The sequence below is a fragment of the Ceratotherium simum genome, chromosome 26 (assembly GCF_057802395.1).
Source record: "Ceratotherium simum simum isolate JZ-2026a chromosome 26, ASM5780239v1, whole genome shotgun sequence".
Classification (NCBI taxonomy): domain Eukaryota; kingdom Metazoa; phylum Chordata; class Mammalia; order Perissodactyla; family Rhinocerotidae; genus Ceratotherium; species Ceratotherium simum.
The window spans coordinates 20112003-20688718 of NC_141925.1; the positions used below are offsets into that span (position 1 = coordinate 20112003).

General features: G+C 45.1%; 5 protein-coding genes and 1 pseudogene across 12 annotated transcripts; 4 read left to right on the plus strand and 2 right to left on the minus strand.

Moving 5' to 3' along the window:
- The first annotated feature begins 4691 nt into the window (after positions 1-4691).
- PLK1 (polo like kinase 1) lies at positions 4692-15410 on the plus strand. Its single transcript, XM_004442692.3, has 10 exons — positions 4692-5393; positions 6105-6273; positions 7033-7177; positions 8154-8247; positions 9633-9852; positions 12707-12862; positions 13949-14026; positions 14226-14380; positions 14480-14662; positions 14901-15410. Exons 1-10 carry the CDS (start codon positions 4986-4988, stop codon positions 15105-15107), a joined length of 1815 nt encoding a protein of 604 aa, XP_004442749.1. The 5' UTR covers positions 4692-4985; the 3' UTR covers positions 15108-15410.
- A 79-nt stretch (positions 15411-15489) lies between these two features.
- On the minus strand, positions 15490-33799 carry ERN2 (endoplasmic reticulum to nucleus signaling 2). 6 transcript variants are annotated; one of them, XM_087417134.1, is made up of 23 exons: positions 33668-33799; positions 31755-31860; positions 31371-31404; positions 31050-31122; positions 29453-29525; positions 29204-29311; positions 28761-28862; positions 27548-27812; positions 25560-25638; positions 25326-25473; positions 25088-25209; positions 24211-24366; positions 23813-23945; positions 19355-19453; positions 19198-19282; positions 18827-19016; positions 18632-18731; positions 18352-18551; positions 16908-17055; positions 16692-16819; positions 16004-16127; positions 15852-15919; positions 15490-15768 (listed from the first exon to the last, which is right to left on the minus strand). In XM_087417134.1, the coding sequence occupies exons 1-23, from the start codon at positions 33797-33799 to the stop codon at positions 15556-15558; spliced, it is 2886 nt and encodes a 961-aa protein (XP_087273260.1). In that variant the 3' UTR covers positions 15490-15555. The 6 variants fall into 6 exon arrangements, with proteins under 6 accessions (XP_087273260.1, XP_087273259.1, XP_087273258.1 ...); XM_087417133.1 differs by having other exon boundaries at positions 15852-16127; positions 23813-23897; XM_087417132.1 differs by having other exon boundaries at positions 15852-16127; positions 23813-23942.
- A 24612-nt stretch (positions 33800-58411) lies between these two features.
- On the plus strand, positions 58412-61192 carry CHP2 (calcineurin like EF-hand protein 2). Its single transcript, XM_004442690.3, has 7 exons — positions 58412-58689; positions 59188-59260; positions 59368-59448; positions 59571-59701; positions 59886-59947; positions 60721-60843; positions 61037-61192. The coding sequence occupies exons 1-7, from the start codon at positions 58623-58625 to the stop codon at positions 61088-61090; spliced, it is 591 nt and encodes a 196-aa protein (XP_004442747.1). The 5' UTR covers positions 58412-58622; the 3' UTR covers positions 61091-61192.
- A 55600-nt stretch (positions 61193-116792) lies between these two features.
- Positions 116793-425351, plus strand: PRKCB (protein kinase C beta). Of its 3 annotated transcripts, none has more exons than XM_087417139.1 (17): positions 116794-117105; positions 118119-118150; positions 247190-247272; positions 278264-278375; positions 281205-281333; positions 327131-327287; positions 328483-328617; positions 337542-337638; positions 342956-343102; positions 368171-368344; positions 381782-381873; positions 383499-383561; positions 388832-388970; positions 393012-393092; positions 393371-393478; positions 398041-398181; positions 424702-425351. In XM_087417139.1, exons 1-17 carry the CDS (start codon positions 116933-116935, stop codon positions 424852-424854), a joined length of 2016 nt encoding a protein of 671 aa, XP_087273265.1. In that variant the 5' UTR covers positions 116794-116932; the 3' UTR covers positions 424855-425351. The 3 variants fall into 3 exon arrangements, with proteins under 3 accessions (XP_087273266.1, XP_087273265.1, XP_087273264.1); XM_087417138.1 differs by having other exon boundaries at positions 116795-117105; positions 418633-424837; XM_087417140.1 differs by lacking the exon at positions 368171-368344 and having other exon boundaries at positions 116793-117105; positions 418633-424837.
- LOC101407469 (cAMP-dependent protein kinase inhibitor gamma pseudogene) lies at positions 200467-200690 on the minus strand (annotated as a pseudogene).
- Positions 425352-456412: 31061 nt separating the features above from the next.
- On the plus strand, positions 456413-538718 carry CACNG3 (calcium voltage-gated channel auxiliary subunit gamma 3). Its single transcript, XM_004442689.3, has 4 exons — positions 456413-456623; positions 527901-527984; positions 533387-533527; positions 538207-538718. Exons 1-4 carry the CDS (start codon positions 456413-456415, stop codon positions 538716-538718), a joined length of 948 nt encoding a protein of 315 aa, XP_004442746.1.
- Positions 538719-576716: the final 37998 nt, after the last annotated feature.

Below are 576716 nucleotides of genomic sequence, written 5' to 3' on the forward strand. Positions count from 1 at the left end.
ATTTAAAAAAAAATAGCTTTGTATTTTGTGCCTGTTGTATCTGGATATACAATCAAGTTGATTTAAAATGTTATATGCTTATAACTTTATAAATGCTAGAGGGATCATCCTAATCAAAGAAAGATACAAAAAAGAAAAAAATTAAGAAGGTGTTGGTGGGATACAGCCTCCTGCTTTTTGCTGCCGGTGGGCAGGTTGGAATTTAAATTCTTTGGGTATTGGAACCAGAACAAGTCTCTGTCACTGATGATTTTTGCTATGATTTGTGTCTGTTGGAGCCTCTAGAAGGAGGGAGACAACGTGAAAAAAGAGGCAGTCTCTGGATGGAAATACACATTTGGAATTTGAAAAAGCAGTTAAATTGCTAATGAGCCCTTATTGAAATCGAATGTCTGACCCGTAGAGGCTGGTGACTGTCCAGTCTGATGTGCGTATTCTTGAGCGGGTCAGTTTGGGCTCTGTGACTGACAAGATAAAAAGGAAGGCTTGCTTGTGGCTTGGACGTGGACCTGGCTGCCTGGCACTGCAGCATGCCTTTGCTGCTGCGGAAGAGAAGCAGCTGGCATGTTTGGAATCCCCAATTCACTGACCCCAATTGCCTGGACCTGACTCTGAGCGGAAAACTGATGCTGGCTGCTGTGAGCTGTTGCAGCCTCCACAGGAGCTGTGCTGAACTGAAAGCAGAGACAGGCTCCATGAACAGGACTCAGACCCTGGGACCCCTGAAGATTTAGGACCCCTTCTGTGGAGCTCTCAATTATGGAAACATACCTCGTGGATGCTGGCTGGACCATCTGGGTCACACACAAATGTCCACGGGAAAGGGCCTGTTCTCTGATGGGACCGTCTAATAGCAAGCTACTGATCAGCTCTTCATCTCTGATGCAGAGGCTAATTGCATCCTAACTTGTGATCCCCGTGGAAAGCTGCAGGCTGGGGGAGGGCAGTCACAGGGACTGTGACCCTCCGCCTGCTTTTGACAAATCAGACCTTCTGGGCCTTCTCTGGGGGACATCTCACCGCTGTTGACTTGTGTCTGGCTTTCTGGATTCATTGCAACTTGCCACAGTGGGCTGATAGCCTGACTCTGCCGCCTCACATTTCCCCCAGCACAGACACGAAGGTAAGGTAGGTTGATTATTCAAATGTAGCTGTCTCTAGAGAGGGCTTGATCTTTTCTAAGCTGCTCTCTGGATAAAAAGGGTAGGAGGTTGTGTAAACCCATTTTGAAATGTTTGAAAATTCAAAATTTCATCCTCTATTAGGCTGCTAGGGCTGCCATAACGAAATACCACAGACTGAGTGGCTTAAACAGTAGAAATTTATTTTCTCACAGTTCTGGAGGCCAGAAGTCCAATCAAGGTGTTGCCAGAGTTGGTTTCTCCTGGGGCCTCTCTCACTGGCTTGCAGATGGTCGCCCCTCCGTCTGAGTAGTCTGTGTCGTAATCTCTTCTTATAAGGACACCAGTCATATTGGATTAGGGCCCACCCCAACGACCCCATTTTGCCTTAATCACCTCTTTAAAAGCCCTGTCTCCAAATACAGTCACAGTCTGAGGTACTGGGGGTTAGGGCTTCAACATATGAATTTTGGGGAACACAATTCAGCCCTTAACACATCCTGACCAATTCCTGAATGTGTCTTTCTGGTTACATTGTATAAAAATGTTTATCTGCAGAAATACTTTTATGCCTCTTGCATACAACCCTTCCAGATGAAAGGCCTGGATGAGAGTAAGAGGTGATGGAAAAAGTGTCAAGTTAGGATTGCTGATCAGTGGGGCACACTGATTTTGTATCAATGGAGAAAAAGTAAAAACTTGGCACCTGGGGAGCCTTGGGGAAGGGGAGGCATTTATGATCTGTTTTTCAGAACTCTTCCTGGAAGCTTTTCCCTCTTCCTGGGGGAAACGCCCAGTGCTGCCTCTGGGAGCATGCACTGGGAGTGCTTTTGAGTTCAGAGTGTGGAGCCTGGGATCGCACCTGGCAGCTCTGACTACGTGACAACAGAGGGGGCCCAGCTCCTGCCCTTGCCATGCAGAACTCCTTCAAGTGTTGTGCACCCTCCTGAGGTGGATAGACTTGTATCATGGACAAGCAAATCTGTCTGGAATCAACTCCCTTCAGGCAGTCCCTCAGAAACCAAGGATTGCATGGATTTTCGGACTGGACTGGAAACTCGAGGGCAGGAGGCCCCATGGTAGGAGGCTACACTGGGGGCCCTGTTAACCCCTACTGCCTGACTAGTGTATGTCCCCCTTGGGGTACCGTAACACTGCAAACTCATTTCCAGGGGAACCACGTGTACCCTCTGGCATTGCACTTCTGTCTGTGTGCCCTGTCGCCACACTGCCTCTGCCCTGGAAGGCTTCAGGTCAGCTTGAATGTACCAGCCGCAGCTATGCTGTACCTGATTGATGCCTTGGGTGAAAACGAGTCATACAGAAACTGAGGAGGAGGCCACTTGGCTTTCTAAGATAGACTTCTATAGTTATTGGGATTTATTGTAGCTGGCTAAATCCAGGACCCTAACAGGTGTAACTGAGATCAGTACTGCAGGTTGGTCTCACCGTTTTGTGTGGGGTCCTACTGATCGTGATTTGCTGTAAAGAAGCATAGCCAAGGGCCAGGGGTGTGGACTGTACAGAGAAGAGGTAATCCAGCAGGCCTGACACTGCTCTCCTTGGAAAGGTCTGTCTGCAAGGTTGGCCCCTGGCTGGCGACTGGAAGCTTGGATTTGGGGAGGGTTCTCACCATTCCCTGAATGATAAGCGTGGCTCACTGTGCCTAAACTGTTTGTGCAAACAATGTGGTTTATGCCAAATACCTGCTTTCCTTCTGGGAATCCGGAATTTGGTTGTGTGCTGGGCAGAGGGTGCCTGTGTGACCAGTCCCCAGTGAAAACCCTGGACACTGAGTCTCTAATGAGCTTCCCTGGTAGATAACATGTTGCATGTGTGGTCACAACTCATTGCTGGAGGAGTGAAGGGTGTCCTGTGTGAGTCCACTGGGAGAGGACTCTGGGAGCTTGTGCCTGGTTTCCTCTGGACGTCGCCCCATGCGCCTTTGCCCCCTGTGCTTGTGCTCCGTAGCCTGTAGCTGTAATGCGTCCTAGCTGGCCGTGAGTGGGACTAGATGCTGAGTCCTGTGAGTCTCCTAGTGAATCATGGGACTGGGCCCCCACGCAGGGAACAAGGGGACTTCTGGGGTGTTGGTAGTCTGGGTGCGCTGACACGGGGTGTGTTCAGTTTGTGAAAATTCACTGAGCCCTACAATTATGGTATGTACACTTTTTCTGTACACAGATTCAACTTCAATAAAAAGATAAAACAGGGGCCGGCCCGGTGGCGCATGCGGTTGGGTGCGCGCGCTCCACTGCGGCGGCCCGGGGTTCGCTGGTTCGGATCCCGGGCGCGCACCGACGCACTGCTTTGGCAAGCCATGCTGTGGCGGCGTCCCATATAAAGTGGAGGAGGATGGGCACGGATGTTAGCCCAGGGCCAGTCTTCCTCAGCAAAAAAAGAGGAGGATTGGCGGATGTTAGCACAGGGCTGATCTCCTCACAAAAAAAAAAAAAAAAAATAGATAGAAGATTACACACCACAGGGATAAAAAATACAAATGTAGTTAAAAAAACTACAACTTCCTTTTATTCAGCAGACATGTTCATTACCCCTTTTTACCAGGCATTGCGCTGGGAGCTTGGGATGTGGGGAGGAAACATGTCCTTGCCTCTCAGTTTATTGGGAAGCAGGTAGAGACCTTTACGGTGTGGTTGGTTTCTGCTGGCTCTATCAAAGACATTACAAGGTGCGACGTACGGGGGCGCAGAGAAAGGGCTTCTATTTTGCCAGATAGGCAATGGGCAAAGGGGATAGCTGGGACCTGAGGCACACTGGGGAGGTATGTAGGCGGAGAGTTGCCAGAGCCTCTAGTTTTTTCAGGAAAAGCTACAAGTCTGAATTTTTATGTGAACCCCCTTGATTTCTAAGTGTTGTGAATGAATCCAAATTTTAAAAAGTGGGAAGCCTGACAAAAAACCCCTGCAGGACAGATTTGGCCCTGGACTTCCCCTTTGCCAGGCATTCTGCCCCCTAGCCATCCTCCCTCTGAGCAAACAATTGAGGGTCCACATTTTCAGGCACTGGGGAATACAGCAGTGAGCAAGCCAGACGACTCGCTTTCTTGCATAGTGGGGGGCTCTCCTACTGTGCTTCTCAAACTGCCGTGTGTGTGGGAATCACCTGGGCAGCCCCGTGGAAAGGCAGATTCTGACTGGGCAGGTCTGCGGTAAGGCCTGAAATTCCGCCTTTCTGACAAGATCCCAGGTGGCGGTGATGCTGGTGGTCCCTGGAACCTCCTCTGAGCAGCGTTGCTCTGCAACCCAGAGAGGCTCAGGAGCAGCTCTCATGTGAAGGAGGGGAGTAGCAGGCTTGCAGTGCAGGTGCATTTGCCCGGCAAGCATCCTGGTTTTACTTAGATTTTACTTTATTGGAGTGACTTGGAAGAGAGCTGATGACATCGGAGGCGGGTGCTAAGGCTCTCCCAAGCTCGCTCTCGGCGCTACCAGGTCTCCCTTCTCCGAGTTTATATTCCAGAAGGCGGGGTGGGGGTGGAGGGAGGTGTTGGGAAAAGCTTCCTGGAGGCGGTGCATGTGAACTGCAAGTTCTCTCCTCTCCTCGGTCTGGGGCTCAGCTTCCCCACGCCGGGTACGGTTTCCCAGGCATCCCACGTGTCTGCCGTCCGCGAGCGCCTGTCAATCAAGTGTTTTTCCCCGGCTGGGAACGGGTTTAAAGGCGGCTGCGGTGTAGAGCGCTCCCATAGTGCCGCGCGGCGGGCGGGTTTGGATTTTAAATCCCCGCGGCCAATCAGTGGCGCGCAGGCTCCTGTAACGTTCCCGGCGCCGCGTTTGAATTCGAGGAGGAGCGCAGCGGTGCCAAGCATTTGCCCAGACCCTACTAGGTCCGCAGAGCAACTCGGGGAACATGAGTGCGGCGGCAACTGCAGGGAAGCTGGCGCGGGCACCAGCCGACCCAGGGAAAGCCGGAGTCCCCGGCGCTGCGGCTCCCGGGGCCCCGGCGGCCGCCCCGCCGGCGAAAGAGATCCCGGAGGTCCTAGTGGACCCGCGCAGTCGCCGGCGCTACCTGCGGGGACGCTTTCTGGGGAAAGGCGGCTTTGCCAAGTGCTTCGAGATCTCGGACGCGGACACTAAGGATGTGTTCGCGGGCAAGATCGTGCCTAAGTCGCTGCTGCTCAAGCCACACCAGAAAGAGAAGATGTCCATGGAGATATCCATTCACCGCAGCCTCGCCCACCAGCACATCGTGGGCTTCCACGGCTTTTTCGAGGACAGTGACTTCGTGTTCGTGGTGTTGGAGCTCTGCCGCCGGAGAGTGAGTGTCGCTCCTGGGAGACCGGAGCTGCCTGGGGGCCGGGGTTGGGGCGCCCGGGGCCCGGAGCTGCTGGAGTGGCGGTGCTGGGAACCTCGAGCTAGGGATGGAAAAGGTCTCGGGTAGAGGGTGCTGGGCACTCGGAGCTGCTGGGGGCGGGGAGGGTGGAGGCGAGGTCCGGTTAAGTGGAGCCCGAGTCCTGTTTCTGCTAGGGAAGGCGGCTCCTGGACCCTAGGTGTGGGGCAGAGGGGTGGGGGTGGGGGCGGCGCGGGCCGGGGTAGGACCCTGGTAATGGACCCCGGGCTTCCGGAGTTGCTAAGGGAGGAGTCCCGGGTAAGGGGTGCTGTGGACCCGGAGCTTCCGGAGTGGGGTTGGGTCAGGGAGAGGGTGGTTGGAGCCAGACCTCGGAGCTTCCGGGGAAGAGGGGTCGGGAAAGGGAACTGCTGCTGCCCAGAGGCCGGGGGAGGGGATATTGAGAACGCTGAGCTTCCGGAGTGGGGCTGGGAGAGGAGTCCCAGGTGAGGGGCTTGAGAGGGAGCTAGTAGGAGAGGGGGTGCTATGAACGATGGTGGCCAGGATTAGGGGAGAGCCCAGATCGCAGTTGTCCTGGAGAAGGAATTGGGGGAAGGTCCTAGCTGTCTTTACCTAATGACACCCCGTCTCCCCTCGGGCCTCAGTACCGACTCCGCATTCCTCCTCTCCTCCCCCGCCCAGTCTCTCCTGGAGCTGCACAAGCGGAGGAAAGCCCTGACTGAGCCCGAGGCCCGCTACTACCTGCGGCAGATCGTCCTTGGCTGCCAGTACCTGCACCGCAACAGGGTTATTCACCGGGACCTCAAGCTGGGCAACCTCTTCCTGAACGAGGATCTGGAGGTGAAAATAGGTGAGGTGCTGGGCCTGCAGGGGTGCTTGACACCACTAGGAGAAGTGGGAATGAGGAGGAGGCCGGGAGGGAGGAAATAGGAAGGAGACGACGGAGGAGGTAGAGGGTGGTGGAAAGTCTGGGCTGTTGATCGCCTCTGGAGTCCTCTCTGTAGGGCGGACATTTAAAACAAAGAGCTCACAAGCCAGTATCTTGCCTGCAGATGCATGTTTTTGTGCCCCTACACGGTATTTTTTTTTTAAAGTATTTGAATTAGTTTCCATTTTTTAAATTAGTCTTGACATAAAACCTTGGATTTGGAGCTCCTTTTAAACAACTGGAAGCTCCAGCAATACAGGGCCAACATTCCCTCAGGGCAGCTCTTTGTTGGGCTGAAAAGCAGCTGTTCCCTTTAGACTCCCTCTGGTTTGCCACAGTCCCCACTCCTCCCTATTACTTCCTCACAAACTTGCCAGATAACAGTCTTGAAGTTTACTTGCTTGATCCCTGAAGGCGTCTGAGTTCTGCTATCCCCATCAAGTCCCTTTTAGAAGCCTAGCCCTCCTTTCTAAGGTCAGGGGTGAGGAGGGTCACTGGGAGGCCCTTCCCTGGGGCCAGCATGGTGGGGGGATTCCTGGGCAAGCCTTGCTGTGCACAAGGAATAGAGGCTTGAGGGTTCAAGCGACCCTGGTTCTTGATGATCAGACCTGAACCAGATGTCTGCACTGACAGATGACAGAGGCTAGCATCTGATACCCCCTCTTGCTTCCTCTGTCTCAGGGGATTTTGGACTGGCAACCAAAGTGGAATATGACGGGGAGCGGAAGAAGACCCTGTGCGGGACTCCTAATTACATAGCTCCTGAGGTGCTGAGCAAGAAAGGGCACAGTTTCGAGGTGGACGTGTGGTCCATTGGGTGCATCATGTAAGTTGGGGGTTGTCTCAGGACCCACTCGGCCCTTTTGGACATCTCACCTGGCTGACCTTAGCCTGTGGACCTTTCTGCCTAGGGAAAGGCTGCTCCAGAGGACAGGCTGCCCAAAAATAAAGCCTAATTTCCATTTCTTTCCTTGTCACTGGCCTATCCTATAGGATTCCTGCAGCCTGGGCCATGGGTCCGGGGAAGGGGGAGGGAAGGTCTCCTCAAACTTGCTCTAGCCCCTGGCTACTCATAGTGTGGTCCCCAGACCAGCAGCATCATCCCCTGGGAACTTGTTAGAAATGCAGAATCTCGGGACCTGGACTACTGGATCACAATCTGGATTTCAAAATATCTCTGGTTCATTCTTGTACACGATAAATTTTAGAACCCCTGGTCTAGAAAGCAGCATTGGGTGGCAGGAATTAGGCTGGGAGTTACGGCCGGCAGCAGGAGGTGTCTGTGGTCTGTGGATGGAGGCCATCAGAGGGCGTGGGTGGTGGGCATAGGCTTGGGCCTTCTCAGGTGTTCATCTTTGTTGTTGTTGTTGGCCTGGGTACTGGAGAGTTAGAAATGAGTTGTAGCAATGGCTTTCATACTTGTTTGCAATGAAGCCTTTTCAAATGAAAACTTCAAGCTTTAAGTACAGAACTATTAAACATGGAGCTGCTTCTGTCGGAGCGGGTAGCCCACCCACTTGGACCTGTTGTATGTTAGCTGGCAGCCTCCGGGGCCCTAGGTCACTGCAGGCTGTAGTTGGAAAGTCACTGGCCCAAGAACTCTGTCTTATCCTAAAGTCTACTGAGGGCTCTCGCCACCGGTGTCCTGGCTCCTGGGGCTGCTCAGTGGACTTGGGGACTGTCCTCAGGGTCAGAGCAAGTGTCCTGGGGATGCCTGGCTTCCGCTCTGGCCCTGAGATGATTCCTCCTGCGTCTGAGTTTTCGCTGCGAGTCTTGAGCTAAATCCGGCCTTGTTCCTACAGGTATACCTTGTTAGTGGGCAAACCGCCTTTTGAGACCTCTTGCCTAAAAGAGACCTACCTCCGGATCAAGAAAAATGAATACAGTATTCCCAAGGTGACTGAAGACACTTTAAGTTTAAATTTATTTCATTTTGTTTTGTTTTCTCCCTAAAGCTATTTACTGAGCCCAAGTATATCCTGGGGACAGAGAGAGGTGAATCCCGCCCCTGGGGTAGCTGCAGAGCTTTAGAGGGTCCGTGTCTGAAACTGCATACAGAACTTGACGTATGTGCATGAAAGCATTTTTTCCAGGGGGGGAGTTTGTAGATTCTCAAATGTGTAAAAAGCAAAAAAAAAAAAGGGGAGGGAGAGGTATAAGAGGCCAAAATAGAAGTGCTGTTTAAGCTTTGGAAAGGGACGTCTTGACTCAGATGGGCTCTGCCCCTTAGCAGCCAGATCACTGTGGGCCAATGGCCTGAATCTTCTCAACTGTAGTTTCCCGTCTATAAAATGGGGTCACTGCCTCTGGAGCACCTCGCAGAGTGCTCTGCATCCAGTGGGAGCTCACGGAATTGCGCACCTCCGTGAATCCAGAGTGGTGTGCATTTTCACGGCCACCAGCGTAAACGTGTCGAAAGGCACAGCCCGTTCCTACAGAAGCCTGGCACACAGCCGCTTTCCAGTTTGGGATCCTCGCCTTGTGTGAAGCAAGGAGCCCTGTCTCCATAAGGACAGACGGACTAAATCTGTCATAAAGGGTCAGACAGACAGATAGGATGAGGATGGTGTGGTTCAGCGTGTGGGTGCTTGAGCCTTCTAGACTGCTCCATGTGGGTGCTGCTCCACCGCTCATTAGGTGAGTATTCTTAGGAAAGGCTCCTGACCTCTCTGTGCCTCAGTTTCCTTATCTGCAAAAGAGGGATGGTAATAGAGGTCTCCACCCCGTAGATGTTTTTGAGGGTGAAATGAGTAATATTCATGAAGCGCTTAGAATGCTTTCCCGGCACACAGTAAGTGTGGAGTTAATGCTAGGCTGTTACTATGTATTTGACCTGTGCTAGGGTGAATCGTCTCACTGGGGCTCCGAGCTTGGTGCTGTGTCCCCAGTTATAGCGGAAGATACAAAGGCCCCAGAAAGTCAAGTGACTTGTCACAGCTGGTATTAAGTAGCAGAACTGGGATTTAAACCCAGGTCTTTATGACCCCAAAGCCTATGTTCTCAAGTGCTGCTCTAGTGGTGAGCAACTTGAATTATGCGAGAGCACGTTCAGGGGAAAAAATGACCTCAAGTTAATTTTGAGTCTCAGGAGGAAGGAGAAATGATCATTCTCACAACTTGGGTTGACATGTGCTGACCCAGTAAAGCTGATAGTGGGGAACGTGGCCTACTGGAGACCAGGGGGCTGTCTCTGGGGGGCCGGGATCTGCAGTTGCTTTGTGACAGTGTTCCACTTGGGTCCCCCATCACATCCTGCTTATGGCTCCGTCTCTCTGCTCCAGCACATCAACCCCGTGGCCGCCTCCCTCATCCAGAAGATGCTTCAGACAGATCCCACTGCCCGCCCAACCATTCATGAGCTGCTCGATGATGAGTTTTTTACTTCTGGCTATATCCCTGCCCGTCTCCCCATCACCTGCCTCACTATTCCACCAAGGTTTTCAATCGCTCCCAGCAGCCTGGACCCCAGCAACCGGAAGCCTCTCACAGTCCTCAATAAAGGTAAAACAAGGGTCTGGGTAGACAGCAGACCCCCAGAGAGAGCCTAGGCTTCAGATGTGTGGATGGGTGGCCCCCAGAGCTCAGGTGTGCAGTAGGACAGGCCCTGGTCCTTGAAGCCATGGGCCCCCATCCTCCAGTAGCAAAATGCCCTTCTTTCCCTTGGCCTTGTCAGGAAAGACAGACCTTGCCATGGCTGAATCAGACCCGTCAGGCCAAAAAAGAGTGAACTGAGCGCCACACACACACATTTTAAATGATAAGAATGAAAAATTCTTATCATTTAAAAAAATTCCTAACATCACTCTTGCATGGTATTGAAACAATATGAAAATTTCAAATATACACAGGAGCATAGTGCAGTGGACCCCCATGTACCCACCAGATTCAACAGCTATCAACATTTTGTCACATTTGCTTCATCTCTCCTCTTTTGTTCCTTTGAAGTATTTTTGGAGTTAATCCCAGACATCTTGTCATTTTATCCCCATGAACTTTAGTCTGCATGTCTTTAAAAGGATGGACATTTTCTTATACAGCCACATCTCATTGCTTGGGTTGTCATTGTTCTGGGTCTCTTTAGGAGACAGAATTAGGAAATACATAATTTGGGGGGGAAACCTTGAATTTATGCTAATATTTCTCATTCTTATTTTTTCAACATTTTATTTTATTTCAAACTTATTAAAAGGTGTTAGAAGAGACAAAAACCTCCTATACCACTTTACCCAGATCCACCAATTAACATTTTTTTCACATTTCCTTTATCAGTCTCTTTCTTTTTGTAGATATATAGATATATATATTTTTCCCCTGAACCATTTGAAAGTAAGTTGTATATATCCTGGCCTTTACCACTTAATACTTCAGTGTATATTTCCTAAAAACAAAGATTCTTTTACATAACCACAGCACATGACACAGCGAGTTCAGGAAATTGAACATTGATACAATCTTGTCTTATATCAAATCTTTTTCTCCACTGTGGAGTTACTACTTTTCTTTTGGTAATTTATAAGTGTCTGATTCAAATATATTACAGGATTTTTACCTCTTTGATTTTATATTTGTATTTTTCTCTTAAACTGAAAATCTTGTTTCCTTACATTAATATACATAAATTTTTCAACATATGACTTTTATTAAATAATGTTTTATTTTCTTGCAGTTCTATTTGTTCTTAGAATATATTTCACTAAGGACATATAGTGTAAAAAAAGGTCACTTGAAATACTTTTTTTCTCTCTGTGGATATAGCACCAATTTAATATAAAATTCATTTGTTTCAGTTGTAATCTAATACTGTTAAGCATTACTTTTTTCTTTTGGTTTTAATTTTTGATATTTCTGTTGGTGATATTAATCTTTTTTTTTGTGCGAGGAAGATTGGCTCTGAGCTAACATCTGTGCCCGTCTTCCTCTATTTCGTACACGGGACGCCGCCACAGCATGGCTTGATGAGCGGTGCATCAGTGCGCGCCCAGGATTCGAACCTGTGAATCCTGGTCCACCGAAGCGGAGCGTGGGAACTTAACTGATATGCCACCGGGTTGGCCCCTTGGTGATATTAATCTTGACCACTTGGTCGACGTGCTGTCTGATGGGTTTCTCCGCTGCAGTTACTGTCTCTCCCTTTGTAAATAATGCATACCTCGCCAGGAGCCACTTTGAGACTATCTTGTTTCTTCTCAAACTTTCGCCCACCAATTTAGCATCCATGGTGGATCCCGCCTGCAGCAGTTATTACTGTGGTATTCTAATGGTGACCTTCCTCTTTTCCTCACTCCTTCTGCATTTATTAATTGGAATTCTTCTGTAAGGTAGAGCTGTTGCTTCTCTCCCATGATTTATTTATTTGGTTATTTATGTCAGTATGGACTCATGGATATTTATTCTTTGGGCTATAATGTAATATTGTTCTTTTAAGGATTGCTTTTTTTTCTTTTGGTTTTAATTTTTGAGCATAAAACATTTTTTAAAAACTTCTTATGCTGGAAATTTTCAAACTTACCCAAAGGTAGAGGGAACTTTATGATGACTCCCCATGTATTCATCCTCCACTTTGAGTAGTTATCAACATTTGCCCATACTTGTTTTTATCTATCCCACTTCCTCTTCCCTTTTTTGCTAGAGTTTTAAAAAACAAATTCCAAATATCATATTATTTCACATTTAAGTCCTTATCACAGCATGTTTTTGTAGTTGAAAACTCTGATCTTTAAATATTTTAAGAAGAATTTCATATATATAAGGAGAGCTAGCACATGTTGGTGGGGAAAGAAGTCAACATTTAAGCATAAGGACAATAAGCATCATCCATGCTTCTACCACTCAAATATAACTGAGGTTAAAATTTCATGTAAAAATATCTTTTCAGAATCTTTTGGGTCATATATAAGTATATAAAGCAAATTTTAGATGGAAAAAAATCTTACATTTTTGTTAAATCCCTGTTTAATCCGTCCTGCTGATCTGCAGTTTACTGAGCCCTCCATTTTCCTGGTGCTGAAGATGCTTGTAATTCTTGGCTTGAAGATGGGCAGCTAGGAGCTGCTGGTGCCTTTGAGCTGTCTCCCTGAGTGACAGGTTGTGACCTGCAGGGTCAGAGGCCTGAGTGTCTGGAGCTCTGTGGCTATGTGTGGCCGTGAAGCCTTCCTAAAGGGCTTGGCCTGGTCCTGGAGGTAGCAGTGAGTACCAAGTGCCTGTCATTAGCACATGAGCTCTAATAACCTGGCACTGACTCAGTTTACCCAAAGCAATGGCAGCTAAGAGTTTTACCCTGGGGAGAGTACCAGCTATAGCAGGGAGTCTGTGCCCCTCCCAACCAGTTGATGACTGTTTCTCATCTTCTTCCCAGGCGTAGAGAACCCTATGCCCGAGCGGCCCCGGGAAAAAGAGGAACCAGTGGTCCGGGAGACCAGTGAGGCTGTCGACTGCCACCTTGGTGACATGCTGCAGCAGCTACACAGCGTCAATGCCTCCAGGCCCTCAGAGCGGGGGCTGGTGAGGCAAGGTGGGCACTGCAGGGGCCTGGCAGGGATTGTCTGGGACAACTGGAGAGGGCAGGGAAGTCTCGGCAGCAGAGTGTTGGTGGCTTGTCCAGGCCCCTGTCTCCGTAATACCTTTAGTTCCCCCATTTCCTGTAGATTAAAATCCAAATGAGTTAGCCTGATGTCTAAGGCCCTCCACTGCCTGGTCCCTTCCTTCCTTTTCTGACTCATCTGTTCTGTCTCCACAACTGCCCCATCTTCCAGCACCTCAGGAAGCTACCTGTGTACATTTGCACACGCTGTTTCTTCTGCTCAATGATTTCCTGTTCAGCCTTCGTGACGGTTGAAATAACAGCCCCAGATGTGCTCCAGCCTCAGGGCTTCTGCTCATACTCTTCCCTTCTCCTGGAATGCACTTCCTCCAGATATCTGCATGGCTCACACACTCGCCTCCTTCAAATGTCCCCTCCACGAGCGTGTCCCTAGCTCCCCACTCCTAGCACCTCTCATCCCCCTTACCTGCGTTATAATTCTTCATAACACTTATCACCTAATGTATTCTAAAGTTTCCACATTTGTTTATTGCATTTAAAATAAGAGATTATTGCACGCACCGAACATAACATTTTGATGTAATTGGAATTGTCTATCTTCCCACAATGTTTTAATCACTCAAAACTGGAAAACCAGGTAATCGGTCAGCCACTGACTGCCACCGTGACAGAAGTAACTTCAGTGTTTGTCCATATTTATTCTGAGTAGTCTCTGTCCCTGTGACTAGAATGCAAGCTCCAAGAAGGCTGGGTTTTTGTCATTGCTCATGGTACCCGTGACGGGGCCTGGCACACAGCAGGCCTTTGATGAATGGCCAGCTGAGTGAACAAGTGGCACTTGGGGCTCTGCACTGTAACTTTCGGCTTAGATGTCTGTCCTGCTGCCTGTCTGAGCTTGCTGGTGGCAGAGGCCCTGCTCTGCTCTTCTCTGGGGCCCCAGGCCTCTTGACTGAGCCCACGTGGGGTGCCCAGCAAGCCTTCCTGGTGTGGGCTGCCTGAGGGGACCAGAGGGGAAGAGGGTGGTCCTGACCAACCGTCTGTCTGTTTCTGTCCCAGAGGAGGCTGAGGATCCCGCCTGCATCCCCATCTTCTGGGTCAGCAAGTGGGTGGACTATTCGGACAAGTACGGCCTCGGTAGGTTTCTTCCAGAATGGGTGGGTTGCTCAGGCCTGGCCTAGTGACCCTTGGAGTTGTTACACGCTCTTGCCTTTTTCGGCTCCCAGGGCTTCTCTCAACACTTTCCTATCTCCATCCCAGGCCTCCCCGTTCCAGCTCCCAGTGCCTCCCTGCTCCCTATTCCCCCTTTCTGAGGTCTCCCTCCGCCTACCGCTAGGGTACCAGCTGTGTGACAACAGTGTGGGGGTGCTCTTCAATGACTCTACACGCCTCATCCTCTACAATGACGGTGACAGCCTGCAGTACATAGAGCGTGACGGCACCGAGTCCTACCTCACCGTGAGTTCCCATCCCAACACCCTGATGAAGAAGGTGAGTGCCGGCTAGCCCATGTGCGCGGTGTTGCCAGGAGTGAGGGAGGTGCTGGCGGCAGGCTCTAACTCCGGATTCCCTCCCTCACTTTCCACCCAGATCACCCTCCTTAAGTATTTCCGAAACTACATGAGCGAACACTTGCTGAAGGCGGGTGCCAATATCACGCCCCGGGAAGGTGATGAGCTAGCCCGGCTACCCTACCTGCGGACCTGGTTTCGCACCCGCAGCGCCATCATCCTGCACCTCAGTAATGGCTGTGTGCAGATCAACTTCTTCCAGGTGAGCCGCAGGTGACCCGGGGCCGGGGAGAGTTGGGGTGGGGTATCTGCCTGTCAGCGGGCCCGCGGAGTGGGGTGGGGAGTGGGAGGCATGGGACCTGTCCTTGCAGTAGGAGGGGAGTGAATTGGGGTGAGATCCCCCCATCAACTGGGACATCTTCTCTCTATCCACATAGACTAGCAGCTGGGATCTTCCATCCACTGCTCACCGTGTCTGTCCATCCCTCCTTCCCTCATAGGACCATACCAAGCTCATCCTGTGCCCACTGATGGCAGCTGTGACCTACATCGACGAGAAGCGGGACTTCCGCACGTACCGCCTGAGCCTCCTGGAGGAGTACGGCTGCTCCAAGGAGCTGGCCAGCCGGCTCCGCTACGCCCGCACCATGGTGGACAAGCTGCTGAGCTCGCGCTCGGCCACCAACCGCCTCAAGGCCTCCTCGTAGCCCTCCCTCCCCTCCGGACTGGTGCCCTTCCTCCCCCGCCCAGCACCTTGGTCCATACTGGTTAGCCCCCATGGTGCTCGTTTTTGTAAAGTGCCCCCAGCCCTGGGGGCTGGGGAGAAAACTGTATCATCTTTGTAGGTGGGGGTTGCTACGTAAGTTATTTTTGTACATGTTCGGGTGTGGGTTCTGTGGCCTTTTCCCCTTCCTTCTCAACCCCACCGTATGAATTGTACAGAATATCGCTGTTGAATTCGGGACTGTCCTCTCCTTGTCTTTATACACATTAAACACATGGGAATCTTCTTTTTCTTGTATTCCCTGAGGGGTGCCTGGCGTGGGCTCTGGGCACAGGTTTGCTCCAGTATCCCCAGGCTGCCGAGCCTCGGCTAGTCTTTTCTGACCCTGAGGCCGGGCTCAGCCACAGGCCCAACTGCTTGTCTGGCCGGCCTCAGCTCCCAGCAGACCCTGGGCACGGCTCCCTGGCGTCCAAGGCCGTCGGATAGTAGGGCAGAAAGAGGCTTTCGGAGGCGCAGCTCCTCATGGCGTGGTGGGTGTGGAGGAGCAGCCGTGGGAAGCGGCTGGTGAAGTACTGGACGAAGCTGTCTGGCACGTGGCCAAGTGCCTGCTGCACCTCGACCGGGAGCTCCCTGTAGTGGTGTTTCTGGAGGGGGGAGAGCAGAGAGCCTGGCTCAGCTGTGCCAGGCGTGCCCAAGGTCCAGGCTGCGCCCAAGCCCTAGAACACACCTTGTTCCTCATAGCGCGGAGCAGGTCTCGCACTGACGTCCCCTTGTACGTCCGGAACCTTCTCAGATCTGGTGGGGGCAGGGAAATCACTGGCAAAGCTGTCCCTGCCGGCCCCTTCAGCCCCCCGGGCCCACCCTCGGTCTGGCCTCTACCTGTCTGCAGCGGCACCGAGATGTGCTTGTGCCAGTTGCCCTGGACCACCTCGCAGCCTCCTGCCTCCAGTGCCATCACCAGGGCCCCCTGTTCAGACTCCTTCTCCAGCCAGTCGCTGACGTCCTGGGACCCCACAGAGCTCCTGAGCCTCGTGGCCAGCGTCAGGCCACAAGGCCAGGAGCATTCTGGAGCTTGGGGAGCAAAGCCGTGAAAGCTTCTTGGTTTAGGATGGTGAGGACAGCTGCCTCCCACGGAGTGCAGTCTCTCTGCGCCACTGCCCCCTCCCACCAGGTTATCCCGCCAGATCTTCACCAACCTAAGAGGTGGGTACTCTTGTGCCCATTTCACAGATGAGCAACCTGAGGCTCAGAGGCACAAAGTCCCTTGCTCAAGGTCACACAAGTGGAATGTGCTCTCTGGGCACGGGTATAGCATGATGACACGGGCTGAAAGGGGGCTGTATTCTCACACACAGGCAGCTGGGGCTAGGAAAGTGGTAATGAGCAACTGTGGAGTGCCAAGATGGCAATGTAGGAGTCTAGGCTCCATCTTGGTTTAGATAAGGAGCCCGGCTGCCTGGAACAGGTACAAGTCTCTTTTCCCCCAGCGAGTCTGGCTTCCCCTTTCTTGGTGCTTGGGACCTAAACTTGGGACTTTCTGGGGCCGTCCCCAAGATTTCCCCCTGACCTGGAAGAACTGGAGCTGCTTGGCTCGGCTCCAGAAGAAGGGGTGGGCCTGCACCTGGCGAGCAGAGGGGCGTGCCTGCGGGAGCGGGCTCAGCATGGCCTCAACCAGGTCCCGGGCGACGACCGTGTCTGGAGGGGCAACGGGGAGGGATGACTGCAGGCCCGCCCCAGCCTCATGGTCTGCTTCCCTTTTCTGCCGGGCCCAGGTCCCCCTCACCATGGGCCTCTTCCTCCAGGTGAGCCAGACAGGGAGCCCCTGCAAGGATGTTTGCCTGGCGATAAAGACTCTCTCCGAAGGGGTGGCCGCCACCGGAAAGCACGTAGTAGAACACGCAGCCTGCAGAGAAGATGTCCACTGCGCTGGTCTGGGGGCCAGAGAGATGAGCGTGAGGAGGACGCCTCTGCTTCCAGGAAGTCTGCCTGGCTAAACTCTCCTATGGGCTGATATGGAGCTGGGGATTTGGTTCAGACTAGAACTCAAGGATCCTTGCTGAGAGGATCTCCTTGGCCCCAAATCCCCTCCCTCTGTACCGTTGAAAGGGGCCCATGGTTTTCAACCAACATCTTTGCCCTAGTTGAGGTTTCCAAGCGCCATTCCTCCAGGTGTAGCAGGTACCATAAGTGAGTGAAGCTAGCCAGGCATGAAACGATCAAGTGGCCTGAGAACTCCATCGTCTGGCCCAGGCCCTGTCTGCAGGTGGCAGCTGGCACTTAGCTCCAGCTGGTTGCCTCCAGGGGACTCTCCTGGGGTGCCAGAGCTTTGATTTTCAAAGAGAATCCAGAAATCCAGATTTTTATGTGGAATTTCCCAAATGTTAAAATATTGGCCACTAATTAAAGAAACAAAGCCTGTACAGGCTCACAGCATCAGTGCCTTTGGTGTTGGGGCCTCCAGGTGGCCATCTCTAGCTTTCTTTCGACTTCAGGGGTGGGGGTGGCTTTGCCTAGTGACTGTTCTGTTGTGTTACTCTCATCTATGCCCATGACTTCAACATTCACCCGCACAGTCATGACTCAAAAATCTATAATCCTGGGGTCCCAAACTCAAGTGTCTCTGGGGGTCAGACACTGCCCTGTGCTTCAATTGTATTAGCTCATCGGATGCTCCCCAAACCCTCGAAACCAGTGGTTCTCCACCTCGGATACGTGTTAAGTGACCAGGGGCCTTACCCCAGGCTATTCAGGTCAGAATCACTGGGTGTGGGGCCTGGGAAGCTGACTTTTTTTTAAGTTCCTCAGTGATTCTGCAGCACAGTGAAGACTGAAACCATTTTATAACTCAGGGTTTCTCATTCTCAGCACTATTGACATTTTGGGCCAGATAATTCTTTGTGCTGGGGGCTGTTCTGTGCATTGTAGGATATTTAGCAGCATCCCTGGCCTCTACCCACTAGATGGCAGTAGTAAGCCCCCTCTCCCCAGCCAAGAGTGACAACCGAGAATGTCTCCAGACACTGCTGAGTGTCCCCTGGGTGGTGAAATAGCCCTTGGTTGAGGACCACTGCTCCAGGTAAGAAGGGATGAATTATCCCCACTTAACAGATGAAGAAACAGGCTTGGAGGAGTGACTCAAGGTCGCACAGCGGTGATGTGGAGCCTTGTTAGGAGAGGAAATGCGCCAGGGAGGGATTCTGGCTGCCTGGGGTGGCGGGAGGACTCACAGGGCTGTCTGGGGGCCGGAGCTGTAGGAGTTCGGGCGCCATCCAGCCTTCCGTGCCCGGGATGCCGGAGCGGAGGCTGAAGCTGTGGCGGCCTGCAGGCAGCTTCTTGCAGAGGCCAAAGTCTGAGAGGACCACCCTGCCTCGGCCCAGGCTGTCGGGCCCCGCGATGAGAACGTTGCCCGGCTTCAGGTCCCGGTGCACTGCGAGAGTGGAGGGGAGAGCTGAGAGCCCAGCTGGGGAGGGCAGGGGCTTGGGGATGGAGCGAGGTGGGGGCCCGTACCTATGTGTAAGGAATGCAGGTGGGCCAGGCCAGACATCAGCTGCTGCAGCACCGTCTCAGGCTCCAGGCCCCAGCGGTCCAGCTCTGGGGTTTCCACGTACTGACAAGCAGCAAGGAGCCAAGCGTCACTCTGCCGCCAAGACCTCGCGGCCACCCCCGCCCTCCGCACCCCCTCCCCCCCAGCTCCAGCCTCACCTCCTGCAGCGAGGCCCGGCAGAGCTCCAGGGCAATGTAGTGGAACTGGGGTCCCCGCTCAGTGCAGAAGTAGCGGAGCACATTGGGGTGCCTGTCCGACTCCTGCAGCAGCTGGACCTCTCGCCGGACCAGGCCGAAGCATTCACGGAGGAGCCGCTTGACAGCCACTGCCCGCCCCTCAAACTGGCCCCTGGGAGGTGGGCGAGCAGAGGTTCGCGGAGGGCGGATAAAGCACAAGGTTAGCAACTGGTGGGCGACTTACCCACCTGCACCCACCTCGGGGATTCTTGGAAAGAATCGCTCTCCAAGGGACAGTGGCTGAAAGGGCTGTGAGGGCCTCCTCTTCAGCCCGGCTCCTGGCTGCCACTCACCGGAAAACAAAAGTCCCGCCTGCCCCACGGCCCAGCACGTCCTTGGGGTTGAAGGAAATCTTCCCCACCACGGTGAGCTTCTCAGCTGCGGGGAGAAGAGGGCGGGGTCTCGGGGTGTCAGCCACACCTCTGCCCAGTCCAGACTCCCCGTCTCCACCTTTCTCTGGACTTCCATGCCCAGCCTGCAGCCAGCTGCCACCTACTCCTTGTGTGTCCTTGGGCAAATTACTTAACCGCTGTGCCCCGGGTTTCTCCTCTGTAAAGCAGGACTCGTGTTAATAATCCCGTACAGAATTATTGCAGATTAAATGAATAAATGGAAGAAAGGTGGGGGTGAGGTTTGATATAGTATCCTCTTTCATCATTCTCCCTCGTTTGGCATTTTCTGCCCAGGTTTTTACTTCCTCTGTCACTCGCCCTACCTCTAACATTTATAATAAACCCTTTAAATGGAGGAATTGGCTTCCAACAGGAAGGTGAGCTTGGGCGGTTAGAAGCACTGTGTGTGGGGGGGGTGCGGTCGCAGAGAAGACTGCCCCAGACAGGAGGGGGAGCAGTGGGCATCTGGATGTGAAGCTGCCCCAGTTGGAGTAACTGTCCTAGGGTGGCAGGGAGCCCCCGGAAGGCCTTGGTTTCCTGTTAAGCAGGGTGGGGCTGGCTCAGGTAGCCGAGGGCTGTAGATGTGGACAGTTACTGCTCTTCTCTTTGGGGAGCTTGCAAGAGACCCCTCACAGTGACCCAGACACGTCTGGGCAGGCCGTGCGCTGCTCAGCTCCAAGGGGCACCGTTCATACAGCTGAACGTATCGGGTGCCCCGAGAGCTGTGCACCCCTCAGGGGCCCTGAGAACACTCTACGTAGGAAGAGCTGCCAGCTTCGGTCTCTGCAATCGGCTTTAGGAAAAGCAAATGCAAATCAGCCTCAGGGATCAGTGAGAGAAGTACCAAGCTGTCCCTCAGCATCTCTCTGGGTTCTTTGCTGAAACATTCACTCCCCTCTGTGGGCAAGATGCAGGCAATCACTTAAATTTGTGTGCCCTGGACTCTCAGGGGTGGGTGGGCGCATGGCCTTGCTGGAAGCACATCACCCACAGGTAAGAGTGGGCCCGTCTCTCCGGCAGCTCGAAAAGCAGGGACGGAGTTGCTGGAAAGCCTGTCGGAACAAGCCCTGCTCAGCTGGCTCCATGTGAGGGGCCCTGAGCACTTCTGGCCGCTCTTTTGTACCGCTCATTTGGTTTTGCTGGGTTTCCTGTCTCCTGTGTGTCTGCCTTCCCTCTCTCAATGCCCTTGGCGTGGGGTAAACACTCACTATGTGCTTTCTGGGTTAGATATTCAGGAGCACCCTCAATGCTAGGATGGAGGCCAGACTTATGGCCATGAAGGCCTTGAATGCAAAAATAATGAGCTGCGGGAGGCTTAGTCTGCACACCCAGATGCACCATCACTTGGCTCAGCCTTCTACATCATTATAACGCAGCAGGAGCAAATGCAGGAGTGAAGTTCTAGAGTAATCAAAGGCTGTCATATGAGGGGGAAACAGTGTGCAGTCAGAATTACCTCTGAAAATCCTGAGAACACGTGATGCATTTTGCTGCTGATTTTACACCGGGAAACGCTTCAAGTCAGTTTGCCAAAGTGCAAACAGAGGTAGTGTCCCACAGCTGACCTGCCTTTGAATCCCTGAGCCTCCACTTAACTGGCTTTGTGAGCTGGGGTGGGAGTACCATGAACCTTTCTGCCTTCTTCTCCTCTTCCATAAGCCAGGCATTATAATAGTATCTGCATCACAGGGATGCTGTGAATATCATACGAGTTAATACACGCAAAGCTTTTAGACAGTGCCTGGTACACAGCAGGCGCTATATAACTGTTAGCTCTAATGTTAGCTCTGTTTCAGCCAATCAAGCTTTGGCTTGACTGCATCCACTTGCTGTTGAATATACTATGTAGCCGGCGGTCCTGAAGGACCCAACCAAGCACGTGTAGATGAATTTGTGGAAGTTCAACGAGAGTAGGATGTGACTCCTCTGTAGATTTTGTGAGCCATAGAAAGGTCCATGAGGAATGTCCCTCTCCCTGCACCAAGAGAGCAAGAGCAAGACTTCCAAGTTCAGGGTTCCTGACATAGATGGTCTAAGAATAGGTTAGAGGCTGCCACAAGGGGCTGGTGCTAGAGGGTTTTTTCAGAGAGTGGTTCTTGGAGCTTTTCTGCCATCAGCCACATTCATCTATTTGACTCCCCCTGGACTAAATCAAGATTTCGATACACTCGATAGCTGCATATCAGATGGGCAAATCAGCCTATTAACTGTACCTCTGCCTGTTTCTCATACCTGATCAGTACATATTCATTCGTATGTATTTATTGAGTTGAGAAGTGCTGTTTAAGAATCTCCAGTGCCCAGTGTCAGCCATTGATCCAACAGATATTCACTGAGCCATACTCTGTGTCAAGAGATTGTAGCAAGACAGGCTGAGCCACTGCAGTTTAGACAGGGTACCTGTTCTCCAGTTTGCCACAGTCCCTACTACTCCCTATTCTCTCCCCTATGTAGCTGCTTCACTCGTTTACTTTATCCTGCTGACCTACCCATAAGCATAAGTTCGCAACCCTCCTTTCTGCTTCCAGGATGTGTCCCCTGCTTTCTCTCATCTCTGAACCTTTGCCTGTGCTGTTGGTGCCACCTACAATGCTCCTCCCCACTCCTCCCTGCTCACTTGGTAATTCCTTCTTATCCTTGGGATCACAGCTTAGACATCACTTTGAGGACACGTTTTTGTGTGTGTGAGGAAGATTAGCCCTGAGCTAACATCTGTTGCCAATCCTCCTTTGGCCCTGGGCTAACATCTGTGCCCATCTTCCTCTACTTTATACGGGACGCTGCCACAGCATGGCTTGATAAGCGGTGCATAGGTCCGTGCCCAGGATTGAACCTGTGAACCCTGGGCTGCCAAAGCAGAGTGCGCGAACTTAACTGCTACGCCACGAGGCCAGCCCCCGAGGACACTTTCTATTTCCCCACATCTGAGTTACATGCCCCTCCTCTGTGTTCCCACAGCTGCCTATGTGACCCCACCATGACAGCATTTATCACGTCACCTAATGCATGTCCTACCGAGGCTTTGCCTAGAGGTGATGAAAATGCCAAAGTAAAGAGTTTATTAGCACTTTAAACAAAGACAGTGAAAGAAATAGAAAAGTTTTTTTAATTACAGAGGAAATCCAGTATTATGTAGAGATAGTTATCACTGAGTTTCATAACAGAGGTCCCATGCTCTATCTGCGTGTTTTATTTTCTTGAATTCTTGTTCTGAAGCCTTGATAACACTTTGATTATTTTCTTATAGTGGGTAAAGGAGTCTAGGTATTTTATATAATAAGGTGTCCTGGCTGAGCCGGGGCTGGGATTCAACATTCCCTTTTCTATTCCTCCAAGGATTATTGGTATCTACTGACACAGACAATCAAGGAGACATCTGGGGAAGGAATTCCATCACGCCAATGACTGGGGTCCAACGGACTGTGAGTGAGGGACAACTGAAGGACAATGGTAGGGGACCACAGGGCCCTTTGATGAGAACTACCCTGTGAAAAGATGGAGTCTGGGTTGTCTGGGAAAGACCCAGCTCAAGTCAGAAGGTCCAAGGAGATGAGCGTTTCAGGGTGCAGTGGGGTGTGTTATATGTGGACCCACCCAGAGCCAGTAAAGTGACAGGAACTGTAGCACCTCAGGGCTCAGGCAACTCTGTGTTGGGGGACTCCCTAAAAGAGCTGGCCCCCGAGGAAGGGGGGCTGTTCCCTCTCAGCAGAGGCAAGGAGAACACAAGGGTGAATGTTGGGAACAGCAGTGGAGCATCCAGCCAAGTGAGGGACAGACTTCAGCCTGAGTTAAGGTGACAGCAGAGTGGCTCCAAGGCAGGAGGTAGTGGTCTGAGCAGTGACGAGGAGGTGCCAGCAACAGTTCATGCAAACGACCAAAGGCCAGCCCAGCCCAGAGCCAGAGAAGCAGGAGAAGTACCCTGGATGGACCAACAACAGCATGTGAGAAATCCCTGGAGCATCCCACGAACACCAGAGGAAGCTTGAAAGGGCTCGTTTATAGGATTAAATTGAGAAAAGAGGAGAGAAATGTTTAAAAAGTAAAAAGAAGAGAAAAGGTGCCAAATTGTACCTAAGTTATTTACTATTATTCTTACCCAATATGATGTTATTTTAACACCAATGTTAACAACATCACTAGGTACGATTTAATAACAATGATGATGGTAACCTCTCACAATGAAGTGGGTGTTATTATTCCCATTTGACAGATGAGAAAACTGAAGCTCAGAGGTGTTAAGCAATTCGTCAACGTTAACAGAGTGGAGTTAGATCTATACCCAGCCCTAGCTGCATCCAGAGTCCTTGACAATAACAACAACAATAAAATGTGACGGCAGACATTTCCAGAGTGCTCAACTGCCTGGCAGGCCCTGTTTGAAACACTCTCTGATTAGCTCATTTAGGCTTAGCCACCCCACTATAGTGGCTTCTAATAAACCAACTTTGAAGCTAAACCTGCCCCCTCTTTTTTTCTCTGTCCCTGACTCTGCCCTTTCCTGTTCACTCAAACTCACCTTCAGGGTCTTCAAGTGGCTGGGCTTGCTCTGAGGGGCTCTGGAGGTCCCGTGAGGTGGCGCCCAAGAGCTGGCACTGGGCATCCTGTGAGACGTGAGAAGGGCTTGCAGGTGCCGGCGGATCCTGCTGCTGCTGAAATATGAGGGCCTAAGAGGGCTCGGCCCTGCCAGGCCCTGCCCCGTGGTGGGCCCAGCAGCTGTGCCTGAGATGGCCTGGCACTGGAGCGTGAACATACAGAGCACAGCAGCTGGGGCTCGGGGATCTGCTGGGAGGAAGGCAGGGGGCAGAATCGGAGCCGTGTGAGGGAAAGAGTCATCGAGTGGCCTGGGAGAGGAGGAGCAGAGTTCCCCCCAGGAAGACCCTAACACGGACCTGAGGCCAGGGACGATGGGCTTACCTGCCTCATCAGGAAGAGAATCCACCCGCCCAGGAGGACAGCAGTGAGGCTAGCTGCCAGCAGGTCTTGGGGTCCCAGCCCTGGATGCAAGTCTGCGGTTTTCTCTTCAGGATGCAGCTCCAGGTCCCAAGGTTCCTCTCGGCTCAGGCTCAGGAGCTGGGGACAAAGGGGCTTTCACTTTTACACACCCCCTCCCGCTGTGGAACCCCTAACCCTTCTTCATCACCCAGTACAGGGCTGGGCTTAGCTAAAGGGGCAGTGAGTGAGTGGTCTGTATGGTGGGAAACATGGCACTCTCCGTGGTGCTGAAACATCATGGTGCCCCAGGAGAGCCGTCTTCCAAACCTAGCTGATGACCAGCATCTCCTGCAGTGTCACTGAAAAATATAGATACTCTTGGGGCATCACCAAAAAAATGCAGATATCCACCTCCAGAGATTCTGAATTCAGTGGGTCTGGAGTAGGCTCCCAGGCGATTCTGATGAGCAACCAGATTTGAGAATTATTGTTCCAGGTCATGGCTGTTCCTTCTTAATTTAAACTACTGGTGATTCTTGTCCAGCCCTCTCCCAGGAGAGCATGCTTTTATAGTTTTTCTGTTTTCATTTTCTCACTGTATAAATGTTTTGTAACTTTTATGTTGAAGAATAATAAAGAAAACTGTGATTCATGTTTCACAATTTAGATAACCAATATCTTTTGACACTTCTAACACATTTCTGGCAATAACAAAACAAAATTTTTTCTTCTGGGAAACTATGTGAAGTCAACTGACCTACCCCTAAATGTTGTTCCTAGAAGTCTGAGGAAAAGGCCCAAGGGCTGCCCGCCCACCGGCTGAGTCTCCCCCCATGTCCTCTGCCCCTCTAGCACTGACCTCCAAGAAGAAGGCTGGAGCCTGAGTGCTCTCTGAGGGTCTGGCCTCAGCAGTTCCACTCCCTGGGGCTGGATGGATTCTCAGCATGGTAGTATGCAGGACTGGGGGTGGCTCATGGTGTCCTAAGGGGCAGGGCAAAAGTCAGTAGGCTGAAGGTGACCTCAGTCTTTCAGCTCAGAAGCTGGGCTCACAGGTCCTTCATGTTCATCTATTCCAGATTTGAGCCAGAGGATCTTACCAATGAGCAGCCACTGGCTAGGGAGGGCCACACTCCCTGAGGGGTATCTGACAGCAGTGCTAGGTGAGCCCTCTCGCTCTCCTGAGACTTGGAGTGTCACCTCCTCTGTGATGGGGCCATCCACGGGGGCCAGGGTCAGTCCACGAGGCTATGGCAGAGATGAAGATTCATGAGTAAGAGGGGCTCCTCTCCCGCTCATCCCCTCTCTCCAGCCCCTCAGAAATCCCTTCTCACCACTAGGGCCACCCCTGTGTGAACCAGTGCTTTGGAAACATAGAAGCCAGCTTCATCCTTCCCTACATACAGCGTCATCCTAGTTGGGGAGAGGAAAAAGAGGAGAAGGCTGAGTGATGGTGGTGAGTAGTTTCAGTTATCACTGTACCCATGTCCTTGTCTTGTCCCCTCCCACATCGACTCTGGGCTTGGCCATGTGACTTGCTTTGGCCAGTGAGACAAATAGCAAATGTGACACGAACAGAGGCTTGAGAAGTGCTTGTGCACTGGAGCTTGTCCTCTCGCGTTGTTCTTTGGAACCCTGAGACCACCATGTAGGAAAGCTAGGGTAGCCTGCTGGGGCACGAGAGACCTTATTTGACACCCCCTAGACCAAATAGTCCACCAACTATGATGTAGGTGAGTGAGGCCATCCTAGATCGTCCAGGATCACCATCTGACTGCCTAGTCAGCCTGACCAGAAAAACCTGACCAGTTAGTCAGCCTGCCTAACTAAGACTGCCTAGACCAGAAAAACCAACCACCTACCCAAAGAATCTTGAAAAATAATAAATGTTTGTTGTTTTGAAGCTCTAAGTCTTGGGGGTGGCTTGTTATGCAGCAAAAGCTAACTGATACAAACTCTATAGTCAATGTTTTTAAATCTATGCCTAGCCCAGACCTCTTTCAAGAGCTCAATTTTCTGCATCTGAACTCATCACCTCATTCCTTACCTCCCCCTCCTCCTCCTCCTTCTCCTCCCCTTCCTCCTCTAGTGCTCCCTACCTCTGAAAATGACAGCACCCACACGCTTCTAGACACCTGAGCATGACCCTTGACTCCTTGCTCACAATCACCAAACTTGCTAATCACCAAATTCTTACTGGTTTTTCCTCTTAATATCTCTTACCTTCCACTTATTTCCATCTTTAGTGTTTCCACTCTAGTCCAAAGTGTCTTCATCTCTTGCCTGAACTAATGCAATATTCTATAAGCATCCACTTCCTCCCCTATGACACTCTTACAATATTGTTCACAGTGCAGCCAGAGTTATCTTTCCAAAATGAAAATATGATCAAATCACTTCCTTGCTTAAAACCCTCCAGTGACTCTTCCTTACTTCTCTTCTAGGAGAAAATGTCCAAACTCTTTAAATGACCCTACAGATCCCTGCTTAACTTAGTCTCAGACCTTATTCCCTGCTCAGGTCTATGCTCCAGTCTTATTAAATTTCTTTCTGTTCCCTGGTTGCTATGCTTTCTCTCTCTTTTATATCCTATTCATCCTTTAGGTTTCAATTTAGATATCCCTTCCTCCAGGAAGCTTTCCATGACTGCCTCCCACCCCCACTCTCAATTAAGCTACCCTTCCTATATATTCCCACGGCAAATCTATACTTCTCTTGTATCATCCTTTATCATACCATATTATAATTGCCCCTTTACACACCCTGTCTCCCCTATTAGACTCTGAGAGTTTCTATAGGTAGGAACACTGGCTGTATTATTGTACTCCCAGAGCCTAACAAGTGACTGGTCCATAGTAAGTGGTCAATTAATATTTGTGGAGCAAACAAAGTGAAGGGATAATCCATGATTTTCCTAGACTGTCTCTTGATTCTCCAAGACGGGGACACTAAGGTATTCAATGCTATAAGGAAGGGTGACATTTAGTCTTTAACAATCAATGAGGCACAGCACCTACCAAGCAGAACAGGTGCTGGCTGTAGCCCTGGAGTGGAGACCTGGAGGCCCCTCCTAGGCCAGATTTTACTCTATCAGTTGCCGAGCAGTGGGGCTATCCAGGGGATCCTAGAAGCAGATGGTGGGGGGGGTGGGTGCAGGGCACTGGTTATTTACCAACCAGTTTGGCAAAAAACCAATTTGAAATATTTTGACCCCTGATTCAGCTGTACTGGTGTGTCAAGGTCAAACATCATGCCTGCCCATGGGCCTGGGCAACAGCACTTCCAGAGGGCTCCTCCCCACTCCCCAGGCATGGGCACCTACAGCAACTGGATGTCCAAGGCAGAGAAATGGGTAGCTGTGTCTTGGGGACCCGAGGCAGGCAGCCGGATGTGGCCCCAGCGGAGGGCGAGGAAGTGCAGGGTGTCCCGAGCCAGTGTGAGATGGGGTAGCTGGCGCAGGCTGTCCTGGTGCCAGGTGTAGATGCCCATCACAGGCACGCCCAAGTCCTGTGTCCACAGCACCGCCCCACTTCCTGGGTCCACAGTTAGCAGCAGGCCCATCCCACAGGATGCCAGGTGGCTCATGTCTGCCAAGAAAGATGGCTGGGGAGATATGGTCAGGGAGCTCTGACGTGAGGCACCTTGGAGCATCTTGGGGTGGGGAGCTGCTCTGAGGGTGGGCCATGAGGAGGGCCACTCAGGTGTATGAGGTCAGGTGAGATCACCTGAGGGTTATCAGGACATGGGAAGGTCAGTCTGAGGTCACTGGATCATTCAGTCAGTCAGGGGGTCAGTCAGGGGCAACTGAGGAGCTGGGCAGGATGCAGGGGTCAGTCAGGGTCATCCAAAGGTAACTCAGGTGTGTGAGTCAGTCCAGAGAGAGATCACTTAGGATGTGGGGTGGTCAGTCATGGTCTGACTGATGGTCACCCAAGATCGGCCAACCAGGGTGGCCCGGAGGCATGTGGGTCACTTGGGAGACATTTAGAGTGTGAAGGGGGTCAGTCAGGGGCCCTGGGGGTGTCATTTGTGATGTGTCAGGGTTACCTGTGTGGGTTCTCATGCAGACTGAGAGAGTCAGGGTAGAAGGGGTTGATGGGGCACCTACGAGGTCACTCAGGCAGTTGGGTAGGACAGTCATGTCGAGGGGGTTCTCAGTCTGGGAGGAGGTCACTTAGGGTCATCTGTCAGGGGTCGTTCAACATTGGGGATCAGTTAGGACATGTGGGGACTGCTCAGGGTGTATGAGGGTTGCTTGGGGTCACTCAGGATGTGGGGAGTCCCCCAGGGTGCCCTAGTTGGGCTCCCGTGGAGTGCGGAGGAGCTAGGATGTCAAGGGCTCTCGGTACAGGACGGTCAGGCTGGGAGTGGAGGGGTCACTTAGGTCACCCATCAGGGTGTGTCATTCAGTATGCGGGGTCCCTGATGAGGTCAAGTGGGTCAGAATGCGATGGGGCTTAGTCGTGGATGCCACCCAGGGTTCCCTGAGTTGGGGGCCTTGCTCCAAGGTAGGGCCAGAGAAAGGTGGCACTCACACTTCCCAGGCGAGCCATCCATGGGTGGTGCTGAGTAGCGGCGGTAAGTGGTGTTCCAGCGTAGGGCAGGGGCCCTGGGGTCATGCATGGTGACCGTGTACTCTGGGGATGCCCAGAAGCAAGGTTACCAAGCACACCCAGCTGACACTCCTCCCACCCCCACCCCAGGGGACATCATCTTGTGGGGGCGAGTGCTTGAGCACCTGGCCTGGAGGCCAGAGTCTGTGAACAACACAGTGGCAGAAACCAGGTCTGTTTTGGTTACTGCTGTACCCCCAGCTCCTTGTTCAGTGCTCAGTGAAATGTTTGTTGACTGACAGATTGACTGACTGGCTATCTGGCAATTGCTATCCAAGATTCAACTTGGATAGCAATTGCCAGACCTGGGCAGGGCAAAGCGGGGGGCTGCTCAGAGCTTGGGGAGCAGCTGGGGCCTGACTCACGTGTTCGGCCGATGTAGAGGAGGGGGGTAGAGGGACTCTCTGTGGTCAGTGTCATCTGTGTCTCCCCTGACTCAGGGTCCACCACAAACCAGGCATCCTGCTTCCGGCCTGTGGAGGTGGAAAGTAGGCCAGCTCTCAAGATGGCATGGGTGAAGGTGTTTGTCCTATCATGGGACAGCTGGCCCATCATGACCCAGGTCCCTGTCTCTGCTGGCCAGACCTGGACCCACAGGCTGGAAAGGTGCTTACCTGTGTAGAAGACCCCATCGGAGCTGCGGCATGGGGAGGCATGAACCAGCTCCGGGATGGTGAAGGGCAGTTTCTAAGGAGAGGGAGACGTTCCAGGAAGGAACGAGAGCAGAGAAACACAGACAGACTTTCACTCGGTACAGTTATTATAATTTCCATTTTCCAGAGAGGCTAAGTAACTTGGCTAACGTCACACAGCTAGTGAGTGGCAGGGCCAGGCCCTGAACCAAGGCAGACAGTTTCCAGAACAAGCACACTGAACCATTTTGCTACACAGCTTCCTAAATCACACACTTAAGACTTCTGGTAGGCTTCAGAATTCTGACGAAGCACATTCCACCCGACTCCCTGTGATAATCCAGAGTTGTGTTCAACAGCCCCCATCAGAGTCCTGATGTGGAAGATGGAAAAAATGGCCACAAGTTCCTCCTCTCCCCGTGTATGTCTGTGCAAGGTGACTTTTCAGCTCCTCCTGTAAACAGGTGGAGTCTATTTCTTCACCACTTGACTCTGTGCTGGGCCACGTGACTTGCCTTGGCTGATGAGACATTTTGTGTTGGTGCCATGGAGTTGATTCCGACTCCTAGTGACCCGGGGTACAGCAGAGTGGGACCCTGCCTGGTCTTTCTGCGCCGTCCTCTCACCTTCCAGCGCTCTATCAGGCAATGCTCCCCTGCTATTCACAGGTGTTCATGGCCAATTTTTTTGGAAGCGGATGGCCAGCTCCTTCTTCCTAGTCTGTCTTAGTCTGGAAGCTCCACTGAAACCTGTTCACCATGGGTGAACCTGCTGGTGTTTGAAATACCAGTGGCATAGCTTTCAGCATCACAGCAACACGCAGCCGCCACAGTCTGACAACCAACAGACAGGTAGTGTGGCGCCCTGACTGGGAGATGAACCCGGGCCACAGTGGTGCCGGATCTTAACCACTAGACCACCAGGGCTGGTTGATGAGACGTTAGCGAATGTGATACAAGCGAAGCTTGAAAAGAGCTTGTGCACTGGCCTTGCCCTCTCTTGCTGCTTTGGTTCCCTAGTTGATTCCACGTGAACAAGCTCAGGATTGCCTGCTGGAGGCCGAGAGACACATGGCCCGGCTGCCTCCGTCAAAACCCAGCCAACCCCCGACCAACTTTCAGAAAGAGAGCCGTCTAGGTGAGCAGCAGCTGACCACAGATGCCTGCGCAAGCTCAGTCAAGATCACCCAGCTGAGTCTGGCCGACATTGTCATCCCACAACATTGGGAGTTAAATCAATTGTTTGTGTTTTAAGCCATTGAGTTTTGGGACGATTTGTTACTTAGCAAAAGCTGACTGATATATAGGTCGCTACCTAAAACTCTCAGAGTCCTGGAGAAGCTCCGGTGGTGCCCTCAGAGGCCTGAGAGTTAGCCTGCTCTGCAGACACAGCCAGAACCACCCCACCACCTCCTGTCGACAGGTCCCTCCAGATAGCTTTCCCATAATGCACTCAGAGCCCTGACTTAACCCTCTGCAGGACACTCAGATTCTGACCACACAGCTCCTTCTACCCCTTCAGTGCTCTGGCTCACAGAAGCCCTGGCCCTCTCCCTTCCCAAGCACCGTAGGAAACACACCATTAATCCCTGTTGTTTCTGGGTCCCCAAGATGTACAGGCTGCCATCAGCTGGGTCTGAGAGAAAGGCTGTCCTGCAGAGCAGAGAAGAACACAGGGAAGGTTGGGTGTACGCCCCCTGGTTTCATGAAGGCCCCCTGTCCCTCCACCTTCCCAGCTAGCAGGAGCCCACCCTTGCAGGAGGCACCAGAGAGCGCCAGACCCAAATTTCCTCCCTTTACTTCCAACATGCTCCCCTCCTCCCCACTGAACACCCTCTAGACAACAACGGCTTCCCCATCTCCCAGATGGCCCCTCCTTAAAAGACCACAGGTTCACTTACTCCGTGACGTACATTGGCCCTTGGATGATGGGATCTGCAGGGACAGGGACAGGGACACGGAGCATGAGTAGCCCCCTCCAGACTCCCCACTGGAAAGCACAGCTCATATTCACTGGGTGCTTACTGTGTGCCAGACACCAAGCCAAGCATTTGACGTGTGTGTAATGTAACCCTCCCAAGACCTCCGTGAGGCAAGGTGAGGACCTCGAGGCTCGGAGAGGAGAAGTGACTTTCCCAACGCCACACGGCTGGTAGGTGGTGAAGCTGCCTGCAGACACTGCTGGTTGGATTCTAGACCCCGTGTTCTTATCCTCTATGTCTCAGTGATGCCCCCCCGCCCCAATTTGGGGTCCAAGGAGGGAGGAGTGACCGCCTTTTGCTCACCATCCTTCAGTGTCCATTTCAAGTCCCCCGTCTGCTTGCTCAGTGCGTGGAGACTTCCATCCAGGGTGGACACGAGCAGGAGGCTTTCTGGTCTGAGGGTCTGGACCTACAGTGGGAAACACAGTCACCACCTCTGAGAGGCCTGGGACCACCCCTTGTCCTGCCCCAGGCAGGGCTGGTTGTGACTCCCTGCTCCTCTGGCGGACAGAGAAAGAAGGAAGGATGATTGGAGAAGGTGCTGGCCCCACCCATTGATCTCCTTGACTCGAGAGAGGGGTTACAGAGGGAGCCAACTCAATGTAACTTTTTATTTTAAGCTCCCTTTGTGCCAGGTGGAAGAAACTCAGTGCCATGTGGCTTCTCCCAGCTTTTTTCCAGCTCCCACTGTGTCTGAAGTCCCACCACTTCCCCTCCCCCCTCAGTTCCTTTTGGTTTTCCAAGAAGGCTGAGGGCCTTTACAAAAGGACTTCACTGACCCTTACAGCCCCCCTAGGAGAATGGTGCTGTTATTCTCACCATTGTACAGGTGCGGGAGACTAAGGCTCAGGATGGTTAGGTAATTGGCCTAAAGCCATGCAGATAACAAACGGCAGAACTGAGACTTGAACCACCATCGCTGAGATTCCAGCACCTGGTCTCCTTTTCCTTTGCCACACTGTCTGCCTCTTTCGGGATGACCCCTTCTGTCCCCCCAAACCGGCCCAGCTGCTTTTGGTGCCAGGCTCCTGTGGGTCCCCTGAACCAAGGCTGGGGGTGGCCGAGGGAGAGAGGACTGGAGCTGCCCTTACATCTGGGTTAACTGCTGCCCCGCTGGGTTAACTCACTTGCTCTGGCCCCTCCTTGAGCAAACAGGGTGCGGCTGAGCTCCCAGCAGGAACCCTAACATCCGGGTGGCCCAGCCACACCCCTGCAAAGGCCACATCCTGCTCCAGGACCCTCAGGTTTGGGGCGGAGCCAATGGTTTTGGTGGAGAGTCAGGAAACTGCCGCCTAGCCCCTCTCTTTCCCCAGCCGGTTCCCTGATCTGCACCATGGCAGGAGGGAAAACGGTCTAGAGAAGACGCTGCACACTGGTTGCCCACAGCTGAGTTTTGTCTGACCATCGTGGTGTTTAAAAGTTTGTCTGTAACTAGCTGCCAATTTTAAAAAATGGAGGATTTCACTTAAAAGAATCTAGATTTCTAATTTTTCTCATTTCTAGTTTTTTCTAGTTTTTCAGGAAACACTCGATCTGGCTACACTGGGCCCCCATTCCTACTTGGCAACCGTGGGGTGGACCCAGAGCTGGAAGCGGGGCCTGGGGACGGCAGGAACAGCTAACCCTACGATCCTGTTAGCTGTTCTGGGGGCTCCAGGCTGGACACGTGGGTTCTAGTCTGGGCGCCTTTGCCTTGCTGAATTTCTGTAAGACTGGACCCTTCTGCTCCCGGCAGAGCTGGACCAGATCCCCACATCTACTTATTTATCTCAGAGGTTCGGAACCTCTGGTCCAGTCATAGGTAAGGGGCGTGTTGTCACCTGCCTGAATTTGCCTTGAACCGGGTGTGTGGGCGCGTTTCTCGACGGAGGACCCTTATGTTGATAACATGTTCCGAGAAAGCCGGGGTCCCAGACGTTTTAGACGTATGGCAGTGAAACCAGGCGCACCCACCCGCCGGCTGTTCCCTCCACCTGCAGAAGGGGCAGGGTGTTCCGTCCACCTGCGCCCTTCCACGCTGGCATGTCTTTTCAGCTAGGTGTTAGTGGGGGCAACCGGGTAACTCCCCAAAGCTAGGCGGTTTTCAGTGGCCAGGGGCCGACTTGGGGCGACCCGGACCCGGGAGGGGGCGAGGCGTCCCCTGTTGCCCCGCCGTGCCCCAGCCCTCCGCGCCCCGGCCCCGACCTTGGAGGCTCCGCGCCTGTCCCGCTTCTCACCTGTGGCGCGAGCGTCCCGAGCAGCGCCGCGAGCTGGACCACGAGCCGGAGCCGGAGCCCGAGCCGGAGCCGGAGCCCGAGCCGGAGCCGGAGCGGGGGCCATGGGCCCGACCCCCGGGCCGCGCTCGCCATAGCCGACGGCAGCCGCACGGCAGGCCCGGTCCCGTGGTGCCTCCAGGGCACGGCGCGGCCCCCGCCCGGCCTGGAGGAGACTCCGCCCCGGGCTGGGCCAGTTGGGTACGCAGAGGCTTGGGCGCAACCTCAGCCTGTATTCCGCTCCTTCCTCCGCCCTTCCCACCACACACCCGCATCCCCCAGTCACCCCGCAAGGACAGCTCTGAGCTTTCCTGGGAAAGGGATTTTACCAACGGAGGCCGTTTATGGAGAATTTACCACCTGCCGAGTACTATGCTTCGTGCTTTACATCCATCATTAGCTCATTTAGTCTTCACAGCATTGCCGATGTAAAAACAAAGGCTCAGGACCAGAATTCAAACTCAGATGTCTGACCTCAAGCCGTGTGCTCTTTGTCACTACGCTAGTGGCCTCCACTGAGAGATGATGAAATATGGATGAATTGATTGACTCATTCAGTAAATATGTATTTAATAGGCCAGCCTGGTAAGCCGGAGAGATAAGGTCCCTGTCTTCATAGAACTTACAGATTCCTACATGTTAGGTATCAGGCAATACAGCCTCAAGGATCCTTGCTGCGGCAGTTACAGTCCTGGTGCGGGCGGACCTCCCCAGCTTGGTTCAAGGAGGGCCTGCAGGGGTCCAACTGGTTTTCAAGTTTTGGCTCATTTATTTCTCCTGCTTCCTTGTGTCAAAATCCTTGCTGATTTGAGGATCATGCAGCCTGGCTCTGCCACCCTCTCCCCCTCCTCCTCTATGTCATCTTTGGCCCTCCTGGTCACACCCCCACAGTCACTGAAGTCTTTGCTAGGTGGCCCATAGCGTTCATCCCCACCACAAATCCTGCCATCATCATTAGTGGCTTCGGTGTCACTTGCTCCTGCACATTAACCCTGACCCACGCTGTAATCAGCTCACGATTACCCAGGCTCCCCCAAGTAACCCCAAGTCCATTTTGCCTGGCTGGCATCTCCATCCCTCAGCTGCTCCGAGGTGGGCTGCTAAGGGCTCACAGGTGCTCGCTTCTTTATAGAATTGCCCTTGACTGACTGCAGCAGCCTAGTGCCGCCTGCCCATGTCTGACTGACATGGGGGTACAGAAGACTAGCCCCTTTGCTTCAAGGTGGGACCAACTTTGTGGTGCAATTTGTGCTCCGGAGGTCCCCGTGGGATCAGGCTGGAGCCCGTCTCCAGCTGAGACCCCTCCACTTGGCTCTTTCCCCTGTCCCATCTGCTTCCCTCCCTCATCTTCTCTTAGAGAGTTCTTCCCAACACATCACTTGGGCAAGAATCCCTGTCTCAGGCTCTGCTTTTAAGGATCTAATGTAAGGAAACCTCTAATCACATTTTCATCAAATATAGCCTTAGAAACCCCAACTGCCTCAAGGCACAAAAACCTCTTTTAGAAATATATACAGCTGGGCCGGCCCCGTGGCTCAGCGGTTAAGTGCGCGTGCTCCGCTACTGGCGGCCCGGGTTCGGATCCCGGGCGCGCACCAACGCACCACTTCTCCAGCCATGCTGAGGCCGCATCCCACATACAGCAACTAGAAGGATGTGCAGCTATGACATACAACTATCTACTGGGGCTTTGGGGCAAAAAAAAGGAGGAGGATTGGCAATAGATGTTAGCTCAGAGCCGGTCTTCCTCAGCAAAAAGAGGAGGATTAGTATGGATGTTAGCTCAGGGTTGATCTTCCTCACACACACACACAAAAAATATGTACAGCATGAAGTGTTTGGTTTACTTACTTCTTCAGGCTTAGTGGTTCCAATACTCCAAAATCAGCATAGTCGTCCCAACTTCATAACAAAAGTGATTGTCTGCCACTCTAAGAACCAACCCAAACTACTGAGTATGTGAATGAACCCTCCTTTATGCTTTACATTTTGTACACTGTACATTTGTTTTGGAATGTACCTCGTGTTTGTTGATCATGCTTGAATTCGTAGTAATTTCTCATGAGATAAATTTGATTCTCACAGAATATAAACTACAAACGAACTGGAATAAATAATTGTTTTTTGTGTGATGCTAAAAGTAATACACATTCTGGAAACTTGGTAAAATTCAGAAAAATATAAATAAGAAAACAAAATTCATTCATGTTTTCATCTCCTGGAAACAGAGTATCTGTGTTAACATTCTGTCATGTTTCCTCCAGTATTGTTTTTCCTATGCTTGTATGTCTGGTGAAATACCATGTTGAAATATTAACACTGTTTTTCTCCTCCTGAGCGTCTTTTTCCCCTGACAGCCCTTCTCCTCTTCAAGTGAAGCTGCTCTGAACTTATTGTCTCAGAGAAGGGATGAAGAAGCAGAAAGAGAGAAAACGAAGCTTCTTTTAGCTTTTGAGTTTTCGAATAACTCGGGGCATGAACCTAGACTTGAGAGAATAGATAATGAGCGTAGAAAAGATTCCCCAGATTAGGAGAGGAAGGAGGATAAGGAGGAACAAGGAGAAGATGCAGGTCTCTGAGAAAGGGGGAGCCATGCAGCCCCCTCACCCAAGGACAGGACCCCATGTAAGTTTGTGTGGTCCAAGGGCATAGGGGATCTGTCTTGTTTCCTGGGCAGAGCCTGGGGAAGTCCTAAGACCTGGAGAGGCTGCATGCTGTGTCTGGGCATAGAGGGGGTGCCAAGGAGGTCCTCACTGTCTACTGTGATATGGATGTGGGGGAATGTTTTTCACATGCCTGAGGGAGGGAGGGAGAGAGAGAGAGACAGAGAGAGAGAGAGGGAGACTTGTCAGAAAGAAAAGAAGGACAATGCAGCAGAGACCAGTAAGGACAAGAGACGGGACCCAGTGAGACCATGGGCATCTCAGGGGATGCCAGCCAGGACAGATGACGACAAGGACTCAGTCCTCTTGCCTCCTTGCACTACATAAACTCCATGGAACTTAAACTCACCCTGGAGAAAAGATGGGAGAAGCCAGATGGGACTGAATTTCTTCCACCTGGCACAAAGGGAGCTTAAAATAAAAAGTTAAATTGAGTTATAAAGACCTAAAGTTACATTTCTTCTCCATACCTCATTTGGTGCTCTTAAGTCTCTGCTCCTAGATAAACAGACATAAACCAATAGCCTTTCTCCATTCTAGCAAAAGAATGGAGAAAACAGGAACAGTAATGGGAAAAATATTCCCATCATAATAGCAATAAAAAGAAAATGCTTAGCAATAAATTTAACTAGAAAGCCACAGGACCCATATGAAGAAGACTATAAAAAATCTCATGAAGGAAAAAATATTTGCAAATCACATATCCAACAAGGGGTTAATCTCCAAAATATATAAAGAACTCACACAACTCAACAACAAAAAAACAAACAACCCCATCAGAAAATGGGCAGAGGATATGAACAGACATTTTTCCAAAGATACAGAGATGGCCAACAGGCACATGAAAAGATGTTCAACATCACTAATCATCAGGGAAATGCAAATCAAAACTACATTAAGATATCACCTTACATCTGTTAGAATGGCTATAATCATGAATCAAAAAATAACATATGTTGGAGAGATGTGGAGAAAAGGGAACCCTCATGCACTGCTGGTGGAAACGCAAACTGGTGCAGCCACTATGGAAAACAGTATGGAGAGTTATCAAAAAATTAAAAATAGAAATACCATATGACCCAGCTATCCCACTACTGGGTATTTATCCAAAGAACTTGAAATCAGCAATCCAAAGAGGCTTATGCACCCCTATGTTCATTGCAGCATTATTCACTATAGCCAAGAAGTGGAAGCAACCCAAGTGCTCATCAACTGATAAGTGGATAAAGAAGATATGGTGTATATATACAATGGAATACTACTCAGCCATAAAAAAAAGACAAAATCGTCCCATTTGCAACATCATGCATGGACCTTGAGGGTATTATGTTAAGTGAAATAAGCAAGACAGAGAAAAACAAACACCATATGACTTCACTCATATGTGGAAGATAAACTAACACATGGACAAGGAGAACAGATCAGTGGTTACCAGAGGGGAAGGGGGTTGGGAGGTGGGCTAAGGGGTAAAGGGACACATTTATATGGTGACTGACAAATGATAATGTAGAACTGAAATTTCACAATGTTACAAACTATTATGACCTCAATTAAAAAAAATCTCATGAAGGATATAAAACAAAATGTGAACAAATAAAAAATATGACCTTGTGTGGGAAGACAACATAATTAAAATGTCAATTCTCTCCAAATTAAATTATAAGTATAGTGAAATTCTATTAACCCAAGGTTTTTAGAAATTGGCTAAAATAAAGATCATATGCAAGAATAAATACCTGAGAATAGTCAAGAAAAGTATGAAAAGGAAGAATAATGGGAAGGGGGCTTCTCTTACCAGATATCAGAATATACTGTAAAACTACAATATCAATATAATTTTAGCACCGGAATCAACAAATAGATAAGTGTATCAGTTAGATCAAATAGAAAATCCAGAAATATATATCAGTATACGTGAGAATTTAATAAATGACAAAGATATTTTAATTCATTGGAGAATTTAATGAATGCCTTGGCATAATTATCTATCCATCAGGAACAAAGTAAATCTCTCTCTCTTCTAAAACAGATTTTGTTTTTTAGAGCACTTTTAGGTTTGCAGCAAAATTGAGCATTAGGTACAGAGGTATCCTATATCCCCTCTGCCCTCACACACACATAGCGGCCCCCATGATCAACATCCCCCACCAGAGTGGTACACTTGTCACAGTAGATGAACCTATATTGACACATCATTAGTATTCAAAGTTCACAGTTTATATTAGGATTCATTCTTGGGTTTTACATTCTATGGGTTTGGACAAATGTATAATGACATGTATCCACCACTATAGTATCATACAGGGTATTTTCACTGCCCTAAAAATCCTCTGCACTCTGCCTATTATTCCTTTCTCCCCACTAAACCCTGACAACCACTAATCTTTTTACTGTCTGCATAGTTTTGCCTTTTCCAGAATGTCACATAATTGGAATCGTACAGTACATAGCCTTTTCAGATGGCTTCTTTTACTTGGTAATATGCATTTAAGTTTCCTCCATGTCTTTCCATAGCTTGATAGCTCATTCGTTTTTAGGGCTAAATAATATTCCTTTGTCTGGATGTACCACAGCTTATTTATCCATTCACCTACTGAAGAACATCTTGGTTGCTTCCAAGTCTCGGCGATTATGAATAAAGCTGCTATAAACATCTGTTTGCAGGTTTTCATGTTGATCTTGTCAACTTTTTATTGAAGTATATCATACCTATAGAAAAGTGTACAAACCATAGGTCACAGAGTGGACGCATCCACTTAACCCTTACACAGATCAAAAACCAGAATGTGAGCAAACAACCCCAGAAGGCCCCTGGTGCCCCATTCTAAGAGTAACCTCTACCCTGACTTCTAATACCATAAATTAGTTTTGCTTCTTTTTAATATTTATATAAATGACATCATCCAGTACGTTCTCTTCTCTGTCTGTCTCCTTTTTTCAATATTATTTTTGTAAGACTATGCATGCCATCATTGCTGTACAGTATTATTTATCCGTTCTAACGTTGATGGGCATTAGGCTTTTTTCCCCACCAGTTTTTGGCTAGTATGAAGAGCTGCTATGAATATTCTTGCACATGTGTTTTGGTGAACATATTTATGCATTTCTTTGGGTATACACTTAGGAGCAGAACTGTTAGGTCATAAGATATGTGTGTGTTCAGCTTCAGTAGATTTTGTCAAACAATTTTCCAAAGTGGTTGTACCAGCTTACAGTGGTGGTAGTGGGTGGTTTCTATGCAATACAGAAAATGTAGAAGCTATAAAAGAAAAAAAAAGATATATTTGAAATATATAAAAAAATCAAAAACATTAAAAGGGCAAAAGATGTCATAAAACAAACATCAGATTAGGAAAACATTGGCAACACAGACGACAAAGATTAACATTTATAATATACAAACTGCTCCTATAAATTGACATGAAAAAGACAAACAACCAAAAAATATGCAAAAGCTATGAAGAGGCACTTACATAAGATCAACTCCAAACATGCAAAAATGTGCTCAAAATCACTAGCAGTCAGAGAAATTTTTAAACAAGATTTTAAAAAAGTAACAAGTATATCACTTTATGCCCATAAATTTGCAAAAATTAAAACGAAGGCTACAATAATGGCAGAATGTCGGTAATCGCTGAAGCTGAGTCGTGAGTATTTGAGGGCTCATTATACTATTCTATTTGCTTTCAAAATGGTTGAAAATGTCCATAATAAAAAGAAAAAAAAACTCAAACAAACAAAGAAGGCTAACCCTATTGCTGCCAAGGATTTGGTGAAGAGCACGCTGTCCTATGGCACTGGTGGAAATGTAAATTATTACAGACTTTTTTGAATGCAATCTGGAAACAATTGTTTAAAATAAAAAATGCATAACCACTTTGACCTGGAAAACCCTCTCTTGGGGCTCTTTCCCATAAAAATAAAAGATCTTAACATAAAAATATATATTAAAAATACATATATTTTGAAAGGTTTACAATGGTAGCAGTCTAAGGGTGCTTATCGCAGCATTAGTGCAAACAAGTAGAAACAAGGCAGGCATTCTTCAACTGAGACAGAACATCTACACTTTGGAGTATTATGCAGCCACTAAAAATAATATAGCTCAGAGTATAAGTTTTTATTTTTATTTTTATGACTTATATTGAGTAAGAAGAGCAAGATGCAGAAAAGAGCATTATAGGAAGCTTTTGTTTTTTCAAACAATACACTTGCTTTATTCAAAAGGAAAGGAGCCTAAGCTTGTCACTGTGAAGATTCAAAACAGCTTCTGTACAAAAATCTGCCACTTTAATGATCTATGGGTGATGGTTATTATAGGAACCTATTTTTGTAAAACCATGTGTATGTATATATATGTTTGCATATTATTTTATATGAGCATGGATAAAAACACAGAATTCGATATACTGGTTTGTTAACAGGGGTTTTGTGGTAGGCTGGAGGGGATATGTAATACTAATGAAGGGGTAAAACCAGCAAAAAAGAAAAAAGTTTTTTACAAAAAGCTGCTCAAAAAAATCATGTATCTATCCCGTTTGTGTAATAGTAGATGTACAGATGTGCGGTGTGTGTGTACGCATTAATGTGCATGTAAGTCCTTGCCCAAATGACATAACTGTTTATATACTATGCAGAGCAATTTTAATCCCCATGTTTCCACACCCTGCCAGTTTGTGCATAATAATCCAGCCCTCTACAATGCCTTCACAAACAAAGCAAGTCTTCACTTCCTCCTCTGAGTATAAAAATAGTCATTGTTGAAAAAATATATAAGATTCTCTCCCTGCTTCAGATATATCATCTTACTTAATCTGTTAACAAACTTGCAAGGAAGGTTTTATCGTTCCCATTCTACAGAGGAGCAATCTAAGTTTCAGAGAGCTTAAGTAATTCGCCCAAGTTTACAAGTTTTTATACAGTGAAAAGGCAGCGATTCAAACCCAGCTCTGCTCGACTGCTGAGTCTGTGAACTCAACCTCCGCGTCATACTGCCTTTCTCCTATTCTTTTCTTGCTGTGTGTTTCCATGCGTTCACCTCGTCCAGACAAAGGAGCCACCGTGGCAAGTGGGCCTGTTAGGACCTGGGCAGCAGCGGTCCTCACTGCAATGGGCCAGCCAGCGAACCCACAGACCACACAAGGTTTGAGGTTCCAACTGGGTCCCCAGCCCCAACTGGGGGTCCTTTGCCAGACTTGGTCCCCACATCTCCCCTGAGGACTCACCCACGCTCAGCTACAGCGCTCAGGCCTTTATCTCCTCCCATACTGGGGCGTGAGCCACCAAGGGTGAGTCATCAAGGGCCTCCTTACAGAGGAGCTAGGTGAGTCAGCGCCCCGCAGGGGGTTTGGGAGGAGCATTCTTTAAGTCCTGTGGGAGGAGCACTCTGTCTTTGCCTCGTGAGAGGCCTCTAGTGGTAACACTTCAAACTGCAGGTTTAGGATTCCTATTATTTATTTACTTATTTATTTATTTTTTATTTATTTGGTGAGGAAGATTGTCCCTGAGCTAATATCTGTTGCCAATCTTCCTCTTTTTGCTTGAGGAAGATTGTCCCTGAGCTAACATCTGTGCCAGTCTTCCTCTGTTTTGTATGTGGGATGCTGCCACAGCATGGCTTGATGAGTGGTGTGCATGTCTGTGCCTGGGATCTGAACGTGCCAACCCCAGGCCTCTGAAGTGGAGGGCACTAACTTAACTACTGCTCCACTGGGCTGGCTCCTAGGATTCCATTAGTAGGAACTACAAAAGCAGGCAACTACTCCGTGCTTTGGAAGTCAGAGTATTGGTTACTCACAGAGCAGGCAGAGGGAAGAAGGAGGCTAGTGACCTGGAGCAGGCTCAAGGGAGGCTTCTGGGGATCTGGTCATGTTGTGTTTCTTGATATGGGTGTTGGTTGCATGGGCATATACTTTGTGTATACTTCATTGGTGTGCTGGAGTCATTCATGAGAGCTGATTGTTACATTTTGTGGAATTTTGTGAGCTGTCAGTTAATCATAGCCATCATTAAAGATTTTATTTATTTATTTTTTCCCCCAAAGCCCCAGTAGATAGTTGTATGCCATAGCTGCACATCCTTCTAGTTGCTGTATGTGGGACGCGGTCTCAGCATGGCCGGAGAAGCAGCACGTCGGTGCGAGCCCGGGATCCGAACCCGGGTCGCCAGCAGTGGAGCGCGCTCACTTAACCACCAAGCCACGGGGCCGGCCCAAACTGATCTCTGCATAGCCATCATTAAAAATTAGATTATATAGGGCCAGCCCCAGTGGCCTAGTGGTTAAGCTCTGTGGGCTCTGCTTTGGTGGCCCAGGTTCAGTTCCTGGGCATAGTCCTACACCCCTCGTCTGTCAGTGGCCATGCTGTGGTAGAGGCTCACATACAAAAAAAGGAAGATTGGCCACAGATGTTAGCTCAGGGTGGACCTTCCCCAGCAAAAAAAAGAAAAAAAATTAGATTACATAAATTTACAATTAAATATATTTAAAACAAAAGTAGTAAATACTCAAAACTCATCACTTCCTAATTATTTTCTGTTTTCTCTGCTGCTGGAATTATTTACATCTGTGGTATCTCTGTGGTGGAAATATTATATAATGGTTTCTACTGCACATCACATTCTGACTCCACACTCAGTGACATCACATTAGCAGATAGAAATCAGCCACGGTGGGAGTATTCACACCATGGAAATCAGCAGACGCTACAGATCAAGGCTTGACTTATTGTTTTGTTGATTGCCTAGACTTAAGAAAGTGATGAAGAAAATATTAATAATGCAGATTAAATTTAAAAGTGTGTTGTGTCTGTGAATGGAGTAGAAGAAATCAAGGAAATATTCTTCCAATATTTGAAACCTATTATCTGATTCAGCAAAGAAGTTGCTCACATCATTGAAGAATGAGTGAAGTTCCAAAATGCATTTTTGCTGTTTCACATTCTTCTTCCTTGTCATCATTGTAAAGAAAAATATCAACCAAATTACAGGTCAGAACTCCATTCGGAGAGCCGGTTGTTAAAATTTTACCAGCACACCACTGGTTATAGATCAATAAAAGGTTAAAAACAAACAGAGAAGCAGAGCCATGGATCTAAGCATCTAAGCTTGTATGGGTCTCCTACATAGTAGCTTTGTTTAATTTTCTTAATAAAATATAAGAACAGAAATAGAAGTACAATGATGTACACCTGAAATTTTTGCAATGTTATAAACCAATGTTACTGCAATAAAAAAAAAAAAAAAAATTACTGAGGATATCAAAGAGATTTTGTTGATGTTATATCTATCAATATTCACTGTATTGGAAATTAAGACTGATAACTTTTAAAAGTATTTAATTTATTGAATAACAATAAAATATTACATTTTAACAAAAAAAAAAAAAAAAAAAAGAACAGTGTAAAAGAAAACCTCATTCCCCCAAAAAACAAAACCTTGCCGTCTCAGCTTTAGGTTTGCCAGGCAGCCATGCTGTTGAGTGGCAGCTTCCTGTGGGGTCAGAGGAAGCTCCCTCGTGTAGCAGACACTGCAATGTCCCACCACTACCTCCCTGCTGCTGTGTTAGCTGTTAACAGCTCACATCGGACTCCCTTCTTCAGAGCATCACTCCGGGCTGATGCGAGCTGCTTCTTCTGAAAGTCACCCTGCTCCTCCTGTCTCTGGTGTCCTCAGAAAGGCCATGCCCCCGGTCTCAAGGAGCGACCATTCTGCAGCACCGTTTATGCTCCAAAAACCCCCGAGATCACATCTTTGCTGTGTCTCTGCCTCTGCCTTATCTTGTTTCTCTCTCACTCCCTTACAGGTTTCTCCTGGAGAGATTCCCTCAGTAAACCCATGCACTCGAATCCCTGTCTCAGGCTCTGCTTTCAGAGGACCCAACCTAAGACTCTCCAGATGTTCAGACTTCTGGAGCAAAAGCACTTCTTGAGGGCAAGCTCTCACCTCAAGTGGGCGAAGCTCTTGCAAATTGATTTCTCTTCTGGGGCTTGTGTCTAGTGCAGAATCTGGGAACTTGTTAGAAGTACAAAATCTTGGCCCCACCCCAGACCTATCGAGTCAGAAACTCTGTGGACAGGGCCCAGCAAATGGTGTTAATGATTCTGATGCTCCCTCTAGTTTGAGAATCACTGGTCCTGGCATGTAAGAGGCCACTCTCTGAGAGAAGAGATACACCCATGGGTAGAAGACTTATCTCTCCACCTCATCCCCAGAGTGTGAGGGGATTAACCTCTCTATGGGAGATTTCTCCCATAATTTTAAGTTCAGAGGTGGGGAAATTAGGACAATTGGCATCTTGGCAAAGCTAAGAAAGCTTTCTCTCTCTCTCTTCTCTCTTCTCCACCTACACACTTTCCCTTTGGCTGCCAATAGCAACACCAGTTTAGACGTTTGGACTTGGGATCTGGTTTTGGGGTGGGAAATGCTACTTTAAGAAAGAATCAGTGTTTCAATTTTAAGCTGCTACTGTCAACATATTTGGTTCTGATATTTGCTTGTATTTTCTAAATTTTGGGGTGTGAAGCTGGTCCTGAGATACCCTTATGGGTCGTCTTGACTTGTAGAACTTTAGAAAAGAGAGACATGTGAGCTCGGGCTCCAATTCTGGAGGCCTTGATGGACCAGCGTGATCCAGCCTAGCTCCTGAAGACAAAACCAACCCAACTGAATGAATCCTTCCAGCCCATTAAGACTGAGACTGGGGGGAATGAGAAGGGAAAGATAGAACAACAACAACAATAAGAATAAAGATACTAAGTGTTTGACTTGTGCCAGGCATCATCCTCAGAGCCTTGCACATATAGTCTCAGATGTTTCTTGTGACAATCCTACAAAATAGGTACTACCATTACCCCCATTTTATAGATGACAGAACTGAGTTACAGAGAAGTTTAGAGAAGTTTAGAGTTCACTTTCCCTGGACACATAACTTAAAAGCAAAATTAAAGAGCCAGGATGAGAATCCTGGTGTGTCTGATTCCGAATCCCAAGTTCTTAACCTCTGTGCTATACTGCCTCTCAAAGAGAAGATCCTGTGGACACATGTGGTTCCTTCATTTCTCTAGGATGAAATGATGTTGCTGTGAGGTTTATGTTTCTGTGGAAGCAGGAAACTGATGATAATAGTGGTAGCATTTATAGGGTGGTGGCTTACTTGGGGCACTATAGGATTGTCTTACTTAGTCCTGGGGTTATCTTGGGCACATCACCCAATCCTGTAGGGTGAGTCTTGGCTGATCCCATCATAGAGCACAATTTGAGATGGGAACTGGGGTGTAGGTGAGTTCTTGGCCATGTGTCATAGTGTGGCCGAGGCTGAACCAATGAGCCTACCCACCTTCGAGGTCCTTGGAAGCAACAGTTAAGAGGCACCTGTGAGGTCCCTACCTGAGAGGGTGCTTCTCCCAGAGCTCCCCGGGAAGTAGCCAGAATAGTCCTTAGAGTTAACTTTTCTTGCCCCTTTGGCTCACAAGGGGTTTGGTTTTAAGTCTTTTGAGTTACCCTGAGAAAGAATGAAGGGAAATGTTGGTCCCAGGGGAGCCCAAGACCCCTTTCCACCCGATGCCCTCTGGGTGGAAGGATTGTGAAGCTGGACTTTGGCCTGACCAGTTCACTTTTGTTTATTCTCATTCACAGCTTTAAATGTCTCCTCTCATATCTCCCTTGAGGCTGGGGTGGTAGAGAGATCTGGAGCTGCTTCCTGCTGTGCGTGTGTGAGTCTGTATGTGTGTGTATACACGTGCATGTGTGTATGCGTCTGAGTGTGTATATGTGTATGCGTGGGAATGTGTGTATGTGTGTATATGTTTGCGTGTGTGTATTGGTGTATGTGTGTGACTGTGTATGTGTATATGTGTACGTGTGTATGCATGTGTGTGCGTGTGTGTATGTGTGTGAGTGTGTATATGTGTATGCATGGGTATGTGTGTAGGTGTGTATATGTTTGAGTGTATGTGTGTATGTGTGTGACTGTGTTTGTGTGTATGCATGTGTTTGAATGTGTGAGTGTGTATGTGTGTGTGTATGTGTGCATGTGTGTGTATGGTTTAGAAGAGTTTGGTTCGAGGTAGATCTTTGATAAAAATCCTTCACCTCTGGATTCATCCCTCATTAAAATCACTAGTCTAGAGGAGGTGAGAGTGGCTACAAAACCTCCTTACAGCAGGGGGCAGCAGAGTGCAGTGGTTAAATGTGTGGGCTTTGGTGCTGGAATTGGTTTGACGCTGGCTTCAACCAGCAGCTCCAGTGCGTTTGAGATTACACCCCTCTCTCAAGAGAAAGTTTTGAACATGCACCTTAAAACACATGTAAAATTATTGACAAATTATATACATAATTCCTGTCCTAACATACAACAAAATTGAAATTAAAAAATAGAGAAAAATGGAGAAATTAACTTTTAAAAACACTTACTGAGGAGTAATTGACCATAAGCCACACATATTGAAAGTGCACAATTTGAAAAGTTTTGTCGTATGTGTACACCTATGAAACCATCATGCGGTCAAGATAGTGAACCTAACCTTCATACTCGAAAGTTGTTTTGTGTGCGTGTGTGAGAAAGATGGGCCCTGAGCTAACATCTATTGCCAATCCTCCTCTTTTTGCCTGAGGAAGATTGTTGCTGAGCCAACATCTGTGCCCATCTTCCTCTATTTTGTATGTGGGACGCTGCCACAGCATGGCTTGATGAGCAATGTGTGGGTCCGTGCCTGGGATCCCGGCCCCTGAACCTCAGCTGCTGAAGCAGAGCGTACAAACAACCACCAGACCACCAGGCTGGCCCCACAAAAGTTTTGTCGTGTCCCTTTGTAATTACTTCTTCCCACCTTTCCTGCTCCCCCAGCCCTCAGCAGCCACTGATCTACTTTGTGTCACTATAGGTTACTTTGCATTTTGTGAAGTTTTATATAAACGGCATCGTGCAGTATGTTCTCTTTTTGGGGGGCCTGGCTTCTTTCCCTCGGCATAATTATTTTGAGTTTCAAGATAATTATGGATGAAAACATTAAGGATGAAATATACTTCTAAAATAATATTTTGTTTATTTAATGGTATAAAATATTTTTGCTCTCAGACTGTAGAGGTTTGTCTTCATGTTCTGGTTGCTAGATGTTTTTTCCTTTTACACTGAATTTAAATTTTTTTAAATTTAATTTTTGAATAGGGGAGACATTCACGTGGTTTTTAAACCTAATTGTATGAAAATGTATGAAGTGAAAACTCCCCTTCAACTGCTATCGTCCATCCTTCTAAGCTGGGCTGTGCCCTTCCACCCTCCAGGTACCCACTTTTATTAGTTTCTTAGGTATCTTCAAGATTTACTTATGCAAATATGAATATATATACACACATCTATATATTTTTGTATTCTCCCAACTTTTTACAGAAAAGAGAGCATATTTATTCACAATGATACACACTGTTTTTCAACTTGCTTTTTTCACTTGATGCATCTTGAGATGTCTCCATATCAGTTTGTGGAAAGTGTTTTCTTTTTCACAGCTTCATTGTGTTTCCTGCTTCTCTATTTAACCTCATGGACACTTGGGTGGTTTCCAGTTTTTTTCTGGAAAAAAGAGTGCTATGTCAAATAACCTTGTGTACACACCATTTTACAAGCGGGCAAGCGTGTCTGTAGGGTGAATTCTTAGAAGTCGGACTGCTGGGCTGAGAGTGTACACACTCATAATTTTGATAGATGGTACCCTCGTGACCTCCACAGAGGTTATGCCAATTAACACGCCCGCTTGCAATGTATGAGCATGCCTACTTCCTTATGGTCTCACCAACAGTATACATTCAACTTTTGGACTTTTTCCAATCTCAAAAATGAAAAATGGTATCTTAGTGTAGCTTTAATTTGCATTTATCTTCATAAGACTACAGGTGAATTGGATGCTTCGTTTTGAAATGTCTTACTAATTATGATGGTTTTATAACATCATTACCTAATAGCTCAAGGCATGAAACATGCCAAATGCCCAGCTTATGTGGGTTTTCTTGAGCTTTCCATGAGAAACGAGATGCTTATAAGCATTTAGATTCTGATCCCCTAGAGTTGCATCAAATGTGTGTTTATTTAACTTATTTGAATCCAATTACATACCCAGAAAAGAGGAATAATAGTTTAAACTGTGTTGCATGAGATGAGGAGGATTATCCATCAGAGGGTGTAGAGCACTCTTTTTCACTATCTCATCATACGACATACATTATTCAATTAGATGTATGGGTTATGGTACAAGGTTGTAGACACAAAACCACATATACTGTGTTTCATGGTAATGAGTAATTTTGCCTGCACTTGCTTTTTAAATTACGTGTTGACTTAGAAACTCAATTTCCTGCCTAGCAGTAGTCCATTGTCCTGAATAAGAGAGCCTGTTTCCCTTAATTCTTACCATGTAAGAATTATGCTAAATTCTTTGCCTCATGCCTTCTAATGCTGAGGGAGGAATTACTCGTTTATTTGTGTGAAGCTAAGCGGCCATGTGTACCTGGTATGGGCTCTTGTGCTTTAGGGAAAGTAAAGATGGGTTTGGAAAACACTTTTGGGGTGTGTGTCTCACCTGCAATTCTTTGGAATTGCCCTCACAGTCCTCGCAAAAGGTGTGGACCTAGGGAGTCACGTTTGCCTCAAAGTGACCAAGACTCTTTGGTCACAGCTGAGTGACCAAGCATGGACACCAGACCCCAGCTAAACCAAATAGATGGCTCTATTCTCCTTAAAATCTGAATTAAGGGAAGGAAAGTTTGGGGGCATTGGAGCTGTGAGATACTGTAGGATTTGGGCCAGAGCTGACGCTGTGGAACCCAAAGTCAAGGTCAAGTCTAAATTATGGAGGATACGGACACCAGGAGCCTTTCAGAGGATGCTAACCTGCAGAGGGAAGAGAGGAAGAGCCAGAAGGAGAAAAGCAGAGATGGGAGATGATCTGCCCCTGGAGAGAAAACCCAGTCGCTGGTGAGCCGAAATTTCTCCTCTGGGTTTCCATGAGTTTCCTCTGATGCTGACACTAAAACTCCTTTTCTTTAATTATTTAATTTTCTTTCAACAAGTCCTGAGCATTTGGATTATAAATATATAGGGTGCTTATCCATCGCTGGCGGAAGTGTAGAATCGTATACAACACCTTCGAAAACAGTTTGGCTTTGTCTCCTCCGGTTGAATATTCACTATTCTGTGACCCAGCAATTTTACTTCTACACCAAGAAAAACTCCTGCATGTGTACAACCGGAAAGATGTGCAAGGATGTTCATAGCAGCATTGTTCATGAGAACTGAAATATAGATGCCCATCAGTGGGAGAGTGGATGAATAGACTGGAATGGTCACACCATGAATATTAGTCAGCAGTCAAAACAATGACCCACAGGGACCTGGCACGATGTGGCTGGATATAAGTGGTATAACGTTAAGTGAAAAAAGCAGAGGGCTGGTGTCTGTTGTGTTTATAGCCCTACCCCCCTCATCTAGCACATGCTTGCTCGATAAATATTTCTGAAATGAATAAACAGAAGGAACAGAGTTTCCTTGGGAGAATTGTCCCCTAAGTCCACAGAGGAAGGGACATATTTGTTTCTTCCTCTCTCCCCCGTCCTCTCCCTCCTCACTTCCCGCCCATCTTGTCTTTCTCTTCCACTCCCTCTTCCTCCACCACTTTGTCTTCTTTGTTGGCAGGAGATGACCCGGTCCCACGTTTTAGTTTTGTTGTCATTTGTCCCTGACTCTGGACCCTTTGACTCGGCTTCTGATTTCATCGGCCTGAGGTTGGGCCCCCGGCATCTGGCATTTTTAAAAATACCAGGTGATCCTAATGTACAGCCAGGGTTGCACCCTTCCTTTGTTGATGGGTTTTTTCTATGAGCATGTGATGTAACCTCAGTAAATGAGATGTAAGGGAGGGAGGTCTGTTGGGGGAGACTTCTGGGACAGATTCCTTTCTCTTAGGACGCACCCCTGTATATATACACACATATTTTCTTGTGTGTGTGTGAAGAACTCTGGAGGATTCACACGAAAGAGGGGGCAACAGTAGTTGCCTCTAGGAGCTATCGGGAGAACCTTCCTTGCTGTCCAGGAATGTCAGTGTCCGTGCCGACAGTGTTCTCCCAGGTGCCTCCAACCCTTGGGGTACCCGAAGTGTGCGGGGCTCAAAGGAGAGATGGGGAGAATGGCATCAGCCTTAACTCAGAGCCACACTTCGCTGCTGGGCCCGACACGACCTGAGCTCCGAGGTTCATGGAGCTCCCCCCAGGATCGCTGCTTCCCATGTCTGCCTCTAACCACAGATCCAGTGAGGACAAGACATCACCCACCCCCTCCATCGTCTTCCTCTCTCCTCATACCTCCTCCCTGCCCAGTCTCACTCCTCTGTTCTATGAGGTTCCTGTCTTAGGCCAGCTTCCCTGGAAGCAGAACTAGAGACAAGGATTCTTGTTCAAGTGATTTATTGAGGAAATGAGGAAGCAGGATAAGGCAAAAAATAAAAATCAAAGGCAAGCATGTGGTCTTAGCTGAAGGCTAGCTTCTTTCTTACCCCACAGAGGAGCTCTGGAGCACGAATTCACCACAGAGCGAATCCCACCTTGAGGCAAAGGGGCTGGACTGTGTGCCCCTGGCTGAGATTGGCCCCCAGAGTGTGTGTGTAACCTCCAGGGAGGGCTGGCTCCTTTCTGACCAAGGGAAGTTTTCCAGAAAAGGGGGCATCATGAATTATCAGCCAACACTTACGGCAGCTGGGGGTTGGGTGACTGGCAGGTAAAGGGGATCTAGACAGGGCACCAAGAGGGGCTGCTATGGTCCTCCCTTCACAGATGCAGAAAGGCAGATAGGAAGGGAAGTGTGTGTGTGTGTGTGTGTGTGTGTGTATGTGTGTGAGAGAGAGAGACAGAGAGAGATCTACACTGTCATAAGCTAGACAAAAATTACCTTTTACATTGTCACTTGCAAAGGACCTAGCCTCCCCCTTGAGTACTTTCACAGCCTGAGAGGCAGAGAGGAAGGACATTCTCTTAAAGCCAGGTCATTCTTTGTTTTGTTTTGTTTTGTTTTGTTTTAATAACAGCTTTATTGAAGTATAATTCACATACCATACAATTCACTCATGTGAAGTGTACTATTCAATGGTTTTTAGTATATATCCGGAGTTGTGTGACCATCGCCACAATCAATTTTAAAACTCTTTACCACCCCAACAAAAAGCCCTGTACCTTTTATCAGTCACTCCCCCACCCCCGGGCAACCACTAATCTATTTTCTGTCTCTACAGATTTGCCCATTCTGAACATTTCATATAAATGGAATCACACAACATGTGGTCTTTTGTGTCCGGCTTCTTTCACTTAGAGTAATGTTTTCAAGGTTCATCCATGTTGTAGCATGTATTAGTATTTCATTTATTTTTATTGCTGAATAATATTCCATTGTGTGGATATACCATATTTTATTTATCTATTCATCAGTTGTTTCCACCTTTTGGTTTTATGAGAATGCATATTTTCATTTCTCTTGTGTATACCGAGGAGAGGAGCTGCTGGGTCATCCAGGTCATTCTTGCCTTGTTCCTGTGGTGACTTGCGCTGTCAAGCTCTCCAGAACTCTCCTACTTCACGCCTCTTTCCAAACCTGATTCTTTAGCCTTCTCCCCAGAAAACCAGTTTGGCTTTAGTTCTGAGATTTGCTCCCCAGATCGACAAAATTGTCCTAACGTTCTATCAGAATGATGGCTTGGTGCCACTGGGGTAAAGTCAGTTGTTTCCATTGCCATCCATTAGGCTCTGGGACCCTATAGACAATATACCCCACTGGGTTCCGATTTATGCCAGTCTTCATGCAAAATTCTAGTTTTCCTGGAGAACTCTGAAGAGAAAGCTTATCAGTCTTTTACTGAGCACAGATCTGTAGAGAATGCAGAAGTTACAATCTAGAGCAGATGAGCAAACAATGGCCTGTGGGCCAACCCAGCTTGCTGCCTGTTTTTGTATGGCCCACAAACTAAGAATAGTTTTCACGGTTTTACATAGCCAAGAAAAAAAGAATAATATTTTATGACATATGGAAATGATGTGAATTTCAAATTTGAGTGTCCGTAAGTAAAGTTTTATTGGAACACAGCCATATCCATTTGTTTAAGTCTTGTCTATGGCTGCGTTTGCACCACAACAGCAGAATTGTGTGGTTGTCGCAGAGACTGTAGGATGCATAATGCCTAAAATATTTACTATTTGGTCCTTTGCAGAGGAAGTGTGCCAACTCTTGAGCTAACCCCCACCACTATCCTGTAACCTCCAGCTTGACATTAGTAAGCAAAAGGGGAGATGGATGTGTTCAGTCCTCATTTTGAAAAGCATCCTATACACACAACCCCCAAATTCACCTATGATTATCCACATTTGAGTCAAGAACACCAGTTTATGAATAGTATATTGACTCTTATTACTGGACTCGCTTTCTTCACTTAGCCGGAAAACCGCACTCCTGGATTTCCTTCTACTTCACTGGCCACTCCTTCTCAATCTCCTTTGACAATTCCTGCTCCTCTTCCCAACTTCTAGCTGTTAGCAGGTCCCCAGTGCTTAGTCCTGGGCCGCCTTCTCTTCTCCTGTCATTCACATTACAGATGATCTTATCCAGTTTCACAGTTTTAATACCATCTATACACTGATAACGCCCAAATGTATAGTTCTGTCAACTCCTCAAGAAGATATAGCAATTATAAACATATATACACCAAACAACAGAGCCCCTGAAATATCTGAAGCAAATGTTGACAGAATTGAAGGGAGAGATAGACAATAATAGTTTAAGACTTCAATACCTCACTTTTGATATTGGATAGAACATCTAGACAGAAGATCAATAAGGAAGTAGAAGACTTGAACAACACTATAAATTAACTAGACCAAACAGACATATATAGAATACTATACCCAACAACAGCAGAATACACATTCTTCTCAAGTGCACATGGAACATTCTCCAGGATAAATCGTATGTTAGTCCACAAAACCAGTCTCAATAAATTTTAAAATATTCACATCATACAAAGTATCTTTTCTGACTACAGTGGAATGAAACTAGAAATCAATAAGAGAAAGAAGACTGGAAAACTAACAAATATGTGGAAATTAAACAACACACTCTTAAACAACCAGTGCGTCAAAGAAGTCACAGAGGAAATTAGAAAATACTTTGGGATGATTGAAAATAAAAACACAACATTGCAAGTATATAATCCTTGTCTCAACTTCTCTCTTGAAATCCAAACTCCCTTATCCAATTAATTACTTAATATCTTTATTAGCATGTATAACAAGTAGCTCAAGGACTTTTGAAATTTCTCTCTTTGAAATGTACTCCTATCCCACTCTTCACCCTCTCAACTAATGGCACCTTCCAGTTGTTTAGTAACAAAACGTTGGAATTATCCTTAATTCCTCTCTTTCTCTCACACCTTACATCCAATATATCAGCAAATCTTGTGGACTCTTCTTTCAAAACAGGACTCAAATGTGACCCCATCTCACCACTTCTACTGCTAGCACCCTAATCTACCATCATCTTTCATCTGAATTACTGCAAGTCTTCTAGCTTTCATTTTGCCCCAGTTAAGTCTACACATAATATCCAGAGTGACTCTTGGGATGCTATTAAAACAGAAATTGGATTATCTCATTCTCCACCTTAAAATCCTACAACTGTGTCCTATCACACTTAAAATAAAACTTGTGGCCTAAAAGACTCTAAAAGGCCCTGCGAGAGATGACTCTTGCCTACTTGATGTTCATGACCTGCATCCTTGCTGTCTTGACCACATCAAAGATAAAAGAGTCTCTTGTTTTAATTTGTACTTTTAAACTTTGTAAGATTGAGCATCACTTTATGCTCATTTACCATTTATATTTTGCATCTTATCCCATTTTTCCTAATAGAAATAGGTTGTGTTTTTTGTTTTCTTTTTTGGTGTTTTGTCATTTTCTTTTTGATTTTTAAGACATCTTTGTATTTTAAGGAAATTATCTTTTATATAGACTGTGAATGTTTTCCTCAGTTTGTCAGTTTGACTTTTTGATATGTATATATATCTCCATACAGTGATTTTAATTTTCACACAGTCAAATTTGCCAATCTTTCCTCTATGGTTTCTATGCTTTGTTTCACGTTCAGAAAGGCCTTCTCCGGTTTAAGATTATAACAAAATCTAAGATTTCTTCTGGTATTGTATGGTTTCATTTTGCATTTAAACCTTTATTCTATCTGGAATTAATTTTGGTATAAGAAGATAGAGATACAGTTTTATTTTTTCCCTCAAAAAACAGATGTCCCAAATGACATTTATTGAGTAATCCACATTTCCCCCACTGATGTGAAATGTCATTTTTATCACATGCCAAATTCCCACTTGTATTTGGATCTATTTCTCACTCTCTTGTCTGTTTCTTATCTGTCTGTCTATTCCTGCATTATTACCACATAGCTTATTGTACTTTTATAATATATTTAAAAATCTGCTACAGTTAGTCCATCTTCATTATTTTTACTTTCCAGAGCTTTCCTGGCTATTCTTGGTTTTTGTTTTTTTACAGCTTTATTGAGATATAATTCACATAGCATACAATTCACCCTTTAAAGGGTACAATCAAATAGATTTAGGATATTTACAGACATGTGCAACCATCATGACAGTCAATTTTAGAACATTTTTATAACCTCAAAAATAACCTTGTACCCTTTAGCAATAATTCTCTTTCCCACTGGCTCCCCCAACCCTAAGCAACCACTAGTCTACTTTCTCTATCTATAGATTTGCCTATTCTTGACATTTCATAATAAACAGAATCATATAATATGTGGTCTTTTGTGACTGGTTTATTTTACTTAGTATAGTTTTTTCTTTTTTTTTTTTTTTTAATAATTTTATTTATTTATTTATTTTTCCACCAAAGCCCCAGTAGATAGTTGTATGTCATAGCTGCACATCCTTCTAGTTGCTGTATGTGGGACGCAGCCTCAGCATGGCCGGAGACGCGGTGCGTCAGTGCGCGCCCAGGATCCCAACCTGGGCTGCCAGCAGCGGAGCACGCGCACTTAACTGCTAAGCCACGGGGCTGGCCCTAGTATAGTGTTTTCAAGGTTCATCCATGTTGTGGCATGTATGAGTACTTTATTCCTTTTCACAGCTGAATAATATTCCATTGTGTGGCTATACCACATTTTGTTTATCCATTCATCAGTGGACATTTGGGGTGTTTCCACCTGTTAGCTATTGTAAATAATGCTGCTATGAACATTCATGTACAAGTTTTTGTTTGAGCATCTTTTTTCAGTTCTGTTGGTTATATACCTAGGAGTGGAATTGCTCATATGGTAATTCTGTTTAACTTACTGAGAAATCTCCAAACTGTTTTCCATAGCAGCTGCACCATTTTACATTTCTACCAGCAATGTATAAAGTTTCCAATTTCTAAACACTCTGACCAAGACTTGTTATTTCCGTTTTTTTTGTTTTGTTTTTTAAAAATTCTAGCCAGTCTGCTGGGTGTGAAGTGATATCTCATTGTGGTTTTCTTTGTATTTCCTTGATGACTAATGATGTTGAGCACCTTTTAATGTGCTTATTGGCCATTTGCATATCTTCTTTGGAGAAATGCCTATTTGAGTTTTTTGCTCATTCAAAAACTGGGTTATTTGTCTTTTTGTTATTGAGTTGTAAGAGTTCTAAATTTTCCTGACTATTCTTGCATCTGCATTTTTCCAGTTGAACCTCAGTACTGCTTCATCAAGAATAGCTAGCAACTTTTATGTAGATTAAAAGCAAAAAAACATTCGGCCTGAATCCAGCCCAACAGATGCTGCAGATGAAAGTCTCCCCAAAGCATCTCCCCTTTAAATGCCCTGAAAAGAGGTGGCCACATATGTTGTGAAGTTGATTTAAACCCTACTTGTGCGCGTGAAGCAGGAACGGGTTCCCGCACAGTGCTTTCCTGTTGGCTTGTTATGGTGTGTGCATGGGAGTGGTTAATCACTCTCCGGCCTAATTTACTTTAGGGTAGCACTGACTCGGAGATTAAGACTAGAGATGCTCTTTCCAAGATCAGCAACCCAAGCTGGCCTGAGGTGATTATTGCAGCGTCCCAGGACCCATCCCCTCCTGGGTTCAGAACCTAATGCAAACTAGCTCACAGCCTGACTCACAGCTATGGACTGGAGTCAGTGCTGGGCTTCATTAGGGAGCAGCGTGGTTTCCCCACACTGGAGTCCCTGGGGGGAACTGAAAGGGAATCAAGTAGTCCTTATGCCAGTTGTTTAATCCTTGGGGGATCTGAAAGGCAAGCAAGCACTTCTTAGATCAATATTTTCAAGGCTTATCTGATACAGGCCTCTGCCTGGGGCTGGAGGACTGGCTGTTTCTCCAGCTTCTCTCTCTCCAGGGCGGGTATGAACCTGAACCCTTGTAATGAACGGCTTGTATTTTTTTTCCCCTGGGAAATTTGTGTATATGTGTGATTATGATGGGGGAACGGGGGAAGGATAGATTCAAAACCGGGCATCTGTGATACTTGTTCCTTTACAACTGAGTTTCTCAACTTTTTTTCATTATCGCTGCCACCTAAGGAGCGTTTTTAGACATTTTTTCCCCCTAACCATCCCTCTCCCATGAAATTTTAATGCCACAGAGGTAGTATGTATCTATTTATGTGCTGTATGTATATCTTGGCTTTATACATAAAAAGAATAAAATTTTTTGCCCCCTTGGGGGCAATGTGACCCCCATCGAGGATACAGGCTTTACAATAGTTCTCAACCGGCCCCCTGGGCAGCCTTCACTGCATAAATGCAAGAGGAAGGCAGTCTAGCAGGTACTGTGAGGAGCTCATGGCTACTGCACATAAAAGTACTTAGCAAAGTGCCTGGCACATGGTAAGTGCTTGAAAAAATGAGAGCTCTCGTTGCTGTTATTATTATGTTAAGCTTGGTCACAGGGATGTTTGTAACCCTCTCTCAGGCTGTGGGTTCCCATTGTCCTTGACTGGTCAGAGGTCTAAGTCATTCCCAGCCTGGCGCTTCTACCAGCGGCCCACGGGGTTCATAAGGGAGCAGCTGGGCTGGGTAAGGACTGCAGCAAGTGCACAGCACACGATGCCCCATTTAAACACGGCAGCTCTTCCCTAGCTGCAGCCGAGTGGTGCCAGGCAGGGACGCGGGCCTATTGGTGTCAGAACTTCTTTTTTTTTTTTTTTTTAAAGATTTTATTTATTTATTTTTCCCCCCAAAGCCCCAGTAGATAGTTGTATGTCATAGCTGCACATTCTTCTAGTTGCTGTATGTGGGACGCCGCCTCAGCGTGGTCGGAGAAGCGGTGTGTCGGTGCGCGCCCGGGATCCGAACCCGGGCCGCCAGCAGCAGAGCGCACGCACTTAACCACCAAGCCACGGGGCCGGCCCAGAACTTCTGATTTCTCAGGAGACGCCAGGAATCTGGATTTTTTGTTAAATCTCCTGATTTTTAAGCATTGTTTCAATTATACAACAACAATAACACTGTGTGGACCAAACAAAAGAGATGAAACCAAGACAGACAGACTTGTCCAGAGTTAGCCGTATGGCTAGATTCCAGTTCACGTCCTCCAGACCTAGTGCTCTTTCCACTTACCCAGCCCTTTCTCTAGCCTCACGACCCTCCCCACTTCACCCCTCTTCGGGAGCCCTTCCAGGCCTCTCCTTCCCGGCCTCCTGCCTGGGGAGGGGCCCCAAGGTGGCGCCATCCGGGATGGGGATGAACGCGTCCCCTCCCCACCCACCATCCTTTCCCAGAAGGACTGGGATTCTGTGCCCAGATGAAGAAGGTGGGGACCTCGCAGCCTTACTCGGCGGGAGCAGGGGGGATCCCCGGGGCGGGAGGCCGGGCCCTGCCGGAACTGGTGGGGCGGGTGTCCCGGCCGAGCGTGAGAACGCGGACCCGAGGGAGGGCGGGGGCAGGCGGGGCCGGCCTCGCCCAGGCTCTGCCCGCGCCGACCCGGGACTCGCGCAGAAACACCCCGTGGTTCGCGCCGCCCCTCTGAGCGCGCCGCCCTGGGCATTGTTCTCCAGTCGCCCGGGTGGCGGGTGGGAGGCGAGGAACGCCGGGGTTCACGAGCCTGGCTTCCCGCCAGGCCGGTGCCCTTCGCCCCGGGACCAGGGGCCGGCCGCGCGTCGGGGCGGGAGCAGCGCGCCTGGTCGCGGCGACTCGCGCTCCCTCCGGCCGCGGCGGCGCCATGGGCTCGCGCAGCTCCCACGCCGCGCGCATTCCCGACGGCGACAGCATCCGGCGCGAGACGGGCTGTGAGTGCGCCGGGGCGGGCGCCCGGGGCTGGGCCGAGGGGCTTAACTCAGGGACTCCAGCCGGGCGTCCCCGAGTAGGCGGTGGGACGAGGGATGGGCGACCCTAGAAGGTCCGAGGGGCTGGGATCGCAGCGCTAGGGGCGCGTTAACCGAGGGTCCGCGCGTGCAAGTTTGAGGTGGGTCGCGGTTCCCCGGCTTGGGCCGGGTTAATCCAGGTGCCCTCCAACCCGGATCGGGCTGACCGCAGAGCCGGATGGTGGATGGAGAGGTTGGCTTTGGTCCCTTGGTCTCCCGGGGGGAGCCTCCGGGGACTCGTCACGCCCCCTCCAACCCCGCCTGCTCTGCCCCCGGGTCCCCGGTCTCTCCCAGAAGCCCCCTCCACCCCGCCCACCTCCCAGGCCGCCGGGGAGGGTTTCTGGAGCGCGCCCCGGGCGCTCGGTCCAGTCGCGTCCAAGCCTCCTTGGCAGGTCACCTCTCCGCCTTCCTTCCGTCCCGCAGTCTCTCAGGCCAGTCTGCTCCGCCTCTACCACCGGTTTCGGGCCCTGGACAGGAACAAGAAGGGCTACCTGAGGTGAGCTGACCCTGTGACCTCCCACCTCTGTCTCTCTGACCCCATTCTCCTTTTTGACTCTCCGTCTTCGTCTTTGCCCTACCTGCATTTGAACTTTGACTTTCCAGCCGCATGGATCTGCAGCAGATTGGGGCGCTGGCCGTGAACCCCTTGGGAGACCGCATTATAGACAGCTTCTTCCCTGATGGGTGAGGCCTCCCTGGGGGTGGAGGGAAAAGCTTATGTGAGGGGAAGTAGGGAGGAGGTTAGGGACGGAGGCAAAGGGAGGGCCAAGGTGACCACTGGCTCTGCTCCATTCCACCCCCGCCAGGAGTCTGCAAGTGGATTTCCCAGGCTTTGTCAGAGTCATGGCTCATTTTCGACCTGTAGATGATGAGGATGCAGCACTCCGGGACCCCAAGGAACCTGAACCCCTCAACAGCAGAATGAACAAACTTCGCTGTGAGTTTGTAGGGACCCTCCCCAAGTGAGGTCCTGGATTTACCAAACCAGTGAGGGGCCCCAGGCACCTCCCATTCCTTTTGTGAGCCTGTTGATGACCTCTAGCCCTCCTCCAGGGTGACCTTCCGCTGGAAGAAAACCAGGGAAGACCCACCTTCCTTTTCCCCCTCCATTCTCTTCCCAGTTGCATTTCAACTATATGACCTGGATCGAGATGGAAAGATCTCCAGGCTCGAGATGCTACAGGTTAGAAGACCGCGAGGGCAAGAGATGTGATGTGTGTAGGGTGGGGTGGTTGAATGGGGTGGTCGTGGGGGATGGGGTGGATGATTGGTGGGTAGGGGATGCAGATAATTGGGGCATTGGGTGGGAAAGGGGAATGGGTGGGGTTGAAGTTTGGGTTAGTTGGGAATGGGGTGGGGAACAGTTAGCTATGAGGTTGGTTCTCAACTGGGGGTGATTCTGCCCCTGGAATGACATTGGCAATATCTAGAGACATTTTTGGCTGTCACAACTGAGGGAGGGGGTGGTACTACTTGGCGTCTACAGGGCAGAGGTCAAGAGTGCTGCCAGACATCTTACAGTACCCAAGACAGCCCCCCTTCCCTCCACAGCAAGGAGTTTTCTATCCCAAATGTTAGTAGTGCTGAGATTGAGAAACTCTGGAGTAGATGTGATGAAGTGGAGGATGGAATTGGGGGTAGTTGGAGGATGAGGTGAAGAATGGGGTGGCGGATGGATGGAGGTTGGGTTCTAAGGTTTGGGGTTGGGTAATGAGTTTGGGTATATTGTTGAGGAGTGTGTGGGATAGTAAGGGACAGATGGGGGGTAGGATGGAGAAGCAGTAGGGGAAAGTACTGGGGGATATAGTGGGAAGTGATTGGGATGGGGTGAAAACTGGATGAGGGATAGATTGTGAAATTGGTAATAACTTTTGCGGTGAGGTTGGCAAGGTTTGGGTGATGTTGCTAGTCGCCTCTGTGCCTCCTCTTTATGGCTGTCTCTCCCCCACCTCCCAGGTGCTCCGGCTGATGGTCGGGGTACAGGTGACAGAAGAGCAGTTGGAGAGCATCGCCGACCGCACGGTGCAGGAGGCTGATGAAGATGGAGATGGGGCTGTGTCCTTCCTGGAGTTTGCCAAGGTCAGAATGTCCCTGGGGCCTGGGGAGTTGAGAGCAGGAGTCCCTAGGACAAACTGATGTGGGAAATGAAGTTGGAGGAGGAGGGCAGAAAGAGAGGGGTTCTCAGGGAACCATGGGGCCTTGGGGATGGGAGAGGAGGTTGGAAGCATAGAGGGTTGGAATTCAAGCCTCTTGACCTCCCATCTCCCCCCAGTCCTTAGAGAAGATGGACGTCGAGCGGAAAATGAGCATCCGGATCCTGAAGTGACCCCCTTTGTGCCTTTGGCTAGCTTACACAGACCAGTTCTGCTTGGGATTCATCCTTAGCCCCGTGGAGGCATTGCCCCAATAAACTGTGTTCTTACTTTTACACTGAACTCTGTTTAGGCCCAAGGAGAGAAAGCTGGAAGGGTATGTACTAAAGTCTAACTCATCTGATCTCAGATCCGTGAATCAGCCAGAAATCTTTTGGTTACAAGTGACTGAAAATCCAAATCAAAGGGACTTCAGTTAAAAAGGGATTTTATGGGTTCATGTAATTAAAAAGTCTGGAAGTATCTTCAGAATACTGGAAAAGTCTGGAAGTGTCTCAGGTGCAGCTGGATCCAAGGGCTCAAATGATACCATCAAGACTCAGTTATTCTCCATCTCAGCTTTCCTGAGAATGACACCAACACAAAAGAAAGCTGAGATTCTCCAACTCCTGGTATTTTCGGAGTTCAGGGAGTTCAAGGTCCCGTAAAGGCTATGCACCTTTCAGGCTCTAGAAACAGAATTGTCCAGGGTGGCATATTAACCCCATTTCAACTTTTGGGATTTGATTGCAGTGTGATTCTGACAGATGAGCATCATAGTTGAGGGGAGGGGGCGAGGGGTATTTGATTCCTTAGGGAATTTGGGGATTTTTGTCAGGATTAGCACACAGACAAAGGCTTTCCAATTGAGGGATGGTTGTTTTGTCTTTGTCCTCACTTAAAGATGGGGGTCTGGATGAAACTCAATGAGTGGCTATTGGCTATTTTTTTCCAAGCACTGTAGGGTAAGATTTGTAAATAGAAATAGAGGGGGGAGAGAGAGAGAGAGAGATCTTTCTTTTATCTGGTCTTTTTTCCATTGTGGTGTTTCTCAAATTTTCCTGATAGTAAATATCCCCTGATTAAAAAGTTCAGACTGAGCTGGTCCTGAGGGCCTAGTGGTTAAAGTTTGGTGCTCTCACTGCTTCAGTAGCCCAGGTTCACTTTCCAGTCATGGAACCACACCACCCATCTGTCAGTTGCCATGCCGTGGCGGTGGCTCACGTAGAACCAGAAGGACTTACAACTAGGATATACAACTATGTACTGGAGGGGAAAAAAAAAAAGAGGAAGATTGGCAGCAGATGTTAGCTCACAGCGAATCTTTCCCTGCAAAAAAAAAAAAAAAAGTTCAGACCCTTTGGTCCCATGTGAGAGCTCATAAGTCTCCAGGGAAATCTCTATTTTTAACATGTGATTCTGATGTTGGAGGTCCAAGGACCAAACTTTTAGAAACATTGACCTAAAGCTTCTGGCCAGGCTCCTGGTGACAGCTGTCTATAGGGTTCTCCAACATCCACAAAGCACCGGGCATAGCCCTGGCCCGTAGGCTCTCAGGAAGGGCTCCCATCCGTTCCTGCCCACACCTGCTCTGTGCCAAAGATGGTGCTCCTGGAGGGCCCAGGGGATCCCCAAGACCACTCACTGTCCTGGTGGATGGGGGAGCAAACTGCCCCCACCTTTGCTCAGCTTGAAAGCCCCCTGATCCTGCCCAAGTTCAGGAGGTTGGAGCCGTTTGTCGTGCAGCAGGGAGGAGCATCTGGCTGCTGTGGCAGAAGCTGTTCAAACCCCACCCTCTTGATATCAGCTCTGACAGTTGCCTGTGGATATGTTCCAGGGGGGCTGATGGCATCCGTAGGGAACCCCTGTGCTGCAAGCAGCAGTTGCCAAATTTCAGGGATTTGTTCCCTGCCCTCATTATTGTTGCCATCCAGTCTCTGCAATCTATGCCATTATTAACTTATTATTTGTCTCTAAATGGACTCATTTAAAATTTATGTATTTGAGCTTATATAGGAAACTGAATATCACACCTATAAATTAGAAACGAGCACCAATTGCTGTAAATAAAATAACTACACAAAAACACACGTACAAAGAAGCCCAAAAAAATGTCAAGAGGGAGATTAGCAAGTGTTGAAGAGTTGTAAAAGACAAACTGGCCCCAAACAGAGCTTCTCTGTGGTGATCTGGAGGATGGAAAAAGAATCGAGAAGAGAGCAAATTTTCACTGTGTGAGTCAGTGTTATTTGAAGCTGTGGGGTACCACCGACAATCATCTTGTGGTCATGAGTGGTGTGTTTCCTGCACTTTGGGAACCCCTGGCTGAGGGGAGCTGTGAGGAAGTGGTCCTGGGTGGAGCCTGCCTCCTCTAGGGAGCATTTGGGGGCAGTCATCAGGAGGCTTGGACATCCTGACCCTCAAGTTGGCCGCTGGTCAGATTGGGTTTGGGAGAGGTTGGCCATTGAAATGGAGTCCACTCATCGGAGCAGGTCCAGGGACAAGAAACAGGGTGATATGACAGATGCTTTATTATAGAGCTGGGAATGTTAAAAGCAACAGCCCTCTGCTGACGTTTATCTCCAGACCCAGTAGGACTTGTGAGCTCGTAGCCTTGCCCACCTGCTGGGCTAAGAGGGCGGAGTCCTCCAGGGAGGGGCCAGAGGCAGCGGTAGGCCCGGTGCTTGGGATCCTCACGGGAGAGGGGCTTCCCAGAGAGGTGTGGAACTGGCCCTGGGGCTGTCCCCGCTTGTTCCACTGGGGCTGCTGGGAAGGGCTTCAGCTGACCTGAAATTTTCTGGAAGAACCCATCTACATATACTGAAGAGAAGATGAGAATTCCAGAGGAAGGCCCTTTCTTTGCCAAGGTGACTGGACCTGAAATAGTGTGTATAGGGAGCCCTGGGAAGAGAAGCGAGTAGAAGGACCTAAGTAGTGACGTTGTGTAAACCTAATTATGGCTACCATTGCCTCTTCCTAAGTGATCAGGAAAACAGTTAAGAATTCTGAACTTGAATCTCAAATAGAAGGAAACTCTGTATTGTTGTCCTCAGCCCCACCCAGCCAACACCAATAAAACTCTCTCGATGTTTAAGAGGCAATATACAGGCTTGATTCCAGGTATAGACCTACCCTGAGAATCAGTGTGATTCAGTAAAAAAAAAAAAATAATAACTTTGGAGTTCTATTAGGCCTGAGATTGAATCTGGACCCTTTTAATTACTCAGTGTACAGCCTTTGGTAGGTAACTTTACTCTCCAATGCCTCAGCTTCTATTATCTGTGAAAGAGACAGATCACAGCAGTTACATTCTAGAGTTGTTGTATCTTGTCCTTCCCCTACCTCACCACCCCCACTCCACCCCCAACCCTGCTTTACTTCAGCTGAGGCCCCTTGGCCCCATCTGGAAACTAGGACTTGGGTCTGTATCAGTCAGGATTCTTTCAGTTGTTAACCAGCTTATGAAAGAACAGGAATTTATTGGTTCATATAACTGAAAGAAAAGTCCAAAGGTAGACCAGGCAAGTGAGAGACCCAAAGCCTCAATGATGTCATCAGAAATTAGTCTTTTCATTTCTCAACTCTGCTTTTCTCTATGTTGGTCTCACTCTTAAGCAGCCATGGCAATGAACAGAGAGCCTCTCTTTCCCAACAGTTCTGCCAACGGACCCAGAAGTAAATCTCAGCCTACTCATTGTAGCCAGGTGGGTGTACTGCTCTAATTGGCCAGACCTGGTCAAATGCTCACCCCAAGAGCCGGAGTTTGCAGTCAATCTTACTGAACCAAATACAGTGGGTATGTGAGTGTGTGTGTGTGTGTGTGTGTGGTATGCTGATTCCCTAAAGGAAAATCAGAATGCTGTTACCAGAAGAGGGCTGCATGCTAGGCAGGCAAAATCAACAGATAACTATATACTAGTTAGTTTGGTTTTGGCTACAAATAACAGAATTGCCAATTTAACAGTGGCTTAAAAAATTAAGACAATTATCTCACATTATAAGATGTTTTTGGTGGTAGACAGTCTTACAGTTGTTGAGTGGCTCAACAATTTTATTAAGGATCCAAGATCTTTTTAACCTTCCATTCCTCAGTATAATGGCTTTTAATTCTCAGGTTTGTTGACTCATGGTTATAAGATGGCTGCTGTAGCTCTAGCCATCACATCCTCATAGGAACAGTGTCTAGAATAGGTGTCTAAGTGGATGGCCGGGGCAGCTAAAGGTAACTCCTTTCATGTTTCTCTGTTTTGATCATTGAGGAAAATTTTCCCCAGAGGTATACCCTCTTCATAGACTACCCTTTACTTGTCATTTTCAGAACAAGAACACCTCTGGCTGTAAGAGAGGCTGGAAAAATGACTATCTGACATTTTCAGACTTTATCATGGGAAATAGACTTTACCAATAATGAGGAAAGGGGAGAGAAAGTGCAGCTGTGTAGTGCATTATTCTAAGTGTGACTGTGGTAGTGGACAACCCCTAAGTCTCAATGGCTTACAACAGCACAAGTGTATTTCTTGCCTATACCATATGTTGCTGGCTGTGGGTCGGCTTCAGCTCTGCTCCACGTCTTCATGCTGCAGGACCCAGGCTGAAGGAGCAGCCGCCATGAGGGACACGCCATTCTTATGCTAGAGGGAAAGCAAAAGAGCTTCCCGAAACAGTGGCTAGGTTTCTGCTCCGACCTGGCATATGCCTTGTCTACGTGGATGCCATTGGCCAAAGCAAGGCACACACGGTAGGGCAGGTCAATGGGGTGGGAAAGTCTGCTCCTCCCACAGGGAGCCACTGCCTATCACATGACGTTCTGTTACTGTGTAGCAAATCCTCCTAAAACTTAGCAGCTTAAAACAACCACATTTTTATCACACCTGATGACTTTGTGGATCAGGGATTCAGGCAGGGCCCAGGTGGGCGAGTCTTCTGCTGCATGTGGTGTTGCCTGAGGTCACTCTGGGGTACTCAGCTGGCAGATGGGCTGGTCCAGAGGGTCCAACTTGACTTTACTCACAGGCGCCTGGTAGGGATAACAGTGAAGGTTGGGGACTTCTTCCACGGCAGCTCCGGGCTCCCAGAGACAGGAAGTGGAAACGCCTGGGCCTGGAAACGCACAACGTCACTTCTGCCGTGATGCATTGGGACAAAACAGTCATAGAGCCTACAAGAGGAGGGAATATAGCCTTGCTCTCTGGAGGGGAGGAGTATTAAGAATTTATGGGCATATTTTACTTGCCACACTTGGCTACAGGTGGTAATGCATAATCTTCTTACAGGGAAGGGAAGTAACCTTTTAAAAAGTTGAGTAGTAAGATGGGCTTTTCCTTACCAGTTAACGTTTATCATGAAACCAAAATTATTAAAATATAGTTATGTTAAATAATTATGTTCTATGCTTAAGACATATGTTAAATAGTTAATATTTATCATGAAACTAAAATAATTAAGACATTTGGGATACTGCTACAGAAAGATCAATGGGACAGAAAAAGAAAGTACAGAAATATATATACACACACACACACTTAATACGGTACAATATAATATTATACATTTATATGCTAGACCCCAAATCATATCATAAAATGAAATAACAAATGGTTACAAAAAGGGTATAAGTGAATGTTACTGTGATCTTGAGGTTCCCAAGGCTTTTCTAAGCATAATCATCAGGAAAAATATTAATAGTGTTAACTAACCCTAAGGCATCTATAGATTCAACGCAATCCCTATCAAGATTCCAATGGCATTTTTTACAGAAGTAAAAAAAACAATCCTCAAATTTACATGAAACTGCCAAAGACCTCTCATAGCCAAAGCAATTCTGAGAAGAACAAAGCTGGAGGCATCACACTTCCTGATTTCAAGCTATATTATAAAGGTGTAGTAATCAAAACAGTGTGGTACTGGCACAAAAACAGATACATACATCAGTGGAACAGAAGAGAGAGCCTGGAAATAAACCCGTGCCCGTACGGTCAATTAATATATGACAAAGGAGGCAAGAACATACAATGGGGAAAAGACGGTCTCTTCAATAAATGGTGTTGGGAAATCTGGACAGATATATGCAAAAGAATGAAACTGCACCACTTTTTTTTTTTTTTTAAAGATTTTTTATTTATTTAATTTTTTCCCCCCAAAGCCCCAGTAGATAGTTGTATGTCATAGCTGCACATCCTTCTAGTTGCTGTATGTGGGACTCGGCCTCAGGATGGACGGAGAAGTGGTGCCTCTATGCGCACCCGGGATCCGCACCCGGGATCCGAACCCGGGCCACCAGCATTGCAGTGCGCGCACTTAACCACCAAGCCACAGGGCCGGCCCTGCACCACTTTTTTATACTATATACAAAAATAAACTCAAAATGGATTCAGATTTAAATGTAAGACCTGAAACCATAAAACTCCTAGAAGAAAACATAAGACAAAAGCTCCTTGACATGGGTCTTGGCAATGATTTTTTAGAAATGATACCTAAAGCACAAGCAACAAAATCAAAAGTAAAGAAGTGGGACTACACCAAACCAGAAAGCTCTGCACAGCAAAAGAAGTGACCAACGAAAGGAAAAGGCAACTTACAGAATGGGAGAAAATATCTGCAAACTATATATCTGATAAGGGGTTAATATCCAAAATATATAAAGAGCTCACACAACTCAATAGCAAAAAACAAATAATCCACTGTAAAAATGGGCAGAGGACCTGAATAGACATTTTTCCAAAGAAGACAGACAAATGGCCAACAGATATATGAAAAGGTGCTCAACATCACTACTCACCAAGGAAATGCAAATCAAAACCACAGTGAGGGGCCGGCCTGGTGGCGTAGTGGTTAAGTTCAAGTGCTTGGCTTCGGCGGCCCGAGGTTCGCCAGTTTGGATCCTGGGCGTGGACCTACTCACCGCTCATCAAGCCGTGCTGAGGCGGCGTCCCACATAGAAGAACTAGAAGGACCTACAACTAGGATATACAACTATGTACTGGGGGCTTTGGGAAGAAAAAAGAAAAAGAGGAAGATTGGCAACAGATGTCAGCTCAGGGCCAACCTTCCTCCAAAAAAAAAAAAAGCTGTTTAAAAAATAAATAAATAAATAGGAGTTTCTCTACATTTAATAAAACACAATGAGATATCACCTCACACCTGTTAGCCATTATCAAAAAGACAAGAGATAACAAATGCTGGTCTAGGATGTGGATAAAAGAGAACCATTGGGCATTGTTGGTGGCTCTGTAAATTGGTACAGCCACTGTGGAAAACAGAATGGAGTTTTTCAAAATATTAAAAATAGAACTACCGTACGGTTCACAATCCCACTTCTGGCTGTTTTTCTGAAGGAAACGAAATCACTATGTCGAAGAGATATCTGCACCCCGTGTTCACTGCAGCATTATTCACAATAGCCAAGATAAGGAAACAGCCTAATTGTCTATCAATAGATGAATGGATAAAGGAAATGGAATATACAACGGAATACTATTCAACCATACGAAAGGAGATGCTGCCGTATGCAAGGTCCAACGTAGAGGGCATTACGCTAAGTGAAATGTCAGACAGAGAAAGACAAATACTGTGTGATCTCCCTTAGATATGGACTCTAAAAAAAATAACACCAAACCTAACTCATAGAAAAAGAGATCAGATTTGTGGTTAGCAGTGGCGGGGGGTGGGGGGAGGAGGAATTGGATGAAGGTGGTCACAAGGTGCAAACTTCCGTTTATAAGATAAAAGGACTGGAAATATAATGTACAACATGATGACTAGAGTTAAAAAAATAGTGTTAACTATACAAAAATTAAAAATTTCTGTATATCCAAAGCAACATTAAAAATTTTAAAGACAAAGGACAAATTGGAGAATTATTTGCATTACGTATATCAGACAGGAGGGTAAAAGCTTTTACATACAAATAGCTCTTTCAAATCCACTAGAAAAAGATGAACGTCATATAGGCAAGAATATGAACAAGACATTTTAAAAAAGAAATGTAAATGTCCAAAAGCATATAAAAATGTTCAGCCTCAATGTTGATGAAATTCTAATTAAAACCATGATTCTTCTGAGGATCTGATTCTTCTGAGCCTCATGATTCTTCTGAGGACTCTGGTTTTATAAATCAAAAGCCTTAAAAATGGCCATACTCTTTGACCCAGAACTCTCATTTCTAGGAATTTATCTTGAGCAAATAATTAAGGATGTGCAAAAAGGTCGACCTACTAAATTGTTCACCTAAGTATTAGTTATGACAAAGTGAAAAATGAGTCAATCAAGCCCTAGCCAGTGCTAGGGCCTGGCGAATTTTGCTGATCTGTGGGACTCTTTTAGTGGGAAATATTGCTTCAGAACTCCCCACTGGGTTGGCTGAACCCTTGCCAGATGTGCAAGGCAGTCTGAGATTCTCTCTGGCTAATCCTGCTTCCTCACCATTTTATCTTCCCAGATGTTCCTCTCAACCTCTGAAGTCCCAGCTCCATCTCAATGTCTGCTTCCCAGAGAACCTAAGGAACAGAGTGAGTTCGAGTTTGGTTAGAGTTTGATCAGAGAAGCAGAACCACTAACCATGAAACAGAATAAGGGACTTACTATAGGGATTAAACCTTACACAATGCGGGAGCAGGTAATCAGTGTATGTAAGGTATTATACGATGTATGTAAGGCATATAGAGTGTATGTAAGGCTCTTCTGAATCTGGTGTTGAGCCTGAAGTCAGCAGAGCCAGCAGCTGGGAAGAAAAACACACAGAAATTGGAGGAATGCAAAGATGAATAGGAGCCCATGAGGACAGCGTGGAACCTACAAGGACAAACTGGAACCTGAATCTATTGCTGCCTCCAACCTTGATGATGTGGGTAACTGGCGGGAGAAGCTGGCCCCCCTCACATGCACCTGGCCCAGGATTTGGAGAAGCCAGAGGAGACCCAGAGTCACTGGAGAAGCCGCAGGCCTGGCTGCTGCCCCGTGCCAACGAGGTGCACCAGCAGATCAGCCGCAAAGTGTGTGTGTGGCAACAGTGCCATACACCGACCTCCAGAGCGTAAAAGTGGCTGCTGCCTCACTTGTGCCTGCCAAATCTTCCATTCATCTTGCTCATGGTCAACCATAACTCAGACCAAAGGGAAGGGAATTCTTAGAAATGTAGTTTCAGCTTAGCTAAACTGAAGCAGAATGAAGCCACCACAATGGGATTGGTTAAAAATAATATGATATATTCATAAAATGAGATGCTATTTATCCATTTAAAATGATGCTGTAGGGCCGGCCCCATGGCTTAGCGGTTAAGTGCGCGCGCTCTGATGCTGGCGGCCTGGGTTCGGATCCCGGGCGCGCACCAACACACTGCTTCTCCGGCCATGCTGAGGCCGTGTCCCACATACAGCAACTAGAAGGATGTGCAGCTATGACATACAACTATCTACTGGGGCTTTGGGGGAAAATAAATAAATAAAATCTTAAAAAAAAATGATGTTGTATATGAATACTTATTGTCATTAAAAGACAACATTATGTACAACCTGACCCCATTTGTAAAAATGTATGTAAACATATAAAGAGGAGTGTTCTAAGATGTTAAACATTTTAAAACAAAAACAAAAGTCTAATTGGGTCACTCTCCTTGAAACTCTTAAATAGTTTTCCACAATTTATAAAGTCTAAGTAGCTTCCTAGGCCCTCTGTAACGTAGGTTACCTCTGCAGTCTTTCCAGCTTCATCTTTCATTACTGCATGCCTATTGTCCCGTGTTCTAGGAAGGAATGCCAATCGTTTGAGGTTCTTCCTCGCTGGCACCACGTGGTTTCTCGCCGACTCTGGTTTTCTTCTTAGCTTGGGCTGTGTTTCTCCCCAGTCTTTGCCTGGTTAGTTCCTACTTATTATTCAATACCTTTTCTGCTAGTGCTTTGTTGATCCATTTGCAACTCAATAGTTCCCCAAACTGTGAACATTAAAATAAATTACCTGAGAAACTTTAAAAAATACAGATATCTGGGCTTCACCATAGACATACTACAATATAAGTTGCAGAGGTACAGCCAGGAATTCTGTGTATTATTTTGGAAATAGATTTGTCTGCAGGTGACAGAGACCCAAAATAATGATGCTTCAAACAAAAGAGACATTTATTTCTCTCTCACATAAAAGTCAAAATTGACGTGACAGCTCGGCTCTGGATGTCTGTTAGGAGGCCAGCCTCCTTCCACATTGTTGCTCTGCCATTTGTAGGAATTTGCTCTCTTCTGCATGGTCCAAGATAGCACCCCACTGTGTCTGCGTTCCAGCCAATGGGAAGAGGGGAAAGGTGAAGAGGGAGGGCGTATCCTTTCCACTTCGGTGCACTACTTGGAAGTTGCATACATCACTTCCCCTCACATCCATTGGCCAGAACTTAGTCTACTTATATGCAAGAGAGGCTGGGAAATGTAGTCTCTATTCTAGATGGTCAAATGCATAGCTAGAAGTTCTATTCTTTAGGAAGAAGAGGAGCATGGGTCTGGGGGACAACTAGAAGTATGTACAACCGTGTGTTTAAAAACTCAACTTCCCAGGAGACTACTTGTGATGGTCATGAGTGTTTGGAACTACTGGAAGCTTCTTGGAGTTATCCCAACCATTGCATTTATCATATTGCTTTAGGATTATCTCTTTTTGATGGTCTTCACCTAAGAGTGTGGCCTCCTTAAGACCAGGGACCATATCTGCATTTCTGAGCCTGACAGTTGGCTGGTGCATAGCAGATGCTCAAGAGACTTTTGTCAAAAGAACTGAATGGTGAGCCCACATATCCCATGGACATAATATAAATTTTAAAATTTCTTTTTAAGTGATTACCAAAGTTTTCTAATAGCTACATTGCTCTGAAGTACACCATATGAAATGTTACATTTTTACTAAATTATAACTAGAAAGGCATAATAGTAATGGCTATTTCTTATTGAACTAAGCCTCCCACAAGCATTACCTCATTTAATTCTTACAACGAACCTATGAGTTGGGTATTTTTATTAGCACTAGATTATGGATGTGAATATTCTGAAGGTCATGGAGCTGCTAAGTGATGAGGTCCGTGGGGTTTGCTCTTAATCATTAAGCCTTTCTGCCTGTTGAGAAATTGCTGGTTTCTAATCACATAAGTGTTTCTTCTAATTAAACATTGTCCCTGATTTCTCTCCAATTTTATATATGGATTCTCATAATTATACTTCACTAATTTGATATTTAAGAAGTCTGCTTGTCACTTCCTAGCCCAAAAGTAATTCACAAAAGTTATTTAATTTAATACTCAGATCATCAACTTCTCATTGAAACTTCTACCAATCTCTTTCCTGACTCTGGGCAATATTTTCAGACTCAGTTTCAAGCGAACGATTACTTAATTAATTATTAACATTCATTAACACTCTGATATGCCAAGCACTGAGCTAAAAGCAGGTGTTACAGAGATTAGCAAGACAAACAACCCCACAGTCATGGAGTTCATATTCTAGAGAAGGAGGCAGATACAATAAAACAACAAAAATATATAAAAAGTTAAGTTCACGTAAATATAAGTGCTGTAAAGAAAGTAAAACAAGATGATTTTATAGGTAGTGATTAAGGGTGGAGTGGGGCTAGTTTAGATAAAGTGGTCAGCGAAGGCCTGTCTAAGGAGGTGATATTTGAGGTGGGGCCTGAAGGCTGAGAGCAAGTCTACCATGGAAGGGTCAGGAGGAAGAGCATTCCAGCCAGAGGGAAAAGTAAGTGCAAAGGTCCTGAGGTGGGAACAGACAGTATTCAGTAAGCGAGGAGAGAGAGTTATGAGATACATTGGAGAAAGAAGCAGGGGCCATATTATGTAGACCAGTATAAGGAGCTTGGATTTTATTCTAAGGGAAATGGGAAGCCATTGGAGAGTTTTAAGTGAGGTTGAAACATGATGTGTTTTAAATTTTAAACAAGTCACTTTGGTTGCTGTGTGAAGAATAGATTATAAGGAAGTTGGGTTTGGCAGTTCCTCAATATGTTAAACATAGACTTGCCATATGACCCAGCAATCCACTCCTGGGTATATACCCAAAAGAACTGAAAACAAATGTTCAAACAAGAGCTTGTACTCGAATGTTCATAGTAGCCAAAGGGGAAGCAACCCAAATGTCTACCAACAGAAGAATAAACAAAATGTGGTATAGTCACACAATGGAATATTGTTTAGCCATAAAAAAGAGTGAAGTACTGATACATGCCACAACCTGGATGAACCCTGAAAGCAAAGAGTTCATGCTAAGTGAAAACAGCCATATAGAAAAAGCCACATATTGTATAATTCCTCTATTAAATGTCCAGAACAGGTAAATCCATAGAGACAGAATGCAGATTTGTGGCTGGGGGCATGGGACATGGGTTTTGACTGCTTAATGGGTATGAGGCTTCCATTTGGGGTGATGAAAAAGTTCTGAAACTAGATGGTGTGGATGGTTGCACAACATTGGGAATGTGTATAATGCCATTGATTTGTAAACTTGAGAATGGTTAAAATGGTAAATTTTATGTTATGTGTATTTTACCACAATAATAATAATAATAGAAGAATTACCCAAGGATTTACTTAAAATGCAGCTTCCTGGGTCTCTTTTCTAGAGATTATGATTCCTCAAGTCTGGGGAATCACTGGGACCTGCCATTAAAAAAAAAAAAAAATTGGAAGCAGGAAGATGAGGTAGGCAACAGGATGTGTTGAACCAAGATGGTGACAGTGGAGGTTAGATTTAGAAGGGCATGGAACGTATTCTGGATCTAGAGTCAACAAAATGTGCTCAGGCTTGAATGTGGGGGTAAAGTAAAGGAAGACTCAAAGATGGTTCATAGGTTTCCACCTTGAGCATCTGGTTGGAGAACGGTGCCATTTATAGAGCTGGGAGATTCTAGGGGAGCAATAAGTTTGGGAAAATGAAGAGATTTGTGTCTACTTAAGCAAAATAATACCTTCTCTTGGAGAGGGTGTCCATTGCAGAGACTACTAATGCCTACTATAGCATTTCCATTCCCCCTTTCTTTAGTAACAGAAAGCTGATTTTATTTGGAGTGGCAAAGTGTCCAGCTAAAAGTCAACGTTTCCTAGTTTCCCTTGCAGTTAAGGATGGCCAGTGATCTGTAAGCAGGTCTTTAAAGATCTATAAAGGGGAATAACTCAAGTGGGAGGGACATCCCTCTTGTCTCTTGCTCTTCCTCGTCTGCTTGCTTAGGACATTGTCAACATGAACAACCTTGACCTTGACATTTGAAGTTATATGCTAAGAATCAGAGAAGGAGCCTGAATTCCAAATAACTTGATGGAGCGGCCATATCAGTTCTAGCATTTTACAACAGAGAATAAACCCTAAATTGTTTGATCCATGGTAATTGGATCTTTGTTACTAGTAGCTGAAGACAAGTCCTATCTGATCCTGTGCCAGTTCTAGAAAAATATATTTCCTGGTGATTTCCAAAGTTTGCACCTTAATTTCCATCCTCCTCCAAGCGGCATATTGAAGAAGTCGCCTTGAAATAGTTTATTCACAGTATGTAAATCCAATGCATTAAAAAATATTACCTGAACCTGCTTTTGGCCCAATTATCCCTCATCAACATGTGTCAGCAATACAAAACAAGTATTTGTATTTTTAATGTGTCATTTTTGTGCAACCTCCTAAATTTTGACGTTTTTAGCATCGTGCCTTGGACATTAGTTAAAAGTGATAACATTGGAGAGGTTGATTGCGGTTCTCTGGGTGCCAAGAATTATGCTGCTTTCTGTCCCACAGTGGAGAACATAAATCCTTCAGTGCAGATGGAAACATTGTTGAATTCTCCAGATAGATTCCTTACACACATAACAGAGTCTGGTAGGGACTGGACATTGAGTTATTATTTTTTTTGAAACTCTAAAAATGTCCATTTAAAAAATTACAAGCAATACATGTAGATACTTTCATGGAGAACACCCAAGAAACTGTTAATACTGGTTACTTCTGAGCAGTGGGAATGGAGGTCAGGGGAGGGGGTGGAAGAATTTGCTTTCTAGATTATACTTTAAATTTTTTTTTTTTTTTTATCACCATGGGTTTCATAGTGTGAGTGATTAAGAGTGACTATTCTGGAGCCCAGACTGTGAGGGTTCAAATTCCATTTCACCACTTACTGGCTCAGTGTCCCTGGGAAAGTTTATTTACTTTATTTATCAAACACTTATATCACCAATAATATGTGCCAGGCACTGTTCTGAGCACTTTAAAAAGAGTAACTCATTTAAGTCTCAGAATAACCCCATGGGATAGGAACTATTATTACCTCCATTTCACAGATGGGGAAACCAAGGGGCATGGACAGATTAATTACCTTGCCCAGAGATATGTAGCTAGTAAAAATTATTGGGACAGGATTCCAACCCAAACACTGGCACCAGAGCCCTTGGTTGTAAGGATGATGCTGTGCTGCTATGCCGAAGTGTTGCATCTGTCTGTTCCTCACTTCTATTTAAAACAACAACAACAATAATGTCTACTTCTTTGTGGGCACTTACTATTCATAGCACTGAATAAATGCTAGTCATCATTATGACTTTGGTAAAATAAAAAAGATAGGTTGAAGTGGTTTCTGCCATTTAGGGTGGAGACTCAAGTTTGGGCTTGGGGTAGACAGTTCCTTTCTTCTGGAAAGGACCATCTAGGTGGACCCTTTTACTCTCAGCAGGTACAAGGCAAATCCAACATTTGTAGGGCAAACTCTTGCTCTCTTTCCAAGGCTGGGGATGGAAGGAGTTACTGACCTTGTGGGAGGGGGTAAGCCAGCTCTGGGCAGGTGGAGTTTGAGTCTGAGTTTAGGCATTTGTGCCTAAGAAGCTGAGTTGGGTGGTGTGTCTCATGATTTGAAGGGGTCTGAAGAGGCCAGGTTGGAAGCCCCAGCAGAGGGTGACACGGTCTCCTGAAGGTCACAGACTGCAGAGGCCTCAGTGTGGTAACCAAGACAGGAGACAGGATATGAGATCCCGGTTGGACACAGACACGGGCAATCTCCTGCCCCCACCCACCCAATCCCAGCCTAGAGAGACATTTTCTTTCAATTCTTTTGGCAATTTCTTCTCTGCTTTACCTCCATGTTTATAAATCTATATCTGTGCTGCCATTTCTTGCCTTTTCAGTTATAGACATTGCTACTATGATCTGTTTCTACCCACAGAACACTTCTGACACCACATGTGGGTTTGTTCCCCCACACCAATCAATTCTCTGACACCAGCTGAGTGTCCTATAATTCAATTCAATTCTGACACTATCTAGAGTTAGCGTCAGATCCCACAAACTAAGGGCTCAGTCCTGCAAGATTGCCCTCACCTCAGACACCAGTCTCAAGTCCCGTACTTCTGATAGACCAGCTATAAATCAAGAGTTCCCATGACCCCCTCCTTGGGTTCAATAATTTGCTAGAATAATTCACAAAACTCAGGAAAACAGGACACTTACTATTATTGGTTCATTATAAAGGGTACAACTCAGGAACAGCCAAATGGAAGAGACACATGGGGCGAGGTACGGGACAGGGGCAGGGAGTTTCCATGCCCTCTCCAGCTGCACCACCCTCCCAGCACCTCCATGTGTTCACCAACCTAGAAGCTCTCTGAGCCCTGTTGTTTAGGGTTTTTACAGACGTTCCATTATGTAGGCATCATTGATCAAATCATTGGCCATTGATGATTAACTCAATCCCCAACTCCTTCCCCCTCCTCAGAGGTCAAGGGGTAGAGCTGAAAGTTCCAACCCTCTAATCACAAGGTTGGTTACTCTGGCAACCAGCCCCCCTCCTGAAGCCATTTAGGGGCCCACCAAAAGTCACCTTATTGGCATAAACTCAGGTCTGGTTGAAAGGGGGCTTATAATGAATGACAAAAGACGCTCCCTTTACACCCCATCACTTAGGAAATTCCAAGGGTTTTAGGAGCTCTGTGCCAGGAACTGGGAACGAAACCCAAATATATATTTCTCATTATATCACAATATTGCAACATTATTTATTGACTTCCTAATATGAAGGGCTTAACTTTTTCATACACTCCTCTCTATTTCTTTCCATCTTTAACCTAATCACATCGCAAGGTTTGGTTAAACCAATATTTAGGGCTTGGGGCCGGCCAGGTGGCTTAGCGGTTAAGTGCGTGCACTCCACTACTGGTGGCCCGGGTTCGGATCCTGGGCACACACCGACGCACTTTTTCTCTGGCCATGCTGAGGCTGCGTCCCACATACAGCAACTAGAAGGATGTGCAACTATGACATACAACTATCTACTGGGGCTTTGGGGAAGAAAAAAAGGAGGCGGATTGGCAATAGATGTTAGCTCAGAGCCGGCCTTCCTCAGCAAAAAGAGGAGGATTAGCACGGATGTTAGCTCAGGGCTGATCTCCCTTACACACACAAAAAAAATTTAGTGCTTACACTATTATGACGATATAAATATTATTATGTAAGCTGAGCCAAGTTGTGTACTATGATTACCTTTTCTTCTTGTGTAAGTTTTTGTTTTCCCTGTAGTGAAAAATTCCTTCATTTTACTGTATTAGTTTTCAACATACTCATCACCACTTCTGCCTGCACCAACCAACAGCTTCTCAGTAAAATCTTCACGTTCAAACACAGCAGGTAATTTATCACCTATCTCCAACTCCGCCCCCAGACCTCCTGCAGCCAACTGTATTTTCCAAAACTGGCCACAGCAATATTTCCTCTCCCACATGCTCTTCCAGAATCTTGTCACTCCACATCAAAGGCAGAGTCTATTTCCCTTCCCTTGAACCTGGGTGGGACTTTGTGACTGCTTTGACAAATAGATTGTGGTGGAAGTGACACTGTGATCTTTGAGGCTGGGACGTAAAAGATGGGCTGTCTTCTGCCTGGCTGTCTCTCTTAGGGCTCTTACTGTCAGAACCCAGTTGCTGCTGTGAGAAAGCCCACATGGACAGAGCACAGAGTGGGAAACTGAGGCTCACTATGACTGACAGCTGACAACCAGCACCAACCACCAGGCCTACGGGTGGTCTAGGCCTACAGGCCTACAGTAAAGAGCCCTTCAGAGGACTCCAGCCTTTGAGTCTTCCGGCTGAGGCCCCTAGATGTTGGGTAAGAGAGACAAGTCATCGCCTCTGTGTCTTGTCTGAATTCCTAACCCACAAAATCCATGAGCATGATAAGTCACTGTTTTTCACCACTGAGTTTTGTTATTGTAGGGGAGCAGAACCTGCCACCCCAAAATATGTCTCTCTATGGCATAAGGGTTATTTTAGGCTGATTATTATTGTTATTATTTTTTGCTGAGAAAGACTCACCCTGAGCTAACATCTGTGCCCATCTTCCTCTATTTTGTATGTGGGTCACCACCACAACACGGCCACTGACAAGGGGTGTGGGTCTGTGTCCGGGAACCCAACTAGGGCCGCCGAAGTGGAGTGCGCCGAACTTAACCACTAGGCCACTGGGGCCGGCCCCTGATTATTTTTTTAAAAACTGCAGACATAGGAAAAGCTCTAAAACCATGTAGAAGTTACCTTTTTGTAAAAGACATTTACGTGTATAAGAGAAATCTCCATTTGTAAGGGTGTCTCCCTCATTGTACCAGGAAGAGGGGGATGACCTTATCTCTAGGAACTCTTTTTTTTTTTTTTTTTTTTGCTGAGGAAGATTCGCCCTGAGCAAATATCTTTTGCCAATCTTCCTCTTTTTGCTTGAGGAAGATTTTCCCTGAGCTAACATCTATGCCAGTCTTCCTCTATTTTGTATGTGGGACGCTGCCACAACATGGCTGCCAATAAATGGTATAGGTCTGTGCCCAGGAACCAAACCTGGGCCTCTGAAGCGGAGTGCACTGAACTTAACCACTGGGCCATGGGGCTGGCCCGCTACCTCTAGAAACTCTTAATGCAGAAGGCAATGATTTAAATCTGTGTAACAACCTTACCCTTGTTTACTGAGCTCCCTGGGAACCTCCCCTTACTGACTCCCCATCCCCAACGTCTTCTTTTGTCTTTAGCTGAAGATGGTATTTAAGGTGGTGGCTTCGGCCATTTTGGCAAGTTACTCAGTTTTCCTGGGTCTCTCCCATGTACGTGGGAGGTATACATGTTATTAAACTTCTGTTCGTTCTTCTCTTGTTAATCTATCTCATTTCAATTTAATTCTTAGACCAGCCAGAAGAACTTACAAGGGTAGAGGAGAAATTTTTCCTCCCGAACATTACACTGCCATACTAACTGGAGCACCTCAGTGGTAGCCAGCCTCCAAGATGGCCCCAACGATCCCTGCCTCCCGGTATGCACACCTCATGTAGCCCTCTCCCACAGTGTATCAGAGTTGGCCACTAATGACCAATAGAATGCTGCAGAAGTGAGGGTATGTTAGTTCCAAGGCTAGAATATAAGAGACATTATGGCTTCCATCCTGGTCTCTGTCTTCCTTTCTGTCTGACCATTCGCTGTGGGGAGAGACAGCTGCCATGTGGTAAGCAGCCATATGGAGAGGCCCACGTGACAAGTAACTGAGGGTGTTACCGATCCCTAAGAGACCAGTGACCCGCAAGTGGGTCCTTTTGCCGGGAGCCACTCACACCAATAGAATGAGATCAGGTTCAGAATAGCAGAGCAGAAGGTTTACTCATTGATCAGTGAATGGAGGAAGCAGAGCTCATGCTCTAAAACACCTTCTCCCTGAAGGGAAGGTGAGCAGGGTTCTTATGGGATGTGAAGGAGGAGGGGTCTCTGTGTCATTGCTCGGGGCAGAGGCATTTGGGGCATGCACAGATCTTCCCTGCTTGCACAAACTCCTTTTGCACACGTTTCCTTTTGTGCATGGCACCCCATTGCTATCTTGGACCTTTCTGGTTTGGGCTGGTTCTGCAGTTGGGCCATCTGGCAATGTTCTGCCCTGATTCCTATAAACAAGCACAACTTGAAAACAAAGCATTAGGCATGGAAAATGTTTTAGGGACTTCTTTGGGTGACAAGGGCTCTTGCCAGCAGCCGTGTGAATGGGCGAATCCTTCAGCCCCTGTCAAGCCTTCAGATGACATCAGCCTTGGCTTGACTACAACCTCATGAAAGACCCTTAATGGGAAGCAGCTCCCTGATTTTTGACCCTTAGCAACTGTGTAAGATAATAGATGTTTGTTGTTTTAAGCTGCTAACTTTTGCAGTCACTTGTTACACAGCAATAGCCAACTAATACAACCTCCCACCCTGGAGGCTCCTGGTCCTCCCACTTCAGTCCGAACAGGCTCTCCCTGGGCCTGCTGCCACTGTGGATTTCCTTTCATCCTAGGCATTCTTTGTCCTCTTTCCTGGTTCCATTGTTTCCTGGACCCCTGATCTTCTCTTTATAGCTTTAACTCCTCATTTTGGTAGAGCACATTGTCTAGTAGAATCCTAAGAAAGAGTACATTGGTGAAAAATATTTTGAGAGTTTACATGATCGATAATGTCTTTATTCTATCAGGGTCTAGAATTTTAGACTGAAAATGTTTTTTCACTCAAAAATGCAAAAACATTGCTTCGTTTTCCTCCTAGCTTCCTAGGTCACTATTGAAGAGTTTGAATCTTTGTGTGTGGCTGTTTTTTGGTTTTGTTATCCCTTTCTAAAAACTTTTAGGAGGCAACATAGGTTGTGGTTAAGCATGTAGATTCTAGAACCAGACTACATGGGTTCAAATCTTAGTTCCAAGAATAACAGACTCTGGGAAATTTGTTCAACCTCTCTGGGCCTCATTTTCCTCATCTTTAAAGTGGCGATAATAATAGTACCTACCACATAGAGTTGTTGTGATGTTGCCCCACACCCATTGATGTAGCTCCTTCTCAGATGGGTCAGTGCTATAGACCATTTCGGGAGGAGGATCTAGAACAGAGGTCAGCAAGCTTTGTCTATAAAGGGTCAGATAGTAAATATTTTTGACTTGGTGGGCTATAAGTTCTCTATCACTGCTCAACTCTGACATTGTGGTGCAAAAGCCGCCATAGACAAAATATAAGTGAATGAGCTTGACTGTGTTCCAATAAAACTTTATTTACACAGTGGCAAGCGGCTTTGGCCCAAGGACCACAGGTTGCTGACCCCTCATGGAGAAGACACTGTCCCCTCCCTTTTGTGCTCATTCTCTTAGATCCCTCTCAGAGGTCTAGAGATGCCCCCTAGTGGAAGCATTTTAGGCTAGAAAGACTGACTACGTTATAACCTCACCACAATGCTGTAAGTGGGTCCAACAATCCAGTTGTATAAAATGCAGGGTTGTGTATTACAATGTTAAGGAAATAACCTAGGTTAACCTTTTGCTATGATGGGAGCCAATTGCCGATTATGTGTTACCTGAATTTGCATTATTGTGGTCCATATATTCCCCAACTTTCACTGTATTTAAACCTATGGGGAAAAAGCATAACTCTTTATATTATTTTAATCCAGATCTTCCTTGACTTATGATGGGGTTATGTCCCAAAAAACACCGTAAGTTGAAAATAAGTCATAAGTCGAAAATGCGTTTAATACAGCTAACCTACCGAACATCATAGCTTAGCCTAGCCTGCCGTAAACGTGCTCAGAACACTTACATTAGCCTACAGTTGGGCAAAATCATTTAACACAAAGCCTGTTTATAATAAAGTGTTGACTGTCTTATGTAATTTATTGAATACTGTCCTGAAAGTGAAAAACAGCATGGCTGTTTGGGTATAGCATGGTTGTAAGTGCATCAGTTACACTTACAACCATTGTGATCGCAGGACTGACTGGGAGCTGCGGCTCACTGCCGCTGCCCAGCATCTCCAGAGAGTATGCCCCGCATGTCACTAGCTGGGAAAAGATCAAAATTCAAAATTCGAATTATGGTTTCTACTGAACGTGTGTGGCTTTTGCACCATCCTAAAGTCAAAAAAATCTTAAGTCGAACTATCTTAAATCAAGGATTGTCTGTATAAATAAAACAACAGTGCTGTGGCACTTTTATTCATTAATTCTAGGTCAAATGACATGCTTGGAATACAAAGATGAAAGTTACTATCTCACCCTCAAGGATCTGAGTAAGCAAGCAATTTAGATAGAATGTCTTCTGTGTCACGATCAAGTCCTTTTTGCCAATCAGGTTAGCAAAGACTAAAAAAAATGAAAGATACAATCAATGCTTGTTAGGATGTAAAGAAAAGGGCAGTTTGTAGATTTCCGATGTCAGGTGAATTGAAACACAGTTTGGCTAAATTAACCCTATGTTGTTACCTCCATTGCCTCTGTTTTCTGCTCTGGGTTCTTTCTTGGACCTGTATGTCCTGCCTTGGGGGTGGGTGTGGATAGGTGGGGAGCAGTTTCTTCCTTATTTCCCATTGCCTCTTGCGGAAGGCTTCCCCAAATTGAGCTGCCCACAGAAGTGCCCCAAAGCCTCGGCCCTCAGGGGCCAGTGAGAACCCAAATATCTTCACCCTCCTCCTTTGCCTTGCATTTCCTGGCCATCTTTACAGTACCATTGGTAGCTGGGGGAGCCTCCTACAAACTCCTAACCGGGCATTGCTCCCTCTATTGTATTTCCACCTGCGTGAAGACCACCCACCTACGCAGTTACTGGATCAAGTCAACTCTCACCACGTGTCCTTTCCCACACTCTCAGTCCATCCTCAGTCCTCACCCTGCCGGATCCCTCATCTGTCATCAACAACCCTCCGCTGATTCTCTCTCCTCCTCCCATTGTCAGGGGCTACTGGTCCCTTCTTAGTTATGATTGTATTATTTAACCTATAGCTATTTTAATTTATTTTCTTCATTTAAAATTTCAAATGCATTAATCCTCCTTGTAAAGAATTAAAATAATTCAGGCATATAAAGTAAAAAGGTGAGAGTCCTTCCTTCACTCAACTTATCTTGGTCCCCAGAGATAACCACTGTGAGTAGTTTTGTGTTCATCCTTCCAGAACTGTTTTTCAAAATGCAATTTAGACTAATGGAGTTTTAGTACAAATGTGCATAATTTATAGAAAATGGTGGATTAAGGGAATCACAGCTCTGGGAATTGGGCTTATTCCATCTGTATCTTATGTGACTTTGCAGCATGGGAACATGACCACACTGTCTTTGGAACTGACTCCTAAGCTTCCTGGAGACCATGCTCTGGCTGCTCTTTCTCGTTTCCTTTGAGATCTTCTCTTGTCTGCTCCTCCTCTAAAGGAGGAGGTGTTTTTCTGGGCTCTGTTCTCATCTCTCTCAGTTGATGGAGCACAGAACATATCCCCCTTTGCAAACCCACCCCTGCTGTTGAAATATGTGCTGAGCTAAAGCTGAGCGGAAACCAAGTATGACTAGAAGTCCAACTTAGGATGTACAAGCCAATTCTAGCCTTGTTCCAGCCGGGGTCATTATCCATGCAGAAGACTACTGCTAGGATTACTACTGCTGCTGCTACTACTGCTGGCACTGTGGTTGGCTGAAGAGGAGCTCAGACCTTGTTGTAGAAATAAACACCTTTCCACTCTAGTCACCACCGTTGCCAATATCCAGCTGCACCCATTGATGGTCATGGGGGCTACCGTTGTATGACTGTGCCCAGGGAGGGGGTATTAGGAGCCCGGGTCTGAGGCGGTGAGGGGAGGCAGGAACAAGGGAGTGCGGAAAGGATGACACGGCATCTGCGCCTTCTGGGCCTCCTGGAGTAGGTTTGAGCCCCTGTCATTGGAAGTGTAAAGGACGTGTGCTACAGAATTGTTTTTTTAAATCTTTTTGGGGGGAGTGGGTGGGGTATATAACACACATATAGAAAAATGCATAAAATGTAAGTGGACAGCCTAAGGAATGGCTCTAAAGCATACCCATGTAAGTAACCACCACCCAGGTCAAGAAGGAGAACACCACCGGCCCCCAGATGCCCCCGGACACTCCCTCACTTTCAAAACCCACCCCTCAAAAGGAAACCATTCTCCTGAGCTTTCGGAAATCACTCTCTTGCTTTTCTTCATACCTTTATCACCTTAGAACGCGCCCCTGAAGCGTGCCATTTGCTTTTGCCTGTTTTTGAACTTTATGTAGATTTATTCAAAACACTTTTTTGTGAGTGTTTTCTTTCACTTGACTTTATGTTTGTGAAGTTCATGCATGTGATTATGTGGAGTGTGTGTGCATTTTCACTGTTCTGTGCCATTCCATTCCATTGTGTGAATTAACTACACTATTTTTTTTTTAACCCATTCTACAGTTAAAGGACATTTGGGTTGTTTCTAATGTTTGGCTTTTACAAATGTGTGTCTGCAGAACTGATTTTGTGAGAGCCTTTGTGATTGTCGGGAAACAAGCAGGGTTGCAGTGATGCAGCAATGGGGAATAGCTGGTTCTGTGCAGGATCTGCTCTCTTTGGGCACCCTGAGAACTGGTAGCTTTGCAAGCACTGGGCGGTGGCACCTCAATACCAGCACATACTCACAAGGGACACTCTCAGCTAATGGCTTCTTTATGTGGCTTCCTGCACCTCAGTCTGAAGCCAGAGAGAGAAAGAACTTGGCAACTTTTGTGTTTTCAGACTGCAGTGGAAGACCGGTGTATGAGTGCATATGAGGTCGCTCTTTGGATGCAGGAATGGGGCGCATGTGGGAGGCTCAGAGGCATTGTAATTGGGGCATAAGTGTAAACATTCCATATGTGACTCCACTATAGCCAAGATTTCCCCTAGACCTGCTGACTAGTGAGGAAGGGGCTCTGGTCAGATCACTGGGTGGGTGGGTGTGTAACTCATTGGGTCTGGGCTAGGCAGTGGAAGGGTGTCATCGGTGGCATTGGAGTAGAAGCACTTGCCCCCTTCCCACTGGTCTATGTGGTAGCAAAAGTCGGCGCCTTCAGTCCTGTGCTCTTTATATTGCCTCCCTCCTCAGACCTGAGCTATTGTGTCCCAATGTACCAGCTCAGGAGAGGAGAGAGATGAACTCACTAAACCAACCTCCCCCAGGGGCCACTCCATCTTAGAGCCTGGCAGTTGCCTGTCTAGCCAGCCAGTCTTGACAGCCTCTCCAGTTCTGAAGAAAAGAATCCTCATGAATCTGACTAATGGTTCAGCTATTGCACTGGATTCTGTACCCTTGGACTAGTCTTGAGAGGTCACATTCCATAGACTGTAGGAAATAGATGGAAAGGATAAAAGATGGCCCCAGAAATGGGCCATTATGCTGCACATGAATGTATTAGCTCAACGGGTAATCATTAAACACCTCCTATGTCTGAGCTAGAACCTGCTTGCTTAGCAGAAGTGCAGGCAGGGGAACAATTGTTCTCCGGAGGACGTTTTCAATTATGTGTGTTAAGGTACCACGTTGACATGATGGTGTTACCATCATGACAAGATAACTGGCCCCAAATGGAGTCACTTATGCGAAGCCCATGTGACCAAACCGAGACTTAACTTAATTACAGTTTGGGCTCTCCCAGAAATGGAATCTTAAACCAGTCAATCAGGAACCGCCTGATCAGCATTAATGAGATCATCTGCCTGATAGATCCCTGCCATCCCCTAAAAGAGAGTGACCTTGCAATAACCAACTTGTTTTTTTGTCTAGTACAATGTCCTTGTTCCTGCTCCTTTCTGCCTGTAAAATCTCTTGCCTTGTATAGCTTGGAGCTCCTTTCTATCTGCTAGATTAAATGCTGCTCAATTCATGATTTACTCAATTGAATTTTATTTTTTAACACTGGATATTAAGACTAAGATGAAAGACTGTTAGAATCTTCAAGATAGTAAGACCTTGAATTCATAGAAAAGTGGGTAAAGGAGGGCGTATTTTCATAATACTTGTGCAGGCACTCTTATTAGGTTGTCAGAACCTGCAGCAACTTCTACCCAGCTTTGAGCCCACCATCTCTTTTAAACTTCAGATCTACTCCAAAAGAACATTTTTTGACGACTCTGGGAAAATGGGGTCAGCAGGCAGAATCGGGGTAGGAACTGAAGGAATAAAATCCCAAAACTCCCTTTAGATTTGCAATCAAGCTGAAACTCTCAGTCTCCCAGGGCTTGCCTTTAAAAGAAAAAAAAAAAAAAAGGTTATTTGTAAGAAACAAAGACCCAGATTTGCATTTGAATGTGGTGCCAATCAACGCTCATTAGCGGGATACAACGTGGCACCATTAGCAGGAAGGTAGCTTTGGCAATTGCTCATTACTGTTGTAGCTTCAGAGAAGTATTTTAAGGGATGCTGGCGCATTTGATGAGACCCAGCACGTCAACGATTTACCACTTTTCTCCCCAGCGAAAGGCAGCGTTTCCCAGGAGTAATTGTATTCTCCTTTCGCCCTCTTTTCCCATTCACACCTCAAGGCTCCTCTGTACTCCCAGAGCCTCAGGATGTCAAACTTGGAAGGACAGTAGGAAGTTCTAGGTCAGGACGTTACTGATGGGATAATGGTGGCCCCAAGAGGGTAGGAACACAAAACTGGTCCTCTAAGGAGTTGAGAGAGAATCAGTTTATCGCACACACTCCCTTTCTTCATTGAAAGGAAGGAATCTTGAAGGGTTGAGGGCAGAATGAAACACGCAACGGGGCCACCGCTTTGCGGAGGATCCCTTGATGAGAATTTCAAAGGAGAGCAGACCTCTGCCCAAGGGTTGGAAAACTGGGGCCAGATACAATCTGTGGCTGAAAGAAACCTGCTGTTAATTAATTAATTAACAATTAACCCAAGGGCACACTGTATAGGGGAACTTCTCAGGCTTAACTCTGCTCTAGGCATGAAGGGAGCTTCTAGGACAATACCTGGCACATAGTAGGACCTCAATAGCACAGTGGTTAAAAGCCCAGGCGTTAGAATTAAATGGACTTGGGTTCCAGCTCCAGCTTTCCCATAGATCTGCCTTTTCACCCATCTCCTGGGGTGATTCTTGTGCACCCGAGTGTTTGAGAACTGCTGAGGTAGACGGCCCTGTTTCTGATCATTAATGCTTGTCCTCAAGAGACTGTACTTCTGGAGGGAGGAGGAATCCCAAGGTGATGTCCACTCCCCTGGGTAGAGTGTGACAAAAATTTAGTTTTTGCTAGACAACTAATTTCCTCTTCCTTTCTTGTAATAAAATTTCCATTTTTTTTTTCTTTTTCAGCTATCTTCTGTCTCCCATGTGGTCAATGTTCTTCAGGGGACGTGGTCTCCACCCCCAGGAAGTGGCATAATTGGTCTAAACAAAGCATGTTTTCTTATCCTTTTTGCTTAACGATTGGCTTAGGCATGGGCATATGAGGCACTTCTGGCCAATGAGACACCAGCGGTAAGTGTGGCAAAGGTTTTCCTCATTGATTGAAAGGAGACAAAGAGGGAAGAAACAACCCCTCTACTGTCTCTGGATACTGTTGTGAGAAAGTGCTTCTGGGAGCTTAGGCAGCCATCTTGTGGCCATGAGGGCACTGATAGGTCAAGGATGGCAGAATGGAACAGCAGAAAGAAGCTGGTCTTTACTGTTATAAATGAGCTGCTGAATCAACCAACACCAAAGCTACCTCATTTTATTATGTGAGATAATAACCTTTCTTCCGAGTTTAAAGCCAGATGAATTGGTATGTTCTGTTCCTTGCTGCTGAAAGTTTCCCTAAACAGAGGGATGGAGATGTATACTCTGTAAGCCTGAGAAAGGAGGTACTGAGGAGAGGGAGGAGCTGAGAGGCCTGACCTTTAGTACAGTATAGTGGCTAAAATCAAGGGCTCTAGAATCAGAATGACTGGGTTCAAATTCCATATCCATCACTAGTGCAGGAGATCAGAATTGGCCACCTCAAAATATGTCTCTTTACCTTCATAATTTTCTGAAAGACACTTTGACCTCTCCCCCAACTAACTGATCAATAGACTGGGAGGGTCCTTGCTAAGCCCATTCTTATCAAAGTTCTGTTTACCAAACATTTACATTCATAAGGGAAATCTCCATTTGTAAATGTGTCTCCCTCTCTGTGCTGGGAAGAAGGGGGATGACCTCATCTCTAGAAACTTATCAATGTGGAAGGCAAGGCTGCATAATAATCTTATTGTGCTTTTCTGGTAATCGCCCATAACTGACTCCCTCACCCCCAACATCCTGCTTTGTCTTTACCTAAATCTATTTAAGAAGAGAACCTCCACCATTTTGTTGAGACACTCAGTTTCCCCAGGTCTCTCCCATGTATACATGTTATAAAGCTGTGTTTGATTTTCTCTTGCTATTCAGTCTCATGTCAATTTAATTTGTAGCCCAGCCAGAAAGGACTCAGAGTGGGTAGAGGATAGTTTTCCTCCTCTTCACCAGCTATGTCACTTTGGGCAAGTTACTTACCCTCAGATTCCTCCTCTGTAAAACAGGATCATAACAGTACTACTTCATAGCATTTAAGGAGGTTAAATTAGATAGCAATGTGAAGTACCTAGCAGCACCTATGGGCAGTATCTGGCCCTTAATAAATGCTACGTAAGAATTAGCTATGAGGTGAGTAATATTTAACAACCAGTTTCATTTTTTCCCTTTATATATATATATATATATATATTTTTTTTTTTTGCTGAGGAAGACCGGCTCTGAGCTAACATCTATTGCCACTCCTCCTCCTTCCCCCACCCCAAAGCCCCATTAGATAGTTGTATGTCATAGTTGCACATCCTTCTAGTTGCTGTATGTGGGACGTGGCCTCAGCATGGCCGGAGAAGCGGTGCATTGGTGTGCGCCCAGGATCCGAACCCGGGCTGCCAGTAGTGGAGCGTGCGCACTGAACCGCTAAGCCACGGGGCCGGCCCCTCCCTTTATATGTTATAATTCTCCCTTTGTAAAAAAATCGAACTTTTTATTTTGAGATAATTGTAGATTTATATGCAATTGTAAGAAAAAGTATAGAGAGATTCCATGTACCATTTACCCTGTTTCTCCCAATGGTAACATCTTGCAGCACTATTGTACAATATCACAACCAGAAGATTGACATAGTCACAGTCAAGATACAGAACACTCTTGTCACCACAAGGATCTCTCATGTTGCCTGTTTATAGCCACACTCACCTTCCTCCCACATCCACCTCCTCCTTAATCCCTAGCAACCACTAATCTGTTCTCCATTTCTGTAATTTTGTCATTTCAAGAATGTTATACAAATGGAATCATATACACCTTTTGGCATTGGTTTTTTTCACTCAGCCTAATTCTCTGGAGATTCGTGCAGGTTGTTGCATGTATCGATAATTTGTTCCTTTTTATTGTTGAATAGTATTCCATGGTGTTGATATTCTATATTTTGTTTAGCCAGTTATCCAGTGAAGGACATTTGAGTTGTTTCCAGCTTTCAGCTAATATGAATAAAGCTGCTGTAAACATCTGTGTAGAGATTTTGTGTGAACATAAATTTTCATTTCTCTGGGATGAATGCCCAAGAGCACAACTGCTGGGGTCATATAGCAGTTGCATATTTTGTTTTTTAAGAAACTGCCAAACTGTTTCCCAGAGTGACTGTAACAGTATACATTCTCACTAGCAGTGTATGTTTCTTTTATCCTTGCCAACATTTGGTGTTGTCACTATTTTTTATTTTAGTCATTCTGATAGGTGTCAGGTGCTATCTTACTATGGTTTTAACTTGCATTTCCCTCATGGCTAATGATATTAAACATCTTTCCATGTGCTTCTTTGCCATTTGTATACACTCTTCAGTAAAATGCCTCTTCATAGCTTTTGCCCATTTTCTAATTGGATTGTTTGTAGGTGTTCTTTTTTTTTTTTTTACAGTTGATTTTTGAGAGTTCTTTATGTATTCTGCATGCTAGTCCTTTGTTGGATATGTGGTTTGCAAATATTTCCTCTTGGCCTGTAGTTTGTCTTTTCATCCTCTTAGCAAGGTCTTAATATCTTACCCAAATATTTCAGAGGAAGATGGTTCTTGAAGGAGAAAGGAGAAAGCTGGAACATGGGTTTTGGATAATAAGCACTTAATAAATGATATGTTTTCATAACTACACATGTGAGCCAAGAATACAGGATGGAAAGGGAGAATGGAGTGAAAGAGGCATTTGAGTTCTCCAAGGTCCTAAGGACACAGAATTGGGGATCATCTTTAGTGAAAGCTCCCATTTGAGAGGGCTGAGAGGAACTACCCTGGCAGCAGCCAAGAAGATGGAAAAGGTAGTGGGGAGCTAAGGAAGAACCAAAACTCTTCAGGATTCAGAAAACTACCAAGAGAAAAGCAGGATGTTCTCCTTGCCACTCAACAATAAGGTCATTTATAATCTCAAATCATAAGAACTACAAAAGTAGGCAGCTCTCGGTTTGTTTAGAGAAGACTTAGACTATTGGGAACATCAATGCTGCTTGGCCCGTTGCCTGCTATCTAGGTGGAAAACCGAGCTTGGGAAGACGGACTCTGTCCCTCATCATCACTCAATACAACTGTCCCCGGGTCAAAGAAAGATAGGAGAGACTCCAGAGCATGTTGGAAAGGAAAATAAAAATCTTCAAATAGAGCTGTGGAGGGGCTGGTCTGGTGACGTAGTGGTTAAGTTTGCATGCTCTGCTGCAGCGGCCCGGTGTTTGCAGGTTCGGATCCAGGTGGGGACATATGCACCGCTCGTCAAGCCATGCTGTGGCGGCATCCCACATATAACGTAAAGGAAGAGGGGCACGGATGTTAGCTCAGGGGCAATCTTTCTCAGCAAAAAGAGGAAGATTGACAACAGATGTTAGCTCAGGGTTAATCTTCCTCACACACACACACACAAAAACTAGAGCTGTGGAACTAGATGGAAGAAGGAAGTGTTGGGAAAGATCTGGAGACTTGAGGAGTCATCATTGCAAATTTGAACGTAGCCTCTCAGCAGTGATGTTGGAGATGTCTCTCTCTGGAAAATGGGGGTTTCTGTAAAGTGGGGAGGGTGATTATTCACCTGGATATGAAATCCATCTAAAGGGAAAATAATGTCACGTTTAATCTCTCTCTCTTTTTTTTTTCCCACTTCCAATGCTATTCTTTTTCTTGTTGTAAAAGTAGGGCATGTTCCTTAAAGAAAACATGGAAACTACCAAAAAGAAAAAAGAAAAAAGAGGGGGCTGGCCCGGTGGCGTAGTGGTTAAGTTTGCACGCTCCACTTCGGCGGCCTGGAGTTTGCAGGTTTGGATCCCAGGTGGAGACCTACACACCACTATCAAGCCATGCTGTGGCGGCAACCCACACAGAAAGTAGAGGCGGATGGGCACAGATGTTAGCTCAGGGCCAACCTTCCTCAGGAAAAAAAAAAGAAAAAAGAAGGAAGAAAAAATATCAATCATAATTCTGCTACACTAGCAAAACTGCTCTTTACGTTGGTTACATTATTTTACGTTATTTTCAAAAACGTGCTACAAAGCTTGAATTTTGTACCCTGCTTTTTATTTTTCCCTTTACATTACATTGTGACCAGTTTTCCTTGTTATTATGGACTTTTGGTCAATATAATTTTTAATGCCTCTTAATACTATATCAAGTGGCTGTACTGTAATTTGCCAAATAAATCTTTGCTATTAGTTGGACAATTAGCTTGTTTCCAGTTTTTGTCTGTTAAAATTAATGCTTTGGGGAAAGCTGCAGTGAGCGTACGCACAGTCACCATTCACAGAGCACTTACTGGCCAAGTGGTTTAGTTTCTTCATTAGTTGATCCTCACAACAACCCAACCAGGCAGAAGTGATTGTGGTTTATTTCACTTTCTTTTTATTATTAAACTATAAAAACAAAACGTGTCTCTGTAAAAGCAATTCAAGCAGAATTAAAGGGATCTAATGGGAAAGGCCAAACACTTCCCCCCAAGCCCTCCAGTCTCACCAATCACTCCCCAGAGATAATGCTGGTACTTTTCTTGAGCATCCGTCCAGAAATTTTCTGCACCCATCCATATACACATACCATGGTGTATATTTTACTCTGAAACTTCCTATTTGTCTGAGCAACGTATCTCAAACATCTTTCTATGTCAGGACAATATTCTATAAGACATCTTTGATTACTTTCATTTTACACTTGAAGAAACTGAGGCCTAGGAGGTAAAAAAACATGCATGCTGTGATGGGTTGAATTGTGTCCCTCCCCCCAAAAAAGATATGTTGAAGTCCTACCCCCAGTACCTCAGAATGTGACCTTATTTGGAAATAGGATCATTGCAGATGTAGTTGGTTAAGATGAGGCCATACAGTAGAAAGGTGGGCCCTAATCCAATATGACTGTTGTCCTTATAAAAAGGGGAAATGTTGGGGCTGGCCTACTGGTGTAGTGGTTAAGTTTGCACACTCCGTTTCAGCGGCCCAGGGTTCGCAGGTTCAAATTCTAGGCACCGCTCATCAAGCCATGCTGTGGTGGCATCCCACATACAAAATAGAGGAAGACTGGCACATGTGTTAGCTCAGGGCCAATCTTCCTCAGCAAAAAAAAAAAAAAGAGGGGGGAGAGCGTGGACACAGACAGACATTTGCAGAGGAAAGACTACATGAAGAGACACAGGTAGGGCACCAGGTGAAGATGGAGGATTGGAGTGATGCATCTATGAGCTAAGGACACCCAAGATTGCTGGAACAGCACTAGAAACTAGGAAGAGGCAAGGAAGGATGCCTACAAATCTCAGAGGGAGCGTGGTCCTGCCAACACCTTGATTTCAGACTTCTAGCCTCCAGAACTGTGAAACAATACATTTCTGCGGTTTTGTTTTATTTTGTTTTTATAAAACCACCAGTTTGTGGTGCTTTGTTAAAGCAGTCCTAGGAAACTAATACTCATGTCAAATCTTCAAAACTAGTATGTGACAGAGCTGGAATTTGAACTCAGGTAGGTATGACCCCAAGGCCAATGCTCTAACCAAGCAGGAATTTTTTTTTCTTTTTTTGAGCAAACACCTCTATAGTACTTAGCCTGGGCCAGGCTCTGTTGTAAGCACTTTACACGTATTTCTCTGAATTAGGCATTTTCCCCCATGTGGTTCAGCAGTCCCCCATGTGGTTCGGTAGTCATTTCCTCCTTGAGGTTGTCTCGTGGCTTCCACCAGGGGGCAGGGCTGCACCTTCGTGTACAGAAAGGAAAAGAACACAGAAGTCAGGAGGCCGACTTGCTTGCAGTTCCCTCTGCACAAACTGCCTATAGCTTTGGTCCACCAAAGCAGGACCCCACCAAAGGAAGGGGATGGTTGGCCTAGAAGAGTGGGTGCAAAGATACTTCTGGGCTCTCCGAGGGAGCAAGGACCAAGCCCCTGGGGGTAGGGACAGTCTGGTCTCGAGATAGCTCTGTCACGGAAGAGGGGACATGTTGCTTGTCTTTCCAGCAAACGGATCCTGAATCCATTCTCATTCAACAGCTTTCTGATGAATTAAAAAAATTAACGTTTGTGTTACAGGTGCAAGTTCTGGGGCTAGTGGTCCAAGAGTTCCCCTTTCTCTGGAAATGTCTCAGCAGCCATGTCTACACCACATGACCCTATACCCTTGAGCCAAGTGGAGCTTGAGGTTTTGACCTGAGAGCTGGGAAGGCTGCTCTGTGGGGAGGAAGTCTGCTCGGTCCTGCAGCTGAGTCCCAGGTGTCCTGGCTGCTGGCCCTGCTGGGCCCTTGGTTGGTCAGCCTTTCTAGGAATCCATAACGTACCCCAGTACCCAGCTGACACATTTTTCTTTTCAGAACCTCTACCTCTACTTTAAGCCAGTCAGAGTTAGTTTCTATTACTTGCAAAATCGCAAAAGCAAAAACTCGAATTAAAAATATGAATTAGGATGGCTTCTGTGGATAGAAAAAATAATTGTCTGTTATTTAACATCATAAAGACAAGAAAAAGATAAAAATTATAAAGTCATAAGAACAACCAGCACCTAGAAAAGAGCCTACTGTGGGTAGGTTCTTAATAAATATTTATGGACTGACTGCAGGAATTAACTAAAAATAATATCACACGAAACTGAGGAAACAGGACAGGGGGATAGTGAAGCTGAGCTGAATTTCACTCCTTTCGTAGCAACGGCGACAATATAGCTTCAAGTGGATAAACGGAGCTGTAGATGAATAATCACGTTATTTAGAATTATAGGGTTGGGCCGGCCCGTGGCTTAGCGGTTAAGTGCGTGCACTCCGCTGCTGGCAGCCCAGGTTCAGATCCCGGGCGCGCACGAACGCACCGTTTCTCGGGTCATGCTGAGGCTGCATCCCACGTATAGCAACTAGAAGGATGTGCAACTATGATGTACAACTATCTACTGGGGCTTTGGGGGAAATAAATAAATAAATAAAATTGAAAAAAAACCAAACAGAATTATAGGGTTAACGTCACAGGTAAAACAAGAAAAGGTTATCTGAGGAGTGGGAGAGTGTTTGGTTTTCTACATTTTTCTAAACACTGTGAATTCTCAACTTTTTTACGCTTTGCAGAGGGATCCAAGTCTGTTTGCAAAAGGTCCAGGCTGGGGGCAAGCCGACTGAAATCCAGGCGCGCCCCAGTCCCCCGTCACCAGGCGCATCTGCCCAGCAGGGGGCGCTGCTTTCCAAGGTGCACAGAGGCGCCCCCAGCCTGGCGTGCGCCTTGTGATTGCAAGTCTCATGGGGGAAAACGACGTCTCACTCTTGTTTTAATTGGCATTCCCTTAATTGCATGTGAGATCGAATGTTTTTTCCTATGTTTATAAGCCATTTGTGTTTCTTTTTCTGTGAATTGCCGTTTCATGTTCTTCACACGAATGGAAATTCTCTCCTCCCGTTCAGTACTTTCTTTCTTTTATCTGATCACATTATTACTCAGCTCCCTGGTCGAGTTTATTTTTGGCATACTAGATCTTCTTTAAGTTCTCCTTTCCTCTTCCTCATTCGCATCTCCTCCCCTCTTCCTCCTCTACCTATTTGAATTTTAAATGTCTCCTAATAATCTTCACACTCGTGCTTTGTTCTCTGCGCCACTGAGGCGAATCATACATATCCATGATAGTAATATACCTTGTATCAGTGTAAAATATAAAATAACCATCCTTGTCTTTTTCAGTGCCTTTTATTCCTGAAAGATTTTTTCTCCCTTCTGGATAGATCTTCTGCAAACCCTCTACATTCTCCTATGGGCTTAGATTTTTGGAGCAAAAGCCAAGAAATCTTGGGGGCGTTCTGCTCTGTAGACCTGCCACAAACCTCCTCTGGGGCTAGGACTTTCAAGGCTGGCTCTCTGATTGGTGGAAGAAAGACAATGGGGAGAGGCAAAGTGTATAAAAATCCATAAATTAAAGCCAAAATGTGGTACAACCACCTTTGTATAAACACAGAAATAGTTCTGGAAGAACCTGAACCCAATACTTGTCAGTGGTTAACGTGGGGGAGGGGATTTTATTTCTTTCTTCATAAAAAAAGATTTTTTTAAGTTAGGATTATGGTTTTACTTTCTTTTCCCCTTCCCCTTCCCCGGGCATCTCCATCCTCTTAATATTTTTCATTTAAAAATTTTATAGAAAAAATAATAACATGGTAAAATTCAAAAAGTAACAAAGTGTATATAATGACAATGGAGTTTCTCTTTTAAGTGCATCCCCAGAGGCTGTTACTATTATCACTTTCTTATGTAAGTCTCCAGATAAGTTCTGTATAGTATAGTCTCTCTCTTATCTCTCTCTCCTTGACTGCATAATATCCTTGACTCTTTTTACACAAGTGAGTGTATCACATACATACTGCCCCCAATAGTATATCTTGGAAATTGTTTAATATCAGAGCCCATAAAAATCCACCTCATTAAAAAAATGGCTTTGTAATATTCTTATATGGAGCTCTGTAATACAATGAATCCTTTTCCCATTGATTGGGAAAGATTATTTCTCACTTGTTACTCCTACAAAAAAAGACCAAGAAAATAACCTTGAGCAACCATCTTTACTCAGATTTAAGAGTATGTCTAGGATAAATTCTTGAAACTAGAGTCAAACTGGGTCAAAGGGTTTTTTTTCTCTTTTTTTTTACGTTTATAATTTTTGATACCTATTTCATAATTTCCTTCCAGTGAAGTTTTACCAACATGTGCTCACACCAACAATGTGTGACGGTGTCTGTGTTTACACTTCCTTTTAAACCTGGTCTCTTGTCAAGTTTTTTCATGTTGTTGGTCTGATGGGTGAACACTGGTATCTCGCTGGGTTTCTTTAATCAATGGCGAGGTGGAGCATCTTTTTATATGTTTATAAACCACTTGCATTTCTTTTCATGTGAACTCCCTGTTCTTATCCTTTGTAACTTTGTTTTGCTATTGTGTTATTGGTTTTCCTCTTACTAATTTTTAAAAGATCTTTTCATATTAGGAAAATTATCCCATGCTTTGATACTTACATTGTGAATATTTTTCCTAATTTGCAATTTGTCTTTTGATTTTGTTTAGTATTTTTTTTTGTCCTGTGGAAATTTAAATGTTTTATCTATTGAAATTTATCCATCTTTTCACTTCTCAGATTTGTGTCTTTCTTAGAAAGGCCTTCCCTTTTCCAAAATTATAAAAAAATTTCCATTTTTCTAGTATTCTAATGGTTTTATTTCTTGTTTTGTTTTTATTTCTGTTTTTACTTTAACATTTTTGCTCTATCTGGAATTAATTTGATATAAGGAGTGAGGTAGGAACCCAAGCTTTTTTTTTTTTAATCTGGATGGCTACCAGATCTCCTAAAACCATTTATTGACGAAGCCATCTTCTCCCCACTTATTGGAAATGCCTCTCTTGTCTTATATAGGGGCTCAATAATATGGATACCAGCAGAAAGTCTTGGCTAACTAAACTCTGAAATTCTGGCCAGTTCTTCATTTTTCTTGCTGATGTTGTTCTTTCAGAAGGTAGAGGAAGTATCTAGAGGAACCGTTGCCTTGGCCCAAATTCTGGCCAACCAGGCGGAACAAGCTGATGGGGGAAAAGCAGCAAGAACCTTGGTAGAAAGTGACTGTCATTCTAGAGGCTGTCTGCCTCCTACCACTTTGGTTTACCCGCCAGCTCCATCCAGCCCAGTTGGGAACATCCTTTGTGGTCAGCATCCCGGACAGCCTGGCTCTGTCTCCAGTAACAAGAAGTCTGACAAGCAAGTTCCCCAAACATGCCCTCTTCTCTCTTACCTCCAGTTCTTTGCATATGCTCTTCTCTTTGCCTGCAACACTTTTTCGCCTAGCTAACTCTTCATCCATCATGTTTCAGTTAAAAGGCTGCCTCCAAGGTGAAGCCTTCCCTGATATCCTAAGCTAGATGCTCCACAATACCTCCTATGCCCTTTATAGTCTTTATCTAAGATTGATGGAGTGAGGATGGGAAAGCCACACATATTCCAGGGGCCTGATGATCTAGAAAGTGGCCTAGGGTAGATCCTAAGGAAAGATTTCTTGTAGTCTGTCTGCCCCAGAACCAGGACTGGCTACATAATTTGTGGGGTCCAATGCAAAATGAAACTGTGGGGTCCCTTGTTTAACAATGACAAATTTCAAGATAGTGACAGCAGAGCATTAAATCAAGTCCCGAAGCCTTCTGAGAGCAGAGTTCTTTGAGACTGCATAGGTTGCATGTCCATTGTAGTGCGTTGAATATTGGCCCTCAAAAAGTAGGTCCGTGTCCTAATACGCAGCCCCTGTGAATGTGACCTTATTTGGAAAAAGGGTCTTTGCAGATGTAACTAAGTTAAGGATCTTGAAATGAAGAGATCACCTGGATTATCTGGATGGACCTGAAATCCAGTGACACGTGTCCTTATAAGAGGTACACAGGGAGATGAGACGGACGGAAGAGGAGAAGGGAGACACACGAGGAGAAGCTGATGTGAAGATGAGGCAGAGATGGGAGCGATGCTGTCACAAACCAAGGAAGCCAAGGCCACCAGAAGCTGGAAGAAGCAGGGAAGGGTTCTTACCTACAGCCTCCAGAGGGAGTGTGGGTCCTGCCAACACCTTGATTTCAGCCTCTGGCCTCCGGGACTGTGAGAGAATGAAATTTCTGTTATTTCTGCCAGCCACTTTGTGGTAATTTGTGATGGCAGCCACGGGAAACTAATATATGTATGAAGCCAGCTCTGCTCAGGACATTTGTCGAAACCGTGGGGAAAGGAAAAGCTCTCTTCTTTGGGGGGTTACTAAGCCAGTAGGGCTATGCTTGGAGCAGCCAGGGGCACTACGTGGGCAGAGCCTGTCTGAGGATGAAACCAACCCAGGAAAGCAGAGCCAAGAGATGAAAAAGAGAGTGATTCCTGAGGACATTGTTGGAGAGCCTGGATCAAACTGTGCCTGAAGATAGACAGACATATCCTTGGATTTTTTAGTTATGTGAGACTAAAAATCCCCCAAAATAAAACACATCCTCAATTCAGCTTAAATTCAGCTTTTGTCATTTGCAACTGAAAGAGTCCTAACTACTACTCAGATTTCAGACAATTCAGAAAAAATTATCCAGGATTTCATGAAATGAGGCTTAGAAAGGAAGCTAGCTCAAGAGAATTGGGAAATGCTCATAATAGTGTATAAGAATAAAGAGGGGGAGGGGATGCCCAACGAAGGAGCATGACTGCAAAAGGAGCCCTCCAGTAAGGCTGGATTTTAGAGGACGTGTCTGAAAGATGGAAAGAAGGGCAAACAACCAATCATATAGAGGAAGCGATGCATGAGTCACTAACAGGAAGGCCAGGGACTCTAAAGCAGTCTCAGAGCTGAGGCTGTCAACAGCCAAGGACCACAAGGAGAGCTCCCTGGTTATGTCAGAGCATAGTGCTGAGGGAGGGGAAGGCTCTCTGGTGCTGTGTTGTATGGATGGAGGAAGGAAGTGAATTTGACTACTTTACATACCTCCTGTGTTTGGTGACTGGCTTATTTCACTCAGCATAATGTCCTCAAGGTTCATCCATATTGTAGCACGTGATAGGATTTCCTTCCTTTTAAGGCTGAATAATATTCCACTGTATGTATGTAACACATTTTGTTTTTTGATTCATCTATTGATGGACATTTGGATTGCCTCCACTTCTTGGCTATTGTGAATACGGTTGCTATGAATACAGATGTGCAAATATCACTCTGAGACCCTACTTTCAATTCTTTTGGCTACATATTCAGAATAGGGATTTCTGGATCATAGGATAATTCTATTTTTAATTTTTAACCTTCATGCCATTTCCCATAGCAGCTGCACCATTTTACAATCCCACCAACAGCGCACAAGCTTTCCAATTTCTCCAGATCCTCACCAACACTTGTAATTTTCTTCTTTGTTTTGTTTTTTTAAATAGTAGCTATCCTAATGGGTGTTAGGTAATATCTCATTGTGGTTTTGATTTGCATTTGTCTGATGATTAGTGATGTTGAGCATCTTTGCATATGCTATTGGCCATTTGTATATCATCCTAGGAGAAATATCTGTTCAAGTCCTTTGCTCATTTTTAAATTGGGTTATTGATCATTTGTTGTTGAGTTGTAGTAGTTCTTTATATATTAGGATCTTAACCCCTTATCAGATATATGATTTGCAAGTATTTTCTCCCATTCTGTAGGTTGCCTTTTCATTCTATTAATTGTGCCCTTTGATGCACAAAAGTTTTCAGGTTCAATATAGCCCCAAGCATAGTTAGTTTTGTAAGAAAGTGCCATACTCTTTTTCAGAGTGGCTGTACCATTTTACATTCCCACCAGCAATGTATGAGTGATCCTGTGTCTCTGCGTTCTTACCAGCACTTAGTGTTATCGCTATTTTTGAGTTGTAGCCGTTCTGATAGGTGTGTGGTAATATATATTATTGTGATTTTAATTTGCATTTCCCTAATGGATTTTGATGTTGAATGTATTATCCTCTTCTGTGAAATGTCTGTTCATGTCTTTTGCCCACTTTCTAATTGTATTGTTTGTTTTTTTATTGCTGAGTGTTGAGAATTGTTTTTATATAGTCTAGATACTAGTTCTTTATGGGTTATGTGCTTTACAAATATTTTCTCCCAATCTGTAGCTTATATTTTCATCCTCTTTACAAGGTCTTTCAAGGAGAAAATGTTTTTAATTTTCATTATACGCCTCATAATCCCAATTTAAACCAGTGTGGCAGAAGTCTCAGGAAGGACTCTGAAAGGTCCATCCCTGAACCAATCCCTCTAGCCCAGGAGACAGAGTGTTCTGATTGGCCATACCCTTGTTAGCCTCCATTCCACCAAACCACACAGATTGAACAAGATTTTTATAGAATGAGAGGAGTGATGATTCTGTAAAAGAAGAAAAAAGGGGGAAAGTGTATAATGGAGTTATTAGACATGACATCAAAAGCAAGGAAAAGTTGATATATTAGACTTCACGAAAATTAAACTGCCAAGCTGGTTTAAATTGAGATTATAAGGCATATAATCAAGAGTCCTAGGTAACACAGCATTCTAAATTTATTTTTCCTCTTTTCTTTATTTCATTCTTCAGTTCACCATAGTCTGCTTTTCGGCGTATCATGCCACCGAATCTGCTCTTGCTAAGGTGACCACTGACAAAAATTTTGTCATCTCTTTTTAGCCCTTCCTGTACTTAACCTCTTTGCCATGTTTGACATTAAGTAAACCCCTTTCTTCCTAATATTCCTCTGATACCTTTCTCTTTTTCTCTTTCTTCTATTCCTTAGGATTATAACACTGAGTGTTGCCTACTGCACATCAGAGACCATGATAGGCGTCATCACAAGTTATATCATCATGTGGAGCTAAAATCCCCACACCTTTTCCGCTTACTGTGCATTTTATACCATCTCCTTAACTATGTACATGTGTATCTGGATTTTTGGACTCCAGACCTGGACTTTGTCATTTTCTGGACTCTACAATATTAAGGATGCTTAAGTTGGCATTTGACTTTTGGGTAACCACTCCTCACAGTTGGCTCATATTAGGCATGCAATCAGCCAGGACTTCTTCACAGAAACTTTACAAAATATCTAGCCAATTCGGGATGTGTGGCTGTGGGTGAACCATTTTCTGTTGTCTGGGAACTGACCCCCTACCCCCCCACCCCCGCCCTGCCACAACACCTCAATTGATATGCAAAGATAATGTAATACTAATTCAACTATCTTAGACAGAAAGGAAAAATAATTATCTCACATAACAAGAACTTCCAAGATAGCCCCTCTCCAGGGTTAGCACATTCATTGGTTCAATGTCATCATTGACAATCCTCTCATCTTTTCATTTGGCATCCTCAGGCTATGGTCCCAAGATGGCTTGAGTTCTAGGCATCACTGTGATAGATTGAAAAAATGGCTACACTGTATTTTAGCTGCTTCCATCAAGAGATATAGTCTATTTCTCCATCCAATCAGGGCTTAGCCACGTGACTTGCTTTAGTCAATGGGACGATAGTAATGTGATAGAAGACAATGTGCAAAGTGCTTGCACATGGGAGCTTTTTTCCCCTCTTGCTGCACTTTGGAACCCGAGACACTATTTTATCAAGCTTGGACTAACTTGTTGATAGAATAGAAATCAGTCACCTCTCTCAGCTGACTCCCTCTAGACCAACCAGCTTGTCCTTTGTCAGACACGTGAGTGAGGCCATTCTAGCCCATCCAGCTCCAGCTGAGCTAGCCCAGACCAGAGGAACCACCTGGCCAACCCACAAAATCATGAGGAATAATAAATGATTCTGTATTGAGTCACTAGATTTTGGGTGTGGTTTGTTACACAGCACAAGCTAATTGGTAGAATCGCATAGAGACACAACAACATACAGTAACAGGAAGGTGGCCATCTTGACGCTGTATTTGTTTTTAGCTGTGAGGAATGTTTCCTTATGTGTCATTTGCTAGAACTGCACCACGTGTCTATTCTTAAACCCATCACTAGCAAGGGGAATAGAATTACCATGATTGGGCTTGAAAAAGCACTGGGGATGTGTACAGAGAAGAGTAGACTACCCACTAAGTGTGGCTTTGCCAAAAAAATAGAAGCCTTCTGTCTTTTTGGCAGAGCCCCATCAGTGAAGGGGCGATGGGGTTTTCTGTAGGCATACAATAGATATCTACTATAGGTGGGCCCCCAGCAATTGAATTTTCTGTTTCTCCTCATCCTCTCCACCTCCAACTATGGCTGACTGGACTAGGGATGCACTGGGGAAGGAAGATGAATCAATGAGAATTTCTCTCTGGGTATTTGGAATTGAGACTATGTGATAGCACCTGTGGGGGATGGGAACGTATCAGGTACATTTCGGGGTTGTGGGGGGGCCATACTTCACAAGTGCGTCAGAAAGAGAAAGAGAGAGGAATCTCGTTAACATTTTCCTGTTTTCCAGATCCAGTCTCTCCTGGAGCCTGGCTAGATTGTTGTTCTTGGCTGCATGAGGCACCTCTATAATTCTTATAGTAATTTCCTCTTCGTTTGCTTGAGTCAGCCCTAATGAGCTTCTGTCACTCACAATAAAAGTGTTTTTTAACACACTGTTCTTATGAAAAGATGCCCAATCTTACTCATAATGAGATAAATGCAAATTGAAATTACACACAGGTACCATTTATCACTTATCAGTTTGGCAAAAAGAGAAAGGTCTAACAACTTTATTGCTAAGGCTGTGGGGAGGCGAGCACTGTGTCATGACTGGTGTGAGTGCAGAAGGTTGTGGTTCCTGGGGAGGGCAAGCTGGCGGCATCCATCAACCTGGAAAATGCACTTACCCTTTGACCCAGCCATCCTTAGTTCCGGGATTTATTCTCCAGATGCACTGCCACAGGGGAGAAAATGATGTAGGTACCAAGTCACTTATTACAGCGTCATTTGTAATAGCAAAAGTTTGGAAACAACCCAAGATCTACCCATGGGGGACTGGTTAAACTGATTAGGTGCATCCTTACATGGAATACAATGCGGCTGTAAAAATCAATGAAGTTCTCTGTGCTCTAGTACGGAAAAACCTCCAGATAGATTGTTAAGTGAAAAAACAAAGTGTAGAATATTGTACATAGTATGATACCTTTTGTGTAAGAAAGGGGGGAAGGAAGAATATATAAGAATATGTATTCTCATTTTCTTGTATTTAGATAGGTAAGTTTAATAAAGGAAGTAAAGAAAGATGAAGAAGAAACTAATAAATGAATACACATAGCTATTTCTAGCGGGGAGAGAAGATGGCTGGGGTGGGAGGTGCATTTCTCAATGATACTCTTTTTATATCATTTGACTTTTGAAAATGCGAAGGTAGTGACTGTCCCAAAAATGAGCATAAGTGAAAAATCATTTTTCGATTAAAGTATTATATCGTTCTATTCTAGCCTGTGGTCTGAAGAAGTCAGGACAGTGGGAAGAAAATATGTCATGTTGATACCTTGACACTTGTTTTAAAAAACACCGAAACCTGGAATGTACTGATGAAAACCCAAAAGCAGGGGAGGTGTGCAATAAACACCCCTTTAACGGAATAGTATCTTTCGCGCTTTCCACATTTGGCACTGTGGTAGCTTGTTAAATCCTTCTCTCTCCAGGCTGCACTGTGTCTGCAAGCACAGTTTTATGGCTGGGCCTTCTGCTTGGCCAGCTCAAGACGAAGCTGACCAGCCAAGCGTGTAAAAGAATTCCAGGACAAAGAGAGATGTTTTGTTAAAAATTTCTTCTTAACCTGCAGGGATCAGGTGGTCTTTTAGAGAAATGACAAAATCTATTTGCTCTTCCTTGTATGTTCTCTCTGTTGGCACTCTCTCGTCGTAAGAAGGAGTAAGTAAAGATTGCTGGGGAATCTTGAGCTGGCCTCTTCTCCCCCGTGTGGGTGGCAGGGTTCTGTTAGCCTGGAGAGCCAGGTCACTAAATGAGTGCTCAGTAGCAGATGCTCGAGGCAGACCACGGGGTTGAAGCACAGCTCTGCTGCTGGGTGACTGAGGGATCTTGGGCACACACTTGACGTCTCAGTTCCTCAGTTTCTGTAAAAAGGGGATGATAATATTACCTATCTATATGACTATTATGAGGATTAAATGAGTTAATCCATGAAAAAAGTTTGGAACAATGCTTAGCACATATCAAGTCCCTAATAAATGTTAGCACTGAAAGAAATGGTAATGATAATTTTATTACTATATGACTTCAGGCTAAATAGGAGAGTTGGCAGGTATGTAAAAGGTTGCCGTCCCCCATCCCTCACCCCCGACAAATTAAGTGCAATCCTATTGAAGAAGGATTGAGAAGAGGTCTCTGGACACCAATGCACACTTCTCTAAGATTATAAATATAGTTCCAGTAGCTATTATGTAGCAGGTACTGTGCTCAGCCCCAAGGAGGATAAATTGGTGAACAAGATAAGGCTGCCTCTACACTCACAGAGGTCCTAGGCTACCTGGAGAGATGGACAAGTAAACAGATGTCACCATACAAGGTAAATGCAATGATCAGGTCGGTTCAGGATGCCAGAGGGTCGCAGGAGAGGCACCTAATTTCAACTGCAGGAATCAGGAAAGACATCTCAGAGACAGAGGTGGGAACAGCAGATCCCTGCTACACCCAGTAGTGAAACAACCCTCTCTCTCCCAGAGCAAAAATAGTAACAGTAGTAGCAATAATGATGATAATTAAAACATTTATGGCTTGTTCCAAGCACGTGACATGCATTAGCTCATTTAATCCTAACAACTTCTTTGTGGATCTACTCTGCACTTGTATGAGTCGTCCTCACCCTAATTCTGGCCATCAGATCCTACCTTTCTTTAAAATGTTGATGTTTTCTTCATCATGCTTTTTTTTGCATTAGCTTCGATTTTTAAATATATTGCACTGAACTATTATTTATCTTGCTGACTGATTTCTTGGTGCCCCTCAAATTTTGGACTCAAGTCGAGTGCCTCAGTCTCCTCACTCTAGTCCTGGCCCTGCTGAGGAAGGCCGAGTGAGGAAGGCTTAAGACAGAACTGCTTATCCTACCAATTCAGGCTCTCTATGCAGAAGCCATTCCCAGTTCCTCCTTTCCAGACAGTGTCATGGGAGGAAAGAGGAAGAGAAGGTACTCCCTGTTGAGACTTAGTCATCCCTTAGCGTCCTGATTCCCCAAATAGGGCCCCTGCAATGACTTTTAGTGTTGTTTTAACAAGGTGCCAAATCCCACTGAATCTCACGAGGGTCATTCTTTTTTTTTTTTTTTTTGTGAGGAAGATCAGCCCTGAGCTAACATCCATGCCAATCCTCCTCTTTTTGCTGAGGAAGATTGGCCCTGAGCTAACATCTATTGCCAATCCTCCTCCTTCCCCACCCCTTCTCCCCAAAGCCCCAGCAGATAGTTGTATGCCGTAGTTGCACATTCTTCTAGTTGCTGTATGTGGGACGTGGCCTCAGCATGGCCGGACAAGTGGTGCGTCGGTGTGCGCCCGGGATCCAAACCCGGGCCGCCAGTAGCGGAGCTCACGCACTCAACTGTTAAGCCACGGGGCGGGCCCCTGAGGGTCATTCTTGATTTAACTTGCTTTCAGTTATTCTGAAAACATTAAGGAGAAAGTCTCAGATTGGTGCTAGTGGGTTTTCAACCCCTCTCTAACACCTACTAACCCTCTTAACAAGAATGAGCAGCCCTCTGACTTTCTTCCTGTAGCCCCTTGAATGAGGAGAGTAGCCAAGCTGGCACCTTATGACAGCAAGTCTGCCTTTGGTCTGAGCCAGAATTACTGGGCTATTCCTGCTGGGAGGACCAGAGGACTGTAACGGGAACATGTCCCAATCTGGACGTTTGACCTCTTCGTTTGTGCCCTCATGGCTTCATTTTTTCAGTTTCCTTTTCTAGAATTTAGTAAACCCAACAAGAACTTTCCCTGACCTGACTATTGGGTTTAATTATGATGTGTTCATTATTACACAGCGTTTTACCCACAATTACTTCCTGTTCAAGTTCCTGTTTGCTGCTGTGCTCCGAGAACCCACCTAGGTACTGCAGGCCCTGAGAGGAGTGAAGGGGAAGCTGGAGAAGCAGCCTCCTCCTTGAAGGAGGCCTCAGCTAAGAGAGTGGAGTAGATGCAGGACCACATGACTTCACAGCCACACCCGGCCCCAGCTGTGAGGAGGCAGGGGTCGAAGGACTTAAAGGAGCTGATTATAGAAATTCCACTTCTGGGTATTTATCCAAGAGAAATGAGTGCGTATGTTCACAAAAAGACACATACAGGAATGTTCATAGTGGAGTTTTCCAAAATAGTTTCAAACCGGAAACAACCCAAATGGCCACTGGCATTGACTAGATAAGCAAATTGTGATATATTCATGCAGAGTGTTAAAAAAAAAAGAATGAACACTGACAGACACGAAAAAACCGTGGAGGAATCTTACAGACATTATGTAGAGTGAAAAAATCCAGAAGCTATGATTCCCATTTATCTGAAGTTCAAAAATAGGCAAGACTAATCTATGATCTCAGCCTTAAAAAGGAAGGAAATTCTGACACATGCTACAACATGAATGAACCTTGAGAACATTATGCTAAGTGAGATAAGCCAGTGAATGTTCGTGTGCCCCCCGAATTCATCTGTTGAAGCCCTAGCTCCCAATGTGATGGTAGGTGGAAGTGGGGCCTCTAATTAGGTTTAGATGAAGTTATGAGGGTGGAGCCCGAATGATGAGATTAACGCCCATGTAAAAAGAAGAAGAGACACAAGATCTCTCTCTGCATGCATGCACCAAGGAAAGGCCATGTGATCACGTGACCAGGAAGAGAGCTCTCACCAAGAACCTGAGCATGCTGGCATCCTGATCTTGAATTTCTAGCCTCCAGAACCATGAGAGAGAAACGTTTGTTGTTTAAGCCGCTCAGTCTATGGTAAATTGTTATAACAGCCTGAAGTAAGACCACTAGTCACAAAAAGATAAATACTGTATGATTCAACATACATGAACCACCTAGAGTAGTCAAATTCATAGAGACAGAAAGTAGAAAGGCGGTTGCCAGGCGCTGAGGGCAGGGGCAAATGGGATGTTGTTTAATGGGTATAATGAGTTTCAGTTTTGCAAGATGAAAAGAGTTCCGGAGATGGGTTGCACAACAATGTGAATGTATTTAACGCTACTGAACTGTACACTTAGAAATGGTTAATCAAAACCACAGTGAGATATCACCTCACACCTGTTAGAATGGCTGTCATCAAAAAGACAAGAGATAAGGGTTGGTGAGGATATGGAGAAAAGGGAACCCTTGTGTACTATTGGTGAGAATGTAAATTGGAGAAGCCATTATGGAAAACAATACGGAGGTGCCTCAAAAAATTAAAAATAGAACTACCATATGATCCAGCAGTTCTATTCTGGGTATATATCTGAAGGAAATGAAATCAGTATCTCAAAGAGATATCTGCACCCCATGTTCATTGCAACATTATTTACAATAGCCAAGACATGGAAACAACCTAAGTGTTTGTCAGTGGATGAATGGATAAAGAAAATGTGGTATATGCATATACAATGGAATATTATTCAGCAATAAAAAAAGAAGGAAATCCTGCCATTTGTGACAACATGGATGGACCTTGAGGGCATTATGCTAAGTGAAATAAGTTAGACTGAGGAAGACAAATACCTTATGATCTCACTTATATGTGGAATCTAAAAAAAACTGAACTCATAGAAACAGAGAACAGATTGGTGGTTGTCAGAGGCAGGAAGTGGGGGCTGGGCAAAATGGGTGAAGGGGGTCAAAAGGTACAAACTTTCAGTTAAAAGATAAGTTCTGGGGTGTAATGTACAGCATGGTGATTATAGTTAACAATACTGTATTGCATATTTGAAAGTTACTAAGAGAGTAGATCTTAAAAGTTCTCATCACAAGGAAAACAATTGCAACTATGAGAGGTGAAGGATGTTATCCAAACTTATCGTGGCAATCCTTTTGCATTATATACATATATCAAATAATTATGTTGTACACTTTAAACTAATACAATGTTTTTATGTGAATTATATCCCAATAAAACTGGGAAAAAGTGGTTAAGATGGTAAATTTTATGTTACGTATATTATACCACAATTTAAAAAAATTCTTAATAATAATTCAACCTGATCTATGACGATAGAAGCCAGACAGTGGTTCCCTCTGGAGGGGGTATTTCCTGGGAAGGGGTACAAGAGAGCTTTCTGGGGAGCTAGAACCTTTCTGTATTTTGATCTGGGGGAGGTTACATAGGTGTAGACATATGTAAAAACATTCTGCTGTAGGTTTAAAATTGCTGTACCTTATTGTATATATGTTATACTGCAACCAAAAAGTTTTTTGTTTTTTTTTAAAAGGTAGTTGGTTATCTTTTTTGTTAGAGTCTTCCTACGCAGAAGTGTCCCATCCTTAGCAGATGTGAATATTTTTCCCAAGGAATGCCATAAAAACAGCTGCAGTGGTTAAAGGATCAGCTCCGGAGTCAGAAAACCTGGGTTCAAATCTTAGCGCTGTCAGTTTCTCACAGGGAGCCTTGGAAAAGTTACTCAACCTCTCTGTGACTTAGTTTCCTCATCTGTTTATATAATTGGAATGAAACAGTGGCGACATTGATGCAAGTCAAGTCTTTAGCACAGGATCTGGTTCAATGTTAGTGTCTAATCAATATGGGTTTTTTTTCTGTTCACTTTTTTATTGTGGTAAAGTATACAAAACATAAAATTTACCATTTTAACCCCCATTTTTAAGTGTATAGTTCAGTGGTATTAACTACATTCACATTGTTGTACAACCATTACCACCATCCATCTCCAGAACATTTTTTTTGGAAAGATTCACCCTGAGCTAACATCTGTTGCCAATCTGCCTCTCTCTCTTTTTTTTTTCCTCCCCAAAGCCCTGGTACATAGTTGTATATTCTAGTTGTGAGTCCTTCTAGTTCTTCTATGTGAACCGCTGCCACAGCAAGGCTACTGACAGATGAGTGGTGTGGTTCAGTGCCTTAGAACTGAGCCCGGGCCGCTGAAGCAGAGTGTGCCAAACTTTCACCACTAGGCCATCAGGGCTGGCTCTCCAGAACTTTTTATCTTCTCAAAATGAAATTCTATATCCACTAATCCATTCACTTCTTTTTTTGGGGAGTGGGGGGTGTATCTTGGCACAGGCTTCTTTCTTTTATTATAAAAATGTCCAAATGAAGTACTTCCATAGAGCCCCAGAACAGGAAAGATGTGCTATGGGCTTAGTAACATATGTTGAGTGAGTATAAATAACAGAAATACAGAGAAGTTATTTCTATTCAAAATTATGGTAAAAAGCATCATATAAACCTATGCAAAAACTTCTCACTTTCACTACAGGAGGATCAAGGTTTACCTGAATATTTTATACATTTCTATCTTATCTGCTGAGCTCTGATTTCAAGGAACATAGAAGTTCCTTATCTAATTTGGCTAATCTATTAGATTTAGTTTTCCTGAGTCTGATTTAGTTTAAATACAGTTATGTCCATTCACTTCTTTTTCCCATTATTTTTATTGTGGTAAAATACACATACCATAAAGTTTATCATCTTAACCATTTTATTTTTTTTATTTATTTATTTTTTTAATTTTTTTAAATTAAATGTTTTTTTAAATTTTATTTATTTATTTTTTCCCCCAAAGCCCCAGTAGATAGTTGTATGTCATAGCTGTACATCCTTCTAGTTGCTGTATGTGGGACGTGGCCTCAGCAGGGCTGGAGAAGCGGTGCGTCGGTGCGCGCCCGGGATCTGAACCCGGGCCGCCAGCAGCGGAGTGTGTGCACTTAACCGCTAAGCCACGGGGCCGGCCCTTAACCATTTTAAGTTACAGTTCGGTGGTATAAAGTACATTCAGATCGTTGTGCAACCATCATCACCATTCATCTCCGGAAATCTCTTCATCTTGCAAAATTGAAATTCAGTATTCCATTAAACAATAACTTCTCATTCTTCTCAACTAGCATTCTAACTTTCTGATTTTGACTACTCTAGATACCTCATATAAGTCAAATCACACAGTCTTTGCCTATTTGTAACAGGCTTATTTCACTTAGCATAAAGTTCTCAAAGTTCATCCATGTTGTATTGTATGTAGGAATTTCCTTCCTTTTTAAGGATGAATAATATTCCATCGTATGTATATACCACATTTTGCTGATCCGTTCATCTGTTGATGGACACTTGAGTTGCTTCTACATTTTAGCTACTGTGAATAATGCTGCTATGACATTGGTGTACAAATTTCTCTTCAAGATCCTGCTTTCATTTTCAACCTATTTGTGTCTTTGGATCTAAACTGATTCTCTTGTAGACAGCATATAGTTGGATCATATTTTTTTATCCATTCTGCCAGTCTCCATCTTTTTTGTTTTGTTTTTTTGCTGAGGAAGATCGGCCCTGAGCTAACATCCGTGCCCATCTTCCTCTACTTTATATGGGACGCCGCCACAGCATGGCTTGACAAGCGGTGCATTGGTGCGCACCCAGGATCTGAACCTGTGAACCCCTGGGCACAGAAGCGGAGCGTGTGTTCTTAACTGCTGCGCCACTGGGCTGGCCCCAGTCTCTGTCCTTTGACTGGATATTTTACATTTAAAGTAATTATTGATAAGGAGGGACTTCTGTCATTTTTCTATTTGCTTTCTATATGCCTTATAGCTTTTTAATTTCTCATTTCCTACATTACTATCTTCCTACGTGTTTAGCTGATTTTTTGCAGAGAAACATTTCAATTCCCCTCTCATTTTCTTTTGTGTGTATTCTATGACTATTTTCTTTGTGGTTACTATGGGGATTACATTTAATATCCCAAAGTTAAAACACTCTAATTTGAATTTGTACCAGCTTAACTTCAACAGCATACAAAACTCTGCTCCTTTACAGTTCTGTCCCCACCTGTTTCAGTTATTGATGTCACAAAATGACATCTTTATATATTGTGTGTCCGAAAACATAAGCTAATAATGTTTTTGATGATGCATTAGTCTCTTAAATTATGTAGAAAGCAAAATGTGGAGTTACCAACCAAAGTTACAGTAATGCCAGCTTTTAGGCTAGTAATTCTTTTGTAAAAAAATGTATTAGTCTTTCAAATCATGTAGAAAACAAAGAGTAGAGTTACAAACCATTTCTGTGACAACACTAGCTTTTATAATTGCCCATGTATTTACCTTTACTGAGACCTTTATTTCTTCATATGGCTTTGAGTTACTACCTAGTACCCTTTCATTTCAATCTGCTTGACTCCCTTTAGCATTTCTTCTAGTGATAAAAAAGTCTCTAAACTTTTATCTAGAAATGCCTTAATTTCTTCCTCACAGTTTGAAGGATGGTTTTGCCAGTTATAGGATTCTTTGTTAACAGCTTTTTTTTTCTTTTATCACTTTGAATATATCACTCCACTGCCTTCTGGCTTCCAAAGTTTCTGATGAGAAATCTGCTCATAATCTTATTGAGGATCTCTTATACGTGATGAGTCACTTCTCTCTCGCTGCTTTTAAGATTCTTTCTTTGTCTTTATCTTTCAACAGGTTGATTATAATCTGTCTCAGTGTGAGTCTCTTTGAGTTTACCCTACTTAGAGTTATTTGAGCTTCTTAGATGTTTATATTCATGTCTTTCAGCAAACTTGGGAAGTTTTCAGCCATTATTTCTTCAAATAATCTTTCTGCCCTTTCTGTCTCTCTTCTCCTTCTGGGACTCCCACAATGCGTAGGTTGATTTACTTGATGGTATTGCACAGGTCCCTGAGTCTCTGTTCACTTTTCTTCAATCTTTTTCCTTTCTATTCCTCGATAATTTCAATTGTTCCATCTTAAATTCACTGATTCTTTCATCTGTCTGCTCAAATCTGCCTTTGAATCCCTCTAGTGAATTTTTCATTTCAGTTATTGTACTTTTCAGCTCTAGAATTTCTTTTTGTTTTTTTTAGATTTTCTCTCTTTTTCTTGATAGTTCCACTTTTTTCATCCATCATTTTCTTGACTTTCTCCATGTCTTCCTTTAGTTCTTTGAGCATCTTTAAGATGGTTGTTTTAAAGTCTTTGTCTAGCAGGTTCTTTATGTGGTCTTTTGCTGAGACAGTTTCTGTTGGTTTCTTTTTTCCTTTGAATGGACCACACTTTCCTGTTTCTTAATATTAGTTTTTAATGATTAGTAGCAACAGTTCTAGAGTGACCATTGCTTATTTTTTTCAAATTTCTGTTTCCTCATATGTCAGTTGGCAATTGTGATATTTTATTAATTCAATAAATATTTATTGAGCTCCTCCTGTGTGGCCCTCAAATTCTTTGACACTCTTTTCATTGAGACATGGGGACTCCCCTTGAATATGGCTCTGTGACTACTTGATCAATAGCATACGTCAGAAATGACAAAATGTCGGTGTCCAGATCAGGCTTTACGGAACTGTCATCTCTACTTCCTATCTCTTGGGACACTCACTTTTGGAATCCAGCCACCATGCTATGAGGAAGCTCAAGTTGCCATTGGGGAGGACTGTATAAACAGGAACCACGGCCCTGGCTCAAAGCCCCGGGTGAGCTCTCAACTGACAGCCAGCACCAACTTATCAGCCATGTGAGTGAGCATCTTGAAAGTGGATCCTTCAGCCTCTAGCCAAGCCACCACTGCTGATGCCACATAGAATAGAGGTGAGCTTTTATTTAGATTATCCAGTTTTTAAATGAATTTATTTAATATTATCTTAAATCTACTCTTTAGAACAGAGGTGTCCAAAGAAATATGATGTGAGCCACATACATAATTTTACATTTTCTAGTAGCCACATTAAAAAAGTAAAATGAAACTAATTTTAGAGAGAAATTTTATTTAGGCCAATATATCCAAAATATTGTAATTTCAATATACAATGAAGATAAAAAATATTTGTGAGATATTTTACCTTCTTTTTCATACTAAGTGCTTGATATTTTGGGGTGTATTTTACACTTATAATCACATTTCAATTCAGACTAGCTACATTCCAAATGCTCAATAGCCACATGTGGCTAGTGACTACTATATTGGAGAGTACAGCCTTAGAAGGAAAGATTTGGAGGCAATCTGCTACATCTCTGCCCCTGTCTTACAGAGGAGGAAAGTGAGACACAGAGGGAGGAAATGACTTGCCCAGGGTTATGCAATGTAGTGAGTTGAATGGTGGCCCCCCAAAGATATGTCACTGTCCTAATTCCTGGAACCTGTGAATGTTACCTTATTTGGAAAAGGGTCATTACAGATGTAACTAAGTTAAGGATCTTGAGATAAAGAGATTATTCCAGATTATCTGGGTGAACCCTAAATCTAATGACCAGTGTCCTTTTAAGAGAGACACCGAGGAGATGAGACAGACAGAAGAGGAGACGACTGACACACAAAGAGAAGTTGATGTGAAGATGGAGGCAGAGATGGGAATGATGTGGCCACAAGCCAAAGAAGCCAAGGAATGCCGCCAGCCACCAGAACTTGGAAGAGGCTAGGAGGGATCCTTCTCTAAAGCCTCCAGAGAGAGTAGGGCCCAGCAGACAACTTGATTTCAGCCTTCTGGCCTCCAGAATTGTGAGAGAATAAATTTCTATTATTTTTAGCCAATTAATTTTGTGATAATTTGTTATGGCAGCCACAGGAAACTAATATATACAGCAAGTTTGAAGCCTAGATTTAAGAGACCTTGGACTCCATTCTAAGCCAGAGCAACCTGCTTCCTCAATGCCTCTGAAATCTTTCAAGTGGCCAGCATCCATTCCTTTATAAGCACAGTGGACCACATGGGGGCCCTGGTGACCTACAGGGCCTATGCCTAATCTATAGGGAGCTGCTGTCCTTTAACTCCATGTGGCACCATGCCAAGTTATCGTCATCTCTTGCTCCGTCTATGCAAATGACCTCAACTGCACAACTTATTTCTACTCTTTCTCCCATTCAATCTATTTTCCTCATTGTAGCCAGGGTAATCTTAAAAAAAAAAAAACAAAAAAAAAACCAGAGCCAGCTCTGATTGCCTAGTGGTGAAAGTTTGGCACATCTGCTTCAACAGCCGGAGTGTGGTTCCCCGGCACAGAACCACACCACCCATCTGTCAGTAGCCATGCTGTGGTGGTGGCTCACATAGAAGAACTAGAATGGCTCACAACTAGGATATACAACCATGTACTGGGGCTTTGGGGAGGAAAAAAAAAAAAAACAGGAAGATTGGCAACAAATGTTAGCTCAGGGCGAATCTTCCCCTGCAAGAAGAAAAACCCAAAAACCAAAAAAAAACCTAAGTCATATCAGGCCACTCCTTTGCTCTCAACCCTCCAATGGCTTCCCATTCACTGGAGTGAAATCCGAACTCCTTACCCCGTCTACAAGTCCTGCTACTTTATTGATCTCTCTTGTACCTGCTTTTGCCTCTCTCTCCACTCCAGCCACAGAGGCCTCCTTGCTGTTTCTCCAACATGCTAAGCATGCTCCTCCTCCAGGCTCCTTGAATTTGCTGTTTTCTACCCTCAGGTAGCCGCCTGGCTCACCCCCTTCCTTCATTCAGCTCTTGTTCGGATGTCCCCTTATTATAAAGGATTTCCCTGGCCACCGTCACTCTTTATTCCTTTACCATGCTTTGTTTTTCTTTACAGCATGAATCTCCACACCACCTTGATAGATTTGTTAGTTTAGTAGGTTATTGTCCATCTTCCCCTTTAGACTGTAAGCTCCATGAAGGCAGGGGCTTTGGACTGTTTTAACAACGTGTGGCACAGTACATAGCAAGTGCTCAATAAATTCATCGCTGAATGAATGAACAAATGAATGAGTGAGTGGAGGAATTCGGGCTCCATATAGCCATATCTTTTTTCCTAGAGAAGTCAGAATCTGGATATTTAGGTGAAATTCTACCAAATGTGAACCAAAAAAAAAAAAAAAAAAAAAAATTGCTGGCTGGCTAAAAAAATGTATCCAAGGGCCACCAGTTTGAGACTGTTGCCTGATAGGGATCTGGGTCCAAAGGAAACTATGTTCCTCTATCCTCAGATGGTGCAGCCCCTCCAGGAACTGAATGGTTCTTCAGGATCCACCAGCCCTTGCATCCTCAGGCCCAGGCCTCATGAGGTACTGTTTGTTGTTACAGACCAAAGTCATCCAGAGCACTTTGTTCAAAAGGCAGGATGTGGGCTGCAAGCTTCCAGCTCATCGGTTCAAAGGAAATCTACTTCAGCAGCAATATCTCCTGGGATGTTTTCTCAAGCCTCCCTGGGAGGTGATGGGGCCTTTTAAAGGACTAATAATAGACAGGCACGTCCAGTTTCCCAAACATGTCAACCTTAAAAGTGAATGCTATTTTTGCCTTGTTACCTTTGAATTACTATGTAGGGAAGGGACATTCTGTTAGGACAGCCATCGCTCTCCACATGCCACCTAATAATGACTTACCACTCAGCAGCTTCTGGGCAAAATTGTCATAGTGGGACCTGAGCTTCACTAGGCAGAAGTTCAGTGTCGCTGGTGCAACTCCATCCTGCCCTTTTTCACCCCTTGAACATGAGTATGCTTTGTAGCCATCATTCAACAGTGTGACTTTGGGTGTATATCTTAATCACTCTGAGCATCACCGTCCTTATCCATAATGAAAGTTAGCGGACCTACACACGGTTGTTGGGAGAACTAAATAAGACAGTACAGGTACCTGACATACACCCAGCACCTGATGTTTATTATTATTGAACACCTACTGGATACAGGTGGGGGTAAAGGGTGCTGTCCTTGAAATTTACATTCACTCATTGGTTCGCACAATCACACACTCATTCAACTAATATTTATGGAGCTCTTAGAAGGTTTCGGGCACTGAGCTTGGTGCCGGATGACACAACGGCAAGCAGCTCCTGCCCTCAGAGCCTAGGTCTAGTCAAGGAGTTCGTAGTCTAATGCAGTGCTGTGTTCCCAGAGTGTGGGGCACCGTGGGGGGATGTTTAGACGTAGTGCATGGACAGGGCTCTAAATCACACTGCATTACCCATCTAACAATTATTACTCTTTTGATTACCTTTCCATTCTTCAGATTCCATCCAGGAGAGAGTCCCAGTTGGATGTTAGCGTGTCTTTAACATCTCTCTATTAGTTGTTAATCTCCCTTCTTAAGAAATAAAAGGCCTCAGACGCAGATGTTTTGGGCAGTTGGCAGCATCTGTAAACCCATGCAAAGTTTACAGATTTGTATGGATACCTTTTGCTGTTCGAACTCAGAAACCAGATAGACTTTTTTCAGATGGTGCACAAATATGACCAGAATTTGTGAAGACGGGTCAGGAATGAATTAAAGTTGAGGAAATGCTGACCTATTAAGTTTCTCCCTCACCTCCTTTATTAGCCCCATTTTACAGTCGAGGAAACTGAGTCTCTTTATGGAGGGGATGGATAGGGAGGTAGGGAGTTCTCATCTAAATGGTCGGGCAAGCAAAGCCAAGAATTGTCTTTGTGGTGGAGTTAGACACATTTAAAATAAAGATTGCTCCTCCCCTACCTCTGCGGTACGTGTGTGCGTATGTGTGTGTAAGTGTGTGGAACCACAGGCCTTTCCGAGTGAGTGACAGCGGGAGCCCATCCCTACAAGAGACGGGTGCAGAATGACCAATGGGATGGATGGGGGTTGGATGGGTACCAGTCTGCAGAGGCCGGGGTGAAATCAGTCGCGCCCACCCTTTCCACCCCCTACCCCCGGCCCTCGTCGGGCCTTCCGGTCTCGGTTCCCCCGGGACGTGCTCATCTTCCTAAGGCAACCCCAGGCCAAGGACGGGGTAGGGAGCGAGGCTCAGGTCTGACGATCGCAGGCTGCGGTCCCCGCGCCGCAGCGCTGCGGCTAACACTTCTCTGGGAGACCGGCAGCCTCCGGGTGCCAATATGTAAAGCAGCTGGCGGCGCTGGGCGGGGCCTGGGGCGCGATGCAAATGAGGGAGGCGGGGTCTGCCCGGGGCTCCGCCTCCCTCCCCCGCAGCTGGGGCCAGCGGTGCCAAGCGCAGCTGGACGAGCGGCGGCAGCTGGGCGAGTGACAGCCCCAGCTCCGCGCGCCGCGGCCGCCAGAGCCGGCGCAGGGGAAGCGCCCGCGGCCCCGGGCGGCAGCAGCGGCCGCCTCCTCCCGCGCCTCCCGGGCCCGCAGCCCGCGGTCCCACGGCCCCGGGGCCGGCACCTCTCGGGCTCCCGCTCCCCGCGCGCAAGATGGCTGACCCGGCTGCGGGGCCGGCGCCAGGCGAGGGCGAGGAGAGCACCGTGCGCTTCGCCCGCAAAGGCGCCCTCCGGCAGAAGAACGTGCACGAGGTGAAGAACCACAAATTCACCGCCCGCTTCTTCAAGCAGCCCACCTTCTGCAGCCACTGCACCGACTTCATCTGGTGAGAGCGCGCCGGCGCAGGGCACCTTCCCGGGGTCCTCGAGGGCAGCGCCGCGCGCGGGGACCCCCTCTCCGCGCCCTCCGCGTCCCCAAGGGAGAAGCAGCCCCGCCGGACTCGGCGTCCCCGGGCTCCTGGCTCCGGAGCCTTTCTGCCCCGGACTCCCTGGTGGACAGTCCTGCGGGTTCCCTCTCCCCTCGGCCCCAGACGGCCGCCCGCGGGGCGCCTCCGGAGCGCCTAGGGGCCGCGTCGCGGGCGCCTTTTCTTCACCTGGCTCAGAGCGCGGGGTGTCTGTCCCTCCCCCGGAGGGCAGCGCCCCGGTTGCCCTCTCGCCCAGGGTTCCCTCTCTCTCCGCCTCCTTCCGGGCTCGAGGCGCCCTCACCCTCTCCGCTCCTTTCCGGGGGCAGCGTCCTGGGAGTCCTGGCTCTATCTCCCTGCGGGCATGGGGCATCCTTTCCTCCTCTGTGTCTCTGGGGGCTGCGCCTGTGTTATCTCCGATTGCGCCTCCCTGAGGGCCTGGGTTCTCCTTGCCACTTCTTAGTCTCCCCCCACTCACATCACTGCGGGCCCCTTTCTCCCCGCTGTCCCTCAAGGCATGGGAAGTCCTCTCTCCCTTCCCAGTCCCCCAGGGAACACCACCTCCCCCGGGTCTCTCTCATCCTGCCTTTGGATACATCTTTTTCTCTTCTCTTTCCCGAGGGTACTCGGGCATCTCTGTGGGCAGATCTCCCGCCTGCCCTCCGCCCCCACCACGGAAACGCTCCCCCTATCCCGCCGCCTGGTGGTCGCAGCAACCTCCTCTCTTCTGCCTTCTGAGGGGAGGTGGGGGTTACCGCCGAGCTCCCACCTACTCCCCTCCCCCCAAAGGCGGAAGACTCTTGGGCACCCGCCTGTGGCTGGGAGGTTGCACCTGGGGTAGCGGGGCAGGGGGAAGGAGGAAGGGGGGTGACTGTGGGGGAAGTAGCTGGTGGCTGGGCCCCTCGGGCTGCCTGACATGCCTCCTTCTCTCTTCGCAGGGGCTTTGGGAAGCAAGGATTCCAGTGCCAAGGTAGGCTGTGGGGATCTGGGGATGCTGTTTGTGGGAAGAGATGGTGAAAAAGACTTTCTAGAAGTGACTGAGTTAGGCAGAGAGTGAAGGAATCACTTTTGTCAGAGTGACCTCCCAAGCTAGGAATTCATCACCACAAAAGGGTCCTTTTAAGGGGTGTGTGTTTATGGGGCAGTGATGCTCCATCCAGGAAAGGCTGGTGGAGCTGGGAAGGCCTACAGGCCAAGGAAGTGCATCCACCCTTTCCCCTGTCCCAGCTCCAGAAGAGTCAAAACGGGTCTCCTGAGCCTGTCCTGCCTGGCTAATCCTGCTTCTGGAGGAAGTGTCTCCAGGGGCCATTTCTGGGAGGACCCCTCCTCCCTAATTCCTGCTCACTTGCCCTTCCTCATGTCACAGAGTGGGATTCTGCTTCTTCTCCTGCCTCACAGAGGTCTCTGCAGGTGGCTGCTGCCTCTGCAGATGGTGCATCCCCTTGAAAGGTTACTGTGGTTGTCCCTGGGCCTCCTCCCTCTCTCAAAGAGGTGGTTCCAGATGGGCTGCCTCTCAGATCCTGCTTTAAATCACCCTTTCTATCTTCTGGCTAGATACAGGAGGGACTCCAAGTGGCTGGTCACCTGGGTCCTTGCATCTGGTTTGAGATCCTTGACCCTAGCTGGGGATGCCCAACCTAGTGGTGTCTTTTAATCATGTGTAAGGTGGCCTCACTGTCTCTGCTTACAGGTTTGCTCTCCAGGGCCAAATCACCGATAGTCTTGTTTAGCCCATAGGTGTCAAACGTTTTTTGAATTTGATGTCAACGTTTTTGAAGTGGGAGATTTCACATACTCATCTGAATTTCCAGCTTCGAGGTTGCTGAGGATTGGTCCCACTTTCTTGTCAGAACAATCATTTGGAGCTGAGAGCAGCTGTTTCCGTAGACAAGGCGCATGTTCACCATTTTGTCTCAGTGCCTCCCCACCAGGCCTGCTTCACCCGTTTCTGGCACCTGTAGTCATTTGAGTTTGCAACTTCTGGTCTGGAGAGTCGTCCCCTCTGCCCCCCCTCCCCCAATTTGGGCCAGGCGTGGTTGAGTTTGGTGAGAAATGTCACATTTCTGGGGTATGTCATAGGGGCAAATTGGCCGTCCTGGTGAGCAGGGTTTAGATGAGGAGAAGAAAGTGTTTGACTGTTAAGAAGTCTATGTGCCCTAGCACTGATTGACAGTCTTGTTGTAGCACCTCCGCCCTCCAGGGAAAAGTAAAGTGATCCCGGTGAGGGTGGGTGGCATTGTCAGCTGTACAGAATGCTCACAGCATGGCACTGCTGTCTTCTAAGGCTCTTGTGTCTTCTCCCTTGAGATCTGGGACAGGGCCGGCTCAGCCAGTGACCCGCCCAGCCTCTCTTACCAAGTCTTGGAGCCCCAATTTCATGCACTGCCTGGAGGACTTCCCAAATCCCTTTAAGTGGCAACAACTGAGGTCCTGGTGCAAACAGTTGGATTGTTTTCTAGAACTTTGTCTGACCCTTCAAGCAGAATACCAATGGTGTCTTGGTGCCGGAATGCGTAGATATTTGAGGTTACCTTTCGTTTCCATGAATCGGTTTCTGTCTTTGTCTCATGCTGAGGTCAGGATGATTTTTGAACATCTTTACTGCTACTCTCCTATCCCACCTGCTCTGCAGTTATTAATGGTTGGGAAAGTCATTTTAGAATGTGAGGATGATGACACATCTGAAGCAGGAGATCCTTTTCTTCAAGGCCTGGAAAACGATAGGAATTTTCTGGTGTAGTGAGAGTAAAGCAGAATTAAGAGTTCTAATGAAATGTGGCCACTTTAAAGGTAGGAGGCCTGTTTTTTTAATCGCCTTTCTTTTTCTCCTCTCCCTGGGTGGCAGTATAGGGTAGTGAGCATATGCACAGGCTGTCAGGCAGTTCACTGTGGGTTTGAGTCCTGGCTTTGAGACTACCCAGCCGTGTTACTTAGCTTCTCTGTACCTCAGGCTCCTCATCTGTACAATGGGTCCAATAACAGTACCTACCTTAAGAAGTTGCTGAGCAGCTCAAAGGTGTTGCAATATACTATATGCTTGGACCAGAGCTTAGCACATAGTAAGCACTCAAAAAATATTAGCTCTTATGATTGTCCTCAGTGGTGGGGCAGCCTGTGTGAGAGCAGCCTGGCTCTGCAGGGTTGCTTTGCTATGAAACTGCTGCCAGGTGAGAGTCAAAATCCAGCTATGAACATGTGGTCACCCTATGTCACTGCTTTGGCAGTGTATTCCATTTGGGCTGGAGAGTAGGAAGGAGCAAGAGAGGGGACGGGGCAGGTTGGCAGCCTCTGAAATTGCGATGCTTAGGATGGGGACATCCAGGAAGGGGAGAAGATTATCCTCAGACATGCTCAGAGTTACCTGGGACTCATTTTGGAACCATAAAGGAGTTCTTTATCTGAGTATTTTTGGCACCATGTAGTTCCTGATAAAGTGAATCTAACTGAGATGGAATCAGCATTGTATAGAAGATACATAAGGTTTATTCTCGCATCCAAGTCAGAAGTCCGGGGCCCTACATTCCTTTCAGTTTTCTGCTCCACCATCCCAGGAGTGACAATTATCTCATGGTCCCAGAAGGTTGCCACACTCTCCAGTCATCACATCCTTATTTCAACCGGTAGGAAGGAGGAAAGGGTAAAGAAAGGCAAAAGACAAAGGCTCACTGTCGCTTACGGAAGTTGCCACAAGGTACTTCTGCTTATATGCTGTTGGCTAGAACTTTATCGCATACCCACACCTTGCTGCAAAGTAGTGTGTGAGAAAGGTAATGTTAATTTCAGGTGGCCGTGTTCCCAGCTAAAAGCTAGGGCGGGGGGTGTTCCATTTCAAAAGCAGAAGGGGAGCGAGGATATAGTCTCTGCCATTCTTGAGTAGGAGGTGTGTCAGATGATCATAAGGCAAGGAAACCACTGAGCTTCCGTGCTCCCTTGTGCTGCCATGGAAACTGGAGATGCTGGGATGGGCTGAGAGAGGAAAGATGGAAAGTTCATAAATCATGGGAAATTATGGATTTCTATGTGCTTAGAGGAGCTTAAGAATAGATTTTCTTGCTTTTGTACTGCTAGAGGACAAAACTCTAGATTGACTGCCACATAATTTCTTCCTTTTTGTTTCTACTCTCTCTACTTTCTGTTAAACCACTCTCTGTGAGGTAGTTTAAGAGTGTTTCTCATGACAGGAGACTGGGGCTTCAGAGGAGCCTAGAATCTGCATTTGTGCTTTAATTGTAATTAAGACAAGCCTTTGGGTGGAGTAAGACTCTTACCCCAAGAAGCTTTTGCAATTTGGCAGAGAGAAAAACTTTTTTTTTTTTTAAAGGAAGTCACTTCAGTAGAAATAGGGAGACAATAAAATATAGAGATTCAGAACTCGTAGCATGGGGTTTGGAGTCAGATAGAACTGGGTTTGAATCTCTGCTCTGCCACTTACTAACTGTGTGACCTTGGGAAAGTCATCTACCTGTAGTGGCCTCAGTTTCCTCATCTGTAAAATGGGGTTAGTAGTGTCTACCTCATAGGGTTATGGTGAGGAGTAATGAGGTGGTGCAAGAGAGATATCCATGCTAAGTGTCAATGACTCTAAGCGAGATGATCATTATTGCTTGATTAGCTGGAGGAAACTGTGGAACAAAGTTAATTCTGAAACTCATTAAATGACTGTGCCTCTTCAGTGTATTTAGATGGATTTTCTTCTCAAGTATGTTTCTTCATAGACTTTGGGTAACAGCAGTGAGTGCACAGCTCACCGTCAGGGCCCAGACAGCCAGGCTTGTTTAGGTTGTGTTTTCTCACACCTTTCCTTGTGAGAAAGATCTAAACTTAACATGAATTCTCTAGAAAAACTCCAGTGCACTAATTTTCTGACTATGAAGATCTAGCATTGATGGTTATAATGAGTAAACCAGCTCTTCACTTTCCTGTGTAGGTTAGAAAGTATGTTTTTTAACCTTCTAATAGAAATTATTCTTAAAAAACCCCAAAGTGTTGCATGAATCCACCATTGCTGTTTTCATCAACATCAACTCTATAGAATACTAGTTTATTTTAGTCTGTAGTTAATGTGTATAGATTAGAATATGTGCTTTTTAAAAACAACAATCAAAGATGAATCAAAGGTTAATTTTATTTTTGGCATAGTTTTCCCTGTGAACTTATAATATGATATTCTGCACTTCAGGTTGAGCTTTCTCAGTAAAATCGTAAAGAGGACTTGTGTGTGTGTGTGTGTGTGTGTGCGTGTGTGCGCAGTCACCAAGCCAGGCTGCACTTACTGGGTCTTCTGTTATTCCACTTCCCTCCCTTCCCAGGAGCAGATCCCAGAGGCCTGTGAGTGAAACTCCACTCACCTTTTGGCTGATTCTGAATGCATCCTGGGGGCTTCTGTGTGGATAAAAGGCAGAAGCTTTTTGACTCTGTGTTTGATGGTTTGACTTTTTAATTTTTTCCACTTGAAGTGGGATTTCAGGCCCACAGTCCCAATTGAAATAAAAATCTGTAGATGGATTAACGTTGGGTCTTAAAAAGGAGGGCTGGTTTGTTGAAGAGGCAACAGCAAATTCATTTTGAGCTGTAGAGCACTCAGGGAAAATGTGAAGCTTTGTCACTGGGCAACAGAATGCCTTTCTAAGTAAATATGGAAAATATGACCTTTGAAAATCTAGTTGATATGATATACAGGTTCTTAGAAACTAATTTAAAAAAAGATATTATTTCCGAGGACTAGTGGACACTCCAGGTACTGCCCAGAACCAAATACAGCATGTTGGTGGTGTATATGGATCAGTAAAGAAAAAGATGGAGAGAAGGGAATGCTCTGGTTTTTTGAGTCTGCAGTCCAGTTAATTCTTGGTTGGGTGGGGGGTCAGCTGAAAAGCTCATCATTTTTGGCTGATGCATGCAAAAGCTAGTTCCCTTATCATTTTTGGCATTTGGTCTAATATCATGGATTCTTTGACTTTACTCATCCAATCTCTCCATTGAAATTGTGTGATATTCTATAGATTGACTGTTGGCCTTTTTATAGTATACAAAATCCTTTACATATGACATTTGGAGGTGTGATGGCCGCTTGAAAATCTGGTAGAAAATTTGTGTATTTACCACATACATCTATTTGTCCATCCATCCATCCTTCCATTTATCCATCCATTCATTCATCCATTCATCCTTCCAAAAAGTATTCACTCATTAAGTTCTATGTGTTGGGAACTGTTTTATGTGGTGGGAACACAATGGTGAATGAGATTGAGAAGGTCCTTATTGTCATGGAGCTTATACTATAATGGGGGAGATAAGACATTCTACAAATCATTGCACCAATATTTAATTTCACTTTTGTTCAGAACTTTGAAGGAAATATGCAGGATGCTCTGAGAATGTATAATGGGATGCTAACCTATGTAATGGTTGAGGGTGGAGTCAGGGAATTCTTTGGTCTGAGAATTAAAAACAAAAACCAAACTTCCCATTCTCTGAGGTAATTGGAGAAAGTCTGAGTTGTCAAGGAGCCAGAGCTAAAAATCTGTGTTGTGAAACTGCTCATATCCTCAATAAAGATTTGCAGGATGTCTCGTCTCTGTAACATTCTGTAGACAAGTGCTGAATCTTTATTTGTGCCGTTACGAGTAAATGAATATTTAGTAGAATTAGACGGTTATTTAAGATGGCTTCCCTCTCAGTTTGACAGACAGAGAGCTTCATTTCTTCTTAGCTGTTAACTCAGATAGTGAGCTGACTTTCTTTTTGTTCAGGGGTTGCAGTTTGAGGAGCCTGTTCTAATGCAGACAAATCAGACCATTCCAGAGGTAGAGGAACAAGGAGCCAATAGATTGAGAATCAACAAAAAGAGAGAGCAAAGCATTTCAGTGAGAGGCCTTTGTGAGCTGAAAGCCAGTTTTTGGGGGCACAGGATTACTTGCATTGCCTCCTGAATACCTTCCTCTCCCTGGATCTATGTCTGATAGTCCACAACTGTTCTTTTCTGTGGCTTAGGCAGTGTTTTCTCTCGTTTGGAAGATAATTTTAGTTTCATAATAAACAGCATTGAATCACACATGGAGAAAGATTTTTTGTCAGTTATCTTTCCGTCTTTCTGATTTCATCAAGGAGAAAGTCTCATGGTGCTAACATGTCTTTAACACCTCTCTAACACAAATCTGGGCACTTAGTAAATGTTCTTTATTTTTTATTATAAAGGAACTACAGGGAATTATGAGAACATAAAGATATGTTAGTTTCTACCTGTAAACTTTTTTTGCTCCCCACTTTTGCCTAATTTTGAGTCTGGTCCTGTTCTACTTCTGGGCTTAATTTTTACTGGCTGTTCCTCCTTGTGAATAGGGAGGGGATGTTCAGTGTCTTTCCTGGAAATGTTTGATGTTGGAAGGAAGCTTGATGTTGCAGAGGATTGAAAGCCGCAGCACCTGCAGGCTCTGGCGGGGTCTGGAAAAGATGGTAGCTTTTATTCAGGAGTGTGAATCTTTCTGTATGACTGTTGTTATTGTTGCTGTTTTTGTGGTTACCTTTTAATTGTCGTTTGTCCTGCTTGTTTGTGTCTCCTTTTCTCTCAGCCTACAGTAGAAAGTTGCTCTACCGAGTCAGAAGGGGAACTCAAACTCAGATGAGGAGGGCTCCAATCCCCTCTGTTGAGGCTTGGCATTTGCTAAGTAGATGGAAATGAGCTTAGCTCAGCAATAACCATATTCCTGGGGGGAATTCTAGACTCTTTCTTCTTTCACTTTGCCACTGCCCAGAGGCCAGACCTTGGGCTTTTAGATAGACAGTATAAGTTGGGCTTGAGAGTATAGGTTCAAAAATCAAACAGACCTGATTGCAAATCCTGGCTCTGTCTCTCCATGGCTCCATGACCTTGGGCTGGTGAAACATGATCCTGCCTTTATTCACCCATCCATCTATCCATCAGTCCACCCACTCACCCTCCAATCCATTCATCTATCAACCTAGATGTGCTTCCATCCATCCGTCATCCATCCATCATCTGTCCATCCATCCATCCATCCGTTCCCCCATCCATCTAGCCATCTGTCTGTCTATCCATTTGTCCAATAAATATTTATTGAGTGCCTTACCATGTATCAGGTACTGTTCTAGGTACTAGAACTAGAGCTGTGAAAAAGACAGAGCCCCCGCCCTCATGGAATTTACATTCTAGTCGAAGGAGAACAGCAATGAATAAATAAGTTAGAAGAAAGATATCATATAATGTCAAGTTGCAACATGGGCTTTGATGAGAAATATGACACTGACCTTGACTTTGCAGATCTTCCTGGTCTTTCGAGGAGAGAATAGCACATGGCCAATTAGTTCTGATACATAAATAAAAAGTGCTACACCAGGGCGTAAAAACACTTTGGATGACATCCTTACTCCTGGGAGGGGTGGAGAAGATTCCACAGAGGAGGTGACATTTGGGAACAATCTTAGAGCAGGAGTAGGAGTTTCCAGATTGACAAGAGGGTGGGGGCCAAGGAGGGCGTCTCAGGCAAAGGGCGGCACAAATTGAGACCTGGAGGAGAGAATAGGGCACATGCAGGGAGCAGGAGGGCGGGTGTGTGAGGGAGGAGCTGGTGGGAGACAAACGTCACATCAGAGAGTTTGAACCTTATGAAGGCAGCATAGTGACTAGGAAGTGGTTGTTGTCATTGTTTAAAGCGGGATGTGTGGGGGTGAATGAAATGGCCAAATGTTTGAAAAGGAAGAGCCTGAGATGAGTTCTGAAACTAAAATTGCCATGACGCAGACCCTGAAATTCCAGGCTTGCGGGGTTGGAGGTCAGGTAAGAGGAACTTGCAATGACCATTTAGAACAGTGGAGGAGTGTTCCCTGAGCATCTAGGGGCTGTGGCTATTTTTCACATCCTGAAGAGACATTTGGATTTTTATGTCACTCATATTGTTGATTTTTCTATTTCGGGAGGTGGTTACTGGGTTATTTTTATGGTTCTAACAATAGGGATATCTCTCTTCACTGCATCCTTGGGCGCAGAGGGCCATAGAAATTATTTTTCCTCCAAAAAGAATCCTCCCACTCCTTCTCTCCCTCTCTGCTGCTGTCACTTATCCAGCACGTGCTTGTTGAGCACATGCGGCAGTGGTGGTGGTGTTGGTGCTTTGCAGACAGAAAGGTGTCGGTTTCAGTCTTGCCTTCTTGTTATGGGACCTTGAACATGTTGCTTAAACTCTGAGCTTTTGTTTCTTCAGAGGTAAAAGGAAATAATAATAGTACCCAGTTTATAGGGCACGTGTCAAGTGTTTCCTTAGTACCTGACCTGACGTAGAGTGAACATTTGCTAAACAGCAGCTATTTCTGTTATCCCTAGGGTTGGGCACTGTCTTGTCCCTCTTGAGTTTATAATCTTGTTGGGGAGGCAAGATGAGTGCTCCTAAATCAAAGAGATGATGCAAGAATGAATGTGCTTACGTATCGTGGTCAACAGCATCAGGTGCAACATACAGTGGATCTGAGAGAGAAACGCTTAGCTGAGGTCAGAGAGGTGAATTGAGCGTGGATGAGTGTAGTGCTTTCCGTGCAACGATTTCCTGGCTTTTGATGCTTTAATTTGTGGGAAACCTCAGAAAGCTGAATTGAAATCTGCGATTGCCCCATCTGCTGCCTCATTTTGAAAATGTGTTGATGGCATTTCAGTGTTCAATAGATTTCTGACCATTTCTTCTTTTCAATTTTGGGTTCCCTTCACCCTTTGGGTGGAATGTTGACGTGCTCTTTTGGGTTGAAGAAGAAGCTGGCAAGTCATGTGGGTGCAGGTGGAGGGCGAGGTCTGCAGGACTGTCTCTTGTCTTATTGTGATGATGAGGATGGTGATTTTCATGGGATAGCCCTATACTGAGGCTCTTCCTTCCCTCCCTAAAGGTGGGGATCATTCTTTAGAGTTTACACAATGCTGCAAAAGAGAATTTTGATAATCACCTGGATTTTTTTGTGGCAAAATGTGTGGTTAGGGGTATTAATAATTCCATCTGGGCCGAACAGTGCACTTAGGGAAGCAGGATTGGCATATAGAGTGGTGAGGGACCTCTTTCTATTTTAGTTGATGACCACCTTTTGGTGGCTGGCTTTCTCTTCTTCCCAGGATTAATTCCAGAATCCTTAACATGAGTTACAAGTTTTTGCCTGATCTGGGCCCTCACGAGCCTCCCTTTATACCAGCCTTCCCTTCACTTTTCACTCTGTATCTGAAGATCCAGCTGGGCTTCCTCAATCACGACACACCCCTGCCTACCCCAGGGCTTAGCACATGCTCTACCTTCAGCATGAATTGCTATTCCCTCTCCGCTTCCCCTGCTCACCTCCTACTCATCCTTTAGAACTTAGATCAAATGTCACTTCTTCAGAGAAGCCTTCCTTGATCTTCCAAATCAGGTCCCCCCTTGTACAGTCTCATAACCCCTTGTTATTTTTACATTTTCTAATTGTATATTCATTTGAGCGTTTACTGTCTGTCTTCCCCACCAGAGTGTCAGTTTCATGAGAGTAGAGACCACATCTGTCTCATTTCTCATTGTTTCTGGAGAACCTAGCTCCATACCTGGCACGTCGTATGTGCTCATAAGTCCTTATTAAATGAATGAATGGTGTGGAGGAGTCAGTAGAGGGAGTCATTTGATTTGGGTTTTGATGGTAGTTTTGCAGTAGTTGATCTGTGATTTTTATAAAGAGTGTATCACTTCATTTTATAAGCTCTATTCATTTTTGTTTGAACAAAAAAATTTGCCCTCATTAGAACCTTTTGGGAAGTGATTTGCAGAAGTATATGAATGCTGCGATCTTAACTTTGTACGAAGCCTCAGGCTCTGTCCATATTTCTCTGTGAAGATAAACAGTTTTTCCATTGAAGTCCCTGCCTTTGTTTATCATGGACCCTGGTGGACTGGAGTGAAAAGAATTTCCTTTAACATAGTATAAACTGGAAGCTACCTAAATCCCCACCAGCAGTAGAATGATGGAAACACCATGGAATACTATACAGCAATGAGAATGAACCAGCTACAGCTATATGTAGCATAGATGATGCTCATGAACATAACGTGAGCTAAAAAAGCCGGACATAGAAGAGTACATTCTATTTGAGTCCATGCACTTGAAGTTCAGGAGCAGGTAAAAGTAATCATAGGTGATAGCAGTGAAGATAGTCATTACCCTCAAGGGCACTGGTGGGGACTAAGTGGGGCTCGTGGGGTACTGGCAATGTTCTGTTTCTTGACCTGGGTCCTGATTACTTGGTGTGTTCAGATTGTGAAAGTTCATTGAGCTATATACTTGTGCCCGCTTTTCTGTTGTGTATATGACACTTTAATAAAAACATTAAAAAAGTGCAGAGTTTTAAATTCCTGAGGCTGAATCTGGGAAATGTGAGTTGGGACTTTTTCAGTTTTGCACACAGAAGTGAAATCCGTATGGGAGAGAAGCTCCTTCTGGAGTCGCCCATTGAGGGATGGTGCCGTTTGGCTTCTTGGGGGGACATCTGCTTCCCATTTCTGTGTTGCCCATCGGATGCAAACTGTGGAACAAGAAAGCCAGGGCATTCTGACAGTTTTCCCACCCAATAATTTAGCTCTGTTAATACTCGGAAAACTTGAGCTTATAAACTATTTTTAGGGCTCGCATTTAAAAAATTCTATATTAGTTAAGGTATTAGTAAGAATCTATGAAGCCTGCTGTAGTAGATAAGGCTTGACGTCTCTGTGGCTTGATGGAAAGGGATTTATTTCTCACTCAGGGCACAGACCACTGCAGGAGTCTGGTCGGGAGTCTTCCACACAGTCATTCAGGGCTTCAGGTTCCTCTCCACTGGCTGGTGGATGGGGAGAGGGAACGTGAAGAAGCATGGTTGTTTCACCACCACTTCAGCCTGGAAGGGACGTAGATCACTTCTGCTCACCTTCTGTCGGCCAGAACTCAGACGCCGGGCCGTGTCAACTGCAACGGGTCCTGGGGCTTGCTGACCAGCTCCGTGTCTGGGAGGAAAAGAAAACAGGTGTTGATGAACACAGCAAGCCCTGTTCCGGTCCCCAAAGCCATGGTTTCCTTTTACTTCCTTTGGGGTTGTGTATCTAATTTTATCTTTCGGTTGACTTCAGTAAAACTGAGATGTGAAAGTCTAAACCTCTTTATCTTATCAAACATATGAAGGTATGTCTCGGGGAAATCTCAGTCTGTTTATGTTACTAAGAGTGAAATAAAGAAGCCCCCCTTTGGGGCTGGCCTAGTGGCGTAGTGGTTAAGTTTGCACACTCCGATTCGGCTGCCCAGGGTTCGCAGGTTCAGATCCTGGGCATGGAACTACGCACTGCTCATCAAGCCATGCTGTGGCGGCATCCCACATAAAAAACAGAGGATGATGGGCACAGATGTTAGCTCAGGGCTAATCTTCCTCAGCAAAGAGAGGAAGATTGGCAACGGATGTTAGCTGAGGGCCAATCTTCCTCATAAAAAAAAAAAGAAGCCCCCTTTTGCTTTTAGCTATTAGAACAATCTAGTTCTCGTCAGAATTTCCAGTTTTCCAACCAGTCAGAATTCTTCCCTCTTCTGGTTGCTAATGGACCTCGTAAACACTTCTCTTTGAGTTGGGGACAGGATCACTTAGTTCTTTTCTTTTGTTTGTTTGTCATCTCTCTGATAGAAGAATCCTTTGGTGGTTCTACTTTTGGATATTTGACTGGACACCTAACAAACCAGTTATCTATTGTTGTCTAACAAACCACTTCAAACGTTAGTGGCTTCAAATAACCTCCATTTTATTTAGCTCTTGTTTCTGTGGATCAGTAATTTGGGCTGGGCTCAGCTGGGTGGTCCTTCTGGTCTAGGCAGGGGTTGGCTGTTCTTGGCCGGGCTCACATGTCTGAGGCCTTAGCTGGGATGCCTTTCTCCCAGCTTGGACCACTGGGGCCTTTCTCCAGGTGGTCCCTCATTTTCCAGTGGGCTAGCCCAAGCTTAGTCACATGGTGGTGGCTGCGTTTGCAGTGCACAAAGCAGATGCTGCAAGGCCTCTTGAAGCCTAGGCTTAGAACTTGCACAGTGTCATTTCCGCATATTCTATTAATGAAAGCAAATCACAAGCCCTTCTCAGAAATAAAGGAGGAAATAGAGGAGGGAATAGACTCTTCCTCTTGATAGGAGAAGCTGCAAATTATGTGTGGCATTTTTGGAAACCTACCAGACCAATTTCATTGCGGCCCTCATGATTGCTTAACTCTCTAAAACATGCTTCAGTGTGCATCTCCTGAACTGAACTTGAATCTGTGGCAGATCCCAAGTGAGTGCTCACTGCTTACACCTAATAAGGGGACATATTCATAGGGAAGTGGCAGGGCCAAATGAGATGCCGCGTAAAGGGCACAGCACAGGGCTAAGGGCACAGCGCAGGGCTTATTGCACACGAAGCACTGAATGCTACCGCCATTACTACTGAATGCTACCTCCATTGCTATTGAATGCTGCCACCATTACTACTGAATACTGCCACCATTACTACTGAGTACTGCCACTATTACTACTGAATGCTACCTCCATTACTACTGAATGCTGCCACCATTACTACTAAATACTACCACTGTTACTACTGAGTACTACCACCATTACTACTGAATACTGCCACCATTACTACTGAATACTACCACCATTGCTACTAAATACTGCCACCATTACTACTGAATACTACCACCATTACTACTGAGTACTACCACCATTGCTGCTGAATACTGCCACCATTACTACTGAATACTACCACCATTACTACTGAATGCTACCTCCATTACTACTGAATACTACCACCAAATACTATCATTACTACCACCTGGGTCCTGCCATGTACTTGGCATTGCACTAAGAGCTTGAGATTCAGAATACGAGGCCCCTGCCCTAGAGGAGGGAGAGATCCAAGATAGAGACAGACGTGCGAATGAATCTGTGTAGTCCAGTGTGGTAAGTGTGATCGTAGAGCTGCGGTGGAGTGGGCCAAGGTCAAGGGCATGGGTTCACCTCAGCTCCACCACTGATCACATGTAAGGTCTTGGGCACCTTTTTTAACCTCTCTAATCTTTGGTTTTCTAATGTGTGAAATAAAGGCAACGACACAGAGCCTAGGGTGCCATGTGGATTGAATGAGATGGGGCATGCAAACAACATGATTGCTCATTAAATATTAGTTCTGAAAAAAAAATTCTCAAAAACAGTCTTGAAAAATGTCCTAAAGTCACTCTTCTCACTTAGTTCTCCTCCTCTGACTCTGGCCAGTGTCATTGCTGCTTTGCCTTAAAAGGTGAAGATTTGCATACAGGTGGTGTATGGGGGAGTAGCTCTTGGGAACGACCCTGTAAGGGACTGAGGGAAGCAGGGGAAGAGAGAAGCTGAACTGTGGTGCAGTAGTTGTAATAGAGACCAAAGCCAATCCCACGGCTGGAGCTGGGCCGGCCCTTCAGAATTGGGACAGTGGGGACCTGCACCACGTGGGCATTGGCTTGGGCTGCTCTTGGGAAGGTGGCATTGCCTCGAGCAAGACAGCTTCTTTCTTCAAGGGAGGATTCCCAGGGGGCATGCAGCTGTGAGCCGTTGGCCCTCAACATTCCCAGCTGCTGGGGGAATGAGGGTCTTGGCCCTGCAGGTGTGAGGAAGGTCTAGGGGATGTACTTTGGGATCCACTGCATGCTTCCAGGTCTCTCTTAGAGGTTCATTCCAAACTCTACCTCCTTGACTGTTAGTAAGCGTGTGGGGCTTCATTGGTCCCTTCACAGAAGAAATTTAGTTATCTGGATTCATAGACCATATGAACTATAATACCATTGCCAGAGAGCCTTAATCCAAAACTTGCCAAAACTAGAATACCATTTACAGAGATCCTTAATCCAACTAGGCCTAGGGACATGGGAGTGGCTTGCTGAAGTCATCCAGCTAGCAGGAAGGAGGTCTGGGATTCACATACCTCACCTAACTTCCCTTCTGCCATACTCTCCTGAGTCACAGGAGATCCCACCCTGTATCCTAAGCCTGGGCTCCATGACTTCAATGCCTTGTTGGCCTTAACCCTTACACCTTATTGCATTTCCGCTCTGGGATAAGTTTTCTTGAATTCCTCTACATTTATTTTTTAAACTGTGGATCATCACTCGTTAGAGAGTCATGAAATCAATTTAGTAGGCATGAGCACCGTGAAGAGAGAGAATGGAAAATATTGGAATGCATCACACTCAGGAAGTGCAAGTTTTATTGCAGAAAACTTTTATTTCATATAATGTATATATATATATATATACACACACACACATGTGTGAACTGGGTCAAATGTAAAATGTGTTTCTCACCATAGGTAATAGTCAACACAGTTTGAAAATCATTGTGAAAAGTATAGAGAAGAGGTGCTAGAGGCTCATGAAATTGGCCCATGGACTGTTGAGGCTTTATTTATTTTTAGAGATGATATAAATGCATTGTTTTGAATTCTTTATAATTCTTTATCTTCTCACCCGATGACAATAATCTTATCCCAAGATTATTTTGATTATCATCTTTGAGCTTTAACATATTACTGATGAAAGTTATTTTTTCCAAATAGAATTCTAAGTATGGGATAAGAGTTTTTTTAAATGAAATTGTTGGTTTTGGTGCAACTGCCTGGCCTGACCTGTCACTTGGGTGAAGTGTCCCAGTACTGTGTCAAGTGCTGGTGGAGAGCTGTCCCTCTCCTGCAGAAAAAAGGAGCTGGTTATCCTGGGGGATGATGTGGGTTGAGAAAGAAGTGTTTTATGAACAGAATCAGCCCAGAGGGAGGAGGAGGAGGTGTTCAGGGGTTGCACAGAGCCACTGGAAGATGTGGGAACAGCATGCCAGCATGGAGGTGGGTTGTATCCACATGGTGGCCTCTGCTGGGGGCAGCCTGCAGCTGTGACTTCCAAGGGCTGGGATTCACTGTGTGTTTACATTCTCTGGTGTTCCCAATAGGTGGAGGCCCAAATGACAGCTGGCCTCATTGTGTTTCTCTTTTGACCTTCTCTGATTTGGGGCCCTTGGGCCATAGGGGAGCCAGGGTGCTCCGGATGGGACAAATAAGTCAAGTTCAAGAAAAGAGTGAAATCAGGGCCAGCCATGTCCCTGCTTGAGCATGTATGTATGTTCTTCTGTAGTCCCTAGGAGGGTCTCTATTAGCTGGGGAGACAGGCCAAGGAAATTTTCCATTTCCTGGATGTCTTCAAATAAGGCTTTCAAATGCTCTGATTTGAGCTGGTGTTTACCGAGTACTGACTGTGTGCCTGGCACTTTTCTAAGTGCTTTACATATTAACTCATTTAATCCTCGCAACAATCCTATGAGGTTGCTACTGTTATTATTCTCATTTTATGCTGAGAAAACTGAAGCACAAAGAGTTAAGAAGTTTTTTCAAAGTTACACAGGTTTAGGATTCAAACAGAGATTTGAGTTTAGGGTTGTATACCAAGAATGTAGAGATGATGATGGTGACGATGATGATGAAGACAGCTAATATTTGGGGGCTTGCAGTGAGCTGGGCATTTCACAAACTTCATCCATTTGAATCTTCACCCTCCACTAAGATTTGCTGTTATTATTATCCCCATTCAGAGATGAGGAAACAGGCTCGGCGAGGATAAAGAATTTTCCTGAGAACTGCAGAGGCTAGATTGAATTTGAGTTTGTGTGAGTCAGATTCCAAATTCGCAGCCACTAAGGTGAAGGGCTCAGGGTGGGCGAGCGTCATGGTGGGGAAGGCTGCTGCAGAGTGAGGCAGACAGCAATCGGGCTGGCTCTGCGGTGCGTGGTGGTGAGCCTGCTCATCTCTCAGGGCCAGGAAAGCGTGCTTGCCACAGCTTTCAATTGTTCAGTTGTTTTTTTCCAGTGCAGAAGTTTGCACATCTGTAGATTTTCAGCTGTAACCCTGAATAAGGGGTTCAGAAAGTGGCTTCTGGTCTGAGGGCTTTCGGTGGTCATGTGACCACAGTCAGCTGATTTCTTTGTGTCTGAGTTGCTGGGCTGGGAGGAGCCTGAGAACTATGAAAGTCTTTGCATCGTTTGGAAGGAAGGGGTCACATAGAAGCAGACACGTCCATGGAATGATAATACTTCCCTGAAGAGCTGTTTTAATTTCTTGAGGCGCTGAGCTGAATGATTCACATATGATCTCATATAAAGTATACGCTCACAAAATGAATAAGTCTCATTTTACCTCCATGAAGAAACTAAGGCTCAGGGACATTAAGGAACTTGCTCTAGGTCTCGAAGCTAAGAAATATTTGAAGAGGGTGGCAAACGCATGATTCTGAAGCTCATGGTTCAAGTTCTCTGCCAGGAGCCCTGATCAGCCTTTGGCCAAGGCACAGAAGGTGGAATACAAGGTGTGGTTTACATCCCTGTGTATCCTTTCCAAAATCCGCTCAGAGGAGAGTAATATAAAAGGAGTAACAGCAGTGTGGTCCAGCTGGCATATTCGGCCACCACGTGTATGGGGGGATATAGGGAAATAAGGCATGTTTCTGCCCTCAAGCAGTCCCCAGGCTCAGAGGAAAGCCCCATAAACCAGACATTGATAACACAGTGTGATATGAGCTGTCGTGGTGGTGGAGGGGGGGACGGTGGGAGCAGTCTGCTTCCCCGGGTCCTGGGGAGGCTGCATGGGGGAGCCCAAGCCCAGGTTCTGAGTTGAGTTGTGAGGAGCAGAAGCAGCAGAAGAGTGAGGGAGAGTCAGCGAGGTGGGAGGAGGAATGAGAGCGAAGGGACACTTGTTAGGAGGAAGCAGTTGGAGGGCCAGGAATGTTAAGCTTGGAGAAGAGGAGATGTGGAGGGGCAGAGAGAAGGCGGGAGAACTTGGAAAGCAGGAGAGAAGGACGTCCACGATTCAGAAATGAGCAAGACTCTTCTCAAGGTGGTTAAGTTGACGACGTTAAGTGCTGATGAAAGAGGGTCAAGGAAGAGAAGGACCAAGGAGGACAGCTTCGGGAGGGGAAAGCATGGGTGCAGATGAGAAAAGAAGGGAAAAATGGATGGGAAATAGAATAAGCTTAGAGACCAGTGGAGGACTTCTTGTCTGATGGTCTCTATTTGTTTTGTGAAGTAGGAAAAAAGGGGAATTAAACAGATCTAGATTCAAATCCTGTCACCTGAGACAGATTTCTTATCCTTAGCTTCCTCATTTTTAAAAAGGGCTAAATGGAGCCACCCTGATGGCCTGGTGGTTAAAGTATGGCGCTCACTGCTTCGGCGGCCCAGGTTCGCTTCCCAGTTGTGGAACCATGCCACCCGTTTGTCAGTTGCCATGCTGTGGTGGCTGCTCACATAGAAGAACTAGAATGATTTACCACTAGAATATACAACTGTGTACAGGGGCTTAGGGAGGAAAAAAAAAAGAGGAAGATTGGCAACAGATGTTAGCTCAGGGCAAATCTTTCCCTGCCAAAAAAAAAAAAAAAGAGGTAAATGAAAATAATATACCTTCCTCATAGAGCCGTGAGGATCAAATACGATAATGTGTGTGTGGGGCATAGCAGCACTTTGCCTGGCACAAGGTATGGAAAATAGTAGTATGAATATTGTCAGCTATTGAGGAAGTTTTCATTTGAGTACTTGCTGAATAGGAGTATTATAAATAGCAGTAGAAAATTGAAGAGAAGGAGAAAGCTTGGGGGCGAAGATAGTGAATTCTGCATTGCCAATGTTGAGTTTGAGATACCTATGGTATATTCAGGTGTAGGTGTCCAAAAGGCAGTTGGGAATAATGAGAAGTCGGGGATGGAGGTAAAGATTTGGGAATTACTAATAACAGGGCTATATTTTTCAAAATATCTAAAGCATATTACTGGTGGTACTTGAAGATTTTAATTGTATATGACATTACACAGCTTGGAATTATATAGTTTTTTTTTTTTTTTCCCTTCAGTTCTCTTTTAATTCTTCTGGTTGTTAAGCAGAATGTCTCAGTTTGTTGCTATCGGGTCTTTGTTTTTTTTTTTTTGTGAGGAAGATCAGCCCTGAGCTAACATCCATGCTAATCCTCCTCTTTTTGCTGAGGAAGACTGGCTCTGAGCTAACATCTATTGCCAATCCTCCTCCTTTTTTTCTTCCCCAAAGCCCCAGTAGATAGTTGTACGTCATAGTTGCACATCCTTCTAGTTGCTGTATGTGGGACGTGGCCTCAGCGTGGCCGGAGAAGCGGTGCGTCCGTGCGCGGCCAGGATCCGAACCCGGGCTGCCAGCAGTGGAGCGTGCGCACCTAACCGCCAAGCCACGGGGCCGACCTGGTGCTATCGGATCTTAAAACATCTTTCTGATGCATGCTCACCTCCCTTTTAAACAGAAAGGATGGGGCAACCTCAGGCTTGGAGCTATGTGTCAGCTAGAATTTAATAATTTTAATTTTCATTGTGTTTTCCATACTTGTCTCCTATTTAGGGAAAATGTTATTAGTTTTCCAGTTGTAGTAGTTGTTTCAGATAGGATGCTTTGGTTGTTAATAACAGAACACTTAACTCTGTCTGGAGGTAGGTGGTTCTAGGGTTAGTTTAATCAGAGGCTTGACAGGGTCATTGAAGACTCAAGATCCTCCCATTTATTTGCTCTGCCATCCTCCAAGTGTGATCAGTATCTCTCCTCTTGGTCCCAAGAAGGCTGTAATAAGTTCCAAGAGTCATCCTCACAGGAGAATGACAAAGCAGGAAGGAAGGGGACAAAGGACAAAACATTTGTCTCAAGTACCTCATGTCATACCTTGGAATTGTGGCAGCTATTACCCTGTCATAAATGTTTAAAACCTTACCGTAAATGCTTGAAGCCCACCAATCAAAACCTGTCCTGCCAGCATTTCCCCATGCCAGCCTGTTCTCCCTAGCCTTTTAAATTTCACCCCAAATCCTGAATCTGGGAGACAGATCTGAGGGCATATGCCCCTTGTCTCCCTGCAGATTGATCTTGCAGAATAAAGCTGATTTCTCCCCCAAAAGCTGATGCTGTAATTAATTGGCTGTTTATGTGTATCAGGTAAGAGAACCCCAATTTTGTGCAGTAACACTATCTTGACCGTGAAGGACAAGGCTGACCTGCTGTGAATGGCAGTGTGGAAAGATGGAAAGGAACTGTGTCCTTCATGATGTCGTTGAAACACTGAATTAACTAACCTTGATATACCCTTATCTCTGGAAATTTTGTTTTGTTAGGTAATAAATTCTCTTACTGCCTAAACCATTTCAAGATGGGTTTGCTATTACTTGCCACTGAATGCATTGTATCTCATACAAGTTCGGATTATTGCCCCAACCTAGTTGGAATTATTTCTTTTTTTTTCCTTGCTTAACTATCTTTTCTCTTGAGATTGGGTCATATTTTCCTGGTTTTTCGTATGTTGAGTAATTTCAGGTTGTATCCTGGACAGTGTGTGTGTTGTGTGGGGAGACTCTGGATTCTGTTGTATTTCCTGAAGAACGTTGATATTTTTGTCTTCATAAGACAGTAAACTGTCTCTTGGACATCAGCTCAGACATCAGTTCTGTTTTTTATTTTATCTTTGAGTCTTCTTTGAGGCTGTCCCATGCGTGCATGATTCAAGAGTCAGGCAGACTCTTGAGTAGAGTTTATATACAGAATTTGGGGTTCCTTCTCTCTTGGCTCTCTCTGTCTTTGCATTCCCTCCTCACTTTCTAGGAACTGTGTTGGCCTGAAATCTGACCCTTGGGTCTGCAAGCCAGAAAGACTTAGGGTTTTGTGTAGGAGTTTTAGCTACCCCTTGGTGCTGACTGCGGCCTGCTCTCAGGGTAAAAAGCTGTAAAATGGCCTCCTCCCTTCTTTCCAGTGTCAGCGCCCCCCAACACCGAGTCTGCCTTCTTTTGTTTACTCTCCACTGCTTTCAGATAAAAAATTAAAAACAAAATTTTTCCCAGAGTTATATTTGCTATTTACGGGAAGGTTGGGCCCAGTTGAAGTTTGCTTGACCATACCAGAAACAAAAGCCTTCTTTCTTTCTAATATATGGAAACACGGATGCCCAGAGAGGTTAATCCACTTCCCTAACATCACAGAGCTAGTAAGAGCCTGAGCCCAAACTCAGGCTGCTGTACCCCAGTGTCCAAGCTCCCTCCAGGGTATCTGGCTGTGGATTTGGGCCTCAGACTAGGCTGCCAGTTTGGGCCTGGTTTCATTTTGGCGTGGAGAGTGTCTGCCCTGTGAGTGGAGCTGTAGCAGCCCCGAAGCTGAGCTAGACAGTTTCATGGCAGCTTTGGGTCAGTTTTGTCCCCTTACCGTCAGAATCCCCAACTGGCTGCTTTACAAGGTTGGAATCAGTAGGCATTGTTCCAGGCAGAGTTTTGGATGGAAACTTTATCAGTCAGCACCAATGAAGTGCCTGATTATTATTTATTTGGCAATCTTTTTACCAAAGTAAGTCCGTAGTAAGTTGCGGTTAAAAGAGAGGAAGTTCAGAGTTCAGTAAGTTTTTTTTTCTCTCTCTGTTTTTTCTTTTACATTTTTTTTTTTTTAAATAAAAGAGGAAGTGATGGCCCTCATTTCTGTACCAGCCTTGTCACTAAGGGGTGTGGAGTAAAATCTTAGCTAAGCTTAAGTCAAGCTTTCAGTTAGTAATAAGGGTCTCCTTTTCTCCTTTGTAGGGCCACTGGTATGAAGTTTCTGACTTTTAAATAACCCGTAGAGTCGTAGAGAAGAATCCTCCTAAAATCTTATTGTTTTATGCTCTTTGCTTGAGGAGCAGAAGCGGTCCCCTCCAAAACGAGTCACCACCAGTTCTCTTTCCTAACCACCGTCTTTGCTCAGCCATCTCTCTCACCATCAGGTACTATGTTTCAAGCTTCTTGCTGTATTTCTGGGAGTACCCCCACCTTCGAGATTAAAAATACTTGAGCACCTACAGTGTGCCAGTTACTGGGGGTACAGTAGTGAACAGACAGGGAAAGTCCTTGCTACTCACGTAGCTTATGTTCTAGTTGAAGGCTGACAACAAACAAGTCAATAAAGAAAAAAAAAGATCACTATAGATTGTGATAAGTGCTGGGAAAGAGAAAAATATAGAGACTTCTTAAAACAAAAACCTATTGTTACTGCCCAACGTGGGGCCTTTGCTCGCAGCAAGACATGCCAATAGTCAAGAGGCAAGGTGGTAGGAGAAAAAGGACTTTTTTATTACAGCTTGCTAGCAAGAGGGAAGATGGCTGACTCACGTCAAAAAGAACCATCTTAAGGGGGCACGAAATCTTACAGCACTTATATAGGCCATTGGGTTATTGGGGAGGGGGTTAGGAATGTTGACCTTCTGGTGTTACAGACTGAGAGTGCCACACGAGGTCTTTCACTTGTCACTGATGATGGCTGTCAGCATAGATTCTCTGTTTGGGGGTCATCACATTCCTGAGGAACTCAAAAAAAACAAAGTTATCAACTTATCGTAGCTAGGACGTACATGCACAAGCAGGGGTCGTAAAATCCACAGAGCAGTTAGATCTCCTGGAGGCTGCATATCCAGCTGGGTTAGTTGGTCAGAGGTCCTTCAAAGTTACAATAGGGTTTTTCTTTTCTACAATATGGCTTTGTTACCGCACCAGGTCCGTTTTTGCCCGCCACCCAGAAAGCCAACGAGATTGCAGAGAGAGAGGGTTTAATCACAAGGCAGCCAAGTGAGGAAAACGGGAGAACAAGTCTCAAATCCACCTCCCTGAAAATAGGGACTCGGGGGTATTTATGGGGTAGGGGGCAAGGTGGTGGTCTGAAATGATTGGAGGTGAGGAGAGATGAGGTAATTGATGATCTGCGCAAGTGTAGTCAGGCTTCATGTTTCGTCGTAGGACACGTGTTCACAGAATGGCAGCATTAGCATGCCCTGAGGGTGGAGTTCCAACCTCTTGCCGTCAAAAGGGCCCAGTTAATGGGTTGGTGGTGTCAATCCAGCCTGAAGTGGACAAGGGGTTCAGTTCCTGGAACAAAATAGCTCAAACACCCATTATCATGGTAACCCAGGCTCCAGGGAGATGTCATCTATAGGAACCTAGTGGGAGTCAGATAGCATATTGCCCAAACAGCACAGTTAACAGTGAGTAAGTTTATCATGCAGATTTAAGTCCTCGACTTCCATTCTGATAAGTTTCTAGGTAAGGCAATCCCCCCTTCTTCCTGGTGCAGGGAAGAAGATACCCTTACAAATGGAGATTTTCTTTACAAATGTAAATGTCTCTCATAAAGGGTAACCAGAACTAAGAATGGGCTTAGCACGACCCACCCAGGTGCCAGGAGATATCTATAGTAATGGCCTTTTCTGGGGGCAGGCCTCCCACCCCAAACTCCTTTGGTCAGTTAGTGGGGGTGGGAGTCAAAATGTCATTCAGGCAGAGACATATTTTGAGTTGGCAAATTCCAATCCCCCATAGTTACTAGCTGCTTAATCATCAGTGGCTGTTTGCCGTTTCAGCTTCCCTTATATCAACCTTGTCTTGAGCCGGTATCACTATCTTTTAGAGGTGCTGTGATCAAACAGGAGATAGAGCCTTCCTCTCCATTTCTCCACTCCCAAGTGGAGACAGGCTGTTTCTTATGACTGGGGCCTCTGAAATCTCTTAATGCAAGAAACAGTGGATGCATCAGAATGGGCTCTTCTTGGGCTGGTCACTGTGTTTCGTCTGGAGCCTCTGGGTTTGCTGGTCACTCCCCTCCGTTGTCACAGGTCTTAGCCTTTACACTTGGCACAGATTCTGCCCCTTGGGCTAGATGGAGCTGAGGAAAGGTTCTGGAAAGGTAGACTTAAGCTGAGAATATGAAAGGCTCTGGGTGTCATTCTAAAGAAGCTGCCTTTTAGACTTTGTATTCACTCTCAGGCCTCCTCTTCCCCGTTCAGAACCCCTAACTGGCCAAATTGCTCCCAGGCTTGGGATTCCTGTTGAATTCTATCCTTTCCGCTTCTCCACCTTGAAAGCATTTCCCCCGCTGCACTTAAGTGTGAGTAGATAAGAGCGGCACTTGTTAACTCTATTGATTGTAAAGTGCCTGCATTAAAAATCTTAATTATCGCCCCTGGGAAAGGATTAAGCCTGTAGGTTTTAGGCTGTTAGAATAGCAAAAGGCCAGGTGTGCCCTGGCTTCCTGTTTCTTTCTCAGAGTAGAGAGAAAGCATCAGGGGAGACAGAAGCCTCAGTCATATGGTAATAATTATGGCTGTTTGTATCCCCATCAGCACATCTCTTCTGTTGATTCTGGAGTCAGCTGGGTTTTGTCACCCACCGTGGATGATGCAGTGAAGTTGTCCTGCTATGTTAAAAAAAAAGTTCATAAGAAATGCATGAGTACCATCTCATTAGGATAAATGAAATGTCATAGATAAAGGCAGAAGACCTTTTTGACATTCTATTCTAGGTATCCCCTCTCCCTTCCCCAGAGGTGACCATTGCAGTCTCCTTTTAGAACCTTTTCTCTGTTCATATTTGTATCCAAACAGATTATATGGTAGATTCATGTGTGTGTGTGTTTTGCTAAATGGCGTCATATAGCACACATCATCCGGCAACTTGCTTTTTCACTTAACAGTGTCTTGAAGAGGAGTCTCTGTTGTTACACTTTTAACTACTCCGTAGAATTCCACAGTATGAACTTCCTCCGATTTTTGTGGCTACTCCCCTGTTGAGGATCATTTAGATTCTTTTGTTCAGGGGTGGTGTCTATTATAAACAGTACTGCAATAAGCATCCTTAGGCATGTGTTACTGAGCAAGGGCTTGCTACCCAGTATGCAAAGAAGCTGGCACCGTGGCACACTGGCTTTTGAAGGAAGAAAGGCTTTATTGTGCGATCGATCTGCAAGGAGACAGGAGGCAAGGCTCTCAAATCTGTCTCATTGATCCAGGGCTTGGAGCAAAATTTATGGGATGAAAGGCAGGGCAGTCTGAAGTGTGGAATAGATGACTGGAGGTAAGAAGAAGTGAGGTAATTGATGATCTGTGTAGCGTAGTCAAGCTTCATGGCTCTTCATAAGACGCATGTTCACAAAATGGTGGCGTTAGCATGATCTGAGGGTGGAGTTTTCAGCCCCTTGATGTCAAAAAGGTCCCTTATGGAGCATTTGCTCAGGCCCAGTTAATGAGTTGGTCGTCTCAACTGGCCTGAACTGGACAAGGGAGGACTCTCAGTTCCTGAAAGACAACTCTTAATTACTCTGTTGATAAAATGGGGTCAGTTGAGCTGGTTCTAGTAGGCCTGTGGTTACATGTGTCTCACATACATGCAAATGTTTCTCCAGTTACTGAGAAGTAGAATGATTCATGGGGTATACATGATTCAGATTTTAGTACATATTGCCAAATGTTCTCCACAGTGGCTGGACCAGTGTGCACGCCCGCCAGCGGTGTGTGTTTCCATTTCATTGCATCTTCCCCACATCATGATATTGTCAAGCTTTAACTTTTTTGCCAATCTGATGGCAGAAAAATGGCATTTAATTTTAACAGACATGGGGCTGGCCAGGTGGCACAAGCGGTTAAGTGGGTGCGCTCCACTTCGGTGGCCTGGGGTTTGCAGGGTCGGATCCCGGTTGCGCACTGACGCACTGCTTTTCAAAGCCATGCTGTGGCGGCATCCCATATAAAGTGGAGGAAGATGGGTACGGATATTAGCCCAGGGCCAGTCTTCCTCAGCAAAAAGAGAGGAGGATTGGCATTGGATGTTAGCACGGGGCTCATCTTCCTCACACACACACAAAATAATAATAATTTGAATAGGCGTTTTCTTGATTACTAGTGAGGTTGAACATCTTTTTATGTATTTATTGGACAGTTGTATTTCATTTTCCATGAATGTCCTCCCCTCTTTTTTTTTCACATTTTCTTATTGATTTGTAGGAATTTTTACTTCAGTTTACTGGACACCAGTCTTTCATTAGTTGTTTGTGTTTGTTCTGGTCGATTTTCAAGTCCTGAGTCCTATGTCACTCTGGCATCTGGAATGATACACTCCCTTACATTGATTTAGCTCTTGAAGCCTAGCAAAGCGTTTCGAGCAATCCATTATTCCCACTTTAAAGATGAGAACACTGAGGCTCAGAGAGATTAAATGATTAATTTAGAGTCACAACTTGTGCAGTCATGGGTAAACTTTGAAAGCTTGAGCAGACTTAGAAATAGACCAAATTGCTGTGAGCCTCAGGGAGAGTCTTATCTGTAACCTTTCAGTATGACCCAGACACTTCCACTTGGTATCTGGAGAGAAAAGGCTGTTTAATTATTCATCTCTTTTCCAAGTAATTGGTGACAAGTCTTCCAGCTGGGAGATGGAACAAGCTTTGTTGCTAAAAATCCACCACAGAGGATACAACTTCAAAGAATAGTAAATGGAGATCCTCTCTTTGGATAGGGTCTTTTGACCCTTTGAGAGGGTCTTTTCTGAGGGTCTCCTTGTATATTGACAGCAGCCCTTTGCTGAAATGCCCTGTGAACAGAAGGCTGGGGAAACCGATGTTGCCGTGGGCCACATCCATTTATCACTTTCAGAAATGACCTCTGTACCTTTTATTTCTTCAAGTCCTTCAAAAAGAATTGTAAATCCCTTATAGAGATAGGCAAGGTCAGGACATCTCTACGAGATTCCCAGGGAGCAGTGCACTGTCCCATGTTACAGAGTGGGAAACAAAAATTGAACTCAGACTTATACAGCGAGTATAAGCAAGGACTTTGCTACACCGATGCCAAACGTTGATTTGAAATACTTGAACATCTCTACTCTGGGACATGTCCCAGCATTAATAAGAGTTTCTATTTATTGAGCATTTATTTGGACCAGGCACAGTAATAAACCATATATATGAATTATCTCATTTAATTTTCACAGTAATGTATGACTTAAGTAGTTTATTGTCCCCATTTTATGGGTAATCTGAGGCTCAGTTATTTAACTTGCTCAAGGTCATATAGCAAATACGTGGCAGAGCTATGATTCAAATTCCGAAATGCATGCTCTTACTCATCACACTAACGTTATGATGTCAATTAATAGTACCATTTCCTGTCCATTTTCTCTTTAGTTCCAGGACTGGTAAGTGTTTGTCCAGTAAGATTTTCGTAAAGTGGTGACATGAGTGGCATAGAGGGGACTGTGGCTGGTGTGGGGGGAACATTCCATCTCGTGAATAATCAAGTCCACTGGGTTTGTCTTTGGCTGGTTACAGATCTTGGACCAAACATTTGAATATAACTAGTCTACCAAGGTCTTCCTAAATTCAGTTTAAGCTGCCCTGAATGAATCTCAGAAGATGAGAAAGGGGAAGGGAACTCGTATTTATTGAACTTGACTCTGAAGTAGATATTCTCATTTCACAGGGGGAGAAATAGACGTGAGATGACTTGCCCAGGGTCACTGTGGTGGATTATATTATTGAATCAATTATTTCTTTCTCCCTGTAAGAGAATTATACATCCTTCCCCATTGCTGTGTGACTTATGGTGTCTACTTACAGGAGGGATGTACTTTCCTGTTCCATTGATGTGGAGTTTGGCTGTGTGACACACATTGGACAGTGGATGAGCAGACGTGATATATTCTACATCTAGGCGGAAGCTTTGAGAGTTATTGCATGGTTTGGCCATTGCTGTTTTCCCCCTCTGCCATAAGACCAAACAAGGGCTGTTTCCTTTGCTTATATCCTGGGATATAAAAGACACATGAAGCAAAGCCATAGGCCACAGACAATTGGAATGACGTGTAGCAAGAACTAAACTTTGCATATCATAAGCCACTAGAATTTGGGGATTGCTTACAGCCTTACCTAGCAAAAGCTGACCAATATGGTCATATAGCTAGTAACTTGGCTAAGCTGGAATTTGAACCAGGTTGAATTCCAAATCCTATCCATGTTCTTTTCCTCATTTCAATCTTCCCTAGTACTCTGCTCTTCACGATATTTGCTATATCTGTGCTATGTGTTGTTTTTTTTAAAAAAAATATACACTTTTCTTTAAATGGTCTCAGTTTTTTTATTTCAACTCATTTATTTTAGAGGAAACTTTATCACTGTATGAATGGAAAAACAATGTCACCACAAATAATTAGTAATTATAAACATGAATGTAATTAAAACAATATTATGAAGTTCTAGCTAGGTACTGTTGGCTGACAAGGATCCGAGTTTGAAACATCCTCCCTCTTTGTTCCAAAAGGGAGTTTAACAAATAGTAGAGTGGTGTTCAAAACATATAAGCACCAAACTGAGACTTTCTCCTCAGATATAATCAGGGGGCTTGAAAAAGAATTGGAACAGGAACAATTTCCTCCTCCTGTTGTTTGGAGTGATTGAATGCCATGTCTGTGTCCCACCTAAAATTCTTTCACATACCACCGGTGAGTGATCTGTGCCTCGTGTGGGGAGTTTCCCTCTCTTTTGTTTATATGTAATAATTGTAAACTCTTAGATAGCGTGTGCTGTGTGACAGGTACTCTCCTACGTGTTCTACTTAGTTATTCCATTATTAGGTGAGGAAACAGGTCAGAGAGGTTAAGCGACTTGTCCCAGTGAGTAAAAGACAGGGTTGGGATTCAAAGCCAGGGCTGTTTGATTCCAGACTATTAGGCTGAACTAGAGTTCCTTCAAACTGCTCCCTTGGGACCTTTCAATGAAGCCACTAGGTGTTTCTCTTTCTTGTGGCGCGTCAGAGCAGTTGCTGGCTCCAGGCATCAGCCTGGGGCCATGTCAGGGCCTCCCTGCAGTGGTAGGTAGGCCTGCCAAGCACAGCCACAAAGCAGGCTCTCATGGGCTGTTTCTAACTGGTCCCACAGTCCCCTGTGCTTCTGTCTGTTCGGGCATCCACCCTAGGTCTCAGAATTAGCTACTACTTTATTACAAACTACCCCCAAACTGCAAAAAAGTCAATAGGTCAGCTGCGTGGCTCTGCTGATCTTGGCTGGGTTCACTTATGTGTCTGGTGGGTTCCCTAGGGCCTGGCTGGTCTAGGCTGGCTTCACTCACATGTCCAGCACTTGGATGTGGGTTACCTAGAGCAACAGGGACACTGGGCCCTGTCTGTCTCCTCATCCTGCAGGCTACCTCGGCCTTGTTCACATGGCAGTTGGGCAAGGTTCCAAGGTTCTAAGAACACAATCGTGTAAGGACTCTTGAGGACTAGTGTCAGAATTGGCACACTGTCACTTCTGCTGCATTCTGCTGGCCAAAAACAAGTCACGGCCCATCCCAGGTTCAAGAAGTGGGGGAATAGGCTCTACCTCTAGGAGAGGAGCTGCAAAGTCATGTTGCCAAGGGTGTGGACCCAGGGAGGAATGAAGAACTGGCCGTTTTTGCAGCCTACTACACTCGCTCCTTCACTAGGCTCTGAGTTACCCCAGCCCAGGGACTGAAGCACGGACGCCGTTCTGTCCACTTTCCTGGCGCACGAAGGTGCCCAAATAGGCATTGTGGAATGAATGTGCTCCAGCCCTGGGCCTCCTTTCTATCCTTCGAGTTCTCCAAGCTTGCTCCGACCTCAGCGCCTCTCTCTGACTCTTCCCCACCACCGTGTCTCTGTCTCATCATTTCCATTTCAGCTCAACTGTCACCTCTCTGAGAAGCCTTCTCCAGCTGCCCTATTGAAAGTATCCCTTTCAACACTCTTATCACATCGTCTTTTTTTTTTCTTTCACGGCATCTATATTTAAAATGATTAGTATGTGTCCTTCTTCTAAAAAGTAAGCGTTGGGAGAGCAGAATCCTTTCCTCTCTTGTCCTCTGCTGTTTGTCCAGCATCTAGAACAATAGCTGGCATGTAGCGGGTGCTCAGCATGTTTGTCAAGGCGATGTTAAGTCAGGGCCTGAGTGGCTTCCCCGTGGCTCTCCTTGTGGCCAAAGGCTCTGGCGCCAGCAGCCGCTCGAGTTGGAGGACGTAGCCCTTCACTGGCCAGCTTAGCAGGAAGAACTGGCAGGGTTCCTGTGACAGCACCTGCAGGTGGCTGCTTTTCCCCAAGTCCATGTGGTCTCTCTGTGTCTCAGGAAGGGCTTTTTGGGTCACCAGTGATGGAAATCACTCAAGCAAACTTAGGCCAAGAGGTGGGACAAATGAATGGTTGCGTGCGAGGCCTCTGGAGCTACGCTGTTTGGATTCACGTTCTGGCTCTGCCACTTCCTAGCTGGGCAACTTTTGGGAAGCTACTTAAATTCTCTGTGCCTCAGTTTCCTCACCTACACAAAGATTGGGGAGTAAGTAATAGTATTCGCTGCCTCTTAAAGTTTTCAGGAAAATGAATGGTTTCATATACGTAAAGCATTTATTGCTGCGCAGATGGTAAGCATGTCTGAGTGTGAGCTGCTGCTGCCGTTACTATTATTGTTGGAGGTTCTCCTGCGTGATCGAAGGGCGGGAAGTTCAGCCAGGCTTCGTGAGGGACCGGACAGGAGAACTGGAAAACCTTCGGGAACAGACGCAGCTGTGTTTTTTCAATCCCTCTTTGTCTCTGGGCTGTGGGTTGTTTTGTTCTTGCTCATCTACCTTGTTCTCCTTTCTCTGTCTTTCTTGGCCTGTGTTTGCATTGGACCAACCATGCTCTTTCTGGTCATATTCTCACTATTTCCCACCTGGGACAGATATCATCTCTTAGGTCTAATTCCAAGTTTCTGGGATAATCTGATTGTCCCTCCTTGGGCCTGGTGCCTCCTACCCCTGGGCCGTTCAGCTGTGGCCAGCCGGTATGGACATGGCAGATGCTCTAGCTGGGGTCTTGCCCCTGTAGGTTTCAGTGAAGTCTGCCCGGGATGGGAAGAGACCCCAAAAGATGTCGGCTAGAGGCAGCTGCTATATCTGCTTCAAGGCTGCTCCTCTGCCTGCTTTTCAAGGCTCACAAGCATATACTCCCACTCAGCCTCACCAAAATTACTATTTTTTAAATACTCCCCAGCACACTTACCTCTAATTACACCAGATTCTTGCCTTCTGCCTCTGTAAATCACTTGGTCATTTCCTGATCTTATATTTGGCTGTCAGGAATGTGGAAACTCCACAGAATCTCTGAATTTCAAAGTTGGACAGGAAAACTGGTCTTCTCTGCTTATAACAAGCACACACCTACACCCACATACTCGGGTATTTACTAAAATAGTATTAGACTAAATATTCAGTTCCACAGCTTTCTATTTCACCCACAATGTCTATTTTCTATATCAGAACATGTAGACATTGAGAGAAATTGGCAGCACAGAATTTCATTGTATGCGTGAACTAAAAGTTCTTGAACCTGTCCTCAATTTCCCAGCTCGTCTGTGTACTTTATAATAGATTCTGAAATCTCATGTAACACTTCAGTTAGAGTCTGCCTATCGCTGAATAGAGATGAACCATCACATCTCATGTTATAGATTGGGGTTCACAAATTTAAATTCCTACGGGAGCCAGGCAGATACCTTAATTGAGTGAAGCATCCTAAATGTAAGAAATACCTGCATATTAAACCATAAGAATTTTTTTTCACTTACACAAAGGAGTATTTAATTTTTTTTTTTTGAAACATACATTTTTTTGAATGTAGTCTTTATTTTCCCCTCTTTTCACAGAAATATGAGTACAGGAGAATGTTTGTTTTCTTTGAAGTGTACCATAGGGAAAATAACAGTCCAAGTGTGATGAAAGTTGGCAACTGACAGTCTTGGTGATGGGGAGGCCACAGGGAGTGGTGGAGACTATGGCAAAACAGAGGGAACATGCCCCATCTCAAGGAGTGGCCACTTCTCAGCTCAAGCCAGTTGTTGCCACTGTGGGAACACAGGCCTAGCGTTGCCAGATTCTTCAGTTTTTTCAAGAGAGACAGGAAATCAGAATATTTATGGGAAATTTCCTAATTTTGGAGTGTTGGTAATTTATTTAGGTTTTTAAAACTAAAAAACAACTTACAGGTCAAACAATATGTGGCCACCAATTTGCAATCACTGATGTAGATAATATACTTCAATTAGTCTAAAATCATTAACTATTTTTTGGCAGCCCTCTCATACTGCTGACTCACTGAGTTTTTCGTTCAATGAAATCCTTAAGTGATTCATAAGTGCTTAATCTGAAAACTTCTTAATCCAAGTTGGGTTCCTGGACTTGGAAATTGGGTTTCTGGACCTTATATTTGCTCATATGAAATCCATTCTGTTCCGTATGTTTAAGATCCTACTTCTGTCTTCCAGCATGTCAGTAGCCTTCTCAGTTACGTGTTGTTTTCAAACTTGACCCATTTGGTCCTTTCTCTAAGTCTTATGATAAAAATACTGAGTGAGACCAAGATCCAGGGCCTTTCTTTAGCAGAGGTCACTGGTCGGTGTCCAAGGACTGAATCTTGCCCTAGACGTTTTGCTTCAATTGAAAAGAGTTAAAAAAAATTAATGACCTATATTTAAAAATAGGATTTCACAATAAAATATCTGTATTTAGGCATGTTTTGAAAGATCGTGATCACTGGTAGCCCGGGTTCTGCATTCCATTGGCTAGAACCAATGGTAGCTAACTCCTTTGGATGGACATTGTTCCTCCAGTCTCTCTATTTGCCTCATTTTTTGTGTTTGGCCTGGCCCTGTAGGAATATATGGTTACAACTCTTGTAGAGGTCTCTCACCAGGTGCATAAATTAATTGATTCATTCATTCATTCATGCATGCATGCATGCACTAGTTTTTTGAACCCTGATCTATGTGGCAGGCACAATACTAGGTGTGGTAGATATAATAGTGACCAAGACAGATGCTATTCCTTCACTCATGGATCCTACAATCTACTGGGGAGGCTAGATACGAAAAAATTATATAAATAATTTTACTTATAAGTGCCACAAAGGCAAATTGTATTATAGTGCCATTTGGCTTAGAAGTTTAACTTGTCACTAATCCACCATGTTGGCTGAGAAGACTGAGCACACTTTTCTGACTTTCCCAAAAGACTATGATGAGTAACACTGTTGAAAGTTTGGCTAAAGTCCAGAGACATATTTCATATCATACTTTCCTTGTCCAGCGGATTAACAACTGTCCAAAAACTAACCAAAACACGCACAGAAGGGAAATGAGGTTAGTCTAATATGTCTTACTCTCCTTATGCTGGCTCTTTTGTTTGCAGAATCCACCATTTCTTTCCTTTTTGAAAAACAGAATGACATTGGTGTTCCTCTTAGTGTTTTTTTTTTGTTCTCCAGGGTTCTTCTGGGGCCCTAGGCCGTGGTTTGGTGATCTCATCTGTGAGATCTCTTGGAACCCTGGTAAGAAATTCATTTGGGCCAGAAGAACTGAACTCGTTTGAGGGCGTCTGAGTGTGCATAGATGTATTTGCTTTGTTTTCTCCCTTCAAAATACCACCACTCAGGGGCCAGCCCCGTGGCTTAGGGGTTGGGTGCGTGCGCGCCGCTGCTGGCGGCCCTGGTTCGGATCCCGGGCGTGCACCGACGCACCACACCGCTTCTCCCTCCGGCCATGCTGAGGCCGCGTCCCACATACAGCAACTAGAAGGATGTGCAACTATGACGTACAACTATCTACTGCGGCTTTGGGGGGAAAAAAAAAGAGAAGAATAAAATTATGAAAAAACAATAAAAACCAAAAAAACAAAATACCACCACTCAAAACAAAGTGTTCAGTTGGGGAAAGTGGTTAGCACTGGAATTTCCTTTATTCTGAAGCTCTATGTCTCAGGGAATGGTGGATGGAAAAAAGGTTATCTCTTGAAAACTCCTGTCTTAGAATCCTTTGGTTGCAAGTAACATAAACTGACTCTTATTAACTTAAGCTAAAAAAGGATGTGGGAGAAACCAGAGGTGTGAAGGAAAAGATGGAGAGTTAGGCTTTGGAAAGTTCTGGAAGTAGAGAAGTTCTGGGGATCTAAAAAGCAGGACCTAGTGGTCTATTTCTTCAAGACACTGTGGACAGGATGAGTAACTCTGTTCAAGATGCAAAATCCAGAGAGGGAACTTCTGATTGGCCTACTTTGAGTCCCATGACCATCCCAGAATTGCTGACTCCTGAAAGACCCCATGTCATACTCCTCAAGGAAGACCAAAGGGAGTGGATGCTTGATGAGTAAACCCCATGGATGTTTCCTGGAGTCTTCTTTCCTCAGCCTAAAGCCAGTTATTGATTCTGAGCTCATCGCCAATGGTGTGCCATACTGTCAGAGCTCAAGTGTTTGTCTGGGCTGCTCAGTTGTCCCATTCAACTCAAGTCAAGAACGCTAGTTGTTCTGTGTGGGGCCCTAGGTCTCTTTTATTTCATCTTAGTCTTCGAGCTAAGAATCTGTGTAAATGGTAATGGAGAATGCCTATATAGTACCAGTATTGTCAAAGCGCTTTCTAACAACTGCCTTAGTGGTATCAGCTCATTTAAGACAGACGGTTCTGTGAGGTACAGTCAATTCTCGTTTCTGCTGTAGTTATGTTCTATAAAGTTACTGCAAACACTGAATTAGTGAATAGTGAATTATTGCTCCTAGGGGAAATACAGGGTCAGATTCCTGTGAGCCTCTGGCCATGACATTTTTGTCAACCGATCAGTACATAACCTTGTTTTATGTGTGTTTCTGTTTAAAGTCACGTATTTAATATATATTATTGACTCATTAACATTGAACTCATGGCCAGAGAAAGCAAAGCACTGCAACTCATGCTTGAATGAAACTTATCTAACAAATGTATTTTCTTTGAAAGACACGTAACAGCCGTCTTGCACTTAGGAACACAGCCTTGGGGGCCATTTTAAACAGCAAAGTTTCCAACAAAAAGCACAAAAATGCAAAAAACGTGGTACTAAATATACCACAAAAAGAATACTTGCTTAGAACATGAAAACTGAAACAAGAAGGCAGATCACTGCCTTGTTCAACCTTAGCTGGAAATGTGTGCATTGGGTGACTCAAATTTTTCGCCACTCTGCTTGTGTCCGAGAATGATCATGAAAGTACTACGGTACTGTGGGTATTGATTTTGAGGTTACAAGTAAATTTTAGCAAGTAGGCAAATTTGCAAATATGGAATTGGTGAGTAATGAATATCAACTTTAAGACTATTATCCCTATTTTACGAACGGGGATTGGAGGTGTAGAGAGAGGTTAATTAGCTTTCCTCAGCTAATGCAGCCAGTAGAGTAGGGTCTGACTCGCTGTTCTGCCTGCAGAGTCTGTGTCCTTAGGAGGCAGCTAGTGTAGTGGTTGAGTGCAGTGTGGTCCCTACTGAGAGCTAGTGTTCGTGTTTTGTGGCCACTTAGGAAGTAGAGAATACTGAAGGCCATGGACCGAAGGGGTAGAGGAGGTGAGAGGGGGCAAGTGGTTTTCCTGAATAAGATTGGGCTGCCTTCATAGCCTGTGATGAAGTTCAATGGTATTCGACCCTGAGGTTTTCTATGGAACTTCTCCTTGAGATGAATCTCCTACGAACAGTTGTCAGAGTAGTCTGGGAAAAACACTTGGTGGTGGTCTTTGGATTTCCAAGAGAGAACAATGTAGTGGTTCAGAGCATAGACTCTGGAGCCACAGCTTCCTGGGTTTGAATCTTGGTTCTGTCATTTATTAACTCTATGACTCTGGGCAAGTTACTTAACCTTTCTGTGCCTCAGTTTTCTCATCTATAAAATGAGGATAATAATAATAACTATCTCATAGAGTCATTGAGAGGATTAAATGAGGATGGATATATATATATATATATATATATATAGCATTTAGAACAGTGCCTGGCACATAAGACTTGCTCTAAAAGTGTTTACTATTATTATTATTTGTCCCCAGCTCTGAGAGTCACATTACTAGACGTCGTTGTGTGTATCCCCACCCCCAGTTCAGCGATCACCGTAGAAGCTGGGTCAGCTGGCAGGCTCCTGGGTCTTTTCCATTCTGCTAGGGGGGCTGCCTGACTCACCTCTTGTGCTCACGCAGATGACAGCTAAATAGAAGGGCTCCTTCCTCTTAGTATTAGCTTAATTATAGGGGCTCCCTGGAAGGGGGAATGGGAACCAACCCTGTATCCGCCACAGCCAGCACTGGTACCTGAAAGAAGCGTGAATGTTTCCTGCCTCCTCTTTCTGACACTCACTTTTGTCTCTGAGATTCTGCACGCCTAATCTTTCATCTCTCGTGGGCCCTATTACTTTTTTGTGTGTTTTCTCTGCCCTGGTTTGAGTTCCAAAAGGTCTGTTTGGGCCTTTCTGAATTACATAACTGAGGTTTTGTATTTTCTGTTCCTTACTGGGAGTTCTTTCTGTGCTATAATTTGACTCTTAGGGTACTAGAATTTTCTTTGGGAACCCCTAGTGTTTCCTTATACACATTTTTTTCTGCTGTATTTTCTTCTTTAAAATAATTCTTTCTCATTGCTGAAGCAATGTGTAATCATTACAGAACATTACAAAATACAGAGAAAGCAGATAGTCTCACCACCCACTAATGTTAATACCTTGGTATATATCCTTCTCTCTGCCTCTGACTCTCACACACACACAGGTGGGGTCGTGATGACATGGGAGACTACCTGTTTGTCAGTTCAGATTTCATCCTTGTTTTTTCCATGACTCTGTGGTCTCCGTGACATGGCTTGACCGCCCTTTCGTTAACAGGTGCTCCGAGGATGGTCACTGAGGGTGTTTCCATTTCCCCCTGTTATAAGTGGTGCTCCAATACACATCCTGTGCCTGCATCCCTAATTAGGTCCTTAGAGCAGATTTCCAGAAGTCTTTAGTAGTGATGCTAAAGGGAGCATTTGCCTCTCCTCTTGACTCCCTCAGATGCTCACGGGGGCCCAGGCCCGTGGGTCTCTGTGTCCATCTTCCCAAGGTGAATGTCAAAGAACGGACAGGACAGTTAACGGGGTCCTACATTTACTCCTCTTCTCCTGACTCGTTCTCCAATTCCAGTTGTTTTTTTTCTTTTTTCCCCTCCTTTTAGCCGTTTAGCTACAGCTTTGCACTCTCTTCCCTGGGATAGGTGGAAATTTTATTGTTTTAAAAATATTTAGGGCTGGCCCTGTGGCATAGCGGTTAAATGCATGCGCTCTGCTGCTGGCGGCCCGGGTTCGGATCCCGGGCGCGCACTGACGCACCGCTTGTCAGGCCATGCTGTGGCGGCGCCCCGTATAAGGTGGAGGAAGATGGGCACGGATGTTAGCCCAGGGCCAGTCTTCCTCAGCAAAAAGAGGAGGATTGGCATGGATGTTAGCTCAGGGCTGATCTTCCTCACATACACACACACACACTAAATGAATAAATAAAATAAATTCAAAAATATTAAAAAAATTGTAAATTATTGTAAAAACATATAAAATTTACCATCTTAACCATTTTTAAGTGTACAGTACGGTTGTGTGAAGTATATTCACGTTGTTGTGCAGCAGATCTCCAGAGCTTTTTCATCTTGCAAATCTGAAACTCTATGCCCCTTGGAAACAACTCCCCATTTCCCCTTCCGCCAGCCCCTCATAACCAACATTCTACTTTCTGTTTCTATGAATTTGACTACTCTAGATATCTCATATAAGTGGAATCATGCTTGTCTTTTTGTGACTGGCTTACTTCACTTAGCATAATGTCCTCAAAGTTCATCCGTGTGGTAGCATGTGTCAGCATTTCCTTCCTTTTTAAGGCTGAATAATATTCCATTTTGTGTATATACCACATTTTGCTTATCCATTCATCTTTTGATGGACACTTGAGTTGCTTCTACCTTTTAGCTATTGTGAATATAGGTTTACAAATGTCTCTTTGAGACCCTGCTTTCAATTCTCTTGGATATATACTCAGACGTGGAGTGAATGGAGTGGAACCATCTTGGACAAACTGTTCTGGGGACCTGGCCTCTAATTCCTCCACACCTCCAGCTGACACGTGCATTCGCTCACTTGACATTTATTGGGCACTAGCCATGTTCCAGTTGCCAAGCTAGGCTGTGGTGATGGAATGGCTGAGACAGGTCCCTGCCCTCATGGAGCTCATATTCCAGTAAGAAGACAGATGCTTCCCAAGTAAGCAAATTGAAAAAACAGGATGAGTTCAATTTGTGATAAATGTCACGAAGAGGTTGAATCATAAGAAGGCATCAGAGTGATGTGGTGAGTGGCTCCTTTATTAGATGGGGAAGGCCTTCTTGACCCAGTGACCTGAGAACTACAAGTTGAGAAGGAGGCAGCCATGCAGAATTGGGGAAATACTACTCTGGGCCCTGGGATGAGCCATGTAAAGTCCGTGCCATCTTGGCATGAGCATGTAGCTGGGGTATAGTGGGCGTGGGATGGAGAAGCAGATGGACAGGTGGGCAGAGGCCAAATCATGGAGGGCTTCTAGGCCAGGATAAGCGTCTGTGCTGAGTGCAGTGGGGCCACTGGAGGGTTTTAGGTAGGGGATGGAAAAGACTGGATTTGTATGTAAAACATCTCCCATTGGCTGTTAAGTAGAGAATAGATTGTTGGGTGGCTGGGGTGGAACTAGGAAGATGAGTCAGGAGACAACTGCAGACATCCAGATGAGAGATGATGAGAGAGACATGATGCATTTGGAGAGACATGGGCAGATTTACGAGTTGAAAGGGCTTGCTGGTGGATCAGATGTCAGGTAGGGGAGAGAAATGAACATAAAACTTGATGCCTAGTACACTTTACATATGACATCTTTGAACTTCATATCAACCTCATAACACCATTTTGTAAATCAGTGCTGTCCAGTGGAAATATCACATGAGCCATAAATAGAAGATGAGCCACACATGTAATTTAAAATGTTCTAGGTAACCGTATTAAAAAAGTCAAAAGAAACAGGTGAAGTTAATTTTGATAGTGTTTCTTTTCACTCAGTGCATCCCAAATATTATGGTATCAATGTGTAATCAATATAAAATTATTAGTGAAAGATTTTACATTTTTTTTCATACTAAGCCTTCAAAATTTGGTATATATTTTACACTTATAGTACATCTCTGTTTGAACTAACTATGTTTCAAGTACTCAATAGCCACATGTGGCTAGTGGCTACCATGTTGGCAACAGTTATAGGTGAGGAAACAAAGGCTCAGAGAGTGTAAATTACTCAAGGTTACAGAATTGGGATTTGAACCCTAACTTGATTCTGGCACCCTTCCTGTGCTCACAGCACTGTGTCCATCCCCAGTGCCTGAGACCTTCTTGATGTTAGCAAATCTCAGAAGTTCCATAGACTTCCCCCATATCATAGACATGTGGACCCAGGGACTAGCATTTGTCACATATTTGCATTTTCCTTTCCAGAGGAGATTGATCCCAAGTTCCTTCCTTGGCCCAAGCTCCTCTTTGCAAACGGTACTTCGTTAGAAAAATGTGGACATGCTCTTTTGTCTTTTTCTTTTGGCTTTCTGTTTGACTACCACATCCCGAGGATCCCAGGTCATCTCCTTTTCTTTTGAGGCATTCTAGCAGCTTTTCTGTCCGTGGGGTTATTCATTTGTTCAGCAAATATTGATGATTGAATGGATGGGGTAGAGTAGAGATTAGATACAGGGACTTTGGGATCAGACAAACCTGGATTTGAGTCCCTGGTCCAACAGATGGATGATCTTGGGCAAGTTATTAATTTCTCTGGACTCCAGTTTCTTCAACAGCAAACTAAAGATAATAATAATACCGCCTTTCAGGGGTTATTGTGAAGATTAGGTGAGATGATATGTATAAAGTATCACCCAAAGGAATCAATAATAACAGTAATGATAGTAATAATAATAATAATAATAATTATTATTTTTATTAATATTGTTCGTTAGAGCCTGCTATGTGCCAGACACTATCCCAATGATATTTACCTTCCCTCCCTTTACTCTCATTATTTTTTTAGCAGTGAAATTTACTAATCATTATGCTTATTTATTAACCCAATCAATCCTGTGTTTCTTAGGCAGACTGGAGATCCTATGGCTTTTTACCACTTTCCTCAGCTTCTTGGTTTTTTTTTTCCCTCTTTACACTCTTTGTTCACCTTCAACTCTGGCGCCCATGCCATCCACTCCTCCCCCTAGTGTGAACCTTTGCTTGCACTGGATTTGTTTTTAAATGGGAAATGAAAAGTGAATGCCACTGCGAGCTGGGAAATGTATATTTCAGACACCGGGAAGCTGGTGGGGGATATATTTTTAGATGTCTTTCTAGAACCCTTAAAATCCTCTGAACCCCCACCAAATTGATCTTGTAGTAAAATGGCCCTGATCCTAGTGTATTTCTTTTAGTTTCTATACCCTGCCCCAGCAGGTCTGAGGAGTATGATACTAATAACATTAACAATAGCAAACTTTCATTGATCAGTTGCCACGTGCCGGCCCTGTGCTAAATAACATTGCATCTGTGATCTCTTTTAATCCTCAAACCAACCCTTTGAGACAAGGATGTTATTGTTACTGTATTAAAGATAAGGAGACTGAGGTTCTAAGAGGGTGATAGATTTGCTTAAGGTCCCAGAGCTGGGATTTGAACCTAAGCCTTACGCCAAGAGGTATCCCTAACCATCATCTTTGCTGTCTCTTGGCATTTGACTGGCTCTGCTATTTGACTGGTAGATGGATCAAAGCTTCTCTTGAGTGGGGCTTCTCTTGCCTGGCTCTCTTCCTTGCCTCTGCTACTCTGGGAAACTCAGCTCTGGAATGTGACTGACTGAGGTTCAGATCCCAGTCTACGTGACTTTGGGCAAGGCATTCAACCTCATTTACCTCTTAGAGTCGCTGTGAGGGTTGGAATGTAACATGTTAAGGGGTGAACAGGGTTCTTGGCCTCAGTAGGTGCTCGATAAAGGGTTATCATTGTTATTGCTACCATTTTTCTCTTTTTATGCCTCATGTTCTGTCCTTCCCCTTCTTCTCTGCCTTTGGCTCACCACAAAGATGGTCTCTTTTCTTTTGGTGCATGCCTCTCCTTCCCACATTCCTACACTTCACCCTGCCTCAGTTCTCTATCTGTCATGTTGGACTTTAGAAAAAGGAAGTTCCATTTTCAGCTGGGGGGTCAATGGGGCTATGGACATTCTTCTATTCCATTCCCTTTCCAAAGATGGCTCTGGAACTAATGTCCAAATCCCATGGTACCGCATAGACTTTCTGAGCAGCTGGCAGGCAATATCCTTGAATGATGCCCTAGTTGGGGGTGCCAGGCCCTATGGCTAGCAGTTGTGTGACCTTGGCCCTTTTCTCTCCAGCTGGGTCCCAGGCATCTTCCCAGGTCTGGTTTTTTCTTGAGTGCACTGGGGTCCTACAGCTAACTACACAAATCTGACTTGCTTTGTTCTCCTTTCCCCCTTCTCTTTGAGGGCATCAGGCCTGCCTTCTCTATTTTCCCAGCCTGGTTATGGCAAGGCCTAACTAGAGGAGAACTTCGGGTAAGTCCTTTCTCCTTGGTGGACTGCTGTGACCTCATTGATAAATCGATCCTCTCTCTCTGCTCAGCCTGCCTCCTAGGACAGATGCTGAATCTGAGTGGCTTTTGAGGTTGTTGAGTTGGTGAGACAGTTGGGCTGAGCAATGGAAGGCACAGCTCAGCTCAGCTAAAGGAAGCTCTGTAAAAGCTCTTTGGGTGGGCCTGGTGGCTTCATGGGTTGACAGACAAGCCCTTCTCAGATGATGGGTCCTCATGGGCCGTAGCAAGCCTGGAGTGGAACATTCTGTGCTGTCGTCCTTGTTGCCTTTCTGTATTCCCCTTATCCAGGAAGCTGAATGCTGTGAGCAAGAAAAGTGCTGCTTGGTAACTATTTCCCATTTTAAGTGTGTGCTGGTGCCAGAGAAGGGGAAATCCTCAAAACCTACTGCTTCTGATTCGGGCACCATTGGTTTTGTCATAACTGCCAGTTTGTTCCCCCTTCTCCACTGCCCTAGTCACGTTTGCTTTTTCTCAATCATGGCCTGTCTGGGCCAACCCTGGGTTGGCCTGGGCTTGTCTGTCTTTGTCTGTAAGGAGTTACTCCTCCCCACGTGCCAAGAAGGGGCTTCTATGTGGGGGCTGGGTAGCAGGCTTGTGGTTACAAGATGGTTGGAAAGGTTTCACTGGAAAGCACATACTACATCTCTGCAGGCCTATGGCCTTCTCCTTAGAACCCTGTGACAGCTTTTCCATAGCTGGAGCTGTTGGGAATGTAAGTGGTAACCTAGCTGGATGACCAAGACTGGTAGGACAAATGTGAGACCTGCAAATGTGTGAGTCCCCTTCTACTGGGGGAGCATGAGTCAAGCTCTCTTATTTTCCTAGTAGGTGCTATTATTGCCAGTCAACATGACTGGTCATCCACCCACCCACCCATCTACCCACCCATCCATCCATCCGTCCACCCACCCATCTACTCATCTGTTCATCCATCCATCCATCCATCCATCCATCCACTCACCCACCCACCCACCCATCTACCCATCCATCCATCCATCCATCCATCCATCCATCCATCCATCCTGTATCCACATTCAACAGAGTGTAATGGTTAAGAGCATATACTTTGGAGTAATTCTGCTTAGGTTAGAATCCCAACTCTGCTGCTCACCAAGTGGTTAAGTTTTTTAACCTCTCCTTGCCTCAACCTCCTCAGCTATAAAATGAAATTGATGTTGAAAATAATAATAGAGCCTACCTCATAGCATTGTTTTGAGGGTTATGTAAGTCATTGTGTGTAAGGTGCTTTCAATAGTGCCTGGCTCGTAGCAATGCTATATGAGTGTTAGCTATTACTATTATTACATCTGTCCATCTATTTAGCTATCATCGTTCATAATCACTAATACTCTTCCCTAAATATTTCTGGTTTTTGGCTTTGTGGGCCAAGGTAGGATTGTACTTCCTGGTCCCTTGTGGGTGAGTAGGACCGTATGAGTAGTTCTGGCTAATGAGTTGTAATCCAAAGTGATGGATGTCACTTTTATGCTGGAGCATTTCATTACTGGTTCTGGACTCTTCAGAGCAATCTTTGAGTTAAGGCTTCTCTATCAACTGGATCCTGGAGATGTAGAACAGGTACCCTGGCTGACCTGGCATGAACAGTATGAGAGAAAAAGAAACCTTTGCTTATTTGGGGGTTGTTTATTATAGCAGTATAACCCAGCTACCCTGACTAATTCTCTCTCATCTATCATCTGTCTCTGTACAATAACACCACTGTCTTATTTTATTTCCTTTCTCTTTTCTTTATAGCACCTATTACTAGCGGGCATTTTATTATATATTTGCTTGTTGTTAATTATATACAATGTATTCTCCATGACGCCAGGGACTCCTTTGTTGACTTCTCTGGTTCTAGTATTTAGAATGTGCCTTGCACATAGTAGACACTCAATACATATTCTTTAAATGAATAAATCAATGAATGAATGGATCTGTTTAACTTTTAGGAAGTTCTATTGAATTCTACAGCACCCTTGAAAATCCTTATTGACGCAGCTAATATTTGAGAAGGAACACACTGACCTTTCATTCTCCAGTTTTATTGCCTGAAGCAAGAAAAAGTTCCCTTAGATACACCTCATTGTCTCTCTGCAAACCTCCTAATACCCTTAGTCCGTTGTAAGAAGCTGTCCTGAACCTTATGAGAGAGTCCTTGCCTAGATCAAGGCTCTGTTCTCTCGCTCTGAACCTTATAGGGGCCTTTGCCCTGTCTCTGACAGCCATCACCCAGAACAGAATGCCTTTGTAAGCCTCATGTCTCTTGCCACTTCTTTGAAACTAGGAGAGACACTCTCCAGGACCCTTAACTATTTCTGGAAGCACAATGACTTGTGCCCCATACAAGACTCAGGAGGCAGATCACTTCCAACCATGCTTCGCATCTTTGTAATTCTCAGTCATAGGCAAGCTCCAGTCCCAGTGCCATCGCCTGCTTCACGCCTGGCTCCTTGCTCTCTTGATCCGCTTGTTGACTCTTTCCACCGTACCCTCTGGACTTGCTTCTGTGGAACACTTTCTCTTCCTCCTGCCTGAAGAGGAAGCTGACTTTCTCCTGGGGACATCATTCCATTCAGGAGCAACAACTCTTCTGGAATTGTTGGAATTTGCTTTCCTCTTGTTCTTTATTGTTGCTTCGTGGAGACCCCACTTTTGTTTAAGAGCTCATCTTTAAGGCTCATATTAAATGACCACTCTGCCCTCCTGCTTATTCCCCACTTTCATCAATAGACCACCAGTCACTCCGCCCTTTTACTGAAGACACTGGGACCTGATTCATAATCTTCTTCCCACACAAGGTCTACCGTAATCTCAGGATATTTCAACATCCATGAAGGCATACCTTTCTGCTACCTAGCCTCATAATTTTTTTACTTCCTTGCTTAATTTATCTTCACTTCCAGAGCCCCTTTAGGAAACAGAGATATACTAAAGACATGTGCTAGGAAGGCCATTACGCTGCTATTTATAACAGAATAATTGTAAATATTCAAACTATTCAATAGGTAAATAATCTTAAAACATGTGATAGACTATTACGCTGGCGTGAAAAATACTCATTGCCTTCCTTGGAAAAATGGTCATGATACATGGCCAGGTAGATAAAAATCAGGTTATGAAGTAGGATGTTTATCTTTATGTGTATGTGTATGCCTGGGAAAAAAATTAAAGGAACATAAGATGTTTTTATATGTTTATATATGTGCTTATCATTGAGTGGTGAAGTTATGAGTGCCATTGTGTGTGTGTGTGTGTGTGTGTGTAATTTTATATGCTTGCAGTGCATGCATCTTTGTTCTCTGGTTTTTTCCCATTGAGTATGTGCTAATAAATATTATTTTTGAAAATAATAAAAATCATAACTGAGGGGCAGGGGCTCTCTTGGGCATTTCCTAAGTATGTTGCCCAATTTCTTTTGTTGGGCGTATTTCCAAGAAGTACAGGAGTTTGTCAGGGGTTATTACTATTATTTTTTTCTAGAATCCCCAGTTCAACAAAGGATGAGGCATGAGTTTTTAACTAGAGGAACCAGTCACTTGTGGTGATTTCAGCTCTAGATCCAATGCCCACTTGCAAGGGGCTGTGTTGTTCTGAATAACCTGGGTAGGTTGATAAGCATCTGAATGAAGCCATTTGTGAAAGAGGATGCCCCATGTCTGTCCATCACATTGACCCAGGAAAGGAGCTTTCATCAAAGACAGCACAGAAATTTTGCAGGCTCTGACCAGAAGGGAATTTGTCAGTGTTTAGCTTGGCTGGCATCCCACAACCTACCTTCTTGTGCAGTTAGAATCCTTTCCAGTGTAATGTGTGAAAAACCATAGGCCCCCTGCCCACGCCCTCCCAGAGCTGTATCACCAACAGCTTTCAAGTGTGTGCAAATTGGGAGATGGCTGGATCCCACATCTCCCTGTGACATTTGCTGAAACAAATGCCTGCTAATAAGTGGCATGACTCTCTTGGTCTCCATGATAAAGATATACCTGTTAGTGGGAGCCCTTGAGAGGAGATCTTTGGTGAGGGCTTCAACACTCAACATTTTAATTGGTGGTAGATGGATGTGTTGGGACAGCTTCCCTTTTTTTTCCCCATCCATTTCGATAAGAATGTTGTGAAATAGCACCCCCTTTGCCCTTCTGTGCCTTTTGTCCTGGACTTTAACAGCTGACGACATGGTTGGTTGAAAAAGCTCTGTTGCTTCAGGATGCAGTGTCGGCTGATTTGGTGGATTAAATCGTTTTAAGGTCATGAGCTTTAATTCTTACTTCAGTGATTCTCAGACCTTGTTTTGCAAAGCCCCAGAGCTTTTGTCTCAAGGGATGAGCTTGTTATTTCCAAGACAACATTATTTCTATTTCTTATTAGTAAAAAACATTAAAATATACATCGTCTTTGTAATGTGATTTATTCAAGGTACTCGGATTCAAAGTACTCACATTCCCATTTATCTGTTCTTCTTACAAAGCCCTGTGTGAGTGAATAGATAGGTTGTTTTATTTCTTTCATTCAGCATATATGTATTGAGTGCTTATTGGTATACAGTGCTGAACAAATGAGACAAACATCAGTTCTTTTGGGGGGTTAACACAGTCTCAGGGGATGTATTGGACCCATTTTGCAGAGGAGAAAAAGGTGGCACAGAGAGGTGAAGTGAATTCTCAGATTCAATATCAAGTTAGCATCAGAACTAGACTATTATCCAAGTCTTCTGATCTCAGCCTGTCATCTGACTCAGTCCTGTCTCCACAATACATGTGAGTGGAACCAGCTTATTAACATGGGGATGGAATCATCATCCTTTTAGCAGGGCTGGAAATCTATCTCCCCTGGTCACTCAGTCTATAGGGTGAACTTGGAATGCCCCTTGTGCTTATTCTTGAACGATACGGATGGTCTGATGGAGTGTCATGGAAGCCATGCTAAGACCTTGGATGTGCTTCATCTTTGGGTACCTCCTCTCCATCCCCCTCCTTGAATCCCTTCCCTTCCCCTCAAAGGGACTCTGAGAAAATCCAAATGGAGAGTCAATAAACAGAAAAGTAAGAAGATAATGAGAGGGAGAGGCTGGAGGAGAGAATGAGACTTTTGAGGGGTAGAAGGGAGAAGCCAGGAAACCGTGCTGGACTTGGAGTCAATAAATTGGCGATGGCGTGAAGACCTTTGCCAGCGACATGGCAGGCTGTTCCAGCTCTTTTTCCTTTTGCTTTTCCCAGCTGTGCTGACAAGCACCATGCTTAGGCTGGTTTAATAACGATTATAGTAGGAAGATTTTCTAACATCCATGCCTGGATTACTCCTTATCTGATTTCTCAGCAGTGGCCTTCAGTGGGCTCAGAGTGTTACAGGTTCAGCTCCTGCAGCAGTCCAGTGACTTGTTTACAAGTCCTGACTTATGATCAATGCAGAAAATATGATAAGTGTGGAGAAAAAAAACAAAGGAAAAAACTATCATGTTCAAAGACTGACACTGTTAACATTTTTATGTCATTCCGGTATTTTTCAATGCATATAAATATATGTACTTTCATTTTTTTACAAAAATAGTTTCATACCATAATATTGTTTTATAGCCTTCTTTTTGCACCAAATGATTTATTGTAAATATTTTGCCACATCAAATCTTTTTCTACAAGAGATTTTTAACAGCTGCATAGATTTTCACTGAATGGATATACCAAAATTTACCTAAGTAGCACCTATTTTTTAGTATTATTTAACCACTATAATAAATAACATCTTTGTATATTTATCTTTATGGATGGTTGTTTCTGAATATTTCCTAAGGATAAATTCATGTATTAGTTAGCTTTTGCTGTGTAACAAAACATCCTACAACTTAGTGGTGTAAAACAACAACTATTTATTTAGCTCTGCAGGTCTGCAGTTTGGGCTAGCCAGTTCTTTTGGTCTGGGCTGGAATCAGTGGATGTAGGTTAGCCTCCCCCAGGTAGGTTAGGATCAGCTGGTGGATCGCCTGGGATGACTGTAATATTTCATCTTCCAGCTGGTGGATCGCCTGGGATGACTGTAATATTTCATCTTCCAGCTGGTGGATCGCCTGGGATGACTGTAATATTTCATCTTCCAGCTGGTGGATCGCCTGGGATGACTGTAATATTTCATCTTCCAGCTGGTGGATCGCCTGGGATGACTGTAATATTTCATCTTCCAGCTGGTGGATCGCCTGGGATGACTGTAATATTTCATCTTCCAGCTGGTGGATCGCCTGGGATGACTGTAATATTTCATCTTCCAGCTGGTGGATCGCCTGGGATGACTGTAATATTTCATCTTCCAGCTGGTGGATCGCCTGGGATGACTGTAATATTTCATCTTCCAGCTGGTGGATCGCCTGGGATGACTGTAATATTTCATCTTCCAGCTGGTGGATCGCCTGGGATGACTGTAATATTTCATCTTCCAGCTGGTGGATCGCCTGGGATGACTGTAATATTTCATCTTCCAGCTGGTGGATCGCCTGGGATGACTGTAATATTTCATCTTCCAGCTGGTGGATCGCCTGGGATGACTGTAATATTTCATCTTCCAGCTGGTGGATCGCCTGGGATGACTGTAATATTTCATCTTCCACCTGGCCAGGCTTGTTTACATAGCAGTCACAGAGTTGTACAAACAGCATGAAGGCCCCTGATGCACAAAATTTTTCAAGTTTGTGCTTGTGTCAAGTTTGCTTCTGTCCCATGGTCCAAAGCATGTGACATGGCCAAGCCCAGAGCTAGTTTCAGAGGACAGTCCCAAAAGGTATGGTTACAAGAGGCGTAAAAAATTGGGACCGTTGTTGTAGTCAACCCATCACGGTTCCCGAAATTGGAATTGATGAGTCAAAGAGTATGGCCACTTTAAAGGCTTTTGTTGCCAGATTGCTCTCCAGAGAAGTTGTAACTAATTTATACACTCACCTACAGCACGTGCATTTCCAAATTCTCTTGATCACTAGATATAATCATTGCTTTAATTTTCTCCCAGAAAATAACATTGTTGCTTTTGAAAAATACATGCTCATTGTAGAACACCAAACAAAGTATGACCTTTATTGTTACTGTCTTCTCCACTACTTGATTCATTCTGGCATTATTCTTTAGCTATGTTATTGGGTTAAATTTATTAGCATTATATTTAGGATCTTGGAGCCTATACTTATTTGTAAAATTGGTCTGTAGTTTACTTTTTTTGGTCTGCTATCTTTGACAAGTTTTTGCTGTTTTCATCAAAACATCTGGGAAACTTACTATCTTTTATTGACTTTTTTTTTTAATACTTAGGGAGAGTCTAAATGGCAAAGAATTTATAATGTTCTTGAGAAGTTTGAGTGAATTTGCCATACACTCAAAATAAAACAACTTTTTGGGCCTCGTGCCTTTTCTGGGATTAGTTATTTGACAATTTTTCCCATGTATACCGTGATCATTATTGGTACACTTTTAAATCTGTTTTCCCAAGAATAATCATTTAATTGAATTTCTAATTTATTAGTGTAGGACTATATATATTATTCTGTAGCGATTTGAAAAGTCTCCTTGCCATCTGCAGTTCCAACTCTTTTCTCATTTTTACTGAGAAGTTCCTATTTTTGTTTTTTGAATTTTTTTTTCGATGAGCTTTGCTTTGCCAGCATGTTACTGTTTTATTTTTCCCCTCAAATAACCACCCTTTAAATTTATGCTTCAATTTTGTTTCCTGTTGATTAATTCATGCTTTATCCTTTACCCTTTTCTCAGTTTTGTGACTTCTTCTTAGTTTCTTGAGCTAAACACCTTTATAAAATTTTCTTTAGGTCTCCTGATTTGTCAAGGTGTGCTAGTCTCCCACTATGAGAGTGATTTTTTTCAACACGTATTTATGGTTTTTAGAACAAATTTTGCTTTATTTTGGATGTATTTTTATGTTGTAGGAGTCAGAGTTTCATGACTCTCCAGTCTTCATTGTGAAGCCAGACAGATCTGAGCTCACGTTCTTCTTGGCTGCTCTTAGCAAATGATGGGCCAGTTTTATATTCTCCTAAAAGCTTGGTGATAAAATAATGCCAGTGTAAGTTTTTTTTGGATACTTAAATGATATAATCAATGTAAAGTGCTTAACATAATGCCAGGCACATGGAATGCACATCACAATTGCTTTTGTTAGTATTGATGTACTTTTTATGAATACAAAACACCCATCTTTGTTCTGTGTAATATTTTCATGCTTTAAATTTTATTTGTCTGATATTAATATTTCTACTCACGGCAGTTTTCTCATTTCTTCATTTTCATTTTGTGTCATTTTCAGCAAGTGTCTTGTGAACCGCATATATTTGAATTTTGATTTTTTTCTCCAAATTATGAATCTTTGTCTTTTAATGGGATAATTCAACCCATTCACATTTTTTGCAAGACAAGGCATTTTGCAGACTTTGACATCTTCCCTCTCCTAATCTAGTCTCCCGCTTTTGAAGATTTTAGAATTTGATGAAAAAATTTAAATGTATTTAATTTCACACGAACTGTTATTGATATTTGCATTATTTCATGTGATTTAAGATGAACTTTTGAGATGTGACTCCTAAAATTTACTTGTTTCATTATTCACCTTTTATTTTTTTGGACCCATTTCCCTCTTAAGAAGTTAATTGAGAGGCCGGCCTGCTGGCATAGTGGTTAAGTTCGCATGATCTGTTTCGGCGGCCTGCGGTTCGCAGGTTTGAATCCTGGGTGTGGACCTACGCACTGCTTATCAAGCCATGCTATGGCAGATGTCCCACATATGAAGTGGAGGAAGATAGGCACGGATGTTAGCCCAGGACCAGTCTTCCTCAGCAAAAAGAGGAGGATTGGTGACAGATGTTAGCTCAGGGCTAATCTTCCTCACCAAAAAAAACAAGTTGATTGATTGATTCATTAATTCAATCAACAGATATTTATCAAACACCTACTATATGCAGGCACCATGCTAGGTGCTAGGGGAAAAAATGCGCGATATAGAGCTAGTCTGTATCTTCATCAAACCTACATGAGAGGATGAGAGAGACAGAAAAGAAGTAAACTGCAAGTTAAAACAAATATAAATGAAGTGGATATGAGGCTCAAGGAGAATAGTGAGCATGTGTGGCGGTATCTCAAGGAGGTTTAATCAGGGGGAGTTTCTTGTGCAGGTGACATTTATGCTGGCACCTTAAGAGGTGGAATTAGCTATGTGAAGGGAGGAGGAAGGGCATGCCAGGCAGAAGGACCAGCATGTGCAAAGGCCCTGAGAGAGGAAAGAATCTTATTCTACTGTTGCTTCCATTCAATTCTTTTGTTTTCTTTGCTGAGGAAGATTCGCTCTGAACTAACATGCCAGGCAGAAGGACCAGCATGTGCAAAGGCCCTGAGAGAGGAAAGAATCTTATTCTACTGTTGCTTCCATTCAATTCTTTTGTTTTCTTTGCTGAGGAAGATTCGCTCTGAACTAACATCTATTGCCAATCTTCCTCTTTTTGCTTGAGGAAGATTCGCCCTGAGCTAACATCTGTGCCAACCTTCCTCTATTTTGTATGTGAGTCACTGCCACAGCGTACAGCATGGCCGCCGCTGAGTAGTGTAGGTCCACACCCAGGATCTGAACCTGGGCTGCCAAAATGGAGCGTGCCAAACTTAACCACTAGGCTACAGGGCCGGCCCCTTAATTCTTTTTTTATATTCCACAATTAGCTTTTGAATTAAAGGAATACACATAAACACAGGTAATCTCTTGTAGGCTACCAAGTGAAGGGTTGGAAAGGGCACTTGAAGACCAGATAGAATGGTCTTCATCCATTCATCCATCCAATAAACATTTATTGAGTGCCTACTATGTGCCAGGCTCTGTGCCAGGTGTCAACCATATACATACTATAAGCACTTCCTGGATTGTAGAGCCTAGTTGTGAGAACAGGCTGGAGGGCTCATGAGGATACAGCTTGGTGCTTCTCTTGGAGTGGGATGGACCAGAGGGGTGGGGGAGGCACATGTGATGAGCTCTGCAGAGCCCTGAGCAGGAAGGGGGGTGGCGGGAAAGAGCCGAGAGCAACTCCTGCCAGATGGCTTCATTCTTCCCCCTGAAGGAAGTGGGGGCTTCGTGCTGCAATATGATACACAAGAACAGCGTTTCCTGTGGGTTTGCAAGGGCATTTTGAATCTAAAGACTACAGCTCGTTGATGTGTGAAAGAATTTTTTTTTTTTTTTTTGCTTTTTCAGACTTTGTGAAGGGATAATCAGACCAATTTTATAAGCCTGGAAGAAGGTGCTTAGCAGCAATTTAAATGCACACCTCCTATCGGGTGGAGCACTAGTCAAACGCAGCTTTCACCTGTTGGGGGGTCTCTTAGGCACCTGCTGTTGGTTCATCCAGCTGTCACCTGCAAGCTCATGTCCTCCAGTCCTAGAACTGACCAATTTCCTGCAACTGACCAGATTCTGATACTGGTTCCTGTCTGATTTGACCCTAACCTCCGTGAACTGTACTGTCTTCAACTGTGAGGTGAGGAAGGGATTGGATTATTTGATCTCTTAAGACCCTGCGTATCTTTAAAGTTCAGTCATTCGTTTATTCACTTACCTTCCCTCCCTCCTTCCCTTCCATCCTTCCATATATCCATCCAGTATTTAATTGAGTGTCTGCCGTGTGCCAGGCACTGTGCTTGGTACTCACCCAATTAGACACAGTCCCTATCTCATGGAACTTACCATCTTATATAATAATAATAATAATAATAATAATTACACAGATAATAATATAATTACAGTTATGATAAGTGCCATAAACGAGAAGAATAGAGTGGGCGATAGGCCAACTGTCTTATTTAGGGAGTCAAAGAAGTCTTTCTTGACAAAGTAAAGTTGAAACAAAACCTAGGTGAAGATGGACAGGAAAGTATTCCAGGCAGAGGGCACAGCCTGTGCGAAGGCCCTGAGATAGGAAGGAAAATGGTAGCTTTGAGGAAGGTAAAAATTCACAATAAAATAACAATACAAGTAATAATAGTAGCTACTACTTAACGAGAACCTGCTATTTTCCGGGCACCATGCAGTCCTTGACTGTGTGATCTTGACCAAGCCGTTTAACCTTCTTGTGCCTTAGTTTGTGCATCTGTAAAATGGGGTAATAATGATTGTACTTACTTCATTGGGTTGTTTTGAGGATCCAAAGAAGTAATGTCTGGGAAGTGCTTAGCACTATGCCTGGACCATAGTGATTGTCCGGAAGACTGTAGTTGTTACTATTCTTTTTATGAATTGTATTGGGTTACGGGGAGTTCTCACTGGGGCTGAGGGCTTGGTTCTGTTGGTTCTGTTGACAGTTTCTTTGTTGGGGTCACTCTTGGCATTTCTGCAGAAGTGGAAGCCTGCCACTTAGCACTGCCAAGCATGTGAAACAACTGCTTCTCCATCTGCTCCTGAGGAAGGAGGGGGAGAGAAGGCAGCCACGGGTTGGCCTCCAAGCAGCAGGACATCAGGGATTGGCTGTGGGCATTTGCACCATTGCTTGGCTTGCAGAGGGCATGGAGGTCAGGGGTAATAATTATCAAAGAACAGACAGCTTAGGGGAGACAGTACATTCCATTCCTTATCTATTGATAAGATCCAGTTCCTGCTCTTTAACTGTTGGGAAGACATTTTCCCCAAATCTCTCTTCTGAACATCAGGGCCATTTCCCTGGTTACAAATATCAAATACCAACTCACTGAGGTAAACAGAATGATGGATGTGCCTTCTCAGCATTCCGTCGGCCCCAGTGCCAAACTGTGTGTGTATAAATATTTGAAACAAGACCTGTAGGTTACTTTTGCTTATTTGTAATTATTTATCCGTAAGAACTCTTTGTGTATTATTAAGTATGGAGAGAGAAGGAAATAAAGAAGGCACGGGTATTGCTCTTTAGGACTCCATAATCTATCTTGGGTGATTTGCCGCCAGAGGACATTTGGCCGTCTCTGGCGACGTTTTGTTTGTCATGACTGGGGGAGGGGGGATTGCTGCTGGAATCTAGTGAGGAGAGGGCAGGGATACTGCTAAACACCCTACAGTGCACGGGACAGCTTCACAACAAAGCGCTGTATGGTCCAAAATGTCAGCGTGCCATGGTTGAGGAACCTTGATCTCACTCTATAAAGTACCAATTTTGTAAAGCCAATTGGTCAATGATCACTGTTTATAGGGGATTGTGTGTGAGTGTATGCATGCATGTGTTGATCTTAATTGATAAAACCTCCTTTGTCTTCTTTTCCTAGGTATTTTTATTTATCTATTACCAATTAAATGTTTGTTGTGAATCTATAATGCAAAGTTTGAAATCCTACAGGTGCAGTAAAGGTGTACAGTAGCAAGAAATCTCCCCTCCACTCCTGTCCCTAGGCCCCAAATTCCCTTCTCTGGAGGGACACCACCTTTACTAGTTTGTATGTGTTAATAAAGAGATATTCCACATATGAATCTTTTTGATACATTAGTAGTACCTTATGCACATTTTTTTGCTTGTTGCTTTTTTTTTTACTTGACTACGTATCTTAGAGATCTTAAGCCCGTAGAGAGCTGCCTCATTCGTTTTAACAGCTGCACATCTACGGATGTCCCAGGCAGTCTCCTGGTGATGGGCAGTAGGTGATTTCCAATCTTTTGCTGTAACAGACAATGCTGCAGTGAACATCCTTGTACTAATTGTGGACACACGTGTGGGAGCACATCTGTGACCCCAAATCCTGCAAATGGAATCGCTGGGTAAAAAGGCATGAGCATTTTAAACTTGGCTAGACTTGTCCAACAGTGGTCTCTGATCCTGTGCACCGAGCATTCTTCATGTTTCCCATTTCTAGTCCTTCTTGATCCTCCCCATCTCCTGTGGGGTTCCTGAGCTGAAAGGGGCACCTCTACTTCTCCCCCACATTGGAACTGATTTCTCTAATCTACCAGATGAACTTTTTTTCCTAATCAAAATGCAATTCCCAAGGATAGTTTGGAAATAAAAACTATGTCTGTCATTCTGAGGCTTTGAGCGTGTGAGGGTTTTGGGTATAATTTTTCCAAATTGCTCATGGTTCATACAGCGCAGCAAGAGCTTCTCTCTCTGCAGCCAATCCTTCATGATCAGTCGCATCCCTCCCTTCCCCAATGGGCTTTCTCCTGAGGGTAAGTAGAAGGCTTGGGTTCTCTTGCTTAAAAGAAATCGTTAACTCCACGGGGGCGCCTGCTGCTTGATTGGAGGATGTCGGCATTTAGAGCCTGCTGGCTGCAATCGCACTCTGCAGACTGGAAGTTGTGGGGTGTTTTTATCTGCAGGAAACAGCTCAGAGCGGAAAGGGAGTGAGAATAGATGGATAGATGAGGGAATTAGAAGAAGAGGAAGCCGTGGGAGAAATGTCTTCTTTTAAAGACAGACGTGGCAGGTTTCTCCTGCCCATCTCTTTGGAATACCAAGTAGGAATGAATGGGAAGTGGGGTTGCTTCTGCCAGAGCTGCCCAGGAATCAGCCTTATGGGGTTCCTGGGGTTGCAGAGTGTGGTCTGAGCTTGCGAGGGTCCCCCCTGAAGTCTCTTTTGCAGGAATTGCCTGGTGGCAGCACCTTCTCTGAGGTCCCAAAGATTCGAGTGGCCAAAAAGAAACCCAGCAGTGACCCTAAGCCAGCATTGGGGGCCACAAAAGAACTCTGGCCTGGCAGATGCATTCTCTAAGTTCCCGTAGCTGGCGCAAAAAGATACTGTGTCTGCGTGTGTGTCTTATTCATTGTATTTCCCAGCTCCTGGAAGGGCATCTGGTGTACAGTAGGCACTCAATAAATATTCATTGGAAAAAGAGAAAACTTGATGGCGGGTGTAGGTCTGGGCCTGTTGGGATTTTGACCCCTGGGGAGAGTCTTGATTTTAACTCACAACCAGTTGATAAGTGGCTCCATAGGCCAGAGGGAGGGAAACCAGGGTATGTGGGGTGGGAGTGGGGCTCTCATCTGTGTGGACCATGTCCTGTTCTTTCTGAAAGTTGGATTTCTTTGAGGATGAGGGAGAAGACCTTGAGGAGGCAGTGAGAAAATGTTTGCTTCTGCCTTTTAAAAAATTAACCTTTTTATTTTGGAACACTTTTAGATTTTCAGAAAAGTTGCAAAGTTACTATAGAGAGTTCCTGAATACCCCTCACTCCGTTTCCCCTGATGCTAATCTTACGTAACTATAGGACATTTGTCTCTGCTCTTTTGTAGGGTAATCAGAAAATCTTTGAGAATTCACCAGTGACTTTGATTTGGATCTTAATAATAATAACAACGAAATGATAATAATAATAGTGGTACTAGTAGAAGTTAGCAGTTAAGGTGGTCCTTACTCTGTGCCAAGCACTAGTTCTAAGCCTTCCCCTGCCCTGCAGTAGCTCATTTGACCCTTTCAACATCCTGTGAGGTAGAGGCTGAACTATTACAACAGTACCCATTTTACAGAGGGGGAAGCTGAGGCAGAGGAGTTTGGACAGAGAAGTCATACAGCTAGCCTCTGGCTCGTATTTAAAACCTAAGTTGTCTGGCTCCAGGTTCTCACCCTTTATCATTATTTTCTGCACAATAACAATAATAGCTGTCATCTCGATGACAGTGTGCTCAGGAAGTGGACTCGGAGTTTTATATGTATTATTTCTAAACCCTCCCTCTCACTCAGAGGGTTGTGATGAAGGGCACTATATGGCCCTAAGATTTTGTGAGTAGGGGCAGGAAGAGAACCTTTGTGTGTGTGTGTGTGTGTGAGAGAGAGGGACAGAGACAGAGATAGAGACAGAGACAGAAAGAGAGGAGAAAGAGACAGAGAGAGAGAGAGAGGAGACAAAGAGAAACAGAGAGGAGACAGGGAGAGACAGAGAGAGAGAGGGGAGAGAGAGAGAGAGAAGGGAGAAAGGGAGGGAGAGATGGAGATTCTGCTGGTTTCTGTCCTAGTTTTTTTCCATTTGTATTAGACAGGTCTGTTCTGTATATCTGGGCATTGGTATTGCCACATCATTTCTCTCCCGATAGCAGAAAAAGTTCTCAAAGCTTGGTCAGAACATGAACAGTCAGAAGTGACTTAATTTTGAGAGTTAAAAAAGATAACGCTTCAATTAATCAGCAAGCACATGCCTTGGGACTGTAAGAGGCTAAGCTGTTTCTGCCTTACATCTTGCAGATGGCTGGGAGGGAAATCAATATAAAAGCGAAGTTTGAACTGTGGTTTCCAGATTGGGAGGACGGGGATGCTGTGGCCCAAAGCAGCCGTGGAAGGGTTCTTGAAGTTGAGGATAAACTTGAACTCACTTTCCACCCAGGGTCTTTATAGCATCAGTTCCCTCTGCCTATAATACTTTTCCAATGCTGAGCTCTTGCTCTGTAGTCTTAGCTTTAAATGTTCCTCCAGCTTAAATGTCCCCTCCTCAGGCAGACCTGTGTTGACATCCTGTCTAAAATTCCTCCTGGGTATTTACTGGACCGTAAGCTTCATGAGGTCGAGGACCTGTTTTTCTTGTTGACGGCTGCATCCTTTAGTGGCTAGAACAGTGCTAGGCGCGTATTAGGCCCTTGTTAAATATTTGTTGAATGAATGAATGAGTGGTCTATTTCCAGTCCTTATTTGTGTCTGTCCTAGAACTTAGCACTTCTGCCGTTAGCTTGTCTGTTTGCTTGCTGGCAGGTCAGATTCCCTTATGAACCGTAAGCTCCATGAGGGCAGGAATGTGTCTGTCTTGTGCCTACGACAGGCCTGTCCTGTGATGAAGGGTGTGGGCGCTGGGGTCAAATGATCTGGGTCCAAATCCCAGGTCTTCTACTTCCCAGCTGGGTGATCTTCATTAGTCATTGAGCCCCTCTGTGCCTCAGTTTCCACATATGTACAGAGGGAGGTAGTAATTGCATCTGTCTCATGGGGTTGTTGAGATAATTAAATGAGTTAATATTGGTTAAAATGCTTAGAAGAGTGCCTGGCATATCGTGTTTCATAAATATCAGTTGTTAGTACTCAGAAAATATTTGGGACATAAAGGTTGTGGGATCTTTACATAAAAGCACTTGCCCTCTTTGAGTGGTAAAATCTCCCCTAAGAAAGATGTGAGGACAGATGGAGATGATCTAAGAGGCACGAGATGCTTAAAACCAGGCTGTTGAAGAAATGCAACATTTTATTTCTCTCTATTCTCTTGGAAAAGGCTAGATTCCAGCATGCCCCGTGTTTCTTTTCCCCACCGCTTTCTATGCGTTGGGCCTGTTTTTAAAAAAGAGAGCACAGCTCCGAATCTCGCTTGCTAACTTGCTGCTGGAGTGTGGGACCAGCTCTTCCGTTTAGAGAAGCAGCCGGCCCTGGAATGTGGGTGCAGGGCTGCCAGGCTGCCTCTGAGGGCTGGGCTGGCCAGGAACGCGCTTTGCAGCTGAGTTGGGCCTTGGGTCTATGGGATTTCTTCTCTCTTCTTATTCATTTGTGTCAGCTTAAAAGATAATAATAAAAGCAATACGTATACCTGATTATAATTCCAAACAAGGCAATATATTACTATATACAGTAGCATGCAAAGGAGATCTCTCTCCTATCCTAGATGTTTCATTCCCCTCCCCACCCCTCCAGGGTAGAGTTGCCCCATGAATAAGATGCCCAGTTAAATCCGAAGTTTGGATAAAAAAGGAATAATCTTTTTAGTAGAAGTATGTCCCAAATATTGCATAGGACAAACGTATACTACAAAATTATCCACTGTTTGTATGAAATTCAGATTTAACTGGGTGTCCTGTATTTTTATTTGCCAAATTTGACAACCCAGAGCCTCCCCTGTTACTAGTTTCCTGCTAGTAATTTTCTAAGCTTGTGTAACCCATGTATACTTTGACAGACTTACTTCTGGTGGAATCCCCAGCACCCAGAACAGGGCCTGGCACATTGCAAGTGCTTCATAAATATTGGTTGAATGAAAGAATATGTGCCTACCCATTTTTCTTTACACAACGGGAAATATATTCTAATACCATTTCATACATTGCTTTTCCTTTTAGTAATGGAGATTGATACATAGCACTGCCTCATTTATTTTTAAGAGTTTCAGTGTATTTCCTTTTGTGAATGCATGATAATGTATTTGACCAGTCCCCTGATCATGGGCACTGGTGATGTTGACTGTCTTCTGCTATTACAAACAATACGATAATGAACGTTCCTATATATATTTACCTGTGTGGGTTTGGATACATGTGTGAAGATAGATGTAGCACTGGGATCTCTTGGACAAAGGGTATGTGCTTTAAAATGAGGATTGATGCTGATGAATTGCTGTCCATAGGGGGTCAGTAGGCACTTCCATCAGATAGCTTGTTCCTATATCCTTACCAGCACAGAATATTATCATTTTGCCAACCTGATAGGTGAAAAATTGGTATCTTATCTTAATCTGCCTTTCTTTTCTTATGAGAACCTTTTTATGTTTGAAAGCTCTTTGTATTTCTCTTTCCTTGAACCGCCTCTTGTCTTTTGCCTATTTTTTTCTGCTTTCTTGTTGATTTTAACAGGCTTTTATTTATTAATGAGCATGTCTCTGGCATATGTTTTATATATAGTAGTATGCAACATTGGTTTTTAACTGAAAAAATCAGTTTATATGGAATTTTTTGCTCTGTAGATGTTTAAACATTCTTGAATAGTCAAATTTATGAATCTTTTCTTTCATGTTTTCTACATTTCGTGTCTTGCTTGGAGAGGCCTCCCTCTTGATGAGATTATAGAGCAATTCTCCCATATTTTCTTTTACTACTTTAACTTCTTTTTTTTTGCATTTAAATCTTTAATCCATCTGGAATTTATTTTGGTTTTAGGAGGGAGGTGAGGATCTAGCTTTATTTTCTGCCAGATGGCCAGCCAGTTGTCCCAATACCATTTATTGAATAATCCATCGCTTCCCACAGAATTGAAATGCTGCCTTTATCATATATTAAATTGTGGAGGAGGGATTTTGTACTAATTTTCTGAGAGCCTCCAGAGCCAGCTAGGCAGCAAGGATTTTAGGGGGTTTCAGCCGAGTAGAGGCAGAGGCCCTGACCTCAAAGATGGCATGGAAGCAAGGCCCACTGGGAATCATCTAGCCGCAAATACTGTGTGTGTAGGAGCAGTGGGTTGCTTGGGTGGGGATGGGACTGGGGGAAGGGGGAAGTGAGTTCCCGGTGCTGGGAGGGGCTTAGCATTTCTTCTTGTTTTTTTCCCTTTTCCCCCGCAAAGCCCCAGTAGATAGTTGTATGTCATAGTTTCACATCCTGCTAGTTGCTGTATGTGGGACACGGCCTCAGCATGGCCCAAGAAGCGGTGCGTCGGTGCGCGCCCGGGATCCAAACCCGGGCCGCCAGTAGGGGACCGTGTGCAGTTAACTGCTAAGCCACGAGGCCGGCCTCTGGGGGTTAGCATTTCTTAACCTTTGTGCTATTGACACTTTGAGCTGGATAAGTCTTTACTGGGGGCTGCCCTGTGTATCGTATGATGTTTAGCAGCATCCTTGACCTCTACCCTCTAGATGCCGGTATCAACCCTCGCCCCGAGTTATGACAATCAAAAATGTCTCCGGACTGCCAAAATGTCCCCAGGGGTCCATATCCTCTCAGGTTGAGAATCACTGCTTATCAGGCCTGGGTTGAGCAGACTCTCGATTAGATGTGTGTGAGGCCCTTTGTTGTTCTGAGATTCCGTAGTTCACAATATCGAGGGCTCCAGATGTCTAAGAGCCAGGAAGGGAGGTGCCTTTCTATCTCAGAGACCAGAGACCCCAGGTTTGGTGTGAGTGTGGGGTCTGTCAGGGGAGGGTGGGACCCCACAAGTCAACTCTGGGAGTAGGAAAAGTTCCCACCAGGCCCTGCAGAGAATCTTCCAGAACTCTCTCCATCCTAGCCTGAGTCATTCTCCCTGCCAGCCGCACCCCCAGGCAAAGGGGCCTCACTGGGCCTTGGATCCAGGAGCAATGACTCTGAGATGTGAGGTGGCAGAAGTCTTGTAATTTGACAGTGTGTCAATCTATTGTCTTCTTTCTCTTAGGAGTAAAGAGGTACGTGGGCTTGCCTCTGGGGGCAGCACGGAAGCACTCGTGTTTAGGAGATTGAGGGCGGCAGGTGGGAGAGGAATTCCATATTGAATAGGTAGATGTGGGAGTGAGATTGAAGAGGAGAGTGAAGTGGGTGACATCCCTGGGGCCTGGGAGAAGGAAGAAACACAGAGGGGAACCGGCTGAGGTTTGAGCAGTGGCTCTGGAGATTGATTGACTGGTTAGAGGTGGGGTTCAGGATTATTCAAGACAGCGCTGTGGAGGAGGGACGACTGTTGCTGACTGGCATGGAGATGCGTAGGAGGGATTTGAAGAAGGGGGTCACACGGAGTTTTTTGTCCAGGTGGAGAATGTGGGGAGGACAGCTCCAGCAGATGGACAGCTTTTGCAAAGACACCTGTGTGGAGCATGTTGGACCAACACGAGTCCTCCCCAGACATGGCTCGAACATAGGATGTAGCTTGTGATGGGACACATAGCCAGAACTCAGGAGCACCTTGCTAAGGGGTTTGGGCTTTCCCTTTGTTTCAAAACACCCCTCACCTACTCTATATAGCAAAGCCATAAACTAGAGGCGCACAGAGGAAGACAGTGAAGAACAGCACAGTGTCGCCCACCCAGTGACCACCTCCATAAGCACCTTTCCATTATCCTGCACATCGTTAGGGTGCTCGCCTCCCGCCCACTAGTATATAAGCCCCCCGAGGGCAGGGGTTTGTTTTGTGCACAGAGCCTAGAACAGTGCCGGGCATACAGTTGGCACTCAGTACTCATTTGTGGAATGAACAAATGCAGACTGCAAACCTGATGTCACCTGCCCTTTTCACCTCAGGGTTCATGACCCACTTTCCTGGTCAGTAGATCCCTTCCGGGACCCAGGTTTTTCATGGTGTAAAGCACCGTACTGTGCCAATGGCCATATTTCACTCAGCCAAGTCCTCCTGCTGTTTTTGAGTTTTTTCCATGTTTCTCTATCACAAATGTCTTAGTCAGTTCAGGCTGCTATGTAACAGAATACCACAGACTGAGTGGCTTAAACATCAATTATTTCTCACAGTTCTGGAGGCTGGAAGTCTGAGATCAGGGTGTGAGCATGGTGAGGGCCCTTTTCTCAGTGAACCCTCACATGGCGGAGAGCAGAGAGAGAGGAAGCAAGCTCTCTGGGGTCTCTTCTTATAAGGGCACTAATCCTGCTCATGGGGTTCTCCTCTCATGACCTAATTATCTCCCAAAGCTCCCACTTCCTAATACCATCTCACAGGGTATTGGGCTTCAACAAATGAATTTTGGGGGGACACATGTTCGGTTCATAGCAACAAGCTGTGCTGCCATGGGGAAGAGCGCGTGGTGAGATCTTTGCTCTGAAGTTTTTCTCCTCCGACACATCCTGATGTGTCTGTGGTCAGCGTCACCTTCCTCATTACGTGTCCCCTCCACTCCGAGTCCCCTCCTGGCTCCCCGCTGTCTCTGCGGGCTTGTTGTGAGGGATTGATGACATGACCCGATGCAGAGTGTCAAGTGCATCGGTCGGCACATAGAAGGCAGCACATACATGGGAGTTTCATCCTTTAGAGCAAGTTCTCAAAGGACCGGATGGGTCTGGGGCGGGCAGCAAGTGTCTTAACACCTGGCACTAATTAATGTTGGATCATAGTGTCGGGGACTATTCCCTTTTCCATTCTCTTCCAATCCTGGTTGGGCCAAGCAGGAAGCCTCAGGTTGGTGCTAGTGTGCCTTTAATTCATACTCTCTAACTCCCCAGCCCCCATCCTAGCAAAGAGAGAGCAGCTCAGGCTCAGGGTGGAGGGCAGGCAATGATGTCAAGCCAGAATGAACAAACATTGTTTTGTTTTTGTTGTGTTTATTTTTATGGTTGACTTCTAGTTATGTTAAGAGATGCTGGTTTCTCAATCCATTTCCTTTTTAAAAAAATAATTTATTATTAAAATTTATTAAAATTTATCAATTTCACCATTTAAAAATGTACAATTCAGTGGTTTTTATATTTACGTTGTTGTGCAACCATTACCGCTCTCTAATTCTAGAACATTTTCATCACCCCCATAAGAAACCCATACCCATTAGCAATCACTCCCCATTTCTCCCTCCCCCCAGCCCCTGGCAACCACTAATCTACTTTTGGTCTCTATATTTGCCTATTCTGGACATTTTATATAAATGGAATCATACAACATGTGGTCCTTTGTGACTGGCTGCTTTCACTTAGTATGATGTTTCCGAGGTTCATCCATGTTGTAGTGTGTTTCAGTATTCCTTTTTATGGCTGAAAAATATTCCATCAGATATATCATGTTTTGTTTACCCACTCATCAACTGATGGACATTTGGGTCATTTCCACCTTTTGGTTATTATGAATAATGCTGCCATGAGCAGTCATGTACAATTTTTGTGTGAACATATTTTCAACTTTCTTGGGGTATTTATCTAGGAGTGGAATTGCTGGGTTATATGATATATGTTCTATGTTTAACTTTTCCAGACTATTTCCATTTTTAAAACACTTTAAGTTAAAAAGTCAGTCAATTAAAAAAAATATTAACAGTCTTGCAAATGGTGTGTGGATATGGTGGATGTCACGAAGGTGGTGTGTAATGATGGAAGAGTCAGCATTCTGCCTGGACATGCCCCCTCCATGGACTGTTTCCCACCCGTCTCTCTAATCTTATGTCCCTGCATTCCATGGAGCCGCAGTGCAGCCAGGCTAGTCTTCTCACTGTCCCCAAGTGTCTCTCCTTCCTCAAAGGAGAGGAAGTGCTCCACCTCCTTCTACCCCCCAGGGAGCTAGACTTTTCTGAACTCTCCTTTGGTCTAGAATCGACATTTTAACCCTTAATTGCATTTCCCTCATTTCTCACTGGTGGCTTTGTTGGTGAGTCTTTCCTCTCCTCTATAAGCTGCTTGAAGGCAGGGTCTACATTGAGTGGCCCGTGGTTCCCCTCTCGGTGCACGCTCACTTCATAGTGCTTAATAGACACTTGCAGAATCCTCGGAGCCTCCCCTCAGCCTCGAGCCAGCCCCAGTGTCCTCACTCTCCCCCTGCTTGCTGTTACTTTTGGCTTGTGGTTTACTCTTCAGTTAACTTATTTCAGTTGTTTAGGTGTATTTGCCAGAGATCTTCATGTCCCAGGAGAGTGAGAGAGGGGTGTGTGTTAGTTAAGCTTTTTTGCTTGCAAGTAACAGAAACCAACTGGAGTCAGCTAAAGCTAGAGGGGGAATCCAGTATAAGAATGCAGGGACATTGCGTGGGACCAAGGGGAAGGTCAGCCTGGCCGAAGAGAGAGAAGAGAACTGGGAACTGGAAGACTGTTGGACTCTGCATCTCTTATCTCTACTTTTCGTTGTCTGAATTATATTCATTATTCTTGCCTCTGTGCACACCTGCTTCCTTGTTTCTTACTCTCGGTATTAAATGGAAGATGACATCCCTTAGCTGCCTAGTGTCCTTCCCCTCGAATCTCAGCCTCTATTCGAGTCCGTGAAAGAATCTGATTGGCCCGGCTTAGATCTGGTGGCCAATGAACTGGAGTGAGGGGTGGGATCATATAACACCAATGCTGTGGGGGAGGGAGGCAGTCAAGATGGGATCGTTGGGAGCTGAGCCCTCAATGGTGTTCATTATTGGGTGAAGAGGCAGATCTGGAGCCGTGAAGCTCAGCTCCTCCTCCTTTCTGAGGCTTTAGAAAAGTCATTTGTAAGTGTGGGAAAAGAGTGCGATGTGACAAAAACAGTTAACATCAGACTTGCTAACCTTGAAAGCTCGACATAGAGATAGTTTAGGAGAGGGAGAAGTAAGCATGAAGCTGCTGGTCTGCTCCCACTTTTGGGGAAGGAAGCTCTTCCCACTTTTCTGGCTCAGGGGGGGAAGATTTAGAGCCTATTGGAACCTTCTGGCTCCTTCTCTTTGTCCTTCATCTCAGAATTCCTGCTCAGGTGAATTTAGGCTTTGTGTACACTGAAATGGAAAGGAAACTTTGTTCCCTGCTTCTGAGGGCTATTGCCACTCCTCTGGGTTTTTTTTTGGTTAAGTTGTGCCCCCTTTGTGCCACCTACCTGGGGTGGCCCCACTCTCCATTCCTGTTTCCATTCTGTCCACTCCTGAGAGTAAGAATGCTCCCCAGTATATGGAAATATTGCCAAGCCTTCAAGTCTTAGTTACTCAATCCATACAATGGGGCAAATGCAGCCCACCATTAGTATTTGTGAATTTGACGGTTGTGGTTCCGACTCTCATTAGCTGCCTGGAAGATCCTTGGCACAGGGTCATAGGTCACCGTTTGAAAGCTCCAGTTTGAATTGGATGCTTGGCAAGATTTGGGAGAAGCAGAATGGTATTGTGACTAAGATTGTGGGCTCTGGAGTGACACTTGCTTCTGAGTCTGGACACCCCCACTTAGCTGGGTGACTTGGGCACATTATTTAACTTCTCTATGCCTCATTTTATTCACCCATAAATGGGGATGAGAATAGTACCCAGATTTAAATGAGTTAAGACCTGCACAGCCTTTAGAACAGTAAGTCTTCAATACATGCTCGCCACAACGCTTCTTCCTGGTGGGTAGGAGATTAGGTTAGGCCTGGCCTCTAGGCGAAGCGGGAGGAGCCTGTCTGTGATGTCCATTTTGTGGTCCAGTCCAGCTCTGCGATGGACCACGCTGGTAATGGCCACCAGGCCTCAACTTTGGGGCATACCTTTTCCTCGAGAACCAATTAGCAGGACAGGTTGGGGCCAGGCAAGCCAGAGATTTGGGGTCCTGGCTGCTTCCCTTTTCTCAATCTCTGTTTACCTTTAACCAGACCGGGGAGAGCCGCGAAGCCCCTCTGGGTGGCCCTTCTCTGGCTGTGACTTGTTTTCGTCCTGTTGGCATTGTGTTAGAAAACAGCAGGTGCAGTTGCAGCCTCCTTCCCTGCCCCCCTCCCCCCTCCCAGCTCCATCTCTGGGGACTCCTTAGACTAATGCAGTTTTAATGAATACACATTACTGTTTACATGCCTGAAATGAGAGCCTGCCTGCTTATTTTATACTGAGGTTTACGGCTCTGCCTTTTGAAATCCTGTCTTCCTTGTTCTGCTTCTTGCCACGGAGATGTTTCCCGGCGGCCCTTTGCTACCCCTCCAAATAAGGTATTCACTGTGAAGTCCTGTGGCCTCAGAACCACTGCCTTGCCTAGGAAAGAGTGGAGTGTGTAGAACAAAAGCGTGAGATAGATGCTTTATTTTTTTTTGAATTTAAAAATATGTTTAAAAATTCTCAAATGCTTGCCTACTGTAGAACAATTAGAAAATGAAGATATACCAAGCAAAGAAAATGAAAAAGCACCCATAATTCCACTACTCAGGAAAAAGCCAACCATTAACATTTTGGTTTATATCTTTGCAGATTTTAATCAACATTTATATGTATTTTAAGTTAAAATTAGAAATCAAGGTTAAAACATACTATTCTGAAATCTGCTTTTCATCCCCCACAATTATTGTGAACATCTTTCCAGGTCGAGAAGTATAGATCTGTGGCATCTTTTACTGAGCATCATTGTCTCTTATTGATGGCTGTATCTCTCTGATCTCTTTTTGAGAAAGTTTTAATTAAATTAAATTGTGTATTGTTACATACACTCACTGGTTCAAAATTAAAAAGGTACAAAAGTTTACCTTGAGAAGTCTCTCTCCCACCCCTGACATTTAGCCACTCAGTTTATCTCTCTATAAGCAACTGATATTACCAGTCTCTTGTGTATACTTCTGGAGATAGTCTATAATATACATGCAAATCATCTACACTTATTTTTCTCTCCACAAAACACACTCATTCAAATGTTAGCTTACCTTGCTTTTTTTTACTTAACAATATACCTCGGAGCTTGTTCCGTATCAGTACATAAAGAACATCCTGATTCTATTTTATGACGGCATCTTGGTCCATGGTATGGACATCCTGGTGTGTTTTTAAAATTGGGATGTATTGACTCCAAGAAACCTTTCCTGTGGTTTTGTTCAAGCTCCCTGTCCATATGGCCTGGCCAGGAGCAACTAAAGAAAGGATGCCCATTTAGAGATTAGGAGGGACGGCAGGTCCAGATTATGAATGGGATTGGCCTGGACAGATCTGAGTGACAGAGAAAAAGAGCAGAGCTGGTGAGCCACATGCCAGGTGGCGGTCACTGGCAAAAGGCCATTTGTGACTTATCTGTAGTTCTCCAGATGGACCACATTGAAAACAGAGGCACTGACCTTCATTTATACTTGGTTGAGAAACTGTTTCAGCGGAGGCCCAGAGAGAGGATCAGATGCTTCTTTCCCTTTCTGGCAAGAGGTTGAGGGGAATCAGAGGGTAAGTGATCTCATAAAACCAATTCAAAGCGAGAAAGAATTCTGTGTCTGCTTTGGAAACATACACATGCCTCCAAATTGAAGGCAAGTGATGAACTAATCAATTTCACATTTGAGGTGTTCGTCTTTCCCAGTGGTCTTAAGTTACTAGCCCAGAATGTTTTGAATAGGTTGAGGAAACGCTTCAAGTGCTGTGATGAGAGGAAAATGTGGGGTCTTAATGAATGGGGTTTGTCAGCAATGCCAGTGAAGGACCTGCTAGGGCCTGGTGGGGATCGTTTGTATAAGTAAATGAGTATTGTGATTCTCAAAACAAGAGGGGCGATTTGACCAGGGAATGGGGGATTTCTCTTGCTTAGAGGAATGGGAGGGAGCCCACAAGGATATAAAAGAAACTGGGATGGTGGTGATGGAGAAGCAGAGAGGGTTTCAATGGGAAACCCAGGAAGTAATGCTCTGTCCTTAATGGATTAGGCTAGGTCCCCCAGAAGAGACTTTGTTACTTTCCCCCTAAATTGCAGTCAACTCCACATGACCAAGTTTTCGTTACTGAGTAGAATCAGGACAAGAAAGACTCATTCTTTTGTTGTGTTACCTGTTTTGTGAGAGATGGAATGAAACAAATATCCAACCAAACCTAACCGTCAAGCAATTAAAAATTACATTCTTAAGTAACTATTGGATCAAATAGGACTCAAAACTACAATTACAGAGAGGTTATAAATGAAGAAAAATAAGGTGCTATATAAAAATGTTGTGAAATCAGCCAGTGCTGTGCTTAGAGAGAAGTTCATAGCCTGAACACTTTCATGATGGATGATCAGTGAGGTGCTGTGCTTTGAACATAATTTGGCTACTCAATTTATTCTAATGAACCTGTCATGGCTTGAAAATGTTTCTGGTGTAGCTCTTTAGGAAATTCATTCAGACCCAGTTTTCTTTATTAAACTTTCTAAGGTGAATATTTTGAAGGTGAAACATTCATTTTGTTATTTAAATTCACGTTTGTTTAAAAAGTCCCATAACTATATTATCCGTCAAATATATATATATATTTTTTGACTGAGGAAGATTCTCCCTGAGCTAACATCTGTTGCCAATCTTCCTCTTTTTTTTTTTTTTTTTTTTGCTTGAGAAAGATTAGATCTGAGCTAACATCTATGCCAATCTTCCTCTACTTTATATGCGAGTCGCCGCCACAGCATGGCCAACGAGCAGTACAAGTCTGTGCCCAGGATCTGAACCCACAAACATGGGCTGCTGAAGCGGAGCACGCCAAACCTAACCACTAGGCCATGGGGCTGGCCCCCATCAAATATGTTTTTGAGCCTCGATCACAAAGTGATGTAAGGGATATAAATTGTCGAGGATACACAGAGAAAGTTGTTTCTGAAAGAAACTGTAGCTCTATTACTTTTGGAATGTTTCCTAGGGTGCATCTAAAACCAAATTGAATAACTACTTATAAAGCACATCTGAGGGCTGGCCCCATGGCTTAGCGGTTAAGTGCGTGCGCTCCGCTCCTGGTGGCCTGGGTTCGGATCCCAGGCGTGCACTGACAAACCGCTTCTCCGGCCATGCTGAGGCCGCATCCCACATACAGCAACTAGAAGGATGTGCAGCTGTGACATACAACTATCTACTGGGGCTTTGGGGAGGAAAAATAATAATAAATAAAAAATTAAAAAAAAAAAACACATCTGAGAAGAAACTATGTGAAGGTACTTTGAATACTGAGGTTCATGTTAGAGTCATGGAAGAATCTGGAAGGAAAATCTCTGAAGTTTTCTGGAGTCTGACAAAAATGCTGGATAGAATTCCTGAATGTATTTTCATGATCTCTGCTATATAACCAGAGATCTATATATTTCAAAATGAAGTATATTTTATTAGTTTTTCTTATTACACAGAAGCAACATATCATCATTGCAGAAATAAGAAAGGATGATCAAGCAAAAAGAAAAAAAGAAGGCAGGCAGGAGTGTAGGTAAACCAGGACTTGTAGAGCAGATAAATGATGTCATTAAGGACTCAGGCTCCTTTGATCTTGCTGCTCCACCAGCCTTAGCGGGTAGTTTGGTCATAGAATCGCTTTAGCATGGTCACAGAATGGCTGCAGAACCTCCAAGCATTTAATCTACATTCCAGGGTTGAATAATATGAGATGGCCAAAACTCTTTTCCTTGCAAGACTGTCTTTTTTTCTTGAGAAGGAATAGTGATACTCTTCCCAGGGAATCTATCTATATCTCATTGGCTGGGGCTGAAAGTGAGGCTGGGAGTTAGAATATTTTTATCTGGGAACATTGAACGATATCAGGGTTCTGTTAGTAAGAAGGAAGGGGGGATGGACATTGGGTGTGCGGCTAGCAGACCTGCCACAGAATGACCCCCTTGAGTCTTTATCCTTGTGACAAATTTGTTTCCTTCTTAGCATTTTCTATACATTGTGGTTTTATAATTATTAATTTTTACCAGACGAAACTCTGTCTTCTCCATCAGACAGGAATCGTGTGTGATTTATAACTGGAGATAATAAGTACTTTTCAGTCAGTGAATGCACAAAGGGGTTTTCCTGTTTCCTCTTTCTTGCAGAAATGGTCTATGTTTGTCCAATATTGACCGTGGAGATGGGTTTTGCTAGAGTTTGGGCATTTTCACCATTTTTAGTCTCTGACTAAAGGAGAAGGAAAAGTTTAGATGTCTAGAAATTTGCTTTGGCAGCTTAGATACTTAGAAGTGGAAGGGGATAGGGGAGCTCAGATGGAGGGGCAGCCTTGTCTTTGTGCTTTCCTTCATCCGGCTCCCGTGAGCCGTCCCTCCCTCTCTGCTCTAGCAGCTCAGAGCCGCTGAAGCAGCCGGCCCTTCCCTGGCTGTGCCTCTGCTCCACTCAGCAGCTTTCCTCCACCATGTGCCAGGTGGGGGACTGCAGGGACTCCCACGAGATTTCTGACCCTCATAGTTTTTGGATTTTGGGACAGAGGCTCACTGGGAATAGCACTTTGCTCCCAGCAACTTGTCTCCAACCCTCGCTCAACTCCAAGCCAAACCCCTCTATTCCACAGGACCTCAATGAAGCTCTCCCCCAGGTCCTTTCTGGGTTATACCATTTTATCATAAAGAAATGATAGTTATTGAGTTCCATGATTTTTATTTTTATTATTATTTTTTTTTGTGGGGAAGATCAGCCCTGAGCTAACATCCATGCTAATCCTCCTCTTTTTGCTGAGGAAGACTGGCTCTGAGCTAACATCTATTGCCAATCCTCCTCCTTTTTTTTTCCCCAAAGCCCCAGTAGATAGTTGTGTGTCATAGTTGCACATCCCTCGAGTTGCTGTATGTGGGACATGGCCTCAGCATGGCGGGAGAAGCGGTGCGTTGGTGCGCCCCCGGGATCCGAACCTGGGGCGCCAGTAGCGGAGCGCGCACACCTAACCGCTAAGCCACGGGGCTGGCCCTTAGTTCCATGATTTTTAAAAATTGTGGTAAAATACACCTGACATCAAATTTAGCATCTTAACCATTTCTAAGTGTACAGTTCAGTACTGTTAAGTCCATTCACATTGTTGTGCAACCCATCTCCAGAACTCTCTTCATCTTGCAAAACTGAAACTCTATACCCACTAAAAAACAATTCTCCGTTCCCGCTGGCAACCACTATTCTACTTTCTAACTCTATGATTTTGACTGCTCTAGGTACCTCATATAAGTATTTGTTTTTTTGTGACTGGCTTAGTTCAGTTAGCGTAATGTCTTCGAGGTTCATCCATGTTGTAGCATGTGTCAGAATTTCCTTCCTTTCTAAGACTGCATAATATTCTATTGTATGTATAGACCACATTTTATTTATCCATTCATCCATTGATGGACACTTGGGTTGCTGCTGAAACCTTTTGGCTATTGTGAATAATACTGCTATGAAGATGAGTGTACAAATGTCTCTTCAAGACCCTGCTTTTAATTCTTTTGGATATATACTCAGAAGTGGAATTGTTGGATAATATGATACTTCTATTTTTAATTTTTTGAGGAATCTCCATACTGTTTTCCATAGTGGCTGCACCATTTTGCGTTCCCACCAACAGTCTATAAGTGTTCCAATTTCTCCACATCCTCACCAACACTTGTTATTTTCTGTTGTTTTTTTTTTTGATAGTAGCCGTCTTAATGGGTATGAGGTAACATCTTATTGTGATTTTGATTTGCATTTCCCTACTGATGAGAGATATTGAGCTTCTTTTCATGTGCTTATTGGCCATTTGTATATCATCTTTGGAGAAGATGATCTTTGTCTATTCAAGTCGACTTCCATGATTTTGCGTTATCACATCTGTATTGATTCAGGCGAGGCAACTGGAATAAACTGGCATTTAGACCAGTTTTGTGGTTTTCTGCAAATAAATTCTGCCCCCAAATAACCTCCAGCTTTCTGGAAGCAGTCGGCACAAGCACAGTTCTGAAGATAACTTTCTTTAAAAAAGGAAATTCATAAAAGTATCATGCATCTTCCTTTTTTTGACACTAATGGAACAATTTAATGTAATTTCAGAGGGAAGCAGAGCTGCTGGAAAGGCTTGTGTGATGAGGGAAGGTTACTCAGCTCCGCTGTCAGGCAGTCTGTGGGGAGCAGAGGGGAGAGGAGTGGGAGAGTGGAGTGGGGAAGAGGAGTGGGGGAGACGCCCATGGCAGGCCCGTCAGGGCTAAGGGCAGAGCCTGGGGGGGGGATGGAAGAGGGGGAGGGCAGTCCTTCAAGATCCTGCAGAATCTGTTCTGGTCCATCCGACAGATTCTATTGCCTTCTAAGTCTAGAGTAATGGAGGCAGGGTGCCCAGGTAGCATAGTGGTTGAGAAAACTACTCGTGGACTTTGAGTCTCTATATGCCTCAGTTTCCTCATCTTTCAAGTGGGGTCATTAATAGGGCCTACTTCATAGGGATTGTGGTGGGGTTTAAATGAGAAAAGGCGGGTGAAATGCTCGTACCTGCTGAGTGATTAAGTTATTGTTAAGGTGCCGGGGACTTAGTCTTTGTCGTTGGAATGCCATTGGTTTCATGAGGAGACCAGCTGATCCCTACAAAACTGCAGTGCAAAGTGGGAAGAAATAAGGGCTAAGATGTGATATACCCTCATGTTACCAGAATGCTAGGAAATGAACCTTTAACTCTGAACCATCATTCTTGTGCTGGCGTCAAGGTGGGCTTCATAAGAAGATGGCATTTGAATTGAACCTTGCAGGCTCAGCTGGGTTCCAATCAGCAAGGCTTAGGGAAAGGGCAGGGCAGGCAGGGGGAACAGTGTGAGCAAAGGCTTGGAGGCACAAGAGTTCGTGGTTAATTACCGACTGAGATGTTTGGTGTCATGGTGCATGGAACACTACTGTAAGATCACAAAAACATTGAAATTCCATGTTCAAAAAAGACAGTGGCTGATTAAAATGGACGTGTTAATATTTATCTGTGGACACATACATAAACGTAAAAGCTTTGCAAGCTCAAATCCTACAGGAGCCAGGCAGGAGACCTGAATGAGAGAAGTGGGTTGGGTGTAGAACAGTGATGGTGGTGGGGTCTGTGTTGAATTGGAGAGCAGGTGCCCTGTTACAAGGGGCACTTAATAGGAATTTCTGCTCTGTTGTAATGTGAGCCCAGGGCTGCCAGGTCTTCTAATTTTTCAAGAGGAGCTGGGAATCTGGATTTTATATAAAATTTCATGTTTTTTTTAAAGACATGGGCTAGACCATATAAAAGATGTCTGCAGGCTGGCACTCTGTAACCTCTTATCTGTACCCCATTTGAAGTTTTTAAGGATATATACAAACTGTATTTAGAAGAACTACTTAATTAAATTTTTGGGTGGTGAGAGCACGTGACTTTTGAACAAGTCACTGTTGAAGGACACACACTGACTGTGGTGGTCATTACAGCACAGTCTCTGCAGACACTTCAGTGGCATCTTCTCTAAATGACACGTTTGCTTTGACAACACATTCTCGAATAGACAACGAGCAAACCACCCTTCTCCCAGGGTATTAGTCCCACCAGCTCCATCCACCATCACCCAATGCTACACCTTATGAGGGATCAGGAGATGTGTTTGATTTACAATTATGAGTACCCAGTTGGGATGGTGGCTAATGTCTACATGAGCTACCTCCACTGGCTAACATCCGGAGGGCAGCCATTTATCCTAAGTAGCCAGTGCTGGCAGACACGGTTTAGATTTGTGCAAACTTGACTAATCTTATAGGCTTTGCCTGCTCTTTAGAATAATCTTTTTTTTTTTTTTTGCTCCTAGCTATCTACACCTTTTAATGCTGAGGGAAGTTAGCTAATACTGACATTTGAATCAAAATCTCAGGGTAGGATGAAACCTTAACATTCATTTATTCCAACTACCCTTTGTATGAGGCAGGAGTCTCAGTTACAGGTGACAGAAAACTCAAACTAGCTTAATTCAGAAGGGAATTCGTATAACTGAAAAGTCCAAGGGTATCTGCCTTCAGGGATAGTTTGATCCAAGGGCTCATTATGTTACCAGGACATGGTTTCTCTCACTCCATCTCTCCTTCCTCTCTATTGGCTCCATTCTCAGATAGAAGAGCCTTCCCTCACTATGGCCAGATGGCAGTGGAAGCTCTACCCACGTTTCCTCTTGGTTCAAGTTTACGCATGGAAGAGTACCTCCATCTCTCTTGTATCTCACTGCCTCTGAATTGGCTACCAGGGCCAGTGAGAAAGCAGTGCTCTGATTGGCCAGCCTTGTGTTCTCTTGGAGTTTGGGGAGGAATTATGTGGACGGAGAGTAGGAAAGGGATAGTTCTTCAGAAGGATATGTGGTATTGTTATTAAAAGAAGGTTGAGTAATTATTCACTGTGCCAACTAATGCTTGAATCCCCCTCACGCCATATTGCTTGGACCAGTGTTTAGTTACTAACCTACTGCTCTCAAGTGGTATGTTGGGACAGCTCTAGTAATGAGAGAGTTTCTCTTAATACAGAGCTAATGTTGGCATCTCTCTAGTTCCTGGCATTATTTTTAGTCCCAACCATGGTCAACATGATTTGGCTAGGTGGGAGGGGTTGCTCATTGTGGTGACAAACAGGACCTGGCCAACAGGCGCTCTAACTTGAGGCATGCTTCCATAATCATTGAGGAAGGAAAGGGGACCTTGACCAGTCTTGTAGTGGCTCTTGAAGCTCTCCCGAAGTACCCATCACTGCCAAACACATATCATTGGCCAAAGGAAGTCACATGGCCATGCATAACTTCATAAGGGGTGGGCAGGTACCATACTGCTATATGCTCAGAAGGAGAGGAGAATCAGAATCTTTGACTGAGTGACCACCACACAACTCAACTTCTATATTTCTGTGTTTCTCTTGTTAGCCCATTTCTGTGTCCTCTAGTGACAGGTATAATTAAGTTTTCAAGACTCAAACACAAGACTCTAATATTCATCTTTGTTTTGTTACTTTCTAATAGACCATAATATCTCTAGATCTTGATTCCAAAATCCAGAGGCTCCGTAAGCCCACCCAGTTGCCGATCATCTGCTCATTTGACGAGTAGACCCCATATAACTTGCTTCTGGATTTGGGTAAAACCATTTAACAGCCTCCTGAGGTTGACTATTTCCTTGGACTCTTTTGCAGTCCATCAGATAAGGCCTTCTAGGTCAACATCTGATTGTTAGTACATTTTTGGTACAGTTATTTAACCACTTTCTAATTTCCCTCAAATCCTGAGCCCTCAGTGGAGGAAGAATGGAACACAACTTCTAGAAGGATGTTGAGAGATGGGGGAAAGGGGAATGGAATGGAAGGTGCCAAAAATAAGAAAGCTTTGAAATTGTCCCCTTTTGGGCTATTTCTCCTTATAAAATCTCTGCATGAGGGGGCCTTCCATTGGGATCTCTGTCCTTTGCCCTGGGACTGTCTTAGTGGATCACTACCCAGGAAGAGGCACCCTTTCCCTTTTCGTTCTGCAGGACATGCCCACTGGGACACTCTCAGGCCTGGCTGATCAATGAGCATCTGTGGCCATGGATGCTCACTCCCTTCTGAGGCTTGACTCTCCTTTCATTAACCATGAGATGTGTGTTCTTAAGGTTGACTCTTTCCTTGGAAAGAGAGCTCGTATTCCCACAGTTTCTAGTAGAGTGCTAAGGACTCTCTTCTTGACACTGTCTTGTCAGCCCTGCGATGCTGGACCCCAGCATCCCTGCTTGAGATCATCCCCTCTCTCTTCCAAACATGAAGACTTCTTAAAAACTTAAATAAATGATCTCAGTCTGCCAGGCAGCTCCCAGGCTTAAAAAATTTGCCCTGCAAGATTATTTTAATCAAGAGTTTTCTCAAAAGCCTTGATGTATACATTAGTTGATTTATTTATCCATTGAAGTATTTATTGAATACCTGCTGTGCTAGTGGTGGTGAGGTGTTCAACAGTGAACACAATTGCACAGTTGCAGCCATTACAAAAGTGTCGTCTAATAAAGAATACAGACACTTAAACAGGCAGGTGCCCATGTAGCACCTACATGCTGTGATCACTCTAAGAGTGGGATCCCGAGGTGCGGATGCAGAGGTGGGGCACCTCACTGAAGGCATCAGGAAGGCTCCCAGGACTAAATGATGTCAAAGTCCAGCGTTAAGGATGATAGGTCTACCTAAGTGAAGGAGGGTGTGGAACGAAGGGGAAGAGAGTTCCAGGCAGAAGGAACAGTGTATACAAAGGCAGAGGAGGATTGTGGAACCAAAATCAATTTGGCATGGCTGGCACAGAGCATCTGTGTCTGTATATTTATAGGGTGGGAGATGTTGTTATGGAAAAGGAAGGCAGGAACCCCATCATAAGTGGCTCATATGTCCAATTAAAGAGTGTGGATTTTATTCTGAAGGTACAAAGGCCTTTTTTGTTTGTTTGTTTGTTTTTACGTAAAGCAGTACATGATTAGATTTGCCTTTTAGGAACCACTCTGGCTGCAGCTGAGAAATGAATTTCCAGGTGGGAAGGCTGGAGGAAGCGTCTTGGGTTGGGAGGCGGTTGTAGTAATCTAGGCAGGACTTGAGGGCATCTGGATTGCAGTGAGAAGGAGAGGTGGATGGAGAATTGGAGAGATGTTCAAGGAGTGTTATTAAGAGATCTTGGTGATTGATTGGGTGTGGGAGGAGTGTGGAAGAGGGAGGAGCCAGCGATGGCTCCCACGCTTCTGGCTTGGTGGTGGGTTGGTGGTGCCGTTCACAGAGATGGGAACCGTGGGAAGAGGAACATGTCTTGAGAGAATCTTGAGTTCCCCTTGTAGGTGCCTAGTTGATGTCCAAATGGCACTCCCGGTTGGCAGGTGGATCTTCAGACCTGGGGCTTGGGGCATGGATCGGGGCTCAGGACAGAGACTGGGGACCCGGCTGCATATCAGCGGTGATTACAGTCATGGAGAGTAAGGAGCTTTCCCCATGAGCTCATGTGGATTCTGGTGAGAGGAGAAGTGGGCCCCAAGCTGGGGACACTGGCTTTGAAATATTGTTGAAGTATGTGGAAATGAAAGACATTACAGAGTTATTTCAGCAAACATTTATTGAGCAAGAGCTTGTGCAAGGCTCTGTGGCACGTGTGTTGTGGGGGACCCTCGAATGAGTGGAGCTTGGGCGTTGTATAAGGAAGTGATCGCTATTAGGGGCAGAGAAGCTGTCTATAAATGCCCGTAATGTAAAAGAGACGGTGCCAAGGGCTGGGGGCGAGGTACAAAAAGAGGGCAGTGAGCAATATAGGCTGGAAAGCATACCTCTGTTAGGAGGACTGGGAGGGCTTCCTGGAGAAGGTGACTTTTTTTTTTAACCTGGAATAATAACCTCAATACATGATTTTAATTTTGTACTCTGACCTGGCATTGGATATGAATAACGCAGTAGTTGCTCTTTTCTCATAAGAAAAACTAAGGAGTTGACTTTTGTGTTTAGTGTTGAAGGAGATCTTTTGTCAGATGGAGCTGGAGTTTGGGAATGGAGGAGAAGGGGAGAGGACAGATCAGTGGGAGGGCGCTGCATGAGGGATGGTCCAGAGGAGGGGAAACATGAGGGATGTTTTCAGGAAAAGTTAGTCCTTCCCCTCGGCAGGAATCAAGGTGGCTGAAAGACATTTGTGGGAAATCATAATAGAAAATAGGATGGTTTTGAATGCCATGCTGCGGAGTTTGGGATCCATTATGGAGGCACAGGGAAGTTATTGAGCAATTAGAAACTAGAGGGTGATGTGGCCTCCAGAGCATCCTGGCTAACAGTATGAGCATTTAAACCAGATGGACCTGGGGTTGAATTTGAACTCTGCTGCTTCCTAGCCGTGTAGTCTTGGGCAGATGATTTACCTCCCTGAGCCTCAGTTTCTCATCTGTCATATAGGAGTGAAATACCTCATAGGTGATTGTGAGGAATGAAGTAAGATAATCTATAGAAAGCACTGAGCAGTGTCTGGAATACAGAAATCCCTCAATATGTGTTAACATAATAATACTTTATATATAGTCAGACCCACAAAAACATGAAGACTGTTGTATCGTCTTAAAAACTTGTTCACTTCTGTAGCCTCAGAGCCTAGGATAGTGTCTGGCGTACAGTAGATACTCGATAAATATTTCTTCGATAAAAAATGACTTGTGCCAATTTCATTTTAGAAGGGACCTGTTTTTATGTGGAAAAATATTTTCATAAAGGCTTCAGGAGAGGGTGCAATTCCCTTTCTTCCAGTGCCTGGTTTCAGAGAGGAGGGGCTGACTCTTCTGCAAAATAGAAGGAGATGTTTTTTGGGGTTCCTGAGACCATCCTGGAGGAAGGCAGTAAGGAGGAGAGAACCGATGGGGTGGTAGGAGGCTGTGTCCTGTGAAATGTGACACCCCCATGGGACCCCCTAAACATCTTCTGTAACATTTTGCATCTGTAATGCGTCTATCTATCATCTTCTACGGTCAAAATGGATTTGTGGAGATTCAGGTGACTATCAGACTCTTCGTAACTCTCCTTACCCGGGAAGGCAGCTGTCTCTGAGCCAGCTGGTGTCTTCCGGATGTGGGAAACTTTCATCTAGGGGAAGATAGCAGCTTGAGGAAAGATGGCAGGAAGTGTGTGGGGGGAATATTGATGGGGCCAGTCTTTCCGATGCCCCAAGGCAGCTGGGTTTTGTGTGGATGGGCAGGTGCTCAAGGTGGATGGGTTTTTCCCACCTGAATTTATGGAGTTGCTCTTTTGGAGATCATTTCAATGACTTGTCTGCAGATTCTAGGAATGAAGTTAAATTTGGTTTTCAGGTCTGTCTTTCTAGGTTTCTTCCTTCTAACTTGTTGTTATGTCTCCAAACAAAAACATTTAGTATTTATTATAGGCCTCATAGGGTTGTTATGAATTAATGCATGCAAAGCTCTTAGCGCAGTACCCAATACACAGAAAACATTTAACGTTATTGTTGTTATTGGTTAGCACAGAGTCCATTTAATTCTCACAACAACATTATGTGGTAGGTACTGTTACTGTATCAATATTAGAAACACACCTTGACCACATTATAGTCACACCTTGTGACTATGAACAGATGCCTAGTCACATTTGAAGGAATCTGAAGCTCACAGAGGTTGATGACTTGCTCAGGATCACTCACAAAGCAAGTGGCAGAGCTGATTGCCATGGTAACCATTTCCAAGCATCAGTGCCCAAGAATGGACTTGCGGATTCCCAGTCTGGCATTGGCTGGTCCCCCAGAACACAGGGAGTGTCTGGTCAGAGAAGTAAAGGAAGCCATTAGTTCCTGAACAGTGCCCTGCCGTGGCTAGGGGTCAGCAGACACCCTCAAAGACCTTACAGTCTGCTGTCATCCCACTGTCGAAGCCTTTTGTCTTTCATCACCTTTGATGCTCCCAACAGCCCCAGGAACTAATAAAGGGGGAGTTTTCTCTATCAACCATGGGAAGGATGCCATGATGGCCTCAAGGTTCTGGAGCTAATGGCAGGACCAGGACCAGACTTCAGTTTCTGGGTTTCCTAATTCGGTTCTATTCTCCTCTCAGTAGACCACGAGGCCCCCAGACGAGACAGATGGCAGACAGCTACAGGAGTTTAAAATAGATGGAGCTCACTTCTGAGGTAGACATGTGCGTGAGAGTGAGCTGGAAGACAGGGACCCCTGTGTGGGAAAGCATTTTGGCAAAGAGGAGCCCAGGGTGGAGCGTTGAATGTGAGGATGAGTGTAGTTAGGTGGGTGTGAGGCTGTGAGAGGAGACCTGGGCAGGAGCCAATCTGAGGCAGAGCAGGGAGGAGGGAAAAGAGAAGCTGCTGGGCAAGATGTGGTGCGAATCGGTATGGCTTCCTCCCTCGTCTCCAGCTGTGCTCTGCCAGCTGTGCCACCAAGAGACCGGAGGGTCGGGGCCATTCTGAGATGACTGCTGTGTTTTCCTTCCCGTCCTTCTGGCCTGCTGGGTCTTGGAGGCTGATGTCCCAGGAGAAGGGTGAAGTTCCTGCAAAGAGGGATTGTACAGACCCTTTTAGGGTGACTTTGAGGACTATGCATTCCCTACTTTTTGGTAAAGATGCCCCAAGGGGTGGTCCCTAACATCCACGTTGGGACTCTGTGACCTGGCGTTCCTGCCCGTTGCTGATGGACCAGATATGGCTCCACCTGCATCCTTCTCTGGGGACTTGGACCTAGCCTTGAGAGATGCCAGGTAGCCTCCATCAACACCAGCCTGGAAGGCTGTTCTGTCTCAGGGACTGTGCGATGTGCACCAAGATGCAGAAGAAGCTTAACTGTAGAGAGAAAGAAGAGTGGAGCAGGCTCAGAGGTCGTGTGGACCAGAGAGAGGCGGAAGTGGCTGCCTTGGTTCCTGACGATCCTGAACTGAAGCCAAACTACACTTACCGCCCTTGGTTTCTGTGAGATACTGACATGGAACTTGAAGTGAGTTCGCTTGCCCGTTGCACAGCAAGTCGATCTCTGACACCAGGTGTAGTGGAAGAAAGTAGGAATCTTATTGCAAAGCGCTGAGCAAGGAGAATGGGCAACTCACGGTGTAATTCAGAACTCCCCGAAAAGCTACAAGCAAGGGTTTTTAAAGGGAGATCAAAGGAGAGAAGCCACGGTGGTCGTGACCACAGGCATCGGGCGAGCAATTGTGCAAGGGTCCAAGCAGACATTTGGTGTTGAGTCAGTTGTCATCTTTATTGGTTCCTTATCAGTACCTTGGGACCAGGTGTCTTGGGTTCCGCAAAACCAGCTTTCCGTGTCGTCTTGGACACTGTGAGAGATTATACGAGGGGAGCTGTGGCTCTGCAGGTTGGCACCTTCCCACCAGCCTGCGTTTGGCCTTGTGAGGCTGCTGGCAGGGAGGAGAATGGCAAGATAAGAGAATCCACAGGTGGCTGTCCTTGGTTGTCTGCCTCCGTGGTGGATGGTGGATTCTGGCACCAGGAAGCCAAGGAGTTGGGGTCTGGGAAGCTTCAGCTTCTTAATAATCTCTGCGTATCAGTTTCCCTGTAATAAAACTTAAAAGGGCCCGTAACTAGCCAAAATGTTAGCATGAGGCCACCTGGGTTCTAACAATTTGTAACTTCTATCTGCCTTGTGAAGTTCAGGGATACAAAGGCTTAAAAAACCGATATTTACATATGAATGTAATTTAGAGAAGCAGGGAAAGTGGATGGGTGCTTTTGGTTTTAACCCCATCTATGCTGGGTTCAGTGTAGGAGAACTGAGATCAGGGCTGGCATCGATACGTTATTTCCTTATAACAAACTTCTTTCTTTGCTTGAGCTAGTTTTAGGGAGATTCTGCCACTTGTAATCCTAAGTGCCCTGAGTAAGAGGCTGAGGAGATCAAGGCGGAAAACTTGGCCATAAAGAGAATGAGGTTATTGGAGTCTCTCTGGAGGGCATATTATGGGAATTATTAGGGTGCAGTTCTGCTTGGAGGGGGCCTTGTAGGTATCTGGGGATTTAGAAGTGGGAACAGATGCTGTAGCAGGTCATGTTGGCCCATCCAACAGCCATTCCTCCTTTGTTCTTAGTTTTGTTTAGTGACAACGTGCCTGAGGGACAAAGTATGAGAGATCCGTGATAATTCTATTTCCATTTTCAGTGATTGGTTTAGAGGCGGGCATAGGACCTGGTTTTGGCCAATGTAAGCGAGGAGAACTCTTTTTTCACCCCGGCCCCTTCTTCCTGCCTCGGAGATTGTCAAATGTGAAAATAATGGTTGGAGCCGTGGTGACCACCTTTTGACTATAAACAGATGCTTTTAATTGCGGTGACATCGACCTCTAGTGCTGACATCCTTGAGTCACTCATACAGCCCCAGAAACCTGCTTCAAACTTTTTGTGTGTGTGAGATTTATTGATAAGCCCCTTTTGTTTAAGTAGCCTTTAGGTAGCTGGTCTGTTAATTGAATCCAAAAGCATCTTTACTGATACAGTTGGCTTCATGGTTTGGAGATTTGGGAGGAAAACAAGGTGAAAGAGCATGTACAGTTGGGGAAAATAATCTTTTTAAGCAGAAAATTAACATTTTTCCACATGAAGACCTTCAGTTCTGGTATTATAGCCTGGTTTATAGAGCCCTCACTTTGAGAGTTGTGTGAACTGATATCCATCCATCCTCCCATCCGTTCATCATGCAGGTATCCATCCATCATCCATCCAGCCATCCATCCATTCATCCATCATCATTCACCCACCCACCCATCCATCCATCATCCATCCAGCCATCCATCCATCATTTGTCCATGCATCCATCCATCCATCTATCTCTCCATTTGACTTTCTTTTTATGGAATTTTTCCTTTGGGCAATGGAGGATTTCCTTCCCAGCCTTGCTCGATTCTGTCTGTTATCATTTCAGTATAAATACTTTTCTTTCTCCAATTAGGTCACCTGTAGAGAAACAGAATTAGGTGGTCATAGCAGGGTGTGAAGGAGATTCTGTTGCAACCTTTCTCTGGGGACACCTTGCCTTCCAAAGTGTCTGGCATTTTTAAGAGACGTGTCTGTTTTTAGACGTTGGGGAAGAAAGTGTTTCTTCAGTTTTTAGGGCATTAAAAGCTCTCACTTCCCCTTATTTTGCTCCCGGGAGCTTCCTCAAACGTAGTCAAGCTCTGTCAGCTTTAGGCCTGGCTTTGTTGGCTGGAAAGGGCCAGTGTATGTCTGCAGAGAAATCTTGTGGAATCACATCAGGAGCGCCTCCTTCAGGGAATAATTACTATTTTAATAGACAGTTTAAGAGGAAGATATTCTTTATTTTATTTCTTTCTTTGTGAGGAAGGTCAGCCCTGAGCTAAGATCCAATGCCAGTCCTCTTTTTTGCTGAGGAAGACTGGCCCTGGGCTCACATCCGTGCCCATCTTCCTCTACTTTATATGGGTCGCCACCACAGCATGGCTTGACAAGCGGTGCATCGGTGCGCGCCCGGGATTCCGAACCTACCAACCCCGGGCCGCTGATGTGGAGCGCGCATACTTAACCACTGCGCCACCGGGCCGGCCCCAATGTTCTTTATTTTTTGATTCTTAGGAATTGTGCTCTCTCAAGTAGATGCTCTGGTCTTTGCTACAATAATCAATTCTATTAAATATTTTCAGTTTATAAAGTTTTTACCCATCGTGGACTGTTATCCACTTCAGGGTAGAAATGGAACGTATTATATGGGTGCCTTCTTGCTCTTGGTCTGGTCGTTGCTGAGGTGGTGGTGATGGGGGTACTAGAGGGTGGGGTGTGAGCAGTAGTAGCATGTCAGTGTGATTGCCAATTAAGGCCCCTGGGATTGTACGTGGGGAGGAAAGATGAAGAGGAAGAGATTATGTAGTAGGAGTGTGAGCCACACTCTCAGGAATAACAGTATTCAATTTCATTTAGAAAATGCACTTCTTTTTTTTTTTCCCACAAATCATCAGCATTTATTTCCTGGGTCCTAGGTGTCACTTATCTTGGTAGAAAGGGCAAAGAGTCGATCAGATAGTTTTGAGCACAGAATCCCTTTCCTAAAAATAGACCTGTGAAACTCCACGAGGGGACCTCAGAGCTGCCTAGAAGGTCAGAGTTTAGCTTACAGTGGCTTCCCCCAAAAAAGTGAATTGATTGTCACCTCCCTCCCTCTCTGCTGAAAAAAGATTTATTTTTTAAAAAGTTTAAAAGTCTGTTTCTAAAAGGGGACGAGAAGGTCTTGACCCAGAAGGTTGGGTTGGAGAAGAAGGGCAGAGCTGGGCTGTGGTCCCTGCCCAGGCCGCCCATGAGAGGAGCGTTCTCTGGTGGGCTGCTTGCCCAGGTGGGCAGGGCCCAACCCCTGAGCCCCTGCACCCGCTGAGTGAATAACGTCCTGTGGTTACAGTGTCTGGAAAGTGTACCCGGGCACGGGGAGGAGGTGGTGGGAGTGTGGAGCCTGTGGGTGTGGGCAGAGGGCCTTCCCAGGGTTGGGGCCACAGTGGCCTCTGGGGGTGCCTTTCACTCTGATCTGTGCCAGTGCCAGGACTCCCCGTCCAGGCGGGGACAGCAGATCTCTCTTCCAGCCTCCTTGGGCAAGGTCAGACTCAAGACGAGGTTGTCCTGTCACTGCTGAGGCTGGTTGCCTCCTTGTCTGGGGTGCCCGCCTCCTCCTGTCCTTCTGCCCCCCAGGTGCCAGCTTGCCCAGGTCTCCAGCCAGCTTCCTCACGCTCACAGCCTCGGAGTCTCCCTGGATGCCAGGGAACGCGGTCTGATGGCCCGTCCGGTCACAGGAGATGAAGTCCGAGTAGGAGAACTCGGCCTCCACCATGCCACTGCCTCGCTCTTCAGGCCTGGTTTCCTTTCTTTGTCCTTCTTGCATCTCTTCATTCTCCACTGTTGACTAATTGGTGTAGAAATTCTGCTGTTCCGCCACCTCACCGAGCCCTGGCCGCTGGCCCGCCTGGAGTTCTTACTTCTTGAACAAAGTTGGCTTTTCTTTTCTGAACCGACCTTGCAAATGCTGAGTCCTTGCTTGAGTGTGGTGATGGCTGGGGAAGAGGAGGGGTTTGTTCTGGGTGGCAGGCACGTCTGGAGTCGCTGGTCAGAAACCTGGCTGAACAGAGTCACCTGGAGGACGTGTTTACACGTCTGGATTTGGAACCTCACCTCAGATCTGCCAGATCAGGAGGTTGTCACTAGTGGCTGCGTGTTAGATTGACGTGGGGAGCTTTTAAAAGTCTCAGTGCCCTGGCCCTACCTCAAACCAGTTAAATCAGAATATCTGGGGGTGGGGCCAGAGCAGCAGTGTTCATTAAAGTCTCCCCAGGTGATTATAATGGGCAGCCAGGTCTGAGAGCCACTGAGGGGGATAATCTGTACTTTCTATGAAGCCTGATGGAGTCAGTCTTTTGAACGTCACGGGTTGGACCATAGCCACTTACCAATATAGACAAGGCAGGCTCTCCCCACCTTCATTACTGCGGTAAACTGCTCACTAAGGGGCACATTTGAGAATACTAAACTATAGGGACCCAAAAGGAATAGAAAATTAAAATTAAATCACACTAGCCTTGGGCATACATATCTCTCCTCCACATCAAAAATTTCTTCAATTAAAAAAAAATTTAGAGTGTTTTAAAATGTAATATTTTGGTAATATATTCACATGGTTCAAAAAATACAAGAAACTATACAATTTTACAGTCTCTCATTCACGTCTGTCCTCCATCCACCCACTTCCCACCCCTTCTTTGGGTATCCTTCCAGAAGTTTTTTCTTCTACTCCTGTTGTTTTCCTGGGAAAAGATGGTGTACTCTAACCTATATTCTCCACTTTGATTTTTCTGCTAATATCTGGTTAGTAGGCTCCAGTATGGTGTAATGGCAGCATTTGTTCTGATTTGTTGGGTGTCCTCACTGATTGGTAGGGATCCATGCCGTGCTAATCTTTACATATTTGAATTACTCCCCTCTACTCACCCCCCAACCCCGCATCTTGAAGATCTTTCTGTATCAGTACAAAGAGAGCTTCTTTATACTTAAAAAAAAAAAAATAGATGCAAAGTATTCCATTGTTTTATTTCTTATTTATCTATTTATTTATTATTTATTAAGCCATTCTCTAGTGGTGGACTTTAGATTATTTCCAATTTGGGGCCTTTATGTGGTAATGTGGTAAATGTATCATTTCAGACGTGTAGAAGTGCATCTGTAGAATTCCCGTAAGTGCTATTTCTTGGTGAAAGGGCATTTGCCAGAGTCTAACCAGCAATGAGAAATTTTGAGAGGGTATCACATTATCCAGTATTGCTGTACCAGACAGCTGTGCTTCAGCAGTTGTAACAGGTGCAGAATTATATTTGCTGCTTTCCATTCGTGGCTTTGAGGAACTGTCAGATGGGGCGGCTGAAAAGTTCGTGTCTGATGGGTTTAGAGGAGATGCTTCTGGTGCTGCAGTTCTCCAAGGGCTGTTCCTGGACCACCTGCATGCATCCTCCGGTGTTTGTTAAAAATGTAGACCCTGGACTCCATCAGAATCTTTGGAGTGGAGCCTGATCAATTTTTAATAAGCTCCCCAGGTGATGGTTCTGTCCACTGGACTTTGAGAACCACTGTTCTAGGGGATTTGTTGTAGAGCAATGTCCTGGGAGGAAACCCTCCCGTATGATTAGCACAGTAGGACCACTGGTTCATCCAGGACGGGATCTGCAACTGCCGTGAACATTGAAAGCTCTATAATTCCAAGTAAAGACTTAGTCTTGGCATAGCTTGATAGTAACATTTGGTTGTCAGTTCCTATGGCAGCATTTCCGACTTTGCCCTCAAATGCCTAAGATAACATAGAATAGGAGGAACACTCTATTGACAACATTGAAAATAGATAGCCAGTTGTTGGAATCTCAGTGAAATCTCCATGAACTGTAAGGCAGATGGGGCTGGACTGGGTCTACTCACTCCAGGCATCACCTCCGGAAATAATGACCAACTGAGAACAGTAGGAAGACCATTTCTCTCTCTTCCACTGTCCTATTCCTAGACTAAGAGACCCAAGTTTGTACCAACTGAAAAGTCAGCCCTCTTCTGCTCAAGAATCACTTTTTAAAATGACTAGAGGCTACTTACAACCTCTAACCTGCCTAGATTCATTTGAGAAGTCAGGAAGGTGAGGGAGGCAGTTTACTTGTGCACTGGTTTGTGTGGGGAACTAACTGTTGCTGATGAACTGAACCTTGAGTTGTGTGGCTTGCATAGGTGAGGTGCATAGGAGAGACCAAAGGAACTATGGTGTGAGTGCATCCTGATGTCAGAGAGCCAGGTAGTGGAGAAGGGGGGAGAGTCTGTTTCAGGACAACAGAGCTGCAGTGGATGAGTGCTTGCTAGAAACCTGGTTCAGTGCACATTGTCCTGCCCTCCAGCCTTGGCTTGAGAAGGGGATTTGACTATCACCAGAGTGGGCAGAGGGCAGGACCAAGGATAATCTACACAACCTTTCTTTTGGCAAATATAGGGCCTGGATATGTATTTGCAGTGAGTGATACAATACCTAAGATAACGTAGCTGTGTCTACAGAATTTTGAGGGGAAATGTTATAATCTACATATTTGATTCTTAGTCAAGCTGTCATTAATGTGTGAAGGCGACAGAAAGACAGTTTCAGCTATAAAAAGGCTCGGGAAATCTCCCACCAATGAAAGAGTTATTTGAAGATGTCCTCTATCTGATTGAGAGAAGATCCAATATTAGGAACTTAAGAATGGAGAAGTTATAGTTTGGAGGAACTGAGATGAACACTTCAAGTAATTAAACATAATATTGAGTCCAAATAATCACTGTAAGTCTCGTATTAAAATAGATGGCTAAAGGTTAATCAATCGTAACAAATGTACCACTCTGGTGGGGGATGGAGGCTATGCATGTATAGGGGCAGGGATATATGGGAAATCTCTGTACCTTCGCCTCAATTTTGCTGTGAACTTTAAACTGCTCTAAAAAATAAAGTCTTAATAATAAAGTAAGATAGATGGCAGATGTCAAAGATATTTGTGAATGAAAGACAATATGGTATAAAAATAACTTTGTAATCTATTTGAGTCTAAAATCCCAGCTTATGTTAATGAAGACTGCAAAGTAGATAGTAGGGCAATGAGGATAAGGAAAATTCACTTAATTTATTGTTCTTTATATGGAAGACTTAATCAGAAAATATGCCATCAACTTTCTCTTATCAAAATGAGATAAAACTAGAAGTTAATAACAAAAGTTATAAAACTCAAGGACTGAAAAATAAAACACTTTCCTTAATAACCCTGGGACATATTCAACATAGTGCTGGATGTTCTAGCCAGTTCTAAGCATTTTAATAAGGCAAAAAAAAAAAAAAAAAAAAAAAAAGAAATAAAAGGCATAGAGATAAGAAAGGAAGAAATTAAACTGTCCTTATTTGCAGATGATGTGATTGTCCATGCAGAAAATCCCAAGGAATCTACCAAAAACCCTACTACAACAAATAAATGAGTTTGGTAAGGTTGCAGGATACAGGATAAACATACAAAAATCAATTGTATTTCTATAGACTAGCAATAAACATGAAAGACTCAACAGAGTAAAGATGTCAGTACTCCCCAAACTGATGTACAGGTTTGATGCAATTCCTTTTCAAATCCTAACAAAATTATTTTGTGGCTATAAACAAGATTATTCTATAATTTGTATGAAAAGGCAAAGGAGCTAGAATAGCTAAAACAGTTTTGAAAAAGAAGAATAAAGTGGGAGGAATCAGTCTTATTATATGGCTACAGTAATCAAGACTGTGTGGCATTGGTAGACATGGAACAGAATAGAGAACCCAGAAATAGACCCACACGGGTATGCCCAATTGATTTTTGACAAAGGCACAAAAGGAATTTAATGGAGGAAATGAATTTTCAGCAAGCGGTGCTGGGGTAGTTGTATACCTATGGGCAAAAAAATAAACCTTGGCCTAAGTCTCACACCTTATTCAAAAATTAACTCAGAATAGATCATGGACTTAAATGTAAAACATAAAACTATAAAACTTTTAGAAGAAAACATAGGAGAAAATCTTTGGAATCTAGGGCCAGGCAAAGTGTTCTTAGACTTGACACCAAAAGCCTGAACTATAAAAGAAAAAATTGATAAATTGGACCCCATCAAAATTTAAAACTGTTGCTCTGTGAAAGACGCTGTTAAGAGAGTGAAAAGGGAAACTACAGACTGGGACCAAATATTTGCAAACCGCATGTCTGCAAAGGACTATTACTCAGAATATATAAAGAACCCTCAAAACTCAACTGAAAGGCACTCCAATTAGAAGATGGGCAAAAGATATGAACAGATATTTCACTGAAGAGGAGATACAGACGTCAAATAAGCACCTGAAAAGATAGTCAGTGTCTCACAGACACACACAAAACCCACAATGAGATATCATTGCACGCTATCAGAATGGCTAAAATAAAAAATAATGACAACATCAAATGCTAGTGAGGATGCGGAGCAGTTGGATCACTCTTGTATATTTTTGGTGGGAATGTAAAATGGGACAGGCACTCTGGAAAATAGTTTGGCAGTTTCTTAAAAAACTAAACATGCAACTGTGATATGACCCAGGAATTATACTCTTGGATATTTATCCTGAGAAATGAAAACGTACACTCATACAAAAACCTCTATGCAAATGTTATAGCAGCTTTATTCATAATAGGCAAAAGCTGGAAACAACCCAAATGTCCTTCAATAGGTAAATGGCTAAACCAACTGTGGTATGTTTACACTATCTAATACTAGTCAGCAATACAAAGGAACAGACTATTGATATTCCTAACAACCTGGATGAATCACCAGAGAATTATGCCAAGTGAGAAAAGCCAATCCCCAAAGGTTATATACTGTATGATTACAATTATATAACACTCTTGAAATGTCAAAATTATAGAAATGGAGAACAGATTAGTGATTGCCAGGAGTGAGAAGAGGGTGGGAGCGAGAGGAGTGGGTGTGACTACAAAAAGGCAATGTGAAGGATCCTTGTGAAATGTTCTGTATCTTAATTATGTCAGTGTCAATATCCTGGTTGTGGTATTGTACTATAGTTTTGCAAGACTTTACCTTTGGGAGAAACTGCATAAAGGGTATATGGGATCTCTCTATTACTTTTTATAACTGCGTGGAGATCTAGAATCATCTCAAAATAAAAAGTTTAATTAAGAAAAACAAAAAATTTCATTTTAGACTATTTAGTATAGTTGATGCTAAGCTATAGATCACAACTTATGAGATAGTGTCTAATCAATATCCAAAATTCATAGTCTTAGGTGCTTTTAAAGATATTAACCAACCAAGAAAGACTATAAATTAACTAAGCATTCCACTCAGGAGGTGGGGGAAAAAACTCCACAAGAGAAACCTAAGGAAAGCAGGAGTAAAAATGTAGAATTAGAATATAACATTAGAATGTATAATATTTTATATGCTGATGCAATATGGCATTAGAATATATAAAAAGCATTGTGCTGATAACTCTAAGAGTTAGTCCTGGAAAACAGGACAAAAGCAAAACAAACAAAAGCCAATAAAATAGATCTACTTTAAACTAATTATATATATATATAACATGAATATATATATTGAATATATATAAAATGAATATATAATACATACAATGAACATATATATCCGTAATATGCAAAGTACAATGAGCAAGAACATAAACACAGAAACAGAAAAAATTATGAGATAAGACATAATACTACCACGGTGTTCAGCACAGGTATATGTGGATTCATATCAGACCTTTCCACTACCGCCTTCTGATCTTGGGCAAGTTATTTACTCTGTCTCAGCTTCAATCTCCTCTGCTGTAAAATGGGGATAATAATGAAGTGATTGTGTGGATTCAGTGATATAATATATGTAGAGAGCTCAACCCGTTGCTGGGCACTTCGTAGAACTCAGATGGTAGTTGTTGTCAATTTTTGGTGCTAAATTTGAAAGTCTAAGAAAACAGAAGTGCCCAAAATGTCTACCATAAAAGAAAGCCTGTCTAGGTTAGGGTTTGGGAAAGTTTTTCTTAAAGGGCCAGATGGGAAATATTTTAGATTTACGGGGCATTCTGTAGCAACAACTCAACTCTGCCTTTGTAGCATGAAAGCAGCCGTAGACAATTTGTAAAGAAGTGGGCATGACTGTGTTCCAGTAAAACCTTGTTTATAGAAACATGTGGAAGGCCTGCATGCTGTAGTTTACTGGCCCCTGGTCTAGACCAAGAGCAAAGAAGGAAATGATGAAGGTTTTCAGTCTCATCATCAAAACCTGCAGGACCAGTGATCCTTTTGGTTTTTAAAAAATATTTCTAAACCAGAGGAACAAAAGGAAAACTGTCTCAGTTCTGTCCTATGACCTAGAGTTATACAGACACAAAAATCTGACAAAGTTAACACAAATAATAAAACCATGGTCTAATCTCACTTATAAACACAGAGAAAATAATCCTAAGTAAAATCCTGGCAAATTGACTCTTTTGAGTGTTAAAAGAACAATGCATCATGATCAAGGAAGGTTCATTCTAGAAATACATTATGGTTTATTATTAGGAAGTCTATTAATAAATCCCATCAATATGTCAAAGGAAAAAAATATGATCATCTTCATAGATGCCAAAAAAGCATTTGTTATAATTTTAATATTCATTCTTGGTGAGAACTCTTAGAGAAAGAACTAAGAATAAAAATATACTTTCTCAGCGTGATAAAGACTATCTGTGGCCAACCAGTAGCCAAAAATATACTTAATTTTGTGATACTTGAGGCATTCCCATTAAAGTCAAGAATAAATGAAGGATGGTTGCTATCAACACCGTTATTTGTCATTGCTTTGGATGTTCTAGTCAGTGAAACAAGAAAAGAAACAGATATAAGTAGTAATTACGTATTGGAGAAAAGAATGCCAAATTAACGTTATTCACAGGTTATATTGTTATTTATTTTAGAAACTCTAAAGGAATCAACTGAAAAACTATTATACTAATAAGAGAGTTAGGTAAGTTATACTGGTTATAAAACACATCAACCCAAATCAATAACTTTCTTAGAGAGCGGCCCTAACTAGTTGGATGACATAATGGAAAAATAATCCCTTTTCGTCTCCAGCTGCCACCTCCCTGCCCATCAGCTTCTTTTCCTCCTCTGCACATTTGGCAGAAAGCCAGAGAAGAGTGCTGTAACCCTCTATGACAGAAGGGAATGTGGGAAACTGGAATATTAACCATGGATTGCCAAAGCCACCTCTGCCATGTGTCTACAGGAAAGTGGTTATTAAAAAAAAAGTCACACTTGGCACACCAGATCCCAAATGCCATCAGATCACAATGAAAGTGATGGACGGAGTAGGGGCATAATGTGTCTCAGGGAAAATATTTTGCATTTGTGTAGAGTTAGGTTCTCCCCGATGGCGTGTTCCTTCCATAGACGTGTGACTCTGGAGCTTGGGGTGTTGGAGTTTAAGAAGTGGTTTGATGAAGACAGTAAGAAGCACTGAAAAGAATATGGACAGCAACTAGATTCAAATTCCATTTTTGTCTTCTTTTCTAATTTTGTATTCTTCAACCAGTTACTCAACTTCGAGTCTCCATTGCATTGCCTAGAGGATAATCAAATCTTTCTCCTAGGGTATTGCAGCATTAAATATGATTTTTTCTTATTGGTGAAAGAAGGAACCTCAACAACTGCTCATTAAAAGTTAATTCCCTTTCTGAAGACTTCCTAGGAATGGCTAATTCCCTTGGCCTTTTAAAAATGCCGGGAAGCCTGCCCTTAAACTCCCTTTTGGAAATCAAGCATGGGTCCCAGAGTTTGAGGCCTCTTGGCTTATGCTCCTTGTCTGGTTCAACTGCTGCCTGCTTCTGGGCTTTGCTTTCCTTTCAAGAAAAGAGAAAAATAAATTATTCACAGTTATCATTTCTTGGGGGCAGTCTGTCTCTTCCACCTTCTTGTTTTTCCTAGAGTATTCAGGGCAATTCTGGGAATAGGAATATAGAGATCAAGTCAGGCAAAGAGGGACAACAGAAACTGGAGAGTTCTGGTGAGGAGAAGAGACCATGGACTCGGATGTCAGAAGTGGTGCCCTTCAAGTCCTTGCTCTGCCATCTACCAGCTTCGTCTCATAGGAAACTCTGTTAACTGCTCTGAAGCTTCAGAGTGTTCTCAGCTGTAAAATGAGAAAGAGGATGTTATCTACCTTGGGGCGTTGTTGGAAACACTATACATCTGTGAATGTGTTTTATGTAAATGTTGCACACATATAAAGCTTATTAATAGCTCGTATAATATAAGGACTATGTACCTTTAAAAATGTGAAGCTTTCTGATGCATAAGATGTCTCAGAAATAGGGAATGCATTTTTATAGGAAAAGTTACTGAATGGAGATTTAAATTTTTTCCGCCCTGCCACACAACACTCGCATGAAATAGCGGCAGGCAGGGACCCCGTAGGCAGCTGGGCATGCAACTCTTCCTCTTGCGCCAACGTTTTCATCATCTTCTGCATCTTCATCCTCATCGTGAATTTCATCAATCCTAGTGTGTATTATGGGTTTACTCCATGTCAGGCACTGTGCTAGGATCTTGTTAATGAAGTAATTCATTTTTTCCTCACAAGACAGAGGGAAAGAGATCACACGAGGAAGGCACTGGGTCCCTGCTGGCACTTTTCTAGAGAGGTAACAGCTAGGTTCCATATGGATCTATAAGCTCATGATAGATTTGGTCTGCTCTCAACTCCCATCTTCATATATATTCTTAGAAATAATCTATTTAGGAGAGAAATTCAGAGTAAACATGAAACTGAAGAGCTCTAATCTTGCCTGAGGTCTCAGAAGGGTGCCTTTACTTTTTCTTTTTCCAAATCTCTGAGAAGGACGTTTAGTATATCCAGAGGGGATGCCAACATAGTGTTGGCATATTGTGAAAAGTTTCTAAGTGTGTCCAGAAAGGTTTGCCTGACTCTATTGCCTCAAAGTCTATATAATTAGAATTCCATGATGTCATCTTTGAGCTTTAATATAGCTTAAAATTATCCTTCTGTAGGTTGTGTTTCTTTCTGAAACATTTTAAATTTAGAAAATTAACTTGCTAAACTTTTTTTTAAGTTAAATCTTTAGATTTTTTATTCACCCTGCTGTGGGGGAGTTGGAATGACAAATGCTTGAGTCATCAAAGTCAAATGTTAGGGCACTCTGGCCGTTCTGGGGAAGCCAGGGTCTCCATGGTCTCAAATCGTTCTCTGTTCTGCCAGCATTTCATCTTGGCAGCGTGTAGGGGTGCAGGTGGGCTCCAGTGTGCATGCCTTACTCAAGCCAGGTCCCCTTCCTGCTGACATGTGTCACTGGATGGCTGGAGGGAGGGCTACAAAGAGTGACAGTGTTCGGGGGTCAGAGATGCATCCTGATGGACCAGATTCTGGGAGCCGAGTAATTTTCCTCCGTCACCTGCTCATGAACTCTCAGGGGGTTCTAGCTCATGGTGCACCTTTAGGTTAATCTTCCAAAAGCCAATTCGCTGAAGTTAATGTGAGTTGACTAGTTTTATATCAGCATTTTAAGGAATGTCTGATTTGTCTCCATCCCTGCTCCCTGTTGTTGCACGCTGAGAAGCAATGAGAGGAGAGAATGAGGGACAGAGAGAGGAGACTGAGGGGACAGGGAGGGGGTGGTGATGAGCAAAAAGAGAAGGAACTGAAGGGCAGAGAGGAGGCTGTTGACGGGGATGAGGGCACAGCAGGGAGACCAAGGAGCATGGTGGGATTGAGGGGCAGAGAGCAGGGGTTCTGAGGGACATGGGGCGGCAGCTCCCTCATTTCAATGACCAAAGCTCCGAGCTTTTTGACCTTCCAGGCACCCCAGGGGCAGCCTGACAATTCTGGCAGTGAGAACATGAAAGACTGGGTCTTTCTTTATTTCACTCAATTCCTGCTGTGTGGTGTTGTGGGCGAGCCAGGGGGAAGGTTATCCTGTTGTCAGGAGGTAATTTACCCGTGATGGGGGCTGATACGGAAATGATGTATGTGATCCTTCCCCCGCCACTTTTGCGACTTATTATTAATTTCCTTCCCCCACTTGTCATAGCTGTGAAAAATCCTTCTTCTAGTATGATGGATGACAGATGGCAGGGCACCTACCACCCTCATGGAGAGATGGTAGGCTGTACATGCACATAACAGGTGTCCAATAATGACTGGTTGAATGAATACATGAGGAGACTACTGTGGACTTTCTTTGGGGGCGGTACTGAGTGCCTTCTCAGCTTCCCAGAAGTCAAAGACCAGGAGCTGTAGAATCTTAGTGCTGGGAGGCCCTACTGATCTGTGGATCAGGGAGGGATAGAGGAAGCAGTGGGGTCCTGATAAATGATTAATAATTGGCCCTCCGGCAAAAAAACAAAAACAACACAAACCCGGTACGTAATGCTTGCTGATTGCCAATTTCCTTGGTGTAAATATCCCACCACGGTTGATTTCATGTGGCATGCCTGAACACAGAGTTGAGAAGGGATGTACACCACTGGAGGAGGGAGGTTGAATAGGGCAACAACGAATAGAACAAAAATCTCGTGTTGCTCTGTCCCCAGCACGACTTCATGCATATGACATACGTCCTCTCATTTTATCCTTGCAGCAACTCTGGAATCCAGGATTTATGTCCCCCTCTTACAGGTGGGGCACTTGAGGCTCAGAGGGGTTCAATAATGCACCTGTTATTGTAATCAGCAGCAAAGTGGATTCTAAGGCCCATGCCCTCTCCGCTCACCTCACTGAGCTGTCAGAGGTCAAGGGATGAGTTTCACGAGGCACCTTTGAATACCAGAGAACAAGAGGGCGGCTGATTCTGCCAGAACAGTATCGGAGAGAGGCTTCATTCAGGGACAGCTTTGCTAAAGAGGTGACCTAAGAGGCCACCCAAAGAATGAGTAGAGGGGGGTTACCAGGTGGGCATAGTGGTGAAGGGTAAGTTACATCTCCTGTCTAACCCCCAGTTTCTTCATCTGTTAAATGGCACCCTACTTCAAAGGACTGTTAAGAGGATTAAATGAGATAAGTACGTAAAGCACTTAGCATCCTCTCTGACCCATAAGAGAGTCACGTAAATGTCGATTCTCAGTGGCCTAATTTGTTCTTCTTGAGTTCCTCTTTGTGCTGGGATTTGTCAAACTTTAATGTGCATATGAATCACCTGGGGATCTAGTTAAGCTGCGGATTCTGATTCAGCAGGTCTGGGGAGAGGCCTGACATTCTCCATTTTTAATAAGCTACCAGATGATGTTGATGCTGCTGGTCCATGGGTCACCCTTTGAGTAGCCAGGGGCTAGGACACTCTGACAGAGCATTTGACCTTCCTGCTGCTAAAACTCTCTGCTGTCTGTCCGCATGGCCTCCAGGATTGCTCTTCATAAGACAGTATCCTTTTTGTTCCAGACTGGTTCCTTTGGAGCAGCCCTCTGCTCAGCCCTGCTGAGGGCATCTTGCTGCAGTGCAATACCAGTTGCTGTGGGGGACCTGGAATCTAGTTTTCTCTCCTTTTCGTTTTTCATAGTCTTAGTTTTGGTTCTGCCAGGACTTAGCTTTGCAATCTTTGCCAAATCCTTTCCCTTCTTTAGGATCTAATTTCTAAAATTGCAAAATAAAACAGGAGGACAGAGTGACCTTCTGGTGGGGGCATTCTGGAATGTTCTGGGAATCTGTGATTCCAGCTAGTTTCTGTGTTCTCCTCCAGGTCATAAGGAGTGCTTGACTTCAGTTCTAGGCTCTAGGTTTCCAGTGGGGTCTCCAAAGGCACTTAAAGGAATAGAGTTAGGACTTAGGAGGAGTAAGGGTAAGGATTTAATCCAAACCTTCTGGAAAGATAACAACTGGGCCCAGAGAGGTGAAGAGGAGTGTTTGGGGCACAGGAACCTCCTTGCTTTGGAGCCTAAATCACATCTCCAGGGAATAGTTACTACTTATTTAGCAGGTATGTGCCAGGCTCTGTGCCAAGAGCTAGTAAGGGATGTTTGTCATGCTTTCTGGCCACACACCCCTGAACAACTTTGTTATGTTTGGGAATTCCCCACCTTATGATCCCATGCCTCCTTAATGTAGAATCGAGAAACTCCCTTTCCCAGCCTCCCTTGCAGCTAGAGCACAGACATGTGACTGGGGACCTGCCGATTGAATGCATCCATGCTGGATTTTGAATTGGCTGCGGGTGATGAGAAGGAACAGAGGCTGTGTGATCCATTCTGGAGAGGGAGATGGTAGATATATCCAGAGTACAGAGTCAGCTGTGGCAAGGCTTCCAGAAGTATTCATCTCATGTGAATGTGGAGTATTCACAGCATCTTTGGTGCAGACCGTCTGGTCTGGACTCTAGGGTGGCAGCAGCAGTCCCTCTGCTGGGTGGGTTCCGTGGTGTGGTTTCAATGTTCCTCCTGGCTGTGTAGCCTCCTGGTCAGATTCTCTAGACCTCTGAGAGATTAAATGCCGTTCCTGCTCAAACTGGTTAGGGCGGGTTTCCTTTGTTTGGAAATAAGAATCTTGACTGCTTACCACACTTTATGTGCATTATCTCATTTAATTCTCATGGTACCCCAGTGAGGTAGGTATTATTATCCTCTTCTTACGACTGAAGAAATGAAGGCACAAGGAGGTGAACTAACTTGCATGGCTGGTAAGTGGAGGGGCCGGGATTTGAGTGCAGATCATCTGGCCCCAAAGCACATGTTCTTAACCACCACCTGTCTTCTGTAAGAGATTCGTGGGTGTAGAAAGGTCCTCGCAGATCACTTGTCAGTAGTACCAGGCTTGTTAGATCCAGGCCTGGGCTGGGCGTGCCTGTTGGGTTTTTACTGACAACCCACATTTTTCCCCAGGAGTGGTAATAGGGCCAGCTGCTCCGGTGACAGTGACTCAGGTGTAAACACTTGGCTTTGGCCCAGAGTTTTCACAGTGTGAGACCACAGATGAACGTTAGAATGTGACACTCTGCTGGAGTCTACAGGTGGCTGCTCGGGAGAAAGAATGAGACTGAAACTCAAAGGAGAAAGAAAGAACTGTCATCTGGGGCCTCCTTAGAAAAGGAAGGGAAAGGAAGCTTTGGCTCAAGCCCAGAGATGGGTCAGAAAGTGAGCCCAGCTGCCACCTACAGATCAGCAGTACTTGGCCCTGTTAACTGTGACAAAGCAGCTAATATTGTTTTAGGCAAAGGAGGCGGATTGGCTAACTGGTCAACCTCAGCTGCTTCTCATGGGCTGAGAACCTTCCTGGGAGTCCAGCTTCCTCCCTCCTTCCCTTCCTCTCTATCTCCTTTCATTCCTTTTTATCTCTCCTCTATTTTTCTTCAACAAATATTTTGGAACACCTGCTATTTACTGATTCAACCAATATTTATTGAGTGCCTCCTATGTGCCACACATGGTTCTAGGTGCTGGAGATACAGCAGTGAACTGGGCAGGCCAACTGTCATAGAGTGTCCAATTTAGTGGCAGAGGGGTAGTCCAGTACGCACAAAGCCAGCAGGTACAAGCTGATTTAAGTGATGGTATCTCCCCCCTCACCTCCATTCCTAACCCCACTCCCTAGGAATATACCATTCTCAGCCACATTTCACAGATGAGGAAACTGAGGCCGGAGAGCTTGAGTCAACTGCCGGAGGTCTCATGATTAGGCCCAGATCTCTGTGAGATCTAGGAATGTCAGAGCCACACAAGTCCAGCTAAACCTGTTCTGGACTGCCTCTCAGCCTGGGACGAGACCCGAGCCTCTCCTTCCTTCCTCACCTGGGCCGAGAGACCAGCCTTCCTCACTCTCCCCCGTGTTGCCACCACCCATGATGCCCCGAGGAGCCTGGTCGCCGGGCGGATGTGGCCCCCCCAGCTGCCCACTTCCTTGCTGCTTCTGCCAACAGCAGCGTCGGCCCTTCAGATTTGAAGTTTTTTTTCCTGTTGATCCCTCTAGGGGAAACAGATGTGGGTGGGGAGGTTGGTGGGGCACACCCGCATTCACCTAAGCCCGGAAGCAACCCAGGTTCCAGACCCTTTGTGCCCCGAATGGTAATAGTGACTCCCTCCTGAGATGTCTGGCCCACGGGACCCCCCAGTTGTGCTTCTGCTTTTCCTCTGGTGGATAAACCGTCTTCTGGTCCCAACCCATTGCTGGGCAGAACTTCCTCCCTGAGAGCTGACTTCCTAGTAGTAAGCTGTTAAAGCCAAGCAGTGCGGTTAAGAGAGGGGGTTCTGGAGTCAGATAGACTTAGGTTCAAATCTCAGTGCTGCCATTGACAAGCTGTGTTGCCTCCAACAAACTGATTAACCTCTCTGAGTTCCTTTGTACAATAGGCATGAGAGTACCTATGTCAGAGGGCTGTAGAGATAAGGCGCCTACGGTCTTAGCTCAGTGCCTGGCACCCAGTAAACAGTAAGTGTTGGCTGTTTCCACTATTGGGGAGAATAGAAGGGGCCTCCTAGTGTCTGCGGGCCCCTCGGGCCTGGCGCCCCCTTTTCTAAGGCTTGGCTCTGCCTTCGAGGGCGGTGCCTCCTGCTGTTTCACTTTGGCGAAGGCATCTCCTTGCTCTACTCTTTGCCTCTCTTCTCTTAATCTGTCTCTTCCTTGTTCTCCACAGTGAACGATCACATACAAACCTCCCTTTTCTCTGGTCCCCATTTCTGTCTGTGGGGAGAGGAATGCCTGGGCACCCCTGGTTTCCCTCTGGTGATGACAGGAGGAGTGACTGTCATCAAAGGAGCACTTTGGTCCCTGGGTAGCAAGCCCTGTTCTTGCCTTGTCCCCACTCCTGCTCCCAGGTCCGTCAGACTCCTTGCAGTCGTCCCCAGTATCCTAGAAGAGCCTTAGGGAAGGGTGTTGGAATAACAAAAATCCTCTGCAGCTCAGATATGTAGCAATCCTTCCTGTGTTTAACTCAATTCTGCAGAGAGTTACTGAGTGTCTGCCACGTGCAAAGCTCATGGGAGGAGGGAGATGAATACCTGAGTAATAGAACGCCCATTCCCTCATATATATGGTCTTTACTATATTTCATTCATTCATTCATTCATTCATTCATTCTTTCCTCATTCATTCAACCCCCATGGCTGCCAACACTGGAATTATCAATCTTTTCAGTTTTTGCAAATCTAATGGGTGAAAAAATATCCTGTATTAATTTGTATTTCCCAGACATTCATGAAGCTCAGCATACCTTTGTAGGTTCGTTGCCCATTTGTATTTCTTTCTCTGGGAATTCCCTCTTCATATTTCTTTGTCCATTTTTCTAGTGGGCTTTTTCTGATTGATTGATAGTAACTGCCTTTATATATTGTGGATGCTAATCCCTTATCTGTGCTATATGTTGAAAATAAATCCTGGTCTGTCCCGTGTCTTGCCTTTTTGTAGATGAATTTTTTTGTCAGGCGGACATTTCACACTTTTACAGTCCTCTCAATGGCGCTGGGTTCATCTCTGTCTCTGACAGCACTTATCACATTGATTTCTGGTGACCTGTTTGTTTCACAGTCTGTCAGACTGAGAAACTTGAGGGCAGGGACTGCATTTTCTTCTCTGTCTCTTCAGGGACTGGTGCAAGGCTGAGCACGGAGTTTTATGCCTGAATGAGCTTTTTTTTTTTTTTTTTTTTTTTTGCCGAAAACAGGGTTTGTGCCTGAATGAGAGTGAATGAAGAAGCCGTGTGCTGCCCTCCCTGCAGAGATGGGGTCGGCTGCAGAGATGGGAGTGAGTCAGGGAGTGAATCATGAGCTCTTCCGTGGCTCCGCTGACATTTCAAAAGCCCGAGCAGAGAAGCCCCCCTCATTCCAGGAGACCCTCCCCCTTCCTGAGCAGGCACAGTGTGGTTGTGCTGGGGTGGGTATGTGTGTGTGTGTGCGTGCATGGGTGTGCTTGTAGAGGGTTTATCATTTAAAACTCTGAGTGGTATCATGTTCTGTGTATGTGTGAACAGGGCTTTGAAAATCTCTGAGAGGACCTGTGTGTGTGTGGGTGTTGGGGGCTGAGCAGAGAGGGAGAGAGGGGGAGAGAGGGGGAGAGAGGAAGGGGATGTTAAGAATCTTGGCAATGTAGTGCGTTTACTGCTGGGAGGATGGGGTGGCTGGAGGGGCTTAAGCAGCTCTGGGGGAGGGGGGACTCCTTGTGAGTCTCCTTCCTGAAGTCTCTTGAGCTGTGGCCGCATGATGCTCTTGCTTGTCTACGCAGCTGGCCGAGTCCCTTTTGCTGGAGGCGCTTCTGTGTTTAATTTCCAGAGGCTTGGCTTCTCCATTGTCATTTTCTGAAGCAGTAGGGAGTGCCAGTTAAATTGTTAGACCCAAATAATCTGAAATGTGTGAAAAAATAGTAAATATTTACTGTACCTTTTGTGAAGCAGGTTATTGCCATGGAAATGCTCTGCACAGGGATCTGAGTAATGGAGGGAAGCCGGCTCAGGAGCAATGAGCGTGCTTGGATGCCGTGCCACCTAATTGGCAGGTTTAGGAGTGGGCGTTGTGGGTTTAGAAGCGCAGTGCAATTGGGCGAGGCTGCAGACCTCGGTCCCCAGTCGGCCTGTGCCGAGAGGGCATGTTTCTTGATGTTTATTGCTTACCATGTGCAGAGTGCTGTGCCGAGCATTCTGTGTGCGTTGTTGCATTTAATCTTCACGCCAACCTTCTGAGATGCCGTTATCCTCCTGGTTTACTGAGGCACGAAGAGCTGGAACAACTTGCTCGAAGGTCCTCTGTCCCTGTGGTTCTCCAGAGCCTGAGCCTTCACTACTTAGCCATTTCTCTCGCTCTGATTTACCCCAGAGGAAGCTGACTAGCTGTCCACGGGGGTTTTATTTTTCAATGTTGAATTTGTTGCCGACATTTAGAAATTGTAGACAGTTTCCAGCTTCTCTTGAAAATGTGGATGATCTGGCTGCTGACTGGGGGCTGCCCTTCCCTCTAGCAGCTGCTCCTCTGAGGCTGCCCAGTTTAGGTGGAATACCAGCTCTCCAGCCAGCACCGGGTGACCCCTGATGCAGCCGGGAGAAAGCCCTGGGCACACACTCAGCGGCTGTTTGAATTAATTGAGAATTGTCTGCTGAGAGCTCCTCATTCTGTCAGAAATTAAGTTTAATTTTAGCTGTTGTTTTCATTTGCTGATTAAAGCTTTTGAGATTATTTGATTTTCTTCCTGTAGTCTCAAGAATTTGTGGGTGGTTGGGTGAGGATCTTCATAGCAGGAAAGGAAGGCTGCAGCAGGAGATGTAATGTGTTAGTACAATCATTCATTCATTCATTCATTCAACATATTCATTGAGCATCAGGTGCTGGAGTTGCAACAGTGAATGATATTTAGTCTTTCCTTCAAGGAGCTCATGATCTCACTGGGAGACAGAGATGTAAACAGGTGTTACAAACCAACGTCGAGATGCCATGATTGGGGGACACCCGGGCAATTCTGAGACTATATAGAGGACATCTGTTCAAATCTTGGGGATAGGTCAGGGAGGCCTTCCCAGAAGAGGTGATAACTACTGAGACTCAAGGATGGGTGGAAACAGTTAGCCAGGCAAAGAATAATTGGGGGAATAATAGCATGTACAAAGGCTGGGAGGGGAGAGCATGATGCGCGTGGGGAATGCCTGAGAGTTCAGTATGGCTGGAGCTGTGTGTGTGTGTGTGTGTGTGTGTGTTTGGGGGTACTGCGAGAGTTGGGGATGGAGAGGTTAGTTAGTGGGAACTGAGTCAATCCATAAGTAAAATCACACCGTCGCTCATATCTCCTGAACCAAGTTCTGCTGGACACAGAGCTGTCAGGTTGGAGGGGCAGCAACACCACAGGGGGCAGCAGATCTGAATCTGGGGGCGGTGTTAAAGGGCTGTAGAGAACCTTTTACAGCCAAGGCCAGCTTTAGGATGTTTGGCTCTGTATGTCACATCTCTCCTGTGTGAAATCATATCCTATATACATTTTTTATAGCCTACCTTTTTTTACCTATTATATCTTGGACTTTTTCCTATATCAATACTTTACATAGACCTTCCTTATTTTTCTAATGGCTACATTGTATTCCATAATGTGGTGGCCACCATATTAGTTATTTATATGATATTTATATTCATTATTTGACCTATTGATGGGCATTTGGGTTGTTCCCAGTTTTTTCTCTATTATGAGCAGTGCAGCTGTGAACATTCTTGGGCACTTCAGTGATGATTTCTGTAGAATATTCTTAGAAGTAGGGTTTTTAGGGCAAAGGATGTGAACATTTTCAGTTGTAGTAGATACTGCTAAATTGCTCTCCAAAAGGTTGTGCCAATTTGTGCACCCACCAGCAGAGCGTGCAAGTGCCTCTTAGAAATGTCTTTTAAAAGATAAAATACCTATTGTTAAGCCATGAAACACATTTCAAATAATTGCCAAAATTCTTCCAGCTGTGGCGTAAGAAGCTAGAATCCCAAAGAGGACTGAAAAGTCTTGGGAAAAAGGGGCACTTAATGTGTTAAAAGGTGACATTTTGGATCAGTAGGAAAAGAATGGTTTATTTAACAAATGGTGCTGGCATAATTGGGTGGCCGTGTGCAAGGATGCCAATTTTGATTCTTAATTCACATTTTATACAAAAATAAATTACCAATGGAGTAAATTACAGAGTAAAGATTGTAAAGTAAAAATAATAAAGAATATTAGAGGAAATTTTAGGAGCATATTCCTGTAACCTTGAGTGAGGGAAACCCAGAAACCATGAAGGAAAAGATTAGGCATTTTTTGATTATGTAAAAATAACTTAGCCTTTTAAAAGGAGAATGTGTTCATTAATTGTGTATTTAATTAAGAAATACTATTAAAAATAGACCCAGTGGATAATGTACAATGGAATCCAATGTGAATAAAGTTGAAGTTAATAAAAAAGTTTTAAGACATACGCGTGTCTGGGAGACTGTGATCAGGGATTCGGATTCTGCAATTTTTATTCTAAAAAGAGTTGAATGATAAATAGTATATGTGTGGCCCCTAAACCCGGTAAGCTCTGGAAGAGTAAAGAAAAGGGAAGGAAATGTTTTCTGTTTCTTTATTTTTTATTGTTTTGAGAAAGTTGAGTACCCACCCAAAGCCTCAGGTGTCCCAGGAGAGAGGAGATAAAAACACACCATCAAAACAGCTCCAGCCACAAGTTCTAGTGCTCAGTGTGGCCCAGTGCTCCTTCCCTCCATGCCTTATCCCATGGGAAGCATCTGCCTTCCTTGCCCTCTTCAAGTCCGAATCTCTCAGTCTGTTCCCAGAGGGGCCCCTCTCCCCATCCTTCAGTATTTGTACCACCCTTTGAATCAGCCTTGGAGACACCCCTTTGCACTTTTCCCTGCGTCTGGCCATCACCAGGGAACTGCGGTCAATGAAATTGAGTGTATGGCCCTACTCTCCTTAAACTCAAAGCTCCATTATTCTGCACCCACGAGGGTCACTGATCTTAAATTTAGTAGTAAAGGCTCTGGAGTCAGGCGGACCAGGCTTCAAACACTAGCTCTCTACTTTCTAGCTGAATAACCTCACACAAGTTCTCGGCCTCAATTTCCCCATCTATAAAATGGTGATAAAATGATCCTGCCTCCTAGCATTGCCCTGAAGATTGTTATTATTATTATTGCTTAGCATGGCACTTGGCATTTAGGAAACGCTCATAAATGTTAGCTGTTATTGGCTACTGTTATTTTTTTCTTCTCCTTTTCCTCCTCCTTCTCCTTCTTTGTTATTTTAAGTGCCTCCTTACCAATGCCTGCAGGAATAGATTGATCTAGTGCCAGAGTTTAGGAGAGCTCAAGTTCACTCATTCCCTTAGAGGTAGCAGAGTGGCAGATAAGAGCCAGACACTGGACCCAGCCAGCCTTCATTCAAATCCCAGTTTTGCCGCTTATTGCTGTGTGCACCTTAGACAAGTTACTTAACATCTCTGTGCCTTATTTTCTTCATTTGTAAAATGAAGATAATAATGAAACCTACCTTGCATGGTTGTTATGAGGATTAAATGAATTAATATTTGTAAAACAGATAAAGAGTATCTGGCTCGTTGTAAGTGCTATGTAAATGTTTGTTAAAATAGTTACAAAATAAACGATCTCCCTTAGATACATCACTTACCCCCTGTGGATCATGTCAAGGATAAAGGAAACAGTATGTTGAAAACCCTGGCGTGCTGTGTGCATATGAGAGGTGTTATGGTGATTCATCGTTATTAGCCTGGCCACTTTCCATTTTGCTTTTAGAATCAACTCAGGCCAGTCTTTAAGGAGGAGCTCTGACTGTTGAGAAGCTGACACAGTGAGGGCAGTTTCTGCCACCCAGACCTCTTCCTCTCTGTTTGATCTTCCTAAATCTTTCACTAATGCAGCTTTGGGGTAGGACCAAAGAAACCAGGCGAATGTACTGTTGCTGTTCTGTTTCCAATAGTGGGAGTGACTGATGTTTTACAAAGGGAGGGGTGGAAAGGCAGCGCCTAGCAGGAAAGCCTTCTTGCTAAATCGAGGACTTTTGTACACAAATAGACACAAGCTTGCTTGCTGTTTAAATAGAATATTAGCGATTATCATTTATCCAGCCGGAGTCTCCTGGGTTTGAAGCTGCCTCAAATTAGCAGTCTGCATTCTCTGCTGCCACTTCTTCACTTCTCCCGCTTTCCATAACCCTGCATAGAGGTTGCTGCCCCGAAGGTCGCCAGAAGTAAAAATATTAGCATGTTTATTAGCACTATTTCCCAGGTGCTAGGCTAAGTATTGCCATGGATTTATCCTTATTTAATCTTCATAGTGGTTCTAGGTGGTTTCCCCATTTTACAGATGAGGTCACTGAGGTGCAGAGAAATGAAGCAACATGCTCTGCCGACACTATTGGTGGTCTGCTAACATTCCCTCCCCCTTCCATTCCATTGCTTTCCTGCCTGACTCCCACCTGGCAGCACCTGTCTCTGCCTGAGGGCTTGCTCTGGCCATTGGCTCACTCTGTCCACGTAAAGGTTAGGCTGGAAGTGTGAGGAGTGGGGGATTTAACGCCCCCTCCCCCAGGAGCAGCCCTCAGCCGGTAACTGAGGGGAGTCGAAGGATAGATACCTCTGAGGCTTGTGTTTCCTAGAGTTCCCCAGCAAGATTAGGATCTAGTTGCCCAAAGCAGTAACGTCCTTAAAAATGCATCCTTGATGGGCTTCCTTCCCTTCCCTGTCTTACCTCCCCCCTCCCTACTGGTGTTCCTCGGAATCACCTCTCATAGGAACTGCTTCTACTTCTGTTGTCCTCTTAGATCTGCTTCTGGGGTATCCCAAACAATTGCCCAAGGTCCTAACTAAATTCTGTAGCCTTTTGTGTCTTCATCCTCCTTGTGGCGTTTGACACTATTGATGGCTTTCTCTTCTTCAAACTCTTCCCCTTTTTGGTTTCTGTGACACCTGGTATGATTCTCTTTCTATTTCAATGGCTCTTTTTCTTTCTTGTTCACTGGCTCTTCTCCTTTCTTTGGTCACCTGATTTTAGGCATCTCCAGTGTCTCATTATTTCAGTTATAAATGACTGAAAACCCAACTCAAACTGGTTTAAATAAAAAAATAAATTATTGAATCACATAAATGGGAATCTTGGGTTACCCTGGCTTCAGGCAAGGTGTGATCCAGGTATTCAGATGATGATCAGCCATCCGACTCTGTCCACATCATGACTCTGCTTTCCTCTGCATTGCTTTATTCTCAGGCAGGTTCTTTCCTAATGAGGCTATGGCAACTGGTAGGTCCAAGTTTATCTTCCATCAGCTTAGCTACATCAATGGAATGGGAGTGCCTCTTTCCTGAGAATCCCTGAAGAAGTTTTCAATACCATTCTCATTGGCCTATCTTGGCTCATGTACACGTCCCTAAACCAATCCCAGTGGCCAGAAGGATGTAGTATTCTTATTGGCCAGGCTGGGCCACATAATCACCCATGGAGCCAAGATTAGAGTAGGCTCCACTTGAACGACAAGGACTGAGAGTGGAGAGAAGTGGTTTCCCAAGAAAAGCCAAAGTGCTCTTACATAAAGGAATGGATGCTGGACAGGCAAAAACAGCAGCGGTCCATATACCAAGCCTCTGGGCTCAGCGCTCTGCTCTTCCCTGGCTCTGCGGATCATCCCCTTACTTCTGCTCTTGCCTGCCTGGGCAGGACTCTGAGCTCCTATCTCCAGTCCTGACTTCACTTCTGAGTTGTGGCCTCAGTTTCCCCACCCTGTCAAGTTAGGCGTTTCCATTTGGTCGTGCCACCCAGACCTGAAACTTGGTGTGCCTCAACCCTGGCCACCTCCCCCCTGGTTCCTCTTCCTAACATCTCTGTTTTTATCCGTGGGGCCACTCAGGTTTCCATCTCTCCCTCCTCCCTATCCCCAGCCTGGTTTCCAACCACATTGTGCTTCTTTTGGTTTCTTGAATGTGCCACGCACTCCCTCTGGATTTTTGCATGTGCTTTTCCTAATTCTGGAACCCTCTTTGACATACTTTGTGGTTGGTGAACCCCTATCCACCACTTGGACCTCAGCTCAGAAGTCACTTCTTCCGGGACTGTCCCCTGATGACCCCTCTCTGCCAAGTCTGGGTTAGATTCCCTTTGCTGGGCTCCCCTGGGCTTTTACCTCCTCTGCCACTGTGACTCAGACTCTATTGACCCGTCACATTGTCTGTCTTCCCCATCAGGGCAGGACCACATCTGTCTTGTTCATCATTATATCTTCAGCAGTCCAGACATGATTACGAGTCTGAGCTAATGTCTGACAAACTAAGATTTGAATCTAGGCTCCACCCCTCCTGAGCTGTGAGAACGTGGACGAGTTCCTTCACCTCTCCAGGCCTCAGTTTTCTCATCTCTAAATTGGAGATAATGATAGCCCCTCCGTTACTGAGCTGCTGTGAAGAGTAAGTGGTAACCTCACATACGAAGTGCTCAGCACAGCCTGGCACATGGTAAGCATTGAATCAATGCGAACTATTATTATTTCTACTTACTATTAATATTATTTTACCTCATCCAGGGTCCAGCATAAAATAAACTGTCAACAAATGATAGATCTTATGACTAGCCTAGAACAGAACCTGAAACATAGTAGGCTCCTTGGATGGGTGAAACTTTCATTTTGAGAATTTGGGGGGAAAAAAAAGAACCGTTGATGCTTCCTTTGCCGCACATCAATTAGGAGTCGTGAGCTCATTTTTCTCCTCGAGGTGGGGAGGGCAGTTTCAGTGGGGGGCTGGAGGCCATCCCCCTTGTGATGGGAGATGGTCTTCTCTGATGTTGCTGGGGTGCCCGGGTGGGTGGAGTGTCACCAGCACTGGTTGGCCTGATTGATCTAAGGAGGGTGGCCTTGCCCCTCCTGGGACAGAGCCTCATTAAGGTTAGTGAGGGGTTTGCTTCTGCGGAGTTCCAAGGGCTGCCTGGGGCTGCCGCATGAGGTGTTCCCCTTTTCTTATTTTGTCTCAATTAGTCGTCGTTGATCTCTACATGTTTCTCCCTCTTGCTAGCCACGGGAATGGGTCATCCTCAGATATCGCTCTTGGCTTGAGCACCCACCATCATCAGCATCATCATCCCCATAAACAGCATAACATAAGCAGCAGCGTTCACTCTGGTTGATTGAGTATCTGAGAGTGACGGTGTGCTCACATTGTGTGTACTCCAGGGGACTGCGAGGATGAAATGAGTTATGAGGCATCTGTTTTCACCCTATGAGATAGGGTAGCCGCAAGCCACGTGTGGCTACTTCAATTTAAATCTTAACGTTCAATAAAATGAAAAAATTCAGTTTCTCAGTCACACTAGCCACATTTCAAATGGACAGTGCAGTTTATAGCACATTTCCGTCATCACAGAAAATTCTCCTGGACAGGGCTGGTCTAGAGTAGGAATTGGTAAACTGTGGCTCATGGGTCCACGGACTGAACTGGTAAACAGAATTTTATGGGAACGCAGCTGTACTTCTTTGCTTACCTGTCGTCTATGGCTGCGTTTGCACTACAAGCACAGAATTGAGTAGTTGCGACAGAGACCGTGTGGCCTGCAGAGCCTAAGATAGTCACTCTCTTATCCTTGAAGAAAAAGTTTGCCGACCTCTGGTCTAGAGGTTGCCTGGCCCTTGGTAAATGTTAAGTGAATGCTTGCTATTTTTTATTTGTATAAAAATAACGTAACTTTAGTTCTCCAAATAACCTTTCAAAGTAAGTATTGTTATCCCTATCCTAGAGATGAGAAAATTGGGACTAGGGTTCTGTACTATAACTTCCAGGAGGGCAGAGATCTCATCAGTCTTGTTCATCACTTACTCTTATATCTGGGCAGTGCCTGGTAAATAAAAGACATTCAGTACATGTTTGGTGAGCAATGAATGGATATATAAATGAATAAGTGACTTTATGAGTAAATATAAAAATCTGATCAGCTCCGCTGCACAGATGAGGAAAGAGAGGCCCTCCGGAGGTGAATTGCCTCGACAGGAGGCACCGTAGCTGGTGGAAGCGTAGAGCTGGGACTCCAGCTGAAGGGGTCTGTGTGGTTCCTAAACCTTCCGCTCCACCACTTCCGCCCCCTCTGGAACTTGCCAAAGTGCAGAGCGGGTGCCTCCCCTCTCCCTACTGCAGCCAGACGTCTGTTTCTCCTCTCCTCCAGCGGCCAGCTTCATCTGCTCTGCGGTGCTCTTGGGCCTGTGGCACCACAAAGCTCTGCTGCTGAGGCACTTGGGTCCAAGTAGGTCAGCCAAGTTTGAGTGATCTCTCTCTTGGCCACTGTAGCCCATGTGGTTTGAGTCGAGACCATCTGTGATTTGACACATTTGTCACAGTGAAACTCAGAGGGCCGTGGGGATGTCTTGAGCCATTCAGCTGGAGGCTGAGTGTAAGTATACTCTTGAAGCACCTTCTCAGATGGCTTCTTGTGGAGCATCTGCCCAAAGTGGCTTCCCATTGAATTAAGTTGAAGATGCATTAAATGAATCTGGTCCATCACTGCTTCAATTAAGTTGAAGATGCATTAAAAGAATCTAGTTCGTCACAAGCAAGGAGCACGAAGTCACAGAATTCCATCTCTTGCCCGGAGAAGGGCTTCTTTGGGGCTCTGAGGACTGGAACCCAGGGGCCCTCGTTGCCTCGCTGTTTCCTGTGCTCTGGAGCTAGACTGCCTGGACTTGAATCCTGCCCTCCCCACCTGCTGCTGTGGAATCTTGGACTAGTTACTTTCTCTCCCTGTGCCTCACCTTCCTCTTCTGCGCAGTCAGGATAATAACAGGACCTTCCACATGGCTGTTGTGAGGATTAAAGGAGCCAATATATGAAAAACATTTAGAACAGTGCTTGGCACATAGTCACTGTTCTGTAAGTGATGATGATGATGATGATGGCGATGATGATGATTCTTTCCTCTAGTCTTTCATTTCTGAGGAGCAGGGGCTGTGTCTTGCCTGCCTTTAAATCCCTCACCGTTAAGTTGCGGGTCTCAAACTCGACCATCTGCAGGGGCCTGGAAAGGAACGTAAATGAGTGATGAGGATTGCTGTGAAATGGAGAATACGAGGTCGTCTGAAAGGGGGTGCTATTGCTCATTCACAACACATATTTATCAAGTACTGTCGATGTGCCAAGTGCTGTTCTAGGCATGAGGATACAGCAGTGAATGAACCAGACAAAATTTTCTGCCCTCTTGGAGTTTACATTTTAGTGGACTCAGGTCCAATGCTCTGACATCATGTGAGGATATGGGCCCATTGTTGCCATAACTTCCAATTTGGGGAAAGAAAAGCCATAAACTTAGATTTTTAAAAACTGTGAACTCTCCTACGTTAAGTATTGGCAGTGGTTTCACATTGCTTTATGAAGCACAGGGCGGGCCAACCCAGGAGCCCAAGGGCCGCCAGTTTGCAGTCCCTGCTGTGCAACTCTCCTCGGACAGCTCTGGGAGGAGGTGTCTCTGCTCTGCACACCAGCAACTGGTCTGATTTCAAGGTCGTTGGCGCAGAGGGCACCTCCTCCCTCTCCCACGTGGAGGTTCTTGTGGCTTCTTCTGCCCACAATGTAGATGACGCTGCTATGCCGCAGACTGCAGGCAGCGAGTCCGAATATTTCTTCTCTCATCCTTCCTTTGGCCTTCCCAGCCCCCAAACAGCAGACGACAAGAGGACAGAAGCAGCTTCCCTGTAGTCACCCGTGGCGAGAAGAAGGTGGTAGTGGCGATGTGGAGAAAATGCAGTGGGTCGGAAGCAGCCTTTGAAGCCAGAAAACTAATTATCTTTGTTGCCTGAATCTTTTAAAAGTGGAGAACTGATCTAAAAGCTGTGTGGGAAAGATTGGGAAGAAAAGAATTCTAGGATGTGATCAGGGACAATTCCTAACAGCAGGAGGTTTTTGGAGAGTGAGTGGTGAGATTCCTGGGAAAACGTGAGAAATAATCATGGTGGTACTTTTTGTTTTGTGTGCACAGTGCTTAAAATGCCTACTTTTACATGTGGTTACCTGTATTGTAAGTAGGGCGTGTGCTCTATAGTTTGCCTCAATCCCCACCACTCCCTGTTGCACTTCACCCACTTGCTTGAGTCATTTATGCTACTAGCCTGGCCTTCAGAGGCCTTTGAGCTGGTGCCCCCTGCTCTGAGGGAAGCTTTATGGCTCAGTGTTTGAGATGATGGACTCAACCTCACCTGCCTGATCTGCTTTTTACCAGCTGTGTGACTCTGGATAAGTTCCTCTACTTCTGTGATTGTGCCTGTCAGGATCTCAGCAGGAAACAGAAATCACTCGGTTGGCTTCAATGAAGAAGGTTTAATGAAGGGATTGTTTACCACCTCTAGGGAGGAAGAAGCAAGTGGAGGAAATAGTGTAGGGCCTATAGAGCTAAGGAAGAAGGGACCGCCAGCTGGGGTGGTGGTCCTGGATGGATGCAGCTGCTTCCTGAGTGGCAGCATCAAGGCATTAGAAAGGGGAAGAAATACCCCAGCCTCTCTCCTCCTCTGCCATTGCCTGCTGGTCCCACCCATTGGCTGAGCCCAGTTGGAAACCAGGAGGTCAGGGGGACTGGGTGATTCATTCTGCAGGGTCAGCCTCCCGGGGCTCAGATCACAGCAGAGTCAAGTGGGGAATGGATCTGGGAGGGAAGATGAGGGACAACCAACACACTGATCCTCAGTTTCCTTCTCTTGAGAGTAGAGGATAATATGGCAGTCTACCTCAGAAGGTTATTGGGGGTGAAAGTACTCACTTAAGGAGGTGCCTGGTAAATAGTAAGTGCTCAATAGATGCTGAGACTCAGTGTGGGTCTCAAGCTGTTCCTACGGGCTAAGGGTCCAGAGAAAAGGGTTCTGTGCATTGTCTCTTCCTACAGTCTCAGGATCAAGAGATGCTCCCCTCCCTCCCCTGCAGTGGGGACCTACCTGGGCTGAGTGCTTCTTTTTGGGGAGTATGAGGTGGAGGTATAGCGGTTAAGAGCAAAGACCCTGGGCCAGATAGCCTGGGCTCCAGCCTGACTGTCACTTCCTGTCGGGTTACTTAACTTCCCGTGCCTCATTTTCCTCATCTGTAAAATGGGGCTATTAGTAATTCCTACCTCATTGGGTTGTGAGGATGAAATGAGTTAATCTAGGTAAAGAGCTTAGAACAGTGCCTGGCACATAGTAGGCAGTATGTCAATATTCGTAGCTCCTGTTGCTGTTGCCATCGTCGTCGTCGTCATCTTCATCATCACCATCTTCATCATCATCATCATCACTTGTTACCACGATGGGTTAACTCCCAGCAAAACTGACCTGTTGTCAATAAAATATTCTCCACTGGATGGAGTCCATCCCACCCGTCCTCTCCGGAGCTCCACTGATCATACCATTATCTTCTTGTCCTCCCACAGACATGATATATCAGGGCATGATTGATGGGTGAGTGTGTGTGTATGTGGGGAAGGGAGGGCTTGTGCCCGACTCTGGGGACACAGTGCTTTGTTATGCAGAATAACTTGCCTGTCATCCCGCTATGGGCCCCTTCCTTGAAGAGTTCCAGGCTATTTTTGAAGCCCTCATGGCTCACATGTTCCTTTCTACATCGTGTCAATGCCAGTACAGAAAAATTGGAACCTTTTGGCAGATATAAAGCAAGAGAGATTTCAAAGTGCATGGAGGATGAGTGTTGCTCAAATGGCAGGGTATTAAGACATGACAAGAATGCTGAGTTTTGAGACTGCAGGCAGCTTGTGTGTTTGTATTTCGACCTCGTTGGATTTCTTCAGAAATCAGTGGAGGTGCCAAGAGTTAATGTGTCTCTAAGAAGGCACCGAAGGGTAGAAACACCCCTCGCGCCCCCCCCCCCCAAGTATATATATATACTCTGGAAGATCAGAAAAGGAGTGGAGAGGGTGGTTGCCCCAGGGCAACACTTGGGCTCTGGGGCACAGGGTTCTGCAGGTAGAAGCCCCTGGAGATGGAGAGAAGCACATCTTTTGGGGCTGGCTGCCTGGGAGCTTTGAGGCTTTGCTGCTGATGCAAAGCCACAAGCTGAAGCCAAACTGTGTGTGTGCGAAACTGTGGATCTAAGAGTGAAGGCGCCAAGCCCTCACCTTTTGTACATTTATTTACCCTTCCTGTGCTTCCCTGAAGGGCAGAGTGTGACTTTGGAGACAAGTAGACCTGAGTTCAAATCCATCCTCTGCCTCTTTCTAGCTCTTCAATCTTCAGCAAATGGCTTTAAGATTTGGCAAGTCTTTCTGAGCCACCAGTTCCTTCCTTGAAAGGAATTGTTGCAGCCCTTACAGGGTTAGAGATCGTGGTGTTACAGGATCCCTGGGGCTCAAAAAATGTTTGCTGAACAGCTCTATTGTGTTAAATTCTCACAATTGTCCCGAGGGGAGGATAAACAGGTAGCACCTTCATTTTACAAACGAAGAGACTGGAGCCCAGAGCGAGTACTGGAGCCTGAGTCTTTGGACCCTCCTCCAGGGAGGCAATATGGAGTAGTGGTTAGGGCTTGACTAACCTGTGGAGTCCCTTGGGCAGGTTTTCTAGATCACTTAAGTCTCAGTTTTTCTCACCGTTAACGCGGGGCATAATAATAGACTTACTTTCTATTGTTGTTGTGAGGGTTACATGAGACGATCCTATAAACATTTAGCGTGTGCTTGGGAGACAGTTTGCACTCAATAAAGTGTTCGCTGGTGCTTTTATTATGAGGACTATTGGTAGTAGTAGCGGTTATTGTTGTGGTTAGTAGTAGCAGTAATAGTAATGGTATGATTCCATCCCCCTAGACTCATGGTGGTTTGTGAGAGTTGACCTCTGGGAGCATTGCATGTCTTCTCTTTGTTCTTTTCCTCCCCTCCTCTGAGGATGGACAGTGTCTAGTTTTTCTCTATGCGATGCCTTCTCTAGGACCGCCCTTCTCCACCCTTCTCTGCCTGCCCCGCGTCTGGGGAGGTAGACCCTGTGGACTGCATCTCCTGGGCTCCCTTGCTGGTTGACTTGCATCTGAGTTAGGCCAGTGGGAGGTGGCGGCCAGAGACCAGAGGGCAGGAGGAGAGAGAGTTTGGAGTATTTCCATCCTCAACCCCCTCCCTCCATTTGCGGCCCCCACTGCAATAGCAGCTCCTGGCAGGTGTCCCTCTTCCTTGGTTCCAGCTCCCACTGAGCTCCTGTGACATTAATTCCTTCAATTATACCTGTAGCCCTAGGTGTGGTAACAGTTTTCCAGAGTTGTAACATCTTTAATTGAACATTTAGGGTGAATTCCATTTCCTGCTGAGACCCCAATGGACATATAAACCTATTAAAAAACAATTGGATTGTTTTCATTCTAAAAAATAAAGTAGTGCAACCATTTTGGGAGACAATAGCAGTTTCTTGTGTTAGTTAAACATAGAGTTACAATATGACACAGCATTTCTACTCCCAGGTACTTACCAAGATCAATTGAATTATATGCCCACAGGAGACATATAAATGAATGTTCATAGCAGTTTTATTCATAATAGCCAGAAACTGGGGAAAAACCCCAAATATTGATCAACAGATGAATGGATAAACAGATTTTGGAATAACCTTATAATGGAATACTTTATTTTTGTTGTCAGCAATAAAAATGAACTAACTACTGATACTGACAAGTGCATTATTAATCATTAATAATCAAAACATTATTCTGAGTGAAAGAACATACACAAAATAGTACATACAGTATGATTTCATTAATCTATAGTAACAGAGAGCAGATCAGTGGCTGCCAAGGGCGGGGGTGGTGCTAGGGGATTCATTGTAAAAGGGCACAAGGGAATTTTTGGGGTGATGCAAATGTTTTATATCTTAATTGTGCTGGTAATTACATGGGTGTAGTACATCTGTCTAAACTCATCAAATTGGTCATCTAAAATGGTATTTTTTTGTATTAAATTATACCTCATGAAGTTGATTAAAATTTGTATTTGCTATATTATTTTAAAATATTAGGGAAATACAGAATTATAAAAAGAAGAACAAAACCCAAAGTCTTTATAAGCAGAGATCACCATCAGCATCAACATTTCATGTGTTTCCTTCCAGTTTTTTTTCTGTACTTAGATTTTCCACCAACTGTCTTATTCAAATAAAAAAGAAAGCAAGTGGAAAGTCTTCATCATGAGGACGTTTTTGCCGTGACTTTACTGTGCCTCAGGGCACCTAGGATGATGGTGAGAAGGTTTTCTCCTGTCTACCCAAATATATTGGGAGGAAATGAAAATGTTTAGTCTGATGAAGGGGACATATTGGGGAAACGGGTGGGGGGTACGGTCGTTAGCTTCAAATCTCAACCAATCAATCAGTCAATTAAATATTATTGAGTTCCTATTATGTGCCAGCACTAAGGATATGGGAGTGAATAAAGCATATGGTTCTTCTGCTTGAATGGAGTTAACAGTCTGGGAGGGAAAGGTATTATTATTAGTAGTAACAACAATAACAATAGCAATAGCTAATATTTATAATGAACCTACTATGTGCCGGTTATTATGTTAAAGCTTATTTTTTCTGTGAAAGTTTTTAATGTGTTGTTGCATTTAAGCTATCAGCAACTCTATGAGTAGGTACTCTTTTTATCCCCATTTTGTTATTGAAAATAATAAAGTGGCTTAGAGAGATTGAAGTCAAATGGGTTCATACAGTAAGCAGGTTAAACCTAGACTAGTGGGTCAGGGAAGACTCTGAAGAAATGACGTTTAATCTGAGATCTGAGGGATGATAGGAGTTAGGTAAACAAGACGCCAGCTTCAGAGAATGCAGACAGTGGTTATTTTTTCACTGAAGGCAGTAGGGTGGTTTTGAGTGGTAATTCAGGGTTAGATTTGACAGAACTGGTGATTGGAAGTGAGCAGTGGTGGGAGGGAGGAGTCATGGGCAGCTCCCGGGGTGAATGATGTAGGCGCATCCTAAGAGGACACAGCAGAAGTGAGGCAGCAAAAGGACTTGGTCTGGGACGTGTTCAGTTTGATGTCCAAATGGTGGTGCCGAGGAAGGAGGTGGGTGTGGGCTCAGGGAAGAGCTCTGGGCTGTGATATACAAACTTGGGCGTCACCACCATGAATAGAGATATGAAGTCTCATGGATTGATGAGATGTCCTGGGGAGAGGGTGTCTTCAAGGAAGAGATCAGCACCTGGGACAGAGTCTTGAGAAATTCTGATATGTCAGAGCAGGGGGAACAGGAGGAGGAGCAGGAGAAGGAGGAGCCAGTGAAAGGAGGAAGGGGCCACAGAGGGCAGGATCGGGAAGTTACAGGGAGGCCGACTTCTGTGCAGTCTAAAGAAGAACTTTCTATTAGAGTTGTCCTCAGGAGGAGAGAGCTCATTATCTTGGAAGTGTGCTGTGAGAAACTTGGAGACCATATCTATGGATGTTGTAGAAAGGATACTTGAATCAGTATGGAGTGAGATCAGATGTCTTTGAATTGGCTAGAGTTATTTGTTTCTTTGTAAGCAACAAAAATTGACTGTAGTCGTCTTAAAAAAATCAGTTGGAAGGGTATGGGGTACCACATTCATGCAGCACCAGGCCTTAGAAAGTATACTGTCCAGAGTAGCTCTTGGATCTCGGTGGCAGGAACCAATGGGCAACCTTTGTATGGCAACACTATTGACTCAAGAATTCCTGAGAGAAAGAGCGTTTGGCCAATCTTGGGTCACATGCCCACCCCTTGCCCTGGGGAGAGCTGTGACCCTTCATTGACAGCCTCACCAAGACTGCATGCAATGGAGGATGGCTGGTTTCCCAAAGGAAAGTCAACGTGCCGGTTACCAGAAGAAGTTGAGTGGATGCTGGGAAGCAAAACCAACAGATGCCCGCTGTAATCTCCATGGCCCTGTCTTTGATTTGGTGATTTTTGCAATATTCACATCGCAGGCGACCCCTCCTTGCAGAGTTGTTGCTAGTGTTCCACCTGCCAAAGGATTAAGTTTTCTCTATTTGCTTTTTAGAGTGAGTTGGGGGACTGAGACTGACATGAATTCATCTCTGGACTTGAAGCCACCTAACTCCAGAGGCACAGTTTGGTGGATGTGACTCATTGTCATGTTAAGAAAGGACTTGGCGTTGTGGCTGTGTGGCCCTGCCTTCATCAGCAAGGGTAGGAGCTGGTAGTAGGCAGTAGTGTAAATCATTATTACATCAACGAGGTACTTACTACAGGCACTTACTAAAAAGAAGCCCAAGGAACAGGCACCTGTGGATAAAGGAGACCTGTCAGATCTTATTTCTCCTGGCACTTTCTCTTACCTGAGCAAACTCCTTGGTGCACTTGTCTTCATAGAGGGCTGCAGTATTCAGAGAAATTAAGGGAAGGGTGAATCACTGTATCCCAGATTTCCTCAATTCACCAACATGGACTGATCGAATTGAGTGCTCTTAATACCAAACCCCTAATTGTTACTGAACCAAATGGGCTCGCCTCCTGGCGGGTTAAATAAGACTACACCAGTGGAAGTTGTCTCACAAAGTAAAATGTATTTGCAGCAAATAGGAGACCATGAGGAATAATTTCCAAAGTCATTGCGTCCCCGAACAAAGGGAAGCAAGGATCTTTTATTTCGGTTGGGGAATGAATATTCAAAAGGGAGAGGTGGGTATTCGCTTGCGCAGGCGCAGTTGGAAAACATGCTTCCATGTACGCTGCAGGTTACGGTAATGAGGGCTAAGCTCCTCCTGGAGAGATCTTAGCCTTAAAAATAAGGCAAAGGTCATGGGTGTAGCTCTTGTGGTGAGGCTTGGTCTGGTTCAGGGTGGTTCGTGTTTGCAACTCCTTAACATAACAAAAGGGGATAAAAAAAAACAATTTGGAAAAACAGTTAAATGCTTCCAAACCCACCCTTGAGTTCCTCCAGGCACCTAGTCGATGACATAAGTACAAAAGAAAAGAGGTTTATATATAGGAATACATGAAACACAGGAAAAAATAGGGGCCCTTACTGCCCATCCTCAAATGTCTCAAATTTAGTTTGTTAGTCAGAAGTCCTTTGGTCTCAAGAAACAAAAACCCAGTTCAAGTTGGTTTAGGTAAAGAGGTATTTGTTGACTTATATAGAAAAGTTGAGGGGTCTCCCATCAGGCCTGGTTGGATCCAGGTGCTCATATGTGGTCAGACATCTCTTGGCTCTGCTTTTCTCTTTGTTGGCTTCATTCTCAGAAAAAGCCTTTCCTTTGTGATCATAAAGATGGTAGATGCAGACTCATCCCTTAGCGATTTAGCAATTCTGCTGGAAAATAAATCCTCTTTCCTAATAATTCCAGCAAAAATCCTGAAGCTGATTCTCACTGGGCAGCTTGAGTCACATGCTCATCCCTGAATCCACACTGTGGCCTGGGCCCTTTGTCCACCCTGGGAGCCAAGGGGTGAGGACAGCCTTAGCTGACTCAGGAACTGTGGTCAGAGAGGGGTGATTCCTCAAAGGAGAAGTACAAAGGATGGATGCTGGTTATGTTACCACCCAAGGGGGGTCTTCTGCTCGCCGTAAGACATGCCAATAGTCAAGAGGCAAGGTGGTAGGAAAGAAAGGACTTTTTATTACAGCTTGCTAGCAAGAGGGAAGATGACCGACTCGTGTCAGAAAGAACCATCTTAAGGGGGCACAAAATCTTACAGCAGTTATATAGGCCAGTGAGCTATAGAGGAGGGGGTTAGGAATGTTGACCCTCTGGTGTCACACCAGATCTTTCAGTTTTCATTGATGATGGCTATCAGCATAGACTCTCTGTTTAGGGGTCATCACATTCCTAAGGAACTCAAAAGAACAAAGGTGTCATCTTATTGCAGCTAGGACATACATGCACAAGCAGGGGTCGTAAAATCTACAGAGCAGTCAGATCTCCTGGAGAGTGCATATCAGCTGGGTTAGTTAGTCAGAGGTCATTCGAAGTTACGATTGTGTTTCTTTTCTACAATATGGCTTCCCTTATGTCAACCTAGTGTTGAGCTTGTGTCAGTTAGGCAGAAACAAGAGATGCCCACCACACTTGCTTTCGGGACAAGGTCTTCTCCTGGGCCGAGCGCTCTTAGACGTGGCTGGTGAACAAAGGGATGTTGATGTTTCCTCTTCGGCCATGGCGTTATGTCCTGCTGCCCCCACCTTTGGGGCCTGATCAAAAGGGGGAGGCCGAGGGGTCAAGAATAGTCTCTGCTTGTTATCCAGACAAGCAGGGTGTTGCCAGCAGCTGCCTTGCCCAGGGGCCTGTCTCCCTGGGATGGGTGTAGCAGAAGGTGGTGGGGGGTGGGATGGCTTTCTTCTCGTGGGTTTATTTACTTCTGAGCCTGTTCTTTACCTCTTGTTGGCTCCACTGCTTTATCTGGCTTAGTTAAATAAATTGGGTGACATTCTCAAGGAAAACAGTCCTTTCCTGCAGTTGCTGACCACTCAAGGTTGTTGCTTTTGCGTTTGTGTTCCCTCCGAAGTGCGTGGCTGTTGATAAACAAATGAAGTTTGCTCTTTTCCTCCTCTCTTACAGGAGGAAACCATCATCATCAGAACTTTAAGGATTCTCTGTGAGACTGGGTAAATCAAGGGTAGCCCACTCATAGGATGGACTAAGATGCAGTTGGGAAAACAGAATGGGGCCATTCTCTAGAAATTGGATGGAATGGGCCCCCTGTGTGTGTTACTGTGGGAAAAAGCACAGGGTGGAGGATGTGCAGAGCAGCAGTGCTCTTCAACATTTGAATCACTTGGGGAGCTCTTTAAATGTACGTGTACCTGCTGTCAGCCCTCCTCCTCCCCATCTCCCGTCAATTAATTAGAATTTCTGGAGGTGGATCCTGCCTGGGCACTTATTTGTTCTAAAAGCCCCCAGGTGACTCGGTTGCAGCCAGGACTGAGAACCAGTGGTGTAGAATTGTGTCCTATTGGTAAAACAAAAGGGACATAGATAAAAAAGCAAAAAAGAGATAGAGACTATCTCAGTCCATATGTGGATAGAGACTCACACTTGTGTTCACTCACGTGCGGAGAATTTATCTCTAGAAGGATGCACAAGAAACTGGAAAGAACAGCTCCCTCCGATAATGGAGTAGAGCACTGATTCTCAACTGGAAACTCATCTGGAATGTTCGAATTTTAAACCATAAGCTTGGTGCACTCTTTTAAAAAGAAACTCTCACTGCACACTCAAAGCTGGCCATGCGGGGCAGTGAGATGACCCTCTGAGCTCACACACTTGATGGTGTTGGGCCAGCCACCCGCTGATACACACACACCGCCCCTGGCTGCAGCTGCCTCCCTCTGGCTTGACTCTGAGTGATTTCTGAGTGTGGGAGTGACTAAAGAGCCTGGTCATTTGTTTATTCATTCATTGTTAATGCATTCATTCATTCGTATTTTTATTAAGAATTAGATATGAGGCAGGCACACGCCAGGCACGTTAATCTGGTCTCATCCTCACAACCATATGTGAAATAGGTGGTGTTATCCCCATTCTGTGATTGGGGGTATTTTAGCTCAGAGATAATATGTAGCCAAGCTGGAACTGTTTGAGTCAGGATGACCAGCTAAAACAGAGCTGTAGACTGGCAGGACTCAGCTGTCTTCGGACGGCCTGCTCAGAGCTTTAAAAAAAATGCTATCTGGCAACACTGGACTGGTGGTCCCAGGGCCACTGTTGGATGGAGCTGTGTCCTTGGGCTGGGCATGTGCTCTCCAGGTCAGCCCCGCCACCACCCTTCCCTGCTGTATCCCACCAGGCTTGCTTCACTTGGTCGCAAGGCCTGGCCTCTGCAGGCATTCGACTTTGTAACCCTTGCATTAAGTTAGGTAGGATGAGCCAACCGTTATCTGTCCCACGGGACTACTGAGTTGAATTATCCTTGGGGATGTGCCATCTCTATTCCAATCTGGCCTTCAGTCTGCTGGTTGGAAAACTAAGCTCCTCGGCCTTAAATTTTCTTTGTGGACTTCATGTGATAGGCTGTTGGCACTGATATGTTTGTGGAACAAATTTGCACCATAGGGAATGAGTAAAATACATTTTAGAAAGGGACAGTCATCTAGCTTGGCAGGAGTGTGGGGCAGTGGAGACAGAGGAATTGAGGGTAGAGTTTGACGGTACTAAACTGTGGATGGATACCAGGCTGTGGTATTTGAACTTGATTCTTTAGGCCAGTGCTGTCCAATAAGACTTTCCGTGATGATTGTCTAATATGGATTTTTCTAGCCACGTGTGACGATGAAGCACTTGAAACGTAACTAGTCTGAGGACCTGAATTTTAAATTTTATTTAATTAACTTAAATTGGCATAGCCCCATGTGGCTAGTGGCTACCATATTGGAAAGTACAGCTCTAGGCAACAGGCAGCCAGTGAATGTGTTGGAGCAGGGAAATAATATCAAAGCTAAGTTTTCAGAGGATGAATTTTCCAGGAGTATGTGGGCTGCACGGGATGGAGGGAAGTAGGTAGGAATAATATTGACAATACTTAGCATCTATTTGGCACTTACTGTGTCCATACACTGTGCTAAGATTAACTCATTTAATCCTTGTAACAGCTCTATGAGGAAAGTACTGTAATTGTTTCTATTTTACAGCCTGGTAAACTGAGACACAGCAAAGTCACTGGACTTATTCAGGGTCACAGAGCTAACAGTGGTGCCCGGTATAGAATCCAAGCAGCTTGACTGCAGAGCTTGTACCGTGGACCCTTCCATCCCGGAAGGAAGTAAATGAACCTTCACTGAGAGCTTACTTTGTGCCCTGCTGCTCCGAATTCGTACATGACATTTCATTTAGATTTCACAACAATCATGTGACGGTGGTGGTCTTATCTCCTTTGTGGTTATGGAATCTAAGGTTCATAGAGATGAGATATCAAGGCCGACTCATCAGTTTCTGGGGAGACCAGTTAACGCTTCATTGCAAAATTCCACGTCTGAGTTGCTGAGGACACTTAGGGTGGAATCAGTGGGGAATGTACAGGAGGATATGGCAGAAAAGATGTTGCGAAGGAAGAATCAGTAGGATTTAGCAACTGACTCGATGGCGGGGGTGAGGAAAGCAGGGGAGGATTTCTTCTGGAACAGTGAGATGAATGACAAACACAAATGCAACTACACCGTGTAAGTTGAGAGTGTGGGCTCTGAGGAAGGCAAACCTGGTTTCAGATACAGGCATTGCCACTGCCTAGCTGGACGCCCCTGGGCAAATCACTTCTCTCTGAGCATCAGCATCCCTGTGGATATAATGAGGATCACGCCACCTTCCTCACAGGGCCTTGATGAGGCTCAGGTGAAATCATGGATGTGAATACCCTTTGTGGTCTCAAGTCACATGGCCATGGGAGTCACTCTTCTGGATGCCAGTGAGGCCAGGTGTTGGGTGGAAATAGTGACCAGGCCTTTCTGCCTTTGATCGTGGACATGGTTCAGGAAAGCATTTGAGAGAGCCCCACCTCATCTTGGACACTAGGTGGAATGTCATGCCTGTGCAGCAGCTTTGACCTGGAAGGAAAAAGGGATCCTCCCCAGACATTGCAAAGCAAAATTTGTTTGCTGGTGGCTCCAACTGAGATGCCCCTTTCCACCAAGCACTTTGTGTGTGTTGTCTCATTTGAGCCTCGCGACAGCCTTCTAAGAGCAGGTACTATTATCATTCCCATTTTGGAGAGGGAAACTGAGGCTCAGAGAGGCGTAGCAATTGGGTTAATGTCCTTCAGCTTCTAGGTGGTAAAATGATGGTTTAAACCAGGGTCCACCTGATCCCAGAGGCCTGGCCTGTGACTTTTGCAGATGACGGACTTCTCCCTTGAGAACTGGCTGTTTTGGGGCCTCCTGAGAGAGAGGAGAGCTGAGGAGAGTGCTGAGGGCCCCTCTCTTTTTTCTCCCACCACAGATACCTGCAACTAGCACTGGAATTTCTATCTCAGTTGATGTGGATTTAGGGACAAAAATTGCTCCCCAGACATGTCAGTTTTCCACTACAGACCCCAGTGAGAATTGGGTAGAAGAGGATCAACTCCAAAGAGAAAAAATAAAATCTTGATGACTTGGTTTAGTCCTCTTTGGAATGCAATGAATAAATTATAGTAGTTAGTTGGGAATTCAGGGGTAGGATGCAATGTGAAGCAGAGTTGGGGTCCCAGTGCTTTCTTGGGGCAGATACTCCAGAGAGGCCCCTGGTGCTTTTGACTATAGTTTGCCTAGTTGACTATAGTTGACTATAGTTGCTTCTGGGATCAACCAGGTGTTTCTGATCCTTGGCTGGTAAATTAGGTTCCTATTGCTGCTGTAACAAATCACTACACACTTTGTGGCTTAAAATGACACAAATTTATTATCTTGTAATTCTGGAGGTCAAAAGTCTGAGAATGGATCTTATGTGGCTAAAATCAAGGTGTCAGCAGGGCTGCATTCCTTCTAGAGGCTCTAGGGGACAATCTGTTCCTTGCCTTTTCTAGCTTCTACAGGCCACCCACATTCCTTGGCTTATGTTCCTTGCCAGCAATGACATAACTCCAACCTCTGTTTCTATAGTCACATCTCCTTCTCTGACGCTGACCCTCCTGCCTCCCTCTGAATAGGACTGTCATGATTACACTGGGCCCACAAGGATAATCCAGTGTAATTTCCCATCTCAAGATCTTTAATTTTTTTTTTTTGCTGGCAAAGATTTTCCCTGAGCTAACATCTGTTGCCAGTCTTCCTCTCTCTTTTTTTTTCCCTCCCCAAAGCCCCAGTAAATAGTTGTATATTCTAGTTGTAAGTCCTAGTTCTTCTACGTGAGCCGCCACCACAGCATGGCTACTGACAGACAAGTGGTGTGGTTCCGTGCCCAGGAACCGAACCTGGGCAGCTGAAGCGGAGCATGCCGAATTTTAACCACTAGGCCGTTAGGGCTGGCTCTCAAGATCTTTAATTTAATCACACCTGCAAAGTCCATTTTGCCATGTAAGGTAACATATTCACAAGTTCCAGGGATTAGGATGTGGGCATCTTTGGTGAGGGTTCGGAGGAAGGCATTATTCTACCCACAAAGCTGCTCTGTGACCTATATGATCTGACACGTAATAAGAGAGAGGTGGAGGTGGATAGAGCTTGGGACCTTTATCTCATCCTCTGCTGGAGCTGAGTAGCAATTTCCCCTTTTAAACAGGTCATGCATGCATTCTCCCATCTGATCCTCAGACATTTCCATTGCTTACCTGGCCCCGAGGCATTTGGGTGAGACCTCATTGCGTAGTCTTAATAAAGCATGGCTACAGGCTGTGGGCTGCTGGCTTTCAACCTCTGCGGAGCGAGGAGTTCTTGAATAAACCGTGAAGCATCTGGGAATTCTTGGCTCTTCCCAAGTTTGAAAGTAGGACCTGGTACATGTTTCAGCAGCCCAGGAAATGTTGCCTCTTATTTAAGAAAAGCTGGTTTTATCCTGAATTTGCCAAACAGGAATGAGGAGGTGTTTATTTGTATCACAAAAGGATTTAGTTTGTTTCTTTAAATAGCCAGCCTACTACTTTTCTGTAAAGTGTTTTAGTTAATAGGAAATTTGATTTGCACAACTTTGCGGAAACACATTGTGTAAAGGGAGTAGGTAACCAGAAGCTCAGAACTTTCCAAAGTCTGTTCCCAGCTTCTCCGCAGAGTGTGCTGGAGTATGGTCAAGTCACTTGGCATATTGATAACACCTTGATGGGAGTGGGTGATTTATTTTTGTGGCTAATGGGAAGGCTACCTAAAGAGGCCTTGTTAACGGCCGATGTACTGCTGCCCCTCTCCATGGTGGAATGTGGAAGGCCAGTCAGGAGCTACGTCTACCATGAAGTTGGTTGGGCTTTTTTCTTTTCTATGGCTGATGATATTCATTATTTTGTGCATTCATTCACCAAACGTTTATCTGCTAAATATAGTTATGTACCAGGGATTGTAGTAGATACTAGGAAACTAGAGGTGAGCCCCCCGCCCTCAAAAAGAGTAAGGATGAAAAAGATTGTAACTACCATTTTGGATATTTTGAAGAAAGGTTCTAGACTAAAGCAACCATTTGTAAATGGGGGTGGAGGGTGAGGAAAATAACTTTCCTAAATAGTTCTGTGACAAAGGAGAAATTAAAACTGTAATAATAGACCATTTAGAAACTTAAAACAGTGATGGCATTAAATATAAAATGTAGGAGGCAGCCAAAGCTGTACGTGAAAGTTTTTAGCTTTAAAATCTTGAGATTTTTAATGAAGAAGAATAGGAATAAATTCACTGAGCAGTCAATTCAAGAAGCTTTAAAAAGAACAATAAATAATAGCAGACATCTGTTCAATACTCATGATATGCTGGGCGCAGTTCTGACACGGATTAACTCATTTAATTCTGAAAACAGCGCCATGATATGGGTACTATTATTATCACTGTCACTTTGCAGAGAGGAAATTGAGACACAGGGGATAAGATAATGTGCCCAAGATAATGTTCTGGTTTTCAGATGATGATGCTGGATCCAGACCTGGACATCTGACTCCAGAATTCATACTCCTAGTCGATAAATAACACAACTACAAATGCAAATAAGTAATACAAATAAAGTAAGTAGGACAGATAAAAGTAGCAATTAACAAAGAAGGAAAAAAAACAGTAGACTTAATAAATATATTCATGATTTGCTTCTTTAAAATGATAGAATAATAAAATAGGCAACGAAGAAGACAAACCTCTGGACAAAAATGAAAAGAGAGACTACCTAACAACACACTGTGAAGAAGGAATGAGAAAGGGCAAATCGTCATCCCAGATGAGATGTTACAGTTGAAAGACAGTGAGGAGAACACTGTGGACAATTCCCAGGGAAAATATAAATTCCAAAAGTGAGTTTGAGAAGAGAGTGCGGGAGAGGCGAAGCTAGTGAAACCTCAGAGCGGGACGGGCCGTCTGCCATCTTCCCTTTCAGTCCACGTTGTTTTGAAAGTTCTAGACGTGGAAATATGATAAGGGGAAAAAAGAGGCATGTCTATCAGAGAGGAGAAAAGAAAAATATTATGGGGGGGGATAATATGATTCTCTACCTGGAAAACTCAAAGGGAGCAACTGAAAACCCACAGAAACTTTTACGGTTAAAAAAAAGCTTACAAAATAAATGTGCCGAAAGTTTATTGCTTTCCTATTTGTAAACAGTAACCATTTGGAAAACAAAATGGAAAAAATATCAAAATCACAATAGCATTAAAAAAAGCATCCCTCACATAATACTAAATGGGAAATGTGTAGGACCTATGGAAAAAATTAAAGCTTTTACTGGGAGGGATAAAGATTTTAACAAGGGGACACTCTGTTCCTGATAGAAAGACTCATTGTTGTAAGATGTCAGTTATCTTGAGTTTAAGTTCTAAATTTAAGGCAATTTCGGTCGAAGTCCCAATAAGTTTTTTTTGGGGGGGGGGATTGAATAAATACAATTCCAAAAAAATTCCACTGATATTTTTAAAAGCTTGGTAAGCTGATTCTAAAGTTCACTTGGAAGAATAAACACGGAGTGATTGCCAAGAAAATGTTGAAAATAAGGATAATGAGGGAGGACTTACCCTGCCAAGATATAACATATTATAAAGCTACTATAATTAAAACCCATGTTGCTGTACTACGAGGCAGATCAGTGGAACAGAACAGAAGGCCCAAGGCAGACCCCAGTGTGCTTAATTGTTTAGCATATAATAAAGCTGGCATTTGAAATCAGTGGGGAAGGGATGAATTATTCAATAAAAGATGCTGGGACAATTGATTACCTATTTGGAAAAAAGAGGCAAATTAGATTCCCATTTCATATCAGATACCAAGAAATTATAGAGAATGTTTCTATTCTTATTTGTATTCTTAATTGTTAATATACATGTTTAAACTTATAATGTCTTATATGGAGTTTCTCGATATCTGTAATCTCTTGAGGAATAAGCCAAGACCCTTAGCACATTTCAGTTTTACAGCCCCGTTTCTTCTGACTTAGGTTCCGCTCTTCATCTTTCTGCTCTTTCTGTCACCACCGTTTCTTATGCCTCTTTTATTCATTTTTTGGTTGTTGTTTTGCGGGGTGTACATTCTCTAGTACTTCTTTTGTGGGAAGTAAATTTTCTAAGTCCTTGTATTCTGGAAATGTCTTTATTTTGTACCTTCACTTGAATGCTAGTTTGGCTGTGTATGAGGTTTTAGGTTCAAATGAATTTTCCTAAACCTTTGAAGATATTGCTCCATCATATTCTAGAATTCAAAGTTGCAGATGCGAAATCTGATGCTAAAATTATTTTTCTTCCTTTATTGGTGGTCTTTCTTCTCCCGCCTTCCTGCTGCTGCTGGACGCCTGAGAATGATCTCAGAGCCTTGGTGTCCTTACCATCAGTCTTTTTTCATTCATACCTATTGACACTTGATAGTTTCTTTCAATTTAATGATTCAAATTCTTCTTAATCTTTAAAGAATTTTCTTCTTCTATTTTCTTTGATTATACCTTCTCTACCATTCTGTCTGTTCTCTCCTGAACATCCTTTTCGAGGGATATTAGAAGTTTTGTATCTATCCTACATGTTTCATATCATTTCTTTTTTTTTTCCTGCACTTCTTGTAAAGTTCTGGGAAAAATCCCTCAATTTAGACTTCCAGTTGGCTAAGTTCCTCTTTAGCTGTGTCCATTCTGTTATCAGCCCAACTATTGAGCTTCCAGTTTTGACAGTCATGTTTTTCATTCCCTGATCTCTGTTTTTCTTGAACTCTTTGTTTTGTTTTGAAATGGAAGTAGGCTTATTTTTCTTGATTATATAACTAATGTGTATGCATTGTCAAAATTTCAAACAATGTAGAAAATGTGAGGTTGAAAGTAGAAATAATCTGCAGTCCTGCTGCCCAGAGATAATCATCACTGGCATTTTTTGACCATTGCTTGTATTTTTCTCTCAGCATCCACAGACATACAGGCACAGAGGGCGACACACACACACACACACACACACACACACGCACACACTGTTTGACACAAATGTCTTTGTACAAAGTATATATTACTTATAAAATATAATAAATATTAAAACAGAAAAGGGAGTAAGCAAAGGAGAAAGAAATTTTGGAACTCTTTGGAACTCTTCTTGATTCCCAGACATGAGAGTTTAAAAAAAAATTTTATATTATGGAAAATATCAGACATATATAAAAGTAGACATTAATATAATGAGTCCTCGTGTGTCCCTCACCTGGGTTCAATAATGATCAGTCATGACTAATTTTTTTCCCATTATAACCTTTCCCCTTCTATCCCCTTCCTTTCATACTGAATTATTTTGAATTGAATCATTTTATCCATAAAGATTATAGGGTGTATCCTCAGGGGTAAGAATTCTTTAACAAAAAATAACCACAATACCATTATCACATCAAAAAATTATAATTCCCAAATATCAATAACAATAATTCCGTCATATCATCAAAAAGTGAGTATATCCACTTTCCTGATTGTCTCATAATTTTTTAAACTATTAGTTTATTTAAATTAGGATCCAGACAAGTTCTACATACTGCATTTAGTTAAGTTTCTGAAATCTCTTTGAATATGTAATTTTCTCTCCTGCCCTGCTTTTCTCCTCTTGCAGTTTTTTTTCTTTGAGCAGTTTTAGGGATACAGAAAAGTTGATTGCAAAGCGCAGAGTTCCCATAGAGTCCCTTAACCCCATTTCCACCCCTGTCCTGTTCCCCCTATTTTTTTTTAAGAATATCTGTAGGCACTTTATTCTTTAACATATTGTTAACATTTCACCCCATTTGCCTTAACTTTTTTTTCTTGGTGAGGAAGAGTGGCCCTGAGCTAACATCTGTGCCTATCTTCCTCTGTTTTGTACGTGGGATGCCGCCACAGCATGGCTTGATGAGTGGTGTAGGTATTCACCCAGGATCCGAACCCGCGAATCCCGGGCCACTAAGTGGTGCATGCTGAACTTAACCCCTGCGCCACTAGGCTGGCCCCATCCCTCCTATAATTAACATCTTGCAAGTGAAATAAGTCAGACAAAGACAAATACCATATGATCTCACTTATATGTAGAATCTAAAAACAAAACAACACAAAACAAACCTGAACTCCTAGATACAGAGAACAGATTGGTGGTTGCCAGAGGCAGGGGTTAGGAAGTGGGCAAAATGGGTGACGGGGGTCAAAATAAACTAAATAAGTTCTGGGGATGTAATGTACAGCATGGACTATAGTTAATAGTACTGTATTTTATATTTGAAAGTTGCAAGGAGAGTAAATCTTAAAAGATCTTATCACAAGAAAAAAAAATTTGTAGCTATGTGTATTGGTGGATGTTAACTAGACATTGTGGTGATCATTTTGTAATATATACAAATATATCATTATGTTGTACACCTGAAACTAATATAATATTATAAGTCAATTATATCTCAATTTAAAAAATGAAATAGTACCTGCCTTATAGTGTTGTTATAAATGGTAAGTGAATTAATATATGTAAATCTCTTAAAAATCTTGTATTACTGTGGTACATTTGTTGTTGTACACTGATGAGCCGATACTGATACATTATTATTCACTAAAAGCTGTAGTTTTTATTAGGTTCACCCTTTGTGTTATACATTCTATAGACCTATCCACTATTACGATATCATACAGAATAGTTTGCCCTAAAAGTCTCTCCTGTCCTCTCACAGTTTATTTATTGAAGAAACTGTTTGGTCATCTTGTAGTTTTCCACATACTGGTGTATTTAAGAAAAAAATTTTTTTTTCTGATTGCCTCCCTGTGGTGTCATTTAATATGCGCCTCTGTCGCTTGTATTTTCTGTAAATTGGTAGTTGGATCAAGATGCTCTTGAACTGATTCAGATTCGATTATTCTGGCAAGAACACTTCATAGGTGGGGGCTACGTCATAGTGCTCTCATCAGTAGGCAGGTGGTGTCTTTTTGTGATATTAGCAGCCATTGATGCTTGTTGCCCTGATCCATTATATCACTAGGGGTAGCCTTGAGGTTTCCTGTTCTATTATCATTTACGGAGAATGTCCTTTAGAAAGATGCTGCACTGGTCCCTACAGCGTGGCACCCATCCCCCAGGAACCCACAGTCTAGAGCTGTGTAAGTTGATTGGAACAACAAAACTGTAAAAGAAGATTTGAACAACAACAAAAAAATCAGTTTTGCTTTGTGTATATTCTCTGACTGCCCCTCCCCGCAAGTGATACAATCCCCAAATAGTGGAGCCATACCATAGATGCATTTAACTTACACAAATTCAGATACATATATATATATATATCTGGTTGCAAACTACTAAAGTAACAACGTAAACAGTGCAGCCTATTTCTTCCACTCTCCCACATAATTGACATTGCTCCTGGGTGAGATGGAGGCGTGGGTCTGCCGTTCCTGCTCACTGTGTTTCTGCAGGCCCTTCGTATTATGCACATCTCTCTTAAGTGTGATTCTAGTGTTTAAATAGACATGTTTCTTATGCATTATGGACCTAAACACAAGCCAACTACTTCATATGGTGCCTGATCTAAGAAACAACATTCTGTTTCAAAACCAGACAACTTAAGCGATCTTCAGGGTGGTGTAATTTTGAACATCTGTGATCTTTTGAACCCTAGATAACTTTAGAAGCTTAACTAATGTGCATGAGGCAACATCAGCGTACCCCAGAGTCTGACTTCAATAAAGGACAAGGTGCGGACGCTGAAGGCGTGGTTTGTTTTGGTATAAAGCCTTTACTTGTCGTGAAGTCCACGTTTAATGATCTCTTCCTCCCTCTCCCTCTCTTCCTCCTCTCCACTTTCCTTCTTCCCTTCCTCCTACCCTTATTTCTCTTTTGCAGTCTGCTGTTTTGTCGTGCACAAGCGGTGCCATGAATTTGTCACTTTCTCCTGCCCAGGCGCTGACAAGGGCCCAGCCTCCGATGTAAGTAATGGGCACTGGTCACCTCTCTCTGTCCACAGTCCGTGCATCGTTTGGGGTAAATGTGAGTGAATACGCTGAAACAAAAAAGTTGGGATGTTCTCATTCCAAAGCATGTGGTGGTCCCTACAGCCTCTGAGAGGTTTTTCATTTAATGGAAAAAACAAAGCAAAAAGTTTTGAGAGTTGGGGTGTGAGTGTACAGAAAACACCTAGTTCCTCTACTATGAGTTTGCTAAATGTCTTCATCTTTACAGCTGGGGCATGGAGTGTGGTGGGCAGGGGCTGAATTGTTACTACTCCTGTAAAAAGGTAGTTAGGATGGTACCTTACAATGCACTTTACTCTTCGTTAGGGAATTCTTGATATCAGGGCCCAAGAATTAGGAGGAAATGAGTTTATCCTGCAACTATGCATCCCAGAGTATGACGACTGCTGGTAGGACAAGGGATGCTTGTAGGTAAAACAGGCAAATAATTTTTGTTTCAATCATTATGAATTTATTTTAATATGGATTGAAAAAATGTATCTAGTAGTGGTTTTGCATTTACAGTAGGGATATAAAATTTCCTACCTAAGTAAAAGTAATTAGGTTGAACAAAAGATAGATTGATTTAAGGAGACTGTTAGGTGAATGACAGTATGGGTGCTATAAGGATATGGTGAAAGTCTTGGTACAAGTTTGTCTAAAGTTTGGGGTACATTGTTGATTGCCTACACAACAGCCATTCATGGCTCTCACTCTCTTCTTTCTGGCAGAGGTCTCCTTTTATGTTAGAAGCTGAAAATGCCTGATATTTGCTTTTCCAGGCTGCCTTGTAGCTGGTGAATGAGCATGTGACCCAATTCTGCTCAGTGGGACCTGAGGGGAAATTTGGGGAGGGCTTCTAGGAAAGACTTTCCTTTCTGATAAGAGAAGACATCCCTTCCTTTGTCCTGTTGGGCATTTTTGTGTGAGGATATAATGCTTGGAGTTGTGGCAGCCCTTTTGGGTCAATGAGGGAGACACAGCTGACTGACATCCTGAGCATGACAGAGTGGAAAAGCTGAAGAAACCTGGGTCATTGATGACACTGATGAGCTGCTGAGCCCACTCTGAGTTCTCTTGTCCCCAGACTGAGTATGTGAGATAAGGAGCTCCTCTTGGTCAAATCTCATTGTTTGGGGTATTCTTTTACATGCAGGTGAGACTGTCCTGATAGAACTTCCCACCATGCACACCCTTCCACTGCCCAGTAAAGAACTGTGTTCAGCATACCCCATGTGCAACCATCTCCCCTAGTTCTCTGACTTTGTTCCTGCTTTGGTTCACCTTCCTGGAATGTTCCCCATTGGCTTTGTCTCTGTTACTGGTCCTATTCTTACCCACTTAGACTTGACGGCTGACCTCAGCTTGCCAGAAGTGAGTGGTGACTGCCTTCTGCCATTGCATTTGTTCCACTCTTGCTGGCCTGCTACAAGTAGTCATCTGCCATTTTGCTGCAAATCAGGGGCGTATCTGTTGCCACAGCAACATGAACACTCTGGAGCTTATGCTGTAGTTACTTTGCTTGGAAACTGTGGTACTTGGGTTTAGGAACTTCAGGCAACATGGAACAACCAAAGCCCTTGCAGGCCTGTGTTCCAAGATGAAGAAGGACCTTTCATCATGTCCTCTCAGATCACACTCCCTGGCCCTTTTAGTGGAATTCCTTCTCTCATCCCCAGGAAAGCAGGCGAGAAGTTTGGGGGGACAGCCTGGCTCCATTATGCAGCTCTGAATGTTCACGCAGACCGAGGCTTGATATCAGGGAGCAGCCGAAAGGATGGGGTTTCCCATATCCTGTCTATATTTGTTAACTTTGTCTGTTGCCTAAGACAGAAACTCAGCTTATGAGTTTATGTGAAACTGGCTTATGTGAAAAGGGGAATTTTTGGTCCCTGAAACTGAAAAGCTCAAGAGTAGACCTGGCTTCAGGCACAGTGAATCAAGGTGCTGAAATAAGGTTTCAGGAATCTCTCTCTCCACTTCTGGGCTCAGCCTTCCTTTGTCTTGGTATCAGTTTCAGGAAGGCATTTCTCCTATGGGAGTATGATGGCTGTGGCACCTTTTGTCTTATGTCTTGTCAGCACTGCAACTCCAGTGACAAGAGCTAAAGTCTCGTTGGACCACGGGTCACATGTAGCCAGAAAGATGGTTATGCTCGTTGGCATAACCGAGTTATGTGCCTCATCCCGATGAGGAAGGCCCACATGCCCACCCCATGATTTGAGAGTCGGGGAGAGGTGGTCCCTCCCTCAGAGGAAAACTAGAGAAGCAGCACTGTGTACGGGTTAAGATCATAGACTATGGAGCCAGCATTCCTAAGTTTATGTATGTGTGACCTTGGGCAAGGTGCTTAAATCTCTTTGTGCCTTAGATTCCTCAGCTGAAAAATGGATAAAATAATAGTCCCTGTCTTATAGCATTGTTATGAGATCCAGTGTATAAATATCTGTAAAAGCACTCAGGACGGTGTCTCATTCATAGGAAGAGCTGTGTAGATGATGATGGCAATGATGATGAATAAGAGTGAATGCATGCAGGCAGCAAGGACAGATGTCTACCCAGTAAGTCTGAAGAATGAACAGGTCCTCTGCCTGCCACCTGGCAGTGCTTCCTAGGAGTGTGTAGGCTCCATACGTGGTAGGAGACCCCTCTCTGTATGAATGGAGCAGTGCAGCCATTCAACACCTTGGGCATGGGGAAAGCAGGAAGGCACTGCCTTCCAGCCAACATGCATAGGATTTGGCAGCCTACCTGGAATGATTCTATCTCTGGACACAGTTCCAAAAAGGTCAATTGGCACCGAGGATGATGAATTGGTCCAGACTCCTGAACTGGCTTGACTCAGTTCACTGACCTTTTCCTATCCATGGTTGGAGGCATGATTAAAGATCTGACCACACCTGCTCACCAACCTGGCAAGGCTCTCTTTTGGCTGCCCCTGAGGCTCATGTGGGTGTGGAGGAGTGCCCTTCTCCTGTGTGACCTTGGAGGAGCTGTTGTGCGGCAGGCTCATGGAGCAGAAAAGCACAGACTCTGTCCGTGAAAGAGGACTGTGCTGGGCTCTGTCCTCTATCCTCCACTATTCCAAGTCCAGTCTGAGCCAGGGAATATTCTGGATATTAGTAGAACTTTGTGTAGTTGGCATTCTTCTGCAGATAGGTCCACATCATGACATATTAGGCTGCCTTAGGGAACTTTATGAACTGGGCACTGTCCCAGTGAACCCAACTATTGACCCAGCCATTCAATACCAATGGAAATAGACAACATATATGGGCACCCACCGTTGGAGGACCTCAAAACATGGCAGAGTTCCTGGGTGGAACTTCCAGTCATTTACAGGCATCCTCCTGGTTGTTGGTCTCACCTGGTTGGAAAGCCTCAATTCTGCTGTCTCTTAGACCTCTTAGAGAGACCAAGTCTCTGGTACTGCCATAAGCATTACATTTGGACATTATAGGTTACCTAGTACTTAGAATACTGACCACATACACAGCCTCCTGAGAGATCTTCCCACAAGAAGGAGAGGAGTTATGTCTGAGGACTGGGACTAGAGTGGGTCAGGTGAAGTGTGCCCAGGGCACAGAATTTAAGTTCTCGCCTATGTCTGTGTATATCTGCTGGCTGGATGATCTAGGATGACCCCATTCACATGACTGGCAGTGAGCAGATTGTTGGCCTGGGTGCGTTGGTTCGCCTCCACGTGGCCTCTCATCTTCCAGCTGGCCAGCTCTGGCTTGTTCACATGGTGGTTTCAGGGTTCCAAGAAGAGCAAGAGAGCATGCCCCAATGCATAAGTGCCTTTTCAACCTGGGCATCATGTTTGATAATGTCCCACTGGACAATGTAGTCTCATGGCCAAGCCCACATTCAAGTAGTTGAGAAATACACTCTACTCTTCATGGTAGGGGAGGAATCTCTGGTCGATTTACTGCAGATCCTGTTGACCCAAGGGGCCACTGCAGAACCGAATCCTTGGAGACCATCACACAGACTTCATAAAAGATCCACAGGTCTTGGTGTGGTTCAGAGAGTCATAGATGGCCTCATTAAGAGAGTGCGCCTCATGTATTCCCTGCTCCAGGTCCCCGGCTGACCTGGCCGTCTCCAGCTACAAAAGGGAAGTAGGCAATTTATCAGTCATGCCCAAAGACAATGATGGTTAAGATTATGGACTCTGAAGTCAGACCTACCTGAATTCAGGGCCTGACTCTGTCAGTTACTCATTAGGGGACGTTAGGCGTGTCATTTTCCCTCTCTGTGGCTCGGTTTTCTTATCTGTAAACTGGGATATTAGTACTAACTACATAGGTTTGTTGTAATAATTTTTAAAAAATCCTTAACATGAAAAAGGGTTAACAACAACGAAATAAATAAAAGGATTAACAGCAAAAGGATTAAAAAGCCATCGCATGAAAGTGCTTAGCACAGGCCTGTCACATAGTAAGCTGTTGATACATGTAGCTAAGGGCATTTTGATTGCTCCGCCTATCCCCCTAATCATGAATGTACAGAGAATTCTCTACATTCCTCCACCCAGAGCATGCCCTTATGAGGTAATTACTGTTTCTGTTTCCATTACTTTACACAAAACCTCAAATTCTGTGGTGCAATGCTGAGAAAAGAACCTGGACTTTGGAGCCAGAAAACCTTGGTGTCAAATTCCAGCACTGCCATTTATTTCTCCAGTGGTCTTGGGAAAATATTTTAAGTGCTGTCACCCTTAGTTTATATCTTTAAAATGGGGAAAATCATACCTAAATCATAGCTTCTTGGTGAGTATTCAGTGAGAGGCTGCTTGAGCCACATCCAGAATAGTGTCTGTCACAAAGAAGACACTCAATAAATGGTTTCTAAATTATTATTAGTCCCTGGAGGAGTCTCTCCTGGTCAAGAAGGGATGCAGGTTACCCTCTGACTTGCCAAGGAATAAGAGCTAATAATAATGGCTAACTTGATGAAGTAGGGGCTCTGTGCCAGACAGTACAAAAGTACAAAAGGACTCTAGCTGGTTTGTCTAAAGACACTTTCTTCAACCTTTGATGGTTTTAGAAATAAATTTCTTATCATTTATAGTCAAGATACTGAATAAAACCCAGTTATGCCCTGGGCTCTCCTGATTCCATCACTAAATCAGGTCAGTTAAAGATCATGGGCACTAATGTTGAGTGTATCCTTTTTTCTCTCCTGTAAGTTTTTGACACAGTGTTTCTTTAGCTTCATTCATTCTCTTATTTATATGTTTTTGTTTTATTGAGGTCATAATGGTTTATAACATTGTGAAATTTCAGTTGTACATTATTATTTGTCCGTCACCATATATATGTGCCCCTTTACCCCTTATGCCCACCCCCCAACCCTCTTCCCCCCTGGTAACCGCTAATCTCTTCTCTTTGTCCGTGTGTTTGTTTGTCTTCCACATATGAGTGAAGTCATATGGTGTTTGTCCTTCTCTGTCTGGCTTATTTCACTTATCATAGTACCCTCAAGGTCCATCCATGTTGTTGCAAATGGGATGATTTTGTCTTTTTTTATGGCTGAGTAGTATTCCATTGTGTATCTATATATACACACCACATCTTTTTTATCCATTCTTCAGTCAATGGGCACTTTGGTTGCTTCCACATTTTGGCTATTGTGAATAATGCCGCAGTGAACATAGGGGTGCAAAGAGCTCTTTGAATTGTTGATTTCAAGTTCTTTGGATAAATACCCAGTAGTGGGATAACTGGGTTGTATGGTATTTCTCTTTTTAAGTTTTTGAGAAATGTACATACTGTTTTCCGTAGTGGCTGCATCAGTTTGCATTTCCACCAGCAGTATATGAGGGTTTCCTTTTCTCCACATCCTCTCCAACATTTGTTATTTTTTGTCTTGGTGGTTATAGCCATTCTTTTGTGTTTATTAATCAAGTCTTACTTTATGAGTAAATATATTAAAAATGATAAATCGTGTTGAATGTTGAAGATTTAATAAAAGGGAAATAAAAAATTTAAAAAGAATATTATATTTATATATTAAAAAAGAATATTTATATAATTGCTAATGTGTTTAGAAATCTGGTTGAAATGGATGATTTTCTAGGAAATTTTCAATTGCCGATTTTGTCTCAAGAAGAATTGAAAACCAGAATAGGCGAATAACCAAGAGAGAAATGAGAACATTGTCCAAGAAACTTTTCTTCTCTCAAAGCTCCAGAATAATAGACTGCAGGGGGAAATTATTTTAAATGTTAGAGGAAGGAAGGATTTCTGTTCATTTTAAACTGTATCAGATTACAGAGAAAAAGTAAAGCTTCACATTTTTTTTTTATTGAAAGTGAGAGAAATCCAACTCAAATTAGCAATAGTCAAAGATGTTGGCTTATGGCAAAATCATTGGGAATGGAATAAGAGCTTCAGGGACAAGGGCCTCAGACACTAGAACTGAGGGTCTGATACTTGCAAGATGCTTTCTCATTATCAGCTGTATCAGTTAGCTTTTCTGTATAACGAACCATCCCAAAATTTAGTAGCTTAAAACAACAGTCATTTATTATTTCTCATGAGTCTGTGGGCTACTCGGGTGATTCTTCTGATCTGGGTCCATTCAGCTCATCTCTCATTGGCTCTCTCTTATATCTTGGGTAGCTAGTGACTTGGCTGAGTGCTAGTGATGGCCTCACTAACATGACATAACAGGTTGGCAGCCTGTTGACTAGGGTGCTTCGTTTTTCTCTGTGGGTCTCTTTTCCTCCAGTAGGCTGGCTTAGGCTCATCCACACACTGGTCTCAGGGTTCCAGGCACAGCAAGAGAGGGAAATCTCCAAAGCACAGGTGTTTTTCAAGCTTTTATTTATGTTACACTAGTTATGGCCAAGACCAGATTCAGGGGTGGGGAAATAGACTTCATCTCTGGATGAGAGGAGCTGCAAAGTCACACTGCAAAGACGCATACAGGAATGGGAGGAATCTGTGGCCATTTTGCCTTTTACCTTTTATTTGTCCTTCTGGATCCACTCTGCTTTCTCCCTGAGAGACTGACCTGTAAGGACCTTATCAACTGGGGTTCCCTTACCCTCTGACTTCAGGTTGGGCTCAAGGGGAGGGACCAATAGGAGATTGGAGGGTGAGGGGAGAGTGAGCCCAGGGTATTTATCATGGAGTCATCTTGGCTCCACCCTTTGACTGAAGGTCGCTGTTCCTGTAAAGGCAGTTTTCTCTACACAATTCTCTCCTTTTGGATTCCAGGAGCTAGTCTCTTCCCTTATCCCTTTGCTCTCACTAGCCCCCAGTTACTGCACTATCCCTTGTGGTCTCCCAACACCATGCCCTCACCTTTATAAATAGTCCTTTTGTGAAACCTTCCTTAAACTCTCTTAATTTGAGTATGCCATCTGTTTCCTGCTGGGATCCGACTCATTTGTCCTTGCCTCATTTGCTCCCAGTGTAGACAGGACACGTCTATGAATACATCTGTCAACCTGGTTATAGTCGACCTCAAGGAAAGATGGAAACTCTAGTGGAAGAAAAGGGCTTCTTTCTTCCTGCATTCATAATCAGTCTCAGGGGAGGGTTCTGATCCTCAGTTGTTAGGAGAATGAACTCTTACAGTTTATCAGGCCTGGATCGTGTGGCATCCCTATTGGCTCAGAGAGCAGTGTTTGTTATAAGAAGAGAGGATGGGAAAGTTCGATGAGCTGACAAAATCAATAGCTACCACATTTATTATTATAAGCTAGCTGGACTGCAATAAACAGCATAACCTAATAAAGCTGGCATAAAAAAGTAAACTATAGTAAACTATGAATCTAGATGAGCAAATCCTAAATAAAATATTCGGTACTATTTAATTCTTGGCATAGACATATTGGTTCAGATAGACCTTTTTTTTTTTTGGTGAGGAAGATCAGCCCTGAGCTAACATCCATTGCCAATCCTCCTCTTTTTGCTGAGGAAGACTGGCCCTGGGCTAGCATCCGTGCCTATCTCCCTCTACTTTATATGGGATGCCACCACAGCATAGCTTGACAAGCGATGCATCAGTGTGCACCCGCCCTCGGGCCACCAAAGTGGAGCGTGCTCACTTAACCACTTGCGCCACTGGGCCGGCCCCCAGATAGACCTTTTTTATGTGAAAGAAACAATCTAGAGATAAAAGTAACAAAGAAAAATTTGATCAATATAGCAAATATAGGAACGAAGATAAAAATAAGCCAGCAAGGGACTATGAAATCTAGAAAGTATAAATTAAGATGGTAGAAGTGATAGCAGAGTTATCAGTTACCCAACTGATATAAATGGATTGAAATTCTCTACTAAAAGGCAAAGACTATCAGATTGGATCAACAATGTATAATTCTAGGCAATGTGTAAGAGAAATTTAAAACACGTTAAAAATAAAAGGGGCAAAGATATACCACAAAACACACATAGATATAAAACATGGCCTTAGTAATAATTTCAAAAGAGATAGGCCTCAAAGCAAAAAACATGAACAGGAGGAAAAGGAGGAAAAATGCACTCTGATGTATTACTGGTGAGTGTGTAAGTTAATATAATCTTTCTCAAAATTACCAATATGTATCAAAAGCTTTAGTGACCTTTTTGACGTAAGAATTACTAAACCCGATCCTTTTTGACCTCAGAATTGCAATTCTAGGAATTTTTGCTAAGCAATTATTTAAGGGTATGTGCATATATTTAGCTAAAATGGTATACATTGCATCAGAATTTATACCATAATTTGGAAAACAATCTAAGTGGCTGCCAATTAGGGTTTATGTAAGTAAAATATATCCATATGGTGGGATGCTGTGCAGTGATTAAGATGTCACGATGTCTGGGGTGATGGAAATGTTCTGTATCTTGATTGGGATGATGACTCTACAGGTGTACACATTTTTAAAAATTCATGAAGCTGTATGCTTAAAATCTGTACACTGTATGTAAATTATACTTCAGTAAAAAGTCCTAGTGATTAAATGTTTTTGACATGGGAATATAGTCATTATATATTGCTAAATGAGAAAAGCAGGCAACAAAACATTACGTATGGTATTATATATCAAAAAATATAAAAAATATATATGCATGTAAAAACAAAAGATCACATTTCCTAAACACATTTTAGTGGCCGCTTGTCAGTTCTGCTCACTGTCTTATTCCAAACTGTTGCCTGCGAACTCTGAAGATCACTTTGGGATATTCTGTAGCTGGTTTCTCCAGTCTTGTTTGTTTTTGGTGCCACTTCACCTCCAGCGTGGACTCAGGCTTCCCTCTTAATTCAGTGAAAATTAAACCTGAGTGAAGGCTTGGGTATAACTGTCAGCAATTACAGTTGCTTCCGGATGTGGTTACTCTCAAGATCTTCCATCAGCTGGGAGCCAGCTCAGTCCCTCAAATGAGACTCTTGAGGTGCCCCTGATGAGATTCTGGCCCCTGATAAGCCTGGGCCAAGTCACTTTGGGCCCCAGAGAAGGAGGGAAGTCATAGCTCTGCCAGTCTGAGGTCCCGCCCATTTCCTGCCTCAGCACTAGTGGCAGTAAGACGACTCTGTCTTCGGAGCAAAGGCCCACCTCTTCCTCCATGGCATTGTCTGGTCTCCCTGGCTCAGATAAAAGAAATGCAACGGTCAGCTGCACTCTTCTCAAAATCTGGGTTGTTCACTCTTACATAACACCAAGTGGGGGACTTGTGGGGGGACACCCCACCAGCTTTGATGATGCTCCAAGCCTTTCTAGCTCCTTCCAGGAGGTGAAGCAACAATTAGAGTTGAACATCCCTCTTGGCATCACAGTGAGATCTCACCATCATCTGGACCAGAAGACTCATCTACATCTCTCAAGGATCTATAATGTTGGGGCAGTTCAGTCTAGACAGCACAGTTTCTCTCTCTGTCTCTCTCATTTATCTATTACGTATCTGAATCTGAAAGTGCATCATCTTGCTGAAGGTACATCCTATTTACATTACTTAACACTGCGGTCTATAATGTCTGCATTCACAAGAAAAGTGCTCAGTAACCAGGGTGTGTGTTACCAAACACCAAAAGGGTGGCTGGAGACATGCTGAGGATTGGCCTGTCCAGCTCAGAGGCTATGCTGTCATCAGATGTCCCAGGAGCTGTTTGTTGCATGGATTTTTTTTTTTGTATAGCTTCAAAGGACAGAATCAGGACTGAGGACCTCCCTTAGACAGCAGCTAAGGAAGAACAGCCGAAATTGACCCTCTGCTTGCTGTCTAAGGATATTAACTCCCCATCCCAGTAGAGCAAAGATCAATTGCCAAGGATTCAAGTAGAGGGGACGTCTGTGGTAGATGCGGGTTTCTACCCCATTGGTGGTTCTTCTAGTTAGCGTTGTTTGGTTGCATGCAACAGAAACCACCTCTGGTTAACTTAAGTTAGAAAGGAATTTATTGGAAAGAGTGTGATGTATTTCAGAGGACTGGAAGAAAACCTGAACTAGACCAGCTCTATCTTATTTTGCTTCCTGCGTTGCTTTTGTCTTAAACTCAAATTTCAGAAGAAGAAAGATGATTTGGTCAATGCAAGTTACCTAACCAGCCCTTGGTTGGGCCTTTAAAGTGTTCCCTTTGAGACTAAACACAGTGGGGGTGGGATGGCTTGTCCAAGGAGAATTGAGACACTGCTACCAAAAAAAGGAAGCAGAGATGTTTGGCTGATCAAAACAACACATGTCCACTACAGTTTCTCAATGCTACTCTGCAGAATACAGACAGGTTGAAAGCCTAAGGATTATTTGGGTAATAGAACAGACCTCACCTGAAGAGATACAGACGAGGGCCTGGGAATCTGTATTTTAAAGTCCTTCGGCTAATTTGGATGGCTAGCCAAGTTTGGAAACCAATGTAAGGCAATATCGTATAGTTGCTCTGAAACCAGAATGGTTGGGTCTGAATTCTGGGTTTGGCACTAAAACTAGCTGAATGATCTTGGGCTAGTTGCCTACCCTCTCTACCTCAGTTTCCTTATCTGTAAAAAGAGGATGAAATAGCGCCTTCCTCATAGGGTTCAGGTGAGGATTAAAGGAGTTAATCTATGTTAAGGGCTTCTTGTCATGCCTGGCACGTAGTTCTTGCTAATTAATATTATTACCAGCAATGGTCCTTTCAAGTCTTAGAGTGTGAGTTTCAAAAGTCCAGCCTTATTTTTGGCATGGCATGCATCCGTCTTGCTTGCCACCACATGGAAATACAAAGGCACCTCCCACGGGCTGGTTGGGAGAAAATGATGGTAATGCGATAAAATGCGATTGTTTTGACTGTGAAGCGAATCCCACCGATTCTTCTGCTCCCATTTGCTGTGTGCCACTGATGGCTTCCGCAATGCAGAACCTGCTTCTAAAGGTCAGAACGAATTGCTTCTCCACAGCCCTTTGTCCCTCACTGTCATGAAGACGTAGAGCCTCGCGCTGTGGAGGAAGAAGCAAATCCATGATGCGCAGCGTCTAGAGGATGGAGCCCTGCTGTTTCTCCTGTGCACAGAGAGGAGAGCTGCTGGGACTGGAATGAGGCGGAGATGTCCTGCCTCATGAATTATTTTGGCTTCTCCTGGTTGGGGGGCGGGACCAGCCTCAGAGCCTGATAAAGGCAGTTTCCCAAAAGACTTGAGCCTGTGGAGCCTGCAGACTTGGGCGAAATGGGGAAATCGAAAGGCAGATGACCCTGGAGGGATGTGAGAGGCACAGGTCCTGGAGTCAAAAGACCTCATTCTGGTCTTCCTTCTGTCTCTGCCTTTCTGTGTTCTTGAGGGCTCCCCCCAACTCCAGTGGTCTGGGATGCTAGGATTTCCAAGTATTTTTTTTTAATTATAATATCCAAGGGGCCAGCACAGTGGCGTAGTGGTTAAGTTCTTGTGCTCTGCTTCGGCGGCCTGGGGTTTGCAGGTTCGGATCCGGGGAATGGACCTACGCACTGCTTATCAAGCCATGCTGTGGCAGGTGTCCTACATGTAAAAAATGGAGGAAGATGGACACAGATGTTAGCTCAGGGCTGATCTTCCTCAGCAAAAAGAGGAAGATTGGCAATGGATGTTGGCTCACGGCCAATCTTCCTCACTGCCCTGCCCCAAAAACAATAATAATATCCAAGAGCCAGCATTCATAGATATAATTGTGTTTTAACCACTTTACATACAATAACTCTTTATTCTTCATCACACTCTATGAGGTAGGTACCCGTGTTATCAACCCCATTTTGCAGATAAGGAAACTGAGGCACTCAGGGACTAAGTGACTTGCCCAGGGTCACATGACCAGTGAGTGGTGGAGCCAGGATTCACGCCTGGGCAGTCTGGCTCCAGATCTGTTGTTCCTACCCCGCACCCCAGCCCTCCTTGTTCCCTGAACCCTGTTCCCTGGACAAATCCAACTGAAGCAGACGAGCCTTTCTATCGAGAACTACCTTTCCAGATCTGCACCGCAGAAGTCTCTGGAGCCTCATTGGGTCCAGATGCACGTGGACGTCTGTCCCAAGCTGGACCAATCAGATTCCCTCTTCAGGAATTTAGAATTTGGATTCAAAGGGGCTGGTTTTAGTCCGGGCTGGTCACATGGTTTTTGAAAACGGTCTATGTATTGTACATGAGAATTGTCGATCTTGATGAATTCTCACACAGCAAACATGTCTCTGTAAACAGAACCCCAGAAATCCTCCTGTGCTCCCTTCTGATCCCTGCACCTGCACTCCCTTCCCTTAATGTCACCACTACCCAGGCCAGCAGGCATTTGCTTGCCTTCTTTTTTTCCATTGAACTATTTATTTTCATTTTATTTTGGAAAGAACACTTAACATGAGATCTAGCCTCTTAACACATTTTTAAGTGAACAATTCATTATTGTTGACTTAGAGGCACCATGTTGTACAGCAGATCTCTAGAGCCTACTCATCTTGCTTAAGTGAAACTTTATGCCCGTTGGTTAGTAACTTCCCATTTCCCGCTCTCTCCAGCCCCTGGGAACCATCATTCCCCCCTTTGATTCTATGGGTCTGACTAGATTAGATGCTTATTTCACTTAGCATAATGTCCTCCAAGTTCATCCATGTTGGCCCATATTGTGGAATTTCCTTCTGTTTTAGGGCTAAGATTTCATTGTATGTATATACCACCTCTTCTTTATCCATTCATTTGTCAATAGATATATTTAGGTTGTTTCCACATCTTGGCTATTGTGAGTAATGCTGCAATGACCACAGGAGTGCCAATATCTCTTCAAGATCCTGATTTTAATTATTTTGGGTAAATACTCAGAAGTGGGGTTGCTGGATCATATGGTAGTTCTATTTTTTATTTTTTGAGGAACTTCCAAATGAGCTAAGGATTTGGATAGATATTTCTCCACAGAAGACAGACAAATGGCCAATAGGTATATGAAAAAATGCTCGACATCACTAATCATCAGGAAATGCAAATCGAAACCACAATGAGCTCTCACTTCACACCTGTCAGAATGACTGTTATAAAAACAAACACAAAAGACAACAAGTGTTGGCAAGAATGTGGAGAAATTGGAACCCTTGCACACTCTTGGTGGGAATGCAAAATGGTGCAGCCACTATGGAAAAGAGTTTGCCTGCTTTTGAACTCTCTACAAATGGAATTATACAATAGACCCTCTTGTGTCTGATTGCTTTTCTTAGTGTTTTGTTTGTGGCCATGTGACTTTGAAAGGGTGCATAGCATTCCAGTCATCAGAATGTCCAACTTTAAAGCCAGCCGGGGCCAGGCGGGTGAGTAAATGAGCCAAGTGTGTGATAACAGGGAGTGTCCCTCTGGTGCGTGTGCACCCGGTCCAAAAGGAGCAGCCACTCCTCAGCTCCATTGGAAAAAAGTTCCCGTTATTTTTTTTTTTGGTGAGGAAGATTGGCCCTGAACTAACATCTGTGCCCATCTTCCTCTATTTTTGTATGTGGAACACTGCCACAGCATGGCTTGATGAGCAGTGTGTAGGTCCACACCCGGGATCCAAACTCGAGAACCCTGGGCTGCCAAAGCAGAGCCTGTGAACTTAACCACTGTGCCACCAGGTCAGCCCCAAAATTTCTGTTCTTTAAAGGACCAAGGTCCAGATTTTCCAATTTTTCAAGAGGAGTCTGAATCTCCTAAATTTAGATGTTGATAAATAAATCTAGAATTACAACCATGGTGTATATATATACATTTTTGTGTGTGTGTGTGTGAGGAAGATTAGCCCTGAGCTAACATCCATTCCAATCCTCCTCTTTTTGCTGAGGAAGACTGGCCCTGGGCTAACATCTGTGCCCATCTTCCTCCACTTTATATGGGACGCTGCCACAGCATGGCCTGACAAGTGGTGCGTCGGTATGCGCCTAGGATCCGAACCCGTGCCGCCAAGAGCAGAGTGTGCACCCTTAACTGCTATGCCACAGGGCCGGCCCCAACTGTGGTGTATTTTAAACACAATTTTGGACTGGATTCGTTCTGTGGACCACCAGTGTATAACCTCTGCACTTGTAGATGGGAACTGTCAGTGGAAGGTCCCCCCCCCCCCATGTAGGGAGAAAAGGGAAAATGTAGATTTAGTCACATCAGCCTTCTCTGGGGAGTCGTGTAGGAGCAACAGTCTAAGACAAAGAACTTTACCAGTATGCAGAGGCGCCTTTTCCCTGGCCCTGTGGTTGAGCTTGAAGGTGGCTGGGGCAACCCATTTCTCTAACCCTGGAGCACTGCCCTGGTTAGGAATCAGCTGCTGGAGCGCCCCCTGCTGGACATAGGACTCCATGTCCAGTGGGATCTGCAGGTGGGTCTGGCAGCCACTTGCTTCTCCTGAAGGCTTTGAGAGGAGGTCATTCACATCTGCGTATTTATCAAGAGACTGTTGTTGCTGGGTACAGCACAGGCACCTTTGAGGACTCGCCTTGGCTTCCTGTGTTTGGTCAGTTACCCACCCCCCTCAGACCTTGTCACTCTCATTCTTTTAAATGGGGAGAGCCAGGCCAGGCTGCCCTTCCCTCAACCCCAGTCTCACCTTTTCTATATATTGAAAACCATTGGAAGAGTTTCTGGCATTTACTTGGCACCTTTCCCTGATTTCTGGGCTGAAATAGAGTCTATTTTTAAACAATTCCTTTTGGTACTTTCCGTGACAGTTTGGCGGTGAGGGCAGAGAGAAATGTTCAGGCTCAGGCTTGTGGTCTTGCGTGTTGATTAAGAGTATGGACTCTGGGGGCCAGCTTGGTGGTGTAGTGGTTAAGTTCGTGCACTCTGTTTCGGCGGCCTGGGGTTCGCGGTTTCGGATCCCGGGTGCCGACCTACGCACTGCTCATCAAGCCAGGCTGTGGTGGCGTCCCACATACAAAATAGAGGAAGATGGGCACAGATGTTAGCTCAGAACCAATCTTCCTCAGCAAAAAGAGGAAGATGGGTAACAGATGTTAGCTCAGGGCCAATCTTCCTAGCAACAACAAGAAAAAAAGAGTATGGACTCTGGAGCCAGCCTGCCTAGGTTCAAATCTCGGCTCTGCTACTTACTAGCTATGTGACTTTGGATAGATCACTTAACCTCTCTGTACCTCTGTTTCTTCCTTTACAAGATGATGATGATATCTACCTCAAAGGGATGTTATGAGTATTAAATAAGTTAAGGTATGCAGAGAGCTTAAAACATATAAGTGTTTGCTTGACCCCAAATCTTGGACCTGTTTTTGCCTTCAATCTCAGCCTTTGGGTCCTGGCCCTGCTCCTTAATTCTGCATCTCACCCCTTCCCCATGCCACTTTCTGTCTTTGATCCTCCTAACCCCTTAACTGTGAATCTCCAAAATCTTACTGAGCAGTGGTCAATTCTTGGGGCCTCTTCTTCTGTGTTCCCAGACTCTCCCCGCCCTCACATTCTCTGCATTGCCAGCTCCTGTTGTACCTCCTACACATTAATCACAGCTAGCATGTATATAGCACCAGTTGTATGCAGGTGCTGTTCTAAGTGATTTACACATGCTAACTCATGGACTCCTCACCCCATGAGAAAGATACTCTTTTTATGCCGTTTTATAGAGAAGGAAACTGAGGCAGAGAAGCTGTCTGACTTGCCAGGTCTCATGAATAATCAGAAGCAGAGTCTGGACTTGAACTTGGTCTAGCTCTGGAGTCTGCGCTTGACCACTGTGATACACGACCCCCCACTTCTCTCCATCTGCACAGACGGGACCTTATTCCGGGCTCCAGTCTCCCTCCCTGGACCAGTGGCCTCTTGTCCTGCTTCCCTGATTCCTCGCTGTCTCTCCAGCCTGGCATTTCCACATTGCTGTGGAGTCATCTTTCCAAAAACCAGCCGTGATCATGTCATCGTTCTTGCTGAAAACACGTCAATGTCTTCCCATTGTTCTTGGGGCAAAGTCGATACTCTGATGTGACACATAAGCTGGATCATCGTACATCCCCCTTTGCCAAGCCTGCTCATAAACAGACCTGGTTATTCTGTTGTATTGGAATCCCAAAGGGTTTCTCGCAAGAGTCCCCTTTGGAAGACTACTCCTAAGACCCTGCATGCTGTGGGCTCGTCCATCTCTCCAGCCTCTTCTTGATGACTCTCTCGCCCTCTGAGCCTCCCTCTTTCAGTCTCTTGTCCTCCCCAGCAGCCCTCCACTGATAGGCATTTGCACATGCTGTTCCCTCTGCCAGGCTGCCCTGCTCTCCCTCCTTGCCCCTGAGTTCAGTGAGTCTGTCTTGGTTGCAGATCTGCATCATCTGCAGAGCTTTATAACTGAACACTGGTGCCTGGGACCATCCCAGATACATGAAGTCGGAATCTCTGATTGATTCAAAGCCCCCCAGTGGATTTTAATGTGCATCCAGGGTTAACAGCCCTGGTTGACTGGTACTCATCCTCCGGGCCACAGCTCAAGCATCACCTCCTCAGGGAAGCCCTCCCTGACCTCCCTGACCAGGTCAGTGCCCTGTCTTTTGCACTCTTAGAGCACACATACCTCTCCTTGCTGTCACACGTCACAGGGGTGACTTTACATTTATTTACATGGTGACAAAGAGCCCAGCTTCTGGGTCCAAATCACTAGCTATGTGACCTTGGGTAAGTTACTTAACTTCTCTGTGCCTCAGTTTTCTCCCCTGTAAAACGAGGATAATAATAAACTATTTCACATGGTCAGTGAGGGTCAAATGAGTTAATTACATGTAAAGCTTTCAGAACAGTGCCTGGCATACGGTGAGAGCTATATGTGTTAGCTGTTACTGTAATAATAATAATTATCTCCCACTGAAGGTGGGTCAGCACCTGCTGTTTGATCGCTCCACGTCCAGGACAGCGCAGGGCACATGATAACACTTCGATAGCTGTTGGTGGAGCAGGGAGGTGTCCCAGTGAGGTTCTTGGTAAAGGGTGGTGGATTGGCATGCACGGAACTTCTCTTCCTTGTCTGTATGGACCTAATGGTCTAGGATCCTTGTTTCCAGTGTTTAGGATCATTAGGATCAGAACCCACGTGGGCTTGTGGCGTCCTGAGTCCCAGGTGCTGATGGTGGCCTGGCTTCAGCTTCAGCAGCGTCCTTCCTGTCCTGCTGTATAAAGGTTCTTCCTGCTCTGTGGAAATGCAGGAAGGGCTTCTGTGGCAGAGGGAGCTGTCAGGAGGCGGGCACCGTGCTCTGCACCCAGAAACCACGCTGACAGCGTCCTTGCAAGTTGACTAACCCTGGGTCACAGTCTTGCATTTGGGCGACCTCCACGCAGCAGGGGGAGAGAGGGGAGCCCCCCATCTGTTGGCTGCTGGCACTGTTGGGAAGGGGAGAGGATGGGTGTGCGTGTTTTGTGGGTGATGGAGGATTTATTTATAACACGAGGGTGTGATCTGTTGCAGTGTGACTGTTCCCTGAAATGACTGCTGTACACTGAGCAGTGCACTCACGTTGCGGCCTCCACAGGAAGAGGCGGGGCGGACTCTGTGAACAGCCTGGACCACCCAGGTTGTCAGAACTTGAAGGCCCCCTGGGGAATACCCAGCTTAACCCCTTTGTTTTCTGAAGGGGGAACTGAGACTTGGAAGTGACTTGCCCAAGATCACAGATGTAGTTTTTATTTTAAGTTAACATTTATCAGGTGCATACTACATGCCAGTCACTGCGCTAATAAGCACAATATAATCATGATTTCGTTAATCCTTGCAAATCTAGAAAGCAGGAACATTTATTTATTATATTCAATAAACACTTACATAGCGTTTACTAAGTACGAGGCTCTGTGCTGAGCCCTTTACAGATATAAACTCATTAGATTCTCATAATCCTAAGAACATTTAGAGCTATTATTATTATTTCCAGTTTAAAAATGAGACTGGAGCACAGAGAGGTTAGGTAACCTGTCCAAAGTCACATAGCTAGAAGTGGTTGACTTGGGATTCAATCTCAGGCAGCCTGGCCTTGCAGTGCATGCTACCCTGTTGTAGTGTCTCTCCACATGACAGCTCTTAGCTCCATTTCTCAGGTGAGACCGTCAAGGCTCATAGAGCTTAAGTAACTTGCTCAAGGCTGCATGACTGGGAAGTAACAGAGCTGGGGATGAATTTTGACTGTCTAGCTTTAGATTCTGTCTCATGAGCTCTCTACTGAATTTTCTCTCATGGGGGCTGGGTCTCATGGCTGAGGGATCTGAGCTGGGACAGGGAATGGGGACTGAGGCAGAGCTTGAAGCCAGTCAGGTGGCAGTGGGTGGTGTCAGCCAGTTCCACCTGGGTCGAAGCGGGACCCTGTGCAGGTGAATTGCATGCAGAGCGCTGGCCAAGTGGCTGCTGCCAGGTTCCGCCCTCTCATCCTTCAGATCTCGGCTCCAACTTCGCTTCCTCGGGGAAGGCTCCACACCTCTCTGTCCAGCTGAGTCCCTCACTCTGAACTCTCTGAGCACCACGAGCTTCTCCTTCACAGCAGTCAGAAGTGTCCATTCATTTGTGCTTTTTTACTGTCTCCTCCCAGCTAGGCTGTGAGCCCCTGAGGGCGGAGCCTGTGTCTGATGGAGCCCATCCAGCGCCTATCACGTGCAAGGTGCTCCACAAATGTTTGGTGAATTAATGGAAAGATAAATGAATGGCTGATTGCCTTAGTGGAGGGAATTGGCGCAGGAAGTCAAGACTGAAGTTCAAGAAGTGGGAACATACACGGGGTTTACTGGGAAAAGTTACAACTCAGCAGACATAGAGATGCGCTGGCCAGCAATAATTAATAATAATAGCTGGTAGTTATTGAGTGCCTGCTCTGTGCCAGGCAACTGTTTTAAAGGTTTTAAGTAATTCACTCCTCACAACAATCCCAGGAAATAAATGTCATTGTTGCCCCTAGTTAACAGATGAGGACGCAAGTATGGAGAGATCAGGGAACATGGCCAAGGGACAGACATGGCCAGTAAGTGGTGAGGCTGCCTTATGAATCCAGGCACCCAGCCTGGAGCTTCACCTTTAAAATATCCTACTAAGCCACCTCTTTATGGCCAACTGAGTCCTGCCCCAGGCTGAGGGCCACCTGACCATTCCAGGCCTCACCTGCTGGAAAGGATGTGGCATCTCGTGCCTGCCGACTACAGCACCAAACTGGAGCTGAGCCTGCGGGTCCAGTGTTTGATGCCTTGAAGCCACTCAGAGTTGGGGCTGGCTTGTCCCCGAACACAGCCTTCCAGAAGACAACTCGTGTTTGCTCTGGAGAATGAGGACTCCCACTTTCACCTGAGGCTGGGTCTGTGCCTCTCTCGGAGGCTCAGTGAAGGGACACAGCTGCTGGTTCATGAGGTCTCCCTCGGTTACGCTGCTTAGAGTTGGGATCCGGCCAGAGTTACGAACTCAGATGCCTGCAGGGGCCAGGCAGTAACCAGCAGGCTGCGTGAGGACTGTGGGGACTTGCAGAGTATATGCCCCACCCGGGCGTGGCCAGGACTCAGTTCAGCCCATGGCTGCCTTCAGGAGAGCTGGCCCTGAGCCGCCAGTTCTGAGCTCTTCACTAATGTTCTGTATAAATATGACGGATATAACACCCCCATAAAATCGTGGCTCTCTGTGCTGTGAGTCCCACCCCGAGGCCTGGAAATACATCTCTGCAAGAGATTTACATCTCAACCACGGAGGATGGCACAGCCAGGTTAAGAAGCGCCGACTTAGCTTAGAATTGAGATCACTCGTTGAAATAACGTATAAATCCTGGAAAGGAGGAGACTAGCTTCACATTAATGGCAACTAAGAAGAGTTTAGAAGAAGAAAACTTTTCTGGAAGGACATAAAGGAAGGCTCAAATTACATATGAATTCTCTCTGTCTCTGTCTCTGTCTCTGTCTCTCTCTCCACTGCCAGCCCTGATTCTACAGCATCCCTTGCCACACAAACAACCTTAGCTCTGCTGCACGGTTCCTTGTTCTAAGTTCTCATTGGCCCAGTTCTTCTGAGCTGGTGCTGTAGGTGGGAATTTTTCTAGAAGGGACAATAAGTAGGCTTGGCAAAGACTGGCGTTTCCGATACAATCTGGAAGAATACGTGGGTGAGAATAACCAAGAAAATTTTGAAAGCAGACAGTAATGCTGGGGGAGGGGTAGGTGGGTATAATATGGATGTTTCTAGGTACTAAGATATTATAAACCTATGATATACGCTGATAGTATGGGACTGAGGCAGAAATAGAGAGACAGATCAGTGGAGCATGAGAGAAAATTTAAAACGAATAAAGGATACATGAGAAATTAGTGTATGGTCAAAGAGGCATTTCACATCAGCAGGGGAAGATACATTCCATACATCTGTCGTTACAACTGGCTAAACATTTAAGAAAAAAATAAAGATCTCTCCTCAGAACTCCTGCCAAAATGAATTCCAAGGGAAATAATGATTTCAGTGTAAAAAAATGAAACCGTAAGAGGTTGAAGAAAATACTGGGAAGGACTTTCTAAATATAACAGCAGAGACAGAGACGATAAAGGAAAAGGGGAGAATTTGCACTTTATTTAAATACACACACACACACAAACACACTTGTGGTGTTATATGTTGAAAAATGAACATCAACAAAATTAAAAGGCAAAGGGAAAACTGGGGAAATATTTACTGCATTTATCATAGGTGAATGGTTAATATTCTTCATAATTGTGTAGGAAATTTCTTAGAAATCATTTAGAAAGAAACAAACTTGAATTTAAACATGGACAAAGGATACGGACAGGAACTTAATGATAACAGTGAACACTTATTAAATGTTTATTCCCACCAGTGATGCTTAAGCAGTTTCCATGCAGTAACTCACTGAACTCTCTCATCAAATTAGGAGTTAGCTATTACTATTATTCTATTTTCAGATCAAGAAACTAAAACTTAAAAGGGTTAAATAACTTGCCCCAGAGTCAAAAAGCTAATAACTGCCAGAGAGCCAGGTGTTAAGTTTGATCGTGGCTACTAATTAACCCTTAGTATTGACATTGACTCCAGTGTAGACCTGAACCCAGGAAATCATATTTAACATTTGACTAAAGCTTACATGACAGAAGCTCGTCCTTCAAATTGAACAATTACTTATTTGCCGAAGGGGCGGCGGTTAGAGGAAGGCGTGGTGCATCAAGGGCTGGAGTAGACCTTCCCCAGGCGCAGGAACATTTACACAGCCGTTTACACAGCATTATCACTTCTATTCACGCTCTCCTCCAGGAACAAAATCAAAGATCTTCACCAAATTATAGCGCGCTTCTTTTAGCCTTGGCGCGCATGTGTAATTACAGCTTCTAACGTTGTAGGCATTTCATGTTCACAAAATCTCGGGCCACACGGTCCCAATTAAGGCTTCCCTGCCGCTTTGTCTCTTGGGAATTTTTGGCGTTTTGTTTACCTTTTGGGGCACGGCGGGACTGTTGTGTTACCCAACGTGGTGGTACAAGCTGGGAGATTTCTGTGGTAGAATATTCTTCTTCATATGGAGAGTCTTATTCCCTGTAAACTCTGCTTCCTCCTGCCTCCATAGAGAAACACTTTTATTAGCTTCTCTTGCAGCGTATCCTTCTAGCGTTTCATTACGCAGGTGTGAGTAATTTAGCATACAGTTTCATATCCCACCTCACTTTCTCACACAAGAGGTAGTGTGCAGTACACACTCTTCTGCACATTGGGTTCTTGTTTTTTTCGGTTTCACTTAAAAATATACCCTTAAGATTTTTCCATATTAGTGCAGAGAATTCCTCCTTATTCATGCCTGCGTAGTATTCCATTACGTAGCTGCACTGTATGATTTATTTAAGCAGCTTCCTCCCTATGACGCTTGGCTTGTTTAAAATTTCTTGCTGTTATAAGCAACGCTGCAATGAACAACCATGTACCTATATTATTTCCTAGGTATGTGGGTTGATCTCCAGGATAAAGTTGCAGAAGTGGAAGGAGTAGGGAGTCAAAAGGAGAGACCCATTTGTAATTTTGATAGAGAGTGCCCGACTGCCCCGACAGGGTGACACCAATTGGCCTACCCACCAGACGTGTCTGTGTCTCCACAGCTTCTCAACGGAGAAACCACTGGGATGAACATTTTAAAATTTCGTTTAAAGAGTTGTTTCTTTCATTTTAAGGTATTAGAAAAAACATAATTTACACATCGATCCCACGAATTCACACTCTTAGAGTTTCATTGTAAAATAAGTTGATTTAAGTAAAAATGACATGCTGAGTTAAAGAAAAGTGCCGACTAAAGGATATTATAGGTTATAGGTAGATGTGTAAAATTATGACAGCTCAGGACTGAAGTTTGGGGAGTGTCACCATGATTATTTTTCCCCTTTGGAAGAAGAAAATCAAGAGCTTGGACTTCCTGTGTGCAGGGCTCTGTGCTGAGAGCTTTAATCATCACAACCAGTCTATGAAGTGGCTACTGTTTTTATCTCCATTTTATGGAGAAGGAACCGGAGACTCAGAGAGGTTACGCCACTTGCCTGAGGTCACACAGTTAGCTCCAGAGCCCAGGCTGGTACTCTTCCCTCTGTTCTGACAGTATTTCCGTCTGGCATCTTCAGTTTCGCCTTGCCCGTCTACCTCCCGGGAAATGGACCTGCGGGGGCTTTTGTGGCCTGTAAACGTCCAGGGACCACACAGTCTGAACTTACGGCTGCTTTTACTTCCTCCTCTGACTGATGCTGGGCTGTGTTTCACTGCCGCTTCCTTAGTCCTGCAGCTTTGCCCCAGCTCAGTCAGATTTCAGCCCACCTGTGAACAAAGCCACACAGCCCATTCAGACTGAGAAAGGCTATTTTAGGTTTTCACTGAGAGGTTTCAAGTTTTTTTCTTTTTTTTTTTGGTTTCTGATCTGTGCTTCCTTCCTCCTTAGCTGCTTGTGCCTGGAGTCAGGTGATGAACTGAAGATGTTGAGCTGGGATCTGCCTGTCCTTTGTGCCTGGGATTTGGGCGTTGATGGTGAAGACATTGGTTTTGGGGTGGGGGTGGGGAACCCTGAGTGGCCTGTCACTGGCCTGTCACGAAGGGTGTCATCACCTGGAAGCCCCTGTCGGGTGGGAGACCCTCTGGGAAGGCTGAGGAGCGGGGAGCAGCCAACTGGCACTCAGGTGTTCCCGCCCGGCTGCCCGCATCTCTGGAGCCTGGCAGACTTGGCTTCCAGTCCTGGCTGTTCCACTTCCTTGCTTTGTGACCTCGGACCCGTTACTTCCTTAAGCCTCAGTTTGCTCGTCTGGAATACCAGGGTAGTAACTCCTCCCTCATTGGCCATTATGAGGATTTAATGACGTCATGTGGAGCACTGAGCACAGCGCTTGGCAGACAGTCTGTGTTCAATGCACGGTAGCACAAGTCACAAGAGTTGATTCTTGTTTTGTTGTTATTCAGCAGTCTCTCGGATCGGGATCAGAAGTGGAATAAACTTGCGAATCCAAGCTTGCCTAGTACAGGGCAAGATGGAGCCCCAACCGCGTGAAATAGTGAGGAGAGGAGTGGTGCCAGGATCTTGTGGAAGCCTGATTCCTAGGGGTGGGGGAGATGACCGGGGCCACTGGAAATCAAGGTGTGATGCCGGGGTAGGGAAACTGTAGTTTCAAACCTGTTTCTGAAAGCACATGGCACTGAGCCAAATGAACTCATTCAGGAGTTTAGAGGATGTGTTCATATGTGGTTGTATCCCAGCCAGTGGGGTGTAGGGAGAGAGGATGGAGGGATCTGGCAGAAGTCGCAGACCCAAATTCCTACAGGGACCAGGTGGGGAAGGGAAAAGAGTGAAGCAGAGATGGTGTAAGACAATAGGGAATGGTGGGGACTGGAGAACTGGAAGCTTATACTTTATCTAATGGGGGCAGTCACTGCTCAGCCCACAGGAATGTGTGCCCGGTGTTGCCACAACTTGTGAATTTTCAAAATGAGTCAGAAATTTACATTTTTTTTCTTTGTGAGGAGATCAGCCCTCAGCTAACATCTGCCAATCCTCCTCTTTTTTTGCTGAGGAAGACCGGCCCTGGGTTAACATCTGTGCCCATCTTCCTCCACCTTACATGGGACGCCACCACAGCACATCCTGCCAAGCAGTGCGCCGGTGCGCGCCTGGGACCTGAACTGGCGAATCCCAGGCTGCCACAGTGGAGCGCGTGCACTTAACTGCTTGCGCCACCGGGCCGGCCCAGAAATTTATATTTTTATCTGACATTTTATGATTTTTTTTTGGTGAGGAAGAGTGAGCCTGAGCTAACATCTGTGCCAACCCTCCTCTATTTTGTATGTTGGCCACTGCCACAACGTGGCTTGAAGAACAGTGTGTAGGTCCTCGCCCAGGATCTGAACCCATGAATCCCAGGCTGCTAAAGTGGAGTGTGGGAACTTAACCACTATGCCACCGGGCCGGCCCTATGATTTTTTTTTTTTTTTTTTTTTTTTAAAGATTTTATTTATTTATTTTTGCCCCAAAGCCCCAGCAGATAGTTGTATGTCATAGCTGCACATCCTACTAGTTGCTGTATGTGGGACGCGGCCTCAGCATGGCCGGAGAAGCGGTGCGTCGGTGCACGCCCGGGATCCGAACCCGGGCCGCCAGCAGCGGAGCGCGTGCACTTAACCACTAAGCCACCGGGCCGGCCCCGGCCCTATGATTTTTAAATGTAGTCTACTAATTCAGATTTTTAAGATGCACCACATGGGCCAAATGTAGCCTGTTTGTAAGCTCTGTATGGCCCATGGGCTCCAGACTGTGACCTCTGAGCATGAAGAAGGACCCAGGCCAGGGAAGGGGATGGGCTACAGGTGGGTTGGGGCAGGGTCCGGCCAGTATGGCCTGGGATGGGGGGAGGGATTGAGGCAGAAGTGGGTGTTGCATCTCTGAATGGGATCAAAACAAGAGCACAGGGAGAGTTCTGACTTAGAGGCTACGAGGACCCCTGGTCTCATCCCAGGGCGGGTCAATAGCCACGGACTCGGAGGCTGGTAAGGGAATGTATTTTTGTTAAAGGCAGGGCTGACATTTAACTTGCATCCACTGGCACTACTACACAAAATTGAAATACTTTTCGACTGATTGGTAAATAGCCACTGGGCCCTCTGAGCCTCCTCCCCCCATCTTCCATCCATCCACTTCTTCCCCACCAGCTCCTCCCTCCCCCACCTCGCCGTGATCGGCAACTAAAGAGTTAACTAGGCCCTGTGGTCCATTCTGATTGGTCAGTGGGTATTGTGGAGCCAGCGTGATTGTCAATATCTTGACTCTCACACTGCCCCCTCCTCCCACCCCACTGCGGGTAACAGATCTCTGCTCCTTGGAGCCAGCTGTAAAAAATATCCACCTCAGCCCGGGGGCTGTGTGTCTCCTGGCCACCTGCGTCCCAGCCACTAAACGTGTAAGACCCTTGAGTTAAGCGTCCACCTCTGTGCCAGTCACCTGTGTCTGGGCACAGGGTGGGGGGGCATCTCAAAGTGCAAACCCGCCCATCTCAGAGATGGCACTGGGCATGGACAGGCATGGATGGGCACCCTGAAGGATTCTCCTTGATGATCGTGCAGTCCTGAGGCCCCCGGCTGTAGGAGGGTGGCTTTATCCCAAGCTCTCCCAAGTGGCAGACTGGAGGGGGGCAGAATCGATCAGGGGATGACCTGGCTTGTCTGAGTGGGCTGAGGGATTGGGGCGGTGGGTGGGCAGAGTTGGTACTTACAAGTAGGAGCCCTCTTGAAAGCTGAGGCAGGGGAATAAGGTTGGAAGCACCTCCATCAGCCTCTAAATAAACCATCAAGAAGCAAACATTTCTGTGCAGCTTGCCTAATTGGCCTTCCTTTCTCCAGCCTGGCTCTAAGCCGTCTTGCACAGCACACTCTAATGCATTTTCTTAAAGCAGCATGTGCATTGCGCAGGAACCCTCAGTGGTTAGTGGTGATGATTGCAGCCCCACGGCTGCCATCACAACTCATTGACCTCTTACTGCGTGCCAAGCACTGTGCAAAATGCTGTGCTTGCCAAGTCTGGGGAGCCCTGGGCAAGTCACCACACCTTTCAATCCCTCGGTTTCCTCATCTGTAAAATGGGGATAATAAGTAGTACATAGTTCATAGGAATGTTAGGAGGATTAAATGAGTGAATGCCTGGTAAATCCCTGAAAACAGCGCCTGGCATGAATAAATGCTCAATAAATGTTAACTCTCACTCATTAAATATTTATTGAGCACCTTCTATATGCCAAGTACCACATATGCCCTGGGATATGATGGTGAGCAAAATTCCCTCATGTTGCTTGCAGCTAAGCGTGAGAGAGATGCAGTTGAGCATGCAATTACAATACAGTGGTTTAGATGCTGTGATGAGGAAGACTTGGGAGGGCAGGAGATTTGTGTATTTCTCTTCGGTCTCTCTCTGCTGTTAGAATGTTAAGTTCAACGAGAGCGGGCATGCTGTCTCCTGTGCTCACAGTCGTATCCCCAGTGCTGAGGAAATACCTGGCTCTCAGAAAACATTTGCTGGGTGAATGAACAAGGGAAGGAAGGAAGGAAGTGCTATATTAGCTGGACCTGGATGATGAGGCATTAATGATGTTGGGGGGTGGAGAGAAAAGGGAGAGTAACTTGGCGCATCCCAGTTTTGGAGCCAGGCAGCCCCCAGGGGAAATCCCAGCTCTGCAGGGGGCCAGCTGGTTGACCTTGGAGAAGGTCATACTCTCTAGTCTGAGTCTGTTTCGTCATCCCTGAACTGGGAAGGCATAACGTCTCCACGTGGCATGTCATAAGGACTGGAGAAAGTGCACGTGGGACATCCAGCATACCCTTGGCGTGTGGGCAGCTCAGGGTAGATGTGTTTTCTTTTCCCTTCCCATTCTTTGTGCTACTTGGCATCTCCTGTTGTTGAAGAGATGTGCTGAGATGGAGAAGGGGCCTGATACCATCTGGTCAGAAATGTTTGGATCCTCCACCCTGAGATTCCCCAAGGAGATATATGCATGGAGGAAAGTGCAAAGCCAGCAAAGAGGCAATTTATTATCAGTTGGGGTTTTGCTGGAAGCCTCAAGGTAGAGCTCATGAGGTCTCAGGGGCTCCTTTTCTCTATACTGGGTAGGCCTAAGGAAATTTAAAACCTAATCAAAACTAATTCTCGGCTCCTTTGAGGTCAACATGTCAGGGAACCCAGAAGGAAGCACAAGCATCAAGAGGAGAGAGAGAGCTTGCCCCAGGGCTTGGAGTGGAGCTGGCCCAGGCCACTCATGCCCAATGGTCTTAGGGGACTACGGTCACCATGGGACCTGGACCCTGCAGCCTCCTGGGAGAAGAGAGAGAGTTGGGCGAGGAAGAGAAAGATGGCGGGGATAACTTTTAACACCTGTGCAAGCTCCACCCACTGAGGCCAGGCCAATCAGCATCTTGGAATCTGACTAACCAGATCAGCTCTCCTCCTCCTTAGAGGCTGAGTAGGAGAGTGAGAGAAGCCTTGAGCGCCCCCTACAGGCTAATACTAGTCATGAACAGGTGTTTCTTTTTAGGTGGGTTTGAGGCACTCATTTCTCAAGTTTAAGGTGAATTCTCAAAGGGCAGGCACATGGGAAGCGTTTCATGGCACGGAGCACTGGGACTCTTTCCAGGAACTGGGTGTATTTCTTAGTCTCATTGCCCAGGGATGGAGACATGGCCGGTTAAGCCGTCAACTGATAGCCTTTAATTTTTGTTTTGTGATTTCCAAGCCCTGCTGTTGTTACTGGGGTAGCATCTCAGTCCTCGAGTGGCACAGGTGGCTGCTGGGGCCCTTCTGCCTCCTGAGAGCCCTGCAGGGTCCCACTGGCCAGAGCAGAGCTGACTCAGCCTCTCAAACTTGGCCCTCCAGAGCTGTGCAAGGGCCAACACTTCATCTGCCTGACCATAGAGGCTTGGAATGTCATGAAAGAAGCCTTGTAGCTCATTGAGAAGACGCAGGCCAACAATAGCCTTCAGTGACTGAGGATTTTTTAGGCAGGCTTATTGAGATAGACTTTTCATGCAGCAAAATTCACTTTTTTTACATACAATAAACTTCACCACAGTTGATATATAGAGCATTCCAATCATCCCCAAAAAAGTTCCCGCATGCAGCCCCTTTGTCATCAATCTCCTTTCCATCCCAACCTCTCTCCACCGATCTGTTTTCTGCCCCCATAGTTTTGCCTGTTCGAGAACGTCATTTAAGTGGAATCAAACAGCGTGTGTTGTATCTTTCTGTTAGCATAATGCTTTTGAGATTCGTGTGTGTTGTTCCCTGTAGCAGTAGTTCATTCCTTCTTACTGCTGAGAAGTGTTCCATTGTGTGGCTGTACCATTCACACATTCAAGGACATTTTGGTTGTTTCCAGCTTTTGGCTTTTGTAAGTAAAGTAGCTATAAACTTTCATGTACAGGTTTTTGTACAGATAAATGTTTTCACTTCACACCTAGGAGTGGGAATGCTGGCTCATATACAATAAGGGTATGGGTAACTTGATAGGAAACTGCCAAACTGTCTTCCAAAGTGGCTTTACCATTTTGCATCCCCCCAGCATCATAGGAGAGCTGTGTTCTCTCCTCATCAGCATTGGTATTGTCAGTTTCAATTTTCTAAAATTTTAGCCATTCTAGTAGGTATAAGGATTGTTTTTAAAGTTTGAAAATAACAGTTTCCTAAGGAGAAATGTTCATGACTTTAATAGCACATAAAATAATATCTATTTACTGTGTCTGTTTATTTGCTTACTTGGTCATTTTCTGTGTCTGTCAGAAGAACATACCTACATCAATAAACACATGTGAGTAGATGAATGAAGGCAGGAAGGAAGGAGGGAAGAGATGAGTAGCATATAGTGAAGGCTAGGGGGTCAGATGAGCCCTGGGTTGGAACTGAAGACCCATGCTCTTAATGTCTGCAGTATCCTATTTCACAGAGAAAGCAGCTTTCAGGCTGGTTGGGGAAAGAGAAGAAGGAATTTTGCAGTTAGAGCAGTGATGGAAAAGCAGTTCTTGAAGGAGAAAGACGATGTGCAGAGCCCGAGGGTCAGGAAGGGTAGGGCATGTCTGGGAGTATGAACGAGTCTTGTGTGCTGAGAACGTAGTGTGTGCTTGGGGCCATAGCTGGGATGACCTGGGTGTGTAGTAATAATAACGGAAGAGCTTATACTGCTTACGATGTGCCCTGTGGTTCTAAGATCTCCACATAGGTTAATTCATGTATTCTTCCGAATGGTCCTATAAGCTTAGAGCACTATCATTATCTCCACTTTACAGACAAGGACACTGAAGCACAAAGAGATGAAGTAACTTGCTCAAAGTCATACAGCTAAGAACCCAGGCAGTTCATGCTCCCAAGTCTACCTTTAATCACTGCACTACACTGCCAGGTTAGGAAGGGCATGTTTGTTAGTTAGGGTACCGTGTAAGCTGCTGTAACAAATAGCCCCCCAAATATAGTGACTTAAACAAGACAGAAGGTAGGTTTTCTCTCAGGTGTCTGTGCAAAGGGACAAAGTCCAAGGCTGGTGGGGTGGTTTTATCCTTTCGACACATGGCTCCAAGTTTGGGTCCAAGGTGGTTGCTTCCAGTTCTCACCACCTTCTAGCCAGTGGGAAGGGGGAAAGGGGCCAGGGAGGCTTGTACACATTCCTTTTAAGGGAATGGCCCTGATACACACACGTCCCATTGGCCAGAACTCAGTCACATGGCCAGACTAAGCTGCAAGGGAGGCTGGGAAATGTGGTCTCTAATTGGGCAGCCATGCTTTTTGCTAAAACTCAAGGATTCTGTTATTAAAGGGAAGAATGGATATTGGTGGAAAACTGGCAGTCTCTGCCACAATCTATGGACTATTCACTGGACTTTGAACTCTGTTCTGGAGGCGATGTGGTACTAGCAAATGACCTCTAAGTGGGCAGGTTTCATGCCCAAACTTGGTTTTAGATTACTCCGGAAGCTGGCTCAGAGGATAAAGGGGGCAGAAATAGGAGAAAGGGGACCTATTTAACTGATGTGTCTGTCACTTGTTGTTTTTTTTTTTTTGTGAGGAGAATCAGCCCTGTGCTAACATCTGCCAATCCTCCTCTTTTTTTACTGAGGAAGACTGGCCCTGCGCTAACATTTGTACCCATCTTCCTCCACTTTATATGGGACGCCGCCACAGCATGGCTTGCCAAGCGGTGCATTGGTGCGCGCCCAGGATCCGAACCTGTGAACCCCGGGCTGCCGCAGCGGAGTGCGTGCACTTAACCGCCTGCGCCACCGGGCTGGCCCCCTGTTACTTGGTTTTGTGTCTCTGGAGTCCTTGCTGCAGGCAGGAGTCAGGAGGTTGGGTTCTCAGATGGAGGACTTGCAGGCACCCATGAGTGTGCTGGGGCTGGAATGGGAGCCGTCAGCTGTCGCAGTCATTCATTCATTCATTCATTCATGCATCAAGCACCCTGTCTGGGCCCAGGGCTCTGGTGATGGTCCCAACAGCTATGATGAACGCTGGGGGCCAAGTTCAGTTCCCGGTGAGTTCTCTGGGGGTACTCAGTCAGTGCACTGACGCTGGCCTCTTTTGTTTGTTTCTCTTGGCCTTAGGACCCCCGGAGCAAACACAAGTTCAAGATCCACACATACTCCAGCCCCACGTTTTGTGACCACTGTGGGTCACTGCTGTACGGACTCATCCACCAGGGGATGAAATGTGACAGTAAGTACACTTGCTCTCTGACAGCCTCTGCCGACTGGGCTGCTGCCTGGTGGTTTGGGGTCCAAGTCTGCAACACATTCTCCCAAGGCCTGGGGGCGCTGGTGTACCAGTTGTCTGTTGCTGAGTAACGATCCTCTCATCCCAAAATGTAGTGGCTTAAACCAATAACCATTTATTTAGCTCAAGATTCTGCAAGGCAGTCCTTTGGCTCTGAGCTGGACTTACTCAAGCATGTATGGTGGGTTAGCGGGTTGGCTGGGGGCTGGGTCTGGCCTTGGACGGCCTCACCCACGTCCGGAAGGACGGCTGGCATCTGAGTGATGGGAATGGCAGGGCCACGTGTCTTTCATCCTGAGCAGGTTAGCCTGGGCTTGCTCACACAGAGGTTGCAGGGTCCCAAGTACTTCAAGAGGGCAAGTCCCATTGATCAAAGCAGGTCACACAGCAAGGTCCCCAGTCAGTGTGGGAGGGGACAGTCCCTGGGTGTGGATACGGGGAGGCATGGACAAATCGGGGCCACTCCTGCAGCCATGCACACAGCTGTTTCCAACACTGATGTGCGGGCCTCATGCATTCTTTGCATAGAGAAGATCTACCTCCCTGTAGCACCCACAGGTTTATGCTAGAGGAGGAAAGAGAGTGTGATTCTGTAGCCAGGCTGGGGTGGGAGGAAGGCAGGTGGAGGCAGGACTCCTCTTTATCTAGTGAAGGACTGAATGGCCTGTGGGTCAGGGAAGCGAGCAGGCTTCGAGAGCTGCAGCTGCAAAGGGACGGGGGTCAGTGTGCTGGTGGCTCCCAGAGGCTTGTTGGCCTGCAGCAGGCTGACCAGTCACGAGGCCCGACTGTCCCTGTCACAGGCGTCCTGAGCCCAGAGGACAGAGGGAGAAACTCACAGGGGGCAGAGAGAGACAGAGAGGAGTGTGAGTGTGGATGGGGTGGAAGAGAGTGAGAGAGAGACACACTCAAGCACAGACAGAGACAGATGCAGGGGGATGGACGACACACACGTACATAGGTGTCAGGAGTAGTGGGGGTGAGATCTATAAAGGGGCTCAGCTAGAGAGAGAGACTGAGGCAAGAGGAGGGACAGATGGACAGACCAACAGACAGAATGATTGGAAGTGACACAGAGAGAGATGCACTCACACAGGCTTACGCAGAGATACAGAGATGGAGAGAGACCAGAGACAGAGAGAAGCGCACACATGGAGAGACACAGAGAGAGATGGGGAGAGACAGAGTCATGACGCAGGCGCGGAGAGTGAAACAGATGCAGCCGAGGCAGCGAGCACACACTGAAACAAAGAGCAGAGACAAGGAAAGAGACGTAGACCGATGTAGGTGCCGAGAGATAGACAGACAGACAGACACAGAAACAGGGCAAGAGCCACAGAGACACATGTGGTGGGTGGGGTCCCCCAGGTAGACACATGACACAGGCAGGGAGAGGGAGTGACGATGATGCCTTCTGCCTATAGGACATGGATTCCTCTTAGCACACGGGGGCCTGGAATGTGGTAATGATGGCCCTGCCCCAGGAACAGGGGTGGGTGGGAGGGAGCTTGGGCTGACGCGGGGGCCCTGAAATTGGATATTCAGCTCCCAGGGGGCTCTCCCTTCCTCTCCCGCCATCCTTTTCGCTCCACAACTCATTTTCCGTTTTATAATTTGCCTGCTGCCTCCTAGAGCTTGGGGGTACTGAGAAGGGGCCCCCTCAGCATTCCCTGCCCATGGTTCAGCCTCTCCCCCTGATTTCTCGAACTGGAAAGAGGTTCCCCCGAGAGAACACTGGATTCCTGGCGCACCTTCTTGGAGCAGCCATTGTTCTAGAAGACTTCGGGGAAATCAACCATCCACTGGGACAAACACAGATATACTAGGAGGAGTGTGCGAAGGGAGCATATATTTATCATAGAACACATGAGACGTCAATCGATCAGATTCAGTTTGCAGACGTATTTCATTTGTCTTACCCTGGTCTAAAGTTTTTTCTTGTAAATAGTTGTGGTGGATACTATGGGGCTCCTCAGATCCTTTTCACGACCCTGCCCTGCTTGCCAGCCACTGTGGGTTCATAGCTGTACCCCTCGTTGGGAATTGCCCTTGGGATCTCCCCCAAGGTGATGCCCCTCCCAGGGGTGGTTCATGGCCAAAGACTGGCTGATGCAGGTCTGCAAAGGCCTGGCCCTCTTGTCTCAATTTGGGACAACTCTGAAAGGTCATCAGAGCTCCCGCCTCCCCTTACCTTCAGCCTGGGTGGCTCTGTGTGGCCAGCTCCTTCCTCCCCAGAGCACTTACCATAAACCTGCCTGAAACTCTTGTTTCAGACTCTTTTTCCAGGGAACCCAGCCTATTAGCTGTTAATGTTTAAAACTCGGGAGAGGTCACATACGAATAGGGATTCCTGTGTATCTTGAAAAATGGGCAGCCTTGGGAACTTTGGGTGCGCAGGTGGCACGGCTGTGCCTGTGTGGGGGCTGCTGTGTTCTCGAGTTGGCCACGTCCCACCACTCCCACATCTTTCCTCACTTGTGTTACCTGCGGCCCGTGGCATTGAAGTTGGTGATCTGGCTTCAGAGCCACTGCGGATGTGCGGAGTGCACCCTTAGCCTTCCGGGAGGGAGGACGGGTTCCACCTCCTCTGTTCATCAGGGCCTGGGGGAAGAGTTGGAGAAGCCCCTCTGATGAGACTCGGGCAGGGCAGGCTGGTCACGGCCAGCCTTGGAGGGAAGGAGGGGAGCAGGAGGGACCCAGCCAGTCCCGGGTGGGGGCAGATGCCCTGGGCACCAGCCTGGGCCCGCCTGAGCCGCGCCCTCTCTGCCCTCGCAGCCTGCATGATGAACGTCCACAAGCGCTGCGTGATGAACGTCCCCAGCCTCTGCGGCACGGACCACACGGAGCGCCGCGGGCGCATCTACATCCAGGCCCACATCGAGAGGGAAGTCCTCATCGTTGTCGGTAGGTGGCGCTGGGGCTCCCGCTCTGGCTCCAGCTGGGTCCAGACCTTGCTCTACCCCTGTGTTAGGGGCGGGGAGGCTGGAGGAGGGATGGGCGGCCGCAGGGGTGAGGAGGGAGGCGGCGTGACACTGCCCGCTGCGCCCCTATTACAGGCCTTCCCCGCTGCGGGCATCCTTAGAAAGTGTCCGCCCGCAGAGCTCCGCTGTGAGCACCTCCGGCTCCCTGGAGCTCAGAGACGAGGCGCCTGGACCTCTGACTTCCTCACGTTTCCCCAGTCCCCTTCTCTCCGCGTCCCTTTACCACTCTTTCGCTCCCTGTCTTTGGAGTGTGCAGTTCTATTTACTTTATTAAGATAGCAGAGAAGGGATGCTTGGTCCTTTCCCAAACTTTTCCAGTGGGAAAAAGAGTCTTGATTATAAACACCAAATTTGGGAGAGTGTTACATCTTGGGGAGCAGGAGGGATGTGGTGTGCATCCCTGGGGGCTTTCCTCGTGTTTGAAATGTTTCTTTCTTAAACCTGACGGTGGCTGTGCTGATCCCTGTGATATTATTCTCTATACTTTTTGCACTTCTGAAATATTTCATAATAATAAGAAAGAGGGATAATACAGCCTGCTGGAGAGGAGCAGTGGGCCTAGGGGGCTAGAAAGGAGCGTGGTGGTGTCTGTGGCTCATGCATCAGAGCATTCAAGAAACACCTGGCTCTGACATACAAAACTCAAGCACAAGGGCAGTCTGGCTGCGCTGGGCTGATGAATACTCAGCCATAAAGCTATGTAAAACCAACACAGCTGGACCCGAATGGACTAAAACTTTGAAGGAATTCTCTCCCAAAGCCTTGTGAATAAACCGCTTGGACTTTATAACCAATTAATATAAGCAAGGTTTTATGATTTGGTAACTTAGAAAATTGATCATAGAAGGGATTGATTTTGCAGAACCTGGTCTGTGTCTGAGGCCCTGGAATGGTTCTGCAGCTCTCATGGGCTGAGCCCTTTACTGGGAGGGGCCTCATCTACGCCATATAAAGGTTGAAAAATATCCCGATAAAATATAATCTCTGTTTTAAACTAGGGTTCATGACACCTAGTGAGCTCTTAGGAAATGTGCATTCCATTGAATTGCTTTTTCCTCTAAAAGGAAAGCAAGCGGCTGACTTGTTCCCAGCGGAATGCTTGAGGGACCCTGGGGAGAAGCCTGCAGTCACAGGTTCAAGAGAAGCTGGGTTTTCCCACTGACTGAGTCCTGGGACTGGAGGGGCAAAAATGAGACCCTGCTGCCCTCTACTGTCACTCTCTAGAAACTACACTGACTTGGATAATGTTACTGGGGGAAGCCAACATTTATAGAACCCATTGGATGCAGAGTGCTCAAAACCTTACTAAGCATAATGCCCTCCAGGTGGGTCCATTGTTCCTACCATAAAAAAAAAAAAGAGAATTATGTGACGTGATAGAGGTGTTAGCTAACACTACTGTGGTAATCATATTGCAATATACAAGTGTATCAAATCAACACGTTGTACACCTTCAAGTTACACAAAGTTAGGTGTCAATTATATCTCCATAAAAAAACCCCTTATGTATTATCTCCTTCAATCCTCACAACAACTTTGTGAAATATTTATTATGCTTGTTTTATGAAGATACTAAGGCTCAGAGAAGTTATGCTTGTAAGAACTCACATCATTAGTAATAATAACAAAATAATAGCTAACATTTGAGTTTTTTAATGTATCGGTCACTGTGTAAAGCACTTATAGGCAGTATCGTGTTTAAGTTTTTTCATCAACTCGAATGAGTTAAGTAGGATTATCATCTACCCATCAGGAAACAGGCTTAGAGAGTCACACACTTCATCACCTAGGTCTGATCGACTATTGAGTATGATATACCAGGTTACTTTTTAGTTAAGTTCCCTGCACTCACCCCTCCCCCGCCCCCCGCCCCACCTTATTTATTCCCTTTGTGGTTTAGCAAAGTTGCTTCTTATGTGCAGTTCTTGAGGAGTCTTTGTTCCATGTGGTACAATTCAACATCTCTTCAAATTCAAGGTCAAAGTCTTCCCCCTAATCATAGATATACTCTGGCATATGTAGGGGAAGAAGAACTATTTCTCTACCCTCTGGGTCCTTCTGTCTGGCCTAAGAATTAAATTGACATGAGACAGAATAACAGGAGAAAATCAAAGTTTAACAACATGTGTATGTGGGAGAAACCCAGGAAAACTGAGTAACTCGCCAAAATTGCCAAAGTCACCACCTTAAATACCGTCTTCTGCTAAAGACAAAGGTGGATGTTGGGGGCAGTGGTTTAGGACTTCAAAGGGGAGGAAGGGAATTTACATGGAGATGGAAATGCAAATGTTTGATAAACAAATGTTTGCTGGGCCCTCTATAGACAGTGTGACACGAGAGACAGAACTTTGATAAAAAATGGGCTTCTCAAGGATCCTCCCAGTCTACCAATACCCAGAGTTATCTAAGATTATGCCCTGTCCTAGGGACAGGTCAAAGTTTCTTTCAGATTCTTTTGTGCTTAAAAATAATCAAGTGAAAGAAACACATTTTGGGACGGCACGTTCTGATCCGCCACACATATCTTGATCACAAGCTGATGATTTTCAGGCAGTCCCAGGACATGCCTATGAATCGGGGGTGTATTTGTTTCTTAAAGCTGCTGTAACGAAGTACCACAAACTCGATGGCTTAAAACAACAAATATTTATTCTGTCACAGTTCTGGAGGCTAGAAGTCTGGAATCAAAGTGTCAGCAGGGTTGGTTCCCTCGGGAGGGCTCTATGGGAGAGTCTTTTCCATGCCTCTCTCTTAGTTTCTGGTAGTTGCCATCAATCTTCAGTGTCCCTTGGCTTGTAGATGCATCACTGCAACCTCTGCCTCCATCATCACGTGGCATTCTTCCCCGTGTGTCTCTCTATCCAAATTTCCTCTTCTTATAAGGACACCAGTCATTGGATTAGGGCCACCCTGATCTAGTAGGACCTCATCTTAACTTGATTACATATGCAAAGACTTTATTTCCAAACAAGGTCACATTCACAGGTACTGGGGTTAGGACTTGAACATATCTTTTTGGGGGACACAATTCAACCATGACAAGGGGGGAGGGAGGAAAGTTGGGGCTCCCTTAAAGTTCAAGGCAGAATATCTGCCTGCTGTGGGTTCTGATAGCACTAATTAAATAGCTGGCAGCATTTTAATAACACTGTGGTTTTCCAAGTGCTTTGATATTGGGCCATCCAGTGGAGGTAGTGTTGTTGCCACCAGACCGAAGGGGAAACTAAGACTCAATGAGGCTGAACAACTTGCCTGGTGTCGCATGCAGAGCAGGGATGGGCACCTGGGCCTCCTGACTGCAGGCCCCTGTGCCCTGCTGTTGCCCCTTCACCGTGCTGGGCACAGTCAGTACTTGGCATGGACTTGTTGATTGATTGATGGTAGAATAACATGCTTTGACTGAGGTTCTCTAAAAACAGAGCCAAGATGGAGATTTTTGTTCAAGTGATTTATTGGGGCTGCTCACGGGAGACGAGGAGAGAGGACAGAGCAGAGAAAAGCTAAGAGAGAGTATGGTCTCTGTTGAAGACTAGCTCTAGCCTGATCCCATGGAGTTCTGGACCATGCATCTCAGCAGAGTCAGTCCCTCCTTGAGGCAAGTGAGCTGTTCTATCAGGGTCAGTCAGTGCTGTGGACTGAATTGTGTCCCCCCACCAAATTTGTTTGTTGAAGCCCTAACCACTGATGAAATGGTATTTGGAGATGGAGCCTTTGGAGGTAATTAGGGTTAGATGAAGTCATAATGGTGGGGCTCTCATGATGGGATTAGTGGCTTTAGAAGAAGGAGAAGAGAAAGAGATTTCTCTCTCTGCCATGTGAGGGCACAGCAGAAGGCGGCTGTCTGTAAAGCCAGGAAGAGGGCTCTCCCCAGGAACTGAGTTGGCCCACACCTTGATATTGGACTTCCCAGCCTCTAAAACTGTGAGAAATAAATGTCTGTGGGTTAAGCCACCCAGTCTGTGGTATTTTGTTATAGCAGCCAGAGCTAACTAAGACAGTCTTTGCTGCAGGCCTGTGGGGTTGGAGGTGGGAGGGTGGTGTAACCTCCCAGGCTAGGTGCCTTCTGTGTGGCTGAGGGCAATTCTCTGGACATGGGGGCAACTGTGAGTCCTTACCAGCCAACCCTCACAGCAGCCGGGGGATGGCAGCATTGGCCGGAGTGGGGGGAGTTGGGCAGAGCCCAGGACACCTGGGTGTCCCTCTGATCTCCCAAGCATCCTTACAGTTTCACAGTTGAGACTCCAGGCCCCTCCTCCTTGATCTCAGCCAGACAGATCAGAGAGGAGAGAGCTAAAGATTGAGTAGGGCCCTTCCCTGCAGTGCCAGGCCGGAAGTGGTGTGTGGAGTTTGTTGAATCGTCTCACTTCATCCAGACCCTAGAGCACATTCAATGTTAGGACTTTCCACCCACCAGCCCAGGATGCTCTGCCCGTTGCTCTCAAGGTCATGTGCTCTTTGGAAATCCCAGCATCTCCAGAGGCCACCAGGCTACAGGTGCTTCTGAAAGATCAGAAGGTTTCCACATCTCCCTTGACTACTGAAATCCAAGCTTTATATCTGCTATCAAGGTTCTTACAGGTCAAGATCAAAACGGAAATCTGATCAGCCTCCTCCTTTAAAAAATCCATCAATGGTTCTCACTGCCCTTAAGTCAGACTAATCTTACACAATGATTTCATTCTCTATTCTCTGTCTTCTCCTCTTTTCTTTGAAGCCTTCGTCCTCTCTAGGCAGCCCCCTGCCCTAGGACATCTGCGTATTCTGCTCTCACAGTCTGGAATGTTTGTCTTCACCTTCTTGGCTTCTTCCAGCAGTTCACTGTTCCTCTTCCTCTAGGTTTCAGCTCATGTTTCCAGCAAGGAAGCTTCCCCTGACCTGTCCTTATAGTAGATGCTCAGGGTATCCTGAACTTTTACCTTGTGTTAGTTGTGCTTTAATGTTGGAGTTGATTAGTGTCTGCATCTCCCACTGGGCTTTAAGCTCCATGAGATCAGGACCGTGTGTGCTTTGGCTCACCACTCTTTCCCCAGGACCTGGTATGACGAACATCACTAAATATTTGTGGAATCAATGGACATATGTGTGAATGAGATACCACTAGAGGATCCTGATAGATACCGGGACTTCACAGATAATCCCCAGATCAGTGCCTTCTGAAGTCAGGAGCTGAAGTTCAGCGGATAATCCATTTCACATGATTATTCTTATAGGAAGGAGACCACACAGAAAATCTTAAGGAGCAGGTCCAAGGTCAACAGCAAGTATTACCGGGACTGGGACCCACCCTTTGGAGCCATGACCACCCTTGCTCCATGGATAACATAGCAAAGACACAGAGCAGTGGGACTTGTGGAATCGCAGGAAACCATCTGGACATCATGATGCCCGGTGGTGTCATGGGAGCAGGCAATGCAATGTCAGAAGCCCAGATCCAAGTTGTGAAACACTCCTGGGGAGTTTATGAAGCCCATGTCCGTATATACATATATACATATATACATATATATATATGTACATATATACATATATATATGTACATATATACATATACATATATATATACATATATACATATATGTACATATATATATGACCCTCTTTCAATTCAGTATCTCCCTATTAACCTAATAACTGACATCCCATTATTTACATTACCTTCCACACTACAGCCACCTGCAAATCCTTAACCATATCCATAATTATATCTCACAAAAGTTGGGGCTGAGCTCTTCTTGAAAAAATCAGAAGGAGCAATTTAAAAAAAATTTGGGGTTGGGACTCCCATTCAGTGTTCTTACCATTGTATTGTTCTGTACCAAACCTTTTTAGAGTGAAGCATCTCCCAGAAAGACTTAGGTACTCCCAATATTGTGGTATTTAAATCCTTCCTAAGATCTGACTTCCATATGTCAAAAGACAAAGAGCACCAAAGAGTTATAAATTCTTGACAGGCTATTGGGGAAGGTTGAGGATCACATCTATCTATATGCTAGATGTCAAAAGAGGTTTTAAAAGCACTCTTAGGAGAAAGGAAACTGATGTTAAAGGCTCACAGAAGCCCCCCTTGTTATGTAAAGAACTGTTTTAAGGTAGAGAAGGTTTTGCCATCATGGGGACTCTGACAAGGGGGAAAGAGTACAGGAAAACCTACAAGGGGCCTTCACCTGGATAGTCCACTTGGATATCTTCCTTCTAAAACCAATATGGCGGGACAAGACCGGAAGAGCAGAGGACAGGCCTGTACCTCATGGGTATGCTGTACCTCATGGCCGAGGTGGGAGGTGGGGGAAGTTTGAAGTGATTATGTGTATACAGTGTGAGGAAGGTGAGATGAGCTCAGTAAGCATTGGTGTTCATTCATTCATTCATTCATTCAGGAAGGGCCTGAGTACCAGGTTGGATCCAATGACAAATGAGATCTAGTCTCTGCCCTCAGGGAGCTCACAGCCTAGTGGGAGAGATAGACATAGATAATTATATCGCAGCATGGCAAGTAGTGTGATGATACCCTGGGAGCACCCAGAGGGGCACCGGAAGCTTCCAGAAGGAAGCCATGGCTGAGTTGAGTCTGTAAGATGTATAGGAGTTACTGGATGGAAGAAGCTTTGTGTCAGGGTAAATAAAAAAAATAATACTAGCTGTGTTTATTGAGTACTTAGTACATGCCGGGTGCTTTACACAGATCAACCCATTAATCTTCACAACAATCATCTGTCATAGGTATTAGTATTATCCCCATTTTACATGTGAGGAAACTGAGGCACAGAGCCAGTTAAATAACTTTCCAGGAGTCACACAGTAAGTGGTGGGTCTCAGATTTGAGCAGTCTGGCTCCACGGCCCACAGTCTTACTGTGATGCTGCCTTCCAGGCAGAGGGAATGTGGTGCAGAAGCATGGAGACCGGAAATGGGAGGAATGTGGGAGACTAGTAGCTGTTGAGTATGGCTTCCCTTCCCTCTGTCCTGGATATAAGCTCCTCTAGAATCTATTCACTCGTTCTCCCAGTCAGTCTCTTATTCGTTCAACAATATTTATTGAGTTTCCACTGTTTGTCAAGCATTTTCTAGACCCTTGGGATACAGCAGGGGACAAGACAAGATGAATGTCACAACCTGGGGTCTTGCTAATTCCCTGGGACACTTGGAATCTTTCCTTGTCTTTCTTCCTTTTATTAGCCATGGAGAATCTCCTTCTTGCCGGGTTAAAATTCACTGCCCTTCGAGTTTTTTTCAGATACTCTGTGTCCACACAGAGTCTGTGTCCCTTCTTTAACGTGATTTCCTCTTTAAAACCTCTGAGGTTTGGGAGTTTGGAACACAGAGCCAGAATGACCTGAAGCCTATTTCTGCTTTTTGCTCTGCCGCATACTTCCCTGAGCTGGCTCTCTGCTTTGAAGGGAAAGATAAGAGGGGAGGAAAAGGGAAATATAGTAAAGAAAAATCCAGATGGATTAATAGCTCTAGATATTATCCAGCCATGCATCGACTGCAGGTATATGGAATGATCATAAACTAGGCCACCGGGGCCCACTAGGGGACAGTCTCTGCCTTCAAAGCCATTCCTCCCCAAAGGATCTCTTTCAAGAGATGCCCAGATCTTGCACAAAGTAAAACTGCAGCGCTGTCATTGTCCATAATGGAAGGTGTCGCAGAGAACAGTTAGCTCCCCTCCCCCCCCATAAGCAGCTGGGTCACTGAGGCCCAGAGAAAGGAAGTAACTTCTCAAGGTCACACATCATGGATGGGGGATAGGACCCAGTTCTTGTGGATTTCCCTCATACATTACTGACTAGTATTTTCCCCCCAATACTTTATTATGAAAAATGTCCAACATACAGCCAAGTTGAAGGAATTTTACAGTGAACAACCGTCTATCCACCACCTAGATCCTGCCGTTGACATTTACTACACTTGCTTAATCGCACGTCCGTCCATCTCACTCTCCATCCATCTCACTCTCCATCCATCAATCTGTCTTATTTTTGACCCGTTTCAAAGTGAATTGAAAACATCAATCCAGTTCCACTTAAACACCTCAGAATGCACATCAACAAGAATTCAAAACTTATTTACAGTTTTTTTTTTTTACTTTTGAGGTAAAATTTACATCCAGTGAAATGCACACATCATAAGTGTACACGTTTTGACCAATGCATACTACTGTGTAACCCAACCCCTATCGAGTTAATCCTCTTTTTTGATGTCACAGTTGCCATAGAGGATCTTGTGAAAGCTGTGAACTCCATCCTCAGAGAAATGCCCTGTGTGTGCAGACATGCATGCCCCCACACACCCACCTACACCCGTGAGCTCTGGGAGCTGGGGCGCCATAGTACCTGAGATCTCTTAGCCTACATCATATGTAAGAGTTGGATTTTTTTTTTTGAGAAATTATAATGCAGTAAAATAGGTTTGTTGAAAACACTTCGTTGTGTACTCATTGGAGAGTAAATTCCCTTAAAACAAACCTCAGCAAGAAACCCACGTTATTTTGCTTTTCCCCAGTGTTTTTGTGATGAAGAAATTGAGTTAAATCACATCTCCATCTATGGAACTCTAACCATCTTTCTCAGTGCATTATAGATGGTTGTCTGAACACCCATGAGGCTGGGGAAAGGATCCCCGGCCCACCCTTCCCTTGAAGCCTTTCGGCTTGTGAGGTGGTAGGTGGGTGTCCTGGGCACGGAAGGAGATGGCGTTGACTTGAGGAGGTGGAGGGAGCTGAAGTCTTTCTACTCAATGTTCCTTCTCTTCTTCCCTGAATGATTAAGTCTCATGAAAATTATGAAGCCCAGACCACTGCCCAAGGCCCCCAGACCTCGGGATGTGCCAGGTGCACAGTCGTTGTTCCTAAATGCCTGCTGACTTGCATCGAAGGGGGCACTGCCAGGACTGCAGGGCTGCAGCTTATTAGCACCTGGGGGAACTGGTCCGGCAATATCTATTAAAATATGTATACATATGTACATTTTGACTCTCACATTTCCCTTTTGGGAATCTGACCTATCAAAATAAAACACCAGGGGCTGGCCCAGTGGCATAGTGGTGAAGTTTGCGTGCTCCACTTTGGTGGCCTGGGGTTTGTGAGTTTGGAACCCCGGGCGCAGACCTATGCACCGCTTATCAAGCCATGCTGCGGCAGACATCCCACGTATAAAATAGAGGAAGATGGGCACGGATGTCAGCTCAGGGCCAGTCTTCCTCAGGAAAAAGAGGAGGATTGGCAACAGAGATTAGCTCAGGGATAATCTTCCTCACTAAGTAAATAAGTAAATAAATAAATAAAATGCCAGCATGCAAGGAAATAAAGTCCAGGACAAGCATGTTTATTGATGTTTTGTTTGCGGTGGCAAAGAATTGGAATCAGCCTAATTAGCGTATATCCATTTTATGGGATATTATGCAGTTGTTGAAAACAGTGAATTAAAAGGGGCATGTGGGACTTCTGTGGAGCTGGTCACGTTCTGTTTCTTGACATGGGAACTAGTTACACAGATGTATTCACTTTGTGAGAATTCATCAAACTGTGCAATTATGATCTGTACACTTTTCTATATATATATTATACTTTTATCATTTTAAAAGTTTAAATAATAAAAATTCTAAATTATGAAAAACAGAACAAAATACCAGTGGGTTAGAGCTACAGCTATTGACCTGGAGCAGGGGTTGACAGACTGTAGCCTGTGGGCCCAATCTGGCCCTCTGCCTGTTTTTGTAAATAAAGTTTTATTGGAACACAGCCACACCCAGTCATTTACAAATTGACTGTGGCTGCTTTGGGGATACGATGGTGAGTTCCTTGAGTAGTTGTGGCAGAGCCTGTACGGTCTGCAAAGCCTAAAATTTTTACTCTCTGGCCTTTACTGAAAGCATTTGCCAACCCCTGATCTGGACGAACATCTTTGACGTATTATTAAGTGAGAGAATTAGGTTGCATAAAAATATATTTAGTATGATCTCATTTCGAAGAAATAAGCAGCTGCAGCAGACACTTCCTCCGTGTGAAGTTATGTTTGTGTAGTTTTATAAGGGTGGGAAGCAAGGTGTGGAAGGGTATAAACCAGGCTGTAAACATTTGAGAAAGTGGGAATGGAGCGAGACTGGGGCTGGGAGGGGGTTGGTATCACCTCTGTTTATGTCTTAGGAATTGTTTCTTTGGTTGCAATAAACACGTACCACTTTTGTAATTTTTGAAAAATAAAATAAAACCAGAAAAATCTTTAAATAGAAAAAACTAAGCAGTGAAATTAAGTGACTGATGCCAGTGACAGGGAGTTTGTGGCTTTGAGGACTGGTGGGTGGTTCCCAGCTTGGGCAGAGCAGGGCCCAGGCCCTGGAGGGGTGTTTTCACAGTCGCTAGCGTGTGTCTTGTGTAGCATCCATCCTGTGAGCTGGGCCTGATCTCTGACTCCTGTGGTGTTTGCCATTGGATGCCTTCGTGCAGCCCTAGTCACCTGCGTCACCCTTCCTGCTGTGCCAGGAAGCGTGTCCTCTTCCTTCTGCCCCTTACCGGGCAGCCCACACTACAACCCTCCCATCCCACCCTGCCTCCAGGTCAAACTTCTTTGGCTTAAAAAACTTCAAATACTCTGGTGCCTTCCAATTCTGTTTCCCAGTGTGTGGCCTCCCCGTTTCAGGTGGTGGTGTTCACGCTTCAGAAAGTTAGGCCCTGGCTGCTGTAAGTGTGGTCTGTGGCCCAGCAGCATCAGCGTCACCTGGGAGCTGGTTAGAAATGCAGAATCGCAGGTTCCATCCGGACTGGCTGAATCAGAATCTGCATTCCAGCAAAATCCCCGGGTTGTATGCACTTTAAAATTCTGTAACCCTTTGCTTGCTGCAGACAATCGCAATGAAACAGGAAGATGTATCTCGTCCACTAGGTGGCAGGCTTTCCCTGTGCTCTGCTCCTGTGCGGGCGGCACGGGTGGACTGCCTGGGATGCTGCGTGCATCCAGCCCCACCTCGGCCATGGCGTTTCAGCAGGCATGAAGGGTTGGTGTGAGTACTTGAGGGGCCAGGATCCATTTATGTTGGTGGCCTGAACCCACCCACGTACACTGGAATAGGCCTCATGCATGCCGTTCATGTAAAATGAGCCAGAGCCTTTCTTCTTTGCCATGCCCTTGTCTCCTGCCACCCAGGGGAGAAGGCACACCTCACTTTCCAGTCGCTAGCCCCAGCCTGCTTTTCTCATTGACTCATTGCAGGTCTATACTAATTATAGGCCAGTGTAGTCTGTGATCACAGGGCTTGAGCAACGGCTTAGGGATCAGGCCTGGGTTCGAATCCTGGCTCCCCCACTTCTTCAACAAATATTCATTGGGTGCCTCCTGTGTGCTGGGCACTGCTCAGCGTCGTGGACAAGAGAGACAAGCGCCTGCTCTTGTGGCCCCAGTGTTCTTTCTAGTCACGGGAAATGAACCAAGCAAACAAAATACCTTCAGATAGTGATAAAGGCCACACAGAAAATAAAATAAAGCAGAGTGATGTGATTGAGGATGACCTGTGGGTCATCGGCAGAGATGATGGCCTTGAGTTGAGACCTGACTGATGAGCAGGAGGAAGCCAGCTCGCTGAAAATCCAGGGAAGAGCATGCCAGGCAGAGGGAACAGCACAGGCAAAGGCCCTGAGGAAGGAGGAGGTGGGCTTGTGCGTTGCAGGGACTGACAGAAAGTGGTGTGGCTGGAGCCTAGTGATGGGGCAGGGGGATGAGGCTGCAGGGTGAATGGGGGCCTGGTAGGCCTGTGAGCCTCTAGGAGTTTGGGTTTCTTTCTAAGTGCAGGGGGATTTAGATCCTAGGAGTATTTGAGGAGCACCACACAAGGTCACTGTGTTCAGTCCCCACAACCACCATGTGAGGATGGTCATTTTATTTTCCTCATTTGACAAAGGAGGAAATTGAACTTTTAAAGAACCTAAGCCCCTGCCTCTGGTCATGCAGTCAGCACGTGGAGGAGGGAGCATTTGCATCCAGGGTCCATCTGTCAGATTCCAACACATCAGGGCATACGCTGGAAAGATATGGTTGAAGGCTATGAAAGTATTAGAGACATGCCCAGCATTCCAGGGGGAGAGAGGTAGGATGTGGGTCAACGTTGGCTATTCCTTTAGGGCACAAGTCAGGAAGAGTTTAGCATCAAGGTCGTGGAGAAGACCTGCTCATCTCTAGCCTGTTGCCTCAGTATCACGGGGTCCAGATCTTTCATATGATTGGAGTTTAGATGAGGGAGAAAGCTGTATGGGTTGGAGACATCCCAGGTTGCTCCCTGGAGGATGCAGCATGGGTCTAAAATAGAAGGGGGGGGAGAAAGGAGGTCCAATGGCTGACATTACAGTGCGTGCACCGTGACCCAGGCGCTGTGCTGGACCCATGGGGCAGAAAGTGCCGTGTGAGATGCGGTTCCAGCTCTCGAGTGGCCTCTCCGTCTGCCTGGGGTTCTTGACTACTGCTACCAACCAGGACAGGAACAGCAAGCACACTTGTTGATGATGAGTGCCAGGCCCTGGGCTAAGCACTGTCCTAGTCATCTCATGTAATCCTATCAACAACCCTGTGAGACAGTTACTGCTATTATCTCCATTTCACAGATGAGGAAACTGAGGCACAGAGAGAGAGGTTCACTAACTCGCCCAAGTCACATGATTAGGAAGAGTTGGAGCTGGGACTTGAGCATGAGTGTTGGTTCTAGAGCATTATGCTCTGGAACGCCATCTATGCTGCCTCTATCTCGCATTGATGGGGTGGTGATGGTGGGTAACATTGGCAGCAGCTCCCTTTTCTAGAATACTTCCTTTGTGCCAGCTGGTGCTAGGAACTCTGCAAGCACAACCTCCGCCGTGAGTGCAGTCCTTCCCGTTCTACAGACGAGGCAACAGTGGTGCAGGACCGGCTGCCTTGTGCTGATAGAGATTTGGCTTCATAGCCTCCGTTTTCCCAACCCTCCCCGCTTGCCCATTTTTCTCCTTTGGGGGTGTGGGAGCCAATATTTGCTGCACTGCGAGGCTGAAGATGAGGCCACTTCTTCAAGTCGGCCCGTCTTTTTGCAGAAAGGCAGACTTCATTGTCCAAGACCTGCCCAAGAGGCTGGCTGAATTCCCAGGTTGTGAGAGGTGGACAGATGGAGAAGGTCTTCTTTCTAAAACTCACTGCAGTGGGGCCAGGGGCTGGGTTCTTTGATGCTGCCACCCTTCCTGCTTGGAAGGTAGGGAATACCTGGGTAGCTCAGGAGGACAAGATGGGGGTAGTGAAGGCACTCACCTCTTATCATCGTTGAGTTCTCTCAATGGTATATGTAAAGCATTTAGAACACCACCTGGGATGTACGAGGGATGCCGTATGTATTTGCTGTTATTCTACTTGGCATGATTTACCCAATCCTTTCTGAGTTTCCTGGCTGACTTCTGCCAGATTTGCTGAAATTGGAGTTTCCTGTTTATGTCCTCCCAAAGAGGCCATGTCAGGACTTGGTTTCTTGAGAGAGAAGTCCGTCTTCTCGGAGTCCCTGCCTATAATGAGCAGGCAGAGAGAGCCTTGGTCAGAGGCACCCCTGATAAATGTCAGCTGTTGTTTTTTCTCTTGTTATTTCCCTCCTTGGCATGGCAGATCCTGGATCACAACACTTTTAGGAGGAAGTGAGGGACTGCCCATGGTGGCCAAACCACTCTACCTAAAGTGGCCCGAGGGGGGATCTGCCCAGCTGATGTATCAAGGGATCTGGTTTGTGAGCATGTCACTTCAAGACACACTGTTCCAGTGATATATTTGGCCAACATTTGCCAAGCACTTCCTGTACGTCGGGTGCTTTCAGGGCACCATCTCCTGTAATGCTCGTCTTGAGCTTCTGAAGTCTTACCCCCATTGTCCAGGTAAAGAAGCTGCAGCTTGCAGAGGATAAGTAACTCCTTTAAAGTTGCACGGTTATGAAGTGGCAGATCCAGGCTTCAAACCTGGGCTGATTCCGGGGCCTGTCCTCCTAATCACTAGCCCCTCCTGCCTCCTGAGTGCTCTGGGGCAGCTTGAGCTGGTGGAATTGAGGCATCCAGAAGGTGAGAGGGAGAGGATAGGATAAAGTTCACAGCAGTATCTTGAGAACACATTCTCACTTAAAAATAAAAAGATGCTCGCGGGGTGTTCAGGTTACACTGGGAAACATCAGGATACGAAGCGGTTTGAGCACGGGGGAAGGGCAGGTCGTCGTGGCAGAACCAGCTTCCCACCTAGCGTCATGGATGCTGGGCCTTGCAAGGCCCTGTATCATTCAGGGAATCAGGCCACTGTGTGGACCGTGGAGCAAGGGGTTTACTGGAGAATCAGACCTTACACAGGCTCGGAGGAGCTGGAGATGGGAAGGTCGGGAAGGGCGAGGCAGAAGATGAGAGGGAGAGCAATGGTGCAGGCGCACAGGGTGCAGTTGGTAGGGAATCCAAGGAGCTAGGCCCGTTGAGCTGCCACAGCGGATGTTAATTAACTTCATGAAGCTCTACTAGTTGCATCCCGTGGGTTAGCCAGTACAGGCATGTCGACAGCCTTTTACGTATTTGGAGACAGTTCTAGCTGCCTCAGAATCTTTCAGTTCCCAGGTGAAGCTGCCCCAACTCCCTCAGCCATTTGCTGTCTAATCCCTAACCCACAGCCCACAGCTTTGAACACCATGTGATTCAGCTAAGTGTCCCTTCACCAGCACAGACCCAGAACTCCCCCTCCGCAGACAGCTCTCCAGTTGGAGTAGCTTCCTCATCAAGCATGATGCCCCGGCTGAGAGAATCCTCCAGGTTGGGCAGAGAAGAGATGGATCGTCACCTTCCTCGTTCTAGATCAGGGGTTTTCAAACTTGCCTGAGTGCAGCTCACTATGGGAAATATGTTGTACATATCACACACACACACATGCACACAGGCACACACACATGCACACTCACAACTGAAATCAAACTGTCAGGAAATAATACCTCTACTTGTGCTAGCTGTGCACTTGGATATAGCATCTTCTCTTCTGCAGCCTCATCCTGTTCTGTTCTCGCTCCTTTAAGAAACCCTTTAAGAAAAGTGGTCTTGGCTCTCAATTGATTTCGCTGACCACTGACAAATGTGCCATGACCCACGGTCGGAACACTGTTCTGGACAACATAATTCTCTTTCTGCATCCTGAGGTGACATTGCTCTTTTTGGGGGGTTTGGGGTGAGGCCGGCCACATCACCCCGTTGATTTGTCTGGGCTTAACCTCTTCCATCTGTTACACCGGGGGCTGCTGGCCTGTTTCCCACATCTTCGTACAGCCTTTTGGGTTTTCTTCAGACTCAAGGTTGGGCCGGATGCATTTCTTCTCCCCGGATGTGGCCCTTTGCTCTAGGGCCCTGTTGAGAGCTTGTTATGTCCTCTTGCTCTTGTGCCAGTGTCTTCTGGATGTCACTTCCCTGACACTGTTCTTTGTATTAGATTTGCCACCTCCCCCACCCCTCCCCCATCTTTTTTTTTTTTGTATTAGAATGTAGGTCTTATTATTATTCATGCGTGGTGAGGCCAACGGGTCAGGAGATGACCGCCATTGAAAGGACAGTTTGTTAGTCACAGTTCCCCAGAGGAGGGGGCACGTTATGCTGTGTCATGCCACACAGGGCCCCACTGGGCAGCACCAGGGCTGGTCAGGAGGCAGAAGGAGCAAGGGGAAAACGTGGGCAAGAGCCTTTCTTGTGGATTCCATGGGAAGGAAGGAGTGAGGCAGGTGAGCAGGTGTAGGATTGGCTGGTTTGAATCATTTCAGTGGGCTCAGGGCACAGTGGTGTCCCTGGTTGTCTGGTCCCTGTCCCTGGGGTGATGAGGGCAGGGGAAGAGTGGCCCAGAGTGGGAGAGCCTGATAGAGGAGGGAGTTGGGGTGTGGGCTCTGGATTGGTTGGTTTATGCATGAAAAGTGTGCACAGAGTCGTCATCTACTATCTCTAGGAACTGGCTCACCCTGGGGAGGACAGTCTCTCCCAGGTCAGCAAGGCCCCAGATGTTGAAGCATCAGAAATATAGAAAGTAGAAAGCTACAATTAATACATTTGAAACTATTTTTATTTAATTATATTATCAAACTGGTATAGGTATAGAGTTAAAAAACCCAATGTGCATTGAAGAGCTTATGATGGAAAGCAGCGTCCCCTGTCCCAACCCCAGTTCCGCTCTTTAGCGTGGTGCTTCTCAAACCTGAGTGTGCACCAGAATCACCTAGACAGGGTCCATCCCCTGGTTTCTGATTCAGTAGGTCTGGGGTGCGGCTGAGAATTTGAATTTCTAGCCAGTTCCCCGGGGACTGCTGGTGGATCGTTGTTCCAGGGGACCGGCTCTGAGAGCTACTGCCTAGAGGATGCCATTTTTACTTCTTCTGATTCTTTAACTCTGTTTTAAAGACCTGCTCTGTCACGATTTCATTTCACTGCTTCAGGGCTCTGACTTCCTGAGCAGGATTTACTCTCTGACACCATCCCTCTGGTTCCCCTGCCCCGCATACCTGCAGCACAGGTGTGCCGCCATTTATAGTTCCCTCATTTGGCAAAACAGTATTATTGTGGAGCATCTTGTAGGTGTCAGGCCTTGGCCCGGTCACGGGAATTTGTCAGAGAGCAAGACAAAGTCCTGCCCTCCTGGAGCTTATATTACAGTGCAGGGCTCCACGGCTTTTCCTGTTAAGGACCAGATAGACTTTGGAGCCGTATGGTCGCTGTCACAACCACTCAACTCTGCCATTGTAGCATGACAGCGGCCACCGACAGGATGTAAACAAATGGGTGTGGCTGTTTTCTAATAAAACTCTATTTACAAAAACAGGCAGCAGGCTGGATTTGGCCTGTGGGTATAGTTTGCAGACCTCTGTTGTAGGGTGGGAGACGGAAAATGAAGTAGGTGAATAGGTAAAATATACAATATGTCAGAGGGTAAGTGCTAGGGAGAAAAATAAAACAGAAAAGGAACATGGGAAGTATGGGGAAGGGGACAGGACTTGCAAATTTAGATATGGTGGCAAGGAGTCACCGAGATGGGGACATTTGAGTGAAGATTTTTGAAGGAGATGAAGGACGGAGCATTCCATGCAGCTGCAGAAGAGCATTCCAGGCAGAGGAACAGCTAGTGCAAAGGCCCTGTGGCCTGAGCATGCCCAGCATGCTTGAGGAAACAGCAAGGAGGCTGTATCTGTATGGAGTGAGCCAAGGGGAGGGGAGCAGGAGAGGAGGTCAGAGGAATGGGAATCCATTATTGTGGCTCTTGTAGTTCTAATAGTTCCTTTAAGTTATATATTTACAACTCCATTTCTTGTTTCCTCAACTACAGGCAATATCTCTTGACTTTCTATTTTGTAAGAGGTACCAGGCATTGTACCAAGCACTTTTACATACATTATATCATTTAATCCCTATGAGGTAGATACTGATATTGTCCCCATGCTATAGAGGAGGGAACTGAAATTCAGAAAGGTTGAGTGACTTGGCTAAGGTCACACAGCTAATAAGTGCCAGAGCCGGGATTTGAGTCCGAGTCTGCCTTAAGATAGAGATTTTAGCACCCACGTTATACTGAGAGTCAATGCTGTAATCCTTCAGGGATACTGGGGGAACCTGTGGCTTTTGGACAATAAAATGGAAAACCTTTGCCAAGGAGGGATGTGCGTATATCAGTCAAACAAAACAGGAACTATTCTGAGAGAGGGGAAAGGTTCCTTTCTGCAGGAACTCGGACCAAGCCGCTGACAGCTCATTTGCGTGATGCTGATGCAGCTTGACATTCATAGTACAAGACTTGCATGCAATTAGCCCGAATCATTCTAACATAGCCTCTTGAAAACATTTGGAATTTTCCCTCTGTCTGGCCTTGTGCATGATGTAAGCAGGGCTTTATTTAGTTGGTCATCCATCCCAGAATAGTGTGGTCCACATCTGTCCGCCTCACTGTGGTCTGACTGAGGTCTTGTTTTCCCGGAGGGCAGACTTGCTTTGTGGAACCCCCACCCCCGACAGGATCATTTGCGCAAACACAGTGGCAGAGCCTCTTTGCAGCTTGTGACAGAATGATTTCTCCAAGTGTAAGCTGGAGTCCCGTTAAGTATGCAATACAAATGAGATGCAAATGAGGGACCCACTTTGGTGTGCGTGTGGAGGTCAGAGCTCCGGGGGCTTCTGTCCCCCTCCTCATCAGTTGGCTGATGAACCTGACAGTTCCTTTGACAATCATCTTTTCTGCCCACCAACAAGGGCTCTTAATGAGGGCAGAAGCTGACTGCTCCTGCAACCCCTTCAGACACCTGGTGATTGGAAGCTGGAGAGACAGTGAGCTTTCCATGGGCTGTCAGAAGCCACTGAGTTATCATCAGCTGCCTGCTGGGCTCTGAGAAGTGCAGGGAAGGAAGGGAAATGGGGGGTAACTGACTGCTATTGTCTCTTCCTCCTCCCCCTCGGAGCTGCGTGAGGCAGCCACGGATGGCTGGATTTGGGCTCTCACGCCGGCTCTGTGGTCCTCGCTGAGTGCCTGCCTCGGCTCAGAGAGTGGGTCTCCACAGGGACTGGGAATAAGAGCTAAGAGCCTGCCCCCCGAGTTGAGGATCAATGATCCTCTGATTTTATTTCTTCTTTGTGTGTGTGTGTGTGCGTGTGTGTGTGTGTGTGTGTGAGGAGATCAGCCCTGAGCTAACATCTGCCAATCCTCCTCTTTTTATGCTGAGGAAGATTGGCCCTGGGCTAACATCCGTGCCCATCTTCCTCCACTTTATATGGGACGCCGGCACAGCATGGCTTGCCAAGCGGTGCATCGGTGCCCGCCCGGGATCCGAACCAGTGAACCCCAAGCCGCCACAGCGGAGCACGCGCACCCCAAATAGGGCCAGCCCCTATTTCTTCTTCTAACTGACTCAACTGTCTTTGCCTGTAGCTTGAGAAATCCCAATCCAAGTGGCCTTTGAATTGAAGAAAGAAAAGTGAATGAAACTTCAAGAAATTATGGAATACACGTGCACATATTCATGAAGAGGCAGCAGACGCAAAGGATGCTCCATGGCGTCTTTCTGCTTATTTCTCCTTCTTTTGCAGGGGCGTGTATGGTGCAGTTCCCTCGACAAAGTCATTAAAGTCTCTCCCTCTCTGTAAACGTAAAATGCACGAAAACAAGGGCCTCCTAAGTGCCAGGCGCAGTGCTGAACCCTTTACCTGTATTAATACATTTAATCCCCATTTACGGATGGGGAAACTGAGTCTCAGGGAGGTTAACCGACTTGCCGAAGGTCATTTGGCTAGTAAGTGGCAGAACTGAAGTTTGATCCCAGATCTGTTTGAATCTGAAGCCCAGGTCCTCGGCCGCTGTGGCAAATTGGGCATTTAGGAATTGAAACAGTGGTTTCAGCCGAGGGATGAGTATGCTTCCCTTCAGCCTTGTAGCAGATACACGGCTTTCTTCCCTCGCCCCATATGGTCCTGCTTGATCCTGGCGTCAGACTGACCTGGGCTAACTGCTGTCTCTGCCCGTCATTAGCTCAAGAGACAGCTCAGGGGCTTGTGGGCTACAGGTTCCCCTCGACAGGGAGGATGGGGAGGCAGATCCTGGGCTTGAAATGTTTTGTCTCCAGACTTCTTCAGCAGGGGTGCTGCCCGCCAGATCTCCAGGGAGGGGGTTGTTGATTGGGGCTTGGGGTCTGAAAGTTAATGGGAAAGGCCTGTTTCTGTGGCCTTGCTATCCGTGTGTCTTGGGCCCGTGGCACATTGACAGGGGACAGACCCAGCCCTCAGCCGTGAGCACATTCAAGTGTCCTTTCCCAAGTGTTTAGAGCAGATAAAATGGAGGGGGCGTGGTGGTTGTAATGGTGTCTGTGGTCACCAACAGATGTCTGTTGAAAACAAAAATCTAACCAAGAAGACAGAACGTTGTCAGCAAGTATTGTATAGTCGCAGGTCCGTTTTGGACCCTTTGGGGAAGGAGGAGGGACACTGGTGCTTCGTTAGTCTCATTAGGCTCTCGTGACAACCCTATGAGATAATACCTCTCCCATACCTCCTGTTATTCTGATTTTACAGAAAATGAAAACGTGGCTCAGAGAGGTGAATTGACTTGCCCAAAGTCCCACAGAGAGTGAGCGGTAGGGCATGAATTAAACTATAGATGTGACTGGGGCCAGCCCTGTGCCTTAGTGGTTAAGTGCGTGCGCTCCGCTACTGGCGGCCCGGGTTCGGATCCCGGGTGCGCACCAACCGACTGCTTGTCAGGCCATGCTGAGACCGCGTCCCACGTACAGCAACTAGAAGGATGTGCAACTATGACATACGACTATCTACTGGGGCTTTGGGGAGAAAAAGGAAAAAAAAAAAGGAGGAGGATTGGCAATAGATGTTAGCTCAGGGCTGGTCTTCCTCAGCGAAAAGAGGAGGATTGGCATGGATGTTAGCTCGGGGCTGATCTTCCTCACAAAAAAAAAAAAGGAAAAATATATATAGATGTGACTGATTCTAAAACTACGCTCTTAATGCACAGCATTCCTGGGGAACACAAGGATATTCCCTTTTAGACTTCATTCACTCATTCATTCATTCTCTCAGTTGTTCTGGAGTCTCCCCTGTGTGGGAGGCCACTTGCCAGATGCCGTGAGGGCTCCATGAATGAGCGTGACCCTTCACACGCAGGGTTTTTCACAGCCTGCAGGAGAGGGAGAGGAGGAGAGAACACGCTCTAAGAGGGCGCGTGGGTGAAGCGATAACCAGCTTGGAGGGAAGTGCTGTGGGTGGGGCCCGCCGAGGAGAGAGCATTCCAACCAGTGGGGCTGGGAAAGGCTTCACAGAGTCAAAGACAACGGAGTTAGTTCTGGACAGTTCTGGACGAGGAGGAGAACTAACCCCCTGCCAGGACTCAGCTCAGTGCTTTGTCTGCTTCACACTTTGAAAGATGAATAGAAGCTTCCACGGCTTCCGCCCTGTGAAATCCACTCCTCACACCCAGCTGGAGGGAGCGTGCTGAAATGTAAATCAGGCCGTGTCACTCCCCTGCTTAAACTACTCTCAGGTCTTCTCAGAGCTTTCGGCTGCAATCCAGACCCCGCACCCCCGCTCTGAGAGCCGGCAGGGTCTGGTTCCCTCTCGCCAACCCCATCTTCTCTCTTCATCTGCTTGCCGTGATGGCCGCCTCTCCACTTCACCAAGTATTTTCCCTTCCTTCCTGCACTTGCTCTTTCCTCAGCCTGGATTGTTCCCCCTTGGGCACTACATGTTCTGGTTACCCCTTAGTTGTCCACTTAAATGTCACCTTCTCAAAAAGGCCACCCCCGAGCCTGATGCAAAAAAGCCCCTCCCAGTTCCTCTGTCTGATACTGTCTTTGTATTTATCACATGTATCTGTCATTATGTTGTTTATTTGTTTATTTGCTTCTTATCATACTAATGTTTGCTGAATAAGTGACTAAATAGGTGGAAAAGTGGGTTAAGTAGGCGGGCTGTCAGGCTGAAGTGACCGCATGAGTGAAGGCCTTGGGGCATGAAGGAACATTACCTTTCTGGTGTGTGGAGACAACAGAGACTAGCTGTGAAGACTGATCAGTGCCGGATCGCAGAAGACCTCGCTCATGCATTCTATTTAGTAGTTGGTGAGCCACTGGGGGTGGTGATAACATGATCTAGATACCACTGGTGACAATTAAAAAGAAGGATCTCAGTAGGATGGATGAGGTGATGCACACTTGAATTAAGGAAGTGACAACAGAAATGGACAGATGAGAATAAATGGATGTGGAGAATCAGAGAGAGGATGGAGGAGTCAAGGGTTAGCTGGGATTTGTGGCTTAGGAAGATGTGTGGATAGCGAGTGCGATAACCAGTCAGGGTTAGAAGTCAGAGAAGCTCACTTGGAGGGAAAGGCGGTGATCTTGGTTTTGTGTGGGTTGAGTCTGAGATGTTTTTGGGTTACATGGGTGACTATGTCCAGTAGGTGGATGAGTCTATATATCCAGAGATCCAACTTGGGAAATAGAGCTGAGAGTATAGGTTCAGGCGTCGGTAGCTAACAGTGGAGCTGAAGCTGTTGGGCGTGTCAGGTGTTAGACAGTGGGGAGTTGGAAGAACAGTATGTGGGACCCTGGGAAATGGAGCCACTTCCTCCTTCAGTGGAGGAAGAGGAACCAGTGAAAGAGAAGGAAAAAAATGCCACTCCTAGAGGAAGAATGGAACCAGGAGAGTTGAGAGTCACAGGAGCCAATGGAAGAGAGAGTTCAAGAAAGTAGACATGGCCAGCCCGTTAGAGGCTGCCAACTGGTGATGGTAGAGAGAACAGGCTAAGAATTGAGATGGCCACCGGATGTGGTCAGTGAACTTAGGGATTTGGATGGTGCTTGTTCAATGGCATGGTGGGAGGAAAAGCCAGGATGCTAGGTGTTAAGGCAGGGAAGTGGAAAGAGAAGTGTAGACAACTCTTAAGAGAACGTGGGTTGTGAGAGGAAGGGTGAGGAGAGGGAGCTTGAGAGAGAGTCATTTATGAGAGGAGCTTGAGCAGGTTTATAACGTGAAAGGGAGAAAGCACGGTGAAGGAAGGCTCAAGGTGCGTGGGAAAAGGGACAGGAAGTACACAGAAGGGTCCTAGGCCTTGTGGTCACATAGTCAGGTGTTCAAATCCCAGCTCTGCCTCTTACTAGCTGTGGGGCTCTGGGCAAGTGAGTCAACTCTTCTGAGTCTCAGTTTCCCCGTCTGCCTAATGGAGGGAGCACGTGCTCACAGGTCACGGCAAGGATGAAAGGAGCATGTGTCAGGCCTTCACAGTGGGCAGTGTCGACTGCTGACACTCACAGCTGCGCCCTTCTCCAGGAATTGCTCTAAGAGAGCTGCAGTGTCCAAGATTATGCCCCTTTTCAGGGGCAGCCCACCCCCAGTGACTGGTTACTGGTAGGGCATGGGAACAAAGGCCTATCCCCTGCCTCAACTGGGGACATGTCTGAAGGGCCACCCCAATCACAGAGCTCCCCAGTGGACCGGGTGAGGCCTCTGTTGCAGCTGCATTGCCGTTTAACTCCTCCCTCTGCTTTATCCTGCTTCCCTCATTCCTTGCACGGGGGGTGGGGGGTGGGATGGGTTCCCAAGGGTACTCTGCAGTAAGCCCACTGCACACCAGTCTCCATATCAGAGTCTGTTTTCAGGGAACCCGACTTAAGACACTTTGTTTAATGTCTGTATCTTTTCCCTAAACTGTAAGGTTTTTGAAGGCACTGACCAAGTCTGACTTGTTCAATGTCGTATCACCAGGACCCGGCCCGTAATAGATGCTCATTAATTATTTTTTGAATAAGTGAACGAACAGGTTTCCTAGACATACAACCAGGAGTGCCCTGATATATACAGGTTTCCAGAGTTGTGAATTACAGGACAGGTTGTCTAGAAGTGCCTGGGCCCACCCAGTATGAAGCCATCGCTGGCAATGGCTGTGTCTTCTGTGAGCAATTTCCAGGTGTCCATTAGCAAACAGTAGTCATGATTTATGAAACGTTCACCTAAGAACATTTGGGCTGCATCCTGCATCATTTTCGTACGGAGAGGTTGTTCCTTGGGGCCTTTAATTTTCTAGCTTTCATTATTGGGAGAGTAAAATGTATCACTTGCATTCCAAAATTGATTTTTATTTCCTGAAAGAAGCCCATAAAAATAAATAACTTCCTGGGAGGGAAAAAAGAAAAGAACTTACACTGGACAATTTGTTAAAAAAGAAAAGAAAAGGAAGCCTGGGGGGGCGCAAAGCAATCTAAACATTTAGATTGTATCTCTCCTTTTTTTTTTAAAAACGTGAGATTTATCGGACTTGGAAAGCACCCATGCTTTTGAGAAAGCTCGCTTGGGACAGCACCATGGGACAGGTGACTGGAGCATCCTCTGGTGCATTGCCCCACGATTTGCACCTCTGGTATCCCAATCCACTACTGTGTTGCTATTAGTGAGGAGATTGCCAGCTTCTCATTAGTAATTGTATCAGTAAGCTTTTGCTGCATAACAAACCACTCCAGATGTAGTGGGCTTAAAATAACAAGCATTCTTTCTTGCAGTTTAGTGGGTCTGCTGGGAAGTTCTGCTGATCTGGACTGGCTTGTCTGCTGGGCTGAATGGTCTAGGATGGCCTCGCTCTCCTGTCTGGTGGTTGGCTCAGTGTAAGCTGGAGGGCAAGCCAAGAACCCACTGTGTAACCAACCCATTGTGGGTGCTCTCTCCCTGTGCTTCCACATTCTATCTCCCCTTCCTTTATTCCTTCTACCACGCTGGCATCCAGAAGGACAGCTCCCTGTGGGGACTATCAACATGAGTGGCCCCTCACTCAGCCCTGGAATGATGCTCTTCTTTTACTAGTTAAGACTCACACTTGCCTGCTTTGCGGGTTGTTCTCTGCTCGCATCCCTTGGCCCCCGTCTGCTCTCTCTTCTCTGTGCCTCGGGAGGGTGGCCCCTGTGGAGTGCATCCCCTGGGCTCTCTTGCTCACTAGCCTCTGGTGGAGTTCCTGCAGTCAGAAGAACTGGCGAGAGATTGTAGGACTGTAGGAGAGAGGCATTTCTTTCCCAGTCCCTCTGCCCTGGGCAGTGTGTTTTGGCAGTAGTTCGCCGCAGCTCCAGATTTCACTGGGCCCTGGTAACACTGTTTCCTCTCTTTGCCTTTCATGACATTCACCGTTGCTCGTCTCTGGGTGCCTCACCATCCATTGTTGGTTCCTGTAACCCTGTCCTCACACTGTGAGTAATCCCTTAATTAAAGTCTCTTGAACCGTCTGAGTTGGATTCTCTTTCCTGCTTGGGCCTATGTGGCTATATTTTCATTAAGTTCTATTTTCTTATAAGGGGAGGAGGAAATGGAGTTTGCAGCCTGCAATTTGGGGAACTGAGTATCATGCTGGGCATGCCCATGCAGAGGAGTGTGTAGCCTACAGGCCTGCTGTTGTGGCAGGAAGGATGTTTGAGAACTTCAGCTCCGGCCCGTGTGAGTTCCCATTGTCTCAGCTCTGTTCAGGGAATTCTGAGGACTCTGGGAAGGACATACAAGGATATTTATGGCATCATTGTTTGTGCTGCCAAAAAGCTGAGTACCTCCTAAATGCCTGTTGATGGAAGAATGAATGGCTGAATAGTTTGTGGTCTGTCCGTGCAGTGGTATAATAGGCAGTTTAAAAAGAATGAGTGAGTTTCAAACTGACTGACATGGAGAAATAGACAAGATGCATTGTTAGGTAGGAAAAGCACTTTGCGGAGCAACATATGTAGTGTGATTCCAGTTTTGTAGAATAACCCTTCCAGTCCATTTGTTTCCAGGTGATGGTCTCAGCAAGGAGAAAGGTGTGGAACGGTAAACACCAGGTTGCCAGCCTTGCCTAGCTGGGAGTGGTGGAGGAGAAGGAAGCCGAGGGAGAGACGGGAGAGGGGAACTTGGGGAAAAAAAAGAACTAGCAAAATGGGGAAGTACACACGGATTTAATTTGCTGTTCTCTTTCTAACTTTTTGAGATAAATACTTAGATCATTGATTTTCAGATGACTACTTTTTCCTTTAAGCACAGCTTCAGTTGACTCTCACAAGTCTTGAAATTTTTGAATTTCCATTATGATTTCTTCTTTTTCCTATGGGTTATTTACAAGTGCATGTTTAATTTTCACACATTTGTGGATATTCTTGTTATCTTTTCATTATGGATTTCTAGTTTGTTTCCACTGTAGTCAAAGAACATACATCATTTCATTCCTTTGAAATTTTGGTAGTTATTCTGTGTGTACTTATAAAGAATATATATTCCACTGTTGTTGCATGCAAGATCCCTATGTGTAAACGAGGTTAAGTTTGCTCTTTGTGTTGTTCACATCTTCTCTGTCTTCGTTGATTTTTAGTTTGCTTGCATGTTCTGTTACTGAAAGAGCTGTGTTCACCTCTCCTATTATGATTGTAGGTTTTCTCTTTTTAGTTTTCTGAAGTTTTGTTTTACAGTAGTTCCCCCTTATCTGTGGTTTCGATTTCTGCAGTTTCAGTTACCTGCGGTCAGCCGCAGTCTGAAAATATTAAATGGAAAATTCCAGAAATAAACAATTCATAAGTTTTAAATTGTGCACCATTCTGAGTAGCCTGATGAACTGTCGTGTTGTCTTGCTCCCTCTTGCCAGGGATGTGAATCATCCCTTTGGCCAGCTACCCCATTAGTCCCTTAGTGGGGGTCTCAGTTATCAGATCAACTGTGCAGTATTGTGATGCTTGTGTTCAAGTAACCCTTATTTTATTTAATAATGGTCCCAAAGTGCAAGAGTAGTGATGCAGGCAATTCAGATATGCCAAAGAGAAGCCATAAAGTGCTTCCTTTAAGTGAAAAGGTGAAAGTTCTCAACTTAATAAGGAAAGAAAAAAAATCATATTCTGTAGGTTGCTAAGATCTACTGTAACTTTTTTTTTTTTTGGAGAAGAGGATTGGCCCTGCGCTAACATCCATTGCCAATCTTCCTTTTTTTGCTGAGGAAGATTGGCTCTGAGCTAACATCTGTGCCCATCTTCCTCTATTTTTGTATGTGGGACACCACCACAGCATGGCTTGGTGTGTGGTACATAGGTCTACACCCAGGCTCCGAACCAGCAAACCCTGGGCCACTGAAGCAGAGCGCACGAACTTAACCACTATGCCACCAGGCTGGCCCTCACATCTACCATAACTTTTATTATATTGTTATAATTGTTCTATTTTATTAGTAGTCATTTTTGTTAATCTTTTACTGTGCCTAATTTATAAATTAAACTTTATCAGAGGTATGTATGTATAGCAAAAAATATAGTATATATAGGGTTCGGTACCATCCATGATTTCAGGCATCCATTGGGGGTCTTGGAACATATGCCCCGTGGATAAGGGGGAACTACTGTATATATTTTGAAGCAATGTTATTATCATAAATTATAATGGTTGTATCTCCTTGGTGGATTGATCCTTTTACCATTTTTAAATGTATCTCTTGATCTCAAATAATGCTTCTTGCCTTAAAGCTTCTTTGTCTTATATAAAGATACAAGTTTTCTTTTGATTAAAGTTTCATGGTAGATATAAAAGAAAAAGATAAACATATAAAGTGAAAGTGAAAGGAAAAAGAACATTTTAAAATACATATTCTTTTTCTTTTCACTGTCAATCTTTCTGTATCCTTATATTTAGGGTGTGTGTGTCTATTATAAGCATAATTTTTAAATACAGTCAGTTATTTAATTTTTAATTTGAGCATTTAGACCATTTAAATTAAATGTAATTGCTGATATATTTGAGTTTCTATCTGTGATCTTCCCATTTATTTTCTATTTGTCCCATGCCTTTTCCCTTTGTTTTTGCCTTGTTTTGGATCACTCTAGTATATTTTATCATTTCATTTCTCCTTTCTGTTAACTTGTTCATCATGGATTGTTATTATTTTTATGTTGGCTCTAGACATTTCAACACGCATCCTTGACTTTTTAGAGTCCATTATATTACCAAATAACCTTAGGTTCTTAAACATTTTAGTTGTATTTATCCCATCCCACTCTATGCATTTTAATATTACATGTCATTTAAACCATTCATTATTATTATTGCTTTGTATAATCAACATTCCTTTAGATTTACTAATATATTTATCTTTTCTGCTGTTTTTCATTCCTTCTTTCATGGTCGCATTTCCATCCAGAATCACTATCTTCTATCTAGAGAACCCCTTTAGTATTGACTTTAGTTTGGGCCTGCTGGGAATAAATTGAAAAATACCTTTATTTCACATTCACTTTTGAAGAATGTTTTTGCTGGGTATAGAATTCAAAATTGGGAGTTACTTTCTTTCAGCATTTAACCATGTTATCCCCTTGTTCTTCTTCCATCTTTTTATTATTATTATTCTTATTGTTGCTCCTTTGAAGGTAATGTGTCTTTTTTCATCTGCCTACTTTTTCGATTTTCTCTTTATCTTTGATTTTCAACAGTTTGACTGTGATGTTCCTAGGGATGTGTGTGTGTGTGCGTGTGTGTGTGTATTTATCCTGTTTGGTGTTTGTATGCTTCTTGAATTGTCAGCTTATGTCTTTTTTCATCAGTATTGGAAAATTCTTGGCCATTCTCTTCCCCATTCTTTCTCTTTTCATCCTGGGTTTTGATTACACATATGTTAGCCCTTTTCACCATGTCCCTCTGTCTCTGACACTGTCTTCAATACTTTCTATCCCTTTCTTCTCTCTGTTTAGTCTGACTGTTCTCTATGACCTATTTTTCAGGTCACTAATATGCCTGCCAACTGCTTCTAATCTGTTGCTAAACCCTTATATTGAGTTCTTAATTTTAAGTATTGTATTTTTAACAAACTTTTAATTTTAGAATACTGTTAGACTTACAGAAAAGTTGCAAAGACAGTACAGAGTTCCCATATACCAGTCACCCAGTTTCCCCTATTGTTAACATCTTACATTATCATGGTACATTTGTCAAAACTAAGAAATTAACATTAATTAGTACATCATGGTTAACTAAACTCCACACTTTATTCAGATGTTACTAGTTTTTTCACTGATGTCCTTTACGTGTTCCAGGATCCCATCCAAGATACTGAACTACATTTAGTTGTCGTGTCTCCTTAGTCTCCTCTGGTTCATGACAATTTCTAAGTCTTTCTTTGCTTTTTATGACCTTGATGGGTTTTGAGTAGTACTGGTCAGGTATTTTGTAGAATGTCCCTCAATTTGGGAATCATTTTATTTTTAGTTCTAAAGTTTACATTTGTTTTTTAAAAATAGATTATAGTTTTTGGTGAAATTCTCCATATTGTCATCTATTTTTTAAAAAAAACATCTTAATCGTAGTTATTTTTAAGTTCATGTCTGATAATTCCAGTCTTGGTCACGTGTGGATCTGCCCTATTGTCTTTTTTTTTCTTCTGGTCCTATTTCTTGGGATGTTTGGAACATTGGTTTCAATTCCAGCCATATTGTAGGCCAAAGTGGAGAGCTATAGATGAGATATTCTTCGTCCTCTGGTTCATTCTCACTCCCATGCGTGCTTGCTAGAGGTTTCCAATTGTGAGGCTGAAGACTTCCTAGGGCCATCCTCCTTATCAGGTTCTGAACTCCAATTTTTATTTCTCCAGCACCATGAGACCGCCAAACACTCTCAGCTGATTTCTGTTTTGTGTCTTAACCTCTGTAGTTGAATTGACAAAACCTCAAGGGAAAAACTAATGCCTAGGGTCAAGTTCACATCTTTGCCCTTCTCTTCTCTCTAGAATCTTGGCCCCTCGAGTCCTGTTGTCCCTGGAAACTCTTATTTCTTGCCCCAAGAGAATGCCTCAAGTTCTATTGGCTTTGCTGCATAGCAGCTGCCCTCGGCCTGGTTTCTCAGCCTCTTGCCCTGTACTGAGAATTGGTTTATGCCTCAAAGGAAAACGTGGCACATGAAATATTAGGCTCATTTCAATTCCAATTCCTTCAACATTCCAATTCCTTGAAAAAAATTTTTTTTGTTTGTTTTTCTGGTTTTTGTACTTGTTCTCAGCGGGAGTGTTGAGATTCTACAAGCTACTTCATCATAGCCCCAAGTGGTATGATGTTAAGTGAAAATGTAAAATACAAAACGGATTTATGGTTTTATAGTTATGTAAAAATTGAATGTTAATGTGGATAAAGACTGGAAGGTGAATGTACCAATTAAAGCATTTATTTAATTTTAGGATAGGACCAAAGGCAATATTTGCTTCGGATTCTATCTGCAATTACGTTAAAAAAAAAATTTTTTTTTTTTAAAGGGGGTAGTGAGAGCTTCAGAGTGAAGAATGTGCATTTCTTCCAGGTCTTGGTAGGGGGACCCTGAGAACTCTGAAATGAAAGGAAATGAACACACTGAGGTTAAGGTCTCTAAGTATATTATGGGAGTATTGTTACAGAATAACAGCCAGCAATAACAGCCTAGCACATATTGCATGTTTGCTATGTGCCAGACATTCTATTAATTTATTTAATTATTACAACATCTTTATGAGACTACATCCTTATCATTCACCCCATTTCTTAGACAAGGAGACTGAGTCACTGAGAAGTTAGGTGAAGTTTAGGGCACACAGTGCTGAGTGGCAGAGCTTATACTAAAACCCAGGACCCTTGGCTTGATGCCTGAGCTCCTCGCCACCCCACTATGCGAATTTGGTAAAGAAAGCGGCTTTAGATCAGATAAGGGTGCTTGAAATGTAGGAGGTGCTGTGCTGGAGGGAGCGTCCAGCCCCCATGTCCTGAGGCAAGTGAAGCAGATGGTCCCAGAACAGTCTGTTCTTAAATCAGTCAGGACCCTCCCTTTTCTGAACGGCAGGATTTCTGCGTCCCAGAGAGAGACGGTAGAGTGTGGTGGTGAGGCGCTTGGACACTGGGGACGGGCAGCACTGGATGTGGATAAAGCGCTTAAAACAGTGCCTGGCACATTGTACCTGCTCAGTGGATGCTGTTGTCATTGTTGTCATCTTCCTCGGCCAGAAGAACCCAAATCACAAAGCCTGCAAATTCTCTCTGGGCTTGAGGCCTTGGGATTCTTCTTCTCCCTTGCCAAAGGATGCTTCCCAGGTGATATGATCTGCGGTCGTTCGGTCTTTCCTTCAGCGTGTGCCTCACACTCTGCTGGACCATGGAGTCAGCACTGTCAATAAGACAAGTAATTGAATAATCAGTGCATGGTGTTCTGAGAGACTACAGAAGGGGCATCAACCCATGCAGGTACTGGGGCTCTGCACTGGATTTAGGGTGTGGGGAGAAGGGAACGTCTCATTCATCCGTTTATCAATTCATTCCTCAAACATTTATTGAGCACCTACTGTGTGCTAGACACTGCACTAGGGTTGGGAATACAAAAGTGATGACATAGAAACAGACCCTGCTCTCATGAAGCTTTGGACCTAGGAAATCAGGGAATTTAATGACATTTAGTAATCATATATTGAGCACCTACAAAATACCTGGCCCAGTCCTAGGCACTTAATAGGACAGAATAATAATAATGGGTGGGAGTTGTTGAGTGTATAATGGGTGGCAGTCACTTATCATGCATTACAGCTTCTAAACCCTCAACCCTGTGAGGTAGCACTGTCAATATTCTCATATTACAGGTGAGGAAACTGAGGCTCGGAGAGGTTAGGGAACTTTTCAAGGTCACACAACTAGAAATGGCACGACTTTGACTCAGACCCAGTGCTGTCTGAGTCCGGGCGCTTAGCCGCTGTTCAATGCTCCTTCTGGAAATACTAGGCAGTCACAGTCCTTTCCCTTAATGAGCTCTATTAAACATAATAGAGCAAGCAAGGCAAGTAAACATATCCCTAAACTATGCTGTGCTACTGAACAGTAGAAAGGAACAAATCCTGTTGGAGGGTCAGATCAAGTCAAGAAAGGCTTCAGGGAAGAGGCAGTGTTAGAGATCTAATTGCAAGGTTGGGTTGGCTTTGAGCAAAGGGCCAAGGGAGGGAACCCACTGGGTAAAGGGTAGTGCACACTGGGACCTCTAGGGGGAGCTCAAAGCACCTCTCCACTGAGGGCAGTGTGAGGATATGGGTCAGGGCTAAGGACTAGATTGATTCTACTGGTTCATGAGACTTAGCTGGAGGGCAGGTGGGGCTTTCAGAGAGATGAGGAGGAGCTTACCGACTTCGTCATCATGATACACCCTTAAGTATTCTCTCTTGGGTTTCTGTTTGAGGCACACTCTGTCCTCAGACCTCCAGAGCTCCATATGGCTGGGGTGGTAAGAGGAGCCTAAGCTTGTCTCCTGCATGGAACACATTACTCTCTCTGAGTTGCCATGCACACAGACAGGACTAGGGGAAAGGAAGCAAGAGGAGCCCATCCAATTCCCGCTGATTCTGATGTGTGTCCACAGTTGAGAACTTGGGTCCAGCCCAACTCACCAGGGTGCGTGGTTCTACTTGTGGTTTGGGGTAAGGTCCTAGTGAAGAAAGTGAGTGTCTGCCTGACTTGTCCATTCTGCACATAGCCCTCAGGAAGTAGCTGTGGGGCACAATCCTGGATACTACACGCTGTCTGTCTCCTCCTACAGAGACAAGAACTTGCAGGGAGAAGCAAGCAGCCAGGTATGGCTGAGTTTGGGACACAAGTAAGGAGGAAGTGCAGGGAAGGCTGGAAAGTTATGGTGGGGACAGGGGCCAGTTAGCACAGTGGACACATTCTGCAGGAATTGTAGGCATCTTTGGGTCTCAGCTAGGGTGTTATTATCATCTTGAAGGTGCCCATTCAGCTTGCTGCTCTCTTCTGGGCTGATTGCAATTTGGATTGAACTTAACTCTCTCTCTCTTTTTTTAATTTAATGAGGTGAAATGCACATAACATAAACTTGATCATTTTAGAGTGAACAATTCAGTGGCATTTAGTACATTCACAATGATGTGCAACCACCACCTCTGTCTAGTTCCAAAACATTTCCATCACTCCAAAATAAAACCCCATACCCACTAAGCTGTTACTCCTCGTTCCCCTTTGCCCTCAGCCCCTGGCAACCATCGATCTGCTTTCTTTAACTCTCTCTTTTGAAGACTGTCTAAAAATGAAACTAGTCAGGGTCTCAAGTATCTTTTACTGTAAAGAAGAGCATAATTATGCAGCGCTCGGTCATCTAGATCAGGGTTGGTTGTCAGAATATCAAAATACTTCTGTACCAGTTTGCAAATAACCGGTACTTCAAGTGCCCTCTGCCTCCTTGGCCTCCTCGGCACCTTCTCCAGGACGCTGGGATTGATCCAGCAATGGACAGGCCGATGTCTAGTCCAGTGGGAGCCTTCAGATCTACTCCAGGGCTTTGGTAGTGTCCGTTCCCGTGGGTAACACTATGCTAATTGTTTTGACCATCAGCCCTGTGGTGGAGGTTAGGATTAGAATTCTTCTAGATGTCAGAGCCTCTCCTAATCCAAAGACTGCCTCCCATTTCTTGCCTGTTTGCATGCCACCTACCTTGAACAGTTTTACCATTTTTTAAATGTCTTAATCTAAAGTTCAATATTTTCCTTCCATGATGTTTTTTTACACCTTGATGAATGATGTGCTGAATTGACCTAAAATGTGCCAAATACACCTTCTGAGATGGAAGGATGCTATTTTGGGGAGAAATATGTTGCTCTCTCCGTAAGGGAGCCCAACACATCTGAAGATGGCTTTTGCTTGTTCACTAGAGGAGAGCAAGTGATGTGTTTAAGACAGACCTAGAAGCTGCTGCCACGGAGCTGCCACCATAGTTATGGATTGAATAAGAGGCACAGTCAGAGGGGAAAGGTCTGACCGCAGGGGTTTTCAGAGGCAGTGTGATGTCACTGTTGAGGGTGCAGGCTTTGGAGCCAGAGAGCCTGCACTGAAATCCCCGCTCTCCTGTTACCAGCTACGTGACCTTGGGCAAGTCATCTAACCTCCTCAGCTCTCAGCTCCCATGTCAGTAAAATGGGAAAACAGTAATACTCCCATCGTAAGATTTTTGTGAGCATTACATGAGGTAATACATGTACAGCACTTAGAACAGTGCTTGGCTCATAGTAAGAGCTCGTTCTCTACTGGCTATTATGATTTAATCTTTATTTCTATTGTATTTTGGAATAAATCATTTTTGGCTTCCTAAAAAAGAACAAAAAGAACATGGACTTAAAATCAGTAGGCAATGGTGAGTCACTGGAGATTTTTTGAAAGTAGGAATAACACGATAAGATCTCTGCTTTAGGAAGATTAATTTGTCTGCAGCTCACAGGCTGACCTGGAAGGAGGAGAGGGTGAAGGAGGCGTGATTGGTCAGGATGCTGATGTGACCGTCTGAGCTGCGCTATAAAATATGGCAGCTACTAGCCCATGTGGCCATGTGAAATTAGTGAAAATTAGTGAAAATGAAATAAAATGAAAAACTCAGTTCTTTGGACACAATAGTGACCTTTCAAGTACTCAGTAGTGACATGTGGCTAGTGGCTACTGGCTACTATGTTGGACAGCAAACACTTCCATCATTCCAGAAAGTTCTTTTGGGCAGTGCTGGTTGAGAGAGCAGTGGTTCTCAAACCTGAGTGTGCATCTGAATAACCTAGGAGGCGTGTTAAAATACAGCTCGCTGGACTCCACCTCCAGAGTTTCTGACTCACAAGGTCTGGGGTGAGGCCTGAGAATGTGCATTTATAGCAAGTTCCCAGGAGATGCCGATGCTTCTGGTCTAGGATCTCCCTTTGAGAACCACCTCTCTGGACCAGCACTTCTCAGTTCATGGTGTGAGGGAAAGGGGAGTTGTTTTGAGCTTGTTGAAAGTCGTGCTTATCTTCTTTGTATGTCCCAGCCAAGCCCATTTGAGATTTGAACTTGGTCTCTCTCCAGGATTGGCATGCTGGGGATGCTTCTGGGGGTCCGTTTCATGAGGAGATATGCATAGGAGCCTTGGTTTTTCTGGCTGAAGAAGGAGAAAGGTGGGCTAATTCAGAGTCTGGAGTCTTCCCTTCTCTTGAGGGACTAGTGATGTAGCGAAGGAGCGATATTTGCCACCTCCTGTACTCTCCCTGCCATTCTGGAGCTCGGCTTTTGAGGTCTGATGGAGAGGAAGGTAGGGACAGATTCTTTCAGAACTAAAAAGCCAAGAATTTGCTGCCTTTGTCCCTCGGTTGTACCTTGACAACTCTCTCCCTGAGGCACGAATGACTCATGTCTAGCTGCACAGTTGGGGTGGCAGGGGGAGGGGCCTTGGGTATAAGTGACAGAATTCAATGAAGTGGGAAGTAGGGGAAACACATCACTTAAAACCTCAGCATATTACCCTGCCACAAGTGTGCCTCGAACTCCTTGTTTGAACTGCAGAAGGAAACATCACAGGGCTTGCTCTCAGTGAGCTGGAGTACAGCATCTGCTGATGGGCAGAGCCCCTGGAATGTTCACCTGGGTCTGAACTGAGCATGGAATATCAGGCAGAGGCATAGGGTGGGGCTGTGATGGACCAGAAGCAATAAAACTCTCCCCACCCCAGCTGTGCACCGTTTTATAGATGGTCATCAGATTTACATGAGTGTCTGAGTGCAGTTAGGACATTCTTTCAGAACACACCAGCAATACTTCTGTACAGGTGGCAAATAGCTGTGACCCTCCTAAGATGGCTGTCCCCACTGTCCCAGCTGCTCTCCTGGGATCCTCCCTGGACTTCCCCACAGCCCAGAAACTAAAGTTAATACCTGGGCATATCAGGGCCTCCAAGACCCTGTGCCAGTGGTGAGGATGGCATCAGTACTGGTTAGCTGGTGCCTGGGCTATGCCATTTGGAAGTATTTTGAATATAACACCTGTGTGTGTGTGTGTGTGTGTGTGTGTGTGTGTGTGTTCTGTGGTGAAGAGTAGGAGAAGGTGGGGAGGATTCAGTAGGTGCTGCAATGGCCTTGAGATGTGAATAGCTTGGTAAAATTATAATAAAAAGAAAGTAGGAAGGATGACAGTTTCCTTCAGGCTGGTTAAGACCCATCACTTTAATCATCCATCCCCTCAACCCATCCAGCCATCCATCCACACATCCATCCATCCATCCATCCAAACATCCATCCATCCACCCAACCCATTCATCCATCCATCCACACATCCATCCATCCATCCAAACATCCATCCATCCATCCATCCACACATCCATCCATCCATCCACACATCCATCCATCCATCCATTTAGGATAAATGACTCCAGCAGGAAAATTCTCCCTCTTTTAGTGTTTTTGTGCCATTGAGGATGTTGGACAGTACATAGGGAGAACATTCGTCTGTTGGGACTCCTCCTAACAGATGTTTTCTTCCCCCCTCGCCCCCATATGACAATAGAAGAAACAGAAAACTTATCTTCAAATGACAGCCCTTTCCTCTCACTGCCTGGGGAACATGGTGTGAGAATGTGGCTGTCAGGTTTTAAAAAATCTGTTGAATTTCATGATTCAGTGATGTGGTTAATGTAGATAGGGCTCTTCTATCAAAGCAGGGAGCCCATTGAAGAAATGAGAAAATATGTACTGTTTCTCCAGAGAAGGGAGGTAAGCCTGCCTTCCTTGGAGCTGGGGCGGCTTTTGTCCCAAGCATCTGGAAATTAAACCCATCACTTAGAGAGCAGATTTCGAGGCTCCTGGGCCTTGCTGCTTGGGCTGCGCAAAGCCGCCGATGGATAGTTTTGATTGAATGTCCAAATTAAGCTGCCAAGTAGCAACTCTGCAGCTCCAGGGACCCCATGTTAGTATTTATGTCACATCTTCAGAAATAATCACATTGTGAAGCAGCGCCCAAAGCCATGTCAGCAGCCACTGCAGCTGAGGGTTTGAACGCCACCTGCCTGGTGCTTCTGCTGCATTTACTCAGCACACCGTCATGATTCCTGTCCTGAGGATGTGGGCAAACAGGCTGGAAGCTTCGTCTGTCCTTCTTTGCTCTCAACTCGAGGGCATGAGGTTGTCTCCAAACAAGAAATAAAGCTGCATATTGGATGCCTTACTCACAAACCATCTGTCGTAGGCACAAGGAAAGACCCCGGGGCCACTGTAAGGGGATCAGATGTTCATGGGGGGCAGGGTTTATTCTTGTTTTTCCATGCTGGTTTGAAGATCTCCTCCTCTGTCTGCATCAAGCCCTGCACACTTGCCCTGCATCCCCAGGGGACCGGCGGTGGTACTGGCCACACCATTGAGGAGTGCCAGGTGTTAAGAGACTGGGCTTGTGAGGCCTCAAAGGAGGACGGATCCAGGTCCTCCTTAGGGAGGAGGGAGGTCTCCGGAATTCTGGGGCTGAGGTTGTACAAGGTCACAGTAGGTGTAGAGCAGCCCTGGGAATTGCAGAGAAACCTCTGTGGAGAACAGATGACACTCAGCTGGGTTTAATGGATTATAGAACTGCCCAGCTTTCCAAGTTGCTGGTTCCAAGGAGAACCCAGTTGCAGGGCACAGAAGTTGCATGGTTTTGGCAGTGATGTACAGACTCAGAACTTGGGGGAATCAGCCGACTGCGTCTTGGGACATCCAAGTTGTATCCAATATCAGTTTGTTAAGAATAATGTGCACAAGACTGGCCTCCTGTTAAGCAAAAAATTCTTTCTCTCAAATTTAGAGTAACTTTTTTTCTAATTAAAAAAGTAATTCATGCTCAGCTGAGACCATATATTTCCCTTCTCCTTTTTCCAAATTCCCACTGAATGACTAGGAGATTAAAAATGGGAAAGATTTATGAGGGCTGTAAACCAGAAGGAGAGCGTCAGCCACATGCCAGAGACAGTGTAGACAATACTAGCTAATTTTGTCTCCTCTTTTCCAACATTTAAGCCTCTTAATACTTTTCTTTTGTGTAATTGCATTGGTTGGTACTTCCAAAATGACGTTAAATTATAGCGGTGATGGTGGGCATTCTTGATTTAATTGTGGCCTTAATGGAAATAGAAATGCCTCTAGATTTTTACCATTAAGCAAGATGAAAGCCTTTGATATGTTTATTATACCAAGAAAAGCATCCATCGATTCCTATTTTTCTAAGAGTTAAAAGAAAGAATGATTGTCGAATTTTGTCACTTGCCTTTTTGTCATTTTTTTTGTGAGATAATGATATAGTTTTTCTCCTTTGACCTAGTTTTATAGAGAATAATATTAATAGATTTTTCTAAAACTGTCGGGGTTTTGTTTAGAGAGTGTGTGAGTTTTTGAAAGATTACTTTGGGGTGGAGGAAGGGCTGGATAGAGCAAGACTGGAGGCAAGAAATCAACTGGGAGGATCTTAATTTCACCAGGAGAGGAAAAATGAGAGCTCAAACAACCACCACGTGAGTAACTGCTGTTTACTATTCTCTCACCTGCCAGAGACAATACTAGGCAATTTACAGGGTTTAAGATAACTTAATAATCACCATAACCCTATGACATAATTATTATTTTGAAGGTGGTAGCAGTGTGGATGGTAAGAAGGGCTCAGGTACATGGAATGATAAAGAGATAGAATGAAAAGCACACAGTCATAGATTGCACCAGGGGGAGGAGACCAGGGTGATTTCCAGATTTCTCACTTGGACAGCTGGGTGGATGGTTGAGCACTCACCAAGAATGGCATTGAAAGAGGAGGAGCAGACATGGTGATCAAGGAGAACAGGGAGATCCTGAGTATTACTGGACATGTTGAATTTGATGTACTTCCTGGGAAATCCAGTACAAGATATCTGGTAGACAGCTGTATATACTGTTCTATAAATCTCAGTAATGGGAGCAGAGCCCCTGGGGAAATATGGGAATTAAAAAACAAACTTCTAAATAATCCATGGTTCAAAGAGGAAATCTCAGGGAAAATTAAAAAATATTTTGAACGAATGAAAATACAACACATCAAAATTTGTGGAATCCAGATAAAGAAGTGCTTGAAATGATATTTATATTGTGGAATTCTACCAAACGTTTGAAGAAGAAATAACATTGATTCTTCTAGAAAATAGAAGCAGAGGGAACAATTCCTAACTTATTTTATGAGGCTACCCTGATACCAAAACCAGACAAAAACAGCATGAGAAAACTACAGACAGATATCCTTTATGAACATAAATTCACAAATCTTCAACAAAATATTAGCAAATCAAATCCAGAAGTATGTAAAAAGAGTAATACACTCCAACCAAGTGAGTTTTATCCTGAGAATGTAAGGCTGGTTCAATAACCAAAAATCAATTAGTGTAATCCACCGTATTAATAATCTAAAGAAAAAACAAACACATGAACAGATCGATTGATGCAGAAAAAGCATCGAAATTTAAAACAATATTTAATATCCATTTATGATATAAGAAAAGAGTTGAGGGATTGAAGGGTTTGATGAGGTCAAAAATATTGGTGTAAAGGGAGCAGGGAAGTAAAAGGATAAAAGATTATTGGGGACTTCAGAGGAAGTGTCATTCTGGGTGAAACTCTAGGTGGCTGGATTGGAATGGAGAGGAAGCCATAATAAGAAGAAGTGGATTGATCACATTTGGCTTCAGATCGTCTATCATTCTCTTGCACCTCCTCCAGATTCATTTGTATGAAAATCACATTGGAGGCACACTCTTTTAGCCCTGAAATTTATCTTGATAGTTATATAATTTGATTTAAATTCTCTCAAAGGAGAAAGGAAATCAACATTTGTTGAGCCCCTGCCACGTACTTTACATTCTGCTTTAATGCTATTATCCTCTATAATTAGAGTAACTATATAATTTATTGTCCGCTCTGGGACCCTTTGAGAGTCAAAGGACAGCAGCTATAAACTGAGGCTGTCCTGGGCAAACTAGTGTGTATGGTCACCCTAGTTATTATCCAACAGAGTTGTGGTTGGTTTGGTCAGCATTTCGGAGACGCGGGAGCTGAGGCTCAGAGAAGCCTTTGACTAAGACCACCCGGTCGGTTAGTGGGAGTCGTGGCAGAGGCAGCATTCAAACCCAGGTTTCTCTGACTCCAAAATCCAACTGTTGCTAACGTGGTTCTCGACTCGTCTGTGCTAGCTCCCCGTCATCGTTTCACTTGCCGTGGCTTGACAGGCTCTCTTCTAGACAGACACTGTGACGGTCCCAGCTGGAAGTCTGTCTCAACACAGATAATTAGTTGTGTGACAACTGTGCCACTGCCAGCAGTGACAGGAAGCCAGCTGTTCCAGGAGCCCTTGGCCAGGACGTGCTCGGGATGGCTTAGATGCTGCAGGGGGGCTGCCTGAAGACCGCGGGTTTGCTTGCTTTGCAGTCAGAACCTATCAGATGAGGCCATAGGGGATAGCCAGTTAAGAAGACAGGGAAGGGGATTCTGATGAATCCAGGGCTCACAAAAGCCACAGCATCAGAGATCATTGGCGTTAGAAGAAGTAATAAGTAAACAGGAATCAAATGGACACAGATCCAGGAGTAGACTTTAGAACAAAGGGCTAAAGAAGCTTCCAACTTGAGAAGGTGTGGCAGGGCGGTGGGGAGGCCCAGATAAACGGTCAGCTGCCAGCAAGTCACTGGAATAGAAAGAGAGGAGCAGGGCAGGGTAGTGAAAATAGGTTGGTGGCTCTGAAATTTTTCACCTGTTCAGTCTCTTGCCCTCCAGCCCTGCTTTGATCCTGGGGAATGTGCTGAGGGTGTCCAGCTGATCTCAATGTGGTCCTCCTGGGTCTGTGTGTTGTTCACCAAGGGTTTTGTGATTCAAACCAAGCGTTTTTAAGCATCTCTCTCCAGACCTGATTGCTCTGTAGTCTTTGGGGAGCAGGATGGGGTCCCTGAATGCAAGGACAATGGATTCGTGGAGGCTGGAGATGCACAACTGAATTGTTTTTTAAAAAAATTAGTTTTAGTAACACAATTAATACAAGAATGCATTCTCTTTGTAATAAATTCAAAACATGACAGATAAAGCTAAAGTCTCTTTTGCCCACAACTCTTCTTCTTCGTCAGATATAACCATTATTTTAAATTAATTTTGGCTATATCCTTCCAGACTCTTTTCTATTTGTTTACATTCATATGTGACCTTGTAGGGAATTTATTTTATTGTACTTTTCTCTTGAAGATTTGGAAGGCCTTGTTTTTTAAAACCTTTTATTTTGACATAATCTCAAAGTTACAGAAAAGTTGCAAGAATAGTACAAGGAATATGTGTATGCTCTTTACCTGATTTACCAATTGTTTGTATTTTGCCCTGTTTGGTTCATCATTCTCTTTAGTAAATATTTTGGTATATGTGTATCTTTTTTTTTTCTGAGCCATCTGAGAATAAGTTGGAGTCGTGGTTTCCATTTGCCCATAAATACTTCAGTGTCTATTTCCAAGAACAAGGACATTCTCTTACATATGCATAGTATAATTATCCAAATCAGGAGGTGTAACACTGACCCAATGCTATTACCTAATCCACAGTCCAGATCCAGATGTCATCAACTGAACCATGGAAGTCCTCAGACCTTTTTTATTAAACAAACAGGTAGTATATTGTAATCATCTATCTTCATCTTGCTGTTTTCTTCATGTTAGTGCATATAGACAGCCCAGTCTTATTAACATGTGCATAGTATTTGGCAGTACGAATATGCTATAGATTATTTACCCTTTCTCTTGTTGATGGGCATTCAGGGTATTTCCTACTTTCTGTCTTTGCAAACATCTTCAAACATAACTGAATACTAGTGAATGTTGCTTTGAATAATTGTTCTGAGGACACATAGTGAGGACTCATGAGGTTGAAGAAAGTTCCTTCAAAAGGAGTTAATAAAAAAAAGTTCCTGGTTCTCACAATGTGAGATAAAGGCTTTAAAGCAACAAAATTATTCAGACTTTTCCAATAGATAGTTGTATTTTTTTGGGAGAAAAAAAAGAATTGGAAAGTTCTTGGTGAAGAACAATACTTAGGAAAATAGTTAACATTAGTGCTATCTTTTTATGGATTTAGCACTGTTTTAAGTAACTTTCACCAGAATGCAGAGGCCTCATTTGCTCTGAAGACCCTTTGATGGAAACAGCCAGACCTTACCCCCCACCTAGCTTCACGTCCAAGGGAAGCAATGTTCCCTGGATCAGGACACTTTTCTCCTGTACATTTAGCAAACTTCCACCAGGGGAGAAGGTTGCTATTTCTGCTTTGTGTGAAGCATTTTGTACCATCTGGGCTGGCTGGATTTCAACAAAGATAGTAAAGAAACATTTATCAAGAAAAATCAAAGTCAGTCTCGCCAAGTGTGGTCTAGAGAGATTTGCTTCCTTGATACATATGCGGCTCTCTTGCTGCTGGGAAGGATGACTCTACTTTGAAAAGCTTCAAGAGGGACAGGCCTTTGGATCTTAGCCTGCAGCTACTGTCAACTGCTCATGATACAGTGGTTTTAGTATCCAGAGCCCTTGGAGATGCGAATGCCAGCAGTCCCAGAATCAATTCCACTCCATTCCTTTCCACAGAAATTTTTGTCCCCTTCGGTAGAGGATAGACCCAAAAGGACAGAAGAAGAAGAAAGGATCTATAAGGGTTGGGGGAGAGATGGAGTCAGGCTTCACTTAGGAATGTTTGGTTCAAGGGAAGTAGATGCCCAAAGAGAGATCATTCTTAAACCGTTAGTTGTGAGATTGGCTCAAGAATACCACACACTTGGGGCCAGCCCGGTGGCATAGTGGTTGAGTTCGCACGCTCCACTTCTGGCGGCCCAGGGTTTGCAGGTTTGGATCCCGGGCGTGGACCTATGCACTGCTTGTCAAGCCATGCTGTGGCAAGCGTCCCACATAAAGTAGAGGAAGATGGGCACGGATGTTAGCCCAGGGCCAATCTTCCTCAGCAAAAAAGAGGAGGATTGGCAACAGGTGTTAGCTCAGGGCTAATCTTCCTCACACACACACACAAAAGAATACCACACACTTGTCCTGCAAACAGCACTCTGAAAGAGCGATGAAGTCGTAAATTTACAATAGAAGAATGTTCTCCTGATGATTGTCCTGTGGTGTCAGTTCATAGGACAAGGAAGCAGGGTGTTGTCTTAGCAGAGAGAAGAAAGACGAGCTATTTCCAACTGCATATGTGTTGCCAATCAACCAGACGAGTTTCTGGCACTTCAGAGTGTTTCAAATCGTGTTTTCATGCAGCTCGCTATGTGATAGATGTGCCATTCCAAGAGCCCAGCCTAGAAACTAGCACTTGCTATTTTCCTTGGAAGCCTCAATAAATGAGAGAAAATAATGTTGGAGATAGTATTCTGTGGGGAAAATGCATGGGGATCTTAAGAAGTTATATGTATCTAGAAAAGCTTTACTTAATGTGTGCTCTATGGACCAGCAACATCAGTGTCACCTGGGAACTTGTTAGAAAAACAACTGAGCAGGTCTCACTCCAGACCTAGTGAATCAGAATCTATCTGTGGGAGTGGCTCTCAGGAACATGTCTCACAAGTCCTCTGGGTGACTCTTACACCCGCTAAAGTTTGAGAAGCACTCCTCTGGAAGGGTTTAAATGGTCAGATGCGTTATGCTCAAGAATAAAAACCACAAGTGGTTCTGTTTGATATCAGTCCATTCAGAAATGGTTAAGTCCTCATAATAAAAATGAACAAATGTAGTAAAAGAGGGAACTGAATATGAATGATAATAATGATAAAATAGCAGGAATAGAGCTAACATTTATTGACTATTCTCTAGATGCTGGATTCTATGCTAAACATGTATATGCTTTATCCAATTTACTTTTATAACAACGCAATGAGGTATGTATTATCTCTATTTCATTGGTCAAGAAATTGAGATTCAAAATATGAAGTAACTGCTAAGCAAAATGCAGACCCTGGCATCTTGTAGTCCTGTACCCACTGTACTATATGACCTGGTTACTGTCTCAGGAGAAATCAACTATACTTTGAATAAATTTCGTCTTATATATTCCTTGGGGATAGGATCAATATCTTATATTTTCCCCTGTGTCCCCAGTGCCTAGCAGCATGCCTAGCACATAGTAGGGACTTGCTTGTTGAACTGAATTGAATCAACGTAAAAAAAAATCTTGTTTCTGATGCAAGAAGGAGATGTACCTTGCAAGCTGAGAGGGAGCGTGAATTCAACGTATGGATAAATGGAAAAAGGTGCCATATGCTAGAATGCAGAAAAATGTCAGGGCAGAGTAAGTTACTGCTTGCATCCCGGGGTCCCTTGTCCCTCATCTGGCAGCCCACCTAGCCCTTCTCTCATCTTATTTATTCAGTCCCAACCTCTTACTAGCTATATGATCTTAGGCAAGTCAGTCCCCGTGCCCCCGCCCCCCCCAGCAATGGACAGCTTCTTGGATGTAGGAAAATAAAAGGAAGATATTTGAATTTAACTAGGGCTGGGGTTTTGTCAGATAAATGAAATGGAAATAAAGGGAGTTGAGGATGTTTTCAAGGGAGTGATTATGATGCACCGTTCAATCTAAGCTCGGGTGAATGGAGTAAAGGCAAGAGGGAATGAGGGGAAAGAGAAAATATATTAGGCTCAATAGATTGATTGGTGGTGAAAGGTTTGTTGCAGTGGGGTACTAGAGTTAGTGAACTGGAAAATGGGAACTGGTCTAATGTGTGGGTAGTGGGGTACATGAAACTGAGATTGGGAAAATGGTGTCATTTCTGGGATGATAAGCTCTAGGCAGAGGTGACTGTGATGGGGCAGAAGCAAAGGTTTCAGGAATTAAGGGAATGCTTTAGTCTCTACTTTCCAATATTCTTTCTTCTAATTTGATTTTCTTGTCTTCTTGAACTTATAGAACTTCTGTTTCTATTGTCCGGTTGCACTTATAGAACACTTAGAAAAAATGTTGAATAATGGCTGTGGTAATGTGTATCTGTCTTATTCCTGATTTTAATGGGATTGCATTTATCATTAACTGCGGTGCTGTTATTTCAGCTAGCCTTTATCCTCTGAAGAAAATTCCCTGCTATTTCTAGCTAATTGCAATGATTCTATGGTTTTTTTTGTTTGACCTATAAATATGATGAATATTTTAATAATAGATTTTTCTAAGGTTGAACCATCTTTGCATTCCTGGTAGGAGTCATTATATATTAGCTTCTGGAAGATAGTTTGATTCAATCTGTTAATATATTACTTTGAATTTTTCTACCATAAGTGAGATGGTTGGCACTGTATCCTTAAGATCTCTACAACTTCTATTTTCTTGTCTCTCTCCCTTGGTTAGCTACGTTACCAGTTTTTGAATTGACTCCTAATTAACTTCTTCCTGTTCCTCCAGGCTGATGTCTTGTTCCACCTCATCCTTCCTGTGGCCAGTTGCGTCTACACTGCTGACCCTCTGCTTCCTTTCCTTCTCTGAGGTGGTCTTATAGCCTCCTTTATCCAGGATATTCTTGATTGAGGGTGGAGCCTAGCTATAATACTTGCCAATATTTTTCCAGCCTTCTCTCTGTAGGCCGGTCTGGATACTGGTTATGGTGCTACATGGTTGATAGGTACACCTTGATTTAGAGGGCAACTCTTTCTTTCTCTTTTAGCTTTTTCTTTTTGAATTGAGGTAAAACTCACATAACATAAAGTTAACCATTAACCATTTTATAATTCAGTGGCATGTAGTACATTCACAGTGTTGTGCATGCAACCATCATCTCTATCTAGTTCCAAAAAATTTTCACCACCTATAAAGGAAACCACATGCCCATTAAGTAGTCCCCCGCTTCCTCCAAGCCCCTGGCAACTGCCAGTCTGTTGTCTGTCTTGATGGATTTACCTGTTCTGGATATTTCATGTAAATGGAATCATACAATATGTGACCTTTTTTATTGGAGTACACAAATATTCATAGCAGTGCTATTCACAATAGCCAAAAAATGGAAACAACCTAAATGTTGATCGACTGTTGAATAGATAAACAAAATTTGATATATCCATACAAGGTGATATTATTCTGCCATAAATGAAGTACTGACTCAACATGGGTGAATCTTGAAGACATTATGCTATATGAAAGAAGCCCATCTTTCTTATAAGCTTTGTGGAAAACAAGCTTAGAGAACTTATAGTTAATCTTGGAGGCAGAGTAATATGAAAGTCAGAAATCAATTTTAAACCAATATAGAGCAGAGTCTACATCTTATCAGTTTATGTCACTTTGTAGGCTTCTTAGATATTGATGTTAATAAACGAAAATTCCCATTAATTAAGTATGATGCCAAGGACCCCTCCATAGGTTCTGCAGCCATCTCTGGTTGGTGCTTAAACATTTTGGTGGTTATTAATGCTGAAACTGCTTTTTCTTTTTTTAGTAAGAGATGCTAAAAACCTTGTACCTATGGACCCCAATGGCTTGTCAGATCCCTACGTGAAACTGAAACTGATTCCTGACCCCAAAAGTGAGAGCAAGCAGAAGACCAAAACCATCAAGTGCTCCCTCAACCCTGAGTGGAATGAGACGTTTAGATTGTAAGTTGAAATTCTTGCAGCCCAGCATGGGTGGTGGAGGTTGGGTTGTGGGCCACCTGAGATTGGAGAGTTCCTCTCCCAGCATCTGTTTCCTTCCCTCCTTCCCTCTCTCCCTTCCTCCTTCCCTCCTTTCTTCCTTCCCTCCCTCCCCTTCCATCTGCATTTTTGCATTGCAAGCCAAATAAACATTGGAACTTTTTTTTTTAATAGAGTTGAGAATGTCTGTGGTGTGGGGGAGTGGGTGGGATAGAAAATAGTGTGATGTGTTGCTAGGTGAAGGCAAGTTGTGGGAGAAGCTCTGGGTCTCAGCAGATAGTGGGACATAACCCACAGGGTGTGGTGATAACCTCCCTGGGGCTGAGTTGATGCATGATGCTGGGCCTGCAGCCTGCTGGAGCTTTCTGCCAGCTGCCGTGGAGGGTCTTCCATGGCCAGTGCTCCAAGAGCCTGGGGTCCATTTTTGATGCATCTGGGCCAACAAGTGTTAGTTATATCAGCTGATATTTACTGAGTGTGTGCTATGTATAACAAACACTGTATTAAGTGATCTGGCTTCGTTGGTCGTTTCATCTCCGTTTTACCAATGGGGCTTAAAGAAGTTAAAGAACACACTCAGAGTCTCACAACATGGGGGATTCAGCCTCCGACAGTCTGACTCCAGAGACCACGGGCCAAAAGCATGATTCATTGTGGTAGCCCCATCCCCTCTTTCCTCTTTCAGGGTGAAACCGGGGCCCATCTCAGCCTCAGTCAAGGACATGCCTTAGAATAGACGATTTCCTCCAGATCAGCATCCACAGACTCTTTCCTCCATACATTTCTTCAGCCTCATCCTAATCCACATGCATGCAAACACACACACAGTTATATAATTGACATTTATATTTCTCATAGAGACTGTGTCAATGGGACTTCCTGAACACCACGAACCCTATAAAGACATAAGACAGCAGAAGTAGTTAGGACTGTTCCTGTCGGCGCTGGCCTGGGTCCTCCGCCTGTTTAAGCCACAGGCTGTCAGACAGGAAAATCTCTCACTCCCTGGGGAGCTTGCCTGGGATGGAAACTGAATTTGTTTCTTGCAACAGCTTGTAATCTTTAAAAATTCCTACCTTCAGGCCTTGTCCTCTTGTACATTTCATCTGCTTGAGAAATCGTTATAACCTCCACTGACTTGTCTTTTTTCTCTTTGCAGCCAGCTGAAAGAATCGGACAAAGACAGGAGACTCTCTGTAGAGATTTGGGATTGGGATCTGACCAGCAGGAATGACTTCATGGGATCTTTATCATTTGGGATTTCTGAATTGCAGAAAGCTGGTGTTGATGGCTGGTAAGGAAGATTTTGCTTTAAAAGCTACAATACAGCTTGGTCCATCAAACATGGGATCAAGTATTTTTTCCTATTTGTCTTAAAAGTTAAATAGTAAAGCAGAGTCACAGAGTGATGACTGGTAGATTGGATCTGCCTCACAGATATGTTTTGTTTGGTCCTCATACTAAGAAATAGTAATAATAATTAGTTGCCAATATTTTAAAAATCAGGACATTTCCTATAAAAATCTGGACTTCTAGCTTGAAAAGCCAGAAATATCTGGCACACTAGGCCTAGCAGGCAACAATTGAGAACAGTTGCATAGTTAATGCTCTCTTTAGACAGGACATAGATTTTCTATTTGCCACAGTCCCCACCACTCCCTATTGCTTTACATCTGCTCCACTTTACACAATTATATAGCTCGACAGGCCCCATGGGTACTAAAGTGGCTCTCACATTTTACCTGAAAGATATGTGCAACCCACTGTCAGATTTCGACTCCTTACGAAGATGCCTCTTCATTGGGATCGCTTACCAAGCCTGGCCACAAAGGTGCTGGGGCTTGCTGTCATGATCACTTGCAGTGTCTCCTTCATTCAGGAGTTTTTGCTCTTTGCTCACTTCTTATGGCAAAAAATCCTTGCCCAATATTCCCAATGAAAAGGCAAGGTAAACCCCCTTGACAACTGTTGTTCCACGGTTGTCTGAGTAAAGGAGTCAGAATGGATAGTCCAACCTGGCACTATAACTTTGGGAGAAGTGGGGGCTAGGGGCTGCTCGCATCTCTTTCAGAGGAATCCTCTCATTTCTGAATGGTATCACTCTGGGCTTTTTCAGTTACAAGTGAAAGAAAATCAAAACCAAACTGCTTGAGCCAGAAAGAGGACGTATCATCAGAACCACACATCCCTTCCGTTGCTCATCCTACCCCTTCCTTGTCTCTCTTCCGTGTGTATCACAGGCTTTTATTCAGATATGTGTTGAGTGTTGACTCCATTCTAGTCTCTTGAGATACGTCAGGTATAAGACAGACATGCCCTCCTGGTGCTTAGCTTCTGGAAAGGGAAGACAAACCTTGAGGAAGAAATTACACAAATAAGTAATCAGTGACGACATGCTGAGAGATGTGCAGGAGGATGTAAGCTCAGCGTACAAAGAATAATAATATTAAGATGTGTTAAAGCACAATTCACAAATGGCTGAAAACATAATTCTTTTAAAATAGATAATGAGCATTTATCACAGTTTTCCTTAGCTCATGAATGAGGAAACCAGGAAGATGAACAGTTGACTCCAAGAGTTTGAGAAATTGATATTTGTATGTCAGTAGACAAAGGAACGTTGAAATAACTTTGCTAAGTTAGAGAGAAAACTGGCTGCTAAACAGGGCAGTAAAATCGCAGCCTTGGAGGTTAAAGCTTATCTCCCAGACTGGAGAACAAAATCTCACCTCGGTTTTCTCAACGTTAACATCTATCTTTGCAGAGTTGGGAGACCATCTGGGTTTTACTGGGTTGTGAATAATAAGTAATATTACTGCGAGGAAGGAGACAACTAATTTGAAAATGCTCCAGCGTGACGTTAGAAGGTCACACCATCAACTTTTTGCCTTTTTCCCAAGTTTTGGATAATTTTTCTTAACATACGGATGATTTGACTTTGCGTGCTCCAGCCATCACCACTCACAGAGCGCCTGTTCCTTCCTCTTTCACTTGAGCGTAAAGAGATTAAACAGAAAGAATACAGGGTCCCCAGGGGGCATAAATGAGACAGGAGAGAACATAATAATAACAATTATAATAACAATAGCTACCACTTAGTGACTCTTCCTAGATGCCAGGCACTGGCTCATCACTTTCCAGGTGTTTCGGAGTCACACACTGATACAGCGCTAACCCGATGTGCAGAAAAAATACAGCTTCCTTATTTTGTATAATGGACCTAGACTTCCTCGTGCAGTTTTGTGACCTCATGGTGGCCGAGGAGAAGGGGACTTTCACTAGGGTGCCTTCTGGGTTTCGCTGCTACAGTGTGGCTGATCATGCCTGGTCCCCGAACCAGTGCCCACCCAGGCAGGATGGGTCCCAGACCTGGGATGGGAGTCCCGGGTCCCGGCCTGTTGCCTCTGGTTGTGAGGTCCGTCCACTTAGTGCCTTCTTTGTCCCACCCCCAGGCCACTGCCAGGTCCCACCCCCTCAGCACTTCCGTGGCCCCTCATGTCTGAGTCTCCCGCGTGGAAAGCCAGAGTCCTCCATCTGTGCCCCCCGCCCCCAGCTGCTGCTGTGACGCTGTGGCCCTCCACGTAGGTCTCTGGCAGGCCTCCAATGCGGGGGGGGGCAAAGCCCCTCTGCTTTCATCCTGTGCTCCCCCTTCTCCCTCCTGTGGTTCTCCAGGCGCGAAAGGCCAGAGCTGTCTCCCTCAGGCGCCACATCCTGCCTCCTGCTCCAGCACCTGCCTTGTCTGCTCCCTGGAAACAGACAGCAGAGTGCAGGGAGGACAAAACAGCTTGATGTAAGGGATCGCCCATCAGGAGCAAGTCCAAAAGATGACCACATTTACGCCTACATCATCCTTTAATTCCCCCAGCAGTTCTGGGTGGAGCATTGTTCCCGGGATCAGAGTAGTTAAGCAATGTGTGAGGGACACACAGCTCATAAGTGACAGTGCTGGAGTTTGGGTCCAGGTCTCTTTGGTGCCACAGCCTAAGCACATACACATCCCATTCTGCCTCCTCATACAGGGGTTGGCAGAGACCTAGAGGGTAGACGGGTAGGTTTTGACCTTGACTCTTCTATCTGGATGGATGCTTTGTGACCTCAGGTGAATCACTTCACCTCCTGTACTATAGCCTTCTCAGGGGATATGATTCCATTCATCAGGGATAATTATAGCATCCCCATCCACCTCTTAGGATAGTTGTGAGGTTGATAAAATAATCGTTGGGAGGGAACTTTTGCAAAATAAAAGGCCTCTCCAGATTTTGCAGATAAAAGCCCTCTTCGGATTCAGGGTCAACGCATCTATAATAGTGTCTGAACTCTAGATGTACCAAATTCTAGGAATTGGATTTTTGTCCCAGGAATTCTTTTATGCCTATGTTAAAATGATCTTGGGTAATCACATCCCCTCTCTGAGACTCGGTTTCCCTCTCTGGAAGAGGATGAGCTCTCCCTGCTCTTTCGTTGTGCTGTAATTTAAGACCACGCGGCGGGAACGGCGGAAGCAGCTGTGAGAGCTCCCAGATGTGGGACGCCAGCCTCTGGCCCCTCATCTGTCGCTTTGCCACCAGCTCTGTGTCTGTTGTCAAATCCTCTTCTGTGTTTCTAATTTTATTTATTTCTGCTGTCTCCTTTCTTCCTCGCTTGTTTTCCAGAGGTTCATCTGTTTTATTGTTGTTTTTTTCCTTCAAAGAATTAGCTCTGGGATTCGTGTATCAGTTCTGGATTTCTGTTTTCTTCTTTTCTGTAGGTTTGTTTTTTGGTTGTCTTTGAATTTCAGTTGAACATTTTGCTCATTTACTTTTCTTCTTTTAACTTACTCTGCTCTTTAAAAATAATGAACAAGCATTTGAGGGAATAAATATTTCCTCCAAGTTTTGATATGTCATTTTCTAGCTTTTGTTGCTTACTCAGGGTCTATGGTTGTATTTTTAATTTCCTTTCTAACATGCTTTTATCGAGGCATGTTTTTTTTTACCTCTCGTATTAGCTTTTGGTTTACATTTTTATTATTAATGTTAAATGAGGGTGTTGGTGTTAGAGAATATGGCCTGTACACTTTACTTTCTTTCTTTTTCTTTCTTTTTTTCAATTTAACTTAGTATATGCTCACTGTTGCTAAATGTTCTGTGGACATTTCGATAAAAAGATTATATTTACTATTTGTAGGAGATACATTTTAATGTCTATTAAATTCCATCTTATTACATCCAGATCTTCTTTGCCTTCGTATTTTCTTTCTGTTTGCTTGATCTGACCTAAGTGTATAGTGCTTGTTAGGGTTCTCCCAGTAAAATATTTTTTTGAACATTTTTTTCGTTTCTAATTATTTTTGGCTTATATGTATGTGGCATCATTATTAGTCACATAACTCTTCAAGACAATTTAAGGAAAGACTTCTTTTTAAAAATGGCTTATTATATCAACATAAAATTCTGTTGGGGGCAGTTACTGTTTCTGCCATGATGTTGCCTTGTTGCTGGCCTGCATTCCTTCCTTCAGCGAATACACGTGGTGAATAGCTGTGTCCTGAGGAGGCTCTAGTCAGCATGACAGACAAGAATCCTTGGCCTCATGGAGTTTTCTTTTTATTTGGAGAACGAGAAACCAAACTTTTAAAATGAACAAAAAGAAACAGTGAAAAATAGCATGTTTGAGGCTGATACGTGCTTAGAGGAAAGTAAACAGATGAGGTTGGGGGATGGTGGATTCTGATTTATTAGAGTGCTCAGGAAAGGACTCAACGAAAAGGTGACTTATAGCAAAGACCTGAGGGGGTGAGGGAGGGAACCACACGGAGGTCTCAAGAGCAAAGGCCCCGAGGCAGGAGCGAGCCTGGCAAGTTGGAGGAGCAGTGAAGTGGCCTGTGTGGCTGGAGCCAGATCAGTGAAGCGGGGGTGATGGGGGTGAGGACAGGCAGAATGAGGCTGCGTGGCAGATCCCCTGGGGGCCTTGTAAGGACTTTGTTTTCTGCTCTGGGTGAGTGAAGGAGCCAAGGAGTGAGGAGATCTGGTCTACCTTTAACCTGTCCTCTTGGGTTGCAGAGTGATAGATATTTCTCACCTAGTGGATCCTTGCCCATTCTTCTGTCTAATCTTTCTAAGTCCTTTGATCTTGTATAACAAGTGGCATGTTGTTGGATTAAAAAAAAAAACAAACCGGAATCTGAAAGTCTTTTCTTCTTTTTGACAGGGAAATATTTTAACGTTTATGGTCTTAATTGCCACGTTTCTATCATGACGCTTTTCTTTCTAAAGTGTTTTTTCTTTCCTGTTTCATTTTTTTCTCCTTCTGAACAGGCAACTATTATCTTAAATAATTGTTATCTTAAAATTATGTTTATTTAAGCTTTTGTTGTTACTAATAATAAAATTTTGGTCTTATTACAAAAAAAAGTAACTAAAGTTTTGGAATCAGACTTCCTAGGTTAGAATTTCTGCTGTACCACTTCCTAGCTGTGTACCCTCGGGCAAGTTACTTTACCTCTGTGTGCCTCTTTTCATCATTTGAAGATAATCACTGGTAATTATGTCATAGGATTGTTGTGATATTAAATTAGTTAGTATAAGTGAAGGGCCCAGTGTCAGATGGTCAATGGTAAACATGCAGTAAATGTTAGTCATTATTATTAACTGAGTAGTTATTAGAAAAATATAAATAAGCAAACAGAAAATATCATCCAGAATCCCATTGCCCAGAGATAATCACTATCCACACTAGTCAGAGTTTTTTCTGTGTGTGTATGTGTGTGTGTATGTGAAACAAAGATGAAATCTTACTGTACATAGTGCTTGGCAGCCTGTAGTTTTCACCTAACAATGCATTATGAACTCTTTTCCCTGTCATTCAGTAATCTTGGGCGACATCACTTTTAATAGCTTCATATAGTCCATTCTATAGATCTGTGTCAACTTATACAGTCATATTCTTATTATAAGGTATGCATTGCTTACCTCTATAAATAATTGTACAATAAACATACTTGTAGCAAAAGTTTTATGCATAGCTTTAAGTATTTCCTAATAAATTCTTCAACCTGGAATTGGCTTTGGGAACATATGCATTGTTAACATATTTGACAAAACGTTCTGTAATTTTTTTCGATAGTTTTACATCTCACCAGTGCTATGTGAGACTTTTCATTTCACCCACACTTGTCAACATCTGGAAATTTCAAAGATATGCAAAGATTATACATATTTTGTTACTAATTTTACATATTTACATATTATACATACATAATATACATTATCATACATATTTTATTACGAATTATGTTGAACATTTTCATTTGTATATTGCCACAAAGATATGCAAAGATTATACATATTTTGTTACTAATTATACATATTTACATATTATACATACATAATATACATTATTATACATATTTTATTACGAAATATGTTGAACATTTTCATTTGTATATTGCCATTTGTTTGTATTTATAAATGACTAGGTCCTGTCTTTTATCTATCATTTTCCTGTTGATTTATAAGAACTTTTCATATAAAAAGGATATTAACATTTCTTTGCTGACTTGTATGTTACAGTATTCCCCCTTTTCATGTTGCATGTTAATTTTGGTAATATGCATTTTTCTTAGTGGTATATAAAGCATTCAATTCAACTCTAATCAATATAATAAATATCAAGCCAATTGACAGAAAAATTTCTCGTTTGTCTTCTAATTCACTAATTTTTTCGGAATTATTCATCCTCGTGCTCACCATCTCCAATGGATTTTTAAATTCAGTAATTTATTTTTGTTCGGAAAGTAGTCTTTCCTAATCTCAGATTGTTCCCTTCATAGATACATTAACCTCTTGAAGCTCGTTGAAAATATGAATTAGATATTTTCTAGCATTTTCTCTGTGTTGGCAATAGTTCTATTTCATGGGAGGTGCTTATCCGATTCCTCATTGTTTCTCTTTACTTGAATGAGTTTTTCATACTTCCTGTTATTTTTCTTTATCTGCCCATCCATATGGAAGGGTGAGCACAGAAATGATGAGTGTCCCTGTTCTGATCTTTCATATCCAGATAAAGGGAGAAAGGAGGCCTTTGTAGTTTTTGGAATTTCACTTTGTCAGCTCAGGGGTCCTGTTCCCTCTAGGTATTTGGGAGAGGGCTGCAGCTGGAGACAGCTGCACAATAGGCAGCCCTGCTGCCCCATGGAGGGGCATCTTCCCCATGTTGGTTTTGTGCACCTCAAAGTTGGAAGGGGTCCACGATCCTCTTTTCTCATTTGCTCAAGGGTCCTTATTTGGAGGCATGAGTGACAGTGTACTGGTCACAGCGAACGTAGCTGGGGCACCACGCTCTGCCTGATGCTCCGGGTGCCGACAGCCTGAGCGTGGATCAGAGCTGGTGACCCTCATCTAGTCCCTGATGGTCTGACCCAGGGTTGTTCATGGGGCTTCTGTTGGGGTTCCCACTGACTGATCACAGCTGATCAATCTCCCTTTACCTGTAGTTTCCAAAGTGTGGGACCCCAAACAGCTCAAGTAGTACATGGTTGGGGCCTAAATATTGAATTGTTCCCTGACAAAGCTATTCTTTCCTCGGTGCTCCTTCAAATCTTAAGATTACAAAGAGAAAGTCTCAGAGAGTGTATCCTTAACACTCTTTGACACTTGCTGCTTGCTGATCTCGCATTTTAACAAAGAGGGCAGGCATTAGTCTTAGAGCCCTTGGTAAGCAGCGCCATCTCCTTGGACTTGAGTGACATTGATTGCATATGTTTATTTGTTTACAGTTACTTTTTTTTGTAACAAATGATATTGACTTTCTGTACAAGGAAGAGATATAAAGTGTCCTTTTAAAGTGAATTTATTACAAAAAAGAGATGATTTAATGAAAGGCATTAAGTCAATAATAATATCCAGATTTAGCAAAATTTTATCCACAAAGGTGGATAAAATTTGCCAACGCTGCTCCATATTCTCACTATTATTTTAATTTGTGGAAATTCCTGGAAGTCCCTGCCTTGTGGACAGCACCCTTTTTGATTTCCAGCAAAGATACAGATGTTCTCTTATTTTTGTATTTCTTTTGGTAATTTTAATGGAAATTTGGAAGAAGAGCCTTGAATATAAATGTGGAGGCGTAGGGGCTTGAATTGTCATCTCTGCTTTGAATCACCTATACTCCTATTTTTAGAAGCTGCTTTGGAAGATTTGTGAATGGAGAAAAAAATTGTGATGAAAATTGTAAATTTGGGTTAGGAAGTCTCTCTGGGAGTGAGGAGTTTGCGGATCTTTTGTCCCTCTGCTGACTCAAATGCCTTTGAGATGTCTCTTTTCCTTCTTCGCTCTCATCTTATCCTCTGACTAGATGGAAACACCTTTGTGCCCAAGAAATAAACTGAAGCCATCATGTTTGTTCTAATAATTTTAATAACAGTAATGATGATGACGACGCCTTTCACTGAACACTTGCTAAATGCCACGCGGCATGCTTATGGTTATACATGCATCATCATGTCTCGGCTTCACAATCATCCTATGGAAAAGAGGCCTTTATTCCAATAATAGAAGAGAAAAATCGAGGCTCAGAGGGCCCAACCAACATATCCAGTTATCCAAGGCGGCAAGGGCAGAGGTGAGGTTTGGACCCAGGCGTAGTCTGACTCCAAGTCTTGTGTGCTTAACCACTAAGGAATACCATTTCTCAAGAAGTTGAATACGGAACCCTTTGGGAAGGCTTCTGCAGAGAAAAACAGCGTGGTGGGGTTAAGTCCGTCGTCATCTAGATGCATCTGAGTGCCAGGGGTGAGGCGGCAGCGTGCGTAAGGTGAAGGTGGTGGAAAGGCTGGGTGAGCGTGATGGGAGTACACGGACAGGGGGAGATCTCTGCGGCCTTCTTTCAGAATGAGGAGGCACTTGATGGACAAAAACGGGGTAGAAACATACAGTATTGAATGATATAACTAAGAAAAGTGTGTGTGGAGAGAGACAGACAGACAGAGAGGGAGAGAGAACGTAACATCCTATAAGCATAGAATATACCTTTTTTTCTCTTGTCCATGGAACAGTTACAAAAACATATAGTGTACCCAGCTGTACACACACACACACACACAAACACACCCCAAAACAAAAAACCCCAAACACATTTTTTGAAGTAGAGCTTTTTATAGGCCTCCTTCTCTTATCCTAATCAACAAAATCATATCAAGTAGAGTCATGGAATTTGTCCTGCCCCCTTGTCTCCCTGTAGGTTCAAGTTGCTGAGCCAGGAGGAGGGCGAGTACTTCAATGTGCCGGTGCCTCCGGAAGGAAGCGAGGGCAGTGAAGAGCTGCGGCAGAAATTTGAGGTGAGATGCCTTTCTTTCTGCGTCAGTGGGTACCGGTTGAGTCTGCCTCTGTGCTGGGTTTTCTGTTTATGGTGTGGTTTCTACCAAGGCCTTTCGTGACTCTGTGCCTTTGTAATGTTGTTCTATCTCCCAGGAAACTCCTATTTATCCTTCAACACCCCAACTCAGTGTTCCTTGCCTTGCAAAGTTGTTCTTGCCTCCCTGTCCTCATTCAGGTTTAGACCTTTCCTCAAAGGTGCTCCTTCATTGCCCAGGTCATTTTGATGGTGGCTTGGACTGGGATGGTAGTGGTGGTGAATGGAAGAGGTAGGGAGAGTAGCGGTGTATTTTGGAGGCTGAGTCAGCCAGGCTTGCTGAGGGATAGAATCTGGATTCGCATCTATCGGTGGGATGGTGCTGTACTGTTAACAAATGGAATTGATTGTGCTGGTGACTTCATGAAATGCCCATGGGTGTGTGTCTTCTGATGAATGAGAACCCTCAGCCCTGACCTTGGGCTGTAGTGCTGGCTCTGCTCTACCTCAGATGAGCCCCTTCCTTTCTGTGGGGCCAAATGAACCCCATTTTCATCTTTATGAAGGTATCCGGTGCGTAGGACACATCCTAGTTTTATAAAGAAAATATTTTAGGGAAGATGGGTTTGAGTACTTTCATTATATGTGTGTTGAATGATTTTAAAGTAGTTTCGTAAGGGAAAACACATCATTTTGTTCACGCAAACTCAATATTCTGAGTCTGATGGGAAATCACAGTTCTAGATAAGCAATGATGGCCTTCTAACTGAAAAAGTATATAAAATAGCTAAAATGAAATAGATTGCCATCATTGTTATTCATCAAATAATCACACAAGCGAATAAAAAAAATCAACCAGAGAAAGTTCTGTGAAAGAGTGGTCCATGGTGCTTTGGGACTACATAAGAGGGAAATGTAACCTTGTCTGAGAGGACAGGGAAGGAGTCATTGAGGAGACAACTGTGGAAGTTAAGCAAGTAAAGAGGGGAAAAGAGCATTCCATTCAGAGAGGTCAGCATGTGCAAAGGCCCTGTGGTGGGGAGTTCTTTAGCAACTATGTGAGACTGAAAGGCGGCCAGTGTGAGTAGAGCAGAAAGAGTCAAAGTTGAGTTCGAGGTCAGGCTGGGGAAATAAGTGAGGGTCAGAGTAGAAGGGCTGTGCTGGCCTTAGCAAGGATTTTGCCATTTATCCCAAGAGCCATGTTACTCTCACCCCTCAACTTGACAGAAATAGCACTTGAGTATTGACCCTTGTCTTGAGCCTGTGCCCTCCACAGAACCTGGACTGTGGTGACGGTTCCCACCCTGTGGGATATCCCTTCCTAGAAACAAATGGAATAAACATGTTGGCCCTGAGCTTATCAGTCATTCTCCAGTGAACTTGGTAACTGAGAGCCATTTCCGTAGTGCCTGCTCAAGCCCGAAGGAGTTGATAAAAGAACTTTCTCACCCAGTAGAGCTGAGAACTGGACACTGTTGATTAGGACAGGAAGGCAATCCTTCCAGAAAACGCTCTGCATCTCTTTCCCTCAACTTTCTGACGAAGTGGTGTCCCTTTGCTGCTGTGTTAAAAATGTACTATTATGGGTAAAAAAACAAGGCCAGTCTTTTCTTGTAAAATGAAGGCTCGGTTTTACAAAATGATTTCTTCTGTCCTAGGGCAGCTGGGGTGACATTTGAGAACACCAAGGAAAACATTGCCTATGTGAACAGAGCATTAGTCTGGGCCAGTCATTGGCTTGACATAAAGGACTGTTTTATCTGTGTGCAACAAAATGTGTCCCTTTATTCCTAGCAAGAGCCTGCAAACGCTTGTTTGTGCCTGAATTAGAATCGCTCCGTACCATAGTTGTTGATTAAAAAAATGTTTCCAACAGACTGAAAATTGTGCTCAGACACACAGAGAAATTTTAGTTGACCTTGAATGTGAGAAATGTAATCCCTGTGCAAGAACCAATTAGCACCCAGAATGACTCAGAAATTACTTTCAAGCCTCTTATCTGGAGAAATTCTGAGTGACGGTAAAATCGAGCTTCTGGAACTGGGGTAATAGAATTTCACGGAAGAGTGAGCTTGGTGCGGGTGGCGCACATGGTAGATTTCAGAATATCGGGGTGGGCTCTGTGTGGGGGCTTTCATCTGACCGTGGGCTTGCTCATGGGCGAGGGAAGAGAAGACTCCATTTCGGATGGTTCAGGATAGGTTTTCCAACAGTCTTAGAAGTTTTTAGTTTAATAAAATGCTTCCTATGTGCCATTTGTCATGTGCTTTAGAAATATTGACTCGTTTAACTCCATCTTCAGAGCAACCCTGAATGGTAGGTTCTATCATCATCCCCATTTTTCCTGTACTGATGAGGAAACTGAGGCCCAGAGAGGTTAAGCAACTTTCTAGCATCCCAAAGCTGGTCATGGTCCTGCTTTGAGTTTTCACAGAAGCAGACCATAAGGATCCAAATGCAAGTGGTTTCTCTGGGCGGTGACCCCAGAGCATCGTAGAATAGTGGGGAAGTGATGCGGGGACAGGAAGGGAGCCGGAAGAGTGCGTCTTCTCAAGGTCCCACTGTGGGCAGCTGGGGTTTAACCCAGAGGAGAACTCTGGGAGTTGAATGCACGCCGCAGGGTCTCCCAGCCAAGGAGCAGGAGCTGAAGTATTGCCCACCAGCTCCCCGTCCATCTCTGGCCAAGGGCTGCTTCTAGGGGAACTGACTTGCCAGTACTTTCCCCTTGCCCTGCCTGTGGGCTCTGCCTGCCCCAGCAGCCGGGAAGGGAGCCCACGGACAGCGTCACAGCTGTAGGCGGTCAGCAGCCCCAGGTGTGGCGAGGAGAGCGCCAGGGGGTCTCGGCGGGACACCGGGCGCATCTGTGCCGTGCAGCCCATTTTCTTTTCAGGTGGTTCGCGAGCCAGGCTGCTGCTGAGTGTGAATCCCAGCTCTGCCCCTTCCTTGCTGAGCGCTGTTGGCAAGTTACTTGTTCTCTCTGAGCTTTTGATTCCCTGTCTGTAAAATGGGGGAATCATCTACTTCTGGCCTCATGAGGTTCTGTGAGGATTGAATGAGATAATGCATTTAGCACAGCATCCAGCATGTCAGAGCATTCCAATGTCGGCTCATTGTTGTCATTAGTAGCTCCCCTGGGGATAAAGACAGCCTAGGACAGGGGTCGGCCCGGTGGTGTAGTGGTTAAGTGCACGCACTCTGCTGCTGGCGGCCCAGGTTCAGATCCTGGCCGCGCACCGACACACCACTTGTCAGGCCGTGCTGTGGTGGTGTCCCATATAAAGTAGAGGAAGATGGGCACGGATGTTAGCTCAGAGCCGGTCTTCCTCAGCAAAAGAGGAGGATTGGCATGGATGTTAGCTCAGGGCTGATCTTCCTCACAAGAGAAAAAAATGCCCAGGATGTGCTCTTTCTGGGCTTAGGAAGGGCTGCGTGGGGGTTGGCGAGCATCTACAGGGACTCCTAGCCTGCTGAGGTCTCTGCCCCACTGCTGGGCACAGGAGTGTCCGGAGGAGCTCCTTGTAGGGGTCAGGGTGGCAGAGGAGTCTGGTTTAAGCCTGGACAGGAGTGAATCATCTGAGCAGAGCCCTGGAGCCTGGCTGCTGGGGTGCCCTCACTCTCCCCAGCGCAGTCTGGGAAGAGGCAGGGCTCTCTGCTCAGAAGTCAGTCTGTTTGCTTTCTCTCTGAGCAGCGAGTTCTAGCGCTCTAAATTGCAGACATGAAAAGCAACCATTAGTATATTCCTGTGTCTGCAGGTGTACCCAGCCCAGCAAGATAAAGGATAATTTTCATCTGGGCCTCAGTTTCTGTTTGATGGAGGACCCGCTAAGGAATCACGAGACTTTCAGAGGGACACAGGACAGGGTTCTTGTCCTCCGAAGGCTCGCTGTGTCAGGGTCACAAACTCAAATGAGAACTGTGTCATGTCGGCGTTGGGAAAGGCTGTCCATTCAGAGGTGAGGGAGCTCAGGGAAAAGAAACCTCTAGGCACAGGGGACAGCAAGTGCAAAGGCCCAGGGGCAAGCATGCGTTTGGGACTTTCAGAGAACAGCAATGAGGCCAGTGTGGCAGCAGCAAGGAGAAAGGGCTGAACCCAGAGTGGGCGCAGAGGGCCTGGTCATCTGTGGCCTTTGGCTGGTTCTCTGTGAGAGACGGAAGGTGTGGGATGTTTGCAGGGACAAGCGTCGGGAGCCAACTGGCTTGCTCAGGATCACATAGCTTATCCATGCCAGAGTCTTTTAGCCTCACAGCTTTCTTGCTCCTAGAAGCGAATCCGGTAACAAAGTCCTGGTCGCTGCAGGTCTCACTGCTGGTGTCCTATTCTCCCCTCATTCCAAAGCCTTTGCTGCCATTCTGAGTCACCGTTCTGCTGCTCACAGCAACGAGCCCTTCCCCCACCGCATGAGGACAAACATGGGCCTTATTCGTCCATTTATCCAACAAAATATTTAGCCGGAAACGATCCTAGTTGTCAGGGAAATGGTAGAGAATGAGACATTTGGTGCCTTCGCAGAGTTTCCAGTCTACTGGGGGAACAAATGAACAGACAATTATCATCCGATATAAATGGGAAGTGAGGTGGATGAAGGGAGAAAATAGGGACACCTAATCCAGACAGAGGGGATCAAGGAAGGCTTCCCTGAGGAAGTGAAAACGTGAAGCAGGGGGTAACTAGATTGGCAAAGGGGAGAGAATAGCCATCCACACAGCAGCAACAGCATGTGCAAAGGCCCTGAGGTAGGAGGGGCCTGGCACATTTAAGGGCATGAAAAGAGAATGAAGCTGGGTTGCGGGGAAGAAGGGCACAAGAAGTGGTGAGATTGGAGAACCAGGTAGGGCCTGATCATACTGGGCCATATAGGCCAGTGGAAGCATCGAGGTCTTTATCCTAAAAATAATGGGTCATTACTGAAGCAGGTGGTGACTTGGTTGGATGTGAAGAAGTGGAAACTCACTCTGGTTGCATGTGAAGCCCAGGGTGGAGGGACCAAAGTGGGCTATCCAGGTGAGAAATGATGGCAGGGGATGTTGATGGAGATGGAAAGAAGTAGATGAATTCTAGAGACAGCTAGGAGGGAAAAAAATGACTGCTCCTGGTGCGGATGAGACATGAGGGATAAAGGAGAAATGGAGGTGCCGAGGACGGTCTCCAGGTTTCCGGCTTGCAGCGTGGATGCTGACCAGGCTTTTATTCACTGAGATGGGGGCGTGAGCCACAGGAACCACAGCTTGCACCATGTATGTGTGTCTTCCTCCAAGGGCATCTTCAAACCCTGATGATGTTTTCTGTGTGCTTCCCCCTCCAGAGGGCCAAGATCAGTCAGGGGACCAAGACCCCAGAAGAAAAGACGACCAACACCATATCCAAATTTGACAACAATGGGAACAGGGACCGGATGAAACTGACTGATTTTAACTTCCTGATGGTGCTGGGGAAAGGCAGCTTTGGCAAGGTATGGTATGGCTTGGTGGCTGCACCCACTCCAGAAGAACAGCTAACAAGGCAGGCACATTTGCTGTTCATATGGGGCTTACACTGGGGGAGGAAGTAATGTCAATAGGTCTACGCTACAGTTCGTAATGAATACCATGAAGGAAATGAACAGAGTGCTGTGCCACAAACAAATCAAGAGGGGACTCACTCAGACTGTCTGAGGAGATGACATATAAACTGAGACCTGAAGGATGAGAATGAACCAGCTGTGCATTCCAAGGGCTAGGAAAGAATGTTTCCAGCAGGGAGAGCAGCAAGTGCAAAGGTCCTGAGGTGAGGAAGGGCTTGGTGCATTCTAGGTACCACCAGAAGGTGTTGGGGCCAAAATGTCATGAGCAGGGGGAGGTAGTAGGATGTGAGGTTGCAGAGATGGGCGGGGGCCTGATCATGCAAAGCCTCATGAGCTATGATGAGGAGTTTGGATTTTATTCACAGTGCAATGGGGAGCCATTGAAAGTTTATAAGCAGAGAAGTGACATGATCAGATTTGCCTTTGGAAGAGATCACTCTCGCAGCCAAGAATGGAAACAGTTCCTTTTGAGCAGCAGCACAGTTGAAGGATGACCCTGGGACTCATAGAGTGATTCTGGATGCTTTTATAGATACCAGGAGACGCTGTTTTACTGAAGTTGAGATTGTGTTATAAGTATTCCTGACTTGTTTGGTGTTGCTTTGAGTCTTTTAATCCCTTTGTGTGCCACAAATCTGTCTAGTATCAATCTCATACCACAAACTCAGGGGCACAAAAAATATAAATTTCTTCCACCTCTCTGTACCTTAAGTCAAAAATCTGGGAGTTATCCTTGAGTTTTCCTCACCCTCCCCTTAGCCCAGCCATGTATATTCCGTTGGTGAATCCTGCCAGATTCTCCTCCAAAGTCTGTCATCAATTTACTGACTTCTCTGCATCTTCACTAGTGCGCCACTAATCTAAACCGTGTCTACCACCTGGACCACTGCAGAAACTCCTAACTGCTTTCGCCGCTTCCATTCTTGTTACCTATAATCGATATACTTTCCATTTAGCAGCCGTAGTCATTTTTAAAAACTTACATTGTCAATTCTCTCCCCTGCTTAAAACTGTCCAACGACTCCCCATCACAATTAGAATAAATTCTGTACTACGTCCTCGGCTTACATCGCTCTTGATAATCCGACCCTTGTTCTCTGCTTGGCGACTTCTTTTTCTTCTCTCTGTCATGCACTGTGCTCTGGCCACAGTGGTGTTTCTTGGGGTTTTTGAAACGTACAAAGTTCCTTCCTCTGTTTAAGCTTTTGTGATGCTGTTCCCTTTGGTCTTTGCAAGGCTGGCTCCTTCTTGTAATTCTCATCTCAATTTAGATGTCACCTCTTCTGAGAAGCCTTCCCTGACCACCCACTCAAAGAGCCACACATTCGTTCTCCGTTATATTTAACTCTTTCATAGCACCTGTCACCAGGTGATACTTTCCTTGTTTGTTTATTGGTTGGTCTTTCTTCTTCTTCTATCGAAGCCTCGCAAGAGCAGGGACCTTCTCTGTCGTGTGCACCACTGAACTTCCAGTGCGTGTGGAGTGACTTCCTTCAGGGCCTAGATTGAATGCATTATTTTTCTCTATCTAAGGGTCACAAGGTCATCTGCTGAGATGGAAGAAGGGATCTGAGGTGGTGGTCCAAAGTTTGAAGAGCCTCAGCATGGAGTGAGGATAGAGAGTAGGAACGCACACTAAGTTTGCTGAGCAGCTCCGAGGTCCAGAAAGTTAGAGAATGAGCAGTTGGTGATGGAAGTGGTCCACACCTCTGTGTGCTTTTTGCCAGGAACTCTGAGCAACCTGGATGTGGAGATGGAGAAGTCGATGGTGGATTTGAGCTAAGGGTGGGGATTAGCTGGACTAGCAAACCAGAAGATTTCAGTAATAAAGGAGTTAAGGATTCTGGGCAGAGGGACGCCCGCTGCAGATCCAGTGGAGTCCGCTTCTAGGGTGCTCAGTAAAAGTGTACTGAACAAATGAATAAAAATGGTATCTAGAGCGGGCCGGGAAGGAAATCAAAGCAGGAAGAGAGTCATAACCTGGGTGGGAAAGGAGTCCAGAGGCCTAGGCTCACAAGCAAATGGATAAGATCAAGAGATTTAAAATGCTAGGAAGGGGCCGGTCCCGTGGCTTAGCGGTTAAGTGCTCACGCTCCGCTGCTGGTGGCCCGGGTTCGGATCCCGGGCGCGCACTGATGCACCACTTCTCCGGCCATGCTGAGGCCGCGTCCCACATACAGCAACTGGAAGGATGTGCAACTATGACATACAACTATCTACTGGGGCTTTGGGGAAAATAAATAAATAAATAAAATGAAAAAAAAAAATAATAAAATGCTAGGAAGAATACAAGCATGTAGATTTCAAAGCTGGAGTGGTATCCGTGATGACAGTGAAGAAAGTGGCCTAAGTGAAGAAGAGGTTCTACTAAGCTGAGGCTGTCGGGGAATTTAAAACATTACATTATATTTCTAATAAGCATGTATTCCCATGGTTCGTAATTAAAATTATACCAAAAGGGTAAACATCGAGAAGTCTCGCTCCCACCCAAGTTCACATCTTTCTGTGCCCCCTCGCTGCTACTGCCCTCCGAATATAAACACTGTTAATTTAATTTGCATCTTTCCAGTTTCCCTATGCTAATTTGAAAAGTATAAATACGCGTTTTTATTCTTGTCCTTCTTACCTCAAAAGTTTTCATACTATACACATAGTTCTCTGCGCCTTTTTGATCACTTAGCAATATAGGTTAGAGAGTTTTTGAATGAGGAATGGAAGTTCTGGAGGGTCTTATGGAAAGGATTGGGGTTAGGGGGTGGGTGAAGAAATGGGTCACTGGGGAGCAGTGAGGGAATGAGAGCAAATAGATCATATGTTTCCATGGAAACTGTTATAATAATTGAGAGCTCTGTGCCAGACTGGGAATGTGGCATCAAATACATCACAGATGAAAATAACAGTATGTCATGAAAGCAAAATGGAATAACAGAAACCCCTGTGATCCTTTAAAGCATAGAGTCATCCTTTGCAACTCCAGTTTTGCTAACTATGGTTTTAATGTGGTTTTATATTCGAATGCCTACTTTTTAACTTTTTGCAACCTTGTTAGGTACATCGATCAAGCCCCTTAAACAGACGAACACAACAGAGTAGTCGCTCTCCCCCTTCCAGACAGAGATGGCAGAGATTGACCTTTGGGGTAGTCCGTTTACACCTCCCCTCCCCCAGGCCCACCGTACCAGGTCTGGCCCTGAAAAACATGCTCTTCAGCACGATAATAATTTATGGAGCGACTAGGGAGTGACAAGCAGTTCGCTAAGACCTGTGAACATGAAACAGGGAGAAAGCAAATGGGAAGGCCATTGAGTTCCAAACAAGTGAGCCTGTTTCAAACACTTTAAAAAGAAGAGCAGTTTGGAGAGTTTGCTTTCCCAAACAGGTGAGAGTGTTCACCTGGAGGGGTTGTCTTACCAGAGCAGGGGCTCTTGGCGTGTCTGGCTTCCTTGGAGATAGACGCCTTCTAGAACTTTCGTTACAGAACATTCGAATGTATTATTCATTTATTATTTAATGTCTATTTTATGGTTTTATCCTTCACTCTCTATTTTTTATGATTTCTTGAACCTTTGACTTCAGCTTTGCCAACCACCACACTTTTTAGGAATGTAACCTCTGTGGTTGTCGAGTGATGGCTGGAATTAAAATTGTGCCCCAGATATATAAACTGGGCAGATACGGACTGTCCAGATTCATTATACAAGTGGACGTCATAAATAAACACAGCAAGTACCTGAGGAAGTATAGACACAGCACAAATACAACTCTGTACATTATAAACTTGACTGCTCTAACCCTAAAGTGCTGCCATAATAAACATCCATTAAATCTTTAATTAATGCTGTTATTGCTTGCCTTCTGAGATTTCAGATGTGTTCGTGGTAATGATTTGTAGGATCCAGATCTTTAAAAAAAGTCATACTGGAAGTTTGAATGGGGGCTTTCTTATTCTTTTATACCTCTGACTCTTGCCTATGGAGGGCACTGTGCTAATGGGGGCGGGGGGAGGCAGGTATATGCCAGGGTGGACATAGATCTAAAATAAGAGTGCAAACCCAACAGCACAAGAGTTCAAACCCAACAGCACAAAAGTCTATGTAAGAGATCTATCATGGAAACTGATTGGTAATAGAAAAAAATGAAGATAGCCCAAGTGTTCCTCAATAGTGTGAAAGTTAAATATATAATGGTGTATCCATGATACATTCAAAAGAATGAGGTCTCTCTCTGTCTTCTCTCTCTCTCTCTCATCTCTATCTGTCTGTCTGTCATCATGGAAAGACGTCCATGACATAATACAAAGGAAAAATAGAAGCAAATCACAGAACATTATGATTGGTAATGGAAAATAAACTGAACATAGAATAATTCTCTTTATATAATGTACTCATGGTCCCTCCTCTCATTAAACTTTTCTTCCAGCAAGTTATTGTGAAAAATTTTAAAAACACAGAAAAGCTGAAAGAATTATACAGTGAACGTCCATAATACCAAAGACCTAGATTCTACAATTAGCAATTGACTGTATTTGCCTTATCACATATCTATCCATCTATCTGTCCCTCCATCAACCCATTTTTTAATGCATTTCAAAGCAAGTTTCAGACATTGGTATACTTTACCCCTAAACTCTTCAGCATGCATATCCTTTAACCAGAATTCAATGTTTGTTTTTGATAATTTTTAAGGTAGAATTTACATACAACAAAATGCACAAATATATTATTCTGAGTTTTGAAAAATGCATACTTTAAAATCCAATGAGAGTGTAGACATTAATCAGAAAATCACACTAACAGATGTAAAGTACAACTGTGATGTTTGCTGTAGGCTGTGAGAGCCTGTGGGAGTGGGATCGGCCCTCGTTGAAGGCAGTGAAGGCTTCCTGAGCAAGGGGCCCTTGAGCTGTATCTAAAGGATGAGTTAACTGTGCAAAGAGGGGAGGGAGTAAATGGAAATCTTGGAATGTCTCCTCTTCCTAACCCTACCCCCAAGCCAGGCTTGGTTGAGCTGTGTGGTAGCCAAGCACCTAAGCTCCTATATTAGTCAGAGTAGATTCAGCTGCTGCAACAAATAGACCCCCCAAATGTGTACTGGCTCAGACACAATAGCAGTTTAATTTTCATTCATGTAACAGTCCAAGATGGGTGCTCCTGGCCTCACCCACTCTCTGCAAACAGTGATGGAGGGACTCAGGTTCCTTCCATCTTATGTGGCTCCATTAATCCCTGCGGCCTTGTTTTTGTCTACATTCAGAGGGCAGAGGGGACAATGAGTACAGAGGAGGCACGAACTGCTTCTTAAAAGTCTTGGTTTGGAAGTGGCACCCGCTACCTCTGCCTGCACACTATTAGGGACAGTTTAGTCACATGGGCACGCCTCAGTGCAAGGGAGGCTGGGAGAACAATTTTGGTGGAAAGCTAGTGGTCTCAGCCACTCTCCCTACTTTTCAGCTCTGGCTGGAATTTTTCTTGGGGACACAAAATATCTTCTGACTCTTCCCTTTAGAATCCCCAATTTATCATGCCCCACAAACAAAGAACTTCAAGCTCCTCTTCTCGGTGACATTTCCTTGTGTTCAAATCATGGAGCATGCCAGGTGTTAGTGCTGTTTTTCCTGAAGCATAGCATAAGCCAAGAATAAATCAGGTAGGAAGAAGTCAGCAGCTTATGAAATTAAAAGGAAAAAGTGGAAGGTCTTTAGAAACCGAATGCCTAGGTATTACATTCAGCTCTTCAAAAAGTCTCATCCAGGTCTGTTGCTCTGTATGCATCTAAGATGCTCTAAAATCAAAAGCAAAGAGGTGAGAGACAATTCCGTTAAGCCTCCTCTTCTAGTGCTTGACTTTCTTAGAATAATGCCCAAGAGCTCGATGACATCACGTGCCTGAGTGTCACTAAGGAGGCCTTTGAGGGTTAGGCAGTGGCCCCTTCCACTAAGGCACCCCTAGAGTCTCAGCACTTGAGTGCCTCTCTCCAAGGTGCTGATGCTAGCTCCTTGCGCTCAAAATTCAGACTGTACAACAGGGTTGAGTATAGCCTTGGCCAAGTTTCCCAAATATTAGTTATTCATGCACCTGTTTATTTGTTGCCATGTGCATACTTCCTTTATACTATCTTAAATATTTTTCTTTAACTTGATTTAGCTGACCTCCTTTTCTTCTTCTCAGCATTGCCCTAAGCAATAATATATGTGAAATCACAGCCTTGATATACCAGCTATATATTTATTTTAACATGTTTTAGGAGAATTTATTAAAAAAAAAATCTTGTCCTTGTACTGATGATGGTACAAGTACTATATTTTGTGAAAAACTGTCTTAAGATCTTACACTCACATGACAATTTGGCATTTCAATTATCCTTGTATTTATAAGAATGTGAGGTCTTTTGCTACATTTCTTTTGTGTATCTGAAAGGTAGAGAAAGTCTGTGTTCTTCCCTGTCCCCCATATCCTTTCCTTTAGATGAGCATGCTCAACATTTCCTGTACCCTTAAGAGTCTTTCCTGTGATCTTGCACCTCCCTTCTCCGTCCTTTACTCACTGAATATATCCAGAGAATCATTTTGCTCTTTTGGGGTTTGCTGCCTCCACTTCCTCCCCACCCACCCATATCCTTTTGCACTATGACTTCTACCCCCAGCCACTTCTGAAACACCTATTTCCCAGGTTATCAGTGATCTACTAGCTCCTAACTGTCCAGATCTGAGCATGAGGCATGCTGGCTGCTGATGACAGTAGAGGGCAGGCCTGAGGGAAAGGAGTTGGGACTGAGATTGGAGCCCACACCCCATTGCAGGGAGAAGTCATCACTTTTATAATAACTGTCCACTGACAGGCACAACTAAGGATTTTTTCATTCAGGAACTATTTATGAAGCATCTGCTATGTGCCAGGCACTCTTCTAGGTACAGAGGAAATGTCCATGAACAAAATAGACAAAAATATCTGCTCTCATGTATATTCCAGCCGTGATGATGATGAGGATACCACCTAACATTCTGAGTCCTTACTACGTCCCAGGCTCTGTTGTAAACGCTTTATATGTATTGGCTCACACTTAGGCTATGATGTAGCTACTATTAGCACCATTTTACAGATGAGGACATGAGATGCAGAAACTTGAAATAACTTGCTAAAGTCACACAGCTAGTCAGTGGCATTTAACAGACCAAGTTTGGTTCTTGGGCTCTCGATTGCTTGATACTTAACATTTGCCTTCCTGGTCTCAACAATGGTCACCTCACTATATCACAAACATATTCTAGGAGATTCACTGTTCCCTCCCCTTATTTTCTCATTTCCCCCTCTCTTCTTTTTCCTTCTAAGTGTAAGCAGATTTTTCATGCCTTGTTTTTACTCTGTCATTAGACAAACTGCATGCCCATAGTGATGGAAGGCTCCAGATTTTCTGTTCTCCCTTTTCACTCTGTGCCTGTCAATCACCTATCCATGTGCAAACACGCATTGGAACTGTGAGCCATCAGCAAGGATTCCTGAGAGGGCTCATGAGAGTGGACTTCACTCTTCTAGACTCTGCCCTTCTTACCTCCTCTGCAGGCTTCAGCTCATGGGATCCTCCAAGTCTTGGAAGCATCTCAAGGGTGTGCATTAACTGCTCAGCTGGTTCCTTTTCAACCCTCAACCTCCATTTCTTCTAACCCTTACCCACTCTATCACCCTTCCCTACCCTCTTTAATTCCACTCATCCCATTCTCCTTGCCTCCAACTTTTAATGAGCTCATACTAACTGCCAGGGACAATGCTGTGGGTTTACACACATTTCGTCATATTAATTCTCGCCACAGCTCTGCAAGGTAGTAACTGATTTTAACCCTATTATATCTTTATGGGAATTATCAGTCAGAGAGATTGAGTGACCTCCCCAAGACCACACAGCTGGAAGGAGACAGGACCAGGTTTTGTGATTCCAGCTGACTCTTTCCATCTCTAACAGCACTCTTCTCTACTTTGGGGTCCACTCATCTCCACCAAAATGCATCTTTTCTTTTCTTTTTTGAAATAGCAGTTTCAAAACTGCTACAGAACTGTGTAATAACATTTATGAATTCCTCCTTCCACCAGGAAAAACAAAGTTAAAAATTATATCTTATGCCTGCATTGGTATAAGGACAAATATATTAATATTGTATGTTAAAGCATTTTCTTCAACCTAAAAGTTCACTTTTTTCTTGTGATTTTAAAAGAAATTAAAACTCTTTCATGAGCCCCTGAAAAGATGGTGGCCCCCAGCTCTGTGCCTAGTGTGCTTGGTGGAGTCTCCGTGGTTGCTAGGACCAGCACCCCAACAGCGCATCCCTCCGCATCTTCCAAACTTGTCCCCCTGAAAGCCACCGGGGTGCTTAACTAGCGTGCACTGTGGGTTTGGGCACAAGAGAACAATCCAGGGCTCCAAGCCCCAGACTACAGCGCATTGTGCTGGAACCCAGGGTAGCACTGAATTTACACGGGAAAAAAATTGCCTAAGGAGATTAAAAAGGCAGTTTAGTTCATACCAGTAACAAAGGCCTTTTCTCATCTTGGAGCTCCTGTTGTGGGAGTCTATCCTAATTTTAATCTCATTAGTGGTGTGGATTCACATGCACACATATATGTACATACATTAGACATGTTTATATAATCCTGCAGACAAAAGCACTTCCCTTTGCTTCACCCTGCTCTGCTATCTTCCTGCACCATATGGTGAATTCCTTTATCTTATGGTTCACAGATAGCTCAAAGTCTTTGCTACCTGTTCCCTTAATCCTCTTCCAGAGAACCTTTTGACATTTGCTGTCTGATCTTGGATTCCTGCCTTCTCTTTGGTTCTATCCCAATTATGGCACCTTCCTCCCAGCCCCCAGTCTTTCATATGCAATTCTGATTGCAGTGTATTTTTGCCAACTCATCTTCCCAAATCATTGTGAGGCTCTTCTGCTTTCCAGGTTCTTCCAGGTCTCTCCTCAGTGAAGTGACTCACTGCTTTTCTGTAGCCCCTACATTCACTCCTCGGAAGATAGCAAATTACAGAACAAGAAAGCATAAGGGTCCATTTTCCCCAACAAAATTAGTGATATCAAGGGAAATAAAATATCTGGAATTCAAGTTTTACAACCCTCTGCCCTGCTGCTGGTAGACTGTCAAGTCAAAGTGAATAAAGTGGGTATTTACTGGAAAGACGTGGCATGTTTCTGTGTCTCTCACAACACCCAAAGGCAGGAAATGCAGCTGGAATGAGAAAGCTTCCGGGAAGCCAACTGCCGTTGTCTCCATCTTCGGGGCCCCCAATCTGTCATCCCCGCTTCTTGCTTACATCTCTCTCTGTGGATGTGCATCAGCACCACCTCCCTCAGCCTTATGTCGCTTCTCAATTCTCAAGTCCAGAACATCCTAGAATTCTGAAATCCCAGGAATGAGAAGCTGATGGCCAGTATGGGTCAAGGATCCATACAATCCAGTTAGCTGTGGTCAAGGGGGAGAGGTCACTTTTCCAGCCACCCGTCAGTTAGGACGACAGGAGCAGACTCTCTGAAAAGCAGATGTGGAATGGGTAGTTTCTCTAAGAGAAGGAAGAAAATAACTGGCCTGTCTGGTACCAAAGTGGGAGTTTCCTTTAAGACTATATTCTTTAAAACATTGCCTCACTCTTTGGGAAAAATAATACAAAGTTAGTCCTCTCATTGATGGGCCAGATAGAGCCTATTAACATGGAAACTCTGTCTCAGGTGATAACTCACGGCCACTGGTCCAATTATTGTGCTGTCAGAGTTCCTGCTCCCCTCCGCGTATCCATCTCCACCGCGTCTTTATGTGCTGCTGCAGAATTCACAGTCCTGTTAAGATGAATCCCTGGTTACTAACAGCATAACCCATCATCTTTTTTACAACAAACATAATAGCAGAAACCTATAGATTATAATCGTCCAGCACCCATGGTAAATATTTTGGATGTACACATGTGGATGGTTAATATGATTAAATATGCCGTGGTTTGTTTCAATCCCCTCCTCGCCACCCAGTTATGTGTTGACCTCACTGAAAACCACTGCAGAGATTGATAATGTATTTTGAGCATTGAGAACTCATCTAAGTGTTTTATATGCATCGTTCATTTAATTTTCACAACGATCTCATGAGGTGGGTGCTATGATTGTCTCCATTTGACAGATGAGGAAACAGATTCAATGAGGTGAGAGACTTACAGAGTCTTGCAGCCGTGGATGCAGAGTCAAACCCAGGGATTCTGGCTCCCGAGTGCATAACCATGATGCCACACAGCCTCTGCTGCACTCCTTTGTTCCACTCCTGCCTTGGAGAAAGCCCATTCTCTATTGTTTATAATACCAACAACAGAGGGAGGCTTGTGTGCCCAGGGCAGATCAGATTATAGAGAAACAGCTTCCTCTGTGCAACCTAATTGTTGAGACGCCGAACCCTTAAGGGTTTCATTGCATTTTCTTTTGGTAAAAGGCATCAATTATTGGTTGTTTTTTCCCCCTGGGAACCATCTAAAAGGTGGTCAAATTAAATCTGCTTTTATTTTAACCATCTAGCTTTGTCAAATATAACGTATGATTCAAAGAAAATTGACTAAGCGTACATGTCACCAACACTGATTTTGGCTCAAAAGAACACTTCAATAACTCAAATTGATACCTATCAATTTTATCGTATCAATTCTATTGATATATTAGAATTGATACAGCCCAGAGTGTTGAAATAGTAGCTCTTTTGCATTTCTTATTACATCCCAATCAAATAATTAAACATTTCTTATTAAACCCAACTAAACACCTTCATTTAAAACACAGGGGCTAGGCGTTTCAGGTTTAAATCTCCTTATTCCGTCTCTTCCTCCTTCCCAACCGTCATTGTGAGTCATTCCCCTCATGGGTGTAGTGACATTTGCTTAACAATAGCAAGTCCACAGGAGCCTGAGATGAGTAGGCTAAAAGGACCTCCATTCTAAACTTCACTTCACACTTCCATTGGCTTTCTCTGCTAGTGGACAAAAATTCAACTTAATTAAATCTAAGGTGTGACATGGCATCATTTTAAAAGGCTTCAATCTTAGTAACACCTGTCAACCTGACCTCTGATCTGAAAACTCAGCTTTTCTATCACACAGATCCATGCCTCCCCCATTATCAACGTCCCCCACTAGAGTTCGTCATAATACAATTGATGAACCTACATTGACACATCATTATCACCCAAAGTCCACAGTTTACATTAGGGTTCATTCTTGGTGGTGTCCATCCTATGGGTTTGGACAAATGTATAATGACATGTATCCACCATTATAGTATCATACAGAGTAGTTTCACTGTCCTAAAAATCCTCTGCGCTCTGCCTATTCATCCCTCCCTCTTCGCTACCCCCTAGCAACCACTGATCTTTTTACTGTCTCCATGGTTTTGCCTTTTCCAGAATGTCATATAGTTGGAATCATACAGTATGTAACCATATAGAGAGATTTGTTTTAAATACGGAAAGCCTTACATAATAAATCATGAAATAACCAAGTTGTGTCATCTGAGTTGATCTGCGTGCTGAGTATCACCGCTCTTATTTTTGTCTAGCCAACTTGAAGATTGTATCCACAAAGTGATTCAGTCCTACCCAGATCCGTACTATTAACTCCCAATTAGCGTCTTTTCCCCACTATACCACTTTTCAATTTTTCCTGAAGTACTTCTTCAATTAGCAAGTCTACCCAGTTGCCTTCTCCAAAACAAGCTATTAGAAGCCAGAAATCATTTCTAGACTGCTAACTTCCGTTTTGCTGCTAGAGGCAAATTCATTTGATTCCCCCAAACCACGTGATTTCATATTCCATTAATGTGATCACCATCAAAAATAAAATTTAAACACACACATCTGTGGATATATACACTCAGAGAATTCGATCCAAAGTTTGAACGCTAAGAATACACTTTGTAGAATCAAAGTTAGGGCCTTCAAGATAACCTAGAACATGTTAGGACATCTCCATGTCTGGTGAAAGTTGAAAGTTGGGAGACCTTCAAAAAGGTTAACAATTCACCAGCCATGATGAATACAGTGTATTGAGTTCTTCCTGTATGTTAAGCTTTTAACATGCCTTGTATCATTGAATCATCATCATGGCCCTATGAACTGGTGGACTCTCATCTACATTTTACCCCCACATCCAGTAAGATCTCCTGGTTGGAATGACTCTGCCCCTCATTCCAGGCCTCTGGTTATCAAGGATTGGGCAGCTTAAGCCAACTCTTCATCCCTGACCCAGTCTAAAGGAGGGCTTTGGCAAATCTCTATGTCAGAAAAGACGAGTCTGTGAGGGCCTGGAAACCAGGGTATATAGTCCCTTCTGTATTTGGAATTTTAGAACTTGACAAATGGTCTGCTGATTCCACAGGAAAGTCCTTTCCGTACTGAGCATCTCACTCCCCACAGGAGAGTCCTCTTAGCCTCTTCTAGAGGGCTTGTGCCCAGCCCCACCTCTAAGCACAGACAGTACGACCTTGCCTTTCATTCTGGCTTTGCATAAGGATCTCCTGGGATATAGATTTTGCAGAAATTTTGCTTTGGTTCACTTCTGCCTTTCTCTTTCTCTCATCTGGAGAATGTGGGAGAGAACCCTTATACCCACAGAAGGAGTTGGAACGTTCCTCTTGTTCTCCCTAATTATGCTTTCACTTTAACAATATGGCTTGCTGTGTGCTGGGCACTGAGGTTTACAGGCATTATGTCACTTGCTCTCACAACAACCCTGTGAGGGAGGAACTATCATTCTGCCCCTTTTATGGATGAGGGAACTGAGACTCAGAGAGGTTGAGTAACTTGCCCAAGATCAAACAGCAAGCACACGGTAGAGTCAGGCTTTGAGATCAGGATTACAGAGCTGAACTTGTACCTACTATGATTTTACAATTCTAATTAGATATAAACTTCCAGCTCCTCAGACTCTGTTGGTACCATAATCTCATTCTTATATAGAAGAGCTTGTCAGGATACCTGCCATGTTGTAAAGATAAGGATGCTGAAGCTAACCTTCATTTTGTAACCTGGCCTCACTCAGATTTCTCTCAAAATCCTACTCCTGAGTGGGTGAACACCCTTGGAAGTGTAGGTGGTCAGTAAACAGTGTTTCCTGGGCATCAGCATCCTGATGGCCTCTTGCCAACTTACCACCCCACCCTCCCCCATGGCAGGTCAGGCCTGGCACAGAAAGGCCCAGATATTTAGAAGATTCTGATTTAATTGGTCTGGAGTATGGCCCAAGCATCAGCTTCTAAAAGTTCCTCAGGGAATTCTAATGTGCAGCCTGGAGAAACAGGAGTTCAGTGCAAGCAGGCAAGGCAAACCCAAGGAAAGGATAGGGGAGGGGAGGAGACCATATCTGCCTTAAAACTTAGAGCTGAGCTGATCTAAAGTCCCCTCTGCAGGTCTTCAGAGGGACTGGGTGCAACCCAAGCAGGAGACAGCCCTAGAGAGCAGGGAGACCCTCAAAGAGATGGAATCCTAAAATAGAGGAGGATACACACCTTGCAGTAGATCAACACCCCAGTCCTGCACCCAGCCTTGTCCGTTAGTCCACTCCCTAGCATGGTGGGCGTAGGAGAAGAGGAGGAAGAGAGGGGTTCACCATCGCACTGGGCCTACAGTGTACACACATGGCTTTAACTTGTGTCTCTATGCTTCTCCCACATTGACCTCAGCTCACTGCACCTTTCTGATCCTTTTCTCTGAAATTAGTGTTTGGGGATACTATAAGCCCCAAGTGTATCTCTATTTTAGATGCACCATCTGAGTTCATCACATTGGAATCTCTTCCCAATCCCTGAGTGTTAGTGGAGCTTGCAGGCTCCGACAGTGCTCGATGATTTGGTCCTCTCCCTCTCCTCGTCCTCTGCCGACCTTGTTGTAGGGATGTCATGAAGGACACCATCCACTGTAGCACTGCATGTTCAAGATCCATGCAAGACATTTTTTTAGACCTAAGTTCTAGGGAAAGCTTATTTTTCTCCTCGAAAAGTGATTTTCCTTATAGAAAATATGAGCTTTTGTTATGTTTCATGCATCTCTGGTTGCCTGGGCCTCTAGGAAGCTGAGAGTACACACACGTACCCACTGTATGTATTATATATATACACACATATATATACATATATACACATATACATACATCTATACAATAGGTATACATACACGCTATGTGCTATGTAATCATTTTAACCAGTTTTATTAAAGTGTAATTTACATACCATAAAATCCACTTGTTTATGTTATATAATTTTGAATGCTACCTCATATTCTTTTTGAAATATGGGTTGGATATAGTCATATATAAATTAAACAATGCTGAAGCCTGAGTAACTGGAGATCTTTGGTGACCTAGATCTAGGATGTTTTAACTACTTCCCCCCCACTCAGATCTTGTCATTCATTTATTCAACAAATACTTACTGAGTGTCTACTACGTGCTGGATGTTGGGGATACAACAGTGAACAAGTCAAACCAAATAGCTGCTGTCGTGGAGCTTCCATTCTAGGGAGGGAGGAAAATAAACAAATAGAGATTAATATACTGCCAGGTGTGGTAAGTGCTGTGAAGAAAAACAAAAAGAAGAAGGGGATGGGGAGAAATAAAGGGGGCTGTAGTTTTAGAGACGGTGGTCAGGGTGGGCCTCTGCAAGGAAGTCACACTGAATGAAGTAAGGGAGCAAACTATTGAGCATATCTGGGGGAAGAGTCCTGCAGGCAGGACACACAGGGCGCAGCAATCCCAAGACGTGGGATTTAGTCCTAAGTGTAGTGGGAAGATAGAAGAAGATCCTAGGAAGGTTGAGTGATCCTAGGAATCTTGAGTTTTAAAGCATTGTTGGGGTTTGTGGAGAACAGAGTGTACGTGGAGCTTGGGAGCAAATAGATTGGAAGCAGAGAATTAGTTAGGAGGCAGTTGCAGGAGCCCAGGTTAGAGACCATGGGCCTTAGGCCAGGAAGGAGGGTGGATGTGGCATATGTTTCGTATGTAGAGCTGACAAAACTTGCTGATGCGTTGGATGAGAGATGCAAGAGAAAGGAGTTGAGGGAGGCTCAATTTGGCTTTGGACTTTTGGCAGGTGTCTGTTGAAGTTGGGTGAGTGAGGAGTGGGGCCTTGGTCCCTAACTATCTCTGCCCTCTCACATTAGTCAGCAAATGGACACACAGTTCCCTCGGGGCAAATCTCCTTAGCCAGTTGAGAACTGGACATTGGTGCCGGTGTACAAGGATCACAAGCGATCCCCTTGGTTGTTCTCTGAAAAGGTGAAGTTGCTGATAACCACTGTAGTGGGTAGACTTGTCTCCCCTCAAAATACATGTTCCAGTTCTAACTGCTGGGACCTGTGAATGCGGCCTTATTTAGACATAGGGTTTTTGCAAGTTAAGATGAGGTCATACTGGATTAGGGTGGGCCCCAATCCGATGACTGGTGTCCTTACAAGAAGGAGAAGTTTGGACACAGACACAGAGACTCAGGGAAGAACACCATGTGAAGACGAAGGCGGAGATTAGAGTGACGTGTCTTCAAGCCAAGGAGCACCAACGATTGCTGGCAGCCACCAGAAGCTGAGGGAGAGGTATGGAACAGAGTCTCCCTCAGAGCCTCTAGAAGGAACCAGCCCTGCCAACACCTTGATTTCAGACTTCTGGTCTTCAGAACCATGAGACAATAAATTCTTGTTGTTTTATGCCACCCGGTTTCTGGTTCCTTCTTCTGGCAGCCCTTGGAAACTAGTACAGCCAGAGGTATTGATGACTCATCATTTGCCTGGCATGGTGCTGAGTTAAGGTGTGTACTTTGCACACTTTATTCCACAAAGTTCCCTCAGTACCATCAAAAGCTAAGTGTTGTTGGTATCCCTATTTTACAGATGAGAAAATTAAGACTCAGGAAAGTTAAGTGAATTTCCCAAGGTCATGCAGCTAGTATATGGTGGAATTTGGACACGTACCAGGTCTTCTAACTCTCAAGTCGGTGCCCTAACCGTTATGCACACTGTCCCTTGGCCAAGGGCCAAGATTCCAGGCACATTTCGCCATTCGGATTCACCAGTAAAGTTCATCACAACAAACTTTCTAGCCAGGAGTCCCTGGGCTACTTTCCTCCATTGTATCTGCCGTCACTGGAGTGCTGCTATTTATCACATCTCTCCCAGAAGGATCTTGGGTAACAGATGTGGCTTGGAATTTGATAAGAACGTCACTTCAACACATCCCCTCAGTCTGTTTGGAATCCTCACCCTGGAGATGGAGGGACAGCTGAGCAAACAGCCCACGCCCTCTTTGTTGGTATGAACTCAAGAGGAAGCTCCAGGAACTGCCTGAGACAATTAATAAAAGATCGTTGCCACTTAAAGGAACATTTTAGAACCCGGCCTTTGCCATTGCCGGTGCTATGGCTATTTTTCTGCCGTTTCTCTCTCCCATGCCAATGCTTCGGGGCACAGGTGGAGGAAGTAAGGTCTTCTCAAGCCACTGAATGCTTAGAAGCAGGGTCACGTCTGCTCTGTTTGTGGGCGCGTCACCAGTGCCTAGCACAGAATTCCCAACAGAACTTGTGGGTCAGAGGGAACTGACATTGTGACTGCAGTACTAACTCAGCCCGCACTCATCTCGCCAAGTAAATGAAGGGTTTGTTAGTTGTATAAGAAATGGAGACAGGAAATGCCTGTTCTGTCCTTGCCATGAATTAGCCCATGGGGTCCCAAGCCTCAACAGGTAGGGTGGGTAGGAAAAGGAGGAGTAAGGCCAGGATCTGGAACCGATTTGAAACACCGCAGCAATAATCTGTGGACAGGGCAGCCTCATAACACAACACTTGGTATCTAGGGCTTGGAGAATCAGATGCGGTGTGGTTAAGGGCATAGATTTAAAGACAGGTGACCTAGGAAGTGTCACTGCCTGGTGGAGTGACTTTGGCCAAGTCACCTAACATCTCTAAGAACCCAGCTTCCTCATCTGTAAATTGGGGATAGTAGTGGTACCTACCCTACATATTGGTGTGGGAGTTAAATGAGACAATGCACAGTGTAAGTAAGAAGTGGCATTGGCCGTCCTGTCAACCCCAAGCCAGCCACCTCCCCTCACTTGCTGACCCTCCCTCCCAACATTGTCTTTTCTTTCCCCAGCACAAACACATTTGTTTTTCTTTTGTGAGGAGGACTAGCCGTGAGCTGACATCTGATGCCAATCCTCCCCCCCCCTTTTTTTTTCTTGAGGAAGATTGGCCCTGAGCTAACATCCGTGGCCATCTTCCTCCACTTTATATGGGACACTGCCACGGCACAGCCTAACAAGTGGTGCGTCGGTGTGCACCGGGGATCCGAACCTGCAAACCCCGGGCCGCCAGCAGCGGAGCGCACGCACCTAACCGCTTGCGCCACCATGCCTGGGCCATTCCCTTTGAACGATACATCACCTTTTCTTTGTCCAGTCACTGCAGTCAGCACCAGTGCTGCTCTGGCTGCTGGGTCTCTCGGATTCTGCAGGAGACAGTCATTTGCTGCATCTCAGTTGGGAGTTGGACCTGGAATTTGAGTTCTGGAGCTTCAGTGCTCACTTCCTACAGTGATTCTAGGATCCAGGCTTTATGGATCCAGGGAGTTTAATCAGAAGGGAGCACAGTTCTCTTCCCTTGGGCTGGAAGATGCCTCCCCCATCTCCAACCTGGCTAGTCCTCTTGATACTTCAGGTCTCAGCTTAACTGTCAGTTCCTCAGAGTGTCATTTGCTGACCCACCAAATCAGGTTAAGTCCTCCATGTAAACACTTGCAGAGCACCATGCACTTCTCTGTCAGGGGTTTAATCATGACTGAATTAGGTATTATTTGTGCTGGAGTGTAAGCTTCGTGAGGGCAGGGCCTTGTCATTCTGCCTCCCCAGTGCCTATTTTAGTGCCTAGCACAACCTAGACACTTAATGTTTACTGAATGAATGGATGCAGTGGCCAGCCTTCCAGGTCCTGGATTAGACTAGGAAAGGTGATATATTTGGAAGGCAGAATGAATTCCATCTCTGTTGGCCCTCTCAATTGAAGCCTTTGTTATAAAAAAATTGATTGAAAAGAGTGTGCATAACCAAACTCAAGAATTAAACAAGCCAAGGTAACAGGACCACACCTGATAACACTGGGTTGCATTAGTGTATATATGAACGTACATGTCCATTCTGCATAACAAGTCCTCCCCAGACTCAGAGGTTTCAAACAACAATCATGTGTTATCTCTTCTGGTCCCTGTGGGTCAGGAAATTGGGAATGCTCGCTGGTTGGTTGTGGTTCGGGGTTTCTCTTACAGTGGCTGGAGCTGGGACAGTGTGGCCCCAATTTGTGCTGTCTGAGCACCAAGCTGTCCATGTAGTCTCAGGGCTTCTCCACAGGATCTCATTCTGTGGTCTTGCCAGCAGAGTGGTCTCAGGGCCCCAAAGGTAGGCGTCCCAAGAGAAACTGACAGAAGCTACTGCCTCAGCTGTCATGCAGGATCACTTCTGTTATGTTTTCTGTTCGTTGAGGCAGTCACAAAGCCTGCCCGGCTTTAAGCAGAGAGGGCATAGACTCTGCCTCTTGATTGAGGAGTATTAAATGTTTGTAGACATGTTTTTTTTTAATTGAGGTAACATTGCTTTACAACATTATATGAGTTTCAGGTGTACATCATTATTATTTCGATTTCTGAGTAGATTACATCATGTTCACCACCCAAAAACTAATCACCATCCATCACCACACGCATGTGCGTAATCATCCCTTTCACTCTCCTCCCTCCCTTCTTCCCATCTGGTAACCACCAATCCAATCTCTGTCTCTATGTGTTTGTTTGTTGTTGTTGTTGTTGTTGTCGTCTTCTACTTATGAGTGAGATCACACAGTATTTGACTTTCTCTGTCTGACTTATTTCACTTAGCCTAATACCCTCAAGGTCCATCCATGTTGTCCCAAATGGCAAGATTTCATCTTTTTTTATAGCTAAATAGTATTACATTGTGTATATATACCACATCTTCTTTGATGGGCACTTAGGTTGTTTCCAAGTTTTGGCTATTGTGAATAATGCAGCAGTGAACATGGGGGTGCATATATCTTTACACATTTGTGTTTTCGTGTTCTTTGGGTAAATACCCAGCAGTGGAATAGTTGGGTCGTATGGTAGTTCTATTCTTAATTTTTTGAGGAGTCTTCATACTGTTTTCCATAGTGGCTGCACCAGTTTGCACTCCCACCGGCAGTGTATGAGAGTTCCCTTCTCGCCACATCCTCTCCAACACTTGTTATTTCTTGTCTTTTTAATTATAGCCATTCTGACAGGCATGAGGTGATATCTCATTGTAGTTTTGATTTGTATTTCCCTAGTAATTAGTGATGTTGAACATCTTTTCATGTGCCTGTGGGCCATCTGTATATCTTCTTTGGAAAAATGTCTGTTCAGATCTTTTGCCCATTTTTTAATTGGGTTATTTGTTTCTTTGTTGTTGAGATGTATTAGTTCTTTATATATTTTGGACATTAACCCCTTATCAGATATATGATTTGCAAATATCTTCTCCCAGTTGGTGGGTCGTCTTTTCATTTTGTTCACGGTTTCCTTTGCCTTGCAGAATTTTTTAGTCTGCTGTAGTCCCATTTGTTTATTTTTTTCTTTTGTTTCCCTTGCCTGGTGAGGCATGGTATTCGAAAAGATGCTGCCAAGACTGATGTCAGAGAGCATATTGCCTATGTTTTCTTCTAGAAGTTTATGGTTTCACGTCTTACATTCAAGTCTTTAATCCATTTTGAGTTAATTTTTGTGTATGGTGTAAGGTAAGGGTCTACTTTCATTCTTTTGCATGTGGCTGTCCAGTTTCCCCAACACCATTTGTTGAAGAGACTTTCCTTTCTCCATTGTATGTTCTTGGCTCCCTTGTCAAAAAGTAGCCATCCATAAATGCATGGGTTTATTTCTGGGTTCTTGATTCTGTTGCAGATATGTTTTGAAACCACCACAGAATATCACTTCCTTCATGACATGGGAAAGCTCTCAAAAAGTTCTCCAAGAGGGGGCAGAGAGATTCCTATTGAAAAGGAAAGCTTAATTAGAATATTAAGGGGCAAAAGAAAGTTCCCTTCTCACCCCCGTTAACGACTGCTGGGAAAGTGTCAGGAAAATCAAGATAGAAGGATTCTATTTTACCTGTGGACTCTTCCTAACCACCATATTAAATGAATCAATTTTGATAGTACCGCAGAACAAATTTAGTGATTAGAGTGAAGAGGAAGGGAGGCACTTGTTAAAATGCGGACTCCCAGGCCAGAGCCCAGAGCTTCTGGATGAGAGAAGGTGCTTGGAATCTGTATTGTAAACAAATACCCCCAAGGGCTTCTGATACAGGCAAGAGGCACTGTCCTTATACAGAATGGAATCTGCCTTGTTTTAGGTCACGCCCTGACCTGATGCTATTTGGCTTCCTGAAATTCTTATTAAGAATTTGAGGGCCGGCCCCGTGGCTTAGCGGTTAAGTGCGCACACTCCCGTACTGGCAGCCCGGGTTCGATCCCAGGCGCGCACCGACGCACCGCTTCTCTGGCCATGCTGAGGCCGCATCCCACATACAGCAACTAGAAGGCTGTGCAACTATGACATACAACTATCTACTGGGGCTTTGGGGGAAAAAAATAAATAAATAAAAATTAAAAAAAAAAAAAAAAAAAGAATTTGAGCTACCCAAGCAATAATTTTGTCTTACAGCATCTCTAAGAAAGAGAAATCCACTCAAACTAATATAAATAAAAATGATAACTTGATTGGACGGATATAGAGGTTTCTAATAGAAAACAGCCAAGCCTCATGAGAGATTGGAACCGGAAACTGGAAAGCAAGGCCTCTGCTCATTCTCTAACCTTCTTTTTCCCCCACATATCTGTTTCATTCCTCTTTGCCTGCGGGTGGTAGAAAAGGACCACTCTAGGCAGATCTGTGTGTTTCTCTATTGAAGGGCCCAGGACTAACTACTTGGAATACCCCAATTCCAAATTCTTAGGAGAGAGAATCTGACTGGCTCAGCTTAGATCAGTTATCTACCTCTGATCCAATCATCTATGGCCAGATGGGTCCACTGACCAATCAGAGGGTTCTTCTAATAATGAGTTGGAAGAAATGAAAGACATGCTAGGGTTCATTTCCAAATTAAACTGCAGCCACTTTTGATAATGTAGTCGCTCTTATTTTTCATGGTCTTTGTTGAAACACATGTTCTAGAACAGGAGTCAGCAAAGTGCTGATGCCTGGCCCCCCACGTTTGTTTTTTGATGAGGAAGATTGGCCCTGAGCAAACATCTGTTGCCAATCTTCCTCTTTATGCTTGAGGAAGATTATCCCTGAGCTAACATCCGTGCCAGTCTTCCTCTATTTTGTATATGGGACGCTGCCACAGCATGGCCTGATGAATGGTGCATAGGTCCACACCCGGCATCAAAACCCACCAACCCTGGGCCTCCGAAGTGGGGTTAACCACTACGCCACTGGCTGGCCCCCATATATTTTTGCAAATAAAGTTTTATTGGAACACAGCCATTCATTTGTGTACTGGCTATGGCTGCTTTAGTGCTACAATGGTGCAGTTAAGTAGCTGATAACAGAGATTGTCCCGAAAAGCCTATAATGTTTACTGTTGGCCTTTACAGAAGAAGTTTGCTGACTCCTGCTCTAGAGTTTGATTCAATTCTATATCTAAATTGTTACTAATGTTTTGTGTGTGTCAGTTCTGTTTCCCTTCAACCAATATAAGGGAATTGCCCAAACTTGGCTCATTTGTGTACCACTCGCATGATGTTAAAGGTGCTGTCTCGTACTGGCTTCTTCTTCCCTCTACCCATGTGGTTAGGATAGGGCAAGGATATGAGAATCTTTACACAGCCCTGTTGATTGACTGAAAAACCTGTCTCTACAAATGCAACAGTATTTCCTAAGATGTGAAGCCGTGGCACTGATGATTTGTAAGATGATTTTAATTTAGTACTTGAGATTTTTTTTAGGTGGTACATAGATGTGATATTATGTAAATTTATATCACATCATGATATCCCATTATTCTCTCTTTATGTTTTCTTTTAGTCTTTCTAATTACTCAAACAAGAAGGTCTCATTTGATGACAATATGCCCCTAATAGTTCTCTAACATTTGCTAATATCATTTTTGTTAAAGCAAGGAGAAGAGGTGGGGCCTGACTCAAAACCTTCAGTAGCCAGCAGTATTGAGCTAGAATTTCCTCGCACTGCTTTGCTCTTATTCATTTCTGTGCTTATCTTCCATTTATGGCTGGTGATACAGGTTTGCCGTTAATAGTGGTAATATAAAGTTTCCATTTCAGATAAATTTAGTTAAGTAAAAAAGTGACTAGATTTTAAAAATACTAAGCAAATACCAGTTTAGATGGTAAGAAAAGATGTGAAAAAGGCACATGAAGGATTGATTGAAGTTTGGAAAAGCCTGCGTTAAAAACTGACATAGACACAATGCCGTCCTGGTGCCCAGAGGACGGAGTGACCCATTTGGTCCAGGTGGATCATTGAGGGTTATCATCTGAGCTGTGTGGAAGGACATTGCAGGCAGTGGGAGCAGAATATTGAAAGGAAAAGAAAGAAGACGTGGTTATGGGATTGTGTGTCTTGCAGGGACCACTGAAGACTTGCAGCATTGGAGTAGCATGGTGAGATCTGCATTGTTAGAGCAATCGTTAGCTCAAGCAGCTTAATCTCTCTGAGCCTCAGTTTGCTTATCTGTAGAATGGGGATAATTGAAGCAGATGCAGGGTGTCCACCCCTGCCCCTGGTGCATGGGGAATTCCCAGCCAGCTGTCCTGCTTCTCCTCCAGCAGGGGGCTGAGATGTGCTATCATGGCTGCATCGGCATTCAGGGTGCCCAGGGCCCCGCCCCTGTGTTCTTGGGCAGTGGGGGTGGGGATGTTTATAAGTATTCAGGATTGTGAGGTGGTGCCTGGACCAGTCTGGTGGGTCAGGGAGGCTGTCCACACGCGAACAAAGCTCCGTGCTGAGCCCCTCCTGCGGTACTCTGGGATCCTCTCAGCTGAAGGCTCTTCCTCCTCCCACCCCCAGTCCTTCTACCCGTTCTTCTTCTGGCCAAGTCACCTCCCTGGCCCCCCCTGCACTTGCCCCAGCCTTCTCTGGAATCTGGGAGCAGAACTCCCCTCTCTCCACCGGACTCTGTATATCTCAGGACAGTGGCTTCCTGGAGCCATTGTTTCTGCCTTGCCGAGGGCTGGGGAAGGGAAAACAGCTCTTGGGTACCAGTGAGAGATGGAGGGAGATGGGAAATAAACTGAGACACACATGCCAGCACTTTGAGCCCTGCCCTGCCGCGTGTCCTGGTGGGTCTGCTGTGAGGATTGAGTCGATGCCGGCAGATAAGACCTGCTCAGCTTGGCAGCTCATATTTCTGTGGTGGGGCTGGAGGAGAAAGAGGCTGAGAACGTCCTGTTGCTGTGGAAGTGTGCCAGGCAGTTTTCTTCCTAAGTGCTCTAAATTCCTGGGTCAGTGTCACCCAGGGCCACCCCTGGCTGTGATGAGAGAGAAGAGGGTGAGGGCAGGAGACGGGGCCTCTGTGTGAGCCGGTGAGCTCGGCCTGGAAGCTTCCGTGCGTGAGTCCAGTCAGACCTCTTACCTTTAGGATAAGAGCTGAGCGGAGTGTGCTGAGCTGCCCTCCTGCCTGGAGCTCCCTCTGTGCATCACTTCCTCTGGCCCCAGGTCTCTGATGCATTCTCTGGTCCTCCAGCTGGGTCGGGTGTGAGCATTTTATTTCCTCCACCACCTAAACTCCTGGAGGGTTCTTCTGGAGCAAGTGAAGCATTTAAAGGCAGAGACTTTGGGGTCAGGTAAACCTGGGTTCAAATCTTGCCTCTGTCCCTAACTGAATTTGTGGTGTGACAGGTTACTTACCCTCCCTGAGCCTCTGTTCTCTATAAAATAGGGTTCTGAATGGTACCTATCTCCTAGGGTCTTAAGCAAAATAAATGAGAAATAATAAATGAAAACCACTCATTGTCTGGCACATTGCTATGTGCTCAAAAATATTGTGGTGATTGATATTACTGTGTGCAAAATATCTGATATAGTGCATGCAATAAATACTTCAATCTGATTACTTCTTCCTCCAGGAAGCCTTCCCAGAAGCCCCCAGACCAGGCTGGGTCTTATACAATGTGGTCTTACCCTGTGCTTCCTAAGCGGCTTCTTGAGAATGGTACCTGCTGGTCACTGTTGCCTCTGGCATAGTCAGAACCAGTGAAAATAATGATGTATCATGAGCCACAGTGATTAACATGCCCTGATGGTGACCACAGCTGCATGGAAAGAAGCCCCGGCACAACAGGAGAGGATGTTAAAATATTACATTAATCATCCCTGTAATTAATGTCCGAAGTCTGCCTTCCTCTCTGGAGTGCAGGGTCAGAGAATGTGCCTGCTTGTTTTATGCTGTGTCCCCAGTGCCTAGCAGGCTCTTAATGAATATTAAATCATCGAATGAATAGGGAACAAGAGCCCCAAATTCAGTTTTATCAGGAATTCACTCATTCCCTCATTCAGCAAATCTTTATTAAACATCTACTATGTGCCGGGCACCATTATGGCTCTTGGGTTACACCTGTGAACAAAACAGGCAAAGATGCTTGCCCTCTGGGGTTTATGTTCTAACCATGTTGGCTGGGCATTGATACATATCCCAAAGGGGTCAATACTGGATCATTGCTCTTGGAACCATCCTCTGTTGACTGGGTTCAGCCATTCCAAGTGTGAGGTCTGTGGAAAACTTTATCTGTTGTTGCAGTGTCAACAGAGGGCATCTGGATAAAGCTTGGGATGGATTTGAATGAGCCTCAGCTGCCCGTGGCTTTCCCCCGGGCCCCTTCCAACTACCCTGACGCGCTTGCTCACTTTCCAGGTCATGCTTTCAGAGCGAAAAGGCACAGATGAGCTCTACGCCGTGAAGATCCTCAAGAAGGATGTCGTGATCCAAGATGATGACGTGGAATGCACGATGGTGGAGAAGCGCGTGTTGGCCCTGCCCGGGAAGCCGCCCTTCCTGACCCAGCTGCACTCCTGCTTCCAGACCATGGTGACTGGCCCGGGGGCCCCGGCCACTCCGCCTCCAGGGTTCACCGGGATTTGGCCAAAGCTATCCCAGCAGCACCCACCTCCAGGGACCCCTGGGCCTCACCCATTCTAGGACAGGAAGGTCTGGGGCCCAGGGAAGGCTGCTGAGAATTTCTGAGGTTGCTGTTGAGACGTGCTCTCCCCTGAGGCAGATGCTGTTTCAACAAAGATAAAGGAACTCATGCAATTGGTTTTATAACCAACAGAGCAGGGCTTTTCCCTGACAGCAAAAGGTGACTTGGGGACAGGAACTCAGGATTTCTGGTCTCACAGTGTGAGATGTAATAGCAGAACTTCCAGATGGGAACGGGTGAAAGGTCCCTACGCTGTGACTTTAGACGGTTGCAGTCAGCCCTCCAGACCCTTCAGATACTTGCACGAGTACATTCTGCAAGTTTCGTGGACCTTCTTGGAGGAGGGGTTGCCTGAGAACGCAGCCCTCAGAGGACCCCCCAGGGAGGGGGCAGAGTGTCCTAGGCAGGGTCTGTGAGCTCAGAGCCATGGCTCCTGAGAAGAGAAGGGGGCATTTGTCCCCTGTCACTATTGACTGTGATTTCAACCCTATTTGCAAGAGCAAGAGACATCCCTTTAAGTAACCTCTTACCTTTTCCCTGTTCTAGTTAGACCTTGGCCCTCACCCCTAAGGACGGGCAGGCCAGAGCCCAAATGCGAAGAGAGACAAAGTTAAGTCTTGCCTTCTAAGGGCCAGTGGCCCAGTGACTCAAAGATGCTTGAAGGGATTTTTCAAGATTATTTTGACTCTCTCCAGCTCTTACCCTACATGCTAATTTTAGAGCTCAACCTCTTTGTGAGATGGGATGCTGTTGTATGTTGCACATGATTTAAAGATCGGGACTTCCTCTGTTCTGTGCTCTGCTAAGTTAGGTTAAAGATTCCCGGCCTAGAAAGACCCATAATTGGATTTTGGGTGGTTTTCTCAGTGCAGACCACACGCCAGGCGAAGAACTGCCCTGTGTGAAAGGGGGAGAACCAGAACTCGTTCCTTTCCTGTTCAAAGTAGTCTCTTGATACATTTTTGGGGTCAGAAAGATGTGGGTTCAGATCCTGGCTCTGTCACTTACTGGCTGAGTGGCCATGGGAAAATGATAAAACCTCTCTGGGCCTCAGTTTCCTCATCTGTAGGGTGGATGAGATAGTAGCAGCTACATCCGAGGTTGTTGTGAGGAGGCAATGAGATTACACCTGAGGGCACTTAACACAGTGCTGGGTACCTGGTAAACACTCAATAGATGTTGGTTATTCGCTTCCCAAACATTTAGCCTTGGCCTTGACTAAGTGCTGAGGTATAGAGCTGAGTCAGCTAGGTCCTGTTTTTGAGAAGTTCGTGGTCTTAGAGCAGAAGAAACAGATGTGGAGTTAGTTACAAAACAACGCATAGGGGATATGATGGCAGAACTCGGAGAGGCGGATGAGTCCACAGATTTTTGCCTGATTGCCACAACGGCATCTGGTTTTGAGTGATGAGACGATTTTTGCAGGGGCCAGATTCCCCAAATCCTAGACAGTTTCCCTACCACAGGCCGTCAAGGGAGGGAACATTTCAGGCAAATATGTACAGGATTCCCTGAGGGGGCTTTGGCCCACCAGCCTCTTTGGGGTCTGCTGGGCAACACGGGGCTGCAGGAACATCCTTTGCTCCACCGCAGGCAAGACTAAGAGCTGGAATCGTGTTTGCCAAAGTACAGAGCATGCACCACTGTGCAAAATGGTCCCGGGTAGTATGGAGGGTGGTTCTGGGTGGTGCATGGATTTTAAATTACATCCCCCGTGTTGGGTTCACTTCGGGTTCTCTTGAGTATCTCAAGGAGAATGTTTCCATTTGGTGCTGGGATTCCCGTAACATCTTTCCAACGCTTGTTTTTTAAACAAAGAGAAGGTACCAGGCTTCAGGTTCTAAGCTTTGGGAAACAGCAGTTTCTAGGTCATTGTTTGGCTTTCATTTTATATATTTTTTTACAGATTTCTTCAATTTATGACAGTAATATAAAGTTTTTTAATTTTGAGATATTATAAAACTAATATAGAAAACCATGCGAAATAGATGTTTTAGTAATGAGTTATCATAAGGTGAGGTTCTTTGTACCACCACCCAGGTCGAAAAAGAGAACTTTGGCCACCTCTCTGGAAGCTTTTCTGCCTTCTAATCCCAATCTCCCCCCAAATGGTAGCTTGACTTCCTTGCCTGTCTTTATAGTTTTATCATCCCTTGATACGATAGTTTCCCAAAAATCTTTCCCATTTTTAGAAATTTGATGCGTCTTTTAATATAGTGATTTCCTCCTCCATCTCTTCCATCCATCACTTTTATCTGCTGGAGACCCTGGGCTGTTTGACCCGTGCGTTTTCAGTCTGGATCTTGCTGATCACACAGTGGTGGGTTACCTCCACGCATTTCCTCTTTCCTCTGTGTTTCCTGCACATTGGTAGCTGACCCAGAGGCTTGGTCAGACTCAGGTTCCATCCCTTGGGCAAGCCCACAGGAGGTGGTGTATTCTTTCATCCGAAGGCTCTTTTTTTGTGATGTTGGCAAGCACTGATCTCAGTGTGTGGGTCCATTAATTCATTAAGGATTGTAGGATTGTGGTATCCTAATCCTATCATTTCTCTTTCATTTATTAGTTGGAATGCTTTTATAAAGAGAGGCTGCCTTATCTATGACCTGGTTCCCTGGTGGTACAGGTCATATAGGGAAGGCGGGATAAATGCGTGCTTCTTTCCTGTTATCGAACAGCTTTCATGAATTGGTTCGTTATTATGCTCCCAAGGCGACTAAAGTTCACTTTTAAAATAAAATTTTTGAGTAAAAGAAGAGAGTCATGTAAAGAAAAATATTAAGTGCGCAATAATTCACATCAGATGGGGACTTGGCAAAGACTGGGAAGGGCGTATATCTTACTAGTCCAGATCTCTAGTTTACCTTGGAAAGTTAAGGCCTAGAGGTATTCCACTGGTGGCAGAGACAGGACTAGACTAGACTCTTAAACCTCTAGACTCCCTTGTGCCCACATCGTCTCTTTTTTCCATTGGCGGTCCCCAAATTGACTCCCCTGTCATCACCAGGTGAGGGACGGTCTCAGTCTGGTAAATAGACTAAAGGAGATCTTGTTCTCAAGGAGGTGGCTGGGCTCCCTCACAGCAGCAGTTTTCAATTTCAGTTGGATGTGTTGAGATTAGAGGAAATTAGTCATTTGTGGCTAATATTCATTAAAGTACAATATCTTCGTTTGTAATTTACTGTTTTAAAAATGATAGAGTAAATTTGAGATGATTCATTTAACATTGAGCTGCCTCACTAACTTGTATTTCAGTATGCTTTCTGGAATTAGACAGCAGGGCTGGGTTGGCATGGAAATTGTGTAGCGCCCTGGGTCCCCTCAAGGAGTTGTCACAAGCCAGAGAAGAGATTAAGAGCCGAGAGAGTCTAGAAGATGAGGGTTCCGTGGATTCGAGTCTTGCGAGGGGATGAAGTCCCTGCGTTGGAGACCGACGCACTCTCCCCATCCAGCAAGGCCAGGGGTGGAGCAGATTGCTTTCTCATTGGTGAGGATCAGGTGAAATAGTTGCCCTGTCTCTAGGGGCTGTGTGGTTTGGGGGAAGCAGGTAACTTTAAACCTTAGAGTTGTGCTTGGCTTGAGGAGATGTACTCACTGTGAGCTAGAGGCCCTTGGGGGCTGAGCACGGCCAACTGAGGGAAAAGCAGATACCCCTCCCTTCTCACATTCTCCCAGCGGCAGATGCTCATTGAGTGAAAGACCCCGATTTCAATTACTTTTTTTAACTTACTTTTTTTTGGCTAACCACATATATTTCAATTTTACATAAATTTATTTCAAAGACATAATAATGCGTACTTACCTCAGGCACAGGACTAACACTCTTAAGCCGCATGACAACCTTTGGATGGGTCCTGTCATCACCCATTTTACAGATGAGGGGACTGAGGCCACACAGCTAGTACATTTCAGGGCCAGGATTTTAACCCAAGCAGCCTGGCTCTAAGGGGTTTTACACTTAACTGCTACACTGTGAGGTATTTGAGTGTGCTGAGTGTGGATCTCCCGATTTCCACTGTACCTGACACCCCTGGGGCAGAAGGCCAACAGCCAGCCTGTCTCCAGGCTCCAGCAGGGGTGGAGCCCTAACCAAGCCTTGCTCAGCTCTCACCTGCTCAGTAAAGGCACATGGTGATGAGCTTTCTCGTCTCTGAAGTGGAACTGACTTTTCATCCGAGCATCTACCATTATATGGGCCTTCAAAGCCTTTATTTCACTCTAGCCTCACAAAAAATCTTGCTATGGAAGGGACTATCTATCATCCCACTTTGCTGGTGAAAAGGTTGAGGATCTCAGATGCAGAGTAGCTCTCCGTAGACACAGCATGGGGTCATGGGCCTACTGAACTCAGAGCCCAAGCTCTTGCTAGTACATTAGGTTGAGTTGCCACCAAAATGGTCTTGACAGCGATGACGAAAACAACAAAAAGCAGTGGCCAGCCCGGTGGCGTAGTGGTTAAGTTCGTGTGCTCCGCTTTACTGGCCTGAGGTTCGCGCATGCAGATCCCGGGTGTGGACCTACACACTGCTTATCAAGCCATGCTGTGGCGGCATCCCACATATAAAGTAGAAGAAGATGGGCACAGATGTTAGCCCAGGGCCAGCTTCCTCAGCAAAAAGAGGAGGATTGGCCACAGATGATAGCTCAGGGCTAAGCTTCCTCACCAAAAAACAAAACAAAACAACAACAACAGAAAGCAGCCGCTAACATTATTGAGCACTTCAGCGTGTGTCAGGCATCTGCTATGCACTCTGCAGGTGTTCTCTATTTTTATCCTCCCGACACCTCTACTGGGTGAGCACTGTACTATCCCCAGTTTATAGATAAGGACGCTGGTATTCAGAGAAGTTAAGTAAATTGTGCAGTACCACACAGTTGGTAAGTGGTGGCGCTGGGATTTATTCTGTAAGACTCCAGAACCCCAAACTCCGAAGCCTTGCTATCCTGCCTCTGCTTTCACTCCGGATTCTTTTTCTAGTTTATAAATTATTTTCACTTTCATGATTACGTCTAATTTTCACAAGAACACTATGAGCAAGTATTACTGCCCACATTTCCGCACAGAGGAAATCGACCCTCAGAAAGATGAAAGGGCTCTGGTTACACAGTTGATAAGTGGCAGGTTTCCTAATGCCCCTTCAGGTGTTCTTTCTACTACGAAAAAGTCACCTACTTATCCCACAAGGATATTGCAACAATTAGAAAGATTTTCTAGTGGGAATGATTTTCAAATTTAGGGACCACTGCATATATATGAGGCAAACCATTGTTAGTGTGGCTCAGGTGAGCAGGACAGTGACACCCCTTTTTGGGGAAGGCCCATGAAGGTGGTTATCTGGCTCACGTTCACCTTCTAGAATTGCATATCCCCGACCCCCAGATAGGTGCTCCAGAGGAGGAGGCAGCCTAGGCTGCAATGGGCAGTATCCCTAAAAGTCGGATCATTATTGCCAGTCTACAGAGGGTACTCGTGCACATTAATTCTGTCAACAAATATTTATTTGTTGAAATAAATGTGTCAGGACTGAGCTGCATCACTGTGAGGGGTGCATCAGTGAACAAGAGATAAAGTCCCTGTCCCTTTGGAATTTACATTCTAATGGGGGAGACAGGTAAAAAACAAGAATAGTAAAAAATAAAGGGGAGAGATGTGGGTGGATTGGGGACAGAGAAATGCTGTTTTTGATAGGATGATCAGGGAAGGTCTTTCTGATAAGGATGACATTTGAGCAGAGACCAGAACAAGTGAAGGAGCGAGGCATGTGGATATCTGGGGGCAAAGTGTTCTAGACAGCAGGAAGAGTGAGTGTAAATGCCCGAGGCAGGAACATGCTCGGTGTGTTTGAGGAGCAGTTAGGAGGCCAGTGTAGCCTGAGTAGATTGTCATTTTGTATTTTGTGACCCAGAATTCCTTTATGAATCAGCTACCTTTAAAAAATGACAAACCTAATATAACATGCTGCAAATTTGATATGTTTTTCTTGCTAGAGACTTAGAATTTTGACAATATGAGATCTTTAATAGAACAAAAAACCCTAAGGTGGTCAAAATAGATAAAAGGAAAAAGACACCCACCCATATACAAAATAACTTTTGTCATTCTTAAAATGATGCAAATTTAACTTCTAAAAACTTATTCACAAAGCACAGTTACATCAGAAGTATTCTTAGACAGTTGGATTAAAAAAATCTTTGAAAAATATACATGGCACAATGTTAACAGAAAATGTAAGATATTAAATTCTATTTAAGAGATTATTCTAAGTGTGTTAAAACTAAATATGCATGTGGAAAAGAATCAGAAAGAGACACTGACAAATCAAAACATTGGTTTTTGATTTAGGGAGGGGTCCGTGGTAATGGTCTTTTGTTTTGAATTTATATTATTTCAGAAGTGTCTATAATAAAACAGTTTAATTGCCACAGGACAGCAAAAGTTAATGCGCATGTAGATGCAAGAGGCATCAGAAGGGGGTTGAATTTTTAGAGAATTGCTCGTTAGATGAACTGGTCTTGGGAGAATGGAGTTAGGTGAATTGTTCTAGAAGCACAAAGAGATAAGCATGAGCTCCTCAGTCAAATAAATGTGGGTCTGTGATTATTGGCTATTGGCTGTGTGACCTCTAGGAAGTCACTTAACAGCTCTGAATATTGGTTTTATCATCTTTAAAGTGGGCATAATGAGTGAAGATTAAAAGAGATGCTGTACAAAGTGCAGAGTAAATGATAAATGGAGGCTACTGGCATTATCAGAGCTGGGCTGGAGGGGCACCTTGCTGCATGGGCACAAAAGGATAACGTTTCTTCCGTCCTTTTGCATTTTCTCCCGGGGACAATTGTCAGCCCGGCACATTCATGCAATTTCCCAACTGCCAGTGGGCACAGGCAGTTAAGTCTCCTTAGCAAAACATCTATTTTAAATGTTTTCTTTTCAATTGAACATATGCACTTCTTTTTTCTTTTTTAAATAGAATTAGATTGTATGAGTCATTGAAGGACAGAAGTTGCTTCCTCCCCAAATTTGCTGTGGTGGCCCAGCAAGAACTCAGTTGCAAGGCATACTGGGAAGAGTGTCAAGGCAGAATGCAAGAGGGGAGAGGGAAGGGGGTGAGAAGGGTTCCATTTGCAGAGTTGGCCCCAGACAGCATGTCTGTTGAGCCCTGAGAGTGTCCAAGCGTCCTGGTAACTCCGGGTCAGCTCTGGGTTGGCAGCTATGTCCAAGGATATGGTTTCGATGTAAGGGCATTTCTGTCGGAAGCTCTGGTGGTAGTCTCAGTCAGCAGTGGTTGGGTTGCGAGAAATAGAGCACTCCCTCCTCCAAACCAGCTGATGTTAATTTAAAAAAAAAAAAAGATTTTATTGGAAGGAAAACCCCAAAGGCAATGATGTGCCTTAGCCTCATGGGGAGCTAGAATCTGTAACTCCAAATCTTTCTACAAGAGATCTCTATTTCTTTCTCCTTGCTTTCTTTGTTTTCCCCTGCTCATGGTAACATGGCTTCTCTAGCCCCTTGCAGTTTGCCTTGCCACCAAATTCCCTGAGTTCCAATTAATACTCATAGGAAAGAGAATCTGATTGGTTCAGTGTAGGTCAGGTGTTTTATTCCTGGCCCAATCAGCTGGTGATTGGCTACTACTAATTTAGTAGGAACCTTTAAGAAGGGGTTGTTTCTACAGGGCAGGAATAATTGGTGCTTGTGTCAGGTGGGAGACATCATCTTAAGTCCGAAGAAGCTAACTAGGTTGGAGCAGGACATAGCCTTGGCAAACACGGCATTCAGTGCCTCCAAGGAGAGGAAGCTGGGGAGAGCTTTTCAGGTGTCAGGGCTTTGAGCAACTAAAGCCCTCTGAGGATCTTGAGTGCAGGAAAGGACCCAGGAATGCAACCCACGCATATAAAGCTGGAGTGGGTAGGAATAGACACAGCCTGGGTCTCTCTGCCTTCTTGATGGTGACCTTTGCATATTCAATAATCAAAGGTCCGTAAAATTCCAAGGAAGAAGAGAGGTGGGCCTAGCCCTCGAGGACTGTGCTGTCTGTGTGGAAGGGCAAGGCTTAGAAAGCTGAAAGAAAGTTAGAGGAGCATCAGTTACTTGATTCTGATGTGGTTCTAAGGCTACAGACTGCAGAGGAAAGAGAGGCTGTGGTTGATGCGCGTCCTCGACCACACGCTCGCTTGAGCGAGGCTCTGTGAGTTTGCATGGATTTGACGGGCATCGTCTGATAATATCTTTGCAACACCCCCATGAAGGACAAGCTATTAGCACCCCCTTTAGGAAGGCAGAGGAAGTTTAAGTATCTGATGCAAGGTCTCAGAGTGAGTAAGCAGTATAAGTGGAACTTGAACCCACGGCTAGCTCTTGCCAAAGTGAAGGCTCTTAACTACAGCGTTGCACGGCTTCTCGAGAGAAACAGATGGATCTGAGCAATAAGGGGAACAGCTTACAGACAGGATTAATTCACCGATCAGCTTGGGAAATCATTCAAGATCATTAATTAGGTAAGTGCTTACTGCAGTTTGCCTTAGAGCCTGGGACGTGCTCTTGGAGTTGCCTACGTTGTTGATTTGCTCTGTCCACGGTATCATATTGAAAGTGGCAGATGTCCCTCTAGCAGTCACATGGGCATCATGTCACATCTCACTTCCACCTGTCTTGGAGGAAGAATGGTTACCTCTTTGAATTCTCTGCCCTATCCTGGACCCCCCAGGTGAATTCCTCACATCCCATCCAGTCGTTGTTTTAAATCAGACTACCCTCATACTCACGCTCCAAATTTGAGAAATTCTATCCAACCATTTTACATGTTGCGGTGGCAGACAGACTTTTAATTTAATTTATTTATTTAATGATTAAATATGAGAGATAAAGGAGAAAGGAAATTTAAAATTAACTGAAGTTGCTTCGTGCTTAGGGGATAAGGGCAGTGTGCCATGAAGAATAACAGCAATAACAATGACAATTTGGAAGAAACACTTTGAAAGTTGAGCAGACTGGCTAGTTTGAAGAGAAGGATGGTGAGCTCGCCTCTCTGAGCTTTTAATTGGAGTTCACAGTGGAACACCCACATAGAAACGTCCTGCAACCAGCTGGAGCCAGCTGGAGCTCAGGAGAAAGGGAGAGGATAGAAATATAAGTCAAGATTCATCAGCCCAGAGAGATGAGAACTGAAGTTTTGAGCCATGACATGTCCTCCTTGGAAAACTGAGCAAGTAGCAGAGAGCCAAGCTGGGCCTTGAGTTGATACGCAGTACATAGTTTTTGATTTTCACGGCGTGGAGTCCAGCAGATAAGTAGCAGTCAAAAACCACTGCATGTGACTCTAAGAAGATCTTTGGAGGCCTGGAAATAACTTTATAGGGAGAGTGGGGAACAAAGTCAAATTTCAGGGCACATGGAGGGGAATAATTATGTGCCAACAGGAGGCAGTTGGTGAAGGCTCAAGTCCTCAGAGCTCACCCTTGACGCCTCTCGTGCAATTTCTTTTATCACATTCTGTTTTAGATGATGGCTTGAGTTAGTTGTGTATTTGTTTTGACGACGATTCTGAATTCTCTGAAGGCCAGGTCCGTATCTTATTCATCATTTTTGACCCTTTGACACCTAATACATGACTTGCAAAAACAAACGCTCAATAAAAGTTCTAAAATTCACTTCTCAGCTCAAGATTGGCTCTAGATTGCCTCTGGCAGTGTTTTCCAAATTTCGATGTTCCTTACTTTGGAGCAGGCGATGAACTGGTGGGACATGGACAAATTACATTTGTTTTAAAAATAAGTCATTTAAGGGATTGGGGTACCAAAGCCAGACAGGATACAGCATAGAGTTGATAGACTCCAGGTATGCGTTTATCTTTTACAGACAATGAATTTCCATTTATATATGAAGTCTTAAAATTTTAAAATAACTGTGTTTAAGTTTAAAAAAAAGCAAGTTAATAAAGATATTTAAAAATAAGTAAATGTTAGTGGATGAGGCAGACCAACATGGTAACGATCTCAAAGCCAGAATATGACATACTTGAGGTTTGGGCTGCGGGCCTTAGGCAGTTTATCATAATCTGGTCCCATCTTACCTTGCCCCCTTCTGCTTTTTAACTCCATGCATTCTAGTCTCCCTCTTCAGCAATAATAACCATAAAATAAGGAGCTTCAAGTGCTAGTTATATTTTTCACAATATGCAATAAAACAGACACAAACCTATAAAGGTAAAAACATATGCATCCATAGCCCACCTAAAATTATCTCCCACCCCCTTTTGGGAAACATTGCTGTTTGGAAATTTATCTGGTCTCCCTCACTCATCTGGGGAATCCTTCACGTCGGACATCGTGGATTATTCACAGCAGCATCTCTGGCAGTAGAATGGTGCCTCGCATACAACGGGCATCATTAACTATTTGTTTGGAAAATGAAAAGACAGTGAGATGCCATAATGTTTAATAGCTGAAGCACTGATGTGCCAAATGCAGACTCAGTACACTTCAAAGATGATGGGTCTCAGGGTGTCCCCGCATACGCTTAGTGGTAGAAACAGACCACAGAATGAGGCATTACCCACAATGGAGCTCTCCCCAATGTCGGGATTCTGACTAATGAGTTTGGGGGGCGAGTTGGGTTCTTCCAAGCAGAAAGCAAGCAAGTAAAATCTCTCCCTCACTCACTACTCTCTCTCTGTGGCCGATGCCATCTGCTAGTTTTAAAAATAATTTTTAAAAGCAAGTGTTTTGGTTCTTTTCAACGTGCAGCAAAGACAGATGCTATTTTTAGGCTTGTTTTCTATCAAAAAAAACCCAAAGAACCAGGGGCTGGATGTCGGCAGTTCTGGCTGAGTGTCTCCACTCTGCCACTAACTTGTATGTGACCTTTTTGCAAATCTCATGTGGCTTGGACGCTGAGAACAGAAGTGATAATTCTGCCTCCCTCTCTGCCTCTCATTAGAGATGTTGAGAGGGTGAAGTAGTATCGGTCTGAGAAAGTCAACATTTCAAAAAAAATTGACTAACCTGTACTCCTCCTCTGTGACCTGCCAGCTTCTGTCTTGATGTGTGGCTGGGTCTCTATGTCCCTTCTCTCCTGCCCTGGTCTGTACGCCATCAGAGGGGAGGACACACCCACACATCAATACAATGTCTAGCTCATAATCTTATGCGGGAGGCAGCCTAATAAGAGACTGCAAGTGTAGACTGTGGGAAGGAACTGCCCGGGTTCAAATCCTGGCTCTGCAACTTAACAGCTGAGTGGCCTTCGGCAAGTTACTTACCCTTTCTGATCTTCAACTTTCACAACTTTAAAAGGGTGAGAATAGTAATACTGGTCACGTTGGGTTGTTGAGAGAGATAAGTGAGACAAAATATATAAAGCGCTTGGCTCAGTCACATCATAAGTGCTCAGAAGATGACAGGTTTATTTCATTATTGCTGTGATTCTAATTATTAGACAATGCACGTTTGATAAATGCAGATAGGGCTGTTATATATAAGATAAAGTTCTATGCACTATAAGGAAGAGTTTTTAACGGATGGATTAAACGTTTGTTATACGGCCAACGTCACGTTAGACACTTTACATACGTCATCTTGGTTCTCTACAGGGCAGGTGAATAATGTCCACCTTACGGGTAAGATTTGAGAGGTTAAGTTAACTGTTCAATGTTGCACAGCTAGTAAGTAGTGGAATGAGACTTCAAATCTTACATTGATTTCAAAAGTGGAAACTTGACCCTCCACTTCGCTTCTCTACTACCCTGCTCCTGGTTGTATAGCCCCGCACAAAAGCTCTGTGACTTTTGACAGCAAACCTCCTTTTACGTTGCGACCCAGCCCTCCCAACATATAAATGTAACCAAAACACACATGTCACAGAGTAACACCTAGTGGTACCTTGTGCAGGGCACTCTAATTTCCATTCCATCCTCTTTCTTTTATTCTTTAAGTTGATCATGTGGCATTGACCCAAGTGGAAGTCTCTAAGGAGAGGTGAAGTCATTCATTCATTTAGCGACACCCTTTGATGGAAGGAGAGAAGGCAAATCTCCTGTAGGTGCTGACCAAGGACCGTAACACACCTCTGTCACATTAATCCCAGCAACAACATTGTGGTTCAGTTATTATCTCCATTTCACAGATGAGGAGTCCCACATGTTTAATAACTTCTCCAAATACACCCAGCTATCAGGAGGCAGAGGTGGGTTTCAAATAAAGTCTCTTTGGCACCATTCTCTGGGCACCTACTGTGTGCTAGTCATGCACACAGTAGGTGCATCCACAGCTGAGCAGGACAAGCCCCTGACTTCACATCTCCCTTGAAAGACATGTTGAAAAAAATTCCCTGAGTGGGGTATAGATTTCTTTGTTTGGCTCAAACTCTTTTACTTCTAGATAGGCCCTCCTAGCTACTATTTTTCAAACTTTAACAATTCATTTTTTTCCCCATAGCCACTCTGTTAGTTATCTGTTGCTGAGTACCTCAAAACTCAGGGGCTTAAAACAACAATAAGCATTTATTATCTCACAGTTTCTGTGGGGCAGGCATTCAGGAGTGGCTTACCCGGGTGGTTCTGGCTTTGGGGTCTCAAATGAAAGCTGCAGTCCACTTGCTAGCTGGGATTGCCATCATCTGAAGGCTTGACTGGGGCTAGAGGATCCATTTCCAAGGTGGCTCACTCATGTGGCTGAGGAGTCAGTGCTGGGTGTTGGCAGGAGGGCTCAGTTCTTTGCCAAACATACCTTTCCGTAGTACTGTTTGAGTGTCCCCATGACTTGGCAGCTGGTTTTCCCTAGAGCAAGTGATCCAAGAGAGAGCAAAGTAGAAGCTGTGATGTCTTATATGACATAGTCTTGGAAGTCATGCAGTGTTATCTTTACAATATGCTGTTGGTTACACAGGTCAGTCCTATTCCTTGAGGGAAGGGACTGCACAAGGACGTGAATACCAGGAGATGAAAATCACTGGAGGGCCATCATGGAGGTTGGCCACCACAGCTACCTGTTACCTGTAATATGATTTACTTAATAGTTCCCACTTTTTATTAAAATTAGCATTCTCCTAAACAATAATATCCATTAAGTCACAAGATTAATGTGCTAATTACCTTTTCCCATGCAAATGAATATAAACTTAGAGTTATTAATTAAGAAACAAATTCCTGTGCCACCTATGCTCACTGGCATGCATACTACACTTGAAGAAGCAATGGGCCTGGGAATTAGGGGCCTATCAAAGCGTCCTGGTGGTTTTGATCATAAATCCCAGCTGTTCCCTGCTCTCCACTTGGAACCCAAGAAACTGCAGGATGTTGATTTTGCTCTTTGCTGTCTTCTTCCAGGACCGCCTGTACTTTGTGATGGAGTACGTGAACGGGGGTGACCTCATGTACCACATCCAACAAGTTGGCCGGTTTAAGGAGCCTCACGCTGTGTAAGTGGGACCTTGTGCTGTGCTTTTCCCTTGGGATAAACGGGTGTGTTGTTAGTTCCCTTGAGTTTGTAGCTGAATAGGGATTTTAAACATCCTTGGCTTCTTCATGAGAAATGTATGGCCAAGGGCAAAGGGCATTCTGCTTGATATGGGGTGCTTCTTTCTTTCCTGATACCAGCTAAGAACTTGAAGCTCGAAAACCACACCTGTTTCTTTATCTCTAATTCCTGCCCCTGACTCTTAAGAAAAGGCCCTATAGCTTCCTTGGGGAATATCATTATAGATTTTGTTTATTCATTTGCCAGTATTTATTGAGAGCTTACTATGTGCCAGGCCCAGAGAGTTTTTAGAAACTTGCTTAAGATCACAGAGCTGTGTGAGGCAGATCCAGAATTCTGACCCAAATCTCCTTTGCTCACGTTCTCTGTCCTACACCACTCTCTCTCTCTTAGATGCCCTCATTCCAGGGAGATGAAAGACCGAGTTGCATAGAGGCTATGCTGTGTGGGGTGAGGAGTCTGATTCCAGGTGTTTGGAAATGTGTTTCCCCTGTTGAGTCAGTTCTGTCCCCTTCAGTCCACAAGGCTGCCAGTCTTTTCTTTTTAGAATACAAATCTCATCATGTTTGTCTCCTGCTGTTGGTGAACAGGGACATGGCAAGTCATAGGATTAGCAAGAATAACCTCTCCCAGAGAGTGTGCTAAGATCCTGTTGTCCCTCTAGAAAGCCCCCAGGGCTCATCTAGGGCCAATCCTGTCATTCCAGAGGCTTGCTGGCTCCTGTTCAGATCAGCCTTGCCTCTTCTCCTCCCACCTGCCAAGAATACCGTGAGCACTATATTCCGATAAAGTTTGCGTTCTCGTGCTTCCAAATCATGCCTTTCGTATATCTTGGCACAATTCTAATGGGATTACAAGGTTGGGTCTCTTCTTTTATTTCTAACATCTAATTCACCACAGGCCTTAATCCCATTATCACACAAGACGTGTGGGCACTTAACATAGTACTCCAGAGCCCTCCCTAACCCTTGTGGTATAAACTGGGCTTTCTGGTTCTCTCAAAACCTCGTTCCTTCTGGGCCTTCATTAAGAGCTTACAGTTCAGGCAGATGCTGATTCGAATCCTGGCTGCCATTCATTAGCTATGTACCTTGGCCAAGTTATTTCATGTCACCAAACCTCAGTTTCCTCTTTTGAGGAACAAGGAGGTAATAGTAAGACCTACCTTATAGGATTGTTATTAGGATTTAATCAGATAATAACCTAAAATGGTACCAGGTAGATGGTAAGCCTTCAACAGATGGTAGCTGTTATTATTAAGATATTTTAACTTGCTGTTTTCTGAAACTATTGTTCTCCGTCCAGTCTATCACCCCATGGCCTCCTCCCACTAAGCAATTACTGAACCTCTGCCCACCCCCAATTTGTCCTTAAGGCAGCCTCCTAGCTCTCTAAACCCTATTAGGCCATCCACACTCACATACTTCGTTTTATGAGATGTGTGGCTGACCATCCATGGTGGGACATTAACGCCCTACGCCTAGTTCAATACTGTATTGAATTCTGCGAGTTGCCAAGCCTATGGTGTCCTTGAATTCTCCATCGCTTTTTTTTTTTAAATTTCAGATTTTACGCTGCAGAAATTGCCATCGGTCTCTTCTTCTTACAGAGCAAGGGCATCATTTACCGGTAAGTGAACACTGCTGTACTTTCCATCTCCTCAGCTCCCTCAGCATCTCCCTTCCCTGACTCTTTCTTTAACTGCTTTTAAAATTAGAATCCACGGTGGGGGAGGAATCCTCCAGTACTAACTTGGGCATGTGTTCTGCCAGGCAGCATCGCCCACTGCCCTGGCAAAGTTTGGGCAGCTCTGTATGATGATAGAAGATCTCGATGGACTCTGCCACCAATGATGGTTCGGAGCCTCAAATGTGAGACTATTTGCTCTAACACAAGGAAGATCAGCAGTGGGGGCCTGGTACTTCTTTCTCTTGCCCGTGGACCCCACGTTTGGGGAGCAAGCAAAGAATCTTGGCTGGCAAAATGTGATGGATCATGTTATTATGAAACAGGTTTTTTTTTTTTTTTTTGCTGTGTAACTACAACTTGGAAATGGATCTCTGAGTAGCTTGCCCTGAAAGACAGGATTAAGTTCAGGACTTGGCATTTGCTGTTTTTGGAGGAGGAAGTGTATGATCATAGCTGTGTGACTCATACCATTTTATATTTCATGCAAGGCGGACTACTGAGCCCGAGGCTGCTATTTGTCAGTGAGTCTGGGGTGTACAATTCTCCTTCCACCACTTGGATGCAAATGGCGTAGACAGTGCGAGCTTGGGCTGGGTTGTTATGCAAGAGAGGCTGGCAGGGACATGGGGATCATGAAGAGCCGTAAAGTCCATTTCATTCATTCATTTGATAAACACTTATCAAAAGCCTGCTATGTGCTAGGCACTCTTCTAGGTGGTGGAGACGGAGCAGTGAAGTAAACAGACAAAACCCTTGCCTTTGTAGAGCTTATTCTAGTGGTGGGGGAGAGATACGTAAATCATCAAGATATAGTCTGTTGGGGCCGGCCCGGTGGCACAGCGGTTAAGTGCGTGCGCTCCGCTTGGGCGGCCCAGGGTTTGAAGGTCCGGATCCCGGGCGTGCACCGATGCACCGCTTGTCAGGCCATGCTGTGGTGGCGTCCCATATAAAGTAGAGGAAGATGGGCACGGATGTTAGCCCAGGGCCAATCTTCCTCAGCAAAAAGAGGAAGGTTGGCATCGGATGTTAGCTCAGGGCTGGTCTTCCTCACAAAAAAACAAAGATATAGTCTGTCAAGTAGTGGTAAGTGCTGTGGAGAAAAGTGCTAGTGGGTGCTGGGTGGTGGCGGGTTGCCTGTCATTCTGTAGAGAGCATAAGATTAGGATCTGGAGAGTTAGGGTGACCTCAGAGTCCTGGGCCTCTTGCTGCAACTGAAAGACATGGGGCTAAACGGCGTAAAGGGATTAGCCCTGGTGGTCTCAAGGTAGATAGGGAGGTGAGGCTATGGGTGCTGGTGGGATGGAGGGATGGAAGATGGGGACCTTGCCAGAAAGCTGCAAAGTCCTGGGGCTTTTTTTACTCCTTAAAGTGATAATGACTCTAGTGGGAGAGGGACGATCTTACCCTGAATACAGAGAGTCCCCACTCTCCCTGTACTCCTGGTAGTGGAGGGGTGAAGGTCAGGAAGAGGAGTGGTTTTACCTGGCACATGGATGATCTCAGTGAAGAAATAGAAACAGAGAGAAGAAGAATTGAAACTGTAAATAGTGTGGTCATTCTGCCCATGCTTGCCCTCAGTGAACATGTATCACAGTGTGAGTGTGAGATGGGACCTGTGAAGCCTCTAATTCCCTCACTTGCCCCTTTGACTGTCATAGTGGGAGCATCTTGTGCAGAATGTAGTTCTGGTGCTGAAAGGTGCACATTATCTACTGTATGACATGACCCCTAAATTCATGCCAATAACTTCCCTTGGTGCTTAACCAAAGAAACAGGGATCGTGGGTAATTGTTCACTCAACATGATTTTCACCTTATGTGCTGATGTTAGAACCTAACCCCTATTCAAGCTGGGCTTCCACTAGAATAGAACAAGCCACTCAAGGATTGCTGAAAAGATTAAACACGAGACCGCAAGTTTATTGGAAGAAAATCCAGTCCCAGGGGAGGTACCAGGAGAGAGAATAGAGTTCTTGTCAACTCAGTTGGGATTCAGGGCCAGGTTTCCAATCTAGTAGGGAACTGGATTGGGATCTGGGAATCCATGGATCCAGAACACTGGCCATTCAGGTCCTAAAATCCAAAGATTAGCATTTTAGGTGCTAAGACCATACCTAACTCCCAAAGCCCTTTCTCCTAACCACACATTCTCCCATTCTTTCTCCACTATTTATATGTTTTTTGGGAGGATATTTATCACTCTTTTAAGCCACTCAGTATCTGAACCCCTTTCACTGCATGTAGGAACAGAGTCCATCTCCTACTATACAGATTGAAAATGCCAGATACTTTCACAACCTCCCTGCAGCATGGGCAGGCACAAAACCCAGGCTCTGACACTTGTCACACTCACTCAAGACTTTGAATCAGAAGTTAGTGACCAAGAAAGCAGAGACTATAGAATCGAGAGTGGCCATGGTGATCAGGTACATCTAGTTTTCAGAGGCATGAGGGGAAGCAGTTCTTAGCAACAATGTCCAGAGTCCAGCATTAGGGCTTCATGAAACAAAGGGTGATGTCTGTGCCCAGTGGTGGTATCAGTGACATCTTCTCTGGACCAGCTCTGTGTTGCATTCAGGCATGATTCCTGGCTGTGTAGCCTCCAAATTTGGTTCTCCAGCCTCCTTAGAGATTCCGTGAGCTCCCCAATACCCTTTCAAAAATTCCTTTTTAGGTTGAAATAGTTTGTTTTTGTTGCTCGCAATCAAGAACTTCAATTGAGACAGAGTTTTTGAAGTTGATAATCAAATGAAAACTGTAAAGAAAATTACATAACAGAAGATGTGTGGTTTTATAATTTCATTGAGATTGTCTTCATGGTGGTAAAGTCTTTTAAAGTGTTATGAATCCCTCCCTCCTTTATTTAGAGCTCAGTTAATTAGACAGTTCTTAAGTAAAAGGGGTGAGGAATCATGTTAGACCTGCCCGCTCTGAGGACCGTGGCTGGAGATGTTGGGTTGGGGGAGAACAAAAGATCCCTCCAAACTTAGCATCTGATATATTGATTGCCATCTCTGGACTGTGTGTTGATTTTGCTCTTCATGGATTTCTGAAAATGAAAACAGTTGCTCTGGCCCCCTTTTGAAGCAGAAATGAGGATTTATTACATTTAACAGAAGAATACAGTGGACAATCAAAACACTGCTGTGTGACAGTGAATATGACTGGGGTGTCCTCCAGCCCCAAGACCTGCTGGCTCTTGATACCTTGACAGATGAAGGTTTTATCACACCCCTAGTTGCCCCAGCTGCCTGTTTTGGGGCATGTGGTAAAGCTGAGGAGAATGTCATGGGTCTCTGTTAATGAAATCACATGTAGACCTGGTATGTTTAGGTAAAGCAAGTTGCTGCAAAGTCCAGTTTTTCTATTCCAAGTTGGCATTCAGAGACCACCGTGGCTTGTAGATAATCATGAAGGTGCCATATGGGTAGTACCGTGGACAGTGCCAAAGAGAGTGGAACGTTATTGTTGGCAAACAAGGGATGCAAGTGGGCCTCCCCTTGGATGAAGAGACCCCACAGACACGGATAGGAGATGCCAAGGTATATTTTCAGGTTGTATTCTTTTAGTTGAAAACAATGACAGCAACTCACTTCAAACTAACTTAAATTAAGAGGCAGTTTTTGGCTGATGTAACTGAAAAGTCCATGGGACAGATGTGACCTTAGGTCTGGATGGATCCAAGGGCTCAAATGATGTTATGAGCATTCACTTTTTCACTCTCTCTCTAGGCTCTGCTTTATCTATTAGTTTTCTTCTCTCCATCTGGTGCCCCTAGCACTTCTAGACTTAACATTCTGCCACCTGAGCCATCCCAATGTAAGAAGAACTCATATCTTTCCTGATGGTCCCAGCAAAAGTGCCAAGACTGATGCTCAATGACTTTGATTAGCTCATATTGAGTCACATGGCCATTTCTGAACCAATCACTGTGACCAGCAGGATGCGGTATTTCCACATGACTACTCCTGGAGCCAGGAGCTAGGATTAATACCACCAATCTTACATGGCTTGAGAATTAGGGAAGAATGGTTCTTCAAAGGAATATTAAGATACCCTCATCCCAAGATGCTAGAATTGGCAGAAACCACAAATGTTCACAACCAGTGAAGACAATTTAAGGTCAAGATCTGAATTGAACAGTAGATCCCCTTACCTCTCAGGAAGTTGACCTTCTATGGGAATTGAGGAAGGCTGGCCCATAGATCATCCCTACTCATTGGTGCTGAAACACTAAGTTTTGACTTCAGTAGGTGTTTAGGGAGGAGGAAAGTGTGTTGATACTAGAGTGATCTGATATGCTGGGAATGTGCGAGAGTCCCCCAAAATATCGAGCTCTCCTCATCAACACAGGTGAAATAAAAGAATGAGAGTGTAGCTCATATCCTTTAGGTTAAATTTCACATGTCACCTCCTTGGAGAGGTCCTTCCGGACACCCTGTTTAAGGTGACCTCCCCCAGTTACTGTCTATCTCATCATCATCTTTATTTCCTTTATACTATCCATCAGCATCTATAATAATCACACTTACAGATCTGAATACTTGTTAACTGTCTTTTTCCCTATCCTGGAATTTAATCTGAACAAGAGCAGGATGCTTGTTCATCTCGTTCACAGTATATACCTAGCTCCAAGCATAGAGCCTGTCACATAGTAGGTGTGCAATAAATATTTTTTGATTGAAAGAATCAATGGAAACTCCTGGGTCATGTCCTAGGAACTGGCCTAGGAGAGCTTGGAGCACTTGGAATTAAATAATGTTCTTTCAATCAGTTTTTTTCTCCATGATCCTCAGAGATATTAACAAATTAAAAATTTTGTGAAAAATACATCTTCCTATGAAATATAAGGGGTCCTCAAGTTGCAAAAGTCAACTCTTGATATGCTTCTGGATACAAGAAGCCTCTGTGGACATTCTGCCCTTTATTCAGCTTTCCGTACATCTCTCTCTTCCCAGAGCTGCTGTCTCATCGTGTCCTTGTGAGACTCTTAGCACAGTTGCTCTGTACAAAAAGAAAAACACGGAGGTTTGTGGACCTTTCTTTATCTCCCTGCCAGATTATAAGCTGTTGGAGGGCAAGGGCTGCTTTGTACTTGCCTCTGTGCCCCTACAATATCTAGCACAGTGTTTTGCACAGGATGAGTGGCTGTTGGTTGACTTGAAATAAATAGCATTTAATTAAATCCCTAAATTCTTATGTCCGCCACAGTGACCTAAAACTTGACAACGTGATGCTAGATTCAGAGGGCCACATCAAGATCGCCGATTTTGGCATGTGTAAGGAAAACATCTGGGACGGGGCAACAACCAAGACATTCTGCGGCACTCCAGACTACATCGCCCCTGAGGTGAGAGCTGATGGGACCCCAAACGTACATCTATGTTGCGTTGATGTCTCCCCTGTACCCTTGATGGCCACATCAGAGCTGGGAAGGGTCTAGGGGGTACCTGGCAAACAAACCTCAGGCTGGTCCTTCTCCTATACTCTAAATCATTCCTTTGAGATCACACATGCAAATTAACTTAGCACACATCCAGAAGCTCAGGCCCAAAATATATCAAGGTTTGGGAAAAAATTTAAATAAAACTCAAAAGAACCATCCACCACACATCAGTAAAATTCGTCGTCAAGCTGCTATGGCTCATGGCCATATGATACCTCCTGACTATGACATTGAAATGTTTAAGAGGAGGGAAAGAAAGAGAGAGATTGATCCCCTGGGCTGACATATGACATAGGGCCTGTGTACTAATAGGTATGCAGTAGTTGTGCTGAACTCTGAAATTCTTCCTGTGATTAAGTTATAAATGAAAGGGTAAAGATTTAATTCTAGTGCCTACCCCTCCCTTCCTGAAGGAAACGGTCAGTTGCAGAATGGATTTCCCCAACATGTCATGGTACAAAAATTTCTGCCAGATGATATCTTTCCTTTTTCTCTGAATTGGTGCTCAAAAAGGTGGCATTCTGCAATCTGTTACTAGATTTTTTAGGAAAGGAACTGAGAACGTGGCACAGAGTCTTGGAAATGCACATTCTAGAATTCTGCTTTTCTTGACTGTCAGTCACTTGGTATGTAATAATGGTGATGGGAGGCCAAACTAAATAACTTGGCACAAATTTAAAACCTGCATACCCCTTTACCAAAGCAGTTCCTTCTGCAGGAACCTGATTTGCAACACACACACGCACACACACACACACACGGGTGGAAGGATATGTGTTCAAAGTCCTTTCTTCATGGCAGCATGATTTTTTAATAATGAAAAATAGGAGACAACTTCAGTGATAATCAATAAAAGAAAGGTTAGCTAAAATATGCTATAGTCATATTAGGAAATACTACGCAGCCCTTACAAAGGTCAGAGTACATCTGTATGTACAAACTTGAACAATGTCCATCAATTGGGGAAGGGGCAACAGACTGAGTTACTTATAGTATGGAATACTACTGGACATCAATTCAAAAGAGTGAGTTACATATATATGTAGATACAGAAAGATCTTCGAGACATACTATTAAGAGAAAAAATCAAGGTACAGAATGATAAATACAATTTACCATTTGTGGAAAATAACAATACACAGAACATTGCTATATGTTTCCTGTGAGTATGTATGTATGCATGTAAAAGCATAGAAAATCTGGGAGATTACAGACTGATTTTATAACATTGATTCCCTCTGAGGATAAGGACATGGTAAAGGGAAATTTAGATCAGTCTGTATATAAATTTTTCACAAGGTAAATGTATTTTTGTATTACTTGAGTAATTAAAGAGTAATCCTTAAAAAATTTTGTTTTCTTAGAGCCGAATGGAGTTTTCCCTATGTGGTGTACCTTGGTTTGTTATCATTTTGTTGATTAGTTAGGACATCAGGCACAATTCCTTGATCTGTCTGGTTCACAACTTGCTGCACTTGACACACACCTGGGGAGCTTTTAACATGTAAGATGCCCAGGTGTCACCCTAGGTCAATCGAATTGGAATCTCTGCAGGGTGGGGCCCAGCGTCTGTGGTTTCCAGAAGTTGCTGGGTGGTTGTGATGCCGGCAAGCCAGAGAAGCCAGTTGTGTTGCTGGGTAAGTCGCGTCTTCCTCCGCCCACTGCCTGCAGGAATCACCTGAGTCAGGCTTCCTTCCTGGCTTTGCCATTAACTGATCACATCACCTCCAGCAACTTCTTTGACTTCCCCAGGCTGTTTTCCTTTGTAAAAGGATTAACTTGTTAGGTTGTCATGAGGATCAGGTAAGACATGAAGTACTTGAAAAGTGTGAAAACGCTTTCCATGAGAAGTGTTCTCACAGAAAGCTTCCCCTTTGGTCTCTGGCAGTTAATTCTCCTCAGAGGGCATTTCTGGTTTTAGAGTGGAAGCCAAGGTGGGAGATGGAACTCAATAAACAGACCTTCATATATAGCCAGGTTTGCTCAGACACATTTATGGAGTAAAACAAGCAATCACTGAATTAGAGAACTTTCCAGTAATAGCTAACATTTTGAGGGGATTATATGTGAGAAGCACATATTTCTCTTTCATCCTCTCAGGACCCTATGACACAGATATCATTGTAAACTTTGGTTTGTAGATAAGGAAGCTGAGGCTTAAAGAAGTGAAGTCATTTCCCCCAAGGTCACACAACTAGGAAATAGCAGTCAGGATTCAAAGTCTAGACTGTTTGACCCTCAAACCTTGACCCTTAACCTTTGGTATATCACCTCTTAACCCCTTTGAAACAGTTAGTTTTATACCTGTACATACTGAAGATGAATGGTCATGCAGCTATTCCAGACTTCTCCAGGCTCTGGCAATTTGGTAATAAGTACCAAAAACCTGAAAACTATATTATATCATTTGGTCCACCAGTTCTGCTTCTGGGAATTTATCTTAAGGAAATAATTGGACAAATGTCCAAATACCTAATTACAAGGATATGTATTGTAGCATCAGAGGAAACCTAATCAATTGGGAATTGATAAAATAGATTTTGGTGTAGTCATTCAATGGAATGCTAAGCGGAAGTAAAACTGATTATGTTAATGTACAAATATTAGCATGGAAATTTTAAGTGAATAAAATACTTTATTAAAATTCCATTTATTGGGGCCGGCCCGGTGGTGCAAGCGGATAAGTGCGCGTGCTCCGCTGTGGCGGCCTGGGGTTTGCTGGTTCGGATCCCGGGCGCGCACCGACGCACTGCTTGGCAAGCCATGCTGTGGCGTCGTCCCATATAAAGTGGAGGAAGATGGGCACGGATGTTAGCCCAGGGCCAGTCTTCCTCAGCAAAAAAAGAGGAGGATTGGCAGATGTTAGCACAGGGCTGATCTTCCTCACAAAATAAATAAATAAATAAAATGCCAGTGGGAGTAAAAATTGTTTAAAAAAAAAAATTCCACTTATTAAAGTCTTTAGATTTATGTAACACACACATATAGAGTTTAATATGTATTAATAGAAAAGAATCTAGAAGGAAATAAGGCAAATATCAATCATAATTTTTCTCTTGATAAAGGATTATGAGTGATTTTAATTGTATTCTCTTAGCTTACCTATATTTTTAAAATAAATAGTAAAATAGTAATACATGCTATTACATTTTTTAACTTAAAAAATTTTAATTGTGGTAAAAAAACACAAAACATAAAATTTACATCTTATCCATTTCTAAGTGTACAGTTCAGTAGTGTTAAGTATATTTACATTGTTATATAAATATTATTACTTTTGTAATGAGAACAAAGACAATTTTTCTTCTTAAAAAGACCACACTCGGGCTGGCCCGGTGGCACAGTGGTTAAGTGCATGCACTCTGCTGCGGCGGCCCCGGGTTCGCCGGTTGAGATCCCGGGCGCGCACCGATGCACCGCTTGTCAGGCCATGCTGTGGCGGCGTCCCATATAAAGTGGAGGAAGATGGGCACAGATGTTAGCCCAGGGCCAGTCTTCCTCAGCAAAAAGAGGAGGATTGGCATGGATGTTAGCACAGGGCTGATCTCCTCACAAAAAAAAAAAAAAAAAAAAAAAAGGCCACACTCACTGTATTAAAATTAAAGATAACACACTGTGCTCAGTGCTTCGGAAAGACAATGTGACATCCCCAGATGTTCCCCAGCCTGCAGGTGTCTCCGTAAGGGTTATCCATCTTCTGAAGATAAAGAAATAGCGGGGTGGATGCCGGACTCACTCTTCACTCTTTTAGGCAGTGGCCGGCATCTGGGACTGTGACAGCCAATTTAATCTTTCACAACAGGCAGGTGGCAGGAAAAGGAAGGACTCTCGCCACCCTCCGCTCCCAGCAATGCTCCAATCTTGTTGTAAAAGGCGTGTATATTCAGTCTCCAGCCACGACAAAAACCTGCACGCATCCCTGATGGAATGCCTTCTGTTTTCCAGATAATTGCTTATCAGCCCTATGGGAAGTCCGTGGATTGGTGGGCATTCGGAGTGTTGCTGTATGAAATGTTGGCCGGGCAGGTAATTGAATTTTAAGTGATTTGTAAGAAAAGTCCTCCCCCACCCTCATCCATATGGTTTCTTTAGAGGAAAGTGTCGACTTGATACCAGCTCATAGATATGAACTTCTCTAACTTCCACGGCCTTGGGGTTACCCTAGTTTCTTGATCATTTTTCATCTTCTCGCCGGAAGCACTGGAGTGTGAGCTCGCTGTGGACCCCAGGGAGGAGGGCCTGCTAGTGGGGGGCAGTTGGGGGGTTCAGGCAGGAATTCTTCTTACCCTCTCTTCTGTCCACAGGCGCCCTTTGAAGGGGAGGATGAGGATGAACTCTTCCAGTCCATCATGGAGCACAATGTAGCTTATCCAAAGTCCATGTCCAAGGAAGCTGTGGCCATCTGCAAAGGAGTGAGTGAGCACCTTAAAGCTGGCAGCCCAAACCGCCACTTACAGGGGTGCGGGCTGTGCCCTGGGCAAGGACACCCCACACAGGGAGAACTCCGCCCCTCACCCCACTTGCCAACCCGCGAGCCCTGGCAGGGAGCTGCTACCTCCCAGAGGAAAGGGAGCTTTTTTCTGATTTGCACAAAAGCACCGTAGAGGCCTGCCTGCAACAGCCTCTTGCCGCTGGCTGGGCTCCAGCCTCTAGCCCAGCGCAGGGGAATGCTGATTGAATGAATGAGGTAGGAAGCATAGAGACTGCCAAAGAGCTGGAACCCACGGGAAGGTGCACGAGAGGTCTGCAGCAGGAATCAGCCTTGCCCTGCTCTGCTGCATATGTGTGTAGTTAATACTAAGAGCATGTAACTTCTGTCCTAAGAAAATATCAAGCAATATTGAGTTTAAGGGATTCTTTAGATAAGATGACCCAAATTCTGTGTCTCCCCCCATCCAACACACAGACGGCCGAAAAGCATGCTCCTTTGTACACATGCAGCGTATGCAGGTCGCACCTGTGGAGAAAGCAGGACACATGTTGAGGGTACGGATGGCTTGTTATGCAGCTTGTGTTAGGCCAGGACATGCTCACAGTGACCTGGGTGAGTCCCTTGGTGCCATCAGGATGACCTGAAGTCAGAATGCACGTACCTCAGCCTCACTCCAGAGACTGAGTCTGGGCATCTGTAATTTGAAAAATCTCTATCTGGCTTGAAAACTACTGCTTTTAAACATCTTATCTGAATGTGGTAACTTTTCAACTCTGATGAAAGTGTGCAAGCATCACTATGAGACCCCCAGAGCGTATGGCCCAGGGGCGCCGCCTTTATACAGCATTCGCTCTCCCATCAGTCAGTGGTGCAGGTGCCTTCTCAAGGTCAGAGCATGGCTGTGCCCTCCCAGTGGGTGCCCACCTGTGTGTCTGAATAAACCGGGGCGGCTGGTCCTAGATCCTTGAGGTATTTGCAGATTTCCCATTGCCCGACCCAGCCCTGCTCTTCCTGTTTCGTCAGATGCCACGTGAGCTGGCTTGGATGAAGAAAAGCTGGAAAATTCAGGCAGTTTGTAATAGCTGGGCCAACCTCTCAGTCTAGAAGCACCTTGTCACATCACCTGAGTTCCCACTCTTAGTGAGTCACCTGAGCTTTGTGTTTCAGCTGCAGAGGTTAAGATGCAAAGATCCCTGGGGAACCACACGTGAATTAGTCTCAATCCCTAACATCTTAAAGTGAATTGGTTGAAAATATTTTCTTTGAGAGTACGAGGCAGGGAGAGGGAAAATGAGGAACAGAAAGTGGAGACCCGGAGTTTCCTTAGGAGCTTAGGCAAGGCCCTTGGGAAAATGAGGGCACAGACTCAGGTCGGTGCAGACCCCTGTAGACATTTTAAGGAGTGGGGAGGGAGAAGGTCATGGACTGAGGTTTTGGTTTGTTTCATAATTACCAACATTTTAAGATCGGGGATTTCCCGTAAGCATTCAACTTTCCAGTTTCTCTTGAAAAATCCGATCTTGCCATGTGGTCTGTCATTCCTGCAAAGCATCAGTCAGCTAGATTGGAAGCCAGTGCCCCCCCTTTAGACAGGGCATGCCCTCTCCAATTTGCAAAAATCCCCATCTAGGTTGAAATCCTGGTCCTGGCATTATTAGCCCTATGACCTCGTAGAGGTTGCTAATCCTCATCTGTAGATTGGGCATAATAATGATGTCTACACATAAGGATTCTTTGGTTATTAATTGAGTTAGTACATGTGAGTTACTTAGAGAACAGAGCCTGGTGCTCTGCTCGGAAAGCCTTAGGCTATTATTATTACTATTACTAATGCTGGTGCTGCTGTGTTGCACACCAGGCTCCTCTTGGCATTTGGGTTTGCATCCCCTGCGATAGGAATTTTAAGAGTGAGGGATTTTCCAGACCAAGAGAGCCTTTGCACATCTCAACCCTTCCACTTTCTAGGTGCATGGTCTTGAGCAAGTTTGCATCTCCAGGCTTCTGTTTCTCTATCTCTAAAAATGTAATCATAATACTCATTGAACAGAGTTTTTGAGAACACTGAAAGAGGTAACATAAGCGAAAGCTCCTTGCGTGGTGTTGACACACGGTAGGTGCTCAATACGTGTTTGGGATTCTCCCCTTCACAACTCTGCCCGGCCTAGACAGCTGGGGTTCTAAGTGGGTCATGGAGGAGAGAGAATTTTCCAGGTCAGCTGCATTCAGCTTCAGCTCCAATTAGCAGTTTCCCTGGTGGAGTAGATGTCTATTTTTTAGGACCCATGACCTTCAGGATTAACTGAGGTGACTTTCTTACTATTGGGTTTGGGGACCTTTCGGAGTTGAGTGGGCTGAGTCCAGTGTGGGCTCTTTCTTCAAGGTTGATGCTCCAAAGAAGGGTGACATTCAAGCGCACAGCCACATGCTTCCTCCTGAACAGTGGGCCCCAGGGGATGCGTCTGGGATGTGATCAGAGATCGGAACAGTGATTAAATCCAGCTGTCTGCATGGCTTCAGGCGCATCAGCACAGAGTGAGGGACTGGGCAGACTCACGTTAGTGCTGGGTATTTCTGCAGTGGCTTTTCTTCGCTTGGCTTTCCTTCTGCTTACACGGAAATTGAGCTGGGCTTTTGAAAACAGTCCCATTCCAATTGAAAATGTCTTTTATATCTCCATCCCACTGAAGACCCTATTTCCTACCATAAAAAAATTAGTATAACGTTGCTGAAATTGCCACTCCCACTTTGAGCAAACTTAAAGCAGACAAAAGCCCCAATCGGCCACACATCAGTGTGAAAGCAACGCAGGACAGAGTCGTAGGAACTCCGGATTAGGCAGATCTGTTCAAAGCATGGCTCTGCTACGTAGCTTTGTGACTTTGGACAAATGACTCCTTCTGCAGACCCAGTTTCTTTATCTGGAAAATGAGGATAATAGTTGCTGAGGCCTCCAAGGGTTGTTGTGAAGGTGGAAGAGTCAGGGATGATGGCTGCAGAGCCTTTGGCATGGAGCCTGGGCACATAGGAAGCGCTGTGTGCACGGAAGCCTTTAGTGATGTTATTAGTAGCCAAGACCTCATAGCCCTTTCTTTCCTCCATCCTAATCCTACACAAATGTCAAGGCTTAGCTCAATTTGCTTGCCCTCCAGAAATCTTTCCTGACCAACCCAAGCCACAAATACCTCTGGGGAAACCACATGTGAAGAGCTCTCCCATTTCTCTTAAAAGTCCCAGTTTTGGAGTTTGGGATCCAATCCCAGCTCCGCCACTTACTATCTCTGTGTGTCCTTGCTCGTTGCTTAACTTCTCTCAGTGTCAATTACCTTGTCATTCCAGTGGCAAAAATAATATACCCAACTCATTGGGTTATTGTGAGAATCAGATAAGATCGTGCATGTAAATAAAATAGCTTAGAACCTAAGTGCCCAATTATTTTTGCCCTGGGAGATAAAGCATGTATGGAAAGTATGTGCTTGTGTATGTGTGTGTGTGAGGGAGGTAGATTCTGATGACAAATTACCTTGTAAGTGGGAATCAGGCTAAGCTGAATGTCCAACAGAGTAGGTGTGAGTTGCTGGGTTCGTGCTTTCCCCATAATTTGTAAATCCTGGGCAGAAATCTAAGGATTCTGACGTCATGGCTACTTGGTGTCAAGTCAACCCTGGGAACTTCTTGGACTTGTATGTTCCCATCACTTTTGTTTCCTCTTTTGATGCCCTGTTGTCGGTATATCTTGTTAAATCATCAACTCCTCCGTCTTTCCTCTCTGTGCATTTGCTGAAGTCTTGAGATCAGAGATATTTTCATGCTGCTTTGGATTCATTTACAAGAGGAAGCCTGTCTGGTTTCATCTTGGAGCATCTATTCATCTTGTTCTTTAGCACTGGCTCAGAGACCCAAAGATGGAGGGTTTTGATAATTAAGTAATTTAAATGGAACACCAAAGAAACCTCAGTGGAGTTGAGTGTAATGTGTGATACAAGAGAAATGAGCTGGCCTAGGTTTTGACTATTTAATGAGCTTTCGGAAAGTAATTACTTGAAACTTGGGTCCATTTCACTAATATTTTTTCTTCTGTTTTGTCATTTTCACAAGCACTTTACTGAGAAATGCAAATATTATCTGAATGAATGTGGCCTTTGCCTTGGTCAAACTCTAGTTTCCTCATGGTGGGAGGAGGGGAATTTGAAGATATTGAAACTGTTCTGATTAGATGTACCAGTAATTGCATAAGACTCATTCTTAAATCAAAATGCATCTTGTGACATTTCTAATTTGAAGTTCAAGGCCACGTTCAGGCCTAGGTTTGATTCACCATGAGGGATTTGCTCTGGGACAAGAAGCAGCAGGCACTATTGTCAGGTCCTCCTTTTATAAAGCCCTGGCTAGGAAATTATTGCTGGCCTGAAAAGCAAAAATTAAAAGTTAATTGGGACTCTTCATTGTGCTTTCTTCCCTAATTCATTGGAGTGACCATTTCCAAATGTCTCACATTTCCTCTTCTGAAGTTCATTAAATTCTACGTTTCTCTTTCTCTTGAAGCTGATGACCAAACACCCGGGCAAACGTCTGGGTTGTGGCCCTGAAGGCGAACGTGACATCAAAGAGCATGCATTTTTCCGGTATATTGATTGGGAGAAACTTGAACGCAAAGAGATTCAGCCCCCGTATAAGCCAAAAGCAGTAAGTGCACTGGTTTCTCTGACTGTTGGGTGTACACACATAACACGCTCTTTGCCTCTCCGATCGTGTGTGCCCTCAGTGCTCTCTGAGGGGTGGACATCAATGCCTCTGCTTGAGTATATCTGTGAGTGCTCACATTTATGCACAAAGTCACGGGGTACAAAAATGGAGATTTCCATTCACACAGCTGGGCCTCTGTAAATGCGGGAAAGACGATTGAATATTGAGTTTTTGTTTTATTGAGTCAATTATTGTAACTGTCTTAGCTGGCAACTTTTTGGGAACGGTTCTTTGGTGAGCAGAGTTCAGATCCATTTTTGGACCGTGATAAAGAATCTAATTTTGCCCCCGTTCTTTCCTTGGTTCAACTGTGTCATTGTCTCTTCATACTGACATTGAAAAGGTCATGTTGTTTATTTCAACAGTATTTAATTCTGAAACATACACTACATCTGAGTCAGTCAATAAGACAGCACCACCAGCCAGCTCCCACCCAAGGCACAGCTGAATGAAGGAGAAGCTGACGTGCTCATAGACCTCCTGGAGGCTCTGGGTGTGGATACGGCTTTGCTAGTATATACTAGCTAGTACTATATATATAGCTAGTACTATAACTTTTATAGTATAAGAATAAAAGTCTCACATTTCCCCCAGTCGTGTGCACACGGGAGGGTTTTCCATCCCCCAGGACTCGGCAGGGAGTACTCGTCAGCACCGGGGAGGAGAACTTTGCTCCTAAATAATCAGAACTGCGATTCTGCTGGGAGGATGTTTCTTTGTTAGCTTAAGTAGAGCAGAGACCTTGTGACTTTATTATGGGTTGTAAAACTGCCGACTGAGGCTGAAAAGTGAACATAAACATTGTTGTTGAATCCTGAAGTTGTAAGGGTCTCTGATGTTAAGATGAAGATAACGATGATAATGATGGTAGTTATTTTGATATTATTATTAATTTCTTGGCCACTTATTATGTGCCAGGCACCATATTAAGCACTTCACGTGTAGCATCTAATTAAATCCTCACAACAGGTGCTGCTATTCCATGTAATAGAAGAGGAAATGGAGGCGCAGAGAGATTAAGTGCTCTGTGCAAGGTCACTGCGCTAGTGTGTGATGAAGCGAGACAGTCTGACTCTATTAGAGGCAAACCGGAATGCCCGTGGGCAAAGGGCATGTAGTTTAAGAAAGCCCCCCAGAGGATTCTCACATCTCCCCAGTGCTACACTTTCCCTCCATCCCAAGTGATTAGAATCACAGCTGTACAGCATCCCTGATGAGTCCTGTTTCTCTCTGGACACTTCCTGGTGTTAGGAAGCCAGGTCCTTTAGAGGCAGCCAGTTCTACTTTATGGCCCTTCTAATTGGGGCATACTCTTATATTGATATCAGATCAGCCTCCCCAGAGTTGTGGCCACTGGGTCCTGTCCTGTCAACAGAGCCTCTTTCTCTGTAGAGCGTCCTCCAGACATTTGCAGATGCTGGTCTTGACTCCTGAATCCTGTGATTTCCAGGCTAAACACCCCCCCACACACATATGCAAGCATGTTCCATATGACATCACCCCCAGGTGCCTTTTGCTCCCCAGGTAGTCAACATCCATCTTAAAATACAGACACAAGATTGAGCACAGTATTCCCAATAGTGTCTGACCCTCAGTGTATACAGTGGGTCCAATAAACAATCTCTTGATTATTCTGGAGCTGGGGAACTTGGATGAGTCGGTTCCCCTCTCTGCTCCTCTGTTTCATCATCTGTAATATATCGATGATGATGGTTTCTCCATCAGAGGATCTTTATGATGCATAAAGCACTCAGTACATGCCTGGCACATAGTTGGCACTCTAGGAGAGTTGAAATTATTTTTGTTAGCAGTGTCACACGTTGATTAATGTCTCAGGTGCAGGGTCTTTGAGGGGCGGAACAGTGTCGAGTCCTGCTGATGCTATTTTGTGAGATAATGTCCATGTGTACACTTGGGGTTGGGGAGGGGCCCTGCACGTCACAAGCAGTATCATCACTTTTACTGAACCATTTGGATAGGGATCCAAATGCAATCTGGAAGATAAGAACTGGTTCTCCACTCAGGAAACTGGGATCTCGGAGGTGGGACACACAACTCATTTGGGTTTCGTGGGGCTATTCATGAGTTCTGAAAATGTGGACCCTCCCACTCCTCCCTTGCCAGAGGAAGGATGCAAATGCTCCCATCCCCACCAGTGTTGAACCCAGTGACAATTAGGGTTCATTCTTTAGTTGTAGAGCAATGATTTTCTTTCTTTCTTTCTTTTTTGTGAGGAAGATTGGCCCTGAGCTAACATGTGCCAATCCTCCTCTTTTTCTGCTGAGGAAGACTGGCCCTGGGCTAACATCCATGTCCATCTTCCTCCACTTTATATGGGACGCCGCCACAGCATGGCTTGACAAGCGGTGCGTCGGTGCATGCCCGGCATCCGAACCGGTGAACCCCGGGCCGCTGCAGCGGAGCGCGCGCACTTAACCACTTGCGCCACCGGGCTGGCCCAAGAGCAATGGTTTTCAAAGTGTGGTCCTCAGACCAGCAACATCAGTATCACCTGGGAGCACCCTCAGTGCCTGAGGGTGGGGCCCTCCAGGTGAATCTGATGCACGCTGCAGGTTGAGAATCCCTGTTGTGGAGTTCATTGTTAAAAGCTCAGGCAGCGAGGCGAGGCAGAGGCCAGAGGAATGTGGCAAGGAGAAAAATCTCTTTAAGAGGAAGACCCTGGTTCTCACCCCGTCTGGGCAAGGGGTGGTGGCTTCCAGGCACAGGTCATAGACTCAGATGCCCAAGAGGCCAGGCAGATAATGTAAATGAGAGAAGAGGGAATGGTGGGGACAGAGGCAGGCTGGAGAGCTGACGAGCTATCTAGAAGGCTCAGGGGCTGTTCATCTCCAGCTGACCAGTTGGAGGATCCTATCAATCATTACTAATTATTGTAATCTTTTTTTATTATCCACGGTAAGAACGGCTACCTTTTTCCAAGCGCCTTCTATGAGCCGGGCGCTGGGCTAGCCAGGTTTGCCCTGTAGGGCTGCAGGCTCCGCATTGCTCCATACACATCAGGACTTTTATATGAAATCTCACTATTTTTTGATATATCGACCACAAAGTTTTAAAAATTAAACACAGTTCAGGCCAAACAAAACACATCCGTGAGCCACATGTGGCCGTGGACCATCAGTTTGTAACCTCCGGGCTAGCAATTACTCAAAGACAGGTTGACATTTAGCCAGTTCCCTTTAGTACTGGTTATTTATAACCAGAGTCCATTCTAACTGATGAAATATTTTGAATATCCCTGCTAAGCGATAATGAATATGAAAGGCCTAGCCAGTGCCTGGCTCAGAGAGGGTGCTCTGGGGGAAAAGTTAGCTGTTCTTATCATGGAGAATATAAAAAGATCACAGAGATTAGTGATGATCAGCAGGATACTTCAACTGTTCTGCATTTGACGTGGTTTCCAACCAGCCAATGCTTGAATTCGCTTGCCTGGGTTTAACAGTGACTTTCAAAGTACAGTAACTGGGCTGGGCTATATCCTTCAAGATGTTCTGCCTCCAGCTTCAAGGAAAAGAGGCACTGCCCTTGATCTTCTTAGACTGAATTAGAGGTAATAATAGTAATGGACACACCACCCACTCATTTGATTCAACCTGCACCTATGCCTATCACAGAGCGGATGCTGGCTTTAGAGCCCCCACCCCCACCCGAGGATGTCACATTTCCCATCCCCTGCACCTTCCCAGAGGCCCGAGGGGAGTGTGTGCAGAGTGCCACGTGCCCTGCGGGATATTAAAAGACACGCGTGGGGGCTGGCCCGGTGGCTCAAGCGGTTAAGTGCGCGCGCTCCGCTGCAGTGGCCCGGGGTTCGATGGTTCGGATCCTGGGCACGCACCGACGCACCGCTTGTCAGGCCATGCTGTGGCGGCATCCCATATAAAGTGGAGGAAAATGGGCACGGATGTTAGCCCAGGGCCAGTCTTCCTCAGCAAAAAAAGAGGAGAATTGGCAGATGTTAGCACAGGGCTGATCTTCCTCACCAAAAAAAAAAAAAAAAGAAGACACGCATGTCTCTTCTCAGTGCTTCTGATTCACGTGTGTGGTTAAATAGAATGCAGGTGAGAAAAAACAGGGCCATAGCAAAGGATGGTATTCCAGCATCACTGAAGGGTGCTGTTATTGCAGGTTCATTAAAATCATTTTAAATGGGTTTTTAAGTTGTTCTCAGTGCCATCTTTTATTATGGCAAAGAGCTGTTCTCAGTATCATTCGAAATGACTGAAATACGCTAGCTTTGGTGTATTGTTTCAGGGTACAAGAGTAATTTTTTTTAATGTGCATCTGATTGTGTTGCTCTCTTGCTTGAAGCCCCCCCTGATGGCTCTCTGCTTCTCCTAGGATCATGTCTGTTGTTCCTTAGCATATATGGCTTTTGGGGTCTTCCAAGGTCCAGCCTCTGCCCTCTCCCCAGCTCCAGCTCCTGATGACAACCAGCATTTCTGAGCTTCTTTCCGCTCCTCGAACATGCACTGCCTTGTCTTTCCTTCCCAGCTTTGTCCATGCAGAGCCATCCACCTGGGCTGCCGGAAGCCCTTCCCCATGCTCCCTCCACCTCCCACCCCTCCCAGGGCCTTGCTCCTTCCCCCTCATCAAATCAGTAGACCATCACCCCCTCAGGGAGGCTCTAGTTGATTCCTGAGTAGGGATCATTGCTAGTGTCCTATGAACAAACTCATCACACTTTGTCATAATTACTTGTTCAATAGAGTGTCGGTATTTTTGACTAGACTGAAAGACTGTGATTGTCTTTTCTGGTGTCAAATCCTAGTGCTCAGCGTAAGTTTGGCGTATAACAGGTGCTTAATAATTTTTACTGAATAAATGAATAGCTATAAAATAGGACGCTGCGATGCACTATGCTGAGGAGCATAAGGAATTCTTTGGGGATATGCATTAGAGCACAAGGTGTTTTTCTCACGTACAGCAGGATGTCGCAGATAAATTGGTTGTTGTGTAAGTTACTACCCTGTTTATAGAGGGCTATAATTTAGGTGCTGAATTGTATCTGTCATGGCTTTGTATGGTTGTGCAGTGTGCGCTGACAGAGTGCTGGTGAAGAATCTGATGATTCAATGCATGAATGTTGGACTTTGGATAGAGAGGGCTGTGACTCCTGCAGTCTGTCGTTGCCCAGTCTGATGCTACGGGGGCCGTGATGTAGCCTAGCAGAGCTTCTTAAATCTTAATGTGCACGCACAAGTCACTTGGGCATCTGATAAAAATGTGGATTCTGATTCAGCCGGTCTAGGGTAGAGCCAGAGATTCTGCATTTCTAACATGTTTCCTGGTGATGGGGTGCTGCTGGACCATGGGCCACACTTCGTGTAGCTGGGGCTAGATCGTGGTTCAGTGGGGCACCGCAGGCCAGGGATTTGAGTGGCAGATCCTGTTGTAGTCAGTGTGCCATGTAGGATGGTGAGGGCTGTGCTGAAGTGTATAAGCTTTAGTACAGAACGTGCTGGTGAATGTGGTTCGGGGCACATGGCAGGCTGTCGTGGGTCAGCGTATGGTGGGTGGGAGGTGCTAGTTTGTGTGCTGAGGGGCAGAGTATGTGGCTGAGTGCATGGTAGAGCAGTGGGTTGAGAAGCAGTGTGTTGCAGGTTCTGGCCTCTGGTGGGGACATGGCCAGGTGCTATGGGCCATCCGTTCAGCAAGTATTTATCGAGGTTAGGTCCTGTTCTATGTGCTGGGGACACAACAATAAAAGAAAATCTCTGCCCTCATGGAACTTATATTCTAGAGGGAAAGGGCAAATAATAAACATAGAAATCAGTGTGAATATGTTTGAAGTCGATAATTGCGGAGGGATGGGGATTGGAAGAGCCGGGTCAAGGAGAGGTCAGTTTTAAATAGGGTAGTTGGAAAGCCTCACTGAGAAAGTGGCATTTCAGCAAAGATGGGAGGAACGTGAGGGAGTGAGTAAGCCATGTGTCTATCTGGCGGGAGAGTGGTTCAGGTGGTAGTAACAGGTGCAAAGGCCCTGAGGCAGGAGCTTGCCTGGCACGTTCACAGGAGAGCAAAGAGTCCAGGTGGCTGAGCTGAGTGGGCAAGGGAGAGAGTAAAAGGAGATGAGATCAGAGAGGCCATGGGAGGGGCAGATGGTGCAGGCCCCTGTAGGATCTTTGGCTTTTACTCCAGCTAAGATGGACAGCCATTGGAGGGCTGTGAGCAGAGAAACAGCTTGATCTGACTTTGAGTTTTAAAAGGATCACTCTGACTGCTGTAGATACGGGGGTGAAGTCAGGAGACTGGTTATGAGGCTCTGGCAATAATCTAGGTGGGAGGTGCTGGGCACTTGGACAGGACAGAGCTGCTTGAGAACCTCCGGGTTGTGTTCATCTTGGCATCCCCAGCCCCGCCCCAGTTCCTGGTGCCTTGTCGGCGCTCAGTAGTTACCCCCTGGACATGAAGGAATGGCTGAAGGAGAATTCCTCCAGACTGCCTGCATAATTGCCCCTGGAGTATAACATGTGGCAGCCGAGCCTTGGTCCTGGTGAAGAGGAGGATGAACTAATGAAATCTGCCGTGAAAGCTTCTGGAGTTCAGAGAGCCGGCTTGCAGGGCCTAGAGCAGGGCGTGGTTGTGCAATGGGTTGTCCTCCCTCCTGTCAATGTAATTATATGGCGGTGTGGGAGCTTCCATCTGCTGAGGGCTGTAACCGGAAGTTCCATTTGTCTGGGTGATCAGCTCAGAATTATGGCTGTGCTGTAACTGAGGTTGCATTGAGGCCACACCATGGAGGAGCACGTTTTGTTGGAGAATTTGTAGTATGTGGTGCTATAATGTCACAGTGCAAGATATGCTAGCATAGTATGTTTACATCGAAATGCCTGATGGAGATTTTGATGGCATTCATGTATTATTATAAATTGCCTTAGTGAAGTCCAGTAGTGTCCATATGGCAGGACTTGCTGTGAAAACAAGGTAGGGACACAAACCTGGGCCTCAAGTCTCCAGCTGCCCCAAGGAGGCAGCCCTTAGGTCAACTTACCCAGCCGGCAGCCTAGATGCAGCAAATCGAAGGGTGAGAGAAAAGTAAGCAGACAACAAGGGCGCCCTGCTTCAGTACAGCCCATGGCGTCTTAGACCCAACACGTGCCAGAGTGTGTGTACAGCGACCTGCCCACTAGTAAACGTGGCTCTACTGTTGTTCTAAAATACATTCAATCTGATCGTCGCTCTACTCTAGGCAAGGGTTGAAGAGGATGGCTAGACGTGAAGTGGACATTAAGATGAGCCCCATTCATCGTGGGCAGCCATCCAAGACTGTCCAGACGTGATCAGCGGGCTCACTCCTTCCTTCCTTCCGTTCCAGCCAGGGTGTCAGGCCTCACCAACTCCAGCCCCACCTGTACCATAGACTGATTCCAGTCAGTTCTGTTCTTGTCACCTAGCCTCATCTTTGCTTGACACAAAGCCCCGTAGAATTTTGAGGCATCTGCACATCAAGAAAACCTTGAAATCTTGCAGTCTGAAAAAGCAGGGCCCCTCGTCTCCATTCTACTTCCTTCCAGCCTTTCATTTAATATCGTTTCCAAAATACTGCATAGGTTGTCTGATCACATACCACTGCCCGCATCCTCTGGGAGCCTAAATGCTGAGCTGCTTCAGAAACTAAATCATGCTCACAGGACTTGGTTTCTCGGCAATTCTGTCATCTGAAAACATTGTTTATGTAGCTGAGGTCAGAAGCTTCAAGTGCTGCTTTAATGAGCTGCAGTTCTGTTCATGTGACATTCTCCTCCAAACTCAATTGCCCTTTACACCGGATGAGTAAGTGTCTCTGTGTGTGTGTCTGAATGTGTGTTTGATGTGCTGACATTTCTGAATCGAAGCCACAAAGCGTAACCTTTGTATGTTTGCTATTAAAACTCCAAATTCAAGGCTTAAGCAAAGGATCTAACTTTTACTTAGTATGATTTATTTAAGAATAGAATAAATAGCTCCCCTGCAGTACCAAATGCTCAAGAGAACAATGCCTTTTTGAAAATTGGGATTTAACATAATTCTCATAAAACCTGTACTATTCAAATGTATTGGAAAAAAATATTGAGTTCTTGTCTGGGCCAGGCACTGTTTTGCCATTCAGGCATTACCTCATTTAATTCTCACAACAACTCTATGAGGTAGGTGTCATTGTCACCCTAGTGCAGATGAGGGCATCGGGCTTGGAAAGGTGAGGACTTTTGCCCAAGGTCCAGCAGCTAGCCAGTGGCAGACCCAACACTTGAACCCTGGACTCCGTACTGCCCAATATTCTTGGAAAGATTATGAGAAGAACTTGGAGCCCCTTTTAAGGTTTGTGATTGCGCTCATGGGAGAGAGCCATGATAACACCGTCTAATGGTGTCTGTTATAGAATAGAAAAAGACTAAATATTCTCACAATTCAAATGATTTTAAATGTATTTTAAAATATTGCAACAAACAGGTAGCATACTCACATCTTTTACAGTTCACTGGCAGGATTTTAGAAGATGCAAATCTCACTTGTTCCTTAAGGCTTGGATTTCGAGGCTGACAAAGACGGCAGACGGTGAATAACCCCTGGAAGTGGGGCATGGCCGCCTCTGAAACAAGGCACTCAGGACGGGCTCATTAAGTAGACATTTCCCCACTCGCTTCATTTTGTTCTTCTGGTTATCCACAGAGTGGAGTTTGCGGAGATTGTAATCAAAATATTAGCTGCATTTGTACACGCCTAACAGCCAACAGTCGTTTAGGACACATAGACTGGAGTCTGTCTGTTTCTCTCTCTTTCCATCCATGCACCTACCCATGGAGAACCTATTTAAACTGCAGATCAAACCAGGCTCCTTTTGGATGGTTCGAATTGGCAGGTTCCTGGGCCAAGTGAAGCTCCTAAATCATTGCCTAAATCAGGTGCATGACTTTGAGCTGTTGCCTGGCAGAGAAGCCAACAGTTTGGATTGAAATGGGAAACGGGAAAGTCACATGCTGGGGGAGAGCATGAAGCTGTTAGGATATGTCTCGCAATAACCACTGAAACGTAACAGAAGTCAAGAATTGAAAGATACCTTAGAAGTGGAATTCAACTCCTCCATTCCATAGATGAGCAAGCAGAGGCCCAGAGATGTGCCTAAGTGGTTTACGCAGGGAATATAACAGAACCAGGGCAAGAAAAAAGACACTCCGCTTAATGGATACAGGACTTTATTAATAACACTATGTATAACAACAACAATAAAATGGGCCAGGCATGTTCTATTAAATTATTCAATTTTACTAGAGAGCAGAGCACTCTATCTGTTGTACTAATTTCATTTCATCCTCACAACAACCCCATGAAATAGATGCTGTTATTACCTCTCCTGTACACCTAAGGAAACAGGCTCAGAGAGGTTAAGTAACTTGCCCATGCTCACACAGCTAGTAAGTTCGAGTGCCAATTTAATTTCAAGTCCTATTTCTTTACCTCCAAAGCCTGTACTCTTGGCCTCTACAGTGTTTCTCCTCTCTTCTCCCAAACTCAGCTGCACAGGTGTGGGATTTGAACGGCTCCTGGTCCAGTCCCGAGTTTAAATACTTTCCTGGGGGATGGGCTCTGTTGAACAAATGTCCATGAAGCCCAGCTTCTTGGACTCTGCCGTCAGCCCTGCCTGGGTTGTAGTTCTTATCACAATGCCCCAGAAAGCTGTTGACCAAAGGGTGGGAGAACTTGAGATGAGCAAATGGATCCAGGGAGACTGGGTCAAGCAGAAAGAATGTGAATTGAGAGTCAAATGGACCCAGGATTCAAACACTAGCTTTGCTATTCAGCAGCCAAGTAAAGAGATGGGAAGTAGCTTGATCCCTCTGAGCCTCCACAAATGCAAGCTCTCCGATCTCAGCAGGCCCTTAGCCTTTCCAGTCAGTCCCTCTCTGAGTCCCCTTGGCGAATCCCCAAACCTTTTCTTTCTGAAGGTCCTCCTATGAAAGTTCCAGTGCCCTTGGTCTCAGCTGATAGCCCCATCTCCTGAGTCATGGGAGAAATTGAGGCCCAGGGGTGCCCGTGAGTGGGTGGCCCTCAACTTCCTGCACCCTCCCTGCACCTGCATAGTCATCTTGACCTCCTGATCTCCTTCCCTCTGTGTGTCAGCAAACAGGTGTCCTCGCCACGTAAGACTTACCCTCCCCTCCTGCTCTGAACCCCCGTTCTCCCATCTCCTTTACACATCTCCTCTGAGTCCAGTCTGTGTCTACAGCTTCTCTCTACATTAATCACAGCTCCTTTGATTACAAATAGGAACCTGATGCAAACTGACTTTTAAACAACAACAAAAATTTTTTTAAGTATTCGGTGGTGGCCGGATCCAGGGTCCAAAATAATGTCAGAAGGAATCCATTTCTCTGTATCCCTTGGGATCGCTTTCCTCTGCATTGACTTCATTCTTCATGCTCAGGCTTCCTTGGGCACACTGCTGTTCTAGACTTACATCCCATTATCTTAGCAACCTCTGCCAAAAAAGAGCTTCCTTGTCCCAAAATTCCCAGCAGCCTGGAACTCAATCTTATTGGAAGATATTAGGTCATATGCCCATCTCGGAAGCAATCACTATGCCAGAGGGGTGGAATGTGCTGATTGGCCGGGTCTGAGTCACCTGCCAAGGGACTGGGTCTACACCTGTCCATACCAGACATCTTGAGTGAGGGGAAGGAGTGGATTTTCCAAGAAAAATAAAGCCGCTATAGCTAGGGGAAAAAAAGGGAATGCCTGCCGAGTAGGCAAAGCAGCAGATGTCCATTCTGACTCTTTCCTGGCTTGTCCTCCTCAACATATGAACATGCGAAGTCTTTCTCATCTTAAAAACCCCTTCCCTCAAACCTGGATCCCTCCCTCCTACCACTAGGGCTTCTGCCCTGTCTTCTCTCACAAACAGACTCTTGAAGGAGTTGTCAGTTCTTGTCATCTCCGCTTTATTACAATCCATTCTGTCCTCAGTTTGGTGCAGTCTGCCTTCTGCCTCCACCATTCTATTGAAATTTCTCTCATTGAGGTCTCATCAATGACCTCAAAATGGCCTCCTTTCAAGACTTGTCTTATCTTTCTTGACCTGAGCAAATTATTTGGTACTTTGATCTTCTCTCCTTAAAAAGAAAAATCTGAAAAACTGAAATATTCAAGCAGCATCAAAAGCTATACAGCGAAAATAAGTCCCCCCCAATTCCCCGAAAGACTCCTAACTTGGCTCCTTGGTTCTCCTTCCCAGAGCCACCCACTCTGACCAGGGTCTTGTGTGACCTTCTAGAGAGCCTGTGTTCAAGCACAGAAGTACTCCACCTCACACACAAGGATTTTAGCCCCCGTGTTCAATTTCCATGCCTTCTTTTACTCCCTTCCATCTTGGAGATTGTTTTTTATCAGCACATTGAAATCTACTTCATTCTTTCGATAGCTTATATCTGTAGGATAAATTCAGAGTCTCTCTCTCCTTTTAAGCCCCTCTTCTCCCTCATTTTTATGGCACCCAGCTCACTGACTTGCCTCCTACACCGCAGCCACTCCCGGTAGAAGTACCAACTCCATGAAGACTTCCGATGACAGTAGAACTTGGAGGGTTGAGACGTGTCCATGACCTAGAAAGGGAGAGAAAAAAGCTTATTTTTTGTTTATTTACACATGCAGTTTCTTAAAAACAACCGCAAAATGCCCCCCCAAGTAGGGTATGAAAAACAACAACTCAGAGGTGGTAGGTGAATCTGCTTGAAATGTCTTTCCAAAGGATTTCGGTTTGGGTGGGAGTGGAAATGTGTCCCTTTTGCCCCTGGGCACACATCTTTTCCTTATTTCCTCTAACTAAGAACCCCAGGGCCTGGCTTCACCTTGCAGCTGCCTCACATATCCCATCAGCCTTAATGGGAAAGATTTTGTTTTGTGTTTTAAGTGCCTATAGCTGTAATGGTAATATCCTAGGAGAGGTTGGGGTGTGACAGGGCCTGCAGGAGCCCTCTGTAGCCAGAGCACAGCCACCCCCATCAGTCTAGCTCGCTGAACAGGACTGGGTCAGGCAGCACCCAATGGCAGCTCCCAGCTGCCGTGTCAAATATTTCGTGTGCATTTCATCAGGTCATCCTCTCTGCACACTACAAGGTAGATCTATTTGCTGTAACAGAAAACTAGGCTTAGGGAATTCAGCTAACTTGCTTAAAGGTTGTATAGCTGGGGATTGATGATGCCAGGATTGGTACCCAGGTCAACTTTTAAGTCCATGCCACACAATGGGAAACAAATTGTAAGTCAGTGAGATAGAATAGATGTAATAGAAAGCCTGTCGTCTTTAGAATGGAACAGACCCGACTCTGAATCTTGCTTCCTCTCCTTTACCTTGTATGACTTTGACCAAATTGTTTACTTTTCCAGTTATCTGTTAGAAGAAGCCAATCCTTTTCCTGCCTGTTTCACAGACCTGTGAGAATGAAAGCTATAAAAACATAGGGAAATAAAAGAGATTATTACTATTTGAGGGCTAGTTTATTTGAAGCCATCAGTGGGGGTTCAGGATGAATGGTGAAGAATAGATAAGAAATAGGATGCTTTGTTGACATGGGAAAACGTTTGGAGTGTGTTTCATCTAGTGTTTTAAAAGCAGGCTAAGGAATAAAGTAATAATTCCACATTTGTTTGAAGAGTGAAGGACTCCCATTCATCCAGCCATCCAGGACACAGACCAAAACGTTAATATAGTAAAGATATCGGGGCGGTGGAGTTACAAAGGGTTTTGTTGTTTATTTTTCTTGGTGTTTTTGTACAACTTGTTTGTTTTGGCAGTAAATGTGGAAGACTGACAGAAGAGTCTGGATCAGTTGTCAGATCTGGGATCAAATCTTGGTGAGGTACTTAAGCTCTCTAACCTTGTTCCTCATTGTACAGCAGAGACTGCATAGAACTGTCTGGAGATTAAATGAGATAATGCTCGTAAAGCACTTACACAGTATCTGGCTGATAATAAGCACTAAATATACATCATTCTTCACCCATTTGACAATATGGAGTGCCTACTGTGTGCCAGAGCTTGTCCTGGGTCCTGGCAATGCAGCGGTGAGCCAGAGGTGGCGCTAGCTCTCATGGAGTCTATTTCACAGTCTAGATGGGAATACAGACAATAAACAGATGAGCAGAGAAATAAACATGTAATTATAGATTGGGGTATTCGGATATTTTATTTCCTATGAAAGAAGTGAACAGGGTGCTCTGATGGAGAAGAACAGGAGGGGGGAATGGTGGATCTACTTTATTTGGAGGTGATCTGGAACAGCTTCTCTGAGGAGGTGGCATTTAAACTGAGATCTGGAGGAAAACAAAACATTGCGTGTTATTTTTAAATGAAAATTTAAAAAGAATAGAAACTTGCTATCGAGCACAAAAGACCCCTCTCTCGCCGACTTCCTCCTAAGTAGACACAAGAGATCAAACATCCCTGATTGTAAGGGACCTTCATTATTTGCAGAAAAGGCGGCTTTAATCTTTCTTCTCTTTGCCCAAGGCCAGACCATGCTGAATATTGTCTGACTCTACTGGGGGGGGGGGGGAAACCTTGGTCCACAAACGACTTTTGCAAATGATCAAATGCGTGTGCAGCTCCGTGCTTAGTGGCTGCTTCTCCCTGAGTGGGTCTCTCCTGCCTTCTCCTGCTGCAGAGAACTGTAAGGCATGAAAAAGACCCTGAATTTCATTGAATTTGCACATTTAAGAAAAAAAAAGAGAGACTCCTTTGTCTTTTTACCCAGGCTATATGGCTTGGGTGCCTTTTCATTGTGACCTCCTAGTTTTGGTTCCTGAAGCTGCCCTGGTGTCTGGAGGCTGGGCGGGAAGCTGCCCCTGCCATTAGCCTCATGTTGTCAAAGCTGGTTGAGGACCGAACAGTGTGGGATGGGTCTTGATCCTCTTCTCCAGCATCGTTGCCAGTCCCCTGCCCTCTTTTCGCCTCCATCTTTTCCCTGGGCTCTTTTCTTCCCTCCTTCAAAGAAGCAATGCCCTTCCTTCTGGTCCCACTCAGCTTAGATGTCACCTCCACCAGAAAGTCTCCCTGGCCCTTCTTAGGTTCCTCGCCTCTGTCACATAGGACCATGCGGTGGCCTGTGTGTGCATCTGTCTCCTCCTCTAGATCGTAAGCTCCATGACGACAAGGACAGAGACCCTCTTAGGTGTCATTGCATTTCCAGTGCCCAGCATACTGCTAGGCAGGAGATGCCCAGGACCTAAATATTAGCCCTCGTCATTATCCCTTGAGCATCAAAATACACCCTAGGGGGCCGGCCCGGTGGCTTGGAGGTTAAGTGCGCGCGCTCCGCTACTGGCGGCCCGGGGTTCGGATCCCGGGTGCGCACCGACGCACTGCTTCTCCGGCCATGCTGAGGCCGCGTCCCACATACAGCAACTAGAAGGATGTGCAACTATGACATACAACTATCTACTGGGGCTTTGGGGCAGAAAAAAAAAGGAGGAGGATTGGCAATGGATGTTAGCTCAGAGCCAGTCTTCCTCAGCAAAAAGAGGAGGATTAGCACGGATGTTAGCTCAGGGCTGATCTCCCTCACAAAAAAAATACACCCTAGGGCAGCCACTTGGGAGATCTTAGAGTTTTTCACTGAGATGAAACATGTTCAACAGCATCAGGCAGACCTTAACAGTTTGGCTAAATCCTCTCATTCTCTTTATTTCTATTTTCTCCTTTCTGCCACAGACATACCTCCCTCATTTAAAATAGTTTTTTTTCTTATTCCAAAAAAAAAAAATACCTGATTGTTATTTAAGTTTTCAAAAACACAATCAAGCATAAAAGATGAAGGAGAAAATTAAACAATCTGTAACTCTCCCAATCTCTATAAGCGTCTATATAATATGCATACAGATATTGCATATACATTTGTGTATATAATGTATAGAAGGGGAACATACTGTGCACACTGTTAGTAGTTAGATATAACTCTGTCATTTAATATTCCTCTACATCTTCTTTCAATTTTTAGAACTGTTTTGGATGGTAATACTTCAAATAGATGTATCATTATTTATTTAAGTGTTTTCCCTATTGGTTGATAGTTGATTTCAGGTTTTTTCTAAACTCCTGTAACAATTCTTTGATGAACATCCTATATCTTGATGGGATAAACCCAGGAGTATAGAGGAGGGGTCCAGGAAAAGCCTCCTGGAGGAAGTGACATCTGTCTGGAGACAGAGAGGATGCGTGGGAGATTCCCAGGGTGGGGGGTGCCGAGGGGGGCCAGGGTTCCTGGCAGGGAGGGTTCCTGGCAGAGGAGACGGGCTGTGCACAGACTTGGAGGTGAGAGAGTGCGTGAGTGTTCTAGGAACTGGGAGGAGTTCAAGACAGCTGGAGGGTGTGTTGGGGGTGGAAGGAGCTGGGCTGGGGAATGCAGGCAGTGAGGGGGCTATTGACCAGATGACCGGGGCCAAGTCCTAAACAGCCCCGTAAGCCATGCTAAGCAGTGTGGGCTTTGGGCAATGGGGAGCCATTGCTGATTAGAGCAGGGAAGTGACATATCCAGGTTGGCGTCTTTGAAAGATCCCTGTGGCTTCTGTGTCTGAGCCAACTCCACATCCCACAGCTAGACTTGGAGCTGTTATTAACACAGTGAAACAGACGTTAGAAAGAAGAGAAGAAAAAGAAAAGAGCTCACATGTAACAGCTCACAGATAAGCTTTACCAGCTGTCTAGGTTCTTAACTTCAGTGGCACAGTTGGACAAGTCACAATCCTTACTCCCCTCTCCAGCCCTGGAAGAGGTGCCATCTGATGTAAGGAACCTAGTTGGTTTGGACCCCCATCCCTGTTCCAGGAGCCCCAGTGGTGTATCCGGATGACAAGGGGGTTGGGTTTTCTTTTAGTAGCTGAGTGAGGCTGAAATATCCACCCAGGACAGCCAGAGAAGCAGGTGTGGTCCACACTGCGTCTGTAATTAGATCCCGGCCGCCCAGCTGCCCATTCTCCAAGGACACCGCAGGCGCAGAGCTGATCCAGGCTGTGCCTCCCGAGGGCTGACGTCTCCATTTAGGGAGCGCTCCTGAAGCTAATGGGCAGTGACAGCTCCATTTGAAAAACACGGAAACACTTAGGGAGGCTGTGATCTGCCAGCCCCGTAAGCTGCTTATTAGCAGGGAACTCACGCTTGTGCTGTGTTGTGCCCCCTTGGTTAACCCCTGTTCTCGCCTCTCCTCTCTGCTGTCTCACTTAAAGATTTCATTGCTCTCCCAGGAGGCGGTGAGGGGAGTGATGGGAGGGGAGGCTGCAGAGCTGCCAGAAGCTGTTTCTCTGTCTCCCGTCACAGCCTCTGGGGAGGCCCCGGCAAAGCAACATCCTTCTGGCACGAATGGGACATGGATGGTTTTTAAAGAAAAATGGCCCCTGAAGACGTTCTGTGTCTAGCTAACATGCTTCCTGCACTGACTGGTTTGGGTCCCAACACCCAGGCCAAAGAGAAACACCGCAGGTCTGCCTTAAATATGCCACTCACTCCAACAGTCCGGGCCACGGGCACCTCTTGGTATTTTCCCGCTCCATCCCCTCTGCCCCGCCCCCTTTTCCACGGCGCTATCCACCATCTCCCTCCTCTGGATGATTGCAGCCATCTTCTACCCTCCCCACTGCCTCTGCCATCAGTCTAGCTCCCGCTCCTCTTCAGTCCCCACCACAGCGAGGAGACTCCCGTTCCATCCTTGACCTCTCCACTGGACTCTCAAACTTACCGTAATGAAACCAAGTGCTCTATTTCCCCCCCACAAATATGCTCTACCTCTCGCATCCTCCACTCCCCTAGTGGCTCAGGCCAAAAGTCTTGGGGTCACTGACAGGTCCTCTCTTCCTCTCATACCCCACATCTGATCCATCAGCAAATCTTGTCAACTCCAAATTCAAAATATACCCCCAATGCAAACACATCTTTCCGTCTCCCCCACTCTCACCTTCCTCCAAGCCGCTGTTATCTCTTGCCTGAATTATTTTAACAGCCTCCTAACTCATCTCACTGTTTCCATCATTGCCCCCTGCCCATCGGTCTATTTTGTACACAGCACCAATGGTCCTGCTTCAACATAAGTGAGAGCACAGCACTCAGTGTTCAGAATTCTCCAGTGGCTTCTCATCAAGCTGAGATGAGAATCCTCTGCCCTCACATGGCTGGTGAGGTCTATGATCTGGCTTCTGGCCACCTCTCTGACCCCTCTCCCACTCCCAGAGCAGTGTGACCACTGCTCTGGTCACAGTGGCCTCATTGCTGTTTGGTGACTATGCCAAGCAAGCTCCTGTCTCAGGGCCTTTGCATATGCTGTTCCTTCTGCCTACAATGCTTTTCCTCCACAGATGAAAAAGGCTCCCTCCCTCACTTCACTCAGGGCTCCCTCAAAGGTCATTTCCTCAGAGTGGACCACCTTACTGAAAATGGCATTATTCTCACTCTTTATCCCTGACCTGGCTTTATTTTTCTTAATATTGCTTATCTCTGTCCGGCATTAAAATATATATTTACATTTGCAGTTATATTTTTATTTGTTTGTTGCCTTTCTTCCCCAGGAGAATGTAAGTTCCATGAGGCATGGATCTTGTATAATTTACTACTGGCACATAGTAGGTACTCAATAAATATTTGTTGAATGAGAAAATGAATAAACAATGAAAGGATCTGGGCAGTAGTCCTGACCACTGAGAGTGAGTCCTGTGTTGACCCTCAGGGTCCATCCTTTTGGGGCGTTTTCCCCACTGGCCAGCTGAGCAGACCCTAAGTCTTGATCGTGTGTGGCTGAAGGTCACTTCTCATTTCCTGCGACCTGAAGCCAAGATATCAGAGCAGCTGAAACAATTTAGCTTGGAGTAACAAACGTATTTCTCTAAGTCCGACGTGAGTCTTTTAAAAATACAGGGCTCTTTCCTCAGGATTTAAAACTTAAACATCATGAAAGCGCCCCACCGTAGGGAGCATATGCCCCCTGGAGGGGTTTGTAGTGGAACACGAGAACCAAATAATACATATGGCTGAGATGTCTTGAGCCAGCCACTGTACCCATCACACACATTATCTCACGTTATCCTCATCAGGACCGCGTGTGAGAGGAATGAGAATTGTCCCCATCACGAAAGAGGAAACTGAGACTTGAAGGGACTTGCCCACAGCTGCACAGCTAGTGGGTAGCGATGCCTGGATTTGAACCCATCTCTGCAGGGTATGGCTGTGTGGGCTTCCTTCTGCCCAAATAGGAAGTGAGCAGGAGGCTGCCCTCTGAGAGCTAGGTCCCGGTCACGCATGTCCAGTACCTTGGCTTCCGTTGACCACAGGGCTTGGAAGAGGAGCTAGGTCCCGGTCACGCATGTCCAGTACCTTGGCTTCCGTTGACCACAGGGCTTGGAAGAGGAGCTGGTGCTCCTCAACTTTCTCAACTGACCTTCCCTCTTCCGGCCACTGAAGTTCAATGGCAGCCCTACATTTTCTCCTCAGACGCCTCCCAGTTGCCAAGTGCAATGGCCCATTGTCAGCGACTTTCCCGCTTGACTCTTGGAGATATTTCCACTATAACGATGCCCTTCTCCTTGGATTCTCCTCGGCTCCCTCTCGGTCCTCAGCTTGTCTGCTGTCGCTCTCTCCTGGTTCTCCTCTTACCGCTTGAAGTTTTAGAGGCACTTTTCTCATTGGCAGATGGGAATGAAACCCCTACCTCACAGGGTGGTCATGTGAATTAAAAACGTAACATATGTGGAACACTTGGCAGGTGTCAATTGCCTGGGAACTGCTCAGTGCTTTTTATTACTAGTATTGCTATCTCCTTTCCACCCTTCATATTCTGTCCTTTGAATTTCTTTTCAAGATCTCTCTCCCATGCTCCAGAACCGGTACTTCTAACTGCCTCAGGTCACCTCCTAGACTCTCACAGGTCCCGCAAAGTCTTCATGTCCAGAATAGAAATAGTCATCTCTCCCAATTCTCCCGCTTTCTTTGTCTCGGTGATTGCTACAGCCACATTCTCTGTCATTCAAACCGGAGACCTCATGGTCCCATCTTGACTTCTCCTCCCTCCCCATCCACCCCTGCTGCACTCCGTTATCCAGTCAGTCAGCAGCCTGTCAACTGTTCTCGTAAAACAGAGCCGGGAGCTTGGCTGTGACGTCCCTCAGACCTGGCTCACATTGCAGCTCTGCTAGTGGTTAGCTGTGTGGTCTTGAACAGACTACATAATCTCCCTGGCCTCAGTTTCCCCATCTGTACAATAGGGATGATAATAATACCCACTTCATAGGGTCATTGGGAGGATTAAATGAGATAACGCAAGGAAAGAGCATTCCAGGGTGCCTGGCATAGGGAAGATGCATAATACATATTAGCTGTCATAATTATTATTATTACTACTACTACTATATTATGAGGTTGTGGTTACCTCCTATAGACACTATATTTGAAACACTTAGAACTTTTGTGCAAATGGATTTTGCTGGTGAAGAACAAAGAACATCAGATTAGTGACTGGTCTCTTCTCATTAGGTGGGAATTAGCGTGTACATGTATGTGTACACATGCATGAACATACACAGGTACACACATGCACACACACACACACACACACACATGTTACCACTCTGCCTCAGACCAGGACCTTTTCATATACAGTAGAAGGGGCGCAGGATGGGTGAGAAATGGCAAGGATTTTCTCCCTAGAATCTGATTGCCCCATCGAACTCTGGTTTGTGTTTCATCCCACACCTGTCGTTCCCACCTCAAGAGACAATGCCTGAGTTTACCTCCTGGCACCTTGTAAGTAAGGGTCAATGACTTACCCAGCCCACCAGGGCCTTGCGGTGGCCCAGGCATTGCAGGCAGTAAACCCGGGTCTTGGGATCCTTCTCCGTTGACTGCAGTTTGTAAACTCCTGTATCTTGAGCTAGAAAATGCCACTTGTTCCTGATTGAGAGCCAGAGGAAAGCACTTTGAGGGACCTGCTGCTAAGTTTTGGGATCTCCCAGGTGATGTATAAGCGGGTCATTACTTTGCATCTTGTGCCAGTGAAACATCTCAGGTACCTTAATCCCCTCTCTTTCAACAGATGAGCTTGGCTGACTCCTTGGGGTGGGGTGGAGGGACATGCTACATGCCACCAGCCCCACCATCTCATGCCTTTGCCACGCAGCTCCTGACTGCCCAGAAGGCCACCAGGGGCAGCTCACGAGCTACAGGAACTGAAGGTCGGGAGCCCAAGGTCATGAGAATTTTGCATTTTATGTTGCTCTCATTTCTGATCATTGAAACAATCTCTCTGAGGCAGTGAAAGGGAAGGGATTGGAGAAAACCACACCCAATTTTGTTTGGTTCTGTTGTTTTGATTTTTGGTTCTTTTTTTTCCACCCACCACAAGTTCTTTTCTTCCCCTCTCATAGTGTGGGCGAAATGCTGAAAACTTCGACCGATTTTTCACCCGCCATCCACCAGTCCTAACTCCTCCTGACCAGGAAGTCATCAGGAATATTGACCAATCAGAATTCGAAGGATTTTCCTTTGTTAACTCTGAATTTTTAAAACCTGAAGTCAAGAGCTAAGTAGATGTGTAGATCTCCGTCCTTCATTTCTGTCATTCAAGCTCAACGGCTATTGTGGTGACATTTTCTTTCATTGCAAAGTTGCATCCATGTTTTTATTTGCTGATGAGTCTAGAGTGACCATGTTTCAGAGCCCAAATGTCCTCAGGTAGTTTGGAGCATCTCTGTGAGATGGGATTATGCAGATGGTGTGTCGAAATGCTGCTGCATAATTAACACATTATCAAAGTCCTCTTACAATTTATTTTTTCCAGCATGTCAGCTAAGTAGATCCAGTGGGGACAGAAAATGCCTGCTTTCTCTCCCTTTTATTCTGCACTGCTGTTTTCACACATTCTCCAACTTCAACCATCCAATCTAGATTTTTCCTACCAAATGAGTGGATAATCGGATGCTGGCAGTATTCTTCCACTTCTGGACCTGGAGCTTGGCTTGTATCCAAGTATATGGTTGCTTTGATTTAGAGGGAATTCCTCCGTTCTGCTCATTGGAGACACCATGAGCTTTGAAAAGAACATGCTAAAAATAAAATTTTATTTGTTATTTTTTTTAAACTCAAAGTTAAGAAGATTACCTAAGCCCTTTGAAAATTCTAAGAGTGTGCTTTTAGACAGTTTCCATCTAAAAGCACCTCAAAGGTCAAAAGGCAACCAACTTGGGTGCTACCTCAGGGCTGTAATTTCTGATACTGTATGTTCCCCATCAGCTTCACGCCCAAACTACTTGAAAAGGGCATTTGGCACCGCTCCCTGAAAAGACATGGTCACTCCAGCAAGGTCCCACCGGGCCACGGTTTTACATTACATTTCAAACTTTATTTGCTTTGGGGTTTTATTTCTGTTGTTGTTCAAATGCAAAAAAAAAAAAAAATTTACTCATTTTGTTACACATGCTTTGAGATATGTGTCCAAATGTTATTAACCACAGTGACCTGCTTTGATTTACCGAGAAGACGGCTCTGGAGCCTGGCAGACCCGTGCCCGTGTGGGTGGGATTTGTCTAGGTTTGTTGCTGGCTTTGGAAAGCTAATTACTTGCTCTGAGAAAGACACCATTTCTTGACACATAGACGGTTGTATTCTTCACTTTGATGTTGTTTTGTAAGATGTATGTGGAAGTGCTCATTTGTATCTGGATATCTATGTGCCATTTTTCTTCTAGCATCGAGATACAATAAATAAAAAAAAGAAAGAAGAAGAAATGCTATTTCAAGGAAAACGACTGTCTTTGAAAAATGTGGACCCAAACTACAAAGTGGGGCCTCGTGAGGCTTTGGGACAGAAAGGAGCTAAACCCACAGCTTAATCTTGGCCCCAGTGTCCAGCCAGTCAGAGATGCTGGGACCAGGGACCATTCAGGGACTCCTGGTGGCCTGCAATGGGGTGGGGTGAGCTAGCTGGGGGGCCTCCAAGGATATCAGAGCTCAAAGCCCACTTTCCCACCAGAGTCGAGTTTAGGGGCCAGCTAGGAGCATGGCTGGGGCATGCTCTTGATTTTCTTATCAAAATCACCAGTCTTCCCAGCTTGGACTAAATATTCTTTCTAGCAAGCAGCTTTATGAGCCCCCAGAAGCCCAAGGAAACCCCTTGGGTGGGGGAAGTCCCATTTCCATCTGAGCAGATCAGGACAGCAAATGGCTCCCCATCCTGCCTGCTGCCTCCTGCTATCGCAGGCAGCCCTAAAGAGAATTCTTATCACAAGTCGAGTGATTTCCAGAAGCACCAGGGCTTCTGAGAGACCATCAAGGGAACTTTAAAAACTTGATAAATGTCCTTGAAGTAAGACTTCTCATCTGAAGAAAACCATGATTTGGATTTCTGCTGAGGCCAAGGCCCTTCCATTCATTCCTTTCTGCCCTCTTGCTTCTCCTTTGGGACCATCCCCACTGCCGCCATGGTAGCAGCAATCTAGACCTCAGGGGAAGCAAACTTGAAGGCCCAGCTGACAAGCTTAGGAAGCTTAGGGGGCCAGAGAAGGAGGGAGATCGGGGCACAACCCTCTCATTTTATTGTTGGGGAAACTGGCATCTGGAGAGAAGAAGTGACTTGCCCAAGGTTAGCCAGCTGGGATGCAAACCTCGGTGTCCTGACTCTCAGTGCACCACTCTTTCTGCTCTATAACTGGCCTCTCTGAGCCATGCCCACCAACAGGCAAGTTATTCGAGGTCCTTCATCTGGCTGTTGTGTCACCAGGCTTTTCCTCGGATATACTCTCAGGAAGACAAAACCATGAAGAAACTGGGCCACTGACAAATGATTTGAGACAACTTTAGAGAACAATGTAAGATAGATAGATAGATAGATAAAATATACTGTATATATACACTGCACTCTACATTCTCCAAATTGCTGCCCTTATTTTTCAGAAGTTTAATACTTTGCAGAAATAGATACTCAAGCCAAAGTCTCTATTCCCCTAACACACCGTGCCAAGGGTTGGTCAGGGAAGCCTTCTGTGGAAGTAAGGGATCATTAGTCAGAATTCCTGCAGTTTCCTTTTCTATCAACGTTTCAAGTACAGAGAAGACCAAGAAACAGAGCTTTTAACATATATAATCTCTGGGCAATACTTTGCAGATTTATCCAAGAAGGAAGATTTTTAGTTTATTTTTGCTATCATCCATCTATTACCACCCTCCATTCATCACCCAGCCAGCATTTACCGAGCACCAGCTGTGTGCCACGCTCTATGCTGGGCGCCAGGAGCACCGTGGGGAGCCATCCAGATGCAGTCCAGGAGGGCAGTCATCAAACAAGTGATTAAAAGCGAGATGTGATCTGGAGATAACTAGTCTCTGAGTTAGTCAGTGCAGCTCCTTAAAAGAAAGAAAAACTCATCAAAGGCATTTGGGGCTCCTCTTTCTCTCTGGAGACCACAGTTTGAGGCTGAAGAAGAAGGGGCAGCAGCGCCCTCTTGACCCAGATTTCTGGGTCAATCCTATAGTGCAATGGGTGAGGGAAGAGAGAGGCAGGATAGAAGCAGGGGTGGGTTTCCTTCGAGAAGGCCAAAGGCACAGTCTCTTTGCTTGAACAGACCACAGGATCACCAAGATTTGAGCAGAGGCAGATACCCATATGGAGAGAGGGAGCTGGTTTTACAGCTCAATTCCAAGTCCTGAGTCTCACCTCTTGGGATATATGACTCAGATTCTTGCAGGCATTACCCTTCCTGGCCCCCAGGGACACACTGCTCTCCTTCCAGCACACTGCCCCCTGGCTTGACACCACCTGGTTCTTCTAGATAAGACAGGCTGAGATTTTCCAAAAGAACTTAAATTAGGGCAGAATTTTAAAAAAGAAACTAAGTAAGAAAATCCAAAGAAACCTAAACACAGTCCACATTAGCCATGGCTAATTTTCTACCAGGATCCAGGAACCCCTCTTTTCATTTCTTAGACTTCTCACTAACCTGCTCCTCTTCTAAGAAAAGATAGCACCACGGGCACAGTGACCTTCTTGGGGAATTAACAGGAGGCCAATGGAATTAATAACCCTCACTGGATGAGTGAGACTATTCTCATGTGGCTTCAGATGCTATCAACCCAGAAAGGAATTGTCCCAACATTCTCTCCCAACTTCTAGGATAAAATTCAGGGGTATTTCCTAGGGGGATCTGCCAATAGGACAAAGTCCATAATGGCTAGTCCTCTTTGGACCATGTGGCTGTTTGAAGCATGAGACATCACCAGCACAACAAATGGGGAAGGGCTTTCAAAGTTGTGGGTAGTGGGAAGGGAACCTCCGCTGGACACCCACAGGCAGGGCAGGCCACATGGGGTTGATGTTCCCAGGGGAGACCTGAAAGAAGGCAGCTGCCTGCCTTCTAGCCCGAGATAAACCCATCCCTGGAGCTCTCAGATCTTGAAGGGGACTAACACAGTTCAGTCTATACTGGGGTTCAAAATGGGCAGTGGCCCATGGGAGAGACCCTTAAAATCAAAGGGAACAATTGTTTTGCTGTAGAGTGAAGTCTCTGCCTCGGGAACTGACTATAAGTTCAGAACAGTGAAGAGGCTCATCCTTAGTCAAGTCTTCATTCATTGATTCATTCCTTCAACAAATAATTGTGGACAGCCTGCTGTGTGCCAAGCACTGTTCTTGGCACCGGAAATACAATAGTGAAGAAACAGTCAAGGACCCTGCCCTCCTGGAGAGAGGCAATAAATGAACAAGACAATTGCTAACGGCAGCAAGTGCCTTGAAGACAATTCAGAGGATGCTGAAGCATGATTTACGGTGTCAGGAAAGGGATGCAGAGACAGTATGAAAGGAAGAGGTGGCATTCGACCTTCTCTCTGATCACAGGAAGTGATGCATTTGGTGCCTGGGACAGCATAGGACGAGCTGACAGCAGGCAGGACGAGACAAAGCAGGATGGGTGGGGCGTGGCAGGAGATGACCCATCATCCAGAAAACAGCTCCATCGGCACCTTCAGCCGCTCTGCTCTGGCCACACGTGCTGAAGTGCGTTTCTGACGTCGCCCTCACTCCTATAGCCCAGCACGCGCACTGCAAGACGGAGTGGAGAATCCAGAGGCACATTTCACCCATTTCAAGGGAGCAGCCCAAAAGGAGGCATTTTTGTGAGAGGTGTTTTGCAAAGGAGAACGGGCCCAGCAATGAGAAATCCTTCCCAGTCAGGGCCCATTGGGAGTCAACCCTAAAGCATGGATGGCCATTGGCCAGACTCTAGCAAGTCAGTCAGTCCTCACTGACCCTCCCTCTTGACCATCTGATACAACTCCGGCTTCAGCCAGACAATCTTCCCAGTACCGGTGAAACCCAGGCCATATCCTTGGCTTTCCTGTAGTGAACCAGCCACTAGGCTGTCCCTCGAGTCAGAGGGGCTGAGATGAGGCATAATTAGGAGCCATGTGGTCAGGTAAAAATCGTTAACCCACTGTGCAATCTTGGGCAAGTCACTTTACCTTCCTGGGCCTCGGTTTTCTCCTATATCAAACCATGAGGGGTGAGGACTCCAGCTCTGCCTGTGCCCAGGTGGATGGTGAGGATGGGAAAAGACGACAGGCTGACATAGACCCTGAAGAGGTGAGAGCATCTCACAGCTGTGAGATGTTTTTAGTAGAACACTCTCTGACATTCCCTGGTAAACCTTGCCCCAAACTGTAGTTAGTAAACTGGGATCAAGCCCATCCCCCCAAAAAAAAGAAATACCAGACTAACTAGGAGAATAGAATTTTTGTTTGTTTAAAGGCTGCCCCTACAGACCTTACTTTAAGCTTTGGGTTTTGTTTCTTACAGTTTGTTGACTAGATACAGGCTATAAACATTCTTGGAGAGAACCTCTGGCTGATGAAGACCCAAATTCCAGTCTGTGGGTGGATTTCCGAGCATCCTTTCCAAGCCTAGATTGCAGCAGGGAATGTAGGGCGGACAGTGGTCAGCTCCTTTCATTAGCAGTGATCTGATTTCCTCACACACCGCTTTGCCTACTTGGGGGCTGAGTGGTTGTGCAGCTGGTCTCCCTGTTAAAGAAAGGAGCCTCCTAGCCACAGGGGTCGCTATTAGATGTTTTTTTCTGGGACTCTCTACCCCATGACAAATTCTATGACGTTATTCATGGTAAGAAGTAGTTTCCAACCCAATTCATCTCAAAGGCAAAGAAAACAGAACACATACACACACACCACTTTATGGCAACCCTGAAAGAAATTTAATGTCTCATTTCCTTTCTCAGAGATTTTACACCAAGTTTTCTCTCCTGAAGCCAACATACAATGTGAAACGAAAGCTAGGGGATGGTATGCACAATGCAGCTGCTAAAATCTGTCAGCACAGGGCTCTTTCTGACTCTGCCCATGAGATGTCATCAGCTTCCCAGTAACTGGCTTGTCTTGGTCTTGTTTTCTTCTTCTGCTGCTGTGTTAATGTGTTTGCTTTCCATTTGGCAGAGAGACAAGCGAGACACCTCCAACTTCGACAAAGAGTTCACCAGACAGCCTGTGGAACTCACGCCTACTGATAAACTCTTCATCATGAACTTGGACCAAAATGAATTTGCTGGCTTCTCCTATACTAACCCAGAGTTTGTCATTAATGTGTAGGTGAATGCAAATTCCATTGCTGAGCCTGGAGTGTAAGACTTCAGGCCAAGTGTATGTATCAATTCTAGTCTTCCAGGATTCATGGTGCATATGCTGGCATTCAACATGTGGAGAGCTTGTCCTAGAGGGCTTTTCTTTGTATGTGTAGCTTGCTAGTTTGTTTTCTACATTGAAAATGTTTAGTTTAGAATAAGCGCTTTATCCAATTATAGAGATTCAATTTTCCAAACTTCCAGAAACTCATCAAATGAACAGATGATGTCAAAACTACTGTGTCTGATACCAAAATGCTTCAGTATTTGTAATTTTTAAAGTCAGAAGCTCATGTTCCTGGTAAAGTTTTTACGGTTATCCTACAACATCATCTTTGAATGCTAAGCATGACTGGTATTTTTAAAAATTGTGAGTAAGCTTTGCAGTTACTGTGAACTGTTGTCTCTTGGAGGAAATTTTTTGTTTAAGAATTGATATGATTAAACTGAGTTAATATATGCAAACTCTCTTGTTAACATGTCTGCTTTTAAATAGACTCTGGTACAGAGGTTACAAACTGGAGAACCATAGGCTGATGCCACCAATAGTTGAGCTCTGTTTCACATGCACAAAATTTTATTTAATTGAAATCACTGTAAACATTAAAAAATGGGATATTTTGTATAAATTTCTGGGCTTTCAGATTCACTTGAAAGAAATCAGAAGACTGGCAGCACTGGGCCTATGTTCCCATGTGGAAATAATATGACAGAACTGAGAAAGGGCTATCTCCTTTAAAAGCAACGTGTGCTCTCATTTCACTACAGTCTCCACCATGCCCTATTGCCCTACACTCTCCATCCACTTACCTGGCTGCTGTAGCCATTTGAGGTTGAGACCTCCACCATTTGCAAGTCACAAGCTTAATGACCTCAATATCTTCCTGTGCCCATAATCAGAGTATCTGCTCAGTCATCCATTTAGTGTGGTTTGTGTTTATTAAATCCTCAAGCACAAAGTAGATAAAAATTTCTTTCCAGCGATGACAAAAGTCAGCAAGGAGTCTGGTGTCAGTATGGAGAGCACACTTTTCCGTGGTCTATGAGGTTGTCACAATTTGTAAAACTACTTACCTTTTACTATTTTCTCCTAATTTAGCATCTGCAAAAAAAAAAAAAGTACATGCTCTTTTCTCAGCAGCCATACTTGTCCAGGGAGACCAGAAGACGAGGGGAAATTAAGGGAGATTGCTTCAAAAGCTGTTGGCCTGATAAGGAGCCCCACTCTCTCTGAGATCAGAGTGGCACATTACTGAATCACCGGGTGCCTGTCCAATATCTTCTCTGAATGAAGTCATGCTTCTATTTTCTTTTTGAAAGATGTAGTAACCCAGTCTATAGCACATGCCTTTGTAGCTGCTAATGCCAGTGGGTAGCAGAAAAGAGCACACCTGTCACACCAAGTACGTTATGACTCTACAGGGTTTATTCATCTCCTCCCTCCTTGGGAGATGCCCAATAAATGGAGGATACAGTGATACAGTGAATCCATTGATCCTAGTGGACTCTGCAGAATTTTAGAAATTCTGCCAGTTACAATTCGTTGAAGCCAACTTGAAGAAGAAACTGTGTGTTCCATGCATCATATTTAGAAAACAAAAATACATGTATTTCTATTGATGTTTGATGACGTGTTCCATTTAAGATGATATTCTAGAAGAGGTTTACCATTGCTACTTCTGATTCCTCCCCATTTTTGTCAGCCCGTCATATTTTCTCCCTCTGCTGGATATAAACTCGGCTTTCATTTCGTAAATATTGAGCACCTACTCTGAGCCAGGCGTAGTTCTGGGTGTTGGGGATATAGAGACCAACAAGATAGTCCAGGACTTTCCACTCATAGGGACAAGAAGACTGCAGAAGTCCCAGCCTCTCATCTTCCTCGGATCATGTCCAGTGAGAAAGAGTGGGAGCTCCTATAAAAATCCAGTTTACTCTCATTGGCTCAGCCTGGTCACATGTACATTCCTGAACCAAACACTATGTCAGGTAGAGAGAGGAGGCAGGTGAGGTGCTTTGATTGGCCAGACCCAAATTGTATTTGTTATTTGTTGCTGTGTAACGAATCACTCCAAAATTTTGATACAACAAACATTTATTACCTCTCAGTGTCTGTGGGCAGGAATCTGGGTGTGGCTTGGCTGGTTTAATGCATCTCATGAGGTTGCACTCGAGCTGTCGGCCAGGGTTGCAGTCACATATGAAGGTTCAACTGGGGGAGGAGATAGGATTCACTTTTAACTCTACTCATATGGTTATTGGCAGCCTCAGTTCCCCGCCAGGAAGTCATCTCCGTAGGGCTGCCTCTACACACAACAGCTGGCTTTCCCTGGTGTGAAGGATTCAAGTGAGAATGCCTAATCTAGATGACATCTAATCTCAGAAGTAACCCAATCTCAGAAGTGACATCCCATCGTGTTGTTGTTTTCTATTCCTTAGAAGCAAGTCAATAAGTCCAGCCCACACTTAAGGGGACGGGATTATACAAGGTGAGAATTCCGGGAAGGGGAGGCCTCCAGGTGTCATCTTAGAGATTGCCTACCACATACATCATGAGCTGCACCTCTGCAGCTGTGGGTAGAGTGCCACTCAAACCACAGGAACTGAGAATGGGCGAGGGACAGCTCTCTGAATAAAAGTTGGAAGCTTTTCTTGGAACAAGGGGGATATATGCTTAGGAAGCAAACCACAATGGTAGGTTCTCTGCAGATGGGAATTTGGGGCTGTCCCAAGAGTCCTTAAGGCTAGGGATGTAGAGAGACAGGCTAATATTGAGAAGCAATTAAATAAGTGACTTGCTTGTCATTGCTCTCGGTCCACAGAGGTCCCCATTGTTTCATTGCCAAGCTCAGCACCAAAGGCAAGGGCCTGAATTTGACCTGATGAGTTATAGTCCTTTGCCTTCAGGGACTCAAAATCCACCAAGAAGATGAATTGGTGGAAACATACACGATACAAGTCTAGGTCAATTATCTAACCCTGAGTAAGAAACCACCTCAAAACTTGGTGGCTTTAAAAAAATAACCATTTATTTAACTCACAATGATGATTTTTCTGGTCTGGCCATCCTAGCTTGTCTCTGACGGACATGCCCCTGTATCTTCAGTCAGCTGGTGACTAGATGGTATAGGGTGGCCTCATTCACATATACGGTGTTTGACATACTGACTGGTCCAGGGGAAGCTCAGCTGAGATGGCTTTTGCTCCATGTGCTCTCTTATGTTCCCACTAGGATGGGGAACATATGGTGTTCTTTGTATGGTGGCTTTAACGATGACAAAGAGCAGCAGTGGGAAGCCAACGCCAGTGCACAAGCACTTTTCCTGACTGACTCTGCTTATGTCATGTTTGCTACTTTCCCATCAGCCACATTCAAGGGGTGGAGAAATAGACTCCACTTCTGGATGGGAGGCACTGTAAAAACACATTGCAGAGGCGAGTGGACCCAGCAATGGAAAAACGTGTGGCCGACTTTGTATCTACCACATAGTACATCAATGGCACCATTCATGAACTTAGGGGGGACCGAAGAAATAAGACAGATGGGAAAGAAACTGCCAGGAACATTTTGGGCTGCCCCAAGGTCAGGCCACATAAGTCACCAGAAGTCAGTCTTCTTGCTTGTCTCTTCAATCTCAACATACAAAGACACAGTGCCAGAGTTCAGGCTTGTCAGGTGGATAACCAGAGCCTACTTGAGAGCTGATGGTACAGGCTCTTCAAACCAATGAGCACAAATGCTGAAATCCTCAAACGTTATTCCCACCATGGTTCTTTTTCTAACCTTACGCGCAAGCTGGGAAGCTGGAGAAATCAGGGAGGAATGCAAAGCAAGATAAATGGGAACCAAATCTGGGACACCTGATCCACTACCACCTATCAACCTCTGGCTCTAAGAGCCCTAAAGCAAAGTATCTCAGGTCCTGTATCTTTGCTGGTTTTGATGTGAAACTGCTTTGACCCACATGGAATTCTGCTGCTTATCACTTCCTAGACAAGCATTGCTGGCTCCAAAAGTGAATCCTGATTTCCCGAAACAATAAAGGTTTGAACACTAGAGGCCTTGCCAATGATTGAACCACACTCCTTCCACTATGGATTTTGTCCCATAGTCTCCCTGGCATATGGCCTGCCCAAGTTAGGCCAGATGTCAGGGTGAGATTCAAATGGTATTTGGACCAGAGCTGTGAGAATGTTCAGTTCTGTTTTCAACCAATCACTCTTCCTTACAAGTTCCAAGATAGAAATAAATGCATAGAGGACAATGCCTAGCAAATGAAAAGTTGATTACTATCTGAAAATTTGACTTCATATCCCAATGTGGAATCCTAACCCTAAGATGGTTGGATTTCATAGAGAATTCTTAGATATCATGTGGATTATATTACTTATCTATCACTGTTAACAAAGTACCCCAAAACTTAGCAGCTTAAAACAATACAAATTTATTAGCTCACATTTTCTGTGGGTTGGGAATCCAGGCACAGGTTAGCTGGGTCCTCTGCTTCAGGGTCCCTCATAAGCTGCAATTGAGGTGTTGGCAGGGGCTGTGGTCTCATCTGAAGGTTCAGCTAGGGAAAAAAATCCACTTCTAAACTCACTCACGTGGTTGTCGGCAGGATTCAGTTCCTTGCACATTATTCCACTGAGAGCCTCAATTCCTCACTGGCTCTTGGCTGAAGTCTGCCCTCAGTTCCTTGCCATGTGAGCCTTTCCAATATGTTGGCTTGATTCATCAAAGTGTTCAAGCTGAGAAGGCAATATAGTGAGAATACCAGTAAGAAGGAAGTTCCATTCTTTTGAAAATTAATCACAGAAGTGACATTATATCATTTTTGCCCTATTCTACACATTACAAGCAAGTCACTAGATCCATCCCACACTCAAGGAGAAGGGATTACACAGGGGTATAAATAGGCAGATCAGAGACCATTGGTAGCCATGTCAGAAGCTGCCTACCTTGTGTAAAGGCTATCCTCCAAGACACATAGTATGGAGTGGAGTATGGGAGAGAAAAGGGGGTCTCAGCACTGTGTCCAATGAATGTGATCAATCTTGATCAACCAGATCAACCCTCCTCCTTCGAGGTGAAGTGGAGATGGGGAGGAGGCCCTATAATAATCCCTTCTCTGACCAAGAGTTTCTGAGCTGGTTTGGGTGGCCAGACTGACACTATTTTTCTGAAGTGAAATGACTTTTTTCTTGCATCAAAAGATTTGAGCCTTCATGAGTAAAACAGAAGTCAGCATTTATTTAAGCCTGCAAGATTTAAGGGCCCTCGGTCTCAAAACAGAGGAGTTTCCTTGAGCCCCTAAAACATGAGCAGCATCAGATTCACATCTCTGCCTTAGTTAAGCAGCAGAAAGCCAAAAGGACAATGGGAACTTTAGTTGAGGAAGCCTTGAGGGTATTTGACCTCAAGATCATCCTCAGGAAATTCTACTAGTTGTAAGTGGACAGAGCCTGGGGAGAGCTTACAGGGGAGGTAATATTTTAAAACTATGTTATGGGGGAGGAAACTCTGACTGAAGAGAGGAGCAAGCAGAAAATGCCTCCAGATCCCGTCCTCTATCATCTCATGGCTCAAACTTGGGCATGAGAGTGATTTTCTTGTTATACTACAAAGGCTGAAACTGTCAGGCAGCCATGGCTGCAGAGAAAAATCATTAGGAAGGATTATTTCATTCATTCATTTATTCATTCAACAAATCTCTCTCTAGGACCAATGACTGTTCCAGATGGGGAACAAAACATGGGCCTTGTTCTCACACGGCTGATGTTCTAGGAGGGATACGTATTAAATATAGCGAATAAGATGATTGCAGAACAATAAGTGCTATGAAAAAAAGCAAAGCGGGATGGTGGGAGAAAGATGGGCAGTGGTGGGGATGGTTGGGTTGTCATTTAATCCAAATGCTCAAGGAAGGCCTCATTGAGAAGGTGATAGTTTGAACTCAGTGACAAGCAGCCAGAGCAAAGCATTCTAGACGGAGTGGACAGCAAGGGCCAGAGCGTGAGGCCTGGCCTGCCGAAGAGCGGAAAGTAGCCCGTGTGGCTGGAGAATGGTAAGACTGGGCAAAGTGATGGAGATGAGGTCAGAGAGGAAGGCAGGGACAAGATCTTGTAGGTATTTGTGGACCTTGGTGAGAAGTTGGACTTTGTTCTAAGTTCAATGAGAATCCCTTGGACAGTGTATTAGTTTCTTGTTGCTGCTACAACAAATCACCACAAACTGTGTGGCTTAAAACAACACAAATTTATTATTTTATAGTTCTGGATGCCAGAAGTCCAAAATCAGTTTCACTGGTCTAAAGTCAAGATGTCAGCAGAGCTGGTTCCTTCTGGAGGCTCTAGGGAAGAACCTGTTTCCTTATCTTTTTCACTTTCTAGAGGCCACCGACATTCCTTGGGTCACGGTCCCCTGTCATTTCAAAGCACCTCACTCCAACCTCTGCTTACACTGTCACATCTTTTCTGTCTGTGACCCTCCTACCTCCCTTGTGATTACATTGGGTCCACCCAGATCATCCACGATAACCCCCCTAGTCATGATCCTTAACACATCTTCAAAGTCCCTTTTGCCGGGGAAGGGAATATATCCACAGCTTTCAGGGACTAGGATGTGGACATATTTGGAGGGCCTTTATTCTGTCTTTCCACAGAGACATTAAGCAAAGGATTGGCATGACTTGATTTACCTTAGAGAACACGGTTTGTAGGAGTGAGAGGGAGTGCAGGAAGATCAACGGGTCCATTGCAATAGTGCAGGGGGAAGCAGAGATGAGCTTACCTTGACCACTGCCGTCCTTGTAGAGGGGAGAGAAAAACCACAGAGACGGAAGGTGACTGATTCGGACTAATCCAGCCAAAGTGATGCTCTTTCAACCATCCCAGCACCAGTCTCTTTAGAGATCACCAGGGTCTGTGTGACTTTTCTGAAGGAAAGAGGCCGGACTGGAAGGGAGTAGAAGCAGGATAAGATTAGGGGTTCAGCAGTGGTGAGGAAAACCTGCTACAGTAAGTTGAAGAATGACCACCCCAAGATATTGAGTCCTAACCCTGGAATTTGTAAAAGTCACCTTATTTGGAAAAATAGTCTTTTGCAGAAGTAATTAAGGTGAGAATCTTGAGATGAAGAGATCACCCTGGATTACCAGGGTGGGCCCTAAATGCCATCTTGAGTGTCCTTATAAGAGAGAGGCAGAGGGAGATGACACAGACACATAGAGGAGAAGGCAGGGCGAAGACGCAGCAGAGAGGGCTGTAGCCACAAGCCAAGGAATGCCAACAGCTGCTAGAAGCTGGAAGAGGTAAGGAGTGGATCCTCCTCTAGAGCCTCTAGTGAGCACGGCCCTGCCAACACTTTGATTTTGGACTTCTGGCCCCCAGAACTGTGAGAGGATAAATTTCTATTGTTTTAAGCCATCCAATTTGTGGTCATTTATTACAGAAACTAATACACCTAATGTGGACCAGATCATAGCCTAGAGTCTGACCCAACTACTGGCAAGTTGACCAAACTGCGATTCCAGAGCCAAGCCTTCTAATGTGGGGGTTCCACTAGGTAGGTGCAGTCAGGGATGGAGTGTCACTCCCAATCGTCCCAGGAAGAAACTAGGAAGGCCACTCTGACAGCCAGGGGACCCTGGTGCCTTTAAACCCCTTCCCCATTGGCATTGTCTCTACCAGCTTGAACCAGGCAAAAGGACCCCCTCTGTGGGTGCAGCCCTCCTGCAGGGCCCCTGAAGACAGCTGTTGCTTTGTATGGTTCAGGCCTGGGGACAGCTCGCCTCCCCCTTGCAATACGCCCACCTAGGGTTGGCTCAAACTCCTGTATGTCTGATGCTGCAAAGAGTGGTGGAAAGATACAGAGAATGGACAAAACTCACAGACCATCTGTTCATCTTCTGTGTTTTGTGAATTTATTCTCAAATGTTAAGCATTTGATAGCAGTTGTCAAGCATTATCTCAAAAGCTACCATTTGGGTAAAAACAGTCTCTTAAAAATCCATGAGAATCACTCATAGATCGGTGATTCTCCGGGGTTTGGAATAAGGGGTGAATTGTATTTTGAAACAACATCTTAAAATATTATCATATAATTTTATAAGCAGAAAAGGGAAAGAAGATGTCTTGTTTCTATAATACAGACTTCAGGAAGAAAAGCTTGACCAAATCTTGCCAGAAGGGCTGTGTAGAAAATGGAGGAATTTCTCGATCAAGAATTACAGGCTCTGGGGTGGGGGCTTATCGGAATTTCCTGGCCATGGTGAGATTTTTATGTTTATCAAAAAGGGACACAAGTTTAAAAAACAAAAAAAAGATGCCCATCACCTTCAGTATATGGCTGTGTCACCTTGATTCAATTCTCAGCGTGTTTGGAAAATGAGTATAGCCATCTAAGAAGCCATGTGTCTGTAGTTGTAAAGGATGAGCAGAAACTACTAGCGTCTGTGGATGGGTTTTGTCCTCCGTGCCCTGCAGTGCAGGGGCTGAGTTGGGAGGCTCTAGGATGGCAAGAGACTCTCACTCAAGTTCAATGGCTTCCAGCAGGAGCTTCTCTTCTAAGTAAGATTGTCCTCGGGTATCAGAGACGAGTCTGGAGATGCTGAGGGCAATGGGGAAATTAGGCAGATAATTCCCTAAATCATGAGCTTGGGCATCCATAACTAAGCCCACTCGGCCAACAGGACCGTGAGAACTGAAGATCGACACCCTGGAACCTATTCCTCTTTCACTGATACAACTCCAGAAAACTTTACCTGGCTCAGAAGGAAGGGCTTGTTCTAGAATACTGTGGAGTGGTGAGAACCCAGACGCTAGAGCCAGAGCGTTCAACCCCCAGCTCTGCCAAGAAGCAGCTGCATAACCTTGGAAAGTTACTTAGCCGTGTCTTCCCATCCTTAAGACGGAAGCAGTCAATAGTAATACTTCTCCTTTAGGATTGTTGTGGAGATGGAATGAGACAGTGTCTGGAATGTAGTATGTTTTGTATACATCTTAGCTATTATTTTCATTATTACAGAATCCAGGTGGATAAGGCAAATGCATGAAGCATCCCAGGAGTGATAAAACAGGAGTGTTGTGAGCCAAGAGTTCTTGACCTGGAGGGAAACTTGTCCTGTCTAAAGTGAGCAGCCAGGGCCGGCCCAGCAGCTTCGTGGTTGAGTGCGCACGCTCCGCTGCTGGCGGCCCGGGTTTGGATCCCAGGCGCGCACCAACGCACCACTTCTCCGGCCATGCTGAGGCCGCGTCCCACATACAGCAACTAGAAGGATGTGCAACTATGACACACAACTATCTACTCGGGCTTTGAGGGGGGAAAAAAAAAAGAAGGAGGATTGGCAATAGATGTTAGCGCAGAGCTGGTCTTCCTCAGCAAAACGAGGAGGATTAGCACGGATGTTAGCTCAGGGCTGATCTTCCTCACAAAAAAAAAAAAAAAAAAAGTGAGCAGCCACCGCAGCATCCTTTCCAAGAGACAGCCTGCAAGAATGCAGCCCAACAATGCCATATTTTCCCATTCCTCAAGGGAAGCTGGAAATCTAAACTTTTATATGAAATGTCCTGATTTTAAAATATGGGCCACTAATTCTAATTTTTTGGAACTCTCAGCTGTGCAAATAAAATATATCCACTTGATATGTATGTCAGGCAGGCTACAAGTTTGAAACCTCTAATGTACAAATCAATGGGCACACAGCTCTTTTAGGAAAACTCTAGGGGTATTTTGGGGACTTCCATTTGCAGAACTTATTAACTGGACATTATTATTCGGAATATAATAACTTAGCACTTACAGTGTGTCAAGCTGCACCCTAGGGCTTTACGATAATAACTCACTTGATCCCCACAACAACCCTATAAGGTAAGTACTATTACTTTTGCGATTTTACAGTGCAGGAAACTGAAGCTCAGAGGTTAAGTAACTTGCTCAAGACAAAACAGCAGGTGGTGGAGCCAGATTTCACATGCAGGCTGCCTTTAAAAAATTTGTTATGAATCACATGAAATTTTTAAAAAACCCACACAAAATGTTGGCATGGCCAGAGCTCTCACCAAAATGCGTATTTCTAAGGGAGTGCGTTGCTCAGTGATGTTGGGATTAGCGGGACCACGAGGGAACCCAAGCAGTCAGAGCTCAGCAAAGCCTCGTCACGCACACAGAGCTGCTTGTGTCCCCCGGAAGTCGGTACTCAGCCACTGAACCATTTTTGTGGTTGACATGGCACTAAACGCATAGATGATGGCTAACCCTTACAGAGCATGTACCATGAGCCAGTCACTATTCTAAACACTGCAATTATTCATTTACTTAACCCCAAAGCAACAGGTCCTATTTCTATCATCCCCATTTTATGTCGAAAATAAGTCATAGAGACATGAAACCATTTGTCCAAGTCCACACAGCCACGAACAGGGGCAGGATTTGAATCCAGGCAGTCCAGTTCCTGAGTCCATGCTCTTAGCTACTACACTTCCTTTGTTCATAAATCGATTGACAACTTCACTTACCCATCGTTATAGCCACTGCAAAAATGCCTGTAAGCAGGAAAGAACACAGCAAAGGGAGAGATTTCAAATTAAGTTACAAATAAAACTGAAATTTTGGGGGAAATGTAGTTTGCTTTATAATGATAACAGCAGCTGGCTTCTATTGAGTTATTACTAGGTTCCGACCAGTGTTAGGTTCATGTTAGCCTCACATAAACTGTAAGAGCTGGATGTTATTATTAAACCCATTTTACAGATAAGAAAGCTGAATCTCAGAGATGCCGGGTAACTCGAGCAAGGTTACGCAGCTGATAGGTGCTGAAGTGAGGGCTTGAATGCAGGTCTGTCAGATCCTACAGCTTGCATGTCTAAGCCCCACATTAAAACGTTCAGGAGCTTGTTTCTCCTAGAACTGCTTCTGCTAAGGGGGGGTGGAATGAATGGGAACAAGGACTAATTGCTAATCAGCCACGGAGTAACTTCCAGGGAGTTTCCAAAGAGAAGGTCAGTGCCTGAGGGGTCGAGGTTTAGGATACAGCCTCACTAGGGGTGTCTCCCTGACACCCCTGAGGGCCAGCTCTCAGACACCATGCACCCTGGAACAAGAGGACCATGTACCCTCCCCTTCTCTCTGGCTAAATGTGAAGTGTCCTTCTGCCTTGTTCCCTCCTGGAACCCAGCACCTGCCTGGGTATTGAACTTGTGTGTTGGACCCTCTTAGGTTTACACAAGTGGAAAAACCCACCTCAAACTGGAGTAATTAAAAAAAAAAAAAAGGATTATTTATTTATGTAAGTAAAAAGGCCTTGGGTTGTCTGGCTTCAGGTACAAATGGATCCAGGGACACATATAGTATCAGAAAGCTGTCCCTCTCTACCTTCATCTAATTTTGTCCACGACTTCACTTTCTTGGTGGCCCCCAGGAGCTCCAACACTAACCCCAGAGCTTAGCAATACCAATGGAAGGAAAATTTATTTTTTCCAGTAGTCCCAGTAAAAGTTATGGGATTGAGTTTTACTGGCTTGGCTTGAATATCCATCTTTAACTTAATTATCTTAACCATGGAGGATAAACATCAGATTTGCCAAGACTGGGTCACATGCTCCCCCCTGGAGTAGTGTGGAGATGTGAGACCGTCCCCTTGAATCACATGGGGAATGAATGGTTTCCCAGAGGAAAATGGTGGTGTAATTGAAAAAGAAAGGGGAATGAGTTCTGAGAGATACTAACAGGTGTCTTCTAAAAGCTCACCCTTTAGGGTCACCTTCTTCTGGATGCTAAGATTATAGACACAGATCCATCTAGTCCCTATTGTATTTACCTATTCACTCTTAATGGAAAGTTCTAAAGACGTCTCAAGCCTATGAGAAAGGCAATAAACTTCCTTGCTAGCATATGTAGCGGACATTTCCCTTTCTGGAAAGACCACACCAATACTCCTTGTGATACTATCCATTGCTCATTCTCAGTCACCATGGTTCAGGTGGAGCTAATCCACCAAGGCTTCAAGCATGAAGCTGTGACGTAAGCCCACCTTATACCTCTGGCCATATGATTGGTTCTGAGATGATTATGTGATTTGATTCTTACCAGAGTCATCATGTCCTGGGCGTTAAAAAAAAAAAACAAAAAAAAAACTATTGGGAAAAAAAGTTATTTTTTGACTTAGGTTGGTGAGAGGGTAGGTCACTGGCCATGAGATGCTAGAAGCCATCTTGCCACCGCAAGGGTAGAGCTGGCCTGAAAAGGATACAACATAGAGGAAACCAGAGCTGAGAGATGGAGTTTGAGCTCCTGGACCCAGATGTATCCTATTTAAGCCAATCAATCACCATCATTCTTCTTTTCTTGAATTAAACCAATCTGAAGTGGATTTTCTGTCACTTGCAGCTAAAAGCTGATTGCTACTCCCTGGGTTCAAATACGAGCTCTGCCATTTTCACAAACTGTGTCATTTTGGGTAAATCCGTTAACCCCCCTGATCCTTGGTTGCCTTCTCTATGGAGTGGACATCTCTCTCTTGCAGGGTTTCCGGGATAGTCATTGAGGTTCTAGCTGATGAATACTTAGCACATGAATACTTAGTTCTGGGAACACCACGTGTGCGTCATACATGGGAGATTCATTGGCATTGGGAGAGCAAGAAAAGCCAAAGTCAGCGGGATGAAAACGAAACGTGAATGTCTGTCAGAGCCAAGAACACTTTTGATGTGGACGAGCTCGCTGGGCACAAGTAACAGGGGGTGTGGGGCCGAACGGAGAGCAAATGCCCGATTCAAAATCATTCAGACTCTAAAACTTAAAATCTCTGTGAGAGATGAATAAAATAAGGCCGAGGGCTACTACTTCACAAACCCTGCAAATCAGCTAAAACAAGAATGTTTCAGATGAGACCACAGCTGTGAGCCAGGAGGGGCAGGTGCCCGATTCTGGGTGCTCCTGTGAGTTAGGGTTCTAGGGAAAGGAAGCTCCACAATGCCCCCACCTCAGCACCCTGCCCCTCCCAAAGCAAGAGAATCAAAGGGCCTTTGAGTCCATGGTGCTCCTTCATTTCAAAACCGAACATGACCACTCTTTATTTTTAACCTTCCCTTCCCCTAGTCTATGCCTTCAAGCAGCTTTTCTGGAGAGAGAGTGTTTGCGCCCACACTGGCAGATCTGAGTCCTGGCCATGCGCAGGCTGTGATGGGGCTGTTGCCATGCCCACCCACCCCAGAAGCCTGGAAGCCAGCCTTTGGAAGGGCTCGCTTGAGAGCTGTGTGAACTACGAGGAGAGTGGAACGCAAGTCTCGAAGGTGACCCAGGTGAGGGCAAGGTGCCCTCCACGCTTGCTGACTCTTTTGAAAGGAGCATGCCTGATGTCCAGTTGGAGCATCTGTACCAGTAAAGGGTTTGGAGGAGGAGGTGGAGCTTACAGTTGTCATCACCATATGGTGAATGCTGCCCACGGGCTGGCACGCATCATGTACTATGCTTTTATCACGTCCACTTTACAGAGAAGGAAGCCCAGAGAGGTGAGTGAACTTGCCTAGAGTCACAAGAATAACAGGTGGCAGAGCCAGAGTTTGAACCTGGATGGCTATAAATCTAGCGCTATAACTTAATCCCCATACTGTAATATCATATCAGTACCAGGAGAGAGAATGCATTAATGAGTTGATATGCATGTTCTGAGCCACTTGACAACTGTATTTATTTTTGCTAATTATTAAAGAATCATCTGATCCATACATCAATATGACTAGTTTGGTGGTCTTAAACATGTCCACAAGTTCTTTGACACCCCTCCCATCAAGAGGTAGAGACTAGTTCCCCTCTCCTTGAATATGAGCTGGCTTCTAATGAATAGAATGTGGCGGAAGTCATGCTTTGTGATTTTCAAGGTTAGGTTAGAAAAAGCTATAGAGCTTCCACCTGGCTCCATGTCCTGGGATGCTCACTCTTAGGACCCAGCTGCCACGCTGTGAGGAAGTCCAGGCCGCACAGAGGCCATGTGAAGGTGCTCCCTCCGAGAGCCCTTGCTGAGGTCCCAACCCACAGCCAGCACCCACACAAGACTTGTGCGTGGGGAAGCCTTTGTGATGACTCCAGCCCCAGCCACCATCTGACTGCCACCAGGGAAGGACTCTGAACAAGAACCACGTAACTGATCCCAGTCGATTCCCAGAACCCTGAGAGGTAATAATAAACGATCGCCATTAGGAACAGTTAGGGTGAATCAGTCCCATAAAAAATGATCAATCCTTGGGCCCTGGCAAAAAAATAAAAAATAAAACTGAGCTGCTCGACTTGTATGACTTGACTCTAAACTGAGTAGACTCCAATCCTACAAAATCTTGTCTGGGTAACTCTACCTGCCTTTAACGGTGCTTCTAGATTTAAATAATCAGGATGATGATGATAATTCATGCTACTGCTTCTTGTGACTTTGTATGTGCCACACAGAGAGCTAAGGACTTTACCTCCATTTTCATTTTTTCGTTCAAAACACCCCCATGGTATTGTCATTTTTTTCAGGTTTGGAACTGAGCTCGAGAAGTCAAGTTGTCCAGAGGCACACAGCTGGGGTGCAGCAAGGCCAGGTTTTCACTGATTCACTGATTCCACATCTATTCATTGAGCTCCTGCGATGTGCCACACGCGGTGCCAGGTCCTGGAGACACTGGGGAAGAAGACGGGTGAGATTCTTGCACCCAGACTCCAGTGCAGCAGATAGGCGATAAGGAAACAGAGAAGCAAGTCAATAAATAAAGAACAGCATTGCTGATGGTGATCATCGCTGAGAGGGAAATAGCGACGAGACCGTAGTAATTAAGGAGCTGCCTCCAATCGCCTCTGAGGAAGTGGTCTCTGAGGCACATGCCGTGAGATCTATGCTATGGGATCCTGGAGAAAGAGCTTCCTGTGTGGCAGAAACGCCGAGAGGAAAGCCAGAGTTAGGAGAAGGCCTTGGCACATTCCAGAAACAAAAAAAGAGGGCAGCTTGGAAGTGAACAAGAAAAAACAGGCTATGAGATGAGGGCAAAGGGGGAGGCTGAGGCCAGACCACACAGGCCTTGCTGGCCAAGGTGAAGAATGTGTGTCTATTTTAAGAAAAACGGGAAATATGGAAGCTTTTTTTAAAAAAAAAAGATAGCGTAGTGACATGAGCTGGTCAACTCTTAAAAAGTGTAATTTCTGGCTGTTCCATGGACCAAACCAAGGGGGAGACAGGTGGGTGGGGAGACTCTACTCCTTGTGTAGACTGAGAAGTATCTAGCTGAAGCACATAACCCTGAACTGAACTGAACATCAAACCCTGGCATCCAGATTTGAACCCCTTGGCCTGACCAGTGCGCTGTCTACCCAGAGTGATGATCTTCCTACTCCAGCAACAGGAGGTAGGCGTGACAGTATGCAGAAGAGCCAAAATGATGAGGTTCTGAATTCAGGCAGAGCGAGTGGGCAGGGCCAGGGAAAGTAGAGGGCAGCCATAATGGTTTCCATGAATTAAATAAGAAAGAAGGAAATTAAACGAAATAAGCATCCAACTCAAGAAGTTAAGAAAGGAAGTGAAAGTACCATATGCAATTCTATGCTTTGCAAACTGGAAAATTTTGATGAAATGGATGCTTTTCCGGAAAATAATTAATAAAATTCTTTCAAAGTATAATATGATCTTAAATAAAGTAGCATAGCGATTAAGAGTGCAGTCTTCATCATCAGACGAATGTGGATTCAAATCCGCTCTCCACCGCTTACCAGCTGTGTGACCTTGAGCAACAATTAATTTCTTCACTTCAAAAATGGGGATAAAAACTGTCCCTGCCTAGAAATAAACAGAACTAGAAGTGTACAGAACATATATGAAGAAATAACAAAAGTTCATCAAGGGAACTTAAACAAGATCAGATGAATAGAATTAAAGAATGATTATTTAATAACATTAAGTTCTTCCCAAATAAATATATAGGTTTGATGCAATTCTAATAAAAATGCGCCTACAATTAATTTTATATTTGTTTTCCTTTGGTGGGAAGGGAGAGAATTTGACAAAGTGATTCTAAAATTCAACTAGAAGAGTGAATGGGCAGAATAACCAAGAACAACTTGAAAGCGAAGAATAATTAAGGGACATGCTGAATATAGATATTAAAATGGACTGTAAAGTTTCAAGGGTTGCAAGAGCATTGTACATAAGCAGTGAAACATAGATCAATGGACTAGAACAGACAGCTCTGAGACAATCTTTCACATACCTGACTTTATTAGATAAGAAAAGGGGCGGGCCGGCCTCGTGGCTTAGCGGTTAAGTGTGCGCGCTTCGCTACTGGCGGCCCGGGTTCGGATCCTGGGCGCGCACCGACGCACCGCTTCTCCGGCCATGCTGAGGCCGCGTCCCACATACAGCAACTAGAAGGATGTGCAGCTATGACATACAACTATCTCCTGGGGCTTTGGGGGAAGGAGGAGGATTGGCAATAGATGTTAGCTCAGAGCTGGTCTTCCTCGGCAAAAAGAGGAGGATTAGCACGGATGTTAGCTCAGGGCTGATCTTCCTCACAAAAAAAAAAAAAAGGGGGGGGGTCATACGAGATTATGGAGAAAGAAGAACTGTTCAATAAATGACACTGGGACAATTGATTAATATTGGAGGGGAGATAAACAAAGCATAATTGAATCTTCATTTCATACTATACATCAATGTAGATTCCAGATTGATTAAAGACTATAAAATAATTTAAAAGTTAATTAAAACTAATAAATGATCTAGACAAAGTTCTGAGGAAGAAGGTAATTTGATCACAGGCATCTAACATCTACTCCTCCTTTCTCCCAGATTCCCCTGTTTAAAATATATATGTATATGTGTGTGTGTGTGTGTACATATATATACACACACACTATATATATACACACACGTGTGTCTTAAAGACTAGAAGCTAAGCTGTATCTGTGCTGGAAGTTATGGAAGGCTGCCATCCATATATTTGAAACTTTAAAATATTTATACTCAGTATGGTACGGACAAGACAAAATTCAAAAGCGGATCTTTAGGGGCCGGCCTGGTGGCATAGTGGTTAAGTTCTCGCCTTCCGCTTGGGCAGCCCAGGGTACGCCAGTTCAGATCCTGGGCGGGGACCTGCTCACCACTCATCAAGCCGTATGGCGGCAGCATCCCACATAGAAGAGCAACAACTCTACAACTATGATACACAACCAGGTACTGGGGCTTTGGGGAGAAAAAAGAAAAAGAGGAAGCTTGGCAACAGATGTTAGCACAGGGCCAATTTTCCTTAAAAAAAAAAAAGAAGAAAAGAATTATAGGATTAAAAAAAAGTGGATCTTTAGTGGGTGTTGAGGGGCAATAAAAAAGAAATAAATGTTTAGTAAATCTAATCAAGGAGGGGAAGGGAGACAAGTCACCATTAAGAATAAGAAATCAGAATCCAGTTAAGGAAAATAAATTAAAAATGCAAGAAAATATTCTGCACAACTTCATACTGATAAATTAGAAAATTTTGGTGAAACAGATTATATTATGGGAAAACATATACGGCCAAAAAATTGATTCCAAAAGAGTTAAAGTGTCTGAGTGAGATACAAAACCATGGGAAAATTTGAAAAATTAGTCAAGGAACGGCAGTGGGCCCAGTGGGTTTCGTGGATGAGATAATATAGTTGGGCAAACTTATGGCAGTTGGTGGATCTGTATTCCCACGTCTCTGTTTTGTTGTAAACCAGGAATCCCACTGGAGCCAAGCAGATGACAGGAGTGACGCAGGCAGGGGATCGTAGAGAGGGCTGCGGACTGCAGGAAACTGAAGCAGGCATGCCTCATTGAAGGGCACAGATGCTACTCTTCTCCAACCGATTCGTGGCGGGAATGTGGGCCCACATCAATTCAGTGCAATGCAAATTGTAAGACGAGGTGGGCGAAACAAAACATTAGCAGACCGGAACAAACCTGAGAGCCACCAGTTTGCAAGTTCTCCTGGAGATGGTAAACCTACCCAGGATTTAGGGAGAGGCGACCTCCACACCATCATCTGGAATCATTTTGAAAACTGTTTCTCAGAAGAGACAATTACCCTCACAAGTCCTTCGGTCAGCACTGAGGCAAACCAATTGAGTGAGATAAAATAAGATTTTATCTTTTACCTCAGTCTGAGCACCTCTCGGGTTATGTTAAAGGAAGGCTGGACTATTTTTTATTTTATTTTATTGAGGTCATATTGGCTTATAACATTGTGTAAATTTCAGGTGTATATTATTATATTTCAGTTTCTGTATAGACTCCATCGTGTTCACCACCAAAAGTTTAGTTTTTATCCATCACCATACGTATGTGCCCATTTACCCCTTTTGTCCTCCCCCCAGCCCCTTCCCCTCTAGTAACCACTAATCTGTTCTCCTATCCATGTGTTTGTTTATCTTCCACATATAAGTGAAATCATATGGTATTTGTCTTTCTCTGTCTGACATTTTACTTAGCATTATACTCTCAAGGTCCATCCATGTTGTTGCAAATGGCATGATTTTGTCTTTTTTATGGGTGAGTAGTATCCCATTGTATATATATACCACGTCTTCTTTATCCATTCATCCGTTGATGGGCACTTGGGTTGCTTCCACATCTTGGCTATTGTGAATAATGCTGCGATGAACATAGGGGTGCATAAATCTCTTTGTGTTGTTGATTTCTTTTTTTTTTTTATAATTTTATTTATTTATTTATTCCCCCAAAGCCCCAGTAGATAGTTGTATGTCATAGTTGCACATTCTTCTAGTTGCTGTATGTGGGACGCGGCCCCAGCATGGCGGGAGAAGCAGTGCGTTGGTGCGCGCCCGGGATCTGAACCCCGGCCGCCAGCAGCAGAGCGCACGGACTTAACCGCTAAGCCACAGGGCCGGCCCTGTGTTGTTGATTTCATGTTCTTTGGATAAATACTCAGTAGTGGGATAGCTGGATCATATGGTATTTCCATTTTTAATTTTTTGAGGAATCTCCATACTGCTTTCCACAGTGGCTGCACCAGTTTGTGTTCCTCCCAGCAGCGTATGAGGGTTCCCTTTTCTCCACATCCTCTCCAACACTTGGTATTTCTTGTCTTGTTAATTATAGCCATTCTGACAGGTGTGAGGTGATATCTCATTGTAGTTTTGATTTGCATTTCCCTAATAATTAGTGATGTTGAACATCTTTTCATGTGCCTGTTGGCCAACTGTATATGTTCTTTGGAAAAATGCCTGTTCATATCCTCTGCCCATTTTTTGATCAGGTTTTTCATTTTTTGTTATTGAGTTGTATGAGTTCCTCATATATTTTGGAAATTAACCCCTGTCCAATATATGATTTGCAAATATTTTCTCCCAGTTGGTGGGTTGTCTTTTCGTTTTGTTGATGATTTCCTTTGCAGTGCAGAAGCTTTTTAGTTTGCTATAGTCCCATTTGTTTATTTTTTCTTTTGTTTCCCTTGCCTGAGTAGACATGGCATTCAAAAAGAAACTGCTAAGACCGATGTCAAAGAGTATACTTCCTATATTTTCTTCCAAGTGTTTTATGGTTTCAGGTCTTACATTCAAGTCTTTAAGCCATTTTGAGTTCATTTTTGTATATGGTGTAAGATAATGGTCTACTTTCATTCTTTTGCACTTGGCTGTCCAGTTAGGAAAGCTGGACTATTTTGATAAAATCATTCATTCATTCACTCATTTATTCAACAAGTATTCATCAAGCATCTACTATGAGTCGTGTGCTATTATAAGATAGAGCAGTGAATAAAATAGAAAAATTCTCTGCCCTCATGGAACTTTATGTTCTAGCGATTATAAAAATAAACAATGGGCTGAATTCAAGGTCTCCTGGTCAATTTCAATGTTAAGAACCTTAATTTTGTAATTAGCACTCACTTGCAGGCATTAGAAGCCCACCCCAGAAACAATATGATATCTGATACTTGCTTCAAAATAATCCTGTGGGGAGAGGCCATTAATAGAACATAGAGATGAAACAAGATTAGCCATGGGTCAATAGCTGTCGCAGCCAGTGATGAGTGGTACAAGGCTGTTCATTCATTATACTTGCCTCCCCACTTTGATACATGTTTGAATTTTTTTTTATAATGAAAAGGTTTTTAGAGTCCACTTGAGTCAAAATCAAAACTTCAACCTCACATTCAATTCAAAGTCTTTCCCTGTCTCCAGCCCCAGCCTAACCATGAGTGGAAGGCTTTGCAGCGGGAGAGGGAGGAGGCTGGGATGTCCTTCTCTGCTTCCCCTCCTTCTCTGTTGCTGGCTCCCCTGGGGCTGGGGGAGGTGGGTAGAAGGTAAAAGGCAAATGTCTTCTTACTTAGATGGTACCATCAGTGCTTCTCTTTTGGCTGCTGCTGCTCTATGCATTGCTCACAACCAAATGCTGTTCTCTCGTGAGTATGAGCCCATGAAGAGAACTTGAGATCAGTTATTTCCCTCAGTACCCACATGGTACTCAGTGCATCTTCGCAACACCAAACCCTGGGAAGTGAGGCTGCCTCCCTGATGCCCTCTCTCCTCACCCTGTAATGGAGGGCTGCTCCAGGCAGCCTCTTGCCTCCACAGTTCTCCAGGCGGGTACCTGGCACTAGTGTTCATGTGTTCATGCATGCTCCAAACTCCAGACAATATGTCAATTTCTCTCAAATTCTCCCTCCAGGTGCTCCGTTCTGGCCCAGCGCTGTTCCAGGGGCCAGGGTAGGATCTCCACAGCTCAGCAAGCACTGACCGGGGAGCGAGGTGCCAGTCTCCTCTCTTGCAGCTCCCTAATCCCTCCAATTGGATGATTGGACCTCTTCTCACTTGGCTTGGTGGGGAAGAGACACCCCCTCCTCCACCATGGGGATGGGATAAGAAGAGCCAAAACACCTTCATCCCCCAGGCTCCCGACTCGTTACCCCTCCCCCCATTGAACCCTAATCTTCAGTCCCTACAGTTTAGTTGGGGGTCATCAGGGGGAGGACTGCAGGACCTGTCTGGCCATCTCCTCATGAGCTCTGGGGAGTCACTTGGCAGCTCTTTGGCTCTGAATGTGGGAATATTTCATGCTTATTGTTTTCAGCTTTGGGGCTTTGGCCAACATTCTAAGCCAACAGGAAAAGCCCAAAACCACATCCTTTTCCACTGATTTTAGGAAGGTGTCCAAAGTGGTTTTAAGCCTCTTAGTTGTCTATTGAGGTGTTTATCTCATCTCTCAACAAAGACAGTTTTTGCATCTCTAACTGCCTCTTGGGTCATTTTGCTTTCCTAGTGCACAAGTCTCATGGAAAGTGATTAACCACATAATAGTCAGCCGTTTGTTATTCTGAAGGTGGCAGATTAAAATAAATCTCATTAAGAGAGCTGGTTTCTTTGGCATCACTGTCTTATTTATAGCTGCAGCTGACATTTATCAAGCACTTCATACGTGCCATGCACTGTGTTAAGCACTTATGTGTTTTATCATATGTAATCCTCATTATACAATAAGAAGGTCCTATTGACCAAAGACATAGGTCCTATTACTATCCTTATTTTATTTATGAGGAAAGAGTGACACAGAAGGGTTAAATAATTTTCTCAAGGTCGTACAGCAAGTGATGTAATCAGGACTTGAATCTAGGTTTCACTGACTCCAAACCTCATACTCTCTGCCAGTACTTTCTGCCATGTACCAAGTACAGTGTTTGGTGCTTCCATGGAATAAGCTTCTGTTCTCAAAACCTGTTCTGAATTAGAGAAGAGAAAAGGCTTTTTCTCTCAGTTCTCCTGGCTAAGTTTGTCCAGGACACCATTTGGGGGTCTCTACCCTGAGTCTGATTCCCGTAGTAAGGTCTTGGGGAAAGGCTAGTTCCCCCCTCCCACATACCTCAACCTAGAACGTGGAAGGAGAGCAAATGCCCTGGGGAAGCTTGGGGCCAAAGGACTCTGCTATTTTCTTGCCGTCTTCTAGTCTCTGCTACGATTTCTACTCCATGGAGTGGAGCCAAGGCTCTGATGTACCACCAAAAAAAATACAAAGCTTATCATGTCACTCCCTGCTGAAGCCTCTCAACATTGCCCACCACCCTCAGGAAAAAGTCGTATTCCTTAACACTCATAGTCCAAGGCGCCAATATCTCCACCCGAGTTAAGCAACAGCCTCCTGATTCGTCTCCTGGTCTTCACACTTGTGCCTGTAGAGTCTGTTATTCACTCAGTGGCTAGAGGGAAATTTCCAAAGTATAGATCCGGTCATGTTACTCTCCTGCTTAAAATCGTACAATGGCATCACATTGTTAAAGAACACCCAATCTCTGCTTACCTGGCCTACCAGCTCTATATAATCTGGCCCCAGCCCACCTCCCCAACCTCACTGCCTATAATTTTTCCTCTTGTTCGTAAGATTCCCACCACACTATCCTTTCTGTCCTTCAACAAGCCACATTCATTCTCACCTCAGGGCGTCTGCACCCGCTGATCCTTCTGCTGGGAACATTTTCCCTACATCCTCTTAGGATTGACTCCTCTTCCACCATTGACTTCTCAACTCAGAGTCTCCTCAGAATGCCCTCCCTGACCAGCTACCTAAAGCAGTCCGTCTTCCACCACCAACTCTGCTCATAACCTACCACATTACCCGATTTTATTTTCTTCACAGCATTTATCACGTCCTGCATTTTTTGTTTGTTTGGGTACAGGTTCACTGGCTGTCTCTCTGACGTGCATTGTAAGTTCCTTAGGGGCAGGGAACCGGTGTTGCTCACTGCTGAATCCTCAGTACTTACAGCAGGGCCTGGTTAACAAGTGGGTCTTAATAGCTATTTGTTGAATGATCTAACATAGCTAAAAGGACCTGCATGATCTGGCATTTACATATCTCTAGTGCACAGTGAACATCTGTTATTTTTTACTTCCTTCTTCTGGTAGCAGCACCCTTGAATTCCTCTAAAGAGTTAGCTCTCTACCACTCTCAGTCCACATGGAGTAAGGTGAGGCTGATCTTCCCCCTTGAGTGTCCGGGGCTGGAAAGATAGCCCAGACCTGAAAATCAATGAATCCCATTTCCTGGCCACCACGATTGATTCAGATGGGCATGAACCAAATGGGTCAATGAGAAACCAGCCCCAAGACATGTTTTTTAAACTGTTGATGGGGAAAGGTCCTCTTTTGTGTGGGGCTGCTCAGCTGGTAGGAAGGAAGCCAGGAGTTCCTGGTACTTAACAAGAGAGGCAGGCTGAGAACGGAGCCAGAGCAGAGGGAGACGGGGCTGAGATGGAGAGGCAGATCTTGGGAGCCACTGTTTGAAGCCCTGGACCCAGTCATTCACGAGTATATTTTAAGTCACTTTGCACTTTTAAGTCACGTGCACTGATTGATTGTTTTTGTTTGTGTTATGCACTTTGAATTGGGTTTCTGTCAACTGTGACTAGAAGCTTCAGGACCAATAGACTACCTCTCTAATTCCACTTCTCTTCATCCTATAAATTGGGATTTATGTTCATCTACTAAACTTGAAAAGGGCTGAAATAAATTAGGGAGTCTATTTTCGTCATGTAATAATAATTTCAGAGATAAGCAGTCGTGGCCTGGGGTGGTGGCTCCATAATGCTATCAGGGACCCAGGCTTCTTTGATTTTATTTTATTTTCAGCCATCCTAAACATGTACTTGAGACCTTATGGTAACAAGATGGCTGATGGAACTCCAGCATTGAGTTCTAGTTCTCGTTCCAGGCGGGACAAAAGGGAAAAACAAAAGTCAACACACATGTGCCAGCGAAGTCTGACCACCAACCCCCTTAAGGAGATTTTACAGAAATCCCACAGAATAATATTTTCTTCCATGTTTTTCTTGTAGTAAAATGTATATAACATAAAATTTGTCATTTAAGTGTACAATTTAGTGGCATTAATTACATTCACAATGTTATGCAACCATCACCACTATCTATTTCTAAAACTTTTCATCACGCCAAACAAAAATTCTGTAAGCATTAAGCAATAACTCTTCGTTCTCCTCTTCTCTTAGCCCCTGACAACATCTAACCTACTTTGTCTCTGTGAATTTGCCTGTCCTAGGTACCTCATATAAGTGCAATGATACAACATTCATTCTTTTGTGTCTGGCTTCTTTCACTTAGCATAATGTCTCCAAGGTTCATCCATAAACTGTGAGACAGCTTACTTGTTACCAGCACACCCATTATTCAATTGTGCAGATGGAGCCGGATAGCCAATAAGAGGTCCTTTTAAAAGCAGAGACTGAGGTATACACAGCATCCACAGGTTCATAGAAATGACCAAACTCAGCTGAGCAGGAATAACAAAATTTCCCTTTCACAAGAATGGAAGAAGTTTCCAGCCTAGCAAGGATGAACTCCCTCATCTATTACTTTCCATCATGCTTCTATCTGCCCTCTGGAATATTCTTTGTCCCTCTCTCTCCCTGGACTCATCTGAGGTGGAATTGGGAGAGGACAATCTTCCTACTGGGCTCAAGGATCTTTTAGGGGTTTACCAGTTTAGGGGTTTAATAGTCACTGGTTGCTACATATCAAGCTTGGGAATTATTTGGCAATAATATAGTTCCTCCAAAAAGCTAATTGGCTTCAAATATTTTCTAGAAGAGTATTCATGGCCAAACATAATCTGTACATAATAATCAAGCGTGAAGAGTTTGCCACACTAACTCCACGTTACACTCCAGCCATACCGAACTTCCTTCATCCCTCAAACTCATCATGCACGGGTGCTTTGAATATGCTAGTCCAGCTGTCTAGAACACAGCCTCCCCTGCTCTTCCCTTGGCTACTCATCCTTAAGGGTTCAGTTTAAATGGAACGTCCTCTGTGAAGCTTTCTTCGATGACCCTCAACGATATTAATTGTCCCTGACCTACACTTCCCGCAGCAGAGCGCTCACCAGCCCTCCTCGTTATCTTTGCTAGAGTTCCCTGGAAGCAGAGCCTGAGGCAGGGATTCGGGTGCACCTGACTCAGAGAAGGAGTGATCTTGAGGGAAAACCTCTAAGGGAGTATGGGAAACAGCATCAGGAAGGTCGGTGATTCTCCACCTGTGATTTCCCAGAGGAGCAGCATTAGGATCACCCAGGAACTTGCTAGAAATGAAAATTTTCAAGAACCACCCTAGAGACTCTGGGAGTGGAGCCCAGTAATCTGTTGTTTAACCAGCCTTCTAAGTGATTCTGATGCACATGTAAGTTTGAGGACAACAGGGGAAGGGAACAAAGTCAACAAGGATGTGATCCCAGCTACAGTCTAGGCTTGCCTGATCCATGGACGACTCTGCAGCATAAATTATGCCATAGAGTTGTCCCTGCCTCTGATGAGAGGACAGCCATTTGCACCCCTGTATCAGCCACTCATTGACTGCTGGCTGCCCCTAGGGGTGGGTAGTTCCTTGGGTGATGGACGTAGCTTCTATCAGCTGAGAGTAACTCTCCCAAGGAGGGGCAGCTGAGGGCAGGCAGAGAGGGTGGGGAGGTCAGGGTTGGGGGTGCAAATGCACCAATCCAGGAAAGGGAATCTGAGCCTCTATGGGGTACCAGTAGCAAGAACTACAGTTGTTCTTGGTTGTTCAATTATCTCCGTCCTCTCCATTAGACTGAGAGTTCCATTATCAAGAACAATGTCTTTCTTGCTTATTATTGACTGGCCAGTGCACAGCACGGTGCATGAAATGTAATCATTATTTATGCAATTAATTGATTAATCAAATGCTAATTGAGTGCCTGCTGTATCCTGAGCACTGTTTCAGGGTCTTGTCATTTACATGTGAATAAGACAAAGCACCTGTCCTCATGGAATTCTTTGCTCTAGTTGGGGAGATGACAATAAACACCAAAACATATACACATACGTATGTACATATGTGTGTATATACACGTCGGATACTGGTGAATGCAATGGAGAAAAACAAAGCAGCGTGAGAGCACAGGGAGAAGTATGGGGTGTTACTTTAGCTGGAGCAGTTAAAGAAGGGTTCTCAGAGACGGTGACATTTGAGCTGAGATATGAACGAAGTGAGGGATTGCACCATGAGAACATCTGGTGGCAGCAACTTTTATGTAAATTCAAAATTATTTCAAAATAAATTTTCTTTATAAGAAGAACATCTCGGGGAAGAGCACTCTAAGCCCAGAGAATAGACAGCTGAATCACAGGAAACACCTGGCATTTCTATGCTGATAAAGCAGGAGGTGGCTGGGAGAGATGGACAGGTGGCAGGCTGCTTAGTGTTTTCATTTATTTTTTAATTGACTTAAAACATTTATCAAAGTATACATGCAGAAGATTTAAAAAAATCAAATAGGATCAGAGGGGCTGCACTGAAAAGCAGCTGTCCTGGTCCCACTCCAGTCCCTCTCCCTCTTACTTTAGCTCACTTCATCCCTAGTTGTATAACATTTTCAGTTCGTCTATTGGCTTTCTTTGTAACTTTCAATAACGTTCCCAAACCTCTAGCTGTCCTTTCACCAACTGCAGACAGTGTTTCTGCTGTTCCCTTTGTAATATCAGGATGTTGCATCCCTACCATCCCTCCCCTCCTTCATTGTACAGCTTCTATCTCTGTCCTAGACAGTAGGAACAGAGCTTACAAGCACTTGGGTGAGATAGAATTGGGAGTTTCAAAAACTGAAAGAAGGTTAGTAAGGCTGAAGTTTAAATAATAATAAGAGGATGGGTTTTATAGCCATATTTTGTTTTCAATGCTTTTTCTATAGGCTGCATCTAAAAGTAGAAAACTAATAACCAGACCATGTGAAAACCTCAAGGGGGAATTACAAGATGGCGGGCACTACACCATTCGGTCTATGTCTGCTTGGTTTTCACCATCTCCTTAACTTCCACCCATGTGGGTGCCTTTACCTCAGAAGAGGTTTTCTCTTTTAACCTATGTCCCTTGGAAGAAGAGCATAGACAAAAGTGAGACTGGTTTGGTACCACTGACACCCAGCCCAGGTCCACTTCCAGCAGAGGGCTCCAGTATCTTCAGAGCCCCTAAATCCCGCCGTGTTGTCTTCTCATTTACGATCATGTTTTACTGCTGAGCCCATGGGCATCATCGGAACGGCTCCAAAAGTGAATCACATTGACTTTTTGTAGTAGTCTTTTGAGGTGTCCTGGGAATTGCTCCTACTCTGGAAACTATTTTCCTTTCCCCAACTCACAGGGGCTGGTCCCAATAGCTATGTTTGTACTACACAACCCAGGCTACACAACTCTGTGACCACAGCTGGTTGGGCCCGGAAGTGGCACATGACACAATCAGTTTGTCTCTCCTGGAAACTTTGAATTCAGACTAAAACTGCCAAGTTTAGTCTGAGTGAGTCTCTTGGATAGAGAAAACATAAAAACTCAAAATCTAGCTTTCATCTTGAGAATCGAAGAGTAACGAAGGCAAAACAATCTTTTCAACTAAAAATATGAAGAGGCAGAGATAAAAATGGAGTGACTGTCAAGACTCCCAATGGCTTTTATTTCCTGCTTTCAGCTCCTTGCTGAGATCTGATTGTGTCTTTGCCAGAAGGTTCCTTGAAACATCACCATATCCTTATATCAAATCCCCCAAAATTCTTAAACTGGCTCCAGTGAGTTTCTGATATTTACAGCCAAAATGTGCTAACAAAATATCCCCTACTTTATAATGGGCTCCTTGGGGGGTAGGAACCATACCTTTGTATTCTCCAAAGTGCTAATCAGAATGCCTTGTACATAGTAGGCACTCAAGAAGCGCTTATTGAATTGAATCAGTTGTCAGTACTCCTTCCTAAATGACACCATCACTTTCAGGGGCACTGACCCCTCCTGAGGTGAGGCTAACTCTGATAGACTGAACAGAAAAAAACACAGATGCACCATGCCAGCTACCCTAATAGCTAAGAGTCCAACGGAGAAAAAAAGAAGAAGGAGAAGCCTTAATAACAGACTCAAACGTGAGTTTCAAGCTGTCTGAATATCTCCCAGTCTCCTGCCACATAAGCAGGATCAGAGAAGATTGTCAGCAAACAGAAAGAGCCTGGCTCCATCACTAAAAGAAGAGTGCTTTGAATCTCTTGGGTCCCTGACTGATCTGGTGAAAGAGCCCTCTAGTGGCGAAAATGAGCAATTATATCTAGGCTTAGAAGCCGATTCTACGCACCTGTGTACACACACCTACACATTCAATTGAATGAAAGGATGAGGTCACCTCCTAGTAAGTGGGGAGGCACCATCGGGAACTGACTGACGGCCGCCCTGCCTCCGCACACCCACCAGTCAGGTGTTCTGACTTGCTCCCAATGCAGGTTCAGGACTTCCCACACTCTGTGACCAGCTTCGGCCCTGGGCAGAGTTGCAAAGGATAATCCTGCCTCACCAGGTCAAAGACTCAGCAGATAGCTCTGTTCTTGTTACACGTGTCCCTTTCTCTCCTTCAGAAAAATTGTCCACATCCTGACCCAGGATTGTCACCTTCATCCGCCTGAGCTCCTGACCCTCGCCCCCAACCCTGTGCTGTCCTGCCTGGATACCTGATGCCTTCTGGTTCTGCGACCTCCTGGGCACCACACCTTGTCTGTCTGGCTTACGTTACAGAGCTGAGGAGGTGGAGATGGAGCTGCTCTTGTGTTACTGTAGGTCTGGTGAAGGGAGTGCCTGGAACATACTCTCCCTAAGGCCCAAAGCCCATTGACCTTCCACCAACACAGTCCTGCTTTGAGAAAAGAACTTTCTCACCTCTATTGGAGTAATGGAAGAAATAAACAGATGCTTGAACGGCTGTTTGGGTCATTGTTAATTATATCATATTATTTAAATTTCTGAGAGGGGCAGGAAAATTTCGCTAATTTAATAATCCCTCCCAGGAAAGACCAACTTCACCTCCATGTTACATGTGGCTTTTCCTTAAAAATAAATAAATAAATGAATACATAATCCAGCAAGGACATTTTATTGAGAAGCAAGTTTTCTTTTTAGGAAAGAAAAAAACACTTAAGTAACTCACAGAAGGCCTTGTCCACCTTGCCCCGTCATTTCCTGTCATTCTCCAGGAGTATGGCTGGCTGTGGTTCTCCTCCCAAGTTTATCTGTTTCATTTTGGTTATGTGGCAAATTTTCAATATTTCTTCTTCCTGCTCGTAAATCAATGTTTGTGAACCACGACATATGCGTATGCAATTAAATGCATCTAGGTGCACAAACCTACAGTATATCTATACACAGGCATGTACACCCACACAGGCACACAGCCATGCTTTTGCAGCAAACATATTCACGTGGCCCACAACACTGCGTGCAGGTACAGACACATATGTACATACCTGCTTTACTTCTACAACAAATTCACAGGCATTCAGAGCTCATAACTAGATTGAACACAGCACAGGTAAACATGCAAACACAATCACACCGTGACTATATATTCAAACCTATGCATGCACATGCGTGTATATCTAACACCAAGAACCAAATCTTCGAGTGAATTTAACACCAAAGAAAAAGTAGCAAAGTCATCGAGAAGTTGTGAGCTACATTCGAGAATTCTTCAATACGTTGCTGCTACTCAGTCACCTGTAAAGCATCTTTCAGGCAGAGAGCCAGAGATGGCACCAGGGGTCTATATGTGTCTGAGGTTACCTTCCATTATATTTTTTTCCAGTTGATTATATTCAAGGATGACAGTTGGTTATGGACACATCTCAGGGACTGCAGAAACAACTCAAACAGCCCTGATTCCAAACTCCCAGCCTCTGGGTATGTGTTCCGTCACGTTGTATGAAAAAAATAATAATAAAGGCATTCTGTGGACTGGCCTTAGTCAACTCAGTGTGTGCCCCCAGATGCCAGAAGACATAGTAATAACAATCTGGTTAAATGCTGATCTTTTGCAACACTGACTCTTTCCAAAAGAGAGTCTCTCTAGGTTTCAGGTGTGCAATGGCATTTGCACTTTGGAGTAACAAGGAATGCAGACCTAACTTCACTTGCCTCCTAGTCTAACTTAGACAAAGATGTTAACAAATGAACATCCCAAGGATCTTTGGAAAGAATCTGACATTTTTGGTGACTCTCCCACCTTGAATCCATCACCCTACCCACCCTCCCAAATGTGGGGATGTTAAAATACGTGTGAGTTCAGAGACCAATATCTCACATCCCTTTGCCCCAAATCTCTGATATGGGTGCAACAGAGTCTGTATACATTGAGCTCCTTCTGTCTTTTAGGAATACATGATCATATGTACGTGAACAGTTCCGGGTCTGATCTGAGCACGTTGTCTCCGGTGTAAACCAGAGCTCCAGAGAAAGGAGGGTAGACATATTGGTTTGTTTTCTGGGGAACGAAATTGAGATAGACTATACACAACGCGCCTGTGATAACACTTTTTGCCCGCCCAAGTGAGACAGAGAACCATCGCCTGGAGTCGCCGGTCCCTTTAAGAAGACTCGGTCTTCCCCAGTGGGCTCCAGCGGCGCCCGTAGCAAAAGGCAAACTTGCCTGGCTCATTGGTGGGGGGGAAACGCCGCGTTGGGTGGGAGCTGACAGAGCGCCGGAGTGCGCTGCGGGCTTCTTTCCCCTTCCCCTTTCCTTAACCCTTCCGGGAGCGGAGGAGCAGAGTCGTGCTGCAGCGCCAAGGAGCCGGGGCGCTGACTGCCCTGCGCTCCCGAAACTTTGCGCGGAGCGTGGGCTTGACTAGGCAGAGCCGAGCCGGCTGGCTGGCCTGGGAAGGGACGGGGGAAGGGCGATGGGGAGGACTGACCCTGCCGCACCCCAGGTCTCTAGCCGGGGCGCTAGAAAGGCAGGGGTGCAGCAGCAGCAGCAGAGAGGTTGTCCCTTCAGCACCATGGACCTAGAGCCTGGGCGTTAGGGAGGCGGAGGCGGGGCAACAGGCGGGGAGCTGTCCCTTCAGCACCGCGGACCTTTGCTCTCCAGTGAAACCGTCCGGCCCCCGCCCCAAGACTGTCTTTTCTCCAGTTTGAGCGGGGGTGTCGGGAGCAGGCGGAGAGCTTTCCTGGGAGGCTGGGGAAGCAATGAACACTCTTCTCAGCGACTCGCCTCCCAGCAGTGCTATTTTTTGCCATCCGCCCTCACCCCCAGCACACGCGCTCGCACACACACGCACGCACGCACACACACACACACGCACACATAGACCTCTCTGGATTTCTTTGCCTTAGTCTCCCGGGGCTGTGAGGAGCCAGGCGCATCTCAAACCGAGCTGGCATCTTCAGGCTCCGGAGCCATGCCCTGCACGGACCCTCATCCTTACCAAGCTCCTGAGGAATGAAAGGAACCCGGGGATCCTCAGAAGGCAGCAGTGATGTGGACCAACCCCCTGGATCCTGCACCCTTCCGAGGGCCATAGGCGATCCAGAGAACAGGACAGAGCCCCAGACAGGAAATCCCAGCTTTTCCAAAGTCCCTGTGGATGCTGACAAGAGGAGACTCGGATTTTTGCAAGCACCTGTCCTAGGTTACCCAGCTGCAGAGTGATTTCCCCCTCCGGCATTGAACCTCCCCCTCCAACCCCCAGCCGTCCAGAGTACCATGAAGAATTATGAGGATGTGTGACAGAGGTATCCAGATGTTGATCACCACTGTGGGAGCCTTTGCAGCTTTTAGTTTAATGACCATTGCAGTGGGCACGGACTACTGGTTATATTCCAGAGGTGTGTGCAGGACTAAATCTACAAGTGATAATGAAACCAGCAGGAAGAATGAAGAAGTAATGACCCATTCGGGGCTGTGGAGGACCTGCTGCCTAGAAGGTATTTACAAATTCCTCTCAATGGTCCCAAATAATCCAGTTTCTGATATTCTGATATCCCAGTGGGTGTTTGGGGAGATGGAGGCAGTGATGAGGAAAGAGGATTGTTCAAATTATTGCTGAGAATGTGCAGATGTCCAGACTGTTCCCAGCAAGATGAATGCTGTGTGGGATGAAGGGATTGGGTCTTGTTGATTGTTTTTTGTATAAGCTTCATGAGATGCGATTTTGTGGCACTCTAGGCAGCCTCTGCAGTTGAGAAAAGTCTTCAAATCCAAAATCCCTAAGCATATTGTGAACTGCTTTGTTCTCTGGCTTGTGATGGGGTCTTTGGCTCTGCTTAAATTGCATTTCAGTGGGAGAGGGAGGGAGGGAGGGAGAGAGAAAGGGTGAGAGAGGAGGGAGAGAGAGAGAGAGACAGAGAGTGAGAGAGATAGGGGTGGTGGAGAGAGAATGAGAGTCCCTAACCTAGACTGGCACACTCTGAGCTATTTCCTTATTTCTCAACACAGTCTTATCAGTTTCTTCTGAGTTTGGTTTAACTAGATATTTGCATGAACTTCCATTGCCAACCAGTTCTAGACTAACATGTGTGAACCCCTACATGCACACACACACATTTTAAGAAAACTTCCTTATTAAAACATGCTTCACTATTCGGGATCAAAACAAAACTGAAGTCTTGGTGCTTGGAATCTACCTGTCTTCTTTCCTAAATCATCCCCCAAACCCAAGAAATGTATTTCCTTGATATTTACATGAGATGGATTCTCCAAGAATCGCAGCTTACTGCTTCTAATTTTTAAAATTGAGGATTTGTTCTAAATTATAATGGAGAGGAAAAGACCAGTTTTAGATGTCAAGCTCTTGGATAGCCTGTCTCTCTATTAAACTCTCTTTCACTACACCAGGAGTCACTCTCAGCATCGCTGAGCAATGCCTGATGTCAGTGGGAGGAAACAGAAAGATAGAGAAGAAAATCAAAGCTCTTGGGAACCTATGTGCCTAAGAGAAGACACTGGATTAGAAGGGCAGAAGGGAGCTTGCTCAGGCTTCTGAGGAATCTGTGAAGCTTGTCACAGTGATGGGCATGGCAACCTGGGTTTTCTATATGCTCCCGTCCCCTGCTTGTCATTGGTTCTCCATGCCTGCATCCCACTGGCTGGCATTTGTGAGGGCTTCTTGAGAACTTGCATTTATGTAAATCGCTTAGGAAGTCATGCTATGACATCACTTGCTAGTTAATATTGCATCATTCCCTGGCCTTCTTCCCATGTCCTGACACTCTGAACAACTGCTCTCCTGACCATAGCACTACTACAATTGATTCTGTTTGCAACTCAAATTTGCAACTGGTGGGAAGCCCAGGTGGGAAAGAACTACTTTAAATGCAATGAGGATCACTGCTTGAAGTCGAAAGACCTGGGTAATGCTGCAAACCATCTGTGTGATCTTGGCTAAGACATTTACCCTCTCTAACCCTCGGTTTATTAGTCTGGGAAATGATTAGTTTGGAATAGGTGGTCTTGAATTAGCACTATCCAAAGCTCATGTTGTATCCAGTGTACTGATGGAAATTCTAGAATAATTCTTCCCTAAACATTGGCAAAAATCTAATGTTGGTGATCATTTGTGATCAGGTATGGTGAAGTCATTTACCTTAGGGAAATTCCATAATTCTCTTTCCTATATTGGCAATAAGGACTTGAATTATCTTTTGTAAAGCTGTGATTTGGTGGATGACTTGAGGCCTACGTGGTTCTAGGGATGGCATAAAAAATCTGAGGCTTCTCCCAAGCCAAAAATTGCACATATGTAGACCATGTTTTAGTTATTTCCAATTCTTAAGCCTCATGAAACTAAACCTGGGAATACACAATTAAACACCAATTTCAGCTTCCCGCATTAGGGCCTAAAATTCCTGAACCTTTCCTCAGAATTTCTCAACTGATGGTTTTGCTTTTCTCCAACATCATGTCCTACACCCACAGATTGTACAAGGAATTGAAATCCCACTCAGCCATTCTGTGGGCTTAGTGGGAGAAGTGAGAATTTGAATCAAGAAGGAATTGGATGACTCTTAGAGTCGTATGTTCTTGGTCATGTGAATTCTTCTGAGAAAATTTGTTGCAGTCTCCATGCAATTTGGCCCAGCTAATTTTTTATTTTTCCATTTTTTGAAGTATTAGATACAGTAAGATGCATAAACTTTAACGCATCACAATGATTTTTTAGCTATTGGTACACCCACATAACCAACGCTACAAGGGCCTGGGTGAAATCTGAGGCCAAGACTTTTCCTCAGGTACTGAATACATCAAGTGTTCAAGGAATTAACAGGAGCCTCTGATTTCTGCATGAGAAGACACATGCCGTAGGCAGCATCCATACTCTGCTGGAATGAAGGTGTATAGCCATCTTTCCTTCAATATCTCCTCTCTCCCAGAACCTCAACATCCTCATTTTTCTGGCCCTCTAAGTGCCAAAGGATACTGGGGGTCTTGTAGCTCAATTTTCTTAGATATCAAATCAGAAGAGTCCATTCATCTATAATTTTTAAAGAGCCATGAGGGAATGGGGCTATTTTGTCTAAAAGAAGACAATGCTCAGGAGGGACAAGACAGCGTCTGCAAATATCTGACAGGTTGTCATACTGAAAAGAGATTCGAAATGTTCTGTGTGGCCTTAAGGGGGTAGAAGGAGGAGCTAGAGGAAACACATTTTACCTTAATGTAAATGACTATCCAATGTGGAATGGGAAGCTTCAAGAGGTTAAGAGTTCTCCACCACCAAAGATACTTAAGTATAAGAAAACTACATCAATTGTTTCCAAACTTGGCTAGTCATCAGAATCACATGAAGAGCTTTAAAAAATAGATTATCAGGCCCCACTACTAGATTCTCTACTTCCATAGGTCTGCGGTGGATCACTGGAATCTGAATTTTCTAGAAGTGCTCCAAGCAATTATGATGTTAAAGCCACTATGCGTTGAGCATTTACAATGGGACTGGGAATGACCTCGTGTTAAGAAGGATCACGTCACTCAAATGAGAGATGGATGTTTCATTTCTATAACTCACCAGAATGTAATTTCTATTTACCTCTTATTATGTGCAAGGACTGCTCTAAGAATTTTGAAAAATTAACTCTTTCATCTTCAAAGGTGCTCAATGATGTAGGTATTATTATTAGCCTTATCTTATAGATGAGGAAACTGAGGCCTGGAGAAGTCATATAACTTGCCCAAGGCCACATACCAAAACCCAGTAGGCAATACTTCACGTAAGTCATGTTGCTCCTCAGAGAATTTGCTAGAGAACATTAATTCATGCTCTAGTGGGTAGGTTGCTACTGGTCCAAACATTAGCTTGTGAGAATGCCCAGACACATGGGTTTTTCCATTCAGAAGCCCCAGAGCTCAGAATACTCAGCACGCCTGTGCAGCGTCTGCAGGGGTGCAGGAGCCACCAGACAGGCACAAACTCAGAGGCAGCAAAGGACACGCTTTGAATGAAAAAGCAATCGACCTATGTAGAGACACCCACACTGAGAAACCAAAAGGAATGCCTGACTCATTATCTGGAAAGCACGCGAGGCATTCACAAACTGGTGCCCCAACCTGCACGTTTTCAATGGCAGCATGTGAACTTGAATGAGAACATGCTCAATATGCGATTCATTAAGAAGACCTCTCGAAGTCTAGATACAATCAAAGTGATGTGTTTAGATGGTGGAAAAACCACTGGCCTAGTAGCAAGGAACCCTGGGCGCTAATCACATTTCTGTTACTAACAGTTATGTGAATTGCGCATGTTATTTTCCTCCTTTGGGTCACAGTTTACCCAATTCTAAAATGAGGGCTTCACATAAGATTAGAAGTAACAAATCCAAATGTTCACGTGGGCTAGGCAGGTAATGTAAAGTGTGAAACAAGCATTTCACAGTCCTCTTAATTCTAAGGGGGAGAAGTAACTGTGTCTTTGAGAAATATATGAAACTTGCTCTCAATATGGGGGCAATAGAGAATGACGGGGGCTGTGGCAAATTGGAGAGCAGGAGCCCCGTCTAAGGGACAACTACTGCTTAGCTTGAGTTGATTTTTACCCTGGGGAAATGTGTGTCAAATTTGGCTCAATATTCCAGATTTTAAAATGCCAGATGTAGAATTTTGATTTTTAAAATGTGGGCAACTAATCCAACTTTTTAAAACCACAGTGCCAGCCAAACCAAACTCACCTTGTAGCTGAACTTGACCCATGGGTTGCCAGTTTTGAGCCCTGGAAATTATCTAAAAGGCCTTTTTAATCCAAATTTCTGATATTTTCATATTTGATTCCCGAATTGCTCTTCATTAGTCAACAATTAATTTTCAATTCATTAAGAAAAATGCCTACTAAGAAAAGAAAGCCCATTTAGGATTTTAGGACAGGGAACTTAAAACTATAGACTAGAGATTCAATAAACTGCTATTTCTGCTACAGATGGGCCTGGATGACATCAAACATCTGGCTGAAAAACTGAAAAAAATATCCAGTCATTAGAAGTTCCCCCATATTTCTAAATCTCCAGATGGTTGACTTTTTCAGCCAGATGGGGTTCCAGCTTTACTTATGTGCTCAGAAGCCTTTGGGGAAGCTGAAAGATGTGGTTGAGGACAAGGGGGAGAGAAGGTCATAACAGTGGTGTGTATTTCCCAATTGCCAAGCCCAGCACTAGGTGCTTTCACAAATACATTAACTCATACTTTTCATATCTCCTATCTCCCCCAGTAGAATATAAACTCAACAAGGACAGAGATTCTTGTCTGTTGGGGGCACTGCTATATCCCTAGATCTATAGTCCTAGATTTAGTGCTGTTCCTTCCCTTAGACATGGGTGCAGAATGCATCAGAACTCTCTTATTCTCTTCCCTACTCCTGACCTTCTCCCTGTTCTTTTCCCTGCACCCTTCTTCCTTGCCCCTAAAGCCCAAGAGGAAAGTAGAAGGGAGAAATGAGCTGGAATCTCAAGGGAAGATGGGGGTGAGTGACCATGACTGTGTCTGTGGGGCAGGTCAGGATGGGGAAGGTGGCAGAGGTAAGGGTGTGAGCACGATTAACATTCAGCCAGAACATGTCCGTATACCCATACTGGTTCTTAAAATGTTGAAATACTTCCCTACGTGTTGGTAAATAGCATCTGGCCCAAGTCCCTCACCAGCTCCCCACCGCTATCTTGCTCCAGCTCTATGGACCCATCCATTCTGATTGACTGGTATTGTGTCCTACTGGTGGTTAAATATTTTGAACCTTACTCATAGTTGTGTCATCACTGGTGGAAAGGACCTACTTCTCTTCTTTCTACTTCAAACCCAGCCCTCTACCTTCTGACTCAAGGATTCTATCCATCTTAGGAAGTAGATGCCTTAAAAATACTTTCGTTCGTTTCATCATTTGAAATTTTATCTTCTGGATTAGAATAAAGGCAAGTGATCTGCATTCCAAGGTTGGGTGACCAGTGCGGGTTATTAGCATGGGTGGCCAGTGTGGGTTACTAGCATGCATCAAGAAAAAATAAAAAAAGAAAGTAGGCAAAAAGATGATTGTGTGCTTTTAATGTTTTCATACAGCAGTGTCTAACAAGCTTACCTAAGAGGTCATTTGATTCTCTAGGGGAATGTAACTTCGTTTGACTTAGCTTTTATTATAGATTTGGGGCAGGTTGTATAATTAGATGTTTGTGTGTAGAAAACCTGGGAAGATACACATAAATTGCTTGTTCAGTAGAGGTGCAAATGATTTCTGTTCATTAGAGGAGATAACCTCAATGTTGTGACTTTATTGCCCACCCTCTAGGACATTAATCCATTTTATATCTAACTTAACAATCTTATTCTGGAAGTTTTTCACCGAAAAAGATATATAAAATCCTTCTTTGAACCAGCTTTGTCATTCTGCTGGTTCCCTCATTGATGAGTTAAATAAAACTTGACATGAGCTCACTGTGTATTTTGGGAGAATTATATTTCTAACAATTTGAAAATTATGCTCTGACACGTGGAAGTACCCTCAATGAAACCAAAGTTTCTGAGATTAAAGAGAAGCCTAGTAAACTCTAAGGTTGTTTTTCTTCTTCCCCTATTTCCACAACCCTGCCAGTGTCCACTTTTTCAAACGGGCCTTTAATAATTTATGAGAGACCACAGAGAGTGTTGGATGACAGCAGGGGCTTTGGGGTCAGGTGGACCTGGGTTCTTACCTGGATCCTGCCCTTTACTGGCTGAGAAACCTTGGAAGTTGTTTAACCTCTGAGCAAGAGTTTCCTCACCTGTAAAATGGGGAAACACAAGTAGCAAGCACTTTCAACTCTGTTTCTGTTTTAGTTCTTCTCGTGGTTCCTTCATTTCTTCATGCCTCTAAATAATATGTGGACCATTTGTTCTTGATTCATTCTAGACAATAGCCATTTGCTAAGACAAATGATAAGTTAGCTTTCTTATGCCACTACTCACCTTCCCCCCAATATTTTTAGTTCCTCAGTGAGTTCCCTGTGGCTCCAAGAAGAATCATTCACAAAGCTTGGGGGCGCCTGGAAGAAAGAGCGACAGGAGTCTCATTCCTGGATTGGACACTTGCTTAGGCAGCACAACTGCTCATCTGCTCATGTGCCCACCTCAGCCAGGGAGTTGGGGGGAACCCCAAGGCTGAAAGAGGAAATGGTAATCAGGCAGTCTGTTTGGAACGGGGAGGTTCTGGGAGTTGTGTGGGTCTGGTGGTGGATAGCTGAACTTGAGCCATTTTGTCAGTAGCCTATCCAAGAGAGCAATCTATCAAGCAACAAGACACTAGCCAGGGCTGTGTGACGTCTATGAAGATGTTGCCCTGCACAGAGTTGCCTGGCCTAGGCGTCAAGAAGGAGCTGAGAGTCAGCCCATGTTCCACTCCCCAAACCATGAAACTTGGTCCAGAACTGACTCCATCCAAAGGCAAAAGGGCCATTTAAAAACATTCAAGGGTACTGTGTGGGCCCACCAGAGGTTCAGCAGCATGGGGCTATGAGTTGCCAGTGGTGGGATCCATGGTGGGATGGAAAAGGCTGGACCAGACTCAGGTATTCCACACCAGAGAAGGAAGTTGCAATGGAAAGGCCCCCAGAGGACCCTCTAATAACCAATGCATGTGCCTCCACAAGATAGTCAGCACGTAGACCCCTGCACGCAGAGAGCCCTGACAATCAGTGTTAGCTGGAGAAGCAGTAACAACGAACAGTAAAGGTTCGCAACCTCACCCAGCTAAGTGAAGGGACATTTTGGCCTTTTTTAATTCCTGCTCCCTGCCACAACATACTGAAAGTGCTAGAATCTAAAATAGGGAGGAGCAGAGATATAGCTTTGCAATCAGATGTGCAATTAGAAGTTTTAACAACCAAAGGTGACTGGGAAGTTATGAAGTCTGCCCAAAATATCACTAAGGAATGAAGGATTAGAAACAACACAGTTGAAAGCCAAAATAAATGATTGCATGTCTATACTCCACTAAGTTGGCACTCATCAATAAACAGGATAGATACCATTATGCTTTGTCTCTAAAATTCTAAAAGTTGAAACTCGATGAATATAAATGGTGATACATAACTATATCTCAGGGATTGACAAATTATGGCCCATGGGCCAAATTTGGCACAGTGCATATTTTGTACAGCCCACAAGCTAAGAAGATTTGTATATTTTTTAAAGGTTGCAAAAATTAAATAACATCCAATAATATACATAACACATAAAACTTATAAGAAATTCAAATTTCAGCATCCACAATTCTGATTGTTGCCAATGAAAAATGTATAAAAATTTGTCTTCTCTTGTGTTGTATGAGTACCTACATAGTATCCTCAATTTTGCTGCTTGGCCTGTGAAGCCTAAAATATTTACTGTCTGCCCCTTTATGGAAAAAGCAAAATTTGCCAACCCCTGCTACATTTTACGAGAGACACGTAGGAATCTATAATAGCATTTTATTTCTAGAAGTACCCTTTGTTTTCCCAAGAGTATTGAGTTGCTTTTCTTTTTTCATGCACTGTTTGCCTTTATCATAGACTCTTCATCTCATCAGGCATTCTGTTGGATCCTCTTGTCTTTCCTGGAGAGCTCTCACTTAGTTCTTTGCCCAGGTAGTCCTTGACCTCTTCCTGAGACATGCAGGGGTTGAAAGAAAGTCAATGAGATCCTCCCCTCTCAGATAGTCTCCAGGAAAAGGCAGCCCCTGACCAGGTACACAGGGAACAATGTCTGTTGGGGCTGGCAGAGAAGAAACCTTTGGGAGCCAGTGTTCTGATGGCAATGAGAAGAAAGGGACAGTAGAGACAGATTGAAGGTAAACTCAATCAGACATGGGTAGTGGGTGGGTGAGGGTGAAAAAATTGAGGTCCACAACAAGCCATTGGTAACAGGAGTCTAGATAGAGGTACTCTTCCATATAGTTCTGTGGATGAGGTTCATATGCTTAAGGAAATTTGTGAAAAGTAGTATGTAAATGGGCACTTTTATGGAGAGAGTGTTAAGAATCACTAATGTAGAGCTTAGGACAGAGGTGAAACCTGGGATGATGCTTAGGATCATCCAAACATAGATGGTAATTGAAGACATGAAAGTGAGCAAGCAGTGCCAGAGAAAACCCAGTGAATACAGAGACCTTCAGTAGCATTGACACTATGGGGCAAGAAACAGAGGAACTGGTGGAAATTGAAAAAAAGAGCAGAAATTGGGGCTGGCCAGGTGACATGGCGATTAAGTGCACATGCTCTGCTTTGGTGGCCCGGGGTTCGCAGGTTTGGATCCCGGGTGTGGACCTATGCACCACTTATTAAGTCATGCTGTGGCGGCGTCCCATATAAAGTAGAGGAAGATGGGCACGGATGTTAGCCCAGGGCCAGTCTTCCTCAGCAAAAAGAGGAGGATTGGCACCGGATGTTAGCTCAGGCATAATCTTCCTCAAAAAAAAAAAAAAAAGGCAGAGATGGAGGAGGAGAAGGAGAATTCAGGGTTTGACTAGCATTTTGAGGGTCTGCTGAGGCTTGCTCCAAAAGGATGCAGACGAACCGCAAAGTCCAAACCAGAAGCCCCTTGCCTAAGAGAGCCACCTGCAAAGCAGTAGTCTCACCTGTAGGCTACTTCCTGGGTTTGCACGAGGGGGCCTGCTTCCAGGGTAGGTCTGCCCTTCCTCCTGGGCTCGGTGAACAGGTGAGATGCCAGTATGCATCCTGGGGGCTGCCTCCAAGGAAGCTGTAGAAGGACAACATGGGCCATGAGAACTCCAGAAAGAGGTGCCAAGGAGTAGTCGAAATAATAAATAGCTAACACTTAATGAACACCTTCTGTGTGCCAAGCTACAGTTATTGGGGCAGATGGAACATTCATTTCTGAACTAACCCCTGAGCACTTATTTATTTATTTAACAGGCGGATACTATATGCCAGGCACTGTTTTAAGTCAGCACCTGACAAATATTATTTCATCCTTGTGACTTCTTCAGGAGGTGGATGCTACCATTACCCCCATTTCACAAGTGAGAGAATGGAGACCCAGAGAGGCACGTGTTTAGTAAAATGCAGAGCTGGGACTCCAACCCTACCCTGTGCTGCCTTTCATGACTCTGCTCCGTGCATCTGGATAAGCACTTAGCACAAATAGATGTAACTGATTCTCATGATAGCCCTGTGTACTACTAGTAGGCCTGTTCCACCAACGAGGAGACTGAGGTTCAGAGAAGTGAAGTAGCTTGCACAGGATCATCTGCTAGGTGGTGGCAGGGCTGAACCAGAGGCTTCACTCTGACCACCACACTGTACTGCCTTAGTTGAAGGGCCCTGGCCTGGTGGGGCGGGTCTTCTTCAACCTGCCCACTCCTACGTTAAGGAGAGTTTGGTGTCAGTCACTGGCTCTGAGCCATTCAACAACTGGAAATATTGTGAAAAATAATTAACCCAACCTTTGCCAATTTTTATTCCAAGTCCAGAAACCAAGGTCAAGGAAAAGAATTGGTAAAAAAAAAAAAAAAAAAAAAAAAACTAACAAGATTTAAACATTGCAGCACTAGGCTGAAAGAAATACCACCTCTGGAGATCAAATGTAAATTTTTTTTAAAAAAGGGTAACACCAATCATTTGGAAGTAAGAAGAACAGAGTGTCTTTCTCAAAGAGTCTGACTGGACGCAGATGAGTAAACTATTGGAGATTCTCGCATCTTCTACTTTGGAACTGGGATGTTTGCAAACTTGGGGATAGCATTAGGTTCACGGCTGTCCTGTTTCCTGAGGAATAGACTTGGGCGCATCGTTTATTTGACTTCTTTGAGCTTTAGACTCTGTGTCAGGCACAAGTCAAGATTTCTGACTTAGATAACTCTGGAACTTAGGGATCTGCAGCCTAGTTCTCACACAGCACTGGAGAGCCAAAAACTGTCTTTGAAAAGCACCAAATACCCACCAGACATGCAACAGACCAATGTACCACCAGGCCTGGTTCTTAGTGACGTTGGGCTTGAGTAGGCCAGAAGTGGGCAGCCAGGATGAGCTGGGGGTAGGCAGGGCCTAACACCATCTATCCACCTTTTAACTGGCATGTTGTAAGAAACATTATCAAATATTTTGTTGCCATCCAAATACTCTTTATCCACCACATTTCCCTGAACCACCAGCCTAGAACAAGAGCATGGCACACAGTAGATAGTCAGTAAATACACACTGAGTTTGTTCCTTGATGATAGGTAATAGGATTACCTTGAGCTTCTCCTAGTGAACCATGCTAATCTCTAATGCTGTTCTGCTCTTAAGTGCTTACAAACCACTTTTTAAATAATATATTCTATAATCCCTGCCACAATTGTTGCTAATTCAGCAGCCTGTATTTTGAAGAAGTCTGACTCCACAGTCTTGAAAACCTCAACGTTATTTGTCCATCCCTTGTTTTTCCATTTTTTCCTCAAAGATTATCTGGAGTTGTTCCATAGTCTCATTCAAAAATTTCCTCAGTACCTTGGGTGCAAACTTGGGGAAAGAAAAAAGAAAATCCACGTTGTGTAGACATATTGTGCACAGATCCAGCAGGCACTGTTGTTATTCCTTGTGCTTCAGACTCTATATATATTTGGTTATCTGCATGTTTAGGAAATGGAATTTCCACCACTCTGTATTCTGCAGCATATGCCATTCAGCATCATGCATAGCTGCCTTGGAATACAATAATACCTACCTGTTAAATTAAAGTGATTCAAAAATCATAGATAACCATTGAGGTGTCTTCCATGGCCTCATCCACTACAAAATTCTTCTGTCACCTGTGGAAATTGGTTTGGGCATACAGCTGTTAATATAGATGCATATTTACAACAAATCGTTTTGACCTTTTGTAAATTACAGGACACAGAAGCAATTAGTTTACCAATCAGCTTAAAATGTCTTAAAATATGTACTACCAAGTATAAGTCCTGGTTTTTTAAATACTGCTTTTCACCAAAGATGAACCTGGCTTGCGATCAAAATGCTCTAAGTGTTTAGAGAAAAATAGAAAGATCAAATCAAGAGGCGATGATGTTAATCTGAGTCAAAGGTCTGTTGCATAGCATAATAATTGCTCTTTTCTGCTTTTCCACTCTGCAGCGAGTGACGGCTTAGCTCCCGAGCAGGGGAGAGATGGCAGGGGTTCCAAGAGATGATAAGGTCTGAACCAAGGAAAATTCCATCTAGCCCACCCCTAAAGATGATTTTCGAGTTGGAGTCGCTGGGGCTGCAGTGGCATCCCACTGGTGTAGGAAATGCAGAGTCCTAGCCCAGCACTGTAGACTTCCTCCTAAAGCGGCAAGATGTGCTGGAGTGGGGAGGGGGATGAAAATATAAACAGTGTGGTCAAGGTCGGCTTCCCTGAGAAGGTGACATTTAACCCAAAATATGAAGGAGGTGAGAAACCAAGCCAGGTGGCTCTCAGGGGGAAAGATATTGCAAGCAGAAGGAACAGCAAGTGCAAAGGCGCAGAGGTGGGGATGTGCCTGGGGTGTTCAAGGAGCAAGGAAGCCAGTGTTGTTGAAGAGGAGGAGTGAGGAAGAGAGGAGCAGATCAGTGGAGGGTGCTGGAGGCCAGATCGTGTAGGGCCTTGAAGGAAGTTGTAAGGACTTGAACTTCTACTCTGAGTAAACTGGAAGCCTTTGGAGGATTTAGGGCAATGACATATTCTTGAGTTGGCCGTGTCTGAGTCTTCTCCTCAACTGCCTTATTTGCTCCTTGATAGAAGGAGCACTTTGTTCTGTGACCTCCCTTGCTTCCTACAGGCAAGGACTTCAGCTCCAGCCTTTAAACCTCTCGCCTCACCTTGCCCTTGCTTCTCTAAGAATGGGCACAGTGGAATAGCATCTCTTCAGAAATGTCTTCCTTCTTCCCCTGAAGACAAGTCTACGGGCCCCTATTGTTTTCCGTATTGTATTTCTTATTGTGGGGAAACGGCAGGGGGTGGTAAAAATGATGTGTGATTTTCTAATGTGTATTGAATTTTGCAAAGCAGAGAGTCATCATTCTTGTTGGGCAGCCCCTTCCTAACCCACAGATTCTCACCCTTCTCCAGCTCAAGCTGGCGTCTTCTCCTGTGCAGGTGTCTCTTCTCAGCCTAGAGATCCAATAGGAGGTGTGGAGTGAGTGGTTTGCATTTGGAGGGGCCCACCAGCCTGGGTCCCCTTCTCTATAAGTGCTTACCGAACACCTGCTTTGTGCTAGACATGGCGTTAGGTGCTGACGATTCAGCAGAGAATAAAGTAGACAAGTTCTCATCTTTGGTGAGTTCACAGTTGTGTAGGGAAGATGCTGAGAAGCGCACCCAGCTGAACAGTGCAGGATGCTCCTGGAGCCTGGAGTAGAGGGCCTGGATTAGTCAGGGGGAGGGAGGTCTTGTTGCAGAAATGTTCTCTTAGGGCTTGTGTGTCCCCAAGATGCCTGGCTTACAATAGATGCTCAAAACACATTTGCCAAAAAGGCATGGGCAGGGGACACAGAGAACTGACCTCGCCTAAGTGCTGGGGGCCGGAGTGGAAATGAGTTCCGAGTTCCTGGTTTCTTATCCTTAAGCAGAGGAGAAAGAGAACAGGACAATAGCCGACCCCTAGAAATCCATGGAGACAAGTTGAGTGACTCCACATTTCTCTCTTTTTCTCTTTTTGAACTTTCTCTTTTCACAAATAATCCTGCATATTTGATTTTTGTCATGTTCTTTTGAATGGCATATTTTTCCTAATGTATTATCTTAATTAAAATTTTTAATATAAAAGTAATACAAAAACACGTTCTCAGTATAAACTTTTACAACAAAATAGACAAGGCAAGGTATCCCCTGTGCCCTCACTACAAGCTCCTCCCCTGGCCCCAAATGACAGCAACTTCCTGTTTGGTGACTATCTAATAAATATCATTTCCCTCTTTCTCTGCTCTACCAAGTCAAAGAGATTAGAAAGGGTATGCTTTCCTCTTCTAGATCATATTCTTCATAATTTACTCAAAAGCTTTTAAAAATTATCATACAATTTATTAAGAAATTTAATCATGCACACTATTTAAAAAATCAAATCATATAGAAGGGCTTTTAATGACAAGCATCCACCTCAGAGATGCTCAGCCCTCCTCACCCCAAGTCCTACTCCTCAGAGCAAGCTTTTTTTTTTTTAACTATTTCTGATTCAGTTCTTCTGGCAGTTACATCCATATTTCTAAATAATATGTTTATTCTCTACTTCTTGATTTATAATCTATTGACTTCCTGCCATAATAGGTGAGGATTTAGCTAACTCACTCCACCCTGTGTATTGATTATCTTTCTAATGTCTAAAAATAACATAAATCTCCATTTCTTTTTCCATCAGCCTTGGGTAGGATGTCTTAGCTTCCTGCTTTCTAGAATGAGGATGTCCACATTCCCCCTTCCACCTACCCACATCTGTTAGTTGTGTTTTTACTTCGTCATGGTCAAGATTCACTCCATTTGCATTCTAGTCTATAACTATGCTAATGCCTTCCATGTGGGGGCTATAGAGCAATTCTGAAGTTTGAAAACCAATGAACATTATTATTATTATGTAGATAAGGTTCACTGCAAAGCTAAGTTCTTTTCTAGGATTATATTTTTCTCTTTGTGGTTTCAATGTCACAATCTCTGAGTCATTCAAAGAAAAATGTCTAAATGGAGTCTCCTTTCTAACACTTAGCCAGTTGTTCAAAATCATGCCGTGTATTTGTTTGCAGCATACTGAGGCTTTTTGATACAGTTTTCATTTTTCCTGGATTGACTCAAAGTGTTTTTTAATAGGTCATTTCAGAGCAAAATTGGTTTTTTTCAACATAAGCCCTGTGCTGGTGGAAAGGATCTTCTGGAAAAATCACTCTTTCACCCCTTTTTTCTGCTTCCTTAGTACAGTGTAGTAGTTAAGAACTCAGCCTCTACAGTCAGATTGCTTGGGTTCAAATCTCAGGTCAACCACGTACAGCTGTGTGACTTTGGGCAGGTTACTTAACCTCTCTTGTGTCTGTTACCTCATCTATAAAATAGGGATTATTATTGTACCTACTCAAAGGTTGCTATGGGTATTTAACGAGTTAACATTTGTACAGCCATTAGAACAGTGCCCGGCACATATAAGTAGTAATTTGGTGTTGGTTGTTACCATCTTCCTGTGATAAACAGATCGGACAGAATCTGTCCATCTGCATTGTTCTGCCAACAGCAAGGAAGCATCCAGGCCACAGTTATCCAGGCTCTGTTAGTCCCAAAGAATCTTCACAAGTCTTTGCTTCCCAGAGGCAAAGACAGTGATACAGCTGATGGAGACCCTATCAGGGAAGCTCTCATGGTCCTTGGTGACATGTCTTGGGCCTGATTCTTTTCATACTGGTTGATGAGGTGGTCAAAACCTTTGGCAATCTGTCTTCTAGAATATCCCCCAGATGAGCCACACTGGGGAACCATAAGCACTTAATAAATAACAGTAGTGAGTGCATGCTGAGTGCTTACATGCATTAATGCATTCCATTACATGCATTATCTCACTTAGTCCTCTCAAGAGCCCGATGGGGTATTATACTCATTTTACTGATGAGCAAATGGAACTCAGAGAAGTAACTGTCCCAAATTCTCACAGCTAGTGAGTGGTAGAGGTAGGATTCTACCCCAGGTCTTTTAAATCTGAAAACCGATGTCCTTAATGCTGAAGTTCTAGTCCAGTGTTCTCAAAGTGTGTCCTGTTAACCCCAGGAGTCGGAGGGGCCTCCTAAGACCATTTCACGGGGGTCTGCAAGGTTAAAACTATTTCATAGTGATAATAAGATGTGACTAGCCTTTTTCACTGTGTTGACATTTGCACTGACGATGCAAAAGCCATGGTGGGTAACACTGCGGGAGCCTGAACACGAACAAAGGCTGTGGCACCAAAATGTAGTAGTTGTCATCGGATTCATCACCGCCACTCAGCCACAGTGAAAGAGAGTGCTAGTTTCGCTTTGAAATGTCCTTTCCGAAAAGTATTAATTTTATTAAATCTCAAACCTTGTATGTAACAAAATCGGAAGTACACAGAAAGCTCTCTAGTTGCGAGCAAATCACGCTGTTGGTCTCCAGCAAAGGCACTTGTGCGACTGAGTTACGAGCTGAACTAGCTGCTTTTTTTCCATGAAACACCATATTTACTTGAAAGAACGACTGACAGGCAAATTATGGTTATTTAGGCATGGGTATTTGGCAGACATTTTCTCGAAAATGAGCTAAGTGAGCCTGTCACTTCAAGGAAAGTAACTGACAGAATTTGTTGCCAAGGATAAAATTCAAGGTTTCAAGTGAAAATTACAATTTTGCTTCTATCTGCCCCCATGAGCAAATGTGTTTTTTTTTTTCATATTGTGTAATGAAATGTGCCAAATTTGGAAGACTTGTATAACTTAGCAAATCAATATTTTCCAAATGACCAATGCATGATGTTACAAAATTATTCCTGGGTAAAAGATTCATTCAAAGTGCAGAATTAGAACAATGGATTTTAACATACTAGAGCATGAAAAGATAATTAATATGATTTCAGATTCCACTTTGCAACTAGCCTTTAAGAAACTACCACTTGTCGAGTTTTGGTGTAGTATCAAAGAAAAATGTTTACAATTATCTTCAAAGGCTATGCAAATACCCCTCTCTTTGCCAATCACATATTTGTGTGAGGCTAGGTTTTCTTCATATACTTCAACCAAAACAGCATTTGGCAGCAGATCAAATGCAGAAGCAGATATGAGAATGTATCCACCTTCTATTAAACCAGACACTAAAGAGATTTGCAAAAATATAAAAACAAATGCCACTCCTCTCACTTTATTTTGTTTTAGAAAATATAGTTGTTTTTCATATAGATATTTATGTTAACATGCAATTGGGTTTATCATTATTTTCAAATGAATTTTTTTTTAAGATTTTATTGATTTATTTATTTGCCCCCCAAAGTCCCAGTAGATAGTTGTATGTCATAGCTGCACATCCTTCTAGTTGCTGCACGTGGGACGCGGCCTCAGCATGGCGGGGGAAGCGGTGCGTAGGTGTGCGCCCGGGATCCGAACCCGGGCCGCCAGCAGCGGAGCGTGAGCACCTAACCACCAAGCCACTGGGCCAGCCCCCTCAAATGAATTTTTAAATAAATATTTCTAAATTTTTGTTTTATTTTCCTATGTAGGAAATGTTGATAGATATAATCCACATCACCATCAGCTCAATAATTTGCACAAGTGGAAAGGAATCCTGAGATCAAAAAAACTTGAGACCCTTTGCTACAGCTGTATTTTAATTCTGATGACAAAGTTCAAGTGGTTGAGGAGAGAAACTGAAGGACCCGGTTTCATACTTTCGTCAGAAGATTTCCTTCTAGTTCTGCCTTTTCTTCTCCACTGGGAGATGAAATGTGGTCCCTTGGAGTGTTCCAGTCTCTCTGTTTTTAGGTTCTCTTTAGTGCAGCTAAGCTCAGCCCTTGTTCCGGCATCACTGGGATGTAAGAGTCAACATGAGATTTCGGCAGGCACGGAAAGAGATGTCTTTGATTAAAATGCAACCCCGCTGGTATCAAGTTTGACAGGGCCGGGAGGATTCATCGCATCTTGTGTCTTTGCTCACGAACATCGACAAAGCTTAGCCATGACTCCACAAAGAGGTGAGAGCTCGGGATCTGTGGCGAGATTCCTTACATGGGAGATGAAGGAGAGTGTAGGAAAACTGAGCTCTGATTCCTCAGGTTTTTGGTGGATGGGGGTTGAATTTATAAATTGGGAAAGAGAGAGAAATGGGAAATAGAAAGGAGGCTTGGGGATGCTGCCGGGACTGTCTGATCCTGCTTGTTTGTGCTTTTTGCCAGCCCCACATCCATCCGCCTTCTTCTGGTAATAGTATTCTGATTTGGGGCGGGGGTGAGTTATCATGCTATCCTATCACTTTGTCCTCCACCTATGTGGTTTGGGCAGTACTGACTCCAGCCTGGCTCTCAGGACGAGCAAGCGACCCAGGAATGACCTTGAAGATTATCATAAGGCATCAAGAGTTTATTCTAGGGCAGTGGTTCTCAATACAGGATGATTTTGCCCCCCACTCCTCCCACCCTGGGGATACTTGGCAATGTCAGGCAACATTTTTGGTTGTCACAACTTGGGTAGGGGTATGGGGGAGCACTACTGGTATCTAGTGGGTGAAACCAGGGATGTTGCTAAGTGTTCTGCAATGCACAGGACAGCCTCCCGCAACAAAGCGGTTTCCAGTCCCAAATGTCAACAGTGCCGAGGTTGAGAGCCCTGATAGAAAAGTAACGGGAAGCCATTGAAGGGTTTTAAGCAGAGGAGAGGTGTGATCTGAACCGATGCTTTTAAAAGTGTAGTCAGTTGCTATGTGGAAACAGATTTTAGAGATGTCAGAGTGGCGCAGGGAGACAAGCTGGGGGTCTATTACACTAACCTCAGTCCAAGACTCTAAAAGTTTGGAAGGAGGTTTGATCCGGAAATACACATATGAAAATCGTCAGTGGCAAAAGGTAGAGCCTTGGGTGTGTGAATAAGAGCCTCCAATAGATGTGAAAAACAAGAGAGCAGAACCAAAGACAGAGCCTTTGTGGGCATCCTTGTAAAGCAAGTAAGATAATAATGATAATATCTAACATTGTTTGAGAGTTTATGTGCCAGCTACTATGCTAAGTAATTTACATGATCACATTTGACCCTTTTAACAATGCTTATCATCCCCATTTTACAGATAAGAAAACTTAGGCACAGAGAGGTTAAGTAACTGGTTCAAGGTCATACACCTAGCTATTATCCGAGACACAATTTGGACTCAAATGATATGACTCCACGGCTTTCCCGGTTAATCATCAAGCTGCCTCCCTGGACTGAAAAGAATCTTCCAAAAGAAAAATTACTACTCTCACAAGAGCTGAAGCATGAACAGGAGTGAGAGAGGTGAAGGGATAGGATAGTGATCCAGGAAGAGGGAACACCACATGTGGAGGTCTAGTGGCTCTAAAGAGCATAGCATAATCGGGACACCAAAACATTCAGTAATGGCTGGAAAAAGGTGTAAATTCACAGGTGAGGTGAGTACAGAGAATGGCAGGGCCATGTCATGTAGACGTATAGAAGGTATGCAAAGTTAGACTTTATCCTGGGGGCACCAGGAATCCTTTGGAAGGTTTAAAACGGGACATGATAAGGTTTTTATTGTTGAGGCTCATTCTGGCTGGACTGTGGACTAGATTGGGGAATGGAAGAGGAATATTTGAAGTTCAAGTAAGAAGCCTTAATGCAATAATCCAGGTGTGATGATGGATTCCCCTATTAAGGAGTTGGCCGTGGTGATGGAGACATTGGCCATCACTTTGGGAGATGCTTAAAAGCTGGAATCAACAGAATTCCTGTTTGGTGTATGTAAATGGTGAGGGGAAATGAAGCCAAGGGACTCCAGTGTTTCTGGCTTTAACCTTTGGATGGACAGTAATGTCTTTTACTGATGGAAAGTTTGTAGGAGGATATGGTGAGTTTGGTTTTGAACTTGTTGAATTTATAGCTTCCCATCTAACATTCAAGCAGGATGTTAAGAGGGCCACTGGATCCACTGATCTAGAACTCATAAGGGATGTCTTGTCTAATTACTTCCCCATACGTGTAGCTATACTTTTTGATCAGGAAACAGTCAAACTTGTACATTCCAACCTCTGCTAATTCTAATAGATGCAACCAGTGACAGGTCATCAGATGAGGTTCTGTGTGACAGATTAACTGATGTTAAAAGTCTGAATGCAACATCGAGAGGTCACTGCCAGTCTAATTGGGCACATAGAGAGTTTACTGGGTCGTGGAGAGCAAGTTGTGTGTAATCATCGTTTCAACTCCCTCCCCTTCCATTTCTGACTTATCATCCGGTTTGGGGTGAACATTAAAGAATCCTTTCACAAATGGTGACCTTTTGAAATTTGAAATGATGGTTTCTGGTTAATTTCCAGTCCAGCCCCAGGGCTGCTGCTTGAAGGTCATGAGCTTGAAAGCTCTTGACTTGTCTCTACCCCTGTGCTCTCAACCAGAATTTGGAAAAGGGCAGTGTTGTTTTCATCCTTAAAATGTCCATCATTCAGATGAAGGATCGTCATTCATAAGTGCCTGACCACACACTGAGGATGAAAAATGTACTAAGTGCCGAGTTTAAGTTAATAATCTGTGCTGGAGAATTTGGGAACATTTTGTCTGATGTCATAAGAGTGCAATGACACTGTTGTATCATCTAGAATTCATTCAGTTCCAAGTGACAGAAAATCCAATTCTAATTGACTTAAGGAGAGAAAGAGAGAGAGAGGGAGAGAGAGAGAGAGAACTCTACTGGCTCACATATCTGGATAGTAAGGTGTGGCTTGATGCAGTGATCAAATCCACAAGTGTACTATTTCTTTTACCATTCTTTTCTCTGCTTCCCCTTTGATGACTCCATTTCAGAGTAATGGATGGGAGACTCGGGGATGCACAGTGGATAACAGCAGCTTTCAGGGCTATATTCTTCTATGCTTCAATCTGGCATAAGAGTATGAGTTTCTTTCCCAGCAAGTAAAATTCTCACTGCATTTCATTGGCTCCCATTAGGTCACATGTCCATTATTGAACCAATCAGTGTAGACAAGGGGTCCCAAAGGGCTGATTGGCTTAACCCTGTGTCACCAGGCTCCTGCCTTGGAGTAGGAGAGGCATAGATCCCCAGAGAAAATTATGATGATAAACAACAAGCATTATTGATCAGTTACTACATGTCAGGCACTGTTCTCAGCAGTATGCATGCTTTTTTCATTTGCTCCTTGCAACAACCCTTTGACGTAGTTACTATTGTGATCACCCTTTTAATGATGAGGAAAGCCAAATACAATGAGGTTGAGTAACTTGCCCAAGGGCCTACAGCTGGTGAATGACAAAACCAAGGTACAGAGAGGTGAAGTAACCTTCCCAAAGACCCACAGATGGTAAATGATGGAGCCACAATGCAAATTCAGGCAGCCTCTTACCACAACCTGGGCTCTTAACCCCTAAGCTATGATACCATCCTAAATTAGGATAGGGTTCTCAGATGTCAGCTGTCACTCAGCACTTTACAGTTACAGGCTTTCATACATGACTTCATTTTCCCTCACAGCTTTACGAATGAGACTGGACCTGGGAGCATTATCCCCATTTTCCAATGAGGAAATTGAGGTTCAGGGTAATTGAAGGATTTGCTCTAGGTCAAACGTCAAATCAATAGCGGAATGGGGACTAGAATTCCATGCCCATCCTTTCTGACCCTGCGATAGTGTAGCCTAAGGGTTTAGTGAATGTTCAGGAAGCTACACAGGCCTGGGGACTCACATTGGGCTCATTCAGGCTAATTCCAAATGCTTTACCTCTCTGCTGCCACCATGTTAATTTCCTTCTGTGTTTGTTATAGGCAGATAGGCGAATCCCAAGAAGTGGACACAAAGTTGACCTAGATATTTAAACTGCAAATTAAGCTATTTATGAATTGTGAAATAGTTCATCCACATAGAGTTGAATGATGACCTTTATCTTTTATTGAATTCACACACACACGTATAACAGGTCTGTATCTGCTTCTGGACTTTCTATTCCTTTCTTTTAATCTATATTTCTATTTCTGAGGTCCTGTTGTTGGAGTTAATATGGTTTTATAAGACTCTTCATACCAGAAGGGCGTGTTCTCCTTCACTATGCTTCTTTAGTAACATCGTCTTAGTTCTTACATTTTGATTTTCCATATGAATTTTCTGACGGTTCTGTCAAGTGGCCCGAAAAACTGGAATATTAATAAAAATTTAATTAATGGACTTATTTGGGCACAATTGACATCTTTAGAACATTGAGTCTTCCCCCACTTAAAAACATAACATATCTCCTGGGGCTGGCCCGGTGGCGTAGTGGTTAAGTTAGCACGCTCTGCTTCAGCAGCCTGGGGTTCATGGGTTCAGATCTTGGGTGTGGACCTACACACTGCTCATCAAGCCATGCTGTGGCAGCGTCCTACATATAAAATAGAGGAAGATTGGCACAGATGTTAGCTCAGGGACAATCGTCCTTACAGAAAAAAAAAAAAAACGCATATCTCCCATTTATTAACATTTTCTTGTATGTCTTTAAAAGAAGTTGTACCATTTTTCTCATTCAAGCCTGTGCATAAATTGGGTACATTATTTTTAGGTAGCTTTTATATTTTTGGTTACTAATGTTAATGGGTGGTATTTTCCAGGATATTTTCTAAGTGGTTAGTATTACTGGTATGTGAGGAAGCTATCGATCTGCAATTATCTATTTGTAAGCTGCTTGAACTTTCTTATTGGTACCAATTACATTGTAATTAATTTCACTTGGTTTTCCAAGTAAACAATCATATCATCTGGAAATAATAGAACTTTTTTTCTTTTTTTGCTGAGGAAGATTCGCCCTGAGCTAACATCTGCTGCCAATCTTCCTCTTTTTGTATGTGAGCTGCCACCACAGCATGGCTACTGACAGACGGGTGGTGTAGGTCTGCACCCAGGAACCGAACCCGGGCTGCCGAAGTGGAGTGTGACGAACTCAACCACTAGGCCACCAGGGCTGGCCAAGATAGAACTTCTTCCCCCCAGCTCTTTTATCTTTGGCCAAAGCTTAGAGAACAGTGTTAAATAAAGGTGGTGTTCAAAGGCCACCTTGCTTTACTCCTAACTGTAATTGTAATGCTTTGCAGACAGCATTTCTCAAAGTGTGCTTGCAGATCTGGGTATAAATCCCAGAAGTTATGTAAACCTAGTAATCTTCATTTTAGCAAACTCCCCGGGTGCTGTCTCCTCCCCCTAAAATGAACAGCTGCTCCAGGGTTTCACCAAGAAGCACAGTATTTGCTATTGGTTCAGAAAGCTTTTCTTCATGATGCTATAGAGATGCCTATCAATGTCTAGCTAACTAAGGATTTTAACTGGGTATGAAGGTTTACATTTTTGGATATCTATTGAGACAGCAAGCTTTTTCTCCTTTGGCTTGTTAATAGGATAAGTTGTGTTAATGCCTTTCATTTTAGCAAACTATCGTTTGTTCTTACGATAAATCCTTTTGGGGCATAATTTATTTTTGATAATATAGTGCTGAAATAGATTTGCTAATATACAATTTGGGATTTTTCTTTTTGTTTGTCAATGAAATTTGTCTATAGTTTGCCTTTTGTATGTCACTTTTTGTTAAGTTTTGATATCAGTGTTGTAGTAGCTTGAAAAAGTTTTGTTTTCTGTGCTCTGAGATAGATTAAACAGCATGAAAATTCTCATATAAAACCCTTTGGGCCTGGGGCCTTTTTGAAAGTAGTTCTTTGATAACTTCTTTCATGTCTTATTTGTCTGCATCAGGCCTTTTTCTAGAGTCATTTTTGTTTCCTAGAAAATTATTCATTACACAGAAATGTATAAATGTTTTAGTATAGAGTTGAACAGTGTGATTGCTTATAGTTTATTTTCTTCCAAGTCAATTTTTTCTTCTCTATTTTCTTATTTTGTCTCCAACTGCATTTATAGTTGGTGGTTGTTATTTTTTTTCTATTTTCTTACTTTGTCCCCAACTACGCTTATAGTTGGGTGTTGTTTCTTCCAAGATTGTGCCATTAAGTTGTCTTTCAGTCTTCAGTTTTTAAGCTTTGAGTTTCCAAATCTTCCTGTTTTTTTAATGTACATTTTAAGAAGCTGGGAAGAGTTGTTTTAAGGCAGCTAGCCAAATGCCATTTTGAGCAACACGTTTTTGCTCTTGGGAATTTTTAACCCAGATTTAAAATTTCATCTTGTTCAGGTTGGCATGCTTTAACGGGAAGAGGTTCTTTTTGGGATCGCAACTGTCATCCAGCAAAGTCACTAGACCTCCGAGCTGTGTGTCATCTGCCAGTGTGATTGACTAGCTTGCCACTTCGATTCTCACCAAGTCATTGATAAAATCATTGGAAAGGAAAAGTTCAAGAACGTTGCTCTGTGGTAAAGAATTAGCCAAGCATGATTACCGTCAGAAGAATCATCTGCGTATAAACTCACTTCAAGTTCAGTGAGCTCCCTGAAGAGCCAGTGAACCTGACACTGACTGAGTAAATGTTCACTCATGTGTTTCACACTCATGGAGTGCATCCTCTGGGTAAGGAAGGCACTGTGCTGGCCTCAGACATACAAAGCTGAAAAGATGTGGCCCCTTTCCTCAGGGACTTGGAGTATGAAGAAAATCCTTTCTTAGTTATATGATCTCCTCTATCACAAGATTACCTCACCCCATTATTTTTTTCTTACATCTGCAAGTAAGTTCCCTCTTCAAAAGTTATAAGAATAACATGTGTTTACTATAACTACCCAAAAATAGAAAAAGAAGAAGTAATAATATACCCTGCTCAATTCCCACCCCACCCCATCCCCATCCCCACTCCAAAGTAACCAATGTTAACAGCCGTTGTGTTTCCTCCACATACCTCCCCACCCTCAGAACACACACATACACGCACATCGGGGGAGGGCATTGTTGGATTTTTTAAATTGACTCACACTGGAGATATTAGCCTGCCACTGCCTTTCTCCTTCAGTGCATCACAGATATCCTTCCTGGTCGATAGCGACAGACCTAACTCGGTCTTTTTAATTGCTGCATAATATTCCACAGAATGGACTCACTTCAGTGTATTCAACCATTTCCCTGTTGGTGGGCATGCATCTTGTTTCCAGTTTTGTTTGATTTCATTTTGGGTCATTCTTATACATGTGTTCTTAAGTACTGGTGCTTTTATTTTGATAAGATAGATTACCAAAAGGGAGATTGCTGGATCAATAGAGAGATGGGGTTATAATCTTAATAGATATTGACAGATTATTATCCTGAAAGATTGTAGCAAGGGGGTTCGGGTGGTTATCAGGCAAGTGTCTTCATTTTTAAAAGAAAAGCTCTGCCACACAAATTTGAAGACTTTTACTTTGAAAGGAGACCCCCTAGAATGGGTCGGAAGCACAAATATGAGCCCCGAGTTTCAGTTGTCCCTGGTACCCTCTGTTGCCACCTCCATGCTGGCCCCCAGAAGGCACTACTCTGAAAACCATAAAGTTAAGCGCCTGTTTTTCTTTTTGCACTCACTGCAAGGTAAGAGATAGATACTATGAATTACCATCCTCACTTTACAGAAGTGGAAACTGAGGCCTAGAAAGTTTAAGTCACTTACTCAAGGTCACCCATCGAGTAGGTGGTGTAGCTGGGATTTGATTCCAGTTCTGCTGACTCTAAGACCTGTGCTCTTAACCACTGTGTGGGATTTTGTCCAAGGATGCCTTTGTTGAGACTGTTCTATCAGAGCCCACAAATGCCGTGAACTCTGACGTTCACTGTGAACGGGCCACGCCCTGCCTCCCACTGTGAGGGAGGAGCACTCCTCTGTAAGGTGCTCAAGGTGAGCCTGACCTCAGGGACGGCCTTCTCTCTTCCAGTGAGCGCCTGGGCTCCCTGGGACACGAGGCTGACACGTTTGCTTGCTCCTGCACTCAACTTGGAAGTCAGCTTTCTTCTCTCTCTCTCCTGCTCTCTTTCCTTCCCAAAACAGAGAACTGAAGCAATTAGGAGAAATGGGAACCCTTGGTTTGACCTCTCCCCACTCTCCCATGATAGCTCATAGACAGTCGTGGTTAAAAGTGTAGACTCTAGGGGCCAGCCTGATGGCGTAGTGGTTAAGATCGCGTGCTCCGCTTCAGCGGCCCAGCGTTCACAGGTTCGCGGACCTATGCACCGCTTACCAGGCCATGCTGTGGTGGCGTCCCGTATAAAGTAGAGGAAGATGAGCATGGACATTAGCCCAGGGCCAATCTTCCTCAGCAAAAATGAGGAGGATTGGCAACAGATGTTAGCTCAGGGCTAATCTTCCTCACCAAAAAAAAAAAAAAAAGTGTAGACTCTGGAGTCAGAACGACCTGGGCTGGAAACAGCCTTGTTATCTTTGAGTGAATTTCCTGAGACTCCCTAATCCTCCTGGTCTCCCTGGCAGTGTAACCATCTGCTCAGTGTCTTGTCTTACCTATTAGAGCATCATCTCCTTGGGGACAGGTCAATGTCCCTGCCTCTTGGCTTCCAGGTCCTGAGGGAACCTGCACATTACTGGGCAAATACTGATTCTCAATGAGTAAGTTCAATGATGCTTTAAAGTAAGGTTGAGGGCTAATAAGGAGAGAAGGAAAATGAATTCACATTCATTGAGGCCTATGTGCTAGGCGCTGTGCCGGGACTTAATCAACATTAACTCAGCTCTGGGAAGTAGACGTAACTATTTCCATTGTACAGAGGAGAAAAATGAGGCTTGGCAGAATCAGGATAACTTTGCCAGGATTGCAGAGCTAGAAATGAGGGTGGTGGTGATGATGATGATAATGATGATGGCTATTGTGTATTGAGCATTTGCTGTGAGTAGGAACTATGCTGTGAGCTTTGTTTATGCTCTCTCATTTAATCCTCACAACAACTCATCAGGTAAGTCTTATTATTATCCCCCTTTATAGATGAGAAAATCAAGGTCCCAAATGGTTAAATAATCTTTCAACGGCACTCGATTAGTAAGTGTTGGAGCTGGGATTTGAACCCAGGCCATTCTGATGCCTTAGAAGCATGCCTTGCCCTTGCTTTGGCAGTGAAGGCCTTGGTGGCAGTTATTCAAATTTAGGTGTTCAGCTTCTTGGACCCTTCCCAAATGTAGTGTCATGCAGCTTTACAGAAGGCCAGGAAGGTTTCTTTGGAAGAAGAAACCAGATTCCACCCTGCCTGTCTTCATCCTGATCTTCTGGGTTCTGTGGGCAACACATCCATGGCAAGATTCTGCATCCTGTCTCGTGGCCCCACATACCGTCTGTGCCTGGCATAGCCTGGCGTCCCCATGGAACATCTGTGGCTCACTACTACTGTGAGTGGTTCTATTTTCCACACATCTCCAGCTCGTTAGAAAGCAAGCCTCCTATTTGTTGGTGGATGTTTGCAATCTGAAGCTGAAACACTGCAAAATGATGATTGAGCTGATTCACACTGGAAGAGTCTGTGACACATAAACACACACACACACGAGACACTTAATTGGTGAGGACTGAGCTGGCACCTGATCCAAGGGGTGCGGTAACTTTGTCCACTGAGGGGCCATCTGGCTCCTGGTGACAGTTGCTGAGCTGGGAGCTTCTTATGCAGCGATGGTGGTCTTCTCTGGCCAGGGCTGCAGGCCAGATGTCCTCTGGGCCACCCAACCAGCTGAAGCGTCAGTGGCCTAAGGAAACACTTTGTCACCAAAAGTAGCAAGGAAGCTGAAATAAACAGCGTCCACCCCAGAACCCAGGGCTCCGCAGAGAGGAAAGAGCTTCCCCTCTCCTCCTCTATGAACGTGCTTTAGAACTTCCTCAACCTTCCTCCCAGATTTTCCACTTCTGGTCTTTGGCCAAATGCAATCTTTAAAAATATACATTTGGCAAGAATCTGCAAAAAATCCCTTCAGATTGTTATGTGATGGTGGGGAAAAGACACATTTTTTTCAACTCTAAAAAAAGCACCTTAGCATTTGTAGGCTTTTATGATTCTGAAACAGCTGAAATGCTAAAACTTTCAAGTTGGCAGGATTGAAACTGAAATCTGCAAAGCCGGTTCAATTTGACAAGAGTGGGAGCCTTGCGTTTCAGAGGGTTTTGATGAGCCTGTGGGCCTGAGCCGTCAACATGACGGGTGGCCACCCACTCGCAGGGAGCCCTTCGTGCCTGGGTCGTTGTCTCCCTTCTAGCTACTTCCTAGCAGAGCTCATTGGAGACACTCTGGCTTAGTCCACGAAGCTGCCCCACTGCCCTGGTCGTGCTGGTAGCATAGCCTAGTGGTTAAGGATTCAGGCTGAGGAGCCAGACTGCCTGATTCCACTACCTACAAACTTAGGACCTTATTCAAGTGACTTGATTCCTTTGTGCTCAGTTTCCTCATCTGTAAAATGGAGATAATAACTACCCAATGGGGCTGCTATGGGGACTAAGTGAGTGAAGTCTTGAAAGTGCCTTAGAACTGTACCAAGAACATGAGGAACATTCAATAATGTTGGCTGTTATTTATTAGCAGAGAAAGCTCAACTGCAAAGAAAGATCTGGGGTAGTGGTTAAGAACACTGGGAATCCTAGTCCTGGAATATTAGAGAGGCTTAGCATCTAGCAAGTCAGGGGTGAGGTTAGGACAAAAATCATCAGAGATATAAAGAGGACATACTATGTGTCAGAAGCTCTACTGGGATTCAAGTTAATGTTTAATATATTTGTTGATTTATATTTGCTTGTTCCAGAAAGGATTTAAGAGGGTTTCTAGGTATACAAAACAAAACAAGATAGGTCCAGTTTTTGAATTAGACTAAGAAAGAAAAAATGGGGACAGAAGAGAGCCAAGAACGAGTCTAAACATGTACCTCATGATGAACGACATTCCTGCTAAGGGTGGGTCATAAGGCTGCCTGTAGACCAAGTTTCCTCGTGGCCCCTTGATTAAGAGAAGCCTGGTCGGTTACACATCCACAGAACGCAGGAAAGCCCGGTGGCTAAGCAGACCTGCAGTCAGGCCGTCCTGGGCTCACAAAGAGGCTCCATGGCTTGTCCCCATGCAAATTACTTCATCCCTGGAGTCTGAGCTTCTTCATTTGCAATGGGGATAATAATTGTAGTCATGCGGATATTTTGAGGGTAAAATGAAATAATATATGTAATGTGTTTGTTTTTTTTTTTTTTGTGAGAAGATCAGCCCTGAGCTAACATCCACGCTAATCCTCCTCTTTTTTTGCTGAGGAAGACTGGCTCTGAGCTAACATCTATTGCCAATCCTCCTCCTTTTTTCCCCCAAAGCCCCAGTAGATAGTTGTACGTCATAGTTGCACATCCTTCTAGTTGCTGTATGTGGGACGTGGCCTCAGCATGGCCGGAGAAGCGGTGTGTCGGTGCGCGCCCGGGATCCGAACCCGGGCCGCCAGTAGCAGAGCTCGTGCACTTAACCGCTAAGCCACAGGGCCGGCCCTATATGTAAAGTGTTGATCACAGCACCAGGCACTTAGTTAACGTTCAATAAACAGTAGCTAAAATAAATAAATTTTAGAATTTAGAGATATATACCACTCTCCTTGGTACCAAGATCAGATAAGAATAGCTCTCTTCCTAAGAGGGTGATGTTTCATATAACAAAACACGGTATCCTCAGCATGGGCTGATGGGGAAACCCCCACAGCCACAGTGCACAGGGCTTAGGACCGCAGCTGGGACCTTCACTTTCCTAGGACTCCGGGTCTTCATCTGTGTATGGGCGAAATAATAGTACCTCCCTTCTACAGTTATTATGGAAATTAAATGAGATAATAGTTGATAAAGCACTTAGCATGGTTTTAGTATGCAGTTAGCACTCAACTATTATTGTTTGTTGTTGATGTTGACTGCACTGTAATTCATCACCGTTAGTCTGGCTCCATCCAGAGGGACATTCAGAATACCGGGGAGGTGGGTGGGCTGCATATCCTGCAACCTTCACGGATATTCTCCTCTCAGCCATCCTTCTGGTACCGCTGTGTGACAATGCACTTCAAGACCACACTCTCAGGCCAACGTTCAAGTACGGCTGTTTTATCGTGTCAACTGAGCACAAACCACACAGGCTTCAATAATTGAATGAGAGCTTAGAAACAGTATCCTTTAGGAGAAGCAGACAAGGAGCCTTGTAAGTACCTAGGCCTGAATGAAAGGCCATTTCAGGATCCTCCTTAGAAAAATTCTGTTGGAGAAAGCCAGGTGCACGGAGTTGAGTTATTACGACTTAATGGTTAGGATCATGGCATAGGGAGCCAGACTGTTTTGGGTTCAAGGGCTGTTGCCACCACTGACTGGCTGTGTGACCTGGGACAAGTTTCTTAACCCCTCTGTGCTTCAGTTTCCTCATCTGTTAAACAAAAGGGGAGAGATAATAATAGCGCCAACCTCATATGGTTGTGCTACGGATTAAGTGAATTGGTACACGTAGATGCATTGAACAGGGGCACCCAGGAAAGCCAGCATAAGTGTTAGCTGTTACCACAGAGTGAATGGAAGGTGAAAAACTGAAGACAGCATGGGGGTGGAGGAAAGGGTTAAGGAGGATGCTCTTTCAAAGAGAGGCAGAGTGGAGCTTTAGGGTGAGCCGGTGGGGAAAGAGAGACTCAGGTAAATGAGGGATGGTTATCGATGAGGTAAGGACATGGGGGCAACAGACGAGAGGGGCTCCTGGGCACAGGTGGAGCGGATAACCGGGCGGGCGTGCGGAGGTGGGAGGCATTCAGGATGAGCAAGGTGGCAGCTAAGTTTAGCGCTGGAAGGGAGGGATTTGAATATGCATGAACTGTCCTCCTGCTGTGCCAAACAGCTCAATTTTTCAATTGTTCCTCGTTCCTCTGGGGAGGCATGAATGGGGAAACAGAGTCAGCAGGTATCCCCGTGTGGAGGGCAGTCTGTGCCTGTTTCTCCCTGTTCAAGCCACTGGCTTCCCCAAGACCCCTTTAGGGGACCAGAGAGGGGCCTTCCTTCCCTTTGTTAAATGAAACTACATGTTTAGGGACATTGGATCTGCATGGAGCTGGGCGCTGATTCCTTTGTGACGTAAACAAGGCCTGGTCTTGGGTCACAGCTTGTACACAACCGGAAACGGGAAAGGGTCCTGGCTAGTTTCCTCGAATCAGCCCTGGAGCTCACATTCCTCCCAGTCCTGCCCTCCCCTCCTCTTCTCTGTCTCCTCGCCTCTCTCCCATCCCCTCTCCCGAGTCTCTCTCTTCTCCCCTTCTTCCCCTCTACCCCTCTTCTCCGCTTCCCTCTTTATCTCTCTCCCACAAATCTATATTCAGTTTCTGTCTTCCAAAAAGAAAAAGTGAGTAGGAGGACAAATTGTTTAAAAGCAACGCAGCTATTTTAACAAAATGCTTTTTCCTTTGAGTCAGTCCTAAGAAATTTGGGTACAGTCTAAGCCAGAATGAACCAAACAATAATCCTGAAAAATGACATGGATTAGAGAAAAGAGCCTGAGCTCCCCAGAGAGAATGGGGAGCAGGGAAGAGCAGAGAGGAGCTGAAGATCAGTTTTGGAGAGGAAACCAAACCAAGGCGTTTGATCAGAAGACCTGAAAGCCAGCAGGGAGAAAGGGAAGCGTTTATTCAATCATTTGAACATCAAATCTGTTCTGCGCCAAACAGCCGGCTCCAGGAAACGTTTAGATCATTGCTTGCAGAGATCTGGCCTTTCAGGCCTTGGCCACTTTGGATGTGGGTCCCCACCCAAGATAAGAAGTCCTTGTCCCTTGCATTTAAAGATCCTGGAGGTGTCAAGAAAATATTGACGAGCCAGCCCTGATAGCCTAGTGGTTAAAGTTCGGTGCTCTCACTGCTTCGGAAGCCCAGGTTCGCTTCCCAGTCGCAGAACCACACCACCTGTCTGTCAGTAGCCATGTTGTGGGGGTGGCTCACGCAGAAGAACTAGAAGGACTTAAAACTAGAATATACAACTATGTACTGGGACTTTGGGGAGGAAAAAAAAAAGAAAATATTGAAGTCTTATCTGTTGGAAAAGCCAGAATCTTAGCTCTAGTCTAGCTCTGCCCCAGCTTACTCTGTGCCCTGCAATAAATCACGCCCTTTGAGGGACCTGTTTCCTTCTTTACACAATGAGAGGACTAGACAAGATGACCTCCGGGTCTTCCAACTCTGACCTTCAGTCTCTCATTCTCTTTAACCTTGTCACTCCACTTGACAGCCAGTTAAGAGCGTGAACTTTGAAGCCACACTGCTAGCATTTGAATCTTACCTTATGCCTGGTGGTGTGAACTTTGAACTCTCAGGAGGCTCAGTTTCCTCGTCCGTGAAATGGACAACAATAGGGTTCACTTCACTTTTTTTTTCCACTCCACTCAAGAAAGTATATCAGAATGCAACTGAGGGAGACCTGCCCTAATTTATAAAAATAAAAAGTACATCACTTGCACATTTCAGAACTTAGACTCCTATTGGTAATAAGATTCTTGTGTTACCCTCTACAACCGACAGGGAAATATTCTGCCACTGGGATTTGGTTGTGCCTTGGATCTGGTTCCCTTTCAGTTCCAGCTTGAGAAAGCTGAGGACCAGAGAGGCAAAACCACCGGCCCAGCCTCAGTCAGCAGACGTTTTTGAGTGCCTGCTGAATTTTCTGTGGGCGAGCTGGAAAGGGGAAGTTCTTTCTCACTCCTAGACCCTGCATCTGGCTCCGGGACCCATACAGAAAACATTACGGGTGGGAAAAGGCCTTGAATCAAGAGTTTTCCGATCCTCTTTCCTCTTATCCCGTCCATCTGATCTCCAGCCTCTTCTGCAGCTGCAGGAATGTGTTTTCATTGAAAACTGCTCTTGCCTTATCTCCCTTCTGAGAAAATTTGCTGCTTCTGAAAAGATGGATTCTCCCCACAAACTTAGTGTTGTGTAGCAGATTGTAGGTGCGGGATCAAGAAGACAAATCTAGGTAGTAAAATTGCTTCCTTTTGCTTTTCTGCAAACTCTTAGCTGAGAGAGGACATCGGAAGAAGACACTAGAACATTTCCCCTCCAGGCAACTGGGCCAGCATCCCCTTGGCTTGGGGATGAGAAATCCCCTGAATTAGCCAGTGTGAAGGGACATGACACCATCCCTGCTGGCAGCAGAGCTGCCTGTGCCAAAGCCGTGGGGTTCCCAGCCACTGTTCATTAATGCTGCCCACAGGCCGAGGGAGAAGTCTGTCTGCTCCGACGGGCAGAAGGTCCAGGTTCCAGGGCACTGGAGGAGATAATTGTCTTTATAGCCGGGGACATGCTTGGCAAGGAGGTCAAGTGACTTTATACACTCCAAAAAAGTCCAGGCGGAAAACGGTGATGAAACCATATTGTCCTTAACTCCTAGCAAGACAGACAAACGAAAGATATTTTAGAAGCAGCATGCTGAAGCAGAAAGAACAATGAGGGATCTGAGACCTGAGATCTTGCCAGTTATGAGTCTTGTGTTAGTTTATCTGGAAAAATTAGAAAAAATGATTCTTGCCCTGCATATTTCATAGGGCTGTTATGAGAATTAAATGAGATACCAGGTATAAAAGGGTTTTGAGAAATATATTGCACTTCTACATTTACGCATGCATGCATGCATTCATTCATTCATTCAAATGATAGGTACTGTGTTCACTAGGTGCCAGGCGTTGGGGACAGAGTGGTACTAGGTGGTAACTGCCCTCACATGCATATGGGGGAAGACAGGTGTGCCATTGCCATCTGAGCGGAGGAATGGTTTCTCAGGAGCGCCCTCCAGAGGCCAAGTCCCAGACCTCCATCTGCCAGTTTAGCTGGAAGTTCAATTTCTTTCCTCTGGTCTCTTCCTAAGTTTCCAGGTTGCTTCCTGGGGTCCAAATGGTCAGCCCAGTTTTCTCCAGACTTGCAGCCTGAACTGGAGCCCAGATGTGCTCCCTGGAGGCTATGGTGTGTCACAGCTGCCACTGAGATGCTAGCTTCAGAACGGGCTTCCACGCTGCCGAGCCACCTGGCCTGCTTACTGGGATGGGGAAACCCCAAATGGATCTTCAGCTTGCTGCTCTTGGCGCTGACAGCCGCTAGATCTCAGTCTCCAGAGAGAGTGCAGTTTCTACCCAGGCTGCTGCGATCCTCTCCAGTGTGAATAATAAAAACAGCTGACATTTGTGGAGTGATGTAGCGATGTATGGACTGGGTATTATTCTGAGCATGCTTTGTACAGTAACTCTAATCCTCAAAACAACTCTAAGAGGTAAGGATTAGGATTATCCCATTTTACAGATGAGGAAACCGAGGCGTGGAGAGGTTAAGTAACACTCCAAGTTCACAGCTGCAGGTGACAGAGCCAGGATTTGAACCAGAGCCGTTACCTCCAACGACCAAGCTCTACTGGAGAAGCTAAGGAGGAGAATTTTGCATGAGACACATCACACCAAAATAAGACATACAGATCTTTAGATTCAGGTTCAAGTCTGCCCTCAGGATGGCAAGGTCAGGAGTGCTCCCAGTGTCCGCCGTCCATGACTGTCTTTCGCTCTCCAAGACCTCACTCCTGGTCCAGTCTGCTTGGGCCCTCGGGGTGCCTTCCATTTAGGGCGGCTGCATCACCCTCCCGCACCATTAGCCGGGCCAGTTCGCCCTGACAGGGTTCCCCAACTTGACGTCTTGTTCTCCTTCTGCAAATCCGTCCTCTGAACTTGCAGCTCCTCCAGAACTACAGATCAACCGCTTCTCTTGCAGAAAACACAATTAAACCTCTTCCTCACCAGGCACCCAGCTGCGCACAAAAAATTAATCAGCTGCTTTTGAGATAAGACCTGCAAAGGCGAGACTGCAGCTGTCTCTGAAGGCATTCCTGGACTATCCTCTGGAAAGGGAGGCTGGGCTTGCTGGCGAGGTGAGCTCATCCCAGTGGATGTGTTGAGATCTACAGCTTCCCCACTAATGCTTTTTCCTCTCTCTCTTTTTCCCTCTTAAGATATTAAAGCATTAACTCTCCTCGTTCCTCGGTGTACATGGCAACTACTACTCTGTCTGAATAATTGCATTAGCTTTCCGTTATCAAGCCAGAACTCTCAGAATACCATCGAGGGGAAGAGAGAGGGGCTGTTTGGTGCTTATGTGAGTCAGAAAAGTTGAAAGGTGATGCCCTGGGCCAGAAAAGGCTTCACCATTCATTCAGAGTCACCTGGTCATTTTGGGTTTGCAAATGGCCCTTCTGTGCAACTGCCCCTCACACAGGACAGGAGCTGAGAGTGTGGCTGGCAGCGGTGGTCCTCAGTCCTGGCAGCACTGAAGATCACCTGGGGAGTGCTTAAAAGTACTGATGCCTGCCCCCCTCCTCCAGACCCACTTTAACCAGAATCCTGGGCAAGAGCTTGTTTTGAAGCTGCTCAGGGGCTTGAAATGGGCGGCTGGGGTGAGGACAGCTCTGCTACAGGGAGCAAGGCCTCCAAAAACCGAAATAAAAATCCTCTCAACTTAGAACTGTAAACGAGAGAGGACATGGAGCAAACAGAGCAGAGGATGCATGCATCCCTCCGTTTACTCACTCACCCAGTCAGCAAGTGTTTATCGAGAACCTACTACACACTAGGCGGGTCGAAGAGTCCCCCAGACTCGGCAGCCTGAGCACGTGCAAACCTCTCTGAGACTGAGGCCTCTGGGAGTCGTCCAATAAAGGAGCCTGGAGTGGTGGACAGGGAGGGACGGCAGGTAGATCTCTGTATGGTTCTAGAACCTCTCGCCCCATGTGAGCCATTTTGTTCTGTTTGCCAGACGTATTCAGCTACAAAACCCTTGCACTGAAAAGGATCTCCTTGCATTTTTCTGGTGGCCTTGAGCAAGGGAAAGACTGGACCCTACCCCAAAGCTGCTTGTCACCGTGGTCCCAGTGGGAGTCCGCCTGGCAACCTGTTTTCTTCTCTTATTTAAAAAATATACTTATATATATAATTGCTTTTCTTTTTTACTACAGAAGCAGTGCATTATTCACTATAGAAAACTTAGAAAACAAAAATTAATTTGAAAGTAACAAGTAATGATTATCCTCATAGTCTCTTAGCCCAGATATAACCTCCATTGAGAATATATATTTACATTTTCTACTCTATGTAGTTATCCCTTATTTTTAACCAAAATGAGATTATAGTGTACATTTGTTGTAATGCACTTTTTCATTTACTAAAGCATCATGATCATCTTTTCTACATGAACAAATGTTTTACTGCATCATTTAATGACTAGATAGTATTTCATTGTATGATGTACCATAACTTATTTGGTTAATACCCTGTTATTGGGCATTTAGTTTGCTTCCAATTAAAGACAATAAACACACACACGTCATTGTAAATAAATTCTTGCACACATTCATAATATTTTCTTTATGATGAAATTTCTAAAACTGAAATCACTGAGTCAAAAGATGAGCATATTTTTAAGGAAACTTTCTGTTTAGAATAGTTTTAGATTTACAGAAAATCTGCAAAGACAGTATGGAGAGTTCCTGTGTACCCCACATTCAGTTTCCCCTGTTGTTAAGATCTTACATTAGTATGATACATTTGTTCCAACTAATGAACCAATATCGATACATTATTATTAATTAAATTCCGTACTTTTTTCTGATTTCCTTAGTTTTTACCTAATGTCCTTTTCCTGCTCCAGGATCCTATCCAGGATACCATATTATGTTTAGTTATCACGTCTCCTTAGGCTCCTCTAGACTGTGACAGTTTCTCAGACTTTCCTTATTTCTGATGACCAGTTTTGAGAAGTACTGGCCAGGTATTCTGTAGAAGGTCCATCAATTTGGCTTTGTCTGATGTTTTTCTCAAGATTACATCAGGCTTTAAGGGCTTTTGGGAGGAAGATCACAGAAAGTACCACTCTCATCACATCATATCAAGGGTACATGCTCTCCACAAGTCTTATCCCTGTTGACGTTGACCTTGATCGCCTGGCTGAGGTCGTGTTTATCAGGTTTCTCCACTGTAGTGTTATTCCCCCACTTTCCATACTGTACTATTTGGAAGGAAGTTAGGCTACACAGCCCACATCTAAGGAGTAGGGAGCTATGCTCTCCGAGGGGGCAATATCTACATAAATTATTTGGAATTCTTCTGTATAGGAGATTTGTCTATTCTCTCTCATTTACTTATTTATTCATTCATTTGTTTATATCAGTATGGACTCATAGATATTTCTTTTATCCTTTGGATTATAATCCATTACTCCATTTTTATTTTTTCCTCAAATTGTTCCAGCTTCCGCCATCTTTTAGTTGGCCCCTGCGTCCCTTTGACATGTCCCCCATTGGTTTGTATCTTGAAGGCTTCCTTATTGTCTGGCTTGCAAGATGCTCTGGGCTCATCTTGTGTATTCCCTGCCCTAGCACTAGAAGAAGTCATTTCTCCAAGTTTCCCTGGTGCCTTTTACTGGAGAATGGGATTAGAAACCAAGATCTGGGTCTTGGTTATGCTCATTGCTACCAATGAGCTACCTTGCTGCTGTTGCTTCTAGGCTCTCCCTGCAGACCGAGCTTGGACATGTATGTGTACACACTAACCCATGTGTATAGACACATCTGTAATTATTTCTATGTTTATCTGTATCTATATTAGGCTCAAATGAGTTCATACTGATGTCTTCAATTCTAATCCAGTATCACATGATTCGTTCCAGTCTTCCTTCTCCTTGAAGACGGCTATATTTTAAAGGCTTTTGATTTATATTGCCATATTGCCTTCCACGAACTTTTTTTGTGGGGGAGGGGGGAGACAGGAGGATAAGAAGTACGCCCTGAACCTATTTGCTGCCAATCAGGTTTTAATGAAGTTGGTCGCGCACACACACAGGAGAGAATGACGCATCCTAGGATAACTTTTCTCATGCTATTTAAGGGACTTATAGTCCTTTCTGCTTGAAGAGATCAAAATCTGAAAGTACTTGTGTGCACAACTCACTCACTTTGAGAATCAGAGACCACTAACATCAGAGAAGAACTCTGGGCGGAAAGCTGTGGATATTTCTACATTTATTTCTCACTTTGTAGAGTCCTCTTTTGAGCTATGACTAAGATCTTTTGAATTGAACAGCTTCCAAACTGCTTTTAAGGCCCAGATAAAGAGTTAGTCTTTTATTCCCAACTTGTGGAGCTGGGACCTCACGGGGCCAACAATGGGCTCTTGACTCTGTAGGCAAGGGTCACAAACTCAGGTTCCTACAGAGGCAGGTGGGTTATGCATGAGGGAATGGAGGGAGTACAATGACAACTGGAAATAATATGGCCTGTTACAGGAACGTGGGCCCTTGTTGCCAGGTCCTCTGATTTTTTGGAAGAAGCCAGAAATCTAGATTTTTCTGTAAACCCCTGCAGTTTTTAAATGTTAGCTATGATTTCCAAAATGCTGTAAAAGTCAACCAAAATATGTCCTTGGGCAGGACATGACCTTCAGAACCCCAGTTTATACTCTCCTGTTGATAGAAACAGCATAACAACTCAATGATGTGGGGATCCATGACTATCTTTTTATATTAAAAAGAGGTCCCACATACTACAAAGTTTGCGTAACACTGGGTCTTTTTGTCTTGCAAAAACATTCACTTTTCTTTTTCTCCTGGGTCAATGAGTTTCCAGACAAGTTGGAATGTAGATTCTCTGAAGGTTGAGGGATTAACACTGGAAGGTAGCAAACCATCAGAGGCTGAACAACCTAAGTCAGTCAACTTCTCTGTGCAGTGTTGGGAGAAGTGTGATGCCCCACAGCCTGACATGGCCACAGAGAGTGTGCGTGCGGGCAGGGAAGGACTTCTCCCCGCCCCGCGAAGGAGTATCCCCGGTTCCCTGCGGTCTTCATTGCTTCCTTTGCTCTTCTGACTTATGACTCTTATTCAGGGCTCTGGGGATTGGTTTGAAGGCATTGCCCAAGGCAGGGAACAGGGCTGGGAGAATTATTATCCATCCCGCAGGATCAGGCCTCCAAATGAAAACCACATGTCCTTCCTTTCTCTTGGCATGCAGCCTATGTTCTTTCACCAAAGAGAGCACTATTAGTTGGCAAGAAAAAAGTTGAGACATTAATGACCATTTTCTTATAGTTTAAACAACCGTACATTCTTCTGGTTTTCTGTACTTCCCTAGATCTGCACGTCCTTTCTGCTCACCAAGATCCCTATGGTTGGGGTGTAGACCTGGGTTTGAAAGTCATTACCTGGGTGAGTTACTCCTCATGGGATAGTTCAGAGTATCTAGTGAGATGACAGAGAGAGGGATTCTAGAATAGAGCCTTGGACACTGTCAATTTCTAATCTCTCGCCGCTCTCCCAATGCCCAGAGTCCCTAGGGCCTCAGGCAACACGGAATGTGAGAGAAGCCACTCAGCCTTCCCCTTCATTCCTCATCACTTATCTTTCCACTTTCCTCCTCCAATCCATTTTTGGCATTGTCATCTGACTCATCTTTTGAAAACATCCATAAGGTCATGCTATCCTTCTGCTTAATATTCTCCAGTGGCTTCCTATGGCTCTTGAAAAATAAGCCTCCTTATCACAGCCCAAAACCTTGCTACTCAAAGTGTGGTCCTTGGACCAGGAGCATCTGCATCACCGGGGAACTTTTTAGAAATGCAGCTGCTGAACCCAACCTACTGAATCAGAATCTGCATTTTAACAAGATCCTATGGCGACTAGGATGCACATAAAAGTCTAAAAAACTGGAATTCCATGCTTTTCACCAGTGGTTCTCACCCTTGGTTGCACATTGACTCACCAAACACACCCAGGCTTGGGCCCCATCCCAGTGTGGTTGGGTTCCAGGCACTGATATTTTTTCTTTTTTTTTCTGAAGAACATTGGCCCTGAGCTGACATCTGTGCCAGTCTTCCTCTATTTTTATGTGGGACACTCCCACAGCATGGCCGCCGAGGAGTAGTGTAGGTCTGCGCCCGGGATCCAAACCGGGGCCACCACAGCGGAGCACCCCAACTTAGCCACTAGGCCACGGGGCTGGCCTCTGGGCACCAGTATTTTTTTAATAAGATCCCCAGGTGGATGTAAGGTGTGACTGGGGTAGAGACACTGCTTTGCCCCTTCTGTCCCTTGCTCGCCTCTCCAGCTTCATTTCCACTACCTTCCTCTCTCTCTCCTCTACTCCAGCCACACCAACCCTTTCCTCAGACTCTAGCAAATTCTTAGTCCCTCACCCTTGCATTCCTGCTGCTAGAAAGCTCCTCTCTGGTTGTCGTCTTCTCATCATTTAGGACTGTGCTCACATGGCACCTTCTCAGGGAACCTTCCCGACTGTCCCCACCGCCTCCAGATCCGTGTCCCCTTGCTCTGTTGGATTTCCTCACCATGCTCATTGCTCTCCGCGGTTAACAGTTTCTGTCTTTATTTGCCTGTGGAATGGCTGCTCTCCTTCATCAGGATTTCTGTCTCAGGAAGACAGAGACCTTGTGGGTTTTATTTAACAACAGAGCTGGGTTCACAGCAAACTAAGCATGTGCTTCGGGCAAGAACATGTGAGGGGAGTGAAGAGAGAGAAAAGCTTTTTAAAAATGAGATTTGATATTTTGAAAACTGACCAAAGTAGTCATCATGGAAAAAACTAGAATTTGTTGTACTGCCTTATGCATATTTTAATGAGAGTGTTTTTTTAAATTACACGTGGAAAAGGATAGCATCATCTCTTTAGTACTTAGATCTTTTAAATTTTTAAACTTTAAAAAACATTGAAGTGTAACATGCCTGCAGAGAAATGTATCCTAAGCATAAAACTCAATGAAATTTCATAAACTGTATGCACCTGTGTAACCAGCACCCAGCTCAAGATATGGTGCCTGATCCGCCTCGAGAAGCCTCTCGCATGCTCCTTCTGGTTACGACCAGCCCTGACTTTTAACAGCATAGACTGAGTTTTATGAAGGGTTTTGGTTTTTTTGTAAATAACACAATGGAAAAAAAGTGATTATCATAATACCTATTATATAGCAAGCACTTTAGATATGATAATATTACTTGGATAGTTGTATAACTTTTACTCAATACCTTATTTAAAAATGGAAGCTTTTTTTGTCTTCTATCTCCTCAATCTTTTTTTTAATGAATAAATGTGACATGTAACATTGTGTAAGTTTAAGATGTGCATGGTGTTACTTTGACACATTTATGTAGTATTGTAATCTGATTGCTGATTTTCGAAGGGTTTAATCCGACATCGTCATCTCTGTGGCCCAGTGACTAGAGCAGTGTCTGGCAAGTACCAGTCAATCAGTGCTTGTTGAATGAACTAATTGGTTAATTGATGAATTACTTCCCTCCAATCATCTCCGTGCACACCCTTTCTGGCGAATCCAGGGAGTGTGGCTCTCAGAGGCCGAACTGCCTAACTTGAACAAAAAAAGTCATGGGCTCAGAGCTGACCGCAGTCTCCTTTCGGATGCCAGGCAATTGAGGGCATGTTTGGCAGGTCCGGCTGGTATGAGCGTTTTGAAGGAACCACCGAGGCGTGCTTTCTCCGGTGCCCGCCCTGGGGTCCTTCATCCCGCGCACCATGCACTTCAGCAGCAGTGGGAATTAGTCCGTGGGGGGGCTTTTCTTCAAGTCACTGTGGCCACTGCCCTGTGGGTTTCTTTGAGTTTGATTGGGGCTTATGTTTAGCCCCATGGAAGCTCGGAGTTCCTATTCTTCCTTCTGGACTTTTCATTTTTTTCCCTCTGGCTGATGAAGCAGCCGTGCTGAGCAAGGTAAAAAAGCTGAATGGCAGCTTCAGAAGCAGAAAGGTACTAAACCAGTTTCCCGTGCGGCAGGAGCGTGAGGCAAAGGGAGGCGGGCACTGGCACTGACCCCAAAGACGGCGACCACCTGGCGGTCCGCGGGCTCTGTCTCACCACAGGCTATTAACCATTCCTTCTGGCCATTTTGCACCTCCCTCACCCCACACCTTTGCCTGTACGGCCAGGTACCACTGTGTCCTCAAACTTCAACTGTCCGCAACTGTGAGAAGCTTTCCTGGACCCAATCCTCCCCACCCCTAAATCCTGCTCCCACCCCCCACGAATTCCACAGTTTGCGTTCAGTGTGACATTCTGCGCTGTCTCAGGCGTAATAACGACCTCTCATAACACTGCCAAGCCTGTGCAGCCCCTCCCTCAGCCCTCACCCAGCCTTATGAAGCCCCTCCTAGCCTTGGCCCCATTTTACGGATGAGGAAAATGAGGCTCCCAGAGCTTGACCTACTTACCCAAGGTCTCTCAGCTAGTAAGTGGCAGAGCCAAGACTGGGACCCCGTCTGTTTGACCTCAGTGGTGGATGCTGGGGTGTGCCAGCCAGACCTCCCCTTGAGCCCCCATCCCCCCAGCTGCGGGGATGGCGCCTGCCGACACGGCCTGCTCACAGCTGAGCCCCTCTCTGGGCATTGCCCTCACCATAAGGAAACTGCTCCAGCCAAGGTCACACGCCCTTCCCAGAGGCATCCCACACCCAATGGCTGGTCAAGGTGGGGGTACAAAGGCCCCCCCTCCTTGCCTTCACTCAGGATGTCTCTAAAATGCCATCTCAGCTCAGAGTCCCTGTGGAACTCGCTGAGTCCACGTGAGAACCGCATTGCGGTTCCATTCTGCCTCCGTCCAGTCCTGCGTCCCTCACTGGCCCACCACATGGGGACTGTTTCCAAGAGCCCACCCCATAACCTCTGCAATGCAAATCTCCAGGAGCCTCTGTCCTGGGAACACAAACTAAGACAACACCCAAATCACACACTGAAATCCCAGGCTCTGCTGTGAACTGGACCCGCCGTCCTCTCCATCTGGTACCCAGCAAACTGAGAAAGGACAGAGCACCCAAGCCCCTCCATTTCCCTGTGCTCCTCTTGGAAGAACTGGAGGGCCCCACATATAACGAAATGCTTGTCGGGATGTGCAGCCAGGGAAGAACTCGTGCCTGGTGTGCCATGGGCGGGGGCCTCACCCCTGGAGGACTCCACTGCATCCTTTGCGTCTCTGACTCACGGCTCTACTTCTTGGGGTTGGTGGCATCTCCCAACCCGAGGGTGGGTTGCGGAGGCCACCATCTCTCCAGCAGCCTTGGGCATGTAATAGAAGGATCTCCCCTTGTTGGTCCAGTGCTGCGAGACCTGTGTTCTCTCATCTGCATCTGAGGGGGCAGTGGGCTTGCTGCCGTGTCTGCCTCCCCCACTCCGCTCTGAACTCTCGATGTGCGGGGCCAACACTTATCTGCAGCTGAAACTCCTGGCATAGGATGGGGCCTTTGACTTCGTGGACGCTCAGAATACATTGCTTGAATGAACAGATGAGCCAGGGACCCAGGCAGAAGGCCAGTAAAGGTGGAAATGACCACACGTGAGGGAGGTTAGATGGTGGGTCGCCCCCAGTGAACTCCCCATTGCGTCGATGATGGCAGTCTGCGCCCCCAGGGCGATGGTGCAGATCCCATCCTCGTTGCTTCACGCCTGGGCATGGCTGTTCCTGAAGCTCTCTGCTCTTCCGGTGCCTGCAGCCGCCAGGGCAGAGGCAGCACACCCATCCCCTCTTGTACTCGAGAATCTGCACAACCTGCACAACTTCTCTGGCTATGGCTTTGTATACTTCAGTTCCATCCGGTGTCTCTACAAGCCGTCCTTGTGGCTGGGCTGTGTCTTACCTGTGTCTGTCTTCCCGCGTCTTCTTGATCAGGCCTGAGCCCATTGTAAACACTTAATTGATTAATATCATCAACGGTAAAAGCTAGCAATTTTTAAGCATTCACTGTGTGCCATTGGATTAACACCATTTGCTAAATTTGCTCATTTAACCCTCACAACAGCTCTATGAGTTGTTATTCTCACTTTGCAGATGTGGAAACTAAGGCACAGAGATGTCAAGCATCCTGCCTGAGGTCACACAGCTCATAAAGCAGTAGAGTCAGGCTCTGAGTGCAAGCGCTTAACCACCACTCTATATCCTCCAATGTGCACAAAGTTAAGGCATTTGAACAAAGGAAAAAGGACTAATGAGTAGGTAGAGTAGAAAAAGAAGGCAGCAAACAGATGGTATTTAGTGCCTGATATGTGCTAGGTACTTTCTCATACTTTATGTCTTTTTCTCTCAACAGCAGTGCTATGAGATAGGGGAGGCTCAGAGAGGTTAAGTAACTTGCCCAAGCTCATCACAGCAAGCATCAGAGCCTGGATTGAAACCCAGGCCTCCTGACGCCTGTTAGAGCAACTTCACTCCTTATAGAAAGCTATGGGCCCTGAAATGTTTTCAGCATGAGAAAACCACCAGAGAAGTTTCTAGTTCGGGCTGTGACCTCCTGGTGGGCCAGCGTATTACTCGTCTGCCTTGGCTTTGCACACACTTCCCAGCACAATGCCTGTTGAGAGAGCAGATGAATTATGGTTCACGTACTTTCACGCGGGGGCACCTGGTGCCTGATGGGACTGGTAGAAACAGTGCAAGAACGTGCTGTGTAAGTAATGATTTCTCCACAAAGCAGTGAGACTGATCTTCTTAAAGAGTAAATCAGATGATGTTCCACCATGGGATGGCAAGAAGGGCCTCTCTGAGGAGATGACATTTGAGCTGAGACCTGGGTGGGAAGACAAAGCCAACCATATGAGAACATGGAGGAGATGTATTCCAGGCAGAGGGAACTGCTTGTGCTAAGGCCCTGGGGCAGCGAAGAGCTCAGTGTGCTTGCAGCTGGCGTGACTGGAGCATAGTGACCAAGGGGGCAGAGTGGCAGGAGACGAGGGCTGGAAGGTAGACAGAGACCAGATCATGAAGGACGCCATGGTACCTGCTGAGGACTTCAGATGCAGTTCTAAATATGATGGGAAGCCATTGGAGGGCTTTAAAGCAGAGTTGTCACGTGATGTGGTTTTCATTGTAAAATATCACTATGGAAATAAATGAGCAAGACTGGAAGCAGGGAGACCTTGCAGGAGGTTACTGGAGCCATCCAGTAGGAGGTGATGGTGGCTTGGGCTGGTGTGAGGAAGAAATGTTCCAAACAGTGACATGCTTTGGAGATAGAGATAAGGGAAAGATAACAAGAAATCGACTTTCCTGAGCTGGGAAGACCCAACAATGAAAATAGCCATCACTTAGACATGGTTACTATGAGTTTGGCACTGTTCTAATCACTTACCGTAGAGTACCTCACTTAATCCTCACAAGAACTCTGTGAGCTACGTCGTGCTGCTATCCCCACTTTACAGATGGGGAAAACCAAGGTACAGGGAGGTCAAGTGACTTGCCCAAGGTCACACAGCTAGTAGCTGGTGCTGCTGGGATTTCAACCTGAGCAGTCTGGCTCTAGAGCCCATGCACTGGAATTTCACCTCGTATTCTCCTCCTCGAAGAGGAATGTTCACAAAGCAGGGAACTTTCTGGACTCCCACATCGTGCCGTGAGCTGCTCAGGGAGTGTGCACAGATCAGCTCAGTGGAGCTACTCTCCTGAGGTTGTTTGAGCTCAGATGGAGGCAGAATCTCCTCCCGGACACACTCTAGGTGATGTCCCCGCAAGGGACAAATACCGGGACTCCGCAGGGTCCTGCTTCCTAGCCAGCTCTCTGCATGGACAGGAAGACCCAGGTCCTCAGGGCATTCTCAAGCTGTTTCCCTTGTCTATGTCGGGGAGCAGGAAGCCAGCCACAGGACACTTGAGTTGCCTCTTTCAGCCACAGTGTGGGGCAAAAGAGCAAAAGCTCTACAGACGGACCTAAGGCACATTACTTGACCGTTCTGTGTCTCGGTTTTCCCATCTGTAAATGGGGACAATATTAGTCCCATGGGATTGTTATGAGTTCATATATGCAAAGTGCTATTCAAAAGTAGCTGGTACACTCTAAGAGCTTTTCAAGGGTGTGATGAAGTGAAATGGGGGTGGGTGAGGACACAGGGGAGAGGGTGAGTCTTCTGCAAGCCAGGACTATGGTCCACAGACCAGGATGTTTCCAGCATGATCAGTCAGCACATCTGGTGGACCTGACCTATTTGGGGGCTGATTAAGAAAAATGTTAAAGTCAGCCTTAACCAATCAGCTCTAAATATGAAATCAGCATCAACGAGAAGGAATATGGAGTAAACATTGGTGGCTGGACTGTATTAGGCAGCGAGAAATGAGGTTTACACCATGAACCGTGGCCTCCTGGTGAGGAGGCTGCGGGTCTGAAACGCTGAACCCAGCTCACCGGATGTCTCCACGCGGATGTTCCACCATACTCTCCTCATCGACCTGTCCGTAATCTACTCAGCATCTCCTGCCTCCCCATCAAAACAATCCACGTCCCTCCCCGGCTTTGCTGAGTTGCATAACAAACAGGAGCACAGTGTTCAAGTCCAGAGCTAGACTACCTGGGTTCGAAGCCCAGCCCTGCCACTTGTTAGCTGTGCTTCCTTGCACAAGTTACTTACCCTTTCTGACCTCAGTTTTCTCATCTGTAAAAACATGGGTGATAATGATAGTATGTACCTTATGGTGCTGTTGTGAGGATTAAATGGAAGTATGTTTCTAGCACCCAGTAAGCACTGAATAAATAGCAATCACAGTGTGTATAACAGTTTGTCTTTTTAAAAAAATAATAGTAACTAAAACATTCACTGTTCTAAGAACTTTACACGTATGAACTTATCTATTTCTCACAACAACCCTCTGGGATGAATCCTCTTAACTCCAATTTACAGATGAGGAAAATGAGGCTCAGAGAGGTAAAGCAACTTGCCCAAGGTCACACAGCTTGAAGTGGCAGGGGGTCGGGATTTGAACCCAGGCACTCTGGCTCCAGAGTCAAGGCTCATAATCCCTACATTAAGAGGGTTGTTTTTTCCTTTTTAGTCCTTTTATGTTTTTTCAATATTTATTTTTCTACACCTTTCAGAATCAATAAAAAGCTGAAACTGGGCAAAAGATATACCTAGCATGTCTCCCATGCCCTAAAACAGAGCCCCTCCAGGTGTGTCTTGTGTGGTTGCTGGTGTGCCGGGCAGGACTGGCAGCATGATTTACAGGATCCAGTGCAAAACGAAAATGCCCCTTGTTCAAAAAATATTAAGAATTTCAAGAGAGTGAGAGCAGAGCATGAAACCAAGCACAGGACTCTTCTGAGCGTGGGACCCCATGAGGCTGCTTAGGTCCTGGGCCCATGAAGCTGGCCCTGACGCCTCGGGCCGGGGCAGCCCCGCTGCCGTGGGTGAGTCCAGTTGTCATATGAGTGGCCTCGACCTGTTGCCCCGGAGGATCGTGATGTGACAAAGTGACAAACCCTCACTGACGAATCTAGAGAACAGGTCTTCTTCAGTCTAAGCCCAAGCCCAGTTCTTTCCCCAGGGTTTCTTAACCACCAAATGTTCTGCATGTGTGGGCTGCCACAGCCCTCACAGTATGGATATATATGTCCCTCTGCTCCCACGACTCCCCAGCGGCGTGTGGCTGCTTCATTCGGAAACCCGGAAATTCTCCAAGACTCACCACTGCCTCCTCCTCCTCCTCCTCCTCCTCCTCCTCCTCCCCACCCTTCTGCCCTCTCCCCCTCAGTTTCATGCCATCCAGGAGCCCCCCACACTCGGGAAATCCAGGTGGGCCATAGCTGGTGGGAAAAAGGAGCCAGGGCTTTAAGCCTTATGGTGATTGAGAAAACAGAGGCCCTGAGTTTGCAAGGCTGTGAGCCCCTGGGCCACTGCTTAAGGAAGCTGCGAATTCCTGCGGGCCACTGGTATGTTCTTAGGGAAACTTCCAGATCATGGGTGTGGCCTTGTGCACCTGAAGGTTCAAAGGAGATGGGAGCTTCCAGCGCCCCCCACCCCCCAGGCTCACTCCCCTAACTCAGCATCCCCAGCCTCTCCTCAGTGCCTCGCAGAATTATTTTTGGAACCCCATTGATTCAACAAGTATTCATGGAGCGCTGACCTGGGGCGAGGCCACGTTGTCATACCGCCGACTGGCTTTCTATCTTTGGCCAAGATTTACCCATCTCTGTGTCTCACCCAGACACCTAAGAGAAAGGTCTTCTCCAACGCCAAGGAAGGGATGTTGGGACATCTCAGGCATGCTTCCTCAGCTGTCAGAACACACCAGTCCCCTCACTTCCTCCTCCTCTGATCACCGCCCTCGCCGTCACCAGCATCCTTTAACTGCTAACATTCACTGGGCACGTACTCTGTGCCAGACAGCTATGTGCCATGTGCTTCACAGGCGTTGGCTCATCTAATCCTGCAGCACCCTAGGGGGCTTGTACTATTAGTATCCTTATTTTACAGAGGAGGAAAGTGAGGTTCAGAGAGTGTAAGTAACTTGCCCAAGGTAACACAGCCTGGGAGCCAGGCTGGAGCAATAACCTTGAGGTCTTCCCCACTTGGAGGATCTTAGGAGCTCTTTGGGCCTTATCCATCCTGCAGGGCATCAAGAGCAGGCCCAGCCTGCCTTTCCAATCCCCAGGAAGAGCCTTCATTGTCAGTCTGGGCTATGCCAGCCCCTGAAACATGCCCCACGCCTTGCCCCCTCAGTGTCCTGGCTGGGGACCAGACTCGGCCTCTCCTTCAAGCCCCAGCCTGAATACCCAGGGCTCTGGGAGCCCCTCTGAGCCCTGAGCATTCACTGCCAAATCTGAACGCATTCTCCCTGTGTGAGTCTGTGTTCTCTCTCCCCAATGAGACAAAGCTCCCGCGGGAAGGTCCTGGCCTTCTTCCCTGCGTCCCCCACAGAGCCGGCACGGCACGGGCAGCCATGTTGCTCACTGGGGCGACAACTGATTGACCCATCTGTGGCTTCATTCTGCTCTGGGCACCTTCCCAGACCGCTTCCCCACAGCCCAGCTGAGAAGCCCCTAGATCGCCCCACCCCTAGAAGCCCTGGAGCCCCCAACCTGATCCAGGCTGTGCCTTGTCTGCCCTTGGCTCCTGGGAGTGAGTGACAGTTCTACCCACTTTGTCTGGCATCCCCCGAGGTCCTATACAGTGGCCCCACAGGGAGTGGAAACAAACAGACCTGGGTTCAAATTGCAGCTCGGCTGCCTGGCTGGGTCACCCTTAGCTCATTGCCTTCACTTCCCTGAGCTGTAGGGCCCTCACCAGTGAGATATGGATAAAAATGCACAGGAAATAACACAACAGGAGAAACGCCTTGTACAGCACCCAGACATAGGCATCACGCCAGCTTCCCAGACTGGACCTCCGGAATGCAGGAACAGATGTGAATGAAGCGTCCCACAAGTGACCCACCGGGCTGCAGAGTAACCATCACCATCATCACTGCCCACATAGCCTATGTCCCAGGGACATGCTAAGTGCTTTATTTATATTATCTCATTTCATTGGCCATTCCAACTTTCTGATGGAGGAAACTGAAACTTAGAGATGTTGAGAAATTTGAACAAGGTTGCACAGGCAAGAAGGGGCAGAGGCAGATTTGAACTCGGCGTTGGCTGACCCTGAGTCTGAGCTCTTAACCGCCGAGTCATCCTGCCAGGCCGGCTCTCTCTGAGGCCGCTGGGCTGCACTGGTGCGTCACAGGGGACTCGGACGACGGGAGGCGAGGTGGCTAGAGCAGAGGGGATGGGTGAGCTCCTCACCCTGCTCCAGGGAGCACAGGCAGAACGTGGAGCAGCCACTGTTCACAAGGGTTGGGTGAGCGCTGGGGCCCAGGCAGGGCTACCTCGAGCCCAGAGCCACAGCCCCGGGGGGAACGAGTCTCCTTGTTTCTGCTCAGCCATGTGGTGGCTCCAGCCAAGTGACGTCTGGAGAGGCCACAGCCTGGCTTTGGCATCTCGGCATTTGGAGTCTTAGCAGGTTTGGAAGACGGGAGAGACTGCACGCCCCCACCACCCAGGCAGGGGAATCTGTGTGTAGAGGGCACCAGTGGCTGGAAGAAGGTGAAGAGCTTCCCTCAAGGAGCATTGTAAGCAGGATGGGATGGGGTGGGGTGTGCAGAATAGAAGGACCCTGGACCAGCAGTATCAGCGTCTTCTGGGAGCTTATTAGAGATGCAGAACCTCAGGCCCCACCACAGACCTGCTGAATCAGATTCTCTGGGGAATCTGTATTTTAACAAGCCTTCCAGGGAATTCTGCACCCCCTGAAGTTGAGAAGCGCTGTCCACGAGGATTCCAGCCTCTGGGCCTTTGCACCTGTTGGTCACCCTGCCAGGATGCTCTCCCTCTTGTTCTTAGCGTGGCTGGCTCATGTTCAGCATCCAGCCTCAGCTCAGATGCTCCTTGGAGAGGCTTCCCTAATTTCCCACCGCGACTGGCTGTCATGACACCTTGTTTATTTCCTTCATAGCACATCCCCCACGCAGTAATGAGCTTGTTCCTTCTCTCTCTCCCCAAGTCCACAAAGGCGGGGATTTTGTTCATCTGTTTCTCTGCATCCCTGGAGCCGGGCATGATGCTTAGCACATTGTAGGCACTCTGTAGATCCTTTTTGGAAGGAATGAATGATCAGACTCCCAAACTTTCTGCCTAACCCTGACCCATGCCAAAACCAGCTTCGAGGCTCACTGCCCCCTGGTTATTATATGACAGCGCCTTCAAGGCAAAGTCTCCAGCAACCCAGGCCCAACAGCCATACAGATCAGGAGGAAATTTTCTGTTACAGGTGGGGGCAGGGTGGCTTTGGGCAAATTCTGGCTGCTTTCATCACATGAAGGGCAGCTGTTAATGCTGCCCCTTGAAGCATGGAAAATCTGTGCCACACAACCCTGGATGGAAGAAGGGTTACCCAGCCCCTTCCTTCTAGCAAGGGGGTGGGGAAGCGGCTACAAGACAATCCATCAGCAGGAGGCTCCCCTGCCCCCCAGCTCCACATGGCACCTACCATGGCTGACGCCTGGTATCCAGACGTGGCGTTAAATAACACCCCACTACACGGCGAGAAAGCTATTTGCTTTTCAATTCACGGCATCCAGCTGAAATTTAATAACATCATTTTGTTTTCATTGTATTTATTTTTGCACTGGCCTCCTATTTATGGCCAGAATACTAGCTTTCCACTTACAGTCAGGTTATAAAGTCTCATTTTAAAATAAATTTCAGTTAAAAAAAAAGTAAGTTGATTTAGAGAGAAATAAATACAAGTAAATATGAAAACATGTCATATAAATATATGGAGAAAGGCAGAAAGATGGGGAACACGTGGTTTGCTGTGGCTGTACCTACGGTCTCGTACTCAGACGTGTTGCAGAAATAGAATGTTTAGGACGTGAGGAAGGCACTAGGGTACATGGACCATAGATGGCTTCACATCTCTGGGGCAGAACCTGCAGTCAGAGTCATTCGTCGCTCTGCAGCAAAACTTTGACATAGTCGCAACAGGTGAGGTCAATAAAGCCCGTGATGCTCTCTCAGGTTGGCTCAGGTCAGGTTTTGTCATCAAAGGCGTCCATGTGATGACCTCACAATTTTTCTCCCACATGAATAACAAGGGACCTTTCTTTTTTCAGAGCTTTTTGGATTTCAGAATTTGGGGTAAGGATTCTGGACCTTAGAAAGGATATTTATCCGAATCCTAGCTGGGAGTTAATGAGGATTTCACCATGCTACAGGCTTCACCTATTGGATCTCATTTAATCCTCATGACAACCCTGAGAGTTAAGTACTATGATTATACCCATTTTCCAGATGAGGAAACTGAGGCCTCAAGTGGCTCATTCACTTGCCATGGTTACATAACTAGTACAATGGTGGAAGCTGAATTGGAAGCCAGACAAGCTGGAGGAGGAGAGTGGAATGGCCTGGAACACAAATGTAGCCACCCGCATGCCCACCCCAAGCCCTGATGATGACCCCCACTCTCCTACTTGCATTGAAACTCTCACATCAGCGTCATTCCTCAGTTAGGTGAGAAAGAGGAGACACCGTCTCCAGATGCCCGAGAGAAACACAGCCCAGCCAGCACCTACGAACAGCTCTGTGATCTCATTAGCACCTCAGAGGAACCCTGCTCACCCTTGCGTACACGCCAGAAACTGGCAAGATCAGCTGTGAGCTTCACGACCATGGTTTCCTTCAGCCTTTTAACCTGCCCGCTCCCATCAAACATACTCATGACTCCCTCTTTTTTCTCTTTAGTTGCCGTTTTTATTGAATACACCAACCTCATGCCAGGCAGTGATCAGCTAAACATTCTCTTACATATTTACCTCTGTTTTTTAGAGATTTTTACATTTGAAAAATATAGGAAAATGCAGTGAAAAAGGTAAAACTCACTCATAATCCACTTTAAAAAATAAAGAGTAGGAGGCAAAAATTGTCTCCTTATTCTGCCACTCAAATTTTATCCCCTCCCCACCCCACAGAGGTACCACTGTTAAAATAACCTTCTCAATCTTTTCCTATGTTTATTGAGACACATCTATGTCCAGATCTATATCCATGACAATTCTATATCTTAATCGATATCTACCTATTTAGCTGTCAATCCACAAAATAACCTATATACGGTTGATTAGGTGGTGCACTGCTCAACTCCTAGGGCTACCATTCACATAAACTGCCTTAAAATCCTCTCACACATAATTTTAGCCTTACAAAAATGAGACCAGGCCTTCCATATTGAACTGAAACTTTAAAAAAATATACTCATTATGGACATCTTTTCTGGTCACCCATACAGTCAGAACGATGGCTTCCTGACAGATAGTCCATAGTATGGATATACCTCAATGAATCCAACCCTTCCCCTAATGAGAGTCATCTAAGATGTTTCCAAACTTTTTGATTGCTGTATTGTGCCTTTAATACTCATAGCAGCCCCCTGGGGATGGCATCATTATACTCATTTTAAGCTAAGGAAACCAAAGCTCAGAGAAGTGGAATAACTCGCCCAAGGATGAACAGCTAGGAAGTGGCAGAGCCCGGATACAATTCCGGGTGGGTCTGACTCCCTGTTTAGATAAAACGCTCGCTCCTGAGTGTGGATCCCGGCAGCTCTCAGTAAGTCAAGACCCTCATCTTCACAGGCTGTTATTGATCAGTATCAGTCCACAAAGGGAGACCTTGCCTTTGCCTGGAAGGGGCAGAGGGAAGAAAACAAAAACTTTCATTTAGCATCCAGTATGTGTCAGGCGCCTCCCTAGATGCTTGATACACATTATTTTATTGAATTCTCAAAGAGATGAACAACCACAACAAAGCCTTTTAGAAAGATGCTAGTGTCCTGGTTTACGGGAAATTGAAGTTCAGGCAAAGTAATCCACCCAAGGTCACACAGGAAGTCGTGGGGCTGGGATTCTAACCTCTTTGCTTATACTTCTAAAGGATAAGATCTCAGCCCACAGACTCAAGTGTGCTTGAACGCAATTGTATTCTTCTGCAGGTGAACTTAGTTTCTTAATTTCCTTCCTAAACCTGCTCCTTGCCCAGTTTTCCCATCTCATTTCCTATTTCACCATTTACCCAAGTTGCACAGGACAATAACTTAACCCCCTTTGATGCCTCTTTTCCCCCACAACCAATACAGCAAGTCTTGTTGGCTCTGCCTCCAAAATACCGAATTAGCCAAATGCTTCTCCCGCCTCCCCAGCTGCCTGTTCAGCCCAGGCCACCACCGTGGATTGCTCTCACCCAAGGAGGCACCGCCCTGGCTGCCCCTGTTTTCCCACGTGCCTCCCCACCACCCCGCTCCCTCCACCCCTCCCACGAGACCATTCTCCACCTGGCAGCCAGTGGGGTCGTTTTAAAACTGTATATCTGGTCATTTTATTCTCCTGCTTATCCTCCCTCCCCAAGCTCCCATCGTCCTTAGAATAAGACCTCAGGGCCATGCCATGACCCACAAGCTCCCCCTCCCGTGGCCTCACTCTTCCTCTCAGCCTTCACCTCCTTCCCCCTCTCCTTTCCCCTTCTCTGCTGGCTCCTTTCTGTCCCTCGACACCCAGCTCTTCCCCCATAGGGCCCAGCGCTTCCTCTTGCCGCTGCCCGAGTGCACATGCCCCTGGTTTAGAATGGGGCTGGTTCCTTCTCCCCTCAGCCCTCAAGCCACATGTCTCCCTCAGAGACACCCTCCTGGGTCGCCACCCTCGGTTACTCCCAAGCCCCTCCTCCTGCTTTAAATTCTTCATAGCTCTAATCCCCGTCTGAAGTCATCTGTTCAGTTGTCCTCCCCCACCCCCCAGAAGGGCCCCAGGGTGCTCTCTGTCACGCGACAGTGGCCCCAGTGTCTAGAATGGTGCCTGGAACCTAGTAGGTGGCTACTAGCTATTTACTGAGTGAGGTGAATGAATGACCTTTTGTCATGAGCCCTGTCTCCTCTGGGGCAGGGGGCAGGAATTTGATCTCAGCCAATCCCTGTCCCTGATGGGCATATAAGCTCCGAGGACAGGAGGGGTGGGTGCATGTGGTCTGGGTCATCTTGTACCCAGGCTGGCATCTGTTGGAATAGTCTCATTCCCCGGGGCTAAAGAAAGAATGATGGGAATAAGGGTTGGGGGGACATCAATTAGTATATCAGAATAGTCACCTGCCACATATCTTTACCCCACTTTACTCCACACACTTGAGACCCAGTGCACTCAGCAGCCGGGGCGCTCCCTTCCTGAGTCCCAGCTGCTGGACCCCAGGGATGCATAAGCCTCAGACACGCGAGCGAGCTCTGATCCTGGGGATGAGGCTCAGCACCGTTCCTGCACTGTGGGCCGGTGATTCAGTTTACGAGCGACCCGCCCCATCACCTCGTCTGATTCTCACAGCAAGCCCACGAGGTAGGAAAGGGAGCACTGGTGATCCTCATTTCACAAACGTGGACACCGAGAGCAGGGTGGGTTATGTGAGGTGCCTGGGTTCGCAGTGTGGGCTCGGGACAAAGCTGGGACCGGGAGACACGTCTGTTTTGGAGAGAACTGGGGTCCCCCAGTTGTCTTCAGTGGGTAGCTTTTCAGATGATTGCTGGAAGTTGAAACCACAGAGGTGTGATGAGAGAGCAAGTCCTGATGACCTCCTCTGAGACCCTGGATCCAGCCATCCCTGAATCAGCCTCATCCCCTGGACATGTCAGTAACTGCTGAAATTCAGTAACTGCTTACTGTCATCTGGTCCTTTTGGCAGGAGGCACCTCATTCACGTACGCAAGAAATATTTGCCGAGTGAAAAGTACAGACGCTCTGGATTCCTAAGGGTGAAACTCACGCTTGGTGACAGAAAAGGATCCAAGTTGGGCACAGGCTGAGACTGTGGCATAGTTGAGAACTCTCCCACCCAGAGAAAGCCGTGGAGGAATTAGGGTCTGTGAGAGCCTAGGAAGGGGCTGCTTACCGAATCCCTGCTTGGTTAGCCACCAGGGAGCACATTCAGATTTTAGAGTCAGAAGGTCCTGCATTTAAATTCTGAATCTGCCACTCACAAGCTGTGTGAATTGGGTAAGATACTTAACCTCTCTGAGCTTCAATTTACATATTTGTAATATGGTCATAACAAGAGTGGATCTATTTCAAGCGGTGTGGTGAGGGGATGAAACAGGACAATGAGTATGAAACACTTAGCACAGCAAGCATAGGAAAGAGAGGGGCAGCATAGGATAGTGGTAAATGCATGGACTCTGGAACCAGATGCTGGGTTTCAATCCTGAGTCTGCCACAGAGTGGATGTGTAATCTTGGGCAAGTTACTTATTTCTCTATGACTCATTTCCTCATCAGTAAAATGAGTATACAATCATAGTACCTATCTCACAGGGTTAGATCGTAAAGTGCTTAGAACTGGGCTTGGCACATAACAAGATTTATTATTATTATTATTATCATTACTATTAATTATTACATAGCATTGAATAAATAGCAGATGCTACTGTTCTAAGAAAGTGACCCTATATTTGTGAAGACTCTCAGGTGTAAATGACAGAAACCCAGCTCAAATAACCATAAGCAGCCAGAGGGGCTATTGGCTTATGTAACTGAAATATCCAAGGGTTTACCTAATTCAGGCATGGCTGGATCCAGGGGCTCACATGGTCTCATGGAGATTCCAACACCTCTCAGCTCTGTGTTCTCTGTCTTGCCTTTGCCCTCGGGCTTGCTCTCTCCAAAAGGGGCCCTTGGCGGCTCCAGCTCCAGCTCACTACCTTAGCAACCCAATGGGAAAGAACATTCTTCTTTCTCAACAGTCCTTTCTAGCCAAGGCTCCAGGACTATCCTCACTGGACCACTTTGTCATTTGCCCACCCCTGAACCACTCACTCTGGTCAGGGAGGTGAAATGGGTCGATTGGCCAAATCTGGTCATGTGCCCCCCGCTTTAGCCAACCACAGTAGCCAGGCCAATTTGGAATTCTGGCTGGTCAGGAGTGAATCACACGCCCACCCCTAAGCTGACAGTGGGGTCACCCCCGACACACACACAGGCTGAAGTAGGGGAGAAGTGGTTCCCTACAGTGGAATCGGGGCCGTTATCAGAAGATGGGAGAGTGGCTACCCCTCAAGCAGCTGGAACAGATGTCCTCTCCAAAGTCCTGGTGCTGACCAGTGACCTCAGCCTCCCTGACCATCAGAGAGGGGCACGCTGTGATCTCGCCCCACTGCCCCGATCCTGAGCCAGCCTAGTTAACAGCACCTGACCGTAGCCTCCAGGCCGGAGGCCGCTGGCCACCCCCAGGGGCCAGCACTGCCAGCTGAAGGGGGCGTGGTGAGCGTGCTGTGGGCCAGAGCAGCCTCCTCAGGAGGGATGCACATCTCCAAGGAGGGGGCTGGGCTCGGAGACCTCAAGCAAAAATGCCACAGCCCTGGGAGAGGGACGAGAAGGCAGCGAGCTAAGGGCCCAGGCTCCAGACAGCTCTGGAATGAAAGGAGGGTCTCAGGCAGTGAAGAGATGCCAACACAAGAAGCTTACAGAAGAATCCAGACTTGGAGAAAATACTCAATACTCAGCCCTTCGTTTACTTATTTGTTTATTTAATGACCTACTATGTGCCAGGCACTGTGAAGATAGCAGTAAACAAGACAGAGATGCGCTCTTAGAATTTATAGTAATGTAGAATAAACAGACACACAGTTAAACTCATAATTATTTATTTATAATATGTCCCCCGAAGGAAAAGCATGAGGTGCTGTGAGAGCAAATAACTAGATGGCATCAGCCTGAGGACATGTTGATGGTCAGATCTTAAGGACAAGGAGGAATTAATCAAATGGAGAATGGATAGAGAACAGGTAGAGAGAATGTAGGTGCAAAGGCCCTGAGGCAGGTGAAGAAAACAAAGTCTATGCAAGAGGAGCGTGGAGAGAAGAATCTGGAGATGAGCGGGGGCCAGACCACACAGGACTGCGTAGGCCAGGTTACGGACTTTTGTCATTGTGCAACGGGAAGCCACCTTGTCTAAGGTTCCCTCAGATGTAACACACAATGGACCGGCATTTGATAAATACTTATGAATCACCTATTATGTACCAGGCCTTGTGCAAGATGTTGGAGATACAGGGGTGCTTGTATTCTAGTGAAGAAGTCAGAAAATAAACAAGGCAGTAAATGTAAACAAGATAATTAGCACACTCACGAATCTCGCAAGCTCTGTGAAGGAAATGACCGGAGGTGTTCGAGGCAGGGGGACATTTAAATGCTAAGAAGGAGCCAACTTGTGAGGGGGAGAGCGGTCCAGGTGGGGAGGAACAGCAAACCTGAAGGCCTCACAGCCATACAATGTGTGTTAGAGGAACAGGAGGAGGAGTGTGGCGAGAGCTGTGGTTCTCAACCCCTGAACGTTAGAATCACCTGGAGAAGCTTCTAAAAAAGATGGGTCCGACATCCAGAAATTCTGATTCGTTGGTCTGTGGTGGGGTCCAGGCACCAATGCTATTTAAGAGTTTCTGGAGTGTCTCAGAGCTTCTGTAGTTTCTGGAGCCAGGACTGAGAACCCATGGGCCAGGCCTGGCTACTCAAAGCGTGGTCCACGGACTGGCAGCATCAGCACCACCGAGGAGCAGGTTAGAAATCCCAGAAGGGGCAGAATCTCAGGCTGGCTCTTCCCCAGGCTTATGCGTTCAGAACCTGCATCTTCACTAGGTGCCCAAGCTATTCACATACATATTACAGTTTGAAAGGCTGATCTATAGTGAGAGGGAGGAGCATGAGTAGGACAAGGTGGGACAGGAGAGATGAGGAAAAGTCAAATGGGTTTTGGGGCCGGCCCAGTGGCATAGCGGTTAAGTGTGCACGCTCCGCTTTGGTGGCCCGGGGTTTGCAGGTTCGGATCCAGGGCGCGCACCGACGCACCGCTTGTTAAGCCATGCTGTGGCGGCGTCCCATATAAAGTAGAGGAAGAAGGGCACGGATGTTAGTGCAGGGCTGATCTTCCTCAGCAAAAAGAGAAGGATTGGCATCGGATGTTAGCTCAGAGCTAATCTTCCTCACAAAAAAAATGTCAAATGGGTTTTACTCTAAGTGTAGGGTTTCATTCCAAGTGCAACACAGGTGCACACACATGGCACAGAAGAAAACACACCCTCACCAGCACATGCACATATAGTCATATCCACACGTGGGTACCACAGACCCCTTTACATTTTCTGCTTTTCCAAAATATATTTGCTTCCACCTCGGATGCAACCTCAGATGGCCCCCTGCACCCTCATCCCTGCCCCATCACGTACACAATCCTGCCCTTACACGTGTCTCACCCAGAGACACCCCTGACACACCCCCATCATACTGCGACTCGAAAAGACTCTGGTGGGTGAGTGAGCAGAATGGGGAATCTAGAAGAGGACACTCTGCCTTCTTTCTCCTGCCCCAGGCCCAGAGTCCAGGCAAAAGGCCTGAAGGGCAGCTCAGATTCAGGGGAGAAACCACGACGTCCGCACAGGTTACAGGCTCTTTACCTTGCAGCCCTAAATCCCAATGTGGTGTTTGCTCAAAACACCAGAACTATTCCTGGATGGCAGGTGCAGTTAATGGTTGCCGTGGCAACCGCCCATGCTTAATGAATAGAAGAGAGTAAAAGATGCTGAATAAATGTCAGGGCCCAGAATGGATTTGCTTGGGAGCTTATCTGTTAGCGTTGGGCACAGCTGACCAGTGAAGGTTGAAATGAGCAGCCCAGGGTGGCCAGAAACAGATCCAGGAGGCTCTCTCTCCCCTTTCTCAGTTTAGCAGAGTCAGAATGGCACAAGATGTCCAAAAGTGTGCTTTCTGCATAGACAATTGAAACATAAGCTCCGGTTCTGTGGGTTTGATGTGCAACCTGTTTACAGAGTTTGCGGGGGGCAGAAATCCGAGCCCCGGTCTCCCAAGAGTTAAGAGATGTCACTTTAAAAAAAAAAAAAAAAAAAAAAAACTCTTCTGGATTTTTTTTAAATAAAGAAAGTGCCAAATTAGAGTTGAAAAATAACCCTTTGGAAAGACAACGTCAAGAAAATGAGAAGACAAGCCATAGACTGGGAGAAAACATTTCCAAACACACATCTGATAAAGGACTGTTACCCAAAATACACAAAGAACTATTGGGGCCAGCCCGGTGGCGTAGCGGTTAAGTTCACATGTTCCTCTTCAGCAGCCTGGGGTTCACCAGCTCAGATCCTGGGCGCGGACCTACTCGCTGCTCATCAAGCCGTGCTGAGGCAGCATCCCACATGCAAGAACTAGAAGGACCTACAACTAGGATATACAACTACGTAGTGGGACTTTGGGGAGAGAAAAAGAAAAAGAGGAAGATTGGCAACAGATATTAGCTCAGGGACAATCTTACTCAAAACAAAACAAAAAACCAGAAAAAAAAGCAAAAAAATAAAAAGAACTATTAAAAGTCAATGATAAGAAAACAAACAACCTGATTAAAAAATGGGCCAAACACCGTGACAGACAGCTCACCGTAGAAAATATAGAGATGGCAAATAAGCATATGAAAAGATGCTCCACATCATATGTCATCAGGCAAACGCAAATTAAAACAATCAGGTTCCATTACACACCTATTAGAAAGGCCAAAATCCGTAACTGACAATACCAAATGCTGGTGAGGATGCGGAGCATCAGGAACTCTCACTCACTGCTGGTGGGAACGCAAAATGGAACAGCCACTTTGGAAGAGAGTTTCACAATTTCTTACAAAACTAAACACACTGTTACCATATGATCCAGCAATCACACACCTTGGTGTTGCCCCAAATACTCCTTGTTATTTATGTCCATGCAACAACCTGCACATGGATGTTTATAGCAGCTTTACTCATAATTGCCAAAACTTGGAAGCAACCAAGATGTCCTTCAACTGGTGAATGGATAAATAGACTATAGTACATCCAGACAATGGAATGTTATTCAGTGCTAAAAAGAAATAAGCTATCAAGCTGTGAAAAGACATGGAGGCTCCTAAATGCATGTTACTAAGTGAAAGAAACCAATCTGAAAAGGCTACATCCTGTATGATTCCAACTATCTCACATTCTGGAAAAGGCAAAATTATGGAGACAGTAAAAGAAATAGTGGTTGCCAGGGGTTTAGGGCGAGGGAGGGATGAAGGGGCAGAGCACAGAGGATTTTCAGGGCAGTGAAACTAGTCTGTATGACACTATGCTGGTGGATACATGTCATCATAAATTTGTCCCAACTCATAGGATGTACAACCCAAGAATGAACCCTCAAGTAAACTATGGACTTGGAGCGATAATGATGTGTCAATGTAGGTTCATCTATTGTGACAAATGTACCACTCTGCTGGGGGACGTTGATATGGAGGAGGCTATGTATGTGTAGGGGCAGTGGAGGGGTATATGGGAAATCTCTGTACCTGCTGCTCAATTTGCTGTGAACCTAAAACCGCTCTAAAAAATAAAGTCTATTAAGAAATAATAATAACCTTTTGACCCCACACTCCCACACGTTGTATTGCAATTGTAATTTACATGTCACTTACAAGAGTTAGAAAACAAACAGAGGGGTCTGGCAATGAGGAATATGTTCAAAGCTGCACAATGAAGGTCCCTCAAGTCTGACAGTGTGTCTCTGTGACCAGGTGCGGAGCTTCATTTGGGAACGATGCCAAAGTCCACTGGCACCAGCAAATGTGAAGGCCAAGTCCAAGGGACGGGCCTGCTCTGAGCTCACAGCCAGGGGCAGGGACTCAGGGCTATGTGACGCTCACTTGTTGAGAGCCCTCCAACAAGTCTTGCATGGCCTCAACCTCGATCTTGGAAGAGGGAATAACTCTCCACAATTCCCCATGCTCCCAACCCACCTTGCCTGTCCTCCAGCCAAGATCTCAAATACCCACAGAGGTCAAGTCCTTTGTGCATGTGATAACGACCCCGTGTCTGTCTGGCTACAGAGCGCAGCTCTCAGACGCCGGTGTGCATTGAATCCTGGAGAAGCCCAGGAGAAGTTAAAAAGCACCGGCACTCAGAGACTCTGTCTAACTCAGTGCATTGTGTAGAGGCCCAGGAATACGTGCTTTTTTTTTTTTCCTGACAAGATCCTGGGTGATTCTTATGCAGGTGGATCCAACTTTTCCAGGCACCTCTGGAGAAGAGATGTCATCATTTAAAAGCAACAGAGATAAAGGGGCCACAGTCTCCTTCCAAGAGCCCCTGCCACATTCATAGCCATCTCCGTGGTGTGGAAACAGAATGAGTTCTCAACTCCTGTTATGCCTGCCAAGGCAGGATTAGAAGACTTTTAGAACACTAAAATGATTATGGTGACCACCCCACCCTCATAGAGAATCCAACATTAACATGATAATACTAAATTATTAAATAATGAAGATCAACACGCTTCTGATTTTTTTCCGTGCTATTTTAATGCTCTTTTGTAAAAATCAAATATCAGATAATTTCCAGTCCTTATCCTCTCTCTTTCGATACCCCTGCTTTGCGAGTACCCCAAATACGTGATTTATTCTGCCTAATTGGTATATTCTACACCAGGGCCTGTGAAGTTCCAGGTACTGTGTTGGGTGCCAGGCTGCAAAGCAGAACTAGAACATAGAACTAGACTAGAACTGCCGTCTTGGCTGGCATGAGCGGGGCTCTAGGCTGGGTCCTTGGCTCTGCGCTCCAGGATTGACTGGAACCTGGGCTTTGGGTTAGCCTGGTGTTCCAATTGGACCTGTAATTAAACAAATAATTAAGGACCAGGGAAAGCATTTTACCCCAAACCTCCCAAATCCACCCAATGGTTTGATCAGGCGATGTACCCAACACCAGGCTCTTCAGAAATAAAGCAGGCCTATTACCTGGGTGCAGAGAAAGATGGGCAGCACCCACAGTCCCTTCCTCCTAATTAAATTTCCCATACGTGGTTCCAAGGCAGGACACTCTCTCGATTGGGCATCTCTCTTTGGGCGAATGTGGCTGGACTCTGGCTTGACTGCTGTCCCCCATCACCAGTTACTAATTCAAAGGGTACAAGGTGGCTGTCAATGATTCCTTTGACGATGCACTTCCATTCTTGCTTCTCTTCAAGCCCCTGGCATCCAAAGAGATCTTTTAAAACTATAAATCAGATTGCTTTTCTCGTATGCTTAAAGCTCTCCAAAAGCAGGGACCATATGCCTTTCCAACTTCCGACCCTGGCCTGCAGGCACGCCATCATCTGGCTCCTGCGTGGACCTGGTCTAATTCCATTTTCCCCCTCTCTCACTCTGTTTTAGTCATCTGAATTTCTTTTGGCTCTGGAAACAAAGTGTTATCCTTCCCAGGGGCCTTTGCACTTGTGGTGCCCTCTTCTTAGAAAGCTCCTCTCTCAAATCTTCCTGTGGGTGGCTCTGCCTTGTCACTCAGGTTACCTTCTCAGAGAGGCCTTCCCTGTCCACCAATCTCTTGATTGTCCCTCCTCTCCTCCTCCAAGTAACTCTCTCTCCAGAATTTACTATTTTCATGGCACTTACCACTACCTGAAATTACCTTTTCCTTTTTAGTGGTACACTTGTTTCATTTATTTATTGCTTCACTGTAGGTCTCTCTCCACTAGAATGTAACAGCCTTGAGATCCGGAACCTGGTCTGTTTAGTTCACTGATAAACCCCAAGAGCCCAGGACAGCGCTTACTGCAAAGCAGGCGCCTCAGTAGACATCTGTAGAACAAAAGCATGAATCAGGGTGTGCACCAACAGCAGTTCAGTTACATCAGAAGAGCATGTTTATTTCTCCTTAACTCACTCCCTCCTGTGGTTCTTATTAGAAGGCGTAAGCCGTCATTGCTATACCCCAAGCACTCCATCTTGCTCAGAGAGACCAAGTTTAGTTCAGGGTCCTCATTATCCATGAATCCATTATCCAAACCCCTGCGCGTGTCAGGTTGCATGGACAAGCAAGCAAACTCCATCTTAATATGCATACGTGCATTAACGGCCTGACCACTTCTAAAACCAGTCTCTCTCAAATGCCCGCCCCCACCCCATGCCCCACCCTCTCGCCATTTAATACTGTGTAATTCATAGTGTTTGTCTGGCAGCCTCTCTCTGATTACCAGCTCTTGTCAACATGCGACAATACAGTGCAAATGGGAGGCAAACTGATTACAAAGTGAGATTGCATAGCTAGCAAAATATGCAGGATTTCATGAAATGGTTGGAGGGGTGTTGGAGATCTGCTGGAGGGATGTGACATGCCAACCACGGGCAGTTGAGAAGCTGGCAGAGGGCTGCCAGTTCACAATGGAAGAAGAGAAAACGAACAGGAAAGATGATATGATAGGCACATCCAATGATTTGAATATCAAAAGACTAAGAGAGGCCCTTGAGAAAACTGATGAGGTACTCAAATATTTTTTGCAAAAGTGACCCACTTTATGATCATGCTGTGAAAGTCAAAACTTTACAATCCTGCCAGGAAAGTGAAGGATTTCACATTGGACCATCATGCGATTTTATCAGAAAAATTATGCTCCCTTCCACAAAAAATCAACACGGCTTACGTTTTTGTTCGCCCTGGTGCATAGTTAGAAAAAGTGAGACGAAATAAACACGTTTTCATGAGCAATAATTTCATTTTCAAGATAAAATTGGAAGCACGTCTTTGAACATCGTTATTTACTGTGAAATAATGGTCTCTATTTTGAAGTGGACTCACCTGAAGGCTGTGGTTCTCAACGTTAGCTGAACGGTTAGACTCATCCAGGGAGCTTTGAAAACTCTGGATGCCCAGACTAATCCGTAAGAATCTCTACGGGTAGAACTGAGCAGCAGTGTTTTCCAACCACCTCCCACCCCGCCCCGGTAATTCCAGTATGCAGCCCATGTTGAGAACCACTATGTTAAGGTATCTTTATCCTCTGTACTAAAGATCTGCTGTAACATCAGGAACCCAAACATTCTTACAGTCAGGAGGTTCCTTGTGCTTTCTTAACTCAGGTACTCCTGGGGCATAAACAAACAATGTTTATTCTTCTTTTCTGATTTCTCAAGGCAAATTCATCACAAAGCAGACCAAAAAAAAGACCTATACGACTGGACCCAGAGCTCTGGTCTTCAGTCAGCCTTGGTTTTGAGCTCTGAGCTGGACTTTGGGGGCCTGGAATTTGGTTGCACCAGCTGGATTTGTGGCTGAGATGGGTGCCAAGCTCTCGTCATTGGGTTGGCTGCGTTTCTGGGCTGGACCAGGTTCTGGGCACTGCTGTTGGGCTGGGGGTGCTCGTTAGGAGTGTCCATCCTCGCTCTGAGCACAGAGACTGCTCAGAAATCATCTTCCTTTATCAGCTTGGGCAATGCCACAGCCACCAAATTCTGCCCCAGAACCATCAATGTGGGCTGCTCGCAGTCCATGGGAGGCAGATGTAGAGGGTCCCTCCTAGAAGACCATTGAGAGGCTCCGCTGATGTCCTCTCCTTCGGTGGAGGAGGGACACCCAGGGGACAGCTCCTCCCCATTCAGGGTCTCCCTTCAGGACTGCAAACTTGGAAAGGCTGGACCTTGGGTGACACTCTCACTTCCCTAGGCCTCTCTGCTCGACATGAGGCCAAAAATACTAAATGCAGAGCTGTCTTTAGATGACCCAGAAAACTCTGTCTGGCCCTTGCCCAAACTCTGCATAGCAGGTGGTCTAGGCCCATTCCTGCTGGAATGTGACAGCTCCTCAGGAGCCCTGCCTGGGTTAGCCCTATGTGGGCACACACGCGCGAGCACCCCCACGTACATAGGTCTGCACGTATGCACATAGTCTATGTGACGGTGGGAGAAAGAAGACCACGAGCTCCAGCTTCCCACTGGTTTCCTTTCACCCCCATGCCCAAAATAGAGACAGTAATCACATTAACAGCTGTCCGTTTTTAGTCCTCTTCTCGGTGCCCAGCACTGTGTTGGTACTATTTAGAGGATTTTGCTAAGAGCTCAGCCTCTGGGATTAGACAGACCTTGGTTTTATGCCTGTTTCCCCATCTGTAAATGTATTTATTGAATTAACTTACATTTACACAATACTTACCACATGCTAAACATCACTCTAAAGGACTTGACAAATATTAGCGCTTCCAATCCTCATGAAAAACCCCTTGAGCTAGACACTATTATTATTCTCTGCTTACAGATGAGGAAACGGAGGCACATATAAGTAGGTAACTTGCAGCTAACACGTGGCACAGCCGGCCCTCAAACCCAGGCAGTCTGGCTCCAGAATCCATGCTCCACACCCCACCCTATGACCAATGGTAGTGCCAGCTTCACGGGGTTGTGAGGAATACCCAAAGATCCCTTAATCTGATGCCTGGCACAGAGTTCATCTAAACAAACAATAAATAATTATTTCTAAATAATTATTTCTTTGAAAACTCCCAACGATCTGTAGATTATCAATATTTTACAGATGAGGAGCTCAAGACCCAGGGGAATAAATAACTCACCCAACTAGTATGTTAGTAAGTGGTAGAACAGCGATGCAAACTCAGGCCAGAGGGCTCCGAAGCTTTGTTCCCACCACTACACCTCACAACCTCTCTACAGGTCAAGTATGTACCTGCTGAAGAAGGGGCAGCCTATATTTCCCTGCAGATTGCAAGAATCTGACTTATGTGTAAAAATTCGCAGGAAAGTATCCTTATCCCCCCTTCATGACTGTTGATGGTCTCCCAGGATCTGGCCGGGGGCCCACGTTGCTGGGATCTGAATGGAAATACTCAGAATGGAGACTCTGAGCTAAGGAACTTGGAAGCACCACTTTTCCTGGAGATACGCAACAAGGGCTTTAAGAGTTAAAAACACAAACGTCCCACCTTCCAGACTCCCTTCCCACCCTTGCTGCCTCGCTTGCATGTTTGGAAGCTACTCAGGACCATGTCGGTCCTTTAGGTTGCCCCAACCCTAAGGAAAAGATGGAGTTGAACTTGGCTCTCGTGCAACCCAACCTCCTAGATAGTCCAGAGATCCAGCGCTGAAGGGGCAGCTAGAAGGACAGCTGACGGACCTGGTAAAGCCACCATAACAGGCCCTCTTTCTCCCCACTGACCTCCCTTCTCTTCCTCAGACTCACCAAGCTCATTCTCATCTCAGGGCCTTTGCACCCACAGTTCTCTCCACCTGGAAAGCCCTTTCTGGGGCTCTTCATATAACTGGCTCCATCTCTTTATTCAGGTCTGAGCACAGATGTCACCGCCCCCCACCCATCCAAAGTCGCCCACCACCCAATGCATAGCCACCACCACATCACCCTGTTGTGTTTCCTTCAAAGCACCATTGTCTGGTTCATTTACTTACTAGTCTATAGGCTCTCTCTCCAGTGAGAATGTAAGTTCTGAGGATTGTCCCTATCTTGGCCACTAGTAAATCCCTAGGACCTAAAACAGCTCTGGTACACCGTGGGTGTTTGATAAATTTGGAGGAAGAAAGGAGGGAAGAAAAGGAAGGAAGGAAGGAAGGAAGGGAGGGAGGGAGGGAGGGAGAGAGGGAGGAACGGAGGGAAGGAGTGAGGGGAGGCAGAGAAGGGAGGGACAGAGGGGAGGAGGACAAAGGCTGAATCAACCAATCTTCGCAGCCCAGTTCCCATATGTGCTCTACCCAGGTTCCCATCACCATCACCTCTCACCTGTAACCCCTGGATCTGTCCCCCAGACCAACCACAGTGATCCTCCTAACACCCTGGACTGCTCTGGGTTCCCAAATGAGGCTTTCTCTCTCTCATCATCACACACGCTATTCCACTCTGCCGGAAGCAACACACCTCCCCTACCCTGATTAAATTCTAATTAACCTTCAGATCTCAGCTTAGACAGGATCTCCCTCAATATTCAGTTAACAAAAGTCACTGTACTGAGTTATCAGGTGAGAGAATTTCTGGTGGGGTGGGGGAAGCGTTTTTACTTTTAATCTTATGTCTTTCTATACTGTGTGAATTTTCTAACTATGTACATATATTCTTTTAATTTAACAGGGATTATTTGAATATGAGATAATGGACTGTTTCTTATTTTCTTTGTAATATTTCTCTGCATTGAAAAAATAGCCTAACAAATGTTATTTTTAAATGTCAGTACCACAATGACTTAATTATTACGGCTTTATTGTATGGTCTAGTATCATGTAAGAAGCCACCTTACTGAGCTCTTCCATTCGTTCTAATATTTTTTTGAGCTAATTGTCTTCGGCTTCCCGAGTAGACTATTCTATTGCCTGGAAAAAATGATAATTTTATCCTATTTTTTTCTATTGCTTATAACTCTTAATTCTGTTTTATTTCTTCCTGCACTAGAACTTGTAGAACCACGGTAAATAACAGAGGCGACAGTGGGCATTCTTATCTCACTCTTGATTTTAATGGGAATCTTTCTAGGGTTTGACCTTTAAGAAGGATTGTTGGTTTAAAGAGGATGCCCTTCCTCATATGAAGGAAGTGTTCTTCCATTGTCTGAGCCAGAGATGAACCATTCACACAATCTTCTCTACCTAGGATGGGGCTGTGTCATCACAACGCTAGCCTCTGCAGTTACACTTCAACACTTCAGGAAGCCTCTCCTGGCTCTGTCTCCCATCCAAACCTCTCCCCAGGGTCCTGGGGTCTGTGGGTTCTCACAGCCTAGCTCCCATACCTGCCCTATCCTGGGTTCCCATCACCTCTCACCTATAACCACTGGATCTGTCTCCCAGACCAACCACTGCTGATCCTCTTCCTGGTTTACCACATTCCTGGTTTCTGCTTCTCTCTGCCCCAGTGCCTTAGCCTAAACTGTATGAGGACAGCGCTTGTCTCTATATCCTGACTTCATCCTCGCAGGGCACAGTCATGTGCCGCATAATGACATTTCAGTCAACAACGGACCACATACACAACAGTGGTGCCATGAGCTTAGCACCATATAGCCAAAGTGTGTAATAGGCTATACCATCTAGGTTTGTGTAGGTACACTCTATGATGTTTGCACAATGACAAAATCACCCAATGACGCATTTCTCAGAATGTATCCCTGTCGTTAAGTGACCCATGACTATATATATTTTCAACATCTCTTTGGTTCCATCCTCTGCAGTTCATGGGCAAGTCCAACCCCATCCTATTTTTCTGGGATTTACTGATATGGGGAAATACTCATGAGAAAATGTAAGTGGGAAGAAGAACAGCATGATCCCAATTTTCTAAAACCATTTGTGCGTGAAAGCACGGGGAAGAAAAAAAGCCTGGAAGGAAATATACAGAAATGCTAAATCGGAGTTATTTCTGGGAGCTAGCAAGATGCAACTTACAGGAAAGGCCAAGTTCACTGTTTGATGAGTGGATGACTCAGGGTGCCAACAGCTTCATTTTCAGTGTGGAGTTTTCCTCGGGGAAATTCTTCACTCCTTTTCTTTTTATGTTGCTTTTTTAAATCTCGCCATGGCACCAATGTGTCTCTTCTGGTCCTAAAATACCTACCAAAACCAATGGTAGTAATGGCGTAATTTATTGAGTTCTTACTATGTGCCAGGAACTGTACTAAACGCTTTATGTCGTCGTCGGATTAACAGAGTTATGAGTAAAGCGCTGAGCACAGCGACTGGCACTGTAACTACTATTACAGTCGCCATTAATTCTCACAACAGCTCCATGAAGTTATTATTATTATCTTCATTCTGTAGAAGAGACTGAGATTTGGAGAGGTAATTCGCTGTAGGTACCTCAAGTGACACGGGGCCTGGTGGGGACTTTGGCCCATGGGAGAGCTTGCACCAGGTCTAAAACGGGCTGCTGACATCCAGCTGCAAAGGATTGTTTCCACACGGAAATGTGGGACAGAATTCCACATTTTTTGTGTGTGTGTGTGAGGAAGATCAGTCCTGAGCTAACATCCATTGCCAATCCTCCTCTTTTTGCTGAGGAAGATTGGCCCTGGGCTAACATCTGTGCCCATCTTCCTCTACTTTATATGGGATGCCACCACAGCATGGCTTGACAAGCGGTGTGTTGGTCCAGGCCCTAGATCCGAACCCTTAAACCCCAGGCCACCGAAGTGGAGGGCGTGCACTTAACCGCTATGCCACCAGGCTGGCCCCCAGAGTTCCCTATTTTTTAAGAGAAGCTGCAAATCAGGCTTTCAGGTGATATATCCTGAATTTTAAATTGCAGCAACATATTTAACTTTTTAAAAATATGCATTAAAATACTGCAGGAAAAAAAAACACCAAACAAAATATTCCGCAACTCCGATTTGCCCTAGACGCCCAACATTACTTGCTTTAGGAGCCCCAGCCTGAATTACGTCCTCCAATCCCAAGAAGCCCCAAACTCCTCTTTGCTTTCCACTTTTTCCCTCGTAAAGTTTGTACTGCCTCACGGAAATCTTTAGACCAGAGATCAGTAACATTTTTCTTAGCCAGATAGTAAATATTTTCAGTTTTACTGTCTCTACGGCTACTCGGCTCTGCCATGACAGCATGAAAGCCATAAACAAGTGGGCATGGCTGTGTTTCAATACAATTTTATTTACAGGCACTGAAATTTGAATTTCAAATGTCTTTTTACATGTCACGAAACAATACTCTTCTTTTGATTTTTTTCCCACCATCTAAATATGCAAAAACCGTTCTTAGCTGGTGGGCTGTGCAAAAACAGGTGGTGGGCTACTTTAGACCATTAAAAACTGATGACTATTTCTGCAGAAGCTACTGGTGTTTGCTGGCTCTAAGTCCGAGTTTCAAGCTGCCCTAAGCCACCTTGGCTAAGGCCCATTTCACAAGCAGAGGCAGGCATGTGTAGGTCCTTATTCCCACCTGGTTCCGGCTGGTCTGCTTTAGTAATGTTCTAATTTCACGTTCAACTGAAACTTTTCTTCCTACGAAATCTTTCATGGAGCGTGTAAAACAGCTAACAATCTCACAATCACCACCTTTGCCCTGCTCAGTGGCCCCTCATGTATATCGTGGGAAAAGCATGGTTGATTGAACTGGTCCAGTTCATTGCCACAAAAGATAGCGGTGGATGGACAACGCAACTATCATAAAGCCACCTGGCAAAGGACTTTGCCTACAGCTCTAAAACATGTTGAAGAGAGTGCAGTTCACAGCAGTAGTTGGGAACTTCGGGTTTGGAGTCAGGCAGACTTCCATGTGAGTGTGCCACTTACAGCCGCGTCCTTGGGGAAATCACTTACTTCACTAAGCCTCAGTCTCCTCATCTGTAAAATAGGGGTCATAATACCAGGTACTTCATATGGCTGTTTTGAGGGCTCGAGAGGATAAAACCTGTAAAGCGCTTAGAATGGCACTGGGTATATGGTAAGTGCTCAACGTGTGTGACTTATGATTTGTTATCCAGCCAGCGGGAAGGGGATGGAGCTTGAAAACAAACAGGAATGATGAGTTTGTCTTTCTTCCAACAATTTCCTTGGGTCTGCAAGTCTTCTCTCCAGGACTCCCCTTCTTGGTTCTAAGTCTGTTCTTTGCCTGGTGAGCAGAGAAGGAGAACCAAGAGGATGGTCTCATATTGCATCACACTTATTGTGAAATGCCTCTGGCTTAGATCCTACTTATAGTAGGGTTAAATATATGGCACTCTTATTATTATAAGATAGTAATAGACGAAATAATAATGGCTGCCACTCATAGTACAATGGTGAAAACCATAGGCTTTGAAGCCTGGATTCAAATATCGATTCTTCTAGTCTCCACCTGTGACACTTTGATCTCCTCTGTGATGCTGGGTTGCCTCATCATCAAATGTCATCAAATTTGTCATCAAATAGCCCCTACCTCCTAGGGCAGTGGACAAAAGTAAACGAGAGAAGCAGTGTAAGGTTTCAGCTCTGTGCCTGGCCCATTGGAAGCACTTGAAAAGTGTTGGCCATTATTCTGACATACCTAAAGCTTTGCAAAAATTATCTCGTCTTCATATATTGCCTCATTTAATTCTTACAGTAGCTGCTCTGAAATATAAAGCAGCTCTGTGTGACTCTAAACCTTGTCCACCGCCCACGACACCACCCTGCTCCTCACCTCCACGCCATCTCCACGGGCAGGGACAAAAACAAGAATGCATAATTTCACGCTGTGTGGTGGCGAGAAGTTCTGAAATTGTTTGTCATTTATAAGAACTGGCAGAGCCATCAGCTGCCCCAGAGACTGGTTAATTGGCTAGTTAACAAACACCCACAGTGATTATCAAACACCCACAATGAGTTAAGTCAAGCTGATGTCAAAGGAAGAAAAGGAAGCAAAACGCTGACAGTTTCCCCAAGATGCACTAGCGCAATTCTGTGCCTCCTGAAGGGGTGAGCCACATAGCAGAGCACAGCAGGTTGTGATCTTGGGCAAGGGGAGGCCGGAAGGGGACGGTCCTGTGTTGGATATGAGTGTTATTGGGGAGAGTTGGCCATCCTGGATCTATCAACACCTCCAATCTACACCCGGGATTCAGCAGATCTTGACTGGAATTCTGGCTCTTCTGCTTACCTGTGTGAGCTCAAGCAAAATTCTTATGCCCTTTCCTCACCTGTAAAATGGGAAGATAAATTAATATAGATATTCTGCTTCCTTTTCCCCTTTCCCCTCACTAACTGGGGAAAAAAAGAAAAAAGATAAGACAAGACAGTCCTCATAATGAATGCTTATGCTTCATAGCTCTTTGCCCTTCTAAGTAGATCCCAACCTCACGCAAAATCTAAGAAGCAGAGAATTCAGTCTTTTGCTTTTTTTTTTTTTCCCCTCTATTGGTCTCCTTTTTGTGCCCTAAGAAAGAGGTTGATGGGCCAACCTATGCACAGCTCGAAAAAACAAGAATCTTCACCATGGGTGTGAGGATCGAGGCTGGGCCTCAAGGGCTCTGTCTCCTCCCCTGGCTCAGGACCACGTTTGTTTCCACAGGGGCTTTCCGAGGAGTATGCAAGAAAATCGATCACTTCCCCGAAGATGCTGACTATGAACAGGACACAGCTGAGTATCTCCTGCGTAAGTTCCCCACTTCTCAAGACTCCCCTGGGGGAGGGAAGGGTGCCCTGCAGTCACCCAGCTGCCTCTGAGTTTGAGGCTTCTCACTAGTCACCCCTAGAAATGGACACGTGCAAATGAGCTTCAGGGGACCGTCATTACTAGACAGACCTTCAAGTGGTTGTGATAGCCAAGTCTCTTTAATATCAATGAATTAGAAATAGAACAAAAGGGCCGGCCCCGTGGCTTAGCGGTTAAGTGCGCGCACTCCGCTGCTGGCGGCCCGGGTTCAGATCCCGGGTGCGCACCGACGCACCGCTTCCCCGGCCATGCTGAGGCCGCGTCCCACATACAGCAACTAGAAGGATGTGCAGCTATGACATACAACTACCTACTGGGGCTTTGGGGGAAAGAAATTAAAAAAAATAAATAAAATTATAAAAAAAAAAATAGAACAAAAAAAAAGTAGGTGAGTCAAAACTGAAAGGTTCTTTTTAGTCTGCTTAGGAGAAAATCTAAGGAATTTTCTTCCACTTGAATACAAGTTTTCACCTTCCCCAGAGGGTTGATTTGAGGTGCTAATGGGCAAAGCGCTAACGGGTGAGGTGCTAATGGGCGAGGTCCCAAGGGGCAAGGTCTGGGAGAATAAATGCAAACCCAAGTTCACTTCTCTTTGACTTCTCTTCAGTTTCAATCCTATTGGGGCAGGGCCAGTGTCTCCCTAGGATTGTCTCAAGGTCAGTTACCTGGATATGACATGGGACTGTCACAAGTGTAGCACGTGGGAGGCAGCAGAGTGTGGTGGCTTAGAGCAAGGGCTCTGGATTCTGCCCAACCTGGGCTTTTGCTCCCGTCTGACTCCCTCCCAGCTGGGTTAGACCTGGACCACGTTGCTTTACCTCTCATCTCCTCCCTTTCTTGATCTAGTCAGAAATGGAAATTCTAATGAAAATTAAATAAGCTAACACACATTGTACTTAGCCCGGGGTGCAGGTTGGAGTCATGAAGCCACACGTGTTAGCTCTTCTTTGTTGCCTGGGTTGAGCAATAGCAAAGGCCAGCCGCAGACGTGGGCCTGACATTGATCCAGGCGCAGAGAGAACTTGGGATTAATGTAATTTACATGTAATTCTTCAACAAGTATGCGTGCCAACTTCACTCAAAAGGAAAATTCTAAGGCACTGCTAATTACTATTAGGGAGTGTTAAATGTAAGGATTTGGGTTTTTTCTGAACTACTATTTTAAATAAAAATTGCAAGAAATTGGGCTATTCAGATTACATTTGTAACTCATAGCTCAAGACGAATGTTCTGACAATTAAAATCATTTTTAGCTCTAGTCACGCCTGCTAGCCTGCAGATGGGCTGTGGGTCTATAAATGAGCCTTTAGGCACGTAACAATGTAAGTGGCATGGGGGTCAGTTTGAAAGAAACAGTCATTTTAAAGCTAATTTTTAAAACATAAACATACCATTTTTCTCTTTTCAGTCCTTATCCGTCTACTAGGATTTATCCAAATGCCTATCAGGATTTACACCAGCAGTTCAAAAAGATTTGGTATGAGGAATAAAGGCCACATTTAGATATATAGCTTGACCAAAGTTTGGGGCATGACATAGATTACTTGGGCCTCCTCAAAAGAGAATGACTTTAAAGTCTTCACCAGTGGGGTTTTACTGGCGTGTCCATAGTTTTTCTTTCCTACTTTGATGAGACATTTTGATGTTTGCCCTGTTGGAGACTAAACAGAACTGTGACTTCTATTTTACAACTTGCAAAACTGATTTTAAGTTCTTGGAAGAAGTCAATTGCTTTTCCAACAAAATACACTTCTCCTCTCTGGGAAGATGGGGACCCTCACCACGGCACACCTGTGCTTCACCATGAGCCACAGCATCGGGCTAAGGTTAAGGAGGAAACTTAACGAGCACATGAATTCCCTGCTGGGAATTCTAGAATCCCTAACCCAACCACATAGGGCCAGGGGCATGTTCCTGCAGGGGTCTCCTGGCCTGTCCAGGGTGACCACACCCTAGTGGGATGGGATTCTGCACGTTGATTTTTCTGCTATTTCCTCTTTCTCATGTGCTGTTGGGTTGGCTACAGCTGAAACCTCCAGCAGAAGGTTTAATCGCCCAGGTCCTGTTGACTAGAAACTCCCCGTAGTTCATACAGCACCGGACGTGGCCAAGCCCCGATCAGACACCGATGGTAGAATTACACTGAACAAGCTTCCCTCCCCAGCCCTAAGACACCAACTTAGCCCCAGATAGTTTGGGGAGGAGAAACAGGGAAGGAAGGCAGTAAAACCTTTTGTTCTGAAGCCATTAAGTGTCCTCCGGGATAAAACGAATCCAGAGTAGACTCCAACTGACTTAGGAGAAAATGTCCTGTTGCTTAGCAGCAACTGTCCTGTCTGAGGCAGACACCTGTAGCCAGAGTTTGCAGGATCTGCTTGTATCTCATTTGTGGGGTAAAGAGTGGAGTCTGGCCACCACTGGTTGCCAAATAGTTATTGCACCACATGGGAAATAGCCACATTTACACATCTCATAGTCACACATTTCAAATATACACAACCAACACAATTCAATAGCTTCAAACGTTCAGATCATTTCCTTCCAGCATAATTATCCTTTAATCATACTTTGAAATAAAAACATAATTGAAAAAAAGATACTCTTGTTTAATCAATTGAACTCATCATATTGAATATTAGAGCAATTCCTGCTTAATACACAATGCAAATGATCACTTTAAATATTTGTTCACAAGTTCCTAAAGAGTGCTTGAAACCCCTGGAGGCAGACGCACCCCTAATATTTGTGGGGCAGGGGCCAAGGTCCAAATGGAAACCCATAGGTCATACGTGTAAATATTTAGAAGTTATATATAAGCCATGCCCGCAGCAGGGCCCATGTGCCCACCCAGGACCCACTTCCCAGGGATCCTCCCTTGACCCGGGGGCTAAGGGAACCAGGGGGACCAGCTCTGCCCTCTGCAAGCGTGTGTGGTAGCAGAGATCTGCAGGACAGCGAAGGGCAGGCCAGAAGCCAGGCCTGGTCCCAGGACTCCTGGGCAGTGAGTGACCCGCCTGAACCAGGATGGAGACTGACCTATTCATGCTCCCAGGGGATTGGGGCTCCCCCATGCCTCACTTCTCCCATCAGGGTTTCTAGGCAGTTTGAAGCCCCTCCCAAAACTTCACCATCGCAGCAGAGGGGCAGGAGGGATACAGTTATTGGACCCTGGTCTGCCCAGACCCCAACGTTGGATGATTTGGGGCAGCCCTCTTGAGGCAAAAGCGAGGACTCGCATTCTCTTCTCTCCTTTAAGAGAGCCTCACCCTAGGGCGCCCTCAGCCCCTCACCCCACTTCTCCTCCATCGTCCCTCCCAGACGATCCCGGTTGGTTAAATCAGCTACCAAACTTGCCGAAAACTCTTTCCATGAGACTGAAAAAAATAACCAGTCATGGCGTCGTGGAAAGAGCTTTGCAGCTGGAGCGTGAGCCCCGCCGTGCAGCAGCAAATAGGAACGGCTGGAGCTAGATCCGGAGGAAAACACAGTAAATGTGGGAGGTTAAAGCCTCGGACGCTGAGCTTTAACCTTCCGGTGGCCAAAAATGAAACCGCGACCCTTCCTGCCATGCCGCCCCCCTTGCTCCTCCTGCGCATGCGCTGGGTCATTGAGGGCGCCGCCGTTCACTCAGTGGCCGAGCGCCAGACGTGGGGCTCATTGTCAACCCCCTTCTCTCGTCCCCACTGCCGATTCTGTTGGCTCTACCTTCAAAATATATCCTGACTCCGACACCTCACCACCTCCAGTCTACCACCCCAGTCCGAGACACTGTCAGCTCAAGCCGGGGCTCTTGCTGCCCTCCCAGCCACACAGGGCCTGCCCACACAAGGGCCCACACCTGCTTCAACGCCCTGCCGTCACCATCTCGAAGTTCTTAATAACTTTGGAACACCAGGCCTTGCATTTCCATTTTGCACAGGGCCCTGCAATTTATGCAGCTGGTCCTGCCTGTCATCTCTACTAGAATGTAAGCCGCATGAGGACAGGGACCTTAGCTCTTTTGTATACCAGTGAACACGGAATCTATTACACTGATATATTCTGGCCTGGGCATACTTGGAAATACCTTTTTACTGGTTGGGTGAGTACTGGGATCCCCGCCACAGGAGCCCTCCCCCAGAACCTCAGAGTGTCTCCGTGATCCAGGAACTCGAGTTAACACGGCCCCACCCCAGCCCTCAGCCAGCACCCACTTTGAAGGGCAGCACCTGTGCCCTTGTGGTTGTTAAACATTTCCACTAGTCCCCCAGGACCCAACACAGGGCCTGGCATTCAATAGGTACTCAATAAGTATTGTTGAATGGATAAATTCATTTGTTTATTCAGTGACTAAATGGGTATTAAGTGGGTATTACCAGATTCAGTGCTATGCAAATACAGGTGTGTGTTGGGAAAGATTCTGCGTTTTGGTGAACAGCGTGTGATCGGATGGGATGATGCAGGGCTGGCTACATAATTTGCAGGGCCCAGTGCAAATGAAGATCCCGGGCTGCTGGTCCAAAATGCAGGCGAAAAAGCTTTTTCATTTCTTCTGGGATCTCTCTCTTGATCTGTCATGGTGTCTTTTATTTGCTATTTAATGTCATGCTCCCTCAGGCACAGGGACACTCGAGGGGTGAGTGCATAGCCTCGCAGATACCTGGGGCTTGCACCCAACCCTGATTCCCCTCATGTCCATGCCCAGCCCCCCCGCCCAGGAGCAAAGAGTGGCAGCGGTCACTGGTTGAGGCGGGGAAGTGGACAGTTGAGAACCCACTCCAAGGAGAAAGGAGGGTAGGGAGTGGTGGGTGGTGGGATCGCACTTAAGTTAAGGCTCCAAGCCCCCAGTGCATGCTCCAGAGGCCCATCAGACTTACTTATAAAATACAAATTCAGGGCCGGCCCCGTGGCGTAGTGGTTAAGTGCGTGCGCTCCACTGCTGGCAGCCTAGGTTCAGATCCTGGGCGCGCACCGACACACCACTTGTCAGGCCATGCTGTGGCAGCGTCCCATATAAAGTGGGGGAAGATCGGCACAGATGTTAGCCCAGGGCCAGTCTTCCTCAGCAAAAAGAGGAGGATTGGCATGGATGTTAGCTCAGAGCTGATCTTCCTCACCAAAAAAAATAAATAAATAAAAATACAAATTCAAAGATGAAAATTAAGAACATCAGGATGGTGACCACAGAGCATTAACCCCAAGCCTGCGACCCTGAGCCACTGCCCTGGTCTCATGCCCGTGGGAGATGCAGGTCTGTCCTCCTGCTCGTGTGCTGCTTTCCCCTCGGTAGCCCCATGCCCGAGGTAGGTTGGTCCTGGGGCTAGCTGGGGTGCAGGCGGAACGCTCGCTCCTTCTCTCCGCAGGGGCTGTGAGGGCCTCCAGTGTCTTCCCCATCCTCAGCGTCACGCTGCTCTTCTTCGGCGGGCTCTGCGTGGCAGCCAGCGAGTTCCACCGCAGCAGACACAACGTCATCCTCAGCGCGGGCATCTTTTTTGTCTCTGCAGGTGAGCATCTGGCCCCAGCCCTGAGATCATCACAGACACCAAACTCAAGCCAGGGCCATGAGGACAAGGCAATGCTACTCAGGGTTCCCTCCAAGAAAAGAGCAAGAAAATGTTCAATGTGTTAAGAATGAGGACGCAAAGACTAATTAGAACCAAAGATGCTGACACTCTGGCTAAGGGTGGCATGATGGAAAGAGGAGGAGACAGGGTGGCAAGGTCCGCTCAGAGAGGGAGAGAGACTGATTAATAAAGGGGGTGTGTATGTGCTCGCACATGGTGTCGGGGGCACGTATGATGTGTGTAACACGTGAACCTGAGAGACTGGTTCAGTGTGTTTTGAAGGGGTCCAACTTTCTGTTCACTTCGTGTCCACATACTATCTCTGGCCCTTTGAGACGTGTGCTTGCTGGTTAACTATTGTTCACAGCTTTTCAAGTGCTCAAATCCTCATGTTGTTCAAAGCGTCTCTGGGAACAAGCTACAAACCAGCAGCCCCAGATGCTCTCAGGGAAGACCTTATAATCAATAGCAGGCCTGACCAGAAGGTGGCAAGGAGGATGAGAGAGTCTTCTGGAAGGAGTCCTAAGCTCTGCCTTCTCTCTCTTTCCTTCACCTGCATCCCGCCTCTGCTCTCCTCATTGTCCTCTCTTTCTCCTCCTTTCCTCCCCTTACCATCTCTTCCCACCCCACCCCTCAAAGAATGCCATCTGGATGAAATGCTTTAAAGAAACAAAGAACAAGGCAGGTGGGGGAGAAGGGAGCTTGACTCTTTGTTGATGACCTTCAAACTTTGCCCAATAATGGCAGAGTAGTTACTGGGGTGGGAACAACGGGGGAAAATCTAAAATGGTGAGTAACAGGGGCTCACCCTCCTGGATTTGAATGCCGGCTCCACCTGTGGGCCTTTGGGAACATGATCAACTCCCTGTAACTTGGCTTCCTTGACTATAAAGTGGGAAATAATAATAGTACTTACTTCATAGGGTTGTTGGAAGGAGGCTGAACCTAAAAAGCACAGTATTATTCTCTAGTATTGGAAAAGCAGCAACAATATCTGTAGTTCTGAAGTCTGAAGCCCAGCGTCCTGCCCCTCTAAGACCTTGCTCGGCTTCCTTCCCCACTGTTGCCGCTTCTGTGACATGAGGAAGTTGGACCGCATCCAGCTCTGAGTCTCTGGGAACCAACTCCAGCGACAGACCGGGGAGGAAGCCGCCATCTTGCACGGGGATGTGGTCGGCCCAAAGGTGGCTGTGGCCCCGGACCGCGCTCTGTGTGGACAGATGGTAACAACTGGCAAACCCAGGGACTTGTGTGGCTTTGAGGCACGTTCTAGTCGCTGGTGGCCCGTCCAGACCTCCTGGGCTCTGCCTGACCCAGAGGATGATGTGTCGTGCTGACGTGAGGGTTTCCTAAACAGGAGGAGATCATTATTTTGTCCCCCAAGGGGATTGTTAGCAAAGAGTGTGTCACCAGCAACTTTCTTCTCACAGGGCTGTTGTGAGAGATGGCAGGTAGATCAGACACATGGGACCTGGGACACCTGAGGGCAGTGGCGAAAGCCCTGAGGAGCAGCCAGAAGCTTGGGGTCTATTCCTAGACATCCCAGACACACACACACACACACACACACACACACCCTCCCTGAAGACCCTGAAGAGCCTCAGTCTTTCCACCTATACAATGAAAGTTTGGGAAGATTCAGCACTCTCTAAGGCTCTTTTTCACTCAGCTATTATAAGGCCCTGTGGTTTCAGGCAAGCAATCAACAACCCTTTATTGAGCACCAACTGTGTGCCAGGCGCTGTGCATAATGCTGGAGAGCATGGGCTCTGAAGCCAGGCTGCCTGGTGCAAACCTTGGCTCTACTACTTCCCAGCTATGAAACCTCAGGCAAGTCTCTTGACCACTCTGTGCCTTAGTTTCCTCATCTGAAAAATGCGGATAATAATGGCTCTACTTCTTAAGGCTAAGAGGATTAAGTGAGTTGATATAGGTAAAGGGCCTAGAACTGCGCCTACCACACAGTAACTCCTGGATGCACAGTAGCTGTTATTATATACATAGTACCATTTAATTCTCTTGCTGACTCAATTCACTCATTCAACAAATATGCAGTGTGCTCTTGCTATGGGTTAGGCTCTGCTCTAGGAGATGGGGCCGCAGCAACAAACAAAACTAACCAAGGCCTGCCCTCAGGGGGCCGACAGTCTGGGGGCTGGGAGACAGTGATTGCCCACTTACATCCTGTTCTTCCTAAGCTTTGTTACTCAAATCCAAATCCACCCATGGCTAAGAGACAGTCCTGGGTTCAAATCCCTCCTCCACCATTTCCCAGATGTGCCAACTTGGGAAGTTATTTATCGTCTCTGTGCCTCAATTTCCTCATCTGTAAAAGAGAGGTAATTTTTTTCAAAGCAGGCCTGTTGCAACGATTAATTGAGACCATGCACATAAAGACTCTGCACAGCGCCTGACACAGAGTAAGTGCCCTATAAATAGATGGCAACTCATTTGGCTTCCTGCCTTCTTTCACCTGGGCTGACATCTGAGCTTCTCTTTGAACATTTTTTTTTTCCAGCAAGACTTCTTTCAGGGGCTTCCCAAACTTTGCCCCCCAAATTTCCATGCTGGCAGAGGAGAGAGAAAATGTAGCCCTGGGGGTTAGGGGGCATCATTAGAAGCCGCCTTCCGTGAGCTGAAATGTCTTTGAAATCTGCCTCCCATTTACACTTAAAAATTCATGCGAATTCTGCTCTCGCCTCCTTATTATATCCATGTTCATTTTAATATAAAAGAAAGTGTGTTCCCTACTAATCTTCAAGCCAAATTGACACTCCAGAAAGAGGAGTCGTTTTTCATCCTGTGGTTTCCTGCAGCCTGACACTGGGCCGGCTGTGTCAACCCCCATATTAAGGACTAGCTGGATGATTAGAACTCGCTGTCTCCCTGCTGGATGCCTGGGCTGGGTCAGGCCAAGAGGAGACAGGGCAGAAGCAGACCCTGGCCCTGCCCTCTAGAGGCAAGTCTTAGATGGAGTATGGCCAGAGATCATACTCAAAATATTAATTCCCCTTAGTGCTTGTGCGCTAGCCAGTCAGAACGGTAGCACTACAGCAGAGTCTGGGGGCTCTTGCTATGCCAAGCTTTAACCCTTTGGTTGCTGGACTCTGAGGAGATCTTGGAGATCCCCAAGAAGATTATGGGGCATTCAAGGAAAGGAGGGGAGGCCAGCCCGGTGGCGTAGTGGTTAAGTTTGCGTGCTACGCATCAGCAACCCGAGGTTTGCAGGTTTGGATCCTGGGTGTGGACTTACACACTGCTCATCAAGCCATGCTGTGGTGGCATCCCACATTCGACATGGAGGAAGATGGGCACAGATGTTAGCTCAGCGACAATCTTCCTCACCAAAAAAAAATATGAAAAAAAAAGGAATGGAGGGGGTACTCAGGAGGCCACTGGAAATGGTTATTTACCAACTGGTGCCAGGAACTATAATGAGGGACAGCCTCCATTTAGCACCACCCTATAGGAGATACCAATCTTGCTGAGTCATTGTTGGCATCAAGGCCCGGATGAGGCCCTTGAAGCAAAGGGACAAAAGGAGACATTCCGCCTTTGGAGCAATAATGTGAGAAGGGTGGTCAGAGATCAGCACAGCCCCCAGGGCTCTCAGGTTCTACTGTTTCTTCGCACTACTCCCTGGAGAATCAATTCCTCTCCAAATGACTGGGCAGCTATTTCCAGTGCTATTCTCCTGGCCCTTGGGAACACTAATCTGCAGGCCTTGCCTGTTGGGGACCACAGCTTCACGTTCCCCAATTCCTAATGCGTGAACAACAGCTCATCTAACGCATTATCTTATCCTGTGCGGATACAAAGACTTAGTGAGCTGGGCTCATTAATTCCCCAAACTGCACCTCCAGACCCACGCATGTCCACTGGACGGCGACATTTGGACTCTTGATAAACACCTCCAACTCAACGTATCCAAATCTCTTCTCTTCTCTAAACCTCTTCTCCCTGCTGCCTCTTATTTTAGCTCAAGATGCAACCAACCTCCCCGTCATCCAAGCTAGAACCCTAGTAAGTCATTCTCAATTCCTTCTCTCACACTCCATAGTCAATAGCGTTTCATCTCCTGGCTCACCCCTATTCAATTTTCAGGATCCGGCTTGAATGTCACCTTGTCTTCAAAGGGAGATGGCTTAGTCATCCTCTCTCCCTTTGCTCCTGAGCCATTTTACACATGTCTCTGGTAGAGCCCTTACTATATTTTGCTATAATTGTATTTACATGTCAGTCTCTCCTACTAATGGTGAAGCACTCAGGGCCAGGGACCTGTATCTCGCTCATTTTATCATCCTCATGACTTAGTACCAAAGATTAAGTTTTGATGGAATGAATTGCTTCTAAGGGAAAATACCTACATCTGAGTTCTACTGCTTGCTGTAGGAGTAGGATGCATTCTTTACTGAAGGCACACCACTTAGGACTGAGCAGCAGAATTCTTCATTTCCCAAGACACAGAGCATGCAAAGCTCAGGGGGTGGATTTCCTGGCCATAAATCCATTCTCCTCTCTCCCTCTTACCTCCACATTTTCTATAAATATTTCAAGACTGAAAATGACAGTTACCTCTGAGGTTTATAAAAGATGTATTTTTCTTCCCCTTCTCTTAGGGTTAAGCAACATCATCGGCATCATAGTTTATATATCAGCCAATGCTGGAGACCCTGGGCAACGTGATTCTAAAAAAAGCTACTCCTATGGCTGGTCCTTTTATTTCGGAGCCTTCTCTTTCATCATCGCGGAAATTGTGGGAGTCGTCGCCGTGCACATCTATATAGAAAAGCATCAGCAGTTACGTGCCAAATCCCACTCGGAGCTCCTGAAGAAATCCACTTTTGCTCGCCTTCCACCCTACAGGTATAGATTCCGGAGGCGGTCAAGTTCTCGCTCCACGGAGCCCAGATCCCGAGACCTGTCCCCCATCAGCAAAGGCTTCCACACCATCCCTTCCACTGACATCTCAATGTTCACCCTCTCCCGGGACCCCTCAAAGATCACCATGGGGACCCTCCTTAACTCCGACCGGGACCACGCTTTTCTACAGTTCCACAATTCCACACCCAAAGAGTTCAAAGAGTCGCTGCATAATAACCCGGCCAACAGGCGCACCACGCCGGTCTGAACTGACCTCCGCCCTCTGCCCTCCGCCCCAGCACAGCCCTGGGCGAAGCCTACAGAGGTGTCTCCGAGGGTGCATGGCATGGTCCTCGTGATGGTATTAATTTTTACAAAGAATGAAACCAAATGGACTCAGCTCTCTCCCACACTTTGCCCTTCACCCTCCAAGTCCTAACCCCTCTGTTCCTCCCCACCTTTCAAGCCAACGCCCATGATGTCATTCCTCTCTCTGTGTATCTGTGCCAGATGTTTTCCTTTCTTCCTTCTTTACTGGAAGGACCTCCACATTCTTCCCTGGTTGGAAGAAGACTTTACTCAAAGTCACAGGTGGTGGCCGGGTGGGGTGGGGATCCCCGAATCTCCATCTGGTGTGTGCAGAGTTGTCTCCACTGTCCACTCACACAAATCCTGAGGACACCAACCACCCAGGTGGCCCTGAGGGAGGCATTCACCTTCACATGTTAGAAAAACATGACCAGAAATCAAAGATGTCAGAACCCCGAAGCAGCTAATGTAATAAGCACTCATGTTATTAAAGGTTTTGCCTTGTCGTAACCAACGGAGCTGGGAGTGGTTTGTTTCTTCTGGGTCCTTCCTGCACACACCCGCTGCCCTGCCATCCAACTGGCTCATCTCTACAGTGGAAGAGATCCACACTCCGGCCACTGGGAAGGATCCCCCTTGACCTCTTGAGGCCAGCATGGTTTTCCCGCCTGTGTCAGGGTTGGCATGTCCCTCGCCTGATTCCCTGGAGGCTGGCTGGGGGCAAGCGTGTGAGTGCTGGTGTTCAAAATCTGGCTCTGCCACGCAGTAGCTCTAGGACCCTGGGCAAGTCTGCTTAAATTTCAAGCCTCAGTCTCCTCATCTGTCAAATGGAACATGGTAATAGTTCTCCCCTCCGTAGAGTTGTGAGGCTTAAATAAACTGTCACATGTAAAATGATTAGCACTTTGGAAATAATCAATATATAGATTTTTAATTTGGAGATGGATTCTAGGCAGAGTTAGCATTGTCTTAGTCAGCTCAGACTGCAACAACAAAATACCATAGATCAGAGTGGCTTAATCAACAGACATTTATTTCTCACAGTTCTGGAGGCTGGGAAGTCCAAGGCTAAGGCACCAGCAGATTTGGTTCCTGGTGAGGGCTCTCTTCCTGGCTTGTAGACAGCCGTCTTTTTGCTACGTCCTTACATGGAGAAGAGAGAGAGAGAGAAAAAGTGTGCGTGCGTGTGTGTGTGCGAGCGCATGTGCCCGTGCACGCTCGAGCTCCCTCTCTTCCTCTTCTTACAAAGCCCCCATCATGGGGGCCCCACCTTCATGACCCCATCTAACCTAATTACCTCCCAAAGACTCCATCTCCAAATACCACCACATTAAGGGTTAGGGCTTCAACATAGGAATTGGGGGAGGACACAGTTCAGTCCACAGCAAGCATTATTGCAGGAAAATGAAAGCTGAATGGGCGCTATTCTATATGGTGCAGGAGGGAAGGGGTGTACTTTGCACCAGCTCTGAGGGCTCTGGTGGGAGAGAGTGGAAAGACATTTGAATATTTGGAATATTTGATATCAGAAAGCATGAGAGATCAATGTCACCTCTTCCAACACTGACTTCCCAGAGTGCTTTTGACCCATACTCAGCATTTCACATTTCCAAAGAGCTTCCCCACGTAGGGGTCCTGTTACTCTGGGGGCAGAGTTACGGTCATAAGAGCTCACACTTACCCAACACTGCTTGTGCCGGCTGTGTCCTAGCATTGTACACATATTATATCATTTAATCCTCCCAGTACTATCCCCATTTACCAAGGAGGAAACTGAGGCAGGAGAGGCTACCTGACTTCCCGGATTTCACCCCCACTGTGGGATGGAAGTCCTGGAAAGCTAGCCACTTGCCCACGCTCACATGTGAATTTGATTGCAGAGTGCAGACTAGTAATGGTCCGTTTTGTTTAACACCTAAGAGTCATCGCGTGCAAACCACACTCACATACATCAAATTATCTCATAGAATCCTTAAGACAACCCCACATGTAGTAGGAATCATTATCCGCATTTAGGCAGGTGAGGAAATAGAGGCCCAAAGAGAGTAAGTGTCTTGGGTGCTAATGAGCAGAGCCAGCATTTATGTCCAAGCTCGGCTTCCTCACTTGAGTGGCTTCCTCACTATACCAGCACTTTCCAAACTTCAGTCATCTGAGTACAGCGCTTGTGAAGTGTTTCGTATCCACATACCACATAGGCGATTATTTATCCAATGTTTCTCTTTAAATTGACTCGCTTTTTACTTCAATAAACAGATCTTGAAAGTGAACTTCATATCACTACTGTGAGAAGAAAACTGAATTACTTGCCATAAGCAAGTAGTAACTGGGAAAAGAAATACGATGAAAAGAAAACAATCACGCTATATTCTAGCCGCTGCCTGTTCTAAGCTGAAGGCCAGCTGCCTGCTCTTTGTAAAAAAGATACAACCAAAGCACTAGAAAGATGTTAAAGATAAGACATTCTAGCACCAGGGAGGGCGATTCCTTGGCTTAATCAGAAAGATCAAAGGGGGCCGGCCCCGTGGCTTAGCGGTTAAGTGCACGCGCTCTGCTGCTGGCGGCCTGGGTTCGGATCCCGGGCACGCACCGACGCACCGCTTCTCTGGCCATGCTGAGGCCGCGTCCCACATACAGCAACTAGAAGGATGTGCAACTGTGACATACAACTATCTACTGGGGCTTCGGGGGAAAATAAACAAATAAACAAAATTATTAAAAAAAAAAAAAAAGAAAGGAAGATCAAAGGAGAAGTGGGAAGAGAATAACCTCCTTGCTCTGGGATTCAATGCCTCTGATACTGTGGCCATGTGTCACATCGAGTTATCTCTTCCCACACTTTGGGAAGAGCAGATCCAGGTGCCCTTTGCCAGGGAAGGGTCTGAGGGATGGAGCAAAAAGATGATGAACAGCGTGAAGCGGAAGAGGCAACACGTAGCCCTGGGAACTAGGACTTTGTCAAAAACAGGGCATCTGGGAACTGATGGGGGATGGAAAGAAGGGTCCCAGGGGCTTACATAGCTGAACACCTGCTCTGGAGACCAAGGTCAAAGCCCTTCTGCAAAGGCCAGAGAGCTGGAGGAGAGAATTAGGCACCTGACCCCTGGAAGGACGCCCCACCACCTAGGTCTGCTCATTGCCAGGCTCTGGCACGTGGCACCTCCCAGTGCCTTCGCTTGAAGACTGCTCAGCTGAACCCCGCTGGCTGGCATCAAATAAATACTAGCATTACCACTCCCGGTTCACAGCCGGGACTCCCGGCAATCCGCGTCGTCTGAGTCCCTGTGAAGAGTGCTCACGTTCACTGGGCCCCCGCTCTCTGTGCCCAGTGATGTGCCGTGAATGTCACTTATTCTGCCTCATTTAATCTTAACTTTTGAGGTAGGTACTATTGTTAAACCCATTGGATGGGTGTTGAAACTTGCGAAGAGACAGCAAAGCAGGTCCTCGAACCCGTGTCTGCCCCACTCCAAAGCAAGTGCAACAGCCACTCGCTGAGCTTTCCAGTCAAGCCCCCAAATCTCTTGCTCCATTGCTGAGTTCCCCTCTCCTTCTCCCCAGAACGTGGCTCCCTTTCCCAGCTCACTCGTTTCTGGCCCAGCGATATCCTACTGCCCATCTCAGCACCAGAACCCTTGGGTCCCTCTATCACGCTCCTCTATTCTGCGGCCCCCAGAGCTGATCTTTTGCCAAGTTATGTCTCTACCTTTCAGGACGGGAGAGGCAGCTTGGCATAACATTCAAGCACAGACTCTGCAGCTGTCTCTGCCCAGATGTGAATCCCAGCCCTGCATTTATCACCACGAGAACATTGATGATAAGATAATCTCCCTGTGCCTCAGCTGCCCCATCTGTAAAATAGACACAAAAATAGTACTTACTTTATAGGTTTGTCGTAAGGATTAAGTGGGCACTTGGAGAAGTACTTGAAACATAATAATCGCCATATAAATGTTAGTTATTGTTATTTAAAACCTTCTCAGATTCCTATTTTTCCTACTCGGGCCCTTTCCCATCCAGACAATCTTATTTTCCAGATCTTGTCAACATACACCTCTGCTCTAACCAGACCAGTGTCTACACTGTTTCTGGGCTATACCATACTTATTCCCTATCCTCTGGCTTTGCTGATGAATGTTATTCCTGCCTGAAATGTTTTCCCTTGTCCTCTCCAAATTCTATCTGTTCTTTAAGGCCAAGATCAAGCCTTGCCCCTTCCGTGAAGTCTTCAGTGACTCCTCAGGCCACATAATCTCTTACTTCTTGGCATTCATTCATTCATTCATCCAGCACCTACCATGTGCCAGAAACAGCCATAATCTCGACAAATGTGACCACTCCCCTCATGGAACTCTCAGTCCAGTAGGGGAGACAAGCATTAAACAAGTAAACATACAAATCAACATCTTTTAAAATTGTGATCTGTGTTATTAAGGGAACTATAGTGCAGAAAGTACAAAGGAATATAAACAGGGGTCTCTAATTTTGATGGAGGATCAAGGAAGAGGGGGTGACATTTATGATCAGACCTAAAGGAAGAGTTGGAGTTACCCAAGTGAAGGGAGGGAAGTATGGAAGGAAAAAAAACAGAAACAGCATGTGCAAAGGCCCTGAGACTGCAGTTACCAAAAAAAAAGCAAAGACCAGTAAAGCTGGAGCACAGAGTGAGAGGAAGAGTAGCATCAGATGAGATCAGACAGGAACACTGGATCCAGAGGATGTGGCTTTACAGGCATGTTAAGGATTTTGAATTTTGACCCTAAGTGCATTCAGAAGCCATTTAAGAGTTTTAATCAGGGATATATTAGACACAATCTAACATGTATTTTCAGAAGTTAAATAAGTTAGGCACACAGTGAAACACTAGTTTCCTAAACCTTATCTCTGGAAATACTTCTTTAAGAGCTTGTATCATTGCCTGCTTTGTCTAGTCTCCAGTAGGTGGACATGACCCTGCCTCTAGCCATAGCTGATCAGATCACAGATTGCACCTGATCTAAGGCTAGCCAATCCATTCACATCCACTCATAGGGTGGCCAGTGGCCTGGGATTTGTGACCGGACTTAAAAAGGTAAACTGAGCCAATAAGATGATCTCTGCCAGGAATTTTAACTAAGAGACAAAGAAAACAGTTGCTGGTGGGCTAGGAGAAGCAGAACAGAAAAGATGTAAAGAAGCCTTGGGACTAGGGCAGAAACAATGGGCCAAATGCAAGCTGAAGTTATCAAAAAAAAAAAAAAAGCAAAATTGCTTGGTAAGGAAAAGACAACCCTGCAAAGGCTTCCCATTGTACTCAAATAAAATCCAAATTTTTGCCATGGTCTCCAAGGTCTCCCATTATCGAGACCCTGCTAATATATCCAACTTTATTCCATGCCACTTTTCATCCTGCTGCCTACACTCCAGTCATGTGTCCTCCCTTTTCAGTTCCTTGATCCAGCCAAACATATTTCTGCCTCAGGGCCTTTGCACCTGCTGTTCCCACTGCTTGAAATCTCTTCTCTCTCTTTATATGGCTGGCCCCTTCTCTTCCATCAGGTCTGAGCTGACCAGTCACCTCTTTGGTGAGGCCTTCCCTCATCAACCCTCGAAAGTAGATCCTCTGTTACTCTTTAGTATAGTTCATACTTGTTCCCTTGATAGTTCAAAAGTCTGTAATATTTTATTTTTTGGGTATTTGCTTACTTACTAGAACATAAGTTCTGTGAGAGCAGCGTACTTGACTGTCTTGTTCTCCACTGTTGTCCTCTGTGGAGTGGTCATGTGCTGGGTGCTCAGCTATCTGGAGGAAGAAGGAAAGAGTGAGAAAGCGTGGAGAACTGTTTGCAGGAAAGCAGAAACATCACCAGGAGAGGACGAGAGGGCTTCCTTGGTTTCTGATAGCTTCCCTGTCCCCTTTCCTCAAGGCCCAGCTGTACTGCACTTCTCAGATCTCTGGGAGACCTTCTCTGCATTCCTTCAACAATCTCCCCTTTCCCTGGGTGAGCGTGAGTGGGTCTCTGTTCCTAGTTACCAAATGAACACTAACTACAACCTGTGCCTCCAGAAGCTTCCAGAGCTAGGGAACACTCAGCCATATGGGGGCAGATGAGAGTCCCTCTTGGGGACAGCAGGACAGCCTGACCTGGATGGTATTTAGTCAGGATGCTTACAGGAGGGAGATCAGAACCCCAAAGCCAGCTGAGTTCAGAAAGAGCCGAGACTGAGAAAGAACCAGGGACGGGAAGCCAAGCGGCAGTGACTGAAGGCTACTTAATCATCAGTCAGAGTCAAAGCCACCATAAAGGCAGGGGCAAGGCCAGGTCACCAGGCTGAAAGCAATCAACTCCTGGATGTTAGATTAAATTCACGGAATGCTGATTGCCTCTTTGTACATAAAAACAAAACCAAACAAACAAAAATCAGTTTTGAGACTGTGGTCTGTGGTCCTTCTCTGATGCTTTAAGTAAGAATCTCTACGCTGCAAGTAACACCCACTTCTAACACAAATAGTTTTGTCTTTGACAGGTAGATGAGACTATCTGTCATAACAAACCCCAAAATCTCAGGGGCTTGACCCAATAAACCTTTATTTCTTGCTCACACGAAGTCCACCGTAGGTGTTCCTGGCTGAGCGGCACTCCTGGATGGCCCTGCTTCAAGCCGTAACCAGAGCACCAAGCTGCTTTTGTCTTGTAGTTCCGCCATCTTGTGGCTTCTGGATTGCCCTGATGTCATCCACCTAGGTAGATGGGGGAAGAGGAGAGGGGTGGTGGCGAGAAGGTGAAGGATCATGCACCTAAACTTAACCACCTCGACCCAGAAGCAACCCACTTCGAGTCACACCCCATTAGTGAGAACGAGTCGCATGGTTCTGTCTAGATTCCAGGAGACGGGATGCTGAAAATGTCATCCATGGCTGGAGAGTTGCTTCTAAGTAATAACTCTACATAATATAAGATATGCTTGAATCTTTGGCAGGTGACTAGTCATCTCTGCCAAACAACTTAAGTAGGAAAAATTTATCCTCCATAAAAAGAAATCTCAAGATAAAAGGGCCCCAAGGTTAGTTAATTCAGCAGCTCAAAGATAAATTCAAAGACACGAAGTCTTTCCGTCTTTTCACAGTTCCATCCTTGGGCCGGTATCCATCATATCCGGAGATAACATCCAGCGGAATGAGAGCTGTCTCTTTGCTGTATGTCTTTAAGAGTGAAGCAACCTTTCTTAGAAGCACTCCATTAGACTTTCTCCTTATTCTCTGTGGCCAGAGTTGGGCCATGTGTCCAGCCCTAAGCCAGTCACCAATAAGGGGAATGAAATTGCCATGAGGGACCAAGACCAGCGGTCCTCAGCCCTGGTTGCACATTAGCATATCGTCTGGAGGAAATTGTTTAAAAGACAAATGTCCACTGCAGAGGTTCCTCTTTAATTGGTCTGAAGTGAGCCTGAGCTTCAGAAGTGGCGTTTAAGGACAAAAGTCCATTCACATCCTTGTTTATCTTGATCCATAGCATGTTTATAAAAATTGGGAACTTAAAACAATAAAGCAAATTGGGCAAAATGTTAGCAACTGGTGAATCTGGGTAAAGGGTATAGGAGCTCTTTACACTGTTCCCGCAATTTTTTCTATAGGCTTGACATTATATTGAAATAAAAAGTTACCAAAAAAAAAAAAAAGGAAAAATGGGAACTTACACATGAAAGCCGGGATTTGGGGCTTCTCTTGAAAAATCAGAAAATCCAGGGAAACTAGGTCTGTATTCCTGCAGAAAATAAAAAGCAGACCAAGAGTGGCGCCTGGGCCTCCGGTCAAGTCCGTCCCAGGCCCTAGGGTATTGTTAGCAGGAGCTCAGGTGAGTCTTACAATCAGGCTTGGGAATCATTCTGTGGAGTTCTTTCAATTTTTATTCATTTTCTTCTATCCTGTTCCATCCTCTTCCGATCTCTAAGTATAGCTTGGATTATTTTTTGCCAAACGCAGCACCTTGCACTTGCCCACACTGAAGCTCATCCTTGGCAACTCCTCTGCCCACTCACACAGCCTGGTGAGATCTCCCCGCGGCTCATCACCAGCGGCTTGGCATTTCACTACCTGGCACAGCTAAGTGTCATCAGCGAATGCAGAGCTCTCGCCACATCCTCCTCCAGATTAGTTAGGCAAATGTCAGATAAGACCAGGCCCAGCACTGACACCCCACTGTTTTCAATTAATTAATTAACTAACTCATAACAACCCAACCAAGTCTCCAGTTGCAAGCACAAGAAGCCAACTGTGGTTAACTTCAGCAACGGAGGAATTTCGTGCCAGTCAGGGCTTCTCAGCTGCGGTGCTATTGATGTTTGGGGCTGGGTAACTCTTTGTGGTGGGGGCTGTCCTGTGCATGATAGGATGTTTAGCAGCGTCCCTGGCTTTTACCCACCGGATGCCGGTAGCACCACTCCTCCACCCCCACCCCCCAAGTTGGGACAACCAAAAATGTCTCCCGACATTGCCAAATATCTGGGGTGGGGGAGGGGGAGTAAAAGTTGCTCCCAATGGGAAAGCTAAGAATGAAGCCTTAGAAAAGATGGCACTCTGAGTCACTCTAGGGTTCTAGAAGGCAAGGACCAATAGATGGTTGAGTTCGAATCCTGGATCCCCCATCTCCTAGTTGTGTGACTCTGGACAAGTGACCTAACCTCTCTGTGCCTCAGTTTCCTCTTCTATAAAATGTGATAATCAGGATAGGTTGGGTTATGCGTGGAAACAAACAAGCCCCAAATATCAGTAGCTTAAAACACGTGCTATGTGCCCAAGGGGGTCAGCTGGGGCTCTGCTCACGTTGGCTACTCCAGGAGACCCAGGCTGGTAGAGGCTCAACCACCTGGGCATGGCTGGTCAAAGACAAAGAGAAAAGAAAGAGAGGTGATCAACTGACTCTGAAATGTTTCTACCTGGAAGTCACACACGTCATTCCCTCTCCTAATTCATTGATCCAAACAAGTCTCGCGGCTCTGCTGAATTTGAAGGAGCACAGCAAAGTGAAAACCTCCCACATATCTGGAGAAAGGAGAAGAGGAAATATTGATTGATAAACAGCACTGATGTTGGACATAAGTAATAATAATACTGACTTCATAAGTTTGTTGGGAAGGGCAAACTAATCAATACATACAAAGTGCTTAGAACAATGCCTGGCATCTATTAACTGCTCAATAAATACTAGCTTATTATTTATTAATTCAGCAAGGGTTTATGGAGCATCGTGATGGTCAGTCTTCTGTGAATCACCCAGTTATTCCATCAAACACTAATCTAGGTGTTGCTGTGAAGGGATTTTGTAGACGTGATGAACATCTACCATCAGCTGACTTTAAGGGGCTTATTCTCAATAATCTGGGTGAGCCTGATGCAATCAGTTGACAGGCCTTAAGGGAAGAACCAAGGCTTCCCTAAAGAAGAAGAAATTCCACCTGTGGACAGCAGCATCAGCTCCTGCCCAAGTTTCCAGCCTGCCCTGCAGATTTCGGATTTGCCCAGCCAGCCCCACAATCCCATAAGCCAACTCTTTGCGATAAATCTCTTTACAGCGTTAACTCTCAATATCCTCTTCCCTCCCTGCCTCCTCCCCTCTCCCCACAGCCTTGTTAAAAGGCATAAATCCTGGGTTCTACTCCCCAGTTCTCCCAATGGGGAGTGGTCTTTGATAAAAAGTCAGTCCTCGGGGAAGGCAAGTAGTGTATGATTTTAGTTACCTTAGGAGAAAGCAAGCCACAGCTGAATTGGAAAATAGTCCCTCTATCCTTGCAGCCCTCGTTCATGGGACCAGGATTCTTCCTTATTTCCACCTTGAGAAACCAAGAGAAACGAAGATCAGTGCTCATCCCTCGCCACCAGCAGAAGAGAGCAGAGGACAGTAGACACATGAGATGGTAGTTTTTTGGTAGCTTGGGTGACTGGGGCTTTATGATTAGTTGGAGAGGGAGAGCAGATTTTAAGGACAGAACATTTGGTGACACTGGCAGGCTTCAGCATGGGGAGGAAATAAGGAGAGAACTGGGGAACAGCTTCCATACCCTGGCATTTCACCACCCGTTGTCAACAGGCCTCCCTGATGGCACAATAGGCCTCCTTGCTATCCGTTCAGTGTAGAATGTCCTTCCACTGACCTCAGCTGTCACGACGCTAAGGTCAAGTCAGGGCAGCCCTTCAACGGATGACTGTTCCAAGGGAGCGCCTACCCCACCGAGCCCAGCATCTGCCCAGCTTTTCCACTCAATGCTCCCACCACACCCCCCAGGTACCAGCCATCCAGGAAGCTCTGTCTTTTTGTCCATCCCAGCGATTCATCCAAGAGTTCTTCATCTCCTTTGAGCTCCTAAAAGCTCTTCTCTCACTCTTCCAGGAAGATGGGGCTAGCCACCCTTTAAAGGCAGTTTCTGTGTTGTTCCAGGGAGGTCCCACAGTCACCTGGAAGCTTCTCTTATTTGATCCTTAAAGACTGTTAATACTTCCCCTTCCCAGAGAATGGAGCCTGATTTCCTCCAAGGGGGCCCAGAGTGTCACAATACAAAGTCCCAAGGGTGACAATATGAGCTTCTGTTACCTCTCCCCCTAGGGCAGAGAAAATAACTCTAATTTCCGGCCTGGCATCTGCTACATAAACCAAAGCTGGGATATCTTCAGAGACAGTCTAGGGGGGTTAGGATTTCAGGTGCCTGGCAGGGACTTTGCCCTGTAGGTTCCACCCCTTCTGTCCTCTTCTAGGAGGATAGAAACCAAGTCTTTCACTTGCCAATGGGAGATAAACGGCTAATGCGTAAACTGGCCTGGGAGAGGGAAACAGACGTATGTTTTTTCAGTCCAAGCACAGATGATTAAGTCTTAAGAAAGAGTTCCTCTCCTTTATCCAGTGACACCCCTCCATTTTTAATTATATTATGCATTATATACTAATTACATTTATATTAATTATATAATAATTATATTAGTTATTAAATATAATATTATATATGATTATTTTCCTTGTCCCCTGGAGTCTGTCCAATACTCTATATGCCCTTTACGTCAAGCTGAGCTCCCCCACCACCCATAATAGTAAAGCCCCAACCCCCCAGGCTGATCTCCTATGTTGCAAAATATGCCATCTCAAGTGTCTACTGAATATAAAGAGATTTCTCCTCTGCTGTTTCTGCTGGTGGGAAGGGTAAGCTTTGATACTTTCCTCTAGTTTTTCCAGGTAGTGAGAAGAAAGATCCTGGTCCCATGGATGAAGGATGCAGAGAAAATTGGGATGGTGGACATTTCCACTCCGGGCTATGGCTTATTATCTCCTAAGGTAATTGAAATCAGATGCCGGTTCAATTTCCCATTTGTAAACCACCCCCATTTAGGCTACCTGAGAAAAATGTTTGTCTCTTATGAATTGACGTTGACCTTCACCCTTGAGAAATGGTAAATCTCGCCTTATTAGGCTAAAGACACAGAAACCTCTTTCTTGATTTGGGTTTTATTATAATACAGGCTCACATTTACTGAAAGTGCCTCTACCTTGGAGGTAAAGAGTAGAACCACCTTGGAAGTTTAAAAAAAAACCTATTACCTGTCTATAAATAATTAAACATACACTTGTCCTATGTCCCAACAATTGCCCTAAGAAAAACAAGTTCACCAAAAATGAGCGTACACCCAAAGATATGTACAAAAATGTTCATAGGAGCTTTGTTATGATAGCCAAAAAATTAAAAACAAATTTCTATCATAAATAGAACGGATCAATATATTGGGGCATATTCATTCAGTGGAATAAATTACTGCTGCCTCCCGCAACATAGATGAATCTCACAGACATCATGTTAAGGGAAAGAAGCTAGATCCCAAAAAGTGCATGGTCCCATTTATATGAAGTTCAAGAACAGGCAAAAGAAATCTAGGGTGATAGAAGTCAGATTAGCGGTACCCTATTCTGGGGGTAGGAGGAGTTACTGCCTGGGTGAGGCATGAAGGAGCTTTTGCCGGGGTTGGGAGAGGTGGTGGAAAATTCTATAGCTTCATCAGGGTGGTAATACATAGGTGTATATTTATGTAAAAATTCATTGAGCTGTACACGAGATTTGTGTACTCTACCGTTATACATTATAACTCAATACACATTTCTATAAAATAAGTAAAATTACATAAAATGCAAAAACCTATGCCAGGACTCCTCTTTCCTGAGAGTCTGATACAATTGGCTTTGGGTGGGGCCCAGACAAGGGGATATTTTAAGAGTCCCAGAAGATTTTTAAATTTTTTTTTCCAGCTTTCTTGAGATATAATTGACATATAACATTGCATAAGTTTAAGGTGTATGATGTAATGATTTGATTTATGTATATATTGCCAAATGATTACCACAATAAGGTTAATTAATACATCCATCACCTCACATAGTTATAATTTTGTGTGTGTGTGTGTGGTAAGAACTTTTGAGATCTACTCTCTTAGCAACTTTCTATTATATAAAACACTACAGTCATGCAACACATAACCATGTTTCAGTCAACAACAGGCCACATATTCAATGATGGTCCCCTAAGATTAGTACCATATAGGTGTGTAGTAGGCTATACCCTCCAGGTTTGTGGAAGTACCATAGGGAAGGAAGAAATTGTCCTCTACCCTTCTAGGTTCTTCTGGCTGGTCTAAGAATTAAATTGACATGAGACAGATTAACAGGAGAAAAACAAACAAGAGTTTAATAACATGTGTGCATGGGAGAAACTTAGAAAAACCGAATAACTCATCAAAATAGCTGAAACCCTCACCTTAAATACCATCCTCAGCTAAAAACAAAAGAAGATGTTGGGGGTGGGGAGAATCAGGAAGTTCAAAGGGAAGGAAGGCCATTTACAGCTGGGTGAAAAGGAGCAAATCTTTGAAAAACAAGTGTGTTTGGCCACACAGAAACAGAAGGACACAGAGTGGAGCCCAACAAACAGGTTTTACTAGGTTCCTCCCTGTCTACCACCTATGCTAAGGCGATAGCTCAATTCCTAAGGCAGGGTTTCTTTATCTGAATTCTCTTAGGCAGTTAAGGGGGAGGTAACAAGAAACACTTTCTGAGTCTTTTGTTTCTTAAAAATAATCAGCCTAAAATAATCTTCATGTTAAAGAGACACATTTTGGGATGGTAAATTTTGTTCCCCTTCAGTACACTCTGATGTTCGCACAACGACGTAATCACCTAACGACACATTTCTCAGAACATATCCCCGTTGTTAGGTGACACACGACTGTATTGTGAACTATAGTCACCATACTGTACATTACACCAGGGGATTTTATACACAGCCTAGTTTGAGAAATCCGACCCAGATGAATGGACCTATGCTCAGATAGCTTCTCTCTGACCCTGTAGATTCCCCCTCAGGATCATGGGGAACAAGGGGGAGAGTTTTGGCACATGCAGGAACTCTGGTCAATTGGACTGAAGCAGGAGATTTGGCCTTAAGGCCTAAGGAGAGCCTCTCACTGCCCCGTGTTCCAAATCTTGTAGCCAGCTGAGGTCACTGAGGCAAAAGCAACGAGTGCAGAAGAGAGCAGAACAGCGAGTGCCGAGGGGACCTACCCTAAACAGGCCAGCCTCAGGTCCATTTAACCTTTCTGCAGAGGAAAGAAGAAAGCCCCGGAAAGACAGGAACCTGCCTACCAAGCTGCAGGTCTTGCCCCTGCAGTGATTCCCAACCTTGGCTGCCCCTTCAAGTCACCTGAAGAGATTTTAAAAATCTCAGTGCCCAGGCTGCCCTCCAGACCGATTATATCAGACTCTCTGGGGTGGGCCGGGGCATCAGCATTCTGTAAACGTCCCCAGATGATTCCATTGTGCAGCCAAGGTTGAGAACCACTGCTCCTAGTCCTACAGCCAGAGAGAGCCACACCCACATGGACACCGTGCTAAAGCCGTGATCTTGGCCACTGTCCGAGAATCTGACCCAATTCCTTTAGCATTCCTTTCTCTTGAAGAGCGATGGGACAGGAATGAGGACCAGCTGGAGACCTCCTCCCCTCGTCAACTCTGGGAAGGGACTTTTCTACGTGTTGTACGGCTGGAACATAAAGACGCTCTCTCAGGGAACTTACAACCTCGCAGCCGGAGGACACAACCCCACAAGCCACATTTAGTGGACACAAACATTTTTGCATTGTGCTAGATTGTTCTACCATCAGCCTGGTTACACAGGGGCCCATGGATCGCCTTCCTTGTGTGGTTCCAGGTTAGAGTCGCCAAAAACGAAGCTGTGTGGGTGTGGCAGGAGGCAGTAAAGTGGCACCATCGAAGGTTCGAGGTGGTGAGAGACAGATGCGGAGGTGCTGCCAGGTTCCAGCTTGCCCCCGCTCTGCTCTCCCCTCGCTGCTTTGAGCCCTTCTTCCTGAACACTGGCCCTTCCTACCGACAGTGACCCCAATCCACCACCGATGCTCCACTGTGAATTCACAGAGACAGCAGCTACAAAGAGCCACCTCCCTTCCATGGGCTTCTGCACCAGCCCCTCTGCCGTCTCACTCCTACAGCCGGACGTGACCAGCCTCCAGGCTTCCCCGCAAGACTTATTCACCTTTGTCCATGCTTCAAGTGAGCGCCTTCTCTCTGCCCTTTTAAGGCTATTTCCCCAGCCCCTCCCACAACTGGGTGAGGTCATATTCTTATAGTCCCTGATAACCTAACACTCCACGTGGCTCTGCTTTTCTGATTCCACTCTCATGGATACACCATAGAAGGGCACAACGGAGCCTTGCAGGATGTTGGAAATGTTCTGTATCTTGACCTGGGTGGTGATTACATGGGATCTATATATATTTTTTTTAATTCATCCAATCTTATACTTAAGATTTGTACACTTTACCATTCATATGCTGCATCTCAATAAATTTTTTAAAAGAGTGGCTTAAGAGGCTTTATCAGCCAATTTAATTAATTAAAACACAACGATAGATTAAATGCAATCTATTGCCTTCATGCAATCTATCACCTTCATGCCTAAGGCAATCTAATTCGCCTGCCTGAGCTGCAGACCCCCAGCCCCAAGCCTGCCTGCTTGCCTCCTCCCAGGCCCCTACGTCCCTCTCTGCTGCTGCTGCTGCTGCCGCTGCTGAATATGTAACAGTCCTTCCAAGGACTCCTCTGCTTGCTGGCTTTGACAATAACAGATCATGATTACAAATGGCTGCAGACTGGGGAAAGATCTTTGGTCTTCATTAAGGTTTATTTGTGACTGTTCCGATGGTGGTTTCGGAGAGAAGAGAAAGAATGCCGATGGTAATTAGGCCCTCCTAATTGCCGTAGTCACTGATTGCCTGTATTAAAAACATTTGAGGAAGTGTAGCAATTAGAGCTTCGGGAAATATTTAAAAACAAAGTGAAAAGAGGCCTCAAAGTGCCAGGACACAGAGAGGCAGCCAGGAGCCCCTGCCCAGCTGGAGTGGACCCTGAGTGACCCCGGGTGTCTGAGCAGCTCGCCCCTGGGACAGTGGCCACAACGGTCTGAGAAGAAAGGGGCGACTTTCCTCCCAACAGTTGCCCTTCAGACACGGCTGTGAATCAGCCCACGGAGAGACAATTCTGCAAACAGGATAATAATAATGGCAGACACATATTAGTTATATAGCTATATATATATATAACATATATATGTTAAATCCATACAACAAGCTACAGCAGTGTTCCCATTTTAAGGATGAGGAAAAAGTAGGAAACTTTCTCAAGGTCACACACACAGCAGGTGACAGACCCCAATTCAAACCCAGGTCTGCTTGATTTCAAAGCCCATGCCCATAAACCACACACTATTCCTCGCCTCCCTCAGGCCCCGGGCCCGGGGTTGCTCTGGCCGCCAGCACCCCAGTAAGGCCGAGCTTGCTTGTGGGTTCACACCACCCCTTCCTGCCAGCCCTTCAGCAGTCTCCCTCAAGAACCTACTCCCAGTCACCAAACTAGGAAACTAGTCCTGTTGCTCACCCTCAGCCCTTCCCAGCCCCGGCCCAGGAGCTGGGGAGAACCTCTCAGCCCCTCCCCCCAAGCTCCCTGAGAATGAGCTCTTGGAATTTCTCCTCTCCTCTTCCCAGCCAAGATCAGGGGCCCGAGGTCTTTGATCTGTCCCTGCAGTTCTACCTTGAAGAATTCTAATCACATTCTTTGCTCATCTCCCAAAGCCTGCAATTGCCAACCAAACTTACATTTTCCTCTGGCCCCTTGGTACCCCACTACTCTTAAACCAGAATGTAAGCAACAGGAGAGAAGAGATTTGGGTCTGTTTTATTTCCGGCTGTAACCCTGGCATTTAGAAGAGTGACTGACACATGGTAGGGGCTCAATAAAGAGTTGCCAAATGAATGAGAGCATTCTCTTTTCCAACCAGAAATACATCCTCATTTCTAGGCGTCTGTTGGTACATGACGTTTTCTTAATTACCAGACATGTAGGGGATCAGAATTAACCACCCTAAAGTGTGTCTCTTGGGCTTGATTATTCTTAAGAACAAAGATTCTAAAAAGAACCTTTGACCTTCTCCCTAACTGCCTAACAGAATTTAAGATGGAAGGCTTGCCCCAGGAAGGAGCTATCACCGTAGATAACTATAGTATAATGCGAACTAGGTGTGGTAGACAGAAAGACACCTGGCAAGGGCCATTTGATCAAAAGATCTCTTTTGGGTCCCATTGTCTATAGATGGCCAAGCAAACACTTGTTTATCAAACATTTGCATTTCTATCTCCATGTAAATTGCCTTCCTCCCCTTTGAAGTCCCAAACCACTACCTCCAACATCCTCCTTTGTCTTTAGCTGAAGATGGTATTTAAGATGGTGGCTTTGGCCATTCTGGTGAATTACTCCGTTTTCCTGGGTTTCTCCCATGTACACATGTTATTAAACTTTGTTTTATTTTCTCTGGTTATTCTATCTCATGTCAATTTAATTCTTAGGCCATCCAGAAGGACCTAGAAGGTAGAGGAATTGTCTTTCTCCCCTATGCATGCATCCTCTATGTTTCTTTTTATCAATCACTTTATCTATAATCATACTTCCTTGCCTTGCAACCTAGCCCAGAAAGGTCCATATGGCCACTTTCAGAACACAAGAAGCATTGTATTTTTAAAGCCTGACTTATAAGATGATCAGCTCTATGCCACTGGTCCAGTGCCACCCCAGGTAAAGGTATTCTCAAATTCACCTGAGTGGTGCCTTGAAGAGAAGGTGTTTCACCACACATTGTACTATGTCCATCATGAAACAAGATTAAAACTTTATTTCCATCTTCTAATTGGCACTGGTGCCCCAAGAGAAATACTGGTCCATTAAGTAAGGAACGCTAATTGCTTACTCACCTCCTACTGACAGTGATGACAGGCTTGGTTAAGGGTTTTCATTAAGGCCCATTAAGGAGAAGACTGTGTGGCAAGCTTCTGGGTTGCTTGGAAGGGAAAGACTTTGAACATAAATGCTGAAGGGCTGGGGATGGGGTGCAAGTGGAGGAAGGTGCCGTGAATGAGGAAACAGATTTGGGGGAGAGAGGGCAGCTGCTAAGAGTGCAAATAACATAGATCAGATGACTCAGAAATGTTTGGGGCCTTGAAATATTTTGTTGTTAATTTAAAACAAATTTAATCCTTATTGATTAATATGTACCAGATACCATTCTAAGCACTTTGTGTGCATTATTGCATTTATTCCTGTGGCAATCCCACAAGGTGGGAATTATTATCATCCCCATTTCATGAGTGAGGAAAGTGAAGCCCCTGAGGGGTGAAGTAACTTGCTCAGAGTCTCCTAGCTAGTTCTTCTATTTCTACAGCACATATTCCTGAATACTGTATTATGGTGGTCAGGAGTGGGAGGCTAATGGGCTTTACAGTGTCTAGAAGTTTCCCTGCCACCCACCAGTCCCTTGATTCATTCTGCAAATAATTTGCTGAGTGCCTACAGGGAACCAATACCCTGCTCTGTACTCAACATATAAGTAGCACGTCAGATATTCCCTTGGCGATTGGTTCACGTGACAAACTGAGTATAAGCACCCATCTATGTTACCCCAAAACCCATGAAACAAACCCATGATAGCATGGGAAAACAGGAAAGTGTAACTGGATGGTCAGAAATTTTAAGTCAAAGTTGAAAGTGGGGAAGCAGACAGCATACAAACTACAGATAAACAAAACTGGAGGAAACTATCACCTACAACTGGCAGGAGAACCTCCAGGGAAGGTGGGGATGTTGGGGAGGGACTCCAAGCTCAGAGTCAATGAACACAGGAAGAAAGGGTGGGCCCAAGAGTACTTGTCAAGGTGATTACCTGGGGACATAGAACAGCTATGCCAGACCTTGTGATAAACAGTGAGAAGCTTACCAGATAGAAGCGCTAAGTAAGATGAATTTAAGAAGTCCCATAGGGCCGGCTCCGTGGCTTAGCGGTTAAGTGCGCGCGCTCTGATGCTGGCGGCCCGGGTTCGGATCCCGGGAGCGCCCCGAGGCACCACTTCTCCGACCAACGTGAGGCCGAGTCCCACGTACAGCAACTAGAAGGATGTGAACCTATGACATACAACTATCTACTGGGGCTTTGGGGGGAAAAAACTGAATAAATAAAATCTTTATTAAAAAAAAAAAAAAAAAGAAGTCCCATACTCAGACGCATTATGGTGAAAACTGTTAACATCAAGAATAAAGAGAAAATCCTAAAGACTTCCAGAGAGAAGTCTTAAAATCACTGTCCCTTATCTTCCTCTCACCTGTTTTTATTTTTAATGGAAGAAACTTTAGAATTTGAATATGTATGAGTAGAGGATGAAGAAAGAGGTTAAAGACATGGGTGAACATCATTCATATAGTAAGACCTCTGATGAGGTGGATTAGAGCGAAAAATCCTGCTCTTCCTCTAACAGGGGAGAAAACCCTAAGAATGGTGGAGATGCAGCGCAGTTCCAGGGCAGATGGGCAGACAGTTGAGGGAACTCATGCCCAGATAGCCTCTGTTCTCTCTAGTTTGAATAATTACTATGTGTCAGGCACTGTCCTTAACATATAAGTCTTCATTTGAATCTCAAAACAACCCTACAAGAAATTACAATGGATACCACAGAAATACAAAGGACTATATGAGAATACTGTGAAAAACTATATGCCAACAAATTGAACAATCTAGACAAAATAGATAAATTCTTAGCTTCATACAACCTCCCAAAACTGAATCAAGAAGAAGTGGAGAATCTGAATAGACCAATCACAAGTAAAGAGATTGAAACAGTAATCAAAAACCTCCCAAAAAATAAAAGTCCAGGACCAGATGGCTTCTCTGGAGAATTTTACCAAACATTCAAACAAGATTTAATACCTATCCTTCTCAAACTATTCCAAGAAATAGAGGAAGATGGAACCCTTCCTAACACATTCTACGAGGCCAACATCATCCTGATCCCAAAGCCAGACAAGGACCTTACAAAGAAGGAAAATTACAGGCCAATATCATTGATGAACACAGATGCAAAAATCCTCAACAAAATATTGGCAAACTGAATACAGCAATACATTAAAAAGATCATACACCATGATGAAGTGGGATTTATACCAGGGACACAGGGATGGTTCAACATCCTCAGATCAATCAATGTGATACACCATGTCAACAAAATCAGAAATAAGAACCACATGATCACCTCAATAGATGCAGAGAAGGCATTTGACAAGATCCAACATCCATTTATGATAAAAACTCTCAACAAAATGGGTATAGAAGGAAAGTACCTCAACATAATAAAGGCCATATATGACAAACTCACAGCCAACATCATACTCAATGGGAAAAAATTTAAAGCCATCCCTCTGAGAACAGGAACAAGACAAGTGTGGCCCACTCTCACCACTCTTATTCAACGCAGTACTGGAGGTTTTGGCCAGAGCACATAGGCAAGAAAAAGGAATAAAAGGAATACAAATAGGCAACGAAGAAGTGAAACTCTCACTGTTTGCAGACAACATGATTTTATATATAGAAAACCCTAAAGAATCCATTGGAGAACTATTAGAAATAATCAACAACTACAGCAAAGTTGCTGGGTACAAAATCGACTTAAAAAATCGGTTGCCTTTCTATACCCTAATAATGAACTAACAGAAAGAGGACTCAAGAAGACAATCTCATTTACAATCACAACAAAAAGAATAAAATACCTAGGAATAAATTTAACCAAGGATGTGAAAGACCTATACAATGAAAACTATAAGACATTCTTGAAAGAAATCGATGACGACACAAAGAAATGGAAAGACATCCCATGCACCTGGATTGGAAGAATAAACATAGTTAAAATGTCCATACTACCTAAAGCAATCTACAGATTCAATGCAATCCCAATCAGAATCCCAATGACATTCTCCACGGAAATAGAACAAAGAATACTAAAATTCATATGGGCCAACAAAAGATCCTAAATACCTAAAGCAATCCTGAGAAAAAAGAACAAAGCTGGAGGTATCACAATCCCTGACTTCAAAATATACTACAAAGCTATAATAATTAAAACATCACAGTACTGGTACAAAAACAGATCCACAGATCAATGGAACAGAATTGAAAGCCCGGAAATAAAACCACACATCTAAGGACAGCTACTTTTCAACAAAGATGCTAAGATCATACAATGGAGAAAGGAAAGTCTCTTCAATAAATGGTGCTGGGAAAACTGGACAACCACATGCAAAAGAATGAAAGTACACCATCTTCTTTTGCCATACACAAAAATTAACTCAAAATTGATCAAAGACTTGAAGGTAAGACCTGAAACTATAAAACTCCTGGAAGAAAATATAGGCAGTACGTCGGTCATAGAGGGATCTTTTCGAATTCTATGTCTACATGGACAAGGGAAATAAAAGAAAAAATCAACAAGTGGGACTTCATCAGACTAAAGAGTTTCTGCAAGGCAAATGAAACCAGGATCAAAAAGAAAAGACAGCCCACCAGCTGGGAGAAAGTATTTGCAAATCACATATCCGACAAGGGTTTAATCTCCATAATATAAAGAACTCACACAACTGAACAACAAAAAAACAAACAAACCGATCAAAAAATGGGCAGAGGATATGAATAGACATTTTTCCCAGGAAGATATACAGATGGCCAATAGGCACATGAAAAGATATTCAACATCACTAATCATTAAGGAAATGCAAATCAAGATAAGATATCACCTTACACCCATTAGAATGGCTATAATCACCAAGACAAAAAATAACAAAGGTTGGAGTGGTTGTGGAGAACATTCACTGCTGATGGGAATGCAAACTGGTGCAGCCTCTATGGAAAACAATATGGAGATTCCTCAAAAAATTAAAAATAGAAATATCTTATGATCCAGCTATCCCACTACTGGGTATTTATCCAAAGAACCTGAAATCAACAAGAGGCTTATGCGCCCCTGTGTTCATTGCAGCATTATTCACTATAGCCAAGAAGTGGAAGCAACCCAAGTGTCCCTCAACTGATGATTGGATAAAGAAGATGTGGTATATATACACAATGGAATACTACTCAGCCATAAAAAAAAAAAAATTGTTCCATTTGCAACAACATGGATGGACCTGGAGGGTATTATGTTAAGCGAAATAAGCCAGACAGAGAAAGACAAACACCACATGATTTCACTCGTATGTGGAAGATAAACTAGCACACGGACGGAGAGAACAGCTTAGTGTTACCAGGGTGAAGGGGGCTGGGGAGTGGGCACAAGGGATGCAGGGATGCATTTATATGGTGTCTGACAAACAATAATGTACAACTAAAATTTCACAATGTTATAAACTATTACATCAATAAAAAAAATCCTACATACACAGAGTTGGAAAAAACATAGCACATATATCAAAGGAATAGTATCCAAAATATATAAAGAAATTCTATAAATTAAAAATAAAAATCAAACAACTCAGTTTTTGAAATGAGCAAAAGCCATGAACAAAATTCACAAAAGAAGATATACAAATGACCAGGAGAACAAGAAATGATGCTCATCATTAGCCATCAAGGCAATGCCAATTAAAACCACAATGAGATATCATTTCAAACCTATTAGAATGGCTAAAATCAAAAAGACTGACAACCTTAGATGTCAACAAGGATATGGAGCAACAGGAACTCTCAGACATTGGTGTGAGAGTGCACAGTGGTACAATCATTTTAAACTATCTGGAAGTTTCTTATAAAGTTAAATATATATCTACTATATGATCTAGCAATTCTTTGCCTAGGTATTTACCCATGACAAATGAAAACATATATCTACAAAAAGACTTGGCATGCACCTCTTCATAGAATCTTATTCATAATATTCCCAAATCGGAAACAATTCAAAATGTCCATCAAGTGGAGCATGGATGACAAATTGTAGTATGTCCACACAATGGAACTCTACTCAACAATACAAAGGAATAAACCACTGATAGTACAACAGCATGGATGAATCTCAAAAACATATTGAATAAAAGAAGGTAGTCACAAAAGAGAACACACTGTTTGATTGTACTTACATAAAGTCTAAGATCAGGCTAAAGGAATCTATGGTGATAGAAGAAAAAGAATGACTAGAAAGGGTACAAGCGAACTTTCTGGGATGATATAAACGTTTCCTATCTTCTTTTGGGATTGTTGTTACACAGATATATACAATAATCAAAACTCAGCAAACTGAACACTTAAGACCTGTACATCTTATTCTATGTAATTTATACTTTAATTTAAAATCATGTTTTAAAAACCCTACAAGCTGGGTTTTACAGGTGAAATATCAAAGTTCAAAGAAGTCAAGATACCAGCCTACAATCACACAGTAAGTGAGTGGATTGGTGGAGTTGGAATTCATAAGCAGATCTGACTAATTCCAAAGCTCATGATCCAGCTTAGAACCACTACCGTTACAGAACACTTCTGCTAGGGCACTCAGACAAGAACAGGAAATAAAAGGGATCCAGATTGGAAAGGAAGAAATGCAATTATCCCTATTTGCAGATGGCGTGATCTTGTATATAGAAAATTCTTAGGAGTATACAAAAAACTGTTAGAACTAATGAACAAATTCAGCAACATAGCAGAATATAAGAGTAATATACAAAAATCAATTGTATTTCTGTATAGTAGCAATGAACAATCCAAAAAAATAAAATTAAGAAAACTATTCTACTTATACTAGCATCAAAAAGAATAAAGTACTTAGCAATAAATTCATCAAGAGAACAACAAGGCTTGTACACTGGCTACTATAGAACATTGTTGAAAGAATTAAAGAAGACCTAAATAAATGGAAAGACATCCTATATTCATGGATTGGAAGATATCACATTGTTAAGATGACAATATTCCCCAAACTGATCTACAGATTCAGCACAATCCCTATCAAAATCCCAGCAGCCTTTTTTGCAGAAATTGACCGGCTGACCCTAAAATTCACATAGAAATTAAAGGAACTCAGAACAGCCAAAACAATCTTGAAAAAGAACCAAGTTGGAGGTCTCACCCCTCCTGATTTCAAACCTGCTGCAAAGTTACACTATAAAGACAGTGCGGTACTGGCAAAAGGGTAAATGTATAGACCAGTGGAATAGAATTGAGATGCTAAAGATAAACCCTTACATTTATAGTCAATTGATTTTCAACAAGGGTACTAAGACAATTCAATTAGAAAGAATAGTCTTTTAACAAATGGTGCTGGGACAACTGGATATCCACATGCAGAAGAATGAAGTTGGACCACTACCTCATACTATATACAAAAAACAAACTCAAAATGAATGCTATAAAACTTTTAGAAGAAAACACAGGAGTAAATCTTTAAGAGCTTGGGTTAGTCAGTGGATTCTCAGATATGACTCTAAAATCATAAGTGAAAAGAAAAAAAATAGATAAATTGGACATCATCAAAAGTAAAAATTTCATGCTTCAAAAGATACCATCAAGAAAGCGAAAAGAAAACCCACCAAATGGGAGAAAATATTTGTAAATCATGTATCTGATAAGGGACTTGTACCCAGACTATATAAAGAATTATTACAACTTAATAATAACAATAATAAAAATAACCTAAGTTTAAAATAGGCAGAGGATATAAGGATAGGAAAAGATTAGTCGTTAGGAAAATGCAAATCAAAACCACAGTGAGATATCACTTAACACCCACTGGGATGACTAAAATACAAAAGACAGAGAACAACAAGTGCTAACAAGGATGTGGAGAAACTGGAACACTTATACATTGTTGGTAAGATTGTAAAATGGTGCAGCCACTTTGGAAAACAGTCTGACGCTTTTTCAAAAAGTTACCATACGACCTAGCAACTCAGTGGTAACTCAAAACCATTGAGTTACCATATGAGTTAGCAATTGCGCTCTTAGAGACATACCCCAAAGAACTGGAAATATGTCCACACAAAAAACTTGTACACAAATGTGCATAGCAGCATTATCCAAAACCCAAATATCCATCAACTGATGAATGGAAAAACCAAACACATATCCATACAAAGGAGTAGTATTCAATCATACAAAGGAATGAAGTACTGATACATGCTATAATATGAATGAACCTTGAAAACATCATGCTAGTGAAAGAAGCCAGACACAAAACCACATACTGTATGATTCCATTTATATGAAATGTCCAGAATAGGCAAATCCTATTGAGATAGTGGATAAAGTAGATTAGTGGTTGCCAGGGGTTGTGGGGAGTGGGGAATGGGGAGTAATTGCTTAACAGGTAAGGGGCTTCTTTCTGGAGTGATAAAAATCTTATAAAATTAGACAGTAGTAATGGTTGTACAACTTTGTGAATACACTAAAAATCATTGAATTGTATACTTTGAAGGGGTGAATTTTTGGTATATCAATTATATCTGAGTAAAGCTGGTATTTAAAATATTCATCTTCTGGAAAGAAGGGGAAAGTGGGGATAGGATAGTGAGAATTGAGGACTTGAAGTGAGTAACGAGGTTTGAAATCAATGGCAGTAGGCATGTAATAGGATTGCTGAGCAGTGATGGGGCCCTGTGTGAGACGCAATACCACAGAATTGTAATGGCACCCATCTGCATGGTTGGGAGCATTTCACACCTGTACCTTCTAGTTTATAGACCACAAGCTCAGAGGCCCCAGGCATTGGAGTAGGACCCCCACAGTGGGGACAGAGCCTAGGAGCATTCAGTAGGACGAGCCAGGGGACGCCTGCTGCTCCTTCCTGCCCACGTCTCAAACACTCTGGCTTTCACACCCAACAGGAAGAAAGCTGAGGACTTGGCTCACTCTTTTTCAAGTAGAATTTCTGGAACAAAAATACCTACTAAACCTGCTGCCTAAGCATCAGGTAGGGGAAAGAATAAAAAGAAAAAAGAAAAGGAAGGCATTTTCCTAGTAATTAAATCTGAATTATTCACAACCTGTTAGATACTTTTTTTTCCTCTGATGGAGAATACATTTTCATTTCTCCCCTAGGTCCTAAAAGTCTTTGCAATCAAGTTGAATTTTTGGCTGAGGGCTTTCACTTCACATGCAGAGCCAGAGGCCCAGGCCACACCCTCATCTGTGTCATCAACAGACCCTCCCTCAATTCAACCCCTGAGCTGCCCAAAGGGGCCGGTTTTACCTAATGCCTTAATCCTCCTCCCTCCATTAATTCCTCCAAGGCTTGTGTATCATGAGGGTTCTTTAAGTTGTTGCAAGTGACCTAGTTTCAACTGACTGAGGCAAAGCCGGGAATTTATTGACCAGAGTAAATAAACCCTAGGAAGACTAGGATGCAGCTCCCTTCATGGACAATAAAACCAGGACTTTGGGGAACTCAGGTGTCTCCTGCTCCTGTTTAGCACATGATCTACCCATCCACCCCCACACCCCCAAAACACACACCACTCCCTGTTGGGTAGTACTTTCTTTTTTTCAGAGCTGTTTTCTCCATGAAGCTGAAAGCATGGAAAGAGGTGGCCCACCTCACATCTCTTCAGCTTTGCCCCACTTCCCATTGTTTTAATTCAGAAAATTGCAAGGAAGGCTCTGATTTTCTTGGCTCAAGCCTGATGCCTTGTAGCCGAGGGAGCAGGGCATATTGTGGTTGGCAATCCCCATTAAAACTATATTATTGGAATGGGTGTAGGAGGAGTTCCTCTAAAAAAGGGAGGGGATATTCCCAGTTAGAAAGGAGTCCCGGACAAGCAAAGCTACAGATGGGCATGTCCATGGCAGCCAGATTCCCACAGCCTGGTGGGAAGTGCTTAGGATGTGGAGACAGAACTCCTGGGTTTAAACGCAGCTATATCACTTATAAGCTATGTGATCTTGGGCTCGGTTTCTTTGTCTGTAAAATGGGCATAATAATATTTACCTTATATGGGTAAGTACTCAAGGGATCAGAGAAAAGCTCCATCTCTTGATGGGAAGAGCTACAAAGTACGGGGGCTGATTTTGAAATCTACCTGTTTTCTGTTGGAAACAGCTAGAAGGGAGTGCATCAGGTTGAAGGTGAAGAAACTGAAAATGGAGTACTCCCTGGGAGTTAGGACTGAGACTTGGAGTGGAAAGAGGTGGTCAGTGATCTGGAGTAATTGACCTCTAAGTTAAGGACAGGAAAATAAGTAGGTATAGCCCAGATGAAACAAGGGAGGGAAATATTCTAGGCTGAGGTAATAGGATAACAGTGCATTGAGCTTGCTAAAAGTAGTTTAAGGTGGCTAGAGCATGAAATGCAAAGAGGGCGACCGCTGGGCCAGAGGTAGGTAGGGTCTCAGCAAGTGGCTCTTACAAGTCATCCTAATGAATCAGGGCTTCATCCAAAAGCAACAGGGAATTGCAGACAGTTTTAAGCAGGAAAGGAGCATGATTAAATTTACAATTTATGCAAATGAATGCCACTATATACCTATTGGAATGCCTAACATTAAAAACATAGACAAAAACATAGCAAGTGTTGGCAAGGATGTAGAGCAACTGGAACTCTCATATATTGTTGGTAGAAATGCAAAATGGTAAAGCCACTTTGGGAAACAATTTGGCAGTCTCTTACAATGTTAAACGTATGCGTACCACGTGACCCAGAAATCCCACTCCTATATATTTACCCAAGAGAAATGAAAAATTCATGAATGTTTATAGCAGATCTGTTCGTGATAACCAAAACTGGAAACAATCCAGATGTCCTTCAACTGGTGACTGGCAAAACAAACTGTGGTACATCCACACAATGGAATACTAATTAGCAATAAAAAATAAAAAACTACTGATATAGACAATAACTTGAATAAATGTCAAATGCAATATGCTAAGTGCAACAAGCCAGACTCAAAAGTCTACATACTGTAGGATTCCATTTATATGACAATCTGGAAAAGGCAAACCTATGAGGACAGAAAATATATCAGTGGTTTCCAGGGGTCAGAGGTGGCAGCATGATGGAATTTGGGGGATGATAGAACTATTCTATATCTTAATTGTGGTGACGGTTTCATGACTAGATGTGTTTGTCAAAACTCATAGACCCACACAACAAAAAAAGTGTATGTAAATTTTAAAAAATGAAATCTTAGTGATTGCATATTGGACAGGTCACTCTAGCTGCAGAGAATGGACTTGAGAGGGACATGGCTAGACTCAGACGAAGCCATTTGGGAGAGTGCAGCAGGCATCCCAATGGTTCCTGAAATGGGACAGTGAAGATGGAAATGGAAAGAAGATGACCCATCCAAGCAATGTTTAGGAGACGGACTCAATAGGATTTGGTGAATGGATGAGGAGAGTATGGGTTAGAGTGAGAGAAAGCCAAGGAGACAAAGGATTTGAGGACTGGTGAGAGCGTCACTGAGTGACTGACTGTGGGATCCAGGTAGGAAAGGAAGTCATCTGGGAAGGACTGAAGGATGGGAAGGGCAAACAGGTCAAACAGCAGGTGAATTGGGACTGATGGGGCAGAATGGTTGGCAGGACAGGGGATGCCATCAAAATAGGCCACTGGAGTTTGGGCTTTCAGAGGTAGAACAAGGAGCAAGAGAGAGGGTGATTGGATTTTTGTCAGTACCATGGTTAACTTTTGGTTTATGGTGCCTTCTATGACATAGTGAGATTCTTAAGGTGGGAAAGATCTCTGGTTTGTCTTTGCAATCCTCTCCTCCTGGGCGTTCAGCAGCTAGCTCAGTGATTCTCAACCTTGACTACATAACCTGGGGAGATTTTTAAATCCCTGGGCCCAGCTGTACCCAGGCCAATTCGCACAGTATCTCTGTGGACCCAGGCAGCAATACTTTTAAAGCTCCCTGGGTTATTCCAGTGTGCAGCAAAGGCTGAGAATCACCAATCTATTTCATTACTCATCACAGTGGTTCTCAACCCTGGCTGCATACTAGAATCCCGTGGGGAGATTTTAAAATATACAGATGCCTGGGCCTCACCCCCAGAGACTCGGTGATAATTGGTCTGGAGTAGGACCCTTGTACCTATTTTTCAAAAATCTCTCCAGGTGCTTTTAATGTGCAGTCAGGATTGAGAATCACCAGCTTAGCACATGGGAAGCATTTCAACAAATGCTTACTGTGACTTCAATCAGTATTTCCATCCCTGTCCTCTCTTCTGGGCCATAGATCTATCAACCCAATGACCTGCTACACGTGGCCTCTATGTGCGTCCCAGGTGCCTCAAACTCAATATGTCCAAGACTCAACTCAATCTCCCAGCGCCCCTTGCAGGCCGTGAGGGAGCTGGCCTTTCTCTGGGACGGAGGTTCTGGGAGCTGGACCCAAGTTTGGGGAACTAATGTTATTCTGTCGCCATAAGCAGAGAATAAAGGGTAACTGAAGAGAGTTTTGAGGAGGGTGGGAGGCTCATAACTCAAGGTTCAAGGAACTAAAGAATGAAATCCAGTTAGAGGTCAGAGGGTGTTGGACTGACAAAGAAGCAGGCAAATGGTTACAAGTGAAGGACTTTCAGCCTCATAGCATCATAGGTGTCATAAGCGCTCAATAAATGCTTGGTGAAAGAAATGAATGAACTGGAAGAAGAGTCTGGAAGCATCAGTGTGTAGAGGATGGCAGACTTTACATACAAAAGTACTTGGCATTTGCTCACCGAGAGAGTTCTTCATTTTAGTGTGCAGAAGAGTCTTCTGGGGATTCTTCAGCCATATTGACCTCCTCCCATTCCTAGGTCATTCCAGGTACACACCCACCTTGGGGCTGTTATATTTGCTGTTCCCTCTGCCTGGAGCACTTTTCCCCCTGGGTATTCACATGGTTCCTCTCTATCTTCCTTCAGGTCTTCACTCAAATTTCACCTTCATACTTCCTACCCCCTTTCCTGGCTTTATTTTTCTCCCTACCACTTATTACTAGCTAATATACGGTATATTTTACTTAAATATCTTACTTACTTGGTGTTTCCCCATTAGCTAGAACCTCTGTGCAAACAGGAATTTTGTCTGTTTTGTTCCCTGGCATATCCAGAGCCTAGAACAGTGCCTGGCAGACAGCAGGCACTCAATAGATGAATGAATGAATGGAGCAGTTAAAAGTGCAGGCTCTACCCCCAGAGGTTATAACCCAGCAGGCTTGGGTAGGGTCCAGGAATGTACACGCACACCAGGTCGTTCTAAAGGAGATGATTAGAGGCCACATGTGAAGAAACATTTCTTTTCTTTTTTTTTTTTTTAATTTTTTTTCCCTCCAAAGCCCCAGTAGATAGTTGTCTGTCACAGATGCACATCCTTCCAGTTGCTGTACATGGGACGCCACCTCAGCATCGCCGGAGAAGCGGTGCGTCGGTGCGCGCCCAGGATCTGAACCCGGGCTGCCAGCAGCGGAGCGCGCGCATCTAACCACCAAGCCACCTGGCAGGCCCAAGAAACATTTCTTAGAGAAAAAAAATGATGGTTTTGTCTGGACACAACTCCCTTGACATCTAGGTGGAGAATAGGAGGCTGAGGACTTAGGGGCTCCCTCCGGATCCCAGCCATCTTGACTCGTTCCTTTCCTGTGCTGAGACACGTCTCACATCCGGTGATTCGGCAGAGGGAAGCGAGTGTGCGCAGGAGGTGGGGACGTGGGCGGCCAGCTCTTTGGAGGATGCCTCGCTGTGAGAGCCGAACTGCACTTCTGGGCAAAGCCCCAGGTGGAGGAAGAGCAGTTCCTGCCATCACAGAGGGCCTCACGGAGCGGGAATCGGAGCTTGGCGGGTTCTGAGCTGGCAGCGCGCAGCTGCACTCCTTGTCACCAAAGTCCTGCTTGGACAGCCAGGTTCGGCTGGTAAATGTTTAACAACCAGCTCTAAGCGGGGGAAAAAAATTCATGCATGTGTATACAAACACAAGTTTATTTTGAACTTGACCGATATATAGAATGTGTATCACGCAATTGACAATTAACAATAAAATATAAAATACTCTTCATTATAAATTACACATAGCCAATTAATTCTTTTTTTTTAATATTTTATTTTGGTTAAAAACACTTAACACGAGATGTATCCTCTTAACGATTTTCAAGTGCACATACAGCATTGTTATGTATGAGCGCAATGTTGTATAGCAGATCTCTAGAACTTACTCATCTTGTATAGCTGAAGTTTTTTACCTGTTGATTAAGAATTCCCCATTTCCCCTTCCTGCCAGCCCCTGGCAGCCACAGTTCCATTCTTTGCTTCCATGAGTTTAACTATTTTAGATACCTCATATAAATGGAATCATGTAATATTTGTCCTTCTGTGACTGGTTTATTTCACTTGGCGTAATGTCCTCCAGGTTCATCCACGTTGTCGCATACAGCGGGATTTCCTTCTTTTTTAGGGCTGAATAATATTCCATTGTGTGTATATACTACCTTTTCTTTATCCATTCACCCATTGATGGACATTTAGGTTGTTTCCATACCTTGGCTATTGTGGCTAGTGCTGCAATGAACATGGGAGTGCAGATGTCTCTCTGAGATCCTGATTTTAATTTTGGGAGATAAATACCAAAAATAGGATGGCTGGCTTATATGATAGTTCTATTTTTAATTTTTTGAGGTACTTTCACACTGTTTTCCACAGCAGCTGAACCACCTATATTCCCACCAACAATGTACAAGGCTTGCAATTTCTCCACATCCTCACCAACACTTACTGTCTTTTGATTTTTTGATAATAGCCATCCTAACAGGTGTGTAGTGACATCTCATTGTGGTTTTGATTTGCATTTCTCTGATGATTATTCATGTCGAGCACCTTTCATATACCTATTGGCCATTTGTACGTCTTCTTTGGAAAAATATCTATTCAAGTCCTTAGCCTATTTTTTAATCTGGTTATTAGTTATTTTGCTGTTGAGTTGTAAGAGTTCTTTATATAGTTTAGATATTAACCCCTTATCAGATATATGGTTTGCAAATATTTTCTCCCATTCCATAGGTTGCCTTTTCACTCTATTGATTGTTTCTTTTACTGTGCAATTAATTCTTATAGAATGCTTTCGTTGAATTTTGCTGAACTCATACCTATAGCCAACCTATGGTTACAACTCAATCATGATTTCACAATATTTTGTGTATTCACAATGTAAGCCCTACAGACACAATATACTTTTATGTTTAATCTGCATTATTAAAATTTTCTCTGTCACTTTCTAAAATCTAAACATCTAATCAATGAAACAGTAAGTCAATCCTTGATTTGAGGTGTTTCTAATTTCCATGGTGTAAATACTCAACTGGGTCTGATTTCAAGCTACCAACATGATGTCACTGAACACAGAGTTGAGAGTTGAGGAGAGATGCTCAGTACCCCATTATATAGTATTTCCACAATATTTATGTGAATATATGCTAAATGTTATATAGCATATGTTATATATAGCTATATATATATATATACACGTACGTATGTATGTATTTACATACTTCAAGAGCATAGGTAACAGTAAAATGTAAATAGCTGGAAGCAATGAGTTTTGAGTATTTGTCACATTTTAAGATATAATTTAATTAATCATAAGTTTATATAACTCAATTTTTAACAAAGGCTGTGTTTAACAGCCAGCTTGCAAAAATCCTGAAAATTTGACCACCATCTCTTGTGAGCTGGTACAAGTGGACTCCAGCACACCACTGGACAGATTCAGCACTGGGAAGGAATTCAGTCACACATTGGGAGGCTCCAGATCTTACTCATTTGTAGGACCAAGGCAGGCTCACCTCAAGCAGGGTAGGAGCCAGCATGTAGATTTTGGGGTTGGTAAATGCTGTGGTATGCAATATTCATATTCTTTTCATTCTATTTCTCAGCCACAGCTGGCTGTTCCTAAGCCTAGATAATGGTCATGGAGTCAGGGGCCCCAAGAGTGGGTTCAAACATCAATGGACAGATAAGGAGGAAGGAGGATCTTACTCTACAGGAATGTGTTGTTTTCTTCGGGTGAAGTGGAAGGAAAACTCAATAAAATTGTTGCATACCCAAGAGTTTTTTAGGGAATTAAATGGCCATTGTTTTCTAAAATTCAGGTTTTCTCAGGAGCATCTCAAGAGGTAAGATGGCTTCAGGCTTTGTAATCTGGAGAACAAACAATGGCTCAGAATTTGAAAGGAGAACATCAGAAATTAAAGGATGAATGGAATCGGCTTGACAAACAAGTTTTAACCTTGCAGTCAAGACAGGAATCTTGGGAAGGAAAGAAGAAGGAGGAAGAAAGCACCTGGATCTACAGAGAGTATCAGCCCCACCCTGGTAAAAAAGAAAGGAACCAACTCACTCAACCAATTTCACTTGGGCAACCATGGGGAAGCCCCAGAAGAGAATGGAGCCAGAACTCCAGAGGAAGTACTGTTGGGCTCTGCTGCAGGAATCAAGACGGGCAAAAAGGAATGCTTTTAGTACTATCAGAATAGAGAAGGTTTACTGAAGAGTTAACAAGTTGAAGAACACTCAAGCAGCCCAAGGGAGAGGTCTATGTGGCAAGGACCCAAGGCCTCCCTCCAACAGCCAGCACCAACTGGCCAGCCATGTGAGTGAGGTGAGCAGTCTTAGAAGTTGGCCTCCAGCCCCAGGCAAACCTTCAGATGATGACACCTCTGGCTGACATCTCAACTGCAACCTCATGAGAGACTCTAGCCAAAACCACACAGCTAATCTAATCCTGAATTCCTGACTCATAGGCACTCTTTGAGATAATAAATGCTTATTGTTATTTAAAAAAAAAAAAGAGCTGAGAAAAGGCAGGGTTGGAGGACATACTGTTCTTCCAGGGTTCCTGGGGACACAACAGCTTTAGCTGGAGAATATTGGGGGAGTGTCTCCAGTGTGGACAACCATGGGAACAGGGAGGGGCCTTTGGAGCAGAATGCATAGGCCCAATGAATTCTAGACTAGGAAACAGTTGCATCGGGCCTACTGGGATCCTGGTGACCATGGACAAGTAAAGTGATACAAGTTTAAGATTGGGACTTGGGGAGAGCAAAGCCAGGAAATTATGTGGAAAAACGAACTGTTATAAACGCAAGGTGTCCTGGTCATAAGAGAGGGTGCAAAGTATGTTTCAACCACCCCTCAATGAGGTCGGTCACATGGCTGGGAGATCATTTTCCCCTAGGACAGTCTCCCCATTATCCTTTGTAGTGCATTTGTCCCTGTTGAGTTTTATCTTTCTTTTTCCTCTGCTCCACCTTCCATCTGCCCCTCTACGGTGCATGGCTGGTAATATGCACTGGGTTCTGCGAGATTATGTGATGAGTGGATCAGTGCTTACATTGTGAACTGCCAGGGCTCCCATTTGTTTCCAGGATGTGTTTGTGCTTTGGACCAGAGCAGGGTCTGTGATAATCTTATTTGTCTCATCCGTCCTCTCAATCGTGCTATGTAACACAATAATCAGCAACCATAGGTAGGTATTTAAGTTGAAATTAATTAAAATTCAACATAATTTAAAATTCACTTTCTCAGTCTCACTAGCTACATTTCAAGTGCTCAATAACACTTATGCTCAATGTTCTATATCAGTGTTTCTCCACCTTTTTTTCACTATTGCTTCCCCAAGGAGCCTTTTTAAACATTTCTTTCCTAGTTGTCACCCCCCATGAAATTTTGATAACACAGATGTACTATATACCTGTTTATGTACTATATGTATATCTGTGCTTCATACATGAAAATAGCAAGATTTTTTGCCTCCTCTCCAGTCGGGAACCAATTTTTGCCCCCTTGGAGGCAACATCACCCCCTTCAAGAATGCACGTGCTATATTAACTAGTGCCAAGATTAGGCTGAGGCACCTAAGGTTTAAAATTAAGGAGGAACTCACTCCTAGGGTTGTGCAAGTGGAGGGTCTGCATCTGAAAGTAAGAGCCTCCTTAAATTTTGCACCCTACATACCTTACTTGCCTCACTCTAGTTCAGTCCTGATGTGAACGTTTCCATCAGCCAGAATGTTCTGTGAGATTAGAATTTTAGAAGGATGGAAACAAGAGAGACTTGGAATTGGAGAAAACCCATTTGGAAGAGCTGTAGTTCAGTCCATGAACATGCCCAGGCCATAGGTGAGTCGTTCTCAACCCTGGCTGCCCACTAGAATCATCTGATGAGCTTAAAAAATCCTGACACCTGGGCCCTACCCGAGGCCAATCAAGTCTGGACCTCTAGGAATGGGGCCTGGGGGGGTGGGCGGGGGGGAGACTGTTCAAGCTCCCAGGTGATTCTAATGCTCCACCTGGGCTGAGAATCCCTGCTGTGAGTACAGAAGAAAGAATCCAAGTTCCAGCCAGTGAATACATCTGGAGGAGACCCCTGCTGGCTGTATTCAAGAGGAAAAAGTAGAAAAGGAGCTTTAATTACTCTATGGGAACAAGGGATTAAGTTGATAAAGGAAGATTGGTAGTGTGAAAAACGTGGAGTAGTGGCATGTCTAGCAAATTTTCTGTCACGAGTGTCGCGTGGTTTGGACCTTATTTATTATATTAAACACTCTCTAGAGGCCTGACTGGACACTATAACTGAGCACCATTGAAATGATAATTAACCCAGGGAAGCTCCTAGGTTCAGTGAAGAGTGTGGTCTTAAGGTTAATTTATTAACTTCCTCCTGACCTTTTCAGCAGCTTCTGGGGCCAATGCCAAAGAGACAGTTTTAAAGCGCTCTTGTTAAATCCAGTGGTCATTTTACATTGGTCTCAGATGAGTAGTAGGGAGAAATTGCAATGACTGAAGTCATGGACAGGATTTTGTCTCCTCTGAGGGGTGACCAAAGCAACACCACCCTTAGTTGAACACAGTCGGGTTGTCAACCTAACTCTAGTTTAAAGGAAAACCAACTGTGGAATGGATATTTGAATTCTAAGTGCCACCAACCATCACCCTCACCCCAGGCCCACCTCCAACACACAGACATGCACACACATCTCAGGAGGATTAGTTATATGCACTAAGGCCTGGGTAGTACAGGTCCTGGGTGTTGGTGGGGAGGGGAGGTTGGCATGAAGAAGAGACAGGCAAGAAGCTCTAGCATGCGCTTAGTGTTTGTCTTTTCTCTTTGGATTCTTATTTATGGATCCCAATCTTGGTTTACTTCTCTCTGATCTGAGGTCACCAGTAGGGTAGGAAAGGATCCAAGCCTTCTCCTAAGTAGAGGCCTAAATAGGATCCGGAGTGGGATGGGGGAGAAGGTGGCCTGCAGTGGGTTATTTAGGATTTACCACTTGAGACAAGTGGTGTGCTCTAGGCTGAGGTGCTCATCAGCCTAACTCAACAAGGAAATAGCGTTGGAGTCTTTGGCCAAAGCTCTGATTCTAATAATAAATAATTCTGCTGGCGTATTCCTCTGTACTTGGAGGGAGTGAGGAGACTAATTGAGCAGGATATTCAAAGATTTGTGTGGAGGTTCATTTCTCAGCTTTCTCTTAATCATCTCCCCAGATGCAGGGCCAACAGGTATCAGTGGCCTTTTATGCTTTAAGCTTGGAGGAGGCTGTTAAGGAAACTAAGTGTTTGGACATTTATACACCTCCCTCCTACTCCCCAAAAATCTGTTGTTCCTTCTGTGTTCCCTAATTAAATGAAGGAAACCCTCATCTATCCCATTACTAAGCTCAAAACCTTAAGTCATCCTAGACTCCTCTCTGTCAGATGCTTTAAAATCTCTTTGTTTTTACCTTCTAAATACCTCTCCCTTCTATCCCATTTTTCTCCATCTCCCTTACTGCCATATCAGTTCTGCACCATCATCTCTCTTCTGTACTCACAATAATCTGTTTTATTTATTCTTTGAAAATTATTGTTAACTGCACAAAACATGAATATATTATCATTTTTTAAAAGTTCAAACAATACAGATAATCAAAAATTCAAGATGTAACCATGGTAATCAGTTGGGAGTGTTGTGTATATTTTCTATGCATATCTATACAGAATAAAATTTACTATTTCTTGGGGTTTTTTTAAAACATAAATGGAACTATAACTGGTTTTGCTACTTCCTTTTTTCACTTAACAATATGTCTTGGAGATTTTCCATGTCAGTGTATAGAGACCCGCCTAACTTGGGCTGCTATATAGTATTCCATGGTGTGACAGGCTCCCTCTAAAATGACTCCTGTTTCTTGGTATTCATAGCCTTTTGTAATCCCATCTGTGATATTGTGATTAATTATAAGAAATATATATTTGGTCTTTGTCCCTATTTCTGGCACAGCAACCCTAAAACCCTTGGAATTTCCTATGCTGAGAGCAATCAAAGTATCTTTTTTTATGTTAATGTGGTGACTTTTGGAAAGTACCTAAGGATGGGGGCTGGTTGTCAGTGAAGCCAACCATGTGATTGGAGTGTTGAAACTTTCAGTCCCATCCTCCAACCTCCGGGGAGGGGAGAGGGGCTGGAGATGGAGTTTAATCACCAATGGTCAGTGATTTAATCAATCATGCCTACCTAATGAAGCCTCCATAAAAACCCAGAAGGACAAGGTTCAAAGAGCTTCCGGGTTAATAAACACATGGAAGTGCTGGGAGGGCCGTGCACCCAGAGAGGGCATGGGAGCTCCTCACTCCTTCCCACATGCCTTGCCCTATGCATCTCTTCCATCTGGCTGTTACTGAGTTATATCTTTTTATAATAAACCAGTGATCTAGTAAGTAAATTGTTTCTCTGAGTTCTGTGAGCCACTCCAGCAAATTAATCAAACCCAAGGAGAGGGTTGTGGGAATCTCCCATCTATAGCCATTTAGTCAGAAGCACAAGTGACAAACCTGGACTTGCAATTGGTTTCTGAAGTTGGGATTTGATGCTATCTCCAGGTAGGTTATGTCAGAATTGAATTGAGTTGAATTGTAGGACACCCAACTGGTATTGGAGATTTCCTTGGTGGTGGAAAACTCACACATCAGAGTTGTTGTCAGAATATTACCCTCCCTTTGAGTGACTTGTTCTGTCCAATAGAACATGGCAATGTTGCAGGGATGTCACTTCTGAAATTACTTTACAAAGGATCGTAACTTCCATCTTGCTGATGATACCGGCTCAACACAAAGTTGACATAAGGGAAGCCATATTGTAGAAAAAGAAACCATCTTGTAACTTTGAATGACCTCTGACTAACTCTGTGGATTTTATGGTCCCTCCCAGCTGCTATAAATTGATAACTTTGTTCTTTTGAGTTCCTTAGGAATGTGATGACCCCCCTGCAGAGAGTCTATGCTGATAGCCATCATCAATGACAATTGAAAGGTCAGGGTACAGGGCATTGCTCCAGTCTCTGATGCATATCAAGTAAAACAAAAGACTATCAGGAACTAAGATCAGATGGATGCCCCCACCCGGAGATCAGATGGATGCCCCAACCCTGAGACCAGATGTCTCCCCCACCCAGAGACCAGCCTTCTATATAACTGGCCTGTAGTCTTTGTTCTGTAAGATGGTTCTTTCGGACATTAGTCAGCCATCTTCCCCCTTGTTAGCAAGCTGTAATATACTGCCCTTTCTCTGCCACCACCTT

Bases quoted from the DNA above. Each gene is read 5' to 3' on its own strand.
- PLK1 (XM_004442692.3), top strand. From the start codon at position 4,986: ATGAGTGCGGCGGCAACTGCAGGGAAGCTGGCGCGGGCACCAGCCGAC. The intron at 7,178-8,153 runs GTAAGTTGGGGG...TTGTTCCTACAG, and splicing joins TGGTCCATTGGGTGCATCAT to GTATACCTTGTTAGTGGGCA. The intron at 14,663-14,900 runs GTGAGCCGCAGG...CTTCCCTCATAG, and splicing joins TGCAGATCAACTTCTTCCAG to GACCATACCAAGCTCATCCT.
- ERN2 (XM_087417131.1), bottom strand. From the start codon at position 33,799: ATGGCGAGCGCGGCCCGGGGGTCGGGCCCATGGCCCCCGCTCCGGCTC. The intron at 25,474-25,559 runs GTGAGAAGGGAT...TCTCTGCCATAG, and splicing joins ACACAGGGGTGGCCCTAGTG to CCTCGTGGACTGACCCTGGC. The intron at 16,820-16,907 runs GTGAGGGGGACC...TTGCCCCTCCAG, and splicing joins CCTGGAGGAAGAGGCCCATG to ACACGGTCGTCGCCCGGGAC.
- CHP2 (XM_004442690.3), top strand. From the start codon at position 58,623: ATGGGCTCGCGCAGCTCCCACGCCGCGCGCATTCCCGACGGCGACAGC. The intron at 59,449-59,570 runs GTGAGGCCTCCC...CACCCCCGCCAG, and splicing joins GACAGCTTCTTCCCTGATGG to GAGTCTGCAAGTGGATTTCC. The intron at 59,702-59,885 runs GTGAGTTTGTAG...TTCTCTTCCCAG, and splicing joins CAGAATGAACAAACTTCGCT to TTGCATTTCAACTATATGAC.
- PRKCB (XM_087417138.1), top strand. From the start codon at position 116,933: ATGGCTGACCCGGCTGCGGGGCCGGCGCCAGGCGAGGGCGAGGAGAGC. The intron at 278,376-281,204 runs GTAAGTACACTT...CTGCCCTCGCAG, and splicing joins CCAGGGGATGAAATGTGACA to CCTGCATGATGAACGTCCAC. The intron at 337,639-342,955 runs GTGAGATGCCTT...TTCCCCCTCCAG, and splicing joins AGCTGCGGCAGAAATTTGAG to AGGGCCAAGATCAGTCAGGG.
- CACNG3 (XM_004442689.3), top strand. From the start codon at position 456,413: ATGAGGATGTGTGACAGAGGTATCCAGATGTTGATCACCACTGTGGGA. The intron at 456,624-527,900 runs GTATTTACAAAT...TTGTTTCCACAG, and splicing joins GAGGACCTGCTGCCTAGAAG to GGGCTTTCCGAGGAGTATGC. The intron at 527,985-533,386 runs GTAAGTTCCCCA...TTCTCTCCGCAG, and splicing joins CACAGCTGAGTATCTCCTGC to GGGCTGTGAGGGCCTCCAGT.